Here is a 576,716-nt window from a genome sequence, read left to right as displayed (position 1 = left end):
GCAGATAAGAATGATTTATTAAAATGAAGGTTTCTACCACAAATTAAATTATTACTTGAAATTATGCTAATATTCAGTAAGTTTAAAATATGAATTTAAACTAGTCATAGTACAATAGCAACAGCAAAATAGTCATGTGTGCTGTGTTGTGTAACATCACAAAGTGCATTCCAAAACCACCTAGACACGCTATTCAGCCTGAGATGTTTTTAATCTTCTAGTCCAAGGTACTTCATGTAGCACTTAATAAGAAAGCATAGTTTAAGAAACTAATTTTTAGTCTGCAACTTGATTAGGCAGTTTGCTACTATTTAGCTGTTTGTTTTATCTGTGTTGAATATTTGTGTGTGCCTAAGGTCAAGTTCAGATGTAGCTATTTCGAGTCATCTGAAGGAGGCTGATGATGCTTCTTCCATCTCTACCCACTAGCACTAAGGTTTAAACTAGACTACGATTTGGATGGTGCTGACGAACATGTGTTAACAGGCTACCGTGGACACAGCAGTGTGATTTTTAATGTATGCTAAATTGGTTCCAGTTTAACGCATGTTAAAGGCACATTCCCTTGTCTACACTAGTCTTCCAAATCCTAGTCCAGACAAGACCTCAAAGACTTGGTGACATTAGAAGAACACATGTAGATGTATTCCAGAAGTTAACAGCTGGCGTGCTGAATTTAACAGTGATAGAAGCCAGTTCAATCTACCCTGATGGTAGAGCTGGGCAAATAAAAAAAAATTCTATTTGTAAACATGTTCGCCAAAGCCAACATGCCATTCAGTCTGTTTACATCTGAACTCTTTCTTTAAGCCTTCATATGACTTTTCTTTCCATGAATGATTGTAGAACTTTCTCTTTGTGCAGATATGAGAGCTAAGCTATCAGGGCTGGTGTCACGTCTCTGTCATCCAAACAGGAAAGAGAAACCATAGCATGTGACCAATCATACAGAATACTTCATTACAAATACTGAAACGTTTGCTGTGACCAGTTAGTGACAACCTACAGTCCCCCAGCTATGTCCGTGAAACATATGGGTTGAGCAGCTTTGCATAGTAAACAAATACATGAGAGCAATAATCCGTTTGCAGCCAACAATATGCAATCAGGGCAAAAGCTAAATCCAATGCATAGGTAATTTGCAACCAGTAGACCTGCTCTACTCCTAGCCTTGAAAGTAGAAGGGCACTTGACATCCTGGCATCTGAATGAGCAGTTCAATTGCTGATTGACTAGTGTTATCCTTAGGCTTCCTTTATTATTATTCCTGTGGGGCTGGAATTCTACAATAGAGTCAGATTTAAGATTCAGGTACCATGCTCATGGATAGCATCCTTGTCTGGCTTATAGGCACAGAGAGTTGAGTTGCAGAGCCTATATTTAAAAGAAAATAGATAACAGTTTTCAAATTAGAACTAATGAGAACATGATTAAACAGGTGGCTTTAACACTGTTTTACATTAAATTAATGTATTACTGCAGGACATAGAGTTAATGCCTTAAACACACGTAGCTTCCCGTGGATATGAATGATTAAACCAATTGTTACATTTTGCTAGGTCACATCAGGAAAAATGGAACTGACTGATTTAAGCCTCCAGCACATGCACACGCTTGCCAACACTCAGCTGGAGATTTCCAAGCCTGGAATAGGCATTTGCCTCCCCTATTGCAATTTGCTGGAGTCTGCCACCACTGTGCTTGCCAGAATTATTAAGCTTGTCAGAGGAACAGCATTGGCATTTGTCCTTTGTGCGATAGTTGATATCCATAAATCCAAACCAGTGTTAACACCGGAACAGAACTTGTCTTCCCCTCTCTCCCCCTCACCTTCTTTTAATTAATTTCCTTGAGGTTTAATAGTGTGCTTAACAGGCTCAGTAGTATCCCTTATCCTCTCTAACATAGCGAGCCAGAAAAAGCAAAGACCCAGAGGCTGTTAGTAGGCAATTCTACCTGCAAGTGGAGGTTACTGCTGGTAATGCATCACAAGGCAATAAAATACATCAACCACCTTGATATTTCAACCTCTAGTGTTCCAAGAATAGATGCTCTGTATTTTTACAAAGAAACTGTAATGAAGGACATAACGAGAATGAATTTAATGGAAATACTAAACATCACCATTCCCCATGTAATCTTGTTTTCTTTGAACAATGTTTAATTGTTATTATTAGCAAAAGAATCCTGACAATCTACAGACTGACGACTATGCACGTGAACATATTTTAATAGTCAATGTAGTAACATGAGTAATCGATTCATAGTTTCAGAAGGGACTATCAGATTATCCCATTTGACCTCCTGATGAACATACACCCTAGAATTTCATCCAGTTCTTCTTTGCATGATTGCACATGGCCATTCCACTTAAGGCATGTGCACATGCAGCCCATTGGAGCTGGAGATGTTTTTCCCTTAGTGGTAGCTGTTGTGGCATGTTTTCCAGACCTAGACTCATTTATGGCTCTTTTCTGCATGCTCCCTGTAGTCACATCCTTTTAAAAATATGGACACCAGTACTGTACACAGAATTCCAGTGTCAGTCTCAGCATGCCTTACACATTTCCATCGACTCTGCAGATGAAAATACTAATGGGACTACCCAGAGATGATGCTATTGCCTAGTGAAAAATGCTGCTTTCAGATTTACTATTACAGATTTACAGACATAGACTAAGCGCAGATTTTCAACTGCTCTGCTCCAACTCAGCAAGAGGGGGAGTGAGAAGGGAGCTCTCTAACTGGTTCCTTGACCCAAAGCAGCAGGGGAAAAGCTCTGCACTGGGTGTGAAGTGCCTCTGGGATCTTATACCAGGGGATGGTCAGGGGTAGTGGAACATTGTTCCCACCACAGCTCCCCACCTACTCCAAGGGTTGAGTGGGTGGCTGGTACAGGAGGTGACAGACCAGCCTCTACCACTTGAGTGTTCTCCTGAATAGGGGAAATTCTCAGTTGGGCATTACCAGCCATTTTAAGGCCACTTTGCACCACTTACATGACACTAAATGGAACTAGACTGGGCAATCTGGTCCTAAAAGTCTATTGATGACACACTGAAATTTTTGAATACAATTATAAACAAATCTAGGTGGCTGAGCTTTCGAGTCATGTCCATGTGACCATCCACAAAAGTGGATCTTGCACTTTTGAGAGAGAAAAAGGTTAAGTTGTTTGCAAAAGTCCCATGCAGAATCAATGGCAGAGCCATGATTAGAATTCAAAAGTTCCTGTTTCCAGTCCCATACTCAAGTTAAAGTTCTGACTTCCCCTGCACAGTGTCTATCAGCCGTGTAGCAAGGGTTGAATCAATCCTGCTGGCCCTGGTTTGTCAGACTTACAAACTAGACACTGCAGAAACCATTCAGAGGGGCTGACTTTGGCCTTCTATTTATTTCTGTAGATTTTATATTGTACTTATTCAGGCTCTAGGCAGATTCAACTTGTAGAACCGGTTTCAAAGGTCACATTGGGCCCAAGATATTGATCTTCAGGGAAGAAAAGGTTCTTACAAAATTTAATACAATAAAAAACATTTCTATGTTTTTCTTTAGAGTCCAATGAAAAGGTTTATGTTTTAACAAACATTCGTCTATAGTGTTTGCAACCTAAACATCAGTAGGGCAATCTGAAATTGACTAGAAGCCGATTCTAAACATAGCGAAACTGACAAGTTTATTTTTGGGGGCAGTACTAATGAATGCCCATTACTATATATTACAATAGTGTAACATGAACTTATGTAGATTAATTGAAGTGTGCCTAAGTATCTATATCAAGTCTGATGACCATTGTTAATTGTGTAATTACATATCAGTGGCTCCTAGAACTTTTAATCAATATATCAATTTCAATTACACTTAATTTTACACCGGAAGTTATCCCTCCCCATCTATAGAACATCATTTTATTTTTTATTAAACCGTCAGAAGGAGGTGATGTGTCACACAGAATTACAGTACTTTTAAAATAAATAATGGATTTACCCAGAGATTTTGCATTCAATTTCCTACTGTGACTAGAAAATCCTGGGAGAATTTCCTCCTTCACCCCTCCCAAATCATGGAAACAAATTTCAGAGAGGTATCTGCTGCCATTACTTAAAAAAAATAGTATTTCTAGGAAATAATAGCAATGAAAGTTATAGACATCTTATTTCCATCTTTAGCAGACATTTTCACTTGACAGGTTAAAAAGGGTGCTTAAAGTTGAGCTACAAAGGAAAGAAAAATTCAGTTAGTGCCCTTTTGATTCTTTAGGGTGTGTTAAAAAAATCTGCATTTTTACCGGAGATTGATCAGTAATATAAAGTCTAGTCTTTCCTGTTTTTGCTGGAAGACCCATTGGGCATCTGAGAGATATAGATGGGCAGCTTCCTCGAACTTTAATAGAAAAGTGGGGGAGGGTGGTATTGAATCCCTGGGTACGTGACTCTATGCCAATTTGCAAAAGCTTAAATCACAAATTAAAAAATTCCCTGAATCTTGGATGTAGGGAGATTAATGTACAGCAAAATGTACCATTTTCTAGGTACTTCAACATGTCTAATAAACAAATGAGTGTTTAAACTACTAAAGTCACTTTGACTGGATCTCTTCTAAAATAAAAATACTGACTACAAAAATATTGTGTTTAGAAGAGGCATCATTCAGCAGACCCCATTGAGCTGGCTGCCTATGATATATGATGTACTTTTAAAAGAGCAAAAGTATTTTGTACAAGGTTCAAATAGTAACTCCAAACACTTATAAAGTGCTTCTTCTTTTCCCTCAGAGCACCCATCTAATCCTCACAACATACCCATGAGGTAGATTAGTATTAGCAGACAGAAGCAGAAACTGAGGCTGTGTATCTCCCTACGGCCATAAGTAACTTTCTCCTGTGAGTCAGCAACTAAAGTAGGATTACGGCTTTCTGACTCGAAGCCCCAAGCTCAGTCTGCGTGACCACAGCTGCTGCCAGCACTAGCTCTCTAGCTTACTGCAGGGAAGTCTTTTTATGAAGGAAAAAGATATATTTTAGCCCAGTGGCTTATCCTTCGTGATCCTGATTCTTTTACCCACACAACATTTCCGTTGACTTCATCGACTGGGCCCCCTATATTGAACTCACTTTTTCCCCAGCCGAGCCTATTCAAAATACAACAGCAGTGGAAGGTTGGCTTCCCATTTCTCTATTGGAAGAGAGTGCACCCTCTTCAAAATCCCCACCAAAAACGTATATTTTCTAATGAAGACAGAGGGGGCAAGGCTCAGAACGGATTGTATTGAAATAGCTGCTTGCTGCTCCAGTCCAGTAGGACAGAGACAAGCTCCCCTCCCAGAGGGCTCCTTTGGAGGAACTGATAATGCCAAGCCTTTTACCATATCTCAACATAAATTCATACCATGTGAATGTATCCATATTTATATATTGGAACAAATCCCACTCACTTTACTCACATGTGTAGTTCCTTTGAAGGCAACGGGACTAGCTGTATGTATAAGGCAAGCAGGATTTCTCCCAACAGATGCTTTCATAGAAACACACTATATTTTGATTACTTATTTTTAAAGGAATTAAGCACCTATAAATGCAGGCAGGTGAAGTGGGTGCTTTGGAAAATCCCACTGTGTGGCTAGCTGCATCTTTAGGCATCTAAATACCTTTAAATACCTGGCCCTAAACCACCAGTAAGAGGTATTTTACCAGGAAAATATCCAGCTCCATTTAATGGTTACTAGCTTTATAGCTCTCCTGGCTCATTGTAACACATTTGTAATAGGCAGGGGACACGTAAGGATACTTAAATAACACTAAGAGTTCTCAACATAAAATAACATGACACACACACTGAATATATGCAATCAACATGGGGTGCTGAATATGATGTCAATGAATAGAGAGTTCCTCTTGTTAACTGGAATTGAAGGTGCTCTTAGCTCTGAGCCCTCGTCCAGTCATCTTCATCATGCAAAGTGCCATAGGATAAGCTGTTTGAATCCAGCTGTATTTTGTCAATAATTTTTTTTCCTGTGAGAATGGGAAAAAACAAAAAAACTCAATGAAAAAAAAATCACAATTCTGCTAATCCATTATTTTTCTGTTAAAGGCTCCTCAGTCTAGATGCCTTTTGTTTTCCTTTGATAGGCTGTGGCAACCGTTAAGAAATAATTTAAGAAAGTCTTTGAAAAAAATCAATTGGAAATAGGAATAGAAATGAAGAAAAAAGTAAGTTTATTAAATATGATTGGAGGATATTTCTACTTCAATTCTCCCCATTCATTCCCCACTCCATTACCTGGTGCATTTAGACTTTTAAACATAGGTGACCGGCAAATATTTGACAAAGAACTTCCAAAACCATGCTTACCAGGAATGTGTCCACAGTCAATATAAGGAACTTGCAAATGCTCCTCTTTTCGATTTCGTGTGATTACAAACACACCAAGAAATGACAGAAGACACCTACAAAGGCATTGTGAAAATAAGGTTAGAAGCAGCTCACTGCATTTGAAATGTGGGTCTTGTCTTGGGTATCCATGTTTCTCTCTCAACAGCTTCCAAATCTGAGCTGCTCAGTTTACAAGCAAAGAGAATTAGTTTTTCATGACTGGCAGCCCAGCAAACTCATCCAGGGCTCAGTGGGTCTGTCTACACAGCAAAGAAAAAATCGCGGCTGGTCCATGTCAGCTGACTCAGGCTCGCATGGCTCAGTCTGCGGGGCTATTTCATTGTTGTGTAGGCTTCTGAGCTCAGGCTGGAGCCTGAGCTCTGTGTGACGGTGCACCCTATAAGGCTTTATGGAAATATGCTTATGAGTGTATATATAACATAACAGGAAAATGTTTTACGCTACATATGCCATGTAAGATAACTCTGTCAAGGTTATGAATCTACTCATCCCATTTGTATGCATGTACCATCTTTGTATTCAAAGTTATGAATATTGGCTGTGTACTTGCTTGATTTTTAAGTAGCCTTTGTAAAGCATCTGGTCAGCTTCCTGAGAAAGGAATGTGCAAATTAAGTGCCCAATCAAGAAGCACTTAAGGGACAATGGATCGGAAGGCTCCAATTCACATAAGAAGTCTACATGAGGACATTCAAGGTAACATGTGAACAAGCCTGTAAAAACTGAGTCATGCATGGACATGTGACTTGCCCATGTGACTCCAAAACTCCATCTTGGAGCTGGACTTTGCATAGGAGAGAGGAGGGGGTCTCCACCCACAAGGAAAAGTCTATTTAAACCGCTGGGAGACCCCTCCATTTTGTCTTCAGCTAACTAAAGAGAGAACCTCTCAACCCCCAACGATAGCTGAAAGAAACTGGAACAAAGGACAGTAACTACAGGGGGTGTGAGTGATTGCTGGACCCAGACTAGAAGGAGACTAGTCTGTAAAAGGAAGCTTACTGGGTGAGGTTTTTATCCGTATTCAGTATTCTTAGACATAGACTTGCGTGTTCTATTTTATTTTGCTTGGTAATTCACTTTGTTCTGTCTGTTACTACTTGGAACCACTTAAATCCTACTTTTTGTATTTAATAAAATCACTTTTTACTTATTAATTAACCCACAGTATGTATTAATACCGGGGAAGGGGGGGCAAACAGCTCTGCATATCTCTCTATCAGTGTTATAGAGGGCAAACAATTTATGAGTTTACCCTGTATAAGCTTTATACAGGGTAAAATGGATTTATTTGGGGTTTGGACCCCATTGGGAGCTGGGCATCTGAGTGTTAAAGACAGGAACACTTCAGTAAGTTGCTTTCAGTTAAGTCTTCAGCTTTGGGGCATGTGGTTCAGACCCTGGGTCTGGGTTTGCAGCAGACTGGCATGTCTGGCTCAACAAGACAGGGTGCTGGAGTCCCAAGCTGGCAGGGAAAGGAGGGGCAGAAGTAATCTTGGCACATCAGTTGGCAGCCCAAAGGGGGTTTCTGTGATCCAACCCATCACACTCTGGAACCCTCTACCCCACAGGATCCTAGAGGCCAGGTTTTAGCCTGAGCCCAGACATCTACACAGCAATGAAACAGCCCTGAGGTTTTTCTTTGTGTGTAGACATACCCAATGTCAGGCTGGGCTCTTAAATGGGAGGGAGATCTGAGAAGGTAACAAAGGTTCTGGGGACCAAATTATGCTCTTGACAATCCCTCGGCAGTTTATGGATTCCTGTGGGTTTTCAAAGGCTGTTTGCCTTACTCACATACCTAGTCTCACTGACTTCAAAGGAACTGATATGAGAAAGGTGAGCTGAGCCCCAAATTAAGCCGCAGCAAGGAAAACATATTTGCATCCTGGAACAATTGTTTGTGGAGTATCTAGACTAACATTTACAGTTACATTGATTATCAGTTAACTCAAGTTACAACACAACCAAAAACTCTAGTGTAGACAGGTCCTCTGTTTCGCTCATTTTACTTTTGTGTCTCACAACCAGGCTTCTGGCTGGCAGTGATTTTGAACTGCTTGGTAAGTGTCTTCTGTCCATCCAAGGCTGTCCACACATCAACTTCATGCCTGCCAAGTGTGTGCATTTAATTTGCATATCTTCATTTTCTACCACTTTCACTACAAACACTGTCAGTCACACAAACCATTAAACAGTTCTATGGGGCTTCTCAGTCCTACCTGAAGTGGGAGTGGTCATATACAATTATCAGTTGTGTTTGTTGGACTACATTAGGGCCAGGCATCTAATGGGAACTGTTCTTCCACTTGTGTGTTAAGTATCCCATTCCCATCAACAATGATCTCTCACCTATCGCCTGGACCTTTACTGTACTGGCAACTCCTGAGGAATCTGTGGCAGTTTCTGTTTCACTTGGCTGCATGACAGGTAGGCTGCCCTTCAAGCATTTGCTGCTACCACTTATTTAGCATGACATGATCTATAATCACCAAAAGGCAGATTGTCCCTTCCTGTCCAAAGACAACAGGAGAGAGGCAGGCCTTTGCTAAAGTGAGCACGGTGCCTGCTGGGTGATTAACTAACACTATTGCCCAAGGCTTGTAGCAGCAGAGAACAGCAGGACATGCAGGCAGAAGACAACATGGACTTTTCTAGCACTAATCAGTACTTACTCCATAATGCGATCATTGATGGAAAACAGCCAATGATTTGTCTCATTTACAAAGGGAACATATGATGTTCGCTTTTCATTCCACTGGGGGGAGTGGGAGAGATAGGGTCTCACAAATGGCTAATATTAATATTTTTACAGGTTTGGATTCAAAAACAGGCCCTTACAACAAAACACAAATATTAGCCTTTGCAATGTTTTTTATCCTACTGTAACAGCTGCCCCCTAACACATTGCAATGGAATAGGTTTTTTCTTCAGGAGAAAAGGAAAACTTGTTCGGAAAGGTAAGGGCTGTTTTGATACAAACTTTGTTACAGATTTTCAGTAGATACACTTACCCAAATAGAAACATGAACACACTCAGCAAAGCTGCACCTTGGAATTCCTGATAAAATATGACCCCTAGAACGTGACAGAAACAAGAGCTGCAGATCTTGAACAAATTCCAAGTGATGTGAATTACTGATGACAGGGTCAGAAGCTAGGTTATGAACAAGTGGAAAAAAATCCCAAATACATCAATACAAATTTTGGGTGGGTTCATATTATATGCCCATATTCAGTATCTATGCCTTTTTTTAGATAATGGTAATTGCATATATCTTGATAAGATCTCACTCTACCAGGTTTGGACTTCTTGCTTGTGTTGTTAATTATTCAGTATAGTCACATTTTTTATTGCCAACAACTGAAAATCCTTGTTAAGTGTAAAAGATATTTTTAAAGAATGAAACCTTGTTGAATTACATATAGGTCCTTACACAGTGTTTATTCAGGTCAGGCTCAGACTGAGGGCTTGTCTACATGCAGAGTTGCAACAATTTAACTAAAGGTGTTGTTTTAAATGAATTTAGTTAAGTACAAAAAGATCTGTGGACACTCTTACTTCAGATTAAATCAGGTTTGTTTGGGTTTAGCTTAGTCAATTAGGAACACATTTAAAACTGCAATAAATTCCTCTTAAACCACATAGGGGCTTGCACCATTTCAGCTGGTTTAACTAAACAGGTGCAGATTTGAAAATTGACCAGAGGATCCCAAACTGTGGTCCACCGACCACCAGTGGTCTGCAACTTCATTCAGGTGGTCCACAGATAGTTCCCTCTAAGGTGCGTGCCTAGGTGGCTGCACATGAGAGAATGAAAGGTCGCCCACCTAACTTTATGTCAGTTCCATATTGTGGGGCTGCAGAAGAGAGAAGGAGAAACCCCCCCACACACCCTCCTTTGCAGCCCCAGCTTGAGGGCTGCCGCAGTGGGGGAGAGAGGGCACATCCATCACATTAGAAAGGTAAGACTACTGATATTAAAATATGCGTTGTGTGCTTTTATTTGTAGAACAAAAAAAGTTTATTATTATTACTTTTTTTTAATATAGTGCTTTTATCCAAAGTGCTTTACAATAGTTAGCTAATGGTACAAACAACATTTGGAAAGATCATTAAGAGACCCTCCGCAATTTTCAAGGGGTCCGCAAAAAAAAAGGTTTGAGAACCACTTATCTAGATGATCCTGAATAAGGATCTGGCCTTTAAAAAAAGTAGGCATAAGACCAAACGCTCCACATGGTTATTCCAGTGCAACTCCTTTTGGCCAATGTCTCCTCTCAGTCTCAAGGTGTAGGTCTGTTCTAACACAGCTGATGAGGCAATCTTCATGGAACTCCCTTCAGCATTAATGGAAGTTCTGAATATTAAATTTCCTGCAGACCAATGACAGGACTGCCCCTGTGTGCGTTAAAATCGGTCATAAATATTATAGCTGTATAATTTTGGCTTATTGCTGACATAGCATCTTTAGGTACATCTACACTGCAATAAATAAAATAAATACAAAAAGAATTAGGGCTCACTTTATATTATGATTATTGATTACAAATATTTGCACTGTAAAAAAGATAAACAAAATAAATAGTATTTTTCAATTCACTTCATATAAATTCTGCAGTCAATCTCTTTATCATGAAAGTGCAACTTACAAATGTAGAATTTTTTTTTTGCATACCTACGCTCAAAAATAAAACAATGTCAAACTTTAGACCCTACAAGTCCACTCACTTTCTTGTTCAGCCAATCGCTAAGACAAACAAGTTTGTTTGTATTTACGGGAGAGAATGCTGCCTGCTTCTAATTTACAATGAAAAGTGAGAACAGGTGCTAAACATTCATATGCCCCTTCATGCTTCCATTCCAGAGGACATGCTTCCATGCTGATGACGGGTTCTGCTCTATAATAATCCAAAGCAGTGCGGACTGACACACATTCATTTAAATCATCTGAATCAGATACCACCAGCAGAAGGTTGATATTCTTTTTTCGTGGTTTGGGTTCTCTAGTTTCCGTATTGGAGTGTTGTTCTTTTAAGACTTCTGACAGCATGTTCCACTCCTCGTCCCTCTCAGATTTTGGAAGCCACTTCAGATTCTTAAACCTTGGTCGAATGCTGTAGCTATCTTTAGAAGTCTCATATTGGTACCTTCTTTGTGTTCTGTCAAATCTGCAGTGAAAGTGTTCTTAAATCAAACAACATATGCTGGGTTGCCATAACAGGAAAATAAGGCAGAATGTGGGTAAAACCATCAGTAGGAGACATACAATTCTCCCCCAAGGAGTTCAGTCGCAAATTTAATTAACACATTATTTTTTTAAAATGAGCGTCATCAGCATGGAGGCATGTCCTCTGGAATGGTGGCTGAAGCATGAAGGGGTATACGAATGTTTAGCACATCTGGCACGTAAATACCTTGCAACGCTGGCTACAAAAGTGCCATGTGAACACCTGTTCTCACTTTCAGGTGACATTGTAAATAAGAAGCAGGCAGCATTATCTCCTATAAATATAAACAAACTTGTTTGTCTTAGCAATTGGCTGAACAAGAAGAAAGACTAAGTGGACATGTAGACTCTAAAGTTTCACATTGCTTTGTTTTTGAGTGCAATTATGTAACCAAAAAAAATCTACATTTGTAAGGTGCACTTTCATGATAAAGAGATCGCACTACAGTACTTGTATGAGGTGAATTTAAAAAATACTATTTATTTTATCTTTTTCACAGTGAAAATATTTGTAATAAAAATAATACTATAAAGTGAGCACTGTACACGTTGTGTTCTGTGTTGTAATGGAAATCAATATATTTGAAAATGTAGAAAAGCATCCAAAATAGTTATAATAAATGTAAATTGGCATTTCATTATTGTTTAACAGTGCAATTAAAACTCAGATTAATCACAATTAATTTTTTTTAATCTAGTTAATTTGTTTTCCGTTAATTGCTTGAGTTAACTGTGATTGATTGACAGCCCTAAAAATTTTAAAAACCTGTGCAGTGAGTCTTAGAGCCCGAGTCAACAGATTTGGGCTCGTGCCGTGGGGCTTAAAATAGTCGTAAAGACATTCCTAATCAGGCTGGGGACCTCCCCTTTGCCAGGTTTCAAAGCCTGGGTTCCAGCTCAAGTCTGAATGTCCACACTGCTATTTTTAGCCTAACAAGCCTGAATCAATTGACCCAGGCTCGGAGACTCACTGCTGCAGAATTTGTTTTCAGTTTAAATGTCTTCATCTTTCTCTCCTCTCTTGTTCTTTCAGTGCAGACGATTTCCAAGATTTTCAGTCTCTTTTTAATGAGATCAAGTTCAAAGTTCTCACCCAGAATAAAATGTTATAAGGTTTAAAGGCCTTTGGAGTATTTTATTTCCTTCACTTAACCTCAAATTCAGCCTTCTGAAATATAATACACAAACTACTACAAAACACAGCTGTCTGTCATTTGAGTAGCTTGCCACACTATTAAAATTACTTTACCAGCTAGGATATGGAGACGCCAACGTACACATGGTAAGCACATTTATGGTACTTCCAGAGGAGGCTAATACTAATGACAGTACCTAATAAGCCAGTAAAGCAGAATAAACTGTACATGGCTGTACTATATTGGAAAAGCTAGAATCTGATGACATTTAATTTTATTTCAAAGTTCTGAACTTATGATTTTCAAAATAAAAATATTTTCAAAATATACATCTGTCATATTACATAAAGATCTCTCCCTGAAGATAAAAGTGATTTGTTTGCATTCCTGATTCAAAGAAGAGAATTCAATCTTGCTATTTAGAAAGAGCTTTTGTTTGGACAGAAAGTAAAAACAAACCTGCAATGATGGCGCTGGCTGTGAAGAACACAAAGTTAATCGGCACAACGATGGTTGCATTGTAGAGTTGCATAGCTTGATTTAAGAACCTAAAAGAACACAGTTATTACATCTCCTGGATACAAAGTGTGCTGTGCACTAAGTGTAGTAATAGGTGTAATACTTTCACATCAAAACAACTAACAGCACAGTACAAGTTGGCGTCTGCAGCAGATATGCATACCGGATTTGAACAAGCATAGTACAAATGAATAGTGCAAGATAAAAGATGATGAGCACAGAACATCCAACTCTGAATCAATGAGAGTAATGTTGCATGACTGCCAAATTATTCCTGCCTATTAGGAGTAAGACCTGGCTTGGGGACACATAGCTAAATGCTGATTAGCATGATGAGGCTTAAGTTTTCATCTCTTCAGACACCCACGCTCTTCCCCTTTTCAAGAGCTTGATCCAAAGCCCACCAAAGTCAACAGGAATCTTTCTACTCACTGAGCTTTGCATTGGGCCCTTATACCGGCATAGAACAACAGAATTATAGAAGATTAGGGTTGGAAGAGACCTCAGGAGGTCATCTAGTCCAACCCCCTGCTCAAAGCAGGACCAACACCGACTAAATCATCCCAGCCAGGGCTTTGTCAAGCCAGGCCTTTAAAACCTCTAAGGATGGAGATTCCACCACCTCCCTAGGTAACCCATTCGAGTGCTTCACGACCCTCCCAGTGAAATAGTGTTCCCTAATATCCAACCTAGACCTCTCTCACTGCAACTTGAGATCATTGCTTCTTGTTCTGTCATCTGCCACCACTGAGAACAGCCTAGCTCCATCCTCTTTGGAAGCCCCCTTCGGGTAGTTGAAAGCAGCTATCAAATCCCCCCTCACTCTTCTCTTCTGCAGACTTAACAATCCCAGTTCCCTCAGCCTCTCCTCGTAAGTCATGTGCCCCAGCACCCTGATCATTTTAATTGCCCTCCGCTGGACTCTCTCCAATTTGTCCACATCCTTTCTGTAGTGGGGGGCCCAAAACTGGATGCAATACTCCAGATGTGGCCTCACCAGTGTCGAATAGAGGGGAATAATCACTTCCTTCGATCTGCCGGCAATGCTCCTACTAATGCAGTCCAATATGCTGTTAGCCTTCTTGGCAACAAGGGCACGCTGTTGACTCGTATCCAGCTTCTCATCCACTGTAATCCCCACGTCCTTTTCTGTGGAACTGCTGCTTAGCCTGTCAGTCCCCAGCCTGTAGTGGTGCATTGGATTCTTCCGTCCTAAGTGCAGGACTCTGTGCTTGTCCTTGTTGAACCTCATCTGATTTCTTTTGGCCCAATCCTCCAATTTGTCTAGGTCACTCTGGACCCTATGCCTACCCTCCAGCATATCTACCTCTCCCCGCATCTGCGAACATCATCCAGATCATTAATGAAGATGTGGAACAAAACCGGCCCCAGGACCAACCCCTGGGGTACTCTGCTTGATACCAGCTGCCAACTAGACATTGAACCGTTGATCACTACCTGTTGAGTCCGACAATCTGGCCAGCTTTCTATCCACTTTATAGTCCATTCATCCAATCCATACTTTTTTAACCTGCTGGCAAGAATACTGTGGGAGACAGATTATGTTTATGAGCAGGGAAGCAAGCAGGAGATTTGAGCCTTTACTCCGCTTAGCGCAGAGGAATAAGGCCTGGTCTCCACACAGAAGTTAGTATAACATTCCTTATTTTGGTGGGAACTGGCATGTGTCCACACACATCTCCCATTGCAAGGTCACTGGATTTGCATTTATTTAATGAAGCCAGTTTGCAAATGCCACAACTCTATTTTGGTGGCAGTTAAATCAATTTAGCTCCAGTGGATGCATCCCACTTCTTATATAAGTGAACAGTCCTCCCATTACTATCCCACACTGCACCAGTCACTGCAGAATTGACCTCTGTGTGGGGGTCAGTATGCCTGGAAACCACTCCTCTGTTTAAACAGCTCTTGCAAATCCACATGGGCCCCATTTACAAGCCACTTTGATAGCAAGCAACTACCATTTCTCAGAGACACACAACTTCTTGGAGAAAATTCAAAAGAGCTATCATGTAGGCCTCATGCATTTGTATGGACCCTTCTGGAGCTCACTGCCTTCAAAGATAGGTGGCAGGAGAAGCATGTGTAATCACAGCTGGGAAATAGTTGGCAGAGTGTCAAAGTGTACAAGCTCGTGCTATCCCCCAAGACAAAAGTCAGAGTCAGAGCAGGAGAAAGGAGCTCACCGAACCTGCCAGCATGTTAAGAACAAACGATGCCACCTCCAGTAAAGCACCCAACTCTACCATTTTACGGTATTTAACCTTAACGTTTAACTTGACTTGTGCCCACACATCATGCAAGACTTTCACCCCAGTTCCAGCTCCTGTACTCTGAATAAAAGAGGCTTAAAAAGCCACAGATTTGGACAGGGAAGAATACCTCCTTCCCTATGTCAGAGGTAAACAGCCATGGGCTATCTGCTGAGGGCCCCCACTAGGATTGCCAACTTTCTAATTGCACAAAACTGAACATCTTAGTCCCGCCCCTTCCCCAAGGCCCTGACCCCCACTCACTACATTCCCCCTCCCTTGGTGGCTCGCTGTCTGCCACCTTCACTCACTTTCACTGGGCTGGGGTGTGAGAGGGGGTGAGGGCTTTAACTGGGGGTGCGCGCTCTGGGGTGGGGCCAGAAATGAGGGGTACAGGGTGCAGGAGGGGGCTCCAGGCTGGTGGTTGAGGTGTGGGAGGGGGTGAGGGTTCTGGCTGGGGGATCTGGGGTGGGGCCGGGGATGAGGGGTTTGGGGTCCAGGAGGGGGCTCAGGGCTGGGGCAGGGGGTTGGGGCTTGGGGCGCCAGCTTACCTCCGGCAGTTCTCAGTCAGCAGTGCAGCAGAGGGGCTAAGGCAGGCTTCCTGCCTGACCTGACTCCGTGCTGAGCCCTGGAAGCGACCAGCAGTACGAGGCTCTGCGTGCTGCTCTCACCCACAGGCACCACCCCCGCAGCTCCCATTGGCTGCAATTCCCAGCCAATGGGAGTAGGGAGCCGGCGTGTGGGGTGGGGGCAGCACATGGAGTCCTGTGCCTCTCCCCCCACCTAGGAGCCGGACCTGCTGGCCCCTTCCAGGGTGCAGCGTGGAGCCAGGACAGGTAGGGAGCAGCCTGCCTTAGCTCCGCAGCACTTCCGACCAGACTTTTAATGGCCCGGTCGGCGGTGCTGATTGAAGCCGTCAAGGTCCCTTTTTGACCGGGTGTTCTGGTTGAAACCGGACACCTGGTCACCCTAGCCCCCACCCAAGCATTGATGCAGGGGTCATGGCAGGCATCAGGATAGGCCCACAGTACATACCACCATGGAGATTTTGGGCAGCACTGCTCCCCACAGGCAGCTGGGGACAGGTTGCTGTAATTTACTAGCCACAGACAATCATCTCATTTACACTAGGGGCCAAGTTGGCTCCCAGAGCAGCCCAGGGTTGGGAAGACATAAAAAGGTGATTTTCAGTCACCTTAGCCCCTCCTCCCTTCAGGCTACATGTTCAGTGCAGCACCTCTCAGAAGCACAACACAGAACCTCACCCGTAGCCTAAGCTGGAGTGCAACAGGGTTGTGCACTACACAAGGACGTGTAGGACAACGCTTGGACGTATGTGTTCTTACACCAACCATCATGGTCTATTTAATCCAGTAACAAAAACAAAGCAATTAATCATGTTGAAGGAGAATGAAGGTCTCATGCAGAAGTATTAAAACCTGCCACATCCATATCTACCCTTAGGATTATGAATCATGCCTGTGAACACTGGAATGTATCTTTGTAAATTCAGTGTCACTGCACCCCCCACATACTGTATCCTGCCAACAATGCATATGAAACAGAAAGAAATATTAAGAGACGGCAGAGTGTTTTAGAAACCTATAAAAAGAACTATGCTTAAACGTTTCATTGGTACGATATATGTGAATAGTAAAAATCCAAACTCTGATCTGTTTTAGCCATTAAAGTAATTGCAAGGTTATTTTAGTGACTGTTGAGCAGTCTCCATGGTGCTTTAAAAATAAAGAAACCCTACATATCCAGAGGATAGTCAGGATTTTGAAGTCACTGAAAACACCTCATTATTTTCTCCCATTTGCAACAATCTCAGTCTCAGGGACCGAAACATAGATGCTGATGCTTAGCAGCAAGTCCCCAAAAGATGTAAGAAAAGCTGTTCCGAGTTCTCAAGAATCTGTCAAATAAACAAACTTGGTGAGAGATCTAGGTAAAATGGGGGAAAAAAGCCAGGAGTAACAGCATTGTCTGCTTTTGAAAAGTCTGCTCAGTTGGACTGGGAGAAGACAGATACTGGGCCCAGGAAGCAAAGTGGCCACATTTTGCCTTTGTTTGCGTTTTGACCAAGTGAAGGAAGAAAAAAAAAATCTGCCGAAGGAGAAGAGAATCATTCAGCAGCTTCCCATTTACCAAGCTCTATTTCCTCTCTTAAATGCCCTGAGCCCTTCTCCCAGCAAAGCGCTGGGTGTAAACGACTCTACAGTCTGTGACAGGGAGTTCCAGAGTCACTGCAGAATGATGCATGGGCTTTCTCCAAAGGGAATCCTGACTCCCCTATGCCAGTGATATGCACTGCCACTAAAGTGCTAGGCTGGCTATTTCATTAAAAACAAATGAAAACAAACATTCCGAATTAATCTGGAGCAGCCTGTACAAGTGCATTGAATGGTGCAATCCGCGCCAGAAGCATAGGGACAAGGATAAAGAGAATGGACTCTCCATTCCGCTGGAAGTTCTATTTTGATGGCAGCAGCAGTCTCCAGTGGCAGCAATAAAATGATCACTTAGCAGGCCAGAGCCCAGCAGGAAAAATCCTGATTTTGCAGAGTTCTCTCCAACAGTTAACTATTTCCTAGAGAGGCTCAGCCATACCTAGCTTGCACTTCAGGCACAAATTTCTCACTGGCAAAACACAGTATGCAGATTTAGCCGAAGGGGATGGGAGGATAATCTATTGCTTCCACCTTCGGACAAAAGGTGAACATAAATCTAAGGGCAGATCTACACTTAAAATGCTGCATCGATGCAGCCGTAGCGCTTTAATGAAGACACTCTTAGCCGCAGGGAGAGAGGTTCTCCTGTTGGTTCAGTTAATCCACCTCCGCGAGAAGCTCTGTCACTGACATAGTGTAACACTGACAGACTCCGTTCGTCAGCAGGTGGGATTGAACCTGGGGCCTCTGGAGCTTAATGCATGAGCCACTCCTGCATAAGCTAAAAGCTGGCTCTTAGCTAAGGCTATAGAGCAGACTCATTTTATCTCTAAGTGATCTCAGTGCCACTAGACGGGACGCAGAAGGTGTGTGGGTTCAATAGCACTGTCTACACTGGTCTTAGGTTGGTATAACTATGTCATTCAGGGGTGTGGATTATTTACACCCCTGAGCGACGTAGCTACACCAAAGTAATTTTGTAGTGTAGACCAGGGCTAAGAGGGAAAAAGAATTCCCTTTCTAAATTTAGGACCAAGTTACTGAAACCGCATTGGCTATTTGATTAATTGGTTACCAGCAATGGGTCTAAAAGCTGCATGACAAAGTAAGAGAAAGAAAACATCAGGAAAATAGAAAGTTGCACTTCACAGTTGGGTTTAAGAACTGTGGGAAAAATAAAATTGCATTTCGAACTAACCTGAATTGTTTGTAAATAAGAGAAGAAGGCACCAGTATAACAAATCCAAGTGAAATCATCCAATGAGCAGTAAAGTATGGATAAATAAATAAATACATTAAAAAAAAAATCAGTGAAGGCAATAGGTGTGTTTAACTGTTATTCACACCAGGAGTCAATACGCACCAGTAATTAACAAAACCAGCAGATAAATGGAGAGAAAGGTTAGCAAAAACTAACTTACTTGACTTGGAAAACACAAGATGTCACCATTATAATCGACATGATATAGAAAATGGGGTATGTTAGCTGCATTTTGCCCTTTGCAGAGAATGTTATCATGCCGGCCACAGCCTTTACTGAAATAATAGTCAGTGATCCTGGAAGAGAGAGAGAGAGAGAGATTAAACAAGGTAGAATTATAAGCCTTTACCCCAGCATGTCAGTGCTGCAGAAAGACATATTGATCAGCAGGCTATTTAAAAGGTTAGTTATGTTTTTAACCCTTCTTCTGATTTTCTTTTAAACCAACAAAAACCAATGCACATAACCACAAACAAGGCTTGCTTTACAGGAAACTGAGCAGCAATCTTCATGCCAGCCTAGGAGGAGAAGCATTGCAGCATGACATACTACCAGTTCGAAGAGCAGAATCAGGCTTCCCCATCACCTGCGCTAGTAAAGGTGCAGACGGCTAGACTAAAAGGCTCTCCTGCTTTTCCTCTGGCATGGACTCTTGATTTGCCCCAGCCCTTGCTGCTGAAGCTCAGTTGTGGAGGTTACAATAACCACACAGAAAATAGAACAAATTCAAAACACATGGGATGGCAAGATGAGAGGAGTAACAGTGCACTCGTCACACTAAAGGAAAGTAATTAATAGCAGGGGACAAGGCCTCACCACCTGGATCTAATTCCAGGTTCTCCAAGAGGTTCAGTTCCAAAGTTCCAATTTGCCCGATTATAGAGATAGCCCCCAGATGCAAAATTCATACCGACACACAGTTCAGAACTTCCCAACACTCCGGACAAGAGGGCGGGGGAAGGGATTCAGATCTGGGGTTCTGGTTCAAGTATTTTGCTTAGAGCACCTCTGGCAGTTCACATGGGGTTTAAGTGGTGCATAGGCCTTGTGGTGGCCTATTTGAATTTCACCAGTAGGGAAAAATTCAAGGATTCTCTCTGCTCCCCTTGAGTAGTACCTTACTTCTCGAACAGTCCTATTGAAATCAATGGGATTGTTCAAGGTAGTACTCAAGGTGAGCAAAGGCTATCAGATTCTGATGGTTATCATATCCATAATGAGCATGATACAAAAAAAAAAACCAACAACAAACCATCATGGTGATGTGGGGGGTTAAAAATTTCAGTCAGTTACAGAGTAGAACTTTGGAGTTATATTTGAAAATAAAATGTTAAAGTATAAATTGTTAGTTCTGACCCTCCAGATGAGGACTGGATTGCTGAAAGGTGAAGAGATTTGTCATGATAGTGTGACAGACCTGGCAACATCCTACCACATCCTTGGGAGACCTGATTGAATTACATTTAAGTACCTTTGAGGTCCATTGTATTAAATGAATTATTTATGTATTCTTGTGGGCCAGGATTGTTCGTAAACTCTACAGGGAAAATGTAAGACCTGGGGATTCAAAGAACTACACTGAAAATGTACAAGACAAAAATGGATTTTTGGGACAATAAGTGTTAAGTGGATTTTCTGGGGAATACCTAGGCAGAGATTAATGCAAATTGTAATCTCTAACTAAGTTTAGTGGTCCACTGAAGTCTTAATATACATCTAAAAAGGCAGTACAGTAAATATGTTGCATTTATTAAGGCTTCAGTTCTGGAAAAAAAATAGACATACATAGGTGGGAGTAGAGGAAAGCAGGCAGAAGGTCCCAGGCAGTTACACTGAAGAAGCACACACAAGAAGTGTAGTTAAGAGGTTTTCTGTTTTTGTTTTTAAATTAAATTAGTGATTTGTTTTCCTCAGCTAGCCCTGGTCACCAAAATATGTTCTAGACATACGGAGTTTCAACAGTCTCTGTAATTCATTCTTCCGGGATCTAATGATAAAGGGTTACTTCAAATGGGAGAGACAAAAAGCCTTGGAATATCCATGCAAAAGTCGGATTCACACAGAATCAAACTGCAAATCTGTAAAACCAAACAGTACTAGCAATAGGCATATAAAGTTTGTTGAGTAACTGGCTTTGCTTGTTAGAAAGAGACTTCATTGAAACCATGTAAAAACCTAAGGATTCCCCTTCAGATTGTCCTTTTAAACACAGCACAGACATAAGCTAACACGGGGGACCAAGTGGGAGAGAGTGATCAAGTGAGAGAGAGAGAGGGGAATATTATACAAATGGAATAATATGTGCTTACCTAGTAGTGCTACCATCATTAACAAAACCACAATGTGCTTCACATCCTTCCTTTTGTAGAAATACAGAAGAATGCAGAATATTATTATTTCTAAGATCTGGAAAAAGGGCAAGAAAGGTTAAGCTGTAAACAATATAATAAATGCTTCATTCAGAGTCTTTAAAGTGTTACATTGATCTACCCTGCTCAAACAGTTCAAGGGAGGATTGCTTTATTACACATCTTCTACTAAAAAGTAACCTTATCTCCAGTCAATTGAGTTAACAAATAATTGTTCTCATAAATCTTTCCTGCTCCTAAGATATTTTCTTGTTAACTTCCTCGTTTCTTTGCTTTTCTTTTGCTCTTGATGAGCCTGTTTGATTTCACAGCACTGAGAAGATTAAAACAAAGATTGTTTTTCTTTGACAGCAAAGGTACCCACGTGAGCTAGGGATAATCAATATAGGCACCCCTGAATATATAACCCCCAGAGCTAAGGAGTAGAGAGCTAGCCTGAAGCAGAACATTATCTACTATCTACTTATCCACACTATCTACTCAATTTTTCTACAGTGACCATCACCATAGTATCTTACTGCATTAGTTTCTTTCCTCTTTGCCCTTTTTGTCTGCCTCAGTCAAAAAAACCTTAGCTAGCACTATCTTCATGTCCAAATTTCCTGCCAAGCAATCATGGGGAAATGTATTTCATTCAGATTATTGCTATGCAATGATCTTCAATCACTGGCTACCCACCTACTTGTCAGAGTACATGACAGAAGGTACCCTGGCAAAGCTCAATGACACACCACCAGAGACTGCCGTGCAGGTCATCTGTAATGCTGACACACTTTTTACTGTACACAGTCCAGATTCACTCCATCCATGTCACCACCATCTTCCACACTGACAGTTAAATTTACTTGCTTCACTATTAATGCTAGCTCTTACAGGTTCCCACAGTAACACTTGTTCCCTTGCCAGTACCGTGACACTTCTGTAACATCACCAGCTGCAGAAAACAGCCTCGCTATTATCAGCAACAGAATTTTTAGTCACCTGTCAACATTCAACCTTCTTTCTGTACTGAAAAATCAGGCAACGAGTGAAACAGCTCTTGGGAGTAACAGAATGAGGCAGGCAGCCAGCTGCCCATCTATAAACAAGTAATTATTCTACTGTCAGTTTAGCTGAGTTCAGATTCACAGGTTGAAATGCAGGCCTAGATTCTGGCTTGCATTAGGACAGTTTCTGTGGCACTCCCAAAGCTGGCCTCAAGCTGGCTTAACCAGCTATGGGAGTATCATCACAGGGGAGTAGTCAGGTGGCCTAGCAGCTGCTATAGTGGTTCCTTCTCCATTCCCTCCACTGCTGCTGGTGCAGGGGCTGTGGCCAGGGCTCTTTTATCCCCAGTAATGCCTGGTGGCTGGAAGAGCCCCTTAGGGCGGTGGTCCCCAAACTGTGGGAAGAGTCCCCCTAGGGGAGTGTGGAGCAACATTCAGTGGGTCGCAGCGGGGTCCATACCAGGCCCCATGGGAGGTGGGGACAGAGTGGCACCCAGCCCTGCTCTGCCCCCAGCCTCGCTCTGTCCCAGCCCTGGACTCAGCCCCTGGCTTCCAGCCCGACCACGGCCCAGCTCTTGGCCATGGCCCCAGGCTCCTGACCCCAGCCATGGCTCTGGCCCCAGCCCCCGACCATGGCTCCTGGAGGTGGGGGTGGTCAGATTATATTAGGAATAAGAAAGGGGGTGTTAAAAATGTTTGGGGACAACTGCCTTAGGGGCCCAGATAGTTCCAAGGCTGGAGGAACATTAAGGTGACTTAAAGCCATCTTTACACCCTGCCTCCTCAGCTGCACGGAGTGCTCAGGATCTGAGCCACAGGAAGGCATGGCCTGCTGATGACTATCTGCCTGTACTTCGGAGGTCTAACATGACATGCATGGCTACCTCTCTCCCCTCGAAGCATCAGACTGATCATCTGAGAAACAAGTGCCCTCGTGTGTCTTCCAGGCCTGATCCTGCAGGGGCTGTGTGTGTGGAACTGCCAGGTGAGTCAGTGGGAATTCCACACACACTGAAGAGTCACAGAAACACACAGGCACAAGCACTGCGGAAGCTGGGCACTCAGAGGGACCACCTCTCCCTCCAAACCTTTTGCCTTCCACTGATGCCCCCACCTCTAACTCTGGCAGAGCACCCCACCCAGCTGGCTGCAGCTCTGTCACAGCATGCTCTGCTGGCTGCTTTTTTCCACTCAGCTGCTATTATGCAGGATGCCAGAAAGATGAACAGAGCAGGAGGCAGCATGCAGTGGGGAACAGCGCTGCAGCCAGCCAGCTCAGCATAGAACCCTGCACCAGGAAGCTGGCAGCCCTGATATCCTCACCCCACACTGGGATACAAGTAGCAGCCTGAGGATGCTCCAAATACCCCATTCCCTCATACACAGGATGCCCTTCTATCTCTAAGGACTTGGACAGAGAGAGAGCAGAGAGTGTACTGGGATAGTGACAGACTCTGGGGAGGACAGACAGTACAGTGAGAACCCAACACCACAGTATCCAAATCTTGCAACTCTTAGAGCTGGTCTACACTAGAAAGCCAGCTTATGTTGACCTAATTATGCCAGTGTACACACTACAGCCTTCCTCCCACCATTGTAAGGGCTTGTCTACATTACTGCACGGGGTCGATCTAAGATACACAACTTCAGCTACATGAATAGCGTAGCTGAAGTCAACCTACTTAGATCTACTTACTGTGGTGTTTTTACTGCAGTAAGTCGACAGCTGACGCTCTTCCATTGACTCCGCCGGAGCTTCTCGTTCTGGTGGAGTACCAGAGTCGATGGGAGAGTGCTCAGAGGTCGATTTATTGCATCATAGATGCGATAAATCGACCCCCGCTGGATTGATCACAGCCCACAGATACGCTGCCCATCAACAAGCCCTAAGTGCCCTACTACACCAACATAATAACTCCATCTCCATGAGAGGCATAAGGCTTATTATGTTGATGTAGAGACAGTGTCTGTGTAGATACTGCCTTACTTAGGTCCTCTCTTTTGTCAATTTCATGGCAGGAGCCCTGAAATTGACAAGAAAGCACACATTTCCCTGGAGAGCTGGGCTTGACCCTGCTCCTGTCTGGAAGCCAGGATGAGAAGCCCGGGGGGCTTCCCCCCACTCCCAGCTGGGAGCCAGAAGGAGAGGCGGGGGCAGCCTCTGACCTGGCTCCCAGCTCCACTCCTTGCCAGGAGCCCAGCAGCCTTGCCTTGCCTTTCCTTTCCTGGCTCACCATGCCATGAAATTGACAAGGCTGCCTGGCTCCAGGTGGGGAGTGGTATTTGGGAGCAAGGAAGAAGATGAGATAATAGGTCTTGTGGAAGAGGTGAGTTTTGAGGAGAGACTTTAACGGGGTCATGGTTGAACAGGTCATGGAGGGGGCTTCAGGCATCGGGGGACATGTGATTTGGAAAGAATGCAGCGAGGCAAAAGTGGGAGAAGGAAATAAGGGGGGGGTCTAGGTAGACATGGGGCTTGGACACAATGAAGGAGGCAAAGGGGCAAGTGAAAGGAGACAAGGTTTGGAGGGTAAATTGTCAGATGATGAGCCCCCACAGATGCTGATGGGGGTAACTCGATATAAGTGAGCTGATTACTGAGCACAGACACTGCATTGGGATTAGGTAAGATATTAGCTAATCAATGTGGTGCTTTTTTCCCTTTTTTTAAAACAAGTAATCTTTAAAAGAAGGGGTAAGAATTTCCTTTACAATTTCTCCTGGGAAGAGCCAGGCACATGTCCAGCAAGGCCTTAATCTCCCGAAGTGGGAGATGGCCCTATTCCAGACAAGCCATTGATTTTGCAAAAGTGTTCGTTCATTGACACTGAAATATCATTTGGCATTTTAGCAAAGCAAGCCGCTCATTAAAACCTGTGCTGTCAATGGGGGTGTACTGGGTACTTTATTTCTCTAACATCTTTAAATGAAGCTTTTTAAGAATGCAAGGCAGCTATTTAAAAGCATTTCTTAAAAAGCCGGGCCTTTTAAAAATATTGAACGGCAGAGTTTCTATGTTGTGCACAGGACAGAGCTACCCAATGCCCACTGACACCGATGCCAAGTTGTATGGCTCAGTCTCCATGCAGCACCTTGAAATCACCTCTGTAGCATGACTAAAAATGCATATTTTGATTTATGGAGAGAAACCCCATTTGTCTCTTCTACTGAGCTGTATCACCATCTTTCATGAGCTTTGAAAATGCACAGTCAATGGAAGAAAGAAATGCTGTTTAGTACTGTCTTGTACTGACTGCTTTATCAACAGTCTCATCTACAGAATAGGTGCTTTGTGAGCTGGTAAACTGGCTGGAGCCGTGAGGACTCAGGGTGAAGCTATCTAGTCTGTAACGTCTTAACTGAGCACCGTGAAATCTTCACCTATTTGAAAATGTCATTTTTTTAAAATGACAAGACATTAATAACCTCGGTCAGGAGGGGAGAATAAAACACCTCTGGCATTTAGAGCATATTGCAACTTCTACATCCAGATGAAGCAGATATTTTTCTGCATTTTTGAGAGACAGACATAGTCTTCCCACTCACTCTGGTCTTGTTCCTGAAGCTAATTAGAGTGCATCAAAGAGCAAGGATGGATTTTGAAGGTTTGTATATAGGAGAGCTAATCAAAGTGGTATTTTGGTATTTGAATTCAAATTCAGATGTTGATTAACAGCTAATAGCAACAGTGCAGAATCGTTCACTCAGCCAATCAGTGGAATAAGGAGCCATTTGACTTGGCTGGGCAACACAGGGAGCACAACTGAGCCATCTATACAAAGAAGAAATAGGGCCCCATCTTCAAGACCACTATCATTTCAAGTTGTAAATAAATAAATACACTTAGATGCAGGTACAGAAAATGTGGAATAAATACGTTCAAATCACGTACAACCAGTGCCAATATTTACTCCCTCCCAAGCCACTAATATTTAAATTTTCCTCTTCTTGCAAATTCCCACCCTTTTCTCAATCTACCCTCTGCTCTTCTGAAGTTCTACAAATGTCAGGATCTGTTGGACCCAAGGGACGGAGAGGAGGAAAGCACTTGAGGAGCTCATCTGCAGCACATGGCTATGGCCATGGTACTGGGAACAATTTGTTTCAGGAGCAGCTGTTTGACATTGTGACTTGTAATGCAAAAATCAAGATATTTTGACTTATAGAGAATTATAAACAAGAAACTCACCACATAGATCAGAAACTGCCAGCTAATTAAATAATTCTGTATTTTAGTTGCCGTGAGCTCCTGGGTTACATTTGGAGCGAATGTCACCAACAAATATGTTCCTGCAATTGTCAGGGTTCCACCTTTAAATAAAACACACATTGCTTTTACAAAGTATATTATTGTCCAATTTACCCTTCAAGCCCCTTTGAAAGTAGTTTCTGGCATAAAGTTAAGTCCATTTAATCAGATATACAATTAACAATGTTGCCTGCATCTGAAGTCTTATCTAGTATGGTTTTTAAATAAATCCAGAAGAATTCTGGGGAACTCCTTCAGAACTGTAAAGAGACATTATCAGCATAATTTCATACTTTTCTGAAATAGGACCCTGGTTCAGCAAAGCATTTAAGAAGATGCTTGGCTTTAACACCAAATGCAGGACAAAGGAGAATCAGGTCTCTTATTTCTGATAGTCATGTCCCAAATTACTCTCAACTAAAAGGACATGCTGTTTATTGAGGCAGGGGCATATTCTCAGCTGGTGTAAATCAGTGTAGCTCCTCTGAAGTCAAAGTAGCTACACAGATTTACACTGCTAAGGATCTGGCCTGGAATCTCTAAGAGCAACAGATGTGTGACAACTTCAGAGCTAAGTGTGAAGCTAACATGAAGCCAGCACTTTTGCCACTCCCTACCATCCTTGTAGATCTACGAACTGTTTCATAAAAGGGCAGAGTTGATTTGCAAGAGGCTGCTCAGCTATCTGGTTGTGGGGACCCCTTTTCAAGGTCAAACTTGTATTATTGTGTTTTTAATAAAAGTCTGGAACTTCTGCCCTGTGGATAGCCAGCTGACAAACACAGATGCTCCTGGGGATATCTAGATGTAACTGGGCTGATTACTGAGCTCAGAAGTTCCATTGACTAGCTAATATCTTGCCTAATTCAATGTAGTTGTTTTTTAAGTAATCATTAAACATTCTTGGAAACCAATAAATCAATATGGAACATGAGGTCTAAGAATACAAAACAAAGCACATCAGCAGGACATTGCTGGCACCCCTACAGCACGGTTTCTTTGGAAAAGCAGAACTGTACTAAATTTATGTGCCTGAAAAAACATCACCTATTTCCCATTATACAGCTCATTCCTGTGGAATGCAGCAACATTGTTAAATCCTTCATGCAAAGTCAAACTAACAGAAATAAAATAAATCAGTGTTGAATGCTAGTGAAAGCAACGTATAAGGCAATGATCAGCTGAGGGATGTCGTCTCAGTGTATCAGCTGAGTTGGCAGATTAGGATCCAAAACCGAAGTAAATATTATAGGCTGTTGGAACAACACTGAACCTCTTTCTCAAAAATGTGCACAACATCAGCTGTGCTATAATTATCACACTATGGACTAAATCTTGCTCAACATGCCACATGAGTAACATGTCCCCAGAAATATCCATGGCACTGCTCACTTGGGTAATTCATCTGGGAAGGCACAGTTTAAAAGAAAAAAACTGAAATCTGCTTGCCTCTTTCTGTTAAAATGCTTGATTCCTTCAAGGCTTTAAAAGAAGAATGCAGAGCAAGACAGTTTTGAAACACAACTAAAATCTTTGACGCAGCCAGAAAGCCTACTGCTTTTACAACAAAGACCATGTTCCCCAGTAAGACATTTGACAACATGATTATCTCTCCTGACTTTTAGGAATGATTAAGTTAGTATAAAGGAGTAAATACTTCTAATTTTTTAAGTGAAGCTTTACTTTTTGTGTAATACCTACAGTGTAAAAACACCCTTTAATTTGAAAGAACAGCTAATCACCTAACCATTTGTATTGAACTTGCATCATGTTCATAAAATACTAAATACCATCTCAGAGTTAAAAATATGTAATGAAAGAGTGATCTTAAGTAAGTAATTTCTACCATATGTAAACCCTAAGTTACAGATCTAAGGCTAGAGGATTTTGGATCACTGTCTAATTTTCATACGCAAATAAGATTTTTAGGGCTGTTGATTAATTGCAGTTAACTTATACGATTAACTCAAAAAATTAATTGCCAATTGAAATGTATTAAAGATTTTTGGATGTTTTTCTAACTTTTCAAATATATCGATTTCAATTACAACACAAAATACAAAGTGTACAATTCTCACTTTATATTATTTTTATTACAAATGTTTGCACTGTAAAAAGGATAAAAAAAGAAATAGTATTTTTCAATTCACTTCATACAAGTACTATAGTGCAATCTCTTTATCATGAAAGTGCAACTTACAAATGTAGTTTTTTTGTTACATAACTGCACTCAAAAATAAAAGCAATGTAAAACTTCAGAGCCTATATGTTCACTCAGTCCTACTTCTTGTTCAGCCATTCGCTAAAAGAAACAAGTTTGTTTACATTTACAGGAGATAATGCTGCCCTCTTCTTAATTACGTCACCTGAAAGTGAGAACAGGCATTCTCATGGCACTGTTGTAGCTGGCCTCGCAAGATATTTATGTGCCAGATGCGCTAAAGATTCATATGCCTCTTCATGCTTCGGCCATCATTCCAGAGGGCGTGCTTCCATGCTGATGTCGCTTGTTAAAAAAAGAATGCATTGATTAAATTTGTGACTGAACTCCTTGGGGGAGAATGGTATGTCCCCCGCTGTTTTACCCGCATTCTGCCATATATTTCATGTTATAGCAGTCTCGGAAGATGATCCAGCACATGTTGTTCATTTTAAGAACACTTTCACTGCAAATTTGACAAAATGCAAAGAAAATACCAATGTGAAATTTCTAAAGATAGCTACAGCACTCGACCCAAGGTTTAAGAATCTGAAGTGCCTTCCAAAATCTGAGAGGGACGAGGTGTGGAGCAGGCTTTCAAAAGTCTTAAAAGAGCAATGTGGAAACTACAGAACCCAAACCACCAAAAAAAGAAAATAAACCTTCTGCTGGTGGCACCTGACTCAGATGAGGAAAATGAACATGTGCTGGTCTGCACTGCTTTCGATCCTTATTGAGCAGAACTCGTCATCAGCATGGACGCATGCCCTCTGGAATGGTGGTTGAAGCATCAAGGGACATATGAATCTTTAGCGCATCTAGCATGTAAATATCTTGCAACGCCGGCTACAACAGTGCCATGCAAACACCTGTTCTAACTTTCAGGTGACATTGTAAACAAGAAGCGGGCAGCATTATCTTCCGAAAATGTAAACAAACTTGTTTGTCTGAGTGATTGGCTGAACAAAAAATAGGACTGATTGAACATTAGGCTTTAAAGTTTTACATTGTTTTATTTTTGCATGCAGGGTTTTTTGTACATAATTCTACATTTGTAAGTTTCATGTAACTTTCATGATAAAGAGATTGCAGGACAGTACTTGTATCAGGTGAATTGAAAAATACTATTTCTTTTGTTTTTTACAGGGCAAATATTTGTAATAAAAATAAAGTGAGCACTGTACACTTTGTATTTTGTGTTGTAACTGAAATCAATATATCTGAAAATGTAGAAAATATCCAAAAATATTTAAATAAATGGCATTCTATTATTAACAGCATTAATTACGATCAATATTTTTTATCACGCCATTAATTGCGATTAATTTTTTTAATCGCTTGACAGCCTAAAGGTTTTCCTTCACATTGTGACTTGGGCCCGATTTTGAAAGTACATGCCTTTAAACATTTTCTGGGGCAAGTGGGGGTGTTTGAATTTGAGAGTTCCAGTTTGCTAAGCATATGGAACCACACATGCTTGTGTTAGCAACTGCTTACTTACCTAACATATCAGCAGCCCTCATGGTTTCTTTTAGGAATAAGACAGAAATAAACGCACTACCTGGGGAAAAATATATATATATTTATACAGCACTGTATTAAAATGGGATGGGCCAGGCATAAAACACATAATAACTGCTGTGATGGCTGCAGTATGCTTTGTCATGCAGATATTGAGGCTCAGTGCAGTGGTTGTATGATCAAGGGACTGGGAACACGGACTTCTGAAATCAAACTGAGCTGTCACTTACAATGGTGTATGTTGTAGGTGTAAATTCAGATTAACTCCATTGACTTTGGAAGAGCCTCCATTTTTGCTCTGGTGTAACTGAAGGCAGAATTCCGTCTTTAGGGCTGGTCTACGCATAGGTTTTGTACCATTTTAACTGTATCCATTTGAAACAGGTGCAGTTCAAGCATTGCGACACCCAAATGTGGACATTGCTTATATATCACTATAGCTTCATCAGAAAAAATTCAAGCAGCACAAAAACTGAATGTAGAGTACTCCTGAGGGCCTTCTGCGCCAAAAAATTAAAAATTCTGCACGCATTTTAAAATTCTGCAAGCTTTATTTGTCAATAAATAAATGCAGAGGCTCTAGATGGCAGTGAGGAGCACAGGCCACTGGCTGTACGAAGGTGGGAGATCACCCTGCAGCCTGATCCATCCCCCACCCCAGGGACATGGACTCAGTGGTGAGGCTGCACCCAACCCTGACACAGCACAAGGCCTGTGCCTGCCCCAGAAACACCCTGAGGCCTTGCCCCGCTGCACCAGGCACACCAGGTATGGGGGAGGCAGGCTCAACCAGGCAGAATCCAAGTGTGGAGGGGGTCTGTGTCGGGGGATCCAAGTGTGGGGTGAGAGGATTCTGTCTGGGACAATCTGGGTGCAGGCAGTTCAGTGGGGGGAGGGGTCTAGGTGTGGGGGGCTCTGGATGCACAGAGGCTCGTGGGGGGGTTCCAGGTGCAGGGGCAATGGGACTCTGCAAAAGCTTCCAGGTGAAAGTGGGTGTGGCTCAGCAGAGGGGTCTGAGTGCTGGGGGAGTGGGGCTTGGTGGAGTGGGGGTCTGGGTGCAGTTAGTTGGGGGTCAGTGGCTTGGGGGTCTGGATGTGGGGGCTCAGGGTGGTGCAGGGAGGTGGGCTCATCAGGATGGGAGCTTGAGTACAGGGAGCTCAGTGGGGGATGGTCTGGGTTCAGGGGTTGGGGGCTGGAGGCAGGGGGTCTGGTTGCAGGGGGGGCTCCAGATGTAGGGGTTGAGGTTCAGTGGGGTGGGGTTTGGGTATGGAGGGTTAGGGGGGTTCTGGATGTACAGGGTGAGGCTTGGTGGGGGCATCTGGTTTTGGGAGGTCCAGATGCATGGGGGTTGGGCAGATGGGGGGACAGCTGCCTCTACAGTGACCCCCACCCCTCACTGCTGAGGAGTGATGGGGCCAGGAAGCAGGGGAGGATGCTGAGCTTCCTGCAGCTGGGGGAGGTTTCTGGGGGCGAGTCTGACACAACCCCAGCCACTCCTTGTAGGGGAAGAGGAAGTCCCATCCTCTCCTGCCTCCAGCCCAGGTGGGACTAGCAGCTGATCCCAGCTCAAAGTAGGAGTCACTGGCTGGGTGCCCCCAGCCCTGCGGTGATTTACCTCTCTGTCAGCTGCTCCCGGTGCCTGAATGATATAGCTGTGCAGCTAGGGAGTGGTGTTTGATTGCTCTTGCAGCTTCCCTTTGCTTCCCTGTCAGAAAGTCATTTTTCTTCAGGGAAGCAAAAAAATCTGTGGGGCACATTAATTTTGCACACGTGCAGTGGCACAGAATTCCCCCAGGTGTAGTAGACCGGCTCTATGCCCAGCTGTTCCCACTTCATGGCCATGCATAACTCTGAATCTCTCTGGGCTTCTCTTTATTCATCTGTACAGAGGTATGATAACACTTCCTTAAAGTACACAGTATTTGCAGAAGTACCTTGAAATCTGTGGACAAAAGCCACTATATACATGCAAATTACAGGACAAACTTTCTAATCTGCACTACTGACTAGGAGACTCGTTGTGATTTTCTGAAATTTGAAAATTAACATGTAACACACCTGCAGGACTAGGCGCTTTTTTAAGGTCTTCTAAGGGTCCCTGTGATGAGTAGCAGGGAGGACCTTAAGGCTTCTGAGAAGAAGGCAAAGTCAGGAGTATTGGGAGAAGTTAGTCACAACTCAGGGCAACCACATCCTTTTTTCTGAGACCCAACTCCTTTCCTTGGCCAACTCTCTCATTTTATCCCTCTTCCCCCGATGCCTACTTCCAGTCCTGCTTCATGTGGGGAAGTGGCAGTAGGTGAGCAGTTCAGAGCAGAAGCAGTGGCAGGGACCATGGCTGGATGAGTCAAGGCCAGGAACAGCATGAAATTGTTGACATCCCAGGAAGGGGGTTCTATTCTAGTACACTGTTGGGGAAGCGGGAGCTATGGAGGCGAGAACTTAATGGAAACCTCTCATTTAAGAGAAAGAATGAGAGAGAGAAAGGGACTTGAGGAGAGAAGGAGGCAGAGGTGAAATAAGGAGGAGAAAGATGGAATACGAGCTCACTTGTAAATTCCAAGAATGATTACAGAGGGAGGGGATGGAAGGATGATCTTGTGCCTCGAACACAGGATTGTTCTATTGTTCTGTTGTTCTCGAACTCTGGGCTCTATTCCTGGCTATGCCATGAACTTCGTGTTTGACTGTTGGACAAATCACTTAACCTCTCATTGCTGACTTCTCTGCCTCAGTATCTCCGTTTCACGGATGAAAAAACAAAGCACCTGTGCCTAGCTGCCAAGCATATTTTGAGCATTTGCAAAACACCGCACAATCTTTGGCTAAAGAAATGCAAAGTAGTATAATTGTTTCTGCTATAGTGCTTGTCCTCATGGCTGTAAAATGCAATATCTGCATGTGCTCAAATGCATAAGACAAGGGAAAAAATATCCAGCCTGTGACCTGCTGCCTGGGGGAGAGCAACACGTGTGACAAAGAGGGGACAAATGATTTCTTGAGTTGCAAAACACTTGTTAAAAAAAATCAGTGTGAGGTCTCCATGAACCTCAGGAGATAGACAAGACAATCAGCATTCAGCACTCACCCATTCCGCAGAAAGTCTCCCACCAGAAACACAACATTTTTCTAAACAGCTTAAATGTAAAGGATACGAAGAGTTATGGAGGTCTAGCTAAACCATTAATAATGAGAAAAGAAACTATTTCTGAAAGTGCATCTCGAAGATGTAGCTACTTAGCTGATTATGCTTCCTTTGCACAAGACTAAGATGACAGCTTTGGTGAACAAAAACACACTGGTATCCAAGCAACACCTTGTAAAACCAGAGCCAACCAACGAACCAAAAAAAAAAAAAAAAAAGATAGGGGGGAGGTGTGGATGGGGGAGCCCCCCTCCACCCTCAGAAACTGAATTACTGCTCTCTTTCTCTCCCTGCAATCACAGCTCTTTCAAATTTCATATCAGGCCATCTACCTAGACAGTTGCTATAACAACAAAGAACCATTGCTTAATGAACTGACGCTTCTGTAATAGAAGGGGTTTTTTGAGCCTGTGATCTTGTCATAGAAGTTAATCAAGATGTTAAATGAAAGGACAAAAAGATTTGTGACCTACCCCTGCAAGGTACTGAGTACCGCTTGGAAGATGCCAAATGCCCTCAATTCCCATGAAAGTGAATGGGGAATGGAGGGTCTCCAACACCAGGGGAGGATAATAAATTTTAAGCCCTGATTCTTCAAACACACATGAGTAACTTTATGCACATAAGTACTCCTATTGACATCAGTGGGACTACTCAGATGGAGAGTTGCCAGTTCTTGCAATTTTATCATGAGTTTTATAAATTTTGGTGTTTTTCTTAAAGCCACAACTCCTGAGGTCATGGCATTGTGAGAATTCCACTGAGGATATGTCTCACTGCAATCAGCAGGTATGACTGCAGCATATCCAGACGTACCTGGGCTCATTTTGATCTAGCTAACTCATATAAAAATAGCAATGAAGCTGCGGCAGTATGGTGGCTCCACAGGCCAGCCATGCCCGCCCAAGACTCAGGGTACCTACTTGAACAGTTGCCATCCATGCTGCCACTACATCACACAGCTATTGTTATTTAAGCTAGTTTTGATCTAGCTAGATCAAAGCTAGCGTGGGTACATCAACACATACTGCAATCATACCTCCTGATTGCAGGACCCGTTAGGCACTTTTGAAGACTTTGTCCTAATGCTCAGCACCTAGTAAAATTTGGTCTGGACAAAGCAAGAGCTCATTGATTTAAAATTATATATCTAAAGGAGTCTTTGAGCTCCGTTCTACCCTGGGTTAGACATTGGTAGGAGCTACATACAAAACGGAGAAGATAGACCCCATGGAAAATATGGGCACTTTCTAAAGGCATGAAAAACCCAAGACTGAGTCTTCAAAAACAAGTTACTATTGCTCTGCAAGACTTATGATTTGCTGCAGTATCACAGTCATGCTAGGCAAAAACTACTGCATACAAAAGAAAAAAAATCTTCATTCAGGGGCTTAATTGTTCTGTTGAAACAACCTTGTCTTTCATGCATCAACATAATATAGGCTGTTTTGTATTCATTATCAGTGTAGTGCTACACCACACAAATTCCAGTTCCCTGAAAGAAATGTTTGGAAGACTCTTTATTCTGCATGATGTACAATTAGACATTTAACCAGGAAGAAATATAGAGCACTACATTCATTAGTTTAGACCGTTGCTGATTTTCCCCAGGATTTTTTCTGTGTCTGGTTATCCTCAATTTCTGTGGCACAAGTAGAAATGGAGAATCATTTTAAATTTGATGTCTATCACTAATAAACAATTAATAGTTCGAGCAGTGATTGAAAAACAACTGTCGTCTCACAGATATGGAGTGTATAATTAGGTTTATTTTTGTTTTTCTTTTAAAAAGGAGTAATATAGAATCACAGTCACAGAAGCTGGTGACAAAAAACACATATTAGAATATTCAATCCATCCCTCTGTCAATGCAGGATTGATCCCTACAGTACTTTTTCTAGTGTTTTGACCAATTTAACCTTAAAAGATCCAAGTGATGAGATTTCCACCACTTTTTCCACTTAGAAACTATTCCACAGTGTAATATTTCATTGGTAAGGTGTTTCCCATTTATTAATCTTATCCCTTTCTAAATTTCATCCTATTACTCCGATTTATATTCCCATGTATTACCCTTAATAATTCCTCTCTCTTCTGTACGTTTATAACTTTCAAATATTTGTAAACTGTCCTTCCAGATCCCTTTTTCATATCTGAGACTAGCTCATTTACTTATTTTTTTAAATAGATCACATACACCCACACACAGTTTTTGTTGCTCTGCTGTGAAATCTCTCCCACTTGTCAATATCTTTCTGGTAATGTGTGACACAGAAGTGAAGTTCTGACTCATACTCTCTGTCTATTAAGCCTGGTTAGAGCAAGCACAAGATCACATCCATTATTTAAGGGGGAATAACTTAAAACTGTATATTTTGCAACATCACTAACAACAATTTAGATGAAATGTGAAAGAATGTTTACCTGGCATTATTTAAGCCCTTCTGTCAATTTCATTTTCAAGAGGCAGAACCTCAGCTAACGTAAATTGTCATAGTCCCATTGAAGTCAGTAGAGCTATGATAATTTACACCAGTTGAGGATCTGTCTTCAGGTTCTTAGTGCCACAGTGTTTAAGTTTCAAACACTGCAGAGGAACCAACTTTCTTCATTGTTTTTTAATGGTGAAAACATTACTTTTGGTCTTGTTCAACCTCTTGAATAAATAAGTCCTAAATCTTTTCATCCAGCACAGACTTTAGATACTGCAAAGGGTATCTCTCCTGGAGGCCTATAGGAAAAGAATTTTTCTCCCCAGGACATAGAATGGCTACAGAGTCATTCTTTAACCTCCACTGCATCAGCCTATGTCCCTAAAATATGCCACTCCATGAATGGAGCTAGTGAATAACTAGGAACAGGGAGAAAAATTAGACTACTGACCTATTATTGTTCATTTTGATGAGGGATACTTAGATACTATAGGTTTCAGAGTAACAGCCATGTTAGTCTGTATTCGCAAAAAGAAAAGGAGTCCTTGTGGCACCTTAGAGACTAACCAATTTATTTGAGCATGAGCTTTCGTGAGCTACAGCTCACTTCATCAGATGCATACCGTGGAAACGGTATGCATCTGATGAAGTGAGCTGTAGCTCACGAAAGCTCATGCTCAAATAAATTGGTTAGTCTCTAAGGTGCCACAAGGACTCCTTTTCTTTTCAGATACTATAGTGATGGATGCTCTTATGTACACTTGGCTAGACAGATTAGATAAAGCCCTGGATCTCTCCCTGTGTCAAGACATATCACAAAAGGAAGAAAACGAAACAATGATTGCATGCATACACAAAATTAAACAAGAAGTTAGATGTAATTTCTTAGTGTCAGTGCCATTCTGCCCAAGAAGTATAAGAAGAAGTGCATAACAGTTAATTGGCCAATCAAGCCTATTTTTATCATGCAAGATAGATATTAATGTTGTCCTGAACACAAAAGAAAGGGAGGAATTACAAAAGTAAGTCGTTCAAATAGTGACCTTTTCCTATCCATTACACACTGAAGATGTGGCACGTCAAGGATGACTGAGTGGCAGAGGCAGAAAGGGAAAGATGGTGGACAAGATGTCAGAAAAAGGTCTTTTCCATACTTAGCTTCTTCTTCCATCAAAAAAGTAACCAAAATATTGGAGGCTGGTATCAACAGAGAACTGTAAATCTTAGTTAATTCAAGATGCTGAATAAGAAAGAAAGAAAGAAAGAAAGAGGACTACACAGAAAACTATAACATCCAGCTATGTGTTCTTTTAGAATGAGAAGAATAAATGCATTTAAAAAAAATTCTGAAATAAAACTTTCTGGAGACTTATTTCAGGGCTGCTCTTAGCTGAGTTCTCAGAACCACAGGTCCTCATTTATCACAGGGATGTTACATAATAACGAACGGGAGAGGAGGTGGACCATGCAACATAGTTCCACTCTGCGAAAATGTCTGAGAACCATTCCCCCAAAGAACTGCTTTTCAACTATATCATCTTTAAAGTATCAGAACAAACTTCTTGACCCAAAGCCATTTGGGAATTGATATATGAGAATGCAAAAGCATCTCAGCAATGCCAATCTTAGTGGATTATGCATAAAACCAATTTTTCATAGAGTGATAAGAACTGTATAAAAGATGGCCTCTGATATCACAGCTCTCTCCTTATTTCCTGCCAATTTATTGAAAGCCTGAAGAAGAAATAAGAATCACCTGTTATAAATCTTTGCAAGCAGGCTGGCTAACCTAGTGAGGAGGGCTTTAAACTAGGTTCACTGGGGAAAGGAGACCAAAGTAAGTGTGGTAAGTGGGGAAGTGGGATACTGGGAGGAAGCACGAGCAGGAGCACGTGAGAGGGGAGGGCTCCTGCCTCATACTGAGTAAGAGGGGTGATCAGCGGGTTATCTCAAGTGCCTATACACAAATGCACGAAGCCTGGGAAACAAGCAGGGAGAACTAGAAGTGCTGGCAAAGTCAAGGAATTATGATGTGATTGGAATAACAGAGACTTGGTGGGATAACTCACATGACTGGAGTACTGTCATGGATGGATATAAGCTGTTCAGGAAGGACAGGCAGGGCAGAAAAGGTGGGAGAGTTGCACTGTATGTAAGGGAGCAGTATGACTGCTCAGAGCTCAAGTATGAAACTGCAGAAAAGCCTGAGAGTCTCTGGATTAAGTTTAGAAGTGTGAGCAACAAGGGTGATGTCATGGTGGGAGTCTACTATAGACCATCGGACCAGTGGGATGAGGTGGACGAGGCTCTCTTTCAGCAACTCACAGAAGTTACTAGATTGCAGGCCCTGGTTCTCATGGGAGACTTCAATCATCCTGATATCTGCTGGGAGAGCAATACAGCGGTGCACAGACAATCCGGGAAGTTTTTGGAAAATGTAGGGGACAATTTCCTGGTGCAAGTGCTGGAGAAACCAATTAGGGGCAGAGCTCTTCTTGACCTGCTGCTCACAAACCAGGAAGAATTAATAGGGGAAGCAAAAGTGGATGGGAACCTGGGAGGCAGTGACCATGAGATGGTCAAGTTCAGGATCCTGACACAAGGAAGAAAGGAAAGCAGCAGAATACGGACCCTGGACTTCAGAAAAGCAGACTTTGACTTCCTCAGGGAACTGATGGGCAAGATCCCCTGGGAGAATAACATGAGGGGGAAAGGAGTCCAGGAGAGCTGGCTGTATTTTAAAGAAGCCTTATTGAGGTTACAGGGACAAACCATCCTGATGTGAAGAAAGAATAGTAAATATGGCAGGCGACCAACTTGGCTTAACAGTGAAATCCTTGCTGATCTTGAACACAAAAAAGAAGCTTACAAGAAGTGGAAGATTGGACAAATGACCAGGGATGAGTATAAAAATATTGCTCGGGCATGCAGGAGTGAAATCAGGAAGGCCAAATCACACCTGGAGTTGTAGCTAGCAAGAGATGTTAAGAGTAACAAGAAGGGTTTCTTCAAGTATGTTAGCAACAAGGAGAAAGTCAAGGAAAGTGTGGGCCCCTTACTGAATGAGGGAGGCAACCTAGTGACAGAGGATGTGCAAAAAACCAATGTACTCAATGCTTTTTTTGCCTTTGTCTTCACGAACAAGGTCACCTCCCAGACTATTGCACGGGGCAGCAAAGCATGGGGAGGAGGTGACCAGCCCTCTGTGGAGAAAGAAGTGGTTCGGGACTATTTAGAAAAGCTGGACGTGCATAAATCCATGGGGCCGGATGCGTCACATCCGAGAGTGCTAAAGGAGTTGGCGGATGTGATTGCAGAGTCATTGGCCATTATCTTTGAAAACTCATGGCGATCAGGGGAAGTCCCAGACGACTGGAAAAAGGCTAATGTAGTGCCCATCTTTAAAAAAGGGAAGGAGGAGGATCCTGGGAACTACAGGCCAGTCAGCCTCACCTCAGTCCCTGGAAAAATCATGGAGCAGGTCCTCAAGGAATCAGTTCTGAAGCACTTAGCGGAAAGGAAAGTGATCAGGAACAGTCAGCATGGATTCACCAAGGGCAAGTCATGCTTGACTAATCTAATTGCCTTCTATGACGAGATAACTGGCTCTGTGGATGAAGGGAAAGCAGTGGACGTGTTGTTCCTTGACTTTAGCAAAGCTTTTGATACGGTCTCCCATAGTATTCTTGCCAGGAAGTTAAAGAAGCATGGGCTGGATGAATGGACTGTAAGGTGGATAGAAAGTTGGCTAGATTGTCGGGCTCAATGGGTAGTGATCAATGGCTCCATGTCTAGTTGGCAGCCGGTATCAAGTAGAGTGCCCCAGGGGTCGGTCCTGGGGCCGGTTTTGTTCAATATCTTCATAAATGATCTGGAGGATAGTGTGAATGCACCCTCAGCAAGTTTGCAGATGACACTAAACTGGGAGGAGAGGTAGATATGCTGGAGGGTAGGGATAGGATACAGAAGGACCTAGACAAATTGGAGGATTGGGCCAAAAGAAATCTGATGAGGCTCAACAAGGACAAGTGCAGAGTCCTGCACTTAGGACGGAAGAATCCCATGCACCGCTATAGACTAGGGACTGAATGGCTCGGCAGCAGTTCTGCAGAAAAGGACCTAGGGGTTACAGTGGACGAGAAGCTGGATATGAGTCAACAGTGTGCCCTTGTTGCCAAGAAGGCCAATGGCATTTTGGGTTGTATAAGTAGGGGCATTGCCAGCAGATCGAGGGACGTGATCATTCCCCTCTATTCGACACTGGTGAGGCCTCATCTGGAGTACTGTGTCCAGTTTTGGGCCCCACACTACAAGAAGGATGTGGAAAAATTGGAAAGAGTCCAGCGGAGGGCAACAAAAATGATTAGGGGACTGGAGCACATGACTTATGAGGAGAGGCTGAGGGAACTGGGGATGTTTAGTCTGTGGAAGAGAAGAATGAGGGAGGATTTGATAGCTGCTTTCAACTACCTGAAAGGGGGTTCCAAAGAGGATGGCTCTAGACTGTTCTCAGTGGTAGCAGATGACAGAACAAGGAGTAATGGTCTCAAGTTGCAGTGGGGAGATTTAGGTTGGATATTAGGAAAAAAATTTTCACTAGGAGAGTAGTGAAGCACTGGAATGCGTTACCTAGGGAGGTGGTGGAATCTCCTTCCTTAGAAGTTTTTTAGGTCAGGCTTGACAAAGCCCTGGCTGGGATGATTTAATTGGGGATTGGTCCTGCTTTGAGCAGGGGGTTGGACTAGATGACCTCCTGAGGTCCCTTCCAACCCGGATATTCTATGATTCTATGAATGTAAACACTATTTTGAATGTTTAAAAACATAAAAATGCTATTTTAAGATCTATTTTTAAAAATACATTATTAAAAATGTACTGTTTTCTTTCCTTGGAGAAGAGAACAGCTGTCGGCTCAAACTATTTAATACTCTGGACAGATGTAAGAGCTCACATCATTACAACTGTTCAAAGAATATTCCCACTGTGTCACTCAAAAACATGGTCTGGTCTTCTTGGATTGAATCTATTTTTTAAAAAATTACTATTATAGGCCAAATTTCTGGCCCACATCTTCACAGTGCTGGATGCCCTCTATAAAACTCACTAATGTCACCACCTCATAGGATCAGGCACAGAGTTTTCACTTTAATTGAAAACAAAATATTCATATAATCACTTTAAATGTATAATCTGTAATATGTATAGTACAGCATGGTAACACACAGCGTATCCAATCCTAGGAGCAGGTCCATTATAAGTACTGTAAGAAAATAAGAAATGCCAGATTGTCTTATTTGACAGATTCATGACAGAGGGATGATATTTTGAAAAATATGCACAAAGAGGGCAGAGGTAAGGTTGTCTGTTCAAATAAATTTAAGAAATTTTACTTTTGAGTGCTTAATTTCTCAATCTTAACACTGAACTATGATCTATGGAAAGAAGCACATTCAACTTCAGTGCAAAATTGAAGCCAGCTTGGGTGTGACCCCCTCCCCCCTGAACTAGCTGAAATGTAATGAGAAAAATATTTCTTCTATTAGAAGACCTGCTCTAGAAGTTACTTTTGCCCAGTTATTAGCAGAAGGCGATATTTGACTTGATCAGTCCATCACAGCTCAAAAGGAGGGCCTAAACTTCACAAAATACTGTTTCCATGGCTGTAGTTTCAGTAAGAAAACATCTTGTGGTAGGAAATATTACTGGAGGTGTTGACTTCATCAGCACACTGAATCTGGTAGTTTATTTCTTCTTTCTTGACATTTGCAGTTTACTTTCCTTTCTTTAACATTGTTGAGAGGTTATCTAACTAAAATAGTTTGTGTACAAACTAAGTACTGGAGAAACAGGCAGAGTAAGGTACAGAACTGCTAGATGAATGTGTTTGCTGGACAATGTATAATTTCATAGTTCTACATTGCTTAAGAAAATGATATTCAGAGTGGGTAGAAGGGAATGGAATATAAAGTGTTGTAGGGATATTCATATTTTAAAACCAAATTTTGGTTTGGTTAAAAAGAGAGTGGGAGGCAGGGCAGTGAGAATAATGTAATGTTTATGGAAATGTTTTCCATGATTTTTGGAGAGTAGGAGGAGCAGGAGAAGCAAGAGAGACAGATGGTTTAATGAAAACATTTCTCTGCAAACCTAGGTGGAGAGAAAGATACAAAGAACATGAAATTGACCAGATCTAGTTTTGCTGTCCAAACTGAATAAAGTGCAAAAAGCAAACACAATATAAAGTAGAATGAAGACATTTAAAAAAAACCCACTTTTTAAAATCGAATGGGTTGCTGGGTAGTTTTTTAATACTGATTTTTATCTGAACAATGCTTCTTTGGATTTCCAGTACATCTGGAACTGGCAAGATTTGCAATTGCAGAAGTTATTACTATTGCCACTACAAAGCCCATATGTATGTGTCAGCCCAACATATTGTTTGACCCTCAGGTAAATATTTCATTTCTTTGTATGATAAATCCTTCCAAGGACTGTGCGTTCTGATGTACAGTTGGACTTGATGCCAAAACTCAGGGACATTTTAATGTTAAAGGGCACAGTAAGCTGCCTGCACCTTCCCTTCTTGCACACACACCCACCCCTCACATGCACGCACATGAATGAAACCTTCCACTACAGCCAGGAAGTCTGCAGGGAAAAAGAGTCTGAAGAAAGACTCCAGGATGCAGTATCATTTTCAGAAGTGTTTATTCTAGGAGGAAAACTGATAGAAAGGGACAGTCCATGAAATACATGCTGTTTCTGGTGTCAAGATGAACTCCGGTGTATCTGGATTCTGATATGGCTGCACTGGATGCTTCAGTTTTGCATGTGAAGCAACGTTACTAAGGGATGCAGCTGCACCAGTCAATTCCTATTTCTGCAGCTTCTGTGCTATGCTAGCCTATCTACTGTAATCTCCACTGGTACAGATGAGACAAAACTGTTTAAAAATAAATTTCCCCAGAAAAGAAGAAACAGAATATAAATGAAATACCACCACCATAACTAAAATTATGAAAAGGTTTTGTCCCTGTAGTGAGTGGGTGCTTAAATGCATTAATAAAAGGCTCTAAATATGGAATAAGACATAATAAAATAAGGGCCATGATATAAATAATTATTTGAAAGGTCTGTTGATTTGTCCTATGAAAGCACAAGATGGCAGCATTAGCAGTGCCCCAGAACAAAGTAAAGGTTTCTGGAATTTTGTAGGCCTCTCTAATCACATAGGCCTCTTATCAGAGGTAGAACAGTTTATGCACTTAATAAACTTCCCAAAAGAGAGAAGGAACCAAAGACGCTAATCTGAGGAAAAGCACAACTTGGTGCAAACGCACACAGTGGCATTCACTATGGTACAAGGGCTCAGGAGAGCCACTCAGCATTGTTTAAGCTTCCTAGTGCAGCTGTGCTTGTGGAGCCAACAGTAGAGCATAGGGCAGAGGGAGAAGGGAGTGCCAGAAAGGGTTGGTGTGGAGGCCATGCATAAGTCTGCATGGAGGATGGTGATGGGCAAGGGACAGCATGGGAAAGCCAGCTGATGCCACGATGAGAGGCAACTGTATAAGACAGAGAAAAGTATGTAAGCACAAAAGGCTCAATCCAAAGCTCACCAAAGTCAAAGGAATGACTTCTGTCCATGTCAATGGGCCTTGGCTCAGGACCCATTGTGGGGTACCTCAAACAACTGGATATTGACCCAACACGTACTGCAGTTCTACATAGAAGTATCCTAGAGCACTAAGCCAAACTATGGGATAGATTAATATGGGCTCTTTTGCATTGAATAGGGGTTTACTTTAAATTTCCATCCTATTCAATTGTATGATTCATTCACTTCCAGACTGTAATAGCACTACTTCCCCCCAAATTCTCTCTTCTCTCTGCAATTCCTCTTGTATTTTTCTTATACTTCTCACTAACAACTGTTTAGTAAAATATCTACATAAATAAAACATGGAAAACCAGCTCACCTATGACGGATACACATCCTAATGGAGCTATAAGGGCAGCTGGAGCAAATCCATAAGCTGCAGCATTCCCCAGCTCTCCGAGCCCCATGAGGATAATTCCACACCACCACAGCTTGCTTGTGTAATAGGGCTTTTCATTTGCTTGGCATGCCAGTCGGAGATGAGCATATTTCTGGAAGTTAATTATTAGGAACAGATGAAAAAGAAGCTTTCATTGTGTTAATACATAGAATGAAATTTGAATAATTAGGGGGCCTGTCAACTGCAAATTCCAGGTATGTCAAGATTTCCTCTTTTTTTAAAATTAGTTTCAGTTTGATGTTGCAGACATAGTACTTTGTACTAATACTGTGCTACTTTGGCTTGATGCTTCCTTAACCAAATACCCTGGTTTGAAATGATGAAAAAGCTACCCCATGAAATAAATCCACCCGAAAAAATATCAAGGAACTCTGAAGTTAATATATAGTCTAGATGGCTAGCACTACAACCCTCTGGTGTTATTTCAAAGGGTTTTTCAGGAAGAAAAAAAATTTTTCCCAGGGTAGCCTAAGTGGCAATGCAATTGTATGAAGCTGAAGCCACAAACCAGGTGAAGTTGGCCATAGAGGAATGTGCTCCTTCTAGCTGATCCATGAAGTGGCTTCAAAGGCAGTTTAAGAATAAAACTGTGTGCAACTAAGCATGGCTAGTATCAGGAGGAACTGGCATTCCCTTTCACACAAAACAGGGCCTAATTCTGCTTGCCTAACTCACGCATGACTTTAGTAGGATTACACACATTAGTGAAGCAAGCAGGATTTGGGCCATGATCACCTGCTATACAAAAAAACAAACAAAAAGACCCTAGCACATTGTAAAGCATAATCTGGGTTAGCTTAGTCTCAGTGCAAGAAAGTTTGTCAACACTGTCTATGTTCCAAATGTCTTAATTTCTATTTCAACAGTACAGTATAACATAAGCAAATAACAGTTTGTCAACCCCTTTTTCTACAGGGCAGAAGTACTATTTTCTTGCATGGTGATTGTTTTCTATTTAGTTTTATACCTAGAATTGTGCTGTGACCGGATATTTTGATGACCTTGGTCATTCAGGGCTTCTAAAATAGAGTTCCGGCTGCACTGAAATCACTAAAAGGAGTGAGCAGGTGATAGTCAAGAACGTATAATTATTGGGTGGATATGCAGTTTTCACTATGCTAGTCTTGCTAGTGCGTGATACTCTGCCTATCATGCGGCCTAATATTATCTCAGTTTCTCCCATCAGTCTGTATCCATCTGTTGTCTCTTGTCTTATTCTTAGATTATAAACTCTTTGGAGCAGGAACCATTTTTTTGTTCTGTGTTTGTACATCATCTAGCACAATAGGTCCTGGTCTATGACTAAGGCTCCTAGGTACTATGTTACTGCAAATACATACATAAATAATAATCTATATGGTTTCACATACAGAGCCAAATTTCTCACCAGCCCTTCTGCACAGTGTAAGAAGTAGTAACCAAGAGGGCTGGTGTTACAGCTCTGCCTAGAACTGGTTGGAACAATGCCTTTTTCCTTGTGGAAAATTTCAATTTTTTGGCAAAAAATCTAAAACCAATCTAAAACCTTTTGATTTGGAAATACTGAGGCAGTGCCTCATGGGAGTTGTAGTTCAGATGTCCCATTCTCCTCTAGAGGCTGGGCTCTCTGGTCAGATGACATCTCCCATTATGCACCAGGTTCTTGCCTCTGGATGCGGGGAGGGGGTGCATCATGGCAGTTGCACGGCTGTCGTGCTCCCTGTGGAAGGATGTCCAGCAGTGGGAGTCCCGGCCATGAAGCGGAATGGGAGGATGAGGCAGCTGAAGTGGCATTTCAGGATCTCATGAAGCATTCTCATGAGGCCCCAGAGTGGCATTTCAGAATCAACATATTTTGGTTTTTGTCTGAAATATTTCAATTTTCAGGCTTCAGTTTAAAAAAATAATCCACAGAAAGCTGACATTTTGGGTTAGAAATTCCATTTAGTCAAAAACCTAATTTTCTATTGAAAAACGATTTTGAAGGAAAATTTCTGATGAGCCCTAATTGTACCCTCATTCTGTTCCCTCACTCCCAAAAACCCACATGGAGGCCCCGAGAAGAATTCTAGAGTGCATGAAGAGACACCTTCCATGTCTGTGATCATACAACCTCAATCCACTGGCAGCTCTTACACATCCTCCTCTGTTCAGATTGCTCATGCTCTAAGCATAAGTATTTTGCCCACATGAGAATTTTGAGGGCATTTCCAATGCAGCCGAAATGCAGTCACCCATCTGTACTGACTTTGGTGTGTTTGTTTGCAGACTGCTTTTTTATTTGGGGCCCAATGGAGGGGGTGAAGGGAACACAGGGAAAAGGAGTCATTTGGTGGGTGGGATAGTGAAGAGTAACGAAATTTGGCCTCTATCCATTAATATTAATAGGAAAATAAATGTCGGGGTTTAAAGAAGTCAGGCGTCCATTTAATAAACATCTGTTTCATTACTAAAGGGGACAATGCCATTTTTATAGGGCAATAGAAGTTTCTGCTGCAATTGGTTATCCGTGGGGAGAGGGAGTAAGTCTTCATTAAGTTTGTACACACTGTTTAAAGAAAGGAAGATGCCTCAGTTCAAATTCAGCCCAGGTTGTTAATGAATAAAAGTTAAAGCTTGTTTGCAGGCCAGTGTATTCTCAGGGTGCTTCCTAGTGAAGGTCCACCTTAGAAAAACCACTTTAAGCAAGACTAGGGACAGAAACTCTGAATTACCTCTTCACCCTGACCTTGATCAAACTTCCAGTGTAGTCAATGGGAGAGATTTTCCACTAGAGTTGGATCTGCCCCCATTAAAGGAGATCCTAGTCTCCAACCCAAAATTGAGGAACACTGGCTGTGTCTTAGAACAATGGCAAATTACAAGGGGTCTGCGGATACACAGAATACTTCTGTTTCTGGGGCTGTCAATCTAGAACCATTCAAAAGCACTAAATCCACTTAAGAAAATAGACGCGGGCTGGTGAAGAAGTTCCCTGGTTGAATAAAAAGGTGTATTAGTGAATTTTATATTCCACAGGCTTTCATGAAAGACTGTGTAAAAGAGATTATGCTCAGAGATAGAATTGCGGTTGCATCCTTAATAGACAAAATCAGTTTTATACTAAGGGGGCTTAAAAAAACCTGAATACAATGTTACCAAAGTAATTTTGCAAGAAATCTCTTTTATTTTTTTAAACCTTCAAAGCTTCAAACATGGGTTCTGCCCGTAAACATTCATTGGTAAGATTACTGAAAATACTTAAAGGGACATTTTCAAGATAAAAAAAATCACAATAAAAATGGTTACTGTTTAACTAGTAGCAATTTTGATTATTAAAACAGAACAGATTTTAAGAATTCACATCGGTGATCCTTACTCATGCCAACAGTCCAACTGCGTTCAAGGGATTACTCTTGAAGGTGAAGTTGCAAGGTCAGGACCACAGTTTGCTTTTTGTCCTTTATGCTATTTATTATTAGCATTTCCTTCAACTTGCACAATGAAACTAGGCTGGCGAGCACTGCTTTCCGCCCCAATCTTGCAAACATTTAAGTAAATGTGTTAATTTATTTACAAGACTAGTTTTATTAAACAGGATTGGGGCCTTTGTTTATTGGCAGCTTCACTTTAGGATTTGCATTCACTAACACACTGGCTCTCAAGCAGTGGCGTATTAATGCCTAGGCCGACAAGGCCTAGGCCTAGGGCGGCAAATTTGCAGGGGCGGCAAATTTATAATAGCAGCCAGAGGCTGCTTCCCCCAGTGCCGGTTCGCGCCCTCCGCCCCCGCCCCAACTCCACCCCTTCCCGCCCCCATTCCCTGCCCCTCCCTGCCCCTATTGGTCCCCTTCCTCAAATCCCCGCCCCGGTCCCGCCTCCTCTCCTGAGCACCCTGTGTTCCGCCCTTTCCCCCTCCTTCGCGAAGCTGTTTCGTGCACAAGCACTGGCAGGGAGCAGGAAGAGGCAGGACGCGGCACGCTCAGGGGAGGAGGTGGAGGTGGAGGTGAGCTGGGGCGGGGGAGTTGCTGGGGGGGGGAGGCGGCAATTATTTCTGGGCCTAGGGGCAGCAAAATCATTAATCCACCACTGCTCTCAAGTTGAGGGTGACAATCACCACTGGGGTCATGAAGAGGTCCAAGGGTGTAGTGTTTTTATGGCTAGTTGGAGGGAGGAATTCTGAAACTTTCTTCTATTGTAACATGGGGTCACAATATAGACAAGGTAGAGAACCATTGCACTATCACAGAGTTACTGGTTGTGGGGGAGCCTACATTCAGTGAACTATTAAAATGATAATTTAAAAAGTGCTTTAATTAGATAAATAAAACATACATCATTTACTAAAATTTAAATAAATCAAAATAATTAGAAAAAATTATTTCATACCTGGATATTCAAAGAGATACTAATCAGAAAATTTCCAGTGATTGCCAACAAAACACCCAAGAGCTGAGTCTGCAAAATTTAATTAAAAAACAAAGAAAATTAAAACATTGCTACTTATGAATTTATACAGGCATAATAGAACAGAAGGATCCTGCTTACACTTTTGTGAAAGGATAAATCAGGAATAAATTAAATAAAATAAATATAATTGATTTTTTCACTTATTGAATTCATGCCTCACTAACTAAATCAATGAGGACTGTCTCTGCCTGAATACCCATAAAGATAATGAAGATGGTGCATTCTGCCTAGGACATGAGCAGTAAACAACTGTAAATTGAAGGTTATTCCATTGTACAAGTTGTTTTTGCCATCCTTTGAAATTGCAGTATATCCAAAGAAAGCTTGATAGGATTTGAGAAGATGTTATACTGACATGAATTTTTTATACAGCTAAGAATGTTTAACAATTTTATTATAGATATATATATATAATATACACATTGTAAGGAGAGTGGTCACTTTAGATAAGCTATTACCAGCAGGAGAGTGAGTTTGTGTGTGTGTGGGGTGTGAGAAAACCTGGATTTGTGCTGGAAATGGCCCAACTTGATTATCATACACATTGTAAGGAGAGTGATCACTTTAGATAAGCCATTACCAGCAGGAGAATGGGGTGGGAGGAGGTATTTTTTTATGCTTTGTGTGTATATAATAAGATCTTCTACACTTTCCACAGTATGCATCCGATGAAGTGAGCTGTAGCTCACGAAAGCTTATGCTCAAATAAATTGGTTAGTCTCTAAGGTGCCACAAGTACTCCTTTTCTTTTTGCGAATACAGACTAACACGGCTGTTAGTCTGAAACCTGTCATTATAGAGGTTAGATGCTAAGTCAACAGCAATCAGACTGTGCACACCACAGTACAGTCATTTGTGTGCTAATGTATTCATCATATGACACAAGATATCCAGCAACACAGGTATCCTGATAATTTCCTTAATGCATTTTGTTATTTCACCACATTCTGTTCGAGTTGGGATGTCTGCTTTCCAATAAGATTAGCAAACTTTACACAAAGTTGGGAAATTCAAAAAATGAAAACAGCATACATTATTTTGGAAAAAATTATATTTAGGTGCTACTTCAGCAAGCTCAATGCCAGGCTACACTACAAAGTAACCTGTGTGGGCGCACCATGTTATAACAGTTGTGTCCTGATCATGGTATAACGCAGTTTGGTCTTGGCAGGGTGGAAACCATGTTTCTAGTACCATGTGCCACAATTCAGAGCAACTGAATCTGTATTTCCCCTCTATGGTCCAGCAAGGGCCCCACTCTCAGGCTTCGGGCTCCCAAGCAGTCATCTTTCTCCCATCTAATTTGGGTACTCCAAGCTGAACAGTTTCCTACCTTCACTTTTCCCTACCCATCAAAAGACAGTCTGTTTAAGCAGGCCTGCTTGCTTTTTCTTCAGAGACTAATAAGGGTAGTTGCTCACAGTTATAAATGACCATACAATTCTACCTAAGTGTGGTGTTTGGATGCTGCTTGTAATTATTAGAACTGGGAGCACTGGCTGTTGGGAGTCTGAAAGGACAGGAAACAGGAAGGAGTGGGGGAAAGTTGAGGAGGTGGAGTGAGAGCTACCGAGGGTGCAGCAGCAGCTTGGTAAAGAGGTTTCCAATTTAAAAATAAAGTCCTGTTGAAGTTTGTTAGTACCTTGCCTGGTTGCTACAACACTAAGCAAGCCTATTTTATTCTTAAAAAGGAAAAGCATTTGAGCCAGAACATTAAAAACAACAAAAGAACCTACACGCATGATAATAAACTTACCAGAGATCACCCCTTCCAACATGGGCTCTGGCAGAAGCAGTCCTTCAAAACCCTACCCCAAGGGTTTTCCTGTGGTTTCAAGTTCATCATACTCTTCGCCCAGAACAAGAACACAGGCTTATGGGGCCTCGGTAGGCCAAAGTCCTTCCAACCCTTTGCTAAGGATTGGGGCCCACCATGGACTGAAGGGCCTGTCAGTTGGCTGGATCAGAACAAAAGCCCCGAGTCAGTTATTTATCCCAAAGTCCTGTCTTTGTCTGCAGGTCTCTGAAAAATCCAGTCTGAACTTCTGAAGAGACCCTGAATAAATAATCAGTCAGACAATGGGTCTCCTCCCTAGAGTGAAGACTCAAAAAGGGTAATAACTGGAGAAATTAGATCAGCATGCCCACTCCTTCTAGGCCTGGTCTGCGCTGGGGGTGGGGCGGAATCGATCTAAGTTACGCAACTTCAGCTACATGAATAACATAGCTGAAGTTTTAGAGTAGCAGCCAGGTTAGTCTGTATTTGCAAAAAGAAAAGGAGTACTAGTGGCACCTTAGAGACTAACCAATTTATTTGAGCATAAGCTTTCGTGAGCTACAGCTCACTTCATCGGATGCATTCAGACGTACTTAGATCTACTCACCGCAGTGTCTTCACTGCAGTGAGTCAACTGATGATGCTTTCCCTGTGCCTCTCGTGCAGGTGGAGTACAGGAGTCAACAGGAGAGCACTCGGGGGGGGGAGGGGTCCATTTATCGTGTCTAGATGTGCTAAATAGATCTCCGCTGGATTGTTCAATGCCTGCCGATCCGGCAGGTGGTATAGACATACCCCTAGAGAAGTTACATACACTCTCACAATAACACAAATGACTGCATTTTTAATGGACCCCAAAGGTATTAAACTTAATATAATAAGGTTTAATTTAAATCAGTAAAGTTTATTCAGGATATTGCTACAGCCCTTTGGTCTTTGTCCGGACTAGAATTTAAGCATGGTGCTAGCATGCTAGCTAACAGGCTAACTCATTTCAGTCTAGCGCAGGCAAGGCAGTGTATACTTTAACACTGTACTGGTTGAGTTAAAGCTTGAGCTCAAGCCTACCCTCTCAGGTTATGTCTACACTGAGCTGGTAGGTAGGATGACCAGGTGTCCGGTTTCTGACTGGAACACCCGGTTGAATAAGGACCCTGGTGGCTCTGGTCAGCACCACCGACCGGGCCATTAAAGGTCCAGTCAGCGGTACTGCGGCACTAAGGCAGGCTAGTCCCTACCTGTCCTAGCACTGCACTGTGCCCCGGAAGGGGCCAGCAGATCCGGCTCCTAGCTGGGGGGACCACGGGGCTCTGTGAGCTGCCCCCGGCATTGGGGGGCGGTGCCTGCAGGTGAGAACTGTGCGCGGAGCCTCCTGACCCCCTGCCTACTAGCGCCAGACCTGCTGGCCGCTTTCAGGGCACACGCCACACTACGCCACTGACTAGGAGACACCCAAGGTAAGCCCGCGCCCCAACCCCAAGCCCTCCCCAAACCCAGAGCCCCCTCCTGAACCCTAAAGCCCTCATCCCCAGCCCAGAGCCCATACCCCCTCTTGCACTCCAAGCCCCTGCCCCAGCCCAGTGAAAGTGAGTGAGGGTGGGAGGACAGCCAGCCACTAAGGGAGGGGGAATGTACTGAGTGGGGGGCAAGGCCTCGGGGAAAGGGCAGGGAAGAGTGTGGGGCCTCAGAGAAGGGGCGGGGCTAGGGTGTTCAGTTTTGTGCCATTAGAAAGTTGGCAACCCTACTGGAGAGGTGTAATTTCCAGCTTGGGTAGACGTACATGTCCTAGCTCTGCTTGAGTTAGTGTGCTAAAATAGAAGTGTGGCCATGTGAAGTTTAGTAGTTAGCGCTAGGGTTGCCAGGTGCCCAGTTTTCAACTGGAAAGTCCAGTCAAAAAGGAGACATGGCAGAGTCCGGTCAGATGTACTGACCAGACACCAAAAGTCCAGTTACCACAGGCCAGGCGGGAGAGGGGCATTGGGTTATCAACTTGTGCCAGACCCTGCTCAGCCGGGGCTGCCTCCTACTTGCATATCATGGGCAGGCAGGCAGCAGGCTCCATGTCAGGCTGTAGCTTCAGAGCAGAGCAAGTCCAGCTGCGGGGAGGGGGAGGATCTAGCTATGAGGAAGGGGGAGAACAGCGAGTGATGAGTAAAGAGAGGGAGAGGAGTGAGCGGGTGGCCTGGACGAAGAGGCGGAGCAGGGGGTAGGGTCTTGGGGGAAGAGGTGTGGCAAGGGGGGTCCAGTTGTCAGCAATGAGAAAGTTGGCAACCCTCGTTAGCACTCTAAAATAGCAATGTGGCAGAGGTGGCAGCTCAGGCTAGCCACCTGGATACGTACCTAGGGTCTCGAACGAGCTTGTACTTGGGAACTAGCCTAAGCTGCTGCAGCCACACTGCTATTTTTGGTATGCTAGCTCAATCAGAGCAAGCATGTATACATCTACCCAGACTGGCAATTATACCTTCCAGCGGCTGTGTAGACATAAAAGGCAGTGTATACCTGGTATACACTGCCTTGTCCACAGGCAGCGAGTTATATGGGCCCGTGGTGCTCGTGTTCCACCAATATTCAGGAAGGTGGGCCCGGCTCCACCAATGTTTGGGCTTATATTTTCAGAGCCATCCCATCAATAGAACGGACCAGGGCAATCGCTCTGGGCTCTGTGCTTTCAGGGGTCCTGCACTTCAGGGGGATGCAGGGTCCAGGGTGGCCTGGGGGCTAGTGGGGGACTTGGCAGCAGCGAGCGACCCAGTCCTAGCCTGTTCCGCTCAACCCCTCCTCTTCCCGCCCCTGCTCTACCCCCGCCCCGAGTTAAGAAATTATATTATCAAATTAGGCAGTAAATTTTTCAGAGCAAAGGCCGGGTCTTCTTCTGTCTTGTATGCAGCACCAAGAAAAGTGTTGAAGGAAGGAACTCAAGCTTTTTCCAACTCAGAGCATAGTTTTTTTCCAACTCAGAGTGTCTTCTAACAACAGTTGTTTAGCCAAATACTCGAGGGCCTAGCACTTGTTGATAATCTTCCAGAACTGTCAGCCTGTTCCTGCACACTCTAGTTTTAGCTAGAGATGTAAACTAGTAGACTGCCTGATAAGGAGCACTGCAGGCTTGTCGCCCAGAAAAGAAATGGCCTGCTCTCTCCTTTTACATCCTCCCCCAACCCTGCACTCCCAAAACCCAAAACAAAGCACAAACACAAAGCTGAGTTCAGCAAACATTTTCCTGAGCTACTTGCTGCTTTTTCAGAAACTGTTCTAAGCTCCTGGAAACCCACACTCCTTTTCATTTGTTCTAGTAGTTTCTGCCTGATACCAGTCAAGAGATGCTGCTAGAATCCTGACTAGATGAAAGCTGTTATTCTTTGTTTGACTGAGCTTTCCACAGACACTACAGGCTTCACTGTCTGTCAACTTTGAGGACTGAATCATTGCTGCATGATAACAAAGGCTCTAAATGATAACATTCATGGTCTTAGTCACTGCAGAGAAATACAGCTTGTCGGGGAAAGAGCGAAACATAAAGCAAGGAGATTAATATCAACAGAAAAGGAGTAGATAAATACAAGAACCCAGTGACAACAAATCCAAAAGACAAAAAAAAAAAAAGCATGGAAAGAAAGTGTTGAGAGAAAATAAGTGAGACTCACAGGACAAACTAAATGGAGCCAGGAGTTGTCTACACACATACTGAAACCAAAATAATTAAATCAGTTTTAATTCATACCCTCAATTATTTTGATAAAAGTCTGCATATGCACACAAGGGCCCTACTTTGATGTAACTTTCATAATAAACCCTCTGGGTAATGTAGATTTAAGTGAGGTCGAAGTCTGATCAAAACAAACAGAAAAAATTTAGACTGAAATAACGCAATCCACACTAGTTGTTACATTGGGTTTGTCTTGACTAAGATAAAATATGTATAGTTAGAATGTGTTAGCTAAAATTCTAGTATAGGCAAGATGTACTGCAATATATGTTAAGCTGATTGACTTGAAGCATTGGAGTTTTAGCAGGTGCTAGTTAGAACAGGCTAGTTGATGCATTGTAAAACAAATGCTCCTACCTTCCTAGTCAAGACAAACCCCATTTAAACTAGATTTCTGAAACTCTGTGCCTAGGACACAGGACACAGGATTCCCCTCTCACATTTTATTTAGACTAGAGTGTTTGGTCATGTTGTAATGTAATACTTTGCTTGTAAATGCTAATGTACACATTTCACAAACATTTGTTCTAGAACACAAGCATTACTCCTGGTGGTGGCTGACCCATCTGGTAAACCCTGGCCAGAAGCAATTGTTTGTGAGGTGTCCACATTAGCATTTGTGATCATGTCAGGTTAATGCAGTAATTGATAACCAATTAAAATTTGTTACAACAGGACCAACAACTCTAGTCTAGATACTGTGAATGTAAATCAGCAGTTAACTCCTTTGCAGAAGATGGCGTGACTTGTAGAGCCAGTGAATTAAATTCTTGTTTGTTTTGTTAGATAGTGAATGCATTTACTTTTGAAAGCTGGTTGAATTTTCATTGCTCACTCCTACAAAAATAACAATGCTCCGTTTCTTCAGCTCTCATCTTTTAGTTATGTACCAACTGGCTATCTCCAAGTTTACTGTAGTACATTCCAAAGTCCAGATTAGTCACTAGAGAGAAAGAGTATACACCCAACTATTCACGTTAATAAGAATTATGCTTTTCAGGGGATCTGCAGTGATATTATAAAGAAGAATGTGTAACTGTTAGCTTATTAATGTCACCAAAACTACAGATGGAATAATTACAGCCTTGTATACAGGTTTCAGAGTGGTAGCCATGTTCGTCTGTATCAGCAAAAAGAACAAGGAGTACTTGTGGCACCTTAGAGACTAACAAATTTATCTGAGCATTAGCTTTCGTGGGCTAAAACCCACTTCATCAGATGCATGCAGTGGAAAATACAGTAGGAAGATATATAGATAGATAGATAGATAGATAGATATATTATATATATACACACACACACAGAGAACATGAAAAAATGGGTGTTGCCATACACACTATAATGAGAGTGATCAATTAAGGTGAGCTATTATTAGCAGGAGAAAAAACCTTTTGTAGTGTTAATCAGGATGGCCCATTTCCAACAGTTGACAAGGGTAACTTTATTTATTAGGTTAGCAAAAGATCTGTCACGTCCCTCAACACTATTGCACACCTTCTATTGCTTCCCTACAAATCCAAAACCCTGGTTTTTGAGCCTGATCTAACTTCTGTTGGAATCAATGGGATTCTTTCAATTGATTATAATGGGAGTTGAATCAGACCCATTCTGAAGATTGAAACATCCCAATCTTTTTGAAACTAGAGTCTTCCAAACTTTATACTGTTTAAGTTATTTCTTTTTGCATGATACATGGAACTTTGTTTTTATTTTACAAGTTTTTTGAGCTCATCTTCTGTTCTGCATTCCCCCTCCTGACAGAGAGCAACATTTAATTTTAATTACTGGCTAGGAATTTCAACAGTAATGTTCACCTTCTTACATAAACTAAATTAGCACAACTATAAATCCTCCATTTAGCTCAGAATTACATTTGGCACCAAGGTTTCAGAGTGGAAGCTGTGTTAGTCTGTATCAGCAAAAAGAACGAGGAGTACTTGAGGCACCTTAGAGACTAACAAATTTATGTGAGCATAAGCTTTCGTGGGCTAAAGCCCACTTCATTGGATGCATGCAGTGGAAAATACAGTAGGAAGATATATATACACACACACACACACACACACAGAGAACATGAAAAAATGGGGGTTGCCATACTAACTCTAACGAGAGTAATCAATTAAGGTGGGCTATTATCAGCAGGAGAAAAAAAACTTTTGTAGTGATAATCTGGATGGCCCATTTCAAACAGATGACAAGAAGGTGTGAGTAACAGCAGGGGCAAAGTTAGCATGGGGAAACTAATGGTGACTTTTAGGCCTGTAATTGAGTGTCCAGGGACACTCCTGCAAACTGGACACCTGGACACTCAATTACAGACCTAAAAGTCGCCATTAGTCAACAGAAAAAACCTTCAAAAACAGACTCCAATGAGAAACTGCAGAACTGGAATTAATTTGCAAACTGGACACCATTAAATTAGGCTTGAATAAAGACTGGGAGTAGATGAGTCATTACACAAACTAAAAACTGTTTCCCCATGCTAATTTTTTCCCTACTGTTACTCACACCTTCTTGACAACTGTTTGAAATGGGCCATCCTGATTATCACTACAAGAGTGTTTTTTCTCCTAATAGCCCACCTTAATTGATTACTCTCGTTAGAGTTGGTGTGGCAACCCCCATTTTTTCATGTTCTCTGTATATCTATCTATCTTATATATATAATCTCTTCCTACTGTATTTTCCACTGCATGCATCTGATGAAGTGGGCTTTAGCCCACAAAAGCTTATGCTCAAATAAATTTGTTAGTCTCTAAGGTACCACAAGTACTTCTCATTCATTTGGCACCAAGGAATCAAATGGGTGATGCCTTTAAAGTCCTCAGATAAATCGAAAAATAAACAAGTTCATCATGGCAAAAAAGAGCCACTACAATTATCTGAGGGCTGGATAAATTGATTTAGCGGTAGAGCCCTGCATGGATACAAATTTTATATCCATGAAGATCTGCATCTGTGGATATCCGCATCCACAGAATTATATCCACGAATGCAGATATCCACAGATATAAAGTGGATATCCACGGAGCTGCAGGGCTCTACTAGGAACAGGCTTGACAAAGCCCTGGCTGGGATGATTTAATTGGGAATTGGTCCTGCTTTGAGCAGGGGGTTGGACTAGATGACCTCCTGAGGTCCCTTCCAACCCTGATATTCTATGATTCTATGAACCACCACGGTGAAAGAAGCATCATGTTGGGCCACCGCTTGCAGGAGCCAGCGCCCCACACTGGCAGCTCCTCTGGTGTGGCTGTACTGCCTCCAGCCCTGCCCACTGGGGTGAGCACCAGGCTAACCGGCAGCTGTCCCTGGTCGTGCTAGTGTGTGCAAGTGGCTCACTCTACTTACAGGGAGGGACTTAGGCCACTGCAGAGCTAAGTTGACTTAAGTTACTCTGACAATCATAAGCTGCTTTAATTACATTGGTTGTACATATCCATACAACTCTCCTTGTGTCGACGAAGCACGTCCACAGTCGTTGCTCTTGCTATCCCACTGTGCAACTTGCCACCCTATGTCACCCTCTGCTGCTGGGAGCTCTGGGAATGGATTGCGATGCATCATGGGGGCGTTCTCGACTTCATTTTGCGCCATTTTTCAACATGCCTTGTAAACTGTGTGCCCGCCATCTCTGCCTGGCAGCCTGGATCCTGAGCTGCTGACTGGTCTAGTGATGAGCGTTATGAACACAAAGCAACTGGTCCTACAGTATTTCATGAGCTGCAAAACAGAGAGTGAATCAGTGATGCCTGCTCTGCCCTGGAAACAAATAATTCAAGATTGCTGCTGGCATTCACAGATCAGCAATGGATTGTCGGTACTGGGCTCAGGAAACAAGCACTGAGTGGTGGGATTGCATTGTGATGTGTAGAGCTCGCCTCAGCATTGCAGCACAAGGACACCAGAGCTCCCCTCACTGTGGAAAAGTGAGTGGTGATCGCGGTGTGGAAGCTGGCAACTCCAGACTGCTACAGGTCAGTAATGAATCAGTTTGGGGTTGGAAAGTGGGGGTTGCCATGATCCAAATATGCACGGCCATTTATCGCTTCCTGCTACGAAGTACTGTGACTCTCGGTAACGGACAGGAGATAATTGATGGCTTTGAGGCAATGGGGTTCCCTAACTGCAGTGAGGCAATAGACAGTACTCATATCCTAATTTTGGCCCCAAACCATCTTTTAACAGAGTTCTCCATGGTCTCACCAGGGCTATTTCACTGACATCAATAGGGGAAGGTCAGGGAAGATGCATCTTTTGGAACACTGGACTGTATAGAAAGCTGCACGCTGGGACTTCCTTTCCACACCAGAAGATTCCACTGGGGGATGTGGAAATGCCCATAGTGATTCTTGGAGACCCTGCCTGCCCCTTGTTCCCATGGCTCATAAAGCCTTACACCTAGGAACCTAGGACAGGAACCTAGACAGCAGCAAGAAGTGCTTCAACAACAGGCTCAGCAGGTGCCGGATGACTGCTGAATGTGCCACTGTCTTTTTGGCTGATTAGACCTCAATGCGGAAAATATTCCAATAGACATCACGGCCTGTTGTACTCTACCTAATACTTGCAAAGTGAAAGGAGAAAAGTTTCCCCAGGGATGGACTGCTGCGGCTGATCAGCTGGCTGCTATTTTGAGCAGCCAGATTCCAGGGCAATTAGAGGGGCACAGCGGGAGGCTTTTCAAATTAGGGAGAATTTGAAGAAGCTTGACAATGATTCCCAATAATGTGTCTTTATGTGATGTATTTGGCCAGGCAATGTTTACTTGCCTCCCTGAATTACCCCTGTAGTGCTTGCTGTCTGAGCATTAATTGTACTAAGCAAATATTCCTACCTATAGCCACTGTGTTTGAATGTTAGCACTGACCGACATGCGTATGACACAAATAAAGACTTATTTTATTTCAAAGACTCAAGTCTAATAACAAGACAAAACACAATTTTTTTGTCAAGTAGGGGAAAATGAGGAACAGTCTCGTGGTTAGGGCTCTCACAGCTGTATGTAAACTCCAGCTTTTGTTGGGAAACCAGTCACAAGGTGTGGAGTGCACGGGATACTGTGAGGGACCAAGAACACGTGATGATGGGGAACATGTGTGATGGGGGAGTATGGGGAGGGCATGAACTGGAATTCTATAGTGGCTGCAGGGGGAGTTGTGCATGGATGTGCTCCGATTGCAGGATAATGAGAAACTTCAGCATCTCTATCTGGCCCTCGAGGAGTTTTATCATCTGTTCCCTATCTCCTTTACAGGCTATCCAGCCTGAGTCTTTCATTAATTGTCTCCCTCCATGCTCTTGTTTCACTATGTGCTGTATCCGTTGATTGCAGCACTTTGCAAAACACATCTTCCTTACTCCTCCTGGTTCGTTGCCTTATCTGATGGAGGCACTCCACCAGTGTGGAAGAGTGGGTCCTCAAGGGCACATTTGCAGAAGGCAAAGAAACAATGAATAGAGACAATATTGTGAATGCTCTCATGGCCGTGAATCACAAAAGTTACACACACCTCTTTCTCACTGCTCCTTGGCTAGTACACAGCTTGGCATGAGTACCAAATATGGTGAGTTCACTGAGGGTGGGAGGGAGAGAGGGAAGGAGGGGGACAAAGGGGCAAGAAGGAACAAAGGTTGGTTTGTGAAGGGGGTTACTACAAGTGGATAGGGAGACACTCTTGAATATTGGTACCCTTTTCCAGAGGCTAGGGTAATCGAACCTGTTATCTCACTCCTAAGGGGGGAACCCAGGATGCAAGGGTGCATCTCCTGCATGCATGTGGCTTCAGACTGGCTCTGTGTGCCGTTCTGGTCCTTGCAGAAATAATTGCTGTGTGGTGTGGCAAAGTTTCCTACAGTGGAGGAAGAAACAAGGCTGCTCTGCCAAGGAATCAGAAGAGGATTGCAGAATACCCACAGGAAAGTTTCCTAGAGATCTCTATGGAGGATTCCTGGGACATCCCGGGTACATTAACAAACTTTTCCACCATACCCCCACTGCATAAATGGACAGGCTCTGATGTTAATTTCTGTCCCTTATCCCTCCTCTACCATATAAAAAAGTACATGAGAGTTCAATCGCCTCCCACTGTGCAGTATCAAAGCAAAATAAGCACTTACCAGAGCTTCCCTCTCCTGCATCATATATGCCAGAGCTGGAATGATGGGACTGGCTAGACCTCTCTGGTGTGAAAAAGAGGTCCTGACTTGCTGCACCACTGGATGACCCTGTTGTGTGCTCCACATCGTTCTCAAGCTCCACTTCCTCGTCCACCACTTTGTCCTCAGGGTTGAGCCTGCTGGCCACTGGCCCCAGTGCCCCCAAAGTATCCACGGGGCTCTTGGCAGTGGAGGTAGGGTCACCGCCCAGGATGGCGTGCAGGTCCTTATCAAAGCAGCATGTCTTCAGTGCTGCACGAGAGTGACAGTTGGCCTCCCTTGCCTTCTGGTACACCTGCCTCAGCTCCTTGATCTTAACACGGCACTGCTGCATGTCCCTTTTGTGCCCCTTCTCATCCATGACACTAGCAATCAGCCCATAGGTATCAAAGTTCCTATGGCTGGAGAGAAGCTGTGACTGCAGAGCCTTCTCTCTCCATAGACTCAACAGATCCAAGGGCTTCAGGGTACTCCATGTGGGAGAACATCTGCTGTGGAAAGCTGGCATGGTAAGCTGGGAAGATCCTGTGTGAACTGTGCATGCCGAGCAAACAGGAAGAGGAATTTTGTAAATTCACAGGACTTTAAACGGGGGAGGGGTGCATATCTGTGTACCTTCAGGGCAGCGGAGTTCAAACTGCTGACCAGAGCAGTAAGAATGGGCATTGTGGGACAGCTCCTGGAGGCCAATTAGGGAGACATAACTATACTGATGATGTGTCACTCTAACTATGTCACAAAAACTCTATACCGCTTGTTGAGGTGGTTGTATTACGTCAGCGTAGCAGGGAGTTACATCGGCGGGAGGAGCATTTCAGTGTGTTCGCCTCCACTGTTTTGTGATGCAAGCTGACTTTTACCAACAAAACTGTGTTGGTTACACAAGGCCTTAGAGAGCACAGTCTGTTTAGCTTGTCAGAAAGAAGACTGAGAGATGACTTGATTATAATGTACAAGGACCTTCACAGGGAGAAAATACCAGGTAGTAAAGGGCTCTTTAATTTAGCAGAGAAAGGCATAACAAGAACCAGTGGCTGGAAGCTGAAGTCAGACAAATACAATTTAGAAATAAGGCACACATTTTTAACAGTGACAGTGATTAGAGAAGTGGTGGATTCTCCATCTCTTGGTATCTTCAAATCAAGACTGGATGTCTTTCTGGAAGTCATGCTTCAACCAAACCAGTGATGCTTTAGTCAAGCAGTGGGTGAAACTGAAAGTCCTGTGAGAGAATCTAATAGTCCCTTCTGGCCTTAAACTCTAAGAGTGGCTTCAAAGATTTTATACAAGTAATAATTAGAGCTGGTCAACATTTTCTGAATGAAAGTTTTTAACATCAGATCCTTTTCACTGTAAAATATCCTTTATTGAAATGGGAAGGGAATTTGTGTGTGTGTGTGTGTGTGTGTGTGTGTGTCAGGGCCGGCTCTACAGTTTTGCCCGCCCCAAACAGTGAAAAAAACTGCCGCCGCAGACGGCAAAAGGAAGAAGCTGCCTTTGATTTGCCGTCACGGTGGGCGGCACAGAGAAGCTGCCGCAGAATTGCCGCCACGGCCGGAAGAACTGCTGCCCCTTTCGAACTGCCGCCCCAAGCACCTGCTTGAAACGCTGGGGCCTGGAGCCGGCACTGCTGTGTGTGTGTGTGTGTGTGTGTGTGTGTGTGTGTGTGTGGGGAGGGGGTTGGGGAGGAGATTTTAATTTTCTTCAAAAATATATTTTTCCAAACCTCCCAGCCCCTGCAAAAAAATAAAGTTTCTGGTTTTGCCATTTCTCGCCTCCCTCCTTTTTTCCCCACCTTTGGAAAAAGGGTGAGAAAAGGAAAAAAGGAAGTGGAAAAGAATGAAAACAAACAATAAATAAAAATGAACACGGCTGTGAAAAAAATTCCTATAAGTGCAGAATTGTTCCTTTTTAAACCTGTGGTGCTAATATTTTTAATTGTTTTTAAAATGGTCACAAAACTACCATTTTTCAGCCAACTCCATGATAGGCTCAGTATGCGTTTTTTTCCCCAGTACACAAGGAGCAGTCACATGCTTCAAATCCCAGTGATTTGTTTTAGAGCAAGGGAAAAGCAAGAATGAACAAAAATAAAATCTCCAAAAGAGAGCACGTGTGCCTTCTCTGTAACATGCTGCATCATTTCTGCCTCAAAAATGCCAACTGCCCCTGCAGACAACTGCTCGAAGAAATTTTACAAGTTCAATACAGAAAACAATCATATCACATACACCACAGTATCCAAATTAAGAAAGAAAGATTGACTGCTTCCATATAGGCTATATACTGTTTTAGAAAAATATTGTTAGGATAAGCATAAAAGGAAATAAGACTTGAGAGCAAGATCTTCATCCCTGCTCCTGCCCCTTTATGCGGTATGAAAGGGCTGAGGTAGCACAAAAGGGTCCTAAAAAGCCCCATATGCAGTTGTGGAGGATTCCCTTGGTGCAGGCAATGTGGACTCCTGGTAACCTGTGGCGCAGAGAGTGTACTGGCAGTGTGGCTAGGAATGGGATGTCCTGGGCAGGAAAGCAGCATGCTGTGCTGCAGATATTTTGGGTAGGGCTGTGGCCTAGGTGGCGAGCCCATAAAATTATCTAAATTATGCTGGTGGTCTCTGCAGTCCCCAGAGCAGCCTAGGAAGGAGAGCACCAAGGTGGCTTATAGCCACGTTAGCCCTCCCATTTCTCAGGGCTGTGAGTTCTGTGCTCACACAGAATCTTACCCATATACAGCGGTGAAAGTAAGCCGGTACGCAGTGCCAGACCAGATTGGCTTCCCCTGCGGTGATTTAAAGGGCCAGGGCTCCAGCCGCTACGGGGAGCCCCGGCCCTTTAAATTACTGCCGGAGCCTCGGGGTAGCGGCGGCAGGGCTCCCACGGTGATTTAAAGGGCCCGGAGCTCGGCAGCGGCCAGAGCCCCGGCCCTTTAATTCGCCCCTGAGCCCTGGGGCTCCCAGCTGCCTCTGCAGCTGGTAGCTCCGGGGTGATTTAAAGGCCCTGGGGCTCCCAGCCAGAGCTGGAGCCCCAGGGCCTTTAAATCTTGATTTAAACAAATCTTCTGGTTGAGGCCACGCTTCTTCCAGTTGAAGCCATGCTGCCGCTCAGGACTCCGGCGTACTGGTAAGCCCTTTAAGTTACTTTCACCCCTGCTCATAATACTTATATATGTTAGGATACAGATATTCAGGACTGTCTGCAAAGGCCTATACTTTAAGAATTTAGGTGTATTCTTATCACTTAGCTAGTTATAGAGGTATAAAAGAAAGAATCAAAATCAGTGTCTGCCTGTTTATGGGCCTTCTCTTACAGTGACAGTCTGAGGCCCTGTTCTTAGGCTAAGATCTCTGGCTAAGCAACAGAGGCAGCCATAAGCTGGGAAGCGACCGGTCACATCCTCACATTCCAAACTAGTCACATTGAAATAAGGTGCTATTGGGCTGTTAGGAATACAGTCCTGTCCTGATAATGCCTGTCACCTCCAGAGAAAGGGAAGTGCCTAGAAGATGTAAAAGGAAGTTTAGTTTGATAGTTTTCTGTTCAGTAAGAACTCACTTATCAATAGACACAGCTGGGAAACCCAAATGTCTTTATAGATGTAGTTGTGAAATCCTCACTTCTGTATTGTTTTGTCATTATAGTTCCCACTTTGCTATTGTTTATTTGCATGGACTCTGTCTGGTTCTGTGATTGTTTCTGTCTGCTGTATAATTAATTTTGCTGGGTGTAAACTAATTAGGGTGGTGGGATATAATTGGTTAAATAATCATGTTTCAATATGTTAGGATTGGTTAGCTAAATTTCAGGAAAATGATTGGTTAAGGTATAGCTAAGCAGAACTCAAGTTTTACTATATAGTCTGCAGGCAATCAGGAAGTAAGGGTGAGAGGAATGGGAACAGGGAATGGGGTGGGGAAATTGGAATCATGTTTTGCTAAGGGGAGGAAATGGGAACAGGGACACAGGCAAGGCTCTGTGGTGTCAGAGCTGGGAGGGGGACACTAAGGAAGGAAACTGGAATCATGCTTGCTGGAAGTTCACCCAATAACATCGAATTGTTTGCGCCTTTGGACTTCGGGTATTGTTGCTCTCTATTCATGCGAGAAGGACCAGGGAAGTAAGCGGGTGAAGGAATAAGCCCCTAACAATATACAACTCTCGTAAATGTTTAATCCAGCAATTCCATGATAATGAAAACCTCTTCATCTGGACCCTTGTTGATTTCAGTGAGGCTCTGCCAGGTCCAAGTCTTTGGCAGAGCCTGAAAGATCATCTAGGAGCCTGTCTGGCTCCCAGTCCTGCATTTATAAACAGCAGGCCACGCTTCCTCACTAGGCAATTTTAATTATATGGCAGATAAACAGCACAGTCCCCTTTCATTCAGAACGGTGGTCACAATACAAGAAAAGAAATGAGTGATATACGTCAGCTCTGGTAGCAACTGCGCGAATGAAGGTTGCAAAACTGTTCCATTATAAACCAGGTTTTACAGTCCTAATTTTAACAAAGTCATCTTTTGCATTCAGATTCCCCAGGAACGATCCCAAAAGGGGAATCTGTTTTGCTTTTTTAAAGTCTAAGCATATTTTTGCATTAGGAGTGCTGGAAAATATGATACTTAAGGAAATTCTGTCCACTCCCCCGAAGCAGAGAACTAAAAATGTTAAGCATAAAGTTTCATAGTCCAGACACGTAAGGAACTGTGAATGAGGAGGATGTACTTTGCAAAGCATGGTTTGAGATGTTTATTCATTTTAGTAGACATTTTACCGGGGGAGAAAGGGGAGCATTCCCATTTTCCTGATAACTCACATCAGCCTCAGTCCGGCCACGTGTCCTTGGGGGAAAACCCTTGGACTTCAATGAGGCTGTACGCAGGTGCACGAGTGTATCTCATGGAGCACAGCAGTCCCCATTCTGCAATCAGGACAGTGAGACTATTCCCTGCATTCCATGGAATAAACCACAGACATTTGCACGCTGGAATAAACATCTGGGGAGCATCCAGAGGAGCCTTTACAAACGTCAACTGCCTCAAGTTAACTGGTGATCAATTAACTCAGTGTAGACAAGCCTAGAAAGACTGGGGCCTTGTCTACACTGCCACTTTACAGCGCTGCAACTTTCTCGCTCAGGGCACTGTTCGCTCTAAACTGTGCACACGCACACAGATCCGAAACTCCGCGCACACGGCGAAACACCGCTTGCACAACAATTTGCACAGAAGAAATTTTTTGCACACACGGCCTGTCAAAAATTAGAGGGAACATTGCTCAGGGGTGTGAAAAAACACATCCCTGAGCACTGCAAGTTTCAGCATGCTCCCAGTGCTGGTAGCTACTCCACTCCACTCCCCTCCCCTCGTGGTGGTGAGCTCGCTCCCAGCGCTGGTGCTGTGCTATACGGCAGCGCTTTAACGTTGGTAGTGAAGACATACTCTGGGACAGTGTTTCCCAAATGGTGTCTCCGGAAGGTTCTAGATGGGTAGCAATCCCAGGGCAAATGTGCCTCCCAGTGGGAAGGTTGGAGAGCAAGCCTGACGTGCACTCACCCTGCAGCGGTGGCTCCTGTCTTGTAGGGCTGGGCCCAGGTCCCCACTCCAGGCATTGCTACCTGGTGTACAGGGTTGCAGCTCTCTCCAGGTTTGCACAGGCTGCCCCTCCATCATGACAGACAGAAAGGTGACTGGGCCAAATCTGACTGGTGCTGTGCACTGGTACCCACAAATGTATACATATTACACAGGGTGCGTAGCATTTGCAGGACCAGATTAAGGCATAGAAAACCTAGGCGCATACTCACTGGGGGGGCCCAACCTGAGCTCCAACAGGTCTGGTTCACGAACTGGTGCAGAAGCCAGCTCAACAGCAGCAGTGAAGAGGAGCAGCCCTGTGTGCCCCATTGTCCACTCACATTAGGCCCCACAGCTCCTTCACCATGATGGAGGGTCTATGAGACCAAACCTGAGCAGTGCTGTGACCCTTGTGCACCAGGCTGCAATGCCACTCACTCAATTTTGGCTCTGCTGCCCCCCGTCATGATGCAGGGCCATGAGGCCAAATCTGAGCGGGCAGCGCTGTTCCTCCTTGCTGCTGCTGCTGGGCCAGCTCCCGCACCAAGGTTCCCTCCTGGGGGCCTGTTTGGCCTCGTCCCGATTCCAGCACCCCATGTCCCCTCTGCTCTGCTTGCAGGACTTGTTCAGTGACCGCCTTAAGACCTCCTACAAGTATGGGAACTACGGTGAGTGCCCACAGAAGAGGGCTAGCTGGGAGAGGGGCTGTGGAGAGCCTGGGAGGTGAACAGAAGGGAGTTTGGCCTAGCCGCATTGTGCCCAGTGTAAGATAAGAGTATGTGTAGACACCATGAGAATGGTTCAGTTATGTGTACCACGTGAAAAATTTCTGGGGATGCCCAGGCTGCAATACCCAGAGTGGGAAGCCAGGCCCAGCAGTGTGGGACAGAAGTCAGGGTGAACATGGGGTGTGCTCGCTCTCCAGCCTCCCCCGGCCACACACACATATATACCAGGCAAGGATTAGGGTTGCAGTCTCAGGGTGACAGGTTTCAGAGTGGTAGCCATGTTAGTCTGTATCAGCAAAGAAAAAAAAAAAAAGAAACAGATTGACAGAGCCAGAAGAATACCCAGAAGTCACCTACTCCAGGACAGACCCAACAAAGAAAGTAACATAACACTACTAGCCGTCACCTTCAGCCCCTAACTAAAACTTCTCCAGCACATCATCAAGGATCTACAACCTATCCTGAAGGTTATCCTCACGAAAGCTCATGCTCAAATAAATTGGTTAGTCTCTAAGGTGCCACAAGTACTCCTTTTCTTTTTATCCTGAAGGACGATCCCTCACTCTCACAGATCTTGAGAGACAGGCCAGTCCTCGCTCACAGACAGCCCCCCCAATCTGAAACAAATACTCACCAGCAACCACACACCACACAACAGAAACACTAACCCAGAAACCTATCCTTGCAACAAAGCCTGTTGACAACTCTGGACACAAATCAGACGTCAAGAATTATAACATTTAAAAACCAGTCGGAGAACACTTCAACCTCCCTGGTCACTCAATTTCAGACCTAAAAGTCGCAATTCTCCAAAAAAAAAAAAAAACAACCTTCAAAAATAGACTCCAACGAGAAACTGCAGAATTTGAATTAATTTGCAAACTAGACACCATTAAATTAGTCTTGAATAAAGACTGGGAATGGATGGGTCATTACATAAAGTAAAAACTATTTCCCCATGCTAATTTTTCCCCTACTGTTACTCACACCTTCTTGTCAACTGTTTGAAATGGGCCATCCTGATTATCACTACAAAAGTTTTTTTTCTCCTGCTGATAATAGCCCACCTTAATTGATTAGTCTCGTTAGAGTTGGTATGGCAACACCCATTTTTTCATGTTCTCTGTGTATATATATCTTCCTAGTGTATTTTCCACTGCATGCATCCAATGAAGTGGGTTTTAGCCCACGAAATCTTATGCTGAAATAAATTTGTTAGTCTCTAAGATGCCACAAGTACTCCTTGGGTTTTTTTTTAGTCCTAGGTAGAAGGTGATACTGAGTGTGGTCAATGCCCCATGGTGGAGCGAGAAGGAAGTGGCAACAGAAGTTGAAGATGCTGGCCTATGATTTTGCGCCCACTCCCATGAATTTGGATCCTGTGTGCGTCACAAAAAAAGAGACAAATGCAGTTTGGGTTGCCCTACTAAAAAGTTTGGGAATGACTGCAATAAGTCTACGAGTTCCCAAAAGGTGACAATAGTTTGTCAAGCAATGTTACAGGTACTAAGTGCATATTTAATCCACTATGAATGCATTATTAAACATGTCAGTATACCACAATGTGTAATACAGGGCAGGCACAGAGAAAATGTCAGAATATATGATTCTGTCTTGATGGACTTTTCTACACTAACAATAAACTGCCTCAGCTATTATCATTCACTTCTCGATAAAAACAAAAGGCTCCTATACTTTTGTTATACATGGTCAAAGATCACCTGCCTTCAGGACCATCCACATGCAGTTCTGAGAAAGGACATCAGTCCCCCAACAAAATTGGGACAATCCATTTTCTAAAAAAGGAAACAGAAAATAGTTTCAATACTTCCAAAGAGGCAAACTGAAAAGGGAAAAAGATCAACACTTTGGGAACTGAAGTCTGGGAGATATAATCAGAAGACCTCAAAATGCTTTACATACCATGGTTTAAGCCTCACAACACCCATATCTTGATAAGCATTGTTTCTTATTAACTGTGCTCTTGCCCAAAAGACCCCATCAGGATCAGGGCCCCATTGTGCTAGGTGCAGTACAAACACACAGGAAGACCCAGTCCCTGCAGCAAAAAGAATACAATCCAAGGCCTGCTCCTGCAAGGAGTTGCACACAGAGCTCCATAGACTTCAGTGAGCTCCATGTGCACGGGGATGCACTTCCATACTTCTCACTGTAGAACTGTGGCCTAAATAGACAAGTGAAAAGTGTAGGAAAGGCCTAAATAGACAAGTGAAAAGTGTAGGAAAGGGCTAAGATACACAAGCAGAGGGATCAGGCCAATGATGGGCATACATCATGTTAGTCTTGTTTTTTTAATATTATATAATTGTGTGTGTGTGTGTGTATACACATACTCACACTGTCCTCATTACCCTAGGTCTAGCTACTGTTATTTCCTTTGTAGTCTCAGTTTTACAAGTAAACTGAGGAACAGAAAGAATAAGTATTTTCCCAAAGACCATGTTCTGGTATCCAAATTAAAGTGACAGAATGTTCCACAAAACAGTTCAAAACTCCGAGAGTACTTTCATATTTTATCTAACCAATAACAACAAAAGTTATACTTAAAAAAACTGAAGCAGGGCTGGGCATTAGAGAGAGTAACCTCCTATTATAAAAAAACGAGGAATCCTTGTGGCACCTTAGAGACTAACAAATTTATTTGGGCATAAGCTTTCATGGGCTAGAACCCACTTCAGCAGATGCATGAAGTAAAAGATACAGGAGCAGGTATAAATACATGAAGGGATGTGGGTTGCTTTACCAAGTGTTAGGTCAGTCTAATGAGATAAATCAATTAACAGCAGGATACCAAGGGAGGAGAAATAACTTTTGAAGTGGTAAGAAAGTGGCCCATTACAGACAGTTGACAAGAAGGTATGAGTAACAGTAGGGAGAAATTAGTATTGGGGAAATTAAGTTTAGGTTTTATAATGTCCCAACCACTCCCAGTCTTCATTCAGGCCTAATCTGATGGTATCTAGTTTGCAAATTAATTCCAGTTCTGCAGTTTCACATTGGAGTCTGTTTTTGAAGTTTTTTTGTTGAAGAATTGCCACTTTGAGGTCTGTTATTGAGTGACCAGAGAGAACCTCACTTGTTGACTCCTTGTGTCACATCAGCAGTTCCTCTGCACTACCTTCCCTGAGTAGCTCAGCAAGTTCAGTTGGGCTCCTGGGCTCTAACTTCTAAACTCACTTGAACTCCCTCCTATCTTGCAAGTCATTTTATTTACCTTGCTTGTGTTGGACCAGAAGTCAGACAGTGATTCATTGCCAGCTCTCTGTTCCCTGAAGGTGTAATTCCCCGATAGCTCGTCTATGGCATTCAGGATGTCCATCTCTTTGCCACCATCAGGCATCACTTAAGTTCTGGCTCTCACTTGCCCAGTTCCTGGGTAAGCACTGCAGTCGTGCCACAAGCAATACCAGGCACAACCCAGCGCTGGAGGGGACTAGTTAGTCAGAGGAGAGAATTGTGGAGACTTCACAGTCACTCACTGGTTTGGGAGTAGGAGACTGTCTGTCTGACACAGGCCTCTATCTTAACTGCTGCCTGGATACCTGCCCAATAGGTGAATGCAGAATCACAGCAGGGGAGGGAGTTACTGGGACCCTCAAGAGGAGTATGATCTAGTGTTGGGACATTTTGTGGGGGGGAGGGGGTAGTAGCTCTTTACAAGTCAAATGTAAAAAAGACTGTCTCCTGTAATGATTAAGAACTTTGCATTACAAAAAGGGAGCTCAATTCTCATCCAAACAGGATAGTGTTTATTAACTTCCATTCCTTCCCAGTTTGTTAATCCATAAAAAGGGAGGAGGCCAAGGTATGTAATCAGCTTTTTTTATTATTAGCAGATGTACAAACAAGTTGTCAGCTCTAAAATGCAGGGCTGGTCTCCATTTTGTGACCTATACAGCACCAAGCACAGTGTTGGCACTTAAAAAAAATAGCTACACCCTAAACTGTCATAGGAGAACATTTGTCTCTCCTCATGAGGGTTGGTAAATGTCTATTTCTTGCATCTTTCAGTGTCCTATGCTTTGGGGATAGAGGAGTGTCCAGAGCTAACCAAGCAGAGGCTGAATACTGATTAATTAACTAATGAAAAGCAGGTGTAAACGGCTTAAGGGTGGCTCTTTAAAGCAAAAAGAAAAGGAGGACTTGTGGCACCTTAGAGACTAGCAAATTTATTTGAGCATAAGCTTTCGTGAGCTATAGCTCACTTCATCGGATGCATTCTGTGGAAAATGAATGCATCCGATGAAGTGAGCTGTAGCTCACGAAAGCTTATGCTCAAATAAATTTGCTAGTCTCTAAGATGCCACAAGTCCTCCTTTTCTTTTTGTGAATACAGACTAACACGGCTGCTACTCTGTAACCTGTCTTTAAAGCAAGTAACATGAAGCAGCAAAAAGAAACTTCCTGTGAAACTGTCCTAACTCCTGTAACAAACTCCCCTTCCCCCTCTACTGAGTTCTGCCTTGCACTCCCACTCCTAAGCCCTCCTGGGTCAGACACTCCCCGGCTTACCTTGTTTGTGTTGTACCAAAAGTTGAAGTGGGACCCATTTCTGGCCCCTTGCTCCGCAGAGGTGGAGTTCCAGGGCAGCTGGTCTAATGCGGTCAGGCTGGGCATTTCTCCAGCCATCAGTTGTGCCCCCAGGGGGACTCCGCTGCAGGCAGTGCCATGAGCAGGAGGGGACGTGTTGCTCTCAGGAGAGGAGCGTGAAAACTTTACAGTCACTTCCTGGTTTGGGATGGTTTGGGAGTAGGAAATTCAGCTTGAATGACACCCTCCTCTGCACCCACTGCTGCCCGGACATTGCACAGGTGTATGAAGAGTCGGGGAAGGGAGAAGAGCTACTGGTGGGACACTGGGGAACTTGGAGGTGTATTGGGGGCTATGGCTTGTTTTGTTGCCTATACAAATTAGTAGGGGGAGCATAACAACAAAGCCAAGTGCAGGAATTTTTCAGCTAGCTTTACTGCTCCTAGCACAGCACTCAGACCTTCCCTCCCCCGCAACTTCCCAGTGCCCTACCCCTGTTCTGTATCAGCTGCCTGAAAGCTTAACTCTTTCACAACCGCTGAGCACTGACTAACTCTAATAACTTAGGCTGGTGATCTTTTTTAGCTCTGAGTCATTTGCACTCAGACTTATTTCTGTGAGCATATTCGTTATTTGTAACTATTTTCCAAATAATTTATGTGAACAGATTTCAGCCGATGGGTCTGTTTTCAAGATGTCAGGTCACCTGTTTGCTATTTGTGATGTTTTATTAGTCACCTATACAGCATGGTATTATTTCTGCTCAGTGACTAGCCAAGTGAAACTTTTTCAATAGGATAGTAAGTAATATTCAAGAGCAAATACACTTGATGGTGCATGTAAACCCTTGTTTATATGTTCACCCAACTTTTTTCTCTTAAAGGCTACTCAATTTCAGTAGGATGTTTTTGTCCATAAATGCATGAGATTAAATAGGAGTGTGTGTATGAAGTGTGCACAGAATGTAACTAATTCATGTTTTGTAAGGGGAAACTACTCCACTGGGTTTTAAAGATGAAGTCTGAAATTCCTTTGGACAAATTTTTATCACTGTAGCGGGAAAAGGCATTAGAAGTGAAGTTAAAGGGTTCAGAGAGCATTAAAGGTGGTCAAGACATTTGGGGGATCATGAAGAAAGAAGGGTTGGGGGGGCTAACAATCACAGGAGGATAGACAAAGTCTCACAGAGTAGCAGAGAGGCTCTACATTGAGAACCAAAGGGAGAGCTGTTGCATCCTAGGATTTGTAGAGAATGTAACTGAGCATAATCTGAACAGTTCTGTAGACACATACATATCAAAGAACTAGAGAATCTTGGATACCCTTGGGCAATTACTGTTTACACTGTCCATCTGCCAGTCTGCTGTGGCTGTAAATCTTGCTTGTTGGCCTCATTTATATGAAATGGCCCAGGAAGGCATACTGTGAGAAAACTCTTGGAATAATTAGATTGGCATCCCTTCCTCATTCCATGTTGTTTCTCAGGTATTGTTGTTTTGCTGAACAGTGCTCCTAGAGATACAAGCTACAGCAGCATTATTAGCAGTGTGTCCCTCTGAAACATCTTTTGTAGGACACACATGGGCATTGGTGGCCATTCAGGCTGTTCTTATTATTTGTATTGCAGAGCACCTCTGGCCCCCAACCAGGGCCCTATTGTGCTAGACACTGTACAAATACATAATGAAAATGCAGTCCCTGCCCTGAAGAGCATATAATCTAAGGGTATGTCTACACTATGAAATTAGGTCGATTTTATAGAAGTCAATTTTTAGAAATCGATTTTATACAGTCAATTGTGTATGTCCCCACTAAGCACATTAAGTCGGCGGAGTGCGTCCTCAATACCGTGGCTAGCATCGACTTACGGAGCGGTGCACTGTGGGTAGCTATCCCACAGTTCCCACAGTCTCTGCCGCCCACTGGAATCTGGGTTAAGCTCCCAATGCCTGATGGGGCAAAAACATTGTCGTGGGTGGTTTTGGGTACATGTCGCCAGTCACCCCTCCTTCCCTACCTCCCTCCGTGAAAGCAACGGCAGACAATTGTTTTGCGCCTTTTTTCCTGGATTACCCATGCCGATGCAATACCATGGCAAGCATGGAGCCCGCTCAGCTCACTGCTGCTGTTGTGAGCATTGTAAACACCTCGCACATTATCCTGGAGTATGTGCAGAACCGGGCTAAGAGACACCAGCACGAGGACGATTGTGATGAGGACACGGACACAGATGTTCCTGAAAGCACGGGCTGTGGCAATTGGGACATCATGGTGGCAGTGGGACTGGTTGATACAGTGTCACGCCAATTCTGGGCCCGGCAAACAACCACAGACTGGTGGGACCACATAGTGTTGCAGGTACGGGATGATTCACAGTGGCTTCGAAACTTTTGCATGCGTAAAGCCACTTTCACTTGAACTTTGCGAGTTGCTTTCCCCACCCTGAAGCGCAGGAATACCAAGATGAGAGCTGCCCTGAGAGTTGACAAGCAAGTGGCGATAGCCCTCTGGAAGCTTGCAATGCCTGACTCCTACCGTCAGTCAGGAATCAATTTGGAGAGGACAAGTTTACTGTGGGGGCTGCTGTGATCCAAGTAGCCAGTGCAATCACTCATGCTCAAATAAATTGGTTAGTCTCTAAGGTGCCACAAGTACTCCTTTTCTTAGTGCAATCACTGGCATTCTGTTATCAAGGGTAGTGACTCTGGGAAATGTGCAGATCATACTGGATGGCTTTGCTGCAATGGGGTTCCCTAACTGTGGTGGGGCGATAGACTGAACACATATCCCTATCTTGGCACCGGAGCACTTTGTCAACCAGTACGTAAACCGCAAGGGGTACTTCTCAATGGTGCTGCAAGCACTGGTGGATCACAAAGGACGTTTCACTGATATCAGTGTGGAATGGCTGGGAAAGGTGCATGATGCTCGCATATTTAGGAATTCTGGGCTGTTAAAGCAGTTGCAAGAAGGGACTTATTTCCTAGACCAGAAAATTACCATTGGGGATGTTGAAATGTCAGTAGTTATCCTTGGGGACCTAGCCTACCCCTTGCTCCCATGGCTCATGAAGCCATTCATAGGCAGCGTGGACATTAGTAAGGAGCAGTTTAACTATAGGCTGAGCAAGTGCAGAATGGTGCCTTTGAATGTGCCTTTGGACATTTAAAAGCTCGCTGGTGCTGTTTGCTAACTAGGTTAGACCTCAGCGCAACCAAGATTCCCATTGTTATTGCTGCTTGCTGTGTGCCCCATAATATCTGTGAGAGTAAGGGTGAGATGTTTATGGCGGGGTGGGAGGTTGAGGCAAATCACCTGGTGGCCGATTTTGAGCAGCCAGACACCAGGGCAATTAGAAGAGCAAAGCAAGGCACGCTGTGCATCGAAGAGGCTTTGAAAACCAGTTTCATGACTGGCCAGGCTACAGTGTGACAGTTGTGTGTGTTTTTCCTTGCTGCAAACTCGCCCCCTTTGTTGATTTTAATTCACTGTAAGCCAACCACCCTCCCCCCTTTGATCACAGCTGGCGAAGGAAATAAAGTAACTATTGTTTTGAAACAATGCATTCTTTCTTTATTAATTAAAAAAAGTGAAATAACTGGCAAGGTAGCCTGGGTGGGATGGGGTGTGGGAGGAGGGAAGGACAAGGCCACATTGCTTATTGTAGCCACACTACAAATCAAAACGGTTTGAATGACAGCCTTCTGTTGCTTGGGCCATCCTCTGGAGTGGAGTGGCTGAGTGCCCGGAGCCTCCCCCCGCATTCTTGGGATCTAGGTGAAGAGTTTATGGAACTTGGGGAGGAGGGCAGGCGGTTATACAATGTATGCAGCAGGGGTCTGTGCTCTTGTTGGCTTTCCTGCATCTCCAACAGACGCTTCATCATGTCCGTTTGCTCTGCCATTAGCCTCAGCATCGCCTCCTGCCTCTGCTCTTCGCGCTCACTTAATGCATCCTGGCCTCTGCCACTGAATGCCTCCATGCATTAAGCTGTGCCCTATCAGTATGGGAGGACTGCATGAGCTCGGAAACATGTCATTGCAAGTGCATTTTTTTCGCCTTCTAATCTGTGATAACCTCAGGGATGAAGATGATAGGGGAGCATAGAAACATTTGCACCTGCGGGGAGATAAAAAAGGAAAGTAAAATTTAAGATGATACATTTCTGAGAAGAAAAGGGAGACTCTTACACAGTGAATCAAGCAATTCACAGCAGACAGCACATGTGCTTTAAGTACAAGATCGCATTTTGCCTTTTATACTGAGTGCCTGCCAGTTCACAAACAGCTGGGCAACAGAATTCAGTTTCCAGGCAGCCACGGTAAGCCTTTTGGTACGCGGGTTGGCTTCTTCCGCCTTCATAACATGTGGGAATGGTTTCAAACTGCAGCGCCATCCTTTCCCATAGCAAGCAATGCTGGTTGGGTTTCACATTTAAAAGGAGGGGCTGCGGTTTTCGGGTGGATGTGCAGCACACACCTCCCCCTACCCCGCTGCATGGCTATTCTCCGGGATGATCCCTTTTAGCCAAGCGCAAACAACCCAGCACGAACAAGGTCCTTTTACTGTTCCTTTACAAAAATTCCCCTATTTTAGTCAGGTGACCATGAATGATATCACTCTCCTGAGCCTAACATAGAAAGATAAAGATGGAATGTTGCTCGAATGCGATCAAAACCCAGGACCATTCGCTGCCATGCTTTGTGCTGCAGTGATTCCAGACTACTTGCTACTGGCTTGGCATGGTAAAGTGTCCTACCGTGGAGGACGAAATAAGGCAGCCCTTCCCAGAAACCTTCTGCAAAGGCTTTCAGAGTACCTCCAGGAGAGCTTCATGGAGATGTCCCTGGAGGATTCCCACTCCATCCCCAGGCACGTTAACAAACTTTTCCAGTAGCTGTACTGGCTGCAAATGCATCCCAAGTCTTCAGGGCAAATCAAACATTAAACACTATTGATTTTAAACCCTGTACTGTAGTTACAAATGTGCACTCACCAGAGCTGCCTTCTCCAGCTTCAGGGTCAGGGATCCCGTCTTGGGAAGGTATTGGCTCCAGGGTAATGAAAAGGTCCTGGCTGCCGAGGAGAACGGATTCACCATTTGGCTGCTGCCCATTCTCCTCCTCCTCCTCCTCTTCTTCATCTACAAAATCCTCCTCCCTGTTGCATCAGACTCCCCCCTTGCAGGTGTCCACGGACAGTGGTGGGGTAGTGGTAGGGTCCCCACCTAGAATGCCATGCAACTGATCATAGAAGCAGCATGTATGGGGCTCTGACCCGGAGCGACCATTTGCCTCCTTTATCTTTTAGGTAGGCTTGCCTGAGCTCCTTAACTTTCACGCGGCACTGCTGTGTGTCCCTGTTGTAGCCTCTCCACCATGCCCTGTGCGGTTTTGGCATATATATATATATTAGCATTTCCTCTTTTTGATCGGAGGTCAGCCTGCACAGTTTCTTCTCCCCATACAGCAATCAGATCCAGTGTCTCCCTTTCGGTCCATGCTAGAGCTCGTTTGTGATTCTGAGGGGACTGCATGGTCATTTGTGCTGCTGAACTCGCCACACTGACCAAACAGGAAATGAAATTCAAAATTTCCCAGGGCTTTTCCTGTGTACCTGGCTAGTGCATTTGAGTTCAAAGTGCTGTCCAGAGCAGTCACATTGGAGCACTCTGGGAAAGCTCCAGGGGGCTAATACCGTCAAATTGCATCTGCACTACCCCAAATTCGACCCAGCAAGATAGATTTTAGCGCTACTCCCCTTGCCGGGGAGGAGTACAGAAGTCGATTTTAAGAGCCCTTTAGGTCGACGGAACGGGGTTGGTTGTGTAGATGCATTCATTTTAAAATCAACCTAATGTGGCTAAATTCGACCTAACCCCGTAGTGTAGACCAGGACACAGTCTCAGATGAGAGCCAACAGGTGGATACAACAACACAATCTGCAGAGCAGGAGGAGAGGAAACAGGATTAATTGTTTAGTTCCAGAGCAACCAGACTGGAGCTCCCATCTACCAGCAAGGAGGGTTCAGAGATGCAGGGGTGAAGAGAACTAAGCAGCTGGGCAATACGTCCAGGGGAGCAGGTGCAGAAATGAACCTTCAGCAGGTGACTGAGCATTGTGTTTAAGGGAACTGAGCAGCAGAGAAAGAGGTGCAGGGGCCCAGGTGACAGACACAGGGGGCAGAGAGAGGTGTGATTAGCTGCTTTCAGAAAGGACAGAACACATGAATGCATTAAAGAAGCTAAAGATAAAATACAGATTGTCCTATTGCTACTTTTCTGTGTAAGCAATTGCTGCCAGCGGCCTCTGGGGGGATGTCATGCTATAGAACCATAGTTTTACTAACTCTGTTGTACAGCACTGAACTATGGGTGCTAAGAAAGAGTGGAGAACACCAGACTGACATTTCTGATTCATATTGTCTTCATTAGCTGCCCCCAATCAAGTGACAGGACATGGTCAGAAATGAGGATCTTTGAAGGCGAACCTAGCAACTACCTCCATCAGCACTGGTTCAGTTTTGGTAGCTTTCTTGGATGGATGTATTATTAGGATGGTAAACTGATGAATTCCAAGCATGTGTAACAATGAATGCCTCTTCATGGCTGGTGATAACGGTGGGCATCAAGAAGCTTCAATGGCAGGACTCGATTTCCAGATGGATGTGAAGTGAATACACAACCACTCCACCTTAAGCATCTTGCCAGAGTTCAATCCAGGTAGTGTTCAATTTGTAAGGAGGTCACTTTTCTTTGGGATTTGCTGTGACGACGATGGAAAAACGTATGAGATGCCCTGTTCCATAGGTTAAATTATTCAATATTACAAGGGTTGCGTGGGTTGGGCTACAAAATTCTGAACACAGAGGGAGGCTTGAAGGAGCATTTGAAGAAAAAGAAAGGAAGCTTGGTAGTCTATGACAGGAAGACTATTCCAAGCACCCAGTAAGTACAAACATAGTCAATACTAGTATTCTAGACAAACTGGTTTTCTATTGTGCAAGCCTGATTCTTCATTGATCCTATTTCTAAATGCCACTTATTCAGTTAAATGATTATTCCATACTAAGAAACATGTTGTTTCAGTGATTCAATGTGTACAGTCTAACTCGAAATACCAGTTCCTGTGATAGTAATTCCTGTGAGTACTTTGTAAATTCTGGGATGGTTATAGATATGAATACATAGGTACATTCTGCTGGAGCTGCTTTTCTCTATTACATGGCTATATGAATGGCTGCATAATTGCAGATTATTTTAAAATGTTGCATAATTGTACTCTGGAATCTAAGCTGGCATTTTAAAAAAATTGTCTGTAGGCAGTTTGGTTTATGGTTGCAAAGTAGCTTTCAAAATGGGTATGGAATGTAAACTGATGCAACTGATGTTTGCTTGAGTTTAGAAAGAGTTGAAATAATAGCTGTGGGAGAATTGTGAATGGCCTCCATTCTTCTGTTAACATAAAAGGGTAGGGACAATTTAAATGTCAACATTAGCTACTTCAAGGCAGGTCATTTTAGCAGAAACATCCAGCTAATGTTCTTATTTGTCATTTTCAATTTGTAATTGTTGGATGTAATGGCAGATATAGGTCCAGAGAGCAGTGCAAGCAGCTGTTGGGGTGAGAACACAAATCCAAATCCAGCTCCTATTCCCATATTTAAAGTCATCTCTGTCTCTGCCCAAAGTGGGGAGGGAAGGACTTGATGCTTCCCATGCTTAGTGCTAAAACCCCCATCTGCTTGGATAACCAAAACCACCTCCAACCCTTTCCTGGGTGTCAAAAGCCACATTGGTCCCCATCTCAGTTGCCAATAGCTTCTGCAAAGCAGTTCCCCATTTTCAAAAATGCACAAATTGGCAGCATAACAAAAATTTGGAGGCAGAATAACAGGGCCCGCTCTACAGTTTTTGCTGCCCCAAGCAGTGAAAAAAGCTGGCAAAGGGGAGAAGCTGCCACCGATTTTCTGTGCGGTGGGCGGAACAAAGAAGCTGCCGCCAAATTGCCACCACGGCCGGAGGAACTGCCGCCCCTTTCTAACTGCCGCCCCAAGCACCTGCTTGGAACACTGGTGCCTGGAGCCCGCCCTGGGCATAATATACATTGAATTGACCCTCAAAATAAACCTGCAAGGCCCAGGACCATTGTCATAGATCACTCATTTCTCATCAGCTTATCACTTGAAATAAAAATGTGACTCTGATCTTCCTTTTGCTTGAGGGTGGAGTTAGGTTCTCTGTAGCTGAGCATTTTCTGAGTTTCTCCTGCTGTTGGTACACTGCAATGCTAGTAGCGATGGAAGCATTATTCTAGGGTCCAGCCATTTTACCCCATCTTGTCTATACTCTAACGCTACACTGATTTTTTATAATTGAAGATGGTATTGGATATGTAATAGGTCTCAAATGTCTTTTTACATTAGTAACAGAACCAGCTTACAGTCCGAGGAAGGGTCACATTCATTTGAATAATATTGAACTATTTCAATTCAATTGCCCCCTCACAATAGCAGAAAGTCTCCCCTTCCGGCAGCAGCAATTAGTCGAACGTCACTTTATTTTTAATAATTTGTAAAACTTCATGCCACTTAGAGTTAATTGTTCTGAGGAAACATCCTGCACGGAACACAAGTGTACTGTCGGACGTTTCCAAGAATAATGCTCTTTGAAATTCGCAGTGTAGTTCATCAGTGCTGTACTTTTGCCTGGCTTACGTTTGGTAACTCCACCATTTTGGGAAGACTCTTTGATTTCTACTACAGTATTGACTGCGAGCTGCTTCCCTTTGGGATGTCTATCAGTGTAAAGAAAAAAAAGAGTATTGGAGCAGAGATACGTTTTACAGACCTCAGAGAAGGCTTTTGCCCTTTACTTTCTAGAATGTGAGTGAAATAAATTTTGGTCCTTTGCATTTTCATTTTTATCTTCTCTACTCTCTCAATTTAGAATTAATCCTGATCTGCTTAAAGTCAATGGCAAAGCTCCCATTGATTTCAGTGGAGCAGGACTGAGCTCATCAACACTCTAAATAATAATCTAAAACATCTTAGATTTGTTTTTTGAATAAGAAATGCATTCTCTCTCCCTATCAGGCATGCAACATATTTTATCTAAATGTAAATGTTACCTGGGAGTTGAACAGTGATGTGGTTCTTATTATTTCTGTAGTAGACTACAGTATCCTGCACATACTCCATACATACTTCTCCACTTAGGAGTCAAACATAGCTATGTAAAGTGAGCGGCTTGTTTACACTAGACCCCTACGGCTTGCTATCAAATTAGTGGTAAATCAGTATTATAGTAAACAGAGGTCAAAGATCAAACCTACAATTTCACATAAAATTCCGGACTGTGTACACAAAATATAAAATGCAAAAACTGCAAGGCACAAGACCATCAACTGCTCTTAAAACTAATCAAAAGCAGGATAAGATTAGAGGAAATGAACTTTAAACATGATTTTAATCGAAATTTTAATGTAAAAGTCATATAATGGATCTCTTTTAAACCATGACAACTGACTAAATACTGCTTATTTTAACTTGAAATGAAACAAACTTTCATTTGGTACCATGAATAACTGTCTACTCATACAAATGCGTTTTTAAAATGACAATATATATATATATAGCAATGTGATGGTACCGCAAATGTAATTGTAAAAAACAGTCATTGAATAGGTAACATAGCACTGCTCCTGCTCTCACTGAACTCAAGGATAGTTTTGCCACTGGCTCAGTGGGAGCAAGATTGGGCCCAGAATTTTAGTTACTGTTTTACAGTGCTATCTATTGACTATGGAAACTAATGGGACATATTCATTCCATTTTATAATGGAATAATTGCTCCTGAGATTACAATACTCTGTTAGCTTGAAAATAGCTCTCCAAGCAATCATTTCATAACACACTACTAGCAATGTCTAGCTACACTGTATGTGTGCATTCTACTGAGTACTTAAACTCAAACATTCATAAAATACAACAGGAAAACAAAACAATTATAAACCCAAGGTGGAAAATAAGAGTTGTTAATGAAGATTTGGTTGTTCAGTGCCACCAGGTGTCAGCATACACTATATGATTGAGAGCAAGTACTTAAGACCTTTCAGAACTGGATTGGAAAAAAACTAACTTATTGCTAATGAACATTATGCAGTGGCTAAATAACTGAGGACCCGATCAGAGCCTCTTGTGGGGAAGTCTGTAGCAATGAGAAGGAATTCTCTGTGAGGATTTCCTCAAGAAGACTTCTCAATTGCTCCATTCGATTACCCTCTAATCCCCACAATACAGGCCATATGTCCTGCTCTCCCCAAAGTCCCACAGATCTTCCAGAATCCATGTGGAACCCAGCAGAACCAGGAAATAGTAAGAGGTCTGGGTAGCCCCATTTATGCCTAATGACTCCTTCCCCACATCTTGCTCTCCTGGGACTCCTACAGCAAGCAGTTGCCCAGAGACCTTCTTAAAGGGGGACCCCCCCCAGCACTGGGGAGAGGGTAAGCTTGGAAAGTTAATAGTGCCTGGGGCTAAGGACTCTCCCCAAGACTATTGAAAAGATGATTGCACATCTTCCACATACCCCACTGTGATGGGGAATACAACCCCCAAATTGGGCAACATAGGACTAAGGTGGATCCACCCTGTCACACCTGTGAGAGATGATAGGATTGAATAGAGATGCTTCAGAGGGAGAAACCCAACTCAGTGGCTGGCAGATCAGGGCGGACACCAGACCTTCAGTCCTCTCCTCCTCAAAAGAGGGCCAACTAAAGGCAGGAGCTCCTCAGATGTCTGCTGCCCGATGGCCTCTCCCTGAGGGCAGGGAGAATTAGATGCTGATTCACTTTGAGAAAAACTTTTCTTCTCTGTTTACTTGTGCACTCAGTTTAGAGCCACAGCCTGATGAGCGCTCTCTGAAGGAAAAGATCCTCGACCCAGCTTTGGGATGATTCTTTTGGGTTAATTCTCCTTGTTTATGTTTGTTGACTATCCTGGAAGGAAAGAGACTTTAAAGAGACCCAGCGAGAGGGCCAAGTCACAAGAAGAGGCAGACCACTGGAGCGCCCTTCAGCAGGTGGTACCAGACAAGGAGAGAGCTGCTATGCCATGCCTGGCCACAAGGAGGCACCCTAGTGGTGAGTCAGCCCCTGCACACCCTCCCGCCACTCACTCATTGCACCTCTGGCCTACTGGCACCTTGCTCCCTTCCTAGGGCCTCCCCCCTTGGACATCCCAGGATCTTAGCTGCATCCTCCACAGCAGGGGTTCTCAACCTTTTTCTTTCCGAGGCCACCCTCAGCATGCTATAAAAACTCCACAGCCCACCTGTGCCACAATCACTCGTATTCTGCATATAAAAGCCAGGGCTGGTGTTAGGGGGTAGCAAGCAGGGCAGTTGCCTGGGGCCCCTTACCAGAAGGGCCCCGGTGAAGCTACATTGCTCAGGTTTCAGCTTCAGTCATGGGTGGCGGGGCTCAGACCCCCAGGCTTTAGCCCCATGTGGCAGGGCTTCAGCTTTCTGCCCTGGGTCCCAACAAGTACCAGACAAGTAACGCTGGCTCTGCTTCATAGACCCCCTGAAACCTGTTTGTGGCCCCACAAAGGACTACGGACCATGGTTGAGAACCACTGCTCCATAGGACCAGAACAAGGGAAGGAACCTACTGCAGACTCAGCTGCACCTTTTCTTATATGCTTAGAACATGGAGACACAACTGGGCCCTGAATTTTTTTGCAGAATTTAGCTTCATCTTTCTCATCTCAACATAATGGAGGTAGAGTACCTCATTTTTAACTCACATTTACCTCTGTCCCACACAGAACTGCTATCGTCCTATTTTCAGACAATAATTTATTGACATTAAGGAACACAAATGTCAATAGAGTTGGATTATACTCTTATTTATATAGGAGTTTTGCCATTGGCTTCAACTGGAGAAAAATAGGGACCAAGACTGAAGTTACTTGAAATCTTAAGAAGCGTTAAATAATGTAACCCAAATCATACCAGTCAACCTCCTTGACTCTTATTTGTTGCCTGTCTCACTGTGAGTCCTGGTCGTACAGGCTTAAAAGACCTGCTTTACGTCTTGAGGACTTGACATGTTAAGTTCTGTTAGAGCTGGGTAAATACCATACAATTTTTTCCATGGCTGTCCATACAAATTTGTAAACAAGTTCTCTTTGTGTTTGCCCTCATTTGCTGGTCACTTTATGCAGCTATTCTAGAGAATGCACTTACTGGCAGGAACTAAGCATGGGATGAGAGAATGCTAAGCAAATAATACATTTGGAGAGTGCATTTTGAATTTGTAAATGGGAGTATTTGTGCTAAAAAACTTGATTCTAAGAGTTAGATTCATCCAGCCAGGGAAAAGAGACATACTATGTGCCTTTCTGTCAAATCAAAACTAACAGAACTCAAACTTCAGTTACTGAATACTTGCAACACACTGCTTGCAAAATGATCTTCAGACCAAGAATCCTTTTCTAAAATTCATAGAATCATAGAAATGTAGGGCTGGCATGGACCTCGAGAAGTCATCAAGTTCAGTCTCCAGTGCTGTGACAAGACCAAGTAAACCTAGACCATCCCTGAGCATTTGTCCACCCTCTCTTTAAAAACCTCTACTGATGGGGACTCTACAACCTCCCTTGGAAACTGAGGCCAGAGCTAAACTACCCTGATAGGAAGTTTTTCCTAATAGCTAACCTAAATCTCCCTTGCTTTAGATTAAGCCATTACTTATTGTCCCACCCTCAGTGGACACGGACAACAATCAATCACCATCCTCTTGATAGAAGTGCGTAATGTAGTTGAAGACTTATCAGGTTGCCCCGAGTCTTCTTTTCTCAAGACTAAATGTGCCCAGTTTTTTTAACCTTTCCTCATAGGTCACATTTTCTAAAAGTTTTATCATTTTTGTTGCTGTCCTCTGGACTCTCTCCAATTTATTTGCAGAAATTAGATGGCTCCTCAGCTGTTTGCTTTTTGTTCTACTGCAGGTCCCATAGCAGTTTGGAGTGGAATATGTTCACATTGCATCTACTGGAAAAGAGGGCTACAGCAGGTGTAGCTGAAATACAGAGATCTGATCTGGTCCTGTTCCCACTGAGGTAATTTGGAGTTTGGCACTGACGTCAGTGGAAGCGGTTCCAGGTTAAGGAAGCTAATGGTATTATAATGCTAATGTTTGTGGGGAAAAATCACTGCACTTCCAAAGAGCCAAATACTTTGCCCACTAACTGGGTGGATGCTAAGGAGAGCCATGGGGACTTGGGTGGAAGGAATCCTCCCTCCAGGCCACTCCACAGCTACTACTGCAGCCTCAGGACTGCATTATCTCTGGGGATATTTCATTCATCTATAGAGATCAGCGATGCTCTGCCCAGACCTTATCTCCAAACACACTTGGGAAGAGGAAGCCTTTATGGAATACAGCTCCATGGCAGGCAGAGGTGCAGATTTCCTATGCAGCTGTCCTGTCTTTTGGATCGTGGCAGTTCTACTGTATCTCGGGTCCTCCCTGGGTGTGGACACTGAGTTGCAGGACTTGCCCCAGTGTATTTTTGGGAACAGTACACATACACACCTTGGGGGCCAAACAAAGCGAGAAAATAAAACCATCTTCCTCACAAAGTTTTAAGCCGTTCACAGCTATTGACGGAATGGATTATTTCATCTAGTGCAAGGCTCTGTGCAGGAGGCAGGTGCTCCACTCCCCCCCACTGAAAAGAGCACCTGTGCATAGTCTAGTAGAGGGAATAGTCTGTCAGCAGCTACAGAGCACTGCGGAGCCCTTTCGAAAATGCTGTTAATTAGCATGCACATGTAGAGCTGAGGCAAGTTACAGCGACCCACCAAAAATTCTGACCGAAATCTGCCAATCTGTCTGTACATGTACAAAGTAAGAAAGAAGAACAGGACTCCTGTTCTTTCTGTGGATACAGACTAACATGGCTGCTACTCTGAAACCTGTCATGAAATAAGTAAGAGAACACCAGCCTATTAGAAAGTAAAAGTCTAATGAGTGAGTTCACAAGAGATGGCTAGATCCTCAGTGATAGCCAAGTAGTGCTCTGTGTGCTTGGACTGGGGGCAAAAGATACAAATTAGAGCAACCGGAGGGCTGCTCTATTTTACACCAGCTAACTCTGGTCTGAAGAGGCTGTCCTAGTAACCTTGGTTCACAGGGATATAGGGATGCCTTGCCAGTGCCCAGTGCTAATGGCCTGAGTAGAGGCATAGGAACCACTATTACAGCCTTGAACCACCTAAGGATTCCTCTAGATAATGGGAATCCTCAGGTGGCTAACTAAACAGGTTTTAGTTGGGGCATGGGTGGGGGGAGGGGGACTATTTAAGATCCTTTGTAACCTTACTCAAGTGAATAGTCCCCCTGACTTCAAAGGAAGGAAACTGCAGAACAGTCTCACATATTACAAAATCCATACTCAAAAGCCATAGTGAAACCCGCCTTTGAGGCAGACACGTGATGTATTTATAGCTTTGGCAATGCTTACATATGGTGTCAATGAAATGAAACTGTATGAGAGGGTCCAACCTGGTTTGGGGCTTTTTGAAAATTTGTGACTTAAAAAATAAAAATTGTGGTATTTTGATAAATCCATAAAATCCCTGGTATATGAAATATAAAAATAACCAGAGGCAACCTCCAATATGACTGGCTTCAGAATCTACTCTGGATTCTTCTCTCCAGAAAACAAAGTATTAACATGAATATCGTATGTGTGTGTGTTGCAAATAAATGGTGAATTAATATAATTATGCTTGTGTGTGTGCAGAATTACCAGTTACAGTATTTCGGGCTATGTGGAACACTATCTTCTGCATAATAAAATATTAGTAGAGTTTTGTATTTTGTTTACATTTGAATTGAGATTTCAATAGATTTTTTTCCTTGGAAAATGTGTAGTTTATAAATATACTTCCCTGTCATAAGTATAGCTAAGACAAAGTACAAAAACATTCACTACACTGTTTTGAAAATGCTGCTTTCATCCTTGTGATTGAACCAAATTTTTATAAAAAGGAAGAACACATTTTATATCTGTACAGCTCTTTTGAGTGCTGAATACACTGTCCGGATATAATTAATAATAAATCAGGGAAATTATTATTTATGACTTTCACAGCGAACATCCTATTCAAGACACGTTGACACAGATGTTTCCTGAAATAGCAAATTGTGATCCCTGAATCACTTCATGGGAACTTGTGGATTTCTAGCTTTGGGATGGATAGTATATTTTATTAGATTTAGGCAGACAAAATTCTGAGACTCTGCAGTTGTGATTGTTTTTTTTTTCTGGGTGGGGATGGGGACGACGACTAGGGTTTTGTATTTTGGTTTTTGCTCTGAAACAGAACGTGTTTTAAAAGCCCCACTCAAGATATCTTGGATGGGTATATTCTTTATGCCTATGACTTGGCTTTTTGAAGACCCAAATAGTTTTGTTAAAAAAATAAAATTAGTAAAGACAATTCATATATAAAATAAATCCTACAGGGATTTACTTTCCTTTGCGGAATGCAGATCTTTTCTTGGTTGTATATTTAGAATCTGCAGAACATTCCACACTGTACTTATTTTTTTCACCATATTATAACAATTTGTAGGTGCAAAGGTTTTTGGGTTTTTTTAGTTCAGACTATATGGCAGCGTCCCTTTTTTCCTCATGCTTAGACATGAGGAATTGATCTTTCATTTGAAAATATATATAGTAAAAAGCTGTGTGATATACAGAGTTTACAGACCTTTTTATGATAGGTTTGAACATGAAGGAAAGAAAAAAAAAGCAATATAAATTGAAATCAAACTATACCAGACAGGGCAGCTTATTATATAAGGAAAAGATTTACAGGATTTCAATCAAGAGTGGTTTATGGGTATAACACATGGAGAGGTCTCAGTTTGGTTGTTGTGGTTCATCCAGTTCCATGTCCAGTTTTTGCACATATGGAATAAATGGATTCCACCCAAATTCCAAGTCTGCAAGGTTTTCTTTAGCGCTGTAATTTACTCTTACAAGAATGAATTAAAAAAAAAAAAAGTCTGTAATCCAACCACAGATGCGTGTGGGGGTGAGGAAGGGAGAATCCATTCACCAGTTGATTGTAATTCTTTTGTGAACTATTAGCAGAACCACATGGAGAAACCTACTACGTCTCTATATAAATCTAGTGCGACATTTTCTGTTGCATAAAGTAGGCATGGTTTGGGGGATGCCTTCTGTAGTCTGCTAGTTCAGAATGCATGTGTCTAAAAGATATGAAAGACAGCATGGTGATTGGCTGCAAAGTGCTAGAGATATAAAGTGAGTGGCAATAGGAATATGGGGCCTCTGACCATTTGTGTTTTCTTTTCTTTTGTTTAGGGAAATTTTTGTTTTTTGTGAGAAATTGTATTCTTGGGTATACAGGTTTGTACAGATTTGATTTACGTTTTATATTAAATATAAGATTTATCCAGCCTTTCTTAGGGCCTGGGATGGATGGGGTCTCTCAGACCTTCTCTGCTCCCTGCTGGAGGTATTGACACTTTGCTGCCGCCCAGCTAGTCCTCCAAGAGCCTAGAGGGCCAGAAGGAGACACTGACCAATTGGATCCAACAGAAAAGTTAAGAATGCTTGCCTGCTCCATCTGGGGGAAGTGCTAGGTGAGGCGGGGACAGGAGCAGAGCTCCTCAGTACTAACCCAGAACCCCTAGGGTCGGGGCTTTCCTTAAAACACTGGAAAAATCAGTTACCTAGCCAGATTCTGAGTTGTTTATTGTTTAACCATTAAAAGATGGATGCCAAGATCAAGGCATGGATGGTTTCGCTGTGGACTGCCACAGGGCCACATCTCCTCCAAGTCAGTTTGAAAAGGGTTGGATGGATAGCTCAGGAAACCAAAGTCCTTTGTGCACAGAATAGTCAGGAACAGCACCAACCGTGCAAACTTTCCACATCACCATGTAAATGGTCATCATCATCTATAGCCTTGATAGTAATTCAGGTCCTTTGCCTTTCTGCTAAGATTACCAGTTGTGATAGTGGCTTTAGTTATGGACAGCGGTCCACTAGGCCTGGACTGACACCATCAGCTCATTTCCCATAGGGAGCCGGGTGCACTGAATAGAGCACCAGACTGAGAATCACATCAAGGTTCTACTTCTGACTCTGCCATAAACTCACTTTGTGACCTTGGGCAAGTGTCACTTAGGCCCAAATTTTCACACAGAGCCTCATCAGCTAGGCCAAAATCTTCAGACTTGGGTACCTGAAGGTAGACTCCTAAAATCATGTACTAAATAATGTTACTTAGTAGGGTTTGTTTGTTTTTTGAAAGAGCTGTGCACCTACAGCTCCCATTGACCTCAGCGCTTCTGGATATAAGGCCCTAGGTGTCTGAAGTTGGGCACCAAAAAGTTGAGGTGCCCAACACCAGAAGCAATGTCTCAAAATTTGGGCTTTAACATTTCCTTGCCAGTTTGTCCATCTGTAAAATGGGGAGAATAGTAATTGACCCCATAAAGTGCTTTGAGTCCTAGGGCTAACCAGTGCTATAAGTCAGAAGTGTGCAAATCATGCCACTGTCTTCAGGTGGTAATGACTTTTGAGTACTAATGAGCATGGCTATATCTGAACTGTACCCTACTGGCCAAAAGGGGTTCCTGTTCCATTTCCAGACACCTCAGCAGTCCAGTTCTTTATGATCATTTCCTCGTTGTTAGCAATTATCTTATTGATGGTTTCTAAAACTGGTTGGAAAACTGATTGTGGGTGGGTTTTCTTATGATCCCCACTCCACCCCCCTTCTCACCCCTGGAAATCTTTTTGACGTTTTGTTGAAAACCAAAAACTTCTTGTTTTTCAGCAACCAAAAAGCAGGTTTTCCATTTTCTGATGAAAAATATATATCAAAACTTTTTCAGGAGAGCAGACATCTTTTGTGAAAATTTTCAGTTCGTGAAAACCCAACCCAAATTTCCTATAGAAAAGGTTTCTATGGAAAAGTTTCTGTGTGCAATTGTCAGTCAAGAGAATAGCAGTACTGGTGAGTGAGCATTACCCACTTACTTTGTTTGTCTGTTTTGGGCTCCCTGTATACAGTATTGGGTCTTGTAATAAATAGTTGTTTTCCAGTACGTGCTGGTACTATTGAACCACAAGAGATAAGGTTACATTTGTGAAGAAGGAAACTCTCTTTGAAGTGGTTCTTGAGAAGATTCTGCTTGATAAAATTGTGTATGATATTAACCACAAAGAAAAACTATCCACTAATTGAAAAGTCAAGTCAAAAGTATCTATATGGATGCATTAAGAAATAAGCATCTATAAACTGCACAGTTGTCATCACTTTCATGCTGCTTAGTCTTGGCCAACCTTTGGGGCAGTAGTGATAGGCCAAGATTTTCAAAAGTGACTAGTGATTTTGAACGCCTCAATTTTTGGGAGGCCACCTGGAGACATTGTAAAGGGGTGTGACTTTCAGAAAGCACTGGCCCTCAAAACTGAGCCACTTCAAGGTGTCTCCGGTTGGCGTCCCAGAAACCAAAGGAATCCAAAATCGCTAGTTGCTTTTGAAAAACTTGCTCCAAGTCTTGTCAAGACTTTGATTTGATTTTAAATGTTTTTGTTCAGTTTTGCCAAGAGGATTGCCTTAAAACAATATAAAGGACTTGGTAGCCCCAAGCTCAGCTGGGATGAAATCAAAACTGGTTAGCTGTATCTTGTAGAACTTAAACTACTACCCCCTTTGGACTCAGAGCACTGTTTAAAAAGTATCCATTGCTAAATATGTTGATTAAGACTGGTGAATTTTTTTTTTCCAAAACTGGACTTTGGCAGAAATTTGAACATTTGATTAAATGATATATTTTGCTAAAAGTATCTGCTTCCCACAGAAAACTGACTTTTAATTAAGAAAAAAACCCAGAAAAGAAGAAAAACACAACTCAGATGTCAACACGGAGGCACAGGCCCCAGTTTCTATGGGCTGGAGCCCCCAGCTTGACTACATCACTCATGATGCACTCCAGTAGCTCGTCAAGAATAGAGACCATGGTTCTAACCAGGGGTCCAGCCCATAGAGTATAATGGGGGCATGAGCTACAGCTTCCATGATGCACCAAAGTTTTCAGCTAAAAACATTCAGTTTTCAAGTGAAATTTATTTTTGGTTTTCAATTTTTCACCAAAAAGTTGAAATACTCCAAGGACTATTTAAACATTCCTCCCTCCCCATTTTTGTTGGCATTTTCCTTGGGGGAGGGGAGAGGGGGAAGAGGAATCCAAAAAGCTCTAGTGTTTATTTTTAAGGGCTCTTATAGTGGAACAAGTGGCAGAAGTGAAAAATGGATTTGTAGCAATTTTAACGATGCTTATCTTCTGTTGTCTAAGGAACATCTAAGTGGGACACCTGATCAACTGCAAATATTTAATGAAAGTAAACAATCTGGATGGAGATGAATTATTTAGGGTAGTACAAGCAGGTATAGTAGAAAAAGTGGATTGAAAACAAGAAACGGAGAATTTTGTTTGGGAAGAAGGGGGAGGGGATCTGACAGTGAGCTGTAGAAGAGTATGGAATAGTCTAAAGACAATGGTAGAAATTTAATCTAAATCCTACATCAGAGTGATGATTTACAGTGATGGGTGCTGGGAAACCCTGAATACAGACCTAAAACAATGCTGCATTGTCAGGGTATTGGCCTAGATGGCCTTAACAGTTTTCCCCTGCCCTCCCAACACAAATTTCTGTGATTGTGCCTGCTTCATGACCCTTTCATATTTTAACATTTTCCATATTTTTCTCACCTTTAGTATTCTCAAACTTTGTCCTCCAACAAGAGAGATTACTAAAGAATGTAACTTAAGTATTTTGGATAAATAAGTACAAAAAAAATCATTTTTTGAGAAATATTTGTTACTCTGTCTCACATTTTAAACATCTACAGGGTCTTCAACATAGCAAAGCAAATAAGCACACACTTAACTTTAAGCATATATGTAGTAATCACTGAAAACTTGATGGAACCATTGACTTCAACGGAACTACTCACCATGCTCAAAAAGTTAAGCACTTGCTTAGGTGCATTGGTGCATGAATCATATTCTTTAACAGCTTTTTGCCACTTTGTTATTTATATCTTCATCCAAAATCTTCAGCGTTCACCTTTTAAATTATGCGTAGACTCCAGCATGTGAAAAGAATGTGTTACTTCATGGACCCATTTGAATCTGGAGTGAGAATTCTCATGAGGACAGCCCTACACCAACATGCTGCAGACTAGCTATGTAGTTTGTACACAAAATGACTGGGGAAATGAGCAGGGCCAGTGCCCCTTGATATGCATTAGAAATGATTAACTTAATCTAGGATACAGATCAATAGTCCTTTTATTACATTACTTCCCTTATGCATGTTAAACCATAGGATTCCACTTAAATTGGAAATGATCAGTACTTGTATATGCTATTTTATTTTTCTTCACAGCTGCCAGATGGTGTGGAGCAGATGATTGTTGCTCCTCAGAGTGGTTGAATTTTAAACAGTTGAGCATAGCAATCTGCCTGGTATTTTGCCTTTTTTAAGCTTGGCTAAAAGCATTGGCTGCCCATTTGATCCCAGTGCAGAACAAACACAACCTGTTATTCAACGTTTTTCCAGTCTGATCTTTGTTCATGGCTGCCAAAGTTGTTGCGAGTGGAGAGGAGCTTTTGTTTTTTCAAAACTGAAGAAAATTACCATTGAATTCCCTGAAAATTAATTTAAAAAGAAACACTTGGGAGGAAAACTGTAGTGAATAGTTCAGTAAACAAAACCAAACAGCAAGTGCTCACTCCAGTAGTGAAATAGAATGACATTGAGCTGTGGGGCTTGACGCGGCCTCCAGTTACACCAGTATAATTCCGTTGCATTCAGTTGAGTTACATGCTATAAAACTAGTGTAAAAGCAGACTCAAGCCCAGGCTGTTGACATGGTGCCTCCCAATTGCTGTGTCACAGGGGTTGTTTATACTAGGAAATTACACTGTGGTGGTTTCCACGACTCCTGAGAGTGCTGTTCCAGCATGGTATAATCTTCCAGTATCAACAAGCCCATAGACATTGCTTCAGAGTTGTAGGGGGCCAACAAACAGGAGGATTAATATCAGCTTTTTGTGATATTGCAGAAGTGCCCCATGAGCCCAGCCTGCATTGGGGCCCAGTTGAGCTAGGTAGATCTTGTCCCTTCCCTTCCCTGAAGTGCTTAGAGTCTAATTTAAGAGAAGGTGCAACAAGTGAGTATATGGCCTCATCTACACACAGTTGCACCAGTTTAACTAACTTTTCTAGAGTTGGAGTTATAAGCTGAGACATTGCACTGATGTGTATGAGAGAGGTGTACAATACGTGTATGCATCCTGTGGGAGCAAGAACGCCTTGAGCAAAGTGACACTAAGAAAGGTTTATGGTGTCTCAATGACTTCCACATCAAATGTGCTCAGTTTACAAGTAAAAAGATGGGTTTTCTTAACTGCCAGCCTTGCAAGCCCAAATTGGGATCTCACCAAGCTCTTTTTGACTCATTAGCAGTAATAACAATTCTGCAGACCAAAAGCCATCCTCAGTTACACCTCTGCAACCCCACTGACTGCCCTCACTTTCACCTGTGTGGCCTTGGTAGCTTCAGTGGTCTTTCACAGATGTAGCTGACGGCATAGTTTTGAAGACAGTGGGATTGCAAAATGGAATTGAGTTAAGAATTCTGTTGATGATGCAAGAGCCAGAATAGAATCTAGTTAAATCTTCCAGGGCATATTTGATTTTTCAGGGCTGTCAGGAATAAACTTACTCTTCTGCTAGGGTAAACAAATAAGACATTGAATACACATAGGGAAAAATTCACCCTTCTGCAGAAGATCAGCACAAACCCTATATGTACCCCTTAAGTCACACTTAAGCACCCTGCACAAGAGTGAATTTTACCCACAAAAAGTGGATCTGCTGAGAGAGAAGGTGCCACTTCCACATGGTTACTTCTTAGAATAGAACCACACTTTAATGATGTCAGCTTATTATCTTGTCAAAGCTGACTCTCTGAGGCTGGTAATAGTATAGACTTTATCACACTAATAATTTAAGCAAATTAAACAGAAAATAGAAACATGCTTGGTACCATTGCTACTTTTGTCATTACTGCACTAGCAGAATGCAGTGCAAGGTGCTCACTAATTCAAACTAATGGAACTTCTTAATGGCAGTGTTAATAGGCAAAATTATTGTGTGTGTTGTCAGTGGAAGCACTCTGACTTTATTGATTTCAATCATTAAAAGGCAAGTTATAATTTTATGTATAACTAAAAGTGGCATGTTAGCTATGGAGTCATTCTTCAAGTGTTTATATGCAAAACAGAACATAATGTTCGCTAATTTTTTGTAACTTATTATTACCATTACAATAGCACCCAAAGCATACTAGGCACTGCACAGAGTGTAAAACACATGGTCCCTGCCCAGAATGTGTGTATGTATGTGCAGAGATGCTGGGGGTGTGATCTGCTGATGCTGACGCGATGAAGGCAGGATGGGTATCTGAGTTGTGTCAGTTTTAAGCAGTATAACAAGTTTATATTTATTTTCTTTTGTTGATTACTCACTTATCTAAAGAGAATACTCACCCGTTGCTCAGTTTTTCCAGCGCTGCACGCTCTCTCTCCGATTGTTCCTTGGCCTGTTTGTGTAGGTTGCACACTTCCTCTCATACTCCCACATAACTCCCAAGATATCTGAAATGCCTACGCCCTTTATATTCCCCAGAACACCATTTCCTTATAAATTACAGCATGGCCGGAGCCCAGCCATACACTGTGGGGGAGGCATTCTTTGCTTTGGAAGTTGAGAAATGGTGGAGCTAACACACCTCTTCCTAGGGGAGGGGAACATCTTTTTCACTCTCCAATGACCCCTCCCCCATTGGTTGAATGAAGGAGCAGAATGAATGGCATTGTTAGGAGCTGGATTAGCCACCTTCTTTCAAAGCCAGGATCACTACAATGGGACTTCTTTAAGGGGGCCGGAGGAAGCAAAACTGGGGAGGAATTGAGAGAATCCCAGTAAATTCCCCTCTCAAACTGCCCTTTTGAGCCAGGCAAATGTTAGAAATAATAATACTTAACATCTAATGGATGTAGTGTACTTGGTCTTCCAATGTGTCACTGTTACAGAGCGAGCTGTGCTATAGACACCTTTTAGTTCCTCTTGAGTGCACCCCTCAGGCCTGGTTTCCTACACTTCTCTCAATAGCAGAACCCTGCAGTCTGACCACTGTGGGACTGGAGCTCTGGGGCTGCAGCCTCTTTTTCCCTACCCATGTTAGCCTGATTGGCCCAGCTGTGTTTGGCATCTGTTAGCCTTTCTATCCTGGGAGCTCATGGCAGTGGCTGATTAAAGTGAGACAAACAGCTTCTCCAAAACAAAGCATTATTTCTTCTTTCACCCAGAGGTACGTAGCAATCTGAGACAAAGATTAAAACTATAAAGGCTTATAATGCCTGGCTCTTACCTACACTTTCCTGGCCAGCTTTGGGTGAGTTCCACTGAGCCCAGACATTCCTTCTCCTGGGCTGGGACTCTTGGGATTCTCTTTGGAGGTACCTTTTCTTTACCATTGTTTTGTTCCCTATTGGTTTCCCTCTAGCAGCCTCCTTTGTTTTAATTAATACTTATGATACAAGGGGGGGGGGCGGGAAGGGAAGTAGAGCCAGCCTTTGGACTCTGTTCACTGATTTTCAGGAACTAGTAACATGAAAGCTGCTCGCATCTTTCAAAGTCAGAGGTGCTACGTACCTGAAGCAGCAATTGACCTCAGCACCTGTACAAATCAGGCTGTATGTTTCCACCCCTCTCTCTTTCAAAGGTAGCCTTGAAAATGTAAACTGACACAAGGAAGTCTCCTACTGCTTGTTACTTTGATTACTTTGAAAGATCCCTGGTAGTCCATTTGGGTGGAGACATACCAAATTGGTTCCACCTGGCCTGCCACAGATGTCACTAGGACCATCACAACTTCCTGCCAGCTGCCCAGTGAGTGCCTACAACCCTTTCCATGGTTTTAGTTAAACTCTTGACTGCTGCCTTGTTATCCACATGTGCAAAATGGAGCCAAATAATAATTTGCCTGCCTGCCTTACCATAGAGTCGTGAAGGTTAATTAGTAAACCCATCAGAGAGTACACACAATCCTAAGGATCTTGCAGCCTCCAGCTCCCTAATTAATTTGGACAAGCGTCCCCTGGAAAATGTTTCTAAATGATGCCCACAAACTGCTGGGCTACACCTTTCTCCAGCAGGCAGCTGGTGACAGCAACAAGATCACTACCCCCCATTAAGGGTACAATAACTCAGTTAAATCCAGGGGAGCTCCAAAGAATCTTCTATCTAAATTTCTCCAGACCATAACACTGCCACTGCACACGGTGCTTTGAACACGTTGGATAGAAGTGTTTTACCTTGGTGGTAGGGTGGAAAAACTGGGTTTCAGCTCTGGGCAAGGAAGGGCACAGCATGGGAAGGCTCAGCTATACAACATCCTTAAGAGAAATGGTTAGGAATTTACCAAACCTTTTTTCCAATTAGAGAATGCCAGTGTGCTAAAACCAAAATTTTTCACAGGGGCACAGTCAATTTTTGAGAAATTTCTCACTTTAATTTTTTTTTTGGAAATTGTTGAAATGTGCCATGGACATTTTCTAAACAAAACATTCAACTTTTTTGGTTCAAAACAACTTTTTGCTTCCAAATGTAATCTCTAGTATTAAAAAACGTATAAAGGTCAATATCGAAATGGAAACGTTTTGAAATGATCAAAACCAAGTGTCTAATTTGGATCAATCAAATCTTTTTGTTTTCAGTTTGCAAAAAAAAAAAAATAAAATTGAGATTTCAACTTTTTGTCCTGATTCAGGCTGGGAATTTTTTTTAAATCTCACATTGTCATGGGCCAGGAAAACTATTTCATGACCAGCTGTAATGCTTAGCCCTCAACTGCATGGAAACCCTTCCTCTGGTCTCTTAGGTCTCCTGTCCCTTTGAAGGGGAAGGAAAAGCTGGGGTATTGGCCACTCTCCACCGAATGTCAGCAAGACAAACCTTCACAAGTTACTGCAGATGAAGGCTCTCGAGCCACAGCGGTCAGGCAAGCCCCTGGAATAATGGCTTCTGCAGTGATGTATTGTCAAGGAGCCACAGGGAACTATAAGTACTTGGCATAGAGCCTCTGTGTGCATGGCCCTGCCTTCAGGTGAAGCCCCAGATATCCATGCAGATGAAGGGAAAGCCATGGGTTTCTGGCTACTCTCACTGGAAGAATGAAAAGGAGGTTCTGTAAGATGAATTTCCCTTCTAGGAATCTAAGTATTTATCCCCATTTTATAAATGAGGAAACTGAGGCAGAAAGACAGTGATTTGCCTTCGGTCACTGCGTGAGCCAGGTCAGAACTAGATTTAGAACTCAGGAGTTTACTTATCTGGCATGTAGCTCAGAATTTATGGCAGGATCTAGCCCCACTGAAATGTGGTGATTTTTATCAAGTATAAAAGTTAAATGAGTTGTTGGTAGTGAAGATATCTTCCCAAGATGTAATAATGGAAAATTCCTTTCAAGAGCTGGTGTTTAGACCTCACAAAAATGTGCAGCAAATTGCAGAGTGATTTATTTGTCAATGTCTTTATAGGTTGGGCGTTACTTTACCCCACAGCTGGAGTCAATTTTTATTATTCAAAAGTGGAAAGAAAGCAAAACCTAAACACATACAGATCTGTCTGTTTTAGATTGTGCTTTCCCCAAACATTACAGTTTAGAACTTAACCCTGAATATATTTCTTCAGGGGCCAGCTGGCAACATTGAATTAAAACAACTGGGATGGGGCAGATTATATAGAAAGACCCCCTAAAAGCAGTTGGCTAATCTGATACTCAGAGCCACTTCAAAACTGAATGTAGTGTCCCCCCTTGTTCTGATAAAGGACAGGCAGTTTCACCTTCGTTGTTTCCGTTCCGTCTCGCTCCCTTTAGTCCCAAAGCTTAGACACACGAGGTGTGATACAACATAGTCTTTAAATACAGCAGTGACTGGTTATCCTGAGAGACTGCTGAAGAAACAAATAAATAGCAAGGTGGCAATGGTGATTTACATAACTCTTGAACAACAGCCAGTCAGAGCCATTAGTGAAGAAGTGTATGACAAAGAAATTTTCCAGTGCCCATCAACTTTATTTGGTTAGCCAGCAAAGGCAAACAGAACAACAGCTTGGTAAGAAACCGATCCTATTTGGAAGGCAACACTGTACCTATTATAGAAAATTCAGTCTCCTGCGGTTTATGCTTAGCTGTAGTTATAAAAGTTAGCATGGCTCATAGTCTAGTGGTTAAGCACAGGTGTAGTGATTCAGGTTCTAGTCCTAGCTATGTCACAAATGTCCTGTCTAATCTCAGCTGAGTCGCTTCACCTCTTTGTAGGTCAATTTTCCCAACAGTAATACTGCAATGATACCAGACTCAAAATGCACTATGAGGTTCAATAATGTTTGCAAAGGGTTTTGAGATCCTTGTCTGGAAGATACTAGGGAAACAAATTGTTATGGACTAACCATGTCAAGAAACGCAAGCCACGTATCTTATACTCAGTCTTCCCTTTTATCCAGACTGAAGCTCCATTCAGTATAAGCATCATTGTGCCAATTGATAGCTGCTTCCAGCTTAGCAGAGTCTCTCGGTTTTAGCAATATGCACATGGAAACAAACATTTATAAACAAAAAATGCATCTTTGCATGGCATATTGCACTTCATGCATAATTTCAGTCTCAAAGTTCCATTGTTCCACTGGTGATTGGCACTGGCCATGGGTATGTTTACCAACAAAGGGCTCTATAACACACAACATATGTGGGTAGGAAAAACAAATATAATTGTGACAGGCACAATTCCGGTTGGCAACATTGTTAATACCTCTTAATTTTACCTTATTTATTCTCTCTCCTCCCTACTGAGTCCTGGTGGGTGCCAAACACCAGACACTACTGCCCCTCCAGCAAAGCTGACTACTTCCCAAAAATATGCCTTGCTCGAACCAATTCACTCTGTGAAGGATTGCAGGGGAATGTTCTCTTCCAATGTTAGACAAATCTTTTGAAGGAGATGTTGTAGGATAGGTACAGAGTGGCTTCCAGCAACTTTTAGCTTCCTGCTGGCCTAGCCAGAGCTAGAATCCTTTTCAGCTCACTTAGCAGAGCTGCTGTCTGCAGACCACAAGGCTGTTTGTTCAAATCTTAGCTGTGAAAGTGTGCAAGCTGCATTTGGGGAGAGATCAGTCAGCAGATGGGGGACATCTCTGCTTGGGGGAGGCAGCTCTAGGGTATGTCTGCACTTCACTGTAAACCTGACCTTAGACCCAGGTTTGAGCCCAACAATCCCCCTTTCCCTCTTCCCCTGGTCCACACAAAAAATCTTTCCAATGTTGGTCAGCCTTCAGGACCCAGGTCTTCAGACCAAACTTGGGGGAGTGGATCTGAGTGGGACTCAAGTTCAAGTCCCATCATTTTGCAGTTAAGATGCTGCTCAAGTCTGGCTCACCAGACTCAGATCCAGAGAGTCTCTGTTTCGTGGTCCTACTCCAAGATTTCCCACTCGATTCCCAGGAACCGGAAGTAACCCCACTTGGTTCAAATGCAGCTACTTGGCATTTGACTCTTCCTTTCTATGCTGACCTCTCACCCGGAAGCATATTTAACAGTCTCCCATGCTAGCTGTGGCAACCAATAGGCAAAAGCGCTACACCAAGCACCCTGTTACCTGGCAAGAGAAACACGGCCAAATTCTGGTAAATCTCTGGTGCGAGATAAGCAAGCCATTTGACTTCAGTAAGAGTGCAAGAAATGATCAGGTGTACAGAGAAATCTTGAAGCTTGTGGCAATGGGGACTGCCTATCAGTGCAGAGATTGAGTCAGACAGCTTCAAATGACTACTGCAAAGTCAGGGATAGCAATGGCACACTTGCTAACTCGCCTTCTTCCTGCCTCTTCTATGGGCAATTTGAGTGGGGCACGTCAGCACACACTGAGCCCACAGTGGTGCAGGACAATCCGCTAAGCAGGGGTGGCACCCTTATAACTCCCAAATCATAGGAACCGCTGAAGAATAGACAGCAGCCATCGAATGAAACTGGGAAATTGACTCTTCTCACAGCGGTCCCTGGGGAGTGGGGGGGAACCTGAGCAAGCCAGAGCCACGTATGTTTGTGCCTCCATATTTGTTAATATATGAATGGGAGAGATTTCCAGCTTATGAGCCAGTGAAGTTAGTGTAACCCAAAGGTTGCAGTGTGGTTCCATTAATGGCCAAACTCTCACAGTTCCTTGCATCCCAATCCCCACTCCCTCGGCATGGAATTCAGAATGGGTATAGGGAACCTAAAGCAGTAGTTATCATGGACTTTTTTTTTTAAAACACTTTGTACACTTGAATGATTACTAAGATGAGTTGGGGAAATAAAAGTAAGAGGTTTACCTTGCCTTCCCTGTTAGTACACTGCAGCATATGAACTGGCCATCTGTGCGAGTACTGTCCCAAACCATCAGTGTGAGTATTCGTACTGTACCGGGGAGGTGGGAGTGTATGGAATCCATGGGGCCTGTAGTTGGACCTGAGAGGGCTGTATTCAGTCGTGTGTCCTGTATTATGAGTTCAAACTGTCCTGAGGGGTTGTATGTAGTCCATGGGAGTGAATGAGTGTCTCCAACCTAAGACAGCACCTTGTTTTTCCCCCATGGATTTTGACCCCCTCCTGGCTGGTTGTGCTTGCATACTTCTCACGGTGTAGGAGCTCCAGGCAGCTGGTTACATCGTGGGGTCGGGCAAAGGTCTGTCCCTCTAGCTCATGAGCTCCCTCCATTCAGAGATGTGCTGGTCAGTCACCATACACCTAAAAAGAGAGAGTGATGGCTGACTTCGGGTGGCTTGGAGCACAAGATTATGCTGCCAGTCAGAAATCTCCAGAACTATAATGTTTTCCAGTAGTTACCTTGCCTGAAAGGATCATACAACCTTAGGTACAAAAGCATAGCATGTGGAACCCACCCCATAGAACCACAGGGGAAAATGGTGGGGATTTATAACATATATCTTACCCTGGTATCTGAAGTCTTGCTACTGAATAGAGCTCACGGGACTGTCTTTTGCAAGACATTTTTTTGGTGTGGGGGAAAAAATGAAACCCAATGATTTAAAAAGTAGCACCTTTTGACCTTGAGTTTCTGCAGCTCCTCCCTGTGCATCAGATGCAATGTAAATGTTTTCTCATGCTCAGATATGGTCTTCCTTTTGTCTTGGCAGGCCCTTCCACCTCTGCAGGGCACACAGAGGCAACCAGGAGCCATCGGGGGTGAAAGATGCAGCCGTTCAGGAGGAAGTGAGTCAGACAAAATAATGGGTGAGATCCAGCAGAAGGCCAATCTGGAATTCCAGAGGGAGAGAGATAGAGTCTGGACAGCATGATGGAGAGTCTGGCAGTGCAGTCTTTGGAGGAGGAGCACAGGTCAAGGGAGGAAGATAGACCTATTTGAGGGGATGCTTACACTCCTCACAAGATTGCAGGCTCCAGCTCCAGCTTCCGTTCCAATCCCATGCCCTGAGTCCCCTCCACCCTACCATGACCTGCAGCCCATGCATTCTTTGGACAATACTGTGGTAAGGTTACAATGTTATTATATTACTTTGTCATCCCAAATTCCACAAACAAATAGTGTGGCAAGGAATAATGGAGACTGTTAAAAGGCTACTAGCAAACACCATGGAAGATGATCCAGAGCTCAGAATCTTGGAATACAGAAACATCCCTTGAGGGAAATGTCTTGCTAGCTCAAATGTTTACAGACACTCTCTGATCCAAACTAACTTGTTAAAATGGCTCCTATTATCAAATACAGAGATCAGTTAAGAGCCTACTTGAAAGCAGGGATCAAGCACATCAAAGGAAACAAACACCCCAGCAGACACAAGGTATATGGGCCTGATTTGAATCTCATGAGTTTCACACCAGTCTGTCTTCACTCAATTTGATATAGTTACCCCTTACCTACCCTGTTGTAAGAAAGATCAGAATCCAATTCAAATACTGGAAAACTTTCATGTACAATACCACATTGATGGCAAATACAAATTCTCTACTCAGAAGAAAGTAGGAAAAACACCTCTTTCATATTCTGGAACATACATATAGGAACAACTGGCTGGGGGGTGGGGGCAGAGAGAGAAAAAGTCCACAAGGTTCCCCATCTTAGTTCCCCTGAGCCATCTAACTCTAAGTAAATGTTTCCAAATTCAGGTATATGTTCTTGCTGGGACAAGGCAGCCTTGAATTCATAGATTTTTAATACCAGAAGGGACTGTTATGATCATCTAGTCTGTTCTCCTGAATAATACAGGCCAGAGAAACTTACCCAATAACCTCTGCATCAATCCCAACTTCTGGGTGAACTATGACATCTCAGAAAGACATCCAGTCTAGATTAAAAGACTTCAAGTAAAGGAGAATCTACCATATGGCTAGGTAAGTTGCTTCAGTAGTTGATTGTCCTCTCTGATAAAAATGTGCACCTTATTTCTAGTCTGGATTTGGCTAGCTATTTTATACGGCCTGTGGCCATGAAAAAAGGACTTGAACCACAAAGTTGAGATCCTGATCCAAACTTAATGTTCAAGGATGTTCTGATTCAGGCTGGAGTTTTGGTTTGGGTCCATCTGGAAAAGCAAATTGGGTGCCTGAATTTGATGCTGTTTCTGCTCTCAGAGTGAATGCACTACATAAACTTGGGCACGCACCAATCCGCCATGTGTTTCATCACTGCTAAGCAGTAGGACAATATAATTAAAAATGGTCTTATTTGAGGTGATCACCCTGATTATGAAGAGGATGGTATTATGAGACTGCCTACAATGGCATGTAGCTGATCTGCAACTGCTAGCAGCAAATACCTCCAATGGCTGGTGATGGGACCCTCGATGGGGAGGGCTCTGAGGTACTACAGAGAATTCTTTCCCAAGTGCCTGGTTGGTGGGTCTTGCCCACATGCTTAGTGTCAGTCGTCCACATCAGAGGGCTTGTCCTTGGGCTTTTACAAATACAGCTGAAAAGCTACACCAGGAGTCTTAAACACGCGACCTGTGGGCTGCAAAGGCTATTTCCTGCAGCCCGCCAACTCCACACAGCCCCTCCACCCCAGTATTTACCTAGAGCAGCTCTAGCCAGGCGCGCACCAGGGGCAGGGCAGGCTCCTGGCCTGCCTGCTCTGCCCCTGCGCTGTTCCAGGAAGCAGCCGGGACCTGGAGGGACAAGGGGGCCTCAGGGGTCTGTGTGTTGCCCTGGCCACTTCTCCAGATAACTCCCCCGCAGTTCCCATTGGCCACAGTTCCCCAGTCCCGGCCAGTGGGAGCTGCGGGGGGCAGTGCCTGGAGGCGCGGCCAGGGCAACACACAGACTCTTGTGCCTCCCTTCCCCCAGGTTCCAGCTGCTTCCCGGAGCGGTGCAGGGACCCAGCAGACAGGCAGGCAGGCAGCCTGCCCTGCCTCTGGTGCGTGCCGGGCTGGAGCCCGCCCCCTGAACCCCTCCTGCAGCCAAACACCCTGCCCTGAGTCCCCTGCCGCACCCCGCCTGCACCCTGACCCCCTGCCCTGAGCCCCCTGCTCCACCTGAAGCCCGACCCTCTGCCCTGAGCCCCCTGCTGCACCTTGCACCCCTCCTGCACCCCAACCCCCTGCCCTGAGCCCCCTGCCACACCCCAAATCCCTCCTGGGAATGGGGGCAGGGAAGGGGTGAGAAGAGGCGGGGCAGGAGTGGGGCCTCATGGAAGGGGTGGAGTGGGGGTGGGGCCAGGGCAGCAGTGCGGTGCGGGGTTGCCAGTGATGTGGCCCTTGGGCCAATGTACTAATAATTACTTCATGTGGCTCTCGTGGTCCTTTGAATTTGAGACCCCAAGCTACAGCTTTTGCCTTCAGCATGGACCAGACTGCACCAAATAACTGGTATTGTCAAACAATTTCTAAGGCAGGATGTCCCTGAGCGTCTCTCCAAGTTCTTCCCATAAATCACATTTCAAACAACACCAATTGAGTGCTGTGCTATATTATCAAAATATTCAGTATATTTTTTTCAGAAAATATAAAGATTTCCAGTATGGACTTAATTTAAGGTGGTAGTGTTACCTGCCTATATGTTTATGGCTATGAAAAAGCCCGTACCTTAAAAAGGAATAGATTTCTTGGTCCTTCACCCCTTCTTTTTGTGAGCATATGCAACCCTGGTCTGTGAGGTTTAATCACAGGCTCAGAGGGCAATGATTTATGGGAGCCCCTGGCTAAAACCTTGGTAGTGCATCACTGTGATGATAACCTTGGCCAAAATATCATAGACTCAGACTTTAAGGTCAGAAGGGACTATCATGTTGAACATAAAATTTCTAGACATCATGATCACTAGTCTGACCTCCTGCGCCTTGCAGGTCACAGAACCTCACCCACCCACTCCTATAATAGATCCATAATCTCTGGCTGAGTCACTGAAGTCCTCAAATCATTATTTAAAGACTAAGTTACAGAGAATTCACCCTTTATAGTAGTTTAAGCCTACAAGTGACCTGTGCCCCATGCTGCAGAGGAAGGCAAAAAACCCCCAGGGTCTCTGTCAATCTGACCCGGGGAAAAATTCCTTCCCAAATATGGCGATCAGTAGACGTATCCATAAGAGTGGCCATACTGGGTCAGACCAATGGTCCATCTAACCCAGTATTCTGTCTTCCGACAGCAGCCTGTTCCAGATGTTTTAGAGGGAATGAACAGAACAGGGCAATTTATCAAGTGATCCATGCCCTGTCATCCAGTCCCAGCTTCTGGCAGTCAGAGATTAGGATACCCAGACCATGGGGTTGCATCCCTGACCATCTTGGATAATAGCCATGATGGACCTATCCTCCATGAACTTATCTAATTCTTTTTTGAACCCAATTATATTTTTGGCCTCTACCACATCCCCTGATTACTAGTTCCACAGGTTGACTGTGCACTGTCTCTGAAGTACTTCCTCATGTTTGTTTTCAACTTGCTGCCTATTAATTTAATTGGGTAATATTAATTTAATTGGGTAACCTCTGGTTCTTGCGTTATGTGAAAGGGTAAATAACACTTCCGTATTTATTTCTCCACATGAGTCATGATTTTATAGAGCTCTATTATATCACCCCATGATTCTCTCTTTGCTAAGATTAACAGTCCCAGCTCTTTTTAATTTCTCCTCATCTGGAAACTAGCCCCTACCCCTAATAATTTTTCTGTCTTATTATCTATCCCTTTCCCAATGGTTCCCAACATTGTTAGCTTTTTTGACTGCTGCTGCACATTGAGCAGATGTTTTCAGAGAACTATCCCCAATGACTCCAAGATCTCTTTCTTGAGTGGTAACAGCTAATTTAGTTCCCCTCATTTTGTATCTATAGGTGGGATTATGTTTTCCAATGTGCCTTACTTTGCATTTATCAACATTGAATTTCATTTGCCATTTTGTTGCCCAGTCACCCAGTTCTGAGAGATCCATATGTAACTCTTCACAGTTAGCTTTGGACTTAACTATCTTGAGCAATTTTGTGTCATCTGCGAACTTTTCCATGTCACTGTTTACCCTTTTCCCATATCATTTATGAATATGTTGAACAGCACTGGTTCCAGTACAGATCCTTGGGGGTAGCCCACTATTTGCCTCTCTCCACTGTGAAAATTGACCATTTATTCCTAATCCTTTAACCAGTTACTGATCCTTGAGAGGACCTTTCCTCTTATTTCATGACTGCTTACAAGCCTTTGGTGAGGGACCGTGTCAAAGGCTTTCTGAAAGTCCAAGTACACTATATCTACTAGGTTACCATTGTCCACCGGTTTATTGACCTCCTCAAAGAATTCTAATAGATTAGTGAGGCATTATTTCCCTTTACAAAAGCCATGTTGACTCTTCCCCAACATATTGTCTTTATCAATGTATCGATAGTAAAGAACAAAATTATCAGTTTCAACCATCGCCCTGGTACTGAAGTTGGGCTTACTAACCCGTAATTGCCAGGATCTCCTCTGGAGCCTTTTTTAAAAATTGGGGTTACATTAGCTATCTGATATTAGGCTGGTACAAAGAGACTGATTTAAGCAATAGATTAGTACTGCACAACACACAATCAACCTGTGGAACTCTTTGCCAGAGGATGTTGTGAAGGCCAAACTATAACAGAGTTCAAAAAAGAACTGGATAAGTTCCTGGAGGACAGGTCCATCACTGACTATTAACTAGGATGGACAGGGATGCAAAAACATGCTCTGAAGTGTCCTTAGCCTCTGTTTTCCAGAAGCTGGGAATGGATGACGGGGGATGGATCACTTGAGGATTACTTGTTCTGTTCATTCCCTCTGAAGTATCTGGCATTGGCCACTGCCAGAAGACAGGATACTGACCTAGATGGACCATTGGTCTGACCCAGAATGGTCATTGTTATGTTACATACCTTAATCAGTAGTTCGCAATTTCATATTTGAGTTCCTTCAGAACTCTTGCCTGGATACCACCTGGTTCTAGTGACTTACTGTTTATCAGTTTGTTCCAAAACCTCCTCTATTGACACCTTAATCTAGGACCATTCCTCAGATTTGTCACCTAAAAAAATGGCTCCAGTGTGAGAATCTCCCTCCCATGCAAAGAATTCATTTAGCTTCTCCGCAATGGCCTTATCTTTCTTGATTACTCCTTTAGCACCTCAATCATCCAGTGGCTCCCCTGATTGTTTGGCACCTTCTTGCTTCTGATTTTAAAAATATTGCCGTTAGTTTTTGTGTCTTTTGCTAGCTGCTCTTCAAATTCTTTCTTGGCCTTCCTGATTATACTTTTACACTTGACTTCCCAGAGTTTATGCTCTTTTCTATTTTCCTCAATAGGATTTGACTTCCAAGTTTTCAAAGCTGTCTTTATATCTCTAACTGCCTCTTTTACTCTGTTTGGCCATGGTGGCAATTTTTTGGTCCCTTTACTTTTTTAAAAAATTTAGGATATACATTTAGTTTGAGCCTCTATTATGATTTTGAATTTTTTTAAATTCCATGCAACTTGTAGGCATTTCACTTCTTTTAATTTCCATTTAACTAGCTTCCTCGTTTTTTGTAGTTTCCCTTTTCAAAGTTAAAAGCTACTGAGGTGGGTTTCTTTGTATTTCCCCCCACCCCCAAGTCAGTTAAATTTAATTTAAATTATAGTTGCTATTGCCAAGTGGTTCAGCTATATTAGAACCAGATCCTGCACACCACTTAGGACTAAATCAAGAATTGCCTCTCCTATTGTGGGTTCCAGGACTAGCTGCTCCAAGAAGCAGTCATTACTTGTGTCTAGAAATGTTATCTCTGCATCCCTTCTTGAGATGACATGTTAATATGGGGTTAGTTGAAATCCCCCATCATCATCAGGTTTTCTGTTTGTGTAGCTTCTCTAATCTCCCTGAGCATTTCACAATCACAGTCACCATCCTGGGAGTCAGCAGCATATTCCTATACTCTTACTATTCAAGACTGGAATTTCTATCCTTATAGATTCTATGGTACTGTTTGTTTCATTTAAGATTTTTATTATATTTGATTCTGCTTTCTTTCACATATAGTGCCACTCCCCCACCAGACCAACCTACTTTGTCAATCCTGTATATTTTGTACCCTGGTATTATCATGTGCCATTGATTATCATTGTTCCAACAAGTTTCTGTGATGCCTACTATATCAATATCCTCATTTAATACCAGCCCTCAAGTTCACACATCTTAGTATTTAGACTTCTTGCATTTGTATACAAGCACGTATAAAATGTCAATATTTAGTTGTCTGCCTTCATGTGATGCAGTTGAATGGGGCTCTTTTTTGTTTTCACTATTTCTCTTCAGCTCCTATCTGTACTTTCTAGCAACTGCTATCCTCTCCTCTTTATTAGAATATAGAGTATCCCCTTTAATAATTCCTCCCCAAGGGATGTGTCCATCTGAACAATGTGCTCCTCCACACCTGTTGGCTTTTCCTCAGTCCTTAGTTTAAAAACTCCTCTACAACCTTTTTATTTTACATGCCAGCAATCTGGTTCCACTTTGGTTTTGGTGGAGCTCATCATTTCTGTATAGGATTCCCCTTTTCCCAAAAGGTTCCCATGTTGCTATTAAATCTTAATCCCTCTAAACACCATTGTCTTATCCACACATTGAAACCCTGCAGTTCTGCCTGTCTAAGTGGCCCTGCACATGTAACTGGAAGCATTTCAGAGAGTGCTTCCATGGAAGTCCTCAACTTTTAATCTCTTACCTAACAACCTAAATTTGGCCTCCTACCTTTCCCTATGCCATTGGTACCTACATGTTCCATGACCACTGGCTCCTCCCCAGCTAGGATTGCCAAATTTCCAATTTTTTAAAACCAGACACTACAGCTCCCCCGCCCCCAATCACTCAATCCCTCCTTCCCCCACACCTGTTGCTCACTCCCTCTCTCCCAGGACTCACCTACCATCTGCAGAGCCGGTCTGGGAGGAACTGATGCAGATCCTGCCTGCCCTATCAGGGCATGGTGGGGGTCTCTCCCCAGATCAAGGGGCTGGGGGCAATTGGGGCATGGCAGGCCGGAGGAGGAGGGTAAGTTCCCAGAGTGAGGAGCCAGAGAGAGCTGGGGCCCCAGGAGGCTGAGAAGGCAGTACCTTCCTCCTCTCTGCCGGATCCAGTTCCTGAATTTCTCTCCAATCCATCAGTTGAGCTCCTCCAGCAGCACCTGCACTTCCCACCCTCCTGGCAGCAGAGGCCAGTTACTGCGGTAACTGGAATCATAGAATCATAGAATCATAGAATATCAGGGTTGGAAGGGATCCCTGAAGGTCATCTAGTCCAACCCCCTGCTCGAAGCAGGACCAATTCCCAGTTAAATCATCCCAGCCAGGGCTTTGTCAAGCCTGACCTTAAAAACCTCTAACGAAGGAGATTCTACCACCTCCCTAGGTAACGCATTCCAGTGTTTCACCACCCTCTTAGTGAAAAAGTTTTTCCTAATATCCAATCTAAACCTCCCCCACTGCAACTTGAGACCATTACTCCTCGTTCTGTCATCTGCTACCATTGAGAACAGTCTAGAGCCATCCTCTTTGGAACCCCCTTTCAGGTAGTTGAAAGCAGCTATCAAATCCCCCCTCATTCTTCTCTTCTGCAGGCTAAACAATCCCAGCTCCCTCAGCCTCTCCTCATAAGTCATGTGTTCTAGACCCCTAATCATTTTTGTTGCCCTTCGCTGGACTCTCTCCAATTTATCCACATCCTTCTTGTAGCGTGAGGCCCAAAACTGGACACAGTACTCCAGATGAGGCCTCACCAATGTCGAATAGAGGGGAACGATCACGTCCCTCGATCTGCTTGCTATGCCCCTACTTATACAACCCAAAATGCCATTGGCCTTCTTGGCAACAAGGGCACACTGCTGACTCCTATCCAGCTTCTCGTCCACTGTCACCCCTAGGTCCTTTTCCGCAGAACTGCTGCCTAGCCATTCGGTCCCTAGTCTGTAGTGGTGCATTGGATTCTTCCATCCTAAGTGCAGGACCCTGCACTTATCCTTATTGAACCTCATCAGATTTCTTTTGGCCCAATCCTCCAATTTGTCTAGGTCCTTCTGTATCCTATCCCTGCCCTCCAGCATATCTACCACTCCTCCCAGTTTAGTATCATCCGCAAATTTGCTGAGAGTGCAATCCACACCATCCTCCAGATCATTTATGAAGATATTGAACAAAACCGGCCCCAGGACCGACCCTTGGGACACTCCACTTGATACCGGCTGCCAACTAGACATGGAGCCATTGATCACTACCCGTTGAGCCCGACAATCTAGCCAGCTTTCTACCCACCTTATAGTGCATTCATCCAGCCCATACTTCCTTAACTTGCTGACAAGAATACTGTGGGAGACAGTGTCAAAAGCTTTGCTAAAGTCAAGAAACAATACATCCACTGCTTTCCCTTCATCCACAGAACCAGTAATCTCATCATAAAAGGCGATTAGATTAGTCAGGCATGACCTTCCCTTGGTGAATCCATGCTGGCTGTTCCTGATCACTTTCCTCTCATGCAAGTGCATCAGGATTGATTCTTTGAGGACCTGCTCCATGATTTTTCCAGGGACTGAGGTGAGGCTGACTGGCCTGTAGTTCCCAGGATCCTCCTTCTTCCCTTTTTTAAAGATTGGCACTACATTAGCCTTTTTCCAGTCATCCGGGACTTCCCCGGTTCGCCACGAGTTTTCAAAGATAATGGCCAATGGCTCTGCAATCACAGCCGCCAATTCCTTCAGCACTCTCGGATGCAACTCGTCCGGCCCCATGGACTTGTGCACGTCCAGCTTTTCTAAATAGTCCCTAACCACCTCTATCTCCACAGAGGGCTGGCCATCTCTTCCCCATTTTGTGATGCCCAGCGCAGCAGTCTGGGAGCTGACCTTGTTAGTGAAAACAGAGGCAAAAAAAGCATTGAGTACATTAGCTTTTTCCACATCCTCTGTCACTAGGTTGCCTCCCTCATTCAGTAAGGGGCCCACACTTTCCTTGGCTTTCTTCTTGTTGCCAACATACCTGAAAAAACCCTTCTTGTTACTCTTGACATCTCTCGCTAGCTGCAGCTCCAGGTGCGATTTGGCCCTCCTGATTTCATTCCTACATGCCCGAGCAATATTTTTATACTCTTCCCTGGTCATATGTCCAACCTTCCACTTCTTGTAAGCTTCTTTTTTATGTTTAAGATCCGCTAGGATTTCACCATTAAGCCAAGCTGGTCGCCTGCCATATTTACTATTCTTTCGACTCATTGGGATGGTTTGTCCCTGTAACCTCAACAGGGATTCCTTGAAATACAGCCAGCTCTCCTGGACTCCTTTCCCCTTCAAGTTAGTCCCCCAGGGGATCCTGGCCATCCCTTCCCTGAGGGAGTCGAAGTCTGCTTTCCTGAAGTCCAGGGTCCGTATCCTGCTGCTTACCTTTCTTCCCTGCGTCAGGATCCTGAACTCAACCAACTCATGGTCACTGCCTCCCAGATTCCCATCCACTTTTGCTTCCCCCACTAATTCTACCCGGTTTGTGAGCAGCAGGTCAAGAAAAGCGCCCCCCCTAGTTGGCTCCTCTAGCACTTGCGCCAGGAAATTGTCCCCTACGCTTTCCAAAAACTTCCTGGATTGTCTATGCACCACAGTATTGCTCTCCCAGCAGATATCAGGAAAATTAAAGTCACCCATGAGAATCAGGACATGCGATCTAGTAGCTTCCGTGAGCTGCCGGAAGAAAGCCTCATCTACCTCATCCCCCTGGTCCGGTGGTCTATAGCAGACTCCCACCACTACATCACTCTTAGACTTGGTGTCTAATCAGCAGTACTGACTGGACACTTCACAGGTTCCCTTTTGACCGGACTTTCTGGTTGAAAAACCAGACACCTGGCAACCCCAGCTCTGCACATAAATCTGTTACGATGTGTTGGGAGTCCCACAACCTTCACACCCAGCAGGCAATTCACCATGAAGTTCTCCCAGCCATCACAAACCAACTATCAATATTTGTAATAATCAAACCCCCATTACTGTTACCTGATTTTTCCTAACAGGGGTCCCCTCTCCCAGAGAGGTAGCCTCCATGCGAGAGGATACCATGACATCTGGAAGCCAGAGCCCCAACTATGATGTCAATTCCATACCGACAGGGAGTGCATTCCAACAGAGGCAGGGAAATCAAGTTAAACCCTTCATTTGGTAGCAAAATGTTAACAAGGTGCTCCCAGAAGTGACCCCTCCCTGCAGCACAGCTGGACTGTATTGTCAATGGTTGTAAAGCAAAAGAGGATTAGACTTTAAAAAACAGATCATCATCACACACATCATCACAAAGCATGTACCAAAAACATGGCCTAAAAGGCCTTATTGCCACTTAGGGTGACCAGACAGCAAATGTGAAAAATCGGGATGGGGGCACGTAATAGGAGCCTATAGAAGAAAGAGACGCACAAATCAGGAATGTCCCTATAAAATCGGGACATCTGGTCACCCTATTCATAGAATATCAGGGTTGGAAGGGACCTCCGGAGGTCATCTAGTTCAACCCCCTGCTCAAAGCAGGACCAATCCCCAACTAAATCATCCCAACCAGGGCTTTGTCAAGCTTGACCTTAAAAACCTCAAAGGAAGGAGATTCTACCACATCCCTAGGTAACGCATTCCAGTGCTTCACCACCCTTCGAGTGAAAAAGTTTTTCCTAATATCCAACCTAAATCTCCCCCACTGCAACTTGAGACCATTACTCCTTGTTCTGTCAAGGATGGTTCTAGACTATTCTCATTGGTGGAAAAGGACAGGACAAGGAGTAATGGTCTCAAGTTGCAGTGGGGGAGGTTTAGGTTGGATATTAGGAAAAACTTTTTCACTAGGAGGGTGGTGAAACACTGGAATGCGTTACCTAGGGAGGGGGTAGAATCTCCTTCCTTAGAAGTTTTTAAGGTCAGGCTTGACAAAGCCCTGGCTGGGATGATTTAATTGGGGATTGGTCCTGCTTTGAGCAGGGGGTTGGACTAGATGACCTCCTGAGGTCCCTTCCAACCCTGATATTCTATGATTCTATGATCTGCTACCACTGAGAACAGTCTAGAACCATCCTCTTTGGAACCCCCTTTCAGGTAGTTGAAAGCAGCTATCAAATCACGCCTCATTCTCCTCTTCTGCAGACTAAACAATCCCAGTTCCCTCAGCCTCTCCTCATAAGTCATGTATTCCAGTCCCCTAATCATTTTTGTTGCCCTCTGCTGGACGTTTTCCAATTTTTCCACATCCTTCTTGTAGTGTGGGGCCCAAAACTGGACACAATACTCCAGATGAGGCCTCACCAATGTCGAATAGAGGGGAACGATCACGTCCCTCGATCTGCTGGCAATGCCCCTACTTATACATCCCAAAATGCCATTAGCCTTCTTGGCAACAAGGGAACACTGTTGACTCAAATCCAGCTTCTCGTCCACTGTAACCCCTCGGTCCTTTTCAGCAGAACTGCTGCCTAGCCATTCGGTTCTTTGTTTGTAGTGGTGCATGGGATTCTTCCGTCCTAAGTGCAGGACTCTGCACTTATCTTTGTTGAACCTCATCAGATTTCTTTTGGCCCAATCCTCTAATTTGTCTAGATCCCTCTGTATCCTATCCCTACCCTCCAGCGTATCTACCTCTCCTCCCAGTTTAGTGTCATCTGCAAACTTGCTGAGTGTGCAATCCACACCATCCTTTAGATCATTAAAGATATTGAACAAAACTGGCCCCAGGACCGACCCTTGGGGCACTCTGCTTAATACTGGCTGCCAACTAGACAGGGAGCCATTGATCACTACCCATTGAGCCCGATGATCTAGCCAGCTTTCTATCCACCTTATAGTCCATTCATCCAGCCCATACTTCTTTAATTTGCTGGCAAGAATACTGTGGGAGATGGTATCAAAAGCTTTGCTAAAGTCAAGGAATAACATGTCCACTGCTTTCCCCTCATCCACAGAGCCAGTTATCTCATCATAGAAGGCAATTGGATTAGTCAGGCATGACTTGCCCCTGGTGAATCCATGCTGACTGTTCCTGATCACTTTCCACTCCTCTAAGTGCTTCAGAATTGATTCTTTGAGGACTGCTCCATGATTTTTCCAGGGACTGAGGTGAGGCTGACTGGCCTGTAGTTACCCGGATCTTCCTTCTTCCTTTTTTTAAAGATGGGCACATTAGCCTTTTTCCAGTCATCCGGGACCTCCCCCGATTGCCATGAGTTTTCAAAGATAATGGCCAATGGCTCTGCAATCACATCCGCCAACTCCTTTAGCACTCTTGGATGCAGCGCATCCAGCCCCATGGATTTGTGCCTCCCCAGGCTGTGCTGCCCAGTGCAGTGGTCTGGGAGCTGACCTTGTTCGTGAAGACAAAGGCAAAAAATGCATTGAGTACATTAGCTTTTTCCACATCCTATGTCACTAGGTTGCCTCCCTCATTCAGTAAAGGGCCCACACTTTCCCTGATCATCATCTTGTTGCTAACATACCTGAAGAAACCCTTCTTGTTACTCTTAACATCTCTTGCTAGCTGCAACTCCAAGCATGATTTGGCCTTCCTGATTTCACTCCTGATTGCCACTGCAATTTCCTCTTACAGGTCATTTTAAAATATCCCTTTAAAACAAACAAAAATCCTGTTAAACTCACTACATTGTTAAAGAACTCTTTTAAAAAAACAAAACAAAAACTTTTAAATACCTGGGGTAAAATCCTGGCTCCAGTCAAGTCAATGACAGTATTGCCATTGATTTCAATGGGGCCAGGATTTCACCCCGATATCTGACATTGTCATAACCTCAGGTCATATTATGAGGACTTCACAAAGCCATTGTAACAGGGTTTTAAGAACATTACTCCCAAAGGGTGGATTCTTTATGGCTTGGCTTCTCATTTATACAGAGGAACCGTAAAAAACATATTTGGGTGAATTTTGTTGTTAAACTTTGGGCCAAATTCTGCTATCAGCAGAGTCACATGTCCCCCCTTGCTCTGCTTGGCCTGCTGGCACGAGAGGGGTTCTGTCCTTCTCTTGCTGTGTCTTCCTCCCAGCACATTTCTGGTTTGCCTTGCCCCTCTCCCTGGCAGCCAGGCCTGGAGGGGGTGGGCTGCCAATGCCTCCCTAGCCAGGCTCTCTCTCAGACAGCTGCCACACTGCATAGAGGCAGTGATCCTGAGTGGCCACCCTCAGCCATGTGAGAAGTGGCTCTGTCCCATCCCTTCTGCTCCCTGCCCAGGCCCGGGTCTGAGTGAGCTGGAAATGTGCTGGGGAGGGAGGTGCAGCAGAGAAGGACAGAACACCCCTGCAGATAACTCTGGCAGGGAAAGTGCAGCAGCCGCAGGCTGGGTGCAGGGCATGGGACTGCTGGGGAAGATGCCGGGAAGGTTCCCTCTGCTCAGCCTGAGTTAGGGGCATTGCCCACATCCCACCCACTGCTGAGGTGTCCGTGAGGGCATGGGAGCTCTGGAGACACATTGTGGTGCTGAGAGTCACCCTGGCCTGGCCCAGAGGCATGTGCTCACCACTCCTGTGGCCACAGCTGCCCAAGAGCCAGACGGATATGCTGCCTTGGCCCAGGGAGGTAGGGCTAGAAGGTTCCTCCCACAGGTAACACCGGAGGTGGTCACATGCCCCCCTTCACCTTTACATTGTACCCCCTACCCTGCCCTAGTATCAGCAGGTATAAGTCATCTTTGGCCATCAGTTGTCTGTAAGCAACTCTCTGACTTCAGTAGGAGCTGAAAGTTTGCATCTGATGACAAAGATTGAAAAAGGTCACAGATGCTACATTACAATTGCTTTTTATCACAACCTCCTGATGTCATTCTAATCCTACCCCTTGTGACAACAGTATTTGAAGTTAATAGGCTGTAGAAGAGAGAGCCCCATTTTTCCATTCAGTACATAAAAAGCATTTGTGTCTTCTGTAACACTGTGCTACAAAACAGTTCCACTTTTCTATTTCTATTTGATTCACCTTCACTCAGTCTTCCCTTGCTGTTCCCCAGCTTGGCTATCACAGCTCTCCATCCTTTTACACAATCCTGCATTCCTTACTCACTCCAAACTCCCACGGACTTGGGAGGATGCCAGGGATGTGTGTCTGGGCCCTCAGTCAGTTCATTGCTTCACTGATACTGAAATATCTCATCTCTCTCCCTGTCCCCATCTAAAGAAACTATGACTAAAGGGGATGTTGCAGAGACCCTTGCTAATGCTTTCAACAGGAGTAAGATCTGGCCTGTTGCTTTCACAGTCAGATATGCTCTGGACTGGGCCAAATACAGAGGTGATGTTTCAGTTTGTTTCCCTTAGAGCTACTTACACCCTCTCTACTGCTATCTAAGGCAGTCTAAGGGGATGTCTACCCCTTGAGTTGGAGCTCAAGTCTGATCAACCTGGGACCCTCAAAATAGAAGTCTTCGCAGGGTGGAGTGGGCAGCAGGAAGGACTGGCTACCCCAAGTACGTGCCTAGAGTCTTGAACAGGATCGTACTTGGGGTGGCCAGCCCTCCTGCCAGTTGCTGCAACTACATTCTATTTTTAGCACACTAGTTTGATCAGAGCAAGTGTGGGTACATCTCCTCAAGCTGGAATTTACACCTGCCAGCTCCAAGTATAGGTGGACCCTAAGTTGATGCAACATATATACTGTGGAGCTGGAAGGAAATATATGTTAAAACAGGTCACCAAAGAGGGAAGGTATTAGGGCTCCCATTGCACAAGCTGTTTTGAGAGGACAGACTTCTACACACCCCCACCCACACCGTCTCTCTCTCGCTGAAGCCAGTGGAGTTCTGTGCAGGAGCCAGGATCTGCCCAGCCAGGGCAGCATTCAGTGTAACAGGGTCTAAAGGTATGTCTACACTACGAAATTAGGTCAAATTTATAGACATCAGTTTTTTAGAAATCATTTTTATATAGTCGATTGTGTGTGTCCCCACACAAAATGCTCTAAGTGCATTAACTTGGTGGAGTGCTTCCACAGTACTGTGGCTAGTGTTGACTTCTGGAGCATTGCACTGTGGGTAGCTATCCCACAGTTCCTGCAGTCTCTGCTGCCCATTGGAATTCTGGGTTGAGATCCCAATGCCTAATGGGGCAAAAATATTGTTGCAGGTGGTTCTGGGTACATGTCGTCAAGCCCTCCCTCCCTCCGTGAAAGCAACAGCAGACAATCGTTTTGCGCCTTTTTTGCTGAGTTACCTGTGCAGACACCATACCACGGCAAGCATGGAGCCCGCTCAGCTCACTCTCACCGTACGTCTGCTGGGTGCTGGCAGACGCGGTACCGCATTGCTACACAGCAGCAGCCCATTGCCTTGTGGCAGCAGATGGTGCAATAGGCCTGATAACCATTGTCATCATGTCCGAGGTACTCCTGGCTGCCTCGGCAAGGTTGGTCAGGATGGCCTGGGCAGACATGGGCGCAGGAACTAAAATAGGAGGGACTCGACCAGGTCATTCTCTTTAGTCCTGCTGGCAGTCCTATTGTACCATTTCATGGCAAGCAGGCAGGAGATGAGGATGGCTAGCAGTCCTACTGCACCATCTCCTGCCAGCCAAAGATGTAAAAGATAGCTGGAGTGGATCAAAACAAGAAATAGAACAGATTTGTTTTGTATTAATTTGCTCCTCCCTCCCTCTGTGAAATCAATGGCTGACAATTGTTTTGGTGAGGTCTGTCAGGGGCACCTTGAAAAGTTTAATGGAGATTCAGTCCTACCCAAAATACCAGAGGGAGGGATAGCTCAGTGGGTTGAGCATTGGCCTGCTAAACCCAGGGTTTTGAGTTCAATCCTTGAGGGGGCCATTCTGTGTGACGGTTGTTTTTGTTTCTCCTTGATGTAAAGCCACCCCCTTTGTTGATTTTAATTCCCTGTAAGCCAAGTCATCAGTCACCCCTCCCTCCGTCAGAGCAACGACAAACAATCGTTCCACGCCTTTTTTCTGTGCAGACGCCATACCATGGCAAGCATGGAGTCCGCTCAGATCACTTTGGCAATTAGGAGCACATTAAACACCACACGCATTATCCAGCAGTATATGCAGCACCAGAACCTGGCAAAATGAAACCAGGCAAGTAGGCGACATCAGTGATGAGGACATGGACACAGACTTCTCTCAAAGCACGGGCCCTGGCAATGTGGGCATCATGGTGCAGGTTCATGTGGTGGAATGCCAATTCTGGGCCCGGGAAACAAGCACAGACCGGTGGGACTGCACAGTGTTGCGGATCTGGGATGATTCCTAGTGGCTGCAAAACTTTTGCATGCGTAAGGGCTCTTTCATATAACTTTGTGACTTGCTTTCCCCTGCCCAGAGGCCCAATACCACCAAGATGAGAGCAGCCCTCACAATTGAGAAGTGAGTGGCAATAGCCCTGTGGAAGCTTGCAATGCCAGACAGCTATGGGTCAGTCGGGAATCAATCTGGAGTGGGCAAATCTACTGTGGGGGCTGCTGTGATGCAAGTAGCCAACGCAATCAAAGATCTGCTGATATCAAGGATAGTGGATGGCTTTGCTGCAATGGGATTCCCTAACTGTGGTGGGGGCCATAGACGGAACCCATATCCCTATCTTGGCACCAGAGCACCAAGCCAGTGAATACATAAACCACAAGGGGTATTTTCAAAAGTTGCTGTAAGCACTGGTGGATCACAAGGGATGTTTCACCATCATCAACGTGGGATGGCCGGGAAAGGTACATGACACTCGCATCTTCAGGAACTCTGGTCTGTTTCAAAAGCTACAGGAAGGGACTTTATTCCCAGACCAGAAAATAACCTTTGGGGATGTTGAAATGCTTATAGTTATTCTTGGGGACCCAGCCTACCCCTTAATGCCATGGTTCATGAAGCCATACACAGGCAACCTGGACAGTAGTCAGGAGCTCTTCAGCTAAAGGCTGAGCGAGTGCAGAATGGTGATAGAATGTGCATTTGGACATTTAAAAGCACACTGGTGCAGTTTACTGACTGTTAGACCTCAACGAAACCAATATTCCCACTGTTATTACTGCTTGCTGTGCGCTCCACAATATCTGTGAGAGTAAGGGGGAGACATTTATGGCGCGGTGAGAGGTTAAGACAAATTGCCTGTCTGCTGGTTATGCACAGCCAGACACTAGGGTGGTTAGAAGAGTACAGGAGGGGGCAGTGCGCATCAGAGAAGCTTTGAAAACCAGTTTCAGGAATGGCCAGGCTACAGTGTGAAAGTTCTGTTTGTTTCTCCTTGATAAAACCCCCCACCCCCTTGGTTCACTCTACTTCCCTGTAAGCTAACCACCCTCCCCTCCTCCCTTCGATCACTGCTTGCAGAGGCAATAATGTCACTGTTGCTTCATATTCATGCATTCTTTATTAATTCATCACACCAATAGGGGGATAACTGCCAAGGCAGCCCACGAGGGGTGGTGGAGAAGGGAAGGACAAGCACTTTAAAAGTTTAAAACTTTAACATTTATTGAATGCCAGCCTTCTGTTGCTTGGGCAATCCTCTGAGGTGGAGTGGCTGGGTGGCCAGAGCGCCCCCCCCCCCACTGTGTTCTTGGGCGTCTGGGTGTGGAGGCTATGGAACTTGGGGAGGAGGGCGGTTGGTTACAGAGGGGCTGTAGCAGCGGTCTATGCTCCTGCTGCCTTTTCTACAGCTCAACCATACACTGGAGCATATTAGTTTGACCCTCCAGCAGCTCAGCATTGAATCCTGCCTCCTCTCATCACACTACCACCGCCTTTCAGCTTCAGCCCTCTTCAGCCCGCCATCTCTCCTCCTGGTCATTTTGTGCTTTCCTGCACTCTGACATTGTTTGCCTCCACACATTCATCTGTGCTCTGTCAGTGTGGGAGGACAGCATGAGCTCAGAGAACATTTCATCGCGAGTGTGTTTTTTTCGCCTTCTAATCTTCGCTAGCCTCTGGGAAGGAGAAGATCCTGTGATCCTTGAAACACATGCAGCTGGTGGAGAAAAAAAGGGATAGTGGTATTTAAAAAGAAATTTTATAGAACAGTGGATACACTCTTTCAAAGTAAACCTTGCTGTTAACATTACATACATAGCACATGTGCTTTCGTAACAAGGTTGCATTTTGCCTCCCCCGCACCGTGTGGCTAGCTCCTCCCCCCTCCCTGTAGCTAACAGCAGGGAACGTTTCTGTTTAGCCACAGGCAAACAGCCCAGCAGGAACGGCCACCTCTGAATGTCCCCTGAAGAAAAGCACCCTATTTCAACCAGGTGACCATGAATGATATCACTCAAAGGATAACAGAGAGAAAGAATGGATGTTGTTTGAATGCCAGCAAACATACACTGTAATGCTTTGTTCTGCAATGATTCCTGACTACGTGCTACTGGCCTGGCAGAGTATCCTACCATGGTGGACGGAATAAGGCTGCACTCCCAGAAACCTTTTGCAAAGGCTTTGGAGTACATCCAGAAGAGCTTTATGGAGATGTCCCTGGAGGATTTCTGTTCCATCCCCAGACACGTTAACAAACTTTTCCAGTAGCTGTACTGGCTGCAAATGCCAGGGCAAATGGATCGTTAAACATGCTTGCTTTTAAACCATGTATACTATTTTAAAAGGTACACTCACCAGAGGTCCCTTCTCTGCCTGGTGGGTCCAGGAGGCAGCCTTGGATGGGTTCGGGGGGTACTGGCTCCAGTTCCAGGGTGAGAAACAGTTTCTGGCTGTTGGGAAAACCGGTTTCTCCACTTGCTTGCTGTGAGCTATCATCATCTTCCTCATCCCCAAAACCTGCTTCCGTGTTGCCTCCATCTCCATTGAAGGAGTCAAACAACACGGTTGGGGGTAGTGGTGGCTGAACCCCCTAAGATGGCATGCAGCTCATCATAGAAGCAGCGTGTTTTGGGCTCTGATCCGGAGCGGCCGTTTGCCTCTCTGGTTTTCTAGTAGGCTTGCCTCAGCTCCTTGTTTCACGTGGCACTGCTTCAGGTTCCTGTTATGGCCTCTGTCCTTCATGCCCTGGGAGATTTTGACAAATGTTTTGGCATTTCAAAAACTGGAACGGAGTTCTGATAGCACATATTCCTCTCCCCATACAGTGATCAGATCCCTTACCTCCCATTCGGTCCATGTTGGAGCTCTTTTGCGGTTCTGGGACTCCATCATGGTCACCTCTGCTGATGAGCTCTGCATGGTCACCTGCAGCTTGCCATGCTGGCCAAACAGGAAATGAGATTCAAATGTTCATGGGCCCTTTCCTGTCTACCTGGCCAGTGCATCTGAGTTGAGAGTGCTGTCCAGAGCGGTCACAATGGAGCACTCTGGGATAGCTCCCAGAGGCCAATACCGTCTAATTGCATCCACAGTACCCCAAATTTGACCCGGCAAGGCCGATTTCTGCGCTAATCCCCTTGTTGGGGGTAGAGTAAGGAAATCAATTTTAAGAGTCCTTTAAGTTGAAAAAAAAGGGCTTTGTTGTGTGGACGGGTGCAGGGTTAATCAATTTAACGCTGCTAAATTAGACCTCAACTCCTAGTGTAGAGACATCAGTCAAAGAACCACTTCCTTCCCCTGATAAAAGGTCAGGAGCTCAAGGCTTTAATTATTTTTAACAAAACAAAGGATAATCACAGGCTCTTGGGTTAACTTGATCTCAGAGGCTCCAGGGAAAGATACACTTTGAGCAACACCTGTGGAATAGTGCTAGGCACAATCTGATGGTCCTATTTCCTACATTTCCTCAGCTTCTGAAATGCTATTAGAGTCAGTACAAAGTACTTGGAGATATTTGATTGAATGTAAAAGCAAGAACAAAATGCATGTTTGTTCTGCTCTAAAACAGAGTCTTGAATGTCAGAGGGTTGTCAATTAAAAATGTTATTTGCAGAAGGACCATCTCAGATCCAGCAAGATCAAAGTTTTCCCTTGAATTTATAGAAAGGCATTGTAATTAAAAAAAAGCTCTCTCACACACACAGGACTAGCAAGTAGTCCAGAACAAAATGATACATTTTAGATAAATGATTCTCTGTATGCAAGCTGTTAGGAAAACCTGAAAGCCTACGCATGCTTGTAAATAGATCATGCTTAAATGGAACAGGATCTCTAAATATACTGTGACTCATCCAGATAAAATGTACCACTATGGCTCTTATTCTACGGCATGATTTTTCCCCTTTAAAGTAGTGTATTAACAATCCCAATGGCATACAGTGTTACTGGGGAAGATCTGAAAAGCACTGAAGAATGACAGTGGCAGTTTATCTTGGGGGCTGGCTGCCATTTAATTTTCCATCTCAGTAATGCCTAACCAATCAAATTATCAAGTCCCTTTTAAAGCTTTGAAAGGTAAATGGAATGTCAGTTTCCTTTCTCTCACTAGACAAGGCATAAGCGTTAAATGGAGGAAGGGGAGAAAACACACTGTCATCCACAAGAAATAACAGGCAAGTCAGGACCTTATGGTTACTGGGAAAAGACAGCCCATATTTTCCATTTGTTGATCCTACAAAGTGCTGAACACTCAAGTCAGACTACTTGCATGCTTAAAGATAAGCATGTGCTTAAGTGCTTTTTTGGACTGGGGCCAGAGGGCTGTGTACCTTGCAGAATCAAACTCTTAGTGCCTTCCCTGATAAGTTACAGTAGAACTCATGGAACCTGATCCAAAGCCCATTGAAGTCAGTGCGACTCTACACATAGGGCTTGTCTTCACTACGGGCTAAATCAGCACTGCTACAATCAATGCAGTGGGCATCAATTTAGAGGGTCTGATGAAGCCATGATAAATCAATGGGAGAGTGCTCTCCCATCGACTTCAGTACTCCACCTCCAAAAGGCGGAAACTATTATTGACGGGAGAGTCTCTCCCATCGACATACAGCAGCGTAGACACCGCTGTAAATCAATCTAAGCTACACCAAGTTAAGTTACGTATTGTATGCAACTTAACTAGCATAATTTAGATTGACTTACCTCGTTAGTGTAGACCAGGCCATAGACTTCAACAGTTTTGGGACCTTAATTCTAAATGAGCTATGGTCAGCCAGAGGAAACACTCCTGAAGACAACACTGCTATAGTTTAGGCATGGGCCATGTTTTTGTTGTCAAGATAACCTCAGTGAGGGCTAAAACCCATCCTTTTCTTTAAAGCTGAGAGCTAAGATTTTGGAACATGAATCCGATAGCCATGGCATACATGGGGCTCTGGTTCTTTCCAGCCAATGAGTCGATTAGCAGGAGTGTTAGCCAGCACAGACAGTTGTCAGCAAATGTTGCAGCAAATCCAGGGAAAATAAACACTGAATTTATAATCACGCATATTCACACTGGAAATCTGATGCTGGCCCCATTTCTGGAAAGCATCCCTGATCAGGACAGCATTTAAGCACATGCATAAGTGCTTGCCTAAATTAGGGCTACTAAGAATAAAAGTAATCCTACTTGGGGAAATGAGGGGACCACCACATGATCTGAGCAGCTTGAATTTTGATGATCAAACAATGCACAACTCACAACCCCACTGGAGCCCCAGAATTATTCACAGACATTTTTTGGTGAATAATTTTGAATAATGAATAAATTCAAGAAAATTGTGGTCTGTTCAAAGAGTTGACATTCATCAGATAAGTTATTTGTTGCCATTTAGGCACTGTGCTGTAATTCAGAACATTGTTCTTGTGCTATTGGCTTGGTGGCTGGGGCTCCTTTTCTGCAGCTCCAGTTCATGTGGTGGGGGGAAAGCTCGCATATGGCAGCTGCAAATTTGTCCCCAAGAGTTCACTTGGTTGAATCAGAATTTTGAATGGGTAACTGTCAAATATAAAGGGAAGGGTAACCACCCTTCTGTATACAGTGCTATAAAATCCCTCCTGGCCAGAGGCAACAGCCGGTTACCTGTAAAGGGTTAAGAAGCTCAGCTAACCTGGCTGGCACCTGACCCAAAGGACCAATAAGGGAACAAGATATTTTCAAATCTTAGGGGGGGGAGAGGGGGAAAAAAGGGGTTTGTTTGTGCTCTTTGTTTATGTGGTTGTTCTCTCCTGGGAATGAGAGAGGCCAGACAGAAATCCATCTTCTCCAACCCATCCTAATCCAAGTCTCCACATAAAACAAAAAACTAATCTGCCTTGCCTGGCTTACCTATACTGGTTGCAATATTGAATTTTCCCTGTGTTAAGAGGGAGGTTTACTCCTGTTTTCTGTAACTAAGGTTTTGCCCAGAGCGGGATCCTCTGTGTTTTGAATCTGAATACCCTGTAAAGTATTTTCCATCCTGATTTTACAGAGAGATGATTACTTTTTTTTTTTTTTTAAATAAAATCCTTCTTTTAAGAACCTGACTGATTTTTCCATTGTTCCAAGATCCAGGGGTTTGGGTCTTTGATGATTTTGTAACAAATTGGTTAGGATATTATTCTCAAGCCTCTCCAGGAAAGGGGGTGTGTAGAGCTTGGGTGGGGGGATATTTTGGGGGAAAAGACATCTCCAAGTGGTCTCTTCCCCTGTTCTTGGTTTAAAACGCTTGGTGGTGGCAGCATACTGTTCAAGGACAAGGCAAAGTTTGTACCTTGGGGAAGTTTTTAACCTAAGCTGGTAAGAATAAGCTTAGGGGGTCTTTCATACAGGTTCCCACATCTGTACCCTAGAGTTCAGAGTGGGGAAGGAACCCTGACAGTAACTTGCCTGGAAAAGAGCTATACACCCTGCCATCTGGGGAACCCCAATAGTAGCAGCCAATGCAGTCTCTTTTCTTTCCTACCACATGCTAGCTGCTAGCTCTGATTGCCTGTTTTCTCTCTTCTCCAGGAGAGCGAGTGTAAAAGATAATGTAGAAAGAGACAGTGCCTGAATTTTGGCCTTTATGCCTGTGTATTTTGAGTTATGATCTGAATGTGTCATGGGCCTGGAGGAATGCAGTTTTGAGTGTATTATTTAGATGCCTTCCACTCTTATTGCCATTGAGATGTTTGCTGACAATCTAGAAGGGTAGAGGAATCTCAGCAGTACTCACTGGGTTTTTTTAGTGTTTATTTTATTTTTGTGCTACATTCCATTCTTGCAGCTGTGATTTTCTACTATCCCTCTGATATTACTACTGCCCTGTGGTTACTGTCCCTGGGTTAGCTTCCTAATTAATACTAGGAACAGTGGGCCTGATCATGCCCTCATAATTCATGCATGATCCCACCCATCCTGTGTGGAAAGGGGATCTCCACCTCTGCAGCAGCATCCTCCCCCTTGTCCCAGACAAGTGCCCTCCTGGGGTCAGGGAGTGGGCAGGTGGGGGTTTAGGAGTAGGCCTGGGATGGGGGCATGTCCATCCTCCTAGTGGCACCACAGAAATTCCCCATGCCCACCATTCCCCTTTAAAGCAGGCCCCCAGTGCAGCTGCCAGTGGGAGAAGTCCTGGCAATGTGGCTCCAGTGAGTTACGCTTCCCACAAGGATGCTGCTGGGGACACAGTTCTGATGTGGAGGCACCAGGCCTCCATGTAGATTGCTCTGGCCTCCTGCTGGTCCCCCCTCCCCCAAGAACCACATGGTTTGTGGGTTGATCTCAGTGCCTCAAAATAATGCAGGAGAACTCTCCACAAGGAAAGCTCCATAGAGATTTCTCCCCCCAAACCCCTCACGTGGGGTTTCCTGCCAGAAAGCTAATCAGACACTGTCAGGTTAAAAAGATAAAAACAAAAACAGCTCCCTTACCTGGCATACTGTCAAGCTTTTCTCCATAACCATGCAAGCTAAAAACACACTTTTTAAAATGACAGTTGCAAGTCTCACTTAATCCCTGGTCTCCAGGAACTGGGCTTTAAGCAAAGCAGAAATATGGCAAATTTAATGATAAAACCACGAGAGCTGGCAACACCATCACCTGTCACACTTCCTCAGGGCTGAATTGTGGCTTTGCCACAAGCCCTAAGTAAGGGGCAGTGTAGTGTTGGTTCATAGTGTCACCGTGCCTCAGTGGGTCACAGCTGAGGATACCAGATTCAGGACAAACTGCTGAGAAATGGGGAAGACCCACCCCAAAACTGGTTGGTAGTCTTCCATAATATATACCAAACCAGTAACAAAACTAAACTTCTGTCTCACCACACTGGTTAACAAGTCGTCAGAAATGCAGCTTCCTTAGGTATCCCAGTCCTTGTTTCAACACCCAGACACTAGACTTAAAGATGAATAGTTATTTAAAAACCATTTCATCAACCAAAGGTTTCTTCTTCTCCAAGGACCAGCCACATACCCAGGTCAATATATAACTCAGATCTTACCCAGTAACCATGCTGTTGCCAATCCTTTAGAATCACTATCTAAAGGGATATTTATAAGAGAAAAGAGAGAGGTGAAAGTTAAAATGGTCAAAGGAATCAAATACATACAATAATTGCAAAGTTCTTTTATGAGGTTTGAAGTAGCGATGGAATAAACTGCTGGCTTGTAAAGTCTCTGGTAACTTCTGAAAGATTGGAAGGCCCTCAGTCAATTGACTAGAATGCTCCTTTTAGTGTAATTCCATAGTCCAGAGATCAGAGTAGTAAAGAGGCAAAATTGAGATGCTTCTAGGGTCTTTTCTACTTTCTCCCATGTTGAAGGAAAGCTCTCAGTCTTAGTTTGTGGGAAAACGCAGGTACAAGATGGAGTCAATGGTCACATGAGCAAGTCACATGCCCTTGCATGCTTCAATGACTCATAGCAGAAGCCATTACCCATATTCTGGCTAAAATGTACTCAGGAAGGCCCATGGGGCAAGAATAAGCTTCTTTTTGGTCTATTGTGCAATTTAAGTGTTCTTCAGTGGGCCATCAACTTAAATAGTCCATTCACCATGTGTTGGCCAGACTGGCTGTAAACTAATCACCTTGTGGATGTTACCACAGAAGCAAACAAGTTTGAAATACTGGTACACACGCAATATTCATAACTTTAGATACAACAATGATACATGCTGTAATGGGGTGCCCTCACCTCTGAGCACTCTCTGTCTCAGGCCTTATCTATACTAAAGGGAAAAGTTGATCTAAGCTACGCAATTTGAGTTACATGAATAGTGTAGCTTAGATCTACTTACTGCGTGGTCCATACTATGCAACGTCGAAGGGAGACACTCTCCCGTCGATTCCCCTTACTCTTCTCGATCAGGTGGGAGTACAGAAGTCGACGGGAGAGCGAGCGGCAGTCGATTTAGCGGGTCTAGTGAAGACCGATGCATCAATTGCCACAATGTCGATCCTCCAGTAAGTGTGGACAAGCCTTATGTGCACGTGACTGCACCCTCTCAGTTTCTGGTGGGTTTTTGGTGACTCAGTATTTCGGCTGAGTCACACGCAGGTACATGAGGTAAAACAAATCAAACCCCTTCCAGGATACAAGTCCAACTGGGCCTATTTCAACACCCTCAATAATGTTACTTTATCTGCAGCCTTACTCTGGGCTCGCTCCTCAATCAGTCCAGCAGGGCCTATCAGAGTACCCTGCTTTGAACGGTCTCTCAGTCCCTTCTGGTCTCCCTTGAATTGTCCCTGATCTTCAAACAGTCCCAGCCCAGGTGTGGGGGCCACATCCCACAGGCCCTTCTCAGCCTTTCTGGCTCCAACTCTTCAGCTGGGCCACTAAAAGAGTTCCCCTTCTAGGGTGTATTGAAGTCCAGGCCACTTTGCCAGTGGCTGGTGTGGAGGGGATCTGGGCTAGTCCCCTCCTCCAGGTCCCAACCCACAGACCTTATAGAAAGCAGCCACTGATGCATCACTGCTACAATTCCCTGGACCATGGCCCCCATTCATTCTTCACCCTTACCTTGGGGCCTTGTCACAGCCCAGAGCACCATCCACTCTCCTCCAGCTCTAGCAAGGAACTGAATTCAGTCTGACCCTGCAGCTCTTCTTATACTAGCCTGCTGGGCCCCGATTGGCTGCTTCCCCCAGTCACTCTAGGCAGCTTGGAGGACCTCTCTACTGCCTTTTTCTGGGGCAGGGTGTTGCAGGGATGCAAGGCCTTCAACAGGGGGCCTCCAGACCTAGTCAACCCCATCACACATGCATACAAATAGGATAATCATATTCAGCAAATCATAACTTTTTATTGATACCTTACATTGTACAAGATTTGTTGCAATTGTAGAACAGTGGTAGCAACAATTATATACATGGTCATGTTTTAATCATATAATGTCACACATAGAATAAGTCTGATCTGTGGTTCCCCCTTGATCCTGGGGTCTATACTAGTTTACTTCCCTTGGTGAGCTGCATTGGCCAGTGCATTGGGTGGGTGAGGAAACCAAGGTGCTACCTACTCCATGCCCACCTGTTCTGATAGACAGCTTCCCAACAGGGGATGTTGTAGCATGACAACATGTTGATTCATAGGGTAATGTCTAGAAACTAAGAGAACTTCCCTAATAAGCACTTCCGGAAAGAGGACAGTATCTGTAGGGAAGGAATAAACTGCGTTAGCGGTGGTAGCTGTGTCGATGGCAGCAGCTCTCCCATGGACACAATGCTGTCTACGCAGGAGGCTAAATCAATATAACTATGTCACTCATGGGTGTGACTTTTCCCCGAGCGACATTGTTATATCACTATTGGTCTGTAGTGTAGACCTGGCCTTTGAGAGGAGCTGGATGAGGTAATATCTTTTATTGAACCAACTTCTGTTAGTGAGAGAGACAAGCTTTAAAGCTTACACAGAGCTCTTCTTTAGGTCACTTTTCTCTCCAACAGAAGTAGGTCCAATAAAATGTATTACCTCACCCAGCATCTCTCTAATATCCTGGGACTGACACAGCTACAACGACACTGTCTGCAGTGTCTCTCTCAGGTATTTCTTTGTTGTCCATCCCCAAAGCATTCCACCATCTACAGCAGACAGCATTAAAAACTGGAAATTTACTACCTACATTAGTTAAATTTAACATTGTATTTGTAGTATTCCTGAGACTGGGGAATTCTTCAATTCTATGCTCCACCATAGTAAAGGTAAACATCATGGCATAAAGCGTCCATATTTTAATGGTAACCATAGGTGCTGACTCTGTGGGTGCTTAGCACCCACTGGCAGCAAGCTACTCACATTCCCCCACCCTCAGTGCCTCCCACCCACCTGCTGCCCTGCCAATCAGCGCCTACCACCTGCCATGATCGGCTGTTTCTTTGGCTCATATGCATTTGCTCAATATTCCAGTGCTCAGGTTGCAAATGCTGCTGTAAAATATTTAAGTCCAAACTAAAAACTACTTTCCCTGGAAATAAACTAAATCAAACCCAGTACACACAATTCATAGAAACTTTTTTTTTAAATAGATCCTATTTTACAAAACCTACATTTTGAGATAAATCAACCAGATAGCATCGCTAAGCTCAAATGGTAAAATAATCACAGAGTTACACATGCAATACCATTATTTTAAAGATGCATATGACATACTATAAAGCTTTTGATTAATATATTCACACCCTTCCTGGATGACCTGGTATAAGAGACAAAGGACCAGCCTTACCTCGGGTTCCTCAATTCTTGAGTGGGAGGTGCAGAGCTTAGAAGAAGCTAGAGCTAAGAGCTATTGAAACTAACTTAGAATGTCACTTAACTAACTGACTTAAAACTTAAAATTAAACAGACTAACAACTACGAGAGATGCTTGGAGCTCAGATTCTTAGACGCATAGACACTTAGATTAGATGGATAATTCCTTGGCATGGTGGGTTACCCCTTTTATAGGGCCTGGGTGCTTGAGCCCTCCTATGTTCTAACTTAGTTTCCTCCCCCACCAAAATGTTGTGGTACACTTACTCCGTAGGCTGGACGTATTGATGACATATACACACATTAATGACATTTGATCATTCACACATTTGTTATTTTTGTTCTCCCGGTTATTTCGGTTCTTTCCTTGTGGTGTACCTGTTTACAGAGGGCATGAACTTCAGAAAGCCCCTATGCCCCTCTGCTTGAACACATCCTTTAAGTTAAAGGTCACTGCCATATATGGACCTTATGCTTTAACTTATTGCTATCTATCTAGGTGAAAGGTCCCAGACATATGCATGCTAACTTTGCCTTAGCTTAACATATAGGTCTTTTGCATTACAGCCAAACTACTTTAATATAAAAATCTATAAACCTATTATAATAAAACAATCAAAACCATAAGAAAATAAGTAATTTACAAGAAAAGATATATAGGCAAGCAAGCAAGCTAGACTTATAGGCTACAGCAGAAACTGTTCAGATGTACAGTATGATCCTTTATTCTTACATTGCACTTATCTATATTTGCTGTAACATCTTACAAGTCTGAAAGATTTCTTGGCATGCAGAGGTGACTAAACAATTGTGCCTTATTCTATAGATGAGAAGAAAAAGTTTTCTCCTCTTTGTGTAAATGATGTGAACCACATTGATTGTAGTAGCTGATTTATTTGAAAAGTAAATTCCAAAATGCATACCATTTAGTTGGCTGGGGATTATAGTCAGTTGCAATTTTCCTGCTAATTTAAGTGCCTGTAGAAAACGAATATTTCCATGTTGATTTTATTTCAAGGGCAAAGTGATTGCATGTTCAGTGCATGACTTTATTTGATGGAGAAACTTGCATCTGTATTAAATCAATGACAGTTACCGCATTTGCTGCAGAATACTATGGAAAGGTCATGATTACCAAGAGAAACATAAATGTGTATGCACTTACTAGCTTATTTGATTTGGAAGCTTCCTGGTAGGTATAGCTGCACCAAGTATTATAATTGGTAAGAAAGACTTCTCAGGAAGGAGTGTAATCAATTTGAGATATTTAAAAAGAAACATACATGTGTAGGCAATCTGCTGTTCTTGGCTTCAGCTAGCCTGCTGTTCTGTGTTACATCATTATGTGCAGCAACCGCCTGTTATGAGATTTTCTAGGGTCCTACTGATTATGAAAGAGCAGGAGGTTTCATGTAGACAGATTTACCTTGTTGCTTTCCACTGTTGTAAAGGTTTAAAGTATTTGGAAAACATAAGCATTTGTTGGTGTTGGCATATTTTGAGTGTGGCTCTCCCTTCTGTAGACAACATAGTTCTAAAAAGCAGGTTTTGTTTCTATCTCAAAAGGCTGCTGCAGTGGTTTCAGTGAGAGATTTGAGTTCTGGCTAGGGGAAAAGGCCACCTCTCAACAGAGCTCAACATGCCTTTGAAATAAGCCGAGCTGCTGTATCCAACAGCACTGCTCTCCCCCACATCGCAGAAACAGCCTTTGAGTTCAAAATGATCAAACACTCTTCTTACATAAGATGTAGAGGTTAGGATCTCGTAGAGGCTTTTGACCCATTTGATGAAGCATCTGTAAAACGTTTTCAATCTCTCTGTTCATGATGAAAAAACGCAAGGGTTGTGCTACTAGTTCTAGGCCTGATATATGGGGTTGGCCAGTCATAAGAACGTTAGAAACTAGCAGAACTAGTACTGATTATTGATAGAACATCAACGGTAAAAATATATAAAAGTGCCTAAGTCCCATTTTCAAAGTGATGGAGGCCTGGTCTATGCTTAAAAGTTAGGTTAAGATAGCTACAGTGCTTGGGGTGTGAAAAATCGTCACGCCCGAGTGCCTGAGTTATGCTGACCTAACATCTGGTGTAGACGCGGTAGGTCAATGAAAGAATTCCTCTATCAACCTACCTACCGCCGCTTGGAGAGGTGGATTAACTACAGCAACGAAAGAACCCCTTCTGTCACTGTCGGAAGGGTCTATACTATGGCAATACAGACCTGCAGTGCCGTAGCTGTGCCACTGTAGTGCCTGTAGTCTAAACATGGCCATAAGCATTTAGGAGCCTGAGGCTATTCAGAGCCATTGGAACTTAAGGACTTTTGAAAATCTTGCTCATATGTCTCTCTCTTCGCTGTCATGGAGGAGCAGAATACTTTCCTTAATGATTAACATGCTCTAGAAAATGGAGAGGCTATAGGAATACTATTTCACTTGTTAGGGCTCCAATTTTCAAACTTTGGTGCCAAAAGTTAAACACCTGAATCTGTATTGACAATTAAATACCTATTTCAGGCACCTAAGTGCAGATTTAGATGCCTAAAATCAATATCCCAGCACCTGAAAGAGGACCAGATTTCCCCGATCAATAGCACCAGAGGGGAGGAAATTGCTGTGAGGTTCAGTGTAGAGATTTCTCCTTGATCGTTCCCTCTCTAGAACAGACCATGAAGCTGATCCCCATGGCTCTCTTGGGATGTACGTGAATCCTAGAAGATCTGCAAGAGACCAGAACCATCCTTGTGTCTCTGTGCTGGCTCCAGAGGCCAGCTCTACAAAAGGACATGGGCACCTAACTGCCCAACAGTCCAGTTTGGGTACCTCAGACTCAAAAACCCCACTCGCTGCAGATTAACTGTAGGCTCCTAAATCCCTAGGCATCTCAAAGTCTGCATGTGCACAGCTGCCTCAGTCTAGACACCTACCTCACACTTGAGCCCCAGTGGGAACTTCAAATGAGGTGTTCCCCTGCCTAGCTCACCTGCAAGGTCCAATCCTGTAGGCATTCCTACAACCTGCAGGAAGAAGAGCTCCCTTAACTTTTAGCGCTGTGGTTAGGGCACTCACCTGTGATGTGGGAGACCAGGGTTCAATCCCTCCCCTGATGTACAGCAGGGATTTGAACCCACATAGTCAGATTGTCCTAACCACTGGGCTATGGAGTATTCTGGGCAGGTCTTGGTCTCAATCTCTCTGGTTGGAGCTGCTCCACTGTGTATGAATAATAAACTATGCAACATATACTGTAATTGTTAGTTAAAACACAGAGAACGATAATGCAATACACCTTTATTTTGCATTGCATCTTTCATACAAACTCCATCCCAGATGAGCTGCAATCTTTAACAATATAGGCCAGTTAACAGCATGTGGTATACATTACAGAAAACAATGGTGCAAAGAGCATATGCCATACTTACAGATACACCCTCTATCTACAGATGTGCATATGTGTAAAATTAGAAAATCAAAACACTGACAAATATCTCCTTTCCTGCCTGCATTCATTGCACCAGAACCAAAGCTAGGTCATAAACTGTTTGAGATAAGGATGATGATGTTCTGTGAAGCACCTAGGTCACTTAGGGGCACTGGAATTATACCTCTTATAACAAAGTAAATTCCTAATACAATAGGTAGGAAGGCATGAAAGAAAAACTTCAACCATTTATGCAATGGGGTAGCATCTTCCTTCACTCCTATTAACCTGTACAAGTTGAATACACTGATGGCAGCATTATAACAGTCTCATGAAAGAGTTAGGAGGTCTTTTCTGGTTTGAAGGGAATCACAGGGTGGGCTGGGCCTTTGTGGGGGTTGAGTTCTAGTTCTGCACTGTACCTGGTTTCCTGTGTTGTGTATGAGTTAAACAGGAGAAGACAGATCAGCACTGAGACCTGAACCCCTTAAAGGTCTAGCTCACCCTGTTGTATCATAATTAGTGGAACTGGAGTCAGAGGGCCCATGTGGCTGGGAGAGACTGTTATTGACAAGACACCAGGAAACTTAAGGAGTTAGGCTGGAAGCAATGCAGCCATATGGACAGAGCAGAGCACAGGGTTTAATAAAGTTTCCCTTGTTCAATTTAACTTGCATTCTGCTTCAGTCTTTGCTTATGAAACATGATGGCAACATCAAAGCTGTGAGTTCTCTGCAGTGCAGCACCTGGCAGGGCGAGCCATGGAACACAGTCTGAAGCCAGCTGGAACCCTGAATTTTGCAGGCACAAACCTAGCCCAGCATAGGCACGGTGGAAGGAGGAGTTTGAGCTGTACACAGACCTGGCCATGCAGGACAACTACAACAGGAAAGTAAAAACTGTTCCTTTACCTTACTAGCAACGAGGCAGAGAGATCTGCACCTCTCTGAGGCTCAACACTGCCTCAAGCCTCACAGCAGTCCTGGGACCTACTGCTCACCAAATCAGAGCAAAACTGTGGAGCAACACACGTTTTTCACTGGAGACCAAACTGAAGAAGAGAGGATAGACCTCTATGTTACTGCCTTATGCAAACTGGCTGTTACATGCAATTTTGGGGACTTGAGAGGCTCCCTGATTCAGGACAGGATAATCTGTGGCACTTGTAGGTGGTCAAGGAAGGCAATATCACATTAGACAGGTGCTTAGACATGAGGCGTGTAGCAGAAGCCGCCAGAGAAAGGATGAAAGCCCTAGGAGGCACAACACGCCCAGAAGTATATGTAGTGAGACAACAGCAAAGGAGAGCAGATGGCCAGGGTTCCATGCCCCTAGTAAGATGCATTTACTGTAAGGAAAAACATGAGTGGGTAAAAGAAAAGTGCCCCACCTTAGGACAACATTGCAAGAACTGTGGCAAGTTGAACCATTTAGGAAGGAGTGCAAGAGCAGAGGAAGGGCCCAGAAAGATTAAGCTAGACTTGCACAAGAGGGGAACGGTACATCAGACAGCAGTGATGACATCATGACTCCTCCTCCTCGAGTCCAAGAGCATGTCAGGACAGGAAAGCAACAAGGGACAATACCAACTTCTGTGTATGCAACACCGTTAATAAGAAAAAATGCAGTGCAATTTCAGCTGGAGAGCAGGGCCTCCTACAGTGCAATTCTTCAGGGTGAATTGACTCAAACATACATGTTACAAAGAGTCTAATATACAATGAGAGTATAATGTGGCTTGTAGAAAATGTGACCTCAGAGTAACTAACCTGAAAAACAACAGATGGTATCACCTGAAGTTTATGCTGGTGGATAGTAAGCACCACAGACCCCACTTGAGGAATACAGCCATACAAGTTACGGATCCAATCAGAGTGCAGCATCAGAATTTTATAGAAACAGTGCAAGAAGCAAAAAGGAAAGTCCCACGGACAAAAGACAATTTGTAAAGCATATGGGGATGTTTACAAAGCTATCGGTTGCCTCAAAGGACAGCTGAGACTGGAAGTAGACCCTGCAGTGGAACCTGTATGTTTACTATGAAGGAAAATTCCAGTTGCACTATGTAATCCAGTACTCAAGGAACTCTAACTCTAACGCAGAGCAGGGGGTATCATGGCATCTGCGGAGACCAATACAACCTCGGTAAGCAAGATAAGCTTTATCATGACGAAGCCCTGACTGGGATGATTTAGTTCGGGATTGGTCCTGCTTTGAGCAGGGGGTTGGACTAGATGACCTCCTGAGGTCCCTTCCAACCCTGATATTCTAGGATTCTATGGTGATAAAGAACCCACTAGTCAAATTACACATCTACGTAGACCTACAACCACTAAACTGCATGTTGAAAAGATGTTACTGTCCACTGCCCACAACTAATGAAATCTTGCCAGAACTTTCCAAAGCCAGAATCTTTACAGTCTGCGATGGGAGGAACAGATTTTAGTACATAAGCCTGGATAAATAGTCCAGCATGCTGACACCCTTTGGAACAGCATTTGGCCACTACAGATGGCTGTGTTTGCTAATAGGCATAAGTCCAGCACCAGAGATTTTCCAGAGGGAACTCACCCAAGCACTGGAAGGACTGATGGGATGAAAATAATTACAGATGATATCCACATTGTAGGTGAACGAAGTAATGATACGGAAACAGAATGAGACCATTGCAGAAAACTACAAGTTTTGATTCAGTGATACAGGGACAAAAACATAAAATTCAACCCAGAAAAAATGCAACTCAGATGGCATGAGGTGACATACAGTGTACATCTGCTCACAGCACAGGGACTGAAAGCAGATCCCAACAAGATAAAGGCAGTCAAAGTCAGGCCAGCTTTGTGGATTTGAAAGGGAACAGCACTTCATAGGAATGACAAATTTTCTCTCCAAGTTCTGTCCACACCTGGCTGCAGTAGCAGAACTCTACATCCTGCCTTGTGAGCGGTCATATAGAGTGGCACTGGGAAGGTCCCCAACAGCAAGTATTTGACATGTAGAAACAATTGATGATGAATGCCCATATCCTGACATACTACCAGCCTGGAAAGTCATTGACAATCCAGTGCGATACATTGGATAAAGGATTGGATGTAGTTCTTTTGCAGGAGCAGTTGAGGGCTTATGCTAACACAGCCCTGTCAGATACTGAATAGGGGTATGCCCAAAAAGGAAGAGCTTCTGTCTGCGGTATATGGAGTGGAAAGATTCCATCACTATACCTATGGCCACCCAATTATAGATCAATCAGACCACAAACCACTAGAGACAATCATGGCAGATGCCCTTCTTAGTCTTCCAAACAGATTACAGCACATGTTGATGCACTTCTATGAGATTCTATTCTGCACCAGATAGAGATCAAATATTGTCCTGAATGATTACTGATGTTACGTGACACCCTGAGCAACACATATATACCCAGCATCAGAGAGTTGCTGGAAGGGGATCAGTACTTAATGCAATATGTTAATGGAGTCACTCTCCCGGTGAAGCTGATGGAAATCAGAGGTATAGAAAGGTACATCTAATGACAGGCAGTCAAGAGAGCAATATTAGCAGGAGGTCAGAAGACAAAAGCCAAGTACCAGTAAGAGCAGACTTAAAGAGGAGTGTGCAGGACAGAATCCTATTAAGGGCAGAGAGCTGCTGTCTCCATCTTGTTACGTAAGGATGTCATGCAAAAATACATACCTCACACCTGGGCATTAATACCACCCCCACCTTTAATAAGGAAAGACAGGTTCCCAACATTAGGGCTCCATTTTAGTCTAAGCAGAGAAGATTGCCAGGTAAAACCCAGTGGGAGCATAGTCAGCCAGCAGGGGAAAAAAATCAGTTTGCAAACAAACCCTAAAATAAACTCGCAGAAGTGGGTTAAACAGGCCCTTAATAAAGAGACCATTTCACAGCTTCTAACCCCTAGCCACATAAGCACCAATCAACCTGCAGGGAATAATTAACTTAAAACAATTACGAGAAGCTTTCTTTCTGGTCTCTGGACTGCTAGAAACTGGAATGCTTATCATTTGGCATTCACTACATCCATAACCTTGTGAACGGCAGCCAAAGAGTGCAAAAACCTTTTAATAGATGCTTTGTTTGTGTTTATGGTGACCCCTGTTGCTGCAGAAACATTTCTAACACACTGCAGGCTATTCCTCAGCTGATGCTGGGTATTGTAATACAGCATATTGTTCAACAGGTGCAAAGTCACTTCTAACCCTTCCTTCTCATCTCCTCAGGGAGCAGAGCTTCCCTTGCTTTCCAGCCTGCTGTAATGACTGCAGACATGGTTAGAACACAAGTAGTGGTTCTGGGAATTGCACAGCTAGCTCTTTAATGCAGTAGTCCCTTCTCAAGAGCCTCTGTATAAAGTCACAATGCTGGCCCAAGAGCACTTTGTAATAGCACTTGTACTTCAAATTTGTTCCAACAGCCTTAACAGTTGGTAATTTTACCTTTTTAAACATAAAAACTTCAACAGTGTGACTTTTTGCAGTTTGATACTTTGCCCCTTAATAAATGTGTTCAGAGAGCATATTCTTATTTATTAGCATAAGAGACTAGATTCTCTGCTGCAGTTGAGATACACTCAGCACAGCAGAGGCATTCATGACCTGGTTATGGTTCGCTGATTCTCAGCTATATTCCTGTTTTCTGTTCCCTGATTCTCGGTCCAGCTGTAGCCCCAACATAGGGTAGAGCAGCTAGCAATGGAGGTTACAGCAGTAATGATCTGTCCACCAGCTGAGAATAGATAGCTAAGCCCTGGTCTACACTAGGACTTTAGGTCGAATTTAGCAGCGTTAAATCAATGTAAACCTGCACCCGTCCACACGATGAAGCCCTTCATTTCGACTTAAAGGGCTCTTAAAATCGATTTCTTTACTCCACCCCTGACAAATGGATTAGCGCTTAAATCGGCCTTGCTGGGTCGAATTTGGGGTACTGTGGACACAATTCGACGGTATTGGCCTCCAGGAGCTACCCCAGAGTGCTCCATTTTGACCGCTGTGGACAGCACTCTCAACTCAGATGCACTGGCCAGGTAGACAGGAAAAGAACCGCGAACTTTTGAATCTCATTTCCTGTTTGGCCAGCGTGCCAAGCTGCAGGTGACCATGCAGAGCTCATCAGCAGAGGTGACCATGATGGAGTCCCAGAATTGCAAAAGAGCTCCAGCATGGACTGAACGGGAGGTACGGGATCTGATCGCTCTATGGGGAGAGGAATCCGTGCTATCAGAACTCCGTTCCAGTTTTCGAAATGCCAAAACCTTTGTCAAAATCTCCCAGGGCATGAAGGACAGAGGCCATAACAGGGACCCGAAGCAGTGCCGTGTGAAACTTAAGGAGCTGAGGCAAGCCTACCAGAAAACCAGAGAGGCGAATGGCCGCTCCGGGTCAGAGCCCCAAACATGCCGCTTCCATGATGAGCTGCATGCCATTTTAGGGGATTCAGCCACCACTACCCCCGCTGTGTTGTTTGACTCCTTCAATGGAGATGGAGGCAACACGGAAGCAGGTTTTGGGGATGAAGAAGAAGATGAGGAGGAGGAGGTTGTAGATAGCTCACAGCAAGCAAGCGGAGAAACCGGTTTTCCCGACAGCCAAGGAACTGTTTCTCGCCCTAGACCTGGAGCCAGTACCCCCCGAACCCACCCAAGGCTGCCTCCTGGACCCGGAAGGCGGAGAAGGGACCTCCGGTGAGTGTACCTTTTAAAATACTATACATGGTTTAAAAGTAAGCATGTGAAAGGATTACTTTGCCCTGGCATTCGCGGCTCTCCTGGATGTACTCCCAAAGCCTTTGCAAAAGGTTTCTGGGGAGGGCAGCCCTATTGCGTCCTCCATGGTAGGACACTTTACCACTCCAGGCCAGTAACACGTACTCAGGAATCATTGTACAACAAAGCATTGCAGTGTATGTTCGCTGGCGTTCAAACATCCGTTCTTTATCTCTCTGTGTTATCCTCAGGAGAGTGAGATATCATTCATGGTCACCTGGTTGAAATAGGGTGCTTTTCTTCAGGGGACACTCAGAGGTGCCCGTTCCTGCTGGGCTGTTTGTCTGTGGCTGAACAGAAATGTTCCCCGCTGTTAGCCAGGGGGAGGGTTGAGGGGGTAGCCACACGGTGGGGGAAAGCAAAATGCGACCTTGTAATGAAAGCACATGTGCTATGTATATAATGTTAACAGCAAGGTTTACTCTGAAAGAGTGTAGCCACTGTTTTATAAAATGTGTCTTTTTAAATACCGCTGTCCTTTTTTTTCTCCACCAGCTGCATGTGTTTCAATGATCACAGGATCTTCTCCTTCCCAGAGGCAAGTGAAGATTAGAAAGAAAAAAAAAACGCACTCGTGATGAAATGTTCTCTGAGCTCATGCTGTCCTCCCACACTGACAGAGCACAGACGAATGTGTGGAGGCAAACAATGTCAGAATGCAGGAAAGCACAAAATGACCGGGAGGAGAGGTGGCGGGCTGAAGAGAGGGCTGAAGCTCAAATGTGGCGGCAGCGTGATAAGAGGAGGCAGGATTCAATGCTGAGGCTGCTGGAGGATCAAACCAGTATGCTCCAGTATATGGTTGAGCTGCAGCAAAGGCAGCTGGAGCACAGACTGCCACTACAGCCCCTGTGTAACCAACCGCCCTCCTCTTCAAGTTCCATAGCCTCCACACCCAGACGCCCAAGAACGTGGCGGGGGGGCCTCCGGCCAACCAGTCACTCCACCACAGAGGATTGCCCAAAAAACAGAAGTCTAGCATTCAATAAATTTTAAAGTTGTAAACTTTTAAAGTGTTGTGTGGCATTTTCCTTCCCTCCTCCACCACCCCTCCTGGGCTACCTTGATAGTCATCCCCCTATTTGTGTGATGAATGAATAAAGAATGCATGAATGTGAAGCAACAATGACTTTATTGCCTCTGCAAGCGGTGATCGAAGGGAGGAGGGGAGGGTGGTTAGCTTACAGGGAAGTAGAGTGAACCAAGGGGTGGGGGGTTTCATCAAGGAGAAACAAAGAGAACTTTCACACCGTAGCCTGGCCAGTCATGAAACTGGTTTTCAAAGCTTCTCTGATCCGTACCGCGCCCTCCTGTGCTCTTCTAACTGCCCTGGTGTCTGGCTGCACGTAACCAGCAGCCAGGCGATTTTCCTCAACCTCCCACCCCACCATAAACGTCTCCCCGTTACTCTCACAGATATTGTGGAGCGCACAGCAAGCAGTAATAACAATGGGAATATTGGTTTCGCTGAGGTTTAAGCGAGTCAGTAAACTGCGCCAGCGTGCCTTTAAACGTCCAAATGCACATTCTACCACCATTCTGCACTTGCTCAGCCTGTAGTTGAACAGCTCCTGACTACTGTCCAGGCTGCCTGTGTACGCCTTCATGAGCCATGGCATTAAGGGGTAGGCTGGGTCCCCAAGGATACATATAGGCATTTCAACATCCCCAACAGTTATTTTCTGGTCTGGGAATAAAGTCCTTTCCTGCAGCTTTTGAAACAGACCAGAGTTCCTGAAGATGCGAGCGTCATGTACCTTTCCCGGCCATCCCACGTTGATGTTGGTGAAACATCCCTTGTGATCCACCAGAGCTTGCAGCACTATTGAAAAGTACCCCTTGCGGTTTATGTACTCACCGGCTTGGAGCTCTGGTGCCAAGATAGAGATATGGGTTCCGTCTATGGCCCCACCACAGTTAGGGAATCCCATTGCATCAAAGCCATCCACTATGACCTGCACATTTCCCAGGGTCACTACCCTTGATATCAGCAGATCTTTGATTGCGTGGGCTACTTGCATCACAGCAGCCCCCACTGTAGATTTGCCCACTTCAAATTGATTCCCAACTGACCAGTAGCTGTCTGGCATTGCTAGCTTCCACAGGGCTATCGCCACTCGCTTCTCAACTGTGAGGGCTGCTCTCATCTTGGTATTCATGCGCTTCAGGGCAGGGGAAAGCAAGTCAAAGTTCCATGAAAGTGCCCTTACGCATGCGAAAGTTTCGTAGCCACTGGGAATCATCCCAGACCCGCAACACTATGCGGTCCCACCAAGCACTATGCTGTGCTTGTTTCCCGAGCCCAGAATCAGCGTTCCACAGCATGAACCTGCCCCATTAGCACCATGATGCATGCATTGGCAGGGCCCATGCTTTCAGAGAAATCTGTGTCCATGTCCTGATCACTCACGTGACCGCGCTGAGGTCGCCTCCTCGCCCGGTATCGCTCTGCCAGGTTCTGGTGCTGCATATACTGCTGGATAATGCGTGTGGTGTTTAATGTGCTCCTAATTGCCAAAGTGAGCTGAGCGGCCTCCATGCTTGCCTTGGTATGGCGTCCGCACAGAAAGAGGGCGCGGAACGATTGTCTGCCGTTGCTCTGACAGGGGGAGGGGCGACTGATGACATGGCTTACAGGGTTGGCTTACAGGGAGTTAAAATCAACAAAGGGGGTGGCTTTACATCAAGGAGTATTTCAGGCAGGACTTCATGGAGGGTTCCAATAAGAAATGGTGCACCTAAGTAATTGTTCCTATTGGAACAAGCAGGTTGGTCTGGCCTCTGATTGATACATGCCTAGATTTACCTCGCTGCACCTTCTCTGTGAGTGACTGCAGTGTGACCTAGAGGAATGAGTCCCCTAGACGGGGGGGGGGGGGGGAAGCAAATGAGTACAAAACAAATCTGGTCTATTTCTTGTTTTGATCCACTCCATCTATCTTTTACATCTTTGGCTGGCAGCAGACGGTGCAGAAGGACTGCAAGCCATCCACATCTTATGGCTGCTCGGCAGAAGATGATACAATAGGACTGCTAGCCATCCTCATCTCTTGCCTGCCCGGCAGAAGATGGTACCATAGGACTGCTAGCAATCCGTATCGCCTGCCTGCTCACCATAAGATGGTTCAATAGGACTGACTGCAGGACTAAAGAGAATGACCTGGTCAAGTCACTTCTAATGTAGTCCCTGCACCCATGTCTGCCCAGGCGCTCCTGGCCGACGTGGCCAGGAGCACCTCGGACACGACGATGACGGCTACCAGTCCTATTGCACCGTCTGCTGCCACAAGGCAATGGGTTGCTGCTGCTGTGTAGCAATGCAGTACCTCGTCTGCCAGCACCCAGGAGATGTATGGTGACGGTTACCTGAGCGGGCTCCATGCTTGCCGTGGTATGGCGTCTGCACAGGTAACTCAAGAAAAAAGGCGCGAAACGATTGTCTGCTGCTACTTTCACGGAGGAGGGAGGGAACGGGGGCCTGATGATATGTACCCAGAACCACCTGCGACAATGTTTTAGCCCCATCAGGCATTGGGATCTCAACCCAGAATTCCAATGGGCAGTGGAGACTGCGGGAACTGTGGGATAGCTATCCACAGTGCAACGCTCCGGAAGTCGACTCTAGCCTCGGTACTGTGGAAGCGCTCCGCCGAGTTAATGCACTTAATGCACTTAGAGCATTTTCTGTGGGCACACACACTCGAATATATAAAACAGATTTCTAAAAAACTGACTTCTATAAATTCAACCTAATTTCATAGTGTAGACCCTCAGAGTGCTCTCAGGCCCCGCCATCTCTCCAACTCCATCTCTCCTGTTCTGGTACACCCCCAGGCTGAAAATATGGTCCAAAGACTTCTTAGAACTACAGAGGAGCTATTGTAAGGTATTTCGAGCACCTGTTCCCATAATATCTAAGCACTGATAAGTTCTATGAAAGCTAAATATCACACACAAGAGTGGAAGAAATTCCAGTGTGTCTCCTAGGAAAAAGAGTTCCTCTTTTATCAGTACAATATGAGGACTGGATAAAGTGCAGAGCTTATTTGACTTATGTGTGGCTTTATACCAGGGGTGGGCAAACTTTTTGACATAAGGGCCATATCTGGGTGGGGAAATTGCATGCAGGGCCATGAATTTAGGGCTGGGGCAGGGGGTTGGGGTGCGGGAAGCAGTGAGGAGTGTGGGAGGGGGTGCAGTGTGCAGGAAGGGGCTCAGAATCATAGAATCATAGAATCATAGAATATCAGGGTTGGAAGGGACCCCTGAAGGTCATCTAGTCCAACCCCCTGCTCGAAGCAGGACCAATTCCCAGTTAAATCATCCCAGCCAGGGCTTTGTCAAGCCTGACCTTAAAAACTTCCAAGGAAGGAGATTCCACCACCTCCCTAGGCAATGCATTCCAGTGTTTCACCACCCTCTTAGTGAAAAAGTTTTTCCTAATATCCAATCTAAACCTCCCCCACTGCAACTTGAGACCATTACTCCTCATTCTGTCATCTGCTACCATTGAGAACAGTCTAGAGCCATCCTCTTTGGAACCCCCTTTCAGGTAGTTGAAAGCAGCTATCAAATCCCCCCTCATTCTTCTCTTCTGCAGGCTAAACAATCCCAGCTCCCTCAGCCTCTCCTCATAAGTCATGTGTTCTAGACCCCTAATCATTTTTGTTGCCCTTCGCTGGACTCTCTCCAATTTATCCACATCCTTCTTGTAGTGTGGGGCCCAAAACTGGACACAGTACTCCAGATGAGGCCTCACCAATGTCGAATAGAGGGGGACGATCACGTCCCTCGATCTGCTCGCTATGCCCCTACGTATACATCCCAAAATGCCATTGGCCTTCTTGGCAACAAGGGCACACTGCTGACTCATATCCAGCTTCTCGTCCACTGTCACCCGTAGGTCCTTTTCCGCAGAACTGCTGCCTAGCCATTCGGTCCCTAGTCTGAAGCGGTGCATTGGATTCTTCCGTCCTAAGTGCAGGACCCTGCACTTATCCTTATTGAACCTCATCAGATTTCTTTTTGCCCAATCCTCCAATTTGTCTAGGTCCTTCTGTATCCTATCCCTCCCCTCCAGCGTATCTACCACTCCTCCCAGTTTAGTATCGTCCGCAAATTTGCTGAGAGTGCAATCCACACCATCCTCCAGATCATTTATGAAGATATTGAACAAAACCGGCCCCAGGACCGACCCCTGGGGCACTCCACTTGACACCGGCTGCCAACTAGACATGGAGCCATTGATCACTACCCGTTGAGCCCGACAATCTAGCCAGCTTTCTACCCACCCTATAGTGCATTCATCCAGCCCATACTTCCTTAACTTGCTGACAAGAATACTGTGGGAGACCGTGTCAAAAGCTTTGCTAAAGTCAAGAAACAATACATCCACTGCTTTCCCTTCATCCACAGAACCAGTAATCTCATGATAAAAGGCGATTAGATTAGTCAGGCATGACCTTCCCTTGGTGAATCCATGCTGGCTGTTCCTGATCACTTTCCTTTCATGCAAGTACTTCAAGATTGATTCTTTGAGGACCTGCTCCATGATTTTTCCAGGGACTGAGGTGAGGCTGACTGGCCTGTAGTTCCCAGGATCCTCCTTCTTCCCTTTTTTAAAGATTGGCACTACATTAGCCTTTTTCCAGTCATCCGGGACTTCCCCGGTTCGCCACGAGTTTTCAAAGATAATGGCCAATGGCTCTGCAATCACAGCCGCCAATTCCTTCAGCACTCTCGGATGCAACTCGTCCGGCCCCATGGACTTGTGCACGTCCAGCTTTTCTAAATAGTCCCTAACCACCTCTATCTCCACAGAGGGCTGGCCATCTCTTCCCCATTTTGTGATGCCCAGCGCAGCAGTCTGGGAGCTGACCTTGTTAGTGAAAACAGAGGCAAAAAAAGCATTGAGTACATTAGCTTTTTCCACATCCTCTGTCACTAGGTTGCCTCCCTCATTCAGTAAGGGTCCCACACTTTCCTTGGCTTTTTTCTTGTTGCCAACATACCTGAAGAAACCCTTCTTGTTACTCTTGACATCTCTCGCTAGCTGCAGCTCCAGGTGCGATTTGGCCCTCTTGATTTCATTCCTACATGCCCGAGCAATATTTTTATACTCTTCCCTGGTCATATGTCCAACCTTCCACTTCTTGTAAGCTTCTTTTTTATGTTTAAGATCCGCTAGGATTTCACCGTTAAGCCAAGCCGGTCGCCTGCCATATTTACTATTCTTTCGACTCATCGGGATGGTTTGTCCCTGTAACCTCAACAGGGATTCCTTGAAATACAGCCAGCTCTCCTGGACTCCTTTCCCCTTCAAGTTAGTCCCCCAGGGGATCCTGGCCATCCGTTCCCTGAGGGAGTCGAAGTCTGCTTTCCTGAAGTCCAGGGTCCGTATCCTGCTGCTTACCTTTCTTCCCTGCGTCAGGATCCTGAACTCAACCAACTCATGGTCACTGCCTCCCAGATTCCCATCCACTTTTGCTTCCCCCACTAATTCTACCTGGTTTGTGAGCAGCAGGTCAAGAAAAGCGCCCCCCCCAGTTGGCTCCTCTAGCACTTGCACCAGGAAATTGTCCCCTACGCTTTCCAAAAACTTCCTGGATTGTCTATGCACCGCAGTATTGCTCTCCCAGCAGATATCAGGAAAATTAAAGTCACCCATGAGAATCAGGGCATGCGATCTAGTAGCTTCCGTGAGCTGCCGGAAGAAAGCCTCATCTACCTCATCCCCCTGGTCCGGTGGTCTATAGCAGACTCCCACCACTACATCACTCTTGTTGCACACACTTCTAAACTTAATCCAGAGACACTCAGGTTTTTCTACAGTTTCGTACCGGAGCTCTGAGCAGTCATACTGCTCCCTTACATACAGTGCTACTCCCCAGGGAGGGGTGCAGACAGGGGCAAGAGGGGGCGCAGCTCAGCACCCCCACCTTAAAAATTGTTCCCGCGCCACTGTACTGGGATATTTTACAGTCCTGATTTGCTGCTTACATCACTATCACACCACGTGGAACAGCGCCTGCATTTGACGTAGAGATACGAATGTACATGCAAGAAGTGAAATCAGAATTTTCTGACAGATTTCGAGATTTCCAGAGATTTGGCCCAATGCTTTCTTTTCTATTAAACCTGAGAAGTTCAACGAAAGCAACTTGAATTTGTCTGTATTTCAGAGGATGGGTGTTGAAGATTTCGAAATGCATCTCATTCAGTTAAAAAGCTCAGAATTGTGGGCATCAAAGTTTGGAGATCTGTGGAGTGCACTTGAAGCCACAGAGAGATATCATGGGGCCTCTATTCTGATCAGCTGGACGTCTCTGCCAGTGAAATTTAACTGCCTGAAGAAAATTGTGTTTGCAATGCTTTCAGCATTTGGATCCACATACCTGTGTGAACAGATATTTTCACACATGAAATCTGTCCCCTCTCCCTCTTGGAGCTGGTTAACAGCTGATCACTCAGAAGCCTGTGTGCAGCGTGAAGTATCCAAATACATGCTAGACATTGGAAAACTCAGCAAGGAAAAGCAAGGGCAAGGATCACACTAAACTGATAAGATCTGCATTTTAATTTAATTTTAAATTAAGCTTCTTAAAGGTTTTAAAAACCTTTTTTACTTTACATATGACAATAGTTTAGTTATATATTATAGACTTATAGAAAGAGACCTTTTAAAAACATTAAAATGTATTACTGGCACGCAAAACCTTAAGTTAGAGTGAATAAATGAAGACTCGGCTCACCACTTCTGAAAGGTTGCCAACCCTTGGTCTAAATAGAGGCCAGCCACTGTTTGTAGACAGACACTTGAGGTATAGCTCCTCTATCTAGCACTCTTCCTGAGAGTTTAGGCCATGCAGCCCCTGGAATCAGCACTGACCCCTCAGCCTCCCCCATAACTTAAACACACTCTCTCCTAGCATCATGCTGAAGGTGAGGGCCTTCTGGTACAGTTCAACTTTCTCAGGGAGCACATGTGAAGGTGTAGCATATAACAGACATTTTGCACGGGACTCAGAGAGCATTGCTCTTTACTTAAGCACATGAGAAATACACAAATCAATACAAACTAATAAACCTACCTACATTTCCCTGCCTTAGTTTTCTCACCACTTCAGAGCATTCTTTGGGCTGTCGAGAGGGTCATCTGGGACCATCCAGAGTTCTCCTGTTGCATTAACTGGCTTGGATTCTGAAACATGAAGCTTTCTCCCCATATCAGCATCTCTGACTTTGGCCAGTCTGTCCCCTTCTCCTCTCCTGCCCAAACTTCCTGTGCAGCTCCCTCAGCCTTCCCTCTTGGAGTCCTTTTGTAACCTTCCAGTCCCTCTGTCAGGTGGCTCCTGGATCAGTCTCCTCAGGTGATCCTAGACCTTTACAAATAACAACAGATGGGAGGGAGGGGAAATGCAACAGTTCCTGTTACCTGAATCCCCTCTGTAGGGAGGTTAGAAATGCTGTGGTCCTACCACAGACCCCCCCGCCCCCCGTTTAGAATGGTAGATTATGCTGCCTTTGTTGGAGATTACCTTTTTAACCATGGCATTTTCTCAAAACCAGCCAGGACTCAACCATGAACTTTTTGTCCAAAATTTGTCAGTGGCAATCTGACTCCTCTAGGCACAAAGATCAAAAAGTCACAAGCAACTTGTCGGCAGGTGAGACACTATGTGGGAAAACAAAGCAGCTGGTCCAGATGTCCCACCACCATATTCTATGGTGTTAAGGGAATGAGCAAATGAATGTAATGGAACTGTGAGTGATAAAAAGCACAGGTGAAATTCACCATCGAGGTAAGAAGGTGCAGTGCACTTATTTATGCCAGCAGTGAAATTAAAGAATAAATCATGCCAGACAAACTTGCTAACTTCTTTTTGATTGAATTACAAAACTAGGAGAGGGACAAAATGCAGGAGTAGTCATCTATCCAGCCCTGAGAAAAGCTTCTGGTTCAAAGTATAACTTCAAAAACAAATGCTAATTGGCTTGATTATGAGCACTGTCATATAGACTGAGTGCAGGCGGAAGACCAATAAACAAAGGGTAATGAATGATAAACAGCAGTGCTTAGAGTTGATGGGGAAGTAGCCAGGGGGACACAGGGATCTGCTCTAGGTCTGGTTCTATTTAACATCTTATTAATGATCTGGAAGAGAGGGATAAACAGGTCATTAATTTAGTTTATACTCAGTTTTACAGATTATGCTAAATCAGGAGGTGTTGCAAACCAACAAGGACATAATACAAAGAGACCTAGAGAAGCTGGAAATAATGACAGAAACTAACAAAATGGGATTTAAATGGGATGCATGTGAGATAATATTGTGGAGGAGGGAGAATAATCTGAAATGCAAATATTTAGTGGGAGAGATATCCTTGAAAGCTGTAAGACTGATGGCGCTAGAAATGGTGATGGACAGCAAACTGCATATGAGCATGCAGCGCAAGACCAACATGTTCCTGGGGAAGAGTAAGAACCTGGAGGGATTGACTGATGAGGAACTAAAGCCTAGATTCACAAAGATACTTAGATGCCTAAACCCCAGAGTTAGGTGCCTAAATCTGAGGTCTAGGCAACTAAATCCCAGTTCTATGCTCTGCTGCAATTGGCAAAACTGCCGCTGAGCCCTGCAGGCACCTAAATTCATTCAGTGCCCCCAGGTTTTTGCATTAAGAGTTCCCTAGGCTCCTAAGTTTCAGGCTGGGTGTACGCATAGTACTGCCTCACTCTAGGCATCTGGATGCTTATGTCCCACCTAAGCCCCAGAGTGATTCATGAGCCACGGAAGATAGGCCTTTGCCCACCTAACTCGCATGCAGGGCCCAATCTGGTAGGCATGCTCTGAGGCTGCTTACCAGATCAGACTCCTCAGGAAAGTTCACACAAAACAGCTGGGTGCCCGGGGACCCTCCCTTACATCTTTTAGCCTAGTGCAGGGGTCGGCAACCTTGTGGGCAGCCGTTTTTTGAGGGGGTGTGAGGTGCAGGCTCTGGTCAGGAGGCACTTACCACAGCTGGCTCCCAGCCGGCAGCACAGCAGGGCTCAGGCAGGCTGCCTGCCTGCCCCAACCCCACACTACTCCTGGAAGCAGCTGGCTGCTGGCATGTATCTGTGCGCCCCTCAGGTGTAGGGGGGCAGTGGGTCTCCATGCGTTGCCCGCACCCGCAAGCACTGCCCCTGCAGCTTCCATTGGCCGGGAACTGGCCAATGGGAACTGTGAGGATGGTGCTGGGGGCAGTGGCAGTGCGTGGAGCCGCCTGCCCCCCGATCCCCAAGTGGTGATGAACTTAAGCTAACAATGAACAATCTGCGTACAGCTGTGGTCCCCTCATCTCAAAAAAGATATACTGGCATTGGAAAAGGTTCAGAAAAGGGCAACTAAAATGATTAGGGGTTTGGAACTGGTCCCATCTGGGGAGAGATTAAAGAGGCTAGGACTTTTCAGCTTGGAAAAGAGGAGACTAAGTGAGGATATGACAGAGGTATATAAAAATCATGAGTGGTGTGGAGAAAGCGAATAAGCAAAAGTTATTTACTTGTTCCCATAATATAAGAACTCGGGGCCATCAAATGAAATTAATGGGCCGCAGGTTTAAAACAAATAAAAGGAAGTTCTTCTTCACTCAGCGCACAGTCAACTTGTGGAACTCCTTGCCTGAGGAGGTTGTGAAGGCTAGGACTATAACAGGGTTTAAAAGAGAACTAGATAAATTCATGGAGGTTAAGTCCATTAACGGCTATTAGCCAGGATGGGTAAGGAATGGTGTCCCTAGACTCTGTTTGTCAGAGGGTGGAGATGGATGGCAGGAAAGAGATCACTTGATCATTACCTGTTAGGTTTACTCCCTCTGGGGCACCTGGCATTGGCCACTGTCAGTAGACAGGGTACTGGGCTGGATGGACCTTTGGTCTAACCCAGTATGGCCATTCTTATATTCTAACGTTGAGATGCCAATCCACATCTGAGCTTTCCTGGGAATGTGGCCTAGCTTGTAAGGACTGAGTCATGCATGGACATGTGACTTGCCCATGTGACTCCAAAACTCCATCTCGGAGCTGGATTCTGCACAGGAGAGGAGGGGGGTCTCCACCCACAAGAGAAAATCTATTTAAGCCCCTGGGAGACCCCTCCATTTGGTCTTCAGCTGGCTCAAGAGATAGCCTCTCCACCTCCAAAGGATACCTGAAAGAAACTGTAACAAAGGACAGTAACCACAGGGGTGTGAGTGATTGTTGGACCCAGACTACAAAGAGGCTAGTCTGTAAAAGAAGCTTACTGGAACATCTCTGAGGGTGAGATTTCATCTATAATCACTTTCTTACTGCATTAGGTTTGGACTTGCATGTTTTATTTTATTTTGCTTGGTAATTCACGTTGTTCTGTCTGTTATTACTTGGAACCACTTAAATCCTACTTTTTGTATTTAATAAAATCACTTTTTACTTATTAAATAACCCAGAATATGTATTAATACCTGGGGGCGCAAACAGCTGTGCAAATCTCTCTATCAGGGTTATAGAGAGTGAACAATTTATGAGTTTACCCTGTATAAGCTTTATACAGGGTAAAACGGATTTATTTAGGGTTTGGACCCCATTGGAAACTGGGCATCTGAGTGTTGGAGACAGGAACACTTCTTAAGCTGTTTACATTAAGCCTGCAGGTTTTACGGGACTTGGGTTCAGACCTGGGTCTGTGTTTGTAGCAGGCTAACATATCTGGCTCAAACAATGCAGGGTTCTGAAGTCCCAAGCTGCCAGGGAAAACAGGCTCAGGGGTAGTTTCGGCACATCAGTTGGCAGTTCCCAAGGGGTTTTCTGTGATCCAACTGATCACACTTGTCACTGAACTAGAAAATCTGGAAAGGCAGAAATCCACCCTGGGGCTACAGCACAAGTGGTCTGCAATGGACAACCTTAAACAGCAAGACCAGATTATATTCAATGTTTGGAACTGTCTACCGGATATGTACAGTCAGATGAAGAATTATGCATTTGGATTTCTCTCAATCTTCAGTTCAACGTACTTCTGTGAGCAAGTGTTTTCCAACATGAATTTTATCAAAAACAAACTGAGGAGCCAACTGCAAGATGTTAGTCTTGAGTCCTGCTTGAAAATGAAAATCAAGGCATATTCACCGAACATTGAGCAACTCTCTAAAGATGTCCAACAGCAGAAGTCGCATTAAAAGTATTGGTGAGTAGTAATAACTTTAATATGTTCAATTATTATTAGTTTGTAAATTCTACAAACTAAAACTCTACAAGTAGCTTTGCGAGTGATACAGCTCTTGAAATATTTTGGTCAAAGACTAAAACAAAAAAATGGCTCGTCTTCTTTGAAAGGTTGCCGGACCCTTATTTGAAAGGTTGCCAACCCAGTGGTTAGGGTACTCAGCTGGGATATGGGAAGTCCCTGCTCAAAGCCCTTCTTCTCACCAGCTAGAGGGGGACTTGAACTGAGGTTCTACTACCATTGGGCTATTCTGATGTGGGACATCTTCAATTCTTCCTGTTGAAGCAGTCCCACTGTGGCTAAATAATTTAAGAGTCATTGAGACAGAGAGCGAGCACATGCATGAGAATGACTCTTATAGCCTGGTGGTTAGAGCCCTCACCCAGTATGTGGGAGACCCAGCATCCTGCACCAATAACTGAGTATTTATCCCAAGTGGAACAGCTTCAACAGGAATGACTGAGGAAGTCCCACATCGGAATATTCCATAGCTCAGTGGTTAGAGCACAAGCTCTTCTCCTCATTAGGTGGAGGTGGGACTTGAATTGGTGGGTCTCCCATGTCACTGGGGAGTACCCTAACCACTGGACTAAAAGTTGTGAGGGAGCTGCAGCTGCTCTTCTGCCCTCCCCGCCTCTAGCCTCCTGCAAAGAATACCTTAGGTATTCACCTGGGAGTTCATAGCTGAGAATTGCTAGCAAACATAGGCATTCATCTCCCTGAGCAGGGAAGGGCTTAGTGCACACTCCTTCCATTGGCAGCTCCCATTGGCTAGCTTAGGCAGCTCCCCATCTAAAATGGTGACTTTTATGGATCTCAGTCTAAGGCGCCTATCTCTCCCCATTCAGTTTACAGGGAGCCGAGATACCTAACTCGGGCTTTCTGAATTGCAGTGCTGTTCCTCTGATTTTCTAGGTGCCCAGAAGTTAGGTGTTGTGATGCCTTAAGTAAATAGGCCTAAGTAAATAGAACAGTCTGGCTAAATGACAGCTAAGTGGAGGGAGGAAAATATATTAAGGGTCATTGGAGCAATGCTGATTTACATCAGCCCAGGAACCATCCCCTAGGTGTCCATGTGTATTTGAAAGGTGTAAACACCACAGAGGCAGAGGAATTGCTTTGAGTGATACAATGGATTATAACAGAAACAAACCATCAAAAATGTAGCCTGAATCTCAGAAAAAGCATCCTAAGGGCGAGCCTTATTAGACTGTGGAAGAATCACTCAAGGAATTGGCATCATTTAAAACTAGACTGAACAAAACACTTAAGGAATACACGATGGGGAACAATCCTGTGTCTTCAGGAGATGATTTAAGAGGCCTTATCCATCACTAATTACTACGATCAATCAAGAAGCTCCATTCACAGCAGGGATTATATTCGTTCTAAAATCCCTTTTGCACACATTTGGTGGCTCATGAGTTACACCCTTGTAAACACTAGAAAGTTGTACCATTTTAATTATACACGACCACCTTAGGTGGATGGAGTACTAGATGTATAAAGATGCTTTATATTGGTGTAGCTATTCTGGAGAAGGGGAATACACTATACAGATAAGACACTTTTATCCTAGTATAACTACATACACATTAGGGGTTGTACCAGTTTAACTATATTATTGTACCAGTGTAACTATATTGGTTAAAAAAAGAGTCACACCTCTACCCATAACAGTTACATCAGTAAAAACCTTGTGTCAATCAGGCCCAGAATGCCTCTGTCTAAGATTAAATGTGACAGCATGTAGATGAACACTACTGTTTTATACAGTCTTCTCCTCTGGGCATTGCGTCTCTTTCATGTACAGCATAAGGATCCATGTCTGACTGCGTCACCTCGGAATTTATCCTTCAAAAATGATTTGTTAATGTCTGTCTCCAAACAGATGGCTGTAATACATTGTAAAATGGGATCTCATGTGCTGGACTGAAAGGAAAGGAAAGGAAAGGAAAGGAAAGGAAAGGAAAGGAAAGGAAAGAGAGAGAGAGCCAGGAATGTGTTCAGAACCACATTTTCTAAAAGGGGGCCTGGGACTGACTTCACAGCTGCATGGAGGAGATAAGGAGAAAGGAAAGGTTAGGGGCATTTTAATTCTGTTGCTTATTATGTAGATGTTACAGTTCATAACAAGCTGCGGCTTTTACTTGGACAGTAGTCAGTATTATTTAGAAATATTCCGTAAGGGTGCAAGTCAATTAAAAACAAATAATTACACCACACTTCTAAGTGTCAGGAGGCTGGAGAGGCTGCTCAAAAAACAGACTTTGCAGCTTTGGGGAAGTTTCACCATGCAAAATCATAACAGGGCTTTTAAAAATTGCTTTAAGTCTGTTCTTTCCTTAGTACCCAAACTTAACTCCCCTTATTATAAGTGCAGCCCTGGAGGAAAACAGCCCATTGGAAGCTTAATGGAAATGGTATTTCTGTAATGCCACTAGTTCAGAAGTGACGTATTCTACCCTTGTTCCATGTACAGAACTCCCATTAGTTTCAAGGATAGAACATGACACATCATTTGTCCAGGTGAATTTTAGAGCTTCCTGTTATCATAAAGGAGTAGCATGCTGATTGCCTATATTACATATTGTGACGAGGCAAGGCCAGATGGCTATAGAAAAGTAGTGGGAGATAGATATATTAGCTCCAGGCTAAACAAATCCCTGGTACCAGGATAAGTGAAATGGCAAATGCTCCACGTCAATTAAGACACCTGGGGCCAATTAAGAACTTTCCAGAAGGCAGGGAGAATGCCAGGTTGATTGGGACACCTGAAGCCAATCAGGGGCTGGCTGAAACTAGTTAAAAGCCTCCCAGTTAGTCAGGTGGGGGTGCATGTCAGGAGCTGTAGGAGGAAGTTGCGCTGTTGGAGAGACTGAGTAGTACACACCGTATCAGGCACAAGGAAGGAGGCCCTGAGGTAAGGGTGAAGTGGAACTTGAGGAAGTGAGGGCTGCTGTGGGGGAAGTAGCCCAGGGAATTGTACATGTCATGTTTCTAAAAGGTCAGCTACCATAGCTGATACTATTAGGGTCCCTGGGTTGGAGCCAGGAGTAGAGGGTGGGCCAGGGCTCCCCCCCGACCTTTGCCCCCTGATTAATCACTGAGACTGGGAGACAACAGAGACTGTGCAAGGAAGCATAACTTCTCCTCACCTCCCTTGCTGGCTTATGATGAAAATGGCTCAGTAGACTGTGACCCTTGTCTCTAGAGAGAGAACGGTTACGTGGAGGGTCACAGTGAGCCTCTGAGGCTAGCGAAATCCACCAGGAAACGCGGGACCCACGGAGGCAAGGACAGAGCTTTGTCACAATATATAAACTGGATCAAAAGAACATTAAAGATACAAGTCAAGCACTAAGGCAATGTTAAAATTAAGAGTACCTGTGCAACCTTAATTTGATCCCTTTGTGTGTATGCATTATGATAATCTTTAATTACATGATCACATACTATATCGGGGTTGGCAACTTTCGGCATGCAGCCCATCAGGGTAATCCGCTGGCGGGCTGTGAGACATTTTGTTTACATTGACTGTCCGCAGGCACGGCCCATGCAGCTCCCAGTGGTGTTATTTGTGTTTATTTCTACAACAACAAAAATGGGTGAAAATCAGTGGAAAAAACTATGAAAATTTTTCTGAGTAAATAATATTGAGGTTTATTTTGGTGGATGGAAGGACTGGGGGAAAAGTATTCAGTAGATTAATGCTTTGATGAATGAAATTCAATGTGGTTTGCTGCAGAACTAAAACAAAACTCAAAACACAATGCCATCTCTGAGTTTAAAAAAAAATGTATCTCTAATCCCCAAATAAAACTTTTCATTTGAATAAACAGTTTACTGTTATAGACTTAGAACTCTTAGCCTATAAATATTTACATTTAATGATTGGGTCACACCATTCACAACGATTACACTCAACTTCATCCTTTTCTCCTATTTTTTGTTTTTTTAAAACTTTCAAATACTTCCTTGTGTTCTGAAACATATTGTGATATAGATTTTCATTTTTGTCCCATTTTAGTGTGTCAAATCTTTAAACTGTTATCTGCTAACAGCTTGAAATGTGTATGGTGGGCGCGAGATACATTAGTACGTTGAGTTGCGTATGCACTTCAGAGCTTATGTGAGTGCCTTTGTTTATTGTTTGTATCTTCTAGACTAAGACATAGCCTTACTTCAACAGACAGCTTTGCATATACACACAGACTAATATAGTATCATAGTACATATATCTCATGCAATGTATTGTATTTTCCTAATAAAACAAGTTATTTTTATGTGTATTCGAATGATACAAAAGTAGGGTGAAAAATCGGGGAAAAAACAAATATTTTTTGTAAAACCCAGGATTTTTTCAATAAAAATTAGTTTAAATGGAAAACAAAGGGGCTTATGCTTGAGCCATGAGACCATCCTTTCTCTTCCTGCAACCTACAGCCTCATTCACTATGCATATTTTATGGGCCCCCGTTTCGCAAGCCTCCCTGGCCACCCCAACACACCACCCAAGTCAACTGCACAACAGCCAACCGGTTTGCCTCAAAACCGTGCCCAGAGAACATCAGGCAGGACCTGCTGCCACCTGAGGAGGGCAAGGAACCTTGGTGGACCAGTCTGTATTCTACTCTGGTTCCATGGTCCACTGGGGATATTAGTTGGCAGCTCCTCCATAGAGATGAAAGCAAGGGGGGTACCAAGCACAGTTCATGAATTCCCCTGACCCCTGTCTCTCCTGCATCGAGAGGGAGACCCTGGCGCACGTCTACATAGAGTGCTACAGGTTGCAGCCACTCTTCTGGCTCCTCCAGAACCTTTTACTGAGGTTCTGGCTGCACTTCTCCCCACACATCCTCATTTATGCACACCCCATCTGTGGCCCCACAAAGGCGTGAGACCTCCTCATCAACCTCCTAGCGCTGGCCAAGATGGTCATCCATCACTCCCGGAAGAGGAAGCTAGATGGGGGTGACTGTGGCACCTATTTCTGGTCCCTTATCTGATCACACCTCCAGGAACAGTTCCTCTGGACAGTGTCTCGTCTGGACACCATGCCTTTGAGGAGCAGTGGGCACTGTCTGGAGTTCTCTGCTTGGCTCCTTTTCCTTCTGACTCCCTCATTTTTAACCTTTGACCTCACTCCCATTCCTGTTTTCTTCTTCATTGTCCCACGTACTCAGTTGCGGTCTGGGCTTAGTGGCTTCTCCCCCTTAGTTGAGAGGGCATGCCTTTAGTCTTGGGAGGGCCTAGGCCTACCTGTACCAGCCCCTGCAAACACCATATGCCTTTCAGCAGCTTCCTTTAGTACACAGCCCTGATTCAGTCCCAGAGCTCCATTAGGGTTGCCAGGCATCCGGTTTTCGACTGGAATGCCCCATCGAAAAGAACGGTCAGAACCCTGACGGGGCCACTAAAATTCTGGTCGGCGGTGCAGCAGGGCTAAGGTAGGCTCCCTGCCTGCCCTGGCTCTGTGTGGCTCTGGGAAGTGGTTGGTATGTCCCTGCGGTCCCTAGGCACAGAGGTGGCCATGGGGGCTCCATGTGCTGCCCCCCGCCCTGAGCACCAGCTCCACAGCTCCCATTGGCTGGTAACCATGGCCAGTGGGAGTTGTGGGGCTGGCACCTGCAGGCATGGGCATCATGCAGAGCCCCCAGGTCCCTTTGCCTAGAAGACGGACATGCCGGCAACTTTTGGGAGCTGAGGTAAGTGCCATCTGGCCGGAGGCAGCACCCTGAACCTCCTCCCACACCCCAACCCCCTGCCTCTGCCCTGAGCCCCCTCCCACACCAAACTCCCTCCCAGAGCCTGCATCCCAACCCTCTGCCCAAGCCCTGACCCCCCCTCCTGTACCCCAAACCTCTCATCCCTGGTCCCACCCCAGAGCCCACACCCCCTCGCGCAGCCCAACCCCCTGCCCCAGCCCGGTGAAAGTGAGTGAGGGTGGGGGAAAGCAAGCAACGGAGGGAGGGGGCATGGAGTGGGGGTGTGGCCTCAGGGAAGAGGCGGGCCAGGGATGGGACAGTGGTGTTCACTTTTGTGTGATTAGGAAGTTGGCAACCCTAAGTGCCATCTATTCTGGGCACTTCCATAGCAGGGCTTCCAGCTGGCTGCCATCACTGCTTCTGCTGGAGCAGGTGGTGTGTGACTGCTTTGTTCCTGCTCCATGTATTTGTGTGCCGGGGGATGGGCAGGTTGTTGTTCTGCTGCTGAGCTCCTCCTCTGCCTTGCTTCCAAAGTGGCGGAAGACTTTTTGTGTTGTTTCCCATGCTCCATTTTATGATGAGTCCTGTCTTCCATTTTGTTTCCCCTTTCCTTTGCTGCTTGGTTTGTTTGATGTTCCCTGTTCTCTCTTGTGTTGGGTTGGTCTGTTTGCTTGTCGTCGTCCCCATTATTCCCCATCTGTTCCTGTTCTTCCTTTCCCTTGGGCAGACAAGGTCCCAAGTGATTACTTTTCCCTCTCCCTTCAGCCCTGTCAGTCCCTGCCCAGGGATTCCCCTTCCCTTTGGGGGATGAGGGCAGGTCTCCCTGATCCTCCCTACCCTTTTCCTTTCACTGTTTATGGTTCCCTTCTTCCTCCCAACCTGCCATGATTGTACCCCCTCATCTTTCCTTCCCTTCCTCCCTATTCTGTGTTTAGTTTGGTCCCTGCCTTCCTTTCTCACCAAAGTGGGAGGAGGGTGGAGATTTCTGATAAATGTTCCTTGTGTTAATTGCTGTTCCTTTTTCTCCATTTTTGTTTTGGTTTCCCCTCTTTGCAGTGGGAGGGTGTTTATTGTTCCCCTATCACCACTCTTTTCCCTTTTTTTCAGTGGTCACCATGGCAGGTGCTCAGTCTCTCCTTGGCGAGACTTCTTGCCGCAGGCCTCAGTTGGTGGGGGGAAAGGGGGGGTTGGAGAGGGAGAGAAGGGATCAGGAATTCCTCAGCCAGTCTCATCATGTGGTGATGATAACACTTTTTACAGTCCACTAGTATCTCTGGCGGATGTTAAGCAATAGCTATTAAAGTTAGACATTTTTAATAAAGTTACACTTACATCCAAGAGTTTTAAAAGAGTTAATGTTGATTTTGAATAAGGCCTGGTCTACACTACGAGTTTATGTTGGATTTAGGAGCATTAAATTGAATTAAACCTGCACCGTCCACACAACGAAGCCATTTTTCGACATAAACGGCTCTTAAAACCGATTTCTGTACTCCTCCCCAATGAGGGGATTAGCGCTGAAATCGACATCGCCATTTCAAATTTGCGTTAGTGTGGAAGCAATTTCAAAGGTATTGGCCTCTGGGAGCTATCCCACAGTGCACGATTGTGACCTCTCTGGACAGCACTCTGAACTTGGATGCACTGGCCAGGTGTACAGGAAAAGCCCCAGGAACTTTTGAATCTCATTTCCTGTTTGGCCAGGCGAGCTCATCAGCACAGGTGACCATGCAGTCCCAGAATCAAAAAAGAGCTGCAGCATGAACCAACGGGAGGTACTGGATCTGATCGCTGTATGGGGATAGAAATCTGTGCTATCAGAACTACATTCCAAAAAGACGAAATGCCAAAACATTTCAAAAAATCTCGGAGGCCATGTGGGACAGAGGCTATAGCAGGGATGCAACACAGTGTCATGTGAAACTTAAGGAGCTCAGACAAGCGTACCGGAAAACCAAGGAATCAAACAGATGCTCCGGGACAGAGCCCCAGACATGCCGCTTCTATGCTGAGCTGCATGCAATTCTCAGGGGGGCCACCACCACTACCCCCACCCCATCTGTGGACTCCGATGATGGGGTACTTTCCATCATGCCTGAGGATTTTGCAGACAGGGAAGATGAGGAGGAGGAGGACGAGCTTGAGGAGAGCACACAGCACCCCATTCTCCCCGACAGCCAGGATCTTTTTATCACCCTGACTGAAATACCCTCCCAACCCAACCAAGCCAGAGAAGGGACCTCTGGTGAGTGTACCTTTTAAAATATAATACATGTTTTAAAAGCAAGCGTTTTTTAATGATTAAGTAGCCCTGAGGACTTGGGATGCATTTGTGGCCAGTACAGCTACTGGAAAAGTCTGTGAACGTGTCTGGGGATGGAGCAGAAATCCTCCAGGGACATCTCCATGAAGCTCTCCTGGAGGTACTCTAAAAGACTTTGCAGTAGGTTTCCGGGGAGCGCAGCCTTATTCCGTCCTCTATGGTAGGACACTTTACCACGGCATGCTAGTAGCAAGTAATCTGGTATCATTGCATGACAAAGCATGGCAACGTATGGTCCTGGTGTTTGCTGGCATTCAAGCAACATCTGTTCTTTATCTCTCTGTGTTATCCTCAGGAGAGTGATATTGTTCATGGTAACCTGGTTGAAATAGGGGACATTCAGAAGTGCCTGTTACTACTGGGCTGTTTGCCTGTGGCTGAAAAGAAATCCTCCCTGCTGTTAGCCACTGGTGCGAGTGGGGGGCCATTGGCGCTGAGCTGTTCGTGTTTGGCTAGCAGGGATCTTCCTTGATACCAGCCACATGGAGGGGTGAAGGGTAAAGCAATCATCCCAGAGAATTGGGAGGGGGGGTAGGTTTGGTTTCTGCTGCTGCACATTAACAGGAAAACCGCAGTACTAAATGGCCAACTCAACGTGCTTTGCTTCATATGGGAGAGGAGGGCGCTGCTGTTATGAAGGTTGCAGAAGCCGAAAGACTATGGCTTACCATGGCTGCCTGCAAGCTGAATTCTGTTGCCCAGCACTGCGTGTGTGATCTCTAACACCAAAGCCACAGGCACTCAATATAAGATGCAAAATGTGAGCTTCTACCAAAATCACATGTGCTATGTAATGTGAATAATGTTATTCACCATGAAAGAGTATAGCCATTGTTCTGTAAAATGTATCTTTTTAAATACTTCACTCCCTTTTTTTCCTCCAGCAGCTGCAAATGTTTCAAGCCTCCCTCCTCCATCCCAAAGGCTATCTCAGATAAGGCGACGAAAAAAACGCACGTGCGATGAAATGTTCTCTGAGCTCATGCAATCATCCGGCACTGACAGAGCTCAGCAGAATGTGTGGAGGGACACAATACCAGAGTACAGGAAAGTGGCCGATGAATGTGAGGAGAGATGGCTGCAGGAAGATCAGAGGAGGCATGATGCAACGCTCGGGCTACTGCGGGATCAAACGGACATGCTCTGGCGTCTGGTGGAGGTTCATGAACGGCAGCAGGATCACAGACTGCCACTGCAGCTCCTGTTTAACCGCCCTTCCTCCTCCCCAAGTTCCATAGCCTCCTCACCCAGACGCCAAAGAACGCGGGGCAGGAGGCTCCGGGCACCCAAGCAACAGAAGGCTGTCATTCAACAAGTTTTGAAGTGGCCTTTTCCTTCCCTCCTCCCACACCCCACCCGGGCTACCTTGTGAGTTATCTCCCTATTTTTATAATCAATTAATAAAGAATACATGTTTTTTAAATGATACTGACTTTATTTCCTTTGCAAGCAAGCTGATCGAAGGGAGGAGGGCAGGTGGCTTACAGGGAATTTAGAGGCAACCAAGGGGGCGGGTTTTCATCAAGGAGAAACAAACAGAAGTGTCACACAGTACCCTGGCCAGTCATGAAACTGGTTTTCAAAGCTTCTCTGATTCGCAGCACTTCCTGCTGTGCTCTTCTAACCACCCTGGTGTCTGGCTGTGTGTATTCAGCCGCCAGGCAATTTGCCTCAACCTCCCACCCCGCCATAAACGTCTCCCCCTTACTCTCACAGAGATTGTGGAGCACACAGCAAGCAGTAATAACAGTGGGAATATTGGTTTCGTTGAGGTCTAACAGTCAGAAAACTGCACCAGCGTGCTTTTAAATGTCCAAATGCACACTCTACCACCATTCTGCACTTGCTCAGCCTATAGTTGAACAGCTCCTTACTACTGTCCAGGGTGCCTGTGTATGGCTTCATGAGCCAGGGCATTAAGGGGTAGGCTGAGTCCCCAAGGATAACTATAGGCATTTCAACATCCCCAACCGTTATTTTCTGGTCGGGGAAGTAAATGCCTAGGGACTGCAGGGACACACCAACCACTTCCTGCAGCCATTTAAACAGACCAGAGTTCCTGAAGACATGAGCGTCATGAACCTTTCCCAGCCACCCCACCTGGATGTTGGTGAAACATCCCTCGTGATCCACCAGTGCTTGCAGCACCATTGAAATGAGTATGGCACACATTAAATGGATTAAAAAGTAGCTAACTGATAGGTCTCAAAATGTAACTGTAAATGGGGAATCGTCATCAAGCAGTTCTGTTTCCAGTAGGTCCCACAGTGATCAGTTCTTGGCCCTCTACTATTTAATATTTTTATTAATGACATTGAAAAACACATAAAATCATCACTGACCAAGTTTGTGGATGATACAGTAGAACCTCAGAGTTACAGACACCTAGGGAATGGAGGTTGTCTGTAACTCTGAAATGGTCCGTAACTCTGAACAAGACGTTATGGACTTCAGCCACAGGAGAGTTTGGGCTGCAGCCGCAAGGGGGGTTTGGGCTCCAGGTGGGGTGGGGGAATGTCAGGGCTCCTGACCCCTGGGAGCACCAGGACTCAGGGCTTTAGACTTGGGGGAAGTGCTGGGGCTTGGGGCTTCAGCCCCATGGCTCCACTCCTGGTTTCAGCCGGGAAGTGGGTGCGCTGGGGGTCGGGGCTTTAGCTACAGGGGGAGCGCTAGGGCTGAAACCGGCGCTCCCCTCATAGCTAACACCCTGAGCCTGGCAATCCTCACAGGGCTGAAGTTGGGAATGGATTCGTAGGGCTGAAGCCTCAAGCTTGGGTGCCCCCCACGGGGTTGAAGCCAGGAAAGGAGCCCCGGGGCTGAATCTCCAAGCCCCAGAACCCCTTGTGGGGCTGAAACCGGGAATGGGGTGGTGCATGGGTTGCTGTGTGGTGCCTCTGGTTTGGGGGACACTGCTGTCCATAAGGATCCTCCACCCCCTCCCCAATGAAAGGTACCATCTTCTCCTCATTAAAAATTCATGGCTGTTGGGTGAGTCTCTGCATGTGCAGGATCCTCTCCTACCTTCAGGCAGGGCATATTCTGTGGTTTACCTGCAGCAGACTCACACCGATCTGGACACCAAAGCCGGCTGGGACGAGGAAACAGAGGGTATGTTAGCCACCTTACGGCATCATCAGGTGGGATGTTGACCCAGACCAATGAACAGAGGTATTGGGGGTTGCTGAGGTTGTGCCAGGCCGCCTGCTGCATTTCCAGGTCCATGTGGAGTCTGCTTTAAAAGTTGGAGACCCCTGAACTATGGTCGGTGGGACTGGGTGAACCCTGGGATGCTTGCTCAGCATACAGGGTTGGCTTCTCTGCATATGTCACACTGTGTGCCCCAGAGGGTAAAGGCCACCTGTCTGCCTCTGTGGATTATCTCAGGTAAGTCCTGCAGCATGGTGTTCCAACCTCCCCACCCCCAGTGTCCACTGGTCCTCTGGAGCTTGATGTCAGGTCCCTGTGCCATGAGCCTCTACCCTGGCCACCTTGAACCTTCCACCTGAGCCAACTTACCGAGATGCAGCTGGTCTGACTCTGAGCCACATCAAGAGAGCAGCTGTACATGGTCCTGTTCCATACTGGTCATTTCCTCTCCCTTTAGTCCTGCCCTGATACTAAATGGCGGGACCTTTTACCACCGATGGAAGATAAGAGTGGCCCAGCATGTACTCCACCTTGGTTCCATGACCCACTGGGGATATAAGTTGGCAGTTCCTTCATGGAGTCATTAGCACGGGTGTGCCACTGATGTGGTTAACAGAATCCCCTGACACTTTGTGATAAAAGGGAGACTCTGTCCAAACTGCTCATAAAAAATCCCCAGTGGTGGAGGTTCCACAACCTCCCTAGGCAATTTATTCCAGTGCTTAACCAGCCTGACAGTTAGGAAGCTTTTCCTAATGTCCAACCTAAACTGCCCTTGCTGCTATTTAAACCCATTACTTCTGGTTCTATCCTCAGAAGTTAAGAAGAACAATTTTTCTCCCTCCTCCTTGTAACAACCTTTTATGTATTTGAAAACTGTTATCATGTCCCCTTTCAGTCTTCTCTTCTCCAGACTAAACAAACCCAATTTTTTCAATCTTCCCTCATAGGTCATGTTTTCTAGACCTTTAATCATTTTTGTTGCTCTTCTCTGGACTTTTCTCCAATTTGTCCACATCTTTCCTGAAATGTGGCACCCAGAACTGGACACAATACTCCAGTTGAGACCTAATCAGAGTGGAGTAGAGCGAAAGAATGCAAGCACACAAGGGAGGTGAATTAAGGTTGCACATGCAACCTTATTGGAACCATATGGACCCCCAGCCAGATCAACAGCAGGACTGGATGTAACCTTTAGATCCATAGCACAGACCACTATCGCTTGAACTAATTGGTAATAATAGTAGATTGTTATCCTTTATGTGAGCCACTCACTAGAGGGGGATGGGACACACTTTACCATTGCATTTCAGAAGAAAAGAATTTAATTTCTATCACACCTCAAAAACATTTCATATGGACACAGCACACACTGTGGATCTTTACCTGAATAGGAATCTAAATGGCTTGTCCTCAAAATTATGCAAAATGATTGTGCTCGTTTCTGAATCTAGGATTATAACACCCTAAATAATATAGGTCTGGTTCTGCACACACACAGTTTTGACACCAGTGTAATTTCAGTTGTGTTATTCCTGAGTTTTTCCAGTAAGTCAGATTTATGTTGTGTGCAGATTTGTGTTCATTTAAAAAGATATCTAATAAGAGTTTTACATTTTAGGATATAGTTTTCCCACATCTGAAATTACCTAATCTTTATTTCTCCACACACCCAAAAACAGATCTTCTCTCATTTATACCAGGGTAAATCAGAATTTACCCTTTTGAAGTCAAAGAATGACAATGATGTAACATGAGTGGAAAATTAGGTTCAAAGTACCTTAGATTATTTAATAGCTTGAGCCCTACTGACACCAATGGATCTTTCTGTTATGAATATATCGAATGGCTGGAAAAAATAACTTCATTCCCTCAAAAGAAATGAAGCCACAATTGGAAGCATCACGCTTTGGGTCTAGAAGCAGTAGTCACAGAATCAATCATCCAAAATAAATTATATTATTATTGGTATCAGTCAGAAGCTATTTGAAAGCAGACAAGCTGAAGGGATGTGTTTAAACATGCCAAATATGTTTGGAATATCTCTCACACATCTTACCGGTCCTTAGGTACACATTGATTGTTTTGTATTAGGACAGATTAATTTACAAAGTAACTAAGTGCACTGAAAACACAGAGTAAAGCATTGCAGGCAAAAGAGTTCATTTTGTCCTGATTTGGCACCCTTGACTTAATCAGGATTGTGCAAGGTGTAAGTGAAGGCAGAATTAGACCCCAGGAGAGAAACTAACAACCTCTATAAGGATCACCCGGCAAAATCCTGAACTGATGGAACGCTCATAGCAGCCTTTGGGCCGAAGTCAGTGCTGATATAAGTTACAGGTGTGTAAGTTGCTTTGAGCAGGGGGTTGGACTAGATGACCTCCTGAGGTCCCTTCCAACCCTGATATTCTATTCTATGATTCTAAGTTGGCCAGAAACTAGGTGAGAGCGGTAAAGTGATTTAACATGCACCAACTGTCTTGTACAGTAGGGGCTAGATCCACAAAGGAATTTAGGTGCCTAACTCCCACTTTAAGAGGTGCCTAAGTCTAAAGTATAGACCCTCAAAAAACCTGTTCAGCTGACACCTTACTCTGTAAGTACCTAAAATCTCTGGGTGCCAGTGTCAACCAGTAAAGTCCTCTAGGTGTCTAAATTTCTGCCAGTGGGTATGCACAAAAACACCTGTATCCTGGCAGCAGCAAGCAGCTTGGTGCCTAAACCGGGGCGCTGGAATGGGGGGCTCCAGGAGACATCCCCCTCCCACTTTTTACCAGCTGCAAGGGTGAGTGATGGGGGGCCAGAGAGGAGCGAGTAGCAGGCAGGGTCTTGAGGGGAAGAGGCGGCATGGGAGTGGGGCCTTAGGGGAACTGGTGGTGCAGGGGGCAGGGCCACAGTTCAGGCGCTGGTGGCCCCCTCACTTTTAGGGACCTTCACCGCTCCTGGCTTAAGCTCCAGCAGGATCCTCAAACCAGGCATTCCCCTGCCTAGCTTGCCTGTGGGGCCCAATCCAGTAGGCTTTCTCAGAGGACACCTGAGCGCACACCGCTGGGATCAAGCTGCATGCAAAATACTGCAGATGAGGTGGAGCACTTATACCCTAGTGACTAGAGTATTCATATGGGGGACTGGGATTCAAATTCCACTTGATTTACAGCAAAGGCTTGAACCCAAGTCTCCCATGTGAGGGCCCTAACCCCTGGGCTATAGGGTTTTCAGGGTTTGTCTCAGTCTCTGCTGTTGCTGAGCCACTTTGCATGAACTATTTAACCATTCATTGGGCAGAGAGAGAGTGAGAATGACTCTATAACCTAGTGTTTAGAGCACTCTCCCAGGAGACCAAAGTTCCAAGCCCTGCGCCAATCAATATTTAAGTATTTTATTAAAAATGAAATAGCTTCAACAAGAGAGATCCACCCTAAGATACTGTACAGCCCATTGGTAAGGACACACTAACAGCCAGACTGAAGACAATGAAGCTACTCTGGATTTATAGTGATGGATTTGAGATCAAAATCTGGCTCCACGGAATCAGGAGGGATGTATAGCAGGAGTCAACAGTAGGTAGATGTAAACTAAGACATGCCAAATTAGCTCCTGAATCATGCACCCCATCTTATCTTACACCCTCCTGCTAGCTAATTTTCATGATATACACCCACCGCTTCGGTGTGTACCACTCATCTTGTACACCACTGAATGCCACACCAGTGCAAACTATATTACTGTGCCTATTACAGCTGATGCTAAATTTACACCAACCATTTACATGCTCAGAATTTAACCCCATACATCTGAGAGCTGAGAGGATTTGCAACTACTTGATACATAGGAAATACCTGCTTGCTCCTATAGCTTGTTATGGAAGTTTGCACAAGCAGATATACACATCTCCAGACACAATTTCCAGACAGTTACACAGTGCATCCATTGGGGACAAAAATAACCTTTTATTCCTGCTGTGTAGAGCTGCATCTCTGACACACAGACAAGTCAGACTGAAATAGCCCCAAGAGGTTAATATGGTGAATGGGATCTACAGTTAGCAAAGCTGTTTTGCCTGGCTTTGTTGTTTGGCTAAACTGCAACAAGAATGTCTATCTACAAGGTGTTTACTGTTGCTAAAGGCAGCACTGAGGAATGTTTAATTTTTAGCAGAACTGCAGCTTTTGTGATACACACTCCAGATCTCATTTAATGATATAAACTATGAACTGTTCAGAGAAAACAAATCACAAGTCCATCAAAATGCCAGATAAATTAGTTCAACAAACTGGACTAGAGACATGTTCAATGAATCATCATCACCAAGAATAAATAAATTCAGATTAAGCAAAACTTGATTGAATCATGCTGAAGTTTGGCACTGTTAAGAAAATGGATCAGTCTAAAATCTCACATTAGGTACACATAATCTCATAAGATTTATGACTGTTATTGCTCACCACATATGTTTCTAGGTTACTGTTTGCTATGTTAAGAACTGGATGCTCTGAGTTTATAAAGGCTTGCCTGTTATTTCATATTTTAATCTCTTCGAAAGGACATGCTCTTTGCTTCCCTTGTCAGGGGTGCAAAGTAAACTTTAAACATAGTCAATTTCCTGATTACCTTTTCCCCTCGTGTTAAATGCCGGATCTCTCCCAGTGGATTTCAGTGTAGTGTGAGCTTTCAGCGCTCTTTAGGCCTGGTTAACCACTACAAAGTTATGTTGCTATAAGTCACCTTGTGTTGACTTATTTGTGACTGGGTCTACTATTTGCCTCCCAAAGACATAAGAGCCCCATTTATGGCGACAAAATCAAAACACCTCCCCAAACAGTGTGGAGCCGTGGCTGACCTAATGGGGTTGACGTAGTGTGAGTGTAGACACTGCACAACTTATGTGGGCCCCAACACTCCTCTAGCAGCTGTCCCATAATGCTCTCTGTGAAAGAGACTGCTCTGCACAACTGTAAACTCAACTACCGAGGGGTTGTGGAGATTGGCAGCCTGACCTCCCTCCCCCTTTAAAAAACTCCCGCATAGTTTTCAAAATCCCTTTTCCTGATGGCCCACCTTGGTGAACACACCTAGCAGCTCTCCCTTGTTGCGTACAACTGCCCAGCTGCCCATGCCAGCTCCATGCTCTGGATGCACTCCTGCCTGGAGTAGACATGAGGTATCGGATCTGCTGGGCGAGAAAAGGCTGGGCAAGCACAGCTACAGACCCGTCATAGAAACGTGGGCGATGCCCGCCAAGGGGTACAACAGGGCTCAGCAGCAAAGGCACTGCAGCAGGCATACACTCTAATGCCTGGAGGCCAACAATCCATCTGGTGCTGAGATAGAGGCCTGCTACTTTTACAATGAGCTGCATGCCCTACTTGGCGGAGACTCCACCAGCACCCCACAAACCACCCTGGTTACCTTGGAAGAGTGGTGACAGAGACCCCTGTCATGAAGAGCGAGGAGGAAAGGCGGGGGAGACGTGGCAGGGAACTCCAGCCATGAAACGAGCCAGGACCTGTTGGAGACCCCACCGCAGTGTAGCCAGTCCTGCCAGCTGAGCACGGATGAATCTGATGAAGGGGAAGAGATCGTGGTTAAGTGTGTGCTTGCATTGTCCCTTACAATGTTTAAATTTAAAGATGGCTCCTGGCCCATCCCCAAGGTATCATGACAAGGTACTGACTTTTCACTGTTTTACTTGTATGAAAAGAGGTAACAGTACAACAAGTAGACATAGAGTTGTTATCTGCTGTTCATTCCTCTATAGGGCTAGGTGGGGTGGGCATATGGAGCAGTTTGTTTATGTACCGAGGGTTGCCCCATGTATTCTCCTGACAGGTTTTGATGAAACGTCCATGGAAGAACTCTTCAGAGAGTTTCTAGGAAGGGTTGCCTTATCATTCCTATTCCTCCACGGTAGGACATTTGCTCATAACACTCTGTGATGAGTTTGGCTGGCAACATTGCAGTAAACAGGCTCACAGTATATGGGCCTGGATGGCTTCAGAATGCCAAGAGCAGCTAAGTGCTCTGTGCCTTTGTTACCCTCAGGAGTGAGATAGCCGCTAAATCACCACCACCTGGGGAAGATAGAGCCAGTGCTCAGTGTCATTGCTCTATACCCATACCCAAGGAATAGGGACAGAAACGTTATGGTTTCATGCAAATTCCCTCCCCTCCCCCTTCACCCCAGCAGGCCATACTTACCATGGCTGGGGCTGGAGAGCAGCACGGTGCAGAGGCACCCCAAAGCTGAAGTGTCAATAAGCATGTTTTGATGGGGATAAGGGAAGGGAGTTTTGAAATATATCTTTCTTTCCCTTTCTGTCATGGCTGTAAATCCAATGATACATCTGTCTGTTTTTATCAGCGGCTGCTAGTATAGCTGCCTTGAGGGGTGCCCCCTCCACACCTGCCTGAGGATGAGAAGAAAGTTGGGGCCTAGGGAGGCTATGTTAAGTGAGATCCTGCAAACCAATGCTACACTGGCCTATGAAGAAAGGGCCTGAGGGCTGACATGGCAGACAGCATGGAGAAGAAAAGAGTGGACAGGAGAAAGGCCCAGGAATACCAACAGAAAGGGGAGATGCACCAGGACATAATGGGTCTTCTCAGGCAGAAAACACAAATGCTGCAGACCCTGATTGACCTAGAGGTCCAAAATCCCAGACTCTGCACCGTTTGCAGTCCTTAGAGAACTCCATGGTAGCAGCTCCCTACACTGCCCCCCTGCCCAACATTCCACATGGTATCACAGGCCACATCCTTACCTTTACCACTCCATGCTGGGGATAGCAAGGAAAACTGCAGCTTCACATACACTGACTTTTGGGAGCCACAGTGGTGTGTGTGTAGCCACAACAGACTCTGCATTTGTGCTGAAATGTTTGCTGCATTTCCAATTTCATAGTCCCATTCTGTTAATTTATGTTTACAGTTTCTATTCCATTGCCTGTTGTTTCTTGTATATTTAATTGCTGCAATGTTTTTGCCACTCAATGAATTTCTATCTTTTTAAAGAAAATGATCTTTATTAGTTCACAATACATAATACAGAATGCAAATCAGTACTCAAAGCATGCAGTAATTTTAAATACAGAGCACCACAGATCTCATATATTCAAGCAAACACCCAGTCATATTTAAAAATGTACAGCAAGCACCATATAATTCATAGCTTCAGTAAAACACACAGTCATAATCTGAAATGTACAGAAAGCACTAAACAGTTCCTAGCAGCACCTAAAGCTTCGGGCTCAGAGAACAGTCCAGCACAGAACATTACTACTGCTGTGGCTGATCATTAAAGTGCTCTTTCAAAGCCTCCCTCAACTGCAGATCTCCATACTGAGCTCTTGTAATGGCCCATGTATCTGGCTGTACCAAGTCAGCAGACAGCTGCTCCACCTCCACCCTGGTGGCAGCTCTTCCTTCCAGATGTTATGCAGGACATAACAGGCAGCTATAAGCATCAGGATATTTTTCCCACTGAGATCCAACCAGTGAGCAAACTCCACCACTGTCCCTTCAATCTACCAGAAGCATATTCAGCTGCTATTCTGCACCTGCTGAGTTGAATCGTTCTTTGGTGCTGTCAAGGTGGCCAGTGTACAGCTTCATGAGCCAGGGGAGTAAGGCATAGGTGGGTCCCCCAGAATCACTATTGACATTTCAATATCACCAGTGGTTGGGAAAGAATGTCCCTGCTGGCAGCTCTCTGAACACCCCTGTGTTCGTAGAAATGTGAGCGTCATGCACTTTCCCTGACCAGCCCACGCTGATATTGGTGAAGCATCCCCAACCCACCACTGGTTGCATAACCATAGGAAAGCAGCCCTTTCTGTTGAAGTGCTTTGTGGCAAACCAACCTGGTGCCAAAACAGGGATGTGTGTGCCAGCATTTGCCTCCCCACATTTCAGGACCCCATTGTTGTAAAGCCATCCTGTACGTCCTGCATATCACCCAGCGTCTCAGTCCTATGTAGCAGGATACGATTAATGGCCCTGCACACTTGCATGACAGTGGCCACACTGTGGCTTTTCCAACTCCAGAATGATTTCCCATTGACTGGTAATGTAACCCACACACCTCCTGGGTGTGGTGCTCTGTCCCTCCTAGTGACACCGAGACCACTTAGAGATTAACGAGTCTGCTCTACAGACTTAGCTAAGAGTCCTGGGGCTTTTAGCTCATGCAGTAGAGGCTCATGCACTAAGCTTCAGAGATCCCAGGTTTGATCCCAACAGCCGGGGTCATGTTGGTATTGCAGCAGCAATCCATCATTGCAGGTTTCCTCAGTGCAATAACCACTTGCTTCTCCACTGTCAGTGCAGCTCTCATGCTAGTGTCCCTGCCTCGAGGGCTGGAGTGAGCTTTGCACACTGACCCAGAAATGTGGCTTTTTCAGATCAGACAGTTCTGCAGCCACTACTCATCATCCCAAACCATTACAATGAGATCCCACCAGTCTGTGCTTGTTTCTCAGGCCCAGAAGTTGCACTCCATCTGCAGCTACTCCATGAATGCCACCAACAACTTTTAAGTCTTTTTCACTATGTCTCTCAGCAGTCTGTCCCTGCAGTTCTCCCTGTGGGTCTGCAAATACAGGAGGAGAATTGTGTGTCTTGTATTTGCAACATTCATGAGAATAGTGCAGAGCTCTGCGAGGTCCATGGTTCTGTCAGAGATGGCAAACACCAAACACTGCTGCACAGGTTTGTGGGATTTAAAAAAAAAAGCACAAATATTATGGGATATAGTTGGTATTATGGGATGGAGAATGTTGCATGCTGGGAACTTGGCCCCTACTCCCCAGACATCCCTGAGTGACTAAGTTCTACCCTACAACACATGAAAATTTCCCAAAAGGCATTGTGCTGGATGATGGCTCACTGGGATACCTACCCGTGTTGCACTGATCTTTGCATCAAAACAAGCACACCTGTTGAGTATGTGCAGTGCCAGCGTGAGCAGTCAAGTGCAGCATACACAAGCAATATACTAACATAGGCAGCTGTATGCAATGTGACTCACATTGACCAAAGTTTGTAGTATAGATATGGCCTTAGGTAAGAGTTCTGTAGCAAGTTTTGCAGCAGTGAAAGTGTGCAAATATTGAACACTAAATCCAGACATTGATGCAGCTCAAGGAACCCTAGACATTACAGTTCCATGGCAATAAACTCATACACTGGCCAGTGGATTTACTTTTTGGTAGTTGAGATGGGCAGCATATATTTAAGGAAATTTAACGTATTTTAAATTGTACATCAGGACAAGAAATAGATCAGTAGATAATTATTATTGCATCAGCTATAGGTCTCCGTCAGGCTAGAGGTCCAAGTGTCTTTCATGCTGTATGGATGCAAAGTTGATATGGTATTTTACATGGTGGGTTTCCAATCTATAATACTTTGCAAATATAGCTCCAGATTGTGCTCCCTGTTACTCCAATGTAAGTAGTCCAATAGTCTTTCCATTTGAAGCTCTCTCAGTACTTCACAATGGTGGGTCAATATTATCCCCATTATACTGGTGGGGAAACCAAGACAGAGAAGTTATGTGACTTCCCCAAAGTCACACATTGGATCAGTGGTAGCATTGGGAACAGAACCCAGCACACATTCAGCTTTGGATGTAGATTGCATTTTACTGAGTGCTTAAAGAATGGATTGGTATTTACAGCCCATCACTTTGGGTTGTCTTTATGGAAAGTGTTTAGGTCAATATTTGCTATTGGCAATATGAATGATATCACACAGCCAATAAAACCCCAGATTGCTATACTAAAGGAAACAAGCTATGGTGCCAGCCACTAGGATCTGCTCCAGCCTTTGGTCTTTGGCCTGATTTTTCCACTTGTTTTTTACATTGGAAATAGCAAACTCTCCCCTACCTCTTTCCGCTGAAGGAACTTGGCAAGATCTTTGGAGGACCCAACGAGTAATGTCCCATGAGATTGCAACCAGCGTGACAGTTCTCTCCTTCCTCCAACTGAGAGTGGAGGGGATGTCAATTCTTAGACAGAAAACTGGTGTACGGTCTTCTACTGGGTATACGTGTAGGCTGGAGAGTGAGACGATAACCATCCAGGCCCAAGTCAGTCTGTAGCCTTTGTCTCAGGGATCCATTTATTGTACAACACAAAAGACAAGACTATGGATTGACAACATAAAGCAATTGTGCTGCTCCCATGGGTAGATTGTGGGCCCTCAGGCAATTTAGTGGTCAGGATCTCACCTCAGGACCTTTGCAGGGCTGGCCTCCTGCTCATTTGCTGGCTTGCTCTCCTCCACTGCACTGCCTGCAGCCTACATTGAATTATAGGAGGGTATTATCCTAGCCCTCTTCTTGCCCCAGGCTCCCTAATGGAGTAGGGCCCTCATCTATATCCTCTCGCTGGTAATCATCAGATCCAATCACCTGATGCTTCCCAGCTGGGTCAGAGCATTCCCAGCACCTGACTGCTGGACTCCTCCCTGGAGGACCACTGGCCCTTAAAGGGGTAGACCACCCTGTTACAACTTGACATCCCTTCAACCCTGTGACCACATCCAGAAATAGGCTCAGAAGTGACAATTTTGGTAAAACTTTTTTATAAAGACCATTTCTCTGTTTTCTCATTGTAACCTTTTCTGGTGCTGGGCCGAGCAAAACAAACACATTTTTCCTTTCTTAAAAAAAGGACTTTCAGTATTAAGTAATATGGCAAAATAATTTGCAAGCCCGTAAAGAACAAAAGACCCCCACTGTGTCTCATGCACTGCATTTATGCCTCTGGTTTTACAGTTATAATTCAACGGCCTTTTTCTTTATCGCTGTGTTCAGTGCAAGCAGATCTTAGAACGCACAGTATGGGTAGCCTGGATGTCTAATCAGACAGAAATGAGCTAAGCAAAGAGTAATTTTATACTGAAACCCTGCCCTAAGCTGTATGAAATGTCGGTAAGTGCCATTTAAGTAAAATGTTAATAAATATATATCATGACTCGATTAAATGCTGTGAAATGAGCCATTCACGGTCTCTTGTGAAAAATAAAAGCCAGAGTTTCACTGAAGTATTATACAGAGGGGCCCTGTTGTGAATGTGATGCTTCATGCAGCTGAGAAGGACTAGACCTGACTCCTGATCTTCTCAAAGCAGCTCCTTACATTCCCTATAGGAGGCGGCTCAGGAGAATGGTCCTGTCTGCCTACACAGGCTGTGTGCATGTCCTCTGTTGCACTCTCAGCCCTGGGTAACTGAAATGAGTGTGGCAAATGAGGCCTGAGAGTAGAATACCCCCATGAGTTTCCCCACTTTAGCATCTTGGAGCATGTTGGCCAAAATTAGCACTGCACAAAATTTTGGATCTGAAACCTTTTTCAGTGAAAAATTGCAGCTTCATCGAGACAAAAACATCAGTTTTGCTGAATTGTTTGTCTCGAAAACAGAAAACTCTGAAGAAATTAAAACGTTTTGTTGCGATATTCTCAAAACAGAGTGTTTTGATTTTTCAGTTCATAATGACTTTTTGGTTTGAAATGCCCTTCGATTTTATTAAAAATCTTCTAAAGGGATCAGAATGTAAACAAAATGTTTCATTCAACCCAGTTTATTTATTTATTTATTTATTTCACTTTTTGATTCTCTGAAAATTAAAAAAAAAAAAAGTTGGTTTTGGTTTAATCCAAAGCAATTTTTTTTTCAAAATTGCCAATGAAACAAAAAACAATTCATTATTTGCACAGTGCTAGACAAGATACAACTTACTAGAGAGGTAGAGTGTGTCCTATGACTAGCTCAGAAGCATCTCCCAAAGCAACTGATTATATAAAACTATCTGATGGGAAATGGACCCAAAGTGGGCAAAGGGAAAGTGATAGATACACTCTCAAAAAGAATTATTAGCTGTGTGACATTGTCAGAGAGCACTCGGAAACTACAGCTACCAGTGGACTAACAGAACAGTGAATGATGGAGTGAAACTGACTAGAAATAACAATCATTGTGATTGTGAAACAAAGTATTAACTGCATCCAAACTAAGTCTCATTTCCAGGAGCAGCCATAAATCTGCCCTACTTGTGTCAGATTGTGTGAGTCACAAATAGGATTCTGTAGCTAGAAAGAGCCTGGCAAAACCTTCATCCTTCAGTCACAAAGTGATAACCATCACCTCACAAAGATACTGGAAGGCCCGATTAATTGATATTTATAACAAACTTTGGAATCCTGAGATGAAAGTCACTATAAAAGTGCACCGGAATTTTTATTGTTCCTAGACCACCTGCTTAGACCAGAAGCATTCTCTTTTAACATTGCCTGATACAGCTACCAATCTGCTGTCTCTTTGGGAATTTCATAAAACAGATGTGGCTGTCACGTTTAATCTCTCTTTTACTAAAAACAAGGACGAACTTGAAGAGGATATAAAATGAACTGTATGAAAAGTGAGGGTGAGAGGAAGCCCCATTGTTCTGTTCTCACAACTCATGGACATACCAGCTGCACTATCGGAGTATAGCCCTGATGACTAACTCCACCAACATCACAAATTAGGCCTGACCTAGTTTCACTCAAAATGTTCATTCAGCAGCTGATTGGTGTATTATTCTGACTGCAGCTAAAGTACAAAACTGTACTGTGAAGCAGTAGTTTGAAAAGAAGACAAAAACAGGATTCATGTTTTCCTATAATCACAATGCCTCTAGCACTATATACTAAAATAATCAGTCAACAGGTAGGATGATGCAGCCAAAAACGTTCCTATATTCTCATGGTTCCCTACTGTGCTCTTGAAAAGAATTACTTCAGTTTATCCTCTCACTCTTTATTATAGGAATAACAAAGTCCAGGAGAAGCGGGGGAAACATAGTTCAGGACAGGGAACATCCAAGTGGCCTCAGTTCAGAAAACCAGAAGTAAAAGCATGTGCTTCACTTGATTTAAGTAACATGTAACAATTAAGTACGTTTAAGTGCTTTCCTTAATCAGGGTCAAAATTTGAATTTCTAGGTCACTTCAAGTGAGGACCCAAAAGTTTGAATGCTTTTTTGAAAGCTATCTGAACCAGATGAACCTTTTGAGAACATGGAATTGGACTGTAAATCCCATGAAAACAGGCTCTCTCATGGGATCCTGGCCCTTCTTCTTGAAACTTTTCTCTCTTACCAACATAAATTGAGGCAATAAAAGATATTACCTCACTCACCTGGTCTTTCTAATATCCTGGGACTGACACAGCTACAACAACACTGCATCCAAAAATTCCTGGCGTTTCAGAAACTTTAAAAATGGAAGAGGGAAAATAAATTAAAATAAATGGGGTTCCTATTTTATTCTGAATTGGTTCACTCATTTTAAAACATAATCTACAAACACCAAAGGAAATCAAATCTTAGTGAAAAGAAAATGGTATCTGGAGTCCTCATTTAGTACGAGCAACATTTCAACAGCCAAAATGTGTTTGGAGAGGCATAAAAATGTGCATGCTCCCAATTAGATCTTTCAATAGGACAGTCTGACCTTTGGGATAAATTACAGCTCAGATTACATTGGAGATACATTTCATTATAAGAATTGCCACCACATATTTGCAGCAAATCTATCCAAGATGGATCGTTGTTAGAGAAAAGCTCATTATTAATTCACTGCCTTTTTTTCCCTCTATTGAATACAACCTGTAAGCAATCTATGTTTTAGAACAAGGGTTTTGAATTCCTTTTGGTGGGAGTAGAACATATATGTTTTGGCCATTAAGTTAAACAGAATTATTTTTATAAACAGGATTTTCTATAGCAACCAGCTTGAGGTTCTGCAGAACAAGAGATATTTGTCTTCATATTTGTCTCTGCTTCATAAAGGACTTGGAACATCGCCTATTACATCAGGATGACACATTAGAGACACTGACCCACTCTGGGAGAACACCTTAGATCACAAATAGAGTTGTAATGAGCTGGAGAGTATGTATGTGCACCACTGTCCTTTATTGGTTAGTATGAAAACTTCTTCACATTGCTGCTAACAGCTAAAGCAAAGTCATTTTTAGCTTAGGGGGGAGTGATTGGTGCTTGTGGAGTAGGAGGAGCTGGGTTCTGTTCTCACTATGACCAGCATACTTTGCATATTATTAGTATTTATTTGTTTTGTGGTAGAACCTAGAGGCCTGGTTTCCATTGTGGTAGGGGGCTGTACAAACAGAGCAATCTGCCCTGAAGCACAATCTAAGACTAGAGACAACAGGAGGATACAACAAATATGTCGGGGCGGGTGTGGGGGGCACACAAGAAAATAATGAGGTGATACTGGTCAGCATGATATGTAGTAGTCACAGGATAGATAGATAGATAGATAGATAGATAGATAGATAGATAGATACTGAGTGATCATGGTTTGCAACATAATTACACCTAGATGGCCACAGATTTGTCACAATTTGTTAAGCAGTTCCAGGCTGCCAGGTTAGTTAGTCTGGGAAGCTTCTCTGCCCTCACTCTCCAACTTCTGTATGCCCTTTTAATAAGCAAAATCAGTTCTCAGCTGGGATTGATATAGGCTAAGAAATGGTTTGTCATGTTCGCAAATTTTAATTAAGCCGTTTCTAAATAAAGACGATTACAATTGTATTTGACTTGTTTTCTGTGTTTAGGTGAAGATGCTTGGATCACACGTTGAAGAAATGAAAAATTAACACCACTATTCTTGGAGTAAATGGTGTGCTTTAGCTTAAGATAGTTCTTTCCCATTTACTTAGAACAACTGGCATCATGTGCATCTCCTCTGGCTGTGGAAGCCATGTGCTCAGCACAAAAAGACTAAAATCACAGAAAGCAATCTACATTGTCCAAAACTTGGGGCAGATCCTCAGCTGATGTCGATCAGCCTAAGGCCCATGCATCTGTTTACACCAGCTGAGGATCTGAACCAGGGGCTTCATGTTTTGGTTGGTGTTTCCTGGAGTAATATCATCCAGATAAATAAAAACTAAGAACTGCAAGATAAAAAGGACCTAGTTACTGACTCTGAGAGCAAATGTGCCTGAGGGGTGCTTGAGAATACATTTTTCAAAAATCTTGGGACAGAAAGGTTGTTTCAATATGAATACTTTTGAAAATTTAACAAACAATTTTCATAATTAAATTATATTAAATTTAGATGAAGTTAGTGTTTGTGAAAGATACCAGCTTGACAGCCCTGTAGGTCCGCACTACATTCCTTGTTCCTCAATGTAGAACTTCACATTTGGCTGTATTAAAATGCATGTTGTTTGAATGCACCCAGTTACCCAAGCACTCCTAAAAAATGAGGTAATGTATCCTGGAAAGAAGCATTTCTGAAATGAGTCTGAAGAGGATCTAGGGGTCAAAGTAGACAAGAAATGCAACATGAATGTCAGGGTGATGCTGTGGCATAAAGGGCTAATCCTTGGATGGATAACCAGGGGAGTAGCTGCATGGAGGCAATTTTACCTCTGTATATGACAGTGAAAAGACTGAACCTGGAATGATGCCTGCAGTTCTAGTGTCCACATCTTTTAAAAGGCATTGAAAAATTGGAGCAGGTGCAGAAAACAACTCCACAAAATGAGTTGAGGGCTGGAGAAGATTCTGTAAAGTAAGATACATAAAGAGCTCACCTTGTGTAGCTTATCAAAATGAATATTGAGAGGTGACTGTGTTATAGTGTACCGGGACCTTCACTAGCGGAAAATACTGGTTACTAAAGGGATTTTCAGCCTAACAGAGAAAGGCATAACAAGAGCCAAGGGTTGGAAGCTGAAGCCAGAAACATTCAAATTAGAAATAAGGCCTCTCTTTGTTACATTTTTTTTTTCGTTGTTCATAAAATGTGGCATTTCATGCTGATAATCTCTATGGCCATTTCTTCAGATCAAGATTGGATGTCTTTTTTGGTAGATATGCTTTAGTCAAATACAAGTTATTGGTCTCAGTACAGGGATAACTCTTCACAGAGCTCACAATAGCACTTGTATACCATTGAAAAAGGCAGCAACAGCTTGGTGGCTACAGACATTTTGTGACAAGATGAAGTAAATGTTCTAGGACAAAAAGAAAAGGAGTACTTGTGGCACCTTAGAGACTAACCAATTTATTTGAGCATGAGCTTTCGTGAGCTACAGCTCACTTCATCAGATGCATACTGTGGAAACTGCAGCAGACTTTATATATACACAGAGAATATGAAACAATACCTCCTCCCACCCCACTGTCCTGCTGGTAATAGCTTATCTAAAGTGATCATCAGGTTAGGCCATTTCCAGCACAAATCCAGGTTTTCTCACCCTCCACCCCCCCACACAAATTCACTCTCCTGCTGGTGATAGCCCATCCAAAGTGACAACTCTTTACACAATGTGCATGATAATCAAGTTGGGCCATTTCCTGCACAAATCCAGGTTCTCTCACTCCCTCACCCCCCTCCAACAACCCAAATAAATTGGTTAGTCTCTAAGGTGCCACAAGTACTCCTTTTCTTTTTGCGAATACAGACTAACACGGCTGTTACTCTGAAACCTGTTCTAGGACAGTAACTCATTTGATAGTCAATCAGTGGCTTCTTCAGAAGGGTGGTAGATAATTGCATTGCCCAGTATGAATATGTGATTTATTAACCATAGTTTATTTCTGTAAAATAATTAGTGCTTAATTTATGTTAGAGCTTGCCAGGACTGAGCCCCAGCACCTCTAGGTTTGGCAGTTCCTAGCCCCAGAACCTCTGGGCTTGCTGCATCAGTTCTGAATGTTAAAAAATATTGATTCATCCCTGCTTAGGCTCCGGCACCTCTTTATTACAAATTAAGCACTGAAAATAATACAGAGTTTCCTAAACAATGAGTGTTTACATTAGTGTATAGAAATTTACCAGAATCATTTGATCCTGATTATTCATTTCCCTTTGCCTAGTCAAAAGGAAGCGAGTCCTGAAGTATAGGTCCCGGCTCGTAAGTCAGTACGGACTGTAAGTGTAACAAATATGGAAAGTGAAGTACTGTCTTTTTTGCTTTAGACACTGGAATTAACAGGATGTCTTTCTGAATGCCTACAGTCTGCTGCCTCATAGAGATGATCAGAATATTAGGGAGGAATGCCACATTTTATGAACAGAGAAGCAAAAATGTAACCATTAAAATTCTCTTTTTCTATATATATGCTGGTGACATTTCAGTGTTTCTACAACCACCAGTAAATGTGTAGAATAATGGCGAGTTCTTATAGAGCACTTACAGCATTTACACTTACAAGTGCTTTACAAACGTTAACTCATCATTCCTCACAGCAGCCTACTATAGTGTGAGGAGAACTGAAGCAGAGAGATTAAGTGATTTGCCCAAGCCCACAGGGAGAGTCAAGGTCAGAGCTAGGATTAGAGCTCCAAAGTTTCTGGCTCCCATTCCTGTACTCAGACCATTATCTTCTCTTGCTCTTGAAAGTAGGGATGGCTACTAAATACCCTAAGGAATCTGGCACCTGTCCAGTAAGATTGACTCACTGTTAACTACAGTAGTGCTACCCTCTATAAGAAACGGTGCGCTCCACTGAAGAGTTAGACAGCCTCACTGCAGGGGATCCTGGCACTGGCCTATGGAGTGTAAACCAGCTGCCTGCCTGCTGTACAGTACTAACCAGAAGTGGAGAAAGGAGGAAAAATTAAGTTCAGTGGCAGCGGCACTTTCCCTGAATACCAGGCAGATTGTGTGAATAATTCAGTGTGGATTCAGAGTCACGTTAGACTCTCTCAAAATGAAATGAACCAGGTTGGAATTCTAGATGCCTCCAGGGAAAACTGGGCAGTTATCTGGGACACAGAGACAGAGCTGGTGTGTGGAGAAGATAAGGCAAGAATGAGAGAAAGACACCTTAAACACAAGGAAATGAGAGACAAACAGCCCCAGAGCCATGGGTGGCGGGTATCATAGGCCAGGGAAGGCAAAGCCTTCCCTAGTTCCGGTGCCACTGACTCGCCACCAGACACCTGTGCCCCACCCCTTCCCCAAGGCCCCCACTGCCTGCTGCTGCCTGCCATGCCTGGTAAATCTTCCTCCACTCCACCCCCGCACACTGTGGAGGTCCCCGCTGCTCGCTGTGTCCCTCCTCCTCAGTGGTGGGGGTGTGAGGAAGGACGCTGCTTATACCCAGGACAGGGAGGAGAGAGAAAGGGAGGAAATCGGAGAGCCACTCACACACCAGTTAGGGAAAGGACAGAAGGAAGCAAGCAGTGAAATTAGATGTGGGATACAGAGAAAGGCAAATGCAGGAAGAGAAGCATGAGAGACAGCTGGCAGGGGAGCAGCACTCTGGCCCCCATTCAGAAAAGTACCTAAGCACGTGCTTAATTTTAAGCCCAAGTATTCCTATTGGCTTCAGTGTTTAGTATCTATAAAGTGACTATTGACTTCAATGGGCCTGTTCTTCAGATTCAAGCTAAGCACGTGCTTATAGGCTTTGCTGGATCAGAGCCAGAGCACTCAGCACCTTGCAGAATGAGCCCATATACATAAAGAAACCCAGAGAGGGAAGACACACAGTGAGAAAGTAGGGAAAAAGGTGCAGCGGGGGAGGGAGGGGTAATGCACAAAGGCTAGGATAGGAGATTACATACCTCATAGGGTGGGAACAAGTGAAGAGGCTGGGCTACCAACACAACAAAGATCAGAAGCACAGCGCTGAGCCCCATATATCACTCAGGCCATTTGTGCTGCCAGCCTTTTTCTACTTTGGTCCTGAGGATGTTCTTTACAAAAATAACTGGCAGGTTCTTGCAAACAGGTGATTAACTGATTTAATGAACAATACCAACAAGTGAATCATCATCATCATCATCATGATCCCATTACGCCTCTGGTGTTTAGGGCATTGACAAAACTCCTCCACTCCCATCTGTTTCTGGCAAGTCTTTCAATGGTTCCCCAGCTGTGCCCCAGGTTTTTCAGCTTGTCTTCCACAGCTCTTTGCCATGTTGTTTTCAGGCAGCCTCATTTTCGCTTGCCTTCAGGTGTCCATCTTACTGCTACTCTGCTGATGGAATCAGTTTCCATCCGAAGCACATGGCCAATCCATCTCCAGTGCCTCCTGGCAACAATGGTGCTCAGATCCTCTTGGCTGCACTGTGTCAGTAGATCTTGATTTGAGCTTGTTCTGGGCCAAAAGATACAGATTTTTCTGAGGCAGGTTGTATGGAATGAAGACAGTTTGGACATGTCATAATTTCTCATTTCCCAGCATTTTGCACTATAAACTAAAGTTGAAAGTACACAGCTCTGATAAATCTTGCGTTTGGTTTTGCTGTTGTATTTTGATGATTTCCAGACTGTATTTAAGCTCCTGAAGATGTTCTGGCTTTATTGATTTTGTTCCAGATGTCCCGGCTTGTTCCACCATCCAAGAAGTGAATGCTGACCCATAAATTCCCCAGTAGGCTGTGTTTTGTCCCAAAGCACTGAAAGAAAAACCTTGTTTGTTTCATTGCCGGCCCCTAAAGAAGTGTGTATTCAGTGCTGTTCAGCGGAGCTGCACATGCACAGAGAAATGCTCCACCCCTCTTCAGTGCATTGGGGTCTATTAGGGCTGGGGCTAAGCTGGGGAAAATGGTAAAAGACCCCAGAAAGGAGCATGCTAAAGAAACCCCTCCATTTTGCCTAGGTCTCTGGTACTGCTTCCAGCACCTGCTTTTAGAGAGTAATATTAGAGCAATCCCTTGTCATGAGCCACATGGAGGATAGGTCCATCAATGGCTATTAGCCAAGATAGTCAGAGGTGCAACCTCCAGGCTCTAGGTGGCCTGAAGCCTCTGCCTGCCAGAAACTGGGACTGGAAGACAGATGGATCACTCGATAATTGCCCTGTTCTGTTCATTCCCTCCGAAGCACCTGGCATTGGCCACCGTCGGAAGACAGGATACTGGGCTAGATGGACCATTGGTCTGACCCAGTATGGCCCATCTTATATTATTAGGTTTGTTCAGGTGCCAGAGTCTCAAAAGCAGAACAAATAGGGCAAGATAATGCAGCTTGCAGAGTTTTGGGACAGTTAGGTATGTAACCCATTTATAAGTCGCCTATTCCATGTGCTCTGTACCAGCAAACCCATTGTACAATCAAATCAGCTGTAGAGATGGCAAAGGATGGGGTCTGTAGCAGCAGCTGACCTGGCGTCTAATATGGACGAAAGAACTGTTCTCACTAACTCTTTGCTGTTCCTAGTATAACCTAGCACTTGAGGTCTAAAAATGTTGTTCCACCAAAAGGAACAAAGAGGCTCAAGGCGCGGGGGTGGGGGCGTAGGAGGGGAAACAGGCGTGGCAGTTCCTGATTTAAATTGCTGAAGATCGCCGTGATCCTTCCTTCCACAATGGCTGGGCAGTAAAGCAATCTTTTGAAAGGTATAAGACACTGAAGTTTTGGAGCCTGCTTTTCTGGCAGCGAGACATGAGTGGCATTTAGCTAATCTCAAGCTTCAGCACGATTTCAGGTAGAGAGAATTGTTTTGACAAGTGCATACGTGTTTTCAATCAGAATGAACGCTACCTGTTAATTTCAGAGCGCTAGCTGCACATGGGCAAGTTCATACATGTAGGGAAGAGCTGCATGTAGGTGGGGAGATAATGCAGTCTCTCTCTCTCTCTCTCACACACACACACACCAGTTGTCTCCCTGGCCAAAACCTCACCTACCCATAGTTATACCAAAGTATGGCAATTGGGGTTTCTCTGCGAGCGCTCAGCGTTTCTGACGAGGCAGAGCCCCAGTGTGCACCGTGTGCGCAACCCCAAATGGCTCTGGACTTCGACACACCGCCACTGGAGCCATCGCTTTGATGTGCAAGTGACGCTTTGCAAACTTGAGACCCGGTGTTGGGGAAGCGTGAGGCGAGCAGGCGTTAAAAAGAAAATCTCGGGAGCTGTTATCATTTCCATGCAGCGCCGGAGCGTGGGGTAGGAGAGAGAGAGAGAGAAAAAACCCTCCAGCACATCAAATGAGCTCGTGCCATCAAATCTCAGCCAGGGAGCCAGGCTACGCTTTTGTGCAACAGACACGCGTAGGGAACCTGCCTCAGTAGGGGCACTGCCGGGCTCCCGGGCTCCAGCCCCATTTCTACCCTGCCTGGGGTTTAATCCCTCACGAGCCGCTCCGCGGGCGCCCAGAGCCCCAGCCCGGCCGCGAGGGGTTCCCCGGCGCGAAGCAGGGCGCGCCCCGCGGGGCTGAGCAGGGGGCGGCCGGCGGTCGCCATGACGGGCGCGCGCGCGGCAGCCGCCTGCCGGGGCTGAGCGGGGAGGGGCGGCCGGCGCGGGAGCTGTCCCTTCAGCACCACCGCGCGCCGGCTCCGCCTCGGGCAGCGGAGCCAGCATGGGAGCCCTGCCGCCGCCGCCGCCGCCGCCGCCCGCTCCCCAGCCCAGCTGAGCGCAGCCGCCTCCGGCGCACGCCGGGAAGAGGAGCCCCGGCCGGCTCCCGGGCCCCGCGGCTGCCGACTCCCCTGCCCAGCCCCAGCGCCCCGCCTCAGCGCGCGGGCAGGGGGCAGGCGCGATGCCGGCGCGGGGCTGCGGGACGCGCCAGGCTCCGGCCGGGGCGCCCAGCTGCTGAGCGGAGAGGTAGGGCGGCGCGCGCCCCGGGCGGCGGCGGGCGGGGCGGGGCGGGGCGCAGGGCGAGTCCCTGCCGGGGGCCAGCGGCGGCCCCTGGGGGGGGAAGGGGAGCCCGCGCCGGGCAGCTGGGGGAGTGGCCCCCCACGGGGCTGCTCCGCGCCAGGCTCGGCCCGGCTGGTCCCTGCGCTGAAGGGCGGGGCTGGGGTTCCCACCCAGACACCAAACTGCCCTGGGAGCTCAGTCCAGTCCCGGCCGCCTCAGTCCAGTCACCGTGTTTCACGCCAGGGGGCTTCTCTGGGGCGAAGCAAGCGGAGCCCAGCCAAGCCCCGGGTAACTGGTGATTTGCTAGCGGCCCCAGGGACTCGCCGCCCGTGCTCATTACAGGGCCACGCTGCGAGCCCTGCCTCCGAAACAAAGACCAGCCCCGAGTGTACGTGAGCGCCGGGGGCTGGCTCGGGCTGCCGGGTGGCAATGCCCTGGGTGGCAAAAGGCCAGAAGAAAAGGCAGAAAAGGGGGAAATCCCCATGGGGTGGCCCCTGGCACTGATTTGCGGTTTGATCCCATTCTAGGTCTATTCCCGGCGCCCCTTGGAAGAAGCTCACTATGCCCAGGCGGGGCCTGGAGGATTTCTCTCTGGCTTACTCGGAAGACAATGAGATCAGCATCAACGTCGGGGGCTTTAAGAAAAAGATGCGATCCAACACCCTACTACGATTTCCCGAAACCCGGCTGGGCAAACTGTTGAGCTGCCACTCAAAGGAGTCGATATTGGAGCTCTGTGACGATTATGACGACGCCAAGAACGAGTTTTACTTTGACCGGAACCCCGAACTTTTCCCCTACGTGCTACATTTTTACAACACCGGCAAGCTCCACGTGATGGGCGAACTCTGTGTGTTCTCCTTCAGCCAAGAGATTGAATACTGGGGCATCAATGAGTTCTTCATTGACTCCTGCTGCAGCTACAGCTACCACGGGAGGAAAATGGAGCCGGGTCAAGAGAAATGGGAAGATCAAAGTGACCGGGAAAGCACCTCCTCTTCCTTTGATGAAATCTTGGCCTTCTACAACGATGCCGCCAAGTTTGACAGACAACCCTTTGGAAACATCAGGAGGCAGCTCTGGCTAGCGCTGGACAATCCCGGCTACTCTGTCTTGAGCCGAATATTTAGCGTCCTGTCCATAGTGGTTGTTCTTGGGTCCATTGTGACCATGTGCCTGAACAGCCTCCCGGACTTCCAGCTGGTGGATAGCTACGGGAAGGCCGAGGAAGATCCTCGTTTTGAAATCGTGGAACATTTTGGCATTGCATGGTTCACATTTGAGCTGATGGCAAGATTTGCAGTGGCTCCTGACTTCTTGAAGTTTTTCAAGCATGCCCTGAATCTGATTGACCTCATGTCCATCCTGCCATTTTACATTACCTTAATTGTTAACTTGGTTGTGGAAAGTAGCCCGGCTTTAGCAAATTTAGGTAGAGTAGCCCAAGTCCTGAGACTAATGAGGATCTTTCGCATCTTAAAACTTGCTCGACATTCAACTGGCCTCAGGTCTCTTGGGGCCACTTTGAAGTATAGCTACAGGGAGGTAGGGCTTCTCTTACTCTACCTCTCTGTTGGGATCTCCATATTCTCTGTAGTGGCTTATACCATTGAAAAAGAAGAAAACGAGGGCTTAGCCACCATCCCTGCTTGCTGGTGGTGGGCTACAGTTAGCATGACCACAGTTGGCTATGGAGATGTTGTCCCAGGGACCACTGCTGGCAAACTGACGGCATCTGCATGCATCCTAGCTGGTATCTTGGTGGTAGTGCTTCCTATCACGCTCATCTTCAATAAATTCTCTCACTTTTATAGGCGTCAGAAGCAGCTAGAAAGTGCCATGAGGAGCTGTGATTTTGGTGATGGAATGAAAGAGGTTCCGTCAGTCAATTTAAGGGACTATTATGCTTATAAAGTTAAATCCCTTATGGCCAGTTTTACCAATCTGAGCAGGAGTACTCCCAGCGAACTAAGCCTAGATGATTCACTGCATTAGACTGCAGGTCTGACAGCAGTTTGCATGATGTGCACCAAGAGCTGTGTTTATAAACATTCCTATTCCTTGGGGTTTTTCTAGCATATAGTGTTGCTGACACTGCACTAACTTTGCACCTAACAGGAAATTTAGTTGCAAACTAACAGTTTGCACGTTTCCATCCTGTTGCATAGAAACAAAATGCTCATTTTTCTAGACAAGTGTTACTGTGTCCATGACACTAGTGCTAGTGGTGCAGTGCTGATTTGTTACTTAGCTTGTTTCCTTTAGACGTCCTTGTGTGAGCAGAGAAATGAGTTGATCCAGGGGAAAACACACAACTGTGAAATTAACAATGAAATAATCTGTTTTCACTTACTCTGTTGTAACAACTCTTATTATCTGTGCATTTCCCAATTAGTTTAAAGTGCTCGCAAGGCAGATTTTAAAAAGAGCATTTTAAAGTATCTGACACTAACTGCAAGTTAAAAACTTACCTGTGAATAGTTTACATAGTAACACATTGCCACCTTGTTATGCCAGCTAATACTAATGTTAACCACATCTCTGAAAATGTGATTGAGTTTAGCAGTTCAGGGAAAATTGGCATTTGTTCTGGAGCACGTGTATTAAAGCACTAGGTGTTCTTTTGAAATTAAACACGTCGGTGAGATTTTCAAAAGCACTCGGCATTATCTAACTCTGCTTCCAGCCACATCAGAAGAAAAAAATCCCATTGCCCTCACTGGGAGCAGAGATAGGCCAATACTGAGCACTTCTGAAAAACTTACCAAAAGCTTTTAAATTATGAGTGCTTTAAGGCCACATTTTCAAAAGTGGCCTACAGCCTTGGTGCCCATCAAGACCCCTAGGGCTTGATGTTCGGAGGGGCTGAGCACCTGCAGCTCCTATTGACTTCAACTGGAGCTGCAGATGTTCAGCATCTCTGAAAGTCAGGGCCAAGGGAAGGAAGAAGGAAATTGGGCTTCAGACGAAGTTGGGCTCCCAAAAATGGAGGCATCCAACAATTAGAAGCCACATGTGAAAACATGGGTCTCTCTAGAGCAGGGAAATATTCCAAAGTGAATGATAAAGGCAGTATTTTAGGAACTGACATTTACCTACTGAAAGATGACTAATTAAAAAGATAGCATATGTATTTCTGAGATACAGCCTAATTTTATCAGGGAGGACTGTTTTGATGCTTGGCATGAGAATTAAAACAGGTGTCCATGATAAATAATCTCATTAAGATTTTTGCAGATGAAACTGTAAGGGAATAAATATAGCTAGTATTACTACTTAAAAATGGTTCAGAAAAGGATTCCTGTTTCTCAGTTCAGGAAGAAGCATTAAGGCTAAGACCAAGAAAGGGCACTTATTGGATCAGATCCTCAGCTTGTCCAATGACTTTGATGATTTAAAGCAGCTGAGAATCTGACTTAGTATTTGTAAAGTCTGTTTTAAGTAAGACAGCAGATCTTGATATTTAATTGTCCAAGTCATGACTCTGCATAAACTAATCTTATGAGTGCTCAAAGTTGTCTCTCCCTGCCCACTGTAATGGTTTAAGGATCAATACTCTCAGCTCAGACAATGCCCTCTCTACCATACTATCATATTTCCTGTTTACTAGAGAACTGTGCTGTCAAGCAAACTACCAGTACTCAGCTGACAAAATGGCTCTTTTCTGTTCAAACCCTGCTATATTGCAAACCAGTTATCTATTGTTTTCAAGTCAATTTGTAGTATAGCAATTTATGAAGATAAGGTGGGTTCAGAGAATAGATTTGAATTAGGGAGATTAACAAGTGTCTTAAAGCACTAAGGCCAAAATTGTCACATTTGGAAGCCTAAAATTAGACATCTAAATAATATTCAGGCACCTGAATAAAAATGGCCTGATTATCACAGATGCTGAGCATCCACAGCTCACCTTGGGTCAAAAGGACATAGGAGTTGTCAAACCAAAGCAGACCAGAGGACCAGCTAATTCACTGTGCTGTTTCTGATAGCAGCCAGCACCACATGCTTCAGAAGAAGGTATAAGAACTCTGAAATAGGTGGATGTGGAATAACCTGCCCATCTGGAAAATTTCTTCCCAGCCCCCTTCAGTTAGTGGTTGGCTTATGCCCTGAAGCATGAGGGTTTATAACCCTTCTAAATGTTTTTGTTTTTAAAAAAATCCTTATCGATTTCCATATATTTCTCTGTAACTTCAGTAGGAGATATGAGTGCTCAGCACCTCTGAAAATATGGCAGTTTATATTTAAGTTTCTGAATGTTGGATTTAGGTGCCTAAATTTAGGCATTCACATTCAAACAGGTAGGCCAATGCTTTCACCGCTGGAGGACTGAGTTCAATTTCTGTATTGGGTCACAGGTGTAGCTAAATTTGGTGGTCTCAACCTAGTCCTGAATTGGAACATTTGGATACTATCATCAAACCTGGAAAGGTAGCCAAAAGGAGCATAGCACTAGATTATGGGTATTTCAGGTCAGGATAGATATACCTTGAAAGAAGTATGTGGGAGATCTTGCATAGTACTTATATACAGAATGGGCTGAATCCTGTAGAGCTGGCAAAAAAGTCCATTGATGCAAAGGATAATTTGGCCTTCATTAGGTTTACCAGTTTGTGGTCTAAGCAGAATCTCTCTCTAGCCAAGGGTCTTATTTTCTCAGCTTCACAAGCAAAGAATTCACAGAGTTTTTAAAAAATCCTAAATAGTATATTATTTTAAGGCCAGTTATTTCAGCAGACATGTAGAATTGTCAAAGGGTCACTAATTCCCCCAGCTGTTAGTTTAGCATTGCAAACTTTGGATTATTTAAATAAGATTAGATTATCTTGTTTTATAGATTTATTATTCATAGGGACATTGTTCAGTCATTTCTTCAGAAACTGAATGGAATGTTTCCAAATTGCATTTTATGAAAGAAAATGAAGTTTCCCAACGAGTCACTATTTTTATTGTATTGGTTGTAAGGAATTTTCATTATTGCTTTTTATATATATATATATAAGTGCTATGGATCAAAGATGCTAAATAAATAAAGTATTGCAATTTAGTAGGCACTCATTGCTATGATTCATTATGAAAATGACTTTATTATTAATTCAGGAGGATCCCTGCACACTTTACAAACTATATTTATAGAAGGGATTTACTTCATTCACCATGTAAATACAGCAACTGGGGGTGAAGCTTGGTCAGTGTTTAGGACACGAAGTAGCAAATACCGTATCCCAAAGTTAAACTACAGGTGGACATGCTGGCAGACTGAATGTAATTATCCAAACTTGAAACTTGCCCAGGACGCAAAGAATAACACAGACGAAAACAAGTAAAATGATTGTGTGTTGTCATTGTTTTATTCAATGTCAGAAATGAGTCCTTTACCAAGGCTTACAGCCCTGCTTTTGCAAAATGGGTAATGACTAATGCAATGTGGAGTGGAGCAAGGAAAGGGCCTAGGACCTTAGTTTAGTCTGGCATACAAAATACACCAACCAATAGCACAGTGCCCCCTAGCACCATTGGGTCTGATTTAAATGATACAGTAAGTACATATAAGGAGGAATGAGACATAGGCTGCCTGCCATTTTATAAAGGCAGCTATTGTAGGGCCCAGTCCTGTGAGCTGCTGAGCACCCTCATCTTCTATTAACTGCAATAGCGAAGAAAGATACTGCACATTTTGCAGGAGAAACTCAGCACTTTGCAGGACTGACTGTTAGCGAGGACAGAGAGAAGACAAGCTGTTTGGCCGGCTACTATCCTGCTGGATTTTTTAGATGACTGGTTTGTAAATTTGAGACAGTCTTGTGTCTTGTGAAACAGCAGGGCCTGAATTCAAGGATGTGAGGTGTCACAGGCAGCACTCCTTTGTGTTCTAGGCTTCAAAACGGTCAGGGTCCAAAATCTGCTTGTGATGCAGGTGCTAGCCAATTAATAGTATTCTACCTGATGTGGGCTAACTCTGCTTTGTAAAGGGCACGTTTCTGGCGTCAGAGAAAACACTGAAACATGTTGCTAGTGCTACCTGTATGCTAAAAGGTTTAAAGTGGTTAAATGAGGATTATGGTTTTATTTCCAACCAAGTAATTTACTTTGTCTGATGGATTAAACTTTGTTATGGAATTCTGATTTCTACTAACTCCCAGGAAAAACTTCCTAACTGTAAGAACAGTAGGACAATGGAACAGAGAGCCTAGGGAGGTCGTGGAAGCTCCTTCACTGGAGGTTTTCAAGAGGAGACTGGATAGCCACCTGTCTTGGATGGTTTAGACCAGGGGTTCTCAAATTGGGGGTCATGACCCCTCAGGGGGTCACGAGTTTATTACATGGGGGGTCGCAAGGTGCCAGCCTCCACTCCAAACCCTGCTTTGCCTCCAGCATTTATAATAGTGTTAAATATACAAAAAAAGTGTTTTTAATTTATAAAGGGGGGCACACTCAGAGGCTTGCTATATGAAAAGGGTCCAGTACAAAAGTTTGAGAACCACTGGTTTAGACACAACAGAGATTATCCTTGCGGTCCCTTCTAACCCTATGATTCTATAGAGCTGGGCTGACTATTATGGTGTTCCAGGGCTGCTGCTGAGAAGCAATATGATTTATTTATAGCTTGTGATGAAGCAGCTAGTATTTGTTTAGATTTAGTATTAACACTTGTTTTATTATTCATAGATTTTAGTCACTTGTTAGTTGTCTCCTTCTGTGCAGACTGTGTATTATCCATTTTGAAATCAGACTTTTTCTTATATAATACAGCATGATCTGTTTCACATTTGTAAGCTTAAAAATTGAGAACTTTGTGTTTGTTACTTCAGTTTTAGCACTTACAGTATTTGCACACTGTTGTGTGGGCCTTTATTAAGACAGCAATGATCTGTTATATATATTACCACTTTAATTTTCTATCTGGTGCCAACCATGTATTATCACACTGGTATACTCAGTAACTCAGGCTTGTGCCACATAATGCAAATTAATGAAAAAACAGTATTTAAATTTCATCAAGGGATTAAAATTTGATCTAAACTGCAGGACATTCCAAGCATATATTATGATTAAAGAAAAGCCCATATTGTCTTGAAATGATAGGTTTCTTTTTAAAACTTTTCATCAGAATATATTTGTTTAAATGTTCTGATCTGGAGAAACATTTTTGGGCATTAAACAGATGGCACACAACTCTTCTTTTCTGTTTGGTAGATTAGGGACTAAGCAAAATACCTACAATGTTCCTAGGTATTAAATCAATTTGACATGACCTTTTATTTCTTCCACAACAAACACTTTCCTTAGAGGCCTCTGCTGTGCACATGTAAACAGTGTTCTGTGTTGGGTTGGTTATCCATTTCCTCTCATAGCATTTCTGATTTTAATCTACCTTTGATGGTACTTTCAAATAACATTCGGCTTGCAATCACTGCCCATGTCACCGTGTCATGTCAGTAAGAGCCTTTTCTTATTTTATGCCTCTCCATTCGTATCTCACATTATCACCTCACTTTCAGTGAGGTTGCACCAGAGATGAATTTGATCCACTATCTTCTCCTTCCAGCTGTCCACAGCAAGGTGGGGACATAATGATGATCCCCTGCAGTTTCAGAAGTATCTGTCATGAATACATCTTATATCCAAAAGAAAAAGACAGTTCTTCCCACCAGAGAATAAAGTACTGTATTAAGAGTACAAGCAGTACATAATGCATTATACAGAACAATTCATTGCATAGCTGGCTTATGGTAAGTCGACACTGCAACTAGACACCTGTGGCTGGCCTGTGTAACTGTTTGGGCTTGGGCTGCAGCCAAGTTCTGGGACCCTCCTACCTCACAGGATCCTAGAGCCTGGGCTCCAGCCCGAGCCAAAACATCTATACTGCAGTTAAACAGCCCCTTAGCTCAAGCCTGAGAAGCCTGAGGCAGCTGTAATGGGCCAGCCATAGGGTTTTAATTGCAGTGTAGACATATCCTGAGAGATTATTTTAGTTTTGTCCTCTCCCTCCAGCCCAATTTTTAAGTCTGTTATGATGCTTCATCTACACCAAGGACACCTGATCCCCTCACTATTGTCAAGTGAATCATGAGCCCTCATACACAAAATGATGGGCCATCAACTGGCAGAAACAACCTCCCACACACTCGTGGAAGTGTCTGCTAAGGCCATGCAACTATAATGAGTCCGCCCTGAGCCTGAACTTGAGCCGGATAAGTGCTGTGGAGATGATGAGTTATCCCTCAGCCTGAGCCTGATGAGATATCCCAGATGACCTGAGGGATCTGCATCAATTAATCAGGGTTCAGCCAATCCACAAGCACAAACCTAACCAGGTGACCCCCCAAGGCCAGGGATATGGGCTTCCAAGGGGAGCAGCCAGTCCAGTCTGCTCAACGTCACTACCTTACTGGGAATATCACCTGCCACTTGGTGGTTCTGACAGACTTCTCTAGCTCCTGCTCCTGCTCCAGTCTTGTTCCAACCCCATTCTTGATTCCTGCTCTGACCCCTGGCTCTGGTCCCTGCTCTCACCACCGCTGTTTCTACCACCAGGCCTGACCACCCACTTCTCAGTTTCTGACAGTTTGAGCAGACTGCCTGATTTTGTGCCTTGCCCCAGCAGTTGAGATGGAGACCCCTGGAATGTCTATCACTGAGATGACAGAGTTGGTCCACAGCCTTTGGGGTCACGTTGCCCAGTTGCACCTGGAGAATCCCTTCCTTCGCCCAGAGATCCTGCTAGTCCCAGTAACCTCAGTAGAGCCAGCCATGGTACCTTTAGAACCCAGTCCAAAGGTTCCATTGCCGGAAAGGTTTGATGGGAATCTCCAGAAGTTCTTAATCAGCACTGCCTTTTGTTCCTGATGAATCCTGCAATATATCCCAGATCAGACCAAGGTGAGGTTTATTATCAGTTTATTGACCGCAGAAGCCCTGGACTAGGCCTCGCAGCTCTTGGAACAGCAAGCCCTATTCTCAATAACTTTGATAATTCATCCAGGCCTTCTCTGTAATATTTGATGATGGGAATTGCATGTGTACTGCTGAAGTTGCCCTGCAGTTTTCCCAGCAAAGTGTTGCTCCATCTTGACCTACGCTGCACACTTTCAGTGTCTGGTCGCCAATACAGTGTGGAATGCTATCGGCCTACTCTGTGGGTATCAGTGCCACTTTGCCGCCACTGAGAGGCACCTTAAATTCAGACCTTCGGTGACCTAGGGAAATGATCGTATACATCCCCATTAGAGAGTTTGCGGCTGGATGTAACCTCGGAGTTGAATCCTCCAGTGAGGCCCCCTCTTCTGTCCAAATGTATCTTGGCAGCAGTGAACTGTTGTCCTCCACACCTGCAGGTCTTGCTCCATCTCTGGGTCCCATCTGTGGTGGATTACACTCATCTTGACTAGTAGATTCTGGGATGCTGGATTTGCTAAGGCTAATGAACTGCTGGTGAAAAGGAAGCCCACTCCAGATCTAGTGGAAACAATCAATGGTAGTGTGCTTTCCTCTGGTCTGGTCACCCATGAATCCATGCCCCTCCAGATTGAAATCCAAGATCATCTGGAGACTCTGCAGTTTAATTTATTTAAGTGATCACACTTTCCAATCGTGCTTAGTATTCCCTGGCTCTCAATGCATGATCCAAACATCTCATGGAAGATGCTTGAGGTATGATTCAAGTCAAGCTACTGCTGACAATCATGTCTGGCCAAATCAGGGGCCATGGAAACAAGAACCAGCACCTAGAAGTCCATTGCCATGTGTGTCCAGCAGATTCAAGAAGCCAACAGCTCCTTAATGCTTGTAAAATATCAAGAGTTTGCTGATGTATTTGATAAAAGGAATGCTGATATTTTACCCCTGCATAGACCTTACAGTCACCCCGTCGATCTCCTGCCAGGGGATAAAATTCCATTCAGACGGATTTACTCCTTATCAGAACCAGAACTCAGGGCCCTATGAGAATACCTTGATGAAAATCTTGCAAAGAACTTCATCCATCTACCCACACAAATGCCCCAATTCTGTTTGTGAAAAAGGATGTCTCCTTGTGCCTTTGTGCAGACTATCATGCCTTGAACAAAATCACCATCTAAAACCAGTATCTTTTGCCTTTGATCAATGAGCTGTTGGAAGAGATCAGTTCTGCCAAGGTATTTACCAAGGGTGGCATTTTCAACCTAGTTTTTATTCGGGATGGCAACCAATGGAAAACAATGTTTTACATATATTATGGCCATTTTGAATTTCCGCTTATGCCTTTCAGTCTCTCCAATGTGCCAGCCACATTCAGGCACTTTGCCAATGATAGTTTGAGGAATGTTCATGATGATTTACCTAGACTTTCTCAGAAAGTCAAACTATTCCTGCCCAACACATCTGTCTGGTATTCAAGGCCCTCCAAGTGAATGGCCTGTACTGAAAACCTGAGAAGTGTAAGTTTGATTGCCCCTTGTGTTGACTTCTTAGGCTATGTCATTTCCTCTAATGGATTGCGATTGTGGACTGGGTATCCCCATGGAACATCCACAAATGTCCAAGACTTCCTGGACTTTGCTAATTTTTACCTAAGATTCATCAAGGACTTTTTTTGAAGATGGTGATCCCAATTACCCTCCTGCTCTGGTAGAACACCACATTTCCTTGGAAGCAGGAAGTCCAATCTGCCTTTGAGCTATTAAAGGAAGCATTTACACTGGTACCCACCTTGGTGCATCCAGACCCATAAAGCCTCTCATTGTCAAAGCAGGTGCCTACAATTACGCAGCTGGAGCAGTGCAGTCACAGCAGCATGAGCCCCCAGAATGTGCTTCACCCCGTGCATTTTATTTCCGGAAACTGACTCCCATAGAACAAAACTATCAGATCTGTAACAAAGAACTACTGGCCATCAAGGCTACCTTTGAGGAACGCAGTGTCACCTCCTGAAAGATGCATGTTTCCCTGTCCAAGTATATACAGACCACAAGAACCTGGACAGAGCTAGCCCTAGACCAAATGGCTCCCTAGGCAAGGAGCATCTTTGGTGCCCTCCCCCCTCCATTTGTTAAACTTTTGAATACCTTATTTTTATTGCATTTGAATTAATTGGAGAACTTGGAGTGGAGAGTGCTTCCCATGTTGCAAAATGTGACAGATGTTGTCCAATTTGACATAGAGGTCTTTATCACTGATGTGCAAACATTCCCCATGTGTCAGCATCTGGTGAAGGGTCGTACATTGTTCAAGAGTGTTTTCCTGTCCACCGGCAGCTTACTAAGGTCATACAAAAAATCCCAGGTCTTTTCATGATGCTTCATTTCCCAAACCTTTCTTCAGTGGACACTCAAGTAGTGTCAACAACAAGTGTCTTTTCTGCTCATTTACTGGAAATGTCATATCCTTGATTTTGCCCTGCCCATTCAAAATTGTATGATCAATATTGTCAGAGGTTAGGATTGCCAGCCATAAAGCAGGATCTGCTGTATCGATTTGTGGTGTGCAATTTTTCTCTCTGTTGTTTCTGTCATCATGCAAGGCTGATTCTTCTTTATCATTTCTTTCCTTTTCATGTAAACCAGATTTTTTTTCATAACTCTGCTTTTCATGTGAGCCACATTCTTCTTTATCATCACTCTCCTTTACATTGCCAGGAAAACTTCACAATTCTCCATAATTTTCCTCACGTTTCCATTTCTTACTTTCAGGTAAATCTGCTAATTCCTTAGTAATAGGACTTCCATCATTTACACTTTGCTTCTCAATTTCTTCTTCACTGGGTAGGGTGACCATATTTCCCTATGCTGAACACAGGACACCTGGTAAAACTACTGATATTCAAGTGAGTTCAATGGCAATCAATCAGAACTACGCAGTAAAAATGTTCAAATTAATATCAAGTTGACTGAGCCCCTGTTACAAAGAAATACTGTGTAGCTGGATTCTTTTTTTATTTACCTTCTTATCTTTATGGCTTTAGGGTTCACACAGGAAGAGATGACACACACTCCTATACACCTCTCTCACACAGAATGGGTGACTGGCCAACCCGACCCTACCTGCCCAGCACACTCTTCCCTCCATGCCTGGCTGGGCCCCCAGGACAGACCCACATCTCCTGGTACCTGGTGCAGCATCTTCCCAAGGCAACATGTGGTGGGGCATGCAGGGTCACATGCCCTCCCTCCCCAGATTTCTGCCAAGGTTCACACCAGAATGTGGCCAGCAGCAGCCTTTAGGCACTGTGCAGGAGGGAAGGGACGGGAGCTGCTTCCAACTGCAGGGGAGGAGGAGTGGGGAAGGGATGACCTGGCCCATGTCTTTGCAGAGCTCATCTCTCCCTTCTCCCCCCCACCACCCCTTGCGGCTGGAAGCAGCTTGTCCCTTCCTGCCTGCACAGTGTCAAAAGGAGGTAATACCTCCAGGCTGCTACTGGCCACCAACTGTCCCCCCTGGCTACAGCATGAGCAGAAAGAGGTTAAGCACTAAGGATGCATTGTGCACCAGGGCCCAGGGAACCTGATTGCAGGGCTTCAGCGCCGGCCAGAGAGGTGGCTCAGCACAGGAGGGTGCCTAGGGGACAGAGCTGCCGCACCCTCCCTGGGGGCAGGATCCAGGGCAGAGGGGGTGAAGAGGGTGCTAAAACCCTGCCCGGGGGACTGCTGTGGAGCCTGCAGGGTCGGGGTGCAAACAGGCTGGAAATCACTTTCCCCACCATCACCACTCCAGAGCTTAGCTGAGGCATGGAGAGGCTTCTCCATGCCAGCGCTGTGCGGGGCTTTGGCACATGCACGTCTCGGCTCCTCCTGGCCAGCACCCCAGGCTGGAGGGTCTTGGGCAGTGGGGGAAGGAAGGAGCTTGCCGGTCAGGCTGCTGGTGAGCTGAGCGCTCCAACCGGGGGCTGGTTCTCTGCACAGCACTGGGAATGGGACGTGCCCTGCCAGGGCAGTTATGGAGGAGCAGCAGGTGGATGGGTGGCTGATGAGCAGGGATCCGGCCAGCAGCAGTAACCACCAGTGCTGATGAGGAGGGGGACAGAAAATATGGGACAATTTGCATGTTTTAAAGAAAAAGTCGGGACGCTTTCAGAAGGGGTTAAATATGGGGCTGTCCCTTTAAAAATGAGATGTCTGGTCACCCTAGCACTGGGATGATGGCTACTGCTTAAAGCCTGCTCTATGCTGTTCTGTTTCAGATATTTTCCCATCAAATTTGCCACTTGCTGCAAACTAGATTGCAATTGAGCTTTTTGCTTCCTATACTGAGCTCCTGAAGACTTCTTTGGGAGCAGCTTTTATTTTCTAGGGGGGAATACAGACAGAATTTGGGAGAGCAAAAGTCTACGTTCTGCAGTCTTAGAAAGTCATCAAACATTACATGTTAAGAATGGCAAAAGAAGTAACTATTTCTTTTATATTGTTGCATAGGGAGGGGTTTGATAGATATCTCTGGCATCTCATTAAATATGTCCTTTATTAGTTGCTACTTAAACTCTTCAAGTCTTAAAACACAAGCACATTTTCACAATTCCACAATAAAACAAAGTTCACAATATCGCAGCTGGGCTTTCACTTTGTTCTGATATCTCACTGACTGACTGGTGACATCCTACCCATTATGTACCTGAAATGGCATGGCTGACAACATTCTATGAGGTTCAAAGAAAATGTAGTTCTCATAAAGTCTGGAAGGTTCCACAAGATTCTACAGATTTCCAGAACATTCCAGGTGGTTAGTGAAAAATGAATCCACACATTGAATGCCTGAAAAATTTTACTTCAAACATTCTATTTTCCTTTTTTGCTAACAACAAAAAGAGCACCCTGAGCCTGGTGCCCTCCAAGCCTGGCACTCCAGGTGGTTGTTTGGGTTGCCTGCCCCTAAATCCAGCCCTGAACCTGGAGGACCTGTGAACTGCAAGGGCTCTCAGCCAGCATCAGATCCGGTGATCTGTTTTTTCTTCCTGATTCTTTTTCACCCTGACCTATTGCCTGGGTATCTGGAATAGTAAACCTGATGCACTGTCCTACGAGGGGGAGTACCTGGACAAAAACAGTATGTCTCAGTCCTGAAACCCAGTCATTTCATCAATGTGATCGTGAACAGTGACTTGCTTTCTCTTGTAAAGCCCCTCCCACCCCACATTCCTGCAATCCATTTGCAGTAAATCTTATGTAACCAGAATGGACTTAGCTCATAACTCAAAATTCTCTGTCAAGAATGGGATTCTTATCTTTAAGGGCCGTATCTATCACCCCTATGGTGAACCATGATTAGCAATACTCTGGGTATGCCATGACTCGCCATGGCCAGCCATTTCAGCCACAGGAAAACATTGAAGCTGGTTTCTCAATATGTCTAGTGGCTGAAACTACATTCATCTACTGAGTCCTACATTGACTCCTGAGATCAACAAAGACCCCACTCACCAAATCCCTTGGTGCTCTGAGTCCACTGCCAACTCAGTCTCAGCACTAGTCGTCCAATTCCAATGACTATATTATTGACCTTTCCAATACTCAGGTGCTAGTTGTTGTCGACCTACTTACAAAAATGTCTCATTTCATGCCGTGCCTTAAAATACCTACCATGGAGGTAACAGCCCAGTTGTTTTTCACTCTGCTTTTAAACTCCATCCAATATCATATCTGATTGAGGATCCCAGTTTGTTTTGCACTTCTGGCAGGAGTTATTCAAGTTTCTGGATGTTCAACTATGTACTTCCTCAGGATTTCAGTCCCAGATTGATGGACAGACTGAACAAGTGAACCAAATTCTAGAGCAGTACCTCTGTGGCTTTATTAATTATCATCAGAATGACTGGATTTCCCTCCTTCACTTCACTGAATTCATGTACACTAATTCCAATCACCAATCAACCCACCAGAGTCCTTTTTATGCCAGCTATGGTTTCCACCCTTGCTTTCACCTGTCCATGCCATAAACCTTCTAGGTACCTGCAGCCTCTGACCTAGTCAAACACCTTCACTCCATCCAAGAAGAACTGAAATCCCACCTAGAGTCAGCCAAAAGATGACAAGCATTACGGTGACCTGTGTCAGTGGGCAGTCCCTCAAATCACAATTGGAGATGAAAGTATGGCTCTCAGCACAGCACCATGACTGTACCCAGCCTTCAAGAAAATTAAATTACTGATATCTTGGCCCATTTCAGGTCATCCAGCAGATCAACCCTGTGGCCTTCAAACTCCAGTTACCTATGTAGATGAAAATGCACTCAGGATTTCATGTCTCTTAACGGAAAAATCCCATGGACCACACCTTCCCGGGATGAGTACAACAGCCACCTCTACCTGTCACGGTCCAGGGCATGAGGATTACTTGATGAAGCAGATCTTGGACTCCAAAATTCTCTGAGGAAAGCTCATGTACCTTGTTGGTTGGGAGGGTGATGGTCCAGTTGATCATTCATGGGAGCCAGCTGAAAATATAAATGGACCCAACCTGCTTCGAGAATTGCATCAGTCACACCCTGGTAAGCCTGGTCCAAGGACTAGTGGCAGGCATCTTTGGAGGGCTGGGGTGGTAATGTAATGAGTCATCTCTGAGCCTGAACCTGACAAGTGCTGCTGAGCTAATGAGTCATTCCTGAGCCTGATTACCCGAGGGCTCCACATCAATCAGCCAGAGTTTAGCCAATCCACAGGCACAGGTCTAACCAGGTGACCCCAAGGCCAGGGATATACGCTCCCAATCAGAGCAGCCACATCATTCTGTTCAATGCCTTGCTGGAAGTATTCCCCACTGCTTGATGGTTCTGACAGACTGCTCCTGTCCCAGAGCCGGCCCGTGCCTGCCTTCTGTTCCATTCCAATCCCAGCCGGTGCCTACTCCTGCTTCAGCCTTGCTCCAACCCATTCTTGATTCATGCTCTGACCCCTGGCTCCAGTCTCAGCCCAACCACTGAGCTTGACTGTTGCTGCTTTGACCACTAGGCATGACCACTTCTCAGTTTCTGACAGTGACCACTTTGTTGGAGCCATTGGCTTTTTATTTTATTTCTGTCACTTGCACAAAGAAAAGGGAATTATCTCACAGGTGTTAAACCTCAAATTGACCTTCTGCTACCAGACCGAGAAGAAGTTTTCTTGGTCTTATGACTCCTAACCCTCCACACACAGCCCTTTGGCCCTTGCAAATTGAAATGATGAGTCTTTCCTTATATAAATGCATCCATCTGGAGGCCGTAATACAATTTCAAAACTACAATCCCAACAAAAGAATAGCACGATGTCAACAGCTTGTACATTTTTTTGCTCACTCTACCAATAGGTTTTTGGCACCTCTACAAACCCTACCCAGAAATAAATAGAACGAAGTTATTCTTGCATTGGACAAGGCCTGCTGTAAATCTGCCAACATCTTCTTTATGGGCATCGAAACCTAGCATCTTAAGTGAATTGTTCTGTCTGAGATGGATGATCAGACACTCAGCATGTGCTCACCACGTGAGCAGTAATTGGGTGTGTGGCTGTAGTTTTGACCACATTATTCTATCCCCTCAGTGCCACTGTACGTGCCCTTTCGGCCATATCTAATGCATGAACAAAACACTTTTTTTCTGTTTAAAATTCTATTCAGTGACCTCATTCCAACCATTCAAAGGATCCAGAACTTTTGAAAAGAACACCCAGATGATTATTGAGGCATTTCTTAAGATGATGTTTGGAACGGCTCTGTCTGCTTGCTACCCAGAGGGGAAGTTTTTAGCTTCCACTTCGAATCTGTTTCTTGTAATCCTAAATTAGTCTATTCCTATTGCCACCATTATGTAAAATGAATGGGGTGCAATCATGCAGTCTAGGTTCAAGTGCAGAAAAGCTATGGCAGGATTTTCAAAAGCACCTAAGTGACATGGGAGCATAAGTCCCACTGATTTTTTTGAAATTCCCACCCTATGCTTTGTTTTTAAGCCTGTCCTCAACTGATACTTCCTGAAGGGTTTTCAATCTTCATTGTCAACTTCAGGTCTTATTATTTGTATTGTGCTGGTGCCTAGGAACCTCAGTCATGGACCAGGACCCTGTTTTGCTAGGTGCTGTACAAACACACAAAAAGATGATGCATTATCTTTAGGCATGGATGGAAAACTTGTCCTATATGTTCTATGGGACACACCTCCTCCTTCCTGTAAAAAGGTTTGGTTATCCACTGGTCTCGCCTACTTATTCTGTACACTCATGGAGGCCCAGAGCATATCCTTGCTGGAGATCCAGTACTTGGTCTTCACCATTGAAGCAGAATTGTTGACCATTTAAAACACTATGACTGCCTAAAGGAAGGCAAGATAGCCTCAACAGTTAATCTTGTACAAAGCTGCACATGCCACTTGCAGTGTGCGCTGTGAGAGTGGGAAAATTATATGCATGTCCCCTTTGGCCTCTTTCTCCAGCCCATCCTTTCAGCATTCTCTGAAGCAAATAGCTTTGTAGTTGGGTCCTTCTGTTCATTGATTTGCCAAGTGAAGTAACAGCACTGTCATCTGACACAGGTATAGCGCTTTCAGCCTATAATTCTAAACTGCTTTATAATTACAGGCCAAATTGTTGCTTGCCCTACATTGTGTGCATGGGCAAAGGCAGGGTACATGGAGCCCTCCTAACCCTTCCTCTCCTATGCAAGAGGCAGCCACAGTCCTAGCCCTTGTGCTTCCTGAGCACAAAAACAGTGCAAGATAATCTGAGGGAGATGCTGGGGCTAGGCTACTGTTAGGGACAGCACAAGCTACTCCTCAAAAATAACTGTGGGAGCTGTCACTGAGTGCAATCCTATCCACCAGCACCCCAGCAGGTATTCTGCTTACAGGTAAATTACCCCTGGGCTTGGTGCTGGTGAATTTTCTTCCACACCCTTCTTAACAAGAGATTGAAGTTTAAAAGTCCTAGTGGAGCCCTATGTGCAGCATGGGAATCACTCAGCACCACTGGTGATGGAAGCCAACCCTGGGATGGAATGTGGCAGCTGCTTCACAATGCATGTGACTTTCTTAACCAGTTTCCCTTTAGATTCAAAGTGAGACCAATCTAGATGTAATGGGAATGTAAAAGAAACAGGCCACATCCTTTGACAGATAATCAATGTCCCTTGTATCAAGAAACAGGTCATTCAAGAAGAACTGATATATATATTAGAAGTGTCTGGCAGCTCTCCTTCTTCCTTAGAGGACACAGATGAAAACAAAAGTGTTACTCTATTGCTCGGTAAGAAGAAATACTGATGAAAAGATTGGCCTGCTTGATTTTTGGTCAAAGAATGTTTCCATTCTGACTTATTTTTCTTTATCTGGACCTTTTGGGAATAAAACTGAAGCCAGAACTGGGATAAATTTCTTTCCAGAAGAAGTGCATGGACCAGAATCCCAAACCCTCAGCTTTGGCTGCCTATCTTTAGGCATCCATGCTACTATTTTGAAACCAACTTCCCTGAGTCCATATCTCGACTGGGATTTTGAAGGAGCCCAGGGGAGTTTGGTAGTCAACTCTCACTGAAATTCAGTGGAATTTGGGCACCTCTCATCCTTAAGCTCCTCTGAAAATCCCATCCATAGGGTCTGATCAAAAGCCTATTGAAGTCAACAGAACGACTCCCGTTAACCTCCATGAGCTTTGGCTCAGACCCCTACATAGGAATGGCCTGATTTTCAAAGGTGCAGAACACCCACAAATTTTACTGAAGTCAATGATAAATATGGGTGCTCTGCATCTCTGAACATAAGGCCACTTATTCAAGCCCCAGTTCAGCAAATTATTTAAGCCTATACTTAAAGTGCATCTCTATTCAGCAAAGTACTTACACTCATGCTCAATATGATGCAAGTGGTTTAGTCCCATTGAAGTTAATGGGACTTAGGCACATGCTTAAATGCTTTGCTGGCCTGGGATGGGCTGCTAAATCAGGGCCTAGGTGCCTCACTTTGGGGAATCTGGTTTCATAATGTTGGCCAAGCTTTTTAGACTGAGATACGTCTCCATCATCACCAGAAAAAGAACATGCTGTCAAATATAGCTGATGGCCCTCTTCTGAGAAACCAAACCTAAAAAGAGCCGGCCTCCATATTGAGGTGATCTCCCAATGGAGTACAGCATTGTAGTGAACTCTAGAGACCGGTTTTCTACCTCTCCTGTGTAGGCTGGGGCTATCTGATCTGCACTACTTGCTGGGCCAGACTTCCAAAGGTATTTTGGCACCTAAAAATGAAATCAGGAAGCCTACTGGGAGTTTCAAAAGTGAGAAAGCCAGTTAGACGTCTAACTCCAGAAATCAATGGCTGTTAGGTTCCATACCTGCTCAGGCACTTTTGAAAATCCCAAGCACCTACCTTCATCTGTAGGCTCCTAAATCCCTTTTAAAAATCTGATCCTCTGTCACAATGGATCTTTCTTAATTCTTGAGAATCAGATGACGTGTGAGAAAAGCATAAAACAGGTTGGACCTAATGTGCCATTTGGGGACGACCCAGACCAGTAAGGGGTTCTGTCACCGCCTGCCCTGTAGGGGCCATGGCGCTGTGCAGCTCTGATTCAGATCCCTGACAGCAGTAGCCTGCCCACAAGCATAAGGCCTCACCCTGGCTCTCATCAACTGAGTTACTTTTTGCAAGGTGACACCAAAAACTCTTCCAGTCCCGAGTCTTCCCACATATGTCCTCCCCGAGTTCTTAATTCATTGACACTGGGGTGACAAACAAGAGAGATACAGTCCCAAAGGTGAAACCAACACACACACCCACCCAGTTATCAGCTCGCTTTGGCACACACGTCAGACCAGAGACCTTCTTGGGAAAAATAAACTAAAAGACTATTGAATAGAAACAGCAGGGATTGAAATCTGAAATAATAAGCGAAAGGAAACACACACAAATTACACAGCAAATATACAAAGTCACAACTTCAGGCTTTACACTTTCATATTTGATATCTTTTCTAATAAGAGTTACCTTAAAGCAGTTTTCCAGCATAGCCCTTAGCTATATGAGGGATCCAGGGCTCACGGACAGCCTCCCACTTTGAGACTGTCTCCCAAGTTCTGGTCAAAACCCCTCAGTCCCAAGGCTTCTTTCTCTCTCTCTCTCTGTCCACAGTAACTCGTGGTTAATCAGAGTGGGGAAATTCTCTCCTGACTTGCTGGTGGAGAGCCGGGATGTTCTTTTCAATTTGAGGTGACTAGTGTCTTTCCATTAACTCTAATGGTACAGCAGTGTCTTTTTCTGGGCTGGACAATGGCTTGAAGCTAGTTTAAACAATGCAAACAATTGGTTTGGGTGCCCTGCCCTGCTGTGAAGTGGAGCTGAAGTTGCATCACAGATAAGAAGTACAGTTTTCTATATAAACAAACAGAGCAATAGATCAGCCCTGCCTGTATGTATATCTCATAGTGACCAGCAAGTTCAGTACATTACAAGCTTCCATACAAGACCTCACTCAATATGTTTTTATAGTACAACACAGTATGTGATCAGTTGGTTTGGGGGGGGGGGGGGTTAATCCTTTTATTCTCCCCTTTGGGAGTCCGGACCCTGACCGTTACACCTAAACGTAAAACAGCAAGGTTATGCTTTATCCAATGGTGCTAAAATGGTGTTATTATTCAGTGGGGGCACCCCTTTGTTGTTTGCTCTGAACAGTGAACTGCTGGCAGTAACGTGAAAATTAATAACCGAGGACTGTGACAGTTGGATTTCTACTGGAGTCAATGGGAATCTTTCCATAGACTATAACGGGAGCTGGACCACATGCTTAATGATTGAGAATGCTGAAAAAAGTAATGTTACTTTCTGGTGATACTCTGTTACATTTGACTCAACCCCTCCCCCCTGCACCAGTGCTGAGAGCAGAACTAGACATTTTAGTTCCGTTTCTGGCTACAAAATAAAGGAGGGGTTTTGCTGATAAGATTTCCTCTTATTTCAACTGCAAAATTACCCAGATTCTGCCCCTTTTATCTGGGCAGTCATGAACGTGCTATGGAATTCAGAAAACTGATACAATTGATGGGCTGTATAAATCAATTTTTGTTAACCTAATTGAAAACATTTCAAAATGAAGCCGGGTTTTGGATTGGGCTTTAGGACTGCTCTACTGTGTGCACATCCTATGTTTATTAAAATTCCGGATTCTTTTGCTAAATTTGACCAAATAAGCACATAATTTCTTTGGGTGTATAAACATCTAGGAATCCATTAAACATAATTATAATTAACAACCAAACAGGGAGGGATCGACTTACCAAACCTAACACAACACTGTTAGGTAGCTACTGGTAACTTAAGAAATTTTGCATTATGGACTATAAACAAACCAGAATGCCATTGGATTTCCATAAAAGTAGAGCAATCAGTATTAGGTATCCTTGACTAATACAATGGATTACTAAGAAAATAGCCTATAGTTACAGTCAATCAACAAGTTATATCAGATATACTTACATGCAGTGGTCACACTTAAAAAAGATTTTTTTTTCGTTTCCAGTTTTGAAAGCTTCCACCATTGTCAGAGATATTCTCTATATTTAGCTGAACAGAAATTTTTAGTTGCATCCATGTATATACATAAAGGGCCTGATCCAAAGCCTATTGAGGGTGATAAACTCAAGTTGACTTGTGCTTTGGATCAAGACATACACCTGCACACGTGTATGATCAATATGTTACTGAGTATCAATCCAGTTATTTCTCGATATAATTCTATCGATGATACCAGGATCTTCACTTCATACGGATTAGTTAACAGGGAAACAAGGTTTACAGAAAATTAAGACAATTGACACAATTTCTATAGATACTTTATCAGCTATACCACTAACCATCTTAAAGCAACATGAAAGAAACATCTGCTCCTAAATTTCTCCGCTATGCCATGTCTGATTTCACCCTGTACCATTTTCATATGAAACACTTTTAAGACTTTTTTCTGGAATACAATTATCTTTTTCCAATTATTTTTATTAGGGAGAGAGTATATGGTAAATTTAGTACCTAGCTTTAAAAGGGAGAGTTATAGACCAATCAGGCTAACTTCAATACTGGAACAAATTATTACACAATCAATTTGTAAGCACCTAAAGGATAATTAGGTGATATGTAATAGCCAAAATGGATTTGTCAAGACCATATCATGCCAGACCAACCCTAATTTCCTTCTTTGACAGTATTACTGGCCTTTTGACACAGTCTCATATGACATTCTCATTAGCAGAGTAGGGCAATATGATCTAGATGAAATTACTAAAATGTGGATGCATAACTGGTTGAAAGGCCATACACAAAGAGTAGTTATCAATGGTTCACTGTTAAATTGGGAGGGAAAATCCTGTAGGGTTCATTACTATTCAACATTTTCATTAATGACTTAGATAATAGTGTGGAGAGCATGCTTATAAAATTTGTGGATGATACCAAGCTGAGAGAGGTTGCTAGCATTTTGGAAAACAGGATCAGAATTTAAAATGCCCTTGATAAATTGGAGAATTGGTTTGAAATCGACAAGATGAATTTCAATAAAGGCCAGTGCAAAATACTGCACTTAGGAAGGAAAAATCAAATGCTCAAAATACAAAATAGGGAATAACCGGCTAGTGCTGCTGAAAACAATCTATGGGTTATAGTGGATCACAAACTGAATATGAGTCAACAATGTGACGCAGTTGCAAAAATGGCGAATATCATCCTGGGGTATATTATCAGCAGTGTCATATGTAAGCCACAGGAAATAACTGTCCCACTCTACTTGGCACTGGCGAAGCCTCAACTGGAGTAGTGTGTCCACTTCTAGTGCCACACTTTAAGAAAGATATGGATAAACTGGAGAGAGTCCAGAGGAGAGTAACAAAAATGATAAAAGGGCTAGAAAAACTGACCTATCAAGAAAGGTTTTAAAAAATGGGCACATTTAGTTTTGAGAAAAGAAGACTGAGCAGGAACCTGATAACAGTCGTCAAATATATTAAGGGCTGTTATAAGAGAACAGGTGACACATTGTTCTCCGTGTCCACTGAAGATAGGACAAAAAATAATGGGGATACTCTGCAGTAAGGGAGATTTAGTTGAGAGATTAGGAAAAGCTTTCTAACTATGAGGCTAGTTAAATATTAGGATAGGTTACCAGGGGGGTTGTGGAATCCCCATCATTGGAGGTTTTAAAGAACAGGTTAGCCAAACCTTTATCGGGGTTTGTCTAGATATGCTTGGTTTTGCTTGAGCATGGACAGATGAACTAGATGATCTCTTGTGGTCCTTTCCAGTCCTACATTTCTATGATTTATAGAATGTATCCATAGACTGGTTATAAGGCCTGAATTTGAAGAAGAATTTCACATTTTGGATACTGTTGCAAATGTCTGAAAGAAAAATGATAAATGTGCATCTAGTCCCTCTCCAAGCAAGCTCTTGCCTAAATAAGCTCTGGGCGATGACATCCATTTTTGTGTGCTCTGTGAGCAAAAGGGCTCTTTCTTTGTACTTGACTGTATACCAGATTGCAGTGTAATAAACATGAAATATGAGTTGCTGTATCACACTAAAAGGTTTGTGTGAGATAGATCAGAAGCTTTTTGCCTTCCTCATTAATTTATTTTGCTGAATTTTTCCTTAAATCATTAAGTCTAATCATAATTGCTCTGGAAGCACAGAATGAACATTGAGCATTTAAAGAGAGATGCTATAAACATCCAAGATGTGCCCCTCTTCCATTAATAGGTTATTACAGAGAGGAGAGAGAGAGAATAGGAGAGATCAATTTTAAGTACTGATCTCTGGTCTGAGAAAGCTGATTTAGGAAAGCTACATTTTATGAGCCTCTTCAGGGATCAATAGGGAAAGGGGTTTTTTAATATAAAATTTCTCCCTTTGAAGAAATGTTTATCTGGAGTAGAAAGTCCAGACATTCAACAAAGAACCTATGGTTTAATGCAGATCATGGAGGAAAACTCATAACAGGATACACTGTTATGGTATATTTATATATTCTTCAATTTCTACAGTTTATTTTTACATTAAAAAAGGAAAGGCATACAGTAGTCTGAATAAACAGCATTGGTTAATTCTCTTTCCTCTGTAGGACCCAGAACCTGCAAACATTGCACTAATACATGACTTTGTTCACACAAGTAGTTCCATTAAAGCTAACTGACTGTAGAGGGCATTTGGAGTGCACCAGGATCACAGGAGTCGGCCTAATGTTAGCATATAATCCTCATGCTTCAGGGCCTAAACAGACGACCAATTGATTGGATTAGGAAGAATCTTCCATTATGGGCTGGTTATTTCCCCCCCACTTTCCTATGTAACATTTGGTTCTGGCCACTATCAGCGACAGGACACTGCATTAGGTGGACCATGGGTCTGATCCCATATGGCAACTTCCAAATTCCTATTATCTTTTTTTACACCATACGTGCAGATGAGACTTCAGCTGGTTCTAATTAAGTAGCTTTGGAAATTAAAAATCAATGCATTTATAGCAAACTAGCTGGAAATTTTTAACTAGCAAGAGGTCTCTGTTGGTGACATTCCTAACTCCTAAAGCAGAGTCAGGAGTGCAGTTCCTCTCTAATTTAGATGGCTGTGTTTCCGTCAGCTGTTATGGAACAATCAAACTTTGAATGAATACATCACCTTTCTAACAAGAACCAAAGCACTTAGCCAACAGAGCTCCCATGTGAGCTTTGACAGATATTTGTAACAGAGTTGGCACCCACCTCTCATGAGTGCCCCCTTCTCGTTGGGCATGTCTGTGTTCTTTAGTTCTGGTGACCCCTTTTGGTGGTTCTCAGGCAGATTGGTCAGTGACACAGCACTCCTGCCAAGTCACACTGTCTGCATGTTAACCAGCACAAACCCCTTCCAGGGAATATGGTCCTCCGGGGCCTATCTCAGTACTTCTTTGGTGATGTTTTTCTCTAGTCCTCCCTGGGCTTTGGTCTTTAAGTAGTCCTGCCCCACTATGGGGCTGTATACCCAGGGCTTCCGCCCTGGAGACACTATCTTCCTGCAACCCTCCCCAGGCTCAGCCCCTGCTCAGTCCCAGCAAACAACCAGGAGCTCCCTCAATGCTCCCCCAGGCCCTGCTAGCAAACCATCCGTGGCCTGCTGCTCTTCCAGGCAGCCAGACCTGCAGTCCTTTCTTCTCCTGCTCCAAGCAGCATCTGACTACTACTTTGCTCTGCAGATCCTTTTATATGGCTGGGCCCTGATTGGCTTCTTCCCCTGCAGCCACTCTAGCCTGCTTGGAGGACCTCTCTACTGTTCCCTCCCTGGGATGGCTCTGGCAGAACCCTGAGGCCTCCAGCATGGGGCCTTTGGGCCTAGTCTACCCCATCACAGTATTATTCTATCCATTTTACACATGGTAAACTGAGGCAAAGAAACAGGCACAGATTAAATGACTTGCTCAAGGCCACTGAGCAAATCAGTGGTAGAGCTGGGAACAGACCGCAGAGAGGTCATTGCTTCAGTATCCCACTCAAAGCATTAATACACAACCTAGATAAAAAACAGAACCCTGAACTAAGATTTTGAGAGATGAAAGATGTTCACTTCACCTTTGAAGGTCACCTACAAAAGATTCTTTGAACTTTTTGCTGCTTTATAATAAATACTATAAAGAAAACCTGAAAGTGCATTCTATAAAGGTTGTTTTTTTGCTTTTCATTTCTATCCACCTGAGAAATATCAGGAATGTCACATCTGGTTTTGCTGGAGGGGAAGGATCTCTGAATCTTGATTATGAGCTATTATACGTTAACTGATGAAACTGGGAAATTGAATCCTCAACAAAGACCTCCTAACTCTAAAATGTTCATTAATTGTTGGTGTGAAACTCAAGGCCCATCTGTTCTCAGTTGCTCAACTTTCATTCTTTCGCCTCTTGTGATGCCATCACTTCATTAGTTCTCAAGTCATCAGGAAAGTCTTTCAGGGTAAACATGGCCTGAACTAGTAATATGACAAAGTCAAGCAGAACCATGCTCTGCCCTTGCCCCCCACCCCTTTTTTGTGTGTGACACAAACCTTTCTTTCCTTCCTCACAAAGAAGCAAAATAAGGTCACATGTTCATTTTTTTAAATTTGAAGGTCAGTGTTAATGCAGTGTAGTACTGGAACCCCAAGGTGTATATATCACCCAGTCCATCATGTGCAAACTTGTTTTGTTTCTTTGGGGCAGGAACTCTGTCCAATTCTATGGTTTGAAAAGTGCTGTGTACATTTACAGCACTGAATGCTCATTAATAATACATAGTTCCAAAGTTAAATTCATATGCCATGTTTGGTTTATTTTTTAAAAAGTTGTTTCATTCCTTTTTACAAGTGCACCGTAGTTTCATATTTTCTATACAGCACAGTGAACAATTGCCAACATTGAACACTTTAGCAGTTATCAAAGTTTCAAACATTAAATGTTGAGTCACTAATATGTATTTGCAAAATATACTAACTTGTTCAATAATAAACAATGCAGGTGTTTTAAAAAATTTAAATGTACTTTTTTTGTGCAACAGGGCACGGGGCAGTAATTTCCTGTACTGACCTAAACTAGTTTTTCCATGTGGAGCATTCAATCTGCTTGTTGCAGGAATCCTTATATTCCCAATGCCTTGCTATTCTTTTCTTTGCGAGTTATGAGACAAATTTATTAGAAGCTAGAACAAATTTTGCTAGGTGATCCATCATACCGTATTGTAGGGGGTTGTCAGGCTTCCCTCCCCACTCTGAACTCTAGGGTACAGATGTGGGGACCCGCAGAAAACACCCCCTAAGCTTATTTCTACAAGCTTAGGTTAAAAACTTCCCCAAGGTACAAATTCTTCCTTGTCCTTGGACGGTATCACTGCCACCACCAAGTGAGTTAGACAAAGATTCAGGAAAAGGACCACTTGGAGTTCCTGTTTCCCCAAAATATTTCCACCAAGCCCTTCACTCCCTTTCCTGGGGAGGTTTGAGAATAATATACCAACCAAATAGGTAACCAAGGTAAGCACAGACCAGCCCCTTGGGTTTTTAGGACACTAAAAACCAATCAGTCTTAAAAACAGAACTTTATTATAAAGAAAAAAAGTAAAAGAATCACCTCTGTAAAATCAGGATGGAAGGTAATTTTACAGGGTAATAAGATTTAAAAAACAGATGATTCCCCTCTAGACAAAACTTTAACATTACAAAAAAACAGGAATAAACCTCCCTCTTAGCACAGGGAAAATTCACAAGCTAAAACAAAAGATAATCTAACGCATTTCCTTACTATTACTTACAATTTGTAATCTTGATACTTATTTCAGGTAGGGTTTTGGAGATGTGTTTTTCCTGCCCTGGTCTCTCTCTGTCCCAGAGAGAACAAAGAGAGCCCAAAACAAAACCTCCCCCCACAGATTTGAAAGGATCTTCTTCCCTTATTGGTCCTTTTGATCAGGTGCCAACCAGTTATTTGAGCTTCTTAACCCCTTACAGGTAAAGGAGGAATTTTATGCTACCCTTAGCTGTATGTTTATGACAGGCGTGATCAATTATTATTTGTCAAGGACCACACTCCAGAGAAAATAATAAAAAACAATAATAATGATAATAATAAGTAAATAAAAAGATTTGGGGGTCCATTTGAAGGCATCTGGCAGTCTGGATTTGGACCGCTATCCACCTATTGACTGCCCCTGGCATATTATATTAGCAGCCTTTGATTAGATTTCCCAGTGTTAATCTACTTGGCATTGGTCTGGCATGTGTTTTCACATATCCAATAAAAACAGATATTATTGAAAGTTGTATCTATGAAAATGATAAATAAAATAGTACCCAACAGAGACATGTCACAATAAAAATACTAATGTAAGGAAATCTTACATTCTCAAAAAACAGTACTGTACTGACTTTACACACCGTTGAAGTATGAATTGTATAAGTTACACACATGGGAATGAGGTGGTTTGGTTTTGTCTGCCCATATTTTTTGCTCTTAGTTGTTTTATCTTATCTGCAAAGAGTAAAAAAAAAGTCATGTAACCATTTTTTCCTTTATTGTTAAAAAAATACAATAAAAAAAGCTATAAGATGTTCTTTTTTAAAAGAGATTTTCCCTCTTCTTGTCCTTTACCTGATAAATGTAGGTCTGGTCTAGCCTGGAAGATTCTGACTAGTGAAATTATAGTCTAGTCTACACTACAGAATTTGTGAAGAATTGAGGTACCTAACATGATCCTGACCATGCCGTTGCAGTTAGTGAAGACCAGGACAACTCATGTTCAGCATCACATCAACTAACTGAACTTCTGTAGTGAAGAGAAGCTCAGTAACAATCAGATAAGCCAAGAAACTGGAAGCAAACAATAGAGAAAGGGAAGGGATTTTTATCAAGACCATTTAAATCTGTTTTTGCTAATGTCTATTTAACTTCGGTGTCTAATGAACATTTTGGAGAAAGATTGTCTTGGCTAAAGATTCAACACCTCATGCTTTCAATTGTGTATGTGGAAACAGGGATGCCCAGAATTTATATCCCTGATCTCTCAGGTTGAAAACAAGAAGAAATAAAAGGTGACTTACCAGTAATTCTAATTCTTCAAGAGCCATGTCCGTACATTCGCATTATGGGATGGTGTCCCTAGTATCTCAAGCTTGCAGAACCCTCTTGAAAGCCATGTCTATGGTCCTTTTTTCTTTCTTTCTTTTTTTTTTTTTTTAGGGAATGGAAGAGGAAGAATCTTTCAAGTCTAGGACTTGAAATATAAAACTGGGACTTTTCATCTTGGAAAAGAGACAACTAAAGGGGGGGGGTATGATTGAGGTCTATAAAATCATGAGTGGGGTGGAGAAAGTAAAGAAGGAAGTTTTATTTACTCCTTCTCATAACACAAGAACTAGAGGTCACCAAATGAAATTAATAGGCAGCAGGTTTAAAACAAACAAAAAGAAGTAGTTTTTTCACACAATGCACAATCAATCTGTGGAATTCCTTGCCAGAGGAAGTTGTGAAGGACAAGACTATAACAGGGCTAAAAAAAAACCTAGATAAGTGCATGGAGGATAGGTCCATCAAAGGCTATTAGCCAGGATGGACAGGGATGTTTGCCAGAAGCTGAGAATGGGTAACAGGGGATGGATCACTTGATGATTACCTGTTTTGTTCATTCCCTCTGGGGAACCTGGCATTGGTCACTGTTGGAAGACAGGATACTGGGCTAGAAGGACCTTTGGTATGACCCAGTATGGCCATTCTTATGTTCAAGTCTTTGAATATCGGAGCAAAAAAAGTTTGAGGGGGACGGCATGTGTATATATCTTCAAAGGAGACCTTTCCACCAATAAACATACTAAATCATGAAAGTGGAGTAAAGCCTTTTTAAAATAGACTTAATGAGCTAGATCCTCTGATGCGATGTTTCTGCTTTGCATTGCACTGCTGATAGAATCTGGCCCTACAGCCATCTCAGCATGCAAAACGAGGATTGACCATCAGAAGCTGCTAGAGCCTTGTCTACACTAGGACTCCCACTGGGAACAGCAGTGTGAATTTTATTATAAACTTCCCTAGTGTAGAAAAGGCTTTAGACTGGTTTCACCTCTGACTTGAGCAGAGTTCTTCCTGGCTATACCACTGTAAATCAGAGGAGACCCAGGCCCAAAGCCTGCCATAGATATTATAAAGGAAATTATGTATAGTTAGCTGTAGCAGTACATATGACATTACAGAATGCCCATCCATTGTCTCTAGACCTTTAAAGGGCAGAAAAAGCAGCAGACACTTCAGTGAGCAAAAATGGCATTTTAATGATGAATTAGACTGATGCTTTTAAAAATAAACAGACATAAAAAGTGGTTCTGATTTCAATTTTCCAACCCCTTGATTAAACCGCTTCATATTCCTGGATTGGTTTCTGTCAGCAGAGCCCCCTACCAACTCTGCAGTATATTTCAGTTGACATCCTACATTGTCTCACTGTCACATTTTAAAAAATTAGCATGATTTGAAAAAGATTTGCCAATCTGCTAGAATATTCTGTGAACTATTTTTAAGAGCTAAGACATACTGTGTTAACAGTAGTGCATACACTAACGTCCCTATCCAATTCTGTGCACATTGCAGTCAATGGGAATTTTACATTGACTTCCATGGGAGCATGATTGGGCCCTAAATTATTAAGAATATAAAGAAATAAAGGCTTCTTGTCATATTCTAAACACAGCCCCTTTTAATTATGTCATTTTTATAACTAAACGTATATGCAGCAGAAAGTGTAATAATCAGCTTATCACACTCTCTGATTAACCAGCTCGTATATAATATGTTTTACAGAAGGCTTTACAGTACATAATCTACTCAGAAGCACCAGTTGCTCGGAAAGGTCACCAACAGATGATCTCATATACTTACACATTGCTTCATCAACAATGAACCAGATTTATATGCTAGCAGGCTCAATGTATAACGTAGCTGAACATATGGGTAGTTTGAGCCAACTAATTTGTTTTCTGCTCTGGATGTATCTGTGCAAACGCAGACACATGAGGAATAAACATGAAAGAACTAAAAGGTGCGCTAATAGCAGGAGTTTCTGCCATCCCCCTCAACCTTTTTTTGCTCTGCTATTCAAAGATTAGCAACAGAACTGCTACCTCAGTCATCATGGGAGCCACGTGGACAAATACTTAAAGAATAATTATTAAAAAAAAAAGAAATAGAACATTTGAATCAGGTTTGGGATGTTAAGTAGAGCAGCTCTCCCTGGCACATCCCTCTCCAACCCACTCAAGTTCCCATTGCACCAGCAGAGCACCAAGGACTAGATTCTGCAACCTGCTGAGCACCCACAACTCCCTGGGAGCAGAGATATTCAGCCTCTCTCAGGTTCAGGCTACAAAACAAGGTCAGTTCACAGAGAGGGACATCAGCAAGATGAGGGGGAGCAGGAGACGCTGCCACTTAGGCTCAGCTCCCTTCATGGCAGTCTGAATAGGATTTCTGCTCTTTTCATTCCCTGCAGGGCAAAAATCAAAGAGGATGATCTCACCCTGAATTTGGATAATTATTATTACATATGTTTTAAGATGCAGATTGCAACACAACATGATTTTTGTATTTTGTTACAGTTTGTAAGAAACTGAACTGCAGAAAATAGTACAAATTTCACCAGAAAAGACATTAAGAAAGCAGCCCCTCTGGCCCTCCAGAGCTCCTACAACTGCTACTTATCCAGTGGGGGTACTTAGTCCTTGATGATGCCCACGTAATAGCTGAGAGTCATATGCATATCATCCTCTGATGTCCAAAAATACGTGCTTGCCTGACTCACAGCCACTTAGGAATTGTACAAGTTTTGTGCTGTTCAAAGACTATTTCCTTGGCTTTCAACTTCATTCCAGGAGAAAAGAAGGGACATGAAGCCAAAGAGATCCATACACGAGAGGGGGAAGTGAATGCCCCATTTCCATTACGAGGAATGTCCCCACACAATAGTGATGAAGAAGGGAGATGTTCCCCTAAACACACATGGGTAGCATAACAGATACTGCAACCACATGCAGTAGCTTTGGGAACCATTGTATTAACTTTACAAAGGTTATGTGTATCGTTTCAGGATAGGGATTGTAGCCTATTTCATGAAGGAAGATTTCCACAGCTCTTCTAGGAACTAAAAATGGGGGGAGGGCGGGAATTACTGCAGTTGCTGGGACTGTATACAGTTGCAAGGAAGTACCTCCTCCAGGGGTGGTTTGCATATACTGGTTCAGACTGGTACAAAGGACCCAAACAGACCAATGAAAGGGCTTCTGGTATAAAAGGCTGAGTTTAACCTGACAGAAGGGCCTCCATTTTGTTTCAACAAATGGACATGATCTTTTATCCAAGAAGAGGCCAAACCCTTTGGAAGTAAGGTTGTCAGGTGTCCAGTTTTCAACCAGAACACCTGGTCAAAAAGGGACCCTGGCGGCTCCAGTGAGCACCACTAACTGGGCCATTAAAAGTCTGGTTGGTGGCACAGCGGGGCTGGCAGTCTCCCTGCCCAGCTCCATGCGGCTCCCAGGAAGCAGCTGGCATGTCCAGCTCCTAGACAGAGGGGCAGCCACAGGCGCTACATATGCTGACCCCTCTCCAAGTGCTAACTCCGTGGCTCCCATGGGACAGGAATCGCGGCCAATGGGAGCTGTGGGGGCTGTGCCTGTGGGCAGGGGCAGTGTGAAGAGCCCGTTGGCCGTGCCTCTGTCTAGGAGCCAGAGGGACATGATGCCACGTCCCGGGAGCCACCGGAGGTCAGTGTGCCCAGAGCCCATACCCCTCACCCACTCACGCACACCAACCCCATGCCCGAGCCCTGAGCACCCTCCTGCACCAAAACTCCCTTCCGGAACCCGCGCCCCTCCTCCCCAGCCCCACCCAAGCCCGCACCCCCCACCACAGCCTTCACCCCCTCTCACACACCAACCTTCTTCCCCAGCCTGGAGCTCCCTCCTGTATTCTGAACCCCTCATTTCTAGCCCCACCCCAGAGCCCTCACCCCCTCCTGCACCTCAAGCTCCTGCCTCAGCCCGGAGGCCCCTCTTGCACTCCAAATCCCTCATCCCCAGCCCCACCCTGGAGCCTGTACCCCCAGCCAGAGCCCTCACACCCTCCTGTACCCAACTCCCTGCCACAGCCTGGTGAAAATGAGTGAGTGAACAAGGGTGGGGTAGAGTGAGCGATGCCCCGCCTTGGGGAAGGGGCAGGGCAAAGGTGTTTGGTTTTCTGCAATTAGAAATTTGGCAACCCTATCAGGAAGGGTTGGAAGGACTTGAACCTGGCCAGGATCCCAAAAGCCTGACGAGTGACTTCTGGTACATTTAAATATGCATTTTGATCTTTTTATTGTTTTGTTTTCTCTGGATGTTTTTGTCCTTAAATAAATGTACTCTGCTTTGGAAGAACTGTTTGGTCACTTATAAGCGCTGGTTTACATTGGTCACAGCTCTTGGAAAGAAAGAAAAGCAGAGGGGCTGGACGTTAGGCTAGTGTAGAGATAATCACAGTGCAACTGCAAGGGGGCAGCAAGGCTGACCCCTGCTCAGGACATTGAAGGACGCAGGTCCCTGCCCAGAGAAAGGTGATGGATAAAGGCCTGAGCCCCAAGAGAGTATCCCTGGGGCAGACCATGGAGATGGGGGCAGGGAGCAAAGGTGCAGTTCCCTGAAATTGTGACATATAGCATCTCTCAATATTACCTCTCCAGCCTCCTGTATCTGCGGGGTGGGATACAACAAAGTTTGGCTCAAGATCTGCCCCTTTCTTCTTCTGGGGGGAGAGGGAGGGGATCACATGTAGTGTGGTTACTACAGCCTTAGCAATGTAGTAACACCTGTAGACTGCAACAGCCCTGTAGGGAAGAGGCAGCGAGACAGGTCTAGCATAAGGAGCTGCAGTGCAGGAGAGACACTACATGAACTTTCACCCCCAGGCAAGCTCTTTAATTCCCAAACAGGGGAGACTTGGGTGTCCTACTATTTATGTCCTATATAAACTATCCACCTCCTGGTGGATACCTTGAGCTGGACAGGGTTTCAGAGGTGCTGAGTACCACTGACTTCAACTGGAGTTGGGTGTAGGCAGCTATTCTGAAAGTCAGACCCCAAGCACTAAAGAAAGCAATGTTTTGAAATCTGAGACTTAAAGCACACTAAATGAATGTCAATAACTAGCATGAACATGATTTAGCTTGAGATGGAGTGAACACAACACAACACCCATAAGCGAAAAATAAGTTTTTATTCAGATGTTTAGTGATAAGTAGTTATTTTCCAGAGATTTTTATGTACTAAACTTAAACATACAAAATGGAAAGAAAAAAGAGAAAATGCTGGGTTAGAATCTTCCTGAATCTTAATGTGTCCGTAGTTCTTCTGGATTTATTGAAATGTTTGATGTTACAATGTCTTATTTAGCCTGCTACCTGATTTCCTTTATAGAAAATGCTCATTCCTCAGTGGGGATAAATGTGGTCATGAACATGGATGCTATAATTTAGTAAATAAACAGGGGAAAGAAAACCATAAAAGTACCCCTCTATAATATAAAACCTATTTCTAGGTTTTACTCCTTGCACATAACTAAGGGTCTGATCTAGTTCCCCCTGAAGTCTGAGAGGCTTTTCACTCATTGCATTAGGCATCAAAGTTATTGAATTTTATATTAGTTGGGGGATATCAATTCTGGACAGAGAAAATTCCTGCATCTAAGTTACAATATCTCAGAAGCCATGAACTTCCCCATCCCAGGTGGATTATTCAATTTCCAATTTTTACCGTGACTTCTGGCTTTTCTCCTATGTATGTGTATGTATAAAATTCAGTTGGGTTGCTTCATTTGGAGAGAAAGTGTGGCTTTCAGGTAGACAGCAGGTAGAGAAGAGATGCACTTTATGCCCTCATGCCTTTCAGATGTCATTAGAAAAGCTCTAGCCTGTCTAGTGGCCTTTAACCTGGACCCCCTCTGGGTAAGTATTACACACGGTGTGCACTAAATTGGAAAATTTTCCAGAAGGCACAAAGTCTGAACACAGGATGTAATCAGATGATGCTACCATATACAAAACCAACATATGCTATTTTTGGTGGGGCAAGTGGAAGAAAATATGCGAAGAGAAAGTTAGCAATGATGCAGAGAGGCTATAGTTGGACAATTACATTAATTGCCTACAAGGCACATTGGGAAAGGGCAAATAAGGCTCTCTCCTTCTTGATGATTCTAAGCTTTCCATACATTCTTTCCATATATTATATCTTTGTGTTTGTATGTACACATCAATGAATTTAAAAAAGAGATAAAGCAAAGATTTAGAAATTAATTTGAAACAGGTCTATATTCAGAAGTCTATGTTGTCATTTTCATAAACTGTATTAGATTTTACCATGCATCACTTCATTGTTTGTTTAGATGTGAGGCAGTAAAAGCACAATATTGGGGCATCTTGATTTACCATAGATTTTATGGATCTCTCTTAAGGGTTACTTCCCTTCCTTCTTTGCAAAAGGCAGTTCACATTTTTAAAAATTTAGGAATATATGAGGGTCAGTTAAAATGTATTTGAATTTACGATTTACAAGTTGGAAGTACAAACACACACATAGAATAAAAATGATAAGAATGCCCATATACAACTCAAGAAAAACAATTGGTCCGAGAAGGGTCAGACATATGCTGATCTGTTTAAAACTATTTTTTCCTTGTTTAGTTAGACTGTTTAAAGATAATGCATTGTTTCCAAAGGCTCATGGTTCAGTATAAATGGTCCACATATGACTACAGTAAATGCCAAGAGGCATGAGATGTTTACTATCTTCCAGAAAACATTTAACAGAAGGATGCCAGTAACCATGGGCACCATTAAAATCTGTATAGCTGCATTTTGCAAGTAATTATCATTATGTCTGACTTTTAGGGAAATATCTGAATACCACAATAATGTTAATTAGGCAAAAGGCAAAAATTGTGGCAATATTAATAGTGACCACAGTCGATGGTTCAGAAAGTGGATCACATTTTCATACAAATGACTGATGTATTTATTGCAATGTGATATATTTCACCTACCATATATTTACACACATGAACCAGAGATAAAAAATGGACACAGATATTAACAAGAGCCTGGTCCTGCATTCCTTATGCACCCAAAACTCTCACGGAAGACTATGGGAATTTTGAGTGTTCAGTGAATGCAGGATTAGGAATACTGCAAAACTTTGCTTCTTTTGGAGACTTATTATGGATTAATACAGGTTTTCCATTGATTTTCTTTGGCTTTTAAATTAGTGTCCCTTGCAGCTACATGTCTACAATGCAGAACACCAACAAATAAAATCATATTACAAACCAACCAGGTAAAAAACACTGGCCAAAAAGTGTAGCTGTTGCTTTATTACAAAACAATGGTGCAGAATGATGTTTGAAACTGGTCAGAATGTAAGAATTGCAATAGCAACTAGAAGTATATACCATAGGTGTGACTGCACTTGTTGCTTCTCCTGCCCTATAGAAAAATTAAAACTAAGTAGGCACTTGTTTCCTTCCGTAGTAGGAGGAGAGCACTCAATGTAAGGAAGGGTGACAGAACTGGGCCTTACATGAATGTTCTCTAGTGTACTACAGCCATAGGTCCTGATTCAGGACAGCCCTTAAGCACATGCTTAACTTATCAGTGTCAATGGAACTTGAGCACATGTGTAAATGCTGCCCTGAATCAGGCTTTAATATGGCAGTGAGTTTCTTTTTTATTGCATTCCCATGTTCAATTTAAACTAATCTGACCCTGCTCTCCACCACAACTATCCTAATGACCCCCCCCACCAAGTTTTAAAAAGTAAATGGGCATAAATATAAATACAATCACCTACGAGTATATAATAAATATGCTACTAAATGGGAGAAAAATATATTGCAACATAAGGCCCTGTAGTGCTGCACAATCATGAAACACTTCAAAATCTTCCAGGTATCCTAAACACTCTCCCATTGTACATCACAGTTACCACTATACAGCTGAGGGGGATCAAGAAAGTAACAGATTACACTTCTATTACATTAAATATTTGAAAATAGAAGTGTGGTAAACGCACAGAAGAGTTTAATTGTGTTCCACCGTCTTTGCTGAACACCATATACATGTTCTTTCACTGCTCCTTGGTTATGAAGCACAATTTAAAGTTTTAAAAACACCTCTCACAACTATAGGATTCCTTCAGATTTACAATTTAACAAGTGTCCATGTTGACTACTAGCATTATCTTTGAGAGTAAGACAGATTCAGAAATTCTGTTGCCTTCGTTTCTTTGCATCCATTGCATCCAGGATAGGCTGCCTCTTCGCTGTGTATCTTTGACGAAGCTCCTCAATTTCTCGTTCCATCATAGGGTCCAAAGCCGTTAACCTCATTTGCAATTCTTCTAAACTTAGGTTTTTTAACTGTAAATAACAAACAGGAAAGCAAAGCTGTTTAATGAAATTGCTTCCAACAACAAACAAAAGATTGATAACTGTTAATACTAATCATTCGTTTAATTTACCGTGGCAAAGTGAAAACAAAGTATTAAAAATAGCAACTAGTGTAGTAGCATGGAAGTACCTACATTCCCATTTACATCTGATACAAAGTAGTTTCAGTGTACCCTGCACATAGACATATGCCTTATGTTGAATCAGTTTGTAAAAAGCATGCATGCCAATTTATGGATGTAATTCTACGGATATGATGGTATCCAGGATAATTACCACACCCAATCAAAAATGACTAGTTGAGCTACAGTCTCCTGTGGAAGCCCTAATTCTAAGATAGACAACATCCACAAATAGTACTATGCCAGACAGTCAAACGTACCTACTGATAAGAATTAAAAGGCTCTCGTATTCCTCAATGGATCACTGCCATATCTACACAGGGCAAACTGCCAACAGAGTGTATAAATAATATAGGAAACAACATCCTGAATTCATGGGAAGGAGTTAGTTATAATCAACCTCTTTTCTTTCTAAGCAGCACATTAACATTTTCTTAGAACATTAATGGGGCCATTAATGGCTCAGGAGTCCTTTAAAAATTAATAATAATGAGGCTATTTACAAAGAAATTGACTCATTTGCATGCTGACTGGTGTGACTAACCAAAGCTGGATTCTTGCCAGCTAGTGGAGCATTGCAGGCATTACTTTCCATGCCTCTGCTTGCTGGAAAGAATCCACAGTTCATAGTTTCATAACTGAAAACAAATAATGGTGAAGTTCATTTTTATTGCCCTGAGGCAGCAAGGTGTCTTTCTGCCCTTCACATTCCTGTCAGAGTCCTTTTTGTGCCAACTGCCCTTCGCTGGTTGTGAAGATTATCACCACAGTTCAGATGGCAGAAGGAATTTAATGAATTACATAAAGGCCCACCCTAATAAGAGACCGTCTACATTTTGTTTGAATGTAAATGAATGTTCTGACATACTGAACAAACACACCACCTAATAATTGCCTACGTCAGGAAAAAAAAATGACAACACATTTCCTGAATGAGCCTGTTTATGAGTCAATATTGAGTTCATGAATCCTGGGCAATTTTTCATCAATACAGTCTAATCTATTTTCCTTGGGGAATAAAATATTACTTTTGATTTCTCTATCAGCATCTGAAGCATACGAATTAACCACACTGCTATTGCTATGTACAGTCCCTCTCCCTGTGTTATGACTAGTACTAATACACTATATCACACATGGTAGTAAAGAAAAATGGAGTGTCAGAACTTTAATTAGACACAAAGAGAACTGGTGCAGGAACTAATAAAAAACCATAAACAAGAAACAGAGGAAAACAAGCAGTATGTCATGCAAGACAATACTAGCATTAAAGTTTCTGTGAAAATGAGAGATCAAGGAAGAGTTACTGATTAGGGTCAATCCTACCCTCCTTCCCACACCTCCACAGGGACAAAGCAGAACAAATACAGTTCTGTCATTTCTTCAGAAAGAGCCAGGTGGAGGATACCTGTAGCCCCAAGCCAGGGTGCACATCCCCGTGTGCCTCAGAACCAAACTCTAACCAAAGGAGTCATTTGGGGCCAACAGATCTTCAACTATGAAAATCCAAGGCTGCAGCAGTGGCCACAGAGCACCCCAAATGTGCTCTGCAGCCTGTTGGCTAGGATTCTTTTCCCGGTTGCACATCTCGCTACTTGGGCTTCCACTGAGTGAAGTGATTAAGTAAAATCTAGTTGGATAAGTTGCCCTGCCCTACTTCCAGAAAGGGGCTGGGGGAAAGTGGTCACTATTTCCAGGACACCAAGACACCCATTAATTTAGGGGGAAAGAGGGAAGAAGCTTCTGTTTTTCTGTTCTTGTCAACTGTTAAATGGAAGTAGCATATTAAAAATCATGTGAGTGGGGATATTCTTTAGGGGGCAAGATTGGGATGGGTTTTCAATGTAAAGGGATCTAGGGTACAACGTAGAGGGTTTATGGCCTTAATAGGCATGTATTTAACTGACTGAGAAGAAGTGCAGGAGCTAAGGGGGGCACAGAGAGTACCTATTTTTCTAAATTCTAACTCTCTTTTCTAAATTAACTCTTCTTTTTGAAACCCATCCATGAGAGGATGGAGAGCTTTGGAGATCCATAGAGAAGTGAAGGAACTACATGATGGGATCCAAGTATAATTTCTTGCCTGTAGGGTGTACCTTTTTTTTCAGGACAGATCTTTATGAGGTTTTCATATGATCTTTACAGTCTGCCCTGGCTCTGACTTGGGTACTCAGCTGCCTTCTCTGGATAGTCACTATAAACACACCAAGAGGATTTGGGTCTCTTTATATATCGTTTGAGACCGATCATCTACTGCTGTACAAAAGATTTTGTATGTGCGGCCAGGGAGAAATGTGACGGGTGCATTTTTATTTAAATCTCAGAAACAGAACAAGTAAACAAAAACAAATGCACTTTGAAGACCACAGACAGCTAGGCTGGAAATTACAGATTTGAAAAAAGAGAATTGCAAGATCCAAATAATGAGGGATTTTCAGAATGATCTCAGTCATGTCACTGAAGGGATCTAAGCCATTAGAATACTTGTGTGTATCAGTGGATACCACTCTGAACACTGGAAGGGAGAAGTGAATATAAAAAAGCAAGGCACTTCATGTGAAAAAAGAAAGCAGATTTGGCTTGTATCTGACATCAGGTGCGTTGAAGCAGGCATAGCCATAGAAAAGCTATTGTATCAGTGTTTATAGAACGCTATATAAAACAATCATTTTGCCATGATATCCCAAACTGCTAAGTATCATTCTAGAGACAAGATGGGACGTCTGTTGGCGAGAGAGAAAATAAAAGATATTATCTCACCACCTTGTCTCTCTAATATCTTGGGACCGACACAGCTACAACACCACTGCATACAACTACCGTTCTGACCTTTATATAAGCTTCCTTGGTTAACTCAAAGAAATTACTTCTTGGCTTCCACTTGTACTAAAGGTACTACATAGCATACCTAAAAACCTGCCAAGGCCCAAACATGTGATACGACATGGGACAAAGATGCTAAGTGAGGTACATAAAAAATTAGCCATGCAGGAAACTTAAAATGCTGTGGGATTTGTTCCTTTAGGGTAACTAACTTTCTGTTGTCTCAGTAACCTGGTTCATTGACTGTTCCTTGACTTTAGCAAAGCTTTTGACACGGTCTCCCACAGTATTCTTGCCAGCAAGCTAAAGAAGTATGGGCTGGATGAATGCACTATAAGGTGGATAGAAAGCTGGCTAGATTGTCAGGCTCAACGGGTAGTGATCAATGGCTCCATGTCTAGTCGGCAGCCGGTGTCAAATGAAGTGCCCCAAGGGTTGGTCCTGGGGCCGGTTTTGTTCAATATCTTCATTAATGATCTGGAGGATGCTGTGGATTGCACCCTCAGCAAGTTTGCAGATGACACTAAACTGGGAGGAGAGGTAAATACGCTGGAGGGTAGGGATAGGATACAGAGGGACCTAGACAAATTGGAGGATTGGGCCAAAAGAAATCTGATGAGGTTCAACAAGGACAAGTGCAGAGTCCTGCACTTAGAACGGAAGAATCCAATGCACTGCTACAGACTAGGGACCGAATGGCTCAGCAGCAGTTCTGCAGAAAAGGACCTAGGGGTGACAGTAGACGAGAAGCTGGATATGAATCAACAGTGTGCCTTTGTTGCGAAGAAGGCCAATGGCATTTTGGGATGTATAAGTAGGGGCATTGCCAGCAGATCGAGGGACGTGATCGTTCCCCTCTATTCGACACTGGTGAGGCCTCATCTGGAGTACTGTGTCCAGTTTTGGGCCCCACACTACAAGAAGGATGTGGAAAAATTGGAAAGAGTCCAGCGGAGGGCAACAAAAATGATCAGGGGACTGGAACACATGACTTATGAGGAGAGGCTGGGGGAACCTGGGATGTTTAGTCTGCGGAAGAGAAGAAGGAGGGGGGATTTGATAGCTGCTTTCAACTACCTGAAAGGGGGTTCCAAAGAGGATGGCTCTAGACTGTTCTCAGTGGTAGCAGATGACAGAACAAGGAGTAATGGTCTCAAGTTGCAGTGGGGGAGATTTAGGTTGGTTATTAGGAAAAACTTTTTCACTAGGAGGGTGGTGAAACACTGGAATGCGTTTCCTAGGGAGGTGGTGGAATCTCCTTCCTTAGAAGTTTTTAAGGTCAGGCTTGACAAAGCCCTGGCTGGGATGATTTAATTGGGGATCAGTCCTGCTTTGAGCAGGGGGTTGGACTAGATGACCTCCTGAGGTCCCTTCCAACCCTGATATTCTATGATTCTATGATTATATCTGATGCAAGCAATTTTCAACAATGAAAGTAAGGAAACACCTATATTGTGTGGCATGTAAGTCACTGGGATTAAAATGAGTGACATCCCTCAAAATGAAGCATGTTGCACATTATGTTGTTTTAAACACATTTTTGATGTCTCACAGAGGTCTTTAAAACTCATTTTATTCACAAGTAATTCAGTTTACATAGTTTTATTTTGTTTCCCTTTTTTTAAATTATGGGAAACATTTCATGAAATTTCTCTCTGTTTGGGTAAAAAGCAAACTGAATGATCAGCAAAGTATAAAGATCAACTGACGGAGGCAGAAAAGCCTCTTCTATCAAGATTACCATCAACATTTATACAGGATTAGGCAAAAATCCTGTTTTTTGTTGAATAGAGCCCTGTGTGATTAAGCAGTGTATTGCTGCTCTACCTGATAAAAAAATTCCTTGAGCAATTACTTTACAGTGAAAAAACTCTAAGAAATTGAAACCATTCTAATTTTGCACTACTGTTAGAAGAGGGGACAACTCTGAATGGAAAAGGCTTCAATTTTGCAAGATACTAATTTAAAGGTAGTTAAACAGGAAACATTTCCTCTTGATTCCAACTCTAAAAGCAATGGAGGTGGATGCTTTAATTTAGTTCTAACTGCAAACAGCTCACAATTTAAATGGCCATAAATAATTTACCATGTAGTTTTCTGTTGAGAATCTCTTAGGGCTACCAACATCAGTAGGAAGAGAAAGGAGTTCTTATGCATTCAGCCATGAAGGCCATGGGAAACCAAAAAGCCTTTAAATTATATTTTGATAGCTTTTAAAATGCAGATAACCTCTAGGAGCTCAGTAATCCAGATAGGCTTGTCTAACTTCTTAAATCTGAGGACAATAGATCATTTTCAACCGGAATGCCCAATCGAAAAGGGACCCTGGCGGCTTCGGTCACCACCACTGACAGGGCTGTTAAAAGCCTTGGTGCAGACTCCCTGCCTGCCCTGACTCTGTGTGGCTCCTGGAAGTGGCCGTCATATCCGACTCCTAGGCGCTGGGGCGGCCAGGGAGGCTCCGTGTGCTGCCCCCCGCCCCCAGCACTGTCTCTGCAGCTCCCATTGGCCAGGAACCATTGACAATGGGAATTACAGGGGCAGTGCCTGTGGGTGCGGGCAGCGCACACTGCACAGAGCCGCCTGTCTGCCCCTCCGCCTAGGAGCCAGACATGGCGGACACTTGCGGTAGCTGCAGGGAGCCTGCCTTAGCCCTGCTGCACCGCCAACTGGGAACTCTCTGAGGTAAGCACCGCCCAGCTGGAGCCCACACTCCGAACACCCTCCTGCACCCTAACCCCCTTCCCCGGGTCAGAACCACCTCCCGCATCCTAACTCCCTCCCAGATTCCGCACCCCAAACCCTGCCCCAGCCCTGACCCTCCCCAGAGCCCACACCCCCTCTAGCATCCCAACCCCTTGTTCCATTCCTGTGCCCCCTCCTATGCCCCAAACCCCTCATACCCAGCCCCACCCCAGAGTCGGCCCCCCAGCCAGAGCCCTCACCCCCTCCCACACCTCAACTCCCTGCCCCAGCCCAGTGAACGTGAGTGAGGGTGGCGGAGGGCAAGCGACAGAGGGAGAGGGGGATGGAGTGAATGGGTGGTGGGGTCTCGGAGAAGGGGTGGGACAGAAGCAGCGCCTCAGGGAAGTGGACGGGACAAGGGTGTTCGGTTCAGTGCGTTTAGAAAGTTGGCAACCCTATTTCCCACCAATCCCAGTAAAATAAATCTATTTTTTCTTTTCCAGGATTGTCTGTCCACAATCCAACAACTGATGGACTGAATCCTGGAGAGTGCTGCTAACTCTCAGTGAATGGGGATTCTGGTAAAGCATTCACCACCTGCTGGAACACTCCAGAATGTTAATTAGTTTATCATTTGACTGTGGTAAACAGCAGTCCAAATTAGTACAACTTGCAACATTAGGAATACATCGTCTGTGTGTACACACACACACACACACACACACACACACTTCTAATAGGGGGGATGTGGACTTGTAGTCTTTAAGAAGAAAAATTAGTATGTAGCATTAGCATTTTTTCTTTTCTCCTATATGGCATATTTGCTAATCCAATAGCCACAGGGCAAGTCACTAACAATGCAGAAAAGCAATGGGGAGGGAATGAAGGAAAGAGGTCTCCATGGTGAGATTATATTAAATAATCTATTCTACAGCCTGAAGCACTCTCAAGGCACATTACTGCCAAAAAAAAAAAGGGGGAGGGCCAGGGCCAGATTCTTGGCTCTGTTCTGGCCATTTTGCTCTGTTCCTTTTGGTGCAAAGTAGCCGGATTTTGGCTGTAAAGCATTCTCCTTGTGGAAAGCAATCGTCTTTGATGTAATGCAAGTGACACCAGTTCCAACACCAGCCTCCTCCCCTCCCTGGCATAGGCATGCTGCGGGAAGGAGGTGTCAGAATGGGAGCCTGGTGGAGGGGAGCTATGCTACACCAATCTTCTAATGGTACAAGGTCTCTTTGACTGCTTTAAGACAGGGTGCGGCTGGCCAGCAAAAAGTCACACAGCCATAAACAGTCCCTAAACACCCCCCTTCATCCTGAGCTGAGTGGAGTATCTAGCCCTAGCCTAGAACATTTAGTGAAAGTGTGCATTATGGACCAGGATATTTCTCTCTATTTTTTCCATTCGAGCATATGGCTTTTCCACCCACAATTCAGCTCTAGTTTGCACTGAATGTACATTAAGTTTTATTGTGCAGAAGGAAGGTCTTTTGCTTTGTAGGCTTCCAATAATCAGTGTTATATGCACTTTGCAATGGAACTCTAGAGAATCTTCTTCCCCTGATAGTGGATTGGATAAGCCACACAAAGGGCATTTGTACAAAACATTTGGTTTGCTTTTAAATTCTTATTGCTTTCTGATGTCCAATTTATGCCAGGCTCTCATGTTAATGGGATGGACTGGGAAAGGACGATAGTAGGTTAGTTTCTAGACATGAGAAAGGTTGTTTTAACCTTGGTACCACTAATTTGACAGTATCTTTAAACTGCTTCATCTCTGGGAAAGACAGCTCTGGCCGCATCCCACATATTTCCCCCAGCCAATATATCATAGGAGTCTAGAGTAGAGGGGGTTGGGGGAAAAGGTGGCACACTGAATCTTGGGCTTTGCAGACAGGTGGCTAATTAAATTACTTTGCAGAGGGCTGCAAATTTGTTTACATCTGCCTTGGTCTCCCAACTTGTTCGTGATAGGCTCCAAGAAAGGCTAAGAATAGAGGGGGAAAACCAGCAGACTCAATGGAATAGAGGCTAATTGGTGTTGAAAAGGCCAGTTTAATAGGAAAGAAAACATTTTCATGCACTGCAGTGATTGCCTTACAGAAAAATTGAGAGAGAAACTGGGTCTGTCTGTGTAGCCGTTTACTGCCCACATAGAGGCAGAACATTTGAGAGGGATCCAGGTAGAATAGGTTCTACTGGAAACCCCAAAAGCTAACCATTCTGTGACTCCCTCTGTACTTACTGTCAAGAGAATGCAGTGGATCAACTACTGGACTAGCAGATGGTCTCATGGAAGAAAAGGCTCTGGTTTTGTTTTTTTTGATATTTGGAACAATTGAAGAGCTTGGAGGAAAAAAAGACCTTCAAATATTATTTGTAACATTCATGTGTCAGAAAGGTTTGGGCATGATCAAATTACAACAGGAGCCAACATTTTGATGAAAATTGGTACAATGTGTGGCATAAAATGATAGAACAAACAAACAGTCTATTTTATTAATAATGGCATTGGATTCTGAAATTAAACACAGGAGGTAGGAAAGCCCTGAGCAGATTTGAAAAGATACCAATTAAAATACAAAAGAGCTTTTCTAAAGCCCTGAACAAGTGCAACTTGGGTATTCTTCCACAGTTATTTAGGTAAAGCTTCAAAATAAAGATCCTCACATACCACAACAATACAGGGGATCTTCATGCAAGGTCACACAGGAAACCTGTAGCAAAACAGAGTATCTCGAATCCCAGGCTAGACCATCCTTCCTTGGAGGATGATGCTAGCATGGAAATTCAACCTTCTTTCGGTGCCACAACAGAGTCTGAAGCCCTAGTCTCTAAACATTACATCTGCCAAGAGACAAGGAATAATCATTCACCAAGCCAAGGAATTTCTAAGGGTCACTGAAGAGAAAAAATAGGCAAATTCTGGGTTTTTGTCAAAATCACCCCCATCGCTTTAAAAAAAAAAATGTTCAGGGGATAGGCCTCCAGCCACCCGAGGGTTGTTCATGCATTCTGTTAATTTATGCTGTATGTTATTTTTTATGTGGATATCCTCATTATCAGGGTCTCAAAAGATTTGGGGCTCAGATAAGTATCCAATTATCCAAACCTACAGAGTTAGGCTGTAGGGCATTAGGCAAGCTGGCATTTCCATAAGGCCATCACAGTAAACAACAAGAAGCACATCAGTAATATAACCTGGGGACTATGAAAGCCTGGACCACCCTTGGTAGTTCTTCAGACAGAAAGAGGTACAATCTCCTTGCTAACTGAAGGCATTTATAACCACTGTTGTTATCTGTATTTACAGGAGCAGTGATGAGTCCAATATAAGCCCAGGACTGTCCAGTAGCATGATTTTTGGAGTATGGAAATCCTCAGAAGAGGGTGAGATCAGCTCCTCATAGTGTTCTTCTCCTATTAGCATCATCACCTGTTCTACATGGTTTAATCTAGAGCCTGCTGCTTTTCATCCAGGTGTTGCTTCTTTTCAGGCACTAGTACAACTGACTGACAGCAAGAACCATGTCTGTTAAGGAAATGTAAAGTTGTGTGGTCACTGGCATATTGATAGCATTGAAGCCTGCAGTATCTTATGACCTCCACAAGTCATCTGATTTTCTTGGTCATTAATGGGCCCAACCATTGTTTACCAGCCATAAGGAAGAGAGATCTCTTTCTTCACAAAGTGACCCCAGATATCCCTCAGAATTTCAGGGCTTCCATTTGTGTGACTGGATCAAACTCTTTTAAGGAAACTGAAACAAACATCATTTATCACTGTTTTAATACGTCTTGGGTCCCACCAGAACCAGCTTCAACTGGGTCAATGCTTTTTCAGTGACGCAGAATGAGAGCTCTTTTCAGTGAGTAATTCTTCCCTTTTTGGCTGGGTGAAGGTAAGCTGCTAGGCTGACCTAAACTATTGCATGTTCTGGAATGCAGTTCCAGGCGTTTGCAGTCCTGGACAAAAGCCACCCAGGGTAGTTCAGGCCAAAATGGAAAGTGTGCAAATAGGTATGCCTTCTTCCCAAAGGTATTAGAACTCTCTTGAAACAAAGCTAACAGGAGAGCAGTAAAGTGGCACCTATGTCCCATTTTCAGAGTCAGTAAGCAGCAGGTATTTCATTGTGTGGATCTTGGCGGCTGGCTTGTCAGCAGTTTCTGGCACAAGACCCAGATGTGAGGAGGTGCACCCTAGACGTATGGTGAACCTCAGCAGGTAATATCATGCAGTGATTCATAATGAGGGAGCCTGGGAAGCAGGAACTGGGGGGAAGGCGATCACTTGATTCCACTTGGCCAGCATATATCCAGGGCATCCAAACTTTTCAGGGGGTGAAAGCCACAGTTTTGGTGGATGCAGCCCACAACAGTCTTAAGCTGTCCTTGACAACTAACAGGTAAATAAAAGGCCTGTGATGTTTTCAATATGCTAAAATTAGATTTTATTAATAGCTTTCATATTGCATGAGTTATTGGAGCAACCTTTCAGTCCATCAGATTAAATGATGCGACACTGCTGTTACACTGGTGAGATGAAAACAAGAAAATGCTTTTTCAGGGTTTAAATTGTTAATAAAATAGATTTTCAAATAAAAAATAATCTGTATAAAGTTTGCTATGTTTACTTGAAAAAACACATTCTTCCTAGCAACTGTTTAAATGAATCTTACAGATGCTACATGCCTTATTAAAGGCCTTTGATTGAAAAAATATGGCTTGCTAATACTGTATTCTGAGTCATCTCTTTTCCCATCTGCTAGCAATTCCTACAATATGAACTATCAAGAGAATGGCTAACAACAATAATTTTCTATGGCAATTGCAACAGTGGGTTGCCTATAGCACTTTCTAAGATTTAACCAGTGCATGCCTCAGATTGTTTTATGTTGTTAGTGGCCTCAAGTAACAGACACTCTTCCTTTCTCTCCATCTTACCATTGTGGCATGTTACTTTACTTCTGTTGAGCAGAGTCTGTTTTTGTTTTACAGAATGTGGTCCACTGAGGACTCTATACTTATTTCTGGATTTGAGCCAGGGTCTAAGAGGTCAAAGGTCAGCCTGTTTAGCTTTTTGTCTAATGTCCAAACCTAGGGCCAAATCCTGCTCACTTTACTCACAGAAGTAGTCACATTGGTCCTGGCTGCACAAGGATTTTTTCTTTTCAGATTTTCCACATTTACTACCACCAGTGTAGCAATGCTGGGAACACTGGTGTAGGCAAGGTGCCAACAACTGCTAGCATTTTAAGCACTGTATCATGTAGTCCTGCTCTCAGCAGGGTCAGACAGTGTGCTGCGTGAGACACCAATGGCCGCTTGGAGCTCTGTCTACACTGGCATTCTCACACTATCGTCAGTGGAGCTGCACCAGCTCCAGCACTGGTGGGAAATCTTTGGGTGGGGAGAATGTAGACATCGCCACTGACTTTGATGGGTTTGAAACACTGGTGTCACTGAGGGCATAATTTGAAGATATGAGGTTGCACAGGTGTAAACAAGGACCTAATTTACCTCCCTGAACTTTTATTATGTGAGAGAAAAAGAACCCTGACTTGACTGTCAAAGCCCAAGCTGAGTCTGCAGGACTGGCAGTTAAAATAAACATGTTTTTATTGACTCACGAAACACTGAGGCACAATTAACAGGGGACCCAATTTATGGCATTTTTACAATGTCATTTCTCAGGGTACAACCCCATTTTAATGTTCCATGCTTAATTTCTGTATTCAGTGGCACAACCTTTCCTATTCATCAGACTAATACTTTAAAACTTCCAATGCTAAAAATAGCATGTATGGAAGCCACACTGATAATTATCCTTTTCTGGCTCTAGATTGCTTTTTTGTAGCTTTCTCCGAAGTGCTGGCCACTAGGGGAAGAGCTGGAGTTGCTTTCTACAATACCTTATGTGTAATATTACAGCTATGTGCAGCTATGCTGTACACAACACATATAGTATCTTTATCTGAGAAAGAGCAGTATTACCAAACCCAAGCAGTCAAAAATATCACGAGTCTGCCCTCCCCCCCCAAATAATGAGATTTTTAAAAATAATAAACTTTGGGTTCTTTTTATTTGCCTTTTGGTTTTTGAGACTTAGGAATACACTTGGGTCACATTTTTAAGCCTTCCTCTGAAACTCTGAAGGCTTGGAAAATCACTATTTTTAAAATAATGAAAGCTGAGACCCTCAGACTCTAATGGTTTTTTTTGAGTTCCAGTTCCTAAAGTCAAGATTTATCATTAAATATCACAGAAATCACAGTAATATCATAAGTGTAGTTTAATGTAGTGTAGCTGCATGCAGCTCACTGCTAACACACATTAAAAAACAGAAGCTTTATGTACCATTCTATCTACCCTACGGTACCTAAATATCATTTATACTGTGCCTGAAGTGAGTGCCACACAGTTGGGAGATTTGTAACTTTCACTAAGGGGGATCAAGGGGAACCTAGGAGTGGTTGTGTATGTAAGTAACATACACTGCAAACCCATGTCTGTAGGCTACAGTGAGGCATTAAAATAAAGTAGACTTGCTCCTATATTAACTCCAGTTGTCTGCCTCCATCATTGCATTTAACGTCATACAGCACTTATCAAGATTCTTGCACATTTAGTATAACTACAAAGCTTATTGACAAGATATTTTAAAATCACGTTAAGTAATAAAAATCCACAGTTTAAGTTACTTTGGGATAAATTCTGCAGCATGCTGAAAATTTACCTTTTAGTAACTAACTAAATTGCAAAGGATACAACTGAGCTGCTCCAAAGGGAAGGTACACAGAGGTACAGGATTTAAGCAAAATAGGAGCCACTCAACTTATTTTGCTCTTCCACTTATGTACAGTATATTACATGCTTACTTTTGAGTCTGCTGAAGCTCGTTATTTTGATTTTTAATCACCCTTTGTTTAGAATTGCATTGTCTATCACAGACATTTTTCAAAATGACTTTTTAGCATTACAGCATTATGCTTCAAGCAGAAATTCAAAGTATAAAATGCCTTGAGAGAGCACCAGGCTTACAAACTGAACTCTGCACAACAATTCATGTGATTTTCTACATCAGCAATCTCTTAAGTTTTTTTGGATACAGTTTGAACACTCTTTTGAAGATATTATACATTTGTTCACAAAAACCCCAAACAGAGGAAATTATTTAAAAGGTCTGTGAAAACCCTCCATCCTGATGCTCAGATCATAATACTTAACTTTGAGATACACACACAGCTGCTATCAAAACCATGAGCAAAAACAATTATCACACCTGATAAGAAAATCTGTAGGATTTTCTCTTAGAATTTTATTACAATATATCTAAAAAAAGCAAAACAAACTGTTCCAACAACTTAAAGAAGCAAAAGATAACAAACTTTAAAGAAAACAATCTAGAATTAAGACTGGAGAACCATCATTAATTTAGATAGCAATTCTCCAGCCAGACTTTTTTAGAAAGTTGGATGAGTATCATCACAAAATAGCATTCTATCTCTGTTAGTGAATAAATTAAAATCTTTCCCTCTCTCTAGGGCATGCAGTGTTGTAGCCATCTCAGTCCCAGGATATCAGAGAGACAAGGTGGGTGAGGTAATATATTTTATTTTATTGGACCAACTTCTCTTGGTGAGAGAAACAAGCTTGAAAGCTTGGTTTTCTCACTAACAGAAACTGGTCCAATAAAAGATATTACCTCACCCACGCTCTCTCTCTAGGGCAGACATTTTAAATTGTCTTTCAATGTCCTCAGCTATTAGCTCAGCTGTCACCACTACAGTTTAGTATAATTCTTTATGCATTTATAAATATACCATATCACAGTTCAGTGAGTTGCTGTGAGCATTCAACTCTGTGAACAAACATCGCTCTCCAAAAGCTCTTTGGGGCTGATGCATTTGGTTTTGATTTATAATGAGTGGGACATTTGGTTGTAAGGATCAGATTGGTAGTCATTTTTAAAATTTTCTTTTGTTTTCAAAGGTGGAAAAGATTTTCACACCCTTTTAAAATGCCATTCATCCACATGTAAATGCATTTTATAAACTGATTTACCAGCCTTATCATAACCTAGTAGATCCTAGAAGAATTAATTCTTTCTTTGCAAGCAGGGATTTCGCTTTCACACACTTCTGATTTGGGCAGTTTACTGCTTTATAGCTCTTTATGTAGTGATCACTATTATTAAAATGGGAGTTGCCCAAATCAAACCTCATAACAGCTGTTGGACTGTAAATTCTTTGAAGTTAGGACCATTTCTTCATGTATGTTTTATACAGTTTCAAGCACAGTTATCACACAGTATTTCTACTTTACGAAGAAACGTTCAATTATCTTCGCCCACTCCTCCCTCCGGTAAAGTCCTACAAATCAATTTTAAAAAACAGAAATTTCCACCCTATCTAGCAGTTTTAATATTTTGAAAATACAGTAGTTATCTAGAAGCTAATTAAAGTTATAAAGAATCCAAGATAAAATTCTAATGTTTAAAAGAAAACTATCCAGTTACTAAAGACAACTAAGGATCCATGTGATACATATGACATTATTTAAAACCATATTATTTTATTTTCACTAATAATTCCATTTTGATTAAGATGTTGGATTTTAAAAATAGACAGGAAAATTTAAACAGATTTAAAAATCACAATTTTTTTGTGACAACAAAATTTCAGTCCCTTTATATCTAGATATATCTCAAACCTGATAGAGTGATTAGCATGACTAGAATGTTAAAATCAATAGTTATAATCTATTTAGTAATGATTGAGTGGGCAAAAAGGGGGAGTGGCAGTCTATTCATAAATGGCATTACCTGTTTCTAAGTTACTGATAACTTGGAAAAAATGATCTTGAATCCTTATGAATCAATGACCTAACAGATATAGCACAAGATGGGGTATTTGTGTCTGCTACAAATCACCACATCACACTAGGGAACAGGATGATCACCTTTTTATGCAGCTCTCTACAACGTGCAGGAAATAAAGCTGCATGATCATGGGGGACTTCAATTTGAGTGACATATGTTAGAAATCCAATGCTGCTAGTACTAAAATATTCTTGAAATTTCTAAACATTACAGATGACAAAAAGTGTTGTATCCCACATGGGGGAATTCTATATTAGACCTCATTTTCACAGATAAAGATGAACTGATCACAGAACCAAAAAATTAATGGTAACTTAGGTACAAGTGATCTTGACTTGATCACATTTATAATGTGTAACAGCACAAAGTCCAGACCAGTAATATAGATATACCTGGTGCTTGAATAGGGCCAATTTCACAAAGCTGAAAACAATTACCAGCCAGATCAGCTGGGAGGAAAATGTAATCAGAAAAACGTGAAACACAATTGAGAATAATTTAAAGAACACCTTACCAGATGCCATAAAAGCCACAATCCCACAATTGAGGAAGAAGGCCGTGCTGGTTAAAAAAACCAATCTGGTTTAGAGGGGAAGTGAAATCAGCTATAAAAAATAAAAAATGATATATAACAAATTAAAGAAAGGGGAAGCTAACAATAATGAATATAAAACAGAAATTAGGAACTGTAGAAAACTGATAAGGAAAGCAAAGGGACACAAGGGGAAATCTATAACCAGCAGAGTTAAGGACAATAAGGAGTTTTTAAAATACATTAGGAACAAAAAGAATCCTGACAATGGTATGGGTCCATCAGTAGATAGAAATGGCAGAATTATCAATAATAATGCAGACAAGGCAGAAGTATTCAATAAATATTTCTGTTCGTATTTGGGGAAAAAAACAGATGATATAGTCTCACCATATGGTGATAATACTATTTCCATTCCACTAGTATCTCTGGAGGATGTTAAACAGAGGCTACTAAAGTTAGACATTTTTAACTCATGAAGTTCAGATAACGTGCACCCAAGAGTTTTAAAAGAGCTGGCTGGGGAGCTCACTGGACAATTAACGTTGATTTTCAATAAGTCTTGGAGCACTGGGAAAGTTCCAGAAAGCTAATGTTGTGCCAATTTTTAAAACAAGTAAACAGGCCTACCAGGGTAATTATACGCCTGTCCGCCTGACACTGATCCCAGGCAAGATAATGTGTGGTGATATGGGACTCGATTAATAAAGAATCAAAGGAGGGTAATCTAATTAATGCAAACTAACATGGATTTATGGAAAATAGATACTATCAAACTAATTTGATAACTTTTTTTGATGAGATTACAAGTTTGGTTGATAAAGGTTATAATGTTGACAGACTTCTTTAAGGTGTTTGACCTGGTATTGCAGAACATTTTGATTTAATAAGTAGAACAATATCAAATTTACATAGCATTCATTAAATGGATTAAAAATTGACTGATAGGTTTCAAAATGAAACTGTAAATGGGGAATTGTCATCAAGTGGGTATGATTTCAGTTGGGTCCTGCAAGGATTGATTCTTGGCCCTACAGTACTCAACATTTTTAATCAATGATCTGGAAGAAAACAAAGTCACTGAAAGTTTGCAGATGACACAAACTGGAGAAATGGTAAATAGTGAAGAAGACGGATCACTGATTCAGAGAGATTTGTAATGACTCTGAAAAAGATTTGGAGGTTATGGTGGATAATCAGCTGAATATGAGCGCCCAGTGTGATGATGTGGCCAAAAGTGCTAATGCGATCCTTGGATTCATAAAGAGGGGAATCTTGAGTAGGAGTAGAGAGGTTATTTTACATCTATATTTGTCACTGGTGCGACCACTGCTGGAATACTATGTCCAGTTCTGGTGCACAGAAGTCAAGAAGGTTGTTGATAAACAGAAGAGGGTTCAGAGAAGAGCCATGAGAATGATTAAAGGATTAGAAAACATGCCTTATAGTGAGAGATTCAAAGAACTGAAGCTATATATCTTAACAAAGAAAAGGTTAAGGTGTGACAATTAAAGTATAAGTATCTCCATGTGAACAAATATTGAATAATAGGCTCTTCAATCTAGCAGAGAAAGGTATTTGGCTGGAAGTTGAAGTTAGACAAATTCAGACTGGAAATAAGGCATACATTTTTACCAGTGAGGGTAACTAACCATTGGAACAATTTACCAAGGATGGATGTTTTTCTAAAAGATCTGCTCTAGGAATTATTGTAGGGAAGTTCTATGGCCTGTTTTATATTGGAGGTCAGACTAGATGATCACAATGGTCTTTCTGGCCTTGGAATCTATGAAAGCATAACTTGGAGACAGCAACTAACTTGGAGACTGTCTAACCTGAATATCACAGAGTAAGCATGATGGAATCTTATACTGCAAATCTTAGTGTACATCTTAGCTGTTCTAGAAAAGAACTACAGAAGTTAATCTCAAGTTTCTTAAAAGCACAAAATGTTCATCTCAGAAATTAAAACAAAAATGGTATGAATAAAGCTAACAGGAAATGACTGTTGGAGGGCAGCCTCAATTTTTTTTAAATTGCTTAAATACACAAATTTATCTTTGTTACTGAGGAACTTTGATTAACTTATATTCTCTATAAGGAAGAAAATTCGGTGCAGTTTAAAAAGCCAATTTAGAAATGATCTAGGAAAACAACATATCGTCTTTAATCAATTGCAAAATGATAGACATACTGTTTGTTGTTTTACCTTTCATGCAGAAAGCACATCCGCTGGTTTACATTTTATGCAGAAAGCACAGTACAATATGGGCTTCAACCTCTTTCAGTATCAAGTAACTTGCATGCTGGATGGGAAAACCCTACAGCACAGAAACTTAAGAAAATTTTCTGGGCAAATAAAACATCAGGGTTCCAACCTACTGGACACATACAACAGGGGCAAGTTTAGTGACATCAAGCACAGTAACATTGAGCTGCTTGGCAGAAGCGAGGGGTGGGCAGAGTTGGAGTACAGCAAAGAGAACTGATCTATCACAGGGGAAAGTGTAGGAGAGGGGGCTGACATCCCAACATAAGGAGGAGAAGATGAGCAGAGCAATGGAACTGAGCCACCCAGTCAAAGGCAATGTGGTGGAAATAGGATGGGCTAAGCAAAGCAATCAAATCAAGTTGTCAGTCAGAGGGGAGAAAGAAATACGCTAGCTGATGCCAGCAACGCAAGTAATGCCCTGGAAAAGAGGCTGGGACCAGGAAAAAGGGCATGGATGACCATGCCTGAAGCTGAACCTCAATTTGAATGCATTGTCCGTTAATAGTTTGATTTGAGGCTGAACGGTGATCAGGAAGCTAAGAGACATGATTTTCAGCTGCATTCAAGCAGTCCAAAAGCCAGTTGCTATCCTTGCTAGACACAAAAGCAACCGCTTCATTTTCCACACAAGTCATAGTAGAAAGTGTAACAACTTAAAAGAATCTAGTAAAAGTTAGAAGCAATATTTGCTGCTGCTACAGGACAATGCTCTCAGCCCCAAATCCGTCAACCTTTCTGGTTGCTGGAAGAGATCTTTGTTCCTTCATCAACCACTGTTTCTGAATCCTATATGGGTCTCTGCCAATGTGGTTTGGAGTTTGCAAGAAGTAACAGAATGCAACTAGCACAATTTTACAGGTTCCCAATAGCAGCAATGAAACCTGACTAGATTCTGCTCAGTTTTCACTCTGCTGCTGCCTGGAGAAACTCTGAGCAGCAGCAGAGACAATGAAACTGTCTGAGACTCAGAAAGACAGCACCACTTTGGTTCATACTTGGATTGCATTTGGAAGGTTATCAACCATAAAGGCTAGAGATTTTATTTTCTTTTTAAATGAAAGCTTAGACTTTGTAGAAGTTGATGACATTTGCCTGGGAAAGTTTCCTGCTTACTGTGGGTCAAAGAGAAGTGAGTGGATTTTTCAAACCCTGCTTACACCTTAAAAAACACTTTAGTTACTCTATATATTTTTTATTTTTATTTTTTATTGAAGCCACACATCTTGCACAAATCAGACTAATACATATTTTCAAGATAGTTCAGGCTTGTTCATTAATCTCAAACTTTTCATTTTTCATAATGGGCCAGATCCACATTTGTCAAGCACAACTTAAATTAAAAACTCAGAATCAAACAACAAACTTTAACCAACATGATGAAATCCACATTAGAGTTGTCTCGTTTTAGTGCAGCCAGCTACTGTCATGTCCCAAATCAAGACTAAAGAGTATGATAGATCTAAGATATCTTAGAAATTGGTAATCCACCAGCAGTTTTTAAATTAGATAAAGTATCTTTTAATTTATGGACTTCTAGTGCTGCTTCCTCATTACAAAGTATAAATTAAGGAACACATGGAAAGTAAGAAAAATAATGAATTACAAGAGAATCAATCTTTATGAGATAGAAGAACAATCAGCCAGGAGCCTGTATATCAACCTACAATAAAGACAAATATTAAACAAGGAAAAAACCCGTAGCTTAAAGAAATTATATCAAGAGTATTTCCTTACTGAACAACAGCAACATCAAATGATCATTCAACACTACATAAATAAAATACATTCAATGTACAAGATGTGAGTATGCTGAACCTATTAAGCGATATAATGTACGGTATTTAATATTTTAACAAAAATCCATTCATTACGTAGCCCAGTATTCCTGAAAACATTTTGTCAAAGAAAAATCCTATTTTCTCAAGTATTTTGTTCAAGATTTAAAGACACTAATCCCAATCTCTGATTAAGATAGAAACCTAACACTTCATTCTTACCCTCTTAATATTAATTCCTAGAAAATCTCAAATCACATTTGATGAATTCACATGGTCACAAAGCGCACAGTAATATTAGTTCATTTAATTAGTTCCTTCAAATTAAATTGTGTGGATGTTGCTCATTAAGATGAAAGACTAATAACAATGGACTGAGCCAGGCATAACACAGACAGGTACAGGGCAAGCTTCCCTGACAGTTCTGCCAATTTACCTCATCTCTTGCTATTCCGGTCATGGATCTCTTGAGTAAATATTGCCAATTATGCACCATATAGATGGGGATTAGTATGAGGCCTGTAAACTCATAAATTACAATACAAGACCCAGATCTCCACACCGCACTAACTACTCTGAACCTACCCATCATTAGTTTTCTAAATCACATGCCATCTTTTGCAGGAACTATCTATGGCTTGATTAGTTGTCATCTTTCCAGACCTTGATCACTGAAGGGAAGATAATAATTATATAAACCTAAGAAAAGTGAACTGTTTTAGGCTTGAAAATGATAGCCTAACATACACACTGCACTTTAAATTAGAGATGGATGCAAACTCTAAATCTTACTCTTGCGTCTCATAAAAATTGTTGGGGCTCAAATTTTGGGACTTAGATCTGCATAAGCCTTCGGGGCTGATACAGAACCATGACCTCCGGGAGCTTATTTTTAGTTCTGAACTCAGGGGAAGGAAATATGGTCAGTGTACTCTCTTCCCTACCTAGCCCCCTGCTCGTTCCAGACACCAATACCCTCAGTCCCTTTCAAGCACACGTCACCCAAAAAGAGGTGGGGAAGAGCGGGGAAGAGGTGAACCAGCCACACCAAAACAGCAGTTTCTCCCAGACCATCTCCTGGGGGTAGCACAGCTAAGAACCACCCCAAACAAGGACCAGTGCTCAAGTTGGCCAACTGATGTAAAATAAACAGGCTCAATTTTAAAAGACAATTATCAGGGCTGTCTCATCTGCATTTTCTGGCTTTAACTGCCAAAGAGGACCATATTTAAATTAAAATGTTTCAAAGGCACAGTTAAAAAAAGTGAAGCAATGTATTCTCAAGAAAAGATACAAGCATAATTGCTGAGTACATCAAGTGCTCCCACAACACATTTAAAACCCCACCACTCTATTCTTGTGCACATAGAGCATTTATTCCTCTCCATATATTTCAATTGTATGCTACAGTCAAAGGAAGCACAAAAGAAAGAGAGATAATCATAATCATATTCATCTGAGCCATGTTATATATTGAGTGCTATTAGTATGCTCAGAGCTTTGTAAGCATACAAGGACTGTGAATGGGCAGCATTCTTATCTTGCTTTCAACACAGCACATACACACTGGGTTAGCGTCCAGAAACGTACACATCCTTTCATTTATTCTTAACAACAAAACAAAAAACACAAGTTAGGCTGAGATTCCTTCTGAGCTAGCTATTCCTTGGGTTTGGCCTTGCCTAATCAGAGAGATGCATATAAGTGGGGACCTGCATGAAAACCTCCTAAGCTTACTTTCACCAGCTTAGGTTAAAACTTCCCCAAGGTACAAATTAATTTTATCCTTTGTCCCTGGATCTCCACTGCCACCACCAAACTCTAACTGGATTTACTGGGAAACGTAGTTTGGACACATCTTTCCTCCCAAAATCCTCCCAACCCTTGCACCCCACTTCCTGGGAAAGGTTTGGTAAAAATCCTCACCAATTTGCATAGGTGACCACAGACCCAAACCCTTGGATCTGAGAACAATGAAAAAGCATTCAGTTTTCTTACAAGAAGACTTTTAATAGAAGTAAAGAAATCCCCTCTGTAAAATGAGGATGGTTACCTGTAATTACCTTACAGGGTAATTAGATTCAAAACATAGAGAATCCCTCTAGGAAAAACCTTAAGTTACAAAAAAGACACACAGACAGGAATAGTCATTCTATTCAGCACAGTTCTTTTCTCAGCCATTTAAAGAAATCATAATCTAACACATACCTAGCTAGATTATTTACTAAAAGTTGTAAGACTCCATTCCTGTTCTATCCCCGGCAAAAGCAGCATACAGACAGACACAGACCCTTTGTTTCTCTCCCTCCTCCCAGCTTTTTAAAGTATCTTGTCTCCTCATTGGTCATTTTGGTCAGGTGCCAGCGAGGTTACCTTTAGCTTCTTAACCCTTTACAGGAGAGCGGATTTTTCCTCTGGCCAGGAGGGATTTTAAAGGGGTTCACCCTTCCCTTTATATTTATGACACCCCCCCCAAATCTCAGCTAGGGTGAAACGCTGGCTGGGATTTCTTCCTGGAGCTCTAGGAAAAACAGAGTTAATAAGATACATGCACCTCTAAATATACTACCAAGTACATAAAGACAAACAATATTTTCCACATCTCAAGGACGATTTTAACCAGTTGATTCTGGGAAACTTTCACGGGAGAGTGCATCAGCCACTTTGTTAGAAGTTCCTGAGACGTGTTGGATGTCGAAATCAAAATCTTGGAGAGCTAAACTCCACTGAATAAGTTTTTTGTTATTTCCCATGGTGGTATGAAGCCACTGTAGTGCAGCATGGTCGGTTTGCAGGTGGAAACACCGTCCCCAAACATATGGGCGTAGCTTTTCCAGGGCGTAGACAATGGCGTAACATTCTTTTTCACTGACTGACCAGTTGCTTTCCCTCTCAGACAGTTTTTTGCTGAGAAACACTACAGGGTGGAATTCTTGATCAGGTCCTTTCTGCATTAAAACTGCTCCCACACCACGCTCGGACGCATCTGTGGTTACTAGGAACGGTTTGTCAAAGTCTGGAGCCCTTAGTACAGGGTCAGACATGAGTGTCGCTTTAAGCTTGTTAAAGGCCTTCTGACACTTTTCGGTCCACTGAACGGCATTTGGCTGTTTCTTTTTGGTTAGGTCTGTCAGTGGGGCGGCAATTTGGCTGTAGAGCAGTACAAATCGTCTGTAATAACCAGCCAAGCCTAAGAAGGATCAAACCTGTTTCTTTGACTTTGGGACAGGCCATTTTTGTATAGCATCCACTTTGGCCTGTAGAGGGCTGATAGTTCCTAGACCCACCTGGTGTCCAAGGTAAGTCACTCTGTTTAGGCCTATTTGACACTTCTTAGCCTTAACAGTTAGTCCTGCCTCCCTTATGCGCTCAAGGACTTTTTGTAGATGTTCCAGGTGTTCTGCCCAGGAATCCGAAAATATGGCCACATCGTCAAGGTAGGCGACTGCATATTCTCCTAATCCCGCTAGGAGACCATCTACAAGTCTTTGGAAAGTGGCGGGTGCATTTCGCAGCCTGAAAGGGAGTACATTAAATTCATACAGCCCGAGATGTGTGGTGAAGGCTGACCTTTCCTTGGCAGATTCATCTAGCGGTACCTGCCAGTATCCCTTGGTTAAGTCTAAGGTAGAGATGAACTGGGCCTGTCCCAGTTTCTCTAATAGTTCATCTGTGCGTGGCATTGGATAGTTGTCTGGGCAAGTTACAGCATTTAGCTCACGGTAGTCCACGCAGAAGTGTATCTCCCCATCTGGTTTGGGAACTAGAACCACTGGAGATGCCCATTCACTTCCACAGGGGCGGATTACACCCATCTGTAACATATCCTGGATCTCCCGTTCTATAGCAGTTTTAGCTTGAGGAGACACCCGGTAAGATTGGACTTGAATTGGGCAAGCATTACCTGTGTCAATGGAGTGGTATGCCCGTTCAGTCGGTCCTGGGGTGGCTGAGAACGTTGGCGCGTAGCTAGTGCACAGCTCCTGGATCTGCTGTCGCTGCATACGCCCAAGGGTCATGGAGAGGTTCACCTCTTCCACACCACCACCACATTTCCCTTCGTAGTAGACACCTTCAGGCCACTCAGCGTCATCTCCCTGGGCTGTAAACTGACAAACCTTTAATTCTCTGGAATAAAAGGGCTTTAGAGAATTAATATGGTACACCTTAGGCTTTCGGTTGGAGGTGGGGAATGCTATGAGATAATTAACAGCTTCCTGGCGCTCCTGGACCGTGAATGGCCCTTCCCACTATGCTTCCATTTTATGGGCCTGGAGCGCCTTTAAGACCATGACCTGGTCCCCTACTTTGAAGGAACACTCTCTGGCATGTTTATCATACCAGGCTTTTTGCTCTTTTTGAGCATCCTGTAAGTTCTCTTTAGCAAGGGCTAAAGAGGTTCGGAGGGTGTTTTGTAGGTTGGTTACAAAGTCCAGAATGTTAGTTCCTGGAGAAGGTGTAAATCCCTCCCATTGCTGCTTCACCAACTGTAATGGCCCCTTAACCTCACGGCCATATACAAGTTCAAATGGGGAAAACCCTAAACTGGGGTGTGGTACAGCTCTGTAGGCAAAGAGCAACTGCTGCAACACTAGGTCCCAATCATTGGACTGCTCATTTACGAATTTACGTATCATGGCCCCCAAAGTTCCATTAAACTTCTCCACCATGCCATTTGTTTGATGGTGGTAAGGAGTGGCAACCAAGTGATTTACCCCATGAGCTTCCCAAAGGTTTTCCATAGTTCCTGCCAGGAAATTAGTCCCTGCATCTGTGAGGATGTCGGAGGGCCAACCTACCCTGGCAAAAATGTCTGCTAGTGCCTGGCACACACTTTTAGCCCTGGTGTTGCTTAGAGCTACTGCTTCCGGCCATTGGGTGGCAAAATCCATGAAAGTCAGTATGTACTGCTTTCTTTTGGGTGGCTTTTTCGGAAAAGGACCAAGAATATCCACAGCTACTCGCTGAAATGGAACTTCAATGATGGGGAGTGGCTGGAGAGGGGCTTTGACCTGGTCTTGGGGTTTTCCCACTCTTTGGCATACTTCACAAGACCGGACATAGGTAGAAACATCCTTGCCCATTTCCTCCCAGTGGAATGACCCCCCCCCAAACGGTCTTTGGTCCTGTTCACCCCAGCATGGCCACTAGGGTGATCGTGGGCTTAGCTCAAGAGCTTGGGCCGGTATTTAGTTGGAACTACCAACTGTCTCTGAGGATGCCAGTCTTCCTGGTGTCCACCAGAAAGAGTTTCCTTGTATAAAAGTCCTCTTTCTACAACAAACCTGGATCGATTAGAAGAGCTGAGAGGCGGTGGGTTGCTCTGTGCCGCCGTCCAAGCTCTCTGGAGGCTTTCATCTGCTTCCTGTTTGGTCTGGAACTGTTCCCTTGCTGCTGGAGACATCAGTTCCTCATTGGATTTTGGACCTATGCTTGGTCCCTCTGGAAGCGATGTAGGGGATGGGGCTGTTTCCATTGACTGTGAACCGCTTTCCGCTGGGACACTCTGTTGGGGTTCAAGCTCTGGCTGAGCCTCTTGTGTAGGGTTATGGGCTGCTGCCGGTTCAGGTTCGGTGGGGCCCTCTAGTGTTGAGGTTGCAAGTACTGGATTCAGTGCTGGCGATGGGTTTGGTGTTGGTTGTTCCGCTGGTTCCGGTTCTGGGACTGGTTCCATCTGGGTCTCTGGGACTGGATCCACTACTGCTGTTGCAGACATTGGCCTGGGGTCCGGGTCCATCACCTCTGACCGGGTCCTGATAGAAGTTTCCGGAACAGAGCTAGGCCTCACTGCTTGTTTAGCCTGGCTGCGGGTGACCATTCCCACCCTCTTGGCCCGCTTCACATGATTGGCCAAGTCTTCCCCCAACAGCATGGGGATGGGATAATCATCATAGACTACAAAAGTCCACGTTCCTGACCAGCCCTGGTACTGGACAGGCAACCTGGCTGTAGGCAAATCGAAAGAATTGGAATTGAAGGGTTGAATCGTCACTTGGATCTCTGGGTTGATTAAATTGGAGTCCACTAAGGAAGCATGGATAGCTGACACTTGTGCTCTGGTGTCCCTCCACGCGGTGACCTTCTTCCTGCCCACACTCACAGTTTCCCTCCGCTCCAAGGGTATCTGGGAGGTATCTGGGCCTGCGGACCTCTGGTGTGATTCTGGTGCAATGAACTGTAATCTGTTGGGGTTCTCGGGGCAGTTGGCCTTTACATGCCCCAGCTCGTTACATTTAAAACATCGTCCAGCTGACGGGTCACTGGGGCGAGGTGGGTTGCTGGAGAACGGGGTGGTGGGACGATAAGGGGTCTGGAGGGTTCTTTGGGAGGTAGGTGGGGCTTTGGGCGGCCCCCGGTAATAGGGTGTGGTCTGGGGTTGTCCCTTCTCGTCTTCGCTCCAACTGCGACCAGTTTTCTTCTTCTCTGCCACCTCCACCCATCTGGCTCCAATCTCTCCTGCCTCGATTACAGTTTTGGGCTTCCCATCTAGGATGTATCTTTCTATTTCCTCAGGAACCCCTTGTAAGAATTGTTCCATTTGAATTAGGAAGGGCAAATTTACTGGAGATTCAACACTTGCTCCTGATATCCAGGCATCCCAATGTTTCACAAAGTGGTAGGCATGTCGGGTAAATGACACGTCTGGTTTCCACCTTAGGGCTCTGAACCTCTGACGAGAATGCTCGGGTGTTATCCCCATTCTGACTCTCGCCTTGGATTTAAACAGTTCATACTTGTTCATGTGTTCTTTAGGCATTTCAGCTGCCACCTCAGCTAAGGGTCCACTGAGCTGCGGCCTCAGCTCTACCATGTATTGGTCTGTAGAGATGCTGTACCCAAGGCAGGCCCTTTCAAAGTTTTCTAAGAAGGCCTCAGTATCATCGCCTGCCTTGTAGGTGGGGAACTTTCTGGGATGGGAAGTGGTACCTGGAGAAGGATTGCTAGGGTTTGTTGGTATATTCTGCTGAGCCTTTACCTTCGCCATCTCTGGTGCATGCTTCCTCTCTTTTTCCCTCCTCCTCCTCCACATGCTTCCTCTCTTTTTCCTTCTCCTCCTCCACATGCTTCCTTGTCTCCATTTCCCTCCTGTACCTCCTTCTCCAGCCGCATGAGTTCTATCTGTCTTTCATGTTCCTTTTGTTTTTCCTCAGCCTGAAATCTGGCTAATTCCAGCTTTTGTTGAGCCGTGGATTTTGTCATCCTAACCTCTCTGTTTTTAACTAACTTTACACCCGAGGTTTAGAAATAAACAAACAAAACTTGGCTTTAAAATTTTGCTGTGCTGGAATAGGATACCTATTTTCTGATAGTGATTGTCAGCCTACAGAAAAAGACAATTCCCTTTGTCTCTGCTCTGGCCCCAAATCAAAGCAAAAATCCTCCAACTACTTGGAAACCTGCTTACCAGCAGCCTAAAGGAAAAAAAATTCCTTTTCAAACCGGTGCTCCTTGTAAAAAAATCAAAATCCTAAAAAAAAAAAAAAAAAAAAAAACTCTTGCCACTTTTGTCTCCAGGCAAATGGGTAGAACACTCCCCCCATTTACTTTTAGGAAAAAAAAAACACCTCTGGTTTGGAAGACTGTGAATTTCCCTGCAGGAGTTAAGTACCCTGCCTCCAGGCAAAGAAAACCTGCAATTCACAAAGGTAATCCCCTTTTGTCTCTGCTCTGCCCCCAAAGCAGAGAAAAAACTAGCTGCTTTCCAGCAGCCCCAAAGGAAAAAAAAATTTCCTTTTTAAAATCTGTATTTCTAGTTCAAAAAATCTCAAATTGATCTCAAAATGATTTCAGGTTAATCCCACCACTCTGCCACCATGTCAAGGTTCCTCCCGCACTCTGAACTCTAGGGTACAGATGTGGGGACCTGCATGAAAACCTCCTAAGCTTACTTTCACCAGCTTTAGGTTAAAACTTCCCCAAGGTACAAATTAATTTTATCCTTTGTCCCTGGATCTCCACTGCCACCACCAAACTCTAACTGGGTTTACTGGGAAACGTAGTTTGGACACGTCTTTCCTCCCAAAATCCTCCCAACCCTTGCACTCCACTTCCTGGGAAAGGTTTGGTAAAAATCCTCACCAATTTGCATAGGTGACCACAGACCCAAACCCTTGGATCTGAGAACAATGAAAAAGCATTCAGTTTTCTTACAAGAAGACTTTTAATAGAAGTAAAGAAATCCCCTCTGTAAAATGAGGATGGTAGATACCTTACAGGGTAATTAGACTCAAAACATAGAGAATCCCTCTAGGAAAAACCTTAAGTTACAAAAAAGACACACAGACAGGAATAGTCATTCTATTCAGCACAGTTCTTTTCTCAGCCATTTAAAGAAATCATAATCTAACACATACCTAGCTAGATTATTTTCTAAAAGTTCTAAGACTCCATTCCTGTTCTATCCCCGGCAAAAGCAGCATACAGACAGACACAGACCCTTTGTTTCTCTCCCTCCTCCCAGCTTTTTAAAGTATCTTGTCTCCTCATTGGTCATTTTGGTCAGGTGCCAGCGAGGTTGCCTTAGCTTCTTAACCCTTTACGGGTGAGAGGATTTTTCCTCTGGCCAGGAGGGATTTTAAAGGGGTTTACCCTTCCCTTTATATTTATGACAGAGCCATGTTATATATTGAGTGCTATTTGTATGCTCAGAGCTTTGTAAGCATACAAGGACTGTGAATGGGCAGCATTCTTATCTTGCTTTCAACACAGCACGTACACACTGGGTTAGCGTCCAGAAACGTACACATCCTTTCATTTATTCTTAACAACAAAACAAAAAACACAAGTTAGGCTGAGATTCCTTCTGAGCTAGCTATTCCTTGGGTTTGGCCTTGCCTAATCAGAGAGATGCATATAAATCCCTTTTACACACCTGGGCTGGAGCTAATGATATCCAGCTGGTGTGGCAGCCAGGCGGACTCAGGAAAAGAGCCCTGCACCTCTATTCAGTGTCCTAGAAGCTGACATCCTGTCACAAAAAGAAACAGATGACACCAAGAAGTTTACTATTTAACATTAACATATACTAATAAATATTAAGAATATTAGCGTATAATAATAGCCATTGGAAAACTGTCCCCTCCATTCCCCCTGGAAATTATGAGGCAGATATTTTAATTTGGAAGATCAAATTATGTCCAGTACAGGATAAGATTTTGCTAAAGATAAAGGGCTAAATTGTGGCTTTATGCTACAGTCTGCAGATGTGTACTGACTGTCGAAGCAGAATCTTCCTGGGGCACTGTGCCTGATGCAGCTACAATGCCTTGATGAACACTGGGGTTAAAAGGCCAGTTCTACACCCTATGAAAGGGTGCAATATGCTCTCCTATCTATGCATGCCAGTTTGAATGTCTGGGGGTGAAGGTTGGCATAGCCCTTTCCCAACTCACTACTTTTAGGATTTCTACTGTTGCTGGACATTGCTAGAGACCCTAGATTCTTGTGCTCTGAAAGTGCAAAGAATGAGTAAAAGCAGGAGAAGTCTTTACTCTGTTTTGCGCAGATTATAGGCTGAGCAAACACGGGCTATAGTCCAAACTTACTTCGTATCTGAGTTTGCCTTTATTTTTGACTTAAATAACAGCAACAATACATAAATTTCAGACTAACCTGTCTCTGAAGCTTAGGTGTTCCTATAATTTTCCCCTAAGGAATCTAAATCCAGACCCTAGTACTCTCTCCTCAAAGAAAGGCTCAAACCCTTTTATATTCTGGGCTGGAGCTAATGGGACCCATCTCCTGAACTGACTTTAGAAGGACTCTCCAAAAATAACTGCCCTCTGATCAGTATTTGAGACTTGACAATAGGATGACTCAATAGGAGACACCTACATTGCTATTCTGGGTCCTAAAATCTGCCCCATTACCCTGGGGTTGAGTTTGGTACTGTACTGTGTGTGGTACTGTACAGGAGCACAAGGGAGAGATTGAAGGCTCCTTTAAACCTCTCCCTCTCTTGCACACCCATGAAGGTCTAAGGAACTGTCACCTTCTGTGCAACATCAGAATTCTGGAATCAATCCTGAGTCTACTGAACTTAATGACAAAACTTGCATTGATTGCAGTGATGAAGAACTGAGCCCTTCATGTTAGCACTGGGCCCTCACACTCTCAGTTTGGATACCATCAAGAGGCACATGAGGTGACAACAAAACCAAGAACATGACAGTATATTTATTTTTAAATGATATCCTCAGGAATAGCTATTAGTAGATAAAATATTTCTCCTCCTCTGACTTTTTATAGTTGGCCTTCCAGGCTGAGATTTTTCAAGAGAATCATTGAAATGTAATGGGGTTTGCATGCCAAACTCCCTTAGACTTCTTTGAAAATCCCAACCCAACTGTTTCTTTACAATATAAAAATTACAATATATTCTAACTTATGTGCTAAATTCAAGAAATCAGGCTAAAGTACATTTCAGCACATTCTTAGTTAAATTACTTTTTAAAATTTGCTCTTCTCAAAATACAGAGCCAGTACAGGTCTCTGGCTCATACTCTGTGCAATGATGTCCCTCCATCCTCTCAGGGGGATATGACACCCACCATCCAGAATGCTAGAGACAGGAGTAAGGGACATTTTCTTTCCACCACCACCCTGTTTTATAACACTACATAATAATTTTGTAAGGTTCTCATTCAAATATTCCCATTTTATCTCCCATACATGAACATTTCACATGAATTTGAAATACTGTAAAACCCAAGATATTAGAATACTCCAGAAAGAATTTATTTTAGCGACAGACTTTAGCATTATTCAATTGCAGGAAGATGTCAGTGTCACCAGCAGAGCTTATGCTAAAGGGTCATGCTGAGTGCAAATTATGACCTCCAAGACTACAAAACAAATAAATTAAGATGTATTTTTAAATTACCAGTGTGCTCATATTACATATTAAAGCCCCGTTTATTTTGGACATCCAGCCCAACATTTTAAAAACCATCTCCTAATTTTGACTGCCCAATCCTGAGAAAACTTGGGCCTGATTTTCAGAGATGCGGTATCCCTGCAGTTCCCAGTGATTTCAGCCACATCAACCTATCTATGTACCCATTCCCTCTATATCTAACATAGTCCAAATGTCAAAATCAACAGTGTAAGATATATTTTGAAGGCTTGCACTAAAACCATCTCACAGCTCACTCACCTCCTCTCCCATCTTTCAAAATGTTAGGGGAACCCTGGTAATTACAATCAATTCTACATCTACCAACATGTTTGAACTTTATAAGAAAATGCATGCTAGAATGCCAGCTACTTTACAACAACCCCCTCATTAGAACAGTGGATAATCAGCTGTAATAACTTAATAGATTTCATCTCCCTTCTTTATATTTTAAATTGTAGTCTCAGGTATTTTCACGGTCCAGAGAATTAATTGGAAGTATTTGTATTATAAAATCACACTGTAAATTAAACAAACTTAATTACATTAATTTGTTAAATTATGTTGTGCACATTCTGTCTCTTGTTCATCAATTTAGTATCATTCAACAGTTTGAAAGTAGGAACATAGCCTGAAAATGTGGTATTTACTGTCACTATAGAAACCAAAGGAGTCTGCATAAGGAAATACCAAGCAATAAGAGGTGAAGCACCATAGAAACAGAATGAAAATAGAATGAGCTATGTCAGAAATTACTAAACCTGCAGCAAAATTTTAGTTAAAAGCCAGTTAATGGATAGAGTTACAATTTAGGTAAACAGAAAAAAAGATACATTTCACAGAGAATCAATGAACTATCGATCTCACAGACCACCTGTTCTTCCATTCCTAACCAAACAATGTCCTTGTGGCAAACTACAGCAACTGCTTACAGGGAAAATTAATACAGTATAATTACAATTATCCAAATTCCCCTTAATACAAGAGTCAGTTATCCAAATCCACAGTTTGTCCCCAACATAGACCACAGTTAATTAACAGCACTTCCATTTATCAGCACGTCTGATTATCCAAAACTTGTGGCCATTTCGATACACAGGAGTGTACTGCGTTAGGTAAGTACTTGTGTATTTTTAGCTGTCTGAATGTAAACAAATAGCTAGAGACAAGGAGAAAAAACAGTATCATGCAACCAATCCGATTTTTGTGAAGCACAAGTGATCAAGGGACCATAGCCTTGAAAATCCAGAGGGGTCACAATCTAGGAAGTCAGTGAACAAATAAAACACAGAGGTGAGGTGCATAAAAGCAGAAGAAAGAAGCCTGTGTCCTGTGGGCTCCATTATTTAATTTGTATATTATATATGTAAATAAATACGTCTTAGAGAGGATGACTAAGGCTTGGTCCCATGTATAAGGAACAACGTGGATGGTCACAAAAACAACAGTGTGAAGACAGAAGGCTGGTGACAGCAAACGGAGAACCAAGAAGGGACAGGAGCAGAAAGATGGGAGGAGCTAAACTGTGTGAGAATTGAAATGAAAATTAAGATTAGACACCAATGAAAAGCTACCTCAAAGATCACCTACCTAGTCATGACCTTCCCTTGCAGACACAGTATGCTCTAGAGGGATGTTTTCCGTTAGAAAAATCCAATATAAGACTGTCAGATGTCGGGGGACAAAGTATTTGAGTGACAGGGTCCCAGCTCTGGAACATTTACTAGAAAAGGTCACACTGAGTCGGACTCTTAACATGTTTAGATCTAAATGAAAGTCCCACCTCTCTAATAAAGCCTCAACAATGGCATCTTCCCAAGAACCCACAATTAAGGAGACTGACAGGGAGAAGTACTGTAGAACACAAGAAGGAAAGGCGGAGGGACCCACTCAAATATGCACATTGAGAACAAGGATGTTTTGGGGGATATTGTCATAGGGCACATTATACATTATCTTCAATTGTTGTAGAGTGCCCACATTCATTGATCAGAACCTTAGAAAAAACCAAAAATAGATTAGACAGATCTTTTGAGGGAATATACCAGCACTATGAGAACTCTTCCAGCTGGGACCTGCTGATAGCACTCTCAAGGGGTAACATCAGGAACATGAGTATTTCAAAAGCCAATAAGAATGCAATGCAATTTAGAATGTTTTACATAAGACTAAAACTCAGACTATAAAAACAGCCAAATAATTTGGCTTGTCAGAATATTGCTACAGTACACCTTAAAGCTTAAAGGGCATTTGCCGCAGCTTGTAGTGAGAAGGGGGAATATTTTGAATGAACAATTAACAGAAATGGCATTAAAAGAAAATTAAAAATTAGATGTCTAATTCTTGATCTCACACTAGGGAGAATCAGGAGTAACTCCTCTGGTGAAAACTGCTATAAATTAGATGAAGAATCAAGTCCTACAGGTTTAAGTTCTCCTACAGAGTTGTCACTGTATCTTGTCTCCAATAATGCTGCTATACTGTAGTATTATATAAATAGATAAAAGCACTCAAAGCCAGAATAGAGTAATAGCTAAACTGCTGTTAGTTCTACATGGTTCTCTACAATTCCTTCCAGCTGAAGGAACCAACAATTGACTTAGGAAGTTATGAAGGAATTCAAATGTAGTGGGTTTTTTTTTTCCTGCTTGCCCCACTACTGCACTGTATAATAAATGTAAACATAGAATGATATCATTTCATCTCTGCTGTTCACCTTTCCAATGACCTTGAAGAGAAAACACCCTGCAGCCTGAATTTTGTTTGACATGCAAGTCACACAGGCCGGATAATATGACATTCGTACCTACCAGCTAAACACCTTTAATACATTAATTTCTGCTGAATAAAAATAAATACTGGGTGCACGTCTGTATGTCAATGGCAGAATCAATATGTGACTTAGTCAAAATGAAAGCTTTGTGTACAGTAAAAGAAATAATATAAATTAAGTATATAATTAAATATAAATATAAATTCTTTGTTTAAGGATTAACACAGCCAAAGCTAAAATCTTTCCAGCTACAGTCATTTTTGAAACTTTTTATTGAATTTTGTGAACATGAGCCGTAATTAAGAAAAATACTTTGATAAGAAAGGTGAAAATATGCAAAAATTATAAAATCCACACATATAACACATATCCTGAGCAAAATGGAGTCAGAAAATAGTATGATTTACTAACAAGCTATTGTGCCATAACAACTCAAGAACAGAAAAAGATACCTGGATTTAGCCTAGTCCAGGCAAATGGAAGAAACCTAGATCTATAACATATTATTGCATTTTTAAGGGATTCAGACTCAGTTCTTCCAAATGACATCATCATAGCTAGACTGCTCCTAAATTAGTAACATTACAAATTCTGTTTTTGATTATTATTTATTAAGGCTGACAATGTGCAAGATACAAATAAAGATATGGGGCTAGATTCACAAAGAAACGTATGCCTCTAACTGCCACTTTAGACACCTAAATCCCACAATCAGGCCCCACTGGGATTCACAAAACTCCTGCTCAGCTGACCTCGGACTCTGTAGGCACCTAAACTCTCTCAGTGCCTGAATTTTTTTCGATAAAAGCTCTTTAGGTACTTATGTTTCTGCCTCTGAGCATGTGCACTGCAGCCACACACAAAGCGTCTGGACTCCCAAGTAGGGTTGCCAACTCTCCAGGATTCTGCTGGAGTCTCCAGGAATGAAAGATTAATCTTTAATCAAAGATTATGTCCTGTGATGAAACCTCCGGGAATACATCCAACCAAAATTGGCAACCCTACTCCCAAGCCTAGTGTGATGTACTACCTGGGGGAAGACAGGAATTCCTCTGCCTAACTCACCTGTGGGGCCCAATCTTTTAAGCATGCTCAGGCCTCGCATACTGGATCAGACCCTTAAAGATGAGCTTAAACAAAATCGCTGGAAGAAGAAGTGTCCACCTTATAATTTTTAGCCCAGCAATTAGAGAACTCACTGGGGATGTGGGAGACCCCTGGTTCAAGCCCTCCCCCTACCTCAGAGGGAGAAGGGACTTATACTGGGATTTGCCATCTTTTAGGTGAGTGCTCTAACCATGCAGCTATTCTGATGTGGAGCTCCCTCAGTCTCTCCTGTTGAAGCTATTCCACTGTGGATAAATAATGAAAGAATTATTGGACCAGAGAGATAGAGTGAGAGAGACAGAAAGCAAGCCTGAGAATAACTCTGTAGCTTGGCGATTAGAGCACTCACCTGGGAGACCCAGACTACAGTCCCCTTGTGCCAATGACTCCTGAAAATAATCCACAGTAGAATGGCTTCAGAAGGAGAAAATGAGGAGACTCACATAAGAATATCCCTTAGCTCAATGATTAGGGAACTCACTGAAGAGGTGACTGATCCCAGTTCAAATCTCTTCTCCCCCACTGCTGGGAGCGGGGACTTGAACTTGGGGGCCTTCCACATCCCAGGTGACTGGGCTAAAAGTTATAAGGTGGGCATCACCTTGGCTTCTTTCTACATCAGGGTTTGCAGATGAGAATCCCAAGCAGAGGGAGGTGCATTCCTGCAGCCCAGACTTAAGCATATATCTTTGAAACAGGGGTGGAGCTTAGCACATCCCGCTTGGCTTGGAATTTCCCATTGACTATCTTTGGTGAGGAGCAATGTTCCCTCTAATTTTTTCCATCCATGTGCAGAACGAATTTTGTTATGTGCACCACCAGTAGAAACAAAAAAAAATCTAGATATAATATGTATTTTAAAACAGTTACTTCAGCCAGGACAGCCTAGGCATTTTAGAACTCACTACTCAAAGAATTAATTTTAAGCGTAAGAGAGAAATAAAAATTATGAAATGCATAGACCAGTCAAAAAACTAAAATAACAGTACTCTGAAAGAATAAAATTACAGAGAATATATGTGCATTGCGGGAAGTATCAAGACGTAACACCACCTCCACCACCATAAAAATGTGTTGGGAGGTGAATGTGAAAGACAGAAAGGAGGAGAGGGGGTTTACCCTTTTAAGTATTTCACAGCCTGGCAGGACTCCCTAGTGGACTGCAGCTTCCCTTCAGGTAATCAATATTGCTAACTCTCACGCTATATGGTACTTTTCCTTAAAGCTCTGGTGTGTATACATGGGCACAGGAGGAAAAAGTGTGTGTATATACAGCATCCCCTTGAGTTCTGGGAGAAATGGAGTGGCTTCCTCCCATTCTGAGTTACAGTCAGGGGACTAAAACTTAAAGTATCCATACGCCCAAAGGGTGGCGTCCTGGCTGACAGCTCTGACATGGAGCTGCGCGCCAATAGAGAAGTCGGGCCATTGCCCCAGTCCCCAGCAACATAGATCCAGACCGCATTCCTCACTGAATGGAACCCCCCCCCCTTTTTTTTTTCTTATTCCACAGAGGACCCAGCCCTCTCTCTCCACCAGAGGCAGCTCTGTGGAAGTTACAATCATTCTAGTGTTTACACATCAATTTAAAGTGTTATGACTCTCTCTCTTCACAATGGAAAAAGACAGAAACTCAGGGATGGTTTTAATTGAAGCGCAGAATTTCAGATGATGGAGAAATGCAGCCTAAATGGTGGAGCCTCACTAAAACCTTGAGCGTTACGGTTTCTTTTCAGGCCTATAATTTGCTGCTGTACATTGCCCTTTTAAGTAGATCGGCACTCAAAGCAGACAGCAGCAGCAGCCACCAGCAAGCTCCCTCCATCCCACTCCTACGTCCTGTCACATCCCCCGCTCCCACAGAGGTGGGGTATAGGGGTGGGAGGAGGGGGACACCCTGATATTAGCATCCCCATTCCCATCCGCTCTGCATAGCGAGCAGGCTCCCGTGGGAGCAGCTCACGGCAGAGGGCAGGAGCAGCAGGCAGTGGGCGGAGGGACACCTGAAGTGCATGGCACTTGATAGCTTGCTGGGTGGCTGCCCGGCCACACAGCTTAGAGGGAACTTAGGTGAGGAGCTGCCTAGTGTGCGGGCCTTTGTGAATCCCATTCTGTGGCACCTATCTCTCCCCAAGCATTGTATAGGGAGCTTACGTACCAAATTCAGGCATTGTGAATCCCAGTGATTTTCTAGGTGCCTAAAAGTTAGGTATCACCACATCTCAGGGTGTTTTTGGGTGGAATCTAACCTATGGTCCCTGTCCCAAGGAACTTAAAATGTAAAAAGCAGATGATGATCAGACAAGACTGCACTGGCCAACACAGAAGTTGATAATAACGCACAGTCTTTTTAGTTGCTAATAATAAACTGGAATAGCGATACACTTATATTAACAGGTTTATATTTGTGGGGTTCATAAAAGAAACTGGGGTTCCTGAGGGATTTGTATGAGGAGAGGAAGGAAAACTGACACAATATGATAGTGAAGTCATTTCAGATAGAGGGGACTGTCTGGTAGAAGGTATGAAGAGGAGAGTGGGAGAAGGAAACTAAGGGAGCAATGAATCTGGCTCAATTGTGGAGTAAAAGGATCAAGGTAAAATCTGAAAAGAAAAAAGTAGAAATACAGACTGAGTTACACAGAACTGGCCTGCAGTTAGGACTAAGGGGGTGTGAATAGCAGTGCTGCACTCCTCCATATGGATACTGTGGGCGTGAACTGAAAGATTCCCAGTTTGCATTAATGTAATCCTGTTTGAATAGGATTATATAATATGATCTAGGAACCTTTTAGTTCGTGCCTGCAGCGTCCACACAAGGAAGTTACAGTGCAGCACTTTCGTGCAAACTGCTATTCATATCCCTGTAATCCAACTTGTGGGGGCATTGTAGACAAGCCCTTAGACTTGATTCAATAGGCAAAGGGGAGCTGTTATTCAAAGAGGAGAATGAACAGCAGTGGATAAGGAAGTTTAGTTATGGTGGGAGATAACAAAGGCATAGACAAGCATTGTAGCTGAATGGCCAGTTTTTTGATGTGTTGTAGAAAGAGAAGCGGTAGAATTTAGCAACACCTAAACAGCCTGGATGTGGATGGTGGCATGCGTTGCCCTGCCCAGAAACAACAATAACAGCAGTCTCTTAATGCTATGGAATTAAACTGCACAAAACTCCTTCTGCAAAACAAGTCAACTTTTTAATAATTAGAAATACTGATGAGATTAATGTTGACAGAAAATACATGGCAATACTGAATACATCATTTTGGATTAGGAAGAGCATGGTCACTTCACAACATTCTGTACAGGATGGTCACTCTTTCACAATATAAAACAGATCAAATTGATTTTATACACTACAATCACTGCAGCATTAATCAGATCAAATATTTCCCAAAAGTTCTGGCAACAGGTCTGACAGTTTTTTCAAACTTAATTTGCAAGCCCAACTATAAACAAGTAATCAGAAGTTTCAAAACACAACACTGCCAAATTGTGGGTGGAAATCTACAAGGAGGTCTGTCTTGTTCTGGCATTTATGCCACTTTAAAACACAGAAGCCCTGCAGTCTTAATAAATTTTTAAACCACCTGATAATTCTACCCTGATACACCATTGACTAGAAGGCTATCATTACTTTGGAGAGAATTAGAGATTTATAAAATGATCAATGTAAGATGCAGGCAATGGGTACAAAATCTAATCCGGCCATGCACTGTCCCCCAAAGAAAATTATCATACCTATTATTTTCTGTGGAACTAAGCATTTCCAAGCTTTCATGGCTGGTTGCATGTTGTTGTTTTTTACTAGCTTCATGAGCAGAAGTGCTTTTCAAATGCAAAAACTGCTTTACCCCAATACAAAAGTTTTGGGAGAAATGCCAGAAAACGTCCACACCAAAGTGGTATTGGCAAGATGGCAAATATTTGTTGTTTTGAGTGGAAAAAAGTTCACACAACTGTATCACAACAGCTTAAATACTATGGACAGATAAGACTATGAGCCTCCTGGACTAAATGTGATCTAGTGTATGCATTTTCTCTAAACTAATTTTTTAAAAAACATTACATTATAATACTTTGCAAATATTTTACTAGGTTTCAGACTACATGTTCCCTCCATAATGTAGACTAAAAACAGTCATGATAAATTGAAAAGAGCAAAACTCATGGACATATTGTTAAAAAAAAATGACCAAGTGCCATGGACTTTCTTTTGTCCTCTAAATACATTTTATTTTCTTATTTTAGTGCAAATAAATAGATCTCTGCTGTATTGTGCAAAGAGTGGACAGACCTGAACACAGTAGTTGCCATACTACAACTGAACTTTAAAAACAAACTAATTCTCAAAATGCTTTTCTAAAAACCTTTTTACCTTGCAAAAGGAAGAAATACCATTATCTTCGGTGGAGTTCATGGCATTACTAACAGTTCACCAATATAATCCTTTGTGTTGCCTCAGTATTATGCTGAGGTCCTGACCTGCCTTCTGTTAATTGCTCATGCAACTCATGGTTTAACCTGCATCATTCAATGTTCTCGCTCTGAAACTGGTTCAGCTGTTTGGCATCACATCCTTCCAACAGCACGCAAACACACCACTTTTTCAGAAAGCCACGGATATTTAAAAACAATACGATAAGAATTGGAGTCCATAACTCCTGTGACAGATCTGACAAACATGCAGCCATGATTATGATCTTTCAGCAAAGAAAATGTTTACATTGAAACACTTAGTTTGAGGATACAGGATGAAATAACTATTTCTCCATTTTACCATTAGAAAATAATGCAACCAATTATGCTCAAAAGTTAACAACAATGGAAAGATCATGGCTCCATTAAGAATAATGTTTTCCAAATATGAAGTATAAACTCCATGTTAATAAACGTAACTATCCCCTGCAGGCCCCATTTTAGATATTAAAAACGTAGATGGATTTCTCTTCAAAGCATTACAGAATGAGATACCATATCACCTGCCAAAATTATACAAACAATGAAGTTTTGTAAATGCTGCAAAGAAAAACACATTTTAATGTTGTAGTAATGATACATATTAATAGTAATAGTTAATAAAACATTTAATCTTATAGTTATGTCTAACTTAGTATACAGTATCTATTTACAACATGCAAAACTGAAGTCAAAAGCTAGAAAGACTATCGATTAAAAAGAAATGCTGAGAGAAAGCCATTTTAGGCAGACATCTTTTTAGGAAGCAACGATTGAAGTACAGCCAGATCATATCTAATGTCAAAGCAATAACGTTAAATAAAAGGATGTAATTAATTCCAGGTGTCTGCATTGCAAATCTTAAGAAGTGGTATTGATTTTTTTTTTCCTGCGATCCTATTGGGATCCAGGAAGCTAAAGGATCTCCCCCTTCCCCCCCCCCCCCCAAAGAGGAGGATCCACAGGACCTGGAAACCATAGAATCATAGAATATCAGGGTTGGAAGGGACCTCAGGAGGTCATCTAGTCCAACCCCCTGCTCAAAGCAGGATCAATCCCCAATTAAATCATCCCAGCCAGGGCTTTGTCAAGCCTGACCTTCAAAACTTCTAAGGAAGGAGATTCTACCACCTCCTTAGGTAACGCATTCCAGTGTTTCACCACCCTCCTAGTGAAAAAGTTTTTCCTAATATCCAACTTAAACCTCCCCCACTGCAATTGAGACCATTACTCCTTGTCCTGTCCTCTTCTACCACTGAGGATAGTCTAGACCCATCCTCTCTGAACCACCTCTCAGGTAGTTGAAAGCAGCTATCAAATCCCCCCTCATTCTTCTCTTCTGCAGACTAAACAATCCCAGTTCCCTCAGCCTCTCCTCATAATTCATGTGTTCCACACCCCTAATCATTTTTATTGCCCTTTGCTGGACTCTCTCCAATTTATCCACATCCTTCTTGTAGTGTGGGGCCCAAAACTGGACACAGCACTCCAGATGAGGCCTCACCAATGCTGAATAGAGGGGGACAATTACGTCCCTCGATCTGCCCGCTATGCCCCTACTTATACATCCGAAAATGCCATTGGCCTTCTTGGCAACAAGGGCACACTGCTGACTCATATCCAGCTTCTTGTCCACTGTCACCTCTAGGTCCTTTTCCACAGAACTGCTGCCTAGCCATTTGGTCCCTAGTCTGTAGCAGTGCATTCGATTCTTCCGTCCTAAGTGCAGGACCCTGCACTTATCCTTATTGAACCTCATCAGATTTCTTTTGGCCCAATCCTCCAATTTGTCTAGGTCCCTCTGTATCCTATCCCTGCCCTCCAGCATATCTACCACTCCTCCTAGTTTAGTATCAGCTGCAAATTTGCTGAGAGTGCAATCCACACCATCCTCCAGATCATTTATGAAGATATTGAACAAAACCGGCCCCAGGACCAACCCCTGGGGCACTCCACTTGACACCGGCTGCCAACTAGACGTGGAGTCATTGATCACTTCCCGTTGAGCCCGACAATCTAGTCAACTTTCTACCCACCTTATAGTGCATTCATCCAGCCCATACTTCTTTAACTTGCTGACAAGAATACTGTGGGAGACCGTGTCAAAAGCTTTGCTAAAGTCAAGAAACAATACATCCACTGCTTTCCCTTCATCCACAGAACCAATAATCTCATCATAGCAGGCGATTATATTAGTCAGGCATGACCTTCCCTTGGTGAATCCATGCTGACTGTTCCTGATCACTTTCCTCTCATGTAAGTTCTTCAGGATTGATTCTTTGAGGACCTGCTCCATGATTTTTCCGGACTGAGGTGAGGCTGACTGGCCTGTAGTTCCCAGGATCCTCCTTCTTCCCTTTTTTAAAGATTGACACTACATTAGCCTTTTTCCAGTCATCTGGGACTTCCCCCGTTCGCCACGAGTTTTCAAAGATAATGGCCAATGGCTCTGCAATCACAGCCGCCAATTCCTTTAGCACTCTCGGATGCAACTCGTCCGGCCCCATGGACTTGTGCACGTCCAGCTTTTCTAAATAGTCCCTAACCAGCTCTTTCTCCACAGAGGGCTGGCCATCTACTCCCCATGCTGTGATGCCCAGCGCAGCAGTCTGGGAGCTGACCTTGTTAGTGAAGACAGGGCAAAAAAAGCATTGAGTACATTAGCTTTTTCCACATCCTCTGTCACTAGGTTGCCTCCCTCATTCAGTAAGGGGCCCACATTTTCCTTGGCTTTCTTCTTGTTGCCAACATACCTGAAGAAACCCTTCTTGTTACTCTTGAAATCTCTTGCTAGCTGCAGCTCCAGGTGCCCTCCTGATTTCATTCCTACATGCCTGAGCAATATTTTTATACTCTTCCCTGGTCATATGTCCAACCTTCCACTTCTTGTAAGCTTCTTTTTTATGTTTAAGATCCGCTAGGATTTCACCGTTAAGCCAAGCTGGTCGCCTGCCATATTTACTATTCTTTCGACACATCGGGATGGTTTGTCCCTGTAACCTCAACAAGGATTCCTTGAAATACAGCCAGCTCTCCTGGACTCCTTTCCCCTTCATGTTAGTCCCCCAGGGGATCCTACCCATCCGTTCCCTGAGGGAGCTGAAGTCTGCTTTCCTGAAGTCCAGGGTCCGTATCCTGCTGCTTACCTTTCTTCCCTGTGTCAGGATCCTGAACTCAACCAACTCATGGTCACTGCCTCCCAAATTCCCATCCACTTTTGCTTCCCCCACTAATTCTTCTTGGTTTGTGAGCAGCAGGTCAAGAAAAGCTCCCCCCCTAGTTGGCTCCTCTAGCACTTGCACCATGTCTATGCACCACTGTATTGCTCTCCCAGCAGATATCAGGAAAATTAAAGTCACACATGAGAACCAGGGCGTGCGATCTAGTAGCTTCTGCGAGTTGCCAGAAGAAAGCCTCATCCACCTCATCCCCCTGGTCTGGTGGTCTATAGCAGACTCCCACCACGACATCACTCTTGTTGCTCACACTTCTAAACTTAATCCAGAGACACTCAGGTTTTTCTGCAGTTTCGTACTGGAGCTCTGAGCAGTCATACTGCTCCCTTACATACAGTGCTACTCCCCCACCTTTTCTGCCCTGCCTGTCCTTCCTGAACAGTTTATAACCATCCATGACAGTACTCCAGTCATGTGAGTTATCCCACCAAGTCTCTGTTATTCCAATCACGTCATAATTCCTTGACATCACCAGGACCTCCAGATGATTCCAAATGATTCCAGGGAACAACTAACGAAATAATAGGGATGGGAGTGCGAAATAAAAGGGTCAAATGAAGGGAAACTGATGGGGACACTGAGCAGAGAACCCTGGAAAGCGCCCACTGCTCCTCGAAGGCGTCAAGGGAGCCAGCGGACACCACCCAGAGGAACTCTGCCCGGATGCGTGAACAGATGGAGGATCGGAATTGATCACAGGTACTATCAATGTAGCTCTGACTGAACAAATTTTAAATTTAATCTTAAGCATCAGTAACAATGTAAAATAGTGACCTATTGTCTAGTACTAGTCTGCTGCATATGAAAACCAAGAGCCACTTAATACCCAGCTTGTGAAGTATGAGAGTACTTCACTGAAGGAGGATGGAAAATGGGGAAAATGTTGACATGACATAATTGAGATGGAATTCCAAAATTACTGAGTTGAGATCTTCCTATGAATGTGCATCTTTATAGCATGAAATTCCTAAAAGCACTGATGCTAGCAGCAGGATTCCTTCCTATAATGTGAAAGGCCCCCCATTCTAGGCAGCATGTTTGATATTAATTATGTGGGAAGCCCTCCCTCAGAACTGCCCTGAATTACTGGCAATATGAATTGATTACAAAATAATTAGTACTCCAGAATTATCTTACTAACTCTCCCCAAAATCCTGAATAGGCCCTGTGCAGTGTGGTGTCATCACAGGGGACAGAATTCAGTTACCAGGAGAAAGAGGAGCATGGAAACAGCACCAAATACTGTTTCACAAGCCTGTATACAAAGAAAGATTTATGCTGCATTACAAGCCATTAGAAAATATGACTGAAGCAGTTTTCTCCTAACAGATTCAGATGTACCTATAGAGAGATGTCCCATCTTGCTCTTTTCCATCACCTGCTCCACAACCATACATTCATGTAATTAACAGAGGTAACAAAAAGTAGCAGTTTTGCTGGATGCCTCTTTCTCATTCCATGAATCAGCATAAGCCTTTCTATGTATGAATGCACCAGCAGAGAATCACTTCCAACAGCGAAACCAAACAGAGACACTCCATTAAAGATGGCCACTAGAACTAGGCTTGAAGAAAAATGAAGGACATGTAGACTCACATTTGGAAACTTATTATCCCTGTTCATTAATTTATTTTACACAACCTTTTGTGGAATGAAACTAAAATTGGTATTTGTCAACATGGGTTGCTTGGCACTATGATACTAGTCTGATACATGGTTGAGGCAGGAGGTTCATGCTTACATAGCACTTACATGATCCAGAGACATTGGGCCAGATTTTGGCTCCCATTTGACAACTTCAGATGTGTTTAAGGCCATAAAGGGACTGCAAAAGCCTGAGTAGGATTCTCCTGATGCAGGAATTGTGCAGAGATGACATACGTGGCCCTACTCTGCCAGGGATGGGCACATGTGGAGGGGGAGTAGCCATAACATTCAGTGCTATTTGGATTTTGGACTGCAGAGGAGCCCATGGGCAGCCATGTATAGGCTACCATCAATTGCAGCAGCTCTACCTTATGCTGGAGGCTGTACCAGCCCCCACTGCAGACAGAATTTAGGATGCATAAAGTTACCTTTGCTCCCTTTCCTCTTGGGGGCCAGAATTCAGGATGTGCAGCACAGAATCTAGTTGCATTCGTTTATGAGATTTAGAAGTGAAATTATCATTAAGTGAGAGAGCAGTGGGATGGTTTGGTTGCAGACCCTAAGGAAAGATTTTCACAGATACAAAGATTTTGATACAACTACAGAAATAATTAACTAATAATTAAGACAAAACATCAAAACTATGAAGAAAAAGAACTCTATCTGAAGAAAAATATACACTAGGCTTTCAGCCAAACACCATCAAATGCTATCATGCTCAGATGATTGCTGCTAAAATAGCCAACTGGTATTATGGAACGCCTTCCTACTTACTTAGGAATCTAATATGATACTGAGATCTTGAGAAAGGGGAGAAGTGCAAACAGGGGACCCAAGAACACCCTTTCATTCTGGCCCATACTTTAGCATTATCACAGGCTTACCGAATTACTGCTACAGTAAACACAGAAATATAAACACTGAAGGGAATTTTCCTAAAATTTTGTGTCACCATTCTGCATTTATCTTTATAAAATATATCAAAAGTATAAAGTTCAGCAACTTGCAATGGTTGCTGAAAATAATGTATTTCTATGAGACTGAAAATGCTATTTTAAGCAACAATTGTTCTACTCTTGCTGCTCATCCTGAAGACAACTCTTTTGAGATCCTATGTCACTTTTTAAATGAAGGGAGGTTTTTTTCCCCACACACTAAAGAAAAAAGGGGTTTCTCTAATTGAAAAGAATTTTAGCGTACAATAGACTCATGAAGAAATTGTGTTTCTAATATTATATAAAACTCTTTTCTTCTGCACAGTACATGTACACTTAAAATATAAATGTCAGAAAAAAAAAACAGAATATATTGTAGAAGTATCTTATATTTCAGCCAAGTTTTTAGGTGCCTCATGGTAGCGTGCCCAATCTGAGACACCTCAAAGGAACGGACTTTTAGAGGACGGATGCTCTTCATCTTCTAAAAAGCAGGCCTCTTTAAGACATCTCCATTTGGGCTCTCAAAAACTGAGGCACCTAAAATCACTGGTAATTTTAGAAATCTTAGCCTTAAACTTTCTATGTGCATTATTTTGCCTTTATCAACATGGAGAAGGTATTGCAGCTATTGAAAGCAAAGTTCTGCACACTGGAAAACATAATCCCAACTATACATGCAAAATAATGGGGTCTAAATTAGCTGTTACCACTCAAGAAATAGATCTTGGAGTCATTGTGAATAGTTCTTTGAAAACATCTGCTCAATGTGCAGCCTCAGTCAAAAAAGTTAACAGAATGTTAGGAACTATTAGGAAAGAGATAGATAAGACGACAGAAAATATCATAATGCCACTGTGTAATTCCATGATATGCACTATACTGCGTGCAGTTCTGATCATCCCATCTCAAAGGCAATATATTAGAATTGGAAAAAGTACAGAGAAGGGCAACAAAAATGATTAGGGGTATGAAACAGCTTCCATATGAGGAGAGATTAAAAAGACTGGGACCGTTCAGCTTAGAAAAGAGACAACTAAGGGGCAATATGATAGAGGTTCATAAAATCATAAATGGTATGGAGAAAGTGAATAAGGAAGTGTTATTTATTCCTTTTCATAACACAAGAACCAGGGGTCACCCAATGAAATTAATAGGCAGTAGGTTAAAAACAAACTTAAGGAAGTACTTCTTCACACAACACACAGCTAACCTGTGGAACTCCTTGCTATGGTACATTGTAAAGGACAAAAGTGTAACTGTGTTAAAAAAAGAATTAGATAGACCTATTCTCCATGAACCTATCAATGGCTATTAGCCAACAAGTTAGGGACGCAACCCCATGCTCTGGGTGTCCCTAAACCCTCTGACTGCCAGAAGCTGGGACTGAACAACGGGGATGGATCACCTAATAAATTACCTTTTTCTGTTCATTCCCTCTGAAGCATCTGGCACCGGCCACTGTTGGAAGACAGGCTACTAGGCTAGATGGACCATTGGTCTGGCCCACTATGGCCATTCTTATGTTCTTAACTTTATTTACCTTGTAGACTAAAGTATCTTCAATTCTGAAGGCAAAACTAAGTGGTTCAATCTGCATATATTGCAGCTACAAAGCACGCATATTACTGTATAGGAGGTATGCACTCAACTTTTTTCTAAAATATGTATTGGTAAGTGAAAGATTTTTCCCCCTCAACAAATTAACCTAACAAACCTTTATTCTGACCTATTATGTATTCTACAGATTGGGAGGGGAGAGCAAGACTGCTTCCTGGGTTACACCAAATTCTCCAGCACCTAACCTCTAAGGGTTATATTACTGAAGAGTAATTTACACAACCCCCATCTCCATGCTGTGGAAAATGCGGAAACTTTAGCAGGAGGGAGGCTGTGCATTAGTGCAGAGGCAAGGGACCTTGGCATCTTGACTTCAGCAGACCTTGGAGGTTCCATGATATATGGATGGAACCCCTAATGAGTCTCCTAGGGAACCAAACTCATCCCCTACTCACAACAATTCCTTGTTCCTCTTTGGAGGTTTTTTTCATTTTTCACGCAGAGATTTGATACCACCATAATCTTAGTAAGGGGTGCCCAGACATGATGCTGGATATTTTATAAGCATTGTTACTATTATTACTATTATCCATTTGGGCCATAAAATTGAATATTATACAATTTCAGATTTTCATTCAAGTTCAGCACTAGAAACTGGATCATACTTCTACACTACAGGTACTTACGTAAAAATCTGTGAGTAGTTTAATTTAAAAGCCATGGTCAGCAACCTAAAGCAATTCTTGACCATGCAAAAAGTTTTATAAATAGTTCCATGTGCACTGTTCATCTGGAGACTTACTAGAGTCGAATAATGACCTTGTATTTTGTTCTCATTTACTCTGAAGTAGTCAAGCCTTCTGTTTTTAATTACATACTTAATACACCTGGCATGGTCTAATTACAGAAAACAAAACATCATTTAAACAAAAGGTGACCTTGAACGTAATCTATCAAAACACCAGTTAGTTTTAAAAGTTTTCAATTTTTAACAAACTGCCAAGACATGCAATAGTAATTTTCCAGATGTGATCATATGCCTTTAGAGCAACAGACTTACTACATTAGGAAACATCTGTATACACTTTTTAAAACTGTACCGCTTTCCTCATTATTAATGCAAATCCTCTTAGATTTCAATAGCACTATAAACAGTCCTATAGGAAAGCATTAAGTTCACACTGCTAATATCTTTAAAATGTCCTAGAATACATTAAACCTAGAGAAGGCAAACAACAGCCTGTTGGAACTAGAGCAACTTGTTTCAGAAATTGAAGTCAGTGATTTTGCATAAATATTAATAAAGGAAACATATAGCTATGACAACAGAGTTGCCCTGTAAAAAGGATGACAACTTTTAAACAAGGGCCTCAAATCAGTAAGATATTTAAATACAAGTCTAACTTTAACCACAAAAGTAATCCCATTTGTCTAACTTTAAACACAAGTACTCCCATTGGAGTCAACAGGTCTACTTATGTGCTTAAACTTAAGCACATGCTTAAGTACCTTCTTGAATTTAGGTCAGTTTGTTTTTATAAGAATGCTTTATCAAATCTGAGAAGGCCTTTACATATTTGAGGTTCCCCTCTCTTGACCTGTGACCAAGTAACAGTGAAAATTAGCCTTTAGTACATTTTACAAACACTTGGGATTTAAATAAATAGTATGACATGACATTTAATACAAAAATTACAATAAAGTGTAAAATATCTGTAACTGAAACACAGTACATATCCTCCTTTTGCACTATATATGTTCTTGACATTGCAAATTCAGCAGAAGTAAATTATCTATGTACTCACTAAAAAGATTTCCAATCATTTCTTTTTATTCCTGACTTCGACCATCACTAAGGACCAAATCCCTCCCTCTGCATAGAGCAAGGATAGCTGGTCAGGTGCACATGTGGGGTGAAAGGTATCCACAGGAATGGTAAGGAAAGAATTCTCTTCCCAGACTGTCAAAAAGGAGTTGGGATTTGCCCTAAAGAAATGTATTCATTCAAATTTTCTCCTCAAGTTAATAAAATGTCTAAATTGTTGCTAAGTTAAACCAGAGCTCTATAGCAGCTATTTGTATACCACACTATTCTTTGGAATTAATCTAAGCAGTGCTCTAAATATTAAAGTTTTATAGTAATTGCTAATAATATAACTAAATAAGAATTCTCTATAACTGGAATTAAACATACTCAAGAAGAAACTAGCATGGTCACTGGAGTCTGTCTTATAAGTGTGTTCCTCCAGAATATTTCTCTATGATCTGCATCATTGCACACAGTATACTACTAAAACTAGACCACCACACTATACAAGGTAGAAAGACACTGAATACTGTGAATGTTCCCAGTGTAACATAATTCCAGGAGGCTTGTGTTAAATACATGCAGTAAACACTGCATTGTGTTATTTTGACTAAATAACTACGTAAACCTAGTATGCAGTTCTTGATAAAAAACAGAATTCTTACACTGGCATTTTGATTTGTTTCTACATTCCTGAGGCTGCCATAAACGTTTTATAAATGCCATGAATGTTTTATCTACTACTACATACATTTGGTTGGCAAAATGGAGAAAAAAATTCTGTTTATAGGGGGAACATTAAGTCTTAAAAATGCTACAGATACAATTACAAAAGCACACTGAGGTAATGTGAAGAGTGGGAAAAGATCTAACACCACAGTCACTATGATAACAGATATAAGAATACTGCTGGAAATCTCCCATTTTCTACTAAGAGTATGATTTAGTCTTTGCAACAATATTTTTTGTTTTGTTTTTTTGGCGGAGGGTAGGACAGTGCATTTTTTGCTTTTGTGAGAGAGATCTGTAGTTAATAAAATTTGGATTAAATAGTGCAACATCATTTATTATTATTATTTATCTATATTACAATAGCATCAGAATCAGGGCTCCACATTGAGCTAGGCACTGTGCAAACATAATAAAAGACAGTCTCTGCCCTGAAATACTTATAGTCTAGTTTAAGACAAGATGCAGCAAGTGTGTAACGAAAAAAACCAGATGGTAGGGAAGGGATGATGAGGGTAACAGTGACATGATAGGGAGGTAGTCTAAGGGTTAACAAGAAACTGGAAGTCAGGACTCCTGTGTTCTATTCCTAGCTCTGCCATCGACGTATTGTGTAACCTCAGACAAGTCACTTCACTTCTCTGAGCCACTGTTTTCCTGACTGTGAAATGGAGATAATGATGTTTGCCCATCTTTGTAAATTACATTAAGATCTACAAATGAAAAAGCACTATATAAATGCATAGACCTCAATCCTACATTGTGATTTGCACAGGTAGATTGCTGCCTTCTGGCAGAGCTCCACAGACTTCCACGGGGGTGCAGCAGTCCACCAGCTTGGATCACAATGCAGGTTTGGGGCTTTAGTATTTATGAAGAATTATTAACTAAACACTCACCCTACCTGTGGACAGGAGAGTTCACTAATCAATGATACTCAGGTCCTGATTCATCTCCATATAATTTGAGTTTTATGATGTCAACGGAGCAAAACTATGCTGTCCCTGGTGTAAAACTGGAGTACTGAAATGGAAAAACAGCCCCATAATTTCCTGACTTAGCTGTCTCTTCTCTACAGACAAATACAAAGCTGTGGATGTTACAAACAGACATTTATCTGAAAGTAAACTGTACCTTAAATGGAGTTGATCTGTAAATCAGAAACTCAATATTATTTTCTATATGTGAGCCCTTATAATGAAAGATCAAGTGGCTCAGCACAGGCAGACTTTCACTACTCCACTAGCATGATAATTGTTGTGTTCATTTAAAACTGGTCCAACTAAGATGAAGTCATTTGGTCTTCTGATTCTTTCATAGCACATTAACAATTAATATTTTCAAATGATTTCCATAGTTAATCACAGAGCATAATAAAATATGCCACAGAAACACTGCAAGAAAGCAATCAATTGTGCAGTACCAGTTCTGTGGATCTCCATGCACTAGTGATATGCTATTAAAAAAAAAGAAATAAGCAAATTTAACTGCTAAATACAATACCCCCTAGGAAACTCCATTATTAATTAGGAAAAGATTACAAGGAATTCTAGATACTATTTTCTTATGCTGGCATTTATGTTTCTTGAAATAGTTAGCCAAAGTCAATTTACTGTCCTGTCTCAGATCACGTAGGACCTATTTTTAGTTTCCCTGGTAAATAAAGATACTTGCCAATTCAAACTTCTTAATGCCAGTCAGAAAAGATACCACATTTGGAAAAACTGCAAACACGATCTGTGCAGAAAATGGTTCACCCTATGACAGAAGGCTTTTAAACTCTTAGAAACATGTTGATGAAATACACCACTTGACATCAATAGGACTACTCACCAGTTTAAAGTTAAGCATAAGTTTAAGTGCTCTGCTGGATTAGGGACAGAGTTCTTAGCACCTTGGAGGACTGAGGCCTTGCTTTTAGGAATAGCTGCAGATCTGACAAATAAAAGGATAGACTGTTTACTTTTGCCAGTGCACTTCCCTGGCCTAGAAAAACTTTTTATACCACTCTGTGAAGAACTGTAGTATTGGAACGGAGGAAAGTGGAATTTATGGCAAGCATATCAAGTCTCAAAGCATGAAAAGAGAAATTATTCAGCTCTGACATTAGCATTAGAAACATTTGCAATAAATAAAGGGCTAAAAAGTGTTCAGAGAACCTAAATCAAAACAAATAAAATCATTCAAATTAAATACACATACAGAATTGAGAGAGACAACTACTAAGTCTTATCTTTTCAAAAACTACAAATTCAATATACTCTAATTCACTATTTACTTCCTTCGGGATTAGTCTTTGTTCAATAAGAAAGGTTAAAATTGTCTAATTTGTTTTGAAACGTGATATGCTAACTATTAAATGGCTATATTTACTGAATTTGGAAAATTAAATCTAATAATTTATAATTAGATCACATACACTGGTAGAGCTGGATAAAGCTCCTTGTCAATGTGCACTAAAAACAGACCACAGAAGCTTATGTTATTCTGGTTGAAAGATTCCTGGAGAAGCATTTCTCTACAAGGCGGTCAATTACAGAAATCTAAAAGTGATCTAAAGGGAATCCCAATTAGCACGCACTTTTTAACCTATGGAAAAATATAAGCAAATATAGTTGAGAAACAAGAAAGATTTTTCAGTTAGACACTTGCAATGCAATACTATGCTCATTAGAGCAAATGAGACTCCATGGCCAAGATTTTCAAAAATGACTAGTGATTTTGGGTGTTAAATTTTTGGGTGCTCAACTTGAGAAAACCTTGAAAAGGCCTACTTAGAGAGTGCTGAGTACCTCCCCTCTGAAAACCAAGTTGGGTACCCAAAACGGAGGCAATCAACATCATAGTCCGTTTTGAAAATATTGACCTATATGAATAGGTGTCAGGTCATGGACCAATAATGCAGTAGTTGCAGATTTACATAGGAATAGAAACATCACTCTTAGAAGGCCCCAAACAATTATGGATGCTTATAAAGCAGAAAGATGTTGACAAACTGAATGGAATTCAAAGTCAAGAAACAAATTATTAACTCTTCAGGAATTGACTTATAAAATACAATAAAAAAATATAGCTTTATTCACATAGTAGTTTCTCAAGTACTGATACATGGGGAAAGATTTAACAACCTAAATATATATAACTATGATAAATTATTCATCCAAAGAGGAATAGGAATTCTCTAGAGTCACCCAAGGAGCTATAACTACATATAATGTCATGAACAAAAAGGAACTTTCAAGCTGAATATCAAAACACATTTCATAACAGAAAGGTCTATTAAACTGTGGGATAAGCGCCCAAGGGAAGTGGTGGAAGCCCCATCCCTTGAGTTATTTTAAACTAGTCTGGAAAAAGCATTCAACAGCATACTGTAGAAGCAATCTACTATAGTTGCGGATGGAAATGATGACCTAATAAGTCATTTCCATCTCTCATTGTTAAGATTCCACCATAAGTTTAAAAGAATTAACTTTTAAAATTAAAATGAATAGCATCACAGATTTATTAAAACTGAAATGTTGAAATAAAGTTCAAATCGTAAATGTCAGGAGCTATCTTGATTGTTTTATCTTAATTATTGCTGTAACAAAAGGAAGGTTACTCACCTGTAACCAGAGTTCTTCAAGATGACCTCTGAATATTCCCTCTCTTGGAATGAACCATCAGCACATCCCGAGAGTAGGACTGTGCAGAGGCCACTTGAATAAAAGCCTTTCAATTTTAGCAAACCTCACCGGTGGGTTTGCTTCACATGGTTTTATAACCTGAGTTTCTTTCAATTTTAGATTAACTTGAATCGGAAAACAAAAGTTCACCTCAAACTAACACTATGCAAATTCAGGCAAGTTTCACCACAGCCTGTGAAAGCCACCCATATCATCCACCTCAAAGACCTGCTCCACTAACAATCTTCTGGAAATATCTGCTTACCATTTGAGGGAGAGCTGTGGCCTGAACAACCCTCTTCCCTAGCACTGGTAGGTAACACTATCCTCCCAGCTATTTTAGGCAATGGCTGTTTAAGCCTGTAGCCCAATCTTATGTGATTGGAGGGGTAGTGATACTCTCTTCCTGGTATCTTTTGGGGAGCAGATCCCTGCCTGTCCCCAATCTAATAGCAGGACTGAGCTACTAATGCCACCACTGAGACACGGCAGACTCCTCACAGAATAATGGAACTTCTATTTTTCATTTGTTTATAGCACCCACAAGAACGCTACACATTTCACAGAAAACACACAGAAGATAGGTTCCTGACCCAAAGAGCTTATAGTCTAAACACAGGTTACAAACTACATATCCCAAGGAAATTTCAGGGTTAACATTACCATTAATACTGGTAGTTTTACAGAGCCATATCCTACTTAGCTGCTACTTTTAGGTAGTACAAGCTTTTAGTACTATGCAACAGTGACCAAGACTAGTCAGAAACAAGGTCTCTAGGATAAGATTAAAATTCAAAATGATCTGGAGAAAGGGTCTGAAGTAAATAGGATGAAATTCAATAAGGACAAATGCAAAGTACTCCACTTCGGAAGGAACAATCAGTTGCACACATACAGAATGGGAAATGACTGCCTAGGAAGGATGTCATAAATATAAAGGGAAGGGTAAACCCCTTTGAAATCCCTCCTGGCCAGGGGAAAGCTCCTCTCACCTGTAAAGGAGTAAGAAGCTAAAGGTAACCTCGCTGGCACCTGACCAAAATGACCAATGAGGAGACAAGATACTTTAAAAAGCTGGGAGGAGGGAGAGAAACAAAGGGTCTGTGTGTCTGTCTATATTCTGTCTTTGCCAGGGATAGACCAGGAATGGAGTCTTAGAACTTTTAGTAAGTAATCTAGCTAGGTATGTGTTAGATTATGATTTCTTTAAATGGCTGAGAAAAGAACTGTGCTGAATAGAATAACTATTTCTGTCTGTGTATCTTTTTTGTAACTTAAGGTTTTGCCTAGAGGGGTTCTCTATGTTTTGAATCTAGTTACCCTGTAAGGTATCTACCATCCTGATTTTACAGGGGGGATTTCTTTATTTCTATTTACTTCTATTTTTATTAAAAGTCTTCTTGTAAGAAAACTGAATGCTTTTTCATTGTTCTCAGCTCCAAGGGTTTGGGTCTGTGGTCACCTATGCAAATTGGTGAGGCTTTTTATCCAACATTTCCCAGGAAAGGGGGGGTGCAAGTGTTGGGAGGATTGTTCATTGTTCTTAAGATCCAAGGGTCTGGGTCTGTAGTCACCTAGGCAAATTGGTGAGGCTTTTTACCAAACCTTGTCCAGGAAGTGGGGTGTAAGGTTTTGGGAAGTATTTTGGGGGGAAAGACACGTCCAAACAGCTCTTCCCCAGTAACCAGTATTAGTTTGGTTGTGGTAGCGGCCAATCCAAGGACGACGGGTGGAATATTTTGTACCTTGGGGAAGTTTTGACCTAAGCTGGTAAAGATAAGCTTAGGAGGTTTTTCATGCAGGTCCCCACATCTGTACCCTAGAGTTCAGAGTGGGGGAGGAACCTTGACAAAGGAGTACTGTGGAAAGGGATCTGGGGGTCATAGTGGATCACAAGCTAAATATGAGTCAACAGTGTAACGCTTTTGCAAAAAAAGCGAACAACATTCTGGGATGTATTAGTCAGGGCTGGCTCTAGGCACCAGCAAAACAAGCAGGTGCTTGGGGTGGTACATTTCTAGGGGTGGCATTCCGGCACCGGCCATGTCTCCCCTCGAAATGTACCCCCGCCACCACAGCTTGCCTCCGCTCCGCTTCTGCCTGCTCCCCTGAGCACACCGCCACCGCTCCGCTTCTCCCCCTTCCTCCCAGGCTTGCCGCGCGTGAAACAGCTGTTTCGCGTGGCAAGCCTGGGAGGGAGGGAGGAGAAGTTGAGCGGCGGTGCGCTCGGGGGGAGGCGGTGGTGGTGGAGTGGAGGTGAGCTGGGAGAGGGAGTGGTTCCTCTACCCCCCCGTTACTTCCTGCGCTCCACCCCACCCTCGCTCACCTCCGCTCCACCTGCTCCCCTGAATGCACTGCCTCTCCCTCGCCTGAGAGGGAGGGGGAAGAAGCGGAGCGGTGGCATGTTCAGGGGAGCAGGTGGAGCGGAGGTGAGCTAGGGTGAGGGGTTGCGGGGGGGTGGAGGGGGAGCCGCAGGAAGCAATGGGGAAAATGTGGCATGCCCGGGGGAGGAGGCAGGGCCGGGGATTTGGGATTAGGGCGGTTGGAAAGGGGTGGAGTTGGGGTGGAGCCTGGCGCAGGGGGCACAAAAAAAAAAAGCAGGAGTGGCCAAAAAATGTTGTGCTTGGGGTGGCAAAAATCCTAGAGCCGGCCCTGGTATTAGCAGGAGTATTGTAAGCAAGACACAAGAAGTAATTCTTCTGCTCTACTCTGCACTGATTAAGCCTCAACTGGAGTATTGTGTCCAGTTCTGGGTACAACATTTCAGGAAAGATGTGGACAAATTGGAGAAAGTCCAGAGAAGAGCAACAAAAATGATTAAAGGTCTAGAAAACATGACCTGTGAGGGAAGATAGAAAAAATTGGGTTTCTTCAGTCTGGAGAAGAGAAGACTGAGAGGGGACATAATAACAGTTTTCAAGTACATAAAAGGTTGTTACAAGGAGGAAGGAGAAAAATTGTTCTTCTTATCCTCTAAGGATAGGACAAGAAGCAATGGGCTTAAATTGCAGCAAGGGCAGTTTAGGTTGGACATTGGGAAAAACTTCCTAACTATCAGGGTGGTTAAGCATTGGAATAAATTGCCTAGGGAGGTTGTGGGATCTTCATCATTGGGGATTTTTAAGAGGTTGGACAAACACCTGTCAGGGATGGTCTAGATCAGGGGTTGGCAACCTATGGCATGCGTGCCAAAGACGGCACGTGAGCCGATTTTTAATGGCACGCTACTGCTTGCCGGGTCCCAGCCACCGGCCCCGCTCAGCCTGCTGCCAAACCCAGGCCAGCAGCGGGCTGAGTGGGGCTGGCGGCCAGGACCCCGGCAGGCAGCAGCGTCCCATTAAAAATCCTGCCTGCCCCAGCCCACTCTTCTCTGCCCCCCCCCCCCCCCAGGTCAGGGTGAAGAAGCTTGGTCCTGCTGGCTGCTGCTGCAGGGCAGGCAAGTTCCCCCCTCCCCCGCCTCTTCCCCCAGCTTGCTGGATTTCTGCCCTCCTCCTCTTCCTCCCTGCCGCTGATCAGCTGATGGCCCTTGCAAGGGAGGGAGAGAAGTGGAGCCACAGAAGAGGTGGGGACGGGGCCTTGGGGAAGTGGGGTGGAATCAGGGCATATCCCCTTCAGCCCCCTGCCATGAGCTGCTCTGGACAGGGGGTTGGGAGCACCCCCATGACCCTAGCCCACACCCCCAGCCCTCTGCACCTCCCTCACACACACCCAGCCCTCTGCCCTGACCCCTGCACCCTCCACACACCCTAGCCTCCTGCCCTGACCCCTGCATCCCCCATGACCCCAGCCCTGACTCCAGCACCCTCACACATACCCAGCCCCCCCATACCCCATGCCCTGGCTCTTGCACCCCCCACATTCCCATCCCCACCCTGAGCACCAAACGGGCGCTCCTGCCCCTCCCCCCCAACATTCCCACCTGCACCCCTCACACTAAATGGGAGCTGCTCAGGTAAGCACTCCACACCCAAACCTCCTGACCCAACCCTGAGCCCCCTCCCTCATTCTAGCTCCTGGCCAGACCCTACACCGCCTACCCCCAGCCTGCTCCTTCATCCCCAGCCCTGTGCTCCGTGCACTCCCACCCTCGCTCAGTGCAGAGAGAGAGGAAGAGAATGGGCTAGAACCAGGGAGAAGGTAGTACCCACTCTATGTGGGCAGGGCTGGGATCCCAGACCGGCAGCGGGCTGAGCGGGGCCCTGGCGGACAGGACCCCAGATCGGCAGCGGGCTGAGCCACTCAGCCAATTGCCAGTCTGGGGTCTCGGCTGCTGACCCTGCTCAGCCTGCTGCCGGTCTGGGGTTCTGGCTGCTGGCCCCTTGCCAGCCAGCGTCCCGGCCGCAGGCCCTGCTCAGCCTGCTGCCGGCCTAGGTGAATGGAACCCCAGACTGGCAGCAGGCTGGTGGCGTAAGATCAGCATTTTAATTTAATTTTAAATGAAGCTTCTTAAACATTTTGAAAACCTTGTTTACTTTACATATGACAATAGTTTAGTTATATAATAAATAGACTTATAGAGAGAGACCTTCTAAAAAACATTAAAATGTATTACTGGCATGTGAAACCTTAAATTAAAGTGAATAAATGAAGACTCGGCACACCACTTCTGAAAGGTTGCCAACCCCTGGTCTAGATAATACTTAGTCCTGCCTTGAGTGCAGGGGACTGGACTAGATGACCTCTCGAGGTCCCTTCCAGTTCTATGATTCTATGCTGGGAGTGCAACTGGGTAAGATAGCTATACATGGAAGGCAGTATCCTGGGTTTTTGCAAAGAAATGGATGTATCTATAAGGAAGTCAACTAAGGCTGTCGGAGAGAAGGCTGGAGAGCTAGCTCAGTGCCATATAAAGTCTAGAACAGGAAGAAATTCCAAAGGAAAGCTTGAATGAAGATTACCAATGACAAACAAAACAGTAACTAAATTGGACTACATGGCTGAACTGCAAGTAAAGTGAGCGTATCACCATGCTGGCTAGGAGAAAAGGTAACTAAATCACAGCTGCAGAAGAATCAACTGACAATTCATAGATGGCATAAGATATGTCTGTTGCAAAATGTGACGTTTTCTGTGTAACTTGATATACAGCATCACATTTGAGACCACGATGTAACAAAATATTCAAGACAATATAGGTTCTTCTCTATGACCATTCAATCATCAATTGCTGTCACTACTGCTGTTTTTGCAGCTTACAGTAATTGGAAAAAATAATCAAAAATGAAAAAGAAAACAAGAGAATTAAAATGATTGAAGATTTTAGTTTTAAGCATCATGGGGACATGCAAGAATGAGTGAAACTGTATAAAACTTTTGAATAGTGCCACAAAGAATTATTATTCTAAAAAGTCTAATACCGTGTCTAAAGTCAGTGCTACAGGAGACAACATCAATATCTGTCTACACTGCTCTGTAACTCTCTCATGTGGACGCTGCAGGCATGAACTAAAAGGTTCTTCATTCACATTAATGTAGTACATTTCGCACCTCTCCCATTTGGAGTTACAGCACAGCGGTGTGGTGTGCACTGCTATTCATACCCCCATAGTCTGAACTCAGTGCACTATAGAGAAACCCTTAATGGGAACTGGAAAAAGAACAGCTTTTGCCTATGGACAACAGTTCTTTATTCAGATCAGTAGTTTCCTTGATAAGTCACAATGAAACTGAATGGAATTGAATATTTTAAATTCTGCTGCTGTAACTGTTGTAAATTTGTGGCAGAAATGTGTTAAAGTATCAGCGACAAGTCACATTTTAGTAATCATTGCATCATGGGTTCTAAATGGTTTGAACTCAAGTTGCTTACACCTACACTTTTTGGTTAATAAAATCACTAATGATGACCAGTGTTATTCAATGCAGATTCTCAACTGCCTTGAAATGTATGTAGCAATCTCAGTTTCATAGAGTTTTACACTCACTTTACAGGGTGTATGACTATGCAAGATGTAAGGCAGTGGAGAGAGGGGCCCAGAGTGAGCACCCCTCCTCCCCACAGCCCATTTCAACGGCACAATTTCCTGACATATGGATTTTTCCAACTTCCATATTGTATTATCATTCCTTAATATAAAGTATCATTTTCTACTGCTGCATGAAAAATTAATTATTTGGTCTTTATTGCAATGTCAATAACTGCCTATATAAGAGAACAGCAGTCTAAGGATAGTTCAAGTTGTGAACTGAGCAACTTTTGAGATAAGAGTCATTGAGAAACCACAAAACATGGCACCACACAATGTCATATTAAAAACTCACTTTTCAGATGAGACCTACATATTAAAGTTTGAGTGCTTTGCAAGCCTCTGCATCAGGTTGCTAGACTGTCCTCTGTATTCTAGATCACTTTCTTGCAAAAGCAGAAGGCAGTGCTTAAAAATGATATATTGGAAAGAAAGAACTCTCCAAACTCGGAGGATAGCAAGATGAGCCAATGATAATCCATATATATCTCTCTCTCTGTAGATTACCACTTTACATACACCCACATATATAATCTTCTGAGAACAAGAATTACAGGTAAGGAATTTTTTTTAAAAAATTATGTATGTATGTATTTATTTATTTTTAAGAGATACACATCTCTGTGGATTCTCCTTTTGGAGAGTAAAAAGTCCACAAAGTGTGTTTAATATGAACTATAAGAGAAAACTACAGAAAACTGTAATGTAGACAAACATAAAGCTAACTTGCCTTAAAGGGAAAACAGCAACTTTTATTTAGTACAGAGCTTTGGAGCGGAGCCCGGAGCTGGAGCACGGAGCAGCTCCGGAGCAGTGGAGCTGCAGGTTTTTGTCTGGAGTTGACACGGAGCTGGAGCACAGCTTCAAAGCCCTGATTTAGTACATGGAGGGCACAGTCTAAGCTTTCTTCTCACTTTGGCTCTGTAAAGGCAGACATTCAACATTGGTGCTAGCTAGCAGTTGGTCAGAGGTATTGCAGGTTATCTTCCTTCTGCTCCACTTGTGGTGCCGTGACTCTGCCGTCTGACCAGGTTACAAATTCAAGTCTGTCCTTTTCGGGAGTATTAGAGAGACAAGGTGGGTGAGGTAATTTCTTTTATTGGACAAAATTTTGTTGGTGAGAGAGACAAGCTTTTGAGCTTACACAGAGCTCTTCTTCCGGCGAAGAGCTCTGTGTGGCTCAAAAGCTTGTCTCTCTCACCAACAGAAGTCGGTCCAATAAAATATATTACCTCACCCACCTTGTCTCTCTAATATTCTGGGACCAACATGGCTAAAACAACACTGCATACAACAATGGGGGAATTCTTCAGGATTAAGCAGAAGGCCTCAGAGGTCCTCCCTTGGTTTGAGATCACGCAATTCAGGCCACTTTATCTTTGGCCTTCTCCCCCAAAACTAGGTTCCCTGCAACAGGGATAGGCCTCTGTGATCATCCATCTATAGGTGTTGGTAGGGGAGCTTGTGACCACCCTCCCCACTCAGCTTTGATCCATGATCCAATGGTAAGAAGCTACATCCTGCATCCCGGTGTGCTACGAAGCTGCCTCCCTGGATCACTTCTTACCAATCCTCTTTCTGCACATCATCCACTGCACTGCCACAGGCTAACGTAAAGAACTAAAACACAAAGATAAAGTCTCTAATGCTCAGAGAGTCACAGGTTCCTTCTGTATAGGCTTGGTCAGGTCACTTTAGCCATGCCTCAGACAGCAAGAGCTCCTGTGGTACTCCTTCCCAGGAGTTCAGAGAGTAGGTCTGTTCACCTTCACTGTCTGCCTCCCAATGAGCTACTCTGTTCCCCTTTCCAAGCTCTTCCTCCACCCTGTGCAGGTTTTCAGGTGGGGTGAGGTAGGGCCACCTGGGGCCAGAGCTGCTCTTTAACCCCATCCTTTCCAGTGTGGGGTTTGTATATCCCAATACAGGCTCCTAGGGTTTTTTCCATCATTGCTCCTAGTGTCCTCTTCCACAAAAAGAGACACCAACCCCTCTGATATTCTGGGTTTGTGTTTAAAAAGACAAATTCATTAGTATAAGTAAGCAAAAATTACTCTGCAACTTCCTGCAGAGTTCTAAACCCAAAATTAACAGAAGAGCCTTGTATTCCCACGCTGGGTCCTACAATTTGCCACACAGTTACAGAGGATGTAGATAACACCAGAAATATTTTAAAATTGTTACTGATTTTATAGTACTATACATGTATATGTGTGGTATTAGATGAGCAATTTAAACAGAGAGAGAAATCCCGGACTCTCCACTGAGTTAAGTTCAAACAGCTTGCTATTGCCTTCACAAACCTACGTAACTGACCCCTAACTACTTACCACAAATATCTTCTCATCATATCCCCCCAGCCCCTCAACACACTCTCTCCATTTCCATCAATGATACCAAACTCCACACCATGTTTGTCCAATCCCGCTGCTACTATTTTCCATTCCTTTTTTCTATTCCAGTAAAATTCTTCCTAGCTTCCAACTACCAGTGTCAAACCATGTCTAAATGTTTTATCTGGCAACCCACAACACAAAAAGATCAACTCCTAAACCTAAATGCATCGTTCTCCCTCAACCTCAATTACCCCAACTAAATTGGAGGAATAAGAAGTATGTTAACTAAAATCCTTGGTTTAAATTCTGTAACAATAGTGATACAGAAAAGACTTTTTTTCCCAATAAAAATGTTTCATACTTTTTTGGATGTGTGGGCTGATTCCTTTGGATAGGTAAGAAACATTAATTTACTTACCCTATAAATCATTTAACACTGGCAAAATTGCCATTAAAGTCAATGAAGCTCCTTGTTTTACAGTATCAATGCCCTTTGTCAGCATTCTTAGTCTTAGTCTAATATCAGAATCAAGATTATATTGTAAGGTAAATAGCAATTTAAAAATATTTAACTCATTAAAAAAAATCACAAATCATTAGAGGCAGTACTCCATATCTCTTTACTATGTGGTCTCCTCCTCCATTTTTATATTGCATGCTATGCAGTCACCATCAATTTTGCTTTGCATTCTCCATCAATTTTTACACTGCATCAGTATTTTTCAACGTCTTGCAAATCATTATCATCATCAGGTTTCCTGTCAGGTTTCCTGGAAACCATTTCCCAGGTTCCTGTCCGTACCAAGAAGAAAAGGAGTACTTGTGGCACCTTAGAGACTAACCAATTTATTTGAGCATGAGCTTTCGTGAGCTACAGCTCACTTCATCGGATGCATACCGTGGAAACTGCAGAAGACATTATATACACACAGAGACCATGAAACAATACCTCCTCCCACCCCACTGTCCTGCTGGTAATAGCTTATCTAAAGTGATCATCAAGTTGGGCCATTTCCAGCACAAATCCAGGTTTTCTCACCCTCCACCCCCCCCCCCACACACACACACAAACTCAACTCTCCTGCTGGTAATAGCCCATCCAAAGTGACCACTCTCTTCACAATGTGTGTGATAATCAAGGTGGGCCATTTCCTGCACAAATCCAGGTTCTCTCACTCCCTCACCCCCCTCCAAAAACCACACACACAAACTCACTCTCCTGCTGGTAATAGCTTATCCAAAGTGACCACTCTCCCTACAATGTGCATGATAATCAAGGTGGGCCATTTCCAGCACAAATCCAGGTTTTCTCACCCCCCCACCCCCATACACACACAAACTCACTGCCATAAGTACTCTTTTTCTTTCTGCGAAGACAGACTAACACGGCTGTTACTCTGAAACCTGTCCATACCAGTTACTCTATGAACATATATGCATTTCTCAAAGTTTAAGGTAAAAATATTTAGGTAATGAATACTTTAGTAAATGAAATAAAGTAAGGGTACTGAAAGAAACAGATCCATACAAAGTGTTGCTTAGTCATAATATAGACATTGGTTCAAGATAAAACCATATAAATTATGTGTTTTACAATGAGAAATGGCATGGGCATAAGAACCCACCAGCATGGATCACCTTGCAGGATCAGGGCCACAACTAATTGTAATCAAAACAACTTTAAAACATGTGGTTTAGCTGGCAACCTGTAAAGTTGCATGTAAACTTAGTTCTGACTCACAATTTTGCGCTGATTTCCACAGAGACATAAACGAGATTTCTGTGTGGAACTGATAACTTCCTCAAAGAAAAACTGCTAAACTGGATAAGACACAATGCATGCTCATTTCAATAGCCAATGTTAACAGCAAAAGGAAACAACACAGGGAGACAACACTTAGGGTATGTCTACACTACAAAATTAGGTCGATATTATAGAAGTCGATTTTTAGAAATCGATTTTATACAGTCGATTGTGTACGTCCACACTAAGCGCATTAAGTCGGTGGAGTGTGTCCTCACTACTGTGGCTAGCATCGACTTACAGAGCGGTGCACAGAGCTAGCATCGACTTACAGAACTGTGTGTAGCTATCCCACAGTTCCCGCAGTCTCCGCCGCCATTGGAATTCTGGGTTAAGCTCCCAATGCTTGATGGGGCAAAAACATTGTCGCGGGTGGTTTTGGGTACATGTCGTCAGTCGCCCCTCCCTCTGTGAAAGCAACAGCAGACAATCGTTTCGCGCCTTTTTTCCACGCAGATGCCATACCATGGGGCAAGTGTGCAGCCCGCTCAGCTCAGCTCACTGACACTGCTGCTGTTGTGTCCTGGGCGCTGCTGGCAGCAGACGGTGCAGTAGGACTGCTAACAGTCATCACACACCGCTTCCACTGCAACTCTGCTCTGCTGCTATTGTCTCAATAGCGAATTTCTCCATGTTGTCTGTCATGGGCTCCCAGGTACGTGTGTTCTTCCTCGGGAAACGTGCGTGGTGCTAACCGTCGTCCTCCACCGCTTTTATGCTAACCATCATCCTCCACAGCAGCGCGGTGACGAGAGTGATGAGGACATGGACAAAGACTTCTCTCAAAGCTTGAGACCCGGCAATTTGGACATCCAGGTGGCAATGGGACGCCGATTCTGGGCCCAGGAAACAAGCACAGACTGGTGGGACCGCATAGTGTTGCAGGTCTGGGATGATTCCCAGTGGCTGTGAAACTTTTGCATGTGTGAGAGCACTTTCATGGAACTTTGTGACTTGCTTTCCCCTGCCCTGAAGTGCAAGAATGCCAAGATGAGAGCAGCTTTCACAGTTCACAAGTGAGTGGCAATAGCCCTGTGGAAGCTTGCAATGCCAGACAGCTACCGGTCAGTCAGGAATCAATTTGGAGTGGGAAAATTTACTGTGGGGACTGCTGTGATCCAAGTAGCCAATGCAATCACTGAACTGCTGCTATCAAGGGTAGTGACTCTGGGAAATGTGCAGGTCATAGTGGATGGCTTTGCTGCAATGGGATTCCCTAACTGAGGTGGGGCAACAGACGGAACGCATATCCCTATCTTGGGACCGGACCACCTTGGCAGCCAGTACATAAACTGCAAGGGGTACTTTTCAATGGTGCTGCACGCACTGGTGAATCACAAGGGACGTTTCACGGGATGGCCAGGAAAGGTACATGACGCTCGCATCTTCAGGAACTCTGGTCTGTTTGAACAGCTGCAGGAAGGGATTTACTTCCCAGACCAGAAAATAACTGTTGAGAATGTTGAAATGCCTATAGTTATCCTTGGGGACCCAGCGTATCCCTTAATGCCATGGCTCATGAAGCCATACAGAGGCACCCTGGACAACAGTAAGGAGCTGTTCAACTATAGGCTGAGCAAGTGCATTTGGATGTGCATTGGTAGAATGTGCATTTAGATGTTTAAAAGCACGCTGGCGCAGTTTACATACTCGGTTAGACCTCAGCGAAACCAATATTCCCATTGTTATTGCTGCTTCCTGTGTGCTCCACAATATCTGTGAAAGTAAGGGGGAAACGTTTATGGCGGGGTGGGAGGTTGAGGCAAATTGCCTGGCCACTGATTACATGCAGCCAGACACCAGGACGATTAGAAGAGCACAGCAGCGTGCGCTGTGCATCAGAGAAGCTTTGAAAACCAGTTTAATGACTGGCCAGGCTACGGTGTGACAGTTCTGTTTGTTTCTCCTTGATGAAAAACCACCCCCTTGGTTAATGCTACTTCTCTCCCTGTAAGCCAACCGCCCTCCCCCCTTCGATCACCACTTGCAGAAACAATAAAGTCATTGTTGTTTCAAAGTCATGCATTCTTTATTAATTCATCACACATATAGGGGGATAACTGCCAAGGTAGCCTGGGAGGGATGCGGGAGGAGGGAAGCACAAGGCCACACTGCACTTCAAAACTTATTGAATGCCAGCCTTCTGTTGCTTGGGCAGTCCTCTGGGGTGGAGTGGTTGGGTGCCCGGAGCCCCTCCCCCGCGTTCTTGGGTGTCTGGGTGAGGAGGCTATGGAACTTGGGGAGGAGGGCGGGCAGTTACACAGGGGCTGCAGCGGCGGTCTGTGCTCCTGCTGCCTTTCCTGCAGCTCCACCAGACACCAGAGCATATCAGTTTGATCCCCCAGTAACCTCAGCATTGCATCCTGCCTCCTCTCATCACGCTGCAGCCACCTCTCATCTTGCTCGTCCCCCCTGTCCTCGCATTCATTTTGCTTTCAGTGACTCTGACATTGCTTGCCTCCATGCATTCTGCTGAGCTCTTTCAGTGCAGGGGGACTGCATGAGCTCAGAGAACATTTCATCACGAGTGTGTTTTTTTCGCCTTCTTATATGCGCTAGCCTCTGGGACAGAGATGATAGGGGGAGCGTTGAAACATTTGCAGCGGTGGGAGAAAAAAAAGGAGAGTAGTATTTAAAAAGACACATTTTAGAGAACAATGGGTAGACTCTTTCACGATGAATCAAGCTATTAACATTACATAGCACATGTGCTTTCGGTACAAGGTCGCATTTTGCCTCTTATATTGAGGGCCTGCGAGTTTGGTGTGAGAGATCAGACACGCAGGGCCAGACAACAGAATTCGGCTTGCAGGCAGCCATGGTAAGCCACAGTCTTTCAGCTTCTTCAACCTTCATAACCAGTGGCGTAGCTAGGCGGAGCAAACAGGGGCAGCGGACATAAAGAAAGGTGCCACCCGCCTGTACTCACTGGGTGGTGCTCTGGGTCCTTGGTGGCACTGAAGGCTCCCACTGCCAAAATGCCGCCGAGGACCCGGAGCGAGTGAAGGCTCCCGCCGAGCCAGAGGGTGCGAAGACCCGTACCGCCGATGTGCCGCCAAGGAGTCAGAGCACATGAAGGCCCCGCCACCCAAGACCTGGAGTGCCGCCGAGTGAGTAAAAATTAAAAAAGGCGCCTATAAATTAAAAAGGCTCCACTTGTGCTCAGAGGGGGAGTGGCTGCTCCCCCTGCTCGCCCCCTGGCTACGCTACTGTTCATAAGATGTGGGAATGGTTTCAAACAGCAGCGCCCTCCTTTCCCATACCAAGCACCTGTTGGGTTGGCCATTTAAAAGGAGGGGCTGTACAGGCCGTGAATGCATCCCAAGTCTTCAGGGAAAATTAATCGTTAAACACGCTTGCTTTTAAACCATGTATTATATTTACAAGGTACACTCACCAGAGGCGCCTTCTCCGGCTTCATGGTCCGGGAGCCCGCCTTGGGAGGGTATTGGCTCCAGGGTGACAAACAGTTCCTGGGTGTCAGGGAGAATGGTTTCTCCAGTTGCCTGCTGTGCGCTATCCTCCTCCTCCTCATCTTCTTCATCCCCAAAATCCTCATGCCTGTTGCATGAGACTCCCTCTTTGCAGGTATCCACAGACAGGGGTGGGGTAGCAGTAGGTGCCCCCCCCCCCCGAATTGCATGCAGCTTATCATAGAAGTGGCATATCTTGGGCTCTGACCCAGAGTGGCTGTTTGCCTCTTTGGTTGGCTTGCCTGAGCTCCTTAATTTTCACGCGGCACTGCTGCGGGTCCCTGTTGTAGCCTCTGTCTATCATGCCCTTGGAGAGTTTTGCAAATATTTTGGCATTTCGTCTTTTGGAACAGAGTTATGATAGTATGGATTTGTCTCCCCATACAGCGATCAGATCCAGTACCTCCCGTTCGGTCCATGCTGGAGCTCTTTTGCAATTCTGGGACTGCATGGTCACCTGTGCTGATGAGCTCACCACGCTGACCAAACAGGAAATGAAATTCAAAAGTTCCTGGGGCTTTTCCTGTGTACCTGGCTAGTGCATCTGAGCTGAAAGTGCTGTCCAGAGCGGTCACAATGGAGCACTCTGGGATAGCTCCTGGAGGCCAATACCGTCGAATTGCATCCACACTACCCCAAATTTGATCCAGCAGTGTCAATTTCAGCACTAATCCCCTCATCGGGAGGAGTACAGAAATCGATTTTAAGAGCCCTTTAAGTCGACAAAAATGGCTTCGTCATGTGGACAGGTCCAGGGTTAAATCGATCTAACGCTGCTAAATTCGACCTAAACTTGTAGTGTAGACCAAGGCTTAGTGAATGTGAGTAGTCCAAAGGAGTTACTCCTGTAAGTAATGATGTGTAGAACTGGGTTCTTAGATAGTTATGTAGATATTGAAGGGTCATGTCCACTCCACATCATCTCAGCGAAAAGTAATTAAAGCTCTCTACAAGTAGAAGGCTAATTAAAGTTAATCTCTGCCTCCCCCACCAATATTTCCATGATTTTCTTAGTAATGTAGGATAGAGCTAGCAGACCTGATTCTGAACTCACACCAAGGTAACACAAGATTAAACCCACTGAAGTCAACAGAGTTATACTTGTGTAACACTAGAGTGAGATCAGAAACAGGTCTGCATATCAATATATTACATCAAAAATAGGCCTAAAAAGAACATTATTAAAGTTGCAGAGTCAAGCACTCAAAAGTTAGAAAATGCCAGAATTATTTATTGAAACATTTATTTGGCTTCCTTGTGAGTATGCAATATTGTACAGTCCTTAATTACATGATCAAAGACTGTTTTGCCCAACCAGTCCCAGTCCTCCCACACTTTAGCTCTCAGTATAAGCCTCCTTACCCAACATAGTCCCAGTCTCAACAGATCCCAACTCCCTGTCCCACTATTCACTCCAACTCTGTGTCCCAAGCTCTCTCACCTGCTTGTCTGTATTTGAATACGTGTATATAAAAGGATCAGTTTTATTATGGCCCTTTATGATTTTGCTTATTACATGTGATGATTATTATAATTTTATTTTTTCTCCCTTATGAAAAAAGTAGATCTTTTAAAAATTTCTACATATTTAACTAAATATTTATAGAACTAAATGTTAGACAGTTTAGACAACAAAGTGCAATTTAAAAGCCAGCCACCCATAATTGCCCTAAGTAATTTTAAATTTAAAAGTATCAACAGTGAAATGTATTTGGGTGCTTATATAATATATTTTAAGTGACTGAAATAAGGAAAGGTTATAGATGTTTTCATTAGTATTGAGATTACTATTTGATTAGCTTCCTTTTCAACAGTGATAAGCCTGTCAGGTTTGAAAGTGATATTTCTAGCAACTAATAAAATAGACCATTAATTGTAAGTAATCAGCAATCCTAGATTACCGTACGGTGGTATGTAAGAAAACTATAAAAGCATCTGCAGACTTTCAAGTGCCTTCAAAATTATTAAAGAGTAGATGGTTTTGACAGAGTGGCAAGTGAAAACATATCAAACTATTGGAAATTTGTACCAGTACTAAAGGATTAAGAATCCTATAAAATGTGCTCCAATGACAAATTCTGAAAGACACATTTTAATCATGGATTATTAGTAAACCACCTGGACTGGACTACCAGAGCAGGAATCTTTGCCAATGCAATTTGTAATCAGTGTTCTCTACACAGAAAAGTGAAGGTAAATAAATGTTTCAGGAACAAAGATGTAGTTTGATCTATGCAATGTGTAATTGGATTTTTTTGGGTCATACTTACATAAATTAACTGTAATACCTGACGTGAATCTGACCTGAAAATATTTTAAGCACGCTCTAATGAGGAAATTTATTCATATTCTAAAGTACTAAGGGATATATATAGTACCAGAACTTACCCATTTGAAAAGACAGTTCAGACTTTTTTTGGACAATGTACAGTCATGGACTGACAATAATGCATTGATATGTGTGAAATACATATGCAGCAACTATTTTATTAAGCAACACCAGGATTATGGCTGGGTCTAGCATGGTTGTGCAGTGCAGTATGGAAAAGTAGGGTCCATCCCTGACCTCCTGAATAGCAACAACAGGCTGGTCTGGGTCACAGGTTGGAGTGCAAGGAGACCAGAGGTTCTTGTTGCTTTGCCCACAAGCAAACCATTGGGAAAGGACAGAGCCACAACTCCGCCCATCACCCTCATGCACCAAACAACACAGGTGGCTAGGTGTGAGGGGTGGGAGGGAGGGACGGAGGAAGGAAGGAATATACTGAGCCCTGTAAAGGGCTATAGCAGATTACTCTCCCCGCACTCTGTGCAATAAGGTGCTATTGGAGGTGTTGTCTTTGTTCCTTGTGCAGAACTGAGCAGCCACGGAAACAGTGCAAGCGGCTTGAGGTTAGCTTCAAAAAGGTCTCAAGGGGCTGGGGAAGAGCAGAAGACAACAAAAGATATGGGTACAAGTTGAGAGTTGCCCGAAAAACTAAATATAAAAAGGATCCCATCCCCTAAAGACTCTCCACACAAAAGGAACAAGTCTTGATGCCTTGTACTGCTCACGTGGACAGGAGTTTAAATGGTCCTGAAAATGCTAAGCAACAGCAACACATAACTAAAGGGGAAGTCTGTCCTTAGAACAACCCCTTTACTTAAAAAAGATGAAATTGGAAAAAGCTTACCCTCCGTGGTTAAAAAACACTGTACACAAGAAAGTGTAGAAACAAAAATGTGATTGAAAAAGACTATATATGGTGAGACATAGTGATCTGATTGGTAAAGATGTACCATAAGAGTAAAAATAGTATGGCAAATATTTTCCCTACTATTTGTTTTGCCTTTTTGTAAGAATAACAATGAGGAGAAGACTAAACTGTGCAATTAATACAGAAGTAGTTGATAGAACCCCCTGTATTTAGGTTGCCTAATATAATGGACTCTCGGTACCTTTTCATACACTGTAAAGTTAGAAGAACCATTACATTTATCTAGTCTGACATCCTGACAGGCCACAGAACATCTCCCAGTAATTTCTACAGCAACCATGTAACTTCTGCTTGAACTACAGTGTATAGTCTAGAAAGATATCCAGCCTTGATCTTGGAGATGGTCTCTCACATCCATTTTTTGCAACAGATCTTAGATATTTGGCTGGTGGAAAGCTCTCAGGCTACAGATGTGCCTTTTCTTTGTGCCATTAAATTCCATGTAGCTTTTGGTGGGATATAAAGTGCTTATAATCACCTCTTCATTTCTATTAGTTACCTGGCTCAAGAAAATATTAGTAGCATGCCAAAATAACTAGACTATGAACACACTAAGGCCGGGTTCACTCCCTTGTGAAAGCAGCAACAGCAGACACTATGCTGGAAACCCCCTGGACATTACCAGAGTTGCTGTTAGCAGAAGAGCCGCGCTGGGCTGGACCCACTCCCCCACACAGATCCAGTACATGAACCTACTGGCCCACAATGCATCCCTCTTCGGGCATCATGCAGAGAAGAAATGAGCCCACGCTCAACTAACTCCTAAAGCCCTTGGATTCAGCACCTGACCCCAGCAGCCCTTTTCCTCCACCCAGGGGGACCATATAGGGCTGTAGTTCCCATTACCCTTGGGAACAGGTAAGTGAGAGCGAGAGCTGGGCTACCACTCAATATTCAGCATATGGTGCCAAATATCCATCCTCCCTCCTATGAAAGCACCATTTGGGGCAAGAGCTCCCAGAATTCCAGAGGTTGTATTTAGGTTGTAAACTACTTCAAAGATAGGAAATCCCAGATTTACAGTTGGCCTTGCAACCTTAATTTTGTCCCTTCCCTTTGTCTACACGCATTATGATACAGCCTTTAATTGCATGATGATCTACTATGTTTTCCATAGGACTCTTGCCTCATTCAGTGCACATGATGGACACCCAACAGAGCAGAATTAAGCAGCACAGGAAACCATACATTAGCATTTCCTAACTTTTGAATGCTTCAGTTTGCAACCTAAATAATGTTCTTTTAACACTTTATTTTTAGATATAATACCAGATTGGTTGAGATTTGTCAATCAATTTAGCCTTCCTCACAACCATAGTTCCACAAAATGGCACAATGAATAAAATAAAAAAAAAAACACATTTATGAGTACTTGGGTCTGTAGTTCCATATGGCAGAGCTTGGGATAGAAAGGATGGTTATCTGAATGTGTCTTAACCAAGACTGAAATAATGCTAGTAAATGTGGGAAAGCAACCAGAGGAAATGAGATTACATTAGTCCCCATTTGATAAGGGAGTGCACCTCCTGCTGTTACTTTTATAATTAGGAAGTGATGCCTGATTCCCAGCTGCTCCCGGGCATCCAAGTTGCAGCTGTGGCTAATCCTCCTTTTTAAAATCTGCATTTGCTAAGGGCACACTTTTCTTTCAGATATGCATCACTTTGTAGTTGCTATTCCTCACCTCATGATTAAACTATTACAATGCATTATTAAGCTACACCTTAGCTATCCAGAAATTTATGTTAGTGATGAATGTGGCTGAGCACTTATTAAAAGGTAATTCTCTCCACATAAGCACAGTGCACTGGTGCTCCAGTCTGCACTGGCTGCCAGGTGATGTTCAAGCTGTTGGTTTTGTTTTTAAAGCCCTAAACTAGTCTGTTGCACTGGATATCTGTGAGATCTTCTCTCTCCCTCATGTGTTACAGCAGCAGGTCTGGTCAGCAGAGGCACTCCAGCCAATAACCCTCTGATCAAAAATGGCAGGTCATTTTCCATGAGGGATCCTCAACACTCGAATTCATTCCTCTGCCACCCATGGTCCAACAGAACCCAAGTTTGCTGACCTTCAGGGCATGATGAAGGACTCATGTTTCTGGTAATGGGACAGCCTGAAGAGTATGGGGAGGGGGAAATTACTGTCCCCTGGACTCCTTTGCAGGTTAGGGAAAAGTGGAAGAAGAACCTGAAGTCAATCTAGATGAGTTAGTTCTTATATCTGGAGTTAGCTTGTGTATTTTCTAACATTTGTGTAAGTATCTAGAAATGAATGTGTCTTTTTAAAAATAAAAATGTGAAAAATAAATAACGGGTACTATAATATGGCAATCCCCCCATGACGCCACAGAGCTTGTGAAGCTTACCAGCGTTCTGTCCTCTGCTAGTTGCTGTTACCATGACAACAGTTCTCTAAAACAGGTCAGATAGTTTTAAACTATCCACTGTTTCCAGTTAGTTTCTCCCGTAGTTTTAAATTAACCAACCTCTTTAAGATGATCCTGCGTTGTACAGGAGGTCAGACTAGATGATCATAATGGTCCCTTCTGATCTTAAAATCTGTGATTCTATGATTGTTGCCAGTAGAAGACAGAGGACAACACTGTTAAGTTTCACAAGCTCTGCAGAAAGAGGCAGAGTTGCTTAAGTATCTGTATATCTCTACCTCATTGACTTTCCATCTCTTTACAAATCTCATCCGAAACCATCTTCATTCTCGTCAATATCTCTTGAAATTAAATAATAAAATGGGATCAGAAAAATTATCTGTATTTTACTTTAGTACGCACAAGCACTACGGGGTTCCGGTGGTATGAAGGGACACGATGTAAACTGAGGGCCAAATCCTGCTAACCAGTAGGACTGCTATCCTTGCATGAGGAAGGAGAGTAGGATTTGGCCCTAGGTACTCCAATCCTTCAAAGGGATTTATATTACAGTAGTGTTAGGAACGGTCTGTGCTTCTGGTTCAAAATTATCCCACCACGCTGCCACCATGTCAGGGTTCCCTCCCCACTCTGAACTCTGGGGTACAGATGTGGGGACCCACATGAAAGACCCCCTAAGCTTAATTCTACCATCTTAGGTTAAAAACTTCCCCAAGGTACAAATTTTCCTTGTCTTTGGATGGTATCGCTGCCACCACCAAGTGAGTTAGACAAAGATTCAGGAAAAGGACCATTTGGAGTTCCTGTTTCCCCAAAATATCCCTCCAAACCCCTTCATCCCCTTTTCTGGGGAGATTTGAGAATAATATACCAACCAAATAGGTAAACAAGATGAGCACAGACCAGACCCTTGGGCTTTTCGGACACTAAAAACCAATCAGGTTCTTAAAAACAGAACTTTATTATAAAGAAAAAAGCAAAAGAAGCACCTCTGTAAAATCAGGATGGAAGGTAATTTTACAGGGTAATAAGATTTAAAAACAGAGAGGATTCCCCTCTAGGCAAAACTTCAAAGTTACAAAAACAGGAATAAACCTCCCTCTTAGCATAGGGAAAATTCACAAGCTAAAAGATAAGATAACGCATTTCCTTGCTATTACTTACAATTTTTGTAATCTTGGATGCTTATTTCAGGTAGGGTTTTAGGAGATGGTTTTTCCCTGCCCTGGTCCCTCTCTGTCCCGGAGAGAACAACAAAGAGAGCCCAAAACAAAACCTCACCCCACAGATTTAAAAGGATCTTCTTCCCTTATTGGTCCTTTTGGTCAGGTGCCAACCAGGTTATTTGAGCTTCTTAACCCCTTACAGGTAAAGGAGGGATTTTATGCTACCCTTAGCTGTATGTTTATGACATATATATATGCTTATAAATAAATGTCTACCCCTCAATCTACAGTAGCAATTGCCAGTCCCATCGTTCACTTGTTAGTGCCTTTCTTTTTTTTTTTTACTTCAATGTGTGGATAAAGGTCCACTCACACAGACCCCTTTCCATACCTTGACCTAAAGTTGTATTTTATTAGTGATCTGAAACTACCAGAAATAAAAAAATAGCTATGAATTTAGAAGGTTGGGGTAGGGGGAACAAACAGCGAGAAGGCTGATGTGTGTATTATTCTTTATTCAGTCTTTATTCAGGCCTAATTTGATGGTGTCAAGTTTGCAAATTAATTCCAGTTCTGCAGTTTCTCGTTGAAGTCTGTTTTTGACTGGGAGTGGCTGGGTTATTACAAAAAATAATTTTCCCTTTGTTGATATTCACCCCTTCTTGTCCACTGTTGAGAATGGGCCACATCCACCCTAATTGAATTGGCCTCGTTAGCACTGCCCCCCCCACACTTGGTAAGGCAACTCCCATTTTTTCATGTGCTGTATATTTATATCTGCCTACTGTATTTTCCACTCTATGCATCTGATGAAGTGGATTATAAGGTGCCACAAGGACTTCTCATTGTTTTTACTGATACAGACTAACACAGCTACCCCTCTGTCATGAATATAAAAGGAAGGGGTAACCATCTTTCTGTATACAGTGCTATAAAATCCCTCCTGGCCAGAGGCAAAATCCTTTCACCTGTAAAGGGTTAAGAAGCTAAGGTAACCTCACTTGCACCTGACCCAAAATGACCCATGAGGGGACAAGATACTTTCAGATCTGGAGGGGAGAAAAAGGTTTTGGTCTGTCTGTGTGATACCTTTGCTGGGAACAGATCAAGGATGAGAGCCTTCCAACTCCTGTAAAGTTAGTAAGTAATCTAGCTAGAAAGTGCGTTAGGTTTTCTTTGTTTTGGCTTGTAAATTCGCTGTGCTGGAGGAAATGTGTATTCCTGTTTTTGTGTCTTTTTGTAATTTAAGGTTTTGCCTAGAGGGATTCTCTATATTTTGAATCTGCCTGTAAGATTATCTTCCATTCTGATCTTACAGAGTTGTTCTCTTATCTTTTTTTTGTTCTTCTAATAAAGTTCTGATTTTTACTAATTTGATTGGGTTTTTTGGGTCTTAAAAATCCCAGGGGTTTGTGCTCATCTTGTTTATTCTCAAGCCTCCCCAGGAAAGGGGGTGTACGGGCTTGGGGGGATATTTTGGGGAAACAGGAACTCCAAGTGCTCCTTTTCCTTGGTTCTTTGTTAAAGCACTTGGTGATGGCAGCGTTTTACCTAATCCAAGGGCAAAGACTTTGTGCCTTGGGGAAGTTTTAACCTAAGCTGGTAGAAATAAGCTTAGGGGGTCTTTCATGAGGGTCCCCACATCTGTACCCTAGAGTTCAGGGTGGGGAAGGAACCTTGACACCCTCTGAAACCTATCTCACTTTGATTGCTTTATTTGAATATATATCTCTTTCCCTCCATCCTTAGGTAGGATTTTTTTTAAACATTTTACGGTCATTAGGGCAGGGGTTGTCTTTCCATATGAGGATCACATCTATAACATTTGTGGACTATCTTAATATAATTAACAAATAACAATCATAGAGTAGCATTTAATATTTAAATTAATACATTAAGTTACCATTTTATAGAAGCAATAATTTTCTTGGGGAATAGTGCAATATTTTACAGAGGTGACAGCCTTGGCTCCATATTTAAGGTTGAGTCTTGCACTTAAAACAGAGATCCAACCACTTTGTTATGTATGAAAATACAGTGTATCACTCAAACGAATCCTAACACTTACTCCTTGAGTATAGAATTATTTTTTTTTTTAGGATTTACAAGTAAATTGTCAATTAGTTTGAGTTGAAATTAATTTAAAAATTGGTTCTTTAACAAGGAAGGATGGGCTCCACCTAAGCCAAAATGGAACCAGATTGCTGGCACTTAAATTGAAAAAGGTCATAGAGCAGTTTTTAAACTAAGGGCTGGGGGAAAGCCGACAGGTGCTGAAGAGCATGTGGTTCGGACAGACACATCCCTAAGGGGAGTATCTGTTAATGGAGATTTTCTATGTCCTAGTAAGGAGGAGAGGATGGAAAAGGACAAAATACAGGTAGGATCAGATCAGAAACTGTCAAATGAAAAAGAGTCCCATTCAATTACATCATGTAATGGCAGACAACAAAAAAGTGACAAGTTTTTAAAGTACTTATATACCAGTGCTAGAAGTCTAAATAATAAGATAGGTGAACTAGAATGCCTTGTACTGAATGAGAATATGATATACTAGGCATTACAGAAACTTGGTGGAATGAGGATCATCAATAGGACACAGTAATATGAGGGTACAAAATATATCGGAAAGACAGAACAGGTCGTGCTGGTGGGGGAGTGGCACAATATGTGAAAGAAAGCATAGAAACAAATGAAGTAAAAACTTTAAATGAACCAAATTGTACCATAGAATTTCTATGGATAGTAATTACATGCTCTAATATAGCAGCAAGGATATATTGCCAACCACCTGACCAGGATGGTGATAGTGACTGTGAAATGCTCAGGAAGATTAGAAAGGCTATTACAATAAAAAACTCAACAACAACGGGGGATTTCAATTATTCCCATATTGACTGGGTACGTCACCTCAGGATGGGATGCAGAGATATACTTTCTTGACACCTTAAATGACTGTTCTTGGAGCACAGGATCTGGTCCAAGAAGTGAATATAGCTGGACCGCATGGTAATAGTGACCATAATAGAATTAAATTTAACAACCCTGTGGTGGGAAAAACACCACAGCAGCCCAACACTAGCATTTTATTTCAGAAAGGGGAACTACACAAAAATGAGGAGTCAGTTAAACAGAAATTAAAGGCTATGGTGCCAAAAGTGAAATCTCTACAAGCTGCATGGAAACTTTTTAAAGACACCATAATAGAGGCTCCATTTACACGTATACCCCAAATTAAAAAACATAATTAGAGAACCAAAAAAGTGACACCAGGGCTAAACAACAAAGTAAAAGAAGCAGTGAGAGGCAAAAAGGCATCCTTTAAAATGTGGAAGTTAAATCCTAGTGAGGAAAATAGAAAGGAGCAAACTCTGGCAAATGAAGTGTAAAACTAAAATTAGGAAGGCCAAAAAAGAATTTGAAGAAGAACAGCCACCTGTTTGTGGCTGTTCTTCAAATTGTGGACAGTTCTCTGAAAACAGGTCCCTCACCAAAGGCTCTTAAGCAAAGTAAGCCGCCATGGGATAAGAGGGAAAGTTCTCTCATGAATTGGTAACTGGTTAAAAGGTAGGAAACAAAAGGTAAGTATAAATGATCAGTTTTCAGAATAGAGAAAGGTAAATAGTGTTGTCCCCCAGGGGTCTGTACTAGGACCAGTCCTATTCAACATATTCATACATGATCTGGAAAAAGGGCTAAACGGTGAAACGGCAAAATTTGCAGACAACACAAAATTGCTCAAGATAATTAAGTCCGAGGCAGACTGCAAAGAGCTACAAAAGGATCTCTCAAAACTGGGTGACTGGGCAACAAAATGGCAGATGAAATTTAATGCTGATAAATGCAAAGTAATGCACATTGGAAAACATAATCCCAACTACACATATAAAACGAAGGGGTCTAAATTAGCTTTTACCCACTCAAGAAAGAGATCTTGGAGTTATTGTGGATAGTTCTTTGAAAACATCCACACAATGTGCAGCGGCAGTCAAAAAAGGGAAGAGAATGTCGGGAATCATTAAGAAAGAAAATATCATATTGCCTCTACATAAATCCATGGTATACCCACATCTTGAATACTGCATGTAGATGTGGTTGCCCCATCTCAAAAAAGTTATCTTGGAATTGGAAAGGGTTCAGAAAAGGGCAAAGAAAATTATTAGGGGTATGGAACAGCTTCCGAATGAGGAGAAATTAATAAGACTGGGACTTTTCAGCTTGGAAAAGAGATGACTAAGGGGTTATATGATAGAGGTCTATAAAATCATGACTGGTGTAGAGAAAGTAAATAAGGAGGTGCTATTTACTCCTTCTCATAACACAAGAACTAGGGGTCACCAAATGAAATTAATTGGCAGCAGGTTTAAAACAAACAAAAGGAAATATTTTTCACACAATGCACAGTCAACCTGTGGAACTCTTTGTCAGAGGATATTGTGAAGGCCAAGACTATAAAAGTTCAAAAAATAACTAAATAAATTCATGGAGAGTACGTCCATCAATGGCTATTAGCCAGGATGGGCAGGGATGGTGTCCCTAGCCTCTGTTTGCCAGAAGCTGGAAATAAGCGACAGGGAATGGATCACTTGATGATTACCTGTTCTGTTCATTCCCTCTGGGGCACCTGGCATTGGCCACTGTTGAAAGACAGGATACTGGGCTAGATGGACCTTTGGTCTGACCCAGTAAGGCTGTTCTCATGTAAATTTAGCAGCTGATGTCAGACCTTCTTGTTGTTCTGAATGATGGCAGTAATGAAGTAGCACAGACTCTCCAGATTTTTCATATAGTTAAAACTCAAATTTTGTGCATAGGCTACATGTGAACACTTTTTTTAGATTAATGTTCATTTTTTGCCCTAATTCTTCATAACTGAAAGTTTCTCTTTCAGCCGGAAAAAATGTTTTTCCATAAAGAACTGGCTTTCTTTCAAAATTGTCACCATTTCCTATTGTTCTCATTGGGACTCAGGCCACAGGCAGGTCTTAGTAAAGATGGCTACCTTTTCCATTTACTTGTTCCTCACTGTGTTCTCTCTCTGCCTCCTGACAGCATAAGGAGTCACTGTTCTCCATGAGAGCAGCCTGGCTTCACTGCCGCTGGGAGCAAGTGGAGGTAGTGGCCATCTTTACTGAGGGCATCCTGAGGCCTCAGTCCCATTAAGAACCATTGGAGATGGTGGCCATTATGAAAAAAAAGTCTGCTCTTTGTGAATTCTCTGAAGTAGAATTTTTTTCTTCAGTCTCTGTTGAAGGAGAAACTTTCAGTAATGAAAAATAATACCTAAAATATTGCCCTTTAGTGACACCATGAGCGAAAAAAAATCAAATTTACTTTTAAAAATCACTTCCACCTACTCTGGGACTAGAGTCACTGAGGTCTAGTCTACACAAAGGTTTTGTTTTGGTGATTTTTTTGAACAAAATTGTTGTACCATTACAACCCTAATGTGAATGCAATTAGACTGTATAAAAGTGCTCACTGATAGTTAAAGCAGTACAAATTTTGTGTGTCGAAAAGGCCTATATTACCGTTATGTACTCTCAACAGTAACTCCATCTTAACATTATGTTGTTCCCAGACAAAAACACAGTATGTGTTTTTATTAAAATTATTGTATGAACATGTGCCCTAAGCTATCAGGAAGGAAGCATTTCATAAATCTAGGGCTAGCATTTTCAAATCTGTGTACCTAAATCTAGGCTTCTAAATCCACAATAAGAAAAGGAGTACTTGTGGCACCTTAGAGACTAACCAATTTATTTGAGCATAAGCTTTCATGAGCTACAGCTCACTTCATCGGATGCATACTGTGGAAAATACAGAAGATGTTTGTTTTTATACACACAAATCATGAAAAAATGGGTGTTTATCACTACAAAAAGTTTTCTCTCCCCCCACCCCACTCTCCTGCTGGTAATAGCTTATGTAAAGTGATCACTCTCCTTACAATGTGTATGATAATCAAGGTGGGCCATTTCCAGCACAAATCCAGGTTTTCTCCCCCCCACCCCCGGATTTGTGCTGGAAATGGCCCACCTTGATTATCATACACATTGTAAGGAGAGTGATCACTTTACATAAGCTATTACCAGCAGGACAGTAGGGTGGGGGGAGAGAAAACCTTTTGTAGTGATAAACACCCGTTTTTTCATGATTTGTGTGTATAAAAACAAACATCCTCTGTATTTTCCACAGTATGCGTCCGATGAAGTGAGCTGTAGCTCACGAAAGCTTATGCTCAAATAAATTGGTTAGTCTCTAAGGTGTCACAAGTACTCCTTTTCTTTTTGCGAACACAGACTAACAAGGCTGTTACTCTAAATCCACAATAAGGCACTTAAACAAAAGTGGCATGATTTTTCTAACAAGCTGAGCACCCAGAGTTTCAGAGTCAGTGGGAGTTTTGCCATTAACTTCAATAAGATTCTGTGGGACTGAGCCTTACATGCAGAGCTTGTCACTGTGCTGCTCTACTCTTAAATGATGACTTATGTAACATTATCAAATATGATTAAAGTTTGTAACATGTCCATGTTTCTTCTCAGTCAGGTGATCTTAATGGGGTATTCCATCTTTTTGTATTTATTTATGTTTAAATAGAGATTCTACTCTGGAGCATAGTCTTGAGCAATACATAAATAGCAGTAACAATCAATACAAAAATAAAGAGCTCAACGAATGATCTAATCCCTTATGCCCAATATAATTATCTTTTTTTGCAAGTAAAACATTTCCACACTGAAATATGTCCCCATCACTCCCAGACTTTGCATGAAATCACAAAATGTATTCCAAGAAAAAAAGAATATATTCAGAATGATACTTTTGTGGGGCAGCTACACTGATGGGAAGAAGTAGTAATTGACAACCCAAGAGAACTCTTTCTTCTCGAACGTCTACAGTTCATTTAATCATAAACTGCAAATGACAAACAGAAAGAACTTCATAGAAATTTTTAACCTTGTGCATTATACATTATGCAGACACCTGTACACCATTAATATATGTAATTTAATTTTTCATACATTGTGTTCAACACTTATTCTTTAATATATAACCTACTGAGTCTTTGCGGATCAAGGGATGAGACTCAAATACAGCTCTCTTGAATACAGTGCTCTAACCACATGGCTACCAAACGAATCCAGAAACGTCTCCTGTTAGAATACTGGAATTCCATTTGACAAGTTCTTATGCTCTTATTTGACTCTTGTGGAAAAATACTTCCCTTTTGTTATAATGTTAAACTGAAAAGAATCAACATTTTCTTTGATGTACCACAGAATGAGGAAATCCTTTTCATAACCAAAAAGTTACATACATTAACTTAAGACAGCCTTGCAAAATTCTGTTCGCCCACTCTCCTGAGGCAAGTTTTATTTTTAGGGTTTTTTTTTTTTATGATCATTATTCATCATGGCAAAGACTAGGAGAGAAGTTTTTGTGCCTGGTCTGGTAAATTTGCATGATATTTAGTGAGGCCAATTTAGAAGAACACTCTCAAAGTTGACAAACTCAAAATGTAACCCATTCCTCTCTAATACTACTCAGTTTTGGGGTGAGATATTGCACCCACAGGTAAGGTACACTGCCTTGACATAAACCATGATTCATGTAACATGATGGAAACTATGCATCTAGAGACTTCTGAGTTAGACAACTTTTTAGTGAGAGGACAGAGTCTCCAGAGACATGAAACCCTATGCTCTGATGTGTGAAAAAGCATCTTCTAAAACTTGTCCAGCTACAACTGTTTTTCAAAACATGTGTTTCAAAACTGCTCCTGGACCACTAAGGATACTAAGCTATTCTCAATGAGCTATATTAATATAGACAATTGGTTACCACGGTAACAAGATGGACAACTATAACTAGCTGTGCTGCTTTATCTCACCATTCTCATTGCTTATTTATATTTGTTCCTCTGTTTAAATTATGGATGAATTATAAACCTGTTATATAACTAAGTATATGCAAACTACTTCCAGCCTCTCCATTCCAGTTTGTTAGAAGAAAAAAATGTTATCACATTGTCTGTACATTTAAACTCTTCATCATGAAACAGTTTCACAGCTGATAGATTAATACTAGAGTTGTGCAAAAGTGATGGAAAAATTTCATGACACTTTTTGTCCTTTCATTATGGATCATTTTGTGACTCAGAAATGTTGTTTTTTTAACTAAATTTTCATCATGCCGATCTTTTTACATTGAAATATTTAACATCTCAGAAAGGAGTCAGGAGGAGAAGGCTCCACATACATCAACAAAAAACAGTATTATGTTATTAACTACATAACGCAAAACTGCAGAAACTTGGATACGATTTTCAGAAGGAGATTTGTGTTTGGAATAAAAAATTAATTATTAATTGTTGGCATGAGTGACATTTTAAAAGGCACCTAAGCGACTAAAGCACTTCTAAAAATCTCACCTGATTCATAAAAGGAGAACTGCACATAACAGTACCTTTCTATTTAGGTCAAGAAATTGCATCGGGGATAGCTTAAAGAACTGGTAACTAAAAATCTTTATCAATATTTATTCATATATAAGAAAGCAAAAGACTGTTCTAGCTCTGTAAGACCCCTTCCTTACTTCCCCATCTTGTAAAACTCCCACAGAGAGGGCCCACAATGTGAAGCTGATGACTTGTAGCCCTGTCTGAAGGACATTAATGATGTAGGTTTCAGAGCAGCAGCCGTGTTACTCTGTATTCGCAAAAAGAAAAGGAGTACTAGTGGCACCTTAGAGACTAACCAATTTATCTGAGCATAAGCTTTCGTGAGCTACAGCTCAGTTCGTCGGATGCATTCAGTGGAAAATACAGGCTCCTCACTGTATTTTCCACTGAACGCATCCGACGAAGTGAGCTGTAGCTCACGAAAGCTTATGTTCAAATAAATTGGTTAGTCTCTAAGGTGCCACTAGTACTCCTTTTCTTTTTATTAATGATGTAGAAGTTAAGATTACAGAAAAGCAATTATCCTATCTATTTAAATTTAATGCATTATTAATTATCCTTCTCCCCTCCCCCCCCCCACTTTCTATCTACAGTATCTTTAGTTAAACATCTTAAACCTTGATACAATGATAGAAATCACTGCATCTGATTTTCAGTCATTCCATCCTGCACTTGGGGCAGGGATGGAACTGGGGAGCAAAGGTGCATTTAAGCTACTCTTATGCCAGTTCTACCCCAGCTGGGGTGACACGTGGCACTCTGCTTAGGTAATTTATACCCCCCCGTCAAAGTCCCTTTATGCTGAAGACATAAAAAGGCCATAGTGTAGCTGAATCAGGTTTATTATGCCCTGAATTTGACCAGCAGAACTTAAATCAGCAAGCCCTTATTAACTTTATTTAAGTTGGCCAATTCACTTGGAAACTAACTTCTGTCCCCAAATTTTTAATTTATTTTACATATTGGTGTACTTCCACCATTGGTTGTATGAACAATAATTGTGCAATCAAACTAATAAATTAGTGTCATGTCACATGAACCATCTTCCTTCCTTCCATACAAGAAGCTACTGTCCTAATCCTCTGTAATAAGAAGTACAACAGTCAGAGTTCAGCTGCTAAACTATACACAATGCTCACAAAATGTGTGTCAGATGTGGAGGTGCACACACTACATCTCTGCTCTCTTTGCCGACTTATGAACTGAAATTTATGAGAATGCTGCATGAAGACCAGATTGCCAATATCAACAATCCCCCATCTGGTTCACAAGAACAGACCCTGTACAGCACGGTATGCAACCCTTGTTTGTTTCATATGCCTGCTCACAATCTAAACAAACCCAGCAACTTGAATTTCTTACTTGTTCAATTAAGAAAAAGCCATGTAGCTTCCTGCAAGCATCTGGAAATGGATTGCAATAATAAGACTTGAAGAAGAGCTCTGTGTAGTTCGAAAGCTTGTCTCTCACCAACAGAAATTGGTTCAGTAATACCTCACCCACCTTGTCTCTCACAAAAATCATACAACTAATTTCAAACAAAGCAAAACTAATATATTTTAATACTTCAGAGTGCTCAGAAGAGGGCACAAAATGACTCAACCAAAGATTATTACATGAAAAAAAATTTCCCCACCAAATATAGGGAATGTTCCAAGCACAAAGTCAACGGCTGCTCAAATAAATCAGGATAAAACCAGTCAAGGCTAAGGATGGAAACAAGGGGGCTCTCCAATGAAGCTAACTTAGCAGAGCAAGGTTTATATATAAATATATATATAAATTATATATATAATTTATGGGAGTTTAAATTAAATTTTATATGCTCTGTAGTCATGTAATGGTATTCTACTATTATCTAATCGTCACATTATACATGTGTAAATGTTAAATAAAGTACTTGGTATCTGCACTATTATTTTATAATGATTATATTCCTAATATATTTGTTTTGCATGGATCCCATTAAAACTATTCTGCCTAGGGTACCAGATGGCTTTTTAAATTTTTGTTACTTTTCCAGAATTTTTATGTCACCCAAAATGTATCTACTTAATATATGACACTGTAGTTGCTGCAAAACATGATCTACACATTCTCTGTTTAATGCTAAACAATCTGCATACCATTCCTGTTTGGAAATAATTATATCAAAGACAGAAATCACTACACTCATGTCACTGTAATAAACAGATTTGCCTTTTATCTTTTTCATTAGTTATCCTATACAGAAAAAAATGTTTTTCTCAATGTTTAAGTGCTGCTAAAATAGATTTACTCAGTGAAATGAGACTTTATAACTCTTCCTAAATTAGATTAAGTTGGTAGTGCCAATGCCTAAGTGATTAGTAATTAGACTAATTTATCATTTTGTTATGCTTAGTATAGAACTATTTATTGAGTTTGCATCCCACAACAGAGATTACCTAAGGAAAGAGGTTTTCAAGAACAATTTTTAGATGTACAATTTCATAGTAAAAAAGTCAAAAGGTAGGGAGAGGACTAATTAACAAAATATATACAGCAAATTACAATCCAGTGAATTGAGATTTGCCTGTTATTCCTCACACCCGTGATACAGGTGCCAAAGAAATCTGTGAATACGTTCTTTTGCGAAGGAAACAATGAACAGTTCCCTTTATTTGTTTTTGAAAAATACATTCCTTAATTGCTCAGATAAAAAATTGACAGTCAACACCATCATACAAAGTAATGGATGACTCTCAAACCCAGAATGCAGAAATAACAACAAATAAAGTGAAGAGATCTGCTTAAAGAATAGTGTGTGTCATTTTATTGCCAACTCAAAATAACGGATTCCCTCCAGCATTTAGATATCTAATTGAAACCATTTCTCATGTAGAACAAAACCAGGATAGAAAAAGAATATGTCCATAGAAAGACATGATGGCTATAAAAACAACTACATTCAAAAAGGCTTAGCTATTTAAATAGTTCAAATTAAATAAAACACAATTTGGGCTAATTTGGTTCTCTATTCCAAATTTCAGAGAACCAAGCTACAAGTTTATGAACCTTGGGAGGAAGGAGTGAACCTTCATAAAACCTTTCTTAGCTTGGTTAATTAAATGGCTAAGTCTTGTCTAGAATATCACATCTATATACAGTATAGTTTAAATATGTTTTTAATAATTTAAGGTCATATTCTACCACCCTTACTCACATCAAGTAGTAAACACTGACACATCTACTTGCAAAGTAAGAAACTACTTAACCTAAGTCAGATAGGCAGAATTGGGGCTTAAATTATTGTTTATACCATGCCATCAAACATACAAAAGAATGTGCCTAAATGAAGAGTTTCCAATTTAAGTAGTGGATGAAAGAGAAATCCCCAATGATCCCTGAATGCAAAATATACATTTAAAAGTGAATACAAAGGATAGAGTTCAAACAAAGTCGGTTTCATAGTTCATAAAGTTTACAGCCAACCGCTCTGATTCACACCAAGTTGTGTGTTATTTTATGCAAATTACCTAATATTTTATTTATTAAGCTAATTTACATAGTTGAAAATAATTTGCGTATTACCATAAATGCAAACTTAATGCAAATTGCATAGATTTAGTGCTGATTAAACATGTCAGCTCAACAGCCGCGAGAAAAAGGAAGAAGGATGGTCCTGTGGTTAGAGTACTAACCTAGGATTTGACTTCTCAGACCCAGGTTCAGTTCCCTGATCCGTCACAGATTTCCTATGTTGCCCTGAAAGTCACTTAACCTCTCTGTGAATCAGTTCCCCATCTGTACAATGGGGATAACAGCACTCCCCCACTCCCCAAAGGGGTGTTGTGAAAATAAAGAAAGACAGTGAGGCACTCCGATACTATGGTAATAGAGGCCATATAAGTACCATAAATAGATAGAATAAAGTCTTCTGTTTATCAGTAGGGCAAACTTCACACTCCCCATGGCCTAGCCAATATGCCTCAACCACAGTGCCGGGGGAAAGATTTCTTAGTGGTAAAAGGGATTGTTCAGTCTCAATGGTCTATGAGATTCTTGACCTCTCTAATATGTCTACCTATTCGTAAAAAAACATGATGGTAAGATGGAAGGGATCTCAAATAGGGACTACCAAACATCTGTAAGGAAATGTGAACTAGAACCTGGGTCTGCAATGCCTGAGACAGCTGATGTTTCCACAATGCCATGGGGAGGCAATGCCGAACCACAGCCAGGGAGCACTGGAGAGTAGGTGCCTAGGGACCTAGGGTAACAGTACTCTGTGTCCCTCTGTTGGCAAGTGCACTATGTAATTCTGGGAGGTGCCCCAAGAAGTCCTGGCAACTACACAGACTTCTGGCCTGCTGAGATTCCAAACTTCACCTCATCTCCTGATCTCTGGACTCTGACCCAACTCTGACCTTAGTTCTTGCGTCCTGACTCCAGCCTGGGACTACCTCTGATCTCCGGTCTCTGACCCTAGCCTGACTCTGACTCCCAACGCTCGCTTACTGAACCCAGCACTAGCGATTTCTCTGACCCCTGCTCACCGACTACTGTCCTTGACACGTGGACCCAGCCCAGCTGTGACTGTTAGGCCAGACCATCTATGCCCCAGTTCCTTCCAATATCCACCAGAGGGAAACAAATTGTAATCCCTATTAAAACGGTCTTAATTCAAACTGGTGACTTATGGCTGAAATACCCTATAGCTAACTCATCAGCAGGGATCCTAGTTTTCCATGATAAACCCCCTCCAAAATTCTCCAATAAAAAACATGAAAATCTGCCTTTGTCCATGATTAAAATGAAACACTGAACTTTAGTTTCCCTAGTCACAATATATATAGGTATCAGTTGAACACAACGTTCTATTGATATACTTATAATATTTAAGCAAGTTCAAAGCCTACCAGTGCCATTAATCATTATAATAAAATAAAAATTAATAGAATTGCAATCTGTATTTCTTACATATACCAAATATTTTTATGTCTGTATTCTATATTTTCAGAAAATTGTTCCTTAAATGCACAAAAAATAAAGCAAAAATTGCTTTTATATTAAAATTACTCTCTTTCTGAGTTAGTCCTGGAGGCTAAAATGAAATTTGAGATGCATTAAAACACAAAGCCCTATATGCCGTGGAGTAACATCTATATGCCAGAAGCAGTTTTTTGAAGTATGTGTAGCTATGTAAATTTAAAGCGCATTCAAAAATCAACCACAAGATGGGAAGGTTGTGTGCACTGAATAAATGATACTGGTGCTTTCAGTACAATTTAGTTAATAGTTAATATATGTTTTTATTTTTTCACAAAATGTAAAAACTAAAGATTCTCTGTAAAAATGCAATTTCCCTGTTTTTCCACAGCAAACCGATTTCTAGGATCCCTGCTCATCAGCAGTGCTTTGAGACATCAAGTCTCCCAATAAGTGACAATTTAAGAAGGGGTATTATCAATACATATTACATTAAAAAAACCTACGTTAAAAGAACATGATGGTTCTAAAGCAGTAGTTCTCAAACTAGGGCCACCACTTGTTCAGGGAAAGCCCCTGGCGGCCTGGGCCGGTTTGTTTACCTGCTGCATCCGCAGGTTCGGCTGATCGCGGCTCCCACTGGCCGTGGTTGGCCACTCCAGGCCAATGGGGGCTGCGGGAAGCGGCGCGAGCCAAGGGATGTGCTGGCTGCCCTTCCTGCAGCCCCCATTGGCCTGGAGTGGTGAATCGCGGCCGGGGGGAACCGTGATCGGCCGAACCTGCAGACGCAGCAAGTAAACAAACTGGCCCAGCCCGCCAGGGGCTTTCCCTGAACAAGCGGCGGCCCTAGTTTGAGAACCCCTGTTCTAAAGTCAAGCAAGTGTGTCAATGCTGCCAAATTCCTCAGTGCTAAGTGCATCCAAGATGTATGATACTTGGAAGGTCTGCTGTTCTGCCTTTTCCAAGCTACTACAAAGCGTAGTTCCTTCTAACTATGCATGTTCAGCACAGAGATATTCTGCATTATGTATGGGCCAGTGCTGGCTACAGAGGCAGAATGTGGAGAGGCAGGAAAACTTTGCAGGGAGACAGCTTACTCCTTGCCATGCTGAAGATCCAAGAAGCAAACCAAAGGTAGAGGTGAAAGACAGGAAGGGAAAAATCTGAAGGACCCCACTAAAAATGGTGCAGCCTGTATCCTGCTGTGCATGGAATCCATGATTAATCTGTCATCATTTATGGCTAACCACTGGTATATGTAAAAAGATTTGGTATCTTAGACCCCAGTCCAGCAAAGCACTAAGCATGTGCTTAATTTTAATGGGACTATTCATAGAATCATAGGTTAGAAGGCACTGCAAGGGTCATCTAGTCTAAACTCCTATCAAGATGCAGGATTTCTTGTGTCTATTCATGTGCTTACAGTGTTTTTAAACACTTTATTTTCTTAAGTCCCTGCTGTACTGGGGCCTAAGCAAATAAAATGTTTAAAAATCTGTATTGGTTATTCATTTATCTGCGTTTCACTGTCATAAAAGAAGACACGTATTCCTGGGTTTCAGCTTTTGGCATGAGATTTAGAAACAGATTAGCAAAGTAAAAGAATCTGGAACCCTTCGATGAGTAACAGATATGGAATGTCACAGCCTTCTTTTTCAACAGAGGAAAACAAAACTGATATGCCATTTCCCAAGGGAAGTTGGATGAGTGAGTGTTAATATATCATAATTAATGCCTTCAGTATGCAGAATTACAAGTAAATAATTTCAGATTTTTTCTGCCAACACAATTAGATTATTAAAAAGAACATAGCCCCAGCAGCTACAAAGCTCAAGCAAGGCCTTCTTGAAAACAGATGTGGTAGAATCCTTATTCATGCTGAAGAGCATTTTACTCTGCAAGTGCAGGCTACACTAGACCACTTGTGGAGAAAGTACTAGTCAACATGAGTAAAGGGTATAAGAATCAGGTCCACTGAAATTACCTACAAGGGGCCCGATCCAGCACAATTTATTCTGCCAAAACTCCCACTGACTTCAGTTGGAGCTTTGTCTGGGCAAATAATGTAGCATTACACCAATAACCAGAAATAGAAACAATCAGATCAGGAAATTCAGAAAGACACCATGACCAGAAGACACAAGGCAATAGAGGTAAGTCTCAATTTTCCATCTAGCATTAATGGATAGACAATACACAGATCAGTCCAGTATTCTCAAGTCAGCGTTATATCGTTTTTGTTGTTTCAAAACAAAGAATTTTATTTTAATATACTTCTATCCTGATTCGCAGGTACTGAGAAGAAAAGGTTACTCACTTGGTGCAGTAACTGGAGTTCTTTGAGATGTGCGTCCCTGATGGTGCTCCACTTTGGGTGTGTATGTGCCGCCGCACCTTTTTCAGAGACATATGGTAGCAGTGCCCTTTCTGCCTGGACATGCGCCCTACATATCCTCATGTCCCATACCAAGGCTATATAAGGCTGCGTAGGCAAACTGCCCTCACCTCACTTCCTTCTCTACGGCAAAGCTCAGAGAGGCAGGTTGAAGCAGAGGGGAGGAAGGTGGGAGGTGGAGCATCCACAGAGACACACATCTTGAAGAACTCCAGTTACTGCACAAGGTGAGTCAGAGCTGTAACTAAGCATTTTTAGTGCCCGGGGCAAGGAATCATATTGGTGCCCCCTAGAAGCAACATGTGGGGGGTCACAAGGTCATGTGCTGCCCCGATTTCTGCCTCCTATTTAGCACAGAGATTATCAAACTGTGGGGTGCACCTCCCTAGGGGGATGTATCCCACAGTTTGAAAACCGTTGCCTCCTGCCAGGAGCCAGCATAGCTGAAGCTGGTGGGAGCCTCCCAGCCCGCTCGGGCCCCTGGCTCTCCTTGCTGTGGGAGCTGGGCACTGACTGGCTGCCCAGAAGACCTCTCTGCCTTGCTCCCTGAGCCAGGCTGCCTCTGCACAGCTGGGTGCTCCCCAGGGCGGGTAGCACAGCTCTAAGCTACATCCCTGACACGCTCCTGTCTCTGCTCTGAAAGCCCTTGGTGCCAGCAGGCAATACCACTTGGAGTCGGCCCCTGCCTATGAAGCCTGGCTGACATGAGATGCCTCCCAAGTTGCTTCCTGGAATACTCATTCCCTTTGGGAACCTGCCTCTCAGCAGCCCGGTCACACCCCACTCGCCGCCCAGGGCCCTGCTATTGCAGCTTGGTCACTCTTCCCACACTCCCTGCCTGCTGAGCGGAACCGCCCCTTGCTCCCCTTCACTGCACTGCCCCTGCCCCAGCCCAGTGGCTGCCGGGCTCGTGGTGATACAGCCTGATCTCTGAGCTCGGCCATGCGTGCCTGGTGGCCAGCCTAGGTTCTGGGGGTAAGCAGCTACTGGCAGGGCAAACTCACTCCCACCAACTCCAGAAAACAAGTCCATGAGAACAGAGCAACCCCTAGGGTTACCATATTTCAAGTTCCCAAATAGAGGACACTGCCAGGGGGAGGAGGAGCTGGAGGGGACACCTGGGGGGTGCTGGAAGGGATATTTGCAGGGTGTTGGAGGGGATATCTGTGGGGGCACTGGAGGGGGTACCTGCAGCAGGGGTACCCACTGGAGGTGGGTTCCCAGTGTTGGGGGGATGAGCTGACTTAATGGGGGAGCCCCACCTGCCACTGCTGTCGAGGGGACGCTGCATGCGGGGCTCCTGCTTTCCTGCCATTCCCCTATACCCTTTTTTCCCCCCATTCCCCTTCCCCCCCCACTCCCACATCTCCTTGCTCCCTTCCCTTATTCCCTTCTCTTCCCCCTGCCCTATCCCATGCCCCTTCCTTCCCCACTGCCTCTTCCCCCACCTCAGCCCCCTTTCCCTATATTCCCCACACACACTGCGGGCACTCACCGTTGTCCAGAAAATTAGGATAAGGGCCATATAGGGCACCCAACACACGTAGAAGAGGAAAATGACTGGTGCAAGGACCCAGGAGGTGGCGTCCAGCTTTAGAGGCAGGAGAAGCAGCTCCTGATTATCCCCTGTGCTCCCTGCCCAGGCCTCTGCTTGTGGTTTGTGGGGGGGGGGGGGGGGGAACTACACCCATAAACTCCCACTGATGCGGCTGGGCCCAATCCTGCAGGGGTGGGGGGCTGACACCACTTGGCCTGATCCTGCGCTGCCCCATTTTTGCGCCCCTGCTGGCTCTGTGCCCTGGGCAGCTGCTCCTCTTTCCCCACCCTAGTTACGGCCAGGGCCAGCTCCAGGCACCAGCATTCCAAGCAAGTGCTTGGGGCGGCAGTTAGAAAGGGGCAGCAGTGTTTCCGCGGCGGCGGCAATTTCGGCGGCAGCTCCTCTGTTCCGCCGGCCGTGGCTGCAATTCGGCGGCAGTTTTTTTCACTGCTTGGGGCGGCAAAAACTGTAGAGCCAACCCTGGTTACGGCCCTGAGGTGAGTAACCTCTCCTTCTTTGAGTAGTGTCCGTAGGGGTACTTCACGTTAGGTGATTCCCCAGCAGTAATCCTTTCAGGAGATCTGAGTTTCAGAAAAGAGTCCATTACTGAAGAAGAAACTTGTTGCCTTCTGCTGCATCTAATCTTGCAGCGTGAATTAGGGCATAATGGTAGGAAAACATATGCATCAAGGATCATGTTGCAGCTCTGCAGATTTCACTAACCGTAACATCTTTGAGTAGAGCTACAGACATAGACTGTGATCTAGTCAAGTGTGTAGCCACTCTTAAGAGAGGTGTAACCTCAGCTAAACCGTAGCAGGCAATAATAAATCCAGAGATTCATTTAGAAAGTCTCTGAGTGGAGACAGGCATTCCCTTAGACCTATTTTCAACAGAAACAAAGGAATATAGGAGTCTTCCTGAATGGCCTAGTCCAGTCCAAGTAAAAGGATAACGCCCTCTTAACATCTAGTATAGTATTAAACACAGACTCTTGTGTAGACTGATGTGGCTTAGTTAAAAAACCCGGAAGGCGAATGATTTGGCTGCAATTCAGAGGGCACCTTGGGTAAGAACTTTGGATGAGGTCATAAAGATACCTTCTCCTTGGAGAACAAAATAAAGGGAGGGTCTGCCATTAGAGCCCCCATATCCCCAAGCCTTCAAGTAGAAGTGATGGCTACCAAGAAGGCCATTTTCATAGACAGATGTAGCAGTAAGCATGTAGCTCATGGCTCAACAGGTTGTCTCATGAGACAGTTAAGAACCAGGTTGAGATCCCAAAGTGGTGTAACGGCTCTAATATATGGACAAAGATTGGTAAATCCTTTTAGGAATCTCGCTGTGGTCGGATAAGCCAAGAAATCTTCTACTGACACATGGAAAGCTGTTATTGCTGGTAAATGAACCTTGATGGAACACATAGAAGGCCTGAATTTTTCAAGTCCAAGAGGTAATCCAAAATTGAGGAAAGAGACGACTGGATAGGAGAAAGATGGCGCTGGTTACACCAAATGTTATATCTTTCCATTTCTGAAGAAAGAATGTCTAGTAGATTCCTTTTTGCTATCTAACAGTATCTTTTGCACTTCCGACGCACATGTGATCTGTAGTCCTGAGAGCCATTGAGGAATCAAGTTTGTAGTTGCAGGACATTCAGACTGGGATGAAGCATCTGATTCACATCCTGAGACAACAGTAAAAGTTTGATTGGGAGCTGCCACGGAGACAGAGAGGTGAGTGTGATGAGGTAAGGAAACCAAATTTTGGCTTGGTCCTTTGACTTTTTTGGTTCTTATTATAAGAGGTGGCTTTTGGGGTATGCTGTCTGTCCCCTTTCACTGACTGCATCCACAACCACAAAATTTGATGCTAGATGAGAAAATAAAAACTCAGAATCCCTGCCCAGAACATAGTATTTATCAAACCTCTTGCATGTGGCAGGGTTGGGGGCGGGAGATGTTGCTGGACTTGGCTCCATCATTAGTATTCTATAGTTCATTTCCGTGTTTTTACTGGATCTTCCCTTTAACAACAAATGCAGTGGGAGTACTAGTCGCTAACAGGATTACTTCTTGACAAGAGAGGCGCCTTTTACATCTTGGGGAGCCCAGCCTTCCTGACAGAAGAAAAAGCTGTTCAAGCCCCGCAGTAGGGGGAAAAGAAAAAAAATGTGTGTATGTATTTTAAGAAAAGGGGAACAAATGTTCCAACTATATGGTACTAAACCTACTACTACTAAGAACTAACTATAAAGCTAAAAGACTAATAAAAGGGGTGTGGGGGGGAGGTACACAGTGAACAGGCACATGCTAGACTCCACCACTGGCCAAAGGAGGTTGAGAAGAAAGTGATGGCGGTTCACCAACACAGCCTTATATAGCCTTGGTACAGGGCATGAGGTGGTGTAGGACAGTGGTTCTCAAACTAGGGGCGCTGCTTGTTCAGGAAAAGCCCCTGACGGGCTGGCCCAGTTTGTTTACCTGCTGCGTCCGCAGGTTTGGCCAATCGTGGCTCCCACTGGCTGCTGTTCGCTGCTCCAGGCCAATGGGGGCTGCAGGAAGGGCGGCCAGCATGCCCCTCAGCCTGCGCCGCTTTCTGCAGCCCCCATTGGCCTGGAACTAATTTTTTGGTTAGTATTTGGAAAACTAGCAAATAAAATATACTAGGATATTGACTATCTAGCAGTGCAACACAAAGAAAATATACCTTCTGGATTGAAGAACTTATGCCCCACTTCTGCCAACACTTCTGCACAAGCATAAACCAATTGAATGCTTGCAGGAAAAAGTGGTAATCCCAATATTTTATTTCTCTGAATGCAAAAATAGTCCACCCAATTTCATTTTTTTAAAAATCCTTGTATAAGCAAAAGATCTTAAATATTTCCTTTACTATTAACTTTGTTTAAAGCTAAAATATGCATCTGACTTTTTTTTAATTAATTGCAAAGTTTGAGTGGCACATCTTCCGTTTTACACCGCATTAACAAAAGCCAGATGCACTAATAAACTTGATATTACTTTTCCCTCTCCAGACATCTGAATACGGTCTGTTACCCTCCATTATTGTGGCACTTTTTGTTCTGCCCTTCTGGCTAAAGAGTAAAGTATTTGTTGGCTGCTACCATTGGCACATTATGTATTTGCCTCGGGAGTGTGGTAAAACATAGTACAATCCTCCTCCCTTTTACAGAATAATCATATCATCTTTCATATGAGACTGGCCACTACCATCTGACATGGTGCTAGCTCTTCCACCTGGTATCACAAAGCACTATTACAGTATGTTAGCATTAGAGTGGGTCTGGAGCAGCATCCTTACTTTAGAATTAAAGTGTTAACTTTCGATCCCTAAACAAACATAGCAGTCAGGATTGCCTGTATTCACTTTTAGAATCTCTATCTTGGTCCCATTAAGTATAATTCCACTTGAGATAGAATAGAGTTCTTTAGTACTAAAAGTTCTCTATTATTTATCTTTTTCATAAATGATTTAAAAGACTGTATGTCAGTAATCTAAAAAATTAATGTTGATTTCATGTAAGTAGGAAATTTATTATGCATGCTTCCCAGAGATTTATCCTTTTGGAAAGTCTCTTGCAGACCTTTCAGCAGTATTGCCAATAATTTTTTTCAAAGCATTCTAATTTGAAAAAAACATACCCGTTTCTGACTGCTTAAAGACAAACCAAAGTATTCTGAAAATAAATAAATACATAACAATTGCCCTACTGGTTAAAACCAATGGTCCTTCTAATCCAGTATCTTGTCTCTGACAGCAGCCATTACCAAACTAAAACATTAATCCTAAATAAAGTAACTTATACTTTTATTCTTGTTTTATCCATATAAACATCTAATCCTTTTTTAATCCTCTTAGTCTCAATAATGTATTTTGCAACAACTGCCACAAATTAATATTGTTCTAGTCATGTTGGTCCTAGGATATGAGAGACAAGGTGGGTGAAGTAATATGCTCCAGACCTAAAGGGCTCTGTAAAGCTCAAAATCCTTGTCTCTTTTACCCACTGTTGTTGGTCCAGTAAAATATATTGGATCCATCTTGTCTCTTACAAATTAATATTGTGTAAAAACACATATTCAAGTTTTAGTAGGTTTTAAAAACAGCATCACCACTTCATGTAACTTTTAAAATGTTGTTTGTAATTTTTTGTGCTACTGGTTCATTCTATCAATCATCTGAGATTTCAAATAATTTTGTATATTTATTTAAAAAAATCTTTTCAGTTGAATTTTAGAAAAGCTAAAGCACTGAAGAGGTTCAATAACAGTAAGTCACTATATGATTTCTTGCTAAAGATTATAAATTATTTAGGCCTTGATACACATAGCAAACAAGTTGATACATGTGAGTAGTCTCACTGAGTTCAGTGGGACTACTGCTAATCTAGTGAGGAGGACTTTAAACTAGGTTCGCTGGGGGATGGTGACCTAAGCCCAGAGGTAAGGGGGGAAGTAGGATACTGGGAGGAAACACAAGGATGAGGATGCAACAGGGGAGTCCTCCTTGGTTCATACTGAGAAAGCAGGGCAATTGGCGAGTTATCTTAGGTGCCTATACACGAAAGCAAGAAGCCTGGGAAACAATCAAGAAGAATTGAAAGTCCTGGCACAGTCAAGGAACTATGATGTGATTGAAATAACAGAGACTCAGTGGAGTAATTCACATGACTGGAGCACTGTCATGGATGGGTATAAACTGTTCAGGAAGGACAGGCAGCGGAAAAAAGGTGGAGGAGTTACACTGTATGTGAGGGAGCAGTATGATTGCTCAGAGCTACAATATGAAACTGGAGAAACCTGTTGTGAGTCTTTGGGTTAAGTTTGGAGGCAAGAGCAACAAGGGCAGGGGTGGCCAACCTGAGCCTGAGAAGGAGCCAGAATTTACTAATGTACATTGCCAAAGAGCCACAGTAATACGTCAGCAGCCCCCATCAGTTCCTCCCACAGCGCCTCCCGCCCACCAGCAGCTCCGCGGATCAGAGCCTCCCTTTCCCTCCCCGCATCTCCCGATCAGCTGTTTCGTGACGTGCAGGAGACTCTGGGGGGAGGGGGAGGAGCAAGGGCATGGCAGGCTCAGGGGATGGATGGGAGGGGTGGAGTGGGGGCAGGGCTTGTGGCAGAGCTAGGGGTTGAGCAGTGAGCACCCCCCGGCACATTGGAAAGTTGGCACCTGTAGCTCCAGCCCTGGAGTCGGTGCCTATACAAGGAGCTGCATATTAACTTCTGAAGAGCCGCACGTGGCTCCAGAGACACAGGTTGGCCATCCTCGAACAAGAGTGATATTGTGGTGGGCATCGGCGATAGACCACCAGACCAGGAAAATGAGGTAGACAAGGCTTTCTTCGGAGAACTAACTGAAGTTTCCAGATCACAGGCCCTGGTTCTCATGGGAGACTTCAATCACCCTGACATCTGCTGGGAGAGCAATACACAGACAAACCAGGAAGTTTTTGGAGAGTGTTGGGAACAACTTCCTGGAGCAAGTGCTGGAGGAACCAAGTACGGGCCATGCTCCTCTTAACTTGCTTCTCACAAACAGGGAAGAATTGGTAGGGGAAGTACAAGTGGGTGGCAACCTGGGCAGCAGTGACCATGAGATGGTTGAGTTCAGGATCCTGACAAAAGGAAGAAAGGAGATCAGAAGAATATAGACCCTGGACTTCAGAAAAGCAGACTTTGACTCCCTCAGGGAACTGACGGGTAGGATCCCCTGGGAGGCTAATATGAGGGGGAAAGGAGTCCAGGACGACTAGCTGTATTATAAAGAAGACTTATTGAGGGTGCAGGAACCAACCATCCTGATGTGCAGAAAGAATAACAAATATGGCAGGCAACCAGCTTGGCTTAACAGAGAAATCTTCAGTGAGCTTAAACACAAAAAGGAAGCTAACAAGAAGTGGAAACTTGAACAGATGACTAGGGAGGAGTATAAAAATATTGCTCAAGAATGCAGGGGTGTAACGAGGAAGGCCAAAGCACAACTGGAGTTGTAGCTAGCAAGGGATGTGAAGGGTAGCAAGAAGGGTTTCTACAGGTATGTTTGAAACAAGAAAAAGGTCAGGGAAAGTGTGGGACCCTTACTGAATGGGGGAGGCAACCTAGTAACAGATAATGTAGAAAAAGCTGAAGTATTCAAAGCTTTTTTTGCCTCGGTCTTCACAGACAAAGTCAGCTCCCGGAATGCTGCACTGTAGTGGGAGGAGGTGAGCAGCCCTCAGTAGTGAAAGAACAGGTTAAGGCCTATTTAGAAAAGCTGGACGTGCACAAGTCCAGGGGCTAGATCTAATGCATCCGAGAGTGCTGAGGTAGTTGGCTGATGTGATTGCAGAGCCACTATCTTTTAAAACTTGCGGCAAGCTGGGGAGGTCCCAGACAATAGGAAAAAGGGAAATATAATGCCCATCTTTAACAAAAGGGAAGAAGGAGAATCCAGGGAACTACAGACCAGTCAGCCTCACCTCAGTCCCTGAAAAAATCATGGAGCAAGTCCTCAAGGAATCCATTTTGGAGCACTTGGGAGAAGAGGAAGGTGATCAGGAACAGTCAACATAGATTCACAAAGGGCAAGTAATGCCTGACCAACCTGATTGCCTTCTATGATGAGATAACTGGCTCTGTGGATACGGGGAAAGCGGTGGATGTGATATATCTTGACTTTAGCAAAGCTTTTGATATGGTCTCCTACAGTATTCTTGCCAGCAAGTTAAAGTAGTATGGATTGGATGAATGGACTATAAGGTGGATAGAAAGCTGGCTAAATCATCGGGCTCAATGAGTAGTGATCAACGGCTTGATGTCTAGTTGGCAGCTGGTATCAAGCGGAGTGCCCCAGGGGTCTGTCCTGGGACCAGTTTTGTTCAACATCTTCATTAATGATCTGGATAATGGGATGGATTGCACCCTCAGCAAGTTTGAGGATGACACTAAGCTGGGGGGAGAGGTAGATATGCTGGAGGATAGGGATAGGGTCCAGAGTAATCTAGACAATTTGGAGGACTGGGCTAAAAGAAATCTGATGAGGTTCAACAAGGGCATGTGCAGAGTCCTGCACTTCGGACAGAAGAATCCCATGCACCACTACAGGCTGGGGACCGACTGGCTAAGCAGCAATTCTGCAGAAAAGGACCTGGGGATTACAGTAGACGAGAAGCTGGATATGAGTCAACAGTGTGTCCTTGTTGCCAAGAAGGCTAAAGGCATATTGGGCTTCATTAGTAGGAGCATTGCCAGCAGATCGAGGGAAGTGATTATTCCCCTCTATTCGGCACTGCTGGGGCCAAATCTGGAGTATTGCATCCAGTTTTTGGGCCCCCCACTACAGAAAGGATGTGGACAAATTGGAGAGAGTCCAGCGGTGGGCAACAAAAATGATTAGGGGGCTGGAGCACATAACTTATGAGGAGAGGCTGAGGGAAGTGGGCTTATTTAGTCTGCAGAAGAGAAGAGTCAGGGTGGGATCTGATGGCAATGTTCAGCTACTGAAGGGGGTTCCAAAGCAGATGGAGGTAGGCTGTTCTCAGTGGTAGCAGATGAGAGAACAAGGAGCAATGGTCTCAAGTTGCAGTGGGGAAGATCTAAGTTGGATATTAGGAAACACTATTTCACAAGGAGGCTGCTGAAGCACTGGAATGGGTTACCTAGAGAAGCAGTGGAATCTCCATCCTTAGAGGTGTTTAAGGCCCGGCTTAACAAAGCCCTGGCTGGGATGATTTAGTTGGGGTTGGTCCTGCTTTGAGCAAGGGGTTGGACTAGATGACCTCTTGAGGTCTCTTCCAACCCTAATCTTCTATGATTTGTGTAAATTTACTTGTGGATAAATATTTACAGGTTCAGGACCTTAGAATTTACAAATGTATTCATTTTGTTTGTAATTATTGCCCATCCGTAAAAGCAAAACAGTTTTTACAACAGTTCTAAAGAAGTTTTATTACCACCATATAAACCACATTTAGATACAGATAGTTATTTTCCAATGAATAATGTACTAGTTATTTCACTTGTTGATTATGAAGATGCTGGCTATTGTATTTTTGTAGCATAGAAAAAAATAGTGTACTTATTCAAAAGCTTTATTCTTCTACAGCAACAGTTTATATTGTACTGTTTCATTTGCAGTATCATAGTAGCTTAAATGTAAGAGTCAGCTTTATTTAGAAAGACAGTAAGTGAAAATGGAGAAAAAAATCCCACACCTACAGCTGTCACCTAAAATTAAATGCAGTGTGTTTCAATTTCTGAAGGTATCGTGATCAAATTTAGCTACTACAGTGTAGTGAAGGAAAGATCATGTTAAAGCTACAATAGGTATGTTAAATTCCCTTGTTTAGAAAGGTTAGAAAATATAAAAGAGTGGGGAAAAAAACGGTTACAGCTATACATCACGTGTCCAAGTCAATCTTATCAGTTTATTTATTTCATTTTGATAAAAGAACATTTTAAAACTATATCGGTTTACTGGCTGCTTGGAGACCGTTCTTTTTGTCTCTGCCATATTTTTCATTGCTATCTTTAAAAAAACCCCACATTTTGAAGGAAAAGACATTCAAGCTAGTGTAACAGAGAGCAAACAGATCAGCGTATTATTTCTAAAGATGTAATAATTTGTTCCAGAAATCACAGGAATTGTAATACAAGTTGTACCAAAAGACTCAAAGGACACATTAAATGATCTTATTCAATCTACTTAGGAGATATGTAAATTGCTCTGCCTAGTTTAAAATTCTTTCTACATGTCTCACTTGAGATATTAACTCAAAAAAACCCATTTACAGTATATTCATATTTTTGAAGGCTTTAATAAACTAGATCACACAAGAAGTTCGATAAAGATAAAAACTACAATACAAAATTGAAAAGCGCCAAGAATACATTTACTGAAAGGAATTTTTTTTTAATGTTTTCACTCCAATCTACCACTCTCTTTTAGAAGTCATGTTCCGTGTTGTTATAACAGCTAGAACATGACTTTATTATTAAATATTTGGAAGTTATCCTTGAAAGATGACTTATTTTGTTTGCACTACTAGAAAGCTATAGAAAGGATTAATTAATTTTAGCATATATAAAATAAACAGTATGCAAGGAAGTAAACATTAGAAAAGTAACACTGTAAATGTACTTACAAAATCAAAATCTCCGTCTTGAGGGACTTTCCAGTTATCAGGGAAAACATTTTTGGATATGTGGTAGGGTTCAGGCATGTTCTGATTACAGTTTTCATGGCTTTTATTCTTGGAATCTTGTTTATCAAAGTAGTCCATGAAAGAAGGTCTTTGTACTTGCGGTGAAGTAGCGTTTCCTTAGTTGAAAGGAAAGGAAAAGTTAAAACTGTCTGAAGATGGAAGATTTACTGCCCTACAAAATAAGCTATGTTTATGAATTTATTGGACTAACTCTGCACTGATTCATGTAATGTCTACTTATTGTTATACAAACTCAAATATCAGTATGTACTAAATAAAAATAATACACAGTTGTAGCAGTTTAATTAAAGATGTGGTTTTAAACTGAATTAGCAAAACTGGTGCACAGATGGTGTATAGACAACGAGTAAATTACTTCACTGGCAGTTGAGAGTACTCCACATATAACAGGATCATAGCCTTACAGAGCAGATGGCTAGAAAGTGCCATATAAATTACAGCATAAACTCCCACTCTCATTCTTTTCATAAAAGAATTATGTCTGAAATACGTTGCCATTTGTGGGACGTCAAAAGAGTTCACCCATCGAATAGAACAGTTAATCTATTAAACAGAAAAAACACTATATTAAGTCTATGTAACTATCTCCCCAGAGGCTACATCCAGAATAAAAGAATACTATGAATCATAAAATGTTGTACTCAAATAATATAAATATACAAATTCTACCAGTACAATAAAAAACATAATGACAATAATTAAGCAATCAATTTGCAAACACCGACAAGATAATAAGGTGATAAACAACAGTCAGCATGGATTTGTCAAAAACAAATTGGGTCAAACCAACCTAATAGTTTTCTTTGACAAGGTAACAAGGCTTGTGGAAGTGGGGTAGCGGTAGATGTGGTATATCTTGACTTTAGTAAGGCTTTTGATACTGTCTCACATGACCTTCTCATAAACAAACTAAGGAAACAGAACCTCGATATAGCTACTCTAAGGTGGGTGCATAATTGATTGGAAAACCATTCCCAGGGAATATTTATCAGTGGTTCACAGTCAAGCTGGAGAGGCATATCAAGTGGGGTCCTACAGGGATCAGTTTTGAGTACAGTTCTGTTCAATATCTTGATCAATGATTTAGATAATGGCATAGAAAATACACTTACAAAGTTTGCGGATGACACCAAAGTGGGAGGGGTTGCAAGTGCTCTGGAGGATAGGATTAAAATTCAAAATTATCTGGACAAACTGGAGAAATGGTCTGAAGTAAATAGGATGAAATTCAATAAGGAAAAAAAGCAAAGTACTCCACATAGGAAGGAACAATCAGTTGCACACATACAAAATGGGAAATGACTGCTTAGGAAGTAAGACTGCAGAATGGGATCGGGGGTCATAATGGATCACAAACAAAATATGAGTCAACAGTGTAACACTGTTGCAAAAAAAGCAAACATCATTCTGGGATGTATTAGCAGGAGTGAAGTAAGCACTCTTACACTCTACTCCGTGCTGATTAGGCCTCAACTGGAGTATTGTGTACAGTTCTGCGCACCACATTTCAGGAAAGACAAATTGGAGAAAGTCCGAAGAAGAGCAACAAAAATGATTAAAGGTCTAGAAAGCATGACCTATGAAGAAAGACTGAAAAAAATTGCATTTGTTTAGTCTGGAGAAGGGGGACATGATAATAGTTTTCAAGTACATAAAAGGTTGTTACAAGGAGAGGAAGAAAAACTGTTCTCGTTAACCTCTGAGGAAAGGACCAGAACTAATGGGCTTAAATAGCAGCACGGGCGGTTTAGATGGATGAAAAACTTCCTAACTGTCAGGGTAGTTAGTCACTGGAATAAATTCCCTAGGGAGGTTGTGGAATGTCTGTCATTGGAGATTTTTAACAGCAAATTAGACAAACACCTGTCATGGATGATCGATAATCCTCAGTCGTGCCTTGAGTGCAGGGGACAGAACTAGAAGACCTCTCAAGGTCCCTTCCAGTCCTACGATTCTCTGATTCTATGACAAGCACAAATAACCTAGTTGAAATGAAAAACAAGAACACTAGACAAACCTGTACTTTTTTATTATAAGCATTAAAAGCAAACTAAGTAAAAACCTAGATTGGGTGGAATTATCCTGTTTTAAAGAGAGAATAAACTACAGCGAGGGCGGAGGAGCAGAAGAATGTTGCAAACATTTTTTTAGGCATATGTATAATGTATGAGTGTGTGGGCTTTCTGATCTGCTGGGAAAAGAAATTTCATCAACTGCAAACCTGGACTGTGGTACACTGTAGTATATTTAAGAATTGTAAAACAACTACAGTGTGTATGCTTGCATTTTATTGCAAAATTTAAGGAGCTTTTTTTCTTTTGGTCTCAGTTCCTGTAAAGTAACTAGACACAAAAGCATGATATGTTCAAAGGATGCCATCAATTTTACCTAAAGAAGCCCACAGATGTATAAAAAGCAATTTTTATTAACTATTTTTCCTTTAAGGGTTTCGAGGAAGCAGAGCTGTACCTTGATTTAAATAATCAATTTTAATCATGTTTTATTTATTTTCTTAAAGAAAGGTTTATTTTCACTGATAACCACTAAAACATGTTGATTTACAACTAAATAGAGTCTTTACACTAAACTTGGTACTATTTTTTTGCTAAGCGGGAAGATGCACTCTATCTATATACATTTATTTAAACAGTAGCATAGCTTAATTTACATTTATTGAGATTCTTAATTTTTACAATTCTTATGTTAGAAAACAGTAAATGATGCATTTCTATCTTACTAGATGATGAACTTTTTAACTGTGATTTATGTCAAGCTCTATATAGATGGAAATTCAAATTCAATTAAAAATGCACAAAAACAGCATTTATTTATTTTATTTAAATTAAATAAAACTACCTTAAATGTGCTGGATACATAAACTTTTTGATTTTTTTTGTCTTATCAAAACATGTTTTGCATTAAAAGTAACTGATTTTTTAAGCAAAGAAGCGTTATTTGAAGGTAGTGAATTGAACTTATTGTTCCTGGTCATCACGTCCTTCAAGATTTTAAAATTAGTAGAGCTATTCCTCTCACAACTTGTTTACTTTCCTGCTTTTTCAACTGCCAACTGGTTTCTTAACTTTGAATGAACTAGTCATTGAACTGATCTAGTTCAATAAATTGTAATGAAGAAAATATTCCCTCTGTACCTGTAGAAGAGTCTGGTTTAGGACTTCAACAAATTCTGGGGCCAGGCACTTAACCATTGACTTCCACAAGCTCAGTGATCTGATTTTCTTTAAAACTTTAGAAGCAAACTGATTACTACAATTTTTGTGTTTAATTTTCATGATTTTAACACATTATTATATGTGTGGGCTTTAACATATGTTGTCAATTTCAAATTTAATTTTAAATAGATTTTTTTAAAATAAACCAATATTTAATTTAAATTAAAAAAAAATCAACCCCCCCCAAAAAAAAGAAAAGAAAAAAACCCCAACCATTGATTTTTATCTACCCTGGAGCAGGACTTGAGAGTGCAAGTAGCCTGGTTAATATTTTTTGAGTAGCCCACAAAATCAGCCTCCCCTCAGTTAGCCAGAATCACAGGTATATGAAAAAACCACAAATATAATTTGGTATTAGACTTCCTATAAATTAATAACAAACTTACTCACTTTTTTTCCCTTTCTACTTTTATTCATCCAACTTTTTCTTTCTAAGGTACATTGGTGAATCTTTTCCTCTGTGTCTCTGGCGCTGTGGGTTTTGTTTGTTTGGCTTTCCCCATTCACTATAATTTTACTGCAATATTAGTAGTTGGTCTAGTTTCTTTTCACTCACTAACCTTTATTTCTGTATTGTGTTTTCTCCCTACTGCCTCAGCTTCATTCAGTTATTCTCTCCTCCATGCCCTCTCTACATCTTTCTGTTCTAATAAGCTTTCCCTCTGAGTTTCTCATTATTTCAACCATTTCCTTTTTTTTTTTTTTTTTTTTTTAAAATAACGGCTTCCTGTTCCCCAGAACCTGCTCACTTAACTCTTCCACTCCTCTCTATCCATGCTGCTTCCTCCATTTATTCTGTGACGTTTTCACATAAATGCATGTATGTTTCCACACTTTACCCAAGTCTCCCTTAGCTGTTGCCCCAGTTCCCTTTGTAAGCCCAGGCAGCTGCTGCCTCTATTCATCTTTTCAAATATGGACAATCACACACACATGCACCAATGAGCCAAATTCAGGGCTTATCCAATGTCTCTGCTTCAGGTCCTGTTTCTACTTCCTCTCCTATGGCCTGATTCAACTCCATTTGAATTCAGTGTGACTTGAATCAGGTTCCTGGCTCTCTGCAGTCAGAGCTGGAGAGGAGGAAAGTGGGGAGGGGGGAGCCGGGGGGGGGGGGGCGGGGGCTGGGGGGGAGAGCCATGATCCAACAGGAGATAGCAATAGCATGGCTCCTGATGGAAGGAGGCCGAGGTTCTGGGGAAAAAAATAATATCTATTAAAAAAAATCTTTATGATCCCCCGAGCTTTTATATTGTATAGTTTATGTGGCCAAAAAGTAACTCAGGTATTAGCATTAAAGAGGCAGACGCAGGTCTATAGTATTGCGTCATCTAACAACTAATTATTTTTCTTCCTGCTCTGCTTACTGTACTTATGCTTCATACATAAGACATAATTATGATCAGAAAAAATAACAAGTTTATTTATGACAGATACCATGTCGCTCCCCCTCGTTCACAACAAACAAATAAGCTCACTCTATATTTTCCTTGAGCTACTCTTGAAGATTTCAGAGCTACATAAAAATTTCTATTAAATACATGTCAGGAGACTGAAAACATCTGTAAACCTAGGAAAAACTAAAAGAAACAGTATCCTTGCCATTAAATGCAAATTAAGGAAAGTGGTCAGCAAGATTAGAGTTGAAGCTTCTCAAAAATGAACAAATCACATTTAATTTGCACTCTGAGTCACCTTTTTGGGGGAGTTCGAGTGGGAATTGTAGAACAACTGAAGTGTTCAATTTACTTAAGGAAACTTAAAAAGAGGAATTTATAACTCTCTTATCTCTGACTAAATACGCTCCCTGGTGCATGACTGGGGCTCCTTAGCATTATGATCATTACTATAATAAAAACAATGACAACAAAAAGTAAGCAGTTATAATCACCCCACTTTAAAGAAAACAAGAGTTGCTTGTATCCACCACAATACAGTAAAACTCTAAACTAATACTCTCACAACTATGAAAGGATGGATTTTCTAAAATTCTCTCATGTCAAATAAAAATAGTGGGAAATTAAGATTTTCTCTATCATTAAAAATAATGAACACGACAGAGTCTTTATAGTTTAACCTGTACAAACGTAGTTAATAATTCACAATGTGGTTAACATGTTAAAGAACGGTTACATATCCTACAGTAACTGTTGTTCTTTGAATTGTTGTGCTCAGAGTGGACCTCGTGCAGGTGTGCATGTGTTTCTGGCATGCAAGCGTGGAATCTTTTGAATAGCAATGTCCTTCCGGAATGCGCATGCAGCCTGTGCCACCTTGTGCAAGGGCATAAAGGGTGGAATGGCCTCAACCTTGCTTTAGTTTCTTTGCAATTCAAAGCCCCTTGGTAGCTGAGGACTCCAAAAGCAGTGAGGGAATAAGAGGTCATGCATAAAGCTGTGCAAATAACTGATTTTTCTGTTTGCTGGCAAGCCAAAAAATCAAAAAATATAAAAAAAAATGTTGGGATTTTTTGGTAAACCAAAAACACTGAAAACAATTAGTTTCAGGCTGAACAAAACCATTTGTTTCATTTTTGACTTTTTTTAATCCTTTTTTAAAATGAAATTTAAGTAGATTTTGAAACAAAAAGTCATTTTTGAATTGAAAAGATTTCAGTTTTTTTCAATTATTGGGGTCTTTACGACCGAAACAATTTGGTAAATTCAATGCAAAATTGCAACCTTTCAGTTGACCCACATCTACATTTTTCAGCAAAAAATGTTTCATTCAGAATATTTCACCCAGGTCTATATGTGGCATCCACACTGACAACATGTCAAAGAACTACAATTACCATAGTATGACTAATCATTCTTTCTTCTTTGGCTATGCATCCATATGCATCCTTACACAAGGAGTATTCTCTTCAGAATGGTGGGGATGAGGAATATCAGCTGTATCAGCTGAAGAGTATCATTTCCACAAATTTGGCATCTGATCTAGCAATTAAGTTCAGTGTATAATGCTTGACAAATGTGAGGGTAGCTGCTCCACGTAATAGTCTTGCAAATTTCAGAAATGAGCACATTGAGGAAACAGGCTGATGGTGCCACTTGGGCTCTGGTGGAGTGGGCCTTAAGAGTCTGTGGGAGAAGTACATCAGCAGGCTGGTAGGACAGTGAGAGACAATGTGTTACTCATTCTGAAAGTTTCTGTGATCAAATGACCAGATCTTCGGAGTGGCCAGCCAAGAAAAATAGACATAAGGGCAGTTTGAAAGATTTGTTCCTACTGATGTTCTTTCAAAGAGCACTGGATATATCCAAGGCCTAGGGCTTCTTTTTCCCTTTTGTAGAAAACTGGCTTTGGAAAGAACACAATTAAGTTGATTGATTGGTTTAAGTGGAACTCAGAAACCACATAGGGGCTGAATTTTGCACAATGTTTCAGTACCATCTTGTCTTTATGAAACAAGGTATGAAGGGGTTCCCAAGAGCCTAAAGCTCTTACTCATCTGACCAAGGTGATGGCCATCAGAATGGTGATGGCCATTACTACTTTTGGGAGTGAGACAGAAGGCAGAACACTCAGAGGAATCAAAAGGGCTCCATAAATTTTAGAAGGATGATGTTGTGGTCCCATGCTGAAGTAGGGTCTCTAACCAGTGGGAAAGCATGCAGGAGGGTCCTTGGGAATTTACATACCACTGGATGAGAGAAGGCTGAAAAAAAACTATTCAGTGGATCATAGAATCATAGAATATTAGAGTTGGAAGAGACCTCAGGAGGTCATCTAGTCCAATCCCCTGCTCAAAGCAGGACCAACCCCAACTAAATCATCGCAGCCAGGACTTTGTCAAGCCGGGCCTCCAAAAACCTCTAAGGATGGAGATTCCACCACCTCCCTATTCCACCATTCCAGTGCTTCACCACCCTCCTTGTGAAATAGTGTTTCCTAATATCCAACCAAGACCTCCCCCACTGCAACTTGAGACCATTGCTTCTTGTTCTGTCATCTGCCACCACTGAGAACAGCCTATCTCCATCCTCTTTGGAACCCCACTTCAGGTAGTTGAAGGCTGCTATCAAATCCCCCCTCACTCTTCTCTTCTGCAGACTAAATAAACCTACTTCCCTCAGCCTCTCCTCATAAGTCATGTGCCCCAGCCCCCTAATCATTTTTGTTGCCCCCCACTGGACTCTCTCCAATTTGTCTACATCCCTCCTGTAGTGAGGGGACAAAAACTTGACGCAAAACTCCAGGTATGACCACACCAGTGCCAAATAGAGGGGAATAATCATTTCCCTCAATCTGCTGGCAATGCTCCTACTAATACAGCCCAATATGCTGTTGGCCTTCTTGGCAACAAGGGCACGCTGCTGACTCATATCAAGCTTCTTGTCCACTGTAATCCCCAGGTCCTTTTCTGCAGAACTGCTGCTTAGCCAATCACTCCCCAGCCTGTGGCAGTGCATTGGATTCTTCCGGCCTAAGTGCAGGACTCTGCACATGCCCTTGCTGAACCTCATCAGATTTCTTTTGGCTCAATCCTCCAATTTGTCTAGGTCACTCTGGACCCTATCCGTACCCTCCAACATATCTAACTCTCCCCCCAGCTTAGTGTCATCCCATCATCCAGATCATTAATAAAGATGTTGAACAAAACTGGCCCCAGGACCAACCCCTGAGGCACTCCGCTTGATACTGGCTGCCAACTAGACATCGAGTCATTGATCACTACCCATTGAGCCCAACAATCTAGCCAGCTTTCTATCCACCTTATAGTCAGAGTTCCTCCAATTCATATTCTTGCCAGCAAGTTAAAGTAGTACTGTGGGAGACCATATCAAAAGTTTTGCTAAAGTCAAGATATAACACATCCACTGCTTTCCCCATATCCACAGAGCCAGTTATCTCATCATAGAAGGCAATCAGGTTGGTCAGGCATGACTTGCCCTTGGTGAATCCATGCTGACTGTTCCTGATCACCCTCCTCTCCTCCAAGTGCTTCAAAATTGATTCCTTAAGGACCTGCTCCATGATTTTGCCGGGGACTGAAGTGAGGCTGACCAGTCTGTAGTTCCCCGGGTTCTCTTTCTTCCCTTTTTAAAATATGGGCACTATATTTGCCTTTTTCCAATCATCCAGGACCTCCCCCGATCACCACGAGTTTGTCTCCCCCATTCAGTAAGGGTTCCACATTTTCCCTGACCTTCTTGTTGCTAACATACCTGTAGAAACCCTTAGAATCATAGAATCATAGGAAAACAGAGTTGGAAGGGACCTCTGGAGGCCATCTAGTCCAACCCCCTGCCAATTGAGCAGGATCAATCCCAACTAAATCATCCCAGCCAGGGCTTTGTCAAGCCTGACCTTAAAAACTTCTAAGGAAGGGGATTCCACCACCTCCCTAGGTAACGCATTCCAGGGTTTCACCACCCTCCTAGTGGAAAAGTTTTTCCTAATATCCAACTTAAACCTCCCCCACTGCAACTTGAGACCATTACTCCTTGTCCTGTCATCTGCTATCACTGAGAATAGTCTAGATCCATCCTCTTTGGATCCACCTTTCAGGTAGTTAAAAGCAGCTATTAAATCCCCCCTCATTCTTCTCTTCCGTCGATTAAACAATCCCAGTTCCCTCAGCCTCTCCTCATAACTTGTGTGTTCCAGTCCCCTAATCATTTTTGTTGCCCTTCGCTGGATTCTCTCCAATTTATCCACATCCTTCTTGTAGCGTGGGGCCTAAAACTGGACACAGTACTCCAGATGAGGCCTCACCAGTGTCAAATAGAGGGGAACGATCACGTCCCTCGATCTGCTGGCAAGGCCCCTACTTATACACCCCAAAATGCCACTGGCCTTCTTGGCAACAAGGGCACACTGTGGACTCATATCCAGTTTCTCGTCCACTGTCACCCCTAGGTCCTTCTCTGCAGAACTGCTGCCTAGCCATTCGGTCCCTAGTCTGTAGCGGTGCATTGGATTCTTCCGTCCTAAGTGCAGGACTCTGCACTTGTCCTTGTTGAACCTTTCAGATTTCTTTTGGCCCAATTCTCCAATTTGTCTAGGTCCCTCTGTGTCCTGTCCCTACCCTCCAGCGTATCTACCACTCCTCCCAGTTTAGAGTAATCCGCAAACTTGCTGAGGGTGCAATCCACGCCATCCTCCAGATCATTTATGAAGATATTGAACAAAACCGGCCCCAGGACTGACCTTTGGGGCACTCCGCTAGATACCGGCTGCCAACTAGACATGGAGCCATTGATCACTACCCGTTGAGCCCGACAATCTAGCCAACTTTCTACCTACCTTGTAGTGCATCCATCCAGCCAAAACTTCTTTAACTTGCTGACAAGAATACTGTGGGAGACCGTGTCAAAAGCTTTGCTAAAGTCGAGGAATAACACGTCCACTGCTTTCCCTTCATCCACAGAACCAGTTATCTCATCATAGAAGGCAATTAGATTAGTCAGGCATGACTTTCCCTTGGTGAATCCATGCTGACTGTTCCTGATCACTTTCCTCTCATCTAAGTGCTTCAGAATTGATTCCTTGACAACCTGCTCCGGGGACTGAGGTGAGGCTGACCAGCCTGTAGTTCCCACGATCATCCTTCTTCCCTTTTTTAAAGATGGGCACTACATTAGCCTTTTTCCAATCTTCCGGGACTTCCCCCGATCGCCATGAGTTTTCAAAGATAATGGCCAATGGATCTGCAATCACATCCGCCAATTCCTTCTTGTTACCCTTCACTTCACTTGCTAGCTGCAACTCCAATTGTGCTTTGGCCTTCCTGATTACACCCTTCCATGATCGAGCAATATTTTTATACCCCTCCCTAGTCATCTGTCCAAATTTCCACTTCTTGTAAGCTTCCTTTTTGAGTTTAAGCTCACTGAAGATTTCACTGTTATTCTTTGCTTCCTGATGGACGTTGATTAAACTAATGGAAGTCCAGAGTGTTACTCATGGACAGTTTTCTGCTCCGAATTAGGATTTTCTGTGAGGGGCGGTTACTTTCCATGGTGTCCAACCAGCCAACATCCAGGCTTTCAGGTGCAGTGACTTCAGGTTTGGATGGAATACTTCCCTTAGTTCCTGTGATAACATATCTGGGTGGTCCAGGAGCCCGATTGATGGTTGCATGGACATTTATAATCAACCAAAACTGCCTCAGCCAATTGGAGCACCGAGGATGACTGTAGCTTGGTCTCCTCAGGCCTTGGCAATCATGCTGGGGGCTAGTGGAATTGGTGGAGAGCCTTAAAGGAATCTCTGGTTCCTTTGCAGTGGGAAGCATCTGGCAAGGATCCCAGGTTCATGCCTCTTCTGGAATAGTAATTTGGATACTTGGTGTTGTCCTTGATGACAAACAGGCCTGTCACCAGGTTCCTCCACTGGTGGAATACTGACTTGCTAATGGATTTTTGCAGGGCCCATTGGTTGGTCACCAACTGTCTGCTTAAGAAGTCCACCAAGTCATTGCTAGCACCTGCAAGGAAGGTGTAGGGTCATTGGAATTACACCATGCAGGTAGCACCAACTTCACAACTTGACTGTCTATAGAGCAGGGAAGACTGGGTGTCCCTTTACTTATGTATGTAGTGCATCACCAATGTACTGTCTGTCAACAGCTGCACTTCTGAGTGTGGCTATGAGCTCGAAAACATTTTGTGCCCTTTCATGTCCTTACAAGCATCATATGTAAGGAAAATATGAAAACTATACTTAAAAGAAATAAAATTATATCCCCATAACAGATAGCTGTAAGAATTTAACTTTTCTAAAGTAGTTGTAAATATGTTATCTTAAAAATATTTTCCCCAAAAAAATCTCAGTTAAAAAGGGGGGTGGGGAGCACTGCAATTGGATCTGCATGGGGCCAGATTTCTATGGGGCTCTGTACAGGCTTATCCAATTCCAGAATTGGGATCTCAGTCAACACATAGTCAGACACATGATGGCTAGCAGAGCCTACAATTTATAGATTCATATATTCATAGGATAGAAGGGACCATTGTGATCAGCTCATCTTATCTCCTGTATAACACAGGCCATAGAACTCCCTCAAAATAATTCCTAGAGAATATCTTTTAGAAAAATAACCAATCTTGATTTAAAAACTGACAGGGAGAGAAAATCCACAGTGACCCTTCGTAAATTGTTCCAATGGTTAATTACCCACACTGTTAAAAACTTACACCTTACTTATAGTCTGAATTTGTCTATCTTCAGTTTCCAGCCATTGGTCACACTATACCTTCCTCTGCTAGGCTATTATTAAATATTTGTTCCCCATGTAGATACTTATAGACTCTAACCAAGTCTCCCTTTAATCTTCTCTTTGTTAAGCTAAATCGGTGGAGTGCTTTGAGTGTAACACTTTAAAGCATGTTTTCTAATACTTTAATCATTCTCACAGCTCTTCTCTGATCCCTTTCCAATTTATCAGCACCCTTCTTGAACTGTGGGCACCAGAACTGGACATAGTTTTCCAGCAGCAGTCACACCAGTGCCGAATACAGAAGCAAAATAACTTCTCTATTCCTTTTTGCAATTCCCCTATTTATGGATCCAAGGATTACATTAGCTCTTTTGGTCACAGCCTCTCTGAATCAGTGACCTATCATCTTCATTTACCACTCCCCCAATTTTTATGTCATTTGAAAACTTTATTGGTGATAATTTTATGTTTTCTTCCAGAACACTGATAAAAGTGTTAAATAGCATAGAGCCAAGAACTGATCCCTGCAGGATCTCACTGGAAGCATGCCTGCTCGATGACAATTCTCCTTTTGCATTTACATTTAGAGACCTTTCAGTCACCCTCCCCCCTTATAATCCATTTCATATGTGCCATGTTAATTTTATATCATTTAGCTGTAATCTCATCAAAAAAGATATCAAGTTAGTTGGACAGGATGTATTTTCCATAATCCACGTTGATTTGCACTAATTACATTACCCTCTGTTAATTCTCGATTAATCAAGTCCTGTATCAACCACTCCATTATCTTGACACACAAAGAAATTTGTGAGAAATTTGTTCTGAATACTGAGCTTAAGTATGATACTGTCTTGGGAATGAATTTGACATTTGGATTCTTTCAAGGACGTGAACAGTCCATTATACTATATCAGACATATAACTTTTCATTTACTTTACATAAACTCTGCATTTAAATATCATGAAATAATATAGCTTCTCAACATCACTGTGACACTCCCACTTTACAAAATATTTCCATTGTCCTCTTTTCAGTTTTTAAAATTCTAGTCCAGAATGGATTCACGTATGTGTCCTTGGTTTCCTTTGAAAGAAGCATAATTCATGAAGAGTCATATGCTCCCCTTCTTCCTACAAAATAGAAGGGAACAGAACCCAGTGTCTGGTAGCTTTACAAAAAGCTATGCAACCTTGGGAAGCTGTGTTCCCTTTCTACTTGGCTTTACACTGGAAAGGCAGTATATGCCCTTTAGTTCTTTTCCTCTTCCCTGTTTCAATATTTCTCCTTGAAATAGTGCTGCAGGCAAATTACCAGTGAACGATTCCAGTTATCTGGATACAGTATGCATATAATATCACATGAGCACGTGCTTACAAATTATTTATCTATTTAAAATGCAAGCTAACATTCTTTATTGAATTTTGTATTTTAATAAAACACTTAAACACAATTCTATACACTTTAAGCTTAAGCACAATGATTCTGCTGGCTGCCACTTCCCACAGCTCCCATTGGCCAGGAACAGTGAACCGCGGCCACAGGGACCTGCAGGCAGCCGTGCCTGCAGACAACCAATATAAACAAACTGTCTCGCGGCCCACCAGTGAACTACCCTGATGGGCCGCGTGTGGCCCACGGGCCACAGATTGTCCGCCACTGGTCTAAGTCCTCAATGACAGGCTATGTCTAAATCTTGCTGATTCTTTCTCCATAACATCTCTAAGATACGGCCTTTCCTAGCCATCCCCACAGCTAACACTCTCATCCAGGCTCTCATATTTCATGTCTCAATTACCTCAACATCCTTTTCTCTGACCTGGACAAACACAATCTTGCCCCACTCGTATCCATTCAGAATGCTGCTGCAAAGGTAATTTTCCCATCATTTTCACTATGTCACCCCTCTGCTGGCTCCCCCTTCTCTACTGCATCAAACATAAGTTACTTGCATGGGCAGCAGGTATCCCTGGCACTGCCGCCAAGCTGCTGCCGGACACCTGGGTCACAGTGGCCCCGCCCCTCCCACAAAGTTCCCAACCTCCTGCTGCTGCTGCCTGCCTGTGTCTGCCATGTCTCTTCCACTCCACCACCACCTCTGGAGGTCCCTGCTGCTCATTGCGTCCCGCCTCCTCAGGGACGGCGGAGTGAGGAGGGATGCGGAGAGCCAGCAGAGAGCCACAGGTGGGCAGTGAGGAGGCTCGGTCTGGCGCTGGTGGGGGGGATAGGCGGTGGGTTGGGCAGACTGGGGCTCCTCTGGTTGTGGGGGGGGCCCCCCTCAGGGCTTCTCCTGTTGGGGGGGGCATGAGGTTTTGGGGCTCCAGCATGCAGGGTCGGGGCTGGCAGGCTAGCCCATCCAAAGCAGCGGGTCACCCACTGCTCATGATTACTTGCTTTCACCTTAACAAGCCTTTCACAGCCTACCCCCATTCTTCCCTTACCTCTCATCTCTCATTCACTACTGAGATGGCAACTGACTTCCACCTCTGATCTATCTATCTCTATCCATCTGTTAGTCTGTGTTATATTTAGAACGTAAACTTTTTGGATCAGGGATTATATTTTTTGTTCTCTGATTGTGCAGCACCTAGCACAATGGGGTCCTAGTCCATGATTAGGCCTCTTAAGTGCTACAGTAATAGAAATAATAATATCTATTATAGAGCGGGACATTGTGTGTGTAACAGAGGTGTTGGCAGTAGATCGCTGCACAGTGTGAATTCACTGGTCCGAAACTCCACACTGAGGGCTGCCACCACTATGCCTCAATAAGTCTGTAGCATGACCCAGGTGTATAAGCTGGAAGAATCCTATAGAATTCCTCCTCTCCATAACAACATCCCTCCCTGGATGGGGCAGGGACACTTACGATAGTAGTTTCTTAAAGCAGGGAGGCTGGGAGCAATAGCTGTGGGCTTTGCCTACATTGAGGAAGTAAGTTGCATTAAAAATGTGTTTAAATAACACATTATTAAACAACTGTTAGTACTTAGAGTAGACAAAGGCAGTGGTGTTTAAAAACATATTGGCTGGTTGTGAGTTAATGCTAAAGGTAATCCCACTCCAGTCGTTTTTTGGCACACTTTGGGGAAAGAAGTCACAATGCCTCTAACAGTCTGAGAAGTTGATGTGAGTAGGGGAATGCAGAGACTATCTTGGACACTCAATACATCTATTCCATCTTGGCAGTACTGGTGGTAAAGACAAAATGAAATTAGATGTCCTCAAATGACTCTCTAGTACTTTTATTTCTATTAAGGGCATTTTTTTCAAAGAAGGATCATCGGGATGTCATATAAAGTTTATCTTTAAAAATATAAATTGTGACATCGAATACAATGAAGAAACACAACTTAACTTGACTGCAGCTCTGTCATTCTACTCAAAACACATAGCCCTATTTCAAGGACTGTGCAGGGGGGAAATCAATTTTGTGCAAATGTTTCAATTTAAATCGGAATATAATCCACTGTAATGCATGTTTTGATCAAACCCACCTGATGTCTTCATTAAGGAAAAATATCTCAGTGATGATGTATTCCCTAAAGAAAAGTATTTTATGAAGATTAAAAAAAAAGAAATCCATTGTTCCCACAGATTAATGTATAGGTAAAGCCTAGATGAATAAAAAGCATGTACAATATAAAGTATTAAATGACTAGTATGTATTATATCACAACTGTAAAAATGTAATAATTAAATTGAACAATACCAATAGCAAAATACATTATTCTGTTACTCTTGGCAGAATGAATAGAAATCTTGTAATTAGTTTTAACCTCTCTGCACTGCAGATGCCAAAACATGTACACAATCCTTAAAATGATTTACAACGCTATAACATTTGAGATACAACTATATGTTTAGTATCCCAATGCACTGAAAGGGTGTAAATGTCAGAGGGTGAGGAGTTGTTTAGGCTGGTTCAGTGAGCATCAAAAAGGCTGAATATCAGAAAACAGTGAGGCCCCTTACACATTGAACTGTCTCCCAAGGACAACAGTAGCAGTCCCATCTTTAGAAATATATTAAACACTAGACTGAAAAACCACTCAGGAATATACCGAATAAAACAATTCTGTATTGGCTGGGAAGCGAAAGGGCTGGGCAAACTGCCCTATGCCAATAGGTTTTTCTACACTGATCCTGCAAAAAGATTCACAGCCAAGGATCTCTAGGGTCTCTTTGCAGGATCAGGGCCTTAACATTTATGAAGGAATTTAATGCCAAATATGAACAAAAATATACTGTAATTAACTGAAACACTCACTCACTGTAAGTGGATTCTCTGAGGTGTGATGCCGATGTGTATTCCATTTATGCGTGCGTGCACTCTGCACACCGGAGCCAGAGAATCTGCCTAGCAGTGCGTGCAAGGCGGCGCTTGCATCTTGTATCCACGGCCCCTCCTGGAGCTATATGAGGCAGTGCTGCCCCAATCCCCCGTCAGCTCCTTCTCACCAAACACCCAGAGACTAGACTCCGATGCAGAGGGGACAGACAGTGGGTCTTGGAATACACATCTGCATCACATCTCAAGGAACCGTAGTTACAATACATAACCGTTTCTTCTTTCTCAAGTCGATGCAGGCATGTATTCCACGTATGTGATAAACAAGCAGTATACACTCAGAAGGCGGGGCTCATAGTCTACCTAAACAAAGATTGCAGGACCATCTTACCAAAACTTACATCCACCATGGAAGATGCGATAACAGCATAATGGTTCATAAATGTATGGATGGACAACCACGTAGCAGCCCTGCAAATGTCCAATATTGAGACAGCTCTCATAGAATGAGCTTGCACCTGCTGAGTAGGCATAGCTGAAGCTATGTCATATGCAATCTTGATACAAGATGTTATGCCTTTGGAGACAGTCTGCAAAGAGTCCGCTTGCCCCTTCACATGATCTCCAAATGACACAAACAGGTGAGGCAAAGCATGAAATGGTTTAGTCCTACCTAGATAGAAGGCTAGACATCGCCTGACATCTAATGTATGGAGATGCTGCTCTTCCAGAGATGAATGCAGCTTAGGAAAGAACACAGGTTCAAATGAAATGAGAAATCACGACAAAAAAAATTTGGGGTATGGTCATAAAGACATTTTGTCCTCAGGGAATTGCGTATAAAGCAGCTCTGCCATCAGAGCCTGCAACTAACAGACTCTCCTTGCAGATATTATCGCTACCAGGAATGAAGTTTTCTGACACAAAAGTGGAAAGGGACAAGATGTGAGGGGCTCAAATGGAGGTCCCATTAAAGCCGCTAGACCATGTTAAGTTCCCACAGAGGAACCAGCTCTTGGATCAGAGGATGGAGACAAACCCTTTTAAGACTCTTGCAACCATGACATTGGAGAAGACTAATATTCCCTGAATGGGGCTGTAGCGGGATGGTCACCCCGCTCCAGCCCTGAAGGGGTTAAAACAGCCCTGGGAAAGGCCTGCCCTGGGAAGCCAATAGTAAAAGCAGCCCTGGAGAGGGCTGTGGCTGGGAAAAGGAGTGAAAGCACTTGAGTAGCTGACCACAAGCGTAGCCAGCTCAATTAGGGCTTAGCTGGCCCTAATAAGAGGACTGGAGTTCAGGAGCTCAAGGAGTCTCACTCTAGCCCTGGAGTGGGAAGGGCTAGCTGCCTAGGAGCAAGGTACCTGAAGCAAAACAATGCTGGGGGAAAGGGCAAAGGGAGCTGGGGAGCTCCAGCCTGGTAAACCTCCAGGCTGCAGGCCTTGGTGAAGGCCTACAAAGGTATTGGGGCTACAGAGGTGCAACCTGGGAATAGGCAGAGGCAGCTGGTCCAACCTACTTGCTAATGATGAGTGGCCATGACAGACAGCAGTCTGCCCTGTGAGCCGGGGCTAGATGATGACTGGCAGTAGCCACTGTAGCAAGGTGGGGATAGAAGGTTGGGAGTTCCCCTGAGAGGGGAGACCCAGAGTGTGGGGGCACTGCCAGGGGGCAGGACCCCAAGGTAAAGGGGCACCGGGATCCGGGAGGGACACGGGGAGCAGCAGCAGGCAAGACACCGGCCAGGAGGAGGTACTCCATACGCTGGAGAGCTAATTCCCGAGGTGACCAGCAGGAAGCGCTGCACTGGTGAGTCATCGCTTCGCTACAGGGGGGATAAAATGCTGACATTGCTGCCAGATGCACTCTCAATGAGATAAGTGCAAGTCCCAGCAACTGAAGGTTCAGCAAGTACTCCAAGATATCTTGGATAGAAGCCAGGATCAGTTGAATTCCATGGTCAATGACCACACTGAAAACCGCTTCCATTTTGCTGAATAGGCCATTCTGGTAGAGGGCTTTCTACTGTGAACCTGTTAAACAGCCCTCAAAACACTGCTCTTCCTCATTTAGGCATGAATCAGCCACACCATGAGATGCACAGAGATGAGACCGGGATACAAGATGTGATTCTGTGAGAGTATGGAGAAGAACAGGTCTGATATGCTGAATTGATAGCACAAGAAGTTTGGAGAACCAGCACTGCCTCGGCCATACGAGGGCAATGAGAATGAGCTTGGCTCAATCCACCTCCAACTTGAAGATGACCTGTGGGATGATCGGAATTGGAGGAAAAGCGTTCAGGAGAGCTGACTATTGGTTGAGATGTCCCCAAATGGAGGAGACGGGAAGAAGGGAGTGATAACTGGAACACTGCTCTGGATCAAGGAGTCAAAATGGACGCTTGGAGGACAGCGGGGGAAAGTATGTTGACTGGCCAAACTATGGTCCCGAATGCCTCCTCCTTTCTTGGAGAGGGAAAGGCTGCCCAGATGTGCACTGTGAACAATAGTTCTGCTGCTACTGCTGACCTCTGTCGTGCCTCTGCCCTGCCAGCATGTACACCCGCAAGGCCAGGTAATGGAGAACGTGAGGAAGAAGAACCTGGCCTGGATGCCAAGAAGTCCCAGGCTTCAGGGGACAAAGATGGAACCAGCCCTAAGGGTGTGAGCAACTGCTCTGACTCATTCATAGCCCAAACTGGCACTTAACAGTGGAAATGATACCGCCAGCATGGAGTATCCCTCCATTATTTCTGGTGCCAGAAGAGGTGTCAACCCCAAAGTCAGCAGCAGTACCACAGTGACTAATGGTGTCAAAGGGAAGGGTGGTGAATACAGCCATGGTAACATCGGCGGTGCTGACAGCAGGACTGCTGAGAAAGTTCCCAGTGCCAAGGAGATGACTTGTGCTGAGCCCAGCACAGGCCCCACTTCTACTGACTGTGGAAGGGAAACACTAGGGTTCAGTGCCAACAGAACCACAGGATCAGTGGCCTGCCCAGCCAAAGGGTCTATGAACAATGCAGTCCTGGCAAAGTCCTGGACCAAAGGAGAGATCAGGTCAGAAAGGCAGAGCAGGTCTGTTGCCACCTGATATGTCGCCAGCGTGGAAACAGCTGGTGCTGGACTCAGCAGACGCCCTGGGGCCAGAACCGGAGTTGATGGTACAGGATTTCTGACCTCCCTGTGCAGTACTGGGGAGCAGCTGTGCTCCATCTCGCATAGTGGCATTCATACCTGGAGGAGGCAGATGAGCCCTCATGCTACCTAGAGCAGCCACAATCAGTTTTGTCTGACCTCTTTCTCAGCACACTCAATAGGGAACGACTCCTCTGCCTCTTTGGTGAGGCACCAGCTCCAAGACATGAAGCGACAGGGTTCTCAGAACCTGAGAGTGACCTTCAAAGGCCTTGGTGCCAAAGCAGCTCACCTGCGTGGCCTATTAAAGCAAGTGCTTCTTTAGATGAACAGCCCTTGCCACCTGTGTCCATTTGGTGAACAATTTGCAAACTCAACACCGTTCCTTGATGTGGGCTTCGCCTATGCACAGCAAGCACTGTTGAGAGGGGACTGTTGTGGATCCCAGCCCCCAACACAATGGACAATGTTAGGGAATAAGCAAACAAATACTAATTAACAGTAAACCTAACTAACAGTATACTAAGGGTACTAATTAACCATATACAACTAGAAAAGTCACTAAGAACTAGAGAGACTGTGAGTTAGAAACCACACAGAACTCGAACTCCAGCCATGGGCAGTCAGGAGGAACTGAGGGGGGGATCAGAGCGGCACCACCTCATTTAGCCCGTGCAGGGGCTATGGCCACAAGGTGCAAGTACTGCCCCTCTCTGAGTACTGCGAGGCAAATTCTCTGGCTCTGGTGTAATGAGTGCGAACACACCCATGTGGAATACATGGCTGTATCTACTCGAAGAAGAATCAATGGTCCTCTTACTTACCTCAAAGTGAAGACAAATGTATTATTTCTGAAGGAAAACACACACATCCCCAGTTTCAAATGTGTTTATTATTTTAGGGGGAGCAGGTTGTGACCCCTCCATTTATGTTGCTTAACATTTCCATTACACAAGATTCTTACGAACTTTATGGTTATGTCTTCACTAGTAAAAAAGGTGTGTCATTTACAAGACAGCTAACAGGAGAAAGTTACTCAATATAAAATCCTGGTGAAGACAAGACAAGTGGTAGTTTTACCTTGATGTAGCTGGTCAAGGTAAACCCGTGGGGGGGAAAGGGTGTAGTGAGGGGAGAGAAGTACAGAGAGGAGGATTCTAGGGTTTATCTTGATATCAATGTAAGACTACCACTTGCCCTGTCTTTACTAGGATTTTACAATGAACTAGCTAAAGCAGGAGTTGGCAACCTATGGCACACGTGCCAAAGACGGCACGCAAGCCAATTTTTGATGGCACCCTGCTGCCTGCCGGGTCCCAGCCACCGGCACCGCTCAGCCCGCTGCCAAACCCAAGCCGGGACCCCGGCAGGCAGCAGCGAGCCATTCAAATCCTGCTCGCCCTGGCCCGCTCTTCTCTGCCGCCCCACCCCGCCCCGGCAGGATGAAGAAGCTTGGTCCTGCTGGCTGCTGCTGCAGGGCAGGCAAGCTCCTCCCTAACCCGCCTCTTACCACAGCGTGCTGCGTTCCTGCCCCTCCTCCTCCTCCTCTCCCTCCCTGCCTGCCACCCATCAGCTGATGGCCCTTGCGGAGGAGGGGGAGAAGCTGAGCCGCAGCGTGCTCGCTGCTCTGGGGAGGAGGCGGAGAAGAGGTGGGGATGGGGCCGTGGGGACGGGGGGTGGAATGAGGGCATATCCCCTCCAGCCCCCTGCTGTGAGCCACTCTGAGAAGGGGGCTGGGAGCACCCCACGACCCCAGCCCATACCCCCAGCCCTCTGCCCTGACCCTTACATCCCCCCCTCATCCCAGTCCCCTGCCCTGACCCCTGCACCCCCCCAAGACCCCAGCCCTGACTCCAGTACCCCCCACATACCCAGCCCCCCCACACCCCATGCCCTGACTCCTGCACCCCCCACACATACCCAGCCCCCTCAGACCCCATGTCCTGACTCTTGCACCCCCCCACATTCCCACCCCCACCCTGAGCGCCAAACAGGAGCTCCTGCACCCTCCCACATTCCCACCTGCACCCCTTGCACCAATGGGAGCTGCCCAGGTAAGCACTCCACACCCAAACCTCCTGACCCAACCCTGAGCCCCCTCCTTCATTCTAGCTCCTGGCTTGACCCTGCACCCCAACCCACAGCCTGCTCCTTCACCCCCAGCCCTGTGCTCCGTGCACTCCCACCCTCAGCTCAGTGCAGAGAGGAAGAGAATGGGCTAGAACCAGGGAGAAGGTAGATACCCACTCTGTGTGGGCAGGTCCGGGATCCCAGACTGGCAGCGGGCTGAGTGGGGCAGGCAGCCGGGACCCTGGCTGGCAGGAGCCGGTGGACTGAACCTCAGACCGGCAGTGGGTTAAGTGGCAGCGGGCTGAGCCGCTCAGCCCCTGCTGGTCTGGGTTCCCGGCCGCCGGCTCCTCTCAGCCTGCTGCTGGTCTCTGGTTCTGGCTGCCAGCCCCTCGCCAGCCGGGGTCCCAGCTGCAGGCCCCGCTCAGCCTGTCGCCAGCCTAGGTGAACAGAACCCCAGGCTGGTAGCGGGCTGAGTGGGCCGGCGGCATAAGATCAGCATTTTAATTTAATTTAAAATGAAGCTATTTAAACATTTTGAAAACCTTGTTTACTTTACATACGACAATAGTTTAGTTACATAATATACAGACTTATAGAGAGAGACCTTCTAAAAAACGTTAAAATTCATTACTGCCACACAAAACCTTAATTTAAAGTGAATAAATGAAGATTCGGCACACCACTTCTGAAAGGTTGCCGACCCCTGAGCTAAAGAAACTCTAACACCTCTATTGTGGTGCTGGTCTTTGAAATTTGGCAGGGACAAAGTCCTGCCTCGTTTTTGTCACATGAAATTCCATTCAGGTTTCGCTGAGATATATATGTATTATGATACAGTTTTTAATTACATGATCACATACTACATTTTCCATAGGACTCCTGCCTTATTCAGTACATAGGAAGGAAGGCACAAAAGGGCACAATTACAAAGCACAGGCATTTCCTAACTTTTGAGTGCTTGACTTTGCAATTTAAGCAATGGTCTTTATATGTAGCTTTTAGGTGGCGATGGTGGATGGGTTTTTTTTTTTTGCGTAATCTATATATAACATCTACACAAAATGTAAATTGTTCTGATAATTAAAAGGAAAATCCACATACTCTATGGGTCACCTGAAAAAATATTCACAAACCTCTTGAAGGGACCGTGAACTCACGTTTGAAGACTTCTGTATGAAAGAAGTTTGTTTTAATACACAAATATAGTTTTTGCTTTCTGAGAACAAGACCTGTAAAACTGGCTCTATTAACTTTTGATCTGCTTTTCCACCTAGTGGAGGAAAATAAAATCAATGACATGACTATAGTAAACCCATTAGCCCTTTCTAGGTTGAGTTTTACAATACCTCTGCTTCATGCACAGTAAAGAGAGAATCCATGTTAAGTACATACTCTGCAATAGCTCTTGAATCAGAGGGACCAACATGATTTTTCCCAGAGAGGTTCTTTGACATGTAACTTAAAAGCACTTCCCATTTCTAAAAAACAGTATCACAAAAAGCATTAATGAGCAGTCTCGTTAGCAGTCACAGCAGAGAGACCGAGGATTGAATGGGTCTGCAGAAAACAATTACCTTCTCATTTTAAGGACCTGTATATACTAGAAAAATTACTCAGCAAACTGATGTCAAACACAGACAAACCTTTGGACCTTAACAAATGATGTGCAACACAGGTTCAGTAAATGTGGTTAAATCATTCCAAATAAATGAGAAGTCAATGGCTATGCAGGAGCTCAGCATCTCTAAAAATTAGGCCCATAATGTATGGATTTCCTGGCTGATCTTCTACAAACTGGTAATTAATTAATACTATTCCCAGAGCCGTAGAACATCCATGCTGAAACATCCAAAATTGTGAAAAAGATGGGGAACAATAATCAGAGAATTTTTAACAGACATCTTTAACTGTGAAAGAGCTATCTGAAAACCAAAAACTCATTATAGCACCAATTCTCTTGTTCAGAAATAAGCTAGACTCATCAGGAAACTGGAGATCGATTGGTCTGACATAGGTAGTTGGGTAATCTTACAAGCCATTTAAGTGATCATTTGGAAAAGCAAAACCCAATTAAGAAGAGCTAACAAGCTTACAGGAAAGGAAAGTCATGCCTCACTAACTTTTTGATATTCTCTACTATTACTACAACAATACACAAGGGGATATACTGACATCACTTGATTAGACTTTCAGAAAATGTATAAGTTCCACATTAGAAGACAACATCTATGATGCAGAGCCCCATATTAACTGGAATGTTGGCTTTCTCTATTAAATACCAGCTTAAGTGCAGGAAACAATAACATGCATGAACATCTTTCCCAGATAAAAAGTGGCTTCTTGTGCAGTTTATATTGTAAAGATCAGTGCCTGGAACCCTAACATTACAACATTAATTCCATAATATATGATAGTCAAGAATGTAGGAAACTTTTCAAAATGGCAGGGAAACATGCCTTGAAGTTTCTGAAATTGTCAGTAATATTTCTGTAGTCATCTATTTTTTTCTGAAATACAAGCTACTAGTTTTATTTATTTATTTATTGGTAATAAATATGAATGAAATACCCTGAACAAAATTGGTAGGTTCTAAAGAGCTAATTTATAGGTAGCATTGATACATAAGTACCATAGATACAATGAACCCTAGGCAGCTCCTAGAACCAACAATTAGGAAAACAACAGGCTTTAAGGAAACCAGTGAATCCCTAAAATTAAGTGTCTGCTGCAAAAAGCCTTTTCTTTCTCATCAAAACTGATATTCACTCCTCCCAAGACTTTCATTTCCTTAATTCACCCTTATTTGTTTGCCCTGTCTCCTCTTCCTCTTTTCCGTGCTAGCTTTTTAGGTTCCAATTCTGCAATTGCCTTTGTGCAGGAAGACCCCCAGCGGGAGCCTTACTGAAATCAACAGGGCTTTGTGCAAGTGCCTGTCCATGCAGGGCTCATTGTAGGACCTGGGCCTTAGACTGTAATAAATCTGATCGCAATGAGTTTCTTCTCTTACACTGAACAAGGAACTTGGGAGAGCTTTGTTCTCCTTAAGAGTTTTCAAATCAGCAGTTCAACATTTCTTTAAAGTGTCAGCTTCCTATTAGAGACAGGACGGACTGACATCAATGTGACACAATCTGATATTTAGGAGGGCTTGGAATTTCTTCACCAAGTTTTCAACCCAAATGACCTAAAGGGTTTGTTATTCAACCAGAAGGACGCCAGTCCTGCAATCTGATCCACTAGGGACCTCAGAAGATAGTAGATGGCATTCCAGGATTAGGATCTAAAAGTTTTAATTCTTAACGGGAAATAAAAAGCACCTACCCCAGCCTCTCCTGTATCTTGCATCCCATTAGTTTATTGCCCTCTTCCCTTTATTTTTACAGTACCAACACCAACTATGGGGATGATGTGTCAAGGTTAAAGCAATAATAATAAAAACAGATTGAGGCCAAATGGCGGGGGGGGGGGGGGGGGAGAGAGAGCGAGCGAGCCTCTGCCAACCCAAAAAAGGGCAAATGTAAAAATAACAAAAAATAAAATTATATGGAAAAGAGAAAGTAAAACAATCAAAAGTGAGTTCACTTAAATAGAAAGGTCTGACCCTGAGCCTTAAAGACAGCTACAAAGGTACTAGCAAACATGCTCACGGAGAATGTTCTGCATATAGGGGGTCTCTGAACTGAGATCAGATGAAACTTACACACGAAAATCAAGGGCAGTCTGGTCAGCTATATTGCCTCACATCTTTTTTCCTTCCTTTTAAGTACATATGAACAAAAGGCATCACTTCCTGCTTGTGAACATGTACAGATGCAAAAAGAAACAGGGCATAATGTTATTTATTGCTGGGTTATGTATTGCATGATGGGGCCGGATGACAGGCCTTGTTTTGTTCCCGATCTTAGCTTTATTTGGGCACAATTCCCTGTTTGTGAAAAAATATGTTTTAAATTATTTTTTGTCAAGGCTCCCAGAGGCCTCTGAGCATGGGCGCCTATAAATAAAAACTTCTTATTGTTACTTATTTTGTCCTTTAGCAGGGAAATAAAAGGCAGAGGGAAACAAATATAGGAAACTAAATGTTAGGAAAGTTTAAAAAAAAAACATTTGTCATTAATGTTTTGCATCTCTAGGATTTTTAAAAAAGCAAACCTCTCTTCTCTGTCCAAATAACTCTGCCACTGTTAGTAACAGTCGCAGTCCCATGCCCAAATAACAGAGGATGGTTCTGCAGTTGGGTTTGCGACCCACTCAGGTAAAAAGCTTACTTACTGCAACAGGAACAGTTCAGTTAAACCAAAACTTTAGGATGGTAGGTGCAGAAGGAGCTCAAAACCCAAGTATGACACATCTCAGTGAAAGCTAAAAGGAAGCTGAGATCTCAAGACATTGAATCCTACGACCAAATCTGTCACAAGTGTAGTCATGTGGAATGTACATAATTTGTATAATACAGGAAAGCTCGTACAGGTTACAGGAGAACTGAAAAAATACTATCTGAACATTCTTGGCACCAGTGTGATGAGATAGGCAGGGAGTGGCAAGATGATGTTTGATGGTGCTACAATTTTATACTCAGGAAGAAGAATGCATGAAAGAGGTGTAGGAATAATGCTGCATAGCAGCACAACAAAGACCCTGGTGGCTTGACAGCCAGTGACAGACAGAACAACAACAGCCAGGCTGCAAACAAGACACATCAAGTATACAATAATCCAAGTCTGTGCGCAGCAGGGAACAGTGGAAAAGGTACACGCCGCAAGCAGGTGCAGAAAGTATTTAATGACCTGTCTAGACATGACATCAAGTTGATGATAGACAACTTCAGTGCACAAACTCTACTGGCTGGGAAGGAGTCACAGGCACAGCAGCAGAAGGCATCTGAATTGATAATGGCAAAGCCTCATGAATCTCTGTGGCACAAACACCATAAATGTAGGAAAAAATATCTTCTGGCACCAGAGAATTCACAAGCTCACATGGAGATCATCAGACAATGCAACTGTCAACCAGAGAGATCACGTGTGTATATCTAAGGTCTGGTCTACACTGGGGGGAGAGGGGAGATATCGATCTAAGTTACGCAACTTCAGCTAAATCGACGTACTTAGATCTACTTACTGCAGTAAGTCGATGGCTGACACTCTCCTATCGACTCCGCCTGCACCTATTGCCCTTGTGGAGTACTGGAGTCAACGGGAGAGCGCTCCGCGGTCGATTTATAGCGTCTAGACTAGATGCGATAAATCGACACCCACTGGATCAATTGCTGCCCGTCGATCCAGCAGGCAATGTAGACAAGCCCTAAGAGATGGGCATCTTCTTTGAGGAATGTCAGAGTCAGCACAGGAGCAAATGTTGGCGCAGATCATTATCTTTTAGTAGCCACGTTACAACTTAAACTCAAAAAGATCACAAAGATGGACAAAAAGAGTGTTACAGCAATAGAGAAGTTCAAGGACAAAGAAACACAGATCAGATTCCAGACTGCAATGTTTTACAGGACCAGGCTGATGAAAGTCTGGAGGAGAGATGTTCAAATTGGAAGCAAGATGGTAGTCGAGTCTGTCTCCAAAGAGAGCAGAAGAAGGATCCATGGATTATATATGAAACATGGGCAATGACTGATGAGTGGAAAGCTCTGAAGACCAAAAAGGAACAGTGCAAGACACAGGAAGAACTCTTAGAGGCGGATGAAAGATACAGAGAAAAAGGAAAAGAAATAAAGAAGAGATGTAGGCATGATAGAAATGCCTGGTTCAGGAGAAGGCTGCAGAGGCAGAAGCAGCAGCACACAGGTGGAACGTCAAGTAGCTCTATAGAACAGTGAAAGAGCTCTCAGGAAGAACCAGACCACTACAGGTGATGCCCATCAGAGACTCTCATGGACAGATTGAAAATGCATGAAGAGCAACCCAGATGATGGAAAGAACATTTCCACTTCATATTAAACTGTCCAGGGCTGTTGATCACACACAGATTTGAGAGAAATGCCAATCCTAATTTAGAAATAGAAGAGGAGCCAATGACACCCAATGAAATTAAAGCAGACATCAAAGACCTCAAACAGGGGAAAGCTCCTGGGGTTGACAGCTTCTGACTTAGAAGCTAATAAAACTCTAACGAAATATGGGTGATAGAACAAGAAGCGCCAGAAGACTGGAAAGATAGTATCATTGTTCTGCAGTTTCTCGAACTGGAATTAATTTGCAAACTTGAAACCATCAAATTAGGCCTGAATTAAGACGGGGAGTGGCTGGGTCACTACAAAAAGTAATTTTCCCTCTATTGATACTCATACCTTCTTGTCAATTGTTGGGAATGGGCCACGTCCACCCTGATTGAATTGGCCTCGTTAGCACTGAACCCCCACTTGGTAAGGCAACTCCCGTCTTTTCATGTGCTGTATATTTATACCTACCTACTGTATTTTTCACTCCATGCATCTGACAAAGTGGATTATAGCCCACAGAAGCTTATGCCCAAATAAATTTGTTAGTCTCTAAGATGCCACAAGGACTCCTCGTTGTTTTTGCTAATACAGACTAACATAGCTACCCCTCTGAAACCTATCTCCTAGTCGAGTCCTCTCTGCTGTTGGAGAGGATGTCTCACATGGCTGAGGAGCATGCACTTTCTCAGTATGATGCTCAACCAAATACCATACCTGAAGGTACAGCGGTCATAGATTGCATCCTGTCATTGCATTGGGTCAGTAGATTGGGAAATATTGGGACAGTAATTGGTGGGTGAGACAACATGCACAGGCAGATTGGGGACCAGAACGGTCTGGGCCAGAACGGGAAGATCAAGGTGACTGTCACCCTGTCCTGCTGGATCTTGTGTAACACTCATGGCAGAAGCTTCAGTGGAGGGAACGCGATAAGCTAGGGCGCCTCTGGAACTATACTTGGCACACTTATTGTTGGCCAGGGAAGTGAATAGATCTCTGGTTGGGGTGCCTCATCATCTGAAAATGTCGTGTAGCACTGTATCATGAAGTTCCCACTTGTCGTCGATTGCAAAGTGTCTGTGAGAACATTCTGTGTCCCCAAAAGGTAGGCTGCTGATAGGGTGATCCGATTTCTGATACACCAGTTCCAGAGGTGGACTGCTTCTGCACAAAGGAAGGCCAACCTTGCTCCCCCTTGCTTATTGATGTAGAAGGCCATCGTAGTGTTGTCTGACATTATCAGGATGTGTTGAGAGCAGATGAATGGAAGAAAGGACTCGCCTTCCTTACTGCCTGTAATTTAAGGACATTGATGTGCATTCTGGACTCTTTAAGATGTCCACATTCCTTATGATGCCCCAATCTAGTAAGGGCATGTCATTAATGATGGTCTTGTCCGACGAGGAGGGGGAAAGGGACCCCCCCATGCATACATGATGAGGATTTGTCCACCACAGCAGGGAGGACAGTACCTTCGCAGGAACCATCAACATGAGGCTCATGGAATGATGGCTTGGGGAGTAAACCAACTGTAGCCACGCTTGAAGGCAGTGAAGGTGGAGTCATGTGGCCAAGTAGCGACAGACATGTCTTGACCATTACCTGAGGGTTGCTGGCGATGTGAACTATGATATTGTTCATGGACTGGAACCTGTCTGTGGGAAAGTTCACCCAAGTAGTGACAGAATTCAAGGTTACCCTGATGAAGTCCAAAGATCGCGCAGCGGTAAGAACAGATTTTTTTTTTTTATGTTTACGCTGACTCATAGTAAGGAAAGGAGACAGAGCATCATAGAGGTTGATATATAGGCTTCTTGGTGAGATTTGGCAGGAAGGAGCCAGTCCTGCAGGTGCGGGAAAATGAGGTGTTCATGATGCCCGACACGAGCTGCTACTAATGAAAATACCTTGGTAAAAGCTCTGGGGGCGGTAGCTATCCCAAAGGGTAGTACTCTGTATCGGAAATGGTCAAAGGCCACCATAAACCTGTGAAATTGTCTACGGGCAGGATAAATATCAATGTGAAAGTAAGCATCCTTCATATTGAGAGCCGCGAACTACGTGCCCTTTCCTAAAGATGGAATTATCGCTGCCAACCTGACCACACAAAATTTGAGCTTGCAAATAATGTGGAAGAGGTGATGGAGGTCAAGGATTAGTGTCCACCAGCCCTTCTTCTTGGGAATGAGGAAGTAGATTGAATAAAAGCTTGTCCCCTAATAATGTTCTATTGCTCCTCACTGCAGTAAAGAATGCACCTCTTGAGTGAGAATACTGTTGTGAGAGTGGTCCCTGCAGGGAGATGGGGAGGTTTTTTTTGGAGGAGATAGTGCTGCGATTGTATAGTGAGGGTGGACGACATTCAACACCCACTTGTCTGCTGTTATCACACTGCAGGTGTCAAAAAAAAAAAAAAAAAAAAAAAGAGTGCTAGACAACCCCTGCATGGAGTATTGGGTCAGGAGGTGTTGGGCTTAGTGATTCATGGCTCTCAAGCTTGTGTCAAAAATACCACTGGGTCAGGGGCTGAGACTGGAATATTGAGGCCAGTGAAGAGAATAGATGGAAGTGGGACTTTTGAGACGTCTGCTCTTTACACAGTGGTTCATTGCATCTCTGATAGTAGAAGTGTCATGTCCTATATCTCGATGAAGTGGATTGGTGATGGAACTTCCTCTTAGGGGCAGGTGTGTATATACTCAGCGATCAAAGGGTAGCCCCAGAGTCCCTCAGGGTGTGTTGGACTCATCTATTTTCTGAATAAAGAGGTGAAATTCATCGAAGAGGAGGTCCAGGATGGTATTCCAGTCCTCCCTGGGGAACCCTGAGGCATGGAGCCAGGACTGCCTTTGCATCACACTAGTGGTTGTGGCAGCTCTAGAGGAAGTATTGGCCGCATTGATTGCAGCTGCATGGAAACTTTAAAAAAACCCCACCATAATAGAGTTAAATGTATACTGCAAATTAAAAACATAGTAAGAGGACCAAAAAAGTGCCACCAGGACTAAACAACAAAGCAAAAGAAGCAGTCAGAGGCAAAAAGGCATCCTTTAAAAATAGGAAGTTAATTCCTACTGAGGAAAATATAATGGAGCATAAACTCTGGCAAGTCTACTGTAAAAGTATCATTAGGCAGACCAAAAAAGAATTTGAAGAGCAACTAGCCAAAGATTCAAGAACTAATAGCAATTTTTTTTCAAGTACATCAGAAGCAGGAAGCCGGCTGAACAACCAGTGGGGCCCCTGGACAATAGAAGTGCTAAAGGAGCACTCAAGAAAGAAAATGCCAATGCGGAGAAATAAAATGAAGTCTTTGCATCAGTCTTCACTGCAGAGAATGTGAGGGAGATTCCCACACCTGAACCATTCTTTTTAGGTGACAAATCTGAGGAACTGTCCCAGATTCAGGTGTCATAAGAGGAAGTTTTGGAACAAATTGATAAATTAAACAGTAACTAGTCACCAGCACCAGAAGGTATTCACCCAAGAGTTCTGAATGAACTCAAAAATGAAATTACAGAACTGTGGTATGTAACCTGTCACTTAAATCAGCCTCTATACCAGATGATAAAGAATAGCTAATATGACACCAATTTTTAAAAAAGGTTCCAGGGGCGATCACAGCAATTACAGGCCAGTTAGCCTAACTTCAGTACCAGGCAAATCAGTTGAAACTATAGTAAAGAACAGAATTATCAGACATACAGATGAAGATGATTTGTTGGGGAAGAGTCGACTTGGTTTTTGTAAAGGGAAATCATTCCTAACCTATCTATTCAAATTCTTTGACAGGGTCAACAAATAAGTGGACCAGGTGATCCAGTGGATATAAAGTACATAGACTTTCAGAAAGCCTTTGACAAGATCCCTCACCAAAGGCTCTTAGCAAAGTAAGCAGTCATGGAATAAGTGGAAAGGTCCTCTCGTGGATTGGTAACTGGTTAAAAGATAGGAAACAAAGAGTAGGAATAAATGGTCAGTTTTCAGAATGGAGAGATGTAAATAGTGGTGTCCCCCAGAGGTCTGTAGTAGGACCACTACTGTTCAACATATTCATAAATGATATGGAAAAACAGGTAAACAGAGAGGTGGCAAAATTTGCAGATGATACAAAATTACTCAAGATAGTGAAGTCCAAAAGACTGAGAAGAGTTACAAAGGGATCTCACAAAACTGGATGTCTGGGCAACAAAATGGTAGATGGAATTCTATGTTGATAAATGGAAAGTAATGCACATTGGAAAATATTATTCCAACTATACATACAAAATGATGGGGTCTAAATTTGCTGTTACCACTCAAGAAAGAGATCTTGGAGGTCTATAAAATCTTGACTGATGTGGAGAAAGTGAATAAGGAAATGTTATTTATTCCTTCACATAATACAAGAACTAGGGGTCACACAATGAAATTAATAGACAGCAAGGTTTAAAACAAAAGGAAGTACTTCTTCACACAACACACAGTCAACCTGTGGCACTCTTTGCCAAGGGACGTTGTGAAGGACAAAACTATAACAGAGATCAAAAAAGAACTAGATAAGTTCATCGAGAACAGCTATTAGCCAGGATGGGCAGGGATGCAACATCACGTTCTGAGTGTCCCTAGCCTCTGTTCACCAGAAGCTGGGAGTGGATGACTTGATGATTGCCTGTTCTGTTCTTTCCCTCTGAAGCACCTGGCATTGGCCACTGTAGGAAGACAGGACACTGGGCTAGATGAACCATTGGTCTGACCCTGTATGGCCGTTCTTATATAGATTAGAGGGTGGTTCTGGCTACTGACTTCCCTTACTCATTTCCTGACAGAGGAAAGTCCTGTCGTGGGAGGCTGTTGGCGAATTTGTCAAACTTGGCATACTTCAGGAAATCATATTTAGCCAACTGCTTGATAATTAGCTATCCTGAAATGAAGTCTGGAGGACCAGTAGATCTAAGCGTTTACAATCCTTGTCTGTGGGAGTAGATCTGAGACATTGTTGCCTGGACCTTTCTGAAGTGGCCAGAAACACTACCAAGTTGGGAACTGGGTGAGAGAACAGGAATTCTGAATTCTTAGCCAGCACATAATAATGCCTCTCCACTCCTTTGGGGGTCGGGGTACAGGTGGCAGGGGAGTGCCACACGGTCCTAGCCAACTCCAGTATGGCCTCTGTGAGGGGGCTTTGAATACGATGCTGTGTTCTTTGGGACAACGCACTTCCTATAGCAGACATGATACTGGCAAGATGTCACCAAGTGAGGGCGTGCTGGCGAACTAAGCTAATTCCCAGGAGAGCCAGCAGGAGGTGTCACAGCGGTGAGTCAAACCCTGACACAGCCTCATTGACCAGGTGGGCTATTCTCATTAAGTCCAGAGGCATGGAAGATGTCCACGCACTTGTGTTAGGAGTCCTGAATCTTCTCTAGTGGCATCTGAAGTTCCCCAATGACTCTGCCGGTCCAGGAATTGCCGAAGTCATCGGGGGGGGAGAGGGGATACTGAGGTCACCACTTCGTCAGGTGATGGCAATGGTAATGTGGCTGGTTTCAAAGGAATTTCCAGAATTGGAGTGTAGTACTACTATTCCTCTATTGGACCTGGGGGCAAATTTGATGATTCCTTTGAAGAAGAGGCAGGTGGCACCTCCCTGGTGTATCGAATAGATTTTGAAGGGGCATGCTAGTCCCAGGGTCCCCAATAGGCCAGCAGCTGATCATAAGGGTCCCCAAGGTATGGGGTACAAGTGTCTCAGAGTCAGGTGAAGTCGCAGTTGATTCCAGGGCTGTGTGGGTTTCCTGGGAAATGAGTAAGGACAGTACAGGAGAAGCAGTTCCTCTGAGAGTTCTGAATCTCTTGAGGAGGAAAAGCCTGACTCAGTTTCCAATGGCAGTACCGCTGGTACCACTGGAGAGGTCTGAGTTGTGAATGGGAGAGGAAAAGGGGGCCCATAAGCTCCGTCCCATAGGCAGGTTTCTCAGAGGAGATGTGAGTTCTACAGAAACAGAGGGTCCCAAAGGAGCAGGGGATTCTGGATTCAGGAAAGCAAAAATGTCCTGTGGTGTGGCTATGGATCTAGACCTTCCAGGTGTAAGGGAGACTTTTTCTGTTCAGGCCAGCAAAGATGATGGTATCTGGCTGTGGTCAGTCTTTACCGGCACTAGAGGGACCCAGGTCTTATGAGGAGCTGGGGGTGGTGATACCAACAGAGCACTGTCTGGAGCCAGCAGAGACCCATGTTTCTGTGCTTTCTTATCAAGGCCTATGGAACTTAGGACATACTAAGTCCTCATGGACTGAGCTGGTGGATTTGCTTGCAAGCACATCTGATTTCTTTGATGTGAAGTGGACATAGAGGAAGACTTAATCCCATGCTTATGAGAATGCTTCCCAACTAGGCCCCGCTGTGGTGTCTGTGGATTCTCTGGCACCAGAGTCAGACTTTGCAGCGGGTGGCTCACTCCTTGCTGATTCAGGCTGATGTACAGGTGGGGTTCCCCGGCCTGGGTCCATTTGGGATCTCATGGCCGTCTCCATGAAATACTTACAGAAGCAAAGTGACAGGCTTCAGAGTAGCAGCCGTGTTAGTCTGTATCCACAAAAAGAAAATGAGTACTTGTGGCACCTTAGCGACTAACACATTTATTTGAGCATAAGCTTTTTGTGAGCTACAGCTGATTTCATCGGATGCATGCGATGAAGTGAGCTGTAGCTCATAGAAGCAAAGTGCCTACCCTTCTTAGGTAAGATTGGAGGAAGGGTTGGCAACTACTGCACTGAGCTGCAATGTGAGCTTCTCCCAGGGAATAGAGGTTGTGTTGATAGTTGTTGCGAACCAAGAAGGATCATGGGCAGGAGACGCAGAGTTTGAAGCGTGGAGTTCTGGACAAAGTACAGTACCCGCATGGGGTACTGGGTTGTGGGGGGAATACCCCGTAGCCTAATCTAATTCTAAAAGGTACTAAAACTATTAAAACGATTACATCTATACAAGTTAATAAGAACTATTAAAAGAACTATGAACTATTTATAACTGAATTAATATTGTTTTTCAGAATGACATCATAGCTGAGGATCCTAAAGTTTCCAACCATGTGATGGTGAGAAGGAACTGAAAAGGTGATTGACCCACCCTGCCTTTATCACCTCAGACAGAAGCACAAGGCGAGCCAGGGCACATACTTGGACACTACTTTCAAATTCTCTCACTCCAGGCACATGCGTAACCCAAAGTGGAATACAATAGGGACCATCACTCAGAGAAAAGGGCTCCTTGTGCCCTTTCCCTCCCTTACAAATGCACACAGGGGCTGGACACAATTTGACGCCAACTCTGTATATTCCAGTCGTGCCTATTCTCTTTTTCATGTATAATTTCTTTCCTAGAAAACCCTTGAACAGCCCCTCATAAAGCCCCATTAGACTTTTATTTCTCACTTTTTTTAATGGAAGTCTGTTGTATATTAATTATGGCATCCCGCAGAAACCTCTGAACATCATTTACATTCTTAAGGCTCCCTCCAGTCCACATTTCTTTCCAAGAGAGTGAAAGTTGCAGAGGATCTGCATTCTTCCCAAACAACACAGCTGACCCTATTCCTAGTAAGAAGCTCCTCTTTGAAAGTAGCTAAGTAATCTCCTTATTGGCACTGAGCAGTCTCCCAAGTCTTACCTTTCTCTGGATGGGCTGAGGTAGCGGTAAGAGTCACAGACAAAGTGACACAGGAATAACACTGCACTGCAGTTAGCCAGGGCAGGGGACCATGAAGTCCAGAGCTGCTGCTTGTTGGCTAGCGATCCCAAAACAAAGCTGTCACCCAAGGAGAAGAAGAATAATCATATTGTCCCAGAGATTCTATTCCCCCCTTTGCCCTTTAAAAGCTAGTGATCAGAGGCTCAGGAAGAACACAGAAGCCTAAAAAAAGACTGTTGAAGAAGAGGAAGCTACCAGTAGAGTTAAGAATCCTTCTTGCCAACTGAAAGGTAAGCTTAGGCCATCACAGCTTGCTACTGGGATTACTTAATAACTAGGATTGCAGTAACTGTTGCAGGCTGCATGTCTCCAACAGTAGAGAAAGGATTTGAGCATGGATTAGGAATTGCAGCACATATGAGATTTATATAAACTCTCATTCCCCAAATAACTCCACAATTCCCAGCACAGATCTTGGGTGGTGTTTTTGGCTTTGCACACCACGCTGACCTGTCCTTTTGGCAGGCTGATCATCTGCATGCATGGATTTCTGAGTCTTAAAAGGTTTGGAAGGCCGCATATCAATCTTTTCTTGAAAAGAATCCTTACTTTGTAACATTTCTATCCACAAGAATTTACTCAGGATTTTCCTTTGCTCCCTTAAATTTGCTTTTTTTTATTATCTGGTACCTTTATACTTATTACTACTCTGTTCCAAAACATGTTAAATTTAATTAGTTCAGGACTGCTTGCACTAAGCCTCCCTATTATTCTCATAGTTTATAAAGCAAATACTGTTTCATCATCAAAACAAATTAAAACATGTACTAAATGTTTTATGGGGTTAATCCTCTTACCGAAACTCATCACTCATCAATAGGATTGTTTATTATCTTACATTTGAAGAGAAAAATAATCTCCAGTCTACTATAGGCTACACCACAAATAAATAAAATGTAATCCTGCCTTGAATTTCAAACCAAGCTTGCATAAGTCACAACAGAAGTTTTTCCAATATACATCCAACTTCACATTTAATATAAAACACTCTACGCTCTTTCAATTGTTCATTTGTTATCTTATCATTCCTTTCAGTTCACCAGACTCTCGCTTTATTTTTTAGACTTAACACAAGGTTTTTGCCCACTATAAATGATTCCTTGCATTCTGCCACAGTAGAATCCAAACCTTAGAAGTGTGGAATTCCACCTGCAAGGTGCTGAGCAACTTCAACTGCTAGCGAAGTCATTTAATATATGTCTGAAGATACTGGAAGGTAAAAGTGCTCAGCACCTCACAGATTCACGTACTTATGGATGGTTTCGGATACTCTACTCAGGTTGAATTGTATCTTATTAAACAAGTAGTCCCTCTACAGATGTTCTTGTGGAGTGAAGGTGATACACAACATGAGTAAGGGTATCAGAATGTGTCATGAAGTCACTGTTTAACAAGTGCAGATTACAAAGATTGTATCATATTTTATAATTTTGCTCTCTTAAAAAAAAACTACTAATTTTTCAGTTTTTCTACTCTTTTAGGGGGCGGTCCAAAGCCCTTTGAAGTCAACTGGGGAATCTGTCTGTCAATGAAAGATGACAATACTTAAATAAAATACGCTAATTGGCCCCAATATTTTCTGGATGTACAACACGAAAAAAAGCCTGCCCCAATCCTGTAACTGGATCTGTGCAGATAGACTGCAGCACCCATATAAAGTCCCTTTGAAGTCAATGGGCCCATACACAGGCACAGAGAATTCTTCTGCATGGATCCAATTTGAGGATCAAGATCTTATTAATTAGCTTTGGCTCATAATTACTACATTTCAGTTTAATTTAAAGAAATTCATCCAAACAAACATGGGACATGAGAGAAAAAACAAGATACAGTTTATAAGGACTACATAAAAGCAGTATATACAGGTGTTTAAATATTGATACCATAATGCTGTACACCCTTGTGCAATATGGAAAAATAATTCTTAATCAAAAGAAGAAATAAATAATTAACATACTTTTCATGGTCCCATCTTCTTCTTCTTCTTCATCATCATCATCGCTATTTATCACCATAGTCCCTAAGTCTGATTCTAACATGGTACTGTTATGTTCAATCATTGTCTGGGCACTTTCACTCATTGTGCTTGTGGCCCTCATTGTGCCAGCACTCTCTGAATTAGTTTTCACCATGGTGTGAGAGTCCAGCTCGTCTTCTTCCTGCAAACAAATATTTATTAGGAATTATTTGCAGCAAAACATTTAAATGAACAAGTCAAAAGTTATTCGTTTAGGTGCCTTATTTTATTAATTTTGCAACTTCCGCTGACTTTTTTTCAATTACCTTTAATTTTTGTAGACCTCTGCCATGTTTAAATTGAGAAACTATAAAATATTGTTGTTTTCAAACAAGTGTCGTGTCTACTAAGTTGGCCTTGCAATAGACCTCAAACAGGTATGTTGATTATCCTCCCCTAAATTCCAAGTCCAATGTTGTGTATAGTGTGTGACAGGATTAAGTTAAGTTTGAGAGTTAGAGGGTCCTTGAGAACTGTTTAAAGAGTCCACCTCAAAAAAAGAAGGGCCAACTTGGCTTATTTGTATGTATTTTTTAACCGCTTCTCATGATAAAAGGGCAAGAAGAAAACATGTTGATACTTTGTAGAAATATATCTGCTGAGCAGATGCTTCAACACTGTAGAAAAGAACTAATTCCAGCAAGGGCTACAATAGCATTTTCAATCAATGGCAGTAATGTGCCAGGAATGTAAAACAGGGAACTGATGATAATCCAGTTTATGAATCATAAAATCCATATGGAATACAAATATTTGAAAACACTATTAGGAAATCCTACTCCTTTTCTGAAGTCAGATTTAGAATATGTGAACATCACAGCAATTTAAAGGATAACATGGTGTACTGTGCATTAAGTTCCATTACATTGGTAAAATCTACTATCCAAAGAAAATCTAAGAAGTCAAATATGCTTCTTGTTGATTATTCAGAAAAATACCTGTTAATGCAAAGACTCTAATTTCAAGCATTTCTTTTTAAATGCTAATACTATCCTTTGATTTTCAGTCCTCCTTGGGGAAAATATAAATCAGTCAAATATGCCTATTTTGCCTATGTCATGGCATAACCTAATTTGAGTTCAGGAATAGTCACCACAGAACAATCCCGAATGAGGGAGCCAAATAGCATTAATTAGAGCTATACAAGTCAACACAAGGGACTGTCCTGCGAACATGTTTTTTCCTGAGAAGAGAAAAATATTATTTGTTAGGCACAGATAATGGGTATGGTGCTGCATATGACAAAGTAAAACAAAGTTAAGTTTTCAAAAAAAGAAATTGTATTTATAAATGGAAGAAGAAAACAAATAATATTCTGCCCACAGAACTACGTTCTGTGTTTGTACAGTGTCTCGCTCAATAGAGTACTGAGCCACATCTTTATGGACCAGCCCCTTTATCCTTTATGACTGCCACCATGTTAACTTTCCTCCCAGCTATGATAGCAGAATATAGGCAATCGTGTTACATTCTAACACTTATCTAGTAAAAGGCTAGCATGGGCTGACAGAGAGAGTTTTTGTTAGCGATCCTATCACCCTGTCATCTGAAGATGTACTCTAAAGTAAGCAAATCTCCAGTTTCAGAAGTTCATCTCATTCCAATTCTGAGCCTCCTGCTAACATTGCAATGTGTTGCAGCCATAGTACGAACCCATATAATTGTGATTTAGACATAAATTCTAGTGTAAATGTAAAGAAAACAAATATTTCTTGAGGACAAAAAAAATTCTAAAACTTTGGTTTTTTAAATAAAAGTACTTCACTTGTTTTCTTTTTAAAAATTTTCTTAAGTGTAACCTACATTCCATAATAGCATCTTTATTCCTCTGCCTTCAACAATTTGCGGTATTCCCAAATATACGGAAAATTTACAGCAACAGCATTAGACAGAACGTGCCAGTATACGGATAAGAATATTTTAATAGTGTTCCTCCTGGTGGTAAAAATAAGAAGCTAAAGTTAACTCCCACTGAAATAATTTTGTCTACAGGTTACCTAAAGATTTTTTCCTTCTCAACTAAGCCCTGGTCTACACTACGGGGTTAGGTTGAATTTAGCCGCATAAGGTGGCCTTTAAAATGAATGCGTCTACACAACCAACCCTGTTCCGTCGACCTAAAGGGCTCTTAAAATCGACTTCTGTACTCCTCCCCGGTGAGGGGAGGAGCGCTAAAATCAACCTTGCTGGGTCAAATTTGGGGCAGTGCAGACACAATTAGACGGTATTGGCCGCTCCAATGTGACCACTCTGGACAGCACTTTGAACTCCGATGCACTAGCCAAGTACACAGGAAAAGCCCTGGGAAATTTTGAATTTCATTTCGTGTTTGGTCAGCGTGGCAAGCTCAGCAGCACAGGTAACCATGCAGTCCCCCCAGAATCACAAACGAGCTCCAGCATAGACCGAAAGGGAGACACTGGATCTGGTTGCTGTATGGGGAGAAGAATCTGTGCAGGCCAAACTCCGATCAAAAAGAAGAAATGCTAATATATATATACCAAAATCGCACAGGGCATGGTGGAGAGAGGCTACAACAGGGACACACAGCAGTGCCGCGTGAAAGTTAAGGAGCTCAGGCAAGCCTACCAAAAGACAAAGGAGGCAAACGGTCGCTCCGGATCAGAGCCCCATACATGCCACTTCTATGATGAGCTACATGGCATTCTAGGGGGGACCCTACCACTACCCCACCACTGTACATGGACACCTGCAAGGGGGAAGTCTCACGCAACAGGGAGGAGGATTTTGTGGAGGAGGAGGAGAATGTGCAGGAGGCAAGCGGTGAATCCATTCTCCTTTTCATCACCCTGGAGCCAATACCCTCCCAAAGCGGGATCCCCGACCCTGAAGCCGGAGAAGGCAGCTCTGGCGAGTGCACATTTGTAACTACAGTACGGGGTTTAAAAGCAATAGTGTTTAATGTTTGATTTGCCCTGAAGAATTGGGATGCATTTGCGGCCAGTACAGCTACTGGAAAAGTCTGTTAACATGTCTGGGGATGGAGCCCTCCTCGAGGTACTCTGAAAGCCTTTGCAGAAGGTTTCTGGGGAGGCCTGCCTTATTTTGTCCTCAACGGTAGGACACTTTACGACGCCAAGCCAGTAGCAAGTAGTCTGGAATCATTGCAGCACAAAGCATGGCAGCAAATGGTCCTGGGTTTTGGTCGCATTCAAGCAACACTCGGTCTTTATCTTTCTGTGTTAGCCTCAGGAGAGTGATATCATTCATGGTCACCTGGTTGAAACAGGGAAATTTTTGTAAGAGAACAATAAAAAGACCCCATTCATGCTGGGTTGTTTGTGCTTGGCTAACACGTTTTCTGAGCTTATGCAGTCCTCCCGCACTGATAGCGCACAGCTTAATGCATGGAGGCATTCAGTGGCAGAGGCCAGGAAAGCATTAAGTGAGTGTGAAAAGCAGAGGCAGGAGGCGATGTTGAGGCTAATGGGGGAGCAAACGGACATGATGAAGTGTCTGTTGGAGCCGCAGGAAAGCCAACAAGAGCACAGTCCCCCCACTGCATCCATTGTATAATCACCTGCCCTCCTCCCCAAGTTCCATATCCTCCTCACCCAGATGCCCAAGAATGCGGGGGTGGGAGGGGGAGAGGCTCCAGGAACCCAGCCACTCCACTCCAGAGGACAGCCCAAGCAACGGAAGGCTGTCATTCAAACAGTGTGGATTTGTAGTGTGGCTACAATAAGCAGTGTAGCCTTGTCCTTCCTTCCTCCCGCACCCCACCCCACCCAGGCTACCTTGCCAGTTATCTCACTTTTTTTCTTAAATTAATAAAGAAAGAATGCATTGTTTCAAAACAATAGTTACTTTATTTCCTTTGCCAGCTGTGATCGAAGGAGGGAGGGTGCTTGGTTTACAGGGAATTAAAATCAACAAAGGGGGCAGGTTTGCAGCAAGGAGAAACACACACAACTGTCACACCATAGCCTGGCCAGTCATGAAACTGGTTTTCAAAGCCTCTCTGATGCACAGCATGCTTAGCTGTGCTCTTCTAATCACCTGGTGTCTGGCTGCTCAAAATCAGCCACCAAGCGATTTGCCTCAACCTCCCATCCCGCCATAAACGTCTCCCCCTTACTCTCACAGATATTATGGAGTGCACAGCAAGCAGCAATGACAATGGGAATGTCGGTTGCGCTGAGGTTTAACCTAGTCAGCAAACAGCACCAGCGAGCTTTTAAACATCCAAAGGCACATTCTACCACCATTCTGCACTTGTTCAGCCTATAGTTGAACTGCTCCTACTGTCCAGGCTGCCTATGTACGGCTTCATGAGCTATGAGAGCAAGGGGTAGGCTGGGTCCCCAAGGATAACTATTGGCATTTCAACATCCCCAACAGTTATTTTCTGGTCTGGGAAGTAAGTCCCTTCTTGCAACTGCTCGAACAGCCTGGAGTTCCTAAAGATGTGAGCGTCATGCACCTTTCCCGGCCATCCCACGTTGATGTCAGTGAAACGTCCGATGTGATCCACCAGTGCTTGCAGCACCATTGAGAAGTAACCCTTGCAGTTTATATACTGGTTGGCAAGGTGGTCCGGTGCCAAGATAGGGATATGCATTCCGTCTATCGCCCCACCACAGTTAGGGAACCCCATTGCAGCAAAGCCATCCACTATGATCTGCACATTTCCCATAGTCACTACCCTTGATACCAGAATGTCAGTGATTGCACTGGCTACTTGGACCACAGCAGTCCCCACAGTAGATTTGCCCACTCCAAATTGATCCAGTAGCAGTCAGGCGTTGCAAGCTTCCAGAGGGCTATCACCACTCGCTTCTCAACTGTCAGGGCAGCTCTTATCTTCGTATTCCTGCACTTCAGGGTGGGAGAAAGCAACTCAAAGTTCAAGGAAAGTGGCCTTGGCATGCGAAAGTTTCGCAGCCACTGTGAATCATCCCATACCTGCAACTCTATGTGGTCCCACCAGTTTCTGCTTGTTTCCCGGGCCCAGAATCGGCGTTTCACTGTATCAACCAGTCCCACTGCCGCCATAATGTCCCAATTGCCACAGCCCGTGCTTTCAGGAATGTCTGTGTCCATGTCCGCATCACATTCGTCCTCGTGCTGGCGTCTCTTAGCCAGGTTCTGCACATACTCCAAGATAATGCGCGAGGTGTTTACAATGCTCACAACAGCAACAGTGAGCTGAGCGGGCTCCATGCTTGCTGTGGCATGGCGTCTGCACAGGTAACCCAGGAAAAAAGGTGCAAAATGATTGTCTGCCATTAGTCTCCCCTCCTTCGGTGAGAGGAACGACATGTACCCAAAACCACCCTCAACAATGTTTTTGCCCCATCAGGCATTGGGAGCTTAACCCAGAATTCCAACAGGCCGTGGAGACTGCGGGAACTGTGGGATAGCTACCCACAGTGCACTGCTCCATAAGTTGATGGTAGCCACGGTATTGAGGACACACTCAACTGACTTAATGTGCTTAGTGTGGACATACACAATTGACTGTATAAAATCGACCCAATTTCGTAATGCAGACATACCCTAAGTTACTTAGAATGTATGCTCTTTGGGTCAGGAACTGTCTTTTTGTTCTGTGTTTGTACAGCGCCTAGCACAATGGGGTGCTGCTTCTTGATGGGTCCTTAGACATTATTGCAATACATATAAAGAAGGAAAAAGAAAAGCTTATCTATGTAGAATGTAGATAAATTAACTACATTGTTCATTAAGGTAATGTACATTCTGGGTGAGCCCAAAGTAGCCAGATTCACTATTCCCTCTTCACTCTTTTTGATCCAAATTTACACCATGAGTGTAGATGTAGTGCTATTTATTCTTGTAAATGTTGCAAACAAGATTTTCCTCTCGTATCCAGATTAGCCTCTGCAGTTAAGGTGAGGCTTATTAATTTGCCAGAGCAATATTAATAGCAGTACCTAATATTTGAACCTTTAAACCTTATATAACTGGAAACAGTCTAATCAGTGTAAAACATCCAAACATATATATACATATATTAATCACGTTTATTACGACAGTGCCTAAGGACCGATGAAAAATGGGGTCCCTCTGTGCAAGGCTGTATAAACACCGAGTAACAGACTGTCCCTGCCCTGAAGAGCTTACAGTCTAAGCAGACAAGACAGACACAGGGTGGGAGAAGAAGTATAACTCACATGCAGAGGGAACGATGTGATGGCAGCAAATGTCATCTTGGTTCTACAGTATATTTATTTGATGGATTTAGTCAGGAGTTGATAAGCTAAATGGAAAGAAAAATGAATGGAGATGAGACACCAAAGGGAAGGGGGAGTGAAGGGAACAGGGTAGAGAAGAGGTTAAGAGGTCCAGGTGTGGTGAAGCTCTGGTGAACAGATTGTGAGGGAAGGAGATGGTTGGAAAAAACAGCCAATCAGCACATGGCGGAGAAAGTCCTGTCAAAACCATAGGAAGTTCCCTGAATGTCCAAAGGGCCCCAGCTTTGGCTGCTTCTGCAGCTGCTCTTACTGGCTGAAGAATCTGTTTTAAACTTTGTTTAAAACTTTATTTTAACATTTTTAATTTAAAAAATTATTATGCTGGAACAACTGAGTAACATCGACAATAAGCCTGGCAACAGGAAATAAAGTCATTAATTTCCATGTCACCAGTTCAAATGGGAAATATTGACTGAAAGTCATTACCATCTTACAGAGGTTTACCGGGTGGTTGCTACCTAATACCTAGCACAGCATAAAAGCCTCACTACCACTAATTGTCAGTCTCTGAAGGAACCAAGGATTGAATGACCAAGAAGATTTAACAACCATTTTGCCCTGAAAAGCGCTTTCTCCAAGTCAGAGTTGATGCAGGGTTCTCCAGGACAGTGGTATGAAATTTCTACTGCTGCTGCCCGTAGTGTTTAAAAAAACCTATTTTGAGGATTAAACCAGGTCATCAGTTTCCAGGGTTGTCATTCCAGCTGTTTTCACAGATATTGAAGATGTAAGTAATAGCTTAGTAGACCTAAGGTGCTCTGAATAAGCCACTTAAATCTACTGGATGTTTTTATAAAGTTATATCAGGACATGTTTACACAACAGATGGAAATAATTTCTGAGTATTGGTTACAATCTATAATTAACTCTTCATGAACATTTCGGGGGAACTTTGGCTCTACTATTTAAAAATATGAAGTGACAAAATATGACAAATTTAAAATAGCAAGGATGGTAAGTGTTAAGGATGACACTTCATCCTCAGACCTTTCCTCGTGAACAGATAACAATAGAGAAAGGATGGAGTAAAATAACAGTCGAATAAGGAATAGCAGATTACTACTTTTTTATAGATGAATGTAACCGACTCTTAAGTTTGTACTTGGTTGTATTTGGGGTAAATAAAATAAAGCTTTTACGCATGAAAGGTGGCCACAGGGACCTGCTTATCAGGACAGGTAACCCAAAGTGACAACAATGAAAAGCATGTGCAAGACTTCACAAACTACACAGTTGCAGAAAAGATATTACAAGGCTCTGCAAGTCCTTGCAAAATGTTAAAACATTCTCAAAGAGGAGATAATGTTGTAACTCATACAGTATGCAAGATCAAGTATGACTGAGTTTAAGAATTGTAGAATTAATTAGAGCTTCCCTTTTTACAAATTTTGTAAACAGACAACAGAAAGTCAAGGGATTAAGATTGCTATTGACTTGTAGAAATGCAATAAAACAAACAGCTTGCCTCTAAAATTCCTTAACTATACACTTTGTATATTAAAATAAAAAACACTAGATGGCACCAAAGACAGCTAACTAGACTTCAGTACATTAAGTGAAGATTTACATGCTGACAAAATTTAATATCCTATAAAATAATTTCATTTACTATTAACACCTCATCATCACCTTGGAAAAATGTGGTTGTAGACTCAGCTATCTTTTGGAAAAAGCACTGTAGTAGCTTCATAAAACACATAATATACTTTGGGAAAGTATGAGGATCTGAAAAAGTTCCATAACATCTATAAAGCTTGATTCAGCAGACCACTTAACCGTGTGCTTAATTTTAAGCACAGGCTTAAATCTACTCCTAAACAATCAAAAGCGGAAGTTACCTTGTGGTAATTGAAGGTTCTTCAAGATGTGTGGTCCCTATCTGCAGTCCACACTGTGAGTGTGTGAATGCCCTCCATGCGCCTGGAGTCAGTGTCTGTTGGTCCACGTGTGCGCCCTTGCCTTCTTCATGCTTCCAACTGAAGGCATAAAGGGACAGAGCTGACCGACCATCTCCCCAGTTCCCTCTCTATCCCAAATCCAGTAAAGAGCTGAAGCAGAGGGGGAGGAGGGTGGGTAGTGGAATACACACAGAGACCACAAAAGAACCTCCAGTTCCCACAAGGTAAGTAACTTCCTCTTGTTTGAGCGCTGGTACCTGTGTGTATTTCACTGTGGGTGACTGAGAAGCAGTACTCAAGTACGAGCAGGATGTGAGGATGCAGATGGCAGAACCGTTTGGAGAACCGCTGTCCCACAGGATGAGTCAGCAGATGAATTCTGCACTAGAGCATAATGTCTCATGAACACGTGGCTGGAACTCCACCTAGTGGCTCTGCTAATATCCAGTAAAGGTACTTCCTGAAGCCATACAACTCTTGCAAAATGAGCCCTCTCCCTAGATGCAATAACTGGCAACAAAGCAGGATACAAACCAAGATCCACCTAGCGATCTTCTCAGAGGATACAGGTTGACTTTGGACTCATTCTGTTATACTGAAAAACAATCTAGGTGATTTTTAATTGGTTTTGTCCTTTGCAGGTAAAAGGAGAGAGCTCATTGTATATCGAGAGAGTGAAATATCTTCTTCTGATGCATGCAGTTTCAGAAAAAATGCAAGTAAGTGGACTGATTGCTTTATGAGAAATGCCGAAACTACTTTGGGGTGAATTTCAGATGTAGTCGTACAGATTTTGTCCTTATGGAATTTAATGTATGGTGGATCTGCCATTAATGCTCCCAGCTCACCCACTATTTTGGTTTAAGGGATGGCCACAAGGAATACAACTTTCATTGATAAGTGAGACATGGAACATGTAACTAATGAGGCTTAGTGAGTGCCAAAAGTACAAGATTTAAGTCCCAATGATCAGTAGTTTCCTTACTGGTGGGAACATTCTGATTAGGCCTTTTAAGAATCTGCTAGTAAATGGGTGAGTAAAAACTGATGGATGGCATGCACGGATTGCTGCCAAGTGGACTTATATAGAACTGAGGGAAAGCCCAGCTGTTGAAAGAAAATAGTCCAAAATGAAGGTAGTATCTGCTGACTCAGGAGATGTATGATTTTGCTGTGCCCAGATGAAACAATGCTTCCACTTTGCTGAGGAGCATTTTCTACTGGAGTCAGCTCTGCTATTATTAAGGATGGTTTGTATGGCTTCAGAGCAGAAACATTCTAATGTTGATGCCCAATCAAAAAACAGGCCATGAGATGAAGCACTTCAGGTTTAGGATTGTCATAAATATAAAGGGAAGGGTAACCACCTTTCTGTATACAGTGCTATAAAATCCCTCCTGGCCAGAGGCAACATCCTGTTACCAGTAAAGGGTTAAGAAGCTCAGCTAACCTGGCTGGCACCTGACCCAAAGGACCAATAAGGGAACAAGATACTTTCAAATATTGGGGGCGGGGGGGTCGAAAGGGTTTTGTTTGTGCTCTTTGTTTACGTGTTTGTTCTCTCTTGGGACTGAGAGAGGCCAGACAGAAATCCATCTTCTCCAACACTTCCTAATCCAAGTCTCCAACATTGCAACCAATATAGGTAAACCAGGCAAGGCAGATTAGTTTATCTTTCTCCTCCATAGCTCTCTTGTGGGCAGCTTCCTCTGCCTCCACCCTGACTTCTTTTTGCCTCCACCTCCAAGTGCCTTAAGGCCATCTATCTATCATGCTCTTTTTGTTTCTCTTCAGCTTCGAATCTGGCCAGCTCTAGTCTATTAGCTACTTCACTGATAGTAATTTTCCTGCTTTCTTGTGCTTAACTCTAGCTATACTGGAGAGTTAGGAAAAAAAAAAAAAAAAAAAAACTTGTGAATTTCCCTGCAGGAGGTTAACTGCCCTCCCTTTAGGTAGAGAAAACTACAGCTCAAAAAGAAAAATCCCTTTGTAAAAAAACTAACACCTCTGTCTCCAGGAAATAGACAGAAAACCCCCTAGCTGCTCTCAGCTTAAAAAAACCCTCTTCCAGTCTCTGCTTTTGGTTCAAAATGATCTCTGGTTCAAAATGATCACACCGCTCTGCCACCATGTCAGGGTTTCTTCCCCACTCTGAACTCTAGGGTACAGATGTGGGGACCCGCATGAAAGACCCCCTAAGCTTATTCTTACCAGCTTAGGTTAAAAACTTCCCCAAGGAACAAACTTTGCCTTGTCCTTGAACAATATGCTGCCACCACCAAGCGTTTTAAACAAAGAACAGGGAAAGAGACCACTTGGAGATGTCTTCCCCCAAAATATCCCCCTAAGCCCTACACTTCCCTACACTTCCTGGGGAAGGCTTGATAATAATCCTCACCAATTTGTACAGGTGAACAAAGACCCAAACCCTTGGCTCTTAAGAACAATGAAAAATCAATCAGGTTCTTAAAAGAAGAATTTTAATTAAAGAAAAAGTAAAAGAATCACCTGTGTAAAATCAGGATGGAAAATACTTCACAGGGTATTCGGATTCAAAACACAGAGGATCCCCCTCTGGGCAAAACCTTAAAGTTACAGGAAACAGGAATAAACCTCCCTCTTAACACAGGGAAAATTCACATAAAACAAAAGATAAACTAATCTGCCTTGCCTGGCTTACCTATACTGGTTACAATATTGGAGACTTGGATTAGGGTGGGTTGGAGAAGATGGATTTCTGTCTGGCCACTCTCAGTCCGAAGAGAGAACAAACACAAAAAAAGAGCACAAACAAAACCCTCCCCTCCCTCCCCCCGCAAGATTTGAAAGTATCTTGTTCAATTATTGGTCCTTTGGGTCAGGTGCCAGCCAGCTTAGCTGAGCTTCTTAACCCTTTACTGGTAACAGGATGTTGCCTCTGGCCAGGAGGGACTTTATAGCACTGTATACAGAAAGGTGGTTACCCTTCCCTTTATATTTATGACAAGGATGCTTGATGCTTTTCTCGGGGGTATTTTCTAGGCTGGAGTTTCCTTGCCTCACGGGTATGGCTAGCCGTAACATGTGCCTTTCTGAGATAGTGCAAATAGCACTGGTGACCAAGAAGAAAAGAGGGTAAGAGACAATTTTGAAGGCTGGAGACCTGGGCACAGTCCAATACCCATAACGGTGAATGGGGGGTTATCCCCAAGGTGGGGGAATCTATCTAATTGGAAAACTCTGCTGAAAGGCAACCATAAAGAACTATATACAAACGGCATTAAGGCAAACTTTGAAATATTTACAGATTAGAGAAATCAAAGGAAAGGTCCAGATACTGGAGGTTCTGATCCAGGCCATGCAGTGGCAAAAAGGAAATGGAGAGACATTTGGGCCATTCCAGCCCTTTATGCCTTCTGTTGGAAGCACAAGGAAGGCAAAGGCACACACGTGGACCAACAGACACTGCTTGCAAGAAACCTCCAAGTCTAGGAGCATGGAGCACATGTGCACACCCACAGTGGAATACACGTAGAAACCAGCACTCGAAGAACAACATATATATTATCCACAATCTCTATGCAGTTTTTAACTCCATGTGCACATGGTCTTGATTATATACTTACAGCAATGACCATCTGCCCAAACTTAACACTATATGTAAACTACCCCATATATCAAACTGACCCATGACATAACCCAACAGCTTAGGACATGAAGTATGTACATGTACACTATACCCCACAGATGGCTGCATTTCAGTGGTCGGTGATGTGATCTTACAGCATGACATGAAGGGGAAATGAGTCCAGGAGATCTGGCTGTACTTTAAAGAATCCTTACTGAGGTTGCAAGAACAAACCATCCCCATGTGTAGAAAGAATAGTAAATATGGCAGGCGACCAGCTTGGCTTAACAGTGAAATCCTTGTTGATCTTAAACACAAAAAAGAAGCTTACAAGAAGTGCAAGATTGGACAAATGACCAGGGAGGAGTATAAAAATATTGCTCGGGCATGCAGGAGCTAAATCAGGAAGGCAAAATCACACTTGGAGTTGCAGCTAGCAAGGGATGTTAAGAGTAACAAGAAGAGTTTCTTCAGGTATGTTAACGACAAGATGATGATCAAGGAGAGTTTGTTGGCCCTTTACTGAATGAGGGAGGCAACCTAATGACAGAGCATGTGCAAAAAGCTAATGTACTCAATACTTTTTTTGCCTCTGTCTTCACAAACAAGGTCAGCTCCCAGACTACTGCACTGGGCAGCACAGTATGGGGAGGAGGTGACCAGCCCTCTGTGGAGAAAGAAGTGGTTCAGGATGATTTAGAAAAGCTAGACGAGCACAAGTCCATGGGGCCGGATGCGCTGCATCCGAGAGTGCTAAAGGAGTTGGCTGATGTGATTGCAGAACCATTGGCCATTATCTTTGAAAACTCATGACGATCGGGGGAGGTCCCGGATGACTGGAAAAAGGCTAATGTAATGCCCATCTTTAAAAAAGGGAAGAAGGAGGATCCCGGGAACTACAGGTCAGTCAGCCTCACCTCAGTCCCTGGAAAAATCATGGAGCAGGTCCTCAAGGAATCAATTCTGAAGCACTTAGAGGAGAGGAAAGTGATCAGGAACAGTCAGCATGGATTCACTAAGGGCAAGTCATGCCTGACTAACCTAATTGCCTTCTATGACGAGATAACTGGCTCTGTGGATTAGGGGAAAGCAGTGGATGTGTTATTCCTTGACTTTAGCAAAGCTTTTGATATGGTCTCCCACAGTATTCTTGTCAGCAAGTTAAAGAAGTATGGGCTGGATGAATGGACTATAAGGTGGATAGAAAGCTGGCTAGATCGTCAGGCTCAATGAATAGTGATCAATGGCTCCATGTCTAGTTGGCAGCTGGAATCAAGCGGAATGCTCCAAGGGTCGGTCCTGGGGCCAGTTTTGTACAATATCTTCATTAATGATCTGGAGGATGGCGTGGATTGCACCCTCGGCAATTTGCAGATGACACGAAACTGGGAGGCGTGGTAGATACACTGGAAGGTAGGGATAGGATACAGAGGGATCTAGACAAATTAGAGGATTGGGCCAAAAGAAATCTGATGAGGTTCAACAAAGAAAAGTGCAGAGTCCTGCACTTAGGACGGAAGAATCCCATGCACTGCTACAGACTAGGGACCGAGCGGCTAGGCATCAGGCCTGCAGAAAAGGACCTAGGGGTTACAGTGGACGAGAAACTGGATATGAGTCAACACTCTGCCCTTTTTGCCAAGAAAGCGAACGACATTTTGGGCTGTATAAGTAGGAGCATTGCCAGGAGATCGAGGGACAGGATCATTCCCCTCTATTCGGCATTGGTGAGGCCTCATCTAGAGTATCATGTCCAGTTTTGGGCCCCACACTACAAGAAGGATGTGGAAAAACTGGAAAAAGTCCAGCAAAGGGCAATAAAAATTATTAGGGGGCTGGAGCACTTGATTTATGCAGGGGAGACTGAGGGAACTGGGATTATTTAGTCTGCAGAAGAGAAGAATGAGGGGGGATTTGATAGCTGCTTTCAACTACCTGAAAGGGAGTTCCAAAGAGGATGGATCTAGACTGTTCTCAGAGGTACCAGATGACAGAATGAGGAGTAATGGTCTCAAGTTGCAGTGGGGGAGGTTTAGGTTGGATATTAGGAAAAACTTTTTCACTAGGAGGGTGGTGAAGTACTGGAATGGGTTACCTCGGGAGGTGGTGGAATCTCCTTCCTTAGAGGTTTTTAAGGTCAGGCTTGACAAAGCCCTGGCTGGGATGATCTAGTTGGGGATTGGTCCTGCTTTGAGCAGGGAGTTGGACTAGATGACCTCCTGAGGTCCTTTCTAACCCTGATATTCTATGATTTTATGATCTTTATTAAAGCTGTCAATTAATCACAGTTAAATCAAGTGATCAACTCAAAACAAAAATTAACTCGATTTAAAAAATTAATCACAATTAATCACAGTTTTAATCGCACTGTTAAACAATAAAAATACCAATTTAAATGTATTATAAATATTTTTTTATATTTTTCTACATTTTCCAATATATTGATTTCAATTACAACACAGAATACAAAGTGTACGGAGCTCAATTTATATTACTATTTTTATTAAAAATATTTGCACTGTAAAAAAGATAAACAGTATTTTTCAGTTTACCTTACACAAGTACAGTACAGACCCGTTTACGTATGGATGTCGGCAGTCAAGCCGTCACAACCGTGTGTTAACGGACCGTAGGTTAAGAGGGCCATGCTGAAAAAAGTGTCTATGATTCACTTAGAAAAAAATGCCGTTATTTTCTGCTCTTTCTGGCTCGCATTTTTTTTCTTTCTTAGGAAGTCTGTCATTCGCTGCAGATGAAATGCGTTCACGGCCAATTCATCGGCTGATCGGCTTTCTCCAGAAATCCATACCTGTGCTACACCATGACGCTTTTTAAAACGACTTATAAACCCCTTGCTGGCTTGGAATTATTCATCCCCCGTTAAATTTCCAAATTTTGTCGCTTGGGCTTGAAGAATTGGCCCACTTAGGGGCATTCCTTTCAGCCTTTCCTGAGCAAACCACGTGCGCATGGCTTTGTGTGTTGTGGGTTTTGATGAAAAGCGCACATGTTTTCGCTTAAGCCCCGCAGCAGAATCGATATTTTGTACAAAGCCATTCAATTTAGATTAGTTTTTTAGCCATCCTCGGAGAGTAGATTCAGCAATCCCAATATCTTTTGAAACTTTGGCCTGGGTTTCTCTGCTATTTACTTGATCTATTGCAGCTAGCTTTTCTTCTACAGTGTAGGAACACTGCCGCTTGCCCTCTGCCATTATATTAGGCCTACAGTTAAAATTTTCTAATGTAGTATATATAATTACTATATAACTACTATATATTATATATCTCTCTTGTGTGACAATGACTAAGCGTGCGTGATATGTCTTTACCAATATAGGTAAAGACGTACAACACGTTTCCACTCCGCACTTCCTGTCGATTTCTATGTCAGTGAGTTAGTGAGCAAATCTGTAGCGCTACATAGCAAGTTCCTGTACAGCATGTTAACGAGTCTCACATGTTAAATAGGTAGCACTGGGAGGCATGGCGCTACCGCACGTTAAGCAGATTCGCGCATAAACGGGTCTGTACTAAGTACAATCTATTATCGTGAATGTGTAACTAACAAATGTAGAATTTTTTTACGTAACTGCACTCAAAAGCAAAACAATGTAAAACTTCAGAGCCTACAAGTCCACTCAGTCCTACTTTTTGTTCATCCAATCGCGAAGACAAACAAGTGTGTTTACATTTACAGGAGGTAATGTTGCCCGCTTCTTATTTACAATGTCACCTGAAAGTGAAAACAGGCATTCACATGGCACTGTTGCAGCCGGCATTGCAAGGTATTTATGTGCCAGAAATGCTAAACATTCATATCCAAAAATATTTAAATAAATGGTATTCTATTATTAACAGTGCAATTAAAACTGTGGTAATCGTGATTTTTTTTAATCTCACAATTAATCATTATTAATTTTTTTAATCGTTTGTCAGCCCTAATCTTTATATTTTTCTTATCTACCTCACAGGAGTGGTAGTGAGGCTTAATTAGTTTGCACAGTAAAATGTTATGAAAATCAGATGAAAGATGAAAGCATTATTATGTATCTACCATGCAAAGCTGAACTATATTATTCCTCTTTTCCAGCAGTCTGTATGCACTTTTCAATGTATGTGGTATATATAAAAACTTCCAGCACATAATCAATATTGCCTTGCTGTGCATATTAAGTGCTATAAAAATGCATTATTAACTAAAAGACACACTGCAATTTACTTTTACTTTTAAAAAAATGCCATAAAGAAGGAACAATTACAGCAATTATTTCCTAAATTTCAAATTCTGACACCATTTTCTAAGCATTAATATAACAGCACAAAAGGAAATTTAATTGTAAGGATTAATTAGCATAAAGGGAGGCATACTGTATTGGTATGGCAATGGCTGACTGTTGTTATCAGTCAGTTACAAAAGTAAAATTAGTTTGAATTAGTCCTCTAAAATAGTTTAAAGAAAAGGAGTACTTGTGGCACCTTAGAGACTAACAAATTTATTTGAGCATAAACTTTCGTGAACTACAGCTCACTTCATCGGATGCATTCAGCAGAAAAGCTGTTTTTCCGCTGAATGCATCCGATGAAGTGAGCTGTAGCTCACGGAAGCTTATGCTCAAATAAATTTGTTAGTCTCTAAGGTGCCACAAGTACTCCTTTTCTTTTTGCGAATACAGACTAACATGGCTGCTAGTCTGAAACCTAAAATAGCTTAAACATTCTTCAAATAATGGAGACATTTAAATGTAACAGAAAATATATACTAAGAGTCGATTATTAGTTCATTTCTTTAAAGATCCTTTGAAATAAATATTTAGACATGTTCTTTGTGAGCTGCCAGGCAACGAATTACTTTACATTCTCATAATACAGCTGCCCGACCTCAGAATCAAATTCACATCACACTTCAAAAAATGCACAAGAGAAGAGATTGGTCATGTTTAGTAATGCTTAAACTAACATTTAAACTTTGATATTGCGATTAACCTTCTGTAAAGTACTCAGCTTGCAATTTTTGCTTAATTAAAAAAATCTGTACAATTACCTCAGCACCTATCAAAACATGTCAGTTTGTCAGAATGCATTCCCATCACACAAGCAGTTCCTGTAACATGCACAAAATCAATTCACAGTGCACTACTCCCAATCATATTCTGTAATTCAAACAAGACAAGAAAAGCTAGTTGTTAATAACAGCCATCCAGGCTACAGGTGTGCAGTGTCAGGTTTTTGAAAAGCATATATATCAAAATGTTTACTACAAATTGTGTCCCCATCACAAGATGCTTACAGCTGGTGGACAAAATGTGACTCTTCCACACCTGAGGAAAACAGAATGGTACAGGTTCTGAAAATGAAAAGTGTACTTGTGCAATCTTTGTACTTAATCCATTTAGTTCTAAAAAATCCCTTTCCTTATATACATGAAATGTATACAGAGAACAAGCATAAACTAAATGTGTACTACTGTACCTATAGCTGTGTTTCTACACTGAGGACATGAATTAAAATTTCTTGATGTTATAGCAAAAGATACCATGTCATGCCACAAACTGGTTATTTTAGTCAATTATGTTATTCATACAGTACCACGGGTGTACACAGCACTGATGAAAGGAAAAATACACCATACAAATGGAGTCCACCTGCTCCATCTACTATACTATATGACGTTATCTTCCCTATATTATTGGGAAGATGTGCTACGCACTAGTTGGTTATCACTTTCCAACCTAAGAGTGGCTGCATTTCAGTGGTACTGTTACATATGTAATCGGACTATGCACATGTATATAAACTATACCTAGAGATCATGAAGTGCAGGTGCCTTCGCATATTAAATTATTTAGGGCTATGTTATCACTTGGACTACGTGAGCCACCTACCTCTCCCCGCCCAGAGCAGGTGACCATGGAAGAGAAGCAGCGCTGACTGTGCCTTCCCCCTAAATGTACCTGCCAGAATAGCTATATCCACACAAGGGATGTCATAATAGGCTGCTGGTATCTGTCCTCTCCCTCCCTCAGAGCAAGGGTCAAACAGGAAGGGAGCCGAGCCTTCAACTGAGTCCGCCCCTTGTTCAGCATGGTGCTCTCTAGCCCTTCTCAATCTAGCCCCTAACAATTTAGAACATGAAGCGAAGAAGATCTTTTCCAATTAAAACTGCAAAAAGAATGTAGGAAGACAGCATATAATTACAAAACTTGGAATTGGTCCTGGACACTAGGGTTAACCCTGTACTCTTCTGAAAAGTGTACTGTAATCTTTAATGACTACAAGTGGGCAAGACCTTGGTTTCACCTCCCACAAGAAAGCTGGAGTTTCTTATGATGATTAATTGCATATAAGATGCAATGGCAACACAAGGGAAATCAACATCAAGAATGAGTGATTATTAAAACTAGTCCAGAACAAGATATTTTATGCAACATGATAAAATGAAAAGTCACTACTACAAACCTGTGGTTGAAATGAAACTTTGTTTAAAATTTAGTTGGATTAATTTAAATGTTCATTCATGATAAGGATTCTAACTTCACTGGCAACTTTTCTTTCACACTACATCACTTTTTTTCAATACCCAAGCTATTTATTATTAAGGGCTTCAGTTTTCTGAGCAGCATAGAGAAAATCAGAGTACATGCAGGTCCTATTAGCAATAAATGTACTTGTAAGTACCAAACATAATTCATTAGCAATTTCAACAAAAATAACCATCAGATATTCATTATAGCAAATCACAGACCTAATAGCCATATACCATCTTTCTTTTATTTTCCAAACCATATAACCATAAAAAAAATTAGGGTAAAAAAAAAAAAAAGAAAAAAAAGCACACCACTAAAGGCCTGTGATAGAGCCTTCAGAACCCTGAAAGACCTTTTAAGCAGAGAAACTGTTTTCCTTCACCCAGTTATCACTCCACACAGATGCTTCAGATGTGGGTGGGACTGTCCCAGGACATGGTTAGAGTAGGGGGAGAACACCCAATACTTTATATTAGCCAGAAACTGTTTCCCAGAGAAATGGCCCACTTAACTATAGAGAAAGAGCCCTGGGGAGTGAAGTTGGCCATAGAAGCACTACAATATTACATTTTCGGAAACCCCTGCCTCTCGATAACTGATCACGGACCTCTCCACTGGTTAAATTCCATGAGGGACACCGACTCCTGGATTCTGAGATGGTATTTAGCCTTATAGTCAGAGGTACAGGCCTTTCAGGTAGCAGACAGATGGGGAGCCAAACACCAGAATGCAGATTTCTTTTCCTGGGATGGGAGGTGAGGAGTACTAGAACAGCTGTGGGCCAAGGAAACCTCATCCCACTCCAGTTGGAAGGGCTTAACAGGGGGCACTGCAGCATAGCCAGGCAGCTAGCAGAGTGGAACCTAGGCAGCTCACCGCTATAAAGGGACTACACCAGAGCGTGCATCACCAGGAGGGGAACTGCAGCACGAAACAGGGACTCTCACCCAGACGCCTGCAAGCCAGTCTGCAAGGGGCACCTACAAGCTTCAACACACCTCAAGGAAGCACAGAGAGGTAGGAAGGGACCCAGGAGAGGGTGTTGGCCAGATGGCAGGTGGTGAATGACATCCCTACAGCACTCAAGGGGTCCCTGGGTCAGAACCTGGTAGCGTGGGCAGGCCAGGTCCCCCTGCCTGTCCCTGCTCCCCTTGCCGCAGGCTCTAACAACTAGGCAGCACTGCTGCCACAGACTAACCACTAGGCGGAAGACGTGCCTGTCAATATAGCCCCATTTAGATTTTCTTTTTTGTAATTAACGTTCAGAATCCACAACCACTAACTAACTAGCTCAAGACATTTTGTAGAAAATGCTGGCTATCCTCTATTCTGTAACGGCCACTGGCATCCTGTTCTGTGTCCCCAGGCGAGGCAGTGACAAGGCATAAAATGCCTCCTTACTCCCCTCCACTCAGTACCTGTATTTGAGGGAGCATAGCCTCCACACAGCTGTTACTCTCCCACCCATGAAGGTGGGCAGGGAGAGAGTAGAGCTTTGTTTTCACTCCTACTTCACCAACCCAGATAGCACAGCTGAGCTGCCACACTGGGGAAGTAACTGCACCATATATAGGGCTGGCACAGACTACTTAGTCCCTGACTGATAGTCTGGTTCCCAATCTACTGCTGAGACGCTGTAACTACATGCTGCTCTTATTCTGGTTTGTGACAAAGACACAACTTAGACCAAAATATTTGAGTTTGAGAGTTCAGAAGGTGATAAGTAGGGAGAAAAAAATGCCAACAAAGGTGTCTTTTTAAAGGTCTGCGACAAATTTGTCTTTTTAAGGGTCATTTAATGAAGTGAAATTCTACTCCAGCATATAGTTATTTGTGGACCACTTGTAAGAATCTGAATTAAAATCAGCTCAGCGGCCTGCCAATAAAGTCTCCTCTCCGATAAATTAAGTAGCAAACAACAAAACTGCATATGAAGTCACAAAATTCCATATCTGGGTGTGTTTCTTGACATAGGAAGGCTAATTCCATTCTTCCCAGTTTGTTTTATAACTGACTAGACAAATACTACCCCAAATTAACCAATTTTAAAAACGACTTACTCTCAGTCAGTGTTAAGACATTGTTAGAACACATAAGTATCCTGTAGACATAGAACATATCTTATGCCAGATCCAAAGCAAACATTCTACATTATTTGACTGGAATGTATCATTATATGCACATCATCATCCTAAAATCCAGAGTACCTAAAAAAGCTTCTTTAGTTCAAGTTGTGATACACAATACATTACCAAAATGTATGCTTCTCAATTTGTTCAGAACTGTGAGATTCATATTAATATTCAAGCCACCAACTTTTTTACTCAGCCTTGCTCCTGTATGACCTTGGTTCTTCCAATGACATGTGGCAATGCATTTGTTTGAAACACACAGAATGAATGTCTTTTTCTATTGTATACGGTTCTCTCCTTGTCTACATTTCACAGGCCTGCACTAAAATAAATGATTTAGAGAGGGTAATAAAACGAGGGAAGAATGATTTACTCTTCGTACCACAAAACAAACAACATAAATCCTATTTACCTCCTAATCTGCTTCCCTAACAGATCTGCATGAAAAATCATGTGCATAATGTGAAAATGGCAACATTAACCAACACAATTCACAAATCACTAATTCTATATTTTAGATAACTGTTTTCTATAACTAACTTCAGTGAAAGCTGTGGGATACGCCTAACTTTTTGAAAATCAGAATACTTATTCAGGTGCTTAAATATGGACTTACAAGCCTAACTTGAATATCTCGACTCCTTTTTTGAAACCTTAGCCTGACATTTTCATTTACTGTAGTGTACACCATAGTTAAGGTAGCAATGGCATCTTTATTCTAAAAAGAGCTCATATCACTACAACTAGGTAAAGCTGTATGGGGAACAGGCTGATGCTGCAGTAGTCACAGGAGTATTGCTCAACATGAATAACAGGTGAAAGCTCAGACCTTGCACGCTGAAGAACTGGTAAGAAGATTCAAAATATTTTATATATATATATATATATATATATATATATATATGAGAAAATTACAAAAAGATACTTAAAATACAAAATACTTAGAAAAAAAAAACACCACACACACCGAATTTTCTTCCTCCTCTTCCAGCTCCCTTTGTTGTTCCTCATGTCTCTTTGCCTTGATCTCCATAGCTTCTGTGATCAGGTCTCTTAAAATTGAGACTGGTTTGGCATTCTTAATAAAAGTATGCTAGAAAACAAACCATGAAATTATATAACAGAAATCCAACAAATATTTTTCAGCTACAACTTAATTACAAGTAGCATATGTTAAAAATAACATGTTATTCAACAACACAGACTTCAGCAATAAATAGTCTTTCACATCAGACAGAAATTAAAATCTAGATTAGGGAAATATATGATCTCTCTTAGCTGCTTTGCAACTAAATAAAATTTAGCTTTTTTAGTTATTTGGTTTTTTTACACAACAAGCCATGGGAAAATATAACTATATAATACAACTGCTTTATAGTTAAGGGTGTAATTGTTGAAAGGAAATGTGGATTAGGTAGTAAATAAATACTACCTGTGGTGGTTGTTGAACATAGAAAAATAATTTTTTTCAGATATTCAGTTACAACATTTAATTAATCTTAACAAGCTGACAACACAATTAGTGGCCATAAGCAGAGCAGCCATTGCTGTTGCTTTCTTCAACAAACCTGTATTTTAATATGTTATGAATTATTTAATCATCTGCAATGCTGAAATGTAAAACAAGCAAAGAATCCCAACTATCTTTTAGCAGGCAGATTATTTTTAATTCAAAACCATTTCAAATATCATTTACCCCTCTTCATATGCACGTTGCTGTCTATAAAGCACCTGTTGTCAGCAAATTCTGATTTCTCCATTAGTATTTACATGGAATTTCTCAGAGCAAGAAAACATATCTGTAGTTCTGAGACTGGCAAAGTAAGTTATTACACCAAATGAAAAATGACAATTAAAAAAACAGCCATGAGCATTTCAGTAGTTGGCTTCTTTTTCTTGGTCTGAGCTTAAATATTGAAGCCTTTAATCTTATTTTTCCTTTCTATGTCCTATCATTCAAAAGATGAGCTTTACTGATGCAAGCTAACATCTCTTTGTTATATTCATAATTGTAGCAAAGTAGCTGTTCAATATGCTATCTACAAGCAATCCAGAGACAGCACCTGGGTCTATCCTTGAAATTTAGGGCTTGTCTACTACAGCCTTGCTCCCACCGACGTAAGTGCCCTACTACACCAAAATAATAACAACTCCACCTTCACGAGAGGCGTAGGGCTTATGTCAGTGTAGTTAGGGTGACGCAGTGTCCCTGTAGACACTGCCTTACTTACATCAGCTGTTGGTTGTCATTCTTGTCGAATTTCACAGCTCTGTGCTGAAGCTCCCTGCTGTGAACTCCACATCCAGCTCACAGCTTGGGCTGTCACCCTGAGGAAGGTGGGGGGCTCCAGCTAGAGCCCGGCTGTCCCCCAGGCTCCTGGCTCCCCATTGCCAGACAGGATGCTGCCCGGGCCTCCCACTCAGAGCTGGGCTGCCACCCAGGCTCCTGGCTGTCCGCACCAAACTGGGCTGCCACCTGGCTGCCCACTTGGATCCCTGCTGCCTCCCAGCTCCCCATTTGGATCTGGGAGCCTGGGCAAGAGCCTGGCTCGGAGTGGGGAGCCAGAAGCCCGGACACCAATCCGGCTTGCAGCAGGGAGCCAGAAGCCCAGGCGGCAGCCTGGCCCATGGCGGAGAGCCAGGACCATGGGCAGCAGCAGGGCTCCCAGCAGGAGAGAGCCCGGGCGGCTGCCTGGATCAGAGTGGGGAGACCGGGTGGCAGCCTGGATAAGACCAGGGAGCTGGGAGGCACACTGGATCAGAGTAGGGAGCCCAGGCGGCTGCCTGGATCAGAGTGGGGAGACCGGGTGGCAGCTTGGATAAGAGCAGGGAGTTGGGAGGCTAGGTGGCACCCTGGATCAGAGTAGGGAGCCCAGGCGGCAGCCCGACTGGGAGTGGGAATCTGGAAGCTCAGGCTGCAGCCCAGCTCGGAGCCGGGAGCCAGAAGCCTGGGTGGCAGCCAGGCTATCAGTGGGGAGTACCACCTGGAGCAGAGGGGCTGTGCACTCAGCCCCTTCCCGCCCCATGCAAGTTGTAGACTTGAAAAACAGCAGTAAATATAGCCCAGGCTGTACATCGACTTAAGTTTGTAGGGTACACATGCCCTTAGACTATTACTTTTTTCAACTATCGCCTGTTTCTTGTCTCACTCACACCAACTTTACAATGGTGACACTCCACAGAATTACATGGTGCTAATCAATTTACAAGAATATAAATGAGATGGGGAATAAAGCTTGATGTTTGTGACATGGCATAAAACAGTGGATTGATCAGCTGTAGCCGTACATAACTTAGGTATCCAGTGAAAATTAGTATTTCCAGAGTTCATAGTGAACTTATCAAATGCCATGGCTAATATCACAATGCTTGTAAAATTGTTTTTTCCTTATACAGAATGCTGATTCACCAAACTGATTAAAATCTAAAGCTCTGTTTATATGCTGTCCTGCCACAACTTACCTTACAGCTCGAAGCAGTGATCACAGAAGGAATATGGAAGTACTTCATATCCTTATTTCTGAATTAGATTGTTCTTTGGCACTACATACTAATACTGTAAATGCAAGAATTTTAATCTCTTTGTAGGGAGTCAGAAAATTCAGGAAAGTAAAAATTTGATATAAAAAACAGAGATTGGTTCATCTCCAGGGCAAGATAATAGTCTCTAAGTGGTGAATTTATGGTTCTGAATAATTAAAGGAAAAATGAGTTCCCAAGAGAATAATTTTTGAGGCTAAGGTGGTGCTGGTCAATAATGAACCCCCTGTAACTTGTTGTGGCATCCGGAGTTAGCATTTTCTTGCCCATCAACTTATCTGAGAATCCAAGGAAGAATTTTGTTTTCACCCAGTTTGATTGTTTATTGGTACCACTGTTAAAATTTAAAATGTAACCACTAGCCTGTCCAAAATGCTTATGGATGAAGAATCAAAAACATGAGAGGAGCAGAAGGCCTAGGTAGTAATATAGACTATCCCCCTATCAAAGTAGGATTATTACCTACAGGAAATTTGAAATTCAATTTGAATTTTTGAAATTGAAAAAACTAACAACAACAAAAGTCAAGAAAAATGTCAACAAAATTCTCATGACGTTTTTTCTCTATTTTTTGACCAATTATATTGCTGTCAGCCAGTCAGTTCTACTTATGCTAGCTGTTCCTTGGAACCTCTGCCTCGAAAATTAGAGTTTTTTAGGCAGCCATGGAAGGGGAAAGCATGGGAATCATGCTGTCATAGGAGATGGTCACTTAGGGAACTGTGCAGAACTACTGGCCTCTGAATAGTCAACCTTGGTGTTTGGCCTGGAATAGATGTGTGGTTTCTTTGAACATGCACTGATATAGTGGGTCAAAATTCTTTTCAACTCTTAAAGAAAGTTTAAGAGAAAACTGGGGTTGTATATTTTACCCCTTTACTAGTTTTCCCTATAAAGGAAACAATCTAGCCTGGTATTTTCAGGACTCCCCACTCTTCTACACTTGTGAATTTTAGTACATCCTCTCACAATACCATACCGAATAGATATCCTAATTCCACAACACTTGCTTTCTTGAAATCTAAAACCCTTGTATTGTTCAGTTCTATTATTCCCATTTCTTGCTATGCAATTTCAGACAGCCATGGTGTGAACCAGGGACCTCTTGGTGCCAACTGGCAGAGGGGATAGGGAATGCATAGAGTTTTATAGGAATCCTCTGGGTCAGATATATGTATAATAGTTCACCAAAGAGTGATACATAAGGTCTCTACTGAGATCCATTAGCCCACTGGTAGTCATAATCCTTGTGAAATGTATGTACAGATAATATTTAAGGAGTTTATATATCTATACTGAAAATTATGTTTTAAGGTCTTGGAGTTAAAGCAGGTCCCCAGGAGGTAATTTGCCTCACACAGGCTCCTTTTAGGCAGGAGATAACAGAAACTTATCTCCCTTTCTGATCATTTGTACTTTGTCTGCCACAAAAGGAGACCTATTTGCATACTGACCCAGTGCCAGTTAAAAGTTGCAAAATCCACACAACAGAAAATCAACAGGAAGAAACAAAACAGCAGGGAGTGTCCTGTTTATGAACAATGACAAAAGCTTTGGCTACACTGGAACCTGAACAACAAAACTTTTGTCATTCCAGGGTGTGAAAAAACCACACCCCAGAACAACAAAAGTTTTGCCAACGAAAAGCGCCAGTGTGAACAGTGCTTTGTCGGCAGGAGAGCTCTCCTGCCAACAAAGCTACCGCTGCACATTGGGGGTGGAAGATTTTTGTCAGCCTGAGAACGCTCTCCAGCTGACAAACAGTGGCTACACTATGCACCTCTTAGTGGCATGGCTGTAGTGGCATAGTGTAGACATAGCCAAAAGAAGGGACTTGTATATTTGGAGGTGGTGGATGGGGAACGGAACACAGCAGGTCCCTCACCTGGGAGGCAAGCTGACAGGATGCCTGTCATGAACCTGTTGGGATTCCCTCCAAGACCTTTCCACTAGGCTTATCCAGAACACCTCGCATACTTCTGGAAAAACATTTTATCCAGGTCTCTAGGATCCAAAAAACTCAGTTCGACTCCACTCGTCTCTCAAGTTACTTTGCCTATGCTCGCTAGGCCCAGACACAGGGAGTTTTGGCATAGGGTGATACTGTACCACATTTCCAGTTCATGTCACATACTATACAGTTCATATATGTCTTTCCTAGCTCCTAACAGCTATACTTACATGTAAGGACCAATCGCTTTGCAGATTGCATAAGGCAAGCTTATTAGTGCTGCTTACTTTTGTTTATTATAAACTTATTCACAATAGTTAGTTTAATTAGTTTCTGACTCCCTTTTTTACTAAAAATATATTCACAATAGTTAGTTGTTTCAGCAATTACTTGTTCAGAAGTTACTTGTTCAGGCTTGGCCTGTCTTAACTTGGGCCTGTTCATGTCAGCTAAGTTATCCCTACAAAACCCAGCCAACCTGTTTCTAAAGCCCTGCAAGGATTTTGGGCCTGCATCACTCTACAAGAGATGAGATTATCTAGTTAATTAAGTCTGGCTTTAGAACGCACCTTCTGATTTTATTTCATATGTAACCATTTGCTGCTATTTGAATCTCTGTACTTCGTTATATAAACTTCAAGAGAGAAGGAACATGTGGCCAGAACAAGATTTTCTAATGACCCTTGGTTCCTAGAAATCCTCACAGAAGTTCTGGCCTGAAGCCAGAAAACCAAAGCGGATGCATTGCCTTAGCAACTTGAATACTGACCTGTAGGAGCTGTGTTGCAGTAGCTCTCTGCTCAGGGTTCTTCACTAAACATTTTTTCACAAAATCAGTGAACTCATCAGACCAGAGCTCCGGCTTCCGGAATGTTGGCGGTGGATTCGTGGGAATCATAAAAATAGCCTAGTTAAAAAAATTAAAACAAAAACAGAAAGGTGAAAAAAAAATCAGCAAAAATCATAACACTTTAGCCAAATAAACACATTGCTTTATCCAGCTTTTTTTTTTTTTTTTAAATCAGACTGAGAATCTGGAGGACAAATTTTAACTGGTCTAGAATTTCCAATACGATTGAGATTCAGGAAGCAAATCCATCTGCTACCAATGCAGCTATTTCCCATTAGATTTCCTCTATTTAAATTGTACCTCATTCAGCACATCATTCTTTATTTTATCTATTACTGTTATCAGTCTCGAGAGAAGATTTTGCCCTTTCAGAACCTCTTAGCAGAAGTCAGGGCACTACCTGGTTCAGCAGATATATCTAAAAATATTGCTGTTGAGAACCAGATCCACTTTCCATCTCTTAACTTAATTTCAATTTTGTACACGCAGAATTGCTGAAGAAAGTCAGATCAATCCTATTTATTTTTACATTCTAAAATTCAGGTGTAATTAAACACCTTGATTCTGCCAATGTGATTTAAAACTAATTCTAAAAATGGATAAGATGCCACTGAAGGCACATTGCAACAATAAAATGTAAACAAAATCATGTCACTAGCTTACTGGTATGAAAAGGTCTTATAGAAATTGTGAAAATGGCAACATTTTAGCCTATTTGTTGAAAACCACATACAGAGAAATTCTCCAGGTGGTACTCCCCAGGGAATTCTGTGCCACTGCACATGCACAGCATTCATGTCCCCTGGAGATTTTTTGTAATGACTTCTGACAGGGAAGCAAATGAAAGTAGCAAGAACAGTCATGGGCCCCTCCTCAGCAGTGCCAGTGCATTGTTTCAGGTGCTCGGAGTGGGGCTAGGGATGGCCTGGCCAGCGTCTCCTAGCCTGCACTGGGTTCAGCTACTAGTCTTGGCTGGGTGTGGGGGAGGACCGGACTTCCTTTTCCCTTGCAAGGAGCGGCCGGGGCCTCCAGACCCCCAACCCTGTACCCAGACCATCCCTTACTTAGCCCTCACACTCAAACCCCCATCCCAATGAGCCTCACCCCCCTGCACCTGGACCACCCCAATGAGCCCCCCAATCCCAGATTCCTACTCCACTGATCCCAATCAGTTGCACCCAGACCCCCACCTCACCAAGCCCCACTCTCCCCTGCTGAGCTCCCCACACCGAGATGCCCCACATCACCCACACACAAACCTTCCCTGCTGAGCCCCAACCACCTTCACGCAGACTCCCCTACACAGTCCCATTCCCCCTGCACCCGGAACCCGCCAACATCAGGACCTCCCACTAAGCCACCCACACTCAGATTACCCCACACAGAACCTTCTCATCCCACATCTGGATTCCCCCACACTAAGCCGTTCCACACTTGGATCTTGCAAGGCTGAGCCTGCCTGCCCCACACCTGGATCAGGGGCCAGGGCTGGGTGTGTGTGCGAGACTGTTGCTTGCTATCTTGGTGCAACTGGTGTCATGGGGCAAGGCCCTGGCTCTTGCAATGCCAGGGTCGGGTGCAGCCTCACTGAAAAGGCCGTGTCCCCCAGTGGAGGGGGAAAGAAATGCAGGGTGATATCCCATCTTCATGCAGCCAGTGGCCTGTGCTTCCCTCTGCTATGCTGGAGCCTCCACATTTATTGACAAATAAAATATGCAGAATTTTGCAGAATTTTAAAATATTGTGTGTAGAATTTTTATTTTTTTTGGTGTAGAATTCCCTCAGGAGTATAGATTGAAAAAAAAAAATCACACTATATATCCCTTCTTTGTCCTGTTTAAGTCAAAGAGATTTTGCCACTGATTTTCATGACCCTAGATTTTACCCTACTGAGGAGCTACCTGCATAAGAGGAGGAAAAGAAAGATTAATAGACACCTTTCTGAGGTATCAGTCTGAACCATCACCCTAATAAGGTGTGGGGGGGAAGTTTTTAACCAATGAAGTGCCATATGTTAATATTAAATACGTATGTCATCAGTTACTGTATAGAATTACAAATAGTTGCAAAGAGAGCAGCACGTTGTATATTAAGAGAGACCTAAGGTTTAAAAAAAACATTTCATTATTCACTTCTCAAACCAGGTTCAGTTGGAATCACCACTTTTCCCCATATAAGAAGATTGCGGGGGGAGGGTCACAAAAACATAGTACTCATTTATTGAAACCATCCTACACAGATAAATGGAACTTTGAAGCAGGGGAAGAAAAAACAAAATGAAATGAGCACAGAGTGATGTAAAAAAATGAGACAATTTATTCGTACCATCTACATAGCATACATACAAACATTTGAAATACTGCTGGGAGGGGAGAGGAGAGAGACACGAATTTGAGATTTTCAGCATAATCCCTGAACATATTTTTGATAGTTTATGAATGCATAGTATCTTGTTCAAACACCTCAATCTAAAATTAAACTCATAGTCTCAAGAAAAGCAACGTGTGTTGACTGTCGTACAACCAAAATATTCACTATAATCAGGGTCGTCCTTACCCATATGCAAAACACGCAGTTGTGTAGGGCTCTAGGGCACCAAATTTCCTGGTGCCTTGCGCAGCTGCATGCTGCTTCAGCCCCTGCTCCGGCTCTTGCCCAGGGCCCCCACTCCCCTAAGGAGTGCAGCAGGGCCTGGCCTGCACTCACCGGCAGCGGGAGTGCAGTAACCCAGCCCCAGCCGCGCCACCGGTGAGTGCTGGGGGGTGGTTCCCCCTGCTCCCCAAGCCAGCCCCACCCCCTGCGGAGGCCAAGGGCCAGCCCCCCCCCTCCCACATCCCCCCATCCCGCAGATGCCTGGGGGCTGCGTAGGGCCCCAGAACAAGTAGGGACAGCCCTGACTATAATTTTCAGAGAATAAATATTTCTGTACCAAATAACTGATTTCAATTCAAATACTTGTATTTTATAAATCAGCTCATTATTCATCTAATAGGAAACGTACAGTAACAAATCTGGCCATTTGGTTTAACAAAAGTAATATGCCTGCTGCCATAATGAAAGTTATTTTTCTTTACTTTCTTGGAGAGGGGCACTCTACTCCAATACAAAGTATCCTCAGCCTGGCACTTGAGCTCAGATGCATGAAAGTAGTACTACTGATAGGCCTCCATGCTGGCATTGAACTACTAGTTTGCAGTACCAGACTAATTGTTTATCAGTGTAAATGAAGTACTACTGCTATAAAGCAAAGGATGACAAACTCAGCTGCTTCTGTCCTTGAAGGTAATGATCTCTTTTGAACTTTGAGCTGCTGAGTTGTAGTCTTATCTTAAGATAATCTTAGACTTAACATATAATTTCTGCAGTAGCTATAAGAAACAAGGATAAAACGGTCTTCTTGTAACTAGTGTTTATATAGTATCATCATAAAATGAGCTAAAAATATACATCTCCTATTTGATCATAAACACTGAACTGTGTGACATACAGAACAAACAAGTCTAAATATATGAGCCATCATATTTAGGGGCAAGGTTATTTCAATTAACTACATAGCAGCTAAGAATCGTATCAAAGAATTTACTTCTTTATAGTCAACAAATGACTGACCATTTATTCTTAAATGGTGAACAATACAAGCTACGAAAGTAACTAACACATATATCTTACACTTAGGCTCCTAGACCCATATTTACATACTTAAATAAAAATGGGTAATCAGCACTACTGAATACCAGGCCACTTATTTAGGTGCCTAAACTTGGATTTAGAACCCTAAAACAGTAGGGTCCTGTTTTCTAAAATCTTGACCTATTATTTCTCCTGCAATATGAGTCTGCAAAACTATTTTAGATGCACTTTTGTGTTACAAAAACACTGTATAAAGACAATGTGAAATACTGTATATGCAGTACAAAAGTACATATTCAATTAAAATACAAGATCATGGTTTAAACTACAGGGGGAAATGTGAAATTAAACTTTACATTGAACCCCATCTCAATATAGGAAATACTAAAAAACAGGAGGTTATTTTTCCAAAGAAAAGAACAAGATGCTTAGGCAGACAAATTATACACATACATATATGTCAGTCTATATAATTTTATCTGATCTCAAAAACCATTTTGATGGAAGATTGTTAATATTCAGAAATATTAGCTTCCCGGTTTATTTGTGTCTACACAACATGTTGCTTAACTAAACATTTTACCATAAATCAAATGAAAAATAAATCTTGTCTAAATTCTAGTGTTTGTTCAAAACGTTGATAACTTCCTTTTCACAGGGCTTGTACAGCTCCATTCTTTTTTCTCTTCTCTAACTGCTCCTTCATTCCTTGTTGGTGTACTGCCCGGTTCCACCTGAAATCTTCTTCTCGTTTCATACCTTGTACTCACGCCAGAGGTCATCTTGTTCACCCCCACCTTCCCATTGCTTTAACTATCGCTTTCATACAGGCATTCTTGAATCTATTACACATACATACCTGCAGCGGGGTTGTCACCCGGTCTGGCCCTGACGGAGTTAAAACAGCCTGGGGAAAGGGCTGCCCTGGAAAAGCCAAAAGCTAGGCTGATGGGGAAGGCAGCCACAGCTGGGGCAGTCTCTCCCTAGGTGTGGAGAGAGATGGGCCTGGCTGCTTGGGAACCCACCAGGGTACCTAGAGTGAAGCAGGGCTGGGGAAAGGCCGGAGGAGATGGGGAGCTCCAGACTGGAAAACCCCCAGCCTGCAGGCCTTGCTGAAAGCCTAAAGCAGGTACTGGGGTTGCAGAGGGGCAGCCCAAGGTTAGGCAAAGGCAGCAGGTCCAAACCCTCCTTGCGATGATGAGTGGTACAGACTGCAGTCTGCCCCAGTGTGTGGGGGCTAGGTGAGGACTGGCAGTAGCTGCTGAGGCAAGGTGGGGATTCCCTGGGGTGGGGAGACCCAAAGACTGTGGGGGGACTGCAGAGGGCAGAACCCTGAGGGAAGGGGCACCGGGGTCCAGGAGGGACATGGGGGGCCTGAGGCAAGCAGGACACCGGCCTGCAGAGGGTGCTCTGGAGGCTGGAGAGCTAATGCCCAGGATGACCAGCTGGAGGCACCGCACTGGTGAGTCTCAGCCTTGTTACAATACCCCTGGGCAAGTCACCCGTATCTAGCGGGTGTATCTATCTTAGGCACTTATATGGCCCCCATTACTGTAAAATCTGAGAATAATCTTCTTCACAACATCCCTGAGATAGAAAAGCACCATTATGTCAATTTTACAGGTGAGATACAGAGAGCGTGAGGGAACATTTACACTACAAAGACTGGTTTCAGAGTAACAGCCGTGTTAGTCTGTATTCGCAGAAAGAAAAGGAGTACTTGTGGCACCTTAGAGACTAACGAATTTATTTGAGCATGAGCTTTCGTGAGCTACAGCTCACTTCATCAGATGCATACCGTGGAAACTGCAGCAGACTCTATATATACACAGAGAATATGAAACAATACCTCCTCCCACCCCACTGTCCTGCTGGTAATAGCTTATCTAAAAGCCATTTCCAGCACAAATCCAGGTTTTCTCACCCTCCACCCCCCCACATTTGTGTGGGGGGGTGGAGGGTGAGAAAACCTGGATTTGTGCTGGAAATGGCTTTTAGATAAGCTATTACCAGCAGGACAGTGGGGTGGGAGGAGGTATTGTTTCATATTCTCTGTGTATATATAGAGTCTGCTGCAGTTTCCACGGTATGCATCTGATGAAGTGAGCTGTAGCTCACGAAAGCTCATGCTCAAATAAATTCGTTAGTCTCTAAGGTGCCACAAGTACTCCTTTTCTTACTACAAAGACTATATTCACATAGCTACAGCAACATAGCTATGCCAGCATAACCCCATAGTGTAGATGCAATGGAAGGGGTTATCCAATTGGTGTAGGAATACAACTCCCTGAATGACTATCGCTTCAACAGACGCATTTTCTGTCGACATGGCTGTATCTACACCATGGGGTTACGGTTAGGTTGGCATAATTACATCAATCAGGGTGTAAATTTTTCACACCTCTGACCAATGTAACTTATTGACCTAAATTAAGTGCAGACCAGACCAAACCAAAGTGACTTGTGCAAGGGCAGACATGAAGTCCATGACGGAGCAAGAAAGTGAATCCCAAGCCTCCTGAGTCTCAGGGTGGTGCCTTAACCACTGGACTATTTTTCCTTTCTTCATAGCCTCCTGAATGATTTGCTGTTATCTCTAGTTCAACAAATCTAAACAGAGTTTATTTTCCTGCTAACACCTCTCCTCTAAATCCCTTCTGTTATTAACTTCATAATCCTTCATATTAACAGACTAGCAACCTTGGAGTCATCTTTGACTCCTTTTCTTTGTCCCTCACATCCAGGTTTCTCACTTACAGTGTCTCTAGAAGACCTTCTGTCAATCCCAACTGCCAAATCATTAGTCCAACATGCTAGCTATCTCATACTTTGGCTACTGTAACCATCTAACTCCAGGGTTTCTCAAACTTCATTGCACTGTGACCCCCTTCTGACAACAAAAAATTAATACATGACCTCGGGAAGGGGGACCGAAGCCTGAGCCTCACTGCCCCAGGTGGGGTGGGGTGGGGTGGGGTGGGGAGGTGCCAAAGTCCAAGCCCTGCCATCCCAAGAGGGGCTGTGGGAGGTGGCAAAACTGAAGCCTGAGCCCCACCACCCTGGAGTGGGGGCTGAAGCGTGAGGGCTTCAGCCCCGGGTGTGGGGCTGTAACCTGAGCCCAACTGCCCAGAGCAGAAGCCGAAGCCTGAGCCCTGGTGCCGCCCGGGCACCAGGAAGTCTAATGCCACCTTGGCGACCCCATTAAAACAGGATCTCAACCCACTCTGGAGTCCCAACCCACAGTTTGAGAACTGCTAGACTACTTCCCAGCCTCCCATTTCCCCAGCTCTCCCTTCTGCAATCCAACCAAAACATGACTGACAAATCGTCTTCCTCTTCCAACCCCATCTCACCTTTCTACTTCCTATTACTGCCTTCACATCTTTTCAATATGAAGTTTAAGCTTCACCAGTTCACCTTCGAAGTACTCTGTGATTTGGCTCCCACCTACCTCTGTTTCCTTTCAAGAAATTTGCAAAGCTGTCACTGGAGAAACAGAACTAGACCCCAACTCAAAAGATTAAAATAAAATTTCTAGCTCACAGAAATGTCTTGATCATGTGTTTCTATTTTTGGTCTGTGAAATATCTTATCTCCCTATTTTTAAAAAGGATAGCGAACATCTTTAAACACCTTGGCAGATCTCATCCTACATTTAAAAAAAAATACATGTATTATTTTAACTTGAAGAAATTTTCATCTGTTTGTGTCTGGCTACCCAGTGAGTGCACAGAAAGCACATTTACATTGTGCCCTCATCTCCTCCTATATCCCCATTCTGTTTGCTTACCCAGTGTATCACTCTTAGCCACTTTCTTTGGCTGTGCCTCCACTTAGACTTTTTTCCTAAAATTTCCCCACCATTACTAGCACTAGTACAGTTTCACTGGTGGCAGTGCTAACCTAGACAGTGCTCTAGGCAGTCTAGATAATAGTAGTTAACATGCTAGCAGCTGCTAGCACCTTAGGTACACCAGTGCTCTCATCACTGCTCTCAGTGCTTGAGCTAGTAGCAGCCCGGTGGCAGCGACTGAGAGAAATTTTAGGGGGGAGGGGAATCTTAATTAGACAAGGCCTTTTTCCCACCTCACTCCTATTTTCACACCTTCTTCCACACACCCTGTATTCCTAAGAGAGATTCCCAAGTGACTTGCCCAGCCAGGTTTCAAAGAAAATACAGGGCAGAGGTAGAAATAAAACTCAGGTCAACTGACTCCTAGTCCTGAGTTTTAATCATGAAAGCATGCTTCCAGATATTCTCTTTTACAGGCTAAGATATGTCAGAGTACAAACCCTTGAGTTTAAGTTAGTCTTACTTTTCAACTTAATCTGTGATTTCCTTTGTCTTGTCTTTAAAAGAGATTCCATCCTGTCCTCAACTTTCCAGTTTTATGCTTCCAGTTCTGATCTACAAATAGAAGATATTTAGGAATATCTTTTCATACAGTGCTTTAGGGCAAATTCTGGCCCCCAGCTATGGAATCAGGATTTGTGGAGGATTAGACAGGCTCTCCCCAATCAACATTGTATAATGCGGGAGGTGCAGGACAAGTCCAGAGGATACACCACTATGCAGAGTTTCATACTGAGTTGCTACTACAGCAATTGGACTGAACTAGCCTTTGACGTGACTGAGTCGGATCTCTTCTGCCCCCCTACACAACTGCCCAGAACATCTAGTCAGCCTTGTGCTGAGCTGAGGATTTAGTCCTAATAGAGAGGATGGATATGCATCTGATTTTTCCTTTGATTATATTTAGTATGCCAGCAATATAAGTGAAGTCCAGACTGAAAACATTTCTTTTATGTTTCTTTTATGGATGATTTTACTGGTGTGATAATAAAAAGAAAAGGAGTACTTGTGGCACCTTAGAGACTAACCAATTTATTTGAGCATAAGCTTTCGTGAGCTACAGCTCACTTCATCGGATGCATACTGTGGAAAATACAGAAGATGTTTTTATACACACAAACCATGAAAAAATGGGTGTTTATCACTACAAAAGGTTTTCTCTCCCCCCACCCCACTCTCCTGCTGGTAATAGCTTATCTAAAGTGATCACTCTCCTTACAATGTGTATGATAATCAAGGTGGGCCATTTCCAGCACAAATCCAGGTTTTCTCCCCACCCCTCCACCCCCGACAAACCCACTCTCCTGTTGGTAATAGCTTATCTAAAGTGATCACTCTCCTTACAATGTGTATGATAATCAAGGTAATGTAATTAGTAGAATTAGGATATGCTACTAGAAAAATGAGAACCCTCATAGATCACGTGGAATTTCTTCCTCCAAAAATTTTTGTGGCTTATTCTTCCTTTCATTCAGGGTGACACGCCTGCAAATTTCACACAACCTAAGAACACATCACATACCCAACAGAAGTTTAGCAAAGGAACTGCACCTTTCTGCTTTTTCTGCTCTGAGAGTAGGTTAGGTATATTGTTTGGGCTTGAATGCTGGGTGACTGCCATAGAGCCTTTTGGGGTACGTCTACACTGCAGCTGAGAGCAAGCCTCCCAGCCCGGTTAGTGCACTAAAAATAGCAGCATGGATGTTGCTACTCAGGAAGAAGCTCAGGCTCTCAAGCACACTGGACCCTCTGAGTCTAAGCCAGGGATGGGCAAACAATGGCCTGTAGGCTGCATCCAGCCCGTCAGACCTTTTAATCTGGCCCTCGAGTTCCCGCCAGGGAATGAGGTCAGGAGCTTGCCCCGCTCTGCACGGCTCCCGAAAACAGCGGCATGTCCCCCCTCCAGCTCCTACACATAGGGACTGCCAGGAGGCTCTGCTGTGTCCACCTCAAGCACCAGCTCTGCAGCTCCCATTGGCCAGGAACCATGGAGAGGGGACATGCCGCTGCTTCCGAGAGCTGCTTGAGGTAAGCGCCACCCAGAGCCTACACCTCTGACCTTCTCCCACACCCCAACCCCCTGCCCCAGCCCTGACCCCCCTCCCACCCTTTGAACCCGTCAGTCCCAGCCCAGAGCATCCTCCTGCCCCCCAAATCCCTCATCCCCTGCTCCACACCAGAGCCCACGCCCCCAGCCGGAGCCCTCATCACCCCCCCACATCCCAACCCCGTGCCCCAGCCCAGAGCCCCCTCCCACACTCCAACCCCCGCAGCCCGGAGCCCCCTTTCCTGCACCCCCAACTCCCTGCCTAGAGCCCACACCCCCAGCTGGAGTCCTCGCCCCCTCCTGCATCCCAACCCCCAATTTCGTGAGCATTCATGGTCCGCCATACAATTTCCATACCCAGATGTGGCCCTCAGGCCAAAAAGTTTGCCCACCCCGGTCTAAGCTCAGGTGGCTAGCCCAAGCCTCCACTGGTGCCAAAACATGCAGACTATTTATCACAGTACCGCAAACCAAGCTAGTGCATGTCTTACTACCAGGGCTGGGAAGCACTCTCCCAGCTGCAATGTAGACATACCCTTGGTTTCAGTTTGCTTTTTCTTGTCACTTTCTCCAGTACAGTTGGAATGTTATTGAAGGTGTCTAGCAGTCATTTTTCTACATCTTGGTTGTTTTGTCATTTTTTGATATTGGTGGTGATGTGAGACATTTTGCCAGGTGGAATTTACAGGAACATAAGCCTTTCTGAAAGGAACAATGAGTCACAAGGACTGGTAGGAGTAAGGTATCCTTAGGCAATATGTGAAGTTACGTTTCTTTTAGCTGTTTTGGCATTGCCTACTTACACTAAATACATTTTCACTTTAGTCAACAAACTTCCAAAAATAAGCAGATATAACATTCTTATGGAAATGCTGAATCACTTGAGAAAAAAAATCAATTGCCTTTAAATAATTGTCATCTGAGATACTGTAACAGTTTTCCCTTAAAGGAGACCCACAAAGGAATTTAGTGAAATTCCATCAGCTTTAGAAATGTGACCCCCTAATAACCAGGCTAAAAGGGGCACTCAGCACACTAACATTTTAAAATTGTACCTATTTTCTTCTTTGGGACCCATGTCATAGAGCCTTGTCACACCTTCAGTGCAAAATGATGCTGCAGCAATCTCTAAGCTGGTGGTAATATATTTAGCCACAGAAACCAGGTGTGGCAGAGAAGCAGACTATAGGGGTAGGAGAAAAGGGTGGATTATATAACATTTTTTGTATTTCAGAGCACATAAATGTTACATGCAAGAATGAGGGAGAGGATGCAACTAATTACCAGCTGGCCATGGAGTGCAGAGAGCAACCTTTCAGGAAAGAAAGGAAGTTTGCCACCTGAAAAGTCCAAGGGTATGTCTACACTACCTACTGGATCAGCGGGTAGTGATCGATCTATCGGGGATTGATTTATCACGTCTAGTGTAGACACGATAAATCGATCCCCGATCACTCTGCTGTTGACTCCGGAACTCCACCACAGCAAGAGGCGGAAGCGGAGTCAACAGGAGAGTGATGGTCATTGATCCTGCATCGTGAGGACGTGAAGTACGTGATTCTAAGTCTATCTAAGATACGTCGACTTCAGCTATGCTATTCTCGTAGCTGAAGTTGCATATCTTAGATCAATTTCCCGCCCCCCGTGTAGACCAGGCCCAAGAGATATAGATCTCTCTCTCTCTCTCACACACACTCACACTCTTCTAACAGAGGTGACAAGGGGAGATGGTCTGGTTGAGCCGATCTATTCATTTTGCATGAGAAAAGCTGAGCAACAATTTCTATTGAATTAAATATCTGAAATATCCAAGCTCATCAAATACAGTGTACCTTGCTTAACTAGAACACTAATAGCTTTAAAAAAAAAAAAGCAAGAATCATAACTTCAAAATAGATTACTTAAGAGTGTCTGTAGAGAATACACAATCAAGGCTAACCTAACCATCCATGGATGGGTTTCAGAGTAGCAGCCGTGTTAATCTGTATTCGCAAAAAGAAAAGGAGTACTTGTGGCACCTTAGACTAACAAATTTATGCATCCGATGAAGTGAGCTGTAGCTCACGAAAGCTTATGCTCAAATAAATTTGTTAGTCTTTAAGGTGCCACAAGTACTCCTTTTCTTTTCACCCATGGATGACTCTTGCTCCAGATATCTGTAGCTGACCACTCATTTATCTAACTTATTAGAAACAAAATAAGGACTGATAATATTGAAGGATAATATAATATTGTTATATCAAAGGCTTGAGTAAAGAAAGCAAGAAGAAAATTCCTCATCAAGGTCATGAAAGGTCATGATGACCCCCTTTGATCAGGAAATGCAGGGGAATGAAAGACATGGGAATGGATTTAAGCATCAGGGTGCAGCATTATTAACTTAACAAAAGCGCAGAGTGTACATGCCCACCCCCTCTCACATACTGCTCATTTAACTGAGTCCAGTGTGGTGTTACAGGGTTCCCACCATATAAATCAATAACTTGGGGAACATCCTCTTCCATCTTCCCCTAGAATCAGCTTACTTTTGAATCCCCTTGCCTTCACTCCCTCAAAGGGGATAGATGGTATCAACAGGGACCTCCATCTGCAAAGCCTTAAAGTCTCCCTTTCTCTTTACAGGCACCAGCAAATCCTGGGTCTCATTTACCTCTGGGAGCTATCCCTTTTTAGCTTTTATCCACACTGGACACCAGCCGCAGGCTATGACAACAAAACATTGCCAGTATTATCTCTTATTAACTTCCCATTCCTACTCCTTTTACCTGACAGGACTTTCATAATGCTAAGAAGGTGAAAAACCCACTATATCTCTGCCAATTTGACCCAATAGGGAACACATTCCCAGATGATTGGTCAAACCCACAACATCCTGGAATCACAGCAACAACAGGCAGCGAGGATAGGAGAGCCATAAAGCAAGATGGTTCCTGAAAGTCCAGGCAGGTTTTAAATGTATAGAGGAGGAGGGAGTAATAACCAATAGATTCCTCTATGCCCCCCAGCCAGGCAATGGAAGGTGGAGATACCCCTTTCCTCCTCCCAGCATGTTCCTCCATGTACCAAGAAAGGGCTCACTCTTGCTCTCAGCCCTCTCCCTCCAAATCCAGGAGGTTGGGCATAATTGATTTTAGTCCAATCAAACAAACATCCTCCCTCCCCCCTCCTCCCACGGATACAGGTGGCATTTTCTATCTTGGAACAAAATACTGCCATAACTACCTTGATGATTAAATGACTACTCCTTTTTGTCAAAAGTCTAGGGTTGCCTTGAACTGAGATTTGTGGTTTGAACTTCATATGAAAGTTCATAGTTACCATTTATCACTTAACTACTGCCAATGCTCATTTGGAGCCTGATCCAATAGCCATGAAGTCAATGAGAAATTTTCCATTGACTTAAATGCTTATTGTTTCCAGCCCATAGCCTCAAATAGACAGTGAACAGTAATGTTTCTGTAAACTTCATTAAGTTTATTGCAATACGTTATTCTGAGATGTTGTAAATACTCTCCATAAACTTCAACTTTTCCAAAAGGCTAAGAAAAACTATGCTAATTTCTCTGCAATCTGAAAGATGACAAAATACCATGAATAAACTGGGAAAGACATTTTAAAAAACCAAAAAAACTGGCATTTCTGAGTCACTCTCAAGGTGTCTAAGACACTAAGTAGTTATCAAAAAGAAAAGGACGACTTGTGGCACCTTAGACTAACAAATTTATTTGAGCATAAGCTTTCGTGAGCTACAGCTCACTTCATCAGATGCTCATGAAAGCTTATGTTCAAATAAATTTGTTAGTCTCTAAGGTGCCACAAGTAGTCTGTATTCACAAAAAGAAAAGCAGTAACACGGCTGCTACTCTGAAACCTATAAGTAGTTATCAGTGTAAGATCACAAATCAGTTTTTAACCTCCTTTAATATGATTTAGAAGTCAAGAAAAATATTTTTAAACAAATTTTTGAAATAAATTACCATATTTTCCTCTGCAAATTAAATCATTATCAAAGCAGAATAAAAACTGTTTTCCTCTTGCAGAAGACTTTCACTCCATTAGTGTCACAGATGCCAATATTGATTAAACTAAGTCACTATTTTCTCATGATGAAAGGTGCTTCTTTTTGAGAGTTTTCTTTGCTTCCTGTTATGTCACTTTATATTTAAAAAGGACAGTATCAAGTAATTTAGCTCAAAATATAGGTTTTATAACATTTAAGAGTTTAGTAAAATCCTCTATATTTAATGTAAGTATTCCCCAGAATTGTTTTCATCCTAAATCAAAACCACATCCAGGAAATAAAAAGGACAAAAAACTACACTTGTCTGTTTACAGCTGAAGATGAATGAAATTCAGAATACTTCATCAGGCCTTGATCCTACATCAGGATCCCGAGCAAGAACACCTGCCCACTTAAAGATAGCACCACCAATGGTTTCAATGGAATATAAAGAGGAAAAAAAGTTTAGTGGAGACACAGGTTGCAGAGTGAAACAAGTGAACATAAATGCAGATTTTTTTAAAATGTTTCTGAGGGGAAAAATGTATATAAAATTGGGTTTATATGTTAAATTACTTGTTTGTGCTTTTTGAACATTTTTTTAAATGTAACAAATGACAAAACATACAAATGAAACAACATGGTATGGTATCAAAACTGTACTCCAATTGCTTTAGAATGACAAAAATATGTAACCTTAACACTAGTAGCAGAGGTTTGGGGGTTTTTTTTACAACTGTTACTAGTAGTTTAATACCCATTAACTACTGTAAGCTTCTCTTTGGAATGATGACCTTTGGATGCTGTTTAAAGCAAAACATGATGTACTTAAGATGGTAAAGTAATAAAGCAATAGACACAGGGAAAAGGAAATAAAGATAATGGAAACAATAGTCACATGATTAAGAGCAAAGATGGGTTATTAAAGGATAAACAATTTATATTGAGCCACACACTTAGTTATTGCCAGTAAATTCATAACGTTTTGACAATGTTACAATAAGTCAAGAATGTAAAGATATTGATCTCAAACATTTTGCAACAGTAACTGTAATAGTGCAGTTGTAAAACTACTGTACAGAATCAACCTTCACCTTCTTTTATGCTGCCAGTTGTAACACAACAGCAGTCAAAGTTTCATATGTAACTTGCTCCTACTGCTAAATGTGATATTTTAACTGGAATCACAACAAATTTCTTTTAAATTTCAAAACAATATTACCAATATGATTCTGCTTGCAGTAGGTCTCATTATAATGCCCAGCGTGGATGACATGAAATAGCCTATTTTCTAAAATAACAAGTAAATTTTGTTTGTTTTTATTAATTTTTTAGTAAGTATATCATATTTTGAAACCCCAGACCCTGGCTCAACTTTCCGGTTCTGGCAGGGATCTGGGACAAAGCTGCTTTCACGACTTAAGGGGCAGAACTTACCAGAGTAGCAGCAATTCACCAGTCAGGCAAAGTCCAAGCTACTGCTCTTGATTGACAAACAATTTTATAACGTGCAATTTTTCCACCTCACTATTTAATATATTTAATGATGTGGAAAAGGGTTGAACACCACCAGTTCCAGCACAGAAATATCACTTGGGCCTGGTGACTTTTTGCTGTTTATCAATGTGCCTCACCTCCTTTTTTGACACCTTGATCTCTGACAGTATGCCATCTTTATTACCTGAAAAGATTACGCCTGGAATTGCCCCATCCTCCTCTTTGGTTAAGTCTTAAGTAGAGAAGTTAAATGATTTCTTTAATGTCTTTTTCTTCCTTAATTCCTCTCTTTACAACCTGGAAAACCAGCAGATCCACTGAGAACTTGGCTACACTTGCAAGTTACAGTGCAATAAAGGAGCCCCGGGCACAGTAGCTCACTACCCGTCCACACTGGCAAGGCACATAGAGCACTCTGACTCTGTGGCTACAGCGCTGCTGATACTCCACCTCGGCAAGTGGAATAACATTTGCTGTGCCCTCGCTGGAGCGCTGTGGCGCCAGTGTGAACGAGGTGTTGCTTTACTGCACTCTGGTCAGCCTCCAGAAACGTTCTATAATCCCCTTAAGTGGCCACTCTTCTCATTGTTTGGAATCGGCTGCAGGAATGCGGAAATGCCCTTTGCAATCTCCATTTCTGACAGCCAGCTGCTTATCTGCTCCAAGACGAAGCAAGCCATTACTGCAGAATGCTGTGTGCGGGAGAGAGAGGCAGGGGGGCGAGAGGGGTCTGCTGCTGTCTGAACTTACAAGACAGCACGCTGACATGTTCTCAGCCCCCCACCAAAAACCCATTCTCTCTCCCCCCACATACACAAAACACACTCCCTATCACACTCCACTCCACCCCACCCCTCCCGTCCCCCCAATTTGAAAAGCACGTTGCAGCCACTTGCATGCTGGGATAGCTGCCCATAATGCACTGCTCCCAATGCTGCCATAAGTGCCGCAAATGTGGCCATGCAAGTGCTCTTGAAGTGGTCAATGTGGACAGACTGCAGTACTTTCCCTAATGCGCTCTACGAAGGCTGGTTTCACTCAAAGAGCTCTACATCTGCAAGGGTAGCCACGCCCTGTCTCTCCCAAGGATGCTTCGTTCAATATACTTAAATAATTCCTTGATATTTTATTGTTTGTTTGTATTAGTTTGTCTGTTTGCATTAGCATGTCTTTGGCTATTTGTTCTTCAGATTTCAACTTCCATATTTTCATCTTATATTTAAAATAGCATAATTTATTATCCTTTCTATTGATTTCATTTGGGCTGGATTTCCATTTTCTAAAAGGTATATCTAGCTTAAAAACATTTTGAACTTTGCCATTTAACTATACCGTTATTTTTTAAATCATGCTTCCTTTTTGGTTTCAGGACATACCGGGCCAAAATCCAAGCTCAGTTACAATGATATAAACATTCCTTGAAGTCAATGAGATTGCAGCAAAGTACAGATCACAATCTAGTCCTCACTATTTCACACATCATCAAGTAACTTAGATTTACATTAAGTGGTATACTAGTGCTGTTGCTACTTGTGAATGACTTTCAGAAAGGAAAAACAGAACTTAACATCAATAAGCTCCTTAAAAAAACCAACCTAAAATTTTCAAAGCTAAATAATGAAGGAACCTGGATAAAAGGCAACAGGGAAATTATTCCATGTTGCGAAAGATAGGAAAGTAAAGGAAACTGCCCTAAGGTAACCACATAAAGGTCTGGAACATACAGGCAATCAACTTTGATGTGGAAAGGTTTTTAGCTGCATCTAATAATAATAAATTACAAATAACCCACAGGAGGTATAAAATCATGCAATTATTTAACAATTTGTAAAGATTATGTATACCATTTTGTCTGTCAATTACAAGTTAACATAGCATTACAGTAATCAAGAATGAAAAAGACAAAACCATCAACAAGAACCCTGCCAAATGGAGTTACAACACAACAGTGAATGAGAGCAGTGTCTTACATGGAAAAAATTATCCTTAACAGAACTGAAATGAGCTTCAAAATTCAGCACTATTTCATAGCAAGTCCAACAATAAGAATAGCCACCAAGAAGCAACTTAAAACCGGTTACAGACAAATTTGTTGTTGCTACGCTGAAAAGTGAACCAACTTAATCCTAAAACTGAATGATGAGAACTAAAGGAGTTTTTGAAGCAGTAATGAAATTAAAATATTTTAACTTTAGATGCAAGAAATCTGATGTAGTCCTTTGATTCTTCTACCAAAAGTTTCACTGGATTGCAGACTTACAAGATATTTTTGTATGTGCTGCTGGTTTTCACATACTTTTGTAATATAAAACTTCACTATGATAGTGTCAGCGGACACCTGCTCTCAGAGTGATACCAAGATTGTAAGTAGGATAATGCAGTTCCCTACTACTGTAAGACCTTGCAAAATCCTGCACTGTGTTGAGCCACATGAAAGTGAAAAGTTCTTAGACAGAAAGGATACATAACTACCTTGTATTTACGGTCAACAAAAAATAGAAGATGCTTAGACAATGCTGCCAATTGCCCTGTTCTCTAACCAGATTTAGAAAACACAAAATCACTTTGATGCTACTTAAGAATCAAGTTTAGGCAGCTAATACTATTTTGAACTGGGACCTAAATGACAGAAATAATGGAAGTTATACAAGATCATAGTCTTCAAGGTAATACAGTGACAGACAAAGAACTGATTAAGAGCATTCCTCTCTCCACAGTGAAACTGTTGTACTCTGTTATTACAAAGAACTCTATAAGAACAAATCATGCCAAATCAGCTTGATTTCCTTCTTTGACAGGGTAACTGATTTTGGTGGCCGGGGGAAAATGTGGTACACATAATATACTTGGACTTCAGCAAGGCTTTTGACACAGTTCCACATGATATTCTGATAAGTAAGCTGGAGAAACGCTGGCTTGACAGAACTACCATTAAGTGGATACATAATTGGGTAAACTACTGCAAACAATGAGTAACTATTAATGGAATGATGTCGGATTGGAGGGAGGTCTCAAGTGGGGTTCCACAGGGATCTGTTCTGTGTTATTTAATATCTTTATTAATGACCAAGATGTAGGTATATAGAACATACTGATCAAGTTTCCAGGTGACACAAAGCTAGTGGGGACTCCCAATACTTTAGAGGATAGAACTAAAATTCAGAGAGGTCTGGATAAATTGGAGAACTGTACCAACATTTTGTATAAACAACAAAATGAAATTCAGCAAAGATAAATATAAGGTGCTACACTCAGGGAAGAAAAACCAAACACACAAATACAGAATGGGGCATAATAGGCTTGGCAGCAACACCGCTACAAGGATCTGGGAGATGTGGTGGATCACAACCTCAACATGAGTCAGCAATGTGATGCTGTTGCAAAAAAGCAAATGCAAATTTAGGTTGCATTATCAGACACATAGCATGCAAGTCAGGGGAAGTAATAGTACTATTCTACTCGGCACTGGTTAGGTCTCAGCTGGAGTACTGTGTTCAATTTTGGTCATCAATGTATAGAAAGGATGTGGAGAAACTGGAAAGGATCCAGAAGTGAACAACAAAGATGATCAAAGGGATGGAATGCAAGCCATATGAGCAAAGGCTGAAGAAACTGGGTATGTTTAGTTTGGAAAAAAGGAGATTAAGGGGAGTGGGATATGATAGCAGTCTTCAGATACTTGAAAGGCTGCCATAAAAAATGATGAAGAAATGTTGTTCTCTTTTGCCACAGAGGGCAGGACAAGAGGCAATGGGTTCACACTACAGAATAGCAGATTTAGATTAAATCGCAGGAAAAACTTCCTAAACTGTAAGAATAGTAGAACAATGGAACAGACACCTCAGGAGGTAGTGGAAGCTTCTTCACTGAAGGGTTTCAAAAGGAGGCTGGCTAGCCATCTGTCTTGGATGGTATAATCCTGCATCTTGGCAGGGGGTTAGTCTCGATGACCCTTGCAGTCCCTTCCAACCCCATGATTCTATGATTCTATAAAGGGCTATCAAGTGTTTACAAAACCTCTAATATAGTTGTCTGCAATTATGCAAGTACACCCAGCCACTTATTTTATCAGTGACATGACAGATTTTCAAGGCAAGGAAATTCACTACTATAGGTACAGGTGACAATGTCTTTCCAAAAAGTACAGCTTTCCAAAAAGTACAGTACCCCCTCACCCCCAAAACAAACCCACTCTCCTGTTAGTAACAGCTTATCTATTTTTTTTATTTTGTATAAAAAGATCTTCTACACTTTCCACAGTATGCATCCGATGAAGTGAGCTGTAGCTCATGAAAGCTTATGCTCAAATAAATTGGTTAGTCTCTAAGGTGCCACAAGTACTGCTTTTCTTTTTGCAAATACAGACTAACACGGCTGTTTCTCTGAAACTTATCTAAAGTGATCACTCTCCTTACAATGTGTATGATAATCAAGGTGGGCCATTTCCAGCATAAATCCAGGGTTTAACAGGAACGTTGGGGGGGGTGGGGGTAGGAAAAAACAAGGGGAAATAGGTTACCTTGCATAATGACTTAGCCACTCACAGTCTCTATTCAAGCCTAAGTTAACTGTATCCAATTTGCAAATGAATTCCAATTCAGCAGTCTCTCGCTGGAGTCTGGATTTGAAGTTTTTTTGTTGAATATCGCAACTTTCATCTCTGTAATCGCGTGACCAGAGAGATTGAAGTGTTCTCCGACTGGTTGATGAATGTTATAATTCTTGACATCTGATTTGTGTCCATTTATTCTTTTACGTAGAGACTGTCCAGTTTGACCAATGTACATGGCAGAGGGGCATTGCTGGCACATGATGGCATATATCACGTTGGTGGATGTGCAGGTGAACGAGCCTCTGATAGTGTGGCTGATGTTATTAGGCCCTGTGATGGTGTCCCCTGAATAGATATGTGGGCACAGTTGGCAACGGGCTTTGTTGCAAGGATAGGTTCCTAGGTCAGCGGTTCTGTTGTGTGGTATGTGGTTGCTGGTGAGTATTTGCTTCAGGTTGGGGGGCTGTCTGTAGGCAAGGACTGGCCTGTCTCCCAAGATTTGTGAGAGTGTTGGGTCATCCTTCAGGATAGATTGTAGATCCTTAATAATGCGTTGGAGGGATGAAGTGAGCTGTAGCTCACGAAAGCTTATGCTCAAATAAATTGGTTCGTCTCTAAGGTGCCACAAGTACTCCTTTTCTTTTTGGATTTGTGCTGGAAATGGCCCACCTTGATTATCATACACATTGTAAGGAGAGTGATAACTTTACATAAGCTATTACCAGCAGGAGAGTGGGGTGGGGGGAGAGAAAACCTTTTGTAGTGATAAACACCCACTTTTTCATGATTTGCGTGCATAAAAACAAACATCTTCTGTATTTTCCACAGTATGCATCTGATGAAGTGAGCTGTAGCTCACGAAAACTTATGCTCAAATAAATTGGTTAGTCTCTAAGGTGCCACAAGTACTCCTTTTCTTTTTGCGAATACAGACTAACACAGCTGTTATTCTGAAACATAAACTGTACTAAATGTATTCCTTTGGGCTTGTCTACACAAGCTGTAGTGCTTCAGTGTAGACACTACCTATGCTGACGGGAGGGCTTGTCCTGTTCGTTTACATAGTCTTACTCTCGCCCCCAAGAGGCGGTAGTTTGGTCACTGGGAGAATTCTCCCATTGACCTAACACTGGTCTATATGGGAGTTAGGTCGATTTAACTGCGCCACTTAGGGGTGTGGATTTTTTCATACTCCTGAGCAATGTAGTTGTACCGACCTAATTTCATAGTGTAGACCAGACCTTTATTTTCCTTTAAAACCAGAAAGCAAATGTAGCCTAAATCCTGTGACATGACTTGTTGTAAATTGAGAGTTTGATTGCAAGGGAAGTTAACACCCCTCAACTCCTAACCCTTTTCATCATTTTCTTATTAATCACATAGCTAGGGAAAAGATTCTTAAAATATGGATGAAGCATAATACTTGTTTTTGTGGAAGCACCATCTTGATGACCCTTCTCTTCCTTGGCCACACAGTGATCTGAAGCTTTGGGGGTGGGAGTCAAAACTCAGAATTTATTTTATGATGGTTTACTTCATTTTATATTATTTTTACGTTATTTCATAACATCAGTATTTTTAATTTAATTTAATTTTTTTAATCATTAAGGGCAGATGCTGACTGAAACAGCTTCTCTTCTTTTCTAGAATGAAACAGTGTAATAAAACAAAATGATTTTTTAAATAAAAATAATTTAAAAATTCTGGGTTTTGTGTGTCACACTATGGCAGTCAGAAGCATCAATGCACATTATGACATGCTTGTGCACATTCTGACAAGTAGTGCATATTATGACTACTACTGATGTAGCGGAGTGATACAAAAATAATAAAAATATTAAAACATTTTTAAAAATGTAACATTCAAAATTAAATTTTGGGAATTTCCCAAAATGATTTTTCAGAATTCATCAAAACAAGAATTTTCTGAAACAAAATATTTTTCCATTGGGATTTTTGGTGAAATTGATGCATTTTTCAAAATATTTCAATTTTGATTAAAACAGCTTCCTGTAAAAAAAAAAATGATGAAAATTTTTTGACCAGCACTACTTTACTCCCCTTCTGCTTCAACAGCATTCTTGAGATATGTTTATATAGAGAGAGGTTCCAAGACAACAGGATCAGATCAAAATCCTTATATGGTGATGAGAATAAACTCACCAATGTATGTGTGAAACAGACCAAAAAAACCCAACAATTTTTTAAAAACTGTGATCGCCTACTTTAAAAAGACCTCTTCTATAATTTTTCAGAAAGGCAAGCAATCATTACATTCAGAAATAAGCTACATTCACATGATACGTACTGGACTTAAGTGGAAAAAGTATATTTACAATTGTAGTTGTTAAAAAAGGCAAAAAAAGAATGAGAGTGGCACTTTACAGGGTGGATAAAAATTGATTTTTGTAAACAAGTATTGGGTTTTTTATTTAAATTGAATTATTTTATTTAAATTTGATTTTTATTTAAATTAAATGCAGGGAGTTTTCATATAAACTAATTTAAAATTCATTTTGAAATTGAAAACTTATGTTAAGACCTAAACTTATTAAAATCATTTAAATTAAAACACACACAAAAATATTAAGCAGTACATGTTTGCCACCAAGTTTTTAAGAAAGCCAGACTACTGAACAGGTAGAAGTTATCGGCTAAAACTCTGGAACAAAAGTTTGCTGAAGTGCTAACCAGCTTTTGATAGCAGAAGCCTCTCTTCTGCAAATGCAGAGAGAATATTTTCAGTTTATTCAGCTAGTTCAGTTCAGTGACTGAGTTCATTCAAAGTTAAGAAACCAAGTGGGAGTTGAAAAAGAAGAGCTTGTTTTCCTCTTACAATCTATCAAAATAAATAAATAAATAAATAATATATATATAAATAAAAATGAGATGTGAGAGGATGGGATCTACCAATTCTAAAATTTTGAAGGATATAGTGAGCAGAAAACAATTAGCTCAATTCACTAACTACAAATAATATTTCCTTTGTTTTAATGAATCAATTTTAAATGCAAAACAACATGTTCTGATGAATATTTTGGTAAACTTTTTTCCCTATGTTTCCAGCACATTTAAGACAGTTTTGTTAAATAAAGAAATTAAAATGTCACTTTTGTGCACTTTAAATTGAATTTGAATTTCCAAAGAGATTTTAACACAAATTATGAGTAAAAAAGTAATAGTCATCCAATAAAGAAATGCATTATTCTCCATTTTCTAACATAATACAAAAGCAAAAATTAAGAATCTGAAAAATGTATGTTAAGCTACATCTCTTCTTAAACAAATGTGCACAAATCTAGTGTGTCCTCCTGGTTAGCAAAAAGAACCACATCATCTAGCGTATCAGCTATATATAGTTGCAAATTAACATGTTTTAATGGTTACCAACCAATGAGATTCAACCTTTGCTTGGGAAAATAATTAAAAATTACAAAAGCAAACCACAATTAAAATAGATGACTTAAATCAAAGTTTCCTGCTTGCTGATTTAAATGACTTTGATTTAAATTAATCTACCCCAATATGTTATGTGAGAAAATACTGTATTTTAACTACTTGGCTAATGAATGTTAAGCTTCTGCCATAGCAATGAACAAAGTTAACATGAGTATGTCTTTGTGGAAATGCTCAGTTATCAGAGTTCTAGGGATTCATTTAACTTGACTATCATGACAATTTGACTATGTTAAGTGAAGTTGAAATTGACAAAATCTACAAAACTGGTTTGAAGGAGAGTTTCATTATCTATTGAGTTCTTTGAGTTGTTTTGTCCCTACGGGTGCTCCACCATAGGATGCACATAGGCCCATGTGCTCTGAACTGGAGATTTAAATTAGCAGTGCCCACAGGGCCATGCTTGCACACTATACATCATCATGCTCCAGTGTGATTGTATATACGGAAGAGCAGACCGCCATCGTGCCAGTTCCGTCTCAACTACAGAGCCTAGGAGATACTGCAGCAGAGGGGAAGGAGTGGAGGAAGTGGAACACGCATAACAAAAAAAATCTCACAGAACTCCAGTTACTGTACAGGTAAGTAACTTCTCCTTCTGTGAGTATATTATCTGTTCCTATGGTGCTCCACCAAAGAACTCTCCCAAGCAGTAACTCAATGTGGAGGCAGATGCTGAGGAAACAGATCTAAGATAGTTCGAAGGACAGCATCACCAAAGATCATGTCCTTCTTGGACACGGGTAGGACAGTACAATGCTTGGAGAACATGTGAACTGAGGACTAGTTGCAGCCCTGTAAATTTCCTCTACAGGAACGTCCTTAAGACGGGGTGTAGAAGAAGATTGAGCCCTGATAGAGTAGGCCAACAGTCTAGGAGGATGATGCACCCCAGTGGCTTCAAAGCAGGCTAGGATGCAATCTGAAACCCACTTGGATAGTCTCTGAGTGGAAACTCACTGTCCCTTCATTGTTTCAGTGAAGGATACAAACTGTCAGAGGAAGCCCTAGAGGTTCTTGACCTATCCAGATAGAAGGCAATTGTCTGTCTAAGGTGTAATGATGATCCTCTTCTCTCAAGGCATGGTGCTCAGGATAATATATCAGCAAACGAATATTATGATTGATATGAAAGTCCAACAAGACCTTTGGCAGAAATTGAGGATGGGGACACAGCATGTCCTGGTCATGGTAGAAGGTAGTGGGTGGCCAGTTGGCCACCGGCGCTCCAAATTCTCCACCCTTCTGTCTGAAGTGATGACTACCATCTTGAAATGAAATGAAAATCTTCAGAAACAGATGAAGGAAAAAACAGGTACCATAAATTCAAATGAGGGGTTCCTTAAGGTGCTGAGGATCTGATTGAAGTCCCACGGAGGTTTTGGGTTCCGGACATGAGGAAATAAATTAGAGAAGCCCTTAAGGAATCCAGCCATGGTAGGTGGGCAAAGATTGAAAGGCTCTCAATAAGCAAACATAGTGGCGAGGATGGTGTTTTCAGGAAGATTGACAGACCCAGAAGAGTACCCAGAAGTCACCTACTACAGGACAGGCCCAACAAAGCAAATAACAGAAACGCCACTAGCCATCACCTTCAGCCCCCAACTAAAACCTCTCCAGCTTGAGAGGATGAGGCTGATGTGGAGTGCTGGGGGCAGGAAGGAGAAACTCAGACCCCACAGGCCTGAGGGAGCACTCCATCAGGAGGAGCTTCAATCTCACCTTTCTTCTCTTTGCAAGGTCTGCTTTAAACCCTGTGCAAACCTTGCCCTTGGACAGGACATATGAGTTTCCAAGAGATCAGAGACAGCTGGAGTGCCCATCACTTCAGGGGAAAATCCTATGGCAGGTCTGGCAGGGTCTGAATCCTGAGACTTTGGCATACCCTAGAAATTAGACTGCTAAGCAGAGGAACCAAGAAATCAGTCCCAGCAGGAGACCAGGGGGAAGAGGGGATGTTACCCCTCCCTTAAGCAGAAATCTGTGCCAAAATTAAATGATTAAAAACTAAATATTAAAACACAAAAAGGAGAAAGGAAAGGAAAGAAAAGCTTCTAGGAAGCAGCAGACAGTGCAGTTTCTCCACCTTGAGCTGCAGGCAGTTGAGAAAGAACTGGAGAGACAGTGCATCCACTCCTTCCTATACACCTTTGCTGAAATATGAGGCTGTATAATGCACAGGCACGGACCTGCAGATACTACTAATTTAAATTTCCAGTCACGAGTGTATGGACACATACACACCCTATGGTGGAGCACACATAGAAACATATATTCGAAGAAGAGCCCATAATGTTTGAAGGCTTACAAATTGGATTGGATGGATTTAAGTGAAGAGGAGAATGTCAGGGACAGAATATGCAGGCCATTCTAAGCAGAGAGGCCAAATGAAAGAAGATATTGAAAATATTAGGAGAGAAAATATAAGAAGTGGCATCTCTGGTGGAATGAAGAGGTGAAATAGGATGTAACAACAAAAAGGAGCAGATATACAGACAGATGACTAAAAGCTAACAATAAACAAAAGTAAAACCTATTCATCTATTTGCTTTGTCCAAGCTGTGAAAAAATACAAAATGTAAGCAAACAGCATAAACAGTGATAAGTAAAGGGATAATATAAATATGAAATCTAGTTAGTTTTTAAAATGAGTTAAGGAGTTACATACACCATGCCTGCCCTTATGTCCTTCTGCCAATATTAACCAGAATACCTTTTAACATGTTTGAGCTGAAGCACAGGGATTTCTAACATTTTTTCCTAAAATTAAACTGGGCTAAAACTACATTATTCACCACTGTAAGTCTAGAATTAGCTAAGAAAGATTTTAGTCAGTAACAAAAAATGATTGGGTATTATTAAACAACTATGTCTCCAACCTCTCTACTTCTTCCAGTGATGAGGAAGTGTTCCCAGTGAAGATTCTGGGGAAGGGGAAAAACCCAAAGAGGCCCCTAGTGCCCTTTCCCCATCTTGTACACCCATAAGTAATTGTCCGTAACTAATCAATATTTTCTCCCGTAACTCACAAAACATTTAAATTACAGCTCATTCATCTTATTGTTAGATTAATGTAAGACTGATCTACATCATTTCCTGACAATAAATGTAGTTAACAAGTTAAATTCAGTCCTCCTTTTCCACCCCATGCAAGCCACAGTGCAGACAATGGGGTTGCACAAGCAGAATTTGACCACTGCGTTTTGAAGGACCAAATGAAAAAGGTAGCATTGGTGATGCATACTATTATTATATAATGTCAAATTGAGCCTACATTTTAAAATACTCTTTTTTAATCAAATTGGATGATCTAATTACAAGATCAAAGTCCCAGAGTTAAAATTCAAAGATATCATTAGAATCGACACTTCAATTCTTTGTAAGGTTGCCAACTTTCCAATCGCACAAAACCAAACACCCTAGCCCCAGTCCTTCCCCAAGGCCCCGCCTCCTGCCCCACCTCTTCCCTGAAGCCCCACCCTCCACTCACTACATTCCCCCTCCCTCAGTGACTCACTCTTCCCAACCCTCACTCACTTTCACTGGGCTGGGGCAGTGGCTTAGGGTGCAGAAGGGGGTTAGGGCTCTAACTGGGGGTGCGGGTTCCGGGCTGAGACAGGGAGTTGCGGTGCAGGAAAGAGTGAGGGCTCCATCTGGGAGTGCAGGCTCTGGGATGGGGATGAGGGGTTTGGTGTGTAGGAGGGGGCTCCAGGATGGGGCTGAGAGATTCAGAATGTGGGAGGGGCTATGGGTTGAGGAAGAGGGTTGGGGTGTGGTACGGGCTCTGGGCTGTGGGTGGGGGTGACGGGTTTGGGATGCAGGAGGGGGCTCCAGGATGGGGGGGGCGCTGAGAGATTCGGAATGTGGGAGGGGCTATGGGTTGAAGAAGCGGGTTGGAGTGTGGTATGGGTTTTGGGGTGGGGCTGGGGATGACAGGTTTGGAGTGCAGGAGGGGGCTCCAGGCTGGGGCCAAGGGATTTGAAGTGAGGGAGGGAGCTGTGGGTTCAGGCAGGGGCTTAGGGTGCAGGAGGGGACTCAGGGTTTTGTGGGGGGGGGCTCAGGACTGGGGTAAGAGGTTGGGGCTTGGGGTTGGGGCACGAACTTACATCAGGTGGCTTCCGGTCAGCGGCGCAGTGGGACTAAGGCAGGCTCCCTGCTTATCCTGGCTCCTTGCTGTGCTGCAGAAGCGGCCAGAAGGTCCGGCTCCTAGGCGGCAGGGGGCACGAGGCTCAGCGTGCTGTTCTCGCCCAGAGGCACCGCCTTCTGTTCCCACTGGCCACAGTTCCCAGCCAATCGGAGTGTGGAGCCAGTGCTCGGGATGGGGGCAGCGCGCGGAGCCCCGTGGCCCCCTCACTTAGCAGCTGGGCCGGCTGGCTGCTTCCGGGGTGCAGCACAGAGCCAGGACAAGCAGGGATTAACCTGCATTAGCCCTGCAGCACCGCCAACCGGACTTTTAACGGCCTGGTCAGTGGTGCTGACCAGAGCCGCCAGGGTCCCTTTTCGACTGGGCATTCCAGTTGAAAACCAGACATCTGGCAACCCTAATACTTTGTAGCTCTTTGTTCTCTTAGTAGAAGTAACCATTACCTCTCTGTAACAGAACGTGTTACATATGAATCATCCAAAACCAGCATAATGGCATTTAAAAGCAACCTTACAAACTCAGAGTCGCAACGAAGGTAAAATCATACACCAAAATTCCTGACAGCTTGAGTAGTGCAGAAAAGAACTTGTTTCAGGCAATGTCATTTTTTTATAGTGAAAGAATTAGCGCCATGATTTCATATGTTCCATATACAAGATAAAGAAGATTCTTTCAGAAAGAGGGGGAAAGAAATTCTGAAACAAAAAACAATATTGAAAAATCCAACACATTATTTATTTTTTTTTTTACATAAAAGGTGAAATGAAAGTCTGAACCAGATTTGGTTCCCCATATCTTCCGTTTTTATTTATCAAATAGAAAAGTCTTTCCAACTTTCTCCTTTCCTGTATGAGACCAAAACTATGTGATGTTCTGTTTGCATTACAATTATACTAATTCAGTGCAGGTCACTTGCTTTTTACTGAGTCCAGATGACATTTAGTAAACTAAACATGAGCCAATTAGGTTTAAAAAAAAAGTTTGATTGCCCTTGGGTAGGTCACACAGTGGCTACAGAACACAACTGCCTGAATTGCATTTTGGCTAACACCAAACATAAGGCTGAAGCTAACAACTTATACCTCTGAATACCTCCTAGATTTCTCACATTTAAATATACCAATTTGAAAGTTTTCTCTCCCCCTCAGGAGACAGATGAGGACAGCACAATTTTGAACTATTGCTGTTTTCTCTTCTACAGCTCAACTTAAAAATGCATTGTTTGTAGCTACTAGAATATTAGCAATGGGGTTTGCACTTCATTTTTAATATCCCAAGTGGCTAACTAACCTTTTCAAGCCTGTTGATTTGAACCTACTACAGTACAAAAGAAAAACATAGCATTGGAGATTTAGTGAACACTAAAAATAATAATAGTCTAAGCCTCTACTGTTTCTTCAATAACATTTGTATTTTTAAATCAACCTGAACTTCCATGTAATTAGGCATACAATAAGCTTTACTGATAACGTAGACCAACAGGTTCCAGAAAGGGAAAAAAATCCTCATGCTTAGATCAAAAAAGAAACAAGCAATAATGTCTTAGTCAACATCTTATTAGTGACAGAGCACTTACCTTTTTCTGGAAAAAACTAGGGCTGTTGATTAATTGCAATTAACTCATGTGATTAACTCAAAAAAATTAATCGTGATTTAAAAAATTAATTGTGATTAATCACACTTATAATAGCACTGTTAAACAATAGAATGCCAGTTGAAAATTAAATATTTTCGATGTTTTTCTAATATATTGATTTCAATTATAACACAGAATACAAAGTACACAGTGCTCACTTTATATTACTTTTGATTACGAATATTTGCATTGTAAAAATGACAAAAGAAATCGTATTCAATTCATCTCATCCAACTACTGTAGTGCAATCTCTTTATCATGAAAGTGCAACTTACAAATGTAATTTTTTTTTGTTACATAACTGCACTCAATAACAAAACAATGTAAAACTTTAGAGCCTACAAGTCCACTCAATCCTACTTCTTGTTCAGCCAATTGTTAAGAGAAACAAGTTTGTTTACATTTACGGGAGATAATGCTGCCTGCTTCTTATTTACAATGTGATCTGAAAGTGAGAAAAGGCATTTGCATGGCACTTTTGTCGCCAGCACTGCAAGGTATTTACGTGCTGGATATGCTAAACATTCATATGCATCTTCATGCTTTGACCACCATCACAGAGAACAAGCTTCCATGCTGATGATGCTTGTTTAAAAAAAAGGAGTACTTGTGGCACCTCAGAGACTAACAAATTTATTAGAGCATAAGCTTTCGTGAGCTACAGCTCACTTCATCGGATACATATTATGCTCTAATAAATTTGTTAGTCTCTAAGGTGCCACAAGTTCTCCTTTTCTTTTTATGGATACAGATTAACACGGCTGCTACTCTGAAACCTGTTCATTAAATTTGTGACTGAACTCCTTGGAGGAGAATTGTACGTCTCCTGCTCCAACCCGTATTCTGCCATATATTTTGTGTTATGGTAATCTAGGATGATGACCCAGCATATGTTTTTTGATTTAAGAACACTTTCATTGCAGATTTGACAAAATACAAAGAAGGTTCCAATACCAGATTTCTAAAGATAGCTACAGCACTCAACCCAAGGTTTAAGAATCTGAAGTGCCTTGGAAAATCTGAGAGGGATGAGGTGCGGAGCATACTTTCAGAAGTCTTAAAAAAGCAACACTCTGATGCAGAAACTACAGAATCCGAACCACCAAAAAAGAAAGTTAACCTTCTGTTGGTGGCATCTGACTCAGATGATGAAAATGAACATGCATCAGTCCACACTGCTTTGGATCGTTATCGAGCAGAACCCGTCATCTGCATGGACGCATGTCCTCTGGAATGGTGGTTGAAGCATGAGGGACATAAGAATCTTTAGCACATGTGGCACGTAAATATCTTGTGACGCCCGCTACAACAATGCCATGTAAACACCTGTTCTCAATTTCAGGTGACATTGTAAACAAGAAGTGGCCAGCATTATCTCCTGCAGCGATTGGCTGCTCAAGAAGTAGGACTGATTGGACTTGTAGGCTCTAAAATTTTACACTGTTTTGTTATTGTGTGCAGTTATTTTTTGTACATAATTCTATATTTGTAAGTTCAACTTTCATGATACAGAGACTGCACTACTGTATTTGTATTAGATAAACTGAAAAATACGATTTCTTTTGTTTTTTTACACTGCAAATATTTGTAAATCAAAAATAAATATAAAGTGAGCACTGTACACTTTGTATTCTGTGTTGTAACTGAAATCAATATATTTGAAAATGTAGAAAACACCCAAAAATATTTAAATAAATGGTATTTTATTATTGTTTAACAGCACGATTAATCATGCAATTAATCTCAATTTTTTTAATCACGCAGTTAATCGTGATTAGTTTTTTTAATCGCTTGGCAGCCCTAGAAAAAACACCAAAACATAAGATGACATAATTAAAATTTTAATTTATTAAATACAAAGGTCAAATTCAGACTTGGTGTAAGTGAAAGCAACTCCACTGAAGTCAATGATATTATTCCTGCGAGACATGAATCTGACATGAAAAACTTTTTCCACGTTTGAAACAATGGCAACAAACTTTTAAAAATATAATTTAATGTCTAATGTAATGTAAAATGTTAATAAATGTAATAAATCCCTTATTATTTATTATTGTAGTACTGTGTGCCCAGACACCCTAGTCCTAGACCAGGACAACATTGTGCCAGTTGCTGTATAAACTATAAATAATAATACAGTCCCTGCCCCAAGGAGCTTACAATCTAAATATAAGACAAGAGACAATAGATGGATACAGACAGGGAAGTACAAAGGACACAATCAGACAATACTGGTCAGCCTGATAGGCAATGCTCACAACACCCTGGGAGCCTAACCATTTTCAAGTTTTCTATAAGCATCACAGTAAAGGAGAGTGTTGAACAGGGATCTGAAGGTGATGAGGCAGATTATAGGATGTTTGTGGGGAAGCCTGGGAGAAAGCATGAAGGTGTTGATTTGAAAATTTAACAAGCGAGCAATGACGGCATGATGGGTTGATTGGAAGTGAGCCATCGACAGCTCCATAACAAATCAGATATGATAGGTAGAGTGGGGATAGACCATGAAAGGCCTTGAAAGTGAAGACAAGCAGCTTATGTCTGATGCAACAAAAAAGGGTGTATATAATGAACATTTTATACAGCTTTGAGTTTCTAGTACATTATTTCTGAGGAAACATATTCCTAAAATAAAAAAAGTGAGAGAATACCATGACAGCGTCAGATGGAGATATAATATAGCTGTTAGATACAAATACTTGATGAATAACTCTGTGGAGACAAACATGTAGCTGTTCTTTAGGGCTTGTCTTCACTACCGGGCAGATGCCTATTGACGCTGCTGCAATTGATGCAGCAGGTGTCGATTCAGCAGGTCTAGTGAAGTCCTGCTATATCAACAGCAGAGTGCTCTCTGATTGACTCCGGTATTCTAGTTCCCTGAGAAGAGTAATGGTAAGTTGACCGGAGAATGTCTCCCATCGACGCAGCACAATGAAGACACTGGGGTAAGTCGGCCTAAGCTACATTGACTCCAGCTATATTATTCACATAGCTGGAGTAGCATAACTTAGGTCAAATTATCCTGGTAGTGAAGATAAGCCCGCACTCAGTAACAGAATGACACTTGAATTACCAAACACTGTGGAACAAATTATGCTGCTGAAGTGCTGATAAACTAGAGAAAGGAGGGGAAACATTATGTCCAACCCCAACACATCCAGAAATCTAGGTTTTTACATGGCACTCATACCAACAAACACCACACAGAATTATAAAGTGCATAAAAATGTGTTTACTTACAGTTTTCTTCCCTCCAGTCAGCAGAGGTTGGGCTCTGAGTGTGGGATGGCTTTGTTACCATACGAAGGATACATTTACGAAATGGGTTTTGCATGTTATTTGAAAGACACAGAGGTACTTGGTCACCTCTTGTCTTTTGGGAGCAAGTTCCTGGAAATCCGTGGGCTGACTACTGAGAAAGTGCGATCATCTATACACACAAGTCTCCCTATTGAGACTGAAAACCTTGAATTTGATCTAGTATTCTAGGGGGTGTCAGAGAAGAGAGCAGAACACTGGAGGGGCATGTATTGGGCCTATATTGGAGAAACTGATGATCCAACCAGAGGACCAAATTCGATGATTAATCCTGCTCACATGGCACCTGAGGCATGTTGCACATACGCTAAGAAGAAGTGGACAGATGGGCTGCTATGTTCTGAATAAACAGAAGCAGTGAAGAGTTCAGGTGAACATGACACCATAGACTACTGGAATAATTTGAAGGCAGTTGCTCTCAATGGAGGGAGATGTTAGAGAGACAGTGGGCCTGATTCTCATTTTCACAAGATCCCTGGTACACTTACCATACTAGAACAATGTAAAGGGGTATTTGTGTAAACTGAAAATCAGGGGCAGTGAGTTCTTCAAAAGTGCTTCTATATCTCCCAACCATCATCATCTTAGTCTTTCCAGGATTCAGCTTCAGCTGACTGCTCTTTATCCAGTTCTTGATGTCAGTCAACTCACTGGGAGACCGAGCTGTTTGCATATGATGGGTAAGTGATGTAGAGCTGGATGCAATATGCAGATAGCTGGCATTTTAGTCCATGATGTTTTATAATCTCCCCTAGTAGCTTCACATGGATGTTGAACAGAATATGGGAGAAGACGGATCCTTGCAGGATTTAAAAGAGGGAGTTCTGAAGGCAGAGGAGCAGGTGTCCATTTCAACTCTCTGTGTTCAGTGTGACAAGCACCACTGAAGCCATCTAAGCATGACAGCTCTAGCACCTAATTGTGCTAAAGGCACTGGGATGTGTAAGGCAGGTGACAGGTAGTGAGCCTGAAGTGCTCATGGACCTAGAATACATTGTCAGGAGAATGGGTTTGGTTTTTTGGTTTTTTTGTTTTTTTGTTTTTTTTAAGGACAGCAAGTCCTGCTGCACGCCCAGGAGGGACAAAGTCTCCTGATATGTGCACTGGGACAGTAATACTTCTTCCCTTTCCCAGCCATTTAAAAGTCCTGTTTGTGAACCATTTCATTACAATTAGTGTCACAGGATGACTGGCCTTTTTAGGAAGTTTGACTCAGCCCAGCCTGTGCCAAGGTATCTGGCCACAGATAATGGAACTGAGCTGAGGCCAGCAGCTGGTCAGATGACCGGGATCACTTGATAGTAGCCCAAGGACACAACTTTCTATCAGAGGGATCTTGCTCCATCCTTGAGGGGAAGAAGAGAGTCCTGAGGACATGCAGGGTCAGAGAGCCTCTACACCAGCCAGATGAAAAAGCCTGGGTCGAGATAACTACAAAGACAAGCATGAGCAGAAACCTTGAGATGCTTGAGGAAACACCAGGCAACTGGACCTGGTGTGTTTTTTGTTTTGTTTTGTTTTTTTGGCATGGGGGGGGGGAAAGACTGTTGAGCACAGCAAGAGGCTGAAGAAACAGTGGAGTCAAAGAAAGCTTTATTTTGATTTAAATTGACATATGAATTGCAATATTGTCTTAATAAAACAGATTCTACAAGAAGAGAAGTTATTTGACTCACATGAGAGCCTGAGTGCAGTTGTTGGGAAGCCTGAGAAGGCAAAATTAAGGCAGAGGTAGGGTCTGATGCTGGATTGGATAAGACCCTATTGCAGTTGGTATTAATGGAGAAAAGGGATAACAGACAGGAAGAACTGTGTTAAGCCTTTATTTTTAATGAATAGTCACCCTTTCAGTAATCACCAAAAACTGCAAGGGAACAGTTTATTTCACAATTCATCTAGAGGACATCTGTAACAGTACACCATCCCCCAGGTATATTAAGAGGTCAATATCAGGTATGAGTTTGGATCCCATCGTGTAACTTGGGCCAGCAACATTTTCATCCAGAGGCGAAAGAGCTACCACCACCAGTCATTCTGTGAAAGTTACAGTCTATGTCCGAAAGACATTCCTGTTGGACATATGCAAACCTTTAACGCCTTGGCACCTGTAGTCAGATTCTCTGGAAGAAGTCAATTGCCAGCCCTGGATGTGCTGGAAATCAGCTGTGTGAAAGGATAAATGGACTTCAAATAGTTAGTGTTGATCATTAATTTACCACTAGTTAAGGTCCTTCTCTTCCTGAGCTTTTTAAAATCTTAATCAGTTTTGGCATGGTTTGATTAAAGAGTTCTGGTATACGGTGTTCTAGAGTGATTTTGTCTGTTCCAGGAAAAGACTATCCCCAAAATCGATGCTGTAAGTAGAAATAGGCCCAAACCAATACTCCAAATACAAAAAACCCTAGACTCTCATGAAGTGTGAGTCCAGACCCATATTTTGAGACTCATGTGCATTTCCAGTTGTAATGGAACTGGTGTGACTCAGTTAAGAACAGCAAACATAATTTAATTCATGTGCATAAACTGAGGTGGGAAAGAGAAAAAGAACTAAGAGAAGATTAAGGAGGAAAGTAATAGCAATAAAAATAAAAATACAGTATATAACAAATAAAAATGGGGAAGCAGATGCAGACAATTGATAGGGGAAGCTAAAGGTATCGATGAAACGTCTGAGAAATAGCTTGATTGATCCTTTGCTCATTGAGGTCAATGACAACACTTCCTTTGACTTTAATGGTGGAGGATCAGGGCCAATAAGTAGCTTGCTTTTTACTATATCAGGAGCAAGAGAAATCCTAGCAATGCTACACATCTGTTACTAGTTAGGGATGGTGATACTGTTGACAATTATACAGAAAAAGCAGAAGTACAAAATAAATATTTCTGTTCTACATTTGGAAACAAATTGGATGATGTATTCACATCTTACAGTGAGAAATATTTTCTAGTCCAACAGTAATTAGGGAGGCTAATAAACAGCAATTACTGATGTAAAAAACTTAAACCTGCAGGGCCTAATAGCTTGCACCCAAGTGTTTTAAAGAATTAGCTAAGGAACTCTCTGAGCCGCTGATATTTATAGGATCTTGAAATACTTTACCAGCAATTATATTTGTTGCCCAAAATCATTTATAAAGATATTGAAAAGTGTTGGTCCAGGAACAAATTCCTGCAGGACTCCGCCGGGGTCGAGTCACAGCACCACTAATGTTGGGATTCCCTCTGAGACCTCTTTCCACTCAGTTTCCCAAGAACTCAGTTAGACTCTAACCTTTGTCACTGAGGTATCCTTATTTGGCATATATCAGTCCTATGCTAAGTTAATCAGACTCAAACAGAGAGAGGATGGATGCCGGGTAAATCACAGCTCCAAAGTTACACAGAAACTTTCTCCCTTTATATACATTACACATCTCATTGCATTTACTATATACTGCATTACACATTTTTGGATTAGCTTGGTTACTTTGGAGGAACCATTCTCTGTGCAGCATGCTCTGTCCAGACACTAACCATGGTTCAATTTCCTCTTTACCTCATCTCTACATTCTTAACTTCCCTTGTTATCTAGTTCATGGTAAATAGTTCCCTGCATGTTCTCCCTCTTATCTTAGTTGGCTCAGACATTCTGTCTTCTTAGCCTACTAACCTATTTACTTATCTTATTTAGCACATTCTGTTTTCAATCTGATGATTTATTTCCTTCCCTAATTCTATCTTCTAAAAAATGAGGCCTCCCTCCATATGTTAATTACGCATGTCAGGCCAGGTATCAGCTACAGGCTCTTCAAACAATACACATTTTAATACAGCCAAATGCAATGTCATACAGAAATATATAGGTCACACTTACAGGATGATGGACTATATTTTGGAAAGTGGTGACACAGAAAGGGAATTACCGATCGAAAACTAACCAACCATGAGCTGCCAGTGCAATGTGGTGGGTAAGACAATTAACATGATCCTTGCTTGTATAAATGGGGAAAGACAGAGTAGAAGTATTCAGGTTGTATTACATATGCACATGGCTTTAGTGACATAATTAACGGAATATGGTATTCAGTTCTATGGGATCCACTTCAAAATGGATGTAGAAAAATTGAAAAGGGTTCAGAAAGAGAGAGTTACAAGAATGACTCTAGGTTGGGAAAACTGCCTTTATGGTGAAAGACTAAAGAAGTTCAACCTGTTCTATTTAATGTATTCAACAGAAGATTAATCACCATTACAATCTGCAAGTAGCTATATGGGAGAGGGTATCCAAAGGCCAGCTCTGTGGGCAAGAGCTTTTAGAAGTCTATAGTGAGATGGGTACAATTTTGAATACTGTATAATTAGGGATTTTCAGACCTTTTCTCTTTTGGCCAACAATATAAATCACAAGATTATTGAAAACATACAGTATGAGTCTTCTGAGCAGGACTGAAAGAGGCAGGAATGCATATTCAACAAGAAGGGATATTAAGAGTTTCTTGTACCTGTTCCATAACTTTTCTAATATGTTTAAAGGTCGAGTCATGGAAGTGTTTCTTAGTTTCACAACAGCCAGATAACATGATTTATGTTGATTTTGCAGCTTCTGATTGACTTCCTTAGAATTCAGTGAAGTGGGATTGGTAATAGCGTAAAGGGCTATTCTGCAACAGCCTCACTGACAATCATATATTAATTTTCAAGGAATTCATGCAAAATAGGGGCATAATGAACATCCTATTCCTAGTCAATTTGTACAGGAGTCCACTGATATGAAAGGGTTTGATGAGTAATATTTCATAAAAAATCAAGTTGCACTATTACAGATTATTCCAAAAAAAAACCAACTTAAACCTGTCTACACACATACTTTCACTGATTTCGTTAAAGCAATTTCATTAACTTATGCAAAACTCCTCCATGGACATTCTTATTTCACTATGTGAGGCTCATTTGATAGAGGTGAAATGTCTTCCTAATGGAATTATGCTAAACCAAAATAAGCCTAATTTAAACAGTCTTTTGCATGAGTTTAATTAAATCCATTGTCTAAAGATATAGCTTGGCACGTAACAGGATTATTTTTAAAGTGCCTGTGCATCTAAATGCCACTGAAACTAAATCCCACTAAAGCATCTTTAGGCACCTAAACACCTATAAAAATCTGAACCCTAGGCCATAAAGCTCTTACATTCATCCACACTCCTAACTCCATAACACGCAATATTTAATAAAAACCACATAAAAATTAATTGTACCATATAAATATTATTCCTGTTCACCCATACATTGGAAACATGGTCTAAGCAATCACTGTGATTTTTAAAAAATAGTTTAAGCACATTTTAAAAGTCTTCTATATATATATATATATATATAATGCTCACTTATCAAAATGAGAGAGCCTCTACTTTAACTAGCTCTCCTCAGTGAAATTATAAATAATCTTAATGCTAAATTCAAGAAGCAAATTAAAACAAAATTTATTTCACAATTTTGCTAATTAATCCATGAGCATCATTATGTGAAGAAACCTGTGTATACCTTCAGAATGTCTCCTAGCATTATATTTCTCTACCATTTGGACTTAATAACACTTCATACATATAAATGACCCTCAAAAGAAAGGAAAAGCCATCTTTGGTTGACTATCATTGGCAAGGTTATTTGAACCCAGCAATCACACAGTTCTTTCAAATTCTTATCATATTACCAAAATTTCATGAGAAACAGATGTTAGCCGCACAACTAAGTTAAAATTATTGAACAACTTTTCTTTCACTTTCATAACAAATTAGGCAATGCCTAGTTGATGCATCTGAAAGAAGTTACAAAATCGTAAGCCTAAAGGCAAAGCGCTGGGTGTCATAATTTAAACCATCGCTGACTGAAATGCAAGGGCACAGGAAATCAACATATTACTTTACACATCAAATTATTCTTATTGATGATCTTTATTTGTTAAAAAAAATCTTATTCACAGTGGGAAACTATAAATTTCCATTTAAGCCTTAAAAGCTTAAGTGAACTCTGATACCTTAATATGAAGATTCAAGGAGTTGCATAAATAAGAAATAAAAATGGGGGTCCATAATAAGATAAAACCAGATAGACACCTGCAGTCTTCTCTAGGACAAAACAGGTCATGTATACATAGAACAAACAAATCTAAATAACCAGAAGAAAGTTCATTTAACATCTCATGTATGTTCAAAGATACTTTAAAATAAATCTGCTGTCTAACCAGAAGCCAGAAAACACCGATAAAAACTGGACTGACATGATAAAATAAGAGTTCTTGTTATTGTCCCAACTACTGAATTTTGCAGAACAAAGTGATGGCTTATGAAGCCAAGCAAAATAAAAATTGGTTTGAAAGAAAATACTTCTAACAGGATAGCTAGGAATTTAAATTCTGATGTTATTTTCTTGCAAGAAACCTCTAAAATCAAACACACCAATGATCTTCCCACTCATATTAGAATCAAAGAAAAATCAACAGACAAAAAAAAATTAAGTTTAAAAAAAGCAGTTAACTTGTAAATGCAAAAAAAAGGTAACTGCAGTTATCAGAAGATGCAACGTAAGCATCCATGTATATCCAAATCAATATACATCTTTTTCATCTGAAGACTGGATTGCTGCAATGAGGTCTGTATGGAGCTATGCATGAAATTTCAGCTAGCTAACAATATTGCTACCTGCTTACTTAGCAGTATTTCCAATAGGGAGTATATGGTCTCTACTGGCTCTCATTCCTTTCTGGGTGAAATAAAGGTGTTGTTGACCCATAAGATGAATATTTCAGTCCTGGCTGTTTATAGTAGTGCCCACAATTTACTAGGCACTTACTTTCCAGACACTAAAGGGCAGTACCTGCCCTGAGGAGCTCGCAACCTCAGAACAAATAGAAAGAAGTTAGGGAAGAGTAAGCAAAATATTGGTGGTTTTATACAACCAACAAGACTCATTGTAGGCAATAAGAAACTGGCTTTTAAAGAGGTACTTAAAAATGGGTAAAGTAGCGCCCTTGAGGATGAATTTCAGGGAAGTTCAACTGTCCACGGAGACTGCATTGAGAAGGTATGGAAGTGATTGTGCAAAAGGCTGACGGATGGGCAGATTAGGGTAGGAAAACTGGCAAAGAGGGCGAGGAATACAAAGCTTGACAAGGAAGGATAAGCAGGAAGTGGTAGAGCTCTCAACATGGAAAGCCAATGGGGAGACAACTGAGGGAGCTTTCCAAGACGTACTCACTCCTGGTGGGACACTGAAGCAACTAAAATCAGTCTAAAAGAAAAGGAGTACTTGTGGCACCTTAGAGACTAACCAATTTATTTGAGCATAAGCTTTCCTGAGCTACAGCTCACTTCATTGCATGCATACTGTGGAAAGTGTAGAAGATCTTTTTATACATACAAAGCATGAAAAAAATACCTCCCCCCACCCCACTCTCCTGCTGCTAATAGCTTATCTAAAGTGATCACTCTCCTTACAATGTGTATGATAATCAAGGTGGGCCGTTTCCAGCACAAATCCAGGGTTTAACAGGAACATCAGGAGGGGGGGGGGTAGGAAAAAACAAGGGGAAACAGGTTACCTTGCATAATGACTTAGCCACTCACAGTCTCTATTCAAGCCTAAGTTAATTGTATCCAATTTGCAAATGAATTCCAATTCAGCAGTCTCTCGCTGGAGTCTGGATTTGAAGTTTTTTTGTTGTAATATCGCAACTTTCATCTCTGTAATCGCGTGACCGGAGAGATTGAAGTGTTCTCCGACTGGTTGATGAATGTCATAATTCTTGACATCTGATTTGTGTCCATTTATTCTTTTACGTAGAGACTGTCCAGTTTGACCAATGTACATGGCAGAGGGGCATTGCTGGCACATGATAGCATATATCACATTGGTGGATGTGCAGGTGAACGAGCCTCTGATAGTGCGGCTGATGTTATTAGGCCCTGTGATGGTGTCCCCTGAATAGATATGTGGGCACAGTTGGCAATGGGCTTTGTTGCAAGGATAGGTTCCTGGGTTAGTGGTTCTGTTGTGTGGTATGTGGTTGCTGGTGAGTATTTGCTTCAGGTTGCGGGGCTGTCTGTTGGCAAGGACTGGCCTGTCTCCCAAGATTTGTGAGAGAGTTGGGTCATCCTTCAGGATAGGTTGTAGATCCTTGATAATGCGTTGGAGGGGTTTTAGTTGGGGGCTGAAGGTGGCGTTCTGTTGGCATTCTGTTTTCTTTGTTAGGCCTGTCCTGTAGTAGCTGACTTCTGGGAACTCTTCTGGCTCTATCCATCTGTTTCTTCACTTCCGCAGGTGGGTAGTGTAGTTGTAAGAATGCTTGATAGAGATCTTGTAGGTGTTTGTCTCTGTCTGAGGGGTTGGAGCAAATGCGGTTGTATCGCAGAGCTTGGCTGTAGACAACAGATCGTGTGGTGTGGTCAGGGTGAAAGCTGGAGGCATGTAGGTAGGAATAGCGGTCAGTAGGTTTCCGGTATAGGGTGGTGTTTATGTGACCATCGTTTATTAGCACTGTAGTGTCCAGGAAGTGGATCTCTTGTGTGGACTGGTCCAGGCTGAGGTTGATGGTGGGATGGAAATTGTTGAAATCGTGGTGGAATTCCTCAAGGGCTTCTTTTCCATGGGTCCAGATGATGATGTCATCAATATAGCGCAAGTAGAGTAGGGGCGTTAGGGGACGAGAGCTGAGGAAGCGTTGTTCTAAGTCAGCCACAAAAATGTTGGCATACTGTGGGGCCCTGCGGGTACCCATAGCAGTGCCGCTGATTTGAAGGTATACATTGTCCCCAAATGTAAAATAGTTATGGGTAAGGACAAAGTCACAAAGTTCAGCCACCAGGTTAGCCATGACATTATCCGGGATAGTGTTCTTGACGGCTTGTAGTCCATCTTTGTGTGGAATGTTGGTGTAGAGGGCTTCTACATCCAGAGTGGCCAGGATGGTGTTATCAGGTAGATCACCGATGGATTGTAGTTTCCTCAGGAAGTCAGTGGTGTCTCAAAGGTAGCTGGGAGTGCTGGTAGCGTAGGGCCTGAGGAGGGAGTCTACGTAGCCAAACAATCCTGCTCTCAGGGTGCCAATGCCTGAGATGACAGGGCGCCCAGGATTTCCAGGTTTATGGATCTTGGGTAGTAGATAGAATATCCCAGGTCAGGGTTCCAGGGGTGTGTCTGTGCGGATTTGATCTTGTGCTTTTTCAGGGAGTTTGTTGAGCAAATGCTATAGTTTCTTTTGGTAACTCTCAGTGGGATCAGAGGGTAATGGCTTGTAGAAAGTGGTGTTGGAGAGCTGCCGAGCAGCCTCTTGTTCATATTCCGACCTATTCATTATGACAACAGCACCTCCTTTGTCAGCCTTTTTGATTATGATGTCAGAGTTGTTTCTGAGGCTGTGGATTGCATTGTGTTCCACACAGCTGAGGTTATGGGGCAAGTGATGCTGCTTTTCCACAATTTCAGCCCATGCACGTCGGCGGAAGCACTCTATGTAGAAGTCCAGTCTGCTGTTTCGACCTTCAGGAGGAGTCCACCTAGAATCCTTCTTTTTGTAGTGTTGGTAGGGAGGTCTCTGTGGATTAGTATGTTGTTCAGAGGTATGTTGGAAATATTCCTTGAGTCGGAGATGTCGAAAATAGGATTCTAGGTCACCACAGAACTGTATCATGTTCGTGGGGGTGGAGGGGCAGAAGGAGAGGCCCCGAGATAGGACAGCTGCTTTTGCTGGGCTAAGAGTATAGTTGGATAGGTTAACAATATTGCTGGGTGGGTTGAGGGAACCATTGCTGTGGCCCCTTGTGGCATGTAGTAGTTTAGAAAATTTAGTGTCCTTTTTCTTTTGTAGAGAAGCAAAGTGTGTGTTGTAAATGGCTTGTCTAGTTTTAGTAAAGTCCAGCCACGAGGAAGTTTGTGGGGAAGGTTGGTTTTTTATGAGAGTATCCATTTTTGAGAGCTCATTCTTTATCTTTCTCTGTTTGCTGTAGAGGATGTTGATCAGGTGGTTCCGCAGTTTCTTTGAGAGCGTGTGGCACAAGCTGTCAGCATAGTCTGTGAGGTATGTAGATTGTAATGGATTTTTTACCTTCAGTCCTTTTGGTATGATGTCCATCTGTTTGAATTTGGAAAGGAAGATGATGTCTGTCCGTATCTGTACAAGTTTTTTCATGCAGTTGATAGATTTCCACTCCATACGGCTAAATGCAGTGCCTTGCGTAATGACAGGTTTCAGAGTAACAGCCGTGTTAGTCTGTATTCACAAAAAGAAAAGGAGGACTAGACTTCTACATAGAGTGCTTTCGTGAGCTGTAGCTCACGAAAGCTTATGCTCAAGTTGGTTAGTCTCTAAGGTGCCACAAGTACTCCTTTTCTTTTTGTGAATACAGACTAACACGGCTGTTACTCTGAAACCTAAAATCAGTCTAGGCAATCAAGCCAGTGGTTCCCACAGTTAAATGTGCTGAAATAGGTAGCAGGATATTTTCAGTGTGGCTCCTTCAACTCTAAAACTTGTTCCCCTTCACTTGTATACTCCAGCCCAAACGTAATGACCTTCAAGAGACTCTGCAACGCTCATTTACACAAGCTACTGCCTGAGGGAATGAGGGGCAAAGGGTGGGATCTCAGGCTGATAGAGCTGGAATCTTTTTTTGGCTTTCTGTCAATTTTTGAAGCATGAAATAGCTTATTTTAAGTATCGTACAAACAGAGCGCTTTTTGATCAGTGCAATTTTATATGTCAAAAGAAAGAAATAAGCTTGCCAATGGAGAATCCATTTAGTTACTGAAAAGTGTGCTGTTTTGTTAATTTAACTCATGCCATCCACTATAGATTTTTAAGTTTTAAACTTCTTACATCAAGGGTTAATTTCATGCAAAGTAACAGTGTACTCCTGAAGTTTGCAAAACCACAGAGGTAACCCTGTTTATTTTCTGCATATAAATAATAAGGGCAACAGACTACTGTGAATATTAAGAAGCAGTGGAAAAAGAGTGTGTGCTCCAGAATAAAGCCCCGGAAAGCCCTATAGTAAACAGTGGGTTATAAAATGATGAATTTTCATAGTACAAGGAGTCAGATGATCAGGACAGCTTCTAAAGAGATACGGTCCTGAACCAGGTCACGGGTAAGTTCAGGAAACCTACCAAAAATAGTCCAAAAAATGCTGAGATAAACTATATCAAAAAGCAGCTAAAATTAAGAGCAGCAGAAATATTATTCCTTTTTAGTAATAATTTACAAATCACTAAAAAGCATTAAGACAATAGCCACTTGCAAAGCTAGGTTTTAAATGCAATTACCCAAGTCGTAAAATGTAATAAGCATGCAAATAAATATTCATCTGCCCAGATCACACCTTGAAATAGCAAATTACAAAACGTGTTCCCCACTGGACAACCAGTACCATCAGTTTAAAAAGGGGAAAATAACTGGATTAATTCTCAGGCAAGCAGCATGTTACATGTAGCAGCAGTGTGAAACTGATTAGGATCACAAAATTAGCCCTAGTCAATCTTACAATAAAGCCAGCACCACAGTTAAAGCACTTCTATGCAGAAGTATGGTTCTGCACTTGCTCTGCAGCTGGCAAATTGAACTTTACAACAAAGAAATGAGAAAGGGGAGAGAAGAAGTGAAACACAAACAAAAAGGGGGAGAAGACAACAATGTTGGTCCAAAACCGTTTTTTCCTTTTAAATATTTGTACTGCACTAAACTGTTATGTTGAGGATTATGAAGGCCACCAAAATTTGCTTCTCAATGACCCCATTACATGTTACAAATCAAATTTGTTCACATTTCCCTAACAATAAGTAAACTCAATTGTGACCTAAATGAATTTTAACAAATCAAGTACAAAACCCAAGGATTTTTTTAAAAAAAGATTACATGTAAACATGAGACAATTATAGTTGATATTTTGCACTTATATAGCATTATCCACCCTGAAGAATCTCAAAATACTTTTTTTTTAAAAAAATCTAACCGATATACATACACTACACACAAAGGATCATTCCATCCAACATGGAAATGCAACCACTTCTAAGGGGCAAATCAGCAAACATACAATAGATTAAAACAGGACACAGTGGTTTAATAAAGGAAGTAAAGAATATCTTATCCAATTTAAATTGTAAAGGGGATTCAGAAATACAAAACGTAATAATGACAACAGTTGGAGTTACATCATAATATGGGATTAATCTACCCTCATTTGGGGGGTGGGGGAAGTGGCGCGGGGTCAGACGGTTAAGGGAGAAAGGCGCTTTAGTCAAAAATCTTGTTTTTACTTCTCAAAATAGAGAACATCCCTTCTTAAAGTACTTAGGTTTTTCATCCAAGTGTAGACCCAGTCTAGGTCTGTCTACCCTATGAAATCTGATAGGCAACATGATCTAGAGGCGGTATTGGCCAACTATTCTTTTCTTTCTTTTGGAATTCATAACAACAAGCACTCTTTCAGTATTAAAAGTTGACATAATGTACACATAAATCCAGTTCTACCTTTGGGCACCTCTTGCACTAGGTCCTGGATTTAGGCTTTGTGAAAAAATCCTTTATTTGAAATTATAATATGCAATCAGGAATTGCTATATTCATAAAGCTAAGAGAAATATGAATATATTTTGGGAGGAAGTTTCTGCTCAAACCCTGAATCTGCAGATCTTTATGTATGTTTTAAACAAATTTAAATTCCCATTCATTATAATAAGTCCTGAATGTTGTCGTGCAAGATTAATTTTGTAATTTTTTTATGCAACTCAGACCAGAAATGCTGCACGTAAGTATATTCACTTTTATACTGGTGTAGGCTTCAGACATGTAGATTTTAAAGATGATTCAGATCACGCAACATAAATTAGTTTTGTTTGTACCAACAAAACAATGTTCAGTATTTGGAATTTACTGGAGCGAGAAAACATATAAGCATTAACAAACACAATTTAATTGCATTCTACTACATCAGTAAGAATGTGTTATCGAAAATTAACCAATACATCATACACAAACAAATAAAACCCCTCCCTCCCTTAAATTCAAAATTTATTTCAGATGAAGAAAAAAAGTTGATTAACTAAATATTGAGAAATACAGAATTTCTAATCACAACATATTTCATAGCAAACACTAAAAAGTACAGTAAACACCCCAATTCATTTTTAAGGTTTTTTTGATAATTACGTCTCAACATGGAAATATTCCACCTGAACCCATCTGGTTGACGAAATTTTATCCTTTTTCTCCTAAAGTGAACACAAAAAACATGGAGGTGACCAGCTCCAAGTGTAAAGTAAACAGGATAGATGAAATGCACAAAATAGTAAGCCACAATTAGAAAGGCATGAAATATATATAACAAAATACAAAGCTATTTGAAATTGACGCTTTTTGGTATTTTGTTACAAATTTGAAATGGGCCTTTTTTTTTCTTTTCTTTTTTTTTAAAAGAATAAAAAGTCACTACAGCATATGAATAATTTTAAAACCAAAATTGCACCCATTTTCCATTGAGAACATTTGAAAATATTCAATTTTCAAAACTCCCAAACACATAAAAATCTGAGAGTGTGAAACTGATCTAAAATGCCACAAATTATATGAATTTCACATACTCCACTTAAAAAACCTGGAAACATCTGTTTTGTGCTTTTTCATATAATAATTATTAAAGAATGCAACTGCCTTCAAGGTGGCTATTCTGTAAAAACAGATTTATTGATTTATCTTTACTTAGGAAGTACTTTTTTTCCCCTATATATATACTCAATCTCTGAAAACATTTCAGTCTTAAATTAAAGACACATATATAATTAAATAAAATTTTCAAAAGCACGGTGATGAATTAAGTCACCGTGACGACTTTCAGTGAAATTTAGGATTTTAAGTGCCTACCTCGCTTAGATAATGGCTCCTGAATCACTTACATGCTTCTAAATATATGTTACTTTAAGCCCTAATCCTATAATTCATTGAGCACAGATAGATTGCTGTAACCAAGCATTGACTTCAAAGGGGCTCTGAGTGGGTGCAGCAATTCACATGCGACCAATAAATGGCAGAATCAGTGCCTTAGGCTTTGATAATATCTAAGGAGGCTGGGAAGAGACTATAGGAATGTATCTCATTTAACGTCATTTATAAATATTCATCAGTTAGAAATGCTGATGTTTAAATAAATTTGTTCTCTGCAGAGATCACAGTAACTTGAAGACATTATACCATCTGTTACTGAGAATTCAAGCTCATGGTGACTGCTAGATGGGTCAACATTTGTTAGTAATGTCAAGTGGTAAATCTCCTGATCTTTATGTTTTGCTTCCAGTAACATGGAAGGGGGATACAAAATTGTCAGATTAAGTTAGGAATGGCTACAAGGCAGTCTGCAATTGAATACTTGTAGCCACACAGATAAGTAAAAAAATGTCTATTTTAATAGTACCGTTTTAAAAGGACATTAAGATTCACAAGATGAATTGCTGCCTTGTTAGAATGGCCTTACTTTGTCGTCTACATTTGGATAACAGACCCTGTTTATAAATCAATTTATTCATTAAAAACATGTAATCCAGGTTGTGATGACCAACTACATACCCAACAAATCACCCACATAATACAATTTAATAGAGGGTAGAACAGCAACAACAGTTAATTTAAATTAATAAAGTGTTTCAAATTCTGTGGGGTTAAAAGGTAGGCATTTCTGGATCTCCCTCTAACCAACAAGTACCATGTGTGGAAGGCAGTCACACTCTTTTATTTTAAAGATGTGTACTGATATAAAATAAAGGGAAAGACTCTCCAAAAAAGTAGAACAGATAAAAAGATAAATTGTATTTATCTAGAATTAAGTCTGACACTATTATTGGCCTACTTATAAGGATAAGAATAGAAAAAATGAAATGTGAAACAGGGTTGGAAAAGGTAAACAAAAATTTAAAAGTACCAACAGTTATCTAAAGACCACGGCATAACAAAATAAATTTAGAATGAACTATTAACTACTTTAATATCTGAGTTATCCTACCCCATTCTTGATCTAGAAATAGGACTGTAAACCTGTCTAGCACAATCACCTTGTTCCACTATCCCTACTCAGGGGGAACAATTGAGATTGAGACTTTGCTTCCTCACTCAGTACAGATGGCTTCCAGGCTACCCCCAACTGCCTTTGCATTCTCTCCAAAGTCATCCTCCGTACTCCTATGAAGTCAGTTGATGTCTGGCCATGGGAGCAGCACTGAGCTCCAAGAAAATGTGTCCTACCATTTTTATGGAAATATTATCGGATAGTATAAGATTCCAAGTAACTGGACCATTGAATTAAATAGCATTCACAACAGCATTGAAAGAATAATAAATGGAGAGCTTTTAAAGGTACTGTACTTATTCTAAGCTCTCATTTTAAACAAGTTAAATGTTCACCCTTCCATTTTTATATAAAGACAATTTATACTGATGATCAGTTGTTCTGTTCAGCCTGAAACCAGAGAGACTATCAAAAGCAGGATATGTGAACATTCCCTGATCCTCTGGTGAAAAATAAAAGTACTAGTTCAAGCCTTCTCTCATCCCCCAGAACTGAACTTGAAACTCTGGGAGAAAGTGGATAGAGGAACATATTATCAATGGTGAAGGAGCCTTCCTGCTAAGCTGCAGCACTACTAGTTTCAAGTCTTCGCTGTTAGTAGTCTCAAAACCTTGTGTGCTCTGGTGCTTCCAAGACATATGTGGGACTCAAGTAATGTGACAGCCCAGAGTATGAAGAACTGAAAACAAAATAGCATAGAGGCTACTGCACACCCACTACTTTCATCAGACCTGTAGCTCTAATATCAGGATGCTGGAAAGCAAAGGGAGGACCACAGAATCTCCAATTTAATAATCAAAGAATCATAGAAGTGTAGGACTGGAAGGGACCTTGAGAGGTCTTCTAGTCTTGTCCCCTGCACTCAGGGCAGGGCTAAGTATTAACTAGACCATCCCAGACAGGTGTTTGACTAACCTGCTCTTAAAAATCTGCAATGATGGAGATACCACAACCTCCCTAGAGACAATTTATTCCAGTGCTTAACTGCCCTGACAGGAAGATTTTCCTAATGTCCTAACTAAACCACCCTTGCTGCAATTTAAGCCCATTGCTTCTTGTCCCATCTTCAGAGGTTAATGAAAACAATTTTTCTCCTTTCTCCTTGTAAAACCTTTTATGAATTTGAAAACTGTTATCATGTCCCCCCCTCGGTCTTCTCTTCTCCAGACTAAATCCCCACCACAGAACCTCCCCACTAAATAATTATTTTCTAGGGGTGTGAAGTACCTACTCATTCTCAGAAAAGTATTCCTAGTTTCTGGGGAGGAGGAAGAAGACAAATAAAACACACATGAAACTTCCTCCCAGTATCTCAAGTTTTCCTTTAGTCTCCAACATAAGCCAGAAGGTCACTTGTTAGCATGGATTTGTTTTACAGGCAGCACAAGCATATTCTGTATGAACAAAGTGACCGTTAAGACTATGGTATGGTGGTTGGGATTTCATTGGTTTGTAATGCATTTTAAAGAGGATCTTGTGGGAAAAGAAAGGCTTTTTGGGTATACAGATAATGGCAACCAATACCTTCCAGGTCTTTTGTCTGTTTCCACCCCCAACCCTCTTCAAACACCACCCCAAAAACCCCCTAAGCATTCAGAATGCTTAAAGATGTGCGTGGAATTCCAAACACTTTAAACAGTGCTCATAGTCAATGTAAACTTACAGACACGGTCAGAAAGGCACAAACGCAGAAATCTGGAGGTAACATTTGTGTTGGCTTTATTTCTTTCCCATGGGAACCTCAATAACGAAAACTTATTCACATCTGGAACCAACCTTATATTCGTACAACTTTAAAAACAGATCATATTGACTAAAAATACAAACTTAACTCTGCTTGACAAAAGGTGAACTATTTGTTTCAAACACTGCTTTTTATTCTGTCTCATGTAATACACAAGTAATTTTTCTATGTTATTCTTAATAAAATTTTAAAATAACTAAACAACAAAAATTAATCTGGGAAAATTTGGGAATTGTGCACCCCAAACTCATTTATTCTAAAGCTAGTTCACAAACTTTGACAGATGTGTTATGGCTCTGTTTAAATATTTAGTCAGTAAAGTAAAAGGCTAAAATGAAAAAGCCAGAATGATTTAGTTCTTCTCTAGGGTGGTCTACAGGCAATTTTTGGTACCAGTGGTGTTGCCAGGGAAACAAAATGAAAACAGGTGCCATCAAATTCAAATTAAAGATTTAGTTCTATTTTAAACCACCTTAAAACAAAGTTTCCATAAACTTTTTAACTGAAACTACTACACATTTGACAACACTTTATAACAAGAAAAGAATTATAAGTTGTCTTTAGACCATCAAATTTTAACTGTAACAAATTTAGACTGATTGGCAACTCTTTCTTTTAAATACATTTCTTACATTAAATATGTATCATCCTCTTTGAAAATGACTTGGTGTATATTAAGAGGCAATATAATACCAAGAAAGAAAAGAGGGTGTACACAGACTTTAATAGATTCCTCAAACCCAAATTTTACCTTCCTTCTAATCTATATAATTTTTACCGTTTCTACAAAGTAAACAATCTGTATAAACTGAAAACATATAAAAGGTTCTTACAGAGAGTAGCAGAATGGAAGCTTAACATTTTTCTCCTAAGTCTGAGTGTGGTTTTCTCCCATATGATAAAAATTGAATAATGTTCCTCTAACCAAAATCCAAATAAAATCTAAGTAAAAAATAATGTGGCCACACACTAGCCATGTGTCTTTACAGTACTTACCCAAGTCAGTCAGCTAAACTGGCAAAAAAAAGTCAAGTTTAAAAATTCAAGATATACTTTATTTGGAAGAAGAAACATTGAATCAGACTGTCAAGAGACACTTCAATCATTTACTGAACTTTCCTGGGCTTCAGCAAGACTCTAGTCATAAAAATATCTTGAAAGGTCACACTTCAATTAAAAAGCAGAACATAAATTCCTTCTTCAATAAAGCTGATTGTCAGTGCCCCTGAATAAAAGTTGACCTTGCATACTTTGCATTAATCTTGGAAACTAAGAGATCATAATAAAAAGAAATAGAAGTATCTGTAGTAAATATACATTGCTATTATCTTAAAGTGTCGAACTCTGTGGTGAAGTTTACAATATCCTGTGGGATAATGTGGAATTTTTAGTTAAAAGAGCTCTCTGTAAGACTGTATATAAACACCTTGCTGAATATTTTATCAAGCCCATAGTTCAAGTTAACATAAATTGTGTCAATTTGCCATATGATGATGTGCACAGGTGATTAAATGGTTGGCTTCAAATAAGGATTTCTGTTACATTAGCAGAGAATAAAATCAATCTTTTGCAATATTCACATAAATTCAAATTTAAATGGAATTCAATGATTTACCCATGGTTAACTTACTTGAAGTATGACCTTTCTAAGACCTTTTTAAGTTGCAGAAAAGTTTTGCCTTGCACTTTGGTCTACATGGCTATTTTACTTACATCACAAATAATCAGACTATACAGCAGTTTAAATTATTTCAGTTAGTTCAAAGCTTTGTATTTAAAAGGGAAAAGGGAGCTAACACATCAGTATGGAATAACAATGCATGCTGAGCTAGGTATGTTGAAAATTTTCCAGTCTTTAACCACAATGACAATTTCCTCAAATGGTCTTCAACAACACTTAAAAATGTAGGGCCTGATCCAACCTCTATTAAGTCACTGGAAACACTTCTATTGACTTCAGTTTGGGTTGAATTGGGCCTCTAAGCATTACTCTTCATATATCTTTGAAAATAATATTCCCAACTCAAACATTTCCCTATTAAAACATCTTGCAAATAAATGAATAGTATCATAGTACAGGTTTATTTCACATTAGCACTTGTAAGTATTCAAATTATAAATATATAGCATTACATGAAGCTAACCAACATCAAACGTCCTTTACAGTTAGTTAAAGTTTCAAGTTAACTCACTTGTGTGTAATTATGAAATTACTGCACCGATCTTCTGCTTACTTTGAAAGTGATTAATCAAAGTCAAAGAAAGCCAACCATCAACTGAAGTATGTTTCAGATTTCCCATTCAGAGATAAATCTAAAAAGATGAGCTAACTTTATTTTAATTAAATCCTCATTTACAAGCATGAAATAAATGTTTTCTATGTAATTCCAATTAGACTGCAGTTGTAGTCCGAATTTCAAATATTCTCTGCTTCTGCTACTTTGTTACACATCCCAAATTAATCTTTCCTACTTATACAACAGAAATATTCAACAACAAACTTAATACCATATGAAGGTTGGTTGGTTTGTTTTTTTGTTTGTTTTTTTGGGGGGGTGGGGAGAAGGGGTTTAAACTTGTTTTAGAAGAGATACAAAACCATATTTAGGTGCCTTACTCCAAATAAAACAACATCAGTGATGTGATATGTAGGGCTCTTGGGGATAGCTCTTGGGAACCCCTTCTTCAATCTCTTCTAAACTGAAGGGAAGAGTCTGAAATGGTTCCTACAACCCAGACACTTCTGCTCTCAATTTATATTCTAATTATTTATATCAAGTAGAGGTCATTATGTGCTAAGCACTTTCTTGACACTGAAGAAAGATGCTCCTTGATTTGAAGACTTCATAATCTAAGGACAGACAAATAGACAGAGGTAAGGAAAAGGGGGAGCAAAACAACAACAGCTAATTTATATACAGTCAAATTGATTCACTATAAGCAGCATAGCAGAAGTGGGTTTTTTTAAAAAGACTTAAATGTGGATGGAGTAGGGACCATGTGAAGAACTCTAAGTCTGCTTTTGTAAGGACTAAGTAAAAACTGAGTTACAACCTCAGGATTTGGCCCTTTGTGCTTAGGAACCATAAGCCTACCAGACTTAATGTAATTTATCAATAGGCTCCTCTAGCCAGTGTGCAGATTTCTACCTCAGAAAAATTTCCATCCATGATTCCTTACTTTTAGTGAACTCTCCTTCCAGATTCACTGTAGCTTAGCTGCAGTCTTACATAAGTAGTACCTTTTGGACTTCCAAAACTAAACTCATTCCTCACCTATTTTCACTGTCATCTTTATAGACTTTACCATGCCTTCCTTTCCTTATATCTTGTTTATGCCTATGCCATTTTTGTCAACGAAGAACTACATGGCAATGACTGCTTCTCTTGCACTAAAATAATGTAAATTCTCTGGCCCCATCATTCCTGCTAAATCCACACACAATGTGGAGCCTTTGCACATGTTTCCATACAAAAGGGGAATTCAGCTGTCCCTGTGGCATCACTCACACCCATTATACTCTGGACCTTGCAGAGACCTCTCTGTTCAGCCTCGGTTCCAAGTCTCTTCCAACTCCCATGATCCACAAAGATCCCTGGGGATCCTCCATTCTAGGAAGAAGCTCTGCGGTCTTTTCTGTGGGGAAGAGGGAACCCTGCTCCCTGACGGAGCAGTTTGGAGAGATCTCTACCAGGAGATCCTTGCAGAGATTTCCTCCCCAAAGTCCCCCTTCTTACAGGTTTTGCCATGGGACAGGTTGATGTTCCTTTCTATCTTGGTCTGTGAACAGTGCTGCACAAGCTAACCCCCGTTGGTGCATGAATCTAGGAGATCATAGTTTGTTTTCTTTTAAACACTGGAGACTGGGTTCTGGTACGCTGCAGACTAGAACTCCATTATTACATGACAGATTCATTGCACATTACTGCATTTGTTAAAGTAGGAGACAATAAATGAACACAAAATTAAAAAATAAGTTGTATATCACGAGTGAACTTTATTTATTATGAAAACTCCTGATTGTAGTTTAGTTTTAAATAACCTGATGGCACTTCATAATAAACTATTAAATTTACTGTAGTATATTTTTAAAAAATAATTAATTCTGAGTAGTAGATAACTTCACTACAAGACTGTATCAGATGTGCTGAGAAGTGGGAAGAAACTGCCTTATCCTGGGCATATTATAAAGAGCCAGATTGTGCCTTGCAGGCACCTGCCTGTGCCGGGAGAAGAGAACACAGTGGCTGTAAGTTTGTTTGGGTCCTCCATAGGGGACAGCAACAAAGGAGGAAGGCTCCTGCATCCTCCTCCCACCACAATGCATACCTACACAAAGGCCTGGCACAATCTGGCCCAAGGGTGGATTGTCAAGGTTCTAATCTTTGGGGAGATTCACGAAAATCTGAAAAAAAACTGTTACTAACCTTCCATAACTGGTGTCCTTTGAGATGTGTTGCTCATGTCCATTCTAATGTAGGTGTGTGCTCATTCCAAGCACCGCCGCCAGAAAGTTTTTCCCTCAGTGGTATCCACTGGGTCAGCCCTGTGTTGGGGGGAACACCCAGGGATTCCAGAGGGCCACAGTGCTGATGGACACGCCAGAAATGGGAAGCCCTGGCCTGGGTCCACTGTCAGGTATTGCCGGCTGAAGTATCGGTGCCAACTCCTGCAGGAGACATATTACTCTGCCTCTGAGTCTGTCCCAGAGGAATCCCTTCCTGGAGACCAAGGTGGAGCGGTGCTGGCCATTGCCATCAGTGTTGATGAACAGTGCCAGGAGGGAGGAGATCTGTGCTGACCCATCATGGCCAGTTTCCCTTTTGAAGGCACCTGGAGTCTTGGTGCTGTGGCAGATCTTTCCGTTGGTACTGCCGTTGACTTCTGTACTGGCAGGGACAGCGGTACCAGAAAAGAGAGCAAGTCTCTCACAGCCACAAACGTTGAAGGTATTGCCAGGGCAGTAGGCATCCGGTGTCTCCCCAGGGCGTCCATTGTTGCCAGACTCGATGGTGCCGATTCTGGGGCTGGAATCAATAGTACCAAGCGGACTGTAGAGGTCTCAGAGTGGCCTGGTGTGGACTGCACTCTACTACAGTCTCTGAGACCTCAGGGATGGGGATTGACCACCTTCCACTGCTTCTTTTTCGGCACCAGTGACAGAGAGTGGTGTCAAGAGTCCTTGGCTGGAGCGGTTTTCTTCAGCCCTGGAGATGATGGACAATGCTGAGGCTCCCAAGAGGTAGAAACAACATCCCTTATCGGTGCTGGAAATGGAGATCGGTGCTAAGTCCTAATAGTCACCAGGGGCACTCCTGACAGAAGCTGAAGTGCTCGGTGCCAAGTCCGAGTGACTCAGCTCTGAGGGAGAATGGAGAGCTGCCTCCATGAGGATAAACTTAAATCTTACATTTATGTCTTTTTTGGTGCAGGGCCTGAAGTTCGTGCGCTCCCACATGTGAGCTTCCTCCAGGCACTAAGGCAACTGGAACGGGTGTTCCTCACCAGCATAGGCTTATGGCAAGAACCACAAGGTTTAAACCCCGGAGAACGAGGCATACCCCAGTGCCGGGCAGGGACTAACCCCGCAATGTGGGGTTCCTTAACATAACTGTTCTAACAAACAACTATAATAACTGTAACTATATATAAGAAGTTAGAAACAAAGTCCACTGAGGAGTTCTTGCAAACACAAGGATGAAGTAGTTCCAGCGACCATCAAAGGTGGTAAGAAGGAACTGAGGGGGCAACAGGTCAGTGAGGCCCTATATACTGGCACCATAAGCGTGTAACCCCAAGGGGCACCAGAGCCAAACCGACAGATGAGGAATAAACTTTCCACCGGCAGTTCTCAGGGCAAGTACACACCTACACTGGAACGGACATGAGCGAGCACTCAAAGAAGAATAAAGTCTTTCCCAGACCTGAAAGAGAGCTCTATGCTGCTTGAAAGCTTGTCTCACTCACCAACAGAAATTAGTCGAATAAAAGTGATTACTTCACCCACCTTGTCTCTCTGGGTATTGGAATCAGACTGGAAATGCCAATGAGTCACAAGCACTTTTTTAGGATGAGGGAAGGACTACAATTTGTTGTGAAAGCCCTTTGTTTGTGCTGGTTCTTCCTATTTAGTTTTAATCCACCTCTGGATACACATGAGATAAAGTACAAACAAGTGAAGTTGTCAAATATTATATCTGGCTTATTTTCACTATATAAATATGGCATTCATTGCAAAAATACGTAACATTTCTCTTAACTGTTTCTTTAAACTTAGAAACATTTATCCTTCACATTTTGCACCTTAAAGAGTAGTGCATCTAGCTACCACAGTGACTGAACTCCTAATATATTAATAATGTTGATATAAAGAAGCAATTGATTGACCACAGAAAGTAATACACTTACTAGCAAGCACTGTGGGTGGCGTCAATGGGCCAGGACTTCTCATCTGTGTCTGGATATTCAATTTTGGCAATATGATGTCTATTTAACCATGTGTATGCAAATACCTGACGTAGTCATACACATCAGGTATTTGCTTACATAGATCACTTATGCGCAGCTATGTATGCCTAAATTTCAAAAATTTGCCTGACATTATCTTCTCTATGGTCTATTTCAGAAGCTTTCAAGAAAGGGGTCCTGGATCTTTACTATACACCAGTATCATACCACCACACAAGAAGCAGCTTTCTATAATAACTAGGTAGCAAGCAGTTCAAGTAGAGAGGTCCTCTGCTTACATTCTGTATGCATAAATCTCTGTTCAAGGTTAAGAAAACCATGTTTGTGTATTCTGGCAAGAGAAATACATTTTAAATGAAAAAGCATTTGGCATGTTTTGTTTTTAAAATATTGTACTGCTAGAAGGAAGTATCTAACAATCTGTTCATTATTTATTGTATGGGGGGTTTTATAGGGATAATTATTCGAGTTTTGATAAGATCTCTCAGCTGGATAGGCTGCTTGCTGATGCAAAGTAACAGCATATTTAAATTAAAATGTAAAGCTTGCTTTATTAAGGTCTCTTAAGAAAATATCACACTTCCTTAAAGTTTAGCTCTCAGAAAAACAGTGGAAAAAATAATGTAGCAAAAAATACAATTCTTAGCTCAGTGTTGATATTAATGCACAGTTTGTCCGACTGCCATTTGAACCACAAACAGCACTACTGTCTCTGAGGAAAAGCACTACATATCCAATTACCAGATGTAGTGGCATTTCTCACGGTGATTTATGTGGGAGGCAACTTCTTGGACTACAGAAAGAATCAATTTATACTCACAATATATGTTCTCTCTTTAAGATAAATATTGTTCTGGTATTAATTGTGCTCATGTTTGTCTTGAATACGTTAATCACTAATTTGAAATTCTAACCATGAATAGGGCCACTAAGAATACGTATTATGGAGCAAGCCCTGCCCTCAGCTTCTCACAAATGGAAGGCCACCTGGCAGTGGAATCTAGGCAGTTATTCTCTGCTAAGGAGGCAGTACTCAGGGGGCTATGCAGAGCGTGCATACTACCTGCAGAGCGTAGAACTCTGTAGTCCTTGGGCTCCCTGCATAACACAGTCCAGCAGAAAGGTGGGGCAGTTTGCCCACACAATTCCTCTGGACCTTACCTATATGGGACACTACAACCTCGGAGGCTCCTATAGTCATTACGCTCTGTTGCTCATTCATTCTTCTCCCCTCGCCCTGACATCTTCCTTGCACTCAGCAAAAATTCCTGCTCCTAATTAGCTATGAACACGAGAATAGTGAAAAGCAACCCAACAAAACAGTTAGTACATTAGGTAGTCCAGTAATCCTTAACATTACTCCTAGGGGAATTCTGCACCAAAAAAATTAAAAATTGTGTGCACAATATTTTAAAATTCTGCAAAATTCAGCATACTTTTATTTGTCAAAATAACACAATATAATCACTGGTTTCAATTATTTCTGTAATTTATTTAAACTACAGTACAATGGATGAAGAATAGGAGTGGGGAGCATTGGAGGAAAACCCCAAATGCCCTTGCCTAATATTAATGTAGCTAGGTATGACCCTCTCTTTCTAATTATTAGTCAACAAATATATGCATCCATATGCTCAGTGTTACTTCATAGGCAACTGAGGAGCAAGTGAGAACTGGGGAATCAAACTCAGAATTTATATTGGCCACTGAATATCTCCAGGAAGGTCAGTAGCAAACAGTTCATGGAGCACATTTTGACAGGAAATTTTCTCAGTCCAAAAATTTAGACCAGTTCTAATCATTAAAGCACCATAAGCATTTATAAGGCCATACTGTCTTTTATACCACTCTGGCAACAAAAAGGAGCCTTAAAACTTTTACACCTGTTTTCTACTCCTGGGGCAAATCACAAAGACAATGAAAACAATTCACCGAGTAGGCAGGCTGCTACATTCTACTCTGACTGAGGAAACAGAGCCTGCCCCATGCCTACCTCCTCAGAAACACCCTGAAGCCCTGCCCCCCCACGCCAAGTGTACTGCAATAGCGAGAGAGAGAGAGAGACAGACACACACACACACCCCTACCTGCCCACCCCACTCCAGGCAATGATTTGCGTCTCTACCGGCTGCTCTGGGCTCCCAAACCAACTTGCTTGCGCTGCCAGGGAGGGGCGCATGAACACTCTTGCGACGTCCTTTTGCTTCTCCTTCAGAAGTCATTTTTCTGCAGGAAAGCAAAATAATTCTTTGGGGGACATGAATTCTGCACACACGCAGTGACACAAAATTCCCCCAGGAGTATAACATGGCCCTCATCCCCATGGTATCTGAGCACATCACCATCTTGAATGCATTTATCTTCAATACCACTGTAAGGCAGGTATTATCCCCATTGTCACAGATAGAGAATTGAGGCAGAGAAAGGCTAAGTGACCTGTCCAAGTTCACATAGAAAGTCTGTGGAAGCTCCGAGCCCCAGCAGGCGCCTCCTGCAGGGCTGAAGCCCCAAGTCACAGCAGGGCGCGCCCCAGCTCTCAAACTTCTGAAGGTTATTGTATGCGGTTCAGAGGGTCAGTAAGTTTGGCCACCCCTGATATATGCATACAAGTGCCTACCTGTTGGAAGAATTTGATCTTTAGGAAGGTATTGAACAAGAATTTACTTATTTGAAACAATGCTAACACCATAAGACAAATCATTTAAAGTACACCCAAGATTTAGTTTTAAGGGAGCTACCATTGTGGTCTCTTTCCTATTCTGGAGTGACCCTGCATGAGAGGCTCCCATCAACTAGGACAATTGGTTGTAAATGGCTCTGTTTACTTGTAAGCCTTCCTGTGAGTCAGGCCAGGAAAAATGAAGGTTTGGGGTCTCACAGGACATGTGACCATGTCACCTGGTACTGGAATCTATCTTAAACCTGGTGCTTTTCCATTTAGGAGGAGAGATAGGGACCCAGAGAGACAAAAGATTCCCACCTTGTGCCAAAGCTATATAAGGAGGTGGAACAGAACAAAAGAGGTTCCAGTCATGAGAAATCCCTTAGTTACCACCTAAGCTGGAGCTAACAAGGACTGTACTAGGGGAAAGGATTGGGCCCAGATTAGGAAGGAGTCCAGTCTGTGAAAGAAGCTTATTGGAACATCTCTGAGGGTGAGATTTTATCTGTAATCAGGTTCTTAATGTATTAGGCTTAGACCTGAATGTTTTGTTTTATTTTGATTGGTAACTCACTTTGTTCTGCCTGTTATTACTTGGAACCACTTAAATCCTACTTTTTATACTTAATAAAATCACTTTTGTTTATTATTAAACCCAGAGTAAGTGATTAATACCTGGGGGAGCAAACAGCTGTGCATATCTCTCTAACAATCAGCGTTATAGAGGGCAGACAATTTATGAGTTTACTCTGTGTAAACTTAATACAGAGTAAAAAGGATTTATTTCGGGTTTGGATCCCATTGGGAGCTGGGTGTCTGGGTGCCAGAGACAGGAGCACTTGCTAAGCCGTTTTCAGTTAAGTCTGCAGCTTCGGGGGTGCGGGTCAGACCCTGGGTCTGTGTTAGATTAGCAGATTAGCATATCTGGATCAACAAGACAGGGTTCTGGAGGCCCAAACTGGCAGAGAAAACAGGCTCAGAGGTAGTCTCAGCACATCAAGTGACAGTCCCAAGGGGGTCTCTGTGACCGAACCCATCAAACTCTTTACACTCTCACAGATATTCAAGGAATTGTGGGACTTGGCTAATCCAGTCTACCTTTGTTTTGGAGAAGGCATATGACCGCATTCCCCAAGATGTCTTATGGAAAGTGCCATGGGAGTATGAGGTGGCAGTGTCGCTTTTGCATGCTATCCAATCCCTCTATTCTCAGAGTGAGAGTTGTGCTCGTATTCTTGGCGTTAAGTTAGTTCAAAGTGGGTGTTGGACTCCACCAAGGGTGCATCTTCTCCCCACTCCTATTCATGATTTTCATGTACAGAATATCGAGATGGACATTTCGCTGCCGACTATGAAGCAACTGGAATAAGAATCAGAACCTCCAAATCAGAGGTCATGGTCCTCTCCCGGAAGAAAGTGGACTGTTCTCTCCAGGTGAAGGGGGAGCAACTGCCCTCAGTGGAAGAGTTAAAGTATCTAGGGGTCTTGTTCGTGAGCGATGGTAAGACGGAGCATGAGATTGACCAGCGAATTGGTACAGTGGCAGCAGTGATGAAGGCACTGTACTGATCCGTGGTGGTGAAGAGGGAGCTGAGTTCTCAGACAAAGATCTCAGTTTACAGGTCAATCTACGTCCCCTCCTCACCTATGGTCATGAACTTTGGGCAATGACCAAAAGGATGAGATCATGGGTACAAGTGGCAGACATGAGGTTTCTCCGCAGGGTGGTTGGGCTTACTCTTCGAGACAGGGTGAGGGGCTCAGCTATTCAGGAGAGCCTAGGACTAGAGCCGCTACACCTCCGGATCGCGAGGAGCCAGCTAAGGTGGTTCAGGCACCTGATAAGGATGCCCCCTGGGAGGCTTCCTTTGGAACTCCACTGGGCACGCCCCACTAACAGGAGGCCCCAAGGACATGCTGGAGGGATTGTGTCTCCTGGCTGGCCTGGGAACACTGAGGAATCCCTCAGGAGGAGCTGGAGCTTATTGTGGATGAAAGGGAGGTCTGGTCCTCCCTATTCTCCATCCTGCCACCGGGACCCTCACCAGGAAAAGCTGAATAAAGGAAACGAAGAAGAAGAAAGACGAAGGAAGCTACCATTCCATAGCATCTGTAATATAAATATTAAATAATATTCATCATCATCATCCTGAAAAGCCCTACTTATTCAGTCTCACCAAGCTACACTGGCATCCTCTTGGAAATAGAAAAAAAAAAAAAGAAGAAGAAATTAAGTATGAATTTATGATCAAAATTAATTTCCACAATGTTCTTTAAAGGGCAACTTTATAATCTTATTTCTTAACGTACACTGTTGTTCTGTAACTGTGTCTATCAAAATGCTCAAAGCACATGTTTCAGGTACAAATATTAGGTAGCTCCTACACCAAGACAGAAGAGACCGTAAATTACAATCTATTCTTACATTCTCTCTCCTAGAGATAGGAACCATGACTTACCTAGTTTGTACATTGATTAGCACATTGTGGGCATTACCGTAAACAAATGATAAAAGATGGTGATAAATTCCTACAGTCTGTGTAAAGAAGGACTTCATACCTATCTTCTAGGAATACCGAACAGTGCTGGATTAAAACCAAATCTCAAAAGAAAAAAACAACAAGATGCTTTATTGAAACTGAGAACTATTCCACCTGTTGAAGACAGGAAATTAACTAGATTATTCAACTAGAATTATTCATATAATAAGAGTGATGGTGTCAGTAAAAGTGGATTTTTCCATCTTTTGGTATATATTTACAGGAGATTTTAAACTTAGAGAAAACTATTTCCCCATTGGTTGAAACAGGGGTCTTCTTTAGCTAATAATGCCTAAAGCCACACTTAACTTTATCTGGCAATAATTCCCATTGCAGTCCATAGATTCCGATTCCAAGGCCAGAAAAGACTATTGTGATCTTTTAATCTAACCTCCTGTATAACACAAGCTACAGAACTTCCCCAAAATAGTTCCTAGAGCATATCTATTAGGAAAGCATCCAGTCTTAATTTTAAAATTGCCAGTGATGGAGAATGCACCATAATCATTGCTAATTGTTCAATGGTAAATTACGCTCACTGTTAAAAAAAATTATGCCTTACTTCCAGTCTGAATTTGTCAGCTTTAACTTCCAGCTGTTGGATCATGCTATACCTCTCTCTGCTAAACTGAAGAACCCATTATTAAATATTTGTTCCCCCTTTAGGTACTTATAGACTGTAATCAAGACACCCCTTAAACCTCATCTTTGTTAAGCTGAATAGATTGAGCTCCATTAATCTATCACTATAAGGTTTCCTGTTTACATATGCAAGAATCACATTAGCCCTTTTGGCCACAGCATCTGACTGGGATCTCATGTTTAGCAGATTATCCATCACCACCCTCAAATCTTTTTCAGACTCACTTTTCCAGGATAGAGTCCCCCATTCTGTAAGTATGGCCTACATTCTTTATTCCTAGATGTATACATTTAGCCATATTAAAACATATTGTTGGTTTGCGCCCAGTTTACCAAGCGATCCAGATCATTCTAAATCCTGACCTGTCCTCTTTATTACTTACCACTCCCGCAATTATTGTGTCATCTGCCAACTTTATCAGTGCTGATTTAATATGGTTTTCCAGGTCATTGATGAAAATGTTAAATAGCACAGGGCCAAGAACCAATCCAATGGAACACCACTAGAAACACACTGATCTATCAGTTAGCTAGTTTTAATCCATTTAACGTGTGTCATGTTAATTTAACATCATTCTAGGTTTTTAATCAAAATGTCATGTGCAAATTAATTCCAGTTCTGTCCAGACAATCTCTACACAAAAGAATAAATGGACACAAATCTGACATCAGGAATCATAACACTCAAGAACCAGTAGGAGAACACTTCAATCTCCCTGGTCACTCAACAACAGACCTAAAAGTGGCAATTCTTCAACAACAAAACTTCAAAAACAGACTCCAACATGAAACTGCAGAACTGGAATTTAAGTTGCAAACTGGACACCATCAGATTAGGCCTGAATAAAGACTGGGAGTGGTTGGGTCATTATAAAACCTAAACCTAATTTCCCCAGTACTAATTTCCCCCTACTGTTACTCATACCTTCTTGTTACTGTCTAAAATGGGCCACTCATTACCACTTCAAAAGTTATTTTTCCTCCCTTGGTATCCTGCTGTCAATTGAATTGTCTCGTTAGACTAACCTCACACTTGGTAAGGCAATTCACATCTTTTCATGTATTTATAACTACTCCTGTATTTGCCACTTCATGCATCTGATGAAGTGGGTTCTAGCCCATGAAAGCTTATGCCCAAAAAAATTTGTTAAGTCTCTAAAGTGCCACAAGGACTCCTCATTGTTTTTACAAGTAGATTAGTCCATGGTGGAGGTGACACAAGCTAAACAGGAGGTACAGATAATCTGGGTAAGTGCTATGGAAAAATAAATATCATGATGGGACTTAAAGCAAATCGAAACAGTTCAAATTGCAGTAGTCTGTGGAACACATGATGTCCACATGCCCATTACCAATAAACTGCAACACAGAAAACAAAGGCTAATGCTGTGAGGTCTTTAAATACACAGCTACTACCACCCTGTTTCATACTATAGCTGCATGCATTACTGAGAGTGTGTAGTAAACTTGCAAAGAAGGCAGACACAAGAACAACAGAATAAGGTTTCTGTAATTGACCTGCAGCATTTGTCTGAAACACCCCACCCTGTCAGCAGATGTTGATCCCTGTTGGTGAAGTATTAAGTGGGTTCTGCTGGCTCTCTTAGGGACATGACTCATGACTTCACCCGGCTATACGGGAGGCGGGAGTTGCAGTCTTGCAGCAGAGAAAGAATAAATATCTAGATTGTGGACTGACCAGTTCTGAGGGAGGAACCCTAGGAACAGTCAAGCTTGGAGAGGTATCAGTGAACTTTATGATATTTTGTTGCAGATTTGTTGGTTAACAAAGCCAAACACGAGGAAGGGAATGCATTTGGACTGTAAATAACGTGTGGACTATGTATGTAGAGCAGGTTGGGAAAGACTCCATTTCAAAGTTTAATAAAATTTACTTTCTTTGCTTGTTAAAGAAGATTCTGTAAGCAAGGATTTTGGAGGACACAGCTTGATAACCAGAAAGGAAAATATTGCTAGAGTATTACAGAAGCTTTTGGTTACCAGATTGGTAATTTGAATCTCCACTGATGACAGGGTCTAGACTAGAGCTAGTATAACAAAAAAAAAAAAAATGTGGTCAGTGCCAACCTTTTGTTTGCACTACAAAAGAAGATGGTAGAGATGAATGAAAATAATAAAGGTAGCTGTTGATTAGGGAGGAAAAGATGAGTGAAGTAGCTGATGGTTTTATTTAAAATACAGATAGTAACAGGATGCAAACAAATATGACTGTATCCATACCACAGCCTATCGTTTCACTCACTGCTATTTCTAGGGGCTGTCTTTCCATGTTCTAGAGTAGTCCTGATGCCCACAAGCTTTCTCTCTTTTAAGACTTCCTTCATCAAAGAGGCGGTATTCTGAAGAACAGATGTTGTTCTCTGAAGTATGTCTTTATTTAACATTACCAGCAGCATGAATGAAGTTAAACACCAGATGGATGAGGCAACACAGGCCCCTTACATGTATGAAAAAAGTGATACTATTAGACTATTGGGTTGGTTTATGGTCATGGCCTTTCCATCATAAGCCAAACATGGTGGTCCCAGGCAGTAACAGCCTCAGATCTACAACACAACCAGATGAAATGGCACTCATCACCTTTATGTAGTCACAAATATTTAACCACAAGTTTAAGTACTTTACAAGAAGAAATCATTGCTATTCTTCAAACCGAAATGCCTTTTTCCTCCCTTCTCATCCTTCCCCAACTGAAACTTAGTACAATTCTTTGGAGTAGCTAGCGTGTGGTTAAAATGGAGGAAGCTATGCCTGTTCGCATGGAATCTGCTATTTCCTCCCTGCCAAAACACTTGTTTAAAAAAAGTCATGTAATATTTCTATTAAACTGTAAATGCAGTCGACAAGGAAATGGCCTACTGGCAGTGTATTACCTTTGTGGCAATGCCAACCAGCCTACAGCAAAATAGCGCATATAACATGCATTCCCAAGTACTGTAACAAAATTGTACTTTACATAAATACCACAGAACTCAAGCAAGATCCAGAAAAAGCAATGAAAATTTGCCCAAGCTTTCATGCTTGCCTATATCAATTGTATGTCATAACTAAAACAAAATAGAAAAGCATCTACATATGTCCAAGGATCCTGTGAAGTTAGATCATATAACTCTGGGGAAACTATTGCAACTTAAATCTGTGTATTTCTTGTTAACCACTGTAACAACTCACTAATAAAAATTAAGAAAAACTGTGGGTATCAAATATACAAAAAGAGTACTAACAGCATACAAGTCCTTAAAGACCATAACATAATTTATTAACAAGAACATGTGTTCTGTGTAATCCAGAATTGTTATGTTAAATTACTTTGGCCTTTGATATCATTCATTTGATTACAAGAATTTAAAAGACTCAAGCTTTCAAATTCAGAGAGTGACCTTTGGTTTATAAGCAGCTATTGTCATACTGATAAAATCCTCTCTGATAATTTAGTCCTTACCTTTCACTACCTAGTGCAACTACATGCAATTATATTAAAGTGATCCCAGATGTACTGAAGATGATTTCATTAATGTTAAAGAGTACAACTAAAAAACCTCAATACAATCAAATAGAATTAATCTGTAATCAATACAGTTCTTCAGAACAGTTTAAAATGTTAAATCTTCATTAATTAAGCCACTCATTACAAAAGGGTGAGCTTGAAAGATATATGTCTTGTTCATCTCAATTTGAATTATTTCTAGTCATTCTTTGATTTCAAAATAGCCAAAACCAATGGCTTTGCCAAAAGTTTTATTAGGTGTTTCTTTAGATGCTATAATGTTTCAAGACCACAAAACAATGATGGTTTTGTTTTGCTTTAAATACTCATAACAAAACTTTTTGCAACCTTAGAGATCATTCCTGGTTTTTTTTTTAAGACCATAAATCTACTAAATACTCTTGAATGTATTCAAGTGAAAGTCACTGTGTAAAAACAGCACCTTTTTACTCAACCATGGTGGTTCCCTGTATTTATATTAAAATGCTGACTCATGAGATACTGACAAAAAAATATTAAACCCTATGATACGCAAGTATGTGTGTCATGCTTAAATATCCCCAAACATACTGGGAAACATACTGCCTTTAACAGCATATAATGTCTAATGGGTTCTAATTATAAATGGCACATGAAAGTAACTGTTTTTATTATAATCATACTTATTAGAAAGGCATAACTATTATTTATAGTGTAGTTCAATAAACAAAAGTACATCCAACTGGTGGCAGGACTGTCCCTGGATAACACCAGCCCATGAACTTCTCAAAGAGCAATATTTTTCAATTATCATCACTCTTAGATCACACATTTTTTTTTTTCTCATCTAAGCTAATGCAGAAATACATTCCTAACTTACGTTATGTTTAGTAACACATAAAAACTGGTTTGGAATTATGAACACTGTCAATAACAAGCAATGGATCAAATCATGAATTCCGTTCTTGGCTATTACTAATCAAAACACCCTTTGAAGGGAGGAAGGATGGTCACATGGTTACAGCAGTGCACTGAACTCCAGAGATCTAGGTTCAACTTCAAACAGGCTTCCTTTGTTACCTTGGGGAAGTCACTTAACCTCTCTGTGCCTTAGTTATCCATCTGTAAAATGGAGATAACAGTACTTTCTTATAGGGGGATTGTGAAAATCAATTCCATGTTTGCAAGGTACAAACTATAGTAACAGTGCCTTTTAAGTATTGGGGAGATAGAAGTCAAGGAGTGAGTGAGACCTGATTAAGGATTCCAGGATTTTGCCCACATTTCTGTTCTTTATATAAGACATAACTCTACAGCTAGCTGTGCAAACAACATACCATGGTCAATAACTCATTTTTTAAAAATCCACATATTACTTACTCTCATTGGATGTATATCAGCATATGGAGGTTTTCCTTCAGCCATTTCTATTGAAGTGATACCAAGGGACCAGATATCTGCCACACAGTTATAACCAATCTCTTGAATTACCTCAGGAGCCATCCAAAATGGAGTACCTATAACAGTATTTCGTTTTGCCATTGTATCCTGTAATCACATCATTTGTGCAATTAAAATTTAGACATTTGTCTGCATAGGTTCCCATTACATTTGTTTCATATTTAAGGTTAGAACTGAGTTTCCACTGTGATCACTACATTGCCTCCCCCATCCCCACTCCCAAATCTACAAATAAACAAATACTCTCAAAATTGGTAGATGATGTCTGTGACTGAGGAAGAGTTTTCCTTTCAAACCTGAAGTAAATAAAACAAGGGATTTCTTGATTTTTTGCTCTTAAATTAAAGAGCTTTCCCAGAGTCCAATAAGTTTAAGGTTTTTTGCCACTTTATTTTATTTCTCTTCTTCTTTCCAATGTTTTGCCACAAAGTTTACTGGACTCATGTCATCAACTGGACAAAGCCTAGTTGATTTAAACTCATTTTTAAATAGTGACACTGGAATGGGGCTTCAGAAACTGCAAAGCTAATTTTAGCTCACCAGCAGCTTCAGAGACAGGCCAGGTTGCATAAGGAAAATCAAGTGGAAGGGTTGTTTGCTCTCCACATCTCCAACATAGAGCTCAGGAAGAAGGAAAGAGGGTGTATCTAGCAAGACCAATGTATTTCAGGTGGGAAGGGACAAAACTATGGGCTATCCCCACCCACCTCTGCTGACCACCTACAGGCAGAATTAAGACAGTGTGGGTACCTTAGCTGAATTTCCAAACTCTCACGTTTGAGTTTCTTGAAAATCTAATCTTAACCCTACATTTCTAGGATTTTTATTTATGTACATATTTACTTCTGTAAAATAAGGATTGTTATTAGCTAGGATTGCTAACTATAATGTTCTTATAAAGGTTTTTTACTCTTAAGTTATTGATATGTACTCCCAACTGCTTCATTTTTAAGATTTTTTTTTTTTTAAGAGGGATCACTTCATGTATTTAGTTGAGTTCATAATGTTCAGCAGACGCTATTACAATGATAATGTAAAAGTTATTTCTGTTATGTCACACACAAAAAATGCAAACATTTATGATCCTACTGCCATAACAAAGGATCAAGCTCTTTTGAAATGTAGCAGTGCCCATAAATCCATATGATTAATAAGTTAGCCAGCCACTTTTCCAGGTTTTGGAACACTTGCACCTTAACGGTGCCAGAAAAGGGCCAAATTGGAGGAAATAAAAAGTGGTATTTTTCCAAGCTCTGCCCACATTAATCACAAGGATAAGAATGTGCTCACTGTAGGTGTGGAGATGTTAAAAATATGATCACATGCTTTCTGGACTCCTCTGGGCTCAATAAGCTTGGATTCCTTTTCGTGGTTCTTCAATAATGCACATGGGCTCTGCTAGTCTACCTAGGAAACTGTCTCTCAACCTTTTCAGACTCCTGTACCCCTTTCAGGACTCCTATTTGTCTTGCGTACTCCCAAGTTTCACCTCACTTAAAAACTACTTGCTTACGAAAATCAGACATAAAAACCCAAAATTGCTTATTTTCATTTTGTTTGTATGAAATTTTAGTTTGTACTGACTTTGCTAGTGCTTTTTATGTAGCCTGTTGAAAAAGTAGGCAAATATCTAGATGAAGTTGATGCATCCCCTGGAAGACCTCGGTGTACCCCTGGTTAAGAACCACTGACCTAGGGCACCAGTCAAGGGGGTGAAAGCAGTTGTGACTTTCCCAAAGGTCACCCCACTTGTGGCACCAAAATGAGAAGTCTCTCACAATAAACTACAATAAACTCTGCAGTATTGTGATCCTCCCTCTTCTTTTTTACAGGAGCAATGAAATCATTAATAATGTTGACATTTAAATTATTGTTATTAACACTTCACTCTGAGAGGTATTGTTCCAGGCTCTTTCCACACTCATATTGACATCTCTGCATCACTTAAATTCAGTTAACACATATGAGATTTTCTTTGCAACCACAGCAGCTAGGGACTCACTTTTTAAACTAAGCTGAAATTCTAAAGAACAAGACAGTAACTTCAGAGAGTTTTGGTATGGCATATGGGCACATACTAGCTGTTTCCCAAGCCCTGGTACCAGACCGACAATACTGAAGTATTCCATGTATTTTCAAGACAACTACAGCATAAACACAGGAGCAGTACAGTCTTCCAAAAGTCCTGATTAGGCTATAATTCAAGCAACTAAAAATCAAATTAAAGCATTAAAGTTGATGGTATTATGAGGTTTTTTATCTAGGTAAGTAAGCTCAATAAAGTTAGAGAACAACAAAATAATCATCATGGGAAGAAGAGTGCTCTCTTTCCCACCATCACCAGTCACTCCTGGCCATGGAGAATGATGAAAGGAAATGAAAAAGTAGAAACCCTTTTTTTAAAAAAGTGAATGGTTATGAGCATTATAACAATCTAAAAAAGATTCTGATCTTTTCATATACTTACTGTTAATTGGCCAGCCACTCCAAAATCAGCTAATTTTGCATGTCCTTCTGTGTTAAGGAGGATGTTTCCAGCCTTTATATCTCTGTGTATTTTTCTCATGAAGTGCAAATATTCAAGTCCTTTAAGTGTGGATTTAAGAATGGTGGCTATTTCATCTTCTGTTAGCTATAAGAAAAACAAACATCTAACTACTTTTCTTCTTGGAAATACACACACACACTAGTTACACATTTAAATAAACAACATGATAGCCTAGAAGAATAAAACTCAGGTTCTGTAAACTGTTTTATAATTATTATTATTTATATAACATACATGAAGTATGCTAGATGCTTTACAGACATGAGGCAAGACCAGGTCTCAAAGAGTTTACAATTTAAGACTCTGATCCTGCAATTTGATCTACGTAGCTGGATGGGAAGTAAACCTACTTCAGATATGAGCAGGAGTTCACCCATACAGATCACGTTGCAAAATTGGGCCCTAAACATCACATAAGCAAATTAGGGGTTGAAATGTTGCCACGGGATTAGCTTAAAACTTTTTTGAATTTGTTTATAATTTTTCTTTATTTATACATACGAGAAAGAGTTTTCTCTCTCCCCAATATAATCTATAATTAGATTATTAACTCTTAGAGACAGGTGCTACCCCAAAGAAAATGTCTCACCAGTAGAGTTAATACGGACTCTTACCGGGATTTTAGCACAAACAACCCCCATCATTCCCCCATTGTCTGCATGCTAAAACCCGTTACCCAGATTTGGAGTTGCTTTGAGCCTGAGCTAGCAGACCCAGCTGCGGGTATGGGTTTGAACCTTGTCTCCACTTTAACTCGGGCTGGAATACACCCACTTTGCAGCGTGGATGCAGGCTAAATCACTCAAGAGCTGATAGTCCTCTAATGCTTTCCCACACTTCCCCCTGAAAAACAGGCAAGTACTCCCACAATTGACTGGGAAAGAATCAGAGCATCTCAGCACAGAGAGCCATGGGACAAGACCCCGAACACAAATAAGCAAGTGAGGACATCATAATGTGAATATGACTTTGCACTGGGGACACTAACACCTGGGCTAGACTACCCCAGGTGCTCAGACCTGGTTGCTTATCACCCAGATTAACTATGCAGTGAATCACAGAAATGTAGGCTGGAAGGGACTTCAAGAAATCATCAAATCCAGCCCCCTGCACTGAGGCAGGACTGAGTAAACCTAGATCATCCCTGACAGGTTTTTGTCCAACCTGCTCTTAAAAACCTCCAATGACAGGAATTCTACAACATTCCTTGGAAGTCTATTCCAGTGCTTAACTGTCCTTATACTTAGGAAGATTTTCCTGATCTCTAATCTAAGTCTCCCTTGCTGCAGATAAAGCCCATTATTTCTTGTCCTACCTTCAGTGGACGTGGAGGACAATTGACCACAGTCCTCTTTATAACAGCTCTTAACATATTTGAACACTCCTATCAGATCCTTCCCTCTTGTTCTCAAAATACTGAGCATGCCCAGTTTATTTGTTTTTAAACCTCTCCTCATAGGTCACATTTTCTAAATCTTTTATTTTGTTGCTCTCCTCTGGACTTTCTCACCAACTTGTCCAGATCTTTCCTATTCAACACCATACTGCAGTTGAGGCCCCCTCAAGGGTCAAGTAGAGCGGGACAATTACCTCTTGTGTTGTACATACAACACTCCTATTAATACACCCCAGAATATCAGCCTTTTTTGCAACTGCATCACACTGTTGACTCACTTTCAGTTTGTGATCCACTATAACCCAGATTCTTTTCAGCAGTACTACCTAGCCCGTTATTCTCCATTTTGTAGTTGTGCATTTGAGTTTTTACTTCCTAAGCAGAAGACACTTCTTAACTCTGCATTTGTACGGCACATAACAGACTGTTACTCTGATCCTCATGAGAGCCTCTAAGTGCTATTTCAAGTAATAAATTAACAATAACAAATTAAATAAAAAAAGAAAAGGAGTGCTTGTGGCACCTTAGAGACTAACAAATTTATTTGAGCATAAGCTTTCACGAAAGTTTATGCTCAAATAAATTTGTTAGTCTCTAAGGTGCCACAAGCACTCCTTTTCTTTTTGCAAATACAGACTAAGACGGCTGCTACTCTGAAACCAATAAATTAAATGTTAGTTGAGGGTGCTAAGTACTTCACAGGATTGGCCCAGGATGAACTCTTCAACTCTGGGTACAGAGTAGAGGCCAAACAAATCCTTTTCAACTCTGGGGTGTATTAATAGGAGTGTTGTATGTATGACACAAGAGGTAATTGTCCCAGTATACTTGACATTGGGGAGGCCTCAGCTGGAGTACTGTGTCGAGTAGGAAAGATGTGGACAAGCTGGAGAGAGAATCCAGAGGAGAGCAACAAAAATAATAAACAGTTTAGAAAACGTGACCTATGAGGAAAGGTTTAAGAAGTGGAAATTAAATCCTACTAAGGAAAATAGAAAGAAGCAAAAACCTCTGGCAAGTGAAGTGTAAAAAAATAAATTAGGGAGGCCAAAAAAGAATTTGAAGAACAGCTAGCCAAAGACTCAAAACAAAGAGCAAAAAAAAAAAAAAATTAAGTACATCAAAAGCAGGAAGCATGCTAAACAACTAGTGAGGCCACTGGATGATCAAGGTGCTAAAGGAGCACTCCCCAAGGAAGATAAGGCCATTGCAGAGAAACTAAATGAATTATTTGCATGGCGGAGGATGTGAGGGAGATTCCCAAACCTGAGCCATTCTTTTTAGGTGACAAATCCGCGGAACTGTCCCAGATTGAGGTGTCATTAGAGGAGGTTTTGGAACAAACTGATAAACTAAACACTAATAAATCATCAGGACCCGATGGTATTCACCCAAGAGTTCTGAAGGAATTCAAATGTAAAACTGCAGAACTACTAACTGGTGTGTAACCTATCATTTAAAGCAGCTTCTGTACTGGAGAATAGCTAATGTGATGCCAATTTTTTAAAAAGGCTCCAGAGGCGATCTAGCAATTACACACTGGTAAACCTAACTTCAGTACCAGGAAAATTGGTTAAAACTGTAGTAAAGAACAGAATTATCAGACACCTAGATGAACACAATGTGTTGAGGAAGAGTCAACACGTTTTTTGTAAAGGAAAATCATGCCTCACCAATCTACTAGAATTCTTTGCGGGGGTCAAAGGACATGTGGACATATCTGGTGGATAGTGCGCACTTGGACTTTCAGAAAGTCTTTGACTAGGTCCCTCACCAAAGGCTTTTAAGCAAAGTAAGCTGTCATGGGATAAGAAGGAAGGTCCTTTCATGGATTGGTAACTGGTTAAAAGATAGAAAACAAAGGGTAGGTATTAATGGTCAGTTTTCAGAATGGAGAAAGGTAAATAGTGGTGTCCCCCCGGGGTCTGCACTGGGACCAGTCCTATTTAACATATTCATAAATGATCTGGAAAAAGGGGTGAACAGTGAGATGACAAAATTTGCAAATGATACAAAACTACTCAAGATAGTTAAGTCAAAAGCAGACTGAGAAGAGTTACAAAGAGATCTCAAAAACTGGGAGATTGGGCAACAAAATTCAATGTTGTTAAATGCAAAGCAATGCACATTGGAAAACATAATCCCAGCTCTACATATAAAATGCTGTGATCTAAATTAGCTCTTACCACTCAAGAAATAGATCTTGGAGTCATTGTGGATAGTTCTCTGAACATCCACTCAATGTGCAGTAGCAGTCAAAAAAGCTAACAGAATGTTGGGAATCATTAGGAAAGAAAGAAATAAGAATACAGAAAAGATCATATTGCCTATCTATAAATCCATGGTATGCCCATATCTTGAATACTACATGAAGATCTGGTCATCCCATCTCAAAAAAGACATATGGAATTGGAAAGGGTACAGAAAAAGGTAACAAAAATTAGGAGTACGGAAGTTTTGTTATAAACTGGGGATGCATCACTTGGAAGTAATACAGGAGAGGAAGGACCTCAGAGTATTGGTTGATCACAGGATGACTATGAGCCGCCAATGTGATATGGCTGTGAAAAAAGCTAATGCGGTCTTGGGATGCATCAGGCGAGGTATTTCCAGTAGAGATAAGAGTGTTAGTACCGTTATACAAGGCACTGGTGAGACCTCATCTGGAATATTGTGTGCAGTTCTGGTCTCCCATGTTTAAGGGGGATGAATTCAAACTGGAACAGGTACAGAGAAGGGCTACTAGGATGATCCGAGGAATGGAAAACCTGTCTTAGAAAAGGAAGCGCAAGGAGCTTGGCTTGTTTAGCCAAACCAAAAGAAGGCTGAGGGGAAGATATGATTGCTCTCTATAATTATATTAAAGGGATAAATACCAGGGAGGGAGAGGAATTATTTAAGCTCAGTACCAATGTGGACACAAAAACAAAAGGATATAAATTGGCCATCAGGAAGTTTAAACTTGAAATTAGATGAAGGTTTCTAACCATCAAAGCAGTAAAGTTCTGGAACAACCTTCCAAGGGAGCAGAGGAGGCAAAAGACATATCTGGCTTCAAGACTAAGCTTGATATGTTTATGGAGGGGATGGTATGATGGGATAATGTGATTTTGGCAAATTAATTGATCTTTGACTATTAGCGGTAAATATGCCCAATGGCTTGTGATGGGATGCTAGATAGGGTGGGATCTGAGTTACTACAGAGAATTCTTTCCTGGGTGTCTGGCTGGTGAGTCTTGCCCACATGCTCAGGGTTTAGCTGATCGCCATATTTGGGGTCAGGAAGGAATTTTCCTCCAGGACAGATTGGCAGAAGCCCTGGGGATTTTTTGCCTTCCTCTGCAGATTGGGGCACGGGTCACTTGCTGGAGGATTCTCTGCACCTTGAAGTCTTTAAACCACAATTTGAGGACTTCAGTAGCTCAGACATAGGTCAGGGGTTTGTTACAGGAGTGGGTGGGTGAGATTCTGTGGCCTGCGTTGTGCAGAAGGTCAGACTAGACCATCATAATAGTCCCTTCTGACCTTAAAGTCTCTGATTCTAACAGCTTTCATACGAGGAGAGATTAAGACTGGGACTTTTCAGCATGGAAAAGAAACGACTAAGGTGGGATATGATAGAGGTCTATAAAATCATGACTGGTGTGGAGAAAGTAAATAAGGAAGTGTTATTTACTCCATCTCATAACACAAAAACTAAGGGGTCACCAAATGAAATTAATACACAGCAGGTTTAAAACAAACAAAAGGAAGGCTTCAGAGGGGTAGCCGTGTTAGTCTGGATCTGTAAAAGCGACAAAGAGTCCTATGGCACCTTATAGGCTAACAGACGTATTGGAGCATGAGCTTTCGTGGGTATTTGTGTTAGTCTATAATGTGCCACAGGACTCTTTGCCGCTTAAACAAAAGGAAGTATTTCTTCACACAACGCACACTCAGCAGGTAGAACTCTGCCAGAGGTCATTATAAAGGCCAAGTCTATAACAGGCTTCAAAAAAGAACTAGATAAATTCATGGAGGATAGGTCCATCAATGGCTATTAGCCAGGATGGGTAGGGATGCAAAACCATGCTCTAAAGCAGTGGTTCTTAATCTGGGGTGCAAGATGCCTTTTTGGGGGTGCGAGACATGCCAGATTTTTTTAGAAGGTAAATCATCAAAAACACAAATTAAGCACAGGCATGTAAGTACAACTACTTTGTTTCATCAAACCTATATATTTATTAACATTATACTTTTTTTAAACGATTGCTGTAATATACAAACAGAAAATATATCTAGGTTTGAAGAACTGACCTACTTCAACGATTTTTGATAAGGGGTGCGAGAACATATTTTGAGAACCAAAGGGGTGCAGGCTGCAGTAAAGGTTAAGAACCACTGCTCTAAAGCGTCCCTAGCCTCTGTTTTCCAGAAGCTGGGAATTGGCAACATGGGTTGAATCACTTGATTACCTGTTCTGTACATTCCCTCTGAAGCACCTGGCATTGGCCACTGTCTGAAGACAGGATATTAGGTTAGATGGACCATTGGTCTGATCCAATATGGCCATTCTTATGTTCTTATGTAACTCTCTCTGTTAATTTCCATTTTCAAAATACTCTGCTGAGATTATAGAGTACAAAAGACAGATTTTGCTCAGAAGCAAAATGAATTGCTGTGAAGAAGAAAAAGACAAAAAAGTCTATGCATTCCTTAAATCCTACAAGTGAACTGGCCACATGCTGGCCTTCCACCATGAAGGAATGAATTTCACCACAGACAATGAACATGATGGTCACACATGAATCCCCATTTTATAAGATGTTAAAATTGGTCATAATTGCTGATCAATTAAAGTTTCAAAATTATTTCCAGTCTAAGCTCCTTCTTTTCATAAAAAACTTAACTTTCCAAAACAATTTTTAAACAAAATTAATAGGTTTCTCACTTTTACAAAAAAATCTAAATTTATAACTAAAAAAAAAGAGGCTACTTTTTATAGTTCAAATTTCCCATGTGCTTATTCTTCAGAACTGGTGCATAGGCTAGTTTTGACAAAATCTGGTGACAATATTTGATCACAAATTTTAAAAATGTTTACTTGCCAAGTGACTGGTTGTGCCTTACCTACGCCAGCAGAGAGGACGGTCACCATCAGACCAGATGATGCACAACAGAATAGGTAGCAGTCAGCCACTTTCTCTTACCAGAAGGAAAATAAATCACCTTAGTTGTACAGTATAAGAGAGGCTATCAAGATCTCATGCCCTAAAGCACAATGAACTAGCAGAGTCCTAAATTTGGATTGAACTCAAGGGAATGCCATGTTTTCTTAATTTCTCAGACTCCCACATATGAAATTCTTGCTAATTGCTACAATTAGCAATATCAAGGCTGAGCTCCTGCTCATTAGCACTTCCTAATGGCAGCAACTATCAGTTTCAGACTGCTGACAGTACACAAGCCAGACAGTGCTAATTAAGAGTTTGTGGGAAAGAGAAGGGGGGGAGGAAGAATGGAAAAAACAGATGGGTTTGTACACAGAGACAAAAAAAAAAATACATACAGCATACTGGGGCAGAGAAAACCACCTGACCCCACCCTTCCCATCATTCTTATGGCTTGTCTACACAATGAGTTATTCAGGAACAGATATTCCTAAATAGCTCCAGGTATGAACACTCTTCTGGAATAAGAGTGTCTTGTTCCTGTTTAGTTTAAATCACTGGGTTAAATTAAACAGAAATAAGGCCCTCTTATCCCAGAATAAGACTCTCCACCCATGGAGCCAATCAGGAATACCTGTTCCTGAATAACTTCAAGTTCAGACAAGCAACTCACATCCCCCCTACCCCCCGCTTTTCTTTCTCACTCCCTCCCAATTACAGGGATGTGTCTTTCAGAGTGACAATATTTTAAATTGACATTGGGAATACTATTATACTGGAATGTGTTCAAGGCTGCCATCAATTCTTTGATCTGTAGATAATTACAGAGATGTTGAACATAATGAGCCTGTTCTCCAAATGCAAAGAAATCTGTGTGTTCCTCATATCCCCCCATTCAGGTTTTTCAATTTTTACCATAATCAATAGGGTTCTGCTAATTGATAACTAGAATGTTCCCTGTCATTTTGGAATTGATCGGATGTGTCATTCAAAAGTTATCACATTATATCCAAACAGCAAAATTCCATCATGGTGAGTGTAATCCCTCACTCTCGGCTAAAAACCTGTTTTAAAATGTCCTTCAAAAATATGAATTACTTTGCTGTTTGCCAAATGCTTTCTATTAGCTGGTAATAAATTGCCAATATGCAACATGATCTGCATTATAATACATCATGTTACTAGAGCAGTTGTAATACTGTATTGTGGAACAGCAGGAATCTTAAAATTAGCTGGCCCTTTACTATATTTCAACAATAATAAGAATTTTAATAAGCATTTTAATAAGAACAGTTATTACTATGGGAAGATAATGGTACCACGATAACTACAACTTTCCTTGCAGCCACAGCCTATGAATGCCTGCTGCTCTACCCTGAAAAATGTTGTTGGGCTGTGTCAGTCAGGGGTGTGAAAAAAAAAAAAAACCCACACACTCCTGACTGACAAACGATGCCAGCAAAACAAATGTAGCTATACTGGCAAAATCACTCCTTTCGCTAGTATAAGCTGCCTCTCCACTAGGGGGTTCTGCTGGACTACCTATAGCAGTATAGCAGCATCAGCCAACCCTTTATAGTGTAGGCTGGCCCTACAAAGCAGATTCAGTGCTAAGATATTGCTTTTTCATGAAGAGGTCAGATACCCATACTACTCACCTCCACAATCATTCTGGGTTTTAAACAATCTTCTTTATTTCACTCACTAAACACCAGGTAGCCTGTTGGGTTTTTGGTTTTTTTTTTGTTTTGTTTTTTTTAAGGTGAAAAGGGCATTATAAGATTGCATTAAAGTCAACAATTGTGTGCCACATTTTGAAGAATTACACTCCATTTTTTCATATTGTGTTTGCTTTTTCGTTCTTTCAGTCAAGATGTGTGGAAATTTATCTCCTCATATTCAGTTAGGGTAGTACAAAAGAGCATAACCAGGAGAAATGGGATGAAAATTAAAGAAATAAAAAACTGTGACTATCAAATTATGCCAGCAAAACAAATGTAGCTATACTGGCAAAATCACCCCACATTTCAGCAGTGGGGTGTCTGGCACCCTGCCACAGTCTTCTGGGAATAGGAAAGCGCTATTCCCACAGAAAGGTTGGGGACCATTGTGTTAAGGGGTCACCACCAGTTACTTTGTATTCTTGGTAGGTACAGCAAAGAACAAAATTGTACTAGTATTTTCAGCTAATTCATTCGGTTTTAGCAGGATTAGCTGAAACCTAGCCTATTTAAATAATTCAGTTCTAACTTTCTGAAATATATGGCCTATATATAAAGGGCTCATTTATCATCCAGAGATAGAATAATTCCCAAATATTTTAGCCCTGAAGGGATAACCAGTACTTTAGTTGACTGATATCTTTCTTCAGATCCTCTTTAAAAACTCCCCTTTGCTGTAAAGTTATTTCCTCACTGGGATTTTATAATACATCCCATCTCCTCTAGGCCTTACTTACAGGCCATGAATCTGAAGTCAGTTCCACCTGAAATCCCATTGACTTCAATAGGACTCTATACAGGCACAAGGGTCTACCTATGCAGAAAAAATACAGGATCAGGACCTTATGTTGCAAGCTCTTTGGAACAGAGATTGTCTTCATCCGTACATCTTGTCCTACACCAAGCATTTTCAGTCCTATAACAAATACATAATTATTCTCCAAGCAAGTATATTCTATTTCTTGGTAAGGTGTAACTTAGTACTGTTTTAAACAGGAATATATTAAAGCACACTAGGGAACCTTTAGTAGGCACCAGCAAGGTCTACCAAACCAGTTAATACTAGGGCTGTCAAGCGATTAAAAAAATTAAACGCAATTAATTGCACTGTTAATAATAGAATACATTTATTTAAGTATTGCTTGATGTTTTCCACATTTTTAAATATATTATTATAACATAGAATACAAAGTACACAGGACTCACTTTATTTTTTATTACAAATATTTGCACTGTAAAAAACAAAAGTCTTTCAATTCACCAAATGCAAGTACTATAGTGCAATCTTTTTCATTAATGTAGAATTATGTATAAAAAAGAACTGCATTCAAAAATAAAACAAATGTAAAACTTTAGAGCCTTCAAGTCCACTCAGTCCTATTTCTTGTTCAGCCAATCGCTCAGACTAAGAAGTTTGTTTACATTTGCAGGAGATAATGCTGCCTGCTCCTTGTTCACAATATCACCTGAAAGCGAGAAAAGGTGTTCGCCGGCTACAACAGTGCCATGAATCGCATTTTACATGAATCGCAATTTACATGCCAAATCTGCTAAAGATTCCTATGTCCCATCATGCTTCAACCACCATTCCAGAGTACATGCATCCATGCTGATGATGGGTTCTGCTCAATAACAATCCAAAGCAGTGTGGACTGACGCATGTTCATTTTCATCATCTGAGTCAAATGTCATCAGCAGAAGGTTGATTTTCTTTTTTGGTGGTTCAGATTCTGTAGTTTCCACATCCGTGTGTTTCTCTTTTAAGACTTCTGAAACCATGCTCCACACCTCAACACTCTCAGATTTTGGAAGGCACTTCAGATTCTTAAACCTTGGGTCGAGTTCTGTAGCTATCTTTAGAAATCTCACATTAGTACCTTCTTTGCATTTTGTCAAATCTGCAGTGAAAGTGTTCTTTAAATGAACATGTGCTGAGTTATCATCTGAGACTACTATAACGTGCAATATATGGCAGAATGCGGGTGAAATAGAACCAGAGACATACAATTCTCCCCCAAGGAGTTCAGTCACAAATTTAATGAATTCATTTTTTTTAACAAGCATCATTAGCATGGAAGCATGTCCTCTAGAATGGTGGCCAAAGCATGAAGGGGCATATGAATGTTTGGCATATCTGTCAGATACCTTGCAATGCTGGCTACAAAAGCCTGTTCTCACTTTCTGGTGACATTGTAAATAAGAAGTGGGCAGCATGATCTCCCATAAATGTAAACAAATTTGTCTGACTTAGTGATTGGCTTAACGAGAAGTAGGACTGAGTGGACTTGTAGGCTCTAACGTTTTGCATGGTTTTGTTTTTGAATGTAGTTATGTAATCAAAAAAAAAAAATCTACATTTGTAAGTTGCACTTTCATGATAAAGAGATTGCACTACAGTACTTGTATGAGATGAATTGAAAAATACCGTTTCTTTTGTATATTGTTTTTACAGTGAAAATATTTGTAATCAAAAATAATATAAAGTGAGAACTGTACACTTTGTATTCTGTGTTGTCATTGAAATCAATATTTGAAAATGTAGAAAAACATCCAAAAATATTTAATACATTTCAATTGTAGTCTATTGTTTAACAGTGCGATTAAAACTGCAATTAATCATGATAAATTTTTTTAATCGTGATTAAATTTTTTTGAGTTAATCACGTGAGTTCACTATGATTAATAGACAGCCCTAGTTAATACACAACATATTAATGTGCTTTATAAATCACCTTGCCCTATTAGTCTGCATTACCCCATCAAAGAGACAAGCCATTATGCAACAGCTCCCCACAGAGCTGTCTAGCAGACCAGAAAAGTTGGCGCACAATATGCTCCAACCATGCCTCCTCCCTCTCCTGCACCACTCCTTCCCATGCCAGGGGCTATGAGGGAAGCCCCAACCTTATGCTACTGAGAGAATACCCTGGGGGGAAGATTCATCAGTTCCAAAGCCCCGCACACACAGAGAGAGCCAGCCTGTAAAGGGTGCGAGAGACCCCAACACCACGGCCATAGATTGGCTTTTCAGAGTAAAAAAGCTGTTGCCTGCATAAAGTACTGTCCGGTGCTCTATATTGGTATGCATTATTTTTGATATTTTTATGTTGGCATATAACTATTGCTATTGGTTAAAGAGCCACAGCACGCAACAAAGGGAACAGGAGTTAGTCAAATTCTTCCTATAAAGTAAAACTGATTTACTCTGTTTTTTAACCCAAGAGCAAGCGGGCAAAAAGGAGCTCTCCAACCAGCCAGCACTCATTTCAGAAACATTTGAGATCAGGCAAAAGAAAAGAGAGAAAAAAACAAAAATTTGAACAGAATATAAAATACTATTATTTGTGCTTCTGTGTTTATTTTACAATATGCTTTCTTCCCCCAATCTTCCAAAATTATTAGCCACAGGGAAAATATCTGAATCCTCATGACCCAATTATAAATTAAACTAGTAACAGAAAAAAGAAGATGAAATCTTAGGGGAAAATATAAACTATTAACTTTAAGGGCGATATGTAAAATGAAATAAGCAAATCTTTATCATGAGAAATTTTCACTGTTTTCTTTAAATCTCATCATTCCATCTCTGTTGTCAAACTAGAAGTGGCTTCATTTTCTAACCTTCAGGTCCAAAATAAAAAATCTCCACACAGAAACAAAAATTAAAAGTATAGAAAAGATAGCTCTGTTTTTAACTGTTTCCAGCTAGATAAGAAAATTAATCAGCTAAGTATTTTACCACCTCTGTGTGGGGATCTTCCAGTTGAAAGTTAAAAAACTGAGCTGGTTTCTATGTGTAGACACTAATGATCCTGAAGTACAATCATTTGCCTGGTATCTTTGGTCACCATTTTCCCTTACCCCATGCTTGTGTACAGTGTGCTGTGCATTTCTTGTCCACTTGGGTGCCATCTGCCATTCCTGAGACAGCTGTGAAGCAATTTTGAACCCTGCAGCATTCATACAAATTAACTCAGAAAGCTAAAGTGGGCCAACTTTATAGCCACCATACAAACCAATGGAAACTATTACGCCAGCCAGCTCTGGTCAAACTAAATATTCTGGTGGATCAGATGAACATGCACTAAGTCCAGGTGTAACATATCTATTAGGGGAGGTTGCAGAGTAACATATCTATTAGGAGAATGAACCTGAAGATATGCTTGGCTGATTAGGCATGGATGCCCATGCACCCTTAATTTCACTTTCTGTGCATATTCATTATTACAAAGTCTCACCAAAGTCAAATACTATTTTTATCCCACAGGACCTCTGCCTCATTCAGTAGGCAGGAAGGACAGTAAATGAGGCAGGGGTGCATAGCTAAAAAGCCGTTGTTGGCAAGACCCCTATCTTTCACTGTGAAAGTTGTAATGCATGTAACACGAGGCAAGGACCTACAGGAAGAGAAATAGTGTTGTTGGGGTTACAGCACTGGATTGAAACCAGTGAGAATGGGATTCTAGCCCTAACTTTGACACAAACTTCCCTCAGACCAGACTTTTCAGAAGCAGTCATAACTTGCAGGTGCCTCATTTTCTAGGTGCCCAGCTTGAGACACACACGGCTTGATTTTTCAGAAATTCTAAAAACACTCACAACTGTAAATGAAGTCAACACCTATAAAAATATCAGGCCCTACCTGTCTCCAATTGGGCACCCAATCATTAAGATACTCAAAATCAATATACACTTTTGAAAAATTTGGCCTACATCTTCCTATACTTTAGTTCTCTATATGTAAATGGAAGATAATATTTCCCTACTTCACAGGAGTGTTGTGAAGATAATCATAAGGCACTTGGGTAATATGGTGATGAGAGCAATAATAATAATTTCCTCATGATTTTTTTAATTATTATTATTAATATTAATAATAAATAGTTAAGTAGTAAATTAGGCATAGGACCATGAATTGAGTGATGCAGATAGAAAGACATTACACAGCTACCTCATTCTCAGAGCACCATCCACCATGAGCAGCGAATGATGCATGGTCATGTGGAAAATAAATAGAAATGAGCACACAACTAAAGATAAGGAGTCCTTGTGGCACCTTAGAGACTAACCAATTTATTTGAGCATGAGCTTTCGTGAGCTACAGCTCACTTCATCAGATGCATACCGTGGAAACTGCAGCAGACTTTATATATACACAGAGAATATGAAACAATACCTCCTCCCACCCCACTGTCCTGCTGGTCAGAGCTTATCTAAAGTGAGCATCAGGTTAGGCCATTTCCAGCACAAATCCAGGTTTTCTCACCCTCCACCCCCCCACACAAATTCACTCTCCTGCTGGTGATAGCCCATCCAAAGTGACAACTCTTTACACAATGTGCATGATAATGAAGTTAGGCCATTTCCTGCACAAATCCAGGTTCTCTCACTCCCTCACCCCCCTCCAAAAACCCACCCCCATACACACACAGACTCACTCTCCTGCTGGTAATAGCTCATCCAAACTGACCACTCTCCAAGTTTAAAACCAAGTTAAACCAGAACATCTGGGGGGGGGAGGGGGTAGGAAAAAACAAGAGGAAATAGGCTACCTTGCATAATGACTTAGCCACTCCCAGTCTCTATTTAAGCCTAAATTAATAGTATCCAATTTGCAAATGAATTCCAATTCAGCAGTTTCTCGCTGGAGTCTGGATTTGAAGTTTCTTTGTTTTAAGATAGCGACCTTCATGTCTGTGATTGCGTGACCAGAGAGATTGAAGTGTTCTCCGACTGGTTTATGAATGTTATAATTCTTGACATCTGATTTGTGTCCATTTATTCTTTTACGTAGAGACTGTCCAGTTTGACCAATGTACATGGCAGAGTGGCATTGCTGGCACATGATGGCATAAATCACATTGGTGGATGTGCAGGTGAACGAGCCTCTGATAGTGTGGCTGATGTTATTAGGCCCTGTGATGGTGTCCCCTGAATAGATATGTGGGCACAATTGGCAACGGGCTTTGTTGCAAGGATAAGTTCCTGGGTTAGTGGTTCTGTTGTGTGGTATGTGGTTGTTGGTGAGTATTTGCTTCAGGTTGCGGGGCTGTCTGTAGGCAAGGACTGGCCTGTCTCCCAAGATTTGTGAGAGTGTTGGGTCATCCTTTAGGATAGGTTGTAGATCCTTAATAATGCGTTGGAGGGGTTTTAGTTGGGGGCTGAAGGTGACGGCTAGTGGAGTTCTGTTATTTTCTTTGTTAGGCCTGTCCTGTAGTAGGTAACTTCTGGGAACTCTTCTGGCTCTATCAATCTGTTTCTTTACTTCCGCAGGTGGGTATTGTAGTTGTAAGAAAGCTTGACAGAGATCTTGTAGGTGTTTGTCTCTGTCTGAGGGGTTGGAGCAAATGCGGTTGTATCGCAGAGCTTGGCTGTAGACGATGGATCGTGTGGTGTGGTCAAGAATTAGAACATTCATAAACCAGTCGGAGAACACTTCAATCTCTCTGGTCACGCAATCACAGACATGAAGGTCGCTATCTTAAAACAAAGAAACTTCAAATCCAGACTCCAGCGAGAAACTGCTGAATTGGAATTCATTTGCAAATTGGATACTATTAATTTAGGCTTAAATAGAGACTGGGAGTGGCTAAGTCATTATGCAAGGTAGCCTATTTCCTCTTGTTTTTTCCTACCCACCCCCCCCGGATGTTCTGGTTTAACTTGGTTTTAAACTTGGAGAGTGGTCAGTTTGGATGAGCTATTACCAGCAGGAGAGTGAGTCTGTGTGTGTATGGGGGTGGGTTTTTGGAGGGGGGTGAGGGAGTGAGAGAACCTGGATTTGTGCAGGAAATGGCCTAACTTCATTATCATGCACATTGTGTAAAGAGTTGTCACTTTGGATGGGCTATCACCAGCAGGAGAGTGAATTTGTGTGGGGGGGTGGAGGGTGAGAAAACCTGGATTTGTGCTGGAAATGGCCTAACCTGATGCTCACTTTAGATAAGCTATTACCAGCAGGACAGTGGGGTGGGAAGAGGTATTGTTTCATATTCTCTGTGTATATATAAAGTCTGCTGCAGTTTCCACGGTATGCACCTGATGAAGTGAGCTGTAGCTCACGAAAGCTCATGCTCAAATAAATCGGTTAGTCTCTAAGGTGCCACAAGGACTCCTTTTCTTTTTGCGAATACAGACTAACACGGCTGTTACTCTGAAAACTAAAGATAGTTCTACTCCCTTGTGCATATACAGGCTGCATGAGGATTTAATTCTGACATTTGAGTATTAGACTTTTCAATGATAAGGTATTTTATATGTAATTTTATTTGTATATATATAAAATCAGACCCCCTCAAGTTAGCACATTTTAGGGGACAGGATACTTAGGACCGTGCTAATGGGCTACAGAGCTTTCCACCTGTAGTTCAACAGTTTGAATCCAGCCCAGATCAGTTAAGAGTCAAAGCTGTCTCCATCTAATATATATCTGCTGGCCCCTATATGAAATGAGTTTGGTGGAAGTCATTTCCAGCTCTCACATCACCAATTTACCATAGCACTTGGCACACATGTGTTTTGCATGGAGAGGCCAAGAACAGAGTGGAACATGGAGACTAGACTCCCTCTGCTACTCCTAGAGCTTGTCTTCACTATCAAGTTTGATCTACAACTGTGATGTATCAAATTAGCTAACCAGAGGCTAACCACAACTTTGCAATTAATGTAGAAAAGAACACGTCCTGTCCAGCCCCTAGGGGAGGTCTGAGACTTAAACATGCCATTTAACCATGATTATGTGACACAATAATGCACATGGCTTGTCCTTGTCCACACAAAGATGTGGTCAGCATCACGACAGTTAATTCCACTCTTCACAGTAATATTTTAACAATAAAATTGTGTAGTGACAGCAAGGCCACAGTGGAAATCCTACCCAGACCAGGGTTGAGACAAGCTGATAGGGTAGTATGTCTGGGCTTCTCACCCTGCAGATAAAAGAACTGTATTTGCCAGCACTGTGACCTTTCATTAACTCTAAATACAAAAAAGCATTTTTTTATTAAAAACAAACTTTATGGTTGTATGAAACATATTTGCAAATAGACAAATTAACTCATTACTGATTTGCATAAACTGCTTATGTGACAGCAACTACATTATTATTTCACACACAAAAATGCATTCCAAAAGGAGAGATGCTTGTGTCTTATAGACCCACCCCGCAATCCATACAGACCTTGGATCTAGGGGAATTGGAGAAGGTGAGGGGGAACAGAGAAGTCTTTTCTTCTGGTGAGAGTGCAAAAAATCTAATCTCACACAACTCCAACACTGCATGAAACAGCTTGATGAAAACTCCATGAGGGGAACCTTGTGAAGGTCTCCCCCACCACTCTCTTTTGTTGTTGTTTTTTTCCCCTTTCCCCACCACAGTAATATTCAGCAACTGACATCTCAAAAATTTCATTTATAAAGATTCTCTTCTAATTAACCAGTATTATAAGCAGGGCCTAGTATCACTGATTATTATTAAAGGTACCCAACACTTCCCATTATAAGATCCTCTTTTCACTGGGTTTATAACTTTGCCAAACTTTAACCATTTGGACTGAAATTTTACATGCCAGGTGTCTGCCACAGGCTGTATTTTTTTCAAAAAAAATAATCTCAGTCAAAACAGTTCTGCCCTTTCTGAGAATGAGACTATGAAAAATAAATAGTTTTGCTCATGTTAAAAATTCTTGTGACTGTTTCTTTGAGAAGCTTTAGCACTGCCCCTTCCCTTCCCTCCCCACATGCTTCGGAGCAGGGCCTTCAAATTTGGCATGGGGTGGCCTTGGGTCAAGTGAAGTATCCTTCACAATCCCTGTGAAAATCCACCCAAATTTGGCCAAGTTATAAACCTGGGGAGGCGGGGGATGACGATGACTGCAGTTTGCACATACTCAGAGAATGTTTCAATTTTTAGCAGCTAAAATCTCCAAAGATGCTCTATACACCTTCACAGCTCCCAAGCGTGACTGGACTGCACTTGAGCCAGCCCCACAGAACCACTGAATGTGTTCCAAACCAGGGCTATAGAGTGAAGCCAGACTTTCCCTGTAATTGCTGCACCCACCTGCTCTGGGCAAGAGTGGAGGTGAGCACCGCAACGGAGAGCTCTAAGTGACCTGCATTCCAGCACCCAGGAACGTGGAGGAAGCTGCCTGATTCAAATACAGAGGAGACAGAAGCTGGACCAGGGGGAGAGAAAGAAGTAGATTAGGACAAGGAGTCTGGTTAGCGTAGGACTAGAAGAAAAGGGAAGGAAACTGGGACTTGTACAGACAGCCAAGAGGGAGAGATGAGGACTGGCTGGATAAGGAGACTGGGACTGGGATGAGAATCCTGAGGAGTGGAGACTAGGACTGGATAGGCAAGAAGAATGGGACAGGTTGAAGCAAAAGGGGCAGAAGAACTCAGTCCTGGGTGGAACAAGCAGAAGATGCTGTGACCATTAGGGAAAATTCCCCTCCGGAGGTTGGAATAGAAACCAAGATTCCTGAGTCTCACCGTTCCTCTCTCATCATTAAATACCTGTGAAATCCACTAGCAAAGTGTGTCTCTCATCCTCCTCCAATGTTGGTTCACATAGACAATAATAAACTTACTATTGCTATCAGTTACTCTACTATCTCAAGGGGAAGAGGTCTGTGTGGTAAAACTAAAGGTTCCAACCAAACTGATGACCCATATGGGTGTCAATATGATGCAGCATGACGGAATTTCTGTATTTTCAGTTTGCTATTTTTAAAACCTAGGAAATTTTTAAACACAAAAAGCAAAGTATATTAAAAACATTTTAAGGTTGCAAAGTGAAGCTTTCAAAAGTTAGGAAATGCCAGAATTAAGGTTGTCTGCACAACCAAAATTCAGCTCCCTTGTGTATATGTATACTGTCTTTAATTTCATAAATCATTTTTTTTTTCCCCAAAGGACCTCTGCCTCATTCAGTGCACAGAATGGACAGTGTTCACTTACTGAGCAGCTGTTCAATATTTTGGTTTTTCCTCATCAGGAAATGTGTGGTCCAAGTCCTTATTTACTGCACACTATTCAAATCCTCCTTTGAAGACAGAATTATTAATTTCCTCATGGCCTTTTCTATGGCAATCATCACTATAGTACCTGAATATCTGAATATTGCAAATATTAATGAACTTATTTTAACATCTCTGTGAGACGAGGGAGTTGTATTATTATTCTCATTTTACAGATGGCAAACCGAAGCAGAGAGATTAAAATCAAAAGTATCCAGTAATGCTGAGTGCCCAGTTATAGACACCTATGAACTGACTTTTCAGAGTAGTTAGCATCATAGGCACTTTATAGTTCAAAGCATTGCCCCCACTAACTTTAGTGGCAGCTGTGAGTCCTCGGCACTTCCACAAATCAGTCCTCAGGGTCTCAAGTCAGGCATCCAGAAAATGAGAAACTCACAGCTAATGACCACCTGTGAAAAATTTGGTTTAAGTGACTTGACTTGTATCACAGGCAAGCACAGAATCCAGTTCTCCAGGACAGCATTCAACTGCCTCAACCATAAGACCATCTTTTCTCTTTCTGGAAACACTTATCTTCCAACCTCAGCAACAAACGAGCAGCATCCTACAGACAACAGTCTCTTTCACTACTCAACCCTGATTCATCCCCCCAGCAGGTCCATCCTGGCACTGAATGAGGCAAGTATCCCATGCAAAAAATAGTATGTGATCATGTATTTAAAGACTGTATCATAATGTATAGTAACAGAGGTGAACAGGAAACTTATCTGGCATTTCCTAACTCTTGAGTGCTTAATGTTCTTTTAACAAAGTTTTTTTATATGTAATATATTAATACATTCTGAAAAGGGCTGTTGTACAGCGGCTGTTGTACTGGCTCTTGTTAGAGAACCATTTGAAAACACTTAACCTAGTTTTTAATATACCATGTCCAACTAATTTCTGGTTCAAAGACATTTGAATAGGTCTCCTCCTTAGGTCAAAGTTGGTTTTCCATCATTAGCCACTTTCAGAACACTCTGCTCCAATAACAGGAAGCATCTGAAATGATTCCTAGATTTATTTCAGATGAAGGTAAACTCAAAATTTAGGTCACATTAATGGCATAAAATGTTAAAACAAAAACTAAGACAATTATTCTATACACAAGTGTCAAGTTCACCTTAGAAAAACTAGAAAAATAAGTTCCATCAGCACGGATACCCTTCAAAAGATAACAAAATTCAGCCTGTGTGCGCAATGAAGCTATTTGGGAACTTTAAAATGTTATAGTGAAAGCTACAGTTATACTCTTAGCTCCATACAGTTGAGACTATTGGGATGGGGGTGGGGGGATGATAATTTTGCCTCCCTCAACACAGCAATTTTGCATTTGAAAAGCTAAAACTGCTCTGTCAGAAACAGCTATATTTATCCTGAGAGCTACATAATTTAAAATGTTCAAATTTAAAATGCTAACAATTTTTGCACACACAAGTATAGAAATTTGTTCACAGTAAGCTTCAATTTTTTAATAATTAAGAATGACATTGCTAAATGAATCAAGGGTTATCATTATGTTTATTAGGAACAAAATATGACTATTTCCCCAAACCACTACTTACAGCGTTGGTCTAATCCATGAAATTCTTGTGTGTGCGCAGGTGCATTTTAAATTGTTCAAATGCTTTTTTTTTTTTTTTTCTCCTATTCACTATGAGGGATGGAGGACAACCAATGTTAAAGGCCCATGGTTCTGAGTAGAGCCCTGTGAGGGACTATTTTTTTAATCCCGCTCCCGTCCAATCCCACCACACAATACTCATTCTTACTTACTCCCACATTGTTTCTTGCATTTTTTTATCCCGCTCACATCTGCAAAAACCTTAGATCCTGCAAATTCCACGAGATGGGCAAATTCTCCCATGATACTAAAAAAAATAGTTGGTTTATTTATTTATATATATATATAAATGGAATTCAGGGTGGGGAAGTAAAAACACACTGGGAGGGAGTAATTCAAAAAGTCAGCTAAGGCCCATCTTCCCAGACGTGTACTTCCTTAGTCGCCATAGGGCCCAATTAAGCATCACTGTGTCTCTGCACCTTCCACCACTGGGTTCTTAAAGACAATGTGATTAAGTTTAAGGATTGATATCATCAATATATAAATTTTAAATTTTCCGAAAAATTGTAGGGCCAAGTCTTATAAACCTTATTAATGAATAATTCTGACTTACAAAATTAGTCCTATAGACTTCAATTTACTTATGTGACCAATAAGCCTTTCAGGAATAGCATCTTTATATTGTAAAATATCTCGACCTATGTTATTAATAACTACCTTAAATTAGCAAAAGCAATTTTTTTAAAGATTTAGTTTACCTAACACTGTAAACATACTGTTTACTTTGTGTGCATTTCTCTGAGCTTGGATGAAGAAAATCAGTTAAGTCAATTTTGGTTTGAATTGTAAGTACTGAAAAGTATATTTGTTTGAAAATTGATTTCATTTGGGTAAAAAAGATAGAATCATAGAATATCAGGGTTGGAAGGGACCTCAGGAGGTCATCTAGTCCAACCCCCTGCTCAAAGCAGGACCAATCCCCAATTTTTGCCCCATATCCCTAAATGGCCCCCTCAAGGATTGAACTCGCAGCCCTGGGTTTAGCAGGCCAAAGCTCAAACCACTGAGCTATCCCTCCCCCCCAATAGATCGGTATTGGCCTAAATCTTTCTGTACCTGGAAATATTTCTTTTTGTCTTGTTTTCTACAAGCTTGTTTTTAAGTAAATTTAAACTTTGGGACAAATTTGGAGTTGACAGTAACTCCTTACGTGCCTAGTGAAGGACAGCTTTGTAGTAATTAAGTACCTAGTACTAAAAAAAGGTGATTCTATTGTAGAATATTAAATATATTTTTGAATGGGTGACTAAGGACTACACTGAGATTTGGGAAATGCCACAGAATGCCTTTGCTATTAATCATACATATAGTTAAACAAAATTTTAGCTTAAATAGCACGTCAATAAGCACTCAGATATTACAGTGACGTTGGCCAAATTAGTATCTAGGTACTTCACCATATGCAATTTTACCAACATTAGCCTTGCAACTATAAAAAGTTTTCACACTCTTACAAAATTAAGATTTTAAAGTCAGAAAATAAGGCCATCATACAGGGGAAAACAGGTTTCCCAGCTTCCAACAGAAGGCCACATACTGAATATCTTATTTGAAGAAAGCTCCCAATGACCAATGACCCAATGCATTTTTTCTTAGGGTTTTGTTGTTGTTTTTTTTTTTAACTATGGGTTTTGTCAGCATTTAAAGTGATTCTGGCCCACAGGATCAAATCTGGAATAGTCAAAATGTCAGTGCCTGAGGATTTCAGTGTAGGGAATGTTACCTGTGGATTGGCTAAGAATTTCACAGCTCCCATTACAATTACTGGACTGTCCCAGGCAGTCACAGGCTCCATTCATAAGGCTAGACACACTCTGGATCTTGTGCTTGGAGTTAAGATTGAGGAACCATTTCCCCCCATCATTGATCATCCACAATCTCTGAAGTTAGGAAGAATTTATCCATCCACAGTGACCGACATATCTTGAGAGTCCACCCTCGGTAGTTAATGAAACCACTGAGTTTCCACGCAGCCACTACAGATACCAGTGATCTTTCAGAAAAACAACCTATTAATGGTTTTGGTAAGCTTTAGATTAGTATTCGGTCATCCACTATTGAAACAGTGGCCCCTAAATGCTCTCTGCACAAGCTCCATCTTCACCATGGTTCCCAGAAAAGACAGATCAAGTGAGAGACGAGACAGCCAGAACACCAGTGACCGAAATCTCATGCAGACTGCAACCAATTATATAGTTTTTTTCCCTTCCAAAGGAAATCCAATACAGAAAAATACCATCCTTAGTGGCCAATAGCTTGCTCAATCCTAGCTGTCTCATCACAATTATAGAGTTGAGTTCTTCCCCTCAAAATTTTCATATTACTTGGCAAATAAAAATTGTTTGAATTTAGAATAAACTGTCTACTTCTGTAGAAATGGAACACTGTCTTAAGGAAACAATGAATTAGTCTTATGAATTTCAGCCAGTATTGCTCACTGACGTTAAAGAGGTACTAAAGTAGCTTTGTGCTACAACCTGTGAGCCGGACCCATGACCTTCCTGGCTGGTGAAGGTCAGCAGGGAAAGTGGTGGGTTCCTTCTTGATTAAGACTGTCAACATTTCCCTATGGAAGGGCAGAGTGCAAGTAGCTCTTACAGCTACAGTGAAGCCAGTGCTCAAGAAGCCAATTTTGATGCTGACAATCTATATAGTCTTCATTTTTGGGGAAGGTCATGAAAAGGTTGTGGTGGAAAAATTAATGTGGGTGGGGTTTGTTGTTTGTTTTGATTTTTCCAGTCCTCTAGTTTCCTTGACCCCAGTTTATAGGTTTACAAGCCTGGATATGAGATAGAAATTGCACCGGTTATACTAGTGGATGATCTCCTAGTAACGGAAAAAAGAGACAATCTGTGCTGATCCTTTTATATCGGTCACCAGCTTCGATATTGTTCCTTTGCTTGTGAACTAAAGCAGTTGGTGGACGGAGTCACTCTTAGCTTTCTGAAAAAAAAAACCAAACCATTGGCTGTGGATTCCTTTGCCCAAAGGATTCTTTCCTGCAGGATACCCCAGGGGTTTAGTGGTACCACAGTTACTTCTGTTTGAGGATGCTGGTGGGATTAGTGAGGAGACATAGGCTGCAGTGTATTCAGCATCACAACTCTGATCTCCATCATGTCTGATATGATGGAACAATGGAATAAGTTACCCAGTGGCTACATTAACTATGGGTTTGGATGAGAACTAGCTGGTTACAAATTAATCCAGACAGGAAAGTTAGAATGTTGTTGGCCTGGTGAAAACAGTTAAAACGTACAATGGCACCTGTAATGGAGGGAGAGTAGCAGAGGTGTGCAACCTGAGTGCTTTATTACATCCTGGATCACCAAATGATGGCTATGGTCATGTGCACTTTCCCTTCATCAGTGCCTATGGAGAAGAGTGCCCTTTTCCCCTCTGATGTGAGCCTTGATAAAGCTAGCCATATCTTTGTCATCTCAGAATAATAATAGGGTCACACCTTGGGACCATTCAAAACGTGAAGCTAGTGGAGACTATCGTGGCCCTCTTAAATGAAGTTGCATACTGAGAGCACATTACACTACTTCTTCCTGGATATATACTGGCTTCCAATAAACTTCTGGAAGGGATTCCAGGGGTTGGCTTAAGCTATAAAGCAATAAATGTTTTGGGACTTCATTACCTGAGAGGCTGCCTCTCTTTTGAGCTGGAGCCCCCTTGACACGAAAGGGGAGTGGCTAACAAGGGTCTGAAGGGTACCCAATTCTGGAATTTGTTTCCCATACTTTTGGTTAAACAGGGCTGAGCCAAGATTTGTAACTTTCTTGACATGCTGCAAAGCCCAAATCTTTCTGCTCAGTCTTTTGACAAAGGCGTGGGCTGACGGTTGAAAGGATTTGGTGGAGATGTATGTATATTATATGGTACATTTTTAAGTTTACAAACAGGCACCAAGGGCAAAGAATGAGTGCTTCGAGATTTTTTTTTTTTTAAATAAACATGAAAAAAAAACTTCCATCCTTTCCTCACCTATTTCTAAATAAGAATTTAAAAAAAAAAAATTCACAGAGCCATCTTCCATTACCTTGTCCACAGGCTGGTTGGTTGTTTTTTGGGAGGACGGTATAAACAGTTACAGAGATTGTTAAACCTTAATCTATTTTATCTATTTTCTACCTATAATCCCTAAATTAAGAATGTTTTTCCTGAAGCAACCATTGTATTGGTTTATGGTGATGATCTAGGAAAATTCTAAAATACACAACTATGAATGAGAAAAGAGGTGAGGTAATATCTTTTATTGGACCAACTTCTGTTGGTGAAAGAGACAAGCTGTTGACTTTACAGTGTCTTTTACAATATGTGCTTACTACCTATGCTAAACAATACATTCTACCTTGTATTTAGCTGCAAGAGCCTGAGTGCCTTTCCCAGACCTGAAGAAAAGTTCTGTGTAAGCTGATAAACTTGTCTCCTTTACCAACAAAAGTTCATCCAATAAAAGATATTACCTCATCAACCCTGTCTCTCTAATAACCTGGGATCAACACAGCTATAACAATACTGCAAGTAACTATGAATGGCAGTGGCCAGTTAATACACATTCTATCAAACTAAGAATTAACTCGTCTCCCTCTAAGTGGTTTATTTCTTGTGGAAAACATAAAAACACTAAAACAAGTTTCCAACTTATTGTTTCCACAAACAAACTTTATTTTAGGTGAACCACAAAGTATTGAAGTATTTAGCCAGCCTTATTCCAGTAATATGTAGTCAGAAGTTTTCCATCATGTAATAAAAAGTCATACAGCAATCAAGTTACTGTTCCAGAGAATCAACAGTATACATTGTCTTGTTCCTCCATCATTACGCAGAAAAATAAGGTAGTTTCATTCTTATAAATCATGGCAACCACTAATGGGGGACACAACTTGCCTTAGCTACTCTTGTAAATAGCTTTTTCATTTAGGGTTATACAACGTAAACAGTTAACTGATTTTAGTGGAAATGTGATTAACTAAATACATCATAACTACATGCAGGTTTATTGAATCTGCTTAAATCTCTTTCAAACAGCCTGAAATGATTTGCTGGTAAGGGCATGGGGAGAGGGGAAGAAGATTATACTTTTAAGGGCATATTTTAAAATTAGGTTATTGAAGCAAATTAGAACAACTCCTTCTGTTCCATTTACTAGTCATGAAATAGAAAGCAACTTCTTCATCTTTCAAATTACGACTTAATAGAATAGACCCCTTAAAAAAAAAGCCACACACCTCACACACCCCCATACACACACACAAACAATAGTTCCAAGTACTATTCTCCCTTTACAAACTAGACAAGTCGTAAAGGTCAGGAGGTCTGGACAACATTTATTCAACAGTAACTCAGAAAAAACACCGAGTACAGATGCTTTTCAGGGAAAAACCTTTGCTACCATAAATAGGCTATTGTTGAGATCTGGGAGTATTCACAAAAACTCAACATCAAAGGGATTTCACTTGTAATAAAGTATTGCACACAGTATTTTATAACAAAAATTAGTTTTAAACTAAACATGGCACCTAGGTAATATAACATTTGTCATTCTAAAGACAACTCCTTTCCATAAAAGGAAAAAGAAAAATACAAATTGGGGGGGGGGGGGCAATTGGGTGATAATGCTAGCCTGCACCTAGTGAGTACTTGATAGGACAAAAACATCATAATTCCTCTCCTCCCGAAGAAAGATTTTGTTACATATGGTGCAGGGAGATGTCAAAATAAATGCTGGAATATCAATTTTGGGGAAAGAAAAAAACAAAAGCCTAATCAACAGCTCAACCTCCTAAACAAGGTACCTAAAGGATGGCAAGTGAGAGGTGAAAGAGTAAAGAAGAACAAAGTATTACAGTTTCAATTCTTTCTATCAGTGATAAAAAGAATTTGTACATTTTAGAGCTACAAATTATGCCATGAGTGTCCTTTTAAGATGTGTAAAATTATCAAGTGAAAATAAACTGAATTTTGTGATCTTGCAGATGAAGACGCAATATTTGTGTAGCTGAAATAAATTCCATATTTGAGGGCTACCATCCTGAGAGGTTTCATAGATTAAGATATTCTAATCACAACTTTCAATTCCCATTAGTCTCAATGAAATAGAGTGCCCAATATTAAGGGCATGTCTACATGGCAAAGAGAGTGTTCTCAACCCAGTTTAGCTAACCTGAGTTCGTTAATTCAGGGTTAAAACAGCAGCGAAGACACAGTGGCTATGTCTACACTGTAAAAAAAAAAAACAAACCTGTGGCAGCAAGTCTCAAAGCTCGGGTCAACTGACTCAGGCTCACAGGACTCACACTACAGGGCTAAAAATAGCAGTGTAAACGTTCCCACTCAGGCTAGAGCTTGGGCTATGAAACCATGCGAATGAGGCAGGTGTCAGACCCCCAGATCTAGCCTGAGCAGGAATGTCTGCAGTGCTATTTTTAGCCCCACAAGTCCAAGTCCACACAAGTTTCAGACCCAGGCTCTGAAACTCACTGCCACGTGGTGTTTTGCTTGTTTGTTTTTGCAGTGTAGGCATACCCAGTAACTCAGCTTTTACCTTGGGTTAGCAGTTTGAGTTCAATACTGGGCTCCCCTACTCGAGCTGCTAATAGGAGTTAAAAGCCAACTTGCCATGTCTTCACTGCTATTTTAACTCAAGTTAGCTAACTTGGGTTAGCAAACCCAAGAACACTTTTTTTTTTGCACAGTGTAGACATGCTTTTAGGATTAAGCCCTCTTCAAAAATTTCCCAAGAGTTAGACAAAGCCTGTAGGCAAATCTTTTCTCTTAGTCAGATTACTTAAGACTAAAAGTTATAATTAAAAAACAGTATAAAAAGATACACATAAAAAAGGGAACTTACTGTTTTATTCCGTAATCTAATTATGTCCGAGACAGAGCCAGCTCCACAATACTCCATAACAATCCATAGATCTGTGTTCTTAAAGTAGCTGCCATAGTACTTGACAACATAGGGACTAAATATAAACACAAAACAGTTGAGATTCATGTATTAATGATCCTCAACAATGAAAAAAATATCCACGGTCAGTTCTAATAAAATGAGAATTGGGAAGTCACTAGGACAGCCAAAGATTGTGTGGTGCAGTTGAGCGAATTTTAGGTCATGATGGGACTACCTTAATCAAGGCCTCGTAAAGGCCTGGTTAGACTTCCAGAAGTTTGGTTCCTTCACCAAAATGATGGAGGCACATGTAGAATGACCTACAATACACCCACACCCCTCAAATAAATACAAAGATCTCCCCAATCACCAGTTGCTTTCTGATGAAGGGAAAGCACTTTCTCCACTTCCCTTTTCCTTTGGAAAAGTCTATTCCCCTTTTCACTATCTTCAGGAGCCTTCTCCTTTCTCTCTCTTTCCAGTGTTGAGTGGACAACATGGAAATCATTTTAAATTTCCTCTTTTTTCCCCACACAACCTGCAGGAGTCTAAAAACAAACCTGAATAGCTAACTAAATATTGTTCAGTCTAATGTTTTGCTATAGAAATATTTATGGAACTCTATGTGCATTTTCCATATTAAGTTTTAACAGAACACTGTTATTTATATAGTGCCATATATTATGCATGTTGTATTTCCATTCATCAACATATCAAATAAAGGACATAAATCCTCCCCTGAGTTCTTCGAGACCTGGGATGAGTGGCAGTAGCTGCAGAATCTCAGAATGAGGAAGGAGACTTTTTTTTGTCCCTCAGTGGTAAGCTAGCCTCAATACTGCAGCAGTAGACAAGGGTGTACAAACTACTCTAATTTGAGAGGACAGCTGTAAGTAAGACTTGTGAAAGCAGACTGGTCCAAATGGTTACTGACAAAGTTTGTGTTTAAAGAAAGTTAGACAGCTAGAGAGATTTTAGCCCAACCTTTGCAGAATTAGGCCTTGATCCCACAAACAGACAGACCCTTACACCACCAAATTAAAGAAGACTCCTCACATGCATAAGGGTTCACCATCATGGATTCCATTGCAGGATCAGGACCATAATCCTTTCAAAAAACACCCCTCACACACAGAGCACAAAACAATTTAAGTGAAAGTAGCACTTGTAACACTAATTTTCATTTCTATCTCCTTATAAGTGAAGGCCCCTGTTCCTGCAGCCCTAATCAGAGAAAGCTGCCACCACAATCAGAGAGTGAGTTGTCCAAAGAAAGACTAGGATAACAGCAGCTCCTCCAAAGTAATCATTGTTGCAAAAGTGACAATTGTATAATGGAGACTATTTTCCAAGCACATTTTCCCCCCTCTATTTTTTAAAATTAACAGTGATTAGTCTTGGCCTATAACATCCTTGCCAATACTTTGAAATGGAGGACTCAAAACTCAGGTGGATTTATCTGTTTACAGGAAATTTTAACAGCACTTCAAATTTTTTAAAAAAAGATCCTTCTTTAATTATAATCATGTCAAGTTACTTTTGTTTGACACTGCTTGTAATCAAGTGCATATCTAAACAAATTACCTTATTCTTCTCAGGATAACATTTATTACTTTATTTATTTATTATTTATTACTAAATTTAATATTAATTTAGAAGTATATATTTTTCTTTCAGTTGTTTATATTAATCACATTTCACTATGAACTTAGGGGAAAATTCAACCTTCAACAAGTACATATGCAGTGGTCGTTAAAATTAGAACTGAATATGAAATGTAAATAGACTTTTACTAGACCAGCCGTGCTCGTAACATTACAAGTACATTTTCAAATAAATGCTTAAAAAGGAGGCAAATGATTAAATAAATAAATAAATACGTAATATTGCTCATACCTGTCACATTGCTGCATTATAGAAATTTCTTTAATTATTTCCTGAAGATCTGACTCGACAGGGACTTGTTTAATTGCCACTACTTGTCCAGATTCCTTGTGTATTGCTTTAAAGACACTACCGTAAGATCTAAAAATTACAAAAAATTACAAATTAATTTTTTCTCCAAAATAGTTCTTCCTTCCTCCCAATCAGCACTATTCAAAAGATCATGCCAGCCACTGGATTCATTTAAAAGACGTCTTTTTTTAACATTATCTACATGAGATGCTTGTAAAATTGCAAGAGATTTTAATTTCGTCATGACTGTGCCTCTGAAAAGGAAGTCCTCAGATAACGTTTACCTTCGCCAATTCATAGGATTTGGCATATTATGTCAAAATATTGATTAATTATATCTGGTACCTTACCTCCAGCAGTTGCTAATGAACTAATATAACATTAAGAGAAAGGTAAAATCACCATCATAATACATGTAGCCAGATAGGAAATGCTGTAAATTAGAACAAAACAAGGAGGGAAAGAATAAGATCCCTCCTGACCGCTTCAGGCAATCAGCTTACATCCTGACCATGAGATTTATCCTCATCATCATTTGCATACAAAATCATAATTTTATCCCACTCTTCTTAAAAATCTAGCTACGGTATTTGACTCAGATTTTCTGTGGTTGTAAATATACAAAGATTTGTTATATGCTTTCGAAAATACAGTTACAAAGAAAAAACTGCTACTACCCTTTCGTGTTTTCTTAACATGGGATCAAGAAATTGGAGAGACCGATCATTTTTTCACAATTCCCTTCATAATTTGAATGCCTCTATCAACTCCCCTCTAAAACTTGAGACTAAAAAAAAATCTTAGTTTTGTAAATAGCTCCTTAGATTAATCACAAATATAATCCGAATTTCTGGATATACATACAACATTTAAAAGCAATAAGGTTACTATTACATTTTTACAGTTACATTTTTCTATTTTACAATATTCTGCCTATTATAACATGTCAGTTTTCAGTCACCCAAAATGAAGGTTTGCAGTCTGAAACTCTAGCCTCTAGAGTGAGCTACCCAAACACATGAGCAATTGAGCATACTGCGCTTGTTTGGAAGGCATAGTGCTCTGTTCCTCTTACATGCTCCATAACTGTGAGCCAGCAGGGGAATAGAAATTGACAAGATTCATGTTTTGTCCATTTCAGTCCCTCATCATCAGCCTTATAGTTTACTACTTGGTCCTAAGTATGTGACTTGTCTATATTCATGATGACAGAAGATTCAATAGAATTCTACAGAATTAGGCTTACCACTGGCTATGTCAGCTACCAGGGAAGCAGCCCCTCTTCAATTTACACAGCCTGCGGAGCTCCTAATTCTGGTGGTGATGAGTAGGCTTGTACCCCTCCCAACAGCATAAAGCACCTGCAGAGTTACCAATTTTCCTGGGCAGATCACAGTAAAAATGGAGCTCTTATACCACAGGTACCTTCTCTACTTCAACCTCTTTCCCTCTGTAAAAATAATAATCTGCTATCTTTGCAGCTAGCCAAACTGCAAAACAACCTTACAGTATATACCAATCCTTCAATAAGAAGATACTTTGCTGTGTAATAATTGCAATGTTTGTTCCACCAGTCTATATGAGCAATAAAATGATAACAGGGAAGGTAACAAGGTACTCTGAATATAACTTTATATCACATTCTCATCTACTTTCCAATTTGCAATGAAGCGTGGCTTGTGGCAAAGAAAATGCTCCTGACTTCACTACAACCACAAAAATAAACTTATTTTTCTGCCTCAGTAAATGAAAGGCATGAAAGTTTGCAATCTGAAACTCTAGCCTCTAGAAAGGCATGACAAAAATGCATGGGTAGGTTTTCAAAAAACCCACACAGGCATTTGCTGTTTAAATACTAAAAAAAAAAAAGGCACAATTTAGTTCATGCTCACTGACACTATGTCACTTTTAATATCATATTAATTTTAACTATTTTCCCCATGTATCCCCCCCCCCCCCACACACACACACAAACAGTTTTACTCACCCTTCACCAAGCTTCTCTAGAACATCAAAGACTTCTTCAGGCTGCTTAGTTAAGCTGTCTTCACTTAGCTTTTTCAGCTTGCTAATAAAAATAATATTTTACAATAAGTCATTTACATATTTGACTTTAAAAGGTAAAAACATGTAGTTCAAAGAAAAAAACAGCTATTAAATGAGAGACAAAGAAATTAAGATCTTACAAAGAGAGAACCAGGAGCACTTGTAATGAAAAACAAGCATCAGGTACAGATGGTTGGTTATAAAATACTGTCCATTAAATAACAGGGAGGTGAAAAAGACAACACTCCACACCATTGAGAAGGAGCGGGTGGCGGTATTGCCCTCCTTAGAACTTTTAGCTTAGTGGTTAAGGTACTCACCAGGGAGACCCAGGTTCCATTCCCCCTTGCCTGAGGTGGAGTAGGAATTTGACCTTGCGTCTACCCACATTGCAGGAGAGCACCCTAACCACAGGACTATGGGATACAATGGTGTGTAGTTCTGAGTCTCTCCTATTGACAAGTTAGTCAAACAGGGACAGAACCTAAGATCTCCCCACTACTAGGTGGGTGCCCTAACCACAAGACTATAGAGTCAGTCTATCAGACACACACATACTCCCGCCCCATGACTATTCAAGTATTTTATACAAACTGGAGCAGCTTCAATGGGAGAGACTGAGAAAGACTGACCCTAGAATAGTCCATAGCCTGGTGGCGAGGACACTCTCCTGCAATGTGGAAGACATAAGCTCAAATCCCAGCTCCACATCAGGCAGAGGAGGGAACTGAACCCAGGAACTTCCACATCCCTGATGAGTGCCTTAACACTGCGCTAAAACTTATAAAGGTAGTAGATGTCACTCTGTGAATGGCACCCAAGCCCCACCCCCAAAAAACCAAAAATGTTTGGCTGAATTGGTATCACATTTGCAAATAGTTGTGTGTCGAACAAACACGAATAAACTATTAAATCAAAAAAATCTGCACAGCTCTAGTTACAAAGTCAAGCACCCAAAAGTTAGAAAATGGCAGAATTCAGGTTGCCTGTACAACCCTGATTTAGCCTCCTTGTGCGCACACATTACGATGCAGTCTTCAATTACAGGATCTCATACTATTTTTTTTTCCACAGGCCTAATTCAGTCCCTCCCAACCACCACCCTCCAATTCAGTGATGGGAAACCTGCGGCCCACAAAACACATGCAGTCCATCAGGGTAATCCACTGGCAGGCCACGAGACCGTTTGTTTATATTGACCGTCCGCACGTACAGCCGCCCGCAGCTCCCAGTAGCCACGGTTCGCCGTTCCTGGCCAATGGGAGCTGCAGGAAGCGGCTATATATATATAAAAAACATGGACATAAATGTATTTTCCCTTAACCTGGTTCTGAAAAACAAATGAACCATTTTTGCTGCAGTTCTGAGGCAGATGCTCACCATGGAAAATTTCAGCTTAGTTACAGCTCATTAAGACCTAAAGAAAACTTCCTAAACAAGCAGTTAGAACCTACCTTTAATCAATATTACAGCTGTAAAACAAACCCACAAAAATAGTGGGTATTTATAGATCAGTGGGATATATACCACAAAGCATAGTATGGTAGGATCACATCATCATGCAGACATGGGATGACCAGCAGTAGCTCCAGAATTTCCACATAAGGAAACAGACCTTTATGGAGCTGTGTGAAGAGCTTGCCCTGACCCTCCATTATCAGAACACTCAATTGAGGGAGGCCATACAGGTATAAAAGCAGGTTGCTATTGGCCTCTGGAAGCTGGCAACACCAGACTATTACAGGTGCTGCAAACCAGTTTGGTGTTGGCAAGTGAACTGCTGGTGTTGTGGTAACGGAGATTTGTGAGGGGATCACCACTGGTTTATCCCCTCGTGGGGAGCATGAGAAATGTTCCTGAAATAGCTGGCTTTCAGAAAATGGAGTCCCAAAACCCATACCTAACCGTTTGACAGTCAGCAGGAACAAGCATGTGTGTCAGTTGCAAAGGGTACTATTCCATCATTCTGTAGGGCCTGGAGAGGCAAATTCAGAAACACTAATGTGTGAAGTATGGGAAAGTTGCATGAATACAGTGTGCTAAAGAGATCTGGCACTGAAATGCTGAGAGAAGCAGGGACCTTATTCCCTCTTAATTACACTGTAATCAATGGGACCTTTGTGACCACTGTCGTTTTCGAGGACCATGCATACCCACTCTGGCCACAGCTCATGAAATCATACCCTGACATCAGGGGCCCTGGCAAAAGAAGATTCAATTACAAGCTTAGCAGCTACAGGATGAGGTACTGTGCGCATCTGACAGGCTGATGGCAAGAAGGTGCTGCCTACAAAACCATTTGTATGCCAATGCAGTCCATATGTCCGTGGTCTGGTGCGCCCAGCACAACATCTGCAAGGTTAAAGGCAAGTGTTTTTGCATGGGCTCTGGACCCCGCTGGTTTGCAGGCCTAGTACAGACAACCATAAAGTAGACCAATGAATCCTGGAATTGGTTGCAGTGAGGAAAGGAAGTCGCCTGTTTTCATGACTTCATTATCTGCTTTTTTTTTTTAATAGAGGTGTAAACAGTCTATTTGATAATAGGGTAGAGGTGATTTAACCTTTAGTGTTATTTTAGGTTATATAGGCTTGGTGTGAAGTTAAGTGCCTATGTGATTGTGACATTTTGCTTAGTACAAAACTTCCTGGATCTTCCTTCCTATGAAAGCACCAACAAAGCCACATTTTCCAAAAATAACCAAACTTAAAACAAACAAACCAACTCAAGGAAAAAGCCAACTACCCCTCTATAAAATAATTATTACATGTTATTTTATGACATGCAATAAATATTCTACATATTGTGCAATGCAAGTGCATGGCGTTTGTATACAAAACATTAACCACCACTGAATACAAATGTTCAGAAGCCAATATTAAAGGACATGTTATTCTCTGGCCAAGTTCCTCCTCCTGTTCGCCCTCCCCACTCCAAAAAACATGTTGCTTGCTTTGCATATGACTACACAGAGAACACCCGCACTTCCAGTTTGTGGAATAGTCCATTGCCAAGCCAGCCCCAGTTGTCTAAATCCTGCACTGACTGCAAGATATAGTAACATTAGGAGTCTGTGGTCATTAGTGCTAGCATGGCTAGGGTTCCCTATGCCTCCATTCTTCCACCAGCAATCTTTCCAGGGATCCCTTTGCCTGCAGCATGCTCCACTCCTGCTTTGTTTTCTGGTACGCCACGTATTCCTCCAGCCTTCGCATCATATCCTCAACCATATAGTTGACAACCCACTTGTGTTTATCCGGCTGCTTTATGGTCCTGTCACTAGGAAACAGTTGCAGAGGCTAAGACAGAATTCAGTCATGCCAGATTACAGCAGCAGCAGCAACACCGTATTGTTAGTTAATAATGTAACTTAAAACAACAAAAAGTATCCTAAAACCTGCCTCAGTCATCACTTAAATAATACCTCATGCTAGAAGTGGACGGTACAGATTCCTAGCTGATCAAGGAAGAGAGCAACCAGACCGCAAAAGTTTGATGAAAGTGACACTGACTACAACAAGGGGAAACTTAAGAAATAGCTGCTGAGAGGTAGCAACATGCAGCTGCAACACGCAAATCCCTAACCAGCCCTATTAGTTATGGGAAATTCTGATACAAAACACGTATATAGCAATTTGAAGTGTATATGGAAGCCATAGGGACGAGTATAATAAAAGAGGAGCAAAAGAATGGCTCTGATAGTGGTTGGTGTTCTAGTACTGGATATACACAATGTATTCCATATGGAGGATGTGGAGGGGGGGAAAAAAAAAAGGAAGTACGGAGGATCATTAGGACCTTATGGAAAATATGTCACCTATGACATTTTCCTGGATAAAAACCAAAAAAAAAGGAAAAGGAGGAGAGACAGGAATTTAAGTCTTTAACATTAAAAAGCCAGTGTTATGAATATAGAACATTAAGTGACCCTTTTATTAAAAGCCAAGCAATGTTGGAATGTAACAATTCAAAAAAGACACATTAAAGGCTACTCAGAGGCATGGATCCAACACTTGAAAAGGCAATTTTCATATGCGCCAGGTGGCAGAATAAAAGCAGAAGTGCAGAATAAGAAAGCTCTAGAGGGACAGGCAACAAAACTAAAACGCAGAGTTAAACAGCCTTCCAAGCAATATAGTGGGGGCAAAAAAACCTAACTTGTTTTAAGACTGAGCTTGCTAAGTTTATGGAGGGGACAGTATGATGAGGCTGCCTACAACAGCATATGGCCCATACACAACTGATATTAGCCAATCTCTAATGGTCAAAAATGAGGAGGGCTCTGAATTACTACTACTGTAGGTGTCTGGCTAATGGGTCTAACTGATAATCATATTTGAAGTCAGGAAGGAATTTTCCCTCAGATCATACTGGCAGAGACCTTGGCGGGGGGAGGGGAACAGGAAATTGTTCACATTCTTCTGCAGGGTAGGGCAGAGGTCACTTCCTGGTTTGAACTGAAGTAAAATGTTGGATTCTGTGTAACTTGCAGTCTTTAAATCAAGTTTTGAGGATCTCAGCCAGAGATTATGGGTCTATTAGTGGAATTGGTGGGTGAGGTTCTCTGCCCTGAGACGTGCAAGAAATTATATTAGATAATCATGATGGTCCCTTCTGGTTTACTAGTCTAAGGGTATGTCTACACTATGAAATTAGATTGAATTTATAGAAGTCCGGTTTTTAGAAAGCGATTTTATACAGTTGATTCTGTGTGTCCCCACTAAGCGCATTAAGTCGGCAGAGTGCATCCACAGTACCGAGGCTAGCATAGACTTCCGGAGCATTGCACTGTGGGTAGCTATCCCACAGTTCCTGCAGTCTCCACTGCTCATTGGAATTCTGGGTTGAGCTCCCAATGCCTGATGGGACAAAAACATTGTCGCGGATGGGTTTGGGTACGTGTCATCAGTCGCCCCTCCCCCGTGAAAGCAACAGCAGACAATCGTTTTGCGCCTTTTTTCCATGCGGGCGCTATACTGCTTTCAGCTGCCGCTGCAATAGGTCTGCAAACCATCGTTGTCATCCACTACTTCAACTCTGCTCTCCTGATGCTATAAATCCACCTCACAGGTCCTCCATATGACTGTTGTCATCCACTGCCACTCTGCTCTCCTGGTGGTCTCGCAAGGCCGCTTCAACTCTGCTCAGCTGCTCTTGTCTCGCCATACCACGGCAAGCGTGAAGCCTGCTCAGCTGTTGCATAGTGGCAGCAGACGGTGCAGTAGGTCTGCAATACTGGTCATCCAACCACCACTTCCGCTGCAACTCTGCTCTCCTGCAGATGCCATACCATGGCAAGCATGGAGCTGGCCCAGATGACCACGGCAGTTATGAGCATTGCAAACACCTCACGCATTATCATGCAGTATATGCGGAACCAGAACCTGCAAAAGCAGGCAAGGAGGTGACGGCAGCGCGGTGATGAGGACATGGACACAGACTTCTCTCAAAGCACGGGCCCCGGCAATTTGGGCATCCTGGCGGCAATGGAACGCCAATTCTGGGCCCGGGAAACAAACACAGACTAGTGGGACCGCATAGTGCTGTGGGTCTGGGATGATTCCCAGTGGCTGTGAAACTTTCACATGCGTAAGGGCACTTTCATGGAACTTTGTGACTTTCCCCTGCCATGAAGCACAAGAATACCAAGATGAGAGCAGCCCTCACAGTTCACAAACGAGTGGCGATAGCCCTCTGGAAGCTTGCAATGCCAGACAGCTACCAGTCAGTCGGGAATCAATTTGGAGTGGGCAAATCTACTGTGGGAGCTGCTGTGATTCAAATAGCCAATACAAACACTGAGCTGCTGCTATCAAGGGTAGTGACTCTGGGAAATGTGCAGGTCATAGTGGATAGCTTTGCTGCAATGGGATTCCCTAACTGTGGTGGGGCGATAGACGGAACGCATATCCCTATCTTGGACCACCTTGGCAGCCAGTGCATAAACGGCAAGGGCTTCTTTTCAATGGTGCTGCAAGCACTGTGGATCACAAGGGACGTTTCACCAACATCAATGTGGGACGGCCAGGAAAGGTACATGATGCTTGCATCTTCAGGAACTCTGGTCTGTTTGAACAGCTGGAGCAAGGGACTTACTTCCCAGACCAGAAAATAACCATTGGGGAAATGCCTACAGTTATCCTTGGGGACCCAGCCTACCCCTTAATGCCATGGCTCATGAAGCCATAAACAGGCACCCTGGATAGTAGTCAGGAGCAATTCAACTATAAGCTGAGCAAGTGCAGAATGGTGATAGAATGTGCATTTGGATGTTTAAAAGCATGCTGGCACAGTTTACTGACTCGGTTAGACCTCAGCGAAACCACTATTCCCATTGTTATTGCTGCTTGCTGTGTGCTCCACAATCTCTGTGAGAGTAAAGGGGAAGATGTTTACGGTGGGGTGGAAAGTTGAGACAAATTGCCCGGCTGATGATTACATGCAGCCAGACACCGGCGCGGTTAGAAGAGCACAGCAGGGTGTGCTGCGCATCAGAAAAGCTTTGAAAACCAGTTTCATGACTGGCCAGGCTACGGTGTGACAGTCCTGTTTGTTTCTCCTTGAGGAAAACCCACCCCCTTGGTTCACTCTACTTCTCTGTAAGCCAGCCACCCTCCCACCGCCCTTCGATCACTGCTTGCAGAGGCAATAAAGCCATTATTGTTTCAAATTCATGTATTCTTTATTAATTCATCACACAAAATAGGGGGATAACTGCCAAGGTAGCCCAGGAGGGGTGGGGGAGGAAGGAAGCACAAGGCCACACTGCACTTCAAAATTTATTGAATGCCAGCCTTCTGTTGCTTGGGCAGTCCTCTGGGGTGGAGTGGTTGAGTGCCTGGAGGGCCCCCCCGCATTCTTGGGCATCTGGGGTGAGGAGGCAATGGAACTTGGGGGGGGGTTGGTTACACAGGGGCTGCAGTGGCGGTCTGTGCCTTTCCTGCACCTCAACTACATGCCGGAGCATATCAGTTTGATCCTCCAGTAGCCTCAGCATTGCATCCTGCCTCTTTTCATCATGCTGCCACCACCTTTCCTCTTGATCCCACCACCTCTCTTGTTGCTCCAGCCATCTGTCCTCTCGTGCATCCCTCCTTGCGTTCATTTTGTGCTTTCCTGGATTCCACCATTGTCTGACTCCGCACATTCTGCTGGGCTCTTTCAGTGTGGGAGGACTGCATGAGCTCAGAGAACAGTGGTGAAACACTGGAATGCGTTGCCTAGGGAGATGGTGGAATCTCCTTCCTTAGAAGTTTTTAAGGTCAGGCTTGACAAAGCCCTGGCTAGGATTATTTAATTGGGGATGGGTCCTGCTTTTGAGCAGGGGGTTGGACTAGATGACCTCCTGAGGTCCCTTCCAACCCTGATATTCTATGATTCTATGAACATTTCATTGAGAGTGCGGTTTTTTTCGCCTTATCTGCGCTACCCTCTGGGACAGAGATGCTAGTCGCAGCATTGAAACTTTTGCAGCTGTGGGAGGAAAAAGGGGAGATTAAAATTGAAAAAAAAAAAAGACTCATTGGCCATTTAAAAGCAGGGGCTGATGTTTTCAAGTTTACATGCAGCACAAACCCAACTACATCCCCCCACACACCCAATTCTCTGGGATGATCGCTTCACCCCTCCCCCCACCGTGCGGCTAACAGCAGGGATGATTTCTTTTCAGCCACAGCCAAACAGCCCAAGCAGGAACGGCCACCTGTGAATGTCCCCTTTATAAAATCCCCCTATTTCAACCAGGTGACCATGAATGATATCACTTTCCTGAGGATAACACAGAGAGATAAAGAACGCATGTTGCTTGAATGCCGGCAAACACGGGAACCACACACTGCCATGCTTTCTTATGCAATGATTCCAGGAAAATGTGCTACTGGCCTGCTGTGGTAAAGTGTCCTACCATGGAGGATGCAATAAGGCTGCCCTCCCCAGAAACCTTTTGCAAAGGCTTTGGGAGTACCTCCAGGAGAGCTTCATGGAGATGTCCCTGGAGGATTTCCACTCCATCCCCAGACATGTTAGCAGACTTTTCCAGTAGCTGTACTGGCAGCGAATGCATCCCCAAGTCCTCAGGGCAAATCAATCATTAAACATGCTTGCTTTTAAAGCATGTATTATATTTACAAGGTACACTCACCAGAAGCACCTTCTCCGGCTTCATAATCTGGGAGCCCGCCTTGAGAGGGTATTGGCTCCAGGGTGATAAACAGTTCCTGGCTGTTGGGGAGGTTTCTCCTCTTGCCTGCTGTGTGATATCCTCATCATCATCTTCCTTGTCCCCAAAATCCTCATCCTTGTTGAATGAGACTCCCCCCTTGCAGGTGTCCACGGACAGGGGTGGGGTAGTGGTAAGGGCCCCCCTAAAATTGCATGCTGCTCATCATAAGTGGCATGTCTGGGGCTCTGACCCAGAGTGGCCGTTTGCCCTTTTGGCAGGCTTGCCTGAGCTCCTTAAGTTTCACACGGCACTGCTGCATGTCCCTGTGATAGTCTCTGTCCTTCATGCCCTTGGAGATTTTTTCAAATATTTTGGCATTTTGTCTTTTGGAACTGAGTTCCGATAGCACGGATTCTTCTCCCCATACAGCAATCAGATCCAATACCTTGCGTTTGGTCCATGCTGGAGCTTTTTTGCGATTCTGGGACTGCATGGTCACCGGTGCTGATGAGATCTATGTGGTCACGCCACGGTGGCCAAACAGGAAATGAAATTCAAAAGTTTGCAGGGCTTTTCTCATGTACCTGGCCAGTGCATCCGAGTTGAGAGTGCTGTCCAGAGCAGTCACAATGGAGCACTGTGGGATTGTTCCCGGAGGCCGATACTGTCCAATTGCGTCCACACTAACCCAAATTCGACTCGGCGATGTTGATTTCAGAGCTAATCCCCTTATCGGGGAGGAGTACAGAAATTGATTTTAAGAGCCCATTAAGTTGACAAAAGTGGCTTCGTTGTGTGGACGGGCGCAGGGTTAAATCGATCTAATGCTGCTAAATTCGACCTAAACTCGTAGTGTAGACCAGGGCAAAGTAAGAAAGACGTTCAAAGAATAAAAGGGCAAAGCGGAAAAGTCACACGTCAAAAACGTGTGTGATGTAGCGACTGGCACAAGTATAAGAAGAGTCCAGCATTGGGGAGGGATGGTCTATAAACTGTAATAAAGCCCAAGCAGTTTGCAAAGGTGATGCAGACAAGACTTGGAAGTGTCTGAGCTGAAGGCAGAGTAAAATGTCCCCCAAGTGAATGAGAGGAGCTGTTCATGAACACAAAGGAAGAAAACAACCACAATCTCAAAGAGCAACTAATGCAAATTTGTACAAATGGCTTACAAACCAGACACAGCAACACAAATAAATCTCTACTTTCTCTGAACCGCTCTTTCAGTTTCTTAAGGATTAAAGGCTTGGCTACACTTGCGAGTTAGTGTGCATTAAAGCAGCCCTGGGCGCCCTAGCTCACTACCTGTCCACACTGGCAAGGCACACAGAGCGCTCTGACTCTGCGACAAGAGCACTCCTGGAACTCCACCTCAGCAAGTAGAACAACATTTGCTGCACCTTGGCTACAACGCCTGGGCATCAGTGTGAACGAGGTGTTGCATTGCTGCGCTCTGATCGGCCTCCGGAAACGTCCCATAATCCCCTTAAGCCAAGTGGCCACTCTTGTCATTGTTTGGAATGGCTGCAGGAATGTGGATATGCCCTTTCAAAGCTCCGTTTCTGACAGACGGCTGCTTATCTGCTCCGAGACAAAGCAAACATTAGTGTGGAATGCTGGGTGGGCGGAGGGGTCTGCTGCTGTCTGAACTTACAAGACAGCATGCTGACATGCTCTCTCCCCCCATATACACACTCCCTGTCACACTACACCCCACCCCATTTGAAAAGCACGTTGCAGTCACTTGCAGCTGCGTTGGGAGCGGTGCATTATGGGCAGCTATCCCAGCATGTAAGTGCCGCAAACATGGCCATGGCAGCGTGCTTGAAGCTGTCACTGTGGACAGACTGCAGCGCTTCCCCTACTGCTCTCTACGAAGGCTGGTTTCACTCAAAACGCTCTCCATCTGCGAGTGTAGCCATACCCTAAGAAGTCAAAGGTGAAACTGAAATCTTGTAGTAAGGAGCACATTCCATTCTTAAGCAAGTGTCAATTGTCACAGATATACTAAAACAAAACAAGAATGTATGTGTTAGAATATCAGCAAAAGCAATCAATCAATCTTTGGCTTCCATGGCTGAGGTGCTTGGCCTCATCAAGAAGGTACATGTCGGAGTTGGAATAAATATCAAAACAAGCTTGAACCAGATATGAATGGGCTAAATGCATCCTATAATCATAAAAAGAAAAGGAGTACTTGTGGCACCTTAGAGACTAACCAATTTATTTGAGCATGAGCTTTCGTGAGCTACAGCTCACTTCATCAGATGCTGTTGATGCATCTGATGAAGTGAGCTGTAGCTCACGAAAGCTCATGCTCAAATAAATTGGTTAGTCTCTAAGGTGCCACAAGTACTCCTTTTCTTTTTGCGAATACAGACTAACACGGCTGTTACTCTGAAACCTGTCCTATAATCATGTGTCCACAGAATGGAGGATTCTCTCCCCTGTTATACTTACCATCTCTAGTGTCTCACAAGCCTTAAGAAGAGAGACCGCTAGTTATACATATTACTCTCCCATAAACTAGAGAAAAAGCTGTGAAAAATAAGAACAGGTGGCATCCTTGACAAAACAGAAGAAGAGTTAATAGACTGGGTCAACGCATTAGTATTTGAGGACAGAAAAGAGGGGCTCTGAACAATAAAAGGAACATTTAATCTTGCCTAGAAATGAAATGATTGGTGAAATAGCAGAAGCCAATTCTTCAAATCAGATGCTTTTGCAGTGTTTTGTCAGATTCCTCTCAGCAAAGGGAGCACCAAGATTTGCATTTTCATTCGACAGATACAGCTTCTTGATATAGCACTCAGAAATGTGCTCAGTACCAAAAGTATTTCACTGTAAGTGCCATGTCTTTCAGAAGACTGCAAAAGTGTACACTGATGGCAGTCTGGAGCAGCACCACTACTGGACACCAGGAATCACCGTAAAAAGTTCCAGACATTGTAATAAGAAACAACCTTCAACTAAAGAGAGTCAATTGTCAGTTTCAAACAATTGACGTTATCTACATTACTTAGGACAGAACTTGGATGCTAAGGGAATATTGTCTCATAATTCCAAAGAACTTGGAACATCAGGACATCCAAATGACAAAAAAGGAATTCACATATTGAACTAGGTCAGTAAGTTCATCCCCAACTAACTCGCTTAAGACAACTCCTTCACAAAAATGCTGAATAGGCATGAATGCTGGAGAATGAAAAAGCGTCCAAAAGATTTAGTTAACATGAGTATCAGTTCTGCAATTCTTTAGCCCTCTGAAAAGGATCATGGTCCTCAGATGTGTTTCAGCATGAAGGCTGGAAGCTGTATTACTAAAGAAACATTGGACTAAACGGTTGCCTGTAACATATGCAGTGAAAGCTGTGATAAAGTGTTTGCACAAATTGAAAGAGATACTAGGCCTTACATACTTCACAAAGTTTCAGCTTTTACCTTAGGAAAAATTGTGGAACTGGCAATTCAGTGTAATACAAAAGGAAAAGCTTGAGCTCTGATGAACACTGTCGAACAAGGAAGACATCAAGCCAGATAGTAAGAGTACTGGTTCCTGGTACAGCTTCATAGATATTGTTTCTGGACTCAGGAAGGCAATGTGGATTGGTGGGAAGAGGATTGTTCTGCAGACCAGGGATGATCAGCAGTGACCAAAAAATTTCAGGATGGAGAAGGAAACTTTTCTGAAGATATGTGCTGAACCCAGACCTAGAGCAGCAGTGTGCCAACATGTGGTGCCCCATAACCATCTGGAAGCCACCCCAAATACTACCGGTCTGCTGCAAACCAATTCAGCAAGGAGAAAGCAACCATTGGGGCCATTCTCATGCAGGTGCATAAGGCCATGGCAAAGGTACTGTTGCACTGGGTTATAAAGCTTGGCAACGCTTAGGAGATTATAGATGGCTTTGTACACATGGAATTCCAAAACTACATTGGAGCAATTGATGGGACCCATGTGCCTATCATTTGGCTAAGCCCTGTATCCCCAAACCAGAGCTCAGAATTCATAAACAGGAATAGGTATTTCTCCATAGTGTTCCTTGGGGTTGCCAACCACCAATGCAGATTTACACTTAAATTGAGGTGGTCTTAAAGTGTCCACAGCACTAGGATGTTTTGGAACCCAGCTCTTTTTAAATTTATGGAGGAAGCACTACATGGTATTTTGTACAATATTTTGTACAATATTTGAGAGTGAGGGAAAAAGCCTCCCCTGCACCTGTAAGGGTAAGGTGCAGAGACTTGCTCAGCAGTTTGAACAGTCAGCAAGGAACCCCATACAAAATGCACACAGTCAGGGCAATATTGTCAGGGGTGCCTAATGCTCTTATTTTGGGTCTCAGGCCTGAAACTGTGCAGCTACATTTCCAGCTGTTAACTTCCATCCACGCCCTGACCCCATGGGATTGTTGTGCAGTTCTGTGTTATTTATGGGGAGAAGTGCAACACTGTGGCAATCTGTACTGTACCTTGTTTTTGCCAGCATTTGTTCATAAGCCCTTAGGAATTAGTGCAACCAATGGTTTTCTGTATAAAATGAACGGTCAACGCTCTATTATTAAACAAAAATGCATGTCAACTGAAAAAAAAATGAAAAAACAGCTTTTAATTATGAAGGAAACTACAAAGAACCCTTTCATTAAACTACCTGTAAAATGAAACAGCAAAATCCAACAGTGCAGTGCAGGGCCCAACACAACGAGTTGTGGGGAGGAGCTCCTCATCACAGGCAAGCAGGTTCTTCCTTTTCTGGTTTGTCAGACTTCTGGCACGGACTGCTGTAGCTCAACAGTTATCAAGTGCAATAGAGGGCTCAAGAGAAATGGGGACCCAGGTGCACTGTTCTTGGTGCCCTAAGCTGGGGGCAAGGGGGGGGAATGGCCTCCGGGAGTAGTGTTCTGATGATACAGTGGGGAGCAGAAGCTGTTGCTCCCAGTAGTCCACGTTGTCCAGAGGCTGCATAACATGAGGAGGCACTGTTTTGCAGTAGTGCATTGCCTGCCGCCTTAACAGTAACATTTGCTGCAAAGAGGCATTTTGGCTTTGTATTGCCTTTAAGAGTTGCCTCTGCATTCCCTTATATTTTTCTGTACCGTCTTGGACCATGGCAATGCTGTCCCTGGAAATTGCAACGCTGTCCTTCGCCACTGCAACAGTCTCCCTGGAAAGCTTATTAGATTCCTTCTCAGACCTCAGATTCTTTGCAGTCTTGGGGAAACCTCAGAGATAGTAAGTGGCATGTGCATTGGGATTTTTGGCCTGTGCAGTATATGCTGTGTGGCTATGCCATTGTGCCTTGGAAGCTAGGAAGAGGGGAGGGTAAAACGGGATTGGGAATTATTTTCCTGGTCTGGCTTTTAAGTTTTGTTGAGCCTTGGAGATGCATATATGATACAGAAAGTATGGCTGTCAAGAGATTCTAAAAAAAAATGAATCGTGATTAATCGCACTGTTAAACAGCAGAATACCATTTAAATATTTTCAAATATATTGATGTCAATTACAACACAGAATACAGTGTACAGTGCTCACTTTATATGTATTTTTGATTACATGTACTTGCACTAGAAACAAAAAGAAACAGTATTTTTCAATTCACCTAATAGGAGTACTGTAGTGCAATCTCTATCATGAAAGTTGAATTTACAAATGTAGAATTATGTACAAAAAACTGTATTCAAAAATAAAACAAGGTAAAATTTTAGAGCCTGCAAGTCCACTCAGTTCTACTTCTTTTTCAGCCACTCAGGCTAAACAAGTTTGTTTACATTTGAAGGAGATAATGCTGCCCCCTTCTTGTTTATGTCACCTGAAAGTGACATATGCGCTAAAGATTCATATGTCCATTCATGCTTCAACCACCATTCCAGGGGACATGCGTCCATGCTGATGATAGGTTCTGCCCGATAACAATCCAAAGCAGCGCAGACCAGTGCATGTTCATTTTCATTATCGAGTCAGATGCCACCAGCAGAAGGTTGATTTTCTTTCTGGTGGTTCAGGTTCTGTAGTTTCCACATCGAGTGTTGCTCTTTTAAGACTTCTGAAAGCATGCTCCACACCTCGTCCCTCTCAGATTTTGGAAGGCACGTGAGATTCTTAACCTTGGGTTGAGTGCTATAGCTAACATTAGAAATCTCACATTGGTACCTTCTTTGCGTTTTGTCAAATCTGCAGTGAAAGTGTTCTTAAAATGAAGAACATGTGCTGGGTCATCATCTGAGATTGATATACAAATATATGGCAGAATGCGGGTAAAACAGAGGAGGAGACATACCATTCTCCCCCAAGGAGTTGAGTCACAAATTTAATTAACGCATTAAATTTTCAAACGAGCGTCATCAGCATGGAAGCATGTCCTCTGGAATGATGGCTGAAGGGGCATATGAATGTTTAGCATATCCAGCACATAAATACCTTGCAATGCCAGCTACAGAAGTGTCATGCAAATGCCTGTTCTTCTTATTTACAATGTCACCAGAAAGTGAGAGGACAGCATTATCTCCTGTAAATTTAAACAAACTTGTTTGTCTTGTTGAACAAGAAGTAGGACTGAGTGGATTTGTACGCTCTGAAGTTTTACCTGGTTTTATTTTTGAGTGCAGTTCTATAACAAAAAACAAACAAAAAAAACTACATCTGTAAATTGCACTTTCACGACAAAGATTGCACTACAGTACTTGTAGGAGATGAATTGAAAAATACTATTTCATTTATTTTTAGTGTAAATATTTATAATCAAAAATATACACTGACTTCAATTACAACACAGAATACTATATATGAAAATGTGGAAAAACATCCAAAATACTTCATGAATTTCAATTGGTATTCTATTGTTTAACAGTGCAATTAAAACTGCGATTAATCACGATTATTTAATTTTTGCCTTAACTGTTGACAGCCCTAATCGGAAGGGTTAACAGGGTGAACCTAGGCAAAAGCAAGATAGTAATTTCCTCTACACCCCCTTTAGGCTGTCCTGCCTCTGGATGACCTAACATATACAGAATGGCCTTATTCAAAAAGGCAAAGGACACCAGCAAAATTCATTGTGATGTTATTCACCAAGAGGGTCCACCAAGCAGTGTTACAGGAGCGTGAGGAAGTACTGAGCTATACCAGTGGGGAAAGTTGTGCAGCTAGTCCTCATAATTAAGGCTACGATTTAGTCACGGGTATTTTTAATAAAAGTCATGATCTGGAAAATGGGTAAACAGTGAGGTGGCAAAGTTTGCAGATGATACAAAACTACTCAAGATAGTTAAGTCCCAGGCAGACTGTGAAGAGCTACAAAAGGATCTCTGAAAAAATAGGTGGCGGAGCAACAAAATGGCAGAAGAAATTCAGTGTTGATAAATGCAAATTAATGCACACTGGAAAAACATAATCCCAACTATACATATAAAATGATGTGATCTAAATTAGCTGTTACCACTCAAGAAAGATCTTGGAGTCATTGTGGATAGTTCTCTGAAAACATCCACTCAATGTGCTGCGGAAGTCAAAAAAGCAAACAGAACGTTGGGCATCATTAAAAACGTAATAGATAAGAACAGAAAATATATTGCCTCCATATAAATCCATGGTACGCCCACATTTTGAATACTGTGTGCGGATGTGGTCACCCCAAGTCAGAAAAAAAAAAAAAAGATACATTCGAATTGGAAAAGGTTCAGAAAGGACACCAAAAAATGATTAGGGGTATGGAACAGCTTCCATATGAGGAGAGATTAATAAAACTGGGACTTTTCAGCTTGGAAAAAAGACTACTAAGGGGGAAGATGATTGAGGTCTATAAAATCATGACTGGGGTGGAGAAAGGAAAACAAGGAAGTATTATTTACTCCTCATAACAAGGGCTAGATGTCACCAAATGAAAAACAGGCAACAGGTTTAAAACAAACAAAAGGAAGTATTTCTTCACACAACGCAGAGTCAACCTGTGGAAGCCATTGCCAGAGGATGTCGGGGAAGGGGTTGGAATGGGGGGCAGGGAAGGGGTGAGGATGTCAGTGATGCGGCCCTCAGGCCAATGTACTAGTCCTCATGTGGCCCTTCTGGTCATTTGAGTTTGAGACCCTTGGGCTAGATGGACCTTTGGTCTGACCCAGTATGGCCGTTCTTATGTACTTCTACACTTGACATGCCAGAGTTTGTTCCTTTCTATATCTCTCAGTAGGATTTGGCTTCCAGTTTTTAAAAGGGTGCCTTTTGCCTCAAACCACTGCTTTTGCTCTCTTTAGACATGGTGGCATTTTCTTGTCCTCTTACTGTTTGTTTAATTTGGGATATACATTTAATTTGAGCTACTATTATGGTGTTTTTAAGTAGTTTCCCTGCCATGCAGCTTGCAGGTATTTCACTCTTGTAACTGTTTCTTTTTAACTATTTCCCCTCCACCCCACAAAGATGTTCAATTTAATTGCATTATGCTATATTCACCTTTTATACCAGATCACCTTTTATACCAGATCATGTGTGCCACCTAGGACTAAATCAAAAATTGCCTCCCCTTATGGGTTCTAGGACTAGCTGCTCTAAGGAATAGTCCTTTTTGGCGACTTTGTTGCTTTTCGGGCATGAAATGTCAATGTCTACCTCATGTAAAGCGAAAGCACTAACCAAATTTTCTCTCTAAGCATTGCGCAAAATGCAGATGTTTGAGACCAAAAAAAGTTTTTCTTATTTGAATCTGCCAGGGAAGCAGGTGGGGTATAGGCTTCACCACCATTTGGAGATGGCAAACTGGGCCAAGTTGGGGCGGGGGGGGGGGGGTGCACATTGCTGGGCAGGACAGCAGAGAGAAGGGAAAAGGAAAATAGCTACATGGGCATGGCCTTCCCTGTCATGGGCCAGAAAAATTGTTGCTAGTCAGGGCTTTAGAATGACATGGAAGCCAACTATCCAGCTGAACTAGCCACGATTTTGACAACGTGTTGGGGAGGAAGGAGGCATAAACAGACAGCATGGAGTAGGGAGGGAGGCACAGACTCTGCCTCACAAAGTTTACTCAGAACAGAAGCTAGCATGGCAGTATAGTATAACAAGCCAGTTAAAATAAATACATGCTGACGTTCCCTCCATAGGATCAGCCTCCTCAGTCCCCATCTGGGTATAAATTTCTGCGAACAACATCCTAGATACCTCCCATCAAACATGGGAGTGAGTTCATATACTGACAAATCTGTTTTTAATAGAGTCTAGCTGATGGAAGAACATCCACATTTAGTACCACCCAAACATCACTGCAGCATTGAAAGTTAACAGTTAAATAGAAAATTTACCACAGTCAAACGACAGATATCAAACTTGTGTGTGTGTGTGTGTGTGTGTGTGTGTGTGTGTGTGTGTGTGTGTGTGTGTGTGTGTGTGTGTGTGTGTGTGTAAAATATATTATTTTTATATTATATATTGTGACAAAGTTCCTCCTCTACCTTGGTGGGTCTTGCACTTATTGGCGGATTTGGTTGCCTTGGAGCTTCACGGCAGCCCTCACTTTGGCCGTTTTCATGAACCCACAGTCCAGGACAACTCCTCCTGTATCTGACCAGGAGTTGGGAGGTTTGGGCAGAACCCGGGCCCGCCCTCTACTCCAGGTTCCAGCCCAGGGCCCTGTAGAATGCAGCTGTCTCAAGTGCCTCCTGGAACAGCTGTGCGACAGCTACAACTCCCTTGGCTACTTTCTCATGGCCACCTCCCAACACCTTCTTTATCCTCACCATAGGACCTTCCTTCTGGTGTCTGATAACGTTTGTACTCCTCAGTCCTCCAACAGTATGAGTTCTCACTCTCAGCTCCGAGCGCCTCTTGCTCCCAGCTCCTTACACGCGCTCCACAAACTGAAGTGAGCTCCTTTTTAAACCCAGGCGCCCTGATTAGCCTGCCTTAATTGATTCTAGCAGCTTCTTGATTAGAACACCTACAGCCAATCAGCCTGTCTGTCTTAATTGTCTCCAGAAGGATCCTGATTGTTCTGGAACCTTCCCTGTTACCTTACCCAAGGAAAAGGGACCTACTTAACCTGGGGTTAATATATCTGCCTTCTATTACTCTCCTGTAGCCATCTGGCCCGACCCTGTCACAATACACACATGCACGCACAGTTTGACAAGATAGTTATTGGCCAGAAAAGGCTAAATTGATTAAAGAAACATCACATTCTGCATTCAGTGATCATGAGGTAAAAAGAGATTTTACAAAATCAATAGCAGATATCTGCTAATGGTACCAGAGAAGAGTAAATCAAAAAGGCAGCTACACCAGAATTCCATGAATTGATCCTGTTATGAATTATGGAAAAGTGACTGTATAAGACACGGACACACCTATAGATTAGTGGTTCTCAACCTGCAGCCCGTGGGCCACTTGTGACCCGGCCAGCACACGTTTGCAGCCTATGACATCCTCAGGGCCATGCAGGTAGTAGCCCAAATAACACACACACACACACACACACAGTTGAGAACCACTGCTATAGACACTTCGCTTTGTAGCGGAACCGGGAGACAGGTGAAACATCAAAAAACAATGACTGAGACCTATTTACACTGTAATATTAAAATATAAGATAAGCTAATGATCTAATTTACTAGAAGTGGACAAATAGTGCATGGAGTGTTTAAGCCATGTGAACTACAAAGAACTTTGTATTTCACACAGAAATACTCAAAGTTTTCAGAAAGAAGTTGGCTATTACCAGATATCTGATCACTTATATGACTCTACACGTTAACAGTAAAAGTTCTGAGTAGAATTCTGCCCTCATTTGTACACTGTGCAATCCCAGTGAAGTCAGTGGGGTTGTACAGAATGTGAGAAGAGAATTAGTCCCTTTATATTTGCATAAACTGATATCCCACTACCAAATGTGATTTTGAGTACGATAATAGTAAAGCCCACAAATTCTGTTGCTCTACATGTCTCTTCAGATGTTACAATGATTTGTAGCAGAGTTGTTAGGCTAAATTCATTTTACTAAATGAATGACCGGTGACCCTCAAAAAAAAGTTAAGAAAAGCAACTTGTCCTCTTGCAGAATAGTTATGGATTTTTGAATGTTCATAGACCCATAAAAACTGCTTATTTTAAAAATGTAAGAGGGAAGACAGGAGTATGTATGGGAATTACACATAGTTCATGTGTCGGGAAGGAATCATTCTTGGATTATTTTTTTTTTTTAAACTTAAGTTTATTTACAGACAAGTTTAAGTCTGGACAAAAGTCAGGATATGCTTCTACGGGCACAAAGCTCTAAAGATTTAGAGCAGGTTGCACAGCAGAGCCAAGAGGCCAGTGAAAAAGCTTGGCAACATGTGACCTCTAGAAGAAGGGGGAATGTCCGGGTTCCAGCAACACGGACACAAGTAACTAACCGCTTTCATGTTCTCTCCACAGGTACCATTGCGGAGAGTGGACCAGACGATGTGTCTGGAGGAAGAAAGCAGAAGGAGACTCCGCTGGTTGGAAGGCATGAGATGCGCTGTCCTGAGATGGGGGGTTCCACGACCACCACTCCCAAGAGAAGGAGGCGGGTGGTGGTGGTCGGGGACTCTCTCCTCCGGGGGACTGAGTCATCTATCTGCCGCCCTGACCAGGAAAACCAAGAAGTCTGCTGCTTGCCGGGGGCTAAGATTCGCGATGTGACGGAGAGACTGCCGAGACTCATCAAGCCCTCGGATCGCTACCCCTTCCTGCTTCTCCACGTGGGCACCAATGATACTGCCAAGAATGACCTTGAGCAGATCACTGCGAACTACATGGCTCTGGGAAGAAGGATAAAGGAGTTTGAGGCGCAAGTGGTGTTCTCGTCCATCCTCGCCGTGGAAGGAAAAGGCCTGGGTAGGGACCGTCGAATTGTGGAAGTCAACAAATGACTACGCAGGTGGTGTCGGAGAGAAGGCTTTGGACTCTTTGACCATGGGATGGTGTTACATGAAGGACGAGTGCTGGGCAGAGACGGGCTCCACCTTACGAAGAGAGGGAAGAGCATCTTTGCGAGCAGGCTGGCTAACCTAGTGAGGAGGGCTTTAAACTAGGTTCACCGGGGGAAGGAGACCAAAGCCCTGAGGTAAGTGGGAAAGCGGGATACCGGGAGGAAGCACAGGCAGAAATGTCTGTGAGGGGAGGGCTCCTGCCTCATCCTGAGAATGAGGGGCGATCAGCAGGTTATCTCAAGTGCTTATATACGAATGCACAAAGCCTTGGAAACAAGCAGGGAGAACTGGAGGTCCTGGTGACGTCAAGGAATTATGAAGTGATTGGAATAAGAGAGACTTGGTGGGATAACTCACATGACTGGAGTACTGTCATGGGTGGTTATAAACTGTTCAGGAAGGACCAGCAGGGCAGAAAAGGTGGGGGAGGAGCACTGTATGTAAGGGAGCAGTATGACTGCTCAGAGCTCTGGTACGAAACTGCAGAAAAACCTGAGCGTCTCTGAATTAAGTTTAGAAGTGTGAGCAACAGGAGTGATGTAGTGGTGGGAGTCTGCTATAGACCACCGGACCAGGGGGATGAGGCGGATGAGGCTTTCTTCCGGCAGCTCGCGGAAGCTACTAGATCGCATGCCCTGGTTCTCATGGGTGACTTCAATCATCCTGATATCTACTGGGAGAGCAATACAGCAGTGCACAGACAATCCAGGAAGTTTTTGGAAAGCGTAGGGGACAATTCCTGGTGCAAGTGCTAGAGGAGCCAACTGGGGGGGAGCTTTTCTTGACCTGCTGCTCACAAACCAAGAAGAATTAGTACGGAAAGCAAAACTGGATGGGAATCCGGGAGGCAGTGACCATGAGTTGGTTGAGTTCAGGATCCTGACACAGGGAAGAAAGGTAAGCAGCAGGATACGGACCCTGGACTTCAGGAAAGCAGACTTTGACTCCCTCAGGGAACGGATGGGTAGGATCCCCTGGGGGACTAACATGAAGGGGAAAGGAGTCCAGGAGAGCTGGCTGTATTTCAAGGAATCCCTGTTGAGGTTACAGGGACAAACCATCCCGATGTGTCGAAAGAATAGTAAATATGGCAGGCGACCAGCTTGGCTTAACGGTGAAATCCTAGCGGATCTTAAGCATAAAAAAGAAGCTTACAAGAAGTGGAAGGTTCGACATATGACCAGGGAGGAGTATAAAAATATTGCTTGGGCATGTAGGAATGAAATCAGGAGGGCCAAATCGCACCTGGAGCTGCAGCTAGCGAGAGATGTCAAGAGTAACAAGAAGGGTTTCTTCAGGTATGTTGGCAACAAGAAGAAAGCCAAGGAAAGTGTGGGCCCCTTAATGAATGAGGGAGGCAACCTAGTGACAGAGGATGTGGAAAAAGCTAATGTACTCAATGCTTTTTTTGCCCCTGTCTTCACTAACAAGGTCAGCTCCCAGACTGCTGCGCTGGGCATCACAACATGGGGAATAGATGGCCAGTCCTCTGTGGAGAAAGAGGTGGTTAGGGACTATTTAGAAAAGCTGGACGTGCACAAGTCCATGGGGCCGGACGAGTTGCATCCGGGAGTGCTAAAGGAATTGGCGGCTGTGATTGCAGAGCCATTGGCCATTATCTTTGAAAACTCGTGGCGAACGGGGGAAGTCCCAGATGACTGGAAAAAGGCTAATGTAGTGCCAATCTTTAAAAAAGGGAAGAAGGAGGATCCTGGGAACTACAGGCCAGTCAGCCTCACCTCAGTCCACGGAAAAATCATGGAGCAGGTCCTCAAAGAATCAATCCTGAAGAACTTCCTGATCACTTTCCTCTCATGTAACAGTCAGCATGGATTCACCAAGGGAAGGTCATGTCTGACTAATCTAATCACCTTCTATGATGAAATTACTGGTTCTGTGGATGAAGGGAAAGCAGTGGATGTATTGTTTCTTGACTTTAGCAAAGCTTTTGACACTGTCTCCCACAGTATTCTTGTCAGCAAGTTAAAGAAGTATGGGCTGCATGAATGCACTATAAGGTGGGTAAAAAGTTGGCTAGATTGTCGGGCTCAATGGGTAGCGATCAATGGCTCCATCTCTAGTTGGCAACCAGTGTCAAGTGGAGTGCCCCAGGGGTCGATTTTGTTCAATATCTTCATAAGTGATCTGGAGGATGGTGTGGATTGCACTCTCAGCAAATTTGCAGATGATACTAAACTGGGAGGAGTGGTAGATACGCTGGAGGGCAGGGATAGGATACAGAGGGACCTAGACAAATTGGAGGATTGGGCCAAAAGAAATCTGATGAGGTTCAATAAGGATAAGTGCAGGGTCCTGCACTTAGGACGGAAGAACCCAATGCACAGCTACAGACTAGGGACCGAATGGCTAGGCAGCAGTTCTGCAGAAAAGGACCTAGGGGTGACAGTGGACGAGAAGCTGGATATGAGTCAGCAGTGTGCCCTTGTTGCCAAGAAGGCCAATGGCATTTTGGGATGTATAAGTAGGGGCATTGCCAGCAGATCGAGGGACGTGATTGTTCCCCTCTATTCGACATTGGTGAGGCCTCATCTGGAGTACTGTGTCCAGTTTTGGGCCCCACACTACAAGAAGGATGTGGATAAATTGGAAAGAGTCCAGCGAAGGGCAACAAAAATGATTAGGGGTCTGGAACACATGACTTATGAGGAGAGGCTGAGGGAACTGGGATTGTTTAGTCTGCAGAAGAGAAGAATGAGGGGGGATTTGATAGCTGCTTTCAACTACCTGAGAGGTGGTTCCAGAGAGGATGGTTCTAGACTATTCTCAGTGGTGGAAGAGGACAGGACAAGGAGTAATGGTCTCAAGTTGCAGTGGGGGAGGTTTAGGTTGGATATTAGGAAAAACTTTTTCACTAGGAGGGTGGTGAAACACTGGAATGCGTTGCCTAGGGAGATGGTGGAATCTCCTTCCTTAGAAGTTTTCCAGGTCAGGCTTGACAAAGCCCTGGCTGGGATGATTTAATTGGGGATGGGTCCTGCTTTTGAGCAGGGGGTTGGACTAGATGACCTCCTGAGGTCCCTTCCAACCCTGATATTCTATGATAAGTCGTCTCAGTTTAAAAAAAAACGCTGCGTCAGAATTTTATGGCTGCTGATAGCATTCATTTGAAATGGGGAGGAATAGTTTAAAGTGAATGCCAAGACACTTTTTCCTCCTACTACTGTTAAAATTAACATAGCTGAAAGATTGAAGAGTTAAAAAAACACCTTACTGTAAAGCCACAAAAAGATTCTCAGGAAGATTCAGAGGCAAATGTACTGGCTGGAACTATTTCCAGTCACTTTTTAAAACAAATTACTTGATTTCAAATGCGATTGTGTCCTTTTAAGTAAATAGGGGCGGAAAGTATCAAGTTAAGCTTCACACAGATGTAGGAAATATGGTTGAAAGTGCAGATAGAAAAATGCAACTCACTTAAACTACTATAAAAATAGTTCACTGAAAAGGAATTAAAGTAGATGTACCAAAAAAAGTTAAGAAATATCCATGGATTCCTTAATACCTGCCTTTTCATTATGAATGTTCAGTTTCCTGCTGTTAAGGCCACTTCTCCTTTTCTTGTTTAAGCTCTCACCCATCACACCATGCCCCAAGTTCCCAATAAAAAGCTATAGTGGTCTAGTATGTCTATTGGACTGCGTCATATGCTGCTCTCTGAAGGACTCAGGTTTGAGAAATAAGAGTGTTACAAGTCAGTTTTAGTGCAAAGTTTCCTTGGATTCTTTCAGACCTTTGAGGACCGTGGTTTGTTTCTCCACAAAGCAAAGGGAGGAAAGAGGATGGACCTTTCAAACATCCTAGACATCCATGGAGCTCTAGAACATTCACTCAAAGACTCTGCTATCTCTGAACTAATTCCCAGTCCTCCAGATATCCCCCTAGCAATACGTCCCTCTCAGCAGCTGCTGCTACAGGCAAGCATGTGTATGTGCACGCACACAAACCCATCCCTACAGAGTCTAGTGATTAGAATCTATTTATGTTATTAGACATATGCCACCATCCCCGCAAATCCCCATGGCATCCAAGAATCTCTGAAAGTATTACAAAAGCAAAAATAGTCACTCTGGTGCTTCCCAGCCAATAGGGGAAATAGGTTGATTAGACTGGGGCGTGGGAGCAAGAAGTCTGACACTTCAGATTACCTTTTCTAGGGTGTCTCTATACAGCAGCTAAGAGATTGTTTCCCAGCATGGACAGACACACTAGCCCTGCTCAAGCTAGCACACTAAAGCTAGGAGTGGAACCACAGCCACACAGACAGTGACTGGGGCTATTTAAAGCTGAAACTCATTTCCCATTAAAATCCTGAATTTTCAGACGTCTTCTCCCACTAAAGAAACAAACCCATGTACCCCTAACTTAGAACACATTCTCAGCCAAAAGATGGATTTTTTCCTCCCTGGGAAATTTAAAGGATGAATTTCAGAAAAACTCCCTACAAGTTTTGTTACTGACGTTTTGACTGATCATGACTCTGAATCATTAAGGTACTGAAGCACAAGTAGTCCCCCTAAAGTCAATGGTGCTACTGATATGCTTAAAGTTAAGTACATGCTTGAGTACCGTGCTGGCTCAGGGCCTAAATCTCCAAAACGGCTTGGTCTAGAATCTTAAATGTAAGGTGTTTCACTACCTATGGATTAGATTAGAAGCATTGTATGAGCAGTATTTTATGATGCAGACAGGAAAATTTCAGAAGAATAGTTTTGTTTGGACAGAGAATCAGTTGGATATGAAACTGTAATGCCTTTTCACATCAGAAGGCTGGGATCACTAGTTTCATCAACAAAAGTGGCTTCATGTCTACAGCGAGCAAATAGGTGTCAGACCTCCTGTTCCTCACCAAGTTTCACCAATTCTTGCAATTTTAAGTCACATGTCTTGAAATATTTGGTATCTTTTATATAACCCCAGCTCCTGAAGTTATGTGAATATGGGAGAACCTCAGCCTTCATGTGAGAGCAAAAAAAAAAAAAAAAAAAAGTGTCTTGATCTCTTGGTAGCAGAGAAAAACCTCAAAAAATGTGGCGTAAGTGTATCCGAAAGGTTCAAAAACCAGAAGATTTACCAAAAAAAAAAAAAAAAACAACACAACACACACACACCACACACAACAACAAGCCTATTTTTAAAATCTTATAATTCAGCCCATTTTAAGATGGTTGAATGCTTGGGGATGGTAGAACCACTTCCTCCTGCCCCCTGTAACACTGGGAAAGTCACTTACGCTAAAGCTTTCAGAAGTGTACACTAATTTTGGGTGCCTCTGTGTAGGTGCCAAACTTGAGACAACTAAAGCTTTATTTTCACAGATGCTGAGCATCCTGTGACCCCAACTGAAATGAGGCCTTAGATATCCCAAATTGAAGACCAAAGATTGAAGCACATAAAGTTAGTGAAAGTTTTGGTCTTAGTCACTATGCTTGTTTATCCATTTACAAGTCAGGGACAGACACCTACTGCACAGAAGTGTGAACTATGAGGTTTAGGATCTGAACCTGCAACCTGAATAAACAAAACTCCCACTGAAGTCAGTGGAAGTACAGTCCAAGACTGCAAATTTTGGGCTTTAGTTCATTAGTACTTGTAAAATGCTATGAGGTTCTGCAAGGGCTATAGAAATACAGGCGCTTTTTTCTTTTTTAATAGATCATTTCATCTGGGGAAAAGTAGAATATAAATCCTCAATGGATTAATTTTAGATTGTACAATTGTATCAGTATTTGATAGACTTGATGAACCAACGTAGCTGTATTTCTAGTATACGCAACAGATCTTCAATGAAGTAGCAAAAGGTTCCAAACAATGAGTCAATAGTGAGCAAAATCCCAGACCGAAGGCTTAAAGAAGTTGGTATTAGATTTAATATATGCCAGATAAAACAAAAAGCACATGCACCTTAAAAAACAAAACCACCCTTTTCGAGTTGCCATTAATATATACATCTTATTTTAAAATATTTATAATTTTACATAAGAACACAAAGCTTGCCATGCAGGATCAAAATATCTAGTTCTGTAACCCTCTCTCTAACAGTAACCTGGTAACAGATGCTTCAGAAGAAAGCTACAAGAAAGCAGGCAAGCAGTTGTCTTAGGATAACCTGCTCCCAATGAAAGTTTCTTCCTAACAACCCCCCACCCAATCAGTTTGGCTGGGTTTTTGCCCTGAAGCATGATGGTTCATATAACTTAATGTACGCAGTATTGATAACTCTCAAAACTGTATTGATATCCTTGTGATATTTAGGCCTGGTCTACAGACAGATTTTGTACAATTATAGCTACTTCTGTTAAAGAAAATACAACCACCTCGAACTGAAATAGGTATACTTATATGGTATTATTCCCCTTCCTCTACTCATCAATAGCTATTGTGGTGTAAGCACTTTATACCACTATCACTGCATCCACACTAGGGTGGGGCTGTACTGCATTAACTATACCAACACAGGTAAGGCAGCATAACAACTTTTGTGATTGACAAGGCTTTGTGTTTTACGTAAAGCAACAACACCTGGAATCAAGTTTCTAGTCTTCATGGTTGTGGAGAAAAGCCTAAAGACATGAATCCTAAAGGCTCAAAATCCAAAATGTATTACATTATCACGATATGGGGGGGCCTGACTCATGATTTTTGAGCTTTTGGGGTTAGTTAATACTGCAACAGTAAGGGTTTTTTGTGTTAAGTTTCTAATTTTGGATGTTCCTGATTTATTTGACTAAATCTCTCTAATTATGAGATGAGGCTATTTTAAAAGTGCTTTTCAGATAAAAGCTCCAGCCAAAGAGTTTGAATGAGGTCCACAGCTTTTATTATTGTACTGTTACAGTCTAATAAAAATTCTGGATAATACAGTAGCCGCAATTAGCTTCATATGCTTACAAAAAGTTTATGAAAAACTTTTCTCTAGAAGAACCACAATTAAAATGGAGTGGTGATAATATAATCATGATTTATCAATTCCCTGTCCTCGAAAAACAATTAAGTATCCTAAAGCTATATTTCACTGCCAGCAGCTTTTATTTAGTATTATTGACGGCTGTTTGTAGCCAACAGAACATTCACATATTCTCCTGGCTTCTGCTGGGTCTTAGATTTGGGCAACTTTTTTTAAAATGAGATTTTAAAGGTAGCATTGAAAAAGTAGGATCTTTCAAATGTAAGAGCAATATACTTTACCAATAAAGTACTAAATGCCACACTGTGATACACACCCAGAGCCCAACTAAAGTTAGTGGTCATCTACCCATGTCACATTACATGGCAAGATTGGAGACACAGGCAGAGTACTGAACAACTTGGATGCCATATGCATTTAAGTTATTACAGCAAAAAAGTTAATATTTCAGTCACTAATAACCTGGTACAAATGCTATCTATATACCCGTCTCTTTCCCCTTCCTTCATTTTAGGTATATTTTAGAAGGGGAGGGGGGTGGAGAAAAGAGAGAGAAAAGCAGGAAGACTTTCCTTCCCTTTGATCTGCAAAAACCCAATGGTTAAACTCAGTTAGAAAGATAATTTCAACTAAAAGACTTTACTGTTAGTAACAAGGAACTCCAAGGCCCCTGCCATACTTATTTAAGAAGGGGAAGAGTATAGGGGCTCTCTTGTGCAGCTGTGCAAACTCACCCTCAAACACATAGTTTCCTCACAGAGTTGGGGGGGAGGGAAGAGGAGGAAAAGGAGAAGGGATCTTTCTTAAAGTTATTTTAAGGCTGGGCATATATATCAATTTCTCCCTCAGAATTAGTTTTAAAAATATAGAGTTTAAGGCCAGAAAGAACCACTGACCAGTTTCTCTCAAAATTTCATTGCACCACAACCCTTTTCTGACAACAAAAATTACTATATGACTCCAGGAAGGGGTACCGAAGCCTTAGCCCCACTGCCCCAGGCAGGGGGCCAAAGCTCAAGCCCTGCTGCCTTGGAAGCACCAAAGCTTGAGGACTTCAGCCCTGGGGCTCAGACTTCGGTCTCAGCCCAGAGCCCCAGCAAGCCAACCCCATTCAAATAGGGTTGCAACCCACTTCGGAATCCTAACCCACAGTCTGAGAACCGCTGCATTAGACCATGTAGTCTGAACTCTTGTATTTCAGAGATTTCGTTTCATCCTGTCAGCCCTCTGTTGAGCCCAATAAGGGTTTGTCTACACTTGGAAATTTAGCTATTCTGGAATAATATGCCTTTTCTGATTTAGCTTAATCCAATTTGGGGGGAGGGATAGCTCAGTGGTTTGAGCATTGGCCTGCTAAACCCAGGGCTGTGAGTTCAATCCTTGAGGTATTGGTCCTGCTCTGAGCAGAGGATTGGACTTGATGACCTCCTGAGGTCCCTTCCAACCCTGATATTCTATGATTAGTTAAGATCTGCAAGGCCAGTGCTTAGAAAAGAGGTTAACTGAGCAGATTTGATTTTAAAGTAATTAAGATAAAAATATGGAATTCCCAATGTAATTTGCAGTCAGGTTCAGACAAGAACTGCATTCAAAGATTCAAAGGAGGTTTGTTTCAGTCTCCTCACCATCCCCAAAACTAGTTCTAGAGACAGAAGAGTGGGATGTTATGATTTCCCTCCTGGATTGTTTTAATGTTGGGTGTTTTTATGCTCTCCTTCCCCACCCCTCCACCCATAGGAATTAACCTTAGCTTCCTACAAACTTTGTTTATTCCCTGAGCTGGGGGGGGGGAGAAAACTTTAAGGCTCGGGAGGGGGGGTTACCAGTTCCACATTCCCACCCACCCCCATGGAATTAGTGCTAAATTGTGTAAGCACATCTCAGTCTTCATATCTACCCTAACATGGGGTGAATGTTAAGGTCAAAGGATTCATGTGTGTGCTACAATCTCTCCCCCTATGGTGGGGAGTTAGTGCCAAGGCTAAGGGAGATGGGGGGGGGATCAGGGTCTCTCTCCTCCACCATGAGAGCGGTCAGTGGCAAGGCTTGGGGGGGGGGGCAGTGTCTCTCCCCTATGGGGGAGTTAGTGCCAAGGCTGGGGGGGGGCGGGGGAGATCAGTGTCTCTCCCCTCCCCCATGGGGGGGGGGTTAGTGCCAAGGCTGGGGGGGGGAAATGATCAGTGTCTCTCCCCCTATGGCGGGAGGGGGGGTTAATGTCTCTTCCCGTCGCCCTAAGTGGGAGAGAGAAAGGGGATCCCAGCAGACCCAGGGGATGGCGGGGCCGGCCGTAGCCCCAGTGGTACCTAACGAGGCCTAGCCCCAGCTCCTGCCCCAACCCACCAGACCACGCCGCCAGCAGCTCCCACTGCCAGGGCGGGGAAGGGACTCAGTACCTTCTCGGTGCTGCCTGCTCCATGCTGCTGCTGTTGGCTGGAGGCGCACTGAGCCGTCAGCCACGACGCGAGTGTCGCCTGACAGGACCCCGCCGGCCCCCCTAACTCCACACAACTTTCCGGCAACTCTGGAACTGGCCCTTTAAATGCGACTCGCCCCCTCCCCACTGGGGTCCGATGCCGGACTCTCACGCAAACGCCACCAACTCCTACCCAGACCTGCCCCTTTCATTGGCTACTGGCGACACAAAGACAAACACTGATTGGATGTTCATCAAGTCACTCAGAACCTTAGAAAGCGGAAGAAACCGTCCCCCAGCCCGGACTGAAGCGGCTTGGGGAGGGCTGTTCGTGTCCTGGGAAGAGCAAGCGTATTTGCGCAGGGAGGAGGCGGGGGAACAATGGCGTGCGCAGCGCAGCAGACGTAGAACTATTCGTTCCCGGCATGCACCACTTCTCCCGGTTACTAGCTGTCGAGCGGGGCATGCTGGGATATGTAGTCCCCAGCGGCAACAGCCTACTTCCCACTGCCGCCTCTTCCGCCCCTGGGGCCGGTGGCCTGAGGGAACCACTCGGGTGATGGGCACGGGCAGCCCTGTGTCGGGGCCTCCGCGGTCACCCCTGTACACTGCCATGGCAGGAGAAGTGAGGCTGCCGGACAAGTCCAGGTTTTGTTGGGCGCGAGGGTTGGCAGAGCTGGTAGATGGCGATAAAGCTGCGGCCTCCGCGAGAGGCCCCGGGCCGGCTGTCCCTCAGAGCGAGCTTCACCGCCCCACCCAGGGGGGAGTCGAGGCTGAAGAGTGAGACGTTCCAGGGGGCGTTAGGTCATCTTCGGCCCTTGGCTACACTAGTCCAGGTTTTTAATCCAGCCAACGCGGGATAGTTTGATTTAAAATGTACGCTACTTAATAGTGCATCTGAAACACTGACATCTCCTAATTCATGCTAAAGTCTCGGGCAGGTGGCAGGTCTATAGGCAATGCAAACCAGTGGATGTTAATATAAACAATTATTGGCTGAAACCTGGATTGCTGGCGATTCCTGAGGACCAGTTCATAACCCCTGGTTTTGGCACAGTCATTAAACAGAACAAGAGAAATGTAAAAACAGTTTATTTTTAAATGTAAGTTTTAAAAAGAAAAAACTTTTAACAATACAACAATGTTTATTTTGCATGTCACCTTGTTACAGTGATCATCCATTTGAAAAACACTTTACAGTACAAAGTATCTGGGGGTAGCCGTGTTAGTCTGTATCCACAAAAACAACAAGGAGTCCCATGGCTCCTTAAAGACTAACAGATTTATTTGGGCATAAGCTTTCATGGGTAATAAATCCACTTCTTCATAAACCCACTTCTTCAAATGCATGAAGAAGTGGGTTTTTTACCCACAAAAGCTTAAATAAATGCCCAAATAAATCTGTTAGTCTTTAAGGTGCCACCAGACTCCTCATTATAGTACAAATATTATTTGGTTTGTATATTGTTACCTTTATTACATTTACAGCAAACTAAAGTAAACAGATTCCAAAATAAATAACTTAAAACACAATACATTAAATGAATGTAAAAATAAAGTAACTGAATTTTATTTAATTAATTTGAAAATAAACCATAGATAAAAAATTCAGATTCCACATTTATTTTAATATCTAATTTAAGTTTCACATTTTATTCATGTGCTTTATTACATTGCCGTGCAGCCCCCTTTGCTGTTCTTATAATTTCTTTGGGTGGCTCTAACTTGAAACATGGCTCAGGATTTGCCAGCTTCACTTGAAAAAAACAGGGGACAGTGTCCCATCTAGTCCAAGGCTGGGTCTGAATGGTGTCTTAATTTTTGAACAAGACTGAACGCTCTCTCTTCTCCTGCATTTAAGTGTGGGTAAAACTAAGATAAGCCTGGCAACCCTACACTGTAATGGAAACTTGAGAAGACCACTAGGGCTTTTGCCATTGCTAAGATATACCCCCAGTGTCCATCCTGTATTGCACAGTATTGTTATCTGTGTCACTTTGTAGTGCTGCCTCCTCCCATACACACTGAGGGATCTCCGATTTGTGCATCAACTGATAATCAACAAACTCCTCTTACAGCTTCTCTATCTCAGGTAACCTGCTCTTAAGAACCTACAATGAAAGAGATGCCATAAACTCCCTAGGCAGTTTATTCCAGTGATTAACTACGCTTACAGCTAAGAAGTTTTTCCTGATGTCCAACCTAGACATCCTTTGCCAAAATTTAAGCCCATTGTTTTTTGTCCTATCCTCAGAGGTTAATGAGAACAATTTTTCTCCCACCTTCTTGTAACAACCGTTTATATACTTGAAAAGTGTTATGTCCCCACTCAGTCGTCTCTTCTCCAGACTAAACAAACCCATTTATTTCAATCTTTCCTCATAGATCGTGCTTTCTAGACTTAAAATCTTTTTTGTTGCTCTCCTCTGGACTTTCTCCAATTTGTTCACATCTTTCCTCAAATGTGGTACCCAGAACTGGACATAATACTCTGGTTGCAGCCATATTAGTGTAGAGTAGAGCAGAAGAATTACTTCTAGCGTCTTGCTTTCAACACTCCTTTTAATACATCCCAGAATGATGTTTGCTTTTGCTTTTTTTTTTTTTTTTTTTGCAACAGTGTTACGCTGTTGACTCATATTTAGCTTGTGATCTGCTATGACCCCCAGATCCCTTTCTGCAGTACTCCTTCTCAGGCAGTCATTTCCCATTTTGTACGTGTGCAACTGATTGTTCCTTACTAAGTGGAGTACTTTGCATTTGTCCTTATTGAATTTCATCCTATTTACTTCAGACCATTTCTCCAGTTTATCCAGATCATTTTGAATTTTAATCCTATCCTCCAAAGCACTTGCAACCCCTACCAGTTTGGTATTGTCCGCAAACTTTATAAGTGTACGCTCTCTGCCATTATCTAAATCATTGATCAAGATATTGAACAGAACTGTACTCAGAACTGATCCCTGCAGGACCCCACTTGATATGCCTCTCCAGCTTGACTGTGAACCACTGATAACTACTCTCTGGGAACAGTTTTCCAACCAGTTATGCACTCACCTTATAGTAGCTCCATGTAGGTTATATTTCCCTAGTTTGTTTATGAAAAGGTCATGCGAGACAATATCAAAAGCCTCACTAAAGTCAAGATACCACATCTGCCGCTTCCCTCCCATCCACAAGGCTTGTTACCTTGTCGAAGAAAGCTATTAGGATGGTTTGACACAATTTGTTCTTGATAAATCTATGTTGACTATTAATTATCACCTTCTAGGTGCTTGCAAATTGATTGCTTAATTATTTGCTCCATTATCTTTCCTGGTACAGATGTTAAGATGACTTGTCTGTAATTTCCCAGGTTGTCCTTATTCCCCTTTTGATAGATGAGGCAAATATAGGCCATTTTCCAGTCCTCTGGAATCTCTCCCATCTTCCATGACTTTTCAAAGATAATCACTCAGATATCTCCTCAGTCAGCTCCCTGAGTAGTCTAGGATATTCATGCCATATTAAATAGTTTCACATTTAAAAAATAAGGAAATCCAAAAATCATTGCCATACAAACTAAATCTTACTCCTGAGGGAATTCTGCACCAAAAAATTAAAAATTCAGTGCCAAAAAATAAAAATTTTGCACACAATATTGTAAAATTCTGCAAATGTTATTTGTCAAATAAATGTGGAGGCTCCAGCATGGCAGTGGGGAGCACAGGCCACTGGCTGCACCCTGCAACGCCTCCCCCACCCATGACACAGGTAGCTTTTCTGCACGATATTACTGGTCACTTGAATTCCCTCAACTTGCAGCTCCCGACAGACTTAACAGGAAAGATGTTACACTTTCCCACACTGCATGTTGTTGCTGCAAATGAAACTTCAATGAAAACGATGCAAGAATTCATAAATAATCTGATCAAAAATTTTAAAATGTGATTTGAGAATTTTAAAATTCCAAAGGATTTGCTTTTATTTGTTTGTGATCTGTTTATTGTCTCTACCAATGGGCCTTGCCCTTCTGAAGCAAAGAACGTTCTTGATTCAACTGTTGAAGGTGCCTTTCAATTCGAAATTTTAAGGCTCCAGAGCTCAGATGTCTTGAAGACAAAATTGAGAGAAGTAGGACTTTGTGATTTCTGGACTCAATATGCTGACCAATTTCAAAATAGCCAGAATCTAGCTATCTGTCTTTTAACAATGTTCGGTTCAACATACCTCTGAAAATCTGAGTTTTCTACCATAAACATTATTAAAAAACCAACATTGCAATCGCCTGGCAGATTAGCATCTCCACCAGTGCATGCCCCTTGCCCTGACCTCCTACAAACCTCTCTTCACAAAGTTTGCCAGAGATCATCGATACCAATTCTCCAATTAGAGGTTGCCACAAACACGGGTAATAATTTTGATCTTTGTTAAAATATAGGAACACTAATACTTATGTTGCAATCAAGGTCTTTATTTATTGGCACCTGAAGTGTGGTTGTTTTGGGGTGGGGTTTTTTTTGGGGCCATCAGCCTTCTGCACAAATGGCCCCCTTTGGGTCATAATATTCTCAAATCAGCCCACGGATAGATCTAATTGAGTATCACTGCAGATGCCTTCTTTTGTTCCAAATGCTCTTCCCCTTACTCACCTGCCAAAACTTCCAGCTTTCCCTAGAGAGTTTCTAAAATTTAGTTATGCATTCTGAATGTAAATGGAGGGACAATATTCAATGTCAAAAAGAGATAAAAAGAATAATATGCTACACGATCAATTATTAATTTTCATAGTCACTTACCTAAACTTCAGTAATTTTTACCCCAAAATATTGGAGTAATCCATGCAATCCCACTTCTGCCACAGCCATGTAAGCTTGGGGACCTTGCTGCAGAAGTCAGCTCCAACTTGCTGTAAAGTATGGTAATAAGACAGCAGTGCTCATTACGGAGCCAGCATGCCCACTACAGTATTGTTTATAGCTAGGGAGATGGAGATATGGTTTGCACTTGAAAGGTGAAAAACATAGTACCTCTGAATCCACTCCCTAGCCATAACTTTCCAGTAAGGGAGATCTGGAGACGTATACTATTGGATCACTGGTATCTAGACAACATGAAGGTGAAAAAGTTGGTGGATAATATACAGTGATACTCCCACAGTTTCTACCAATGGTACAGCTACATCAGAGTTTGCAGTGGTGAGGGATCTGCAGAAAAAGTTTTGTTTAGACCCAGCCTAAAACCTGGCAGAGGATCATTGAATGGCTGCTTTTCCTTTCAAGCAGCTGATCCAATCCGTCAGATTACAAATATGTATTATCATTCATTCCTCTGAAGAATTAGCAGTAACAACAAACAACTTCTTCTGTTCCCAGGGGGTGCTCGACCCCCGCTCCACCCCATACCCTGCCCCCTCTCCACCGCTTCCCCAAGTCCCCACCGTTGCCCCACCTCTTCTTGCCCTCACTCCTTCCCCTCCCCTTAGTACCTCCTGCACGCCACTGAACAGCTGATCCATGGCACATGGGAGGCACGGAGGGAGGAGCTGATTGGCAAGCCACTCGGGGGGAGGGGAGAAGGCGCTGATCCACAGAGCTGCTGAGCATCTACTATTTTTTTCCCCCATGGGGGCTTCAGACCTATAGCACCCACGGAGTCAGCATCTATGACAACAAGTGCAGTTATTTTTAAGAGGAACATAATATTATACTGGAGCACATCAACTAGCAAGTTACAGAATGTCTTATTTGTATAGAAGTGATAATAAATTGCACAGGACAAAAATTTGAAAAAGTCAGTTTTATGTTTTTAAAGGTGTTACTAACAAATATTTAAAAGTAAGATTAAGTCTGTCTCCTTTTAAAAAAAATTATTCAAATTACGTAGGTGTTTGTGTATTGATTAATATACAGACACCTGATCTAACTCTATTAAAATCAATTGAAATTTATTTCAACAGTTGTTGGATCAGGCATTAAATGCCTAAGTGATGTGCTTTAACTAAAATGTGTAATATTTGGAATAACTAGTTTAATAAACTGTCAATTCATTATTTCCATGTCTTAATGTATTTTGTGTTGCAGTTTCAAGTTGTGACAGTAAACTGAGATTTTGAAAGTTAAGAAAAAGGCCTTGGATAGAATCCTGGCTTGTTTATACAGAAGATAAGGAGAACTAACTTCTACATGTACTTTTTCTATTGCCCAAAAGGGAACAAAAGATCCTAGCTATCATGTCTAAAATGAAGTAACCTTGCAGGCTTATCTAAGAATGTTATGTATTTCCTTAACCTTGTCAGTCATAAAATAGTTATAAATGTACCAGATATTATAAGGGACACTGACAACTTAAGTTTGGCTCAAAATTTAGCTTTGTTTAAAAAAAAAAAGTTTACAAGAGCCTAGGAGTAGTAACCTTTCCATTATTTTTTCCTGAACTACACTGAAGTTAAACAAACATTCCTTGCAGTGTTTTTGCAGTTTTTACAGTTTTTATTGTGGTGTAAAGAGAAATTGACCATAAAAAAGTGGAATCGATCTTACTGATTTTCTTTGTCCAAGTTGTGATACAAAAAGTAAAGAAGCAGCAAATTTAGGGCCAGAGTCTGACACCCTTTATTCCTATTGAAATCAGTGTGAATACTCATGGAGTAAGGTCCTGCTCAATACAAGGAAGGGCGGCAGAGTAATAAATTAGTTGGGTTTCCTAATCTAAGTTACTTTAATAACCAAAGTATTAATACTACAGGTAAGGATATTTGTTCATATAGGATTTTAAGTTGACTAATCATTTAATTTCAAGTCTTAAAACCATCTGCTATTTTTCCTATTATGCTATAATATATTAAACAACTCTGAAACAGAGTAGGATGTATATTGAGCATTACTGTTGGCAGCTAACTGGAAAAACAGGTTCTAATCTGCACTACAGTGGTAGCAATTTTGCTCTTGATATTTAAGGGTCACCATCAACTTGGTTACTCCTATTTTTGTCTGGAAAAAATTTACCTCCTATTGTTAGTAATAGGACCTAAGATTACTATGAACTTGTCTAGGCTAGAGACATTTACCATGCTTGGACATATTCTCCTCCCCGCGCCTTAATTGCTTGTTCCCCTTCACAGCCACACACAGAAGTCCTTCAATCAGTTACCAACCACGCTGGAATATTAGATAATAAGTGGTACTTATCTCCAAAAAAATTGGTGGCTATGTGGAGGATAAAAACAATATACAGGAGTTAAGGAATGACTAATTCACAATGATTTTTGCCTGAGCTATTTATGTGAACACATTTCATTGGCACAAATGGTGGGCTGTCAGCTCTGACAGCTGTAATTTCTCAGAACTGACAGACCCATCAGTCAGTGAGCCTCCTTTAATTCACTAGCTGAGAGTTCCCTCTGTTCCCTCTCTGCCACGACCACAGGTTTGTCCAATCACGGCTCCCATTGGCAGCGGTTCGCCGCTCCAGGCCAATGGGGGCTGCGGGAAGCAGCACGGGCTGAGGGATGTGCTGGCCGCCCTTCCCACAGCCCCCATTGGCCTGGAGTGGCGAACCGCAGCCAGTGGGAGCCGCGATCGGACATGGCAGGTAAACAAACTGGCCCGGCCCGCCAGGGGCTTTCCCTGAACAAGCGGCGAACCAGCTTTGAGAGCCACTGCCCTAGGCCTTTGGTCCTTCTGTTCCTCCTACAATATCGCCTTTACTCTGTCACGTGTCTTACGCTGCAAACAGCAATCCAGCAGCCAGCTCAGGGAGTTTGAAGAGGGTAGGTGGCAGGGGCATTGATGAAGGCCTGGAAGTTGGAGGCAGGCATTTTTAAGGGCAGCACGATGTGTCTAGTTAGTTTCAATCCTTCCATTGTACAGAATGTCATTTTCCCCTGTTCTTGCTAACCTTTCACAGGACAGCTGGAGGAGAAGCATTTTTTTTTTTTTTTAAATATAGGAAGTGTGATTGTAAGGTTGCAACAATAGGTAGAGGAAACTAGTTGACTGCAGTGTTCTTTCAATTAGAAACTACTGGAGAGCTCATTGTCTATCTTGAGGCCTGCACCTTGAGTTGCTAAAAATTGCTTAGAGTCAGCTCCAGTTATGGGACTAGCCTTTGATCAAACCCTATCCATGGTTCTAAAGTGTCTCTCTCACTTGTCTCACAGCTGAAGTAAAGTAAGTGCTATGTTTGTGAAACAACTGACAGTTCTGCTGACTTTACAGTCCAGAGAGCTGCCAATATTCAGTTTTCCGAACCAACTGCCTGAGCAAATTAAACTCTATCTCTAACTACGTCTATAGTAGGGCTTTTGCCCATGCAGAAATGCTGTGAAAAACAAAAGAAGTCATCCCCCTAACAGACATTACTATACTGGCAGAAATTTCTAGAGCAAATCTGGCCTTCGTCACTTTAAAATTCAAGTGCATCACTCCTTTTGTGAGCATTCCTCGTGTTTCTGTGTCCTCTAAATAAGATGGAATTCAATATTTTGTATACCCTTGAACTGGAGGATTCTGAAGTATTAGTGCCTCATCCTTGAGTTTGTCATTAATTATATTGTCTAATCTGCTGCATATTCAGTGTTTAGCTATTTTTATCCTATTGACAATAGCAATTTTTAATCCTTTAACATTCATTCGTAAATAGAATTTGCCTTATTTGAATACCAAAAATGTTCAATGAGAAACTGACACAGAGAGTGCCTTTTAGAGGGGGAGAAAGGAATAAAAATCTGAGTGTTAGACATGTATTCAGACTCCCTTTCTGTATGATGGATACCTATTTCACATTTATGAGAGACTTGCAAAGTAGAGAGTGTCTGAAGTTAAGCTGCTAGGTTTGGTTTTGGGTTTCTAAGCGGACCCAATTTTCAAGAATGCTGAACACCCAAAAGCTCCTAGTTAGATGTCTCAAAAGTGGCTTTAATACCCTGATCCAAAGCCCATGGAGACACCACAAGCATAACTTTTGGCACCCATTCTCTAAGTAGAAAAAAAAACCTGTCCGTGAACATTGGTTGTTCATTATTTTCCAGGAATTCAGCAATTTCATGGAGAGGTTAAGTTTACTGCATATTTCTACAACTTTGAAATAATAGAGATATTGAAAATTCTGATAGCGTGAGTGTGTCTGCAGGACTGGATTTCATTTTAGCTCTATGGGACCTCTGAAGATTGTACATAATTAACCAGTCCTCCTATTTGGTTCCTATTTTTACATGCCATTGAGAATGCTGGTGATTAGTGCAATATTTATTGCTATAAGTAATAGCCTGTTCTTTCTGTTTGTTTTAGTGAACCAGCATGTGCAAGAAATAAATAAAACTATATGTATTAGGGCTACTATTTTGCAAGATGTTGCATAGATTATAAACTGGCTTCCTGGGAAGAGGCAGCTAACGAGCGCTGTACTTAGGTCTGTCAAAGCTGATACGGCAATCACAAACATGTGTTACGCTTCTTGTGGATCATCTCCACATGGTGCAGCTGTTGTCTTAGCCAAAGAAAATGCAGACCCGAGGGAAACAAATTTAATTCAGCTAGGGTGACTTCCGCTAAAAGAGTGTTTTAAGAAAAACAGGTGTCTATGGTTGTTTGTTGCAGTCTTCTCGTATTGCTAGGAAGTCTGTTCTAAAGACTTGAGCCTATTAGTCATCATCTCTTACACTGTGATTTTTAGATAGTGTCTTTCAGTGCAGGTAATGGATTCCAGAAAGCTTCTTTGTGTATGTGTAATTTAGCATTAAGAAATCCAGAATAGCATTAACCTTTTCATGTAAATTCAGACGTTGTAGTTTGCTTTGTCGCCGTTATTTGGGTTCCTTAGCCTTACATTTTGCTGAATCAGTAAATGCATATATTGGTCCAGATCCACAGGTGGTATAAGTCAGCAGCTGAGCTACACTGATTTACACCAGTGTGGGTCTTGCCTGTTGTGTTCAGTTTCTATGCTAAGTGTCAGTTACAAAAATAATTAGTCTCTAAAACTAGTCTGTTTAAGCTACTAAAAAGATATTATTCACCATTCTGTTTCTGGAGGAGAGAGCTTATCCTACATATTTAAAATACCATCTCCAGTTTTGTTCTGCATTCAAATAGGATCTGCATTCCTTGTTCCGAAATGCACATCAGATTGGGAAGTATTAGTAGGCTGGCACTTAGTAGCGACTTTGGTAGCCTTACCAGTATTACAGGTGGCCATACACCTAGTACTATTATGACAGCCACAATCTTAACTAATATACTGAGATTTGAACTGGGAACATCCAGCCCTAGAAGCTGAAACTGCTACAGCTTGAGCTAAAGCTCTACAGCTGGCAAGTGTAATAACTCATTTGTAGATTGGCACAGATTGGCACCTGTGACACGCTCACCAGTAGGTTACACAAGACTCTTGCAAGGCTGAAGAGAATAGCTTTTCCACCAAGCTACTGACCAACACTTCTCTCCCTCAGCAAAAGTGCTGATCAAACCAGCACTCCACACTCAGTACCATAACTATTTCCAGGTGATCTCTCTGCCTGCCAAGTCATATAAAGTTATCAGCCCTTCCCCCCAACATACAGTGGGTCTAGGAAAGCCTCTTATCTTTACTGTGTGAGTGTAGCTATAGTCCCAGTTTCCTCTTGCTGGTAAGTACCATAGCTCTCCAGCTAAAGCAAAATTCCTTCCATTCTGGGGTAACAGAAGTCCATAAAAAGCAAGAAATTCAAATCAGAAGTGATCATTCATCTAGATCTCCTCATGCTCCACTACAGTTTCCCTTTTAGGGCAATGCGGGGCGGGGGGCGGGTTTCTGTCAATACAGCAATGCCCTCAAGATCCCTCAGAGTCCAAGTGGAGCTTTCATACCCTCCCTCTTCCATGAGCATCAGGCTCCAAATAATAAAAAAAACAAACATCAGATGTTACCATAAGCTCTTCCTGCTTCCCTTGGTACAAGGCAACCTCCTTACAGCTATGGAAGTCCCTGACTTTGGTCAACTATATTATCCACAACACCATATTATCAGAGTGCCTTACCCATCTGTCTTTTTAGGCTTCTTCTCAGGCTTTCCCTGGCCTTTAGATTGGATACCCAGAGCTCTTGTTAGTTTCCTCATTTTGCATGAAATTCTGGTCCATTGATGTCAATGGGAAAGCTCTCATTAAATTAAGCAGGGCCAATACTTCACCCCTTATATATATCTCTGCAAACAGAGATAACTCCTACCTCTTCACCCACCATTACTGAGAGTGAGCTTCCCAGTAGCCTACAACAAACATCAGTTACAGTAACTACCACTCCCAGAATTCCACTCATTCTGGGTTGACACCAAATGCCAGATAGATTTGGACCTGAATTATATCCCAAAGGCCAGCAAGCTGTATAACAGTGAAAGAAGCAAATAACCACCTGAAAACCACTTTGAAACAACTGAAAACCTGTGACAGAGTGTGGAGAAGCAGCTGCAGAAGGAAGCGTCTGTTCTCAGTGCAGCCATTACTGGCACTTCAACTTTTACCATATGTCCAAGTATTACATTTTGACATGTGGATTTGAGAAAGAGTTTTGCTACATCTTGAGTAGGACTGTAGTCATGCTTCTGCCTGATGGTAGCACTAAGCAGTCCTGGTGCAGTGAACAGTAGAAACCTGAATTTAAGAATTGTTTCTTACTTTTCAGGACAGTGGAGTTCATGGTTAGGTTGTGCTTCAGGGAGAGGCTGAAAGCAATCTTCTTTGGATGCCTTCTGCTGACTGATTTTCAGAAAATCACTGGCTATCTTCTCTAGGAGGAGGCCTTTGGATGATCTTCATAATTGTGGGAATTTACAAGATAGATGAGTACATCAAAAATAGTAGGAAAAATGACATGCCTTTAGAAACTAGCCAGATCAACCTTCAAATAAAGATCAAGGCCCCCTGTCACTGAAGAAGAAGAAGAAGAAAAATGTAAGCACAAGTTAGAAACTGACAGGCACTCTGTAACCACAGTCTCATGGGAAACAAAAGCACCAGTGGGACGAGGCCAACCATAAACAGGAATCTAAATGAGCCCATGAAACATTACATGCACTTTGTGGGAGCCTATACAAACTTTCACTCATGATGCTGCAGACAGTTGTCTATTTACTTATGGTTTTAATTTGATTCCTAATGATGAAATCTAAGGCCATCCTGCCTAAAGGTGTGTTTTTATGGGCCCCTTGGTTGCCTGAACTTGGACCATCTCTCATCTCAGTGCAGCATGGGACTGGAGTCTCTGCATCTCAGGCTTTCAGTTAGCTATGATTTGATCCTAAGAGTTTAGATAATTCTGTGCAGACCATGTCTGGCAATTTTCATGGAACTGGATACAGTGCTCAGTTTGAGAAACTTCATCTGCTGACAACACTATTATTGCTATATAGTCAGAAGAGATGATTAGCTTCTACAGTGTGGATGAATTTGAGAATATAGTACAGGGAGAAACTTGAACTGCAGGAGTATTTAGTCAGGTGACCTTGTTCAGTTACCAAAAACAAATAGAAAAAAAACCCCAACAACAACCCCTGATGACTGAACTATTACAGTCAGAGAACTCTAGATAATATTTCATCTCTACTAAGAGACTACCAGTGGCCAAGGCCCCACTCCTGCTCCCAGCAGAACATTTCTGCTTGCACGTGAAACTCTGATGGTGACAAATACCAAATCCAAGGATCACTGATCAGAACAGAAAGCTGTCCTTTCATGATGTTAACATCAGCAGGTTTGCAGTGTAGGCGACTTCACTGCTAAAAAGACAGAAGACCTGGACTTCCAACAAAGAATTAGAGGAGATGGCCCTCAGCTGTGTCTTCATTTAGGTGGAGTTTGAGAGAAGTGTTTGTGTCCCTAGCCCCAAGACCAAGCTCTGCAGGGGAGCACAAAGACTATGCATTTTGTCCCACATCACCACATATAGGCCACATTAACAACAAAAAAAAATGTAAAGCCACAGCAGGCCAATCAGCTGCTCTGGGACTCTGCCAATAGGAAGTCAGGGACGGAGCCTCAAACTGGGGTTAGGCTTCATGGGTCCTGGATAAGCAATTGTCAACAGGCTGGTAAATGGAGGGTTGGCACATAGCTGCTTCTGCAGCTCTGGGTTCAAGGTCACACAAGCTTATATGTGCTGGAACTAGGGGTGCTGGCTGTGCAGCAGCACTCCCTTGCTTGAAGTGGTTTCCATCATATAAATGGTTTACAGTTTGGTTCAATGGCTCTCAGCACCCCACTATACAAATTGTTCCAGCACCACTCCACAAGCTTTGCTCTGCCATCTGTATTTCATATCAACTTCCTTTCATAAAGTGAATCCTTGGCTTAATGTCTCAATATTGTCAAAATATTGACGATACATGGTAAAAATCTGTGGAAAATAGGGTAAAAACATTCATTTCAAAATCTCTGATTTGATTTTGATTATATCAGCCATTTGTTGACCAAACAATCACTTTCAACTACTATCACATTGAGAGTCCAGTCTCTTAAAAAATTGACTATTTTAATCTGAACTGATTTTAAAAAATGAGTAACTACATTCAAAAAACTGGAATTTAGTTTTAGGAAATCACAGCTGCAATAATAAGATGGAAATCTGACACCCTCTAAGTTGAAGGTGGTGAGGATTAAAAGGTATGGAATTAGAAAAAACCTTGCACTGCTGAACAGAATATACCACATAAATCAATGACTAACCTTGGCTAGGCTTTGCCTTATAGAACTACGCAGCATTGCAGCTTCACAGTTATCAGTATTTGTCATCTTGAGCACCAGTAGACACACCAGATGCAAAAGAGAGGCCCAGAGGGAAAATGGGGGATGATGAGAAGAAAGTTAATAAAAGAGTGTACATTGTCACTGAAGTTGATATGAAACAGGACTTCTGTAATATTTCAAGGGACATATATATATATATGGACAAAAGCTGTTGGAAATATGCCTTTGACATAAAAATGTGCCTGATTAAAAAGAATGCAGATAAGAATTAAGTAGAGAGCAGCTGGAACTTTGATTACAGTTGTGTTTTCTTCTGGATGTTTATTCCTATATCACATGTGCAGCTGCTTTTATCTACTCTTTAGAAGTTCTTGTAGATTTGGGGAACCATTAGCTATAAAGTAAACATCAGCTCCATTCCGTTTTTATATATCTTCTCTCTGACATTAGGAAAAACAAAACAAAACACAAGATTAGTCTAATGCTGAACTGGATCAGACTTAGACTGTGTCTACTGTGGATTTGTACCACTTTAGTCTCCGCCCATGATATCGTTTATGGGAGCTCCAGTATTTCTCACATTTTTATTTAATGGTATACATCTAAAGGCTCTAGAAATAACACTTTTTCTGGGGAACATGGAATTTTCTTCTTCATTTTAAAGTGAGCTGACTTTAAGTATTCCTACACTACTTTTGGTACTTACATGGCCCCAATATCCGTTCACACCCTCATAGGTTTCAATATCTGGCACTTCTTATTTAATAAATTATAGACATTATGCTTTGAATAAAATAGGACTGCAGTTTTTGTTGTTTTACTTTAACTAATTTTGTTATTGTATTTGTTTAAGAGCTCTCTGCTTGGGAACTAGAGAAAGGTCGGGGTTAACCTTGTTTAACCTTAACTAATGAAGCTCTGCTGTGCTCTTATTTTCAGAACTCAGACATGTGGGAGATGCTGCTGAGGCAACAGACTGTCATGCCAACTCCCCATAAAGTAAGTGCATTGCTGAGTGTGTATGTATATATAGCAATGATTCACCACTTCCTCCTCATACAATGGCCTTCGTAGGCTGATAGAGTGATTTGGGACCTAGCTCTCTGGCCAAACTCACCAACAGCACTCCACTTTCAGGGTAAACAAAGAGTCCAAGCTCAAGATAACATTTGTCCTTCTCCAGGCTCAGGAATCTGTCAGGCCTCTGTGGCTTCAATAGTTTCTTCTTTGGCCCTCTCCAGGCTCACTCAATAGTCCTTCCCTACAAGGGTCTGTCTTGGTCTCTTGGTCTCTGCCCTGTTGATACATGTGGGCTTCCTCTCACACTCTCAGAAGCCCCTGGAATCTCTAAACAAGGACTGGGACTAACACTGGTCCTCCAGGCCACACCAGAGGTGCATTGACCACGGCCTCTTTCTTACCTTACTTCATTCCTCCCTGGCATTTCTCTGTGCTACTATGTCTCTTCATGGGCCTTTTCTACTTCACCAGCTGAGCACAATGTTTCCCCAGCTCTCTTGAAGAAAAGCCCCACACCAGGTCTGACCACTTTCCCAGCAAGAAACTGCTCTCTACATTGAGGAAAGTTTCTTTTTATGTCTCCCAGGGGCCTAGTTCTTAGTCACCTGCTATCTCAGTCTCACAATTGTGGAGCAGGAGAAACCAGTCACAAGTCAGAGATGGGACTTGAATTCCTTAAAGGTCCAGCTGATGTTTTGTTTGCCAACTAACCTTTGTGTTTTTCAGATTAAACACTGTGAAGCAAAATGAAAACAGCAAACACTCTGCAATGTTTTTGATAAAGTTGTGTTTTTCATTCTATTTCTGTGTTCTTTGCTGTTCTGGGGGTTGGGATGGCAGCCCTGGGAAGAGTGGCCAGAGCAACTGAGTACTATCTCAACAGGCCTCTATTCAGCTGTGACAGGTGATGGAGCCAGTTTTCTGAGTTGTCAAAGCTGCAGATGAAGGGAAGGCAGTGGGAGCAGAATAAGGTATGGGCACAAGATGAATATGGTTAGGGCTTCCAATCCTTGTGTCACGTGTTGATGTCTGCGTGACAGATATTGCAACCACATGCTGTATCTTTAGGGACCAAACTGTATTAAATTTATGAATGTTTTATGTTTATTGTGGGCCAGGGATTGTATGCAGCTCTCAGGGAGAAGGATTACCACAGCTTCTCCAGGAACTGAAACCAAAGGGGAGTGATTACTACAGTCCCAGAGACTGTAAACTGCTCCAGAGAAGTACTACCTCCAGTTGCATATGCCACTTGCATATACCAGTTTAAGGCAGTCCCAGAGGAGAAGTGAAGGACAAAGAAAGAATCTGGGAGATAAAGGCTGAGTTTGGGAAAACTCAGGATCTTCTGTTTGATTCGACAAAGAGGCAGGACCTCGAGTCCAAGGGAGACCCCAGCCCTTCTTGAATGGTTGTAAAGACTTTAGCCAACTAGGTTCCATAAGACTGGTGGGTGATTGCTGGAATGGTTACTGTGAGTTTAAATCTGTTCATTGTTTCTTACATGTTTTCTCTGAAATGTTTTTGCCATGAAAATAAATGTACTTTGCTTTGGAAGACATGTGTGGTCACTGATAAAAACACTGTCATTGTCCTCTGAGAGAAAGAATGAACAGGGGCTAGCGTTTAGGCAGACTGGCTTGCTGGGGGTATCACCATGTAAGGCAGAGAGCAGTGTCACCTTAAAACCCCCAGTTAGGAGGAAAAGAGACACAGGTCTCCACCCAAGAGAGGTGACAGCAGGGAGCCTGAAACCTTAAGTAGGTGCCCTCAAGGGACCATGGCAGGGGAATACAGGTGCAGTTATCCCTGAAACTGTGACAGTGTGGTGGCAATGTATGAGCTCTATGACAATGTGAATTGCCAATAAGGTGCCCATAGCAGTAAAAGCAAGTACTGTAGAAGGAAAAAGCAGGGAGAAAAGTGTCTTATAGTCTTTTGCGGGGGGAAGAGAGACAGAAAAAATGAGTTATGAACAACTGATGACATATCAGCTTCTGAGCGTGTTCACACAGCAGTCTGTCTGCTCCTATCCAGAAGAAATCAGAGTTGGTGGTCATGCTGCACGCTTATGTCTCTAGCCAGGAGGAGGAGGCACCTGCTTCAAACAAGGACAAAGAGGGTCTTTTTCCTCCTACAGGGCCTGCTGGTAATCAAGAAGACAGTGCTACAAGTGGTTCCCCAGACAAAGTAGATGCAGCAAGGGTGAGTGATCCAGAGGAGCAAAGACACTGCAGTTTCAGAAGAAACAACTTTCATTTGAGAGAGATTTGGAGCGTCGAAGGCTGGAAGATTGAGAAAAGGAGCACCAGCACAAGGAAAAGAAGCATCAACATGAGCAAAAAGAGAAGGTCATGTAGCAACAGCACAAGCACAACATGCAAAGACAGTGCCAGCAAACTCCTGTTCTGGTAGGCAGAGCCACACCCCGTATGCCTGGTTTGGGGAGTGATGTAGACTCCAAATTATTTCCTCACTTTAGGGACCGGGAGGTCATGGATATGTTTTTGAATGCATTTGAAAGGGGATGTGAATTGAACTAGGTGGAGCAGGAGATGGTGCGGCATCTGGCTCCGCTGCTGTCAGGGAAGGCCTGGAAAGATTATGGGCTGTGTAAACAAGCATTATAGTGAAATTTAAACTTGATGCCCGAAGCATATAGGAGGAAATTTCAGGGAGTTAGAAAAAAGGGAATTTGAACTATGCAGAGGTTGCAACACAAATTAAGGGGTATATAAGGAAATGGGTAGCTGGCTGGGGAGTCACCACTATTGAGGAGGCCTACAAATTAATGAGTCTCGAAGAACTCTATCACCTCTGCCTTTCCCCACCCCACCCCCACCTATCATGGCTAATAGATAAACATCCCAGGGAAGTTTGCATAGCTGGGAAACTGGAAGATTTTTCTGTAGACAGTCAGCAGGGGGTGCATAAAACATTCAAGGGAGAGCAGCACAAAGCTGACTCCCAAGAGGGCGCCTCCTAGAAAGAGGAATGGTCTAAACCCAGACTTTTGGGGGAGTGGAACCCTGACTGGGCCCCTAAGAAGGTGAGCTGTGATCTGAGATGTTTTCATTGCAACAAGCCTGGTCATTAAGTAAGAAACTGGCCAGCACTGGAGAGACCAGGGGCTAGTGGTAACCTGCAGTGGGTCCAAGTGGTAGCGACTCTGCGCACAGCTGAACCCAATCCTTCCCTAACACTCAACTCAGTAAACCTGGTCATTTCAGACCCAAAAGGAGAATCAAGAAAATATTGTTTCCCTATGGAGGTGGATAGGAAAAGGGTCCAGGGGTGGAGGGACACATGAGCCCAAGTCACTCTAGCATCCCAGTGGTGGTAGATCCCTCAAGATTCATCCCCAATAAACTCCTGACCAGTCAAGGAATAATGGCACCCTTTCCAAATCCCAGTAGCTCAGATCCTTCTTAAGTGAGGTGACATTCAGATGCCTAAGGATGCACGGGTATATTCCCAACTGCTGGTTGAGGTGTGGTTGTCGAATGACCTAAATTCCTGGCCCTGGTTCACATGTATGGGTACCCAAAGTAGAAAGCAGCTGCCCTTGTCTCTGATCCAGGGCTGAAAGAGAGACAGGCAGAGAGGCAGGCAGGCAGAGAGGCAGCTCTGAGCTGCTGCCTGACAGTGTGAGTGCATGCCCTGGGGTACAGAGGAGACTTGTTGATGATCCTGATACAGAGGAGTGAGCCCAAAAGGAACACTGGAACTAGTATCCCAGCTCCTGCTGTGGAGTTCAAGCAGGAACAGTTGTCTGATCCCTCCCTAGTAAAACCAAGAGTGGTTGCTAACCCCCCCGGCAGTCTACGACAGAGGAGCAGGTCAGAAGGTTTCTCTAGGATCAGGGGCTACTCAATAGTGGATTCCTCAACAATATGGAACTGGGGGGGATAGGGAGACAGTCAGTGGTACCAGAAAAATATCAACTTAGGTTAGTCAGCCTGGCCTACAATATATCCTTCTCAGGGCATTTGGGAATACAGTACACTAAACAGTGCTTACTGCAGAATTCCTGCTGGCTCTGGGTTTTAGAGGCAGTGCAAAACAATTGTAAGTCTGGTGACCCATCTAAGCAATTGGAGAAAGCCCAAGAGAAGGGTAAGGCAGCCCTGATCCCCCTCACCATCACAGAGGAACCCTTTCAAAGGTTCACTGTTACATTGCAGGGGCCCTCAGCAAAGTCACCTGAACAGGGAAAAAATACATTCTGGTATCTGGTTATAGTACATTATTCCACCCACTACCCTGAAGTGCTGGCTCTGGCCTTTGTAGAGGCAGATAAGATGGCTGATGTCTTTCTAGAAGTATTCAGCCATGTGGCATTTCCCTGGGAGGTTTTGACTGATCAAGGGGCAAACCTTATGTCTACCTGTAACACCGTAGCTTGCCCCTTAAGGGTTGGAAGCCTGGGACAAGCCAGCCCTGATTACTGAAGGAACTGCTTCAGCCCATCTGTCCTGTGTTAACAGCTTGGACAGGGCTAGACAGAGGACAGCTGATTTCCAGTGGCAGATTACTGCACAAGCCATGCCCATGCCAATGGCCCCAGCCAATTTCGGGGCCCTGGAAAAATCTCCCTCTGCTGTGGCCTCGGGGCTGGAGGAGCTCTCACTCCGGTCTTGGGGCCACAACGGGGGGCAGAAAGAAATGAGCAGGGGTGGGTCTGCAGTGGGGATGGTGGAACAGGGGTGCAGTCACAGGCAGAATTGGGGCTGGATCACAGAAGGGGGTGGGACTTGGTGGAAGGGACAGGGTGATGAGTGAGGCCTTGGGCTGAAGGGGTGGGACAAGGCAGGACTGCAGGTAGAAGGGTTGGAGTGTTCCAGCCCCAGGGCCCCCCGACTTGCTCTGGCCCTGGGCCCCAGGAGACCTTAACCCGCCTCTGCTGTTTCCCCTAGAAAGGACAGCAGGAGGCTGCAATGAAGCCATGGCATGGCAGTTGGAGAGAAGAGTGATAGTAGGGGAATTGAGAAGTCAGAACCTGAAGGCTGAGTTCTAGCTACCTAAAGTCTGGGAGTGGTGATTGAAGTGGGATCCAGTTCTGGGAAGAAGGGCTGGGAGCTCTCGGCCTAAGGGAGAGAGAACCACTGAACTGGGGTTGGAGTCTGGAGGGACCAATGTGTTTAACTAAGAACTGAATAAATTGAACCTAAGAAGGGGAATGTTTTAAATACTGTGGACTGTGCAGTCCTTAAGGGGCCCTGAAGAGGGGGAAATAGGCAGGGTGCTGGAGAGTGACCTCTGGCCACAAGGGGGTACTCAGGCGGCAGTTGCCCCAGTTCACCTACATGAAGGTCTATGGGAGAAATGTGGGGTTCAACACTTCTGTTTGTTCCTGGAGAAGCTGTGGTAACCCTTCCCCCCTAGCGCTGTATACAATCCCTGACCCACAATAATACATAAAACATTCATAAATTTAACATAATATGGTCCCCAAAGATACAGCATGTGGTTGCAATATCTGTCACAGTCAGAATCTCTCTTTTAAAGAGCTCTCTAGCTTTTAAAAGAAAAGCTTGAAAATATAAACTGAGTGTAATCAATACAATGATGTCTTCTTGAGCCTGCTGGTGGCCTGAAACAATAGCTCTGTGAGAGGCGTTTAACTTTCCTATTAGTCTTAATAGTTTATTAACATGGAGGTTGAAAGCTGAGTTCACCCTTCTCTAGAATGGAGCAGTTCACCGGAGGACAGGGAGTGATGCTCTAGGTCAGGGATGGCCAAACCATGGCTTGCAAGCCGCGTATGCCTCTTTCACTGTTAAAATATGACTTGTGGAGCCTCTCCATGTCCCCACCATTTTCTGCCTACCAGACTGGGGCCTGGGCCACTCAGGACTTCTGCCTGCGGCAGCGTGGTAAGGCTAGGAGCTGCCCAGCAGGGAGGGGACTCTCAGGGCTTCAGCCCACAGGACGGACCTGCTGGGGCTCGGGGTTTCAGCTCCATGGGGCTGAAGCCTCAAGACCCACCTCCCAGTGGGGTTGAAGCCCTGAGCCCACCAGCTCTCAGACTTCTGAAGATTGCTGTATGCAGCTTGGTGGGTCATATGTCTACACTACGAAATTAGGTCGATATTATAGAAGTCGATTTTTAGAAATCGATTTTATACAGTTGATTGCATATGTCCCCACTGAGTGCACTAAGTTGACGGAGTGTGTCCTCACTACTGTGGCTAGCATCAATTTACGGAGCAGTGCACTGTGGGTAGCTATCCCACAGTTCCCCACAGTCTCTGCCGCCCATTTGAATTCTGGGGTTAAGCTCCCAATGCCTGATGGGGCAAAAACATTGTCGCCGGTGGTTTTGGGTACATGACGTCAGTTGCCCCTCACTCCTTGAAAGCAATGGCAGACAAGAAGCACAAGAATACCAAGATGAGAGCAGCCCTCACACTTCACAAGTGAGTGGCGATAGCCCTCTGGAAGCTTGCAATGCCAGACAGCTACCAGTCAGTCGGAAATCAATTAGGAGTGGGCAAATCTGTGATCCAAGTAGCCAACGCAATCACTGAGCTGCTGCTATCAAGGGTAGTGACTCTGAGAAATGTGCAGGTCACAGTGGATGGCTTTGCTGCAATGGGATTCCCTAACTGTGGTGGGGCGATAGACGGAACCCATATCCCTATCTTGGGACCGGACCACTTTGGCAGCCAGTACATAAACTGCAAGGGGTACTTTTCAATGGTGCTGCAAGCACTGATGGATCACAAGGGACGTTTCACCGACATCAACATGGGATGGCCGGGAAAGGTACATGACACTTGCATCTTCAAGAACTCTGGTCTGTTTGAACAGCTACAGGAAGGGACTTACTTCCCAGACCAGAAAATAACGGTTGGGGATGTTGAAATGCCTATAGTTATCCTTGGGTACCCCTTAATGCCATGGCTCATGAAGCCATACACAGGCACCCTGGACAGTAGTAAGGAGCTGTTCAACTATAGGCTGAGTAAGTGCAGAATGGTGGTAGAATGTGCATTTGGACATGTAAAGCATACTGGCGCAGTTTACTGACTCAGACCTCAGTGAAACCAATATTCCCATTGTTATTGCTGCTTGCTGTATGCTCCACAACATCTGTGAGAATAAGGGGGAGACGTTTATGCTGGGGTGGGAAGTTGAGGCAAATCGCCTGGCCACTGATTACGTGCAGCCAGACACCAGGGTGATTAGAAGAGCATAGCAGGGTGCGCTGCGCATCAGAGAAGCTTTGAAAACCAGTTTCATGACTGGCCAGGCTACGGTGTGACAGTTCTGTTTGTTTCTCCTTGATGAAAAACCACCCCCTTGGTTAATGCTACTTCTCTCCCTGTAAGCCAACCGCCCTCCCCCCTTCGATCACTGCTTGCAGAGGCAATAAAGTCATTGTTGTTTCAAAATCATGCATTCTTTATTAATTCATCGCACATATAGGGGGATAACTGCCAAGGTAGCCCGGGAGGGGTGGGGAAGGAGGGAAGCACTGGGTGGGGTGGTGGATGAGGGGAGGAGGGAAGGACTAGGCCACACTGCTCTTCAAAACTTATTGAATGCCAGCCTTCTATTGCTTGGGCAGTCCTCTTGGGGGGAGTGGTTGGGTGCCCTGAAGTCCCGCCGCCTGTGTTCTTGGGCATCTGGGTGAGGAGGTTATGAATCTTGGGGAGGAGGGCGGGCGGTTACACAGGGGCTACAGCGGCGGTCTGTGGTCCTGCTGTCTTTCCTGCAGCTCTACCAGATGCCGGAGCACATCAGTTTGATCCCCCAGTAGCCTCAGTATTGCATCCTGCCTCCTCTCATCACGCTGCCGCCACCTCTCCTCTTGCTCCCGCCACCTCTCATCTTGCTCCCTCCACCTCTCATCTCGCTCGTCTCTCCTGTCCTCGCGTTCATTTTCTGCTTTCCTGGACTCTGACATTGTTTGCCTCCATGCATTCTGCTGAGCTCTTTCAGTGCGGGAGGACTGCATGAGTTCAGAGAACATTTCATCACGAGTGCGTTTTTTTCACCTTATCTGCGCTAGCCTCTGGGACGGAGATGATAGGGGAAGCGTTGAAACATTTGCAACTGCAGGAGGAAAAAAAGGGAGAGTAGTATTTAAAAAGACACATTTTAGAGAAAATGGGTAGACTCTTTCATGGTGAACCAAGCTGTTAACATTACATAGCACATGTGCTTTGGGTACAAGGTCACATTTTGCCTCTTATTTTGAGGGCCTGCTGGTTTGGTGTGAGAGATCACACACACAGGATCAGGCAACAGAATTCAGCTTGCAGGCAGCCATGGTAAGCCACAGTCTTTTGGCTTCTTCAACCTTCATAACGTGTGGAAACGGTTTCAAACAGCAGCGCCCTCCTTTCCCGTAGCAAACTCCCTTTGGGTTGGCCATTTAAAAGGAGAGGCTGTGGTTTTCGGGTTAACGTGTGGCACAAACCCAACTAAACACCCCACACACACACCCCCAATTCTCTGGGATGATCACTCTCCTGAGGATAACGCAGAGAGATAAAGAACGGATGTTGCTTGAATGCCAGCAAACACCGGGACCATACGCTGCCATGCTTTGTTATTCAATGATTCCAGACTATGTGCTACTGGCCTGGCATGATAAAGTGTCTTACCATGGAGGACAGAAAGAAGGCTGCCCTCCCCAGAAACCTTTTGCAAAGGCTTTGGGAGTACCTCCAGGAGAGCTTCATGGAGATGTCTCTGGAGGATTTCCACTCCATCCCCAGACATGTCAACAGACTTTTCCAGTAACTGTACTGGCCGCGAATGCATCCCAAGTCTTCAGGGCAAATTAATCATTAAATATGCTTGCTTTTAAACCATGTATTTTATTTACAAAGGTACACTCACCAGAGGCACTTTCTCCGGCTTCATGGTCGGGGAGCCCGCCTTGAGAGGGTTGGGAGGGTATTGGCTCCAGGGTGATAAACAGTTCCTGGCTGTCGGGGAGGTTTCTCCTCTTGCCTGCTGTGTGATATCCTCCTCCTCGTCATCGTCATCATCTTCCTTGTCCCCAAAATTCTCATCCTTGTTGCATGAGACTCCTCCCTTGCAGGTGTCCACGGACAGGGGTGGGGTAGTGGTAGGGGCCCCCCCCTAGAATTGCATGCAGCTCATCATAGAAGTGGCATGTCTGGGGCTATGACCCGGAGCGGCCGTTTGCCCTTTTGGTTTTTGGTAGGCTTGCCTGAGCTCCTTAATTGTCACGCATCACTGCTCTGGGTCCCTGTTGTAGCCTCTGTCCATCATGCCCTTGGAGATTTTTGCAAATATTTTGGCATTTCGTCTTTTGGAACGGAGTTCTGAGAGCCTGGATTCATCTCCCCATACAGCGATCAATCCAGTGTCTCCCATTCGGTCCATGCTGGAGCTCTTTTGCGATTCTGGGACTGCATGGTCACCTGTGCTGATGAGCTCGCCATGCTGGCCAAACAGGAAATGAAATTCAAAAGTTTGTGGGGCTTTTCCTGTGTACCTGGCTAGTGCATCTGAGTTGAAAGTGCTGTCCAGAGTGGTGACGATGGAGCACTCTGGGATAGCTCCCGGAGGCCAATACCATTGAATTGCATCCACACTACCCCAAATTCGATCCAGCAGTGTCAATTTCAGCACTAATCCCCTCATCGGGGAGGAGTACAGAAATCGATTTTAAGAGCCCTTTAAGTCGACAAAAATGGCTTCGTCATGTGGACAGGTGCAGAGTTAAATGGATCTAACGCTGCTAAATTCGACCTAAACTCTTAGTGTAGACCAGGGCTGAGTTTCACCACCACCACATCTAGGTAGTGCAAAGGCACCAAAGTGGATCCCTACTAAAAGGTAATTGTATGGGTGACTCTTCTACTACCTTTCTCACAGACTATTATATTCAGGTGCACCCCAGGAGCCCTTTATCTCAAGGGTTGAGTTTGTGTTAATCTGGTCTTAATGGAAAGGAGCACTGTGAGTTGGCATTGGGAATATTAATTGCATGTTGCAGCTTCAAGACCAGTTCTTGCTACGTACATTGTGATCTCAACAGTGCAGAGAGACATGGAGGTAAATGACAAGAGAGTTAGGCCTGCAATCCCAACAGTAACAGAAATGCCTGTACGTTGTTTGTAGCAATTTTGTGTGCGGATTTCATGTTTGCTGCAGGTGTGCTGGCTGTTGCCACAGTAATTTCTGCATTGGCAAGCTTTTTCACTTCCAAAAGGTGATGGTATATTGGTGCAGCAAGAGAGGTATGAATTCTCCTTCTTTATTTTGAGCATTAATGCGGAAGCATATTTGTCATCTGCTCTATTCATGGAAAATCAGACAGAATCATAGAGTCAGACTGGTCGTCGAGTAGAATTTGAATTTTGTTCCGATGTGAATACAGAATTCCTGTTTAATGCCCAGAGGAATATCAGGAGACTGGGCAAACTGATCCTTGCCCAATCTGCTACTACTGTATCATCCTTCTGAACCCTCATATCATATCTGCTGACCTGCTGACCTTCTGCTGACCTTCTAAATCCACCGTCCAATCCCTGCTACCTCTGCTGATACCTCCCAGAACAGTAAACCCAAACCTGGCCCTTCGGCACTGCCGGACAAATGCTATGTATGGCAACAAGCAGACCCCACACAGTGCAGCAGAACAAATCAGCTAATGCCAACAGAAGCAGCACACCAATAAAAGCTAAAAAGCCAAAGTGTTACTTGCACATTTATTTAATTAGCAAGACAAATGAGGCAGAAAGGGGCATAAATGTTGAATCCTGATGGAGGACACTGTGGCTGACACAACATCCCTGTTCTCTGCCTTCTGTCTTCTTAAAAGCTGAAGATAATATGTCTTGAGGCTCTTCTGCTTTGCTGGAGGGTCCTCGATTTTCAATCGTTCTGTGTTGTTGAAATGAGTTCTTCTACTGTAAAATGTACATTTATTGGCACAGTTTGAAAAACAAGAGGTTGAACTAGAACCATAGCCACACATGAAGTCCCACCAGCCCCTTACAAGTGAGCAAATCAAATGAAATATTTTAGTGCAATAATGGTATCAAATGTTTGACATTTTCAGGATGGCAGAGGGAACCTTCTATCTGAACTCTGAAAGAATGTTTTAGATTGCTTCAAAAAATCAAGATTCTTGCACATTTCAAACCATTGGCAACTAACAAGAACACCATGGCAGGCTGAGTGGAAGGCCAGTTTGACATGACATATAACAAACCCAGCACTCTGGATTTGTTTGACAATGTGTTGCCCAGATAAAGAGTGAGACGCACTCTATCAGGAATAGAATAGATGGCTTTGCCAATGGTGATTGTAACACTGGGTTCTGCCCCACTCAGATAAATTTTAACAATTATTCAAAGTAATACAAGTTTACATTCATCTCAATTCCACTCACCATGGATTCATAGATTTTAAGACCAGAAGGGACCATTGTGATCATCTGGTCTGGCCTCCTGTATAGTACAACATATGGAACTTCTCTGAACTAATTTCTGTTTGAATTAAAGTAAATGTTTTAGAAAAATTATCTAATCTTGCTTTTAAAATTGCCAGCGATGGAGAATCCATCACAACTCTTGGGCAGTTGTTCCAACAGTTAACTATCCTCACTGTTAAAAATGTACAGCTTATTTCTAGTATGAAATTGTCTAGCTTCTGCTTCCAGACATTGGATGGTGTTATACCTTTGTCTGCTAGATTGAAGAGAACCCTCTTTTCAAATTTCTATTCACCACATAGACACTTATAGACTGATAAGTCACCGCTTAGCTTTCCCGTTGTTAAGATAAACAGTTGGAGCTCCTGGAATCTATCACTATAAAGCACATTTTTCCAGTACTTCAGTCATTCCCATGGCTCTTCTCTGAACCTTCTCAAATTTTTCAACATTCTTCTTGAACTGTGGACACCAGAACTGGACACAGTATTCCAATAGCAGTTGCATCAGTGCCAAATACAGAGGTAATATAATTTCCTACACCTACGTGAGATTCCAGCATTGATTCATCCAACTTCTCGTTAGCCCCTATGGTCACAGTGTCACTGTAGTTACTTGTGTTCTACTGATTATCCATTGTTATTTCAGAATCATTTCTTGCTAGAATAGAGTCCCCTATTCTGTAAGTATGGCCTATATTCTTTGTTCCTGTATGTATTTGGCCATAACTACATTTGGCCATATTAAAACAGATATTGTTTGCTGCACCAAGTTTCCTAAGTGATCCAGATCATTCTGTATCATTGATCTGTCCTCTTCATTATTTATCACTCTCTCAAACTTTGTATCAAAATGTATTAATGATTATTCCTAGCTATTAATTTAACAGTGTAGTGCTTCCATCTGCCACACTGATCTCACTCCGATTTTATACCAGTGTAATTTCATTGACTTCAGTAGAATTATTTCTGATTTCTACCAGCATGAGTGATCTCAGAACAAGGTCCAAAGATTCCATGTTGAAGCAACTGCCCGTCTGCCCCACATGATAGTGCACTGTAACACAAAAAGGCTCCAGGGACAGCTGCCGCATTTAAGTGGAAAAACTGGATAGCCACATCAGAAAAGTTGAGGAGCACTTCATTAATGAGAGCATGCAGCAAAGCAGTCATGTCTCATGTAAAATCTTGATCAAGAGCTGCAATTGTCCCTTGATGTTATGGGCTAACCCCCCTCTGCCACACCTTTTTTTTCTTTTTTTCTTTATGGTCTTTTTTTTAAATGTCTTGAATAGTGATGAACTTAAGCAAGTGCTTAAGTGCTTTCCTGAATTAGAGCCAATAAATGTAAAGATTCTAGCATTTTTGTTTTGACACTGTCTTTTTAAGTTCTAAATGTCTAATCATGGTAAATTATCCTTCCTTTCCTTAAATTTCAAGAATCTACAATCCCTGACAATTTATCATAGAAGATCCCTGACTTTTTTTTTTTATGAACAATCTGTTGTGCTGCAGAGTGCAAGTCATTGATAAGATTTACCCAGTTGTCTGTGGCTTGTGTCTGCTCTGGGGTAGTTGTTATTCTTTTCATCATATTTATTGTTGAGCCTTTCTTTTAATTAGAAGCCACAAACAATAGAAAAAACATCCTGAGATTAATATAGACATTGTGCACATCTGTAAGTGATGATTTATATATGCCTGCTCCATATTTATGATACTCTTAAAATAAAGTATTTGAAATGCTATACAATAGTCTGGATTATAATGTGTTGTTTGCAATGAACACTATACAAGTAAAATGTATGCTGAAAACAGGAAATGCACATGGGGAGTAGACCTATTTTAAGAGTATAATAAGCATGGTGCTAGCATAAACAAAGCATAACTTAGCTTACATATATATCTAGTGACCATATGTATCATGCATGCTTACAACCTGAAAAAAAAATCTCAGAGATTTTCTATTGTCTGGTGCTTTTCACTCTACATTTTTAATTTTATTTGTGGAAATCTGGATATTCATTGGGATATACAATAGTTGCTTAAAGGAGATTGAAATGTATAATATAAGGCATAGGACAAGATGTATGGATAGTCCACATCTCATGTCTTGGGTGAGTTCTGAGGAATGAGACCAAATGTATAACTGCATTTCATAAACCAATTTTCTTGCTTTTATATAATGGTTTTCCTTAGATTTCTTTTAGAACAATAGGCTTAGGAGCTACGGACTGCAGGAGCATATGAGATATATGAATCTGCAGAATTTCCATCAGCCAATTAAATTCTTCCTTTCCTAATGCCAGTTGTATACGAAGTGAAATCAATGGGCCTGATTCTTTGCTGCCTTACACCTTGTGTAGTCATTTATATTTAAACCTATGGTGAAGTGAGTGCAAAATGGTACCACTGATGTAATTAAGTGGAGAATTGTGATTCTGTGACATTTTACACCCACTTTGCACAAGTGTAAATGACTAGATATGTAAGGTATAAAAAGAATCAGGTCCATTTTATCTGCCGAATGACTATCCCCAAAGTAAATGCTCATATTCATAACTATGGCAGTTATACAGTAACTAGTGGTAGTAATACTGTAAATAGCCACTATCTATACTCTGTTGTGTTATTCTGATAAAATGAAAGATCAAAATTAATTATATTTGCTCATGACAAAGGAAATGATTACTAATTTCGGACCCCAAACTAACAGTAATCTGATTACTGATTAGAAAAAAAAGCTTATTCTTCACTGAAAAACCCTTACTGAAATAACTATTCTGATAAATGAGCAATATGCCCTAGGCCTGTTCTTGCTCCAGCTGAAGTCAGCCGGAATTTTGCCATGAATTTAATTGGAGCACGATTATACCAAATGGAATGGACAACAGCCAGTCAGATTGTTGGATGGAATACTCCTAGTTACTGATACAGAACCATACTGTGCCTTCAGTATTTCAACAGAACTGTCCATCAGAATCTCTGGGACAATATGGCCTTTGGGGCCCAAGCCTACTCCCGTTGAAGTAGAGGGAGGCTTTGCTTGAGTAAGGGTAGCAGAAACTAACTCAGATATTTTAAAGGAGTGCATTCACCCAGTCATGAACCATCTTATGCACAAAATTATCATACACCTTTTTTATATTCTATTTATTGATTGTTTTCAATAAACAATGTATAGTGCAGTAGTGACTGCATATGTCACAGTCATATTAATAAAGTTACAAAGAGAAACCCATTATTTTATCTAAAGGAAAAGAAGCCTGTTGCCCCCAAACTCACAGGGATATTGCATATCAAAGACATAAATTAGATAACTTAATCAGATTCTTCCTTTCAATGGGACTCAGCCATCAGGAGGGGATTTTGAATTAGGAAGAATTTGATGAAAATTGGTACATGTGCTCAGGTGATATATTTGACCATAAAGTTGTCTCAACATTTTCCTTTATAACAGATAGTATCTGCTAAGCACCTGTTCCCTCTACCTACTAAGATACAAAGGCCCACTTCTGTACTGTCCCTTTTCAATCCTTGCTCTGGTGAAGCTTTTATTAAGTCCCATTGCTTTCATATTATTACTTCAGTGAGAGGTTGCATGAATAAGGAATAAGTAAATAGTGAAGGATTGGGTCACCTTACCCTCCCACTATCTGCCCAGCAAATTGAGTGTCTGTGTCCCTCCAACACAGCAATGTTAATTGTCTAAACAAGGCAGAGTTGGGAATACCTTCCTTGTATTAATCCTCACCTTTCCTCTGTGAGTAAGGGTTACTTGTGTGAGGAAAGGCTGTGGGATCAGGACCTAATGTTGTTCTCTAAACCTATCAGAATATTCTTATTCTATACTAATGCAATGAGGAACTGTCATTCTACTATACCAATATCCATCCAGCAAAATCACTGTGCACTATATGGAAGATTAGAAACAAAGTAATCACAATAGGATGATGTCATAGAATCAATGTCTTCCACTTTAAAAAAAAATCCACTCTGTCTTCACGTTGATTTCCAGTGAATGATCTTGCTTTTCTTCTGCCACTGAGCCTGCTGTCATAGGAATCAATGGGGGACTTGGAGCTTTGGCGATTTATGTGGCAGCAGCATTGGGCTCATTATCTCAAGGTCTCAGAAACATTTCACAAATCCTGTGATACTCCAGCAAAGAATTCAAGGAAAAGTCAGCATAGTACTAGAACAACTTGGTGAAGCTCGTGGGGGGCCAAAACATCACTCATTTCCCTTTTCTCATATCGGCCATATTAAACTACTTACTACGATGGTACGATACTTTCAGCTACGGTACCTTTCTTTGAACTCTTCGTTGGAGTGACACAGGCTATGGAGTGGTTTTGAGGCCATTGCACTCACCCCTATGAAGCCCGTATATTGGAAGAAAAAGTCCAGGGGTGTGAACTTTCATCTCAGTGTAAATGCTGTAACTAGCTACTTCTCCTTATTTCTTAACTAAAATATATTCACTAGGTAATGTGATAGTGGCAGATAACGCAAATTGTAAACAACTCCACACCCCACACAAATTAGAACCTTCGTTTTAAGAAGCACCATTCTTCAGATATTTAAAATCCTACATTAGAATTCCAAAGGGTTCATTTACATTTCACACTGTGGAAGACTCCTAAAAAAACCCTGATGAACATAGAGGATAAAAATCTTTCAAAATGCAAATTCAAAATGAGGAAACAAAAATTGTTTAGGGTCCCTCCTCTCCCGCCCACCAGAATCTACGGCGACAACATCGAAGTCCATTTCTTTAGACTTTTGAAAATGTTTTGGTATTAAAACTCATCTGCAACCCCAACAAATAAGCAAAATAGGAACATCTAAAGAAGCATGGTATAGAGAGAGATGCTTTATCTGTCAGTACTGTGGTGTAATATCCGGTGAAACAGCTCGTAAACAGCTAACCAAAGAACTAGCAAAAATCAGTTCCCTAGCATGGTGTTTAACCAAAGATCAGACAAATTGTGCTGGAAAACTTGGGAAGACTGGAAAGTAACGGCTAATATAATAGGAGGTCCTTGTACCGCCTATAGAAGAGATCCCGAGTGCTGGTTTAAATGTAGTGAGCATTTGCTACTTGATGTGATGTTATATCTCTTTCTGCGGCAGGAAGAAGAAACCCACACGTAGTGGATTCATTTCGATATTTTATTTCCGTGTTAAATATATTAAAGGGCAATGTAAAATATAATGTACTGGGCAGTGGTGTGGCAGGGAATATATAGCACACGTTGTTTTAAACTCTAATAAAGTCCTTGAAGGCTCGGTAAAGAAGTCTCTCTGATACTCTCCTTAGATCTCTACCGTCCTTCTTTGGGAGGAACTACTGTACCATCCAAAAAAGAACGAGGAACTAATTTAATGGCATCACGTGCTAGGCTGTAGGTGTTTTAAATTCAGCACACTTTACTATTTTGATGTAATTTTTTCCCAATTAAAGTTAACGATGTGGAACTTTTAAGAGAGGGTTGCACCTAACGGGTGAGTTCCTGCTTTGAAAACAAGGGCTGTGCTGGACATAAATTCTATCTGCTATTAGAAATACACAGAGATCGCGGTTTACATCTATTTTTCTCATAATTTGCCCTTGTTTGTTAAACCCTGGTATTTCATGGCTGGACATAAATAACCCACATAAGTGACTGAGTTAGATAATGATTTAGCACCCAGCTGATCCTCTGGGTGTTAGTAAAAAGTCAGATGTACACGCTGTGTCTTCCTTAATGCTTATATGTGCCGACTGTGTCTTTCAAACGGTGACATAGTTGTCAAATGAGTCCATAAGGACTTTAAAAATTGCAAAAACAGTAAACAATGGCTGTTGCAAGCAATGTTGTACTTAAGAACTCCGCATCGTTTTCTAAGAAATACAAGGAACTAGTTCTTAACGCTGGATAAGTCCTTTTGGCAAGACAGATGTGAACAAAACGGATCGAAAACTAAAACCTAAGGGTCATATCTGCCGAAGTAGCCTTTAGAACTGATTGCAGAGAAATCTGTTACACAGAACCATAAAGGACTCCAGGACACACGTGGAGAATCTGCTGACTGGACTCTCCAAAGCTCAGCAGCGTTCAAGGGCTCGGTACTGTTATGAGTTCATATCCTCTCAGCACCCAGCTCAAAGAAGGGCAGAAATTTCCGGAAAACTGTGCAGTACAGATGGGGATAAAACGCTTGTGGGCTCTGTGCCTGCATTTGACTTGAGATACGGGACAGATCCTCCGTGGATGTGACAGTGAATTGTCATAGCTCCATTGACTTCAGGGGAGGATCTACCCCAACACCGTACCACCAAAAGCTGCGGGGTCCTCCCACTGTTTTTCACTCCTTTCGACAGTCAAATATGTAACCACTAAGGACATCTGTTGGCAGGTGAACTGCTGTCTGATGGCGAGCCTCCCTCTTGTGTGTTGTTCTTTAAGGCCAGTGCCAGGAGTGTGAAGGTTTAGCGACTCTCTGTATCCTTGCCCCATAGGGGTCAGATTCCCTTAGGGAAGCAAAGAGGCTGCTTTAGTTTCAAGAGATTTTGGAAATAAACACCCCAGCCCCACAGCCATATATCGGAGTATGACAGTCATGCTATCAAAAGGTTCCTTTGCCTAATGAGAATACTCCTTGAGCTGCTGCTAAATCACCTCCACGGGAAAGCAGAAGTGCAGGTGGAGAGTAGATCCGGCCAGCGGCCGAGCCCTTCTCTGTAGGGCTGAAGACCTGGAGGTGAGGCTTCGCGACATCTCACCAGTTGGTCCTATTCACTGATCTCAGTCCCATTCTTTCAACATCCCAAATTCCTGCTGACTCCAACTGAGTGCGTTTGAATGCGGGATCGGATCCTCTGTGCCTCTTCCTAGATCAGTCTCATTGCTACATTAGATTCTATTTGCCCTTTTGCCTCTGCTGTGAAGTGTGTCTGACCCAACTGTATATCAATGCCCTACGCGATTTGCTAATACGTAAAGACACCTTCTGGAACTGATCCTGCTCCAATTGAAGTAACTCCTAATTTTGTCATTAATTTCAATCCGGAATTCTTTTAAATACTCTCTCCCTCCTTCCCCTCCATTTAAAGCAAAACCCCTGAGTAGGTGAATTGTGAAGCAGTTTTCACTTGTCTTGTGTGTGAATAACTTGCTGCATGGCATAAACACACAAATCACGTCGGTATTTTACTGGTGTCATCCTGTAATCTCTGTGCATTTTGAGTTTAAGGATGGAACGGGTGGGCAAGGTTTGCCTTAAAGACATATTCTCAGTCAAATAAGCCAGTCCACTAATTTGTTCCTTACAGTAAGAATAAACATTACATATGTTCATGTTCCCTTGGAAGGGATCCAGCAGTTAGAGAAACGTATTTTAAAAAACCAGTGTAGCAGAGATTACTACAGCTGTGTTTGGATTGCTTCATGGAGTGATCGGATACAAATATGGTAAGTAAAGTAAACAGTATACTATGATTGTTTGTTGTTTCTTGTATCATCCAATATCACTTGCAGCTGATGTTAACACCGGTGGTAATAATGTACCCATTTAATTGGTTCTGTGAATGTCCTATGCTTTGTTTGACAGCGCGTAATGACTGCTCTTCAGAACAGGCATTTAGTAAAGAGGAATCTCTAATCACTTCTATTCTCAAAAGAGTGTCCTTTATGGTAAAACATTGTGATGGCGGAAGTCAAAAAATGAACAACAGTTGTGTGTGTCCGTTTTCAAGGAAAACCAAAAAAATAAAAAATAAAAAAAATAAAAAAATCTCTTAAGCAAGAATCTAGACAAGCCCGTGTTTTGTTTGTTTGGATTATTTTCACTCCTCTGAAACATTTCACTTCTACTTTCATGAAAGTAAACAATCTCTACATTACAGTTCAAAATGACGATTAAGTTAAGAAAAAATAGCAGTTTCTGATGGCCAAAATCTCACATGTTCAGAAGGCACACGAGATTTCTAAGAGAATACGATTGCAGCTAATAAATTAAAATGCACCTATCTCGTAGCTCTTCGCTAATACGAGAATAAGTTCCTTGAAAGAACATTTTCTTGATATTTCTTCATTATTGGTTTAAATTGGCAACCGGCAGCATTTTTCCATCTATCATAAGTTTACAGAAAAAGAACACGTCTGCTAGCATTCTCGGACTTCGAGTTTTCCTATCACCCGAAATAATGTTTTAAAGTTACAGAAAAGTGCAGTAAAACTGCCGTTTCCGTCTCTGAGTTCGCAGAGTTTTAGCTGACTTTAATCATCAGCCTGAGTATTTTTGTATATACGCTTCAAAGGGTTTAGAGACATAAACTAATGACCCTCACGTTTAAGGTAGTGCAAGTTGCTTCCTAAACCCTGATTGCTTTTCCGTCAGAAGATGCATTGAATTGTATTTGTCTTGGTAATAATCAGCATACAACGAAAAACGTTCCTATTTTAAGACCCTTATCCTGGAGAAGCCACGGCGGAAAGAAAGATTGCGTGGAGGGGGAGTTTGGGGAGAAAAATGGACCAAGACGGGTCCGTGAGCCAGGAGGGTTTGGAATCCTGAGGGATCCCCTCAGGCAGGCGATTCCCTGGCACGAGCTCTGCACTGCAGTCCCAGCTCAGGTGAGACGCCGGCTGAATCCAAGGAAACCATCAACATGAGGGCTGCGGGATCGGGCCTCTCTACCAGGACCACATGTGCGAACCTGCAAGGCTGCAGCAAGAACAGCAGCTCGCAGTTAATCTGCGGTCTCTGTGTTTCCCACTGGACAGAGAAACTGAAGCTGTTCTCCATCCTCTCACCGTTTTACATTCACTCCCACGCACATAACCTCCCCGCCCCCACTTCCCAGAAAGAAGGAGCTCTTAATCGTGTTGTTCTTCAGACTTTACTAAAACAAGGCATTTGCAAAAGGTAAAGAAACGGACTGGTTTTCTGAGCTGTGGAAGTGGCCATGGGGGCAATAATTAATAATAATGTATTGGATTATGTGTCCACTATGTGCTAGGTGTTTTCCACACATATTAGAAGACAAGAGCCCCTGCCCCGAAGAGCAAAGGAGCAGAACTGAATCAGTCTCATAAAAGCATCCTTTGAAAGCAAAGTAGGGAAAAGGATCTCCTCAATACCCGTGCAGGGAGAGTGGCACAGAACTGCTGTTAAATGTTCTTCAAACTTGATTGAAAACAAGACACGGACCCTGTGTGTCCCCTCCCCCCAATTCAGGGAAATATGATCACAAGTATTTTCAGGAATATGTATGTTGTATGGGCATAGGCTGAGCTATTTCAGACTTTAGCATCTCTTGAGAAAATACATAGTCACAATACAGAACCTCCCCCTCCGCCACCCTGATCACAATTACAGCAGCCTCCTGCCTACACACTCTCGCGTCCGGAGCGGCGGTGCGGCTCTTCCCCAGCTTCGCCTGCTTGCGCTTTGCGCAGCGGCCACCTGCAGGGGGCGCTCCTGTTCTTCCGCCGCTGAGTCCATAAGCGACTAGCTGCTTCTTAACCGAAGCTCCTCTGCTTGTCCCCCGCCCCCATCAGCTCCACGGATCACACAGATCACTCCGAGAGCCTCCCCCAGGCCCAGAGCAAGCTCCCCTAAGCGGAGCCTCCTCCGCTCCTGTGCTGCCGATCGTTAATAATTAGACGTGTCCCCGGAGCAGGGGGGACGTGTGAACGGGCCGCTGGCGGGCTGAGTGTGTGAAGAGCAGTCATTTGATTGCCTAGAGCCGCGCTGCGAGTGGAGTTTGGGGAAGGTAAAGCAAAGGGAGAACCTGCCAAAGGGCTCCCCCGCTCCCTAGTGGGGCTGGTAACATTAACTCGAGATTTATGAGACTTCCGGGGATTTTGTACCCCCCCCATCCCCTAACAGATTAAAAAGTTATTATGGGATTTGCTTGGGAGAATGACACCTGCCCTTCTAATAAAGTTGCAGCAGCAGGCCTGAGACAGAGTGGGCTTTATTCTCTACATACACACATATAAGTCTGCAGCGCGCAATCTGGGAAACAGCTCTGCTAGCCCGGTTTCTGCTGCAGGGATCCGTCTGGTGTCGAAATGATAAAGGCAGGGAGGATAAACGGTAACCCCCTTCGCGGAAGTGTCAGACTTAAACGGGCTCGAGTGCATGATCCTCCTGAGTGTGCGTGTAAAGAAGAGGAAATGGGAAGCAAAGCTCTGGGCTGTGCAGGTCCCCCGGCGGCTCCTGCTCCCTCGTGGCCAGTCCCTTCTCCAGAGCTGCGGCAGCTGCTCCTGCTGCCCGCAGACAGGCTCCTCCGCAGCCCCTCCAGTCCCCTGGCTCAGCTTGGTTAGCTGACTTAACATCTCTGGGGCTATTTACACCGATTGATTAAGTATTTTATGATGATTGTTCCGCTGCTGATGGGACCCTTTCAGCATCAAATTAATTCTCTGTAACATCTGCGTGGAAGGCTGTGCTGTGCTCTGGAAGTGGGGGGCTTACGGAGACATATGTTTAAGTCTATAGTAAAGATGTCCCTGTATTTCAGTGGAAACCAATACATGTGGTTTGTTGAGTCATAGCACTGAAAAGACACCTGCTTATTGTTTCTTTTAAAATGGCTGGAGCACTTAAAAATGACTATATCGCCAAGATTACTTTAAAATCTCTCCTATTCGCGTCCAGATATGGCGGGGTGTCTTTTGACTAGCTATAGAACATAACAAGTTAACGTCGTTGGACTGATTTTTATTCTTTTGATAACACATGGACCAAAAGGTGGCAAACATGACATGAGAGATTTTGGATAAAACAATGCGTGTATCGCTACAATCCCAATTAATTTTCATCGTAACGTCCCCATTTTGTATCGGAATCATTTTTTTCCTAATAAAAACGGGCTGCAAATAGTGCATCTTGTGAAAGAAACAAACAAACAAACACAAGGGGGGGAGATCTCATTTGGATTCTGCAATCTCAATGAGAATAAAGAAATCCTCTTCTACTTCGCCGTTGAAACGAACTGCGATACTTTAAAATAAAACAACGAAGACATTAAAACCAGCTACTTTCATCTTGCCAATAGCCTCAGCTTTTTAAACGTGTATAATTATCAAATTTAGTACCTATGTGCTGGGATACATCTTCAAAGCGCTTACACTTTCACAAATGGCTTAAATCGGTAGTTTTATCAGTGTAGAATGGCACCATTTCACTGTTGCTCCTACTTCCAAAAATATTTTATTTTAAACCTTGTTATTATTTTCTGTTTTACGAAGATATTATATTATTTCAACTAATATAACTGAGTTAAATTGCATTTTATAAATAACACTTTTTAAAAGAAACAAAACAATTACGTTAATCATTCATCAATAATAAAGAAAATAAGTATTTTAATGTACATATTTTTACATTAAACTTCTTAATATGTAATATTTTAAAGCTTCCATTTCTGACATTTATTTACCTAATTTGTTTAATTTTTAGTTTTTTTCAAAAGTATCAAATATAATAAAATAAATAAAGTGGTTCCCATGAACTCTTTATTGCTTTTCTTTTTTCTTTTGCGAGAATGAACTAACCAGCATAATCCTTGCCTTGAACATTATTAAAATACACTTTTAAATGTAATTTCACATGTGCATTTTTGTTCTTCTTACACGTTGCTGTGAGCTCGCCTTTCAGTCCTTCATGCTGATAATAAAAATCAGCTCCGCCTACGATATCTTCCATTAATGTATACCAAAAGATACAAATATTATTTTTTAAAAGTCAGCCTGAATACAGTAAAAATCAATCGGAATGCAATTAATGACGTAAATCAATATATTTCTATTGCCCAAGGAACTGAAAATAAAAAATATGTGGTTTGTCATTTGGTCTATATTTAGGTATTTAGAAGTACCTCCATCCTAATAAATGGAAATGTCTATCGAAGCTACCAGTTTATCCCAAGTGTGTATATCGGCATGTACACTACAGATACCTACAAATCTGGATTCTGTCATTGAATATTGAAGATGCATTTAAGAACCTGACGTAGGTTTAAATTTTGCCCTGAATGTTGTCTTGGAATTTTTATAGAATGACGGAAAATTCGTAGATAAAAATTTACTACTAACTGAAAGTTACCTGCATCAGACAACTGTACATACAACTCCCCTAGGAAATATGGACAGCTAAACCTCATGCATTCGGAAAGATTTAGAAGTATGTACAGAAAATAACGTTGTGCTATAAATTATCCTGGACAGAAATATACAAGGACAGGCATACAAAGTATCATTGTAAACATTACGTTACGTGCCACCTAAGCAGGGGAAATGTAAAGGCTTTAAGGATTGAACGGAGTGTATTAAGAATGTAAAGTGAATTGTAGCAGTAGGGGAAAGTTCTTGCAAATTGCTCCAAGCAGCTCTATATCCGGGGAATTGGGACGGTACAGAACTCCCTGCAGCTGATGTAGGCAGGGACAGAGGCATAGGCGGAGATATCTTGTTTTATGAACGAGGTTTCTCAACGAAAAAAGTCACCTTAGGTAACGTGAAAAGAAATAGGGGAGGGGATGAGAAAAGAGAGCACTGCCCCTTTAAAACCCTGTTGCTACCCAAACACAAGTAAACAGTACAGCGAAAAGGGAAGAGAGGCGGAGCTGAGGGAGGGCTCGGAACTCTATAACCCTCTGAACGTTCCATGTTGGGCGGGGTCAGAATACTAAAGCGGAGAACGTTCGAATGTGTGCGGCTTGGGGTGGGACAGCGGGCGGGGACAGTGCTCCACGCCACTTACTGCTGAAATGTGATGGACCTGGGAGGGGGAGACTCAGACTTGTATCAAACTTTGCAAGAGTCGAAGGCAAGAGGCTCAAGGAGAAGGCGAGGGAGAGTGATTAGGAGAAAGGTCTCTACACAATTCCCCAAGCAAGCCAGGACTTTACACACTTCCGCAGCAAGAGTCCCAAAGACAAGGCGAAACCCTTGAGTAATTTCTAACCCTTCTTCTTCCTCCTCCTCCTCCTCCACAACATGCTGAAAGCTACTCGGACTCAGCTTTGCTGAACTCTTATGGTGGAGTTTTCCGCCGGTTCGGTGTGGATCTAATGACACTGCAAAGACACTAGGATCGCTTCTTGAACTTTGCGTTGTGAGGGGCCCTGTGGGCGAAGCTCATTGTGGTAGGTAAGTCCTCACAATCCTGTTACTAACACGTAGCTGCTGGGAGAAAGCCTGCATTGTACTGTGCCGTGAGAAAGGGACATCAAGGATTGTGTACCTAGGTATAATATGCTATCGTTTGAAACATGTGCTTCACAAAGATACTTGCACTGCAATGTAGCTACAGTCACCGAGAATGTTCATATTGAAAGGTGTTCATGTTTAATTGAGTATTCGGAGACTGATTATAAAAGTAAATCAGCAGTTGAGCGTGATCATACATTTCCTTAAACATACTCAAGTTAAACACTGGCATATTTGTCAAAGAGCTTTGTAACAGCTAAGCGATTCCTGAGGGGAGGACAGCATTTCTACGTTTACTTTCAGTTTGAATCTCTGCAGTCCCATGCACTGCTTAGCAGATGTGTTCTCTGCGCAGTGCTTATTCCACTGGCACATTAAATAATGTTTGAAGTATGTTTTCTGTTTAGGGTCTCCCTAAGAAGTTTCGGTTTCTCAAGAAATTCTGGACTTGGCCTTTAATATTAAATAAATCCTGAGCAAGGCGAGGTCCATGCACTCATTGCTTGATTAGCGCAGTGCGGTACGATAACGCTGATAAATTCCAGTCCTGTGTTAAACTAGGAGTTTTAGGTAGCAGTAGCGATTGATGTGCTTTGGTTTCTCCACACGCTAAAAAAGCGTTTGTGTGTGGTAGCTAAACTTCGTCACAGCGTACCTATTATCAGTGAGCAAAAGCAATATGTTGTTTCACTTCGTGGATCATCAAAGACAGCTACTTTCTCTACTTAGCACATTGCCATTACAGGAAAAAGAAAATCGGCGCTGCTGAGGAGTAGCTCAAAAGTAAGCAAGCAGATAAACAGAGACCTATTATGCAGATACCAGCCTTAATTTAATTAAGTGCTTTGAATGGAAAGGGAAAGGGAAGTGCCAAGGTCTAAATAACATCCGTTTTTTTCTCACCCTACTACAAGTAGACTTTAAAGGGGGAAGCACACACTACTACACTTTCTGGTCTTGAGTGTTGTTTTAATAAGATGAAGTCAAGTACAAATGGCAACCCACTCATTATGGTCCACTTCATAATATACTCGTTAAATTTTAAAACATATTCGATAGAAAATATATTTGAATAATACTTTTTACAGAATTACATTGTGGGTATGAGTCTTCGTCATATTAATGCATGCGCTGTATAAAATTGGACAACCACGTATAATATTAAAAGATGAAGGTGAAACTTACTAAAATACTACAGCTCCTTTTGGTAACTTTTAATATCCTATTTTTTTAATGATAAGGTTCAATGAACTGATATTAACCTGTGAACATGTCCTATTGGCCAACACTAAAAAGAGGTCTTAATCTTCTTTACCTAAATGGACATTCCTGTAATGTATCTGAATGTAAATCAAATACAGGAGTGATGCTTTACAAGAGTACTGCTATTAGTAAGTCTTAAAAAACCCCGTAGATGTCTACATTGAAAAAATCGAAAGTGTCTTCCGTCTTCTGGATTTCGTAGTAAACAACAATAAACGCAAATAGAAGAAATTCCGACATGGCATGATTAAAATAAAATGAAAATGTGAATGTGTGATACTTAGATTGATATAAAATTTCTTAGATACGTTTTTCAAGCAGGACCGTTTGAAAGCTAAATTCTGTATGACAAACGTGTGTTTTGGCAAAGAACCCAAAAGACAGCTTTCAAAGGAAAAGCGTGGTGCCATTCAAATATACGTGTAGTGTATCTTGTGTAGTGAATTGGTTTTATGAGGGAATCGGTAATACTGAGGTTATGTGCTATCAGGGGAGGTACATTTCACTGAAATAATGGGTGGAGAATGTGCATTTAATCTTTGAGGCAGAATATTTCAAACTTTTGAAAATTACATGTCAGAGTTTCCATCCCCAGAAATCCAGGGGCCGTTATACTCTGTGCCCCATACCAATGGTTTTCAGGCTATCCAATACCTATTTCTGGATCCCATTTCACGTGATGAGGGAAAGCGACGCCGCTTGTCTTGGTCTGAAAATAATAATTTGAATCTGATGGAAATGTAACCATACCAAGAAAGAAAGCGTATTAACCAATCAAAACTTGAATTTGCTCCGTGCGGTGCTTTCTAGCTTAGCCCAGAATGCTAGCCCTCTGCGGCTCTGGTGTGTGAAGTGAGAGCTCCCTGATTAAACATGGAAAATGATTAGTGGTGGGAAAGTTGATTAGAAATGGAGTGTATAGTTTCGGTTGAATGGACTGAGTGAAACCCTCTGACTGTCACACACCTCTCATTAACTCCCTCCCTGCACTCCCAGATCGCATACCACAGCTCAGAAGGGGTTCATTTCATTAATAAAACTCTTTGCGCAGGGCTGCTGCTGCCTTCTCGAGTGGAGCCGAGAAACACAAGGTGCGGGCCCAGCAGCAACCGGCAGACCCCAGGGCACAGCCCTGCACGAATACTCTCTCGCGTATTCATGGTCTTAGGCAACTGATCAAAAATGAAGAAGAGCAAATAAACATAGGAGCGGCCGGGCTGTTTCTGGTGTGAGATGCCGAGCAGGAAAACAGCTCTAGGGGCCTACAGCAGGGACAGACAGCCACCCCGATCCTGTACAATCTAGAGTACAGCCCAGGGTTTTCATTCAGAAATGTCTAATTTCCGAGGCAGCCCAGCGGATCTGACACACCGACCTGCGGGCGGGTGGAAGTCCCAGCAGGCAGGAGACACCGCGCTGCAGTGTCTAGGTGCTTTTGAACAAAATAAATCACATTTCCCCTCACATCTGAAAACGGAGGAATCCAGGACGTAGCCAACAAATCGTGGGTCAAAAGCCCATTGGAAAGACGGCCCAATAGGTCTTCCTTAATAAGAAGCAGAGACACACGGCAGAGACGCTCGGATAGCGCAATAGGCCACAACAGTAACCGGGACGAATCAATGCCACTCCGGAAAGCGGCTAATGCAGTGTCCGCCGATCCTTTTCTGAAGGGAGTTAGTATGATACTAACGCAGACACGGGATCTTGGCCTGGGAGGGGGTAATCTGGGGCAGAAACCCCGCAGTGTCCCATCCATCCAAGGCGCTTGGAGCATTGTCCCGTCAGTGACTAGTAACGCCGCAGGTTATTGTCTGTCTGGTGATGGTAACAGGAGTCAGAGAAATTAATATATTAAAGAGTTTGCAGCTCTCCTATCTATTCCCCCGGGCGCCATTAGGCAGAGGAGGTTTTCAATAGCAGAAACACATCTCCATGAAATCTACTCTGGAACACCTAGTTCCGGGGGGTGGGGGGGAAAGAAGGGAGGGGGATTTATTTATTTGGAGGTCTAGAAAAGTGACTATGTCCGTAGGGCTGCAGAGGCCTCCGGGCCTGGCCACCTTTCCTCTCCGCAGATGGCGTTGCTCGCCCAAAGCCCTTCTGTGTGGCGTTGCTCCGACCATCTGGAAGGGATCTGAGCGGAAAGTGGATTTATTTAGAACCTGCAGTGCTGGAAACGTGTTGCTTTTCTCTCCTTCAATTATCTTGATAAATGAGTTGTTGTTGAAGGAAGAAAAATAAGCACCCGAGCTAGAATAAACTAGGCTGCATTGTCACCTCTAGCCCCCAGCCCTGAACCTTGTCTTGGCTCCCCTGGTAAGAGAAGACTGTAAATTTGCGCACATTCTCCTCCACTCCATCTCCCAAGAAGGCCCCAGAGGTGAGGTGTCTGCCTCAGCGGCTGCTTCAAAGCCTCGAGGGAATCAATAAGTCTGAAGAGGAGGTTTGAAGTGACTTCTGGAGATAAGATCGATGTGAAGGTAGCACTGAATGCAGAATGAAGGCGTTCTGCTTCTCACTTCTCTGCAGTGTGCGGCTAAAACCACTTGTCTTCTTGGTGGGAGTTCAGTCTCTGGAGATATTTTTGGGGTGGGGGTGGGGAGGTTGAATGACTGAAAGACAAACCAGTAGGACATACAGCCCTTTAGGAATCGATACTCGCCTTGCATTCCTGATACACTTTCACGATTAGTTTACTTTTTCGGCTGTTGTGAGTGAATTGAACCGGACGCTTTGTGTTTTTCTTCCTCAATACAGAGACTTACTTGTTTCTTTTCCTATTCTCTGGGATCTGTGCAAACATGTACAGTAGTTGGCTCTGCACGGGTGCACTAGTGCAAAAACAAAACAAAAACAAACCCCGACCCTGGGACACTTGTTTGAATTTTTCGATTGCCTCAGTCAATGAGGAACACGCTGCATTCGGTAAATTCTCTTTCCCCCTCCCTTGCTTACAGGATTTTCTGTCGTTGTTGTTGGAAGTTCAGAAAGTCCCGAGGAAAGGTAAAGGGTTCTGCTGCTTACGTCCGCCTGGGAAGATGGGAAGCAAGGCTCTTCCAGCTCCGATCCCCCTCCACCCTTCACTGCAGCTCACTAACTACTCCTTTCTCCAGGCTGTGAACACCTTCCCAGCAGCTGTGGACCACCTACAAGGTCTCTATGGACTCAGCGCGGTGCAGACCATGCATATGAACCACTGGACATTGGGATATCCCAATGTGCATGAAATCACCAGGTCTACCATCACGGAGATGGCTGCAGCTCAGGGCCTGATGGATGCCAGATTCTCTTTCCCAACGCTACCTTTCGCCACACACCTCTTTCACCCAAAGCAAGGGGCCATCGCCCATGTAATTCCAGCTTTACACAAAGACAGACCCAGGTTTGATTTTGCCAATCTGGCCGTGGCCGCCACGCAGGAGGACCCACCAAAGATTGCAGACCTGACCAAGCTGAGTCCAGGACTTGGAAGTCCCATCTCAGGGATCAGCAAACTGTCTCCGGACAGAAAGCCCTCCAGGGGCAGGTTACCTTCCAAAACGAAAAAAGAGTTTATCTGCAAGTTCTGCGGCAGACACTTTACCAAATCCTACAACCTGCTCATCCACGAGAGAACCCACACAGACGAGCGGCCCTATACCTGTGACATCTGCCACAAGGCCTTCCGGAGACAGGACCACCTCCGAGACCACAGGTGAGGGAGGCAGCCAGAGGCAAGCAGCCTTCTCCTAGCTCCCCCAGTGAAAGGCAGCTGCCATTTCTCTCTCTAGATGTCACATAAGAAACTTTTCCTATTATTTACTACAAAGGTTCCGTGGGCTCCGCCTGGTTCAGATCACTGCACAAGAGAACCTCCTGCCAGGCTGTCAGCATGTGGACAATCTGCTGCCAAGCTAAACTGAAGGCCCCACCGATCTTGGGCCGCTGTGAATTTAAGAAATATGCCCACTTTCCTTATACTTTACCCTGTGGTTTACATTAGCCGTAAAGGTTTGGTGGATTCATCGCTTCCCGTGTAGAGGCATTTTGGCTTCTCCAGCAAGGAAGCAATGGCAAACCAATTGACAAATTAATTTACAGCTGATCCTCTAGGGGGGAATAGCAAATACATACATAATTTTTGTGGGTTGGACATGTGATTGTATTTAGAGGCGAGTCTATTAACTGAAACAAATATTCCCCATCGCTGATTAGATTGTAATAGTCTGGTAAGAACAGTATTTACAATCTGGTTTTAAGAGCTGAATGTAAAGGTAAAGGGCCAATTTCCACGCCCCCTTGTTCAGGTTAGTAGTCTAGGAAAAGTGAGTAGAACTTCGACCAAAAATTAAAATAAAATAAAATGTATGCCTAATCCTGCTCACACTGACGTTTAACGGCAAATTTCCCATTGACTTCAACGGGAGCAGGATCGGGACCAGTTTATGAAACAGATGATTTTTCCATCATGCAGTCTAATCTGTCACCAGAGAGGGCAATCTAGCGTTGATAAGAATTATTGTCAATGTTTTGAACTGATAAAAGAGGTTAATCATATGCAGAATTACAGAACAAAAATAATAAAATAATAATAAAAAAATTAATAAGAAATAAACTAAAGAGTCAGGATTTTGCCCTCCCCCACACAAACAAAGTAATTATAAGATTAAAGAATCTCTGTAGGCTTCTTGTGGCTTTTGAGTTTGTCTACAGCCATGGATTCAAACCCTTGTATTGACTTTCAGATATATCCATTCCAAAGAAAAACCTTTCAAATGTCAGGAATGTGGGAAAGGATTCTGCCAATCCAGAACTCTAGCAGTTCATAAAACTTTACATATGCAGGTAAGTTTAGCTCCAAATCTATTATTATCATACACTGTTCTTGTTCTTATCCTGTTTATTTTGTACAAACCCTTAAATAGCATGTAAGGTAGACAAATTTCTGAATGTGGTTAGGGACCTGAAATAATGAGCCATATCTTGCCATTAGTTTTTAAAGCTGATCTCCCCAATTACTTCAGTAAAGCAATATGGCCCTATCTTTTATTTTTCTTGATTAAGACATGTCTATTTAGTGTTTTTAAAATATGTAATTCTTTTAGAAAAAAGCAAATCGAGTCCAACTGAGGATTTAATTTATATAAATTGCTTGTGAATGTGGGTACTTATAAATGGTCTTTGTTAAATCTTATTAAATGCATTTCAACATTTTATAGATGTAAAAAATAAAGGTAAGCTCTGTAGGGGAAAAACAGCTGTGAAAGATTAATTGGCACCTTAAAATGATTTGCCTGTACCCCAATACATTGTATATGTCTGTAATGGTTTAATTGTCTGGAGTAAAGCTCAGCCTTACTCATAGAGATGGCCTTGTTATTTGAAATTGAAGGATTGCACTGTGCATTTTTTTCCCAGTAGATTCAAAGCGCATGAAATGGGCTGAGCTGAGAATAAAATATAGGTTGACAGGCAGGATATTTCCAGGCAGTTAAAAGTGGCATGATTTTGTATCTGTTGAGGATTAAGGGTCTAGATTTATTTAAGTAGATTCCCTATACTTCATGTTATGTTATGTAATAACAGAAAAGTAATAAATTTAATAAACTAGGTAGTTTGTAAAGGATTAATCCTTTGCTTGCTTCAAATCTGAACAGGAATCTCCACACAAATGCCCCACATGTGGAAGAACCTTTAATCAAAGAAGTAATCTGAAAACTCACCTTCTTACCCATACAGACATCAAGCCCTACAACTGTGAGCAGTGCGGCAAAGTGTTCAGGCGAAACTGTGATCTGCGGCGGCACAGTCTAACTCACACCCCGCGGCAGGACTTCTAGAGCAGCCAAGGACCTGCACCTGCCTCTGCAGCTCCAAGTTGCTAATTTTGCTCAAGGACTTAATTGTAGAAAGCTACACACACACACACACACACACACACTGGGGCCAAGACCGCATACCACACTCCAGCAAAACTCCCTTAGGGAGTTGTGGACTGTCACTGCAGGATCGGGCCCCACTCCTATCCACACAAAGAGCATATGCTAGTCTCTTGTAGATATTCGCAGCTCATTTTAGAGCTCTGTACAGAATGTGGGTTTTTTTGTTTTTTTTTCGTATTGTTCTGTTGGATGCACATTGATAACAAATCTGGGAGTCAAAATATCATTTAAAAGTGTATTTCAAAATACCCCCCCTCCCCCAAGTATCTCCCGCTTTGTCGTATTACTTTCCTAAACATTTTGTTCTTCTGCTGTGTCAGCTGCAATAGTAACTTATATTGAATAAATTTCCCCATCTGGGCAATTGTATTGTCACAACGTTTCTGAAAAGTGTTCTTGTTTTCGCTTTTATGACTGCTGCTTTTGTGTTATCTATTGTAAAATAAAATGAAAGCGCCCGTATTTACAACTCCATTGCTTAATAGCTTGAATGTCTACATTAAGTATTAGCTTTTGTAAAAAAATTTTTATTGAATTAACGACTTTTAAAAAAGAAATAGCTGCAAATAAACAGTGCCTGGGAAATAATGTATACAACAATCCCTAAACCAAACTGGCTTATTAGTAACTTATTTGCAATCAACCCATATATTGTAAAAGTCATCTCTTTTCCAAAGATTGCATTAGATAGTCTCCTGCTATTAGACTTTGAACATTGGCAATTCACTAGCGTAGACAGGGACTTTATACTGCAGAAGACGATTATTTTCTGATAGCTCTGAAAACAAACACTGGGACATAAATAAAATCCCATTGGATCCCATCACCCATGGGAAGGATCATTGTAAGTCCCAATAGCGTTTAACCAACTTCATTAACATTCCTATCAGTCCTAACAATCTGCTGAATGGCAGCGTTATCAGGGCTCAGCCCTGCAAAGCCGGAGGAGTTGCAGGCGCTTGCAGGGTTGGTCAATAAAAGCCGTCAAAATCGTAACTCGTACCTAGTTAAAGAAAGAGGATGTTTCAAATGTCTCCAGAATCATTAACAGAGATAAACCACTGCACCAGAGAAGCCAAACTGCCAGCACTCTGCAACTGCCCCCTTGCAGGAGACTCCCGACGGAATGCTCCAAAGACTCCATGCAGTTCCCCAAAGATGGCCTTTAAACAGACTTTAAAGCTAGTGGGGGAGAAAAACGACCTCCCGCCCCCACCTCCAAGTGGCACAGTCTCAAGGCCTCACCAAGGAAAGCGGGGTGGGGGCTGTCACTTCGGTTTCTGCTCCTGCAGACTAACGGCGGTGTCCTGCTGTGCTAACGGTGCGGGGGGCACCAGTGACCCGGCCGGGGAGGCCACCTTTCGTTCCAAAACTGGGCTCATTTTAATTCACGTGGTGGGACAGACTTGCGGGCGGGGGCGGGAATGACCCCGCACATGCCCTGGGGCAGACAGCAAAGGCGAACCGCCCTGACGGGGACACCACTGGTGCCACTGCGGGGCTCAGCCCTTCACTGGCGGGATCCCTCAGACCCGTGCCCAGCTGCCACGGGCTCGCCCAGTGCTGGGACCCGTCCTCGGACCCCCTGCCCGGCCACTGGCGGGCTCGGCACGGCCCCCTGCTGGGAGGACCCCTCCTTATGCCACGCGCAGAGCCGCTAGGGCGGCTCCTTCCGACCCCTTCTCCTGGGAGCCGCCCTTAAGCCCCACGCGCAGCCACCGGGGGGCGCCCCTGTTTAGCCCCACGCTCGGGGCGGGAGAGAAAGCGGAGGCAAAAACCACCCGTGGCCGCCAGGCTCTGGTCCCCGCACTCCTGCGCCGCCCGGAAACCCCGCGGGGGGGGAGGGATCGGAGTGGCGGTCCGGTCCAGGACTCGCATTAGCAGCTTGTTGTGGTGCGTTTTCCCGCTCGCGGCTGGCGTCTGCTCCGCTCCTGCGCCTCCTGAGCCTCGAAAGGGTGAGCGGGCTGCAGCCAGCGAGATCAGTCCCACTGCCCGGCGGGAGCGGGAAAGGAGCCCCCCTTCCCCGCTTCTGGGGGGACCTTCAGCTTCCGCCTCCCCTGACCTGGGGGCTCAGCCCCCTCCGTCTCCTGCCTCCTTCCCCCTGCTCTGTGGGGGGGGGGCTCAACCCCCACCGTCTCCTCACTCCTTCCCCCTGCTCTGGGGGGGCTCAACCCCCACCGTCTCCTCACTCCTTCCCCCTGCTCTGGGGGGGGGCTCAACCCCCACCGTCTCCTCACTCCTTCCCCCTGCTCTGGGGGGGCTCAACCCCCACCGTCTCCTCACTCCTTCCCCCTGCTCTGGGGGGGGGGCTCAACCCCCACCGTCTCCTCACTCCTTCCCCCTGCTCTGGGGGGGCTCAGCCCCCACCGTCTCCTCACTACTTCCCCCTGCTCTGGGGGGGGCTCAGCCCCCACCGTCTCCTCACTCCTTCCCCCTGCTCTGGGGGGGCTCAGCCCGCACCGTCTCCTCCCTCCTTCCCCTTGCTCTGGGGGGGGGCTCAGCCCCCACCGTCTCCTCCCTCCTTCCCCCTGCTCGGGGGGGGGCTCAGCCCCCACCGTCTCCTCCCTCCTTCCCCCTGCTCTGGGGGGGGGCTCAGCCCCCACCGTCTCCTCCCTCCTTCCCCCTGCTCTGGGGGGGGCTCAGCCCCCACCGTCTCCTCCCTCCTTCCCCCTGCTCTGGGGGGGGGCTCAGCCCCACCGTCTCCTCCCTCCTTCCCCCTGCTCTGGCGGGGGGCTCAGCCCCCACCGTCTCCTCCCCCCCAGCCCCGGGAATTCTCCCCATGCTGTGCAGAGGGTTGAACTGCTGTGTGCTTTCTCTTCCCCTGCAGAGCCGAGCCCCCTACTTTCTCCATGCACACCCGAGTGTGCCCTATGAGAAGGAAGTGCCTCTCTGAAACCCACATACTAGCGGGGCATGGCTCCTGCATGGAGAAACAGCTGTCCGAGAGCCTGGCTCTGCTGGGGTCTTTTGCCAGCAGCATGCGCTGGAGCACAGCACAGTGGTATGTCTATGCTGACAACACGCATTGTGATAGTAAATGACATGGCTTACACTGGTACAGCATGTCCATGCTAGGAACCTGTCTAGCCTGTGTCAGGAAATGTGTTAACTAACCCGTGTTAACTAACACCATGCCAAACACATGTAACCGTTGAGCCCAGACAGGAGCAGGCTTGTTTAAAATCATGTTAGCTAGCTACAACCCCCAGTCAATACCTGTTTTTACACCATTCCGACATGAAGAGGATGGAGAATTGGGTTGCTGCATTCACCGGCCAGAGTAACCAAGCCTTTGAGGTCCAGAGGCTGAGGGATAGAGTCCAGTCTCCAAGATCATACTCCAGTGAGGAACTATTGTTTGTCTCTAACTCATCTATTCCTTGACTCCATTCTTTCTTCTTTTCCCTGGTCCTTTGTTCTACCCCCCAGTGCCTCTCCATCTGTCTTCTGTTCTCTGAATCAGTGTTTCCCATCCACTAATTCATTCATTGCTCCTGCTCCCAGCTCCTAATCTACTCTGTTCCCGATTGAGAGTTTCTCCAACTTCCAGTGTGCTCCCCTCCCCATAATATGTTACCTACCTCCAAGTGTCTCTCTGCCTCTTTTTCTCAGTCTCTGGTTCCTAAACCCTAGTGTCTGCCTATCCCCAGTCCCAAAGGCATATAGTGGGCCAAATTTATCCCTGGGGTAACTCCAAATGGAAGTATCTTGGGGTGAATATGGCCCATATAGTCTCTCCGGGGCCGGGCTCCATTTGCAATTTGTGTAACATTTCTCTTTAGCAAAGCAAATCAAGTGGTTATGTACAAGCATTTTTTGTATTATTTATTTATTAGTATTACTGTAATACTGGACAAACACAGAACAAAAAGATGATCCTTGCCCCAAAGAGCTTACAATCTAAGTATAAAACAAGAGGCAACAGATGTCAATAATCTTCCCACTCTGAACAGACACACATGCTGTCACTTCATATTCTCAGTGCTTCAAGAAACTCGCTACACATTTTTTGATTGAAGTTAAGAGTCCAGGCAAAGACAGGTGTTTTTAACAGTCACTTATTCCCTTGATTTTTTTTAAACCAGTAGCCGTAATCTTAAAAAGTCAGCGAATATTTTAAAATTTCTCTGTGTGATCATGCTTCACTATGCCACTGTGCTACACCACCCTGTCCCGTGGTCCTCTGACAAGAATAGCTTTCTTGGGCACATGGAAGCTGCGTTGGTAATAATCAAATAATAAGTATGCTGAAAATGTAACAGAACAGTTAATGGCTCATTGTTTGGTTTTAAATTTGTTTAGCATAGTGCTAAAGGATCTGTAAAGCTCTCTTTTGGGCAGGGGTCATGCTTTTTGTTATCTCTGTAAAATGCCACCCACATTTGTCACAATGTAAATAATAAATATAATAATGAATAACTTTGGCATTAGCATTCATTTTCACACAAAGTATTTTTTTTGTTCTACTGGAGTCTTGCTGCTGACAATTACATCTGCGTCCTCTGGTAACCCACTGAAGTTTTCTAAATCCCCTTTTCTCCCTGTTTTTGTTTAATTTAATCTCTATCCCCATCTCTTTTTTTACTTGCCTAGTTTATCTCCACCTTTCCTATATCCCTGTTCTGTACGTTTCTCTGTATTTTAGATGGTTACTAGGTATAATGGTGTGAAAGAAAGGGAAAACTTGGGCTGAATATCTGAAAAAGCTTCCTGAAAGTGAGATCTGTTAGCCTGTGGAAAGCAAGTAGTGTCCTGTTCAGGGGTTGAATTGGGTGGATACAGGGGGAGGGGAATGGTTGTACTCTTCCAAACTCCATGCATAAAATAAGCTTTGTCCATGTTAGTTGCTAAAATGAGATATGCTCACATTGGATTGTGCAGATGTTCAAAATACATTTGTATGTGCTTGCTGAGCTCTTCTGGTCTCTTTGAAGCCTTCTGTGGGGTTTGAATACGCCCATGGGCTCAGCTAGGCTCTTGGTAAATGGCTCCTTTTTCACTGGGGATAAATAATAAGTGGTGGTATTTGGTGCCAAAATGAAATGTCACTCAGTAAATTGTGCAGAACTGTGACCCGCACTCTCCTTTCTTGCATACGGAATGAAATAGTTTATCATGTTGACATTTTATCTATCATTGCAAGGCTGTCTGAGTTAACACCTCACTGACATGGATAGGGGACTAACACCACTCAGAACTTTTACTCCAGGCTCCCTGCAGACTCTGATATTTCTGTAGCAGTTACACACCATTCACATTTTTCTTCTACCATAATAGCTAGATACTTACATTTTTTGTCAGACTGGACAGAGCATCACAAAATGTAGTTTAGGGAGCTATCTTGCCCTGGCAAGGAATGAGCTAATTAGTCTTTTTTCAGCTCTCACTGCCTGTGTTCCTTATCTCTTTCTTTGTCTTCTCTTTTAATTTACAACCAAATCTTGGGTCAGGACTATACTAGGAGTGGTTTCCTGGTATAAAATATATGGTTGCCAGTATAGCTTATTTCAGCCCCCAAACAAAACAAAATATACCAGCTGCTGGTATACCTGTGTTTATATTAGGGGCTTTTGCCAGCCCAGCTATGTTGGTTAGGAAGCACACCTCTTTATATCTCTGACCGACATAGCTGTGCCAACAAACATTTGCAGAGTAGACCTGGCCTCACTCTTTCCCTGGTCTGTATTGTCTTTTGGAGCTCATTCATTTGTTCCATCCTCCTCATCCCACACCTTTCTGTAAAGATTCTCTTTCCTGTGCCTTTCTACTGTCTACATTAGAAATGCAACAGCAACACAGCTGCAGTAGCACTTCAGTGCAGACGCTTGCTGCAGAGACAGAAGGGGCTCTTCTGTCACTGTAGTAAATCCACCTCTCTAACAGGCAGTAGCTGGGTCGATGGAAGAATTTCTCCACCAACATAGCAGTGTGTAGACTAGGGCTTAGTTCAGCTTAACTACTTCTCTCGGGGTGTGACTGAGGCTTTGTCTACACTGGAACTTCATCAGCAAAATTTTTGTCGTTCAGGGATGTTAACCCCCTCCCCGCCCCAAACGACAAAAGTTTTACTGACAAAAAGCACCAGCGTGAACAGCGATTTGTTGGCAGGAGAATTCTCTTGCCGACAGAGCTGCTTCCGCTCATTGTGGGTGGAAGTTTTTTGTGACAAACAGCAGCTACACTGTGCGCCTTTTAGCAGCATGGCTGTAGCAGCACAGCTGTGTCGCTAAAAGGTGTGCAGTGTAGCCAAACTGTAGTTGGGTCGACTTAACTTTCTCCTGTAGACCAGCTCTTAGGTGTTGTCCATTCTTAGCTCCTTTTCCCCCAGATCTTTCCCCTGCTCTTTCCCCTCTGCCTCTCTCTTGCCTTTTCATGTCTCTCCCTCTGCTTGTGTCTCAACCTTCCTTGCTCCTGACCTCATTCTGACAACTCAGGGGTGGTCTACACTAAAAACTTAAGTTGACCACACCCCTGAGAGACGTGATTAAGCCTATCTAAGCCCTGGTATAGACAGTGCTAATTCGATGGGAAAATTCTTCTGTTGACCTAACTGCTGCCTCTTGGAGAGATGGATTTACTACGGCAAAAGAAGAACCCCTTCCATCATGGTAGTAAGTGTCTGTACTACAGTGGCACAGCTGCAACGCTGCAGTCTGTGGCTTACAGACTGCTCTGAGACTCCTACAATGCTTCAGCAGTGTTCCATACTCAAGTAGAACTGTGGCTTCCTCCTTATTGAGTATTTGTGAGAGATCTTGTACATTTTAGATAGTTTTTGAGAGATGTTAACTTTTACAGGGAAAGGAGATTGATGTTTTTATCCAGATGAAAAGGTAACAAAATAATTTTGTTACTGACATTGTTTACTAGGCACCATCACTGAAACTGTCAGCTGACATCCTTTGGCATCATTACTTTTAGAGGAAGGGTCTGACTCACTGCCTGAGGTGTTTTGAGGATGTTTGAAGGTGTGTCAGCTGCGCTTCACGTCAGTGCACCTTGATGTGTTTCTTTGGCATGGATTGAAAGGTACAGTTTCTAAATCTCCCAGTGACCCATTATTTATGGATCACTGATACGATAGAATGTAACTGTTCCTGTCTATCATGTTAATGCAAGTTTGCCTATGTACAAAACAGCCTGTATTCCAGGGATAATACTGTGCATGCACAATAAGAGCGCATACAAAAATCTTTGTGAAAAGATTACGAACACTGGGCATTTTCAAAACTTAATTATTGTAGCCATTTTATTTATTTATGTGAACTATTTAACTAGAAAAACTAAACACAGAGTTCACAGTGTGGAATTAGGGCAATCTGAGACTCTAGGCACACCACAACACAAGCCACTCCATAGGTCCACCTTTGTGTCCTCACTTTCATGTTGTGGCCCCACCCTCACTTGGATTGGTGGTGGCAGAGAGGACCCATCCCTTCCCAGTTTGGCCAGAATCTGGGGAGGTAAGGGTAGCAGCAGTAAGATCCCCAGCACAATATATCTGCTTTTATGCATGAGTCAGGGCACACCATCCTTCTTCTGCCACACACAGAGTCCCCTGCACCTAACCCCTACCCCACAAGAAGGGATCTTGAAGTTAACACCCCATTTAGATGCACACCTAACAGAACTATTGTTTCACACTTTCGGCAGGCTCAGGCAGGCATCACTGTATTGGTTACATTTGTTTCACATCTTCAAACTTCTATTCAGAACGTGGGGGCTAGAAACATAAACGTTTTAAAAATGAAAAATTAGAGTCTGATGTAATCACATGACTCTACCAGCTGGGACTCTAGGCATGGGCCTATAGTGCCTATGCCTTAATAGCTATAGATACAGCATTTGTTTGTTTGTTTTTCTACTGAGAAGACTGGGGGATTTTTTTATTCAGTTTTCCAAATAGGTAACTGAGGCACACAACAGGTTAATTTTCCCAAAGTCGGACAATAAAGTCGTGATTCAGCTGAGATCACAAATCAGAAGCTTTCTGACTCTCAGCCCTTTGCTTTAACAATCAGTGGAACACAACATTTTAATTTTACTGAAATATGTAAAGTATCCACAGTAGGGACTAGCAATCTGAGGAGTATCTTCTTTAAATCTGAGGCTTATTTTTTTTAATTACAGGAACACAAAGAGTATTAAACTCCCAAATGCCTGTTATTTTATATATATATATATATATATATAATGCTTATACGTATGTGTGTGTGTATAGTGAAATCATGTTCCCTCCCAAGAGCAATCTAAATGTACTACAGTAGGAAATTTCTGAGCTAATTATAACATCATGGTAGCAAAGATTTTGGTTGAGAGCTGACACGCTTCTCTGCTTCCCACCCCAAAAATCCTTTTGGCTGAAATTTCCCCTGCTTAATTTTAACTCAAAAAATAATTTGTTGGCTATTTCAAAGAAAACCGATTTAGTCATTATTGAGGCCCCCTACATGGAGTTTTGGCCAGTGGATCTACATAATTTGAGGGGCCTCTTTTTACATCCATGACTCTGATATATGACTCTTCTCTGCCATAATGAGATTGCATCAAGTATCTTCAGTTTCAAATGTTACATGCTCTGAGGCATATACACTGTGGATTTCATAGTTTAATAGTTTAATGGTGTGAACACATGATTAGTTCATCTAGTCTGACCTCCTGCATAACAGGCCACAGAATCTCACCCAGTAATTCCTGCATCTAGCCAATAACATCTGTTTAAATTAGAGCATATATTTTAGAAAGATGTCCAGTCTTGATAATACTAGATGATGCCCTCCTCCATGATTGAATGATACACAGAACAACTACAGGGTCATATGGACTTGGCATAATTTATATAATTAAACAGTTTTTGGTTGACAAAGAACCCTTTTTAAAAACTAGAAATTTTCACCAAAAACATTTTTAATTTCTTTTTCTTTTTCTTTTTTGTTGCTGTTGATGAAATTGGAAAATATCATTTTTATAATTTATCATTTTCTTCCCTCCCTTTTTTGGTGGCCAAAAGAAAAAAGTGAAGGAATAAGGAAAAAAGGGGGGAAAGTAAAACAAAACAAAACAAAAAACCCAACCACAGAAAAACTAAAAAAATGAAAAATGAAAAAAATTGAAAATGATTTTTTTAAATTTATGATAAAAATTTCCATGAATATATTGAAATAAATGAAACATAATTTCAAAATCAGTAGAATTAAAAAGACTAGGAAGCTTGCTTCCATTTTTCAACACATTTTAAGTCCCTAACATGCAATCTGATCCTAGATGTGCTGCACAATGGGCAATTTTTGCATGGTATTATGGAATATTCTCTCAGATTTTGGGAATTGTGGGAAGAGGGGATCAAACTCCCATAATTCGCCCTGCTTTATTCCCAAATGTAGGTGCATGGATGGTTTTATTATTAATTATTATTATTATTTTATTGTATTACTGTAACACCAACATGACCCAGCTCAGATCAGGGCAGCATTGCTATTGTACATACAAAAATTAAGTGACTGTCTTGAAGAGCTTCTGATCTAAACAGACAAGACAAAGGGTGTTAAATGTTACAAAACAGGTCATTAGCAGAGCTAGGAACCAAACCTGTGTCTCCTGAAGATTTTATTTGATGTTTTTATTCATAAATATCATTTCAGACATTTGGTGGTGGAATCAAAACTTTGACTTTTTTACCTACTCTGCTTGTTTATCAATATGTTTTCAAGTTTAGAGTAAGAATAATTAAGATATTCAGTAGGTTTTTAATTTATGTGAAATGATATAAGCTTAAGAACACAGAAGCCCTTCAACTCAGAAGGACAATGGATAAGCAATAATATATTATTAGGCATCTTGCTGTTAATCCTGATGTTCTGAGGGAACTTTGTTTGAGGCACACTGTGGGATTGGGTGTTTGGTCTAGGGTTCTTGCACCACAATCTGTTGGACTTCCTGTTGAAAGAACACTAGGAAATTAATGCCACTCCAGTTCCCCCTCTATACCTGGTAGCTCCATAGACAGTGTGGGAGGTGGTGTGCAGATGTAGGGGACAGTCAATAGCATCATAGCTCATGAAGGAACTGTGCTTCAAAGAGGGGCTGAGTTCATGATAGCTGTGTCAGAGCTTGCAAATATATTCGCTCTCTAAACAGACTCAGTCTCTTACCTCTAGATCAAAGGACTGGTTCAAAGATCCTGAACAACTGGGGCAGCTTATTTTTGTCCCATAGGCAACTTGCTAGTGCAGTGGTTTTCAACCTGTGATCTGCGGACCTCTGCGGGTCCACAGACGATGTCTAAGGGGTCTGCGAAAGGTTGTTACCATAGAACAGTGGTTTTCAACCTGTGGTCTGTGGACCCCATTCAAAAATTTTTAGGGGTCCACAAATGAAAAAAGGTTGAAAACCACTGTGCTAGTGGTATGAGATAGCGGCTCCTACTGCATATAGGGGACAACAGGCCCTATCTTGTGATTTGATCCACAGAGGCTACTGATCCCAGCACAGCAGTGCTTCACCTTGATTCTGCTTGGCTCAAGAAGGATTAAGACATATTGTGACTTGTCGTTTCAGTATGTTGCACCTTATAAAGACAAGGTAGTTGTGGGCCATTATGTAAAACTAGGTGGGCTTCATGTGTCTGCCCCAACTGCAGATAAGTGAAACCTCCGCATGTCTTTCCATTCAAACTCTCACCATTTTAACCATTTGAATAAAAAAGAAATAGCTAATAAAAGATGATTCACCTAATGCCAAATCTGAGCTCTGTAGATCAGCTTTGATCAAATACACTGACATTTGGGTAACTGCATTATTATTATAAAACATCCTTTTAACTTTTTTTCCAGATGCTCTTTGTTTAAACTTTGCTTTGATCACTGTGTGGGTCTTTCCATTTCAGCAGATATTTATCCACAGTGAATGAAATGAAGGTGGATTTTTAGATTTGTTCTTCATATGGATTTTCTTTCCCTTGTTCAAATTTTAAACCAGTGAAGCTACTTTTTAAAACTAACCCTCTTACTCAGAAATACAGTTATTTATTCTTAACTGCTCTGTGGCCTTTAACAACTCAACTTGTCAGTGTCTCAATTTCTCCATCTATAAAATAGGGAAAACAGTACTTGGTTACCTCACAGGGATGGTTGTGAGTATTAATTAGGTAATGTTTATACAGCATTTTGAAAGTATAAACATCTAAGTGATACAAGGACTATCTAGTAGTAAGTACCCTCTGGTAGTAGTCATTTGAGTTTGCAATATGTTAATTAGTACTAGTGCTAGAATAGTATATTTTGAAAGGGAATGTTCATTTGAGAAACTAATTTTCAAATAGGGTCTAAGAAGTAAGAGCACCAATTTCCAAATAAGAGCCAAAATCTGTAGAGAAGCCCTTTATGGAATTTCTCTTCTGAATAAAGTTACTGGTGTGTAAGTGTTTGTAGGATCAGGCCCTGTAGATGTCAACTCCATATCAAACATTAAAAATACTTGAGTTGTCACCTAAAACACCATAGACTTGAAGGCCCTATTATTATATCTCTAGATTAAACAGAAGGTAGTCATTTTTAAACCATGCATTCTCAAACATATTCACAGTACGGCCCACATCTTAATAGACAGATTGTTGTGCAGATTCTATTCATGCTGTCTGCAATTGCATAACATTTGTGGCAACTACAGCAATGGCAGTTTTGCCATTTACTTCAGTGGAAACAGGACTGGGCCAATGCAGTGATAAATGAAGACAGTGGGAGCTGAAGGGGAAAATCAGGCCACTTCCATTTAGGTTCCTAAATGTGGATTTAGGAGCCCAAAGTTTAGGCAATCCATATGAATATTTTGGTGTAACTCATTTTGTAAGTATGAAAGTCCATTCATCCAATAATAACCCTCTTCATGAAGTAGAAGTAAGTTGCAGTATAAAAGAGATACATTTGAAACGGATGCATTTGCTCTTCCAAGTGAGCCATGGGATTATTTAAATGTTAGCATAACTAATTAGTATTAATTATTATTTACGTATCCAACTGGTAATGGTGCAAGTGAGTCATTTCTTCATTGGGGCAGAAATGAATAGACCCAGAGACAAGATAGTTCTCCTTAGTTTATTTTTATTAAGAACACACTCAGAATTTCTGTTGTTACCTGTAACAAAGATGTTTGCTGTTAATACAATCAGCCATGTTTACAGTTTTCTCTTGTAATAATCTTTTAATACTCCAGCAAAGCTGTGATGTTCAAACGGCTGTAGCCAGCTAGGTTCTTCCTCTTAATGTTGCCTCAAGAAACTGCTTCTGAGGCTGTGTGATTGCATATGGGCCCCATCTTGCAAACACCTATACATGTGAGTAACCTGATGGACTTGAGTAGTTAAACTAAACGTGGGGCTTGTGCAGGTAAAGTGCACTAGAGGGGTGTGTTTGTAAAGCGCTCTACTGTGCTGCGTAGACCCTTCTGGCGCATTCTAAAAGGTATATAGTTTGTGTTGACGTAGTCCTGTTTCAAACAGGACTATGTTAATGTGAACTAGGTATCTTTTAGAACATGCCAGCAAGGTCTATGTAGGGCAGAAAAGCACAGCATGTTAGCGCACTTCACAAATCACAACCCTCTGGCACTCTTTGCCGTACCATGTAGAGAAGCCCTTTATGGAACTTCTCTTATGAGTAAAGTTACTTGTGTGTAAGTGTTTGCAGGATCAGGCCCGGTAGATGTTAACTCCATATCAAACATTAAAAGTACATGATCTGTCACCACAAACCACCATAGACTTGGGGTCCCTATTATTATATCTCTAGATTAAACAGAAGGTAGTCATTTTTGAACCCATGCATTCTCAAACATATTCACAGTATGGCCCACATCTTAATAGACAGATTGTTGTGCAGATTCTATTGATGCAGGCTGCAACTGCATAACATTTGTGGCAACTACAGCAATTGTTTACATGAAAAAGCAATATCAGGAAAATATTTAATATAGTTTTAGCAGGACTTAATGCAATTTATTAGGTGGAAACAAGGAGTAGAATAGCACCAGGTGCATCCAGAAGAAATATCTGCTTTTGAAACTAGTTGAAATGATGATTGTCAAATTGCCACTAAAGAACCCAGGCTTCCAAACTGTCCCTTTCTTTTCTGACTGCAGTGAGACCCAACCTTATAGTACCAGCTGCCAAAGTCAGGCCTTATCTACCCTGTTTTTTCTGAAAAACACTATAGAAGACTGAAGAACTAGTAGGTTTATGACATTACTGAGACCACAGAAGCCAAGCCTGATTGAGAGGGGAAGTAATTTTTCATTCAGACTGTTTAAAATAGTTTGTTTCTTTTTGTTAACGTATATTTAAATCAAATACCTAAAAGCATGTGGAAAAAAACCTTTTTTGTTAAAGATTCCATACCAGCCCCTTCATTCAAGGTCTGAGCAAGCTCCTAATCTATATATCCAAGTCCTTTTCAGGGATACCTCTACCGGAACAGGGAAGACAGCATTTGCCCATCTTCATATTTCTATGTGAAAAAACAAGTAGAAAAAAGTTAGGCATTTTTTTTATGACATATAAGCAAAAAAGCCGCAACCCCAATCTTTCCCCCACCTTTAACATTGGGCCTAATTCTGCAGCTGCTGCATGTAAACAACTCTCACTGAAGCCAGTTGTAATTGCTGACATGCACTGGCTGCAGAATCAGGCCCACTGCTACTAAATCCTCCCCTTCCCGTTCCCATCATTCTTTCATCCTTCGGGCCAAAGCAGGTCATAGAAGTTTTAAGGTTAAAATGAAAGTCAGTCATTCACTGCATTTGTTTAAAATAAAACTGCCACAGATGTCAGAAGCCCCAGGAATGGTAGGAATAAATAATTACTTTCTGATAAGTGTACACTGTGGAGTCTTTTTGTGAGACGATCTCTATTAGTCATCCTTTTCTTATTGACTTGCTTTGATCATTTCCTTGGTAACCATATCAGGCTATTTCACCTCCTTCATTTATCACAAGAAGGGGCCATTATTGTAAAACTCATTGTCTTATTGGAAAATACTATGGACATATCAAATCATTTTGTTTGTATTGAGTATTTTTCAGAATTTACAGTGCTAGACTCAGTCATACATCTCATATCAAGCATATTTTTTTCTCCATAGCTAATTCAAAGTATTAAAAAAAACTCCTTTTCTATACCTTAACTAACAAAGGTCACTTTTAATATACAGTATCCTCTTAAAGTATTTGCATTAGAAAGTCTGAATATTTATTATCCTTTCTCAAATATAATTGTAGGCAACCTTCCTGTACTCTGGGTGTCTATCCTAACATTAAAATGACAAAATACTTAACATACTGTCTTATAACACATTGGTGAACATTTCTTAAAATAATAATACAAGGAGGTCTAATTAGTTCAAAATAATTTAAAAGTGTACAGCCATAAGCTGATGTAATGGCAACCAAATTTTGGATTCTTCTGCCATTTATACAGTTCATTATTTTTATGTTTTGTATATAAAAACTAGAACTGCATTTACCTACAATAACAGCAAAGAAAGGATTATATATAGGCAAACTATAGTTCTTTTTATACTGTTGCATAAATGCAACAATTTAACCAATTAATAATTTAATTAACCTCATCACAACAAAAGCAGTATTCGTTGTAGCATTTTAACTATATACTTATACCCTTTAGAAACCAATTCCATTATAGTCTTGAATAAATATACATTTGTTTTCAAAACACTCTAAGGAATTGCTGGTTATGTAGTCATAAAACACACACAAGACCAATAAAGATATAAATGCATATGAAAAAATGGCAAAAGTTGATAGAAAATATGGATCAAAGAATAGAAAATCTGAATCCAATTTCTTTTCCCTTTCTTCAAACATATATTAAATGAATAATAAAATTGAGCCATCACAGTCTCCAGACAACACATCTTCATTGCTGCTTCTCATTTTTAATGTAATTTTTTTATGGAAATCATCAATTCATCATATACAAAACTTTCTGTTAATAAGCATTTTAGAAAGGTACATCGTATTTGTTCTACAAGACTTAGTCAGAATTTGAACAGAAAAAAAAGAGAAAAATTCCAAGATGTCAAACTGAACACTGAAAACAAAATAATGTAAATATTGGAGACATATTTTAATATCTAATATGCACTAAGTAAATTTTAAAATCCATATCTGCATACAGTTAACTGCATTGCCACAGAAGCATCTGAAAAACTTGAATACTTCACGAAGGTAAAGCGTGAATCAGTCCAATTTCAGCTTAAATTGTTCACTAGTCCCCTTCTGTCTCTTCTCTTGTTCAGTGAACAGACAGTATTTGATCGTTCACAGTTTTTAAAAACAGAGCCTTATTTTCATTAAGCTAAGCCTACCGCTGATGTAATTCTTGCATTACAAAGGTCTTAATTTAAACCATGACATAAATGCTTTTCATCAGTTGATTTTTTTGTTCTTCGTGCCAAATTTCTTGCATTTTTAAAATAAAATGTATGGCATATAATAACTGCTGCAGGACAGGCTGCTTTATTCTTAAATATGAAAGACAAATGGGGTGTGACATACATACATTTCAACATGCAGCACTTATTTCTTCAGGACTTTCCTTTTTCGACGTTTTTCTCAGTAGAGTATTTGACTTCCTTTGAATCTGGCCTAACAATAACACTGGATTTGAAGCACAAATCTCAGTCATGATCATACTGACTGGACCAAGAGGTGAAAAGTATTCTAATCCCCCCACACACACACCCAGTGAGGGATTTATAGCAGGCTTTTGAAAGAACTGTGAACACCCAAAATCTTGCTTTGTATTGCATACCAGGGGTTTCAAAGCACACCCAGATTTCATCATAATCATATAGCCAAGGATCATTCCTACAGCATAAATACCTTTTTCCTTTGGTATCATTGTAATAAATGATGGATGAGCTATGTTAATGCACTCAGGAGAATCTCATAATTTGTTTAGTATTGTTTTATTTTCCAGATAGGAGCCTGATTACTTTTAATTCTGGGTCAGGGGACACCAGCTGTTTTCCCATTTGAACTGTAAAATATCAAAGATATTTTTCTTGTGTAATATTAATATGAATACATTAATATTATAAATACTAACATTCAAACATTGTATCGAAGCAGAAGTTTCAATGTGATCTAGCTACAGAATGCTATCAAACAGTGTGTGGGTAGTTCATTGATTTTTGCAAATAGTATATTATGAGGCATTAACTAGATGAAGACTGTGAACTCTGACATACTTTTAGAAAGAATAGCATTTCAGACAACATCTGGTTGCACAGTATTTAAGAAGGTGTGGGCTCTTATTTGGATTTTATTTGAATTGTGAGAGGCTGTTTTAGTTACATCAAATATTTATATTCAATTAGCTTTTGACTTTATGCTAATTTTTTAAATCCATTACTCATAGGATACCTTACTTCACTTGTAAAAATATTATAGGTTTGAGTTGAGAAAATAAAAAATATTTTAAATATGTCATTGTGACTATTATATGTTGTTATTTTTTCATACTACCATCTGTGTCTAGAAGGTTTTCCATTGCTTATTTCATTATTTTAGATTTTGGTCTTATTTACATTATTTTTTATGAAAATCCTTTTTGTATGGACCCTGTTTGGAGCACAAGTTAGCAAGATTTTTGTTAAGAGAGTGTTCACCTTTACATTTTCAATCCCTATTTTGAAGGATTCATATTAGTGCTGTAACAATTCACTCTGGGATGAAACTTGGCATAGAAAATTTCAAATTAAAATATTAAAATACATTTTTCTTTTGTTTTCCTTTTTTAATAAGAAAATTAAAAAATAAGTCATGTTGTTTTTAGAGAGACAGGGTGAAGTCCTGGCCACACTGAAGTTGATGAGAATTTTGCCACTTCAGTGGAGCCAGGATTTCAATCATAGTATGGAAAACAATTGAATGTAGTATTTTCAGATGGGAGATTTGTGATCCTATAACTTAAAATTATTTCATTTTTTTTAGTTCATATTGCATAATCATATTGTGAATTAGTACCTTTGTTTTTTGTTGTTTTTTGATTTAGTAAAAAAGCTACTTAGCATGTGTGGTCACTTTTAAACAAAAATTTCCAAAGGAATTCTAGTATTTTGAGATGAAATATAAAACTAACATCCTCCCCCGACAAAGATCCCATGGTATTTCTCCTCAGAGTTAGGGGGTGCCACCTACAGTGGCCTAGCCAGATTCTAGTTTGGATAATAACAGCTTGCTTATCTAATTTTCCTCAGCAATTTCAATCGGATTTTGACATTGTTATACATTTCCTGTCCTAAACTGTCACACATCATTTCTTTGCACTTCAAATAGCTTATACATCTCACCACTCCACCTGTAATGATATTATCATTTGAGCTCAGGGCTAAGTCCTACTGTGCTGGTGATGAATTGACAGCACCATAAATGAGCCTGACATGATAAAAGTACAGATGTTCAATATGTAGAACAGTCTGAACAATAAATCAGACTGTAAGGTAGTGTGGTGCCCCTTTGTGTAAGGGTGTGACGCTCCCAGGAGCCCCCAGTGCTGCCTCCTGCTTGCTGCCTGTCACTGAGTCGTCTGTGGCTCAGCCCTCTGGCAAAGTCACATAAAGTCCAAACCCTTTCTGGGGTAACAAAGAGACATAAACAAAAGTTCTCACAAATCCAAAGTGATAATTTTGCAGCCCCTCTTGGATCAAATTAATAATTATTTCTTCTCTGGCAGGATTCCCCATGCTGCCTGTCTCCCACAAGGACTCTAGCAGTTTACCTGTGAGGTCACCCTGCTCCCACTTACAAGGCCTATTCCTGGACTTCTCCCACAAAAGTCTACTCTATTCCCCATGGGTTTCTTCTACCAGAGCTCTCTCCTTTTTACTCCTTGGAGGCCTACACCAGCTAGGGTTGCCAACCCTTCCTGTTTTGCTGGGAGTCTCCCAGAATCGGGCTCTATCTCCTGGAGGCTACTGAAGCCAAACCGGGAGATTTTAGGCCACTAAAAGTCCGGTGGCACAGCAGGGCTAAGGCATGCTCCCTGTGGCCTCTGCACTGCTTCCAGAAGTGGGCTGGCATGTCCCTGTGGCCCCGGGGGTGGGGGAGAGAAGGGTGTCTCCATGTGCTGCCTCCGCCCCGAGTGCCGACTCTGCAGCTCCCATTGGCTGGGAACTGCGGGGGTGGTGCCTGCAGACGGGGCAGCCCACGGAGCCCCCCAGGGGCTGCGGGGATGTTCTGGCCGCTTCTGGGAGTGGCGCAGGAGCCCACTGCACTGCTGACTGGGAACTGCCTGAGGTAAGCATCAGCCAGCCACAGCCTACACCCCTCACTCTCTCCAGCACCCCAGCCCCCTGCCCCAGCCCTGAGCCCCCTCCTGCACCCAAACTCCTTCCCAGAGCTTGCACCCCCAAGCCCTCCTTCACCCCAAATCCCTGCCCCAGGATCAGCTCAGAGTCTCCTCCCACACTCCAAACTCCTCGGCCCCAGCCCAAAGTCCACACCCCAAACCCCTACCCCAGCCTGGTGAAAGTGAGTGAGGGTGGGGGAGAGTGAGCAACAGAGGGAGGTGGGATGGAGTGAGGCGGGGCCTCAGAGAAGGAGTGGGGCCTTGGGGAAGGGGTGGGGCAAGGGTCTTTGGGTTTGTATGATTAGATAGTTGGCAAGCCTAACCAGCTCTCTTCCCAGAGCTTAATGAGAGGAGCTCCACCACTGTCTCCCTTCCCCAGGGACCCTGACAACTCTCTTGGAGTTCTCACCATCAACTCTGACCCCTCATTCAGGGCTTGGCCTACAGAGGCTGACTCTACCTCCTGTGGGCAACAGCTGCAGAGCTTCTCTAGTGAGAGCTCATTTTCTTTCCCCCTTCCTTCTAAGCAACTTTCCCTTTAACTGTTCTAACAGCGTCTTTCTAGCTCAGCAGCTCCATTACTAATTAGCTAAAGGGGCACCGCCTGGAGTACCTGATTGCTCCCAGGTGAAGCACACAGGATCATTGCAGGCCAATTAGGCCCTAATTTTCCTGAAGGACTATTGTTCTGAAAGATTGTTCTGTGTATTCAGAAAGATTGTTCTGTGTATGAGCATAAAGATATAGAACCAAGACAGTGCAACATTCAGGCTTTTTCCTTCCTCCACAGATACGGTCCTCTCTTTCCGAGCACTTCCTGAAAGTAGAGTTCTCTAAGCTCCTAGAATTTACCTTCTATATAAATATATTGCAACTCCCCCTATTGGGAAGCTGTTTATCATAACATTCCTTTTGTCACATTTATTTGATAACCAGGTTAAACATTAATACCATAAAACCTGAGTACATACTTAATATTTTATTACACACCCATAAAGCATCTCAATGTATGTGTCATGACCCATGGGTCTCAAAACCACCTCTGCAAGGTTCATGGGAGCAGCCCTGCTCCAACCCGCCAAATAGCAGTCTGCTAACAATTGCTTACCTGGAACCCAAGCCCAGCCCCAGGTTGAGGCTCTGTCCCTGAGGTTCTATAGGCAAAGTCCCGGAGCAGCTGATTGGCTCCCGGGCCCCACTTAAGCCAGCAGCAGGAACAGGAAGTTGTTTGAATAAGTGGGTTGCACACTGTGCCTTCTCCTCCTCCCCTGGCTTGATTTCCTGGCAATCTGTTCGAGCGTGACTCTGGTTCC

At 42.5% G+C, this 576,716-nt stretch overlaps 4 protein-coding genes and 1 long non-coding RNA gene across 9 annotated transcripts; 3 read left to right on the top strand and 2 right to left on the bottom strand.

The window, feature by feature from the left end:
• Positions 1 to 5,918: 5,918 nt before the first annotated feature.
• Positions 5,919 to 71,267, bottom strand: NIPAL2 (NIPA like domain containing 2). Its single transcript, XM_077808920.1, is given in 11 exon segments — positions 5,919 to 6,013; positions 6,354 to 6,448; positions 9,410 to 9,473; positions 13,222 to 13,310; positions 19,150 to 19,285; positions 21,299 to 21,395; positions 26,534 to 26,655; positions 30,295 to 30,354; positions 43,868 to 44,039; positions 48,296 to 48,364; positions 70,854 to 71,267. Coding segments are annotated over 11 exon segments (1,413 nt in total).
• A 110,349-nt stretch (positions 71,268 to 181,616) lies between these two features.
• Positions 181,617 to 184,318, top strand: KCNS2 (potassium voltage-gated channel modifier subfamily S member 2). Its single transcript, XM_077808919.1, has 2 exons — positions 181,617 to 181,636; positions 182,851 to 184,318. Exons 1-2 carry the CDS (start codon positions 181,617 to 181,619, stop codon positions 184,316 to 184,318), a joined length of 1,488 nt encoding a protein of 495 aa, XP_077665045.1.
• A 31,692-nt stretch (positions 184,319 to 216,010) lies between these two features.
• Positions 216,011 to 510,842, bottom strand: STK3 (serine/threonine kinase 3). Of its 2 annotated transcripts, XM_077809950.1 has the most exons (11): positions 510,481 to 510,842; positions 481,004 to 481,084; positions 478,957 to 479,085; positions 477,019 to 477,133; positions 450,157 to 450,321; positions 447,609 to 447,776; positions 381,383 to 381,520; positions 376,090 to 376,215; positions 354,664 to 354,865; positions 318,041 to 318,216; positions 216,011 to 219,224 (listed from the first exon to the last, which is right to left on the bottom strand). In XM_077809950.1, exons 1-11 carry the CDS (start codon positions 510,501 to 510,503, stop codon positions 219,066 to 219,068), a joined length of 1,482 nt encoding a protein of 493 aa, XP_077666076.1. In that variant the 5' UTR covers positions 510,504 to 510,842; the 3' UTR covers positions 216,011 to 219,065. The 2 variants fall into 2 exon arrangements, with proteins under 2 accessions (XP_077666076.1, XP_077666077.1); XM_077809951.1 differs by lacking the exon at positions 318,041 to 318,216.
• Positions 510,843 to 510,996: 154 nt separating this feature from the next.
• Positions 510,997 to 526,765, top strand: LOC144260956 (uncharacterized). 4 transcript variants are annotated; one of them, XR_013345078.1, is made up of 4 exons: positions 510,997 to 511,603; positions 512,504 to 512,592; positions 525,140 to 525,199; positions 525,947 to 526,765. It is a non-coding gene; the product is annotated as an uncharacterized LOC144260956 (long non-coding RNA). The 4 variants fall into 4 exon arrangements; XR_013345080.1 differs by having other exon boundaries at positions 525,140 to 526,191; positions 526,339 to 526,765; XR_013345079.1 differs by lacking the exon at positions 512,504 to 512,592.
• Positions 526,766 to 554,156: 27,391 nt separating this feature from the next.
• Positions 554,157 to 556,937, top strand: OSR2 (odd-skipped related transciption factor 2). The gene is made up of 3 exons (XM_077808918.1): positions 554,157 to 554,812; positions 555,843 to 555,942; positions 556,755 to 556,937. The coding sequence occupies exons 1-3, from the start codon at positions 554,157 to 554,159 to the stop codon at positions 556,935 to 556,937; spliced, it is 939 nt and encodes a 312-aa protein (XP_077665044.1).
• Positions 556,938 to 576,716: the final 19,779 nt, after the last annotated feature.

The sequence above is a fragment of the Eretmochelys imbricata genome, chromosome 2, assembly GCF_965152235.1.
Source record: "Eretmochelys imbricata isolate rEreImb1 chromosome 2, rEreImb1.hap1, whole genome shotgun sequence".
Lineage (NCBI taxonomy): Eukaryota > Metazoa > Chordata > Testudines > Cheloniidae > Eretmochelys > Eretmochelys imbricata.
This window is presented reverse-complemented; position numbering and strand designations above follow the sequence as displayed.

What these genes read in the sequence shown, in the direction of transcription:
- KCNS2 (XM_077808919.1), top strand. Translation starts at nt 181,617, where the DNA reads ATGCAGCGCCGGAGCGTGGG. An exon ending in ATGCAGCGCCGGAGCGTGGG is followed by an intron (nt 181,637 to 182,850) that starts GTAGGAGAGAGA and finishes ATCCCATTCTAG; the next exon opens with GTCTATTCCCGGCGCCCCTT.
- STK3 (XM_077809950.1), bottom strand. Translation starts at nt 510,503, where the DNA reads ATGGAGCAGGCAGCACCGAGAAG. An exon ending in GAGTGGCTGGCCAATTAACA is followed by an intron (nt 447,777 to 450,156) that starts GTAAGTATATGA and finishes ATGTGATTACAG; the next exon opens with GATACAATGGCAAAACGAAA. An exon ending in AGAAGATGGGACCATGAAAA is followed by an intron (nt 318,217 to 354,663) that starts GTATGTTAATTA and finishes CTTTCAACTAAG; the next exon opens with GAAACGCTACTTCACCGCAA.
- OSR2 (XM_077808918.1), top strand. Translation starts at nt 554,157, where the DNA reads ATGGGAAGCAAGGCTCTTCCAGCTCCGATCCCCCTCCACCCTTCACTG. An exon ending in GACCACCTCCGAGACCACAG is followed by an intron (nt 554,813 to 555,842) that starts GTGAGGGAGGCA and finishes ATTGACTTTCAG; the next exon opens with ATATATCCATTCCAAAGAAA. An exon ending in ATAAAACTTTACATATGCAG is followed by an intron (nt 555,943 to 556,754) that starts GTAAGTTTAGCT and finishes AAATCTGAACAG; the next exon opens with GAATCTCCACACAAATGCCC.